This window comes from Salminus brasiliensis, chromosome 2, assembly GCF_030463535.1.
Source record: "Salminus brasiliensis chromosome 2, fSalBra1.hap2, whole genome shotgun sequence".
Lineage (NCBI taxonomy): Eukaryota > Metazoa > Chordata > Actinopteri > Characiformes > Bryconidae > Salminus > Salminus brasiliensis.
In genome coordinates, this window is record NC_132879.1 from 31,265,778 (window position 1) to 31,814,972 (window position 549,195).

At 40.6% G+C, this 549,195-nt stretch overlaps 13 protein-coding genes, 2 non-coding genes and 1 pseudogene across 27 annotated transcripts; 8 read left to right on the plus strand and 8 right to left on the minus strand.

The window, feature by feature from the left end:
• The first annotated feature begins 2,336 nt into the window (after window positions 1-2,336).
• On the plus strand, window positions 2,337-18,510 carry LOC140549076 (von Willebrand factor A domain-containing protein 5A-like). Its single transcript, XM_072672351.1, has 20 exons — window positions 2,337-2,465; window positions 2,671-2,750; window positions 4,315-4,517; window positions 6,325-6,547; window positions 7,071-7,234; window positions 7,841-7,955; window positions 8,265-8,440; window positions 8,524-8,612; window positions 8,751-8,895; window positions 10,066-10,145; window positions 10,509-10,623; window positions 10,882-11,040; window positions 11,335-11,441; window positions 11,795-12,012; window positions 12,118-12,168; window positions 14,296-14,325; window positions 14,432-14,479; window positions 15,580-15,740; window positions 17,714-17,837; window positions 18,060-18,510. The coding sequence occupies exons 2-20, from the start codon at window positions 2,711-2,713 to the stop codon at window positions 18,137-18,139; spliced, it is 2,328 nt and encodes a 775-aa protein (XP_072528452.1). The 5' UTR covers window positions 2,337-2,465; window positions 2,671-2,710; the 3' UTR covers window positions 18,140-18,510.
• Window positions 18,511-23,407: 4,897 nt separating this feature from the next.
• On the plus strand, window positions 23,408-37,310 carry LOC140549077 (von Willebrand factor A domain-containing protein 5A-like). 2 transcript variants are annotated; one of them, XM_072672352.1, is made up of 21 exons: window positions 23,408-23,490; window positions 23,597-23,697; window positions 25,413-25,615; window positions 26,054-26,276; window positions 27,219-27,382; window positions 27,678-27,792; window positions 28,056-28,231; window positions 29,393-29,481; window positions 29,573-29,717; window positions 29,947-30,026; window positions 30,747-30,861; window positions 31,470-31,628; window positions 31,856-31,962; window positions 32,546-32,763; window positions 32,969-33,025; window positions 34,283-34,303; window positions 35,428-35,469; window positions 35,970-36,005; window positions 36,144-36,283; window positions 36,511-36,634; window positions 36,810-37,310. In XM_072672352.1, exons 2-21 carry the CDS (start codon window positions 23,658-23,660, stop codon window positions 36,887-36,889), a joined length of 2,334 nt encoding a protein of 777 aa, XP_072528453.1. In that variant the 5' UTR covers window positions 23,408-23,490; window positions 23,597-23,657; the 3' UTR covers window positions 36,890-37,310. The 2 variants fall into 2 exon arrangements, with proteins under 2 accessions (XP_072528453.1, XP_072528454.1); XM_072672353.1 differs by lacking the exons at window positions 35,970-36,005; window positions 36,144-36,283; window positions 36,511-36,634; window positions 36,810-37,310 and having other exon boundaries at window positions 34,402-35,433.
• A 915-nt stretch (window positions 37,311-38,225) lies between these two features.
• On the minus strand, window positions 38,226-49,372 carry LOC140549079 (von Willebrand factor A domain-containing protein 5A-like). Its single transcript, XM_072672354.1, has 19 exons — window positions 49,241-49,372; window positions 48,992-49,039; window positions 48,110-48,312; window positions 46,765-46,987; window positions 46,068-46,231; window positions 45,258-45,372; window positions 44,858-45,033; window positions 44,686-44,774; window positions 44,396-44,540; window positions 43,246-43,325; window positions 42,794-42,908; window positions 42,372-42,530; window positions 42,013-42,119; window positions 41,402-41,619; window positions 41,246-41,296; window positions 40,703-40,744; window positions 39,562-39,722; window positions 38,829-38,952; window positions 38,226-38,610 (listed from the first exon to the last, which is right to left on the minus strand). Exons 2-19 carry the CDS (start codon window positions 49,029-49,031, stop codon window positions 38,531-38,533), a joined length of 2,292 nt encoding a protein of 763 aa, XP_072528455.1. The 5' UTR covers window positions 49,032-49,039; window positions 49,241-49,372; the 3' UTR covers window positions 38,226-38,530.
• A 5,347-nt stretch (window positions 49,373-54,719) lies between these two features.
• hdac10 (histone deacetylase 10) lies at window positions 54,720-63,642 on the plus strand. Of its 3 annotated transcripts, none has more exons than XM_072672355.1 (20): window positions 54,720-54,923; window positions 55,014-55,148; window positions 55,972-56,068; window positions 56,243-56,340; window positions 56,497-56,601; window positions 56,691-56,759; window positions 56,888-57,014; window positions 57,444-57,509; window positions 57,624-57,683; window positions 57,956-58,045; window positions 58,135-58,241; window positions 58,792-58,859; window positions 59,081-59,330; window positions 60,393-60,483; window positions 60,742-60,827; window positions 61,113-61,166; window positions 61,574-61,655; window positions 62,515-62,703; window positions 62,972-63,147; window positions 63,290-63,642. In XM_072672355.1, exons 1-20 carry the CDS (start codon window positions 54,862-54,864, stop codon window positions 63,612-63,614), a joined length of 2,337 nt encoding a protein of 778 aa, XP_072528456.1. In that variant the 5' UTR covers window positions 54,720-54,861; the 3' UTR covers window positions 63,615-63,642. The 3 variants fall into 3 exon arrangements, with proteins under 3 accessions (XP_072528456.1, XP_072528457.1, XP_072528458.1); XM_072672356.1 differs by having other exon boundaries at window positions 62,972-63,131; window positions 63,290-63,443; XM_072672357.1 differs by lacking the exons at window positions 54,720-54,923; window positions 55,014-55,148 and having other exon boundaries at window positions 55,981-56,068; window positions 56,184-56,340.
• Window positions 63,643-65,153: 1,511 nt separating this feature from the next.
• Window positions 65,154-78,754, plus strand: parvb (parvin, beta). Of its 2 annotated transcripts, none has more exons than XM_072673794.1 (13): window positions 65,154-65,394; window positions 73,052-73,141; window positions 73,779-73,849; window positions 73,994-74,096; window positions 75,181-75,321; window positions 75,404-75,519; window positions 75,607-75,665; window positions 75,759-75,778; window positions 76,617-76,678; window positions 76,768-76,836; window positions 76,946-77,047; window positions 77,156-77,228; window positions 78,293-78,754. In XM_072673794.1, the coding sequence occupies exons 1-13, from the start codon at window positions 65,304-65,306 to the stop codon at window positions 78,367-78,369; spliced, it is 1,074 nt and encodes a 357-aa protein (XP_072529895.1). In that variant the 5' UTR covers window positions 65,154-65,303; the 3' UTR covers window positions 78,370-78,754. The 2 variants fall into 2 exon arrangements, with proteins under 2 accessions (XP_072529895.1, XP_072529896.1); XM_072673795.1 differs by lacking the exon at window positions 65,154-65,394 and adding an exon at window positions 67,432-67,477.
• A 2,533-nt stretch (window positions 78,755-81,287) lies between these two features.
• parvg (parvin, gamma) lies at window positions 81,288-92,365 on the plus strand. 2 transcript variants are annotated; one of them, XM_072672360.1, is made up of 13 exons: window positions 81,288-81,512; window positions 84,315-84,394; window positions 84,529-84,593; window positions 85,895-85,997; window positions 86,136-86,285; window positions 87,444-87,559; window positions 87,698-87,753; window positions 88,027-88,052; window positions 88,148-88,209; window positions 88,309-88,377; window positions 88,716-88,817; window positions 89,561-89,633; window positions 91,816-92,365. In XM_072672360.1, exons 2-13 carry the CDS (start codon window positions 84,352-84,354, stop codon window positions 91,887-91,889), a joined length of 939 nt encoding a protein of 312 aa, XP_072528461.1. In that variant the 5' UTR covers window positions 81,288-81,512; window positions 84,315-84,351; the 3' UTR covers window positions 91,890-92,365. The 2 variants fall into 2 exon arrangements, with proteins under 2 accessions (XP_072528461.1, XP_072528460.1); XM_072672359.1 differs by lacking the exons at window positions 81,288-81,512; window positions 84,315-84,394 and having other exon boundaries at window positions 84,537-85,997.
• A 1,751-nt stretch (window positions 92,366-94,116) lies between these two features.
• shisal1b (shisa like 1b) lies at window positions 94,117-141,955 on the minus strand. 2 transcript variants are annotated; one of them, XM_072672362.1, is made up of 5 exons: window positions 141,671-141,952; window positions 116,771-116,956; window positions 113,326-113,539; window positions 108,584-108,916; window positions 94,117-98,020 (listed from the first exon to the last, which is right to left on the minus strand). In XM_072672362.1, coding segments are annotated over exons 2-5 (615 nt in total). In that variant the 5' UTR covers window positions 116,838-116,956; window positions 141,671-141,952; the 3' UTR covers window positions 94,117-98,019. The 2 variants fall into 2 exon arrangements, with proteins under 2 accessions (XP_072528463.1, XP_072528462.1); XM_072672361.1 differs by lacking the exon at window positions 94,117-98,020 and having other exon boundaries at window positions 108,580-108,916; window positions 141,671-141,955.
• A 49,064-nt stretch (window positions 141,956-191,019) lies between these two features.
• nansb (N-acetylneuraminic acid synthase b) lies at window positions 191,020-194,446 on the minus strand. Its single transcript, XM_072673796.1, has 6 exons — window positions 194,315-194,446; window positions 193,369-193,584; window positions 192,754-192,853; window positions 192,514-192,668; window positions 191,830-192,096; window positions 191,020-191,208 (listed from the first exon to the last, which is right to left on the minus strand). Exons 1-6 carry the CDS (start codon window positions 194,444-194,446, stop codon window positions 191,020-191,022), a joined length of 1,059 nt encoding a protein of 352 aa, XP_072529897.1.
• An 11,541-nt stretch (window positions 194,447-205,987) lies between these two features.
• Window positions 205,988-210,313, minus strand: cmasb (cytidine monophosphate N-acetylneuraminic acid synthetase b). Its single transcript, XM_072673797.1, has 8 exons — window positions 210,093-210,313; window positions 209,274-209,416; window positions 208,787-208,942; window positions 208,397-208,530; window positions 208,193-208,287; window positions 207,308-207,479; window positions 206,750-206,915; window positions 205,988-206,452 (listed from the first exon to the last, which is right to left on the minus strand). Exons 1-8 carry the CDS (start codon window positions 210,272-210,274, stop codon window positions 206,238-206,240), a joined length of 1,263 nt encoding a protein of 420 aa, XP_072529898.1. The 5' UTR covers window positions 210,275-210,313; the 3' UTR covers window positions 205,988-206,237.
• Window positions 210,314-211,349: 1,036 nt separating this feature from the next.
• Window positions 211,350-215,698, minus strand: LOC140549654 (N-acylneuraminate cytidylyltransferase-like; annotated as a pseudogene).
• A 5,798-nt stretch (window positions 215,699-221,496) lies between these two features.
• LOC140550487 (U4 spliceosomal RNA) lies at window positions 221,497-221,637 on the minus strand. The gene has a single exon (XR_011979182.1). It is a non-coding gene; the product is annotated as a U4 spliceosomal RNA (small nuclear RNA).
• Window positions 221,638-226,130: 4,493 nt separating this feature from the next.
• On the minus strand, window positions 226,131-226,271 carry LOC140550498 (U4 spliceosomal RNA). Its single transcript, XR_011979193.1, has one exon. It is a non-coding gene; the product is annotated as a U4 spliceosomal RNA (small nuclear RNA).
• A 20,497-nt stretch (window positions 226,272-246,768) lies between these two features.
• On the plus strand, window positions 246,769-405,566 carry plxnb2b (plexin b2b). 6 transcript variants are annotated; one of them, XM_072672365.1, is made up of 39 exons: window positions 247,128-247,212; window positions 304,683-304,755; window positions 312,451-312,609; window positions 313,711-313,740; window positions 358,556-359,697; window positions 360,673-360,867; window positions 361,805-361,930; window positions 362,165-362,265; window positions 363,583-363,709; window positions 364,256-364,412; window positions 365,692-365,803; window positions 366,382-366,493; window positions 367,559-367,660; window positions 369,196-369,291; window positions 370,495-370,582; window positions 370,812-370,975; window positions 372,435-372,583; window positions 375,959-376,070; window positions 380,177-380,313; window positions 381,037-381,219; window positions 383,539-383,653; window positions 384,634-384,843; window positions 386,199-386,378; window positions 388,373-388,512; window positions 388,637-388,737; window positions 388,831-389,060; window positions 390,164-390,345; window positions 391,002-391,068; window positions 391,722-391,868; window positions 392,319-392,475; window positions 393,335-393,435; window positions 394,529-394,613; window positions 394,799-394,950; window positions 396,390-396,550; window positions 398,670-398,817; window positions 399,065-399,129; window positions 399,346-399,421; window positions 399,540-399,614; window positions 401,111-405,566. In XM_072672365.1, the coding sequence occupies exons 3-39, from the start codon at window positions 312,606-312,608 to the stop codon at window positions 401,213-401,215; spliced, it is 5,634 nt and encodes a 1,877-aa protein (XP_072528466.1). In that variant the 5' UTR covers window positions 247,128-247,212; window positions 304,683-304,755; window positions 312,451-312,605; the 3' UTR covers window positions 401,216-405,566. The 6 variants fall into 6 exon arrangements, with proteins under 6 accessions (XP_072528464.1, XP_072528465.1, XP_072528468.1 ...); XM_072672364.1 differs by lacking the exon at window positions 304,683-304,755 and having other exon boundaries at window positions 247,126-247,212; XM_072672366.1 differs by lacking the exons at window positions 247,128-247,212; window positions 304,683-304,755 and adding an exon at window positions 255,423-255,478.
• Window positions 405,567-409,324: 3,758 nt separating this feature from the next.
• On the plus strand, window positions 409,325-436,465 carry tubgcp6 (tubulin gamma complex component 6). 2 transcript variants are annotated; one of them, XM_072672369.1, is made up of 25 exons: window positions 409,325-409,548; window positions 410,575-411,401; window positions 412,471-412,634; window positions 412,726-412,942; window positions 413,974-414,135; window positions 414,409-414,530; window positions 416,986-417,049; window positions 417,143-417,252; window positions 418,733-418,824; window positions 419,054-419,193; window positions 419,576-419,725; window positions 421,333-421,414; window positions 421,955-422,043; window positions 425,461-425,576; window positions 425,831-425,969; window positions 427,457-427,540; window positions 427,621-430,330; window positions 430,809-430,976; window positions 431,737-431,905; window positions 432,699-432,840; window positions 433,202-433,396; window positions 433,645-433,777; window positions 433,942-434,155; window positions 435,403-435,596; window positions 435,803-436,465. In XM_072672369.1, the coding sequence occupies exons 2-25, from the start codon at window positions 410,640-410,642 to the stop codon at window positions 435,892-435,894; spliced, it is 6,510 nt and encodes a 2,169-aa protein (XP_072528470.1). In that variant the 5' UTR covers window positions 409,325-409,548; window positions 410,575-410,639; the 3' UTR covers window positions 435,895-436,465. The 2 variants fall into 2 exon arrangements, with proteins under 2 accessions (XP_072528470.1, XP_072528471.1); XM_072672370.1 differs by lacking the exon at window positions 427,457-427,540.
• A 48-nt stretch (window positions 436,466-436,513) lies between these two features.
• appl2 (adaptor protein, phosphotyrosine interaction, PH domain and leucine zipper containing 2) lies at window positions 436,514-460,522 on the minus strand. The gene is made up of 21 exons (XM_072672372.1): window positions 460,405-460,522; window positions 454,907-455,005; window positions 453,943-454,002; window positions 453,598-453,669; window positions 452,926-453,013; window positions 451,362-451,403; window positions 451,210-451,268; window positions 450,653-450,799; window positions 450,451-450,533; window positions 450,165-450,317; window positions 448,917-449,105; window positions 445,535-445,577; window positions 445,380-445,436; window positions 444,371-444,465; window positions 443,257-443,406; window positions 442,576-442,628; window positions 442,228-442,402; window positions 442,076-442,112; window positions 441,410-441,565; window positions 440,066-440,113; window positions 436,514-439,913 (listed from the first exon to the last, which is right to left on the minus strand). The coding sequence occupies exons 1-21, from the start codon at window positions 460,456-460,458 to the stop codon at window positions 439,782-439,784; spliced, it is 1,992 nt and encodes a 663-aa protein (XP_072528473.1). The 5' UTR covers window positions 460,459-460,522; the 3' UTR covers window positions 436,514-439,781.
• A 4,393-nt stretch (window positions 460,523-464,915) lies between these two features.
• Window positions 464,916-475,052, plus strand: LOC140549087 (overexpressed in colon carcinoma 1 protein). Its single transcript, XM_072672373.1, has 6 exons — window positions 464,916-465,170; window positions 468,123-468,147; window positions 470,049-470,084; window positions 470,198-470,277; window positions 471,340-471,381; window positions 471,512-475,052. The coding sequence occupies exons 1-5, from the start codon at window positions 465,128-465,130 to the stop codon at window positions 471,342-471,344; spliced, it is 189 nt and encodes a 62-aa protein (XP_072528474.1). The 5' UTR covers window positions 464,916-465,127; the 3' UTR covers window positions 471,345-471,381; window positions 471,512-475,052.
• The last annotated feature ends 74,143 nt before the right edge of the window (window positions 475,053-549,195 follow it).

The following is a 549,195-nucleotide window of genomic DNA, read 5'->3' on the forward strand; positions in this document are numbered from 1 at the left end:
TATCTGTTATTTTGTCCTCCTGGGAGCGTAGACTATTTTAATAAAATACATACAACTAACTAAACCTATCAGATTTTCATTTCATGCACGAGAACAACAAATACAACATTTTAAACAATCGTCATGTCCTTCAATAATGAGACGTTCACCCTCTACTGCGCATGCGAGGTGCTGTGCAGACTGACAGCTGGTGATTGTGACTCTCTGTGCTTCATCTCTTGTTTGCATTTATGGTAACTTTCTTAATTTCTTTTCTTACTTTGTTCTCTTTAAGACCATTTAACATTTTTAAAAAGTTCTAATAACATGACTGATAGTACTTAAGACACATTAAGTGTTGTCTTTAAGGGTAGTGAAGACATGTGGTGTTTGCAATACTGTGATTAACGCTTTGTGTTACACACAGAACACATCGTAAATAAATGAGAGGATAAGAAATAATTTTGCGTGACTTTTGTGTAATTTTGCCGAGTTGTGTTCAGGTGGACTGAATAAACTGTGACCCGAAACTAACGTTAACGTCTTTAATGCACAGTATTGTGAAGCTGCGTCTAAAACAGCTTAACTTAACACAGAGAGTTAGCAGTGTTCAGAAACAAATTACTCTCTTTTACTCTCTACATATTGCACAACATCACAACAGCCATTAACCCGTAACTAAACATAAAATACTCATGTTTAACCTGTTGATGAACATAAATGAATTTAGTTTGGTTATATCATGCTCTGTTTGGGTATTGCTGTTTCGTTTGAGCATCATATAGCTTATATTAGTATTAGACAGCCTATATGCATCTTAGGAACATTGCCAAACTAAGAAACTCCTTATCTCTACAGGATGCAGAAAAGCTAGTACACGCTTTTATTACCTCAAGGCTAGATTACTGTAACGCACTACTGTCAGGTTGTTCCAGCAGGAACCTCAATAAACTTCAGCTGGTGCGAAATGCTGCAGCCAGGGTCCTTACTAAAACTAGAAGATTTGACCATAACAGTCCAGTTCTATCAGCACTTCATTGGCTCCCAGTTAAATTCCGTATTGAATACAAAATTCTTCTATTAACATATAAGGCCCTACATGGCCTCGCTCCTGAGTACCTGCAGGATCTTACTGTATACTACGAACCATCAAGACTACTTAGATCTCAGGGTGCTGGCCTCTTACTCGTTCCCAAAATTCAGAAAACCTCAGCAGGGGGAAGAGCCTTTTCTTATAAAGCCCCCCAACTCTGGAATAACCTTCCAGATAATGTTCGGGACTCAGACACAGTCTCAATCTTTAAATCCCAGCTGAAAACTCATCTGTTTAGTTTAGCTTTTGGTCATTAATGTTAATAATTAGTGTTAGATAAAGGCTGCAGGTTCAGGGGTTCAGTACACTGAGATGCTGGAGCTGTCGTCTCGCTGCTTGCACGCGATCACTCAGGTTTATGGACGATGGAGCGGATGGTGGGTGGCGGTATAGCTGTATTGCTGATTCGTGACTTAGAGGGTGCACTGCGTAGGGAGAAATGAGTGATTTAGGACAAGACATCATGTCCATCATGTCAAATAGAGATTCAGCGAGGAGATTATACTTCAGGTGTGTTTCTGGACACAGCTCAGGTGTTCATCGGTTGTTTTGGATCTGTTGAGCACACGCAGTTAAAATGTCCAGTAAAACAACGGGAGGGTCGATGACTGAACAATTTCAGACAGATCCAGTTCGGTGTGAAAGAGAAACTTTCGCTTCGTGAAAGTTTTCATGTGTTTTAAATCATGTTTTAACCTGAGCGTTAACTGTTTGTACCAAAAATCGCTAAAAATCCAAGTCATTGAAACTCATAAAGCCTAGTTTTAAATACCCAGGCTATTGTTATAAAACTGGGGGGCGAATACACGAACTCAGTGGATTTATGTCTGTACTAAAACTTGTGTTGCTGGGAAATACAGTTTTGCCCTGGCACTTTATAAATATATTCTTAATCAGGACACATAAATGTCCACTGTTTTTCTGTATTCGCCTTGTATAAAACATGGTGCAACATATTTTTCTTCATGAAGCCACTTTTCTTAAAGATTTGTCCTAGCAACACTGGGAAAGTATAGAATATCTAATAAATATCTGGTAATATTTATAGTTAATTTTAATAAGCTTTTAAATTGTTGTAAACACACTTTATGTCTTAAACTAGTTTATCATTTTCAATTCAGATATATCATAAATATATATATTTTTTGAGTTTCGTTCGCTGAGATTCATGGGAGCAGCCTCGTCCTAACACAGGGTCAGCTGACGATCCCGGAGCTGCGTGAGGAACCGAGGGGGCGGTGTTTCCCAGTCCTGGGCGAGCTCTTACTGTAAATCCCTCCGTATGACCCCACTTCACAATAAAAGGAGCTGCTGTGCAGTAAACTGTTAGTCATATAAAGCTGAACAGGGCTTTAAAGAAACTGCTGTGCTGCTGCCAGCTGTACATTCACAGGTAGGGACGAGTCTCTTTCTCTTTCAGTTTCCTCAGGACTGACTAACGCTGCAGCGCCTCTCGACAGCCCTAAACTCAGATAACGGTGCTGCATTGTGTGTGTTTTCGGGTTTTACACATTTTCTGTTCACTGAACAGACTTGCTCAGCTCATTAACTGAAAGAGCAGGTGAGCTTCTCTCTCGTAAACAGTGTTTGTGTTACAGGACCGTTCAGATCACGCCCACTCTCCTGTCAGTGAAGAAGATGGTGAACTGTGGCTTGTTGACCGTCAAAAATGAACCAGGTACTTTAAACACAGAGGCTCTCTCTGCTGTATCAGACAGTTGGGGATAATACGTTTCAGTGGGGGTTGAAAAGTAACGTTAATCTTGAAATCTCAGCTCTGGAATTCTGCTGCAGAGACGGCAGTTCGCCTGTAGATGGCACTGAGGAGGCAGGTTTCACCTTCAGTCTAGGTAGTCCATTGTGGGTTTTGAGGTGTGTTTAGAAAATAAAAATATTGCTGTACAATCCTTTTTTCGTCATCAGGTCTTTTACATGTTTTGAGAGTTTAATCTATTACTTCCTCTACGTGTGAAATGTACCCCAGTGCCACTGGCTGCAACACAAGCCCAGTGCATGATCAATCCACCTCCTGTGCTTAACAGTTAAAGATGTGTTCTTTTAATGAAATTCTGGTTTGTTAGTTTTTTCCTAAAAAAAATAAACTTTAATCTAGTGGAATGTCTTCCCTGGACAGTAGAGACAGTTATGCCAGCAAAAGCAGGAGACTTTAACTTGACCTCCACCTTGAGCTCACCATTCCTGTTTACTGCAGTTTCGTAATTACAGTACAGACTGTAGATTATAACTTGGCTGTTCCAGAAGGGTTCATTTTTAATGCACATTGTTCTTGTTCAGCACTTGCCTGATGATGGACTCGTATACATAGACATTAGTCAATGCAAGAGAGGCCTGTAGGTCCCTAGATGGAACCCTGGGGTTGTTTGTGACTTCTCATAATATTATTTACTACAACAGTGATGGAGTGATTTTAGCTTTAGATGACTCTTTGGGAGAGCAACAGTGGTGCTGAATTTACTTTTTGTTTGTATCTCATCTGCCTTACAGTACAGTAATGGTGTCTAAATCCTGTAGAAAGTATTTTCTTTTCCAGTCTGATGAGCTTCAGTAAGAGTTCCTCGAGAATGCCCTTTGGTCGAGCCATGGTATATTTCCATCAATCTGTGTTGTTAAGACCAGACTGGTAGTGAAGAAGTTTATGCTCTTGAAATATGGACGGGTCTGCTAAACTGACACCTGATTGCCATCCTCTTGTCTGAAACAGATTACTTTAATTAGACCTTTAAATTTACTCATACTCCTAGACATCCACACAGTGTTCAGACAATATTAAATGGTGAATAATTTAGATTTATGTACAAATGTAAAAACATTTTTGCATTATTTGTTTAATTATCTGATTATATTTCAAATGTCAAATTAATGCAGAATTGTATAAAATTGTAAAAGGTTAATAAACTGTAGTGATACTGTATTACTGTTTATTTGTTTCTGTTGTTTTGTTGTTGTATTTTACCAAACATTACATTATTCTCAGAGCATTGGTTATCAATATCTATGAGCTTATCATCATGCAGACATTTTATTGATTATTATTACAGCAGTACAGAGAAAGTACATTATGAGGCATTTATAGTTTTAAGAATCTGGCTCATTGTCTTTAAGAAGGAGTTGTGAAGGATGATTTAGTATTTAACTAGAGCAGGTGTGACATTGTCATGATCTGATTCAGTTTCAAACTGAAACTACTGGAGTATGAATGGATTATTATGTTTCCTGCTCAGTTCCTCTGAAGAGCATAGAGGTGGATCTGCAGGTCCAGGGCCATGTAGCGACCGTGAGCTCCACCCTGCAGTATGCAAATGAGGAAAACAGCCCCCTGGAGGCCCTGTTTGTCTTCCCCATTCCTGCAGAAGCTGCTCTCTGTCACTTCAGTGCCAAGATTGCAGATCAGGAGATAGTAGGGAAGCTGCAGGAGAAAGATGAGGTGAGTAAGAGATACAACCTAACAAGACACTTGAAAAAAACATGGCATGTCTTGTATTGTTTTATTTAATTACAAGACATTAGGATTTCTTACCAAAGCAATACAGGTGTTACTCAGATTCATTTTGCCCTCTCCCCAAAAAACTACAGTCCCCTTACACACTTTGTCAGTGCCTTAAGTACATCACTCACTGAATAGGGCAGAACGTTTTGCAGTTGAGTAAAGGTCAGGTCGCCACCGGATAATAATAAAAAACAAAACAGGAATAAAGACAACAATAAAACTAAACTGAATTAAGAAAAATGAAATGGTTCATGTCAAGCCATACAATATGAAAATGTGAGTGAGAATGATAAAGGCCATGCAGGTAAACAGAGTCGTGAATCAATCAGAGGGCCCAGAGCAGGACAGCGGGCAGGAGGGTAGTGGAGAGCCAGGTCAGGCAGAACCAGGAGGGAACAGTTGGATTCAGGCATCTCAATACTTAAGAAAGAAACAGAAAAAAATAGAAAGGAAGGAAAACATTAGGGGAAATGTCATGTGGGGTGGGGGGAATATAGCGTGATAAGATCAGATAAATGGACTTGTATCAGCAGCAAGCAGGGGTCAGCTCAGCACATAGGGGAGAGAAAAGAAGGAAGTAGATTAGGGAGACTGCAGAACTGACCAGAAACTTGTGAACAGAGAGCAGTACAGACCAAACCTGTTAGTGTTCATACAAGCTATTTCAGCAAGGGTAACAGTACAGTGCATTGATGGATTATCCAAAAGCTTGATCAAACAGGTAGGTTTTTAATCTAGATTTAAACACAGAGAGTGTGTCAGAGTCCCAAAAACCAATAGGAAGATTCTTCCTTTTGGTCTTATCTGATAGACTGCAGCAATATAAACCGAGCAGAACTCCCAAATTGTTAGGGACTACTTAGTTATTCCTGCCAAAAGCAAGCTAATATTCTGCTCCTAAACAGAACCAGTTGAGCACACAGCATTAGAAGAGCCTAGACACTATTTTAAATCCGGTCTTTACCATTTTAAATCTCTCTTATTTAAACAGACTTTCAGCTCCATTTAAAACTCTGTTCTTTTAACTGCACTACATTTTGCTTTATTATTTTAATTGTGTTTAATATTTTCTATTTATCCTCTTTTGTACTTTTGTACAGTTGTAAAATGTAAAAGCATGTAAATGACCTCTGTGTGTGTGAAATGTATGTCCTTTTCACTCCAGCTGGTGTTTAATTAACACCTGGATTTGCTGGCTGCTTTCAAAAGCTGATTGTGTAAATTCACAGTCACTTGTAATGCATGGGAAAGAAATGACTTTCCACTTTGACACACCTCTGAAGCTACCTTCGGAAGATACCTGGTGCAATATTTGAACATTGCCCAGGGTTTTCTGATGTCAGGTAAGGTAGCAGTGGTTGGCTAATAGTCTGTTAGGATATATACTAGCAACTATTAGACCCCATTGCTAAAAAACCCTTATGTAGGGGTGGCCAAAGTGGATAGTGACCAGTCAAACTACTTCCTGTGGTGAAAGAATGAGGTAACACCACTGAACCATTCAAGTAAGTTAGCTCCTGGCGAGCAAGTTGCAGTCTTGGGCTGTGGAAAGTTAAGTTAGGCTTTTTCAGGACTGCATAAAAGAGGTGTATCCCATAGTAAGATACAACAACATATGCTAAAAAGAGAACAGTGCACACACAACCACTTGCCCTCTCAGAGTGTTGTGACGTTCTCATCTCTCTGTGAGACAGTGAAATGAACCTGTAAAGCTTCAGGTTGATGTGCTCTGTCTGTTTTCCAGGCGAAGGAGGAGTATGATGATGCGATCGCTTCAGGCGATCAGGCCTTTCTGCTGGAGGAGAGTGAAGAGAGTGAGGATGTGTTCAAGCTGAGTGTGGGGAGTCTGCCTGCAGGCCAGAGTGCTGCTGTCACCTTCATCTACGTCACTGATCTTTCTGTGCAGGCTGACCACTCCCTGCGCTTCTGCCTGCCTGCAGTGCTCAACCCTCGCTACTCACCACCAGGTACCAAACCGCCTCAGCTTACTGAACGACACATGCTGCTCCTTTTCATCATTTACCAACACACACCTACGTAAACACAAGACACACCTGACACAGCACTTTTTAGAGCTTTATTCAGATCTGAAAAAAATATGTAAAGCCGAATAGCATGCTGCTATTGATCTGACCCACTTCTAAAAGTTTAAAATTCTAGTTCAACCAAACCTGCTGTTTTTAAGATAATAAAATAAGGAAAGAGAAAACTAACATGGAGGTAAATGCAATAGTCTCTTACAAGTGGATAACAGGCCATGAGAAATCCAAGTTTAAACTTCAAAAATGCAAGCTCTAATCCACACTTCCTGTTGTTGTATATTGTTTATCATACTAGATCATACTAGTTTGTAGTTTATCTTTACTAGATAACTCATCTGGAAATGAATCATGCTAAGCAGGCATGAATCTGTTGTCTAAATGCAATATAAACCTTGAACCTTTAATAAAACATGAACCTTTAATCCTGGTTTCTCTGCTTTTCTCTCAGGTACAGACAGTGGTGTAGTGTCAGAGATAACATCATCAGCAAGTATTCCCTACTCTCTCTCTTTCACTGCCAATGTGAGCTCTCCCAACCCCATCGCTAAAGTAGAGTCCAAATGTGCCCTTAAGCCTCTGGTGTTCCTCAATGCAGATCATACCATGGCAAAGGTTTGTATGTGTGTTTTAGTGAATGTGCATGTATGTAAGCAGTGGCACATTTAACATGAATATTTTCAGAAACAGTTTAATGAGAAACTGAATCACCATTGCTTTATTAAATAAAGTGGTTTGAACTGTTAAAATACATGCATATCATCACTCTCCAGTCCACACAGTCATGTTCAAAGTTCATTTACATATATCCACCTTTTCACCTGCCACAGTTTAGCCTCAGCACTTGTTCTTTGTATGTTTTTTTAATAAGGCACAGTACAAGACAGCCAGTCAGATCACAGCTCATTCATCTCATATCCAGCTAAAAGAAAGGTGCAGTTTTAGAAACAGTAATAATGTTTAACTACGGCGTAAGAAAATGAAGTATGAATGTCTCTAAAACATCAAACCACACAAACAGTATAAGTGGGTCTCATGAATAGAATAAATCTTTAAAAAAAAAAAAAAAGGATACGGGCCCTTTAATAATAACCAGAATATATTATCATAAGAGCATAATGTGATTTCAGTTGTCACCATGATAAATATTGGCTCACTGCCCAGTCAGACAAGCTGGTTTTAAGTGTTTCTGATCATACTTGTGTGTGTTTGTATGTTAAGGTGTGTCTGTGTGCAGATCATAAGTTTGACAGAGATGTGGAGCTGTATCTATACTATGAGAATGCCCACCAGCCCACTGCTATAGTGGAGGCAGGAGTGTCCACTGCAAAGCCAGGTAAGCTAAACAGAATATCTTTCACAGTATCAGTTAAACAGAGGTTTAAAGCAACAATATGTAGCAACTGTATGTTAAAACCACAGCTTCACAATCATTGTAATGGTACACTGAGTTATGTACACTTATTTAATCGTTTGCAAAAGAACTCTGATATTCTGAAGCTGACAAGGAAAGTGGAGTATTCATCTCACAGTTTTTGCCGTCTGTTGGTTTGTCTGGAAATATTACAAAGCACCCTTTGCAGTTTTTTCTGTTCTGTCTTTTCCCCCTTTGCTTCACTGCTCATTGTATTTTTGTCTTTTTCAGGAACTCTAATGGGAGACCCTGTGGTCCTGCTGAGTTTGTACCCAGAGTTCCCTGAGGCAGTAATGTCATCTGTGTCATCTTGTGGTGAGTTTGTGTTTGTGATGGACAGATCCGGCAGTATGGGCTATGCAATGCATAATGGACGTGGTGCACAGCTGCGTATTGAGAGTGCCAGGGTAAGACTTAGCACTGAACTAATTGTACCTATTTTGCAAAAAGCATTTGAACAGCATTTATTAATAGTGTTTGATGGCTTTAGGACACTCTGCTCCTGCTGCTGAAGAGTCTTCCTATGGGCTGCTACTTCAATATCTATGGCTTTGGTTCAAACTACGAATCATTCTTCCCGTAAGAGAAATTTCATGTTGTACTGAATTTACTGTACTGTATTACACAGTCTGCGTTCATGAGTTAAACACTTTCAGAAATCTTTTAGGACTGGTTTAGGAGAGACTGAACTCTGGTGTATGTGTTTCCGGACTTCAGAATGAGTGTGGAATACACTCAGAAGACAATGGAGGAAGCTTTGAAGAGAGTAAAGGAGATTGACGCAAATATGGGCGGCACCGAGATTCTGGAGCCTCTGAAACACATTTACAACCAGCAGTGCATCCGTAACCACCCCAGACAGGTAACATGCTCAGATAGCCTTTCATCTGTGGTACACAGGTGTTGGGAAGAGTGCAAGCTTATATGCGGCACCAGTATGTACCAATAACCAATAACTAGAGTTTTGGGTCTGCATTTCAGCATAAAAGCTCTGCATTCTGTGAACTTTGCATGCACCTCAGTGGTACAGAGTGTAGTAAGCTCAAATTGTTAAAAGTTACATGTAACTTAGGGATATAAAGATGTTATGTCTTTTTGTCATTAAGTATCTAAATTAACTAACTAGCTGAGCTTATCTCATCCGCCCACATGAAACAATAATAATAATATGTTTGCCCACACAAACATTCACACTTACACAGAATAATGTAAAGATTCAAGCAAGGCTTTTTAACTTTTCTCTTAAGGGTGAAAATATGATTTAATATATGATTTAAAATCTTCAGTCATAATTTTAAAAACTTACAAATTACTATCTCAACAATATCTGTCATATACAAAATAATACTTGTGCATGGCCTTGTCCATTCCGAGCCATTCCTGTGATAAGACCGGTGCTTGCACTTTCATCAAAACTAGGACAAGGCCATGCGCAAGTATTATTTTGTATATGACAGATATTGTTGAGATGAAAAACCAAAACCAACACAGCTAGCCAGTTATGTTTATATGAAAATATAAACAATACCAACAATATCATAGAAGTCCATGTACATGTATAAACTTCATAAAAGTCCATGTTAAATGTTTCTTTCTGAATGGAATTTATCCCTCATGGATAAATGGATCCCAACACAAGTGTATTTTATGTAGTGTTCGGTGTTGGTGACACTTGATAGGCTACATTTCTTATTGTGTTCTATTTATTTGCATTTTAAAAGATCAGGTCAATTCTTCAATGGTTTGTGTGACTAGTGATGGGGGTTGTGAATAAGAAAACCTTTTACTTAGCCTAGCAATCCAATAATCATCCTTACATGCATACAAATAAATATAGTTTATCATTATGGGACTAAGAGTATTCTAAATAAAAATATTTTGACCAGAAACTACAATTCAATCTCTATTTCTGTCTGGATGTAAACAGTTGCTTTGGAAGGCTGAGCATGGGTGGGGTACCTCTTTATTAGTGCTTTTTATTCCTTAGTGTTTTGTGTTGAAGTTCTATATTTCATTTTATCTTTCTCTACAGTTGTTTGTTTTCACTGATGGAGAGGTGGGGAACACCAAAGAAGTTCTTTCCCTTGTGAAAGACAATGCCGAATCCCACAGGCACGTGGAGTTTAATGATTAAAAATGAATTCATATCTTTTTAATACTTAACAAACTAGAATACACAGTGTATTTCTCTCCATTGTAACTATACTGTCTTTACAGTGTCTTATAAGTGGATGTAAATAATTAATGTCACAACTCTTCCGTCAACCTTTTTGTTTTAGTGTGCACAATAAACAACAACCTTCTTGGAAGGATTTTTAAACACAGCTCATAAAACAATTAGCCCATTTCCTAAAACTGCATTTTATGTGTTATGTACTTTCTTTTACGAACAAAACAAATCTAACTAAAGCAAGAGAGAGAGAGAGAGAGAGAGAGAGAGAGAGATAGATAATTGAACTGATGGTATTTTAACAGGTGTTTCACGTTTGGGATTGGTGAAGGTGCAAGCACCGCCCTCATCACAGGAATGGCTCGGAATGGATGTGGCCATGCGCAGTTTATCACAGGATCTGACCGCATGCAGCCCAAAGTAAAGCAGGAGACTTTAAAATTATACAGAAGAACTTGAGTTCCTTTAGTAATTTTAATAAAATGAATTACTTGATATACTTACTTTATAATATCAGTAATTAGTATTGGAGAGTAAGTAATCATTTCCAGCATGTAAAGTTATTAATTATCAGAAAATAATGTCCTCTGCACACTGCATGTCTATTCACTCCTTTTCACAATTTTCACATTTGATATTTAACCCTTCCTTCACTCTTTCCTTTACTCTTCTTCCTAGGTAATGCAGTCTCTCCGCTATGCTCTACAGCCAGCGGTGGATGATATTAGTGAAGTGTGGACGGTTCCAGCAGGCATGTCCACCAACCGCCTGAGCCAACCCCTGAATGTACTCTTCCAGGGTCAAAGGGCACTGATTTATGCCCAACTGAATGGAGAGGTGAGAGCTTTTTTATATCGCTGATATTTACAAGAAACCAGCTGTGTCTCTAACAGTTTACTCAGAAATATATACATGCCTCTTAGTAAGCATGAATGTCATATTAATTTGGCAGTTTTTGGTGATATATTTCACAATTAACTGAAAGAATCAGCTTTAATGGGCCTCATGTACCTTATAAGCACACTTTTTATTATTTTGTATAATTTTTATTTAAAGACATGATTATAGAAACACTGTTTTTGACTAAATATCAAATTCAGTTAAATTCCACACTTTGTTCTCTGTCTGCAGAGTCAGAGTTCGGACTCTGAGGGGACAGTAACAGTGAAGTACCGTCTGGCAGGTCAAGAAGTCTCCAACACACTCAGCTTTTCCCTAAAGCCTGCTGAGAGTACCAGGTAACATTACATAACATGTAGTTCTAGACAGCATAACAGTTTTAGCATATCTATCATTGTCATGATAAAATGCATCACAACAGGCCACAGTGTGCTTTTCTGAGTGTGTGGTGAAAATGTAGTTAGACAACACTGACCAACTGCAAGGGTCCCAGCAGTAAAGCAACATTGGTGTTCTTCTGTGATTATTACTATACAGATGACCTGGGTTCATTTCCTGTGTCTGGTGAGCTTCACTATTACAACCCTGTGTTAGTTCTTCAATTGCATAGTAGGGCCGATTAATCTACTAAGATTGCCAGTCATTTGACTTGATCACACACATATGGCTTAAACAAACTGTGTTTGTGCAGACTGTCCATCCACAGGCTGGCTGCCCGGTCTCTGATCCGCTCTCTGGAACAGGAGTGGCAGACTGAAAGAGGGAATAGAGAAGCTTTAAAGGCCAGAGTGGTGGAGCTCAGTGTGGAGTCTGGAGTGAGCAGCTCACACACTGCCTTCATCGCTGTTCATAAGGGCAGTGGAGAAGCTGTGAAAGGACCAATGCTGCAGAGGAGAGTGCCCGCACCAAGTCAGTGCTGCTTCCACAAAACCTCTGCTCCCATTACACTTTTATCTTGTACAAAAACAGCAGCAGACATGGAAATCATAACATCCTTTTTTGGCTTCTGTTTAGGAGGGAAGTTTTTGAAAGCAGCAATGCCAATGGCCCTTTATTGTTCCAGAGGTAAGTGACCATTAGTAAACTTTTCTAACTGGCATTGGACATAAATAACTGGCCAAACCTGCTCAAAATAATTAAAATGGTCAGAAGTACCTAAATGACCACCATAATATTTTGCACCCATGGTCAAATTACACATTTAGTCACATTATAAAACAAAACACACTATTTTAAGTAAATGCTTAAAAAATATTTTAACAAAAAAAGAGATCAGATCAGATCAATGTGGTGGAATGTCATTTGGCCAAGGGTGCCCACACTTTAATTTAAGACTGTACACCAGCTAAAATAACCTGATTTAAGCATTAACTTCTGTCCTGCACTCAGTTGGCCACAACCTGAGCTAATTAACAGAAAATAAAACAAAACTATATATATACAGTGAGGAAAAAAAGTATTTGAACACCCTGTGACTTTACAAGTTCTCCCATTTAGAAATCATGGAGGGGTCTGAAACTTTCATCTTAGGTGCATGTCCACTGTGAGACATAATCTAAAAAACAACCCAGAAATCACAATGTATGATTTTTTAATAATTTATTTGTGTGTTACTGCTGCAAATAAGTATTTGAACACCTGTGAAAATCAATGTTAATATTTGGTACAGTAGCCTTTGTTTGCAATTACAGGTCAAACGTTTCCTGTAGTTTTTCACCAGGTTTGCACACACTGCAGCAGGGATTTTGGCCCATTCCTCCACACAGATTTTCTCCAGATCAGCCAGGTTTCTGGGCTATCGATGAGAAACACAGAGTTTGAGCTCCCTCCAAAGATTTTCTGGCTAGGCCACTCCAGAACCTTGATATGCTTCTTACGGAGCCACTCCATGGTTATCCTGGCTGTGTGCTTTGGGTCATTGTCATGTTGAAAGACCCAGCCACGACCCATCCTCAGTGCTCTAACTGAGGGAAGGAGGTTGTTCCCCAAAATCTCCCAATACATGTGCCCCGGTCATCCTCTCCTTAATACAGTGCAGTTGTCCTGTCCCATGTGCAGAAAAACACCCCCAAAGCATGATGCTTCCACCCTCATGCTTCACAGTAGGGATTGTGTTTTTGGGATGGTACTCATCATTCTTCGTCCTCCAAACATGGCGAGTGGAATTAAGACCAAAAAGTTCTATTTTGGTCTCATCTGGCCACAGAACTTTCTCCAATGACTCCTCTGGATCATACAAATGGTCATGGGCAAACTTAAGACGGGCCTGGACGTGTGCTGATTTAAGCAGGGGAACCTTCCGTGCCATGCATGACTTTAAACTATGACCTCTTAGTATATTACCCACAGTAACCTTGGAAACAGTGGTGCCAGCTCTCTTCAGGTCATTGACCAGCTCCTCCTGTGTAGTTCTGGGTTGATTCCTCACCGTTCTTAGGATCATTGATACGCCATGAGGTGAGATCTTGCATGGAGCCCCAGTCCGAGGGAGATTGACAGTCATGTTTAGCTTCTTCCATTTTCTAATAATTGCTCCAACAGTTGCTCTTTTTTCACCAAGCTGCTTGGCAATTGCCCCGTAGCCTTTTCCAGCCTTGTGGAGGTCTACAATTTTGTCTCTGGTGTCTTTGGACAGCTCTTTGGTCTTAGCCATGTTAGTAGTTGGAGTCTTACTGATTGTGTGGGGTGGACAGGTGTCTGTATGCAGCTAACGACCTCAAACAGGTGCTTCTAATTTAGAATAATAAGTGGAGTGGAGGTGGACTTTTTAGAGGTGGACTAACAGGTCTTTGAGGGCCAGAATTTTTGCTGATTGGCAGGTGTTCAAATACTTATTTGCAGCAGTAACACACAAATAAATTATTAAAACATCATACATTGTGATTTCCGGATTAGTTTTTTTAGATTATGTCTCTCACAGTGGACATGCACCTAAGATGAAAATTTCAGACCCCTCCATGATTTCTAAGTGGGAGAACTTGCAAAGTCGCAGGGTGTTCAAATACTTATTTTGTTGTTTGTCAAATACTTTAAATGTTGTTTCATTCATTTTAATGTTGTGGTTCACAGCTTACATTTAAAGTGTTTTGTCTCATGAACTAGGAATAAATGTTTTTGCAGACATTTGGATTTGACTTACTATAAAACATATGATATTCTCATTAACTTTTTCTTTTATGTTCTTCACAAAAGCTCCCAGAAAAGCATGTCAATCGAGTCTGTGTAAGATTATTTTATTTATTGTACACATATTTCCAAGCATGTTATTACTTACATAAAATGAACATATTAATATGCCTATTTCAAGTTTTTCTTTTTTTCCTTACAGTTGGTGGATGTTTTGCAATGCTAAAGAAAAAGAAAAAGACGAGTAAAGGTGTGTGACTTCTTGACTTGTAATTATGGTATTTTATGTTTTTTCTGCTTTATGTTTATACTGCTTTCTTACACCTCCTAATGCAATTACACTTAATGTTCTGCATGTTTAACCAACATCAGATTCAGATCTTTACCTCAGTGTGAATCATTGATAACCTGATGACTGTTGATAACTGTTCCACAGTGCATATCAACTAGATTTCTTGGTCCAGAGATGTTATTTGATTGAGCCTTTTCAGTATCTTTTTAATAAGCTACACTAAAGATTGGCACTTTTATACCACTACTTATGGACAACCATCTGTACCAATACTAGAACTTGACAGTTCATTTCTCTCATTTGGACATTTGATCAGTACAGAAAATTATTAGCATATTAATAATAGTAATTAATTTAGTTTTTAATCACATTTTAACATGAATAAATGGAAGCACCTGAATCTATGTTTAGTCCACACATTCCACAAACCTTCCTACTTCCAAAAGCATTTAATAACTATGATTCTCTCCAACTTTGCATCTTTCCTTTTTATTTTCAGGAAGAATTACACCTGAATCTAATAATGCATGCTGGTCCTTATCTGCTGACACTGACATGGTTAAAGTCAATTTCGGTCTCTTCACTCACACATTCAAAAGTTATACAATCTGTACTGTGGTTACTTATGCTCATGGGTATCTCTTTACTTGGATGGTCTATTGTAGATGCCTCGTAGATTTCTCACCTGACTTTTAACTAACCTTTAACTAAATGTTGCTTAAATGCAACTGAACTCTACCCTAACAAAACCCTAAACCTCATCCTAACCTTAACCTCATCCTTACCCCTTTAGGGTTAGATTTAAGGTTTATGTTAGGGTTAAGTGTAGGGTTACAGTCAATAGACCTAAGACCAACAGTCATTTACATTTATTTTAGTTGCATTTAATTCAGTTGAATAGTTAGTTAAATGTCAGGTGAGCATGTATGTAGCATCTTTAATGGTCCATTCAAGTGATACCTGTTCATGTTAATATTTAGGTTAAAAATGACATAGTACTCAGTAACACTTATATTAGTATTTCATTGTTTAATACTCTTTTCTGTTTCTGGGTTCAGCACAATCTGTAGAAAGTGTAGACATTCTGCCGAAGATTGAAGACCACTTGCTTCAGCTTATCTCCCTCCAGAAGGCTTCAGGCTGCTGGGACATGGACAACGCTCTGGCGCAGGTGTTTGGGAGGACGGAAGAAGAGGTGGTAAAGCAAACCCCTGCACAGGTGAGTGCTGTATTAAATATAAGTAGATAACTTATAGATATTATTATGATCTACCAGTGATAGAAACCATACTCAAAGTACAAACTGTTGGTAATGGTAGGTTGTTGTCCCAGGTTTTTTTTTCAATTTATGATAAAGCATTGGACTTCCTAATCTTGATAGATTTAAATATGATTAGGTTTTATTAACTGAGGTTAATAAACTACCGTCCACAAACAAATTGAGTTTTTTGTCATGGAAAACCCTGCTTTGGGAAATGCTTCCCAAAGTATGAAAATTCTGACATCACAACTAATGAATGTTTCTGACTGAAACTCAAATACAGCCTAACTTTCTGTATAGTGAACATATATACATATATATATATAGTGCCCTCCATAATTATTGGCACCCCTGGTTAAGATGTGTTCTTTAGCTTCTAATAAATTGAGTTTTTTTCTAAATAATATAGGACCACGATGGAAAAAAGAGTAAAATCCAACCTTTAACTCAAGTGAATTTATTCAGTAGGGAAAAAATTCCACATTAAGAAATAATTGTTTAACATCAAATCATGTGTGCCACAATTATTGGCACCCCTGATGTTAATACTTTGTACAACCCCCTTTTGGCAACAAAACAGCAGCTAATCTTCTCTTATAATGTTTCACAAGATGGGAGAATACAGATAGAGGGATCTTTGACCATTCCTCTTTGCACAATCTCTCTAAATCATCCAGCGACCTGGGTCCTCTCCTCTGCACTCTCCTCTTCAGCTCACCCCACAGGTTTTCAATGGGGTTGAGGTCTGGGGACTGAGATGGCCATGGGAGGAGCTTGATTCTGTGTGTGGTGAACCATTTCTGTGTAGATTTGGCCATATGTTTTGGGTCATTATCTTGCTGAAAGACCCAGTGACGACCAATCTTCAGCTTATGGGCAGAAGCCACCAGATTTTTTTTTTGTCCTGTTTTTTTTAAATGACCTTTTTATTTCTCTTATCATCCTCCTCACTGTGCATGGTGGCAAAATAAACTTGCGTCCTCGTCCAGGCTTGTTTACCACTGTTCCAGTTGTTTTAAACTTCTTAATAATTCCTCTGACAGTAGATATGGACAGGTGGAGGTGAGTGGCTATTTTCTTGTAGCCATTGCCTGACTTGTGGAGGTCAACACTCATCTGCCTTACTTGAATGGTATGTTCCTTTGTCTTTCCCATGTTGAAGAGAAATGGCCTCTGTGTCACGTCATATTTATACCCCAGGGAAACAGGAAGTTGTGAATTACTAATTAAATGTTCGTACATACTCTGATCAACTTCGTAAACTACTGTAGAAATGACAGAAATACTTTAATTACATTTATTTCCTAAGAAATGTTAGGGGTGCCAATAATTGTGGAACAGGTGATTTTATGAAGAATAATTATATCTTAGTCAGGGATTTTTTTCCCCTTAAAATTCACTTGAGTTAAAGGTTGGATTTTACTCTTTTTCCCCCAATGGTCCTATATTATTTAGAAAAAAACTCAATTTATTAGAAGCTAAAGAACACATCTTAACCAGGGGTGCCAATAATTATGGATGGCACTGTATATATATACATATATATATATATATACAGATAACCTAAATCCAATAGAAATTTTGTTTAACAACCTCAAAAGAGCAGTTTGTGCTTAAAAGCCCATCAGTATCACTGCGCTGAAGCAGATTTGTAAGTATTGACCAAAATGGTGGTTGAAGATATTGCTGCTCAAGGGGGGCACATCAGTTACTGAAAGCAGAGGTTCACACACATTTTCCAACAAATATAATAAATGTTGGACCATTTTGCTTAAATCTACCATCAAAACTATGTGTTTGCATAATTTGTTGTGTTGGATTCTCTTGTGATGATCTGATCACATGTAATGTCTAATCAATGCAGGAGCAGGCACTGTATGCACTAACGACACTGTTCATGTTTTATATGTCCTGTGTGGTATTCTGTTCAGGTGGAGAAGGGGGTCTGGGCTACAGTTTTGGCTCTGATCTGGTTACATGGGTTTAAGATGGACGATCAGGTCGAGTGGCAGTTTGTGGCAATAAAAGCCACAGAATGGATCCTTGAGCAGAAAGGTGAGGCATCTATTTCAATCAGACATCAGTTAAATCAGTCTTATGTTAAATTACTAAAATGGTTTATACTAAAATTATTCAAGTACTAAAAGATACCTTTAATAATAATCACATCACAACAGTTAAATGCTAGAGTTAGCCTATTTTAGCTTCATGAATAAGCTTTACTGTAGTGATGGTGATGATGATGATGATAATGATGTTGATGTCTGTGTGTTTCAGTGGCCAACCTTTCTGAGTGTGTTCTTGTGGGTAATGCTCTGCTGGGCTGCCAGGTTACAGAAGAGGCTCTTGGGCTCTGAAATCTTCACTCGTCCTGTCTGTGGAGCTACTCTGCACACTGCAAATAGTTTCCTCAACTTGCACTTGATTTACTTGCTGCACTATTGCTATTGTTTACAATGACATTTATATTGCCTAATGACAATATTACTGACTATGACTAATGTGTGCCTTTGTTTCTGTTCTAATTACACAAAACCCCAAAGATTGTAACTAACCTTTAGAACTGTTCTATGTTTTCTGTGACAGTTACTTTTAGACGTTGTTCATAAATGGACAGTTTTAGGTTTTGAGTGATAATAAAACTCTGCACTCACTACATGTTTGAATATTTGTTAGAATTGTTCATCCTGAATGAAAATGATGTTTACTAAATAAACAGGTTATGTACTGTGGAGTTAATCTGAATAATGTACTAATAATGATCAAATATTCTGTATGAGGTGCATGTAGTGGAGTTATATTATTTTATATTTTATTTTAGTTATCATTATTTCACTACTCATCAGAAATACGACTTCAACATCAAAATTACACATCAGTTATTTTAAAAAATCACTATGAATATTGAACATTTTACAATTTTACATCAACAATAAACAGAATATAAAAAACAACAACATTATTCTAGAGGCAAGGCGCTACACCGCTTCAGCAAGACCGTGCGCGATGCGCCAATGAAATAGCAGTTCGCCAAAGTCAGACCACGGCTGGCTCCTAAAGGGAATGGCGAGTGACGCCCTAAATCAAGCAGCGATTTTGATAAAAATCAAGCAGCGCGAGTTTTTAAGCGACTAGCGACAAATCCACTTTTTCTGGTGTTGTTGGAGACTTTCGGAGACTCTGAGGTGAACACACATGTTCTTCAGTTACTGTCCTCAGCAGCGGTGCTGCCGTGAGCCCCGTCCCACAACGCTGCCAGTGCTCGGTCTCTCAGTCAGAGCAGACCCTCATCGCTCCGCGGCCACACTGCAAATGAACTGCGCATGCCCGAAGTCGCCGCTGACTCCGCCCCCTGTTTACAAAGCGGGATGTACATATAAACGCGTCTTCAGAGAGACACGAAATAAATCACTGCATTTAACTTCCACAATCTCAGTCCCTCACTCACCTCTACACTAACAAAAAAAAGAAAGAAAGAAAAGAAAGAAAGAAAAGAAAGTGAAAAAAAAATGAGTGCCGGTCCCAAATCCGGATAAAGGAGGAGGGTTGAACGCAGAGTATCAGTTCCACCCCACATAACAGTCATTTGATATGCTAGCATTTAACAACACAGAACAAAATAGATTTATGTAATGTGGGTCTACAAAGCTTTAAAGTCATGAAGTTATTCTGAGAAGTGACGGCCTATTTCAGAGGCAAAAAAAAAAAAGAATCAACAGAAGAAGTTCATTTATTCTGTTTATTAAGAGTTTATTGTAGTTCTAACATATTTAGTGTTTTTCCTCACCTTTTTTCTCTTCCACAACGTTATCCCTTTATCCTACAGCTTCAAACTCAAGCAAATGAACAATTCTGCAAATTAGGCGATGGCGTCATTTTGCGACTCCTAGCGACTTTTAGAACAGCCAATTTTCCTCATTGGGGAGTTGGCAACACTGGTTGATGGCTTGTCAAAAGACTGCTGAAATAGGGCCTAGACAGACCTGCGGCGCTCAGTCTGAGTCAAACTGCTTGTGAAACTGCAAACCTCATTTCCAAGCGCCTCCAGACAGCCAATCAGATTCCACAGCCTTCCTGGTAAGCCAGCCAATCAGATTCCACAGCCTTCCTGGTAAGACAGCCAATCAGATTCCACAGCCTTCCTGGTAAGACAGCCAATCAGATTCCACGGAAGAACAGGCGCTTTTCTCAAGCATGGCGGCTGAAGGGCTTGTAAGAGTAATTCGCTGAGAGGTATTAGAGTGGATAAGAGAGCATTAATAGCGACCTCACATTCACTTTTGATAAGTGTGAAACCTGTGAAACCGCTCTGCGTTAGTGGCCTCGTAGTCAAGCCAATGCTTTTGCAAAGAATAAAATAGTAGTAAAATAAGTTTTTCAGTTCCGACGTGGATATTTCTGACTTTGTCTAAAAAGTGTTCACACAATCTGATTAAATCCCTTATAAGGGATTCAACACACCTCAGTATATACTGTAATGATGTGCTCTTGGGGCTGTCTGTGAAGAATCTGATAATATATCCTTCAGTCCAACTTGTTCTAGGATTTCTAGGATATCAGAAAGTTTGAGGCTGATCTATGGTGTAAATGTTGAGTTTTGGAACAGTAACTGCCGTAATGTATACTGCCATTATTAATACATTCAGATGGACCTGAGCTTATATGTTTATTAAAACTCTTATATCCCTCATTCCCACTTGATTGTACACTATAATATTGGGCAAGTGTTCAGTCCAAGTTCAAAGCAGATATGTGATAGAAATGTTGAGTTTTACTTGTGTGTGCTCAGTGGTCAGTTAGGATAAAGGACTATAGAAAGAACATAACATTAGTGTAACAGAACTTCTGCCAGTCATTGAGAGGATCTCCAGTCACTGACAGAAAAGGAATTTTTAGATATTTTTACCACCACTAGAACTTCAGGCACCTGAGTTGGTGAGTCTGTGAGCTCTGCAGTTTCCATAACTGTATGTGGGGATACTTTAGTGTGAGTGCAATTAAATGTGCTGAAAATGCTCCTCATTTCTTACAGATAAAAAAGATCTATAGAGATTAGGAAGATCTATTCTTATTGGAGAAGGCTTGCTGAATATGGGCAACTCATGCTATCTAAGTCTGCAGTGTTTGACCTACACACCCTACCCCTCAAGTAAGAGTGGACTTTGTATGTTATATATCTTGGAAAGAGCTCGTCCAGGTCCTAATCAGCTTAGGCATTGTTACTGAGCCCACTGGTTTGTTCAATCAGCACCTAAGAACAGATGAATGTGATAAATCCCCAGAATTAATTGACAGAATTATTATATTTTGATTCAGTGACATGCAAATGTTTGGCCACCCCTGGTCAACATTTCTGTTACTGTGAATAGGCACAGTGCTTAAACATTTACTTAGGTAAAGACATTTTAGAACTTTCAGCACCACTGAATTACTAATCTAGATGGGTGTATGTATATTTGTTACCCTGTAGTAGCCCAGTAGTTATGAGCAAAGCAATATATCTAGATAATAACTGAATAACTATGACAGGCAGAGATAGCTGCTTGATTAATCACTGCTGTATACCACTCCCACTTAGGTTAGTGGAGAGTAGGAGAGGGGATCACTAGAGGCCCTCATCATTGCTCATCGTTTTCTACCTTCTTTAGTGTTTGTTGTTAGTGTTAGTGATTCATAACCGATATCCAGCTGTTTCTAAGAATGTCACCACTGTATCAAGGTTTGGTCCAAATGCTGCATGGTCTCACCAGAAAGATAGAAAGGAGGAAAAAGGTTTTCCTGGACTATAAAAACAATGCATCAGTTCCTATACTCAGTGAAATGCTAAAATATCTGACTGTGCTTGAAGATCCTCCTTTTTCCTATCTAACATTTTATACATTTCCGTTTCTACCTTCCTTTTTATTCCGTTTCACACCAGCATCAGTACTGCCTGTGTTGTGGGTCACTCAGCCCAGCTGTGTTCCCCTCTCCCTGTAGAACCAGACAACATTCTGCTGTATCATGCCACCTGTCATCCAAACTGAGGTCCGTTTTCACTGCTCTGCCATGGCTAATAAGTCTAGAATGTCCTGGCCCTCCTGCTTGTGCCCAGGGAATTTTGTCCTTCCCCTCCTCTGTATATGGAGATAAGCATGTTACATGCTGACAATCTTATTTAAACAATTATGAGATCATTATTATCATTTATTAATAACAAAAGAAGATTTTGAAAGTTGCCACCTTTAGATGGACACACCACACTGAAAAAGAACCTCCATGTCAATAAAATGCTACTTACCTAATTTGTGTTTAGATATATTATTTAGTATTATATAGATCTCATTATAATATTTAGATCTCAGTCAACTCATGAAGAACCTGTCTTAGTGTCTGGTGCCTACCAAGGTTTCTTTAGCTGCTAACTTGATTATCAGCACTTGTTCTAAACACTGAAACCACACATTCTTGCCATGCTTGTAATGAGGAAATGAGTTTCGCAAGATTTCCAAAGAACAGCTAGGGTTTTTCAAGATGCAGAGCAGACTGTAGAGTTACTACATTGATTATTTATAATTCACCTGGGTTATTTCTACTCTGCAAGCAATTTCATTCATAGCTGATTGGCATGCAGGATCCTTTTTATGCTTTTGCTATGGTTTCCTTTTTATGGATTGCTATTCCAATTCATTTTTAGGAGTGCCTAATTCTGGACATTACCTGCTATGGGAGCGGAGGATCTTTGGGGTTAGGGACTGTATGTGGCTCTTCAGCCCCGGGAAGAATATTGCAAACTCTAATTCAATGCACAATGTTGCAAACTCTAATAGTGCAAACTAATGCAAACTCTCTCATTTCTGTATGTGGGGAAGTAACTCTGATAATGCCATGGGGGGTAATGCTGCTGATGACATCCAGAGCTAACTTCTAAAGTAATGCTTAATCAGGTGTATATGGGTTCTAATATAATTGACCTAGAGGAATATTTCATAATAAACAACAGACCAGGGGGGCTATGGGTTCACAACCGTTCTGTAAACATTTCTTTTTGGTTCCCAAAACGTTTAGTTTTCCGGCCTCGTTTAGATCGCGGATTATTACGGTTCATTGCCTTACACCTCTTTTCGTAAATCCCGGCCATGGTTTTCCAGTAAATCACTGGCAGAGAATACACGGGCGGGGGAGTAAGAGGGGTCTCCGTTACAGCCAGGGCGTGAGCGGGGGGGCGGTGCTTTATCTGCCACTGTAACAACATTCCGACAAACAGGTCTGAGTATGTTGGAGCTAAAAAGCTCGATAAGCACACTACTACAGCGTGCCACACAGTGTCCTACTATTAGAAGTGCATTACTTAGTGTAGAAGTGTGGTTTGGGACGTGACCCTATAGTTACCCTACACTGAATGTACTCTATCGGAGACATCCATTTGTGCTGCTTTCCAGCTGTAGTTTAGCTCTGCATCACTGATAACGTCTAAACCTGGACCAAGACATTTTGACCTGACTTTAGGCAGTGCCACTGTAATGTATAATAGTCTACGTAGCTTTTTAATATTTAAGAAATATATCTTTTTAAATATTTACGGTTAAACACACACCCACACCACAGAGAATGAATGGAGGGGGCGGAGTCGGCCAGCCCAGTTATCTTTCCCAATAAGAAGAGCTGCTGAATCACCGTGCAGTAAACGGTCAGAAGTGCGAAGCTTTCTGCACGACTTTATTCCAAGGTAGTTTCTCCTTCTCTTTCACTCAGAATGGGCACAGACTTGTTCAGCTCATTAACTAAAAAAGATGGGCTTAACGTCGCTCTCGTAAACACTGTTTGTGTTGCAGGAACTCCGAGCATTCAGGCCACGCCCACGCTGCGCTCTTCGTCAGCCTGCAAGTGAACAAGATGGTGAACTGTGGTTTGTTGACCGTCAAAAATGAACCAGGTACGTTATGAGCACAGAGACGCTCTTCCTACACTGCTGACACGACTGTCGTTGAGCAGCGTTCATCACAGGACTGGGGGGAAAGTGCTCCGTGGCGCACTCTGTATCTGTCTTCTCAGAAATGGTTCTGTCAGAGGGAGTGAAAATGTTGTGAGTGGTGAGAAACTACAGTCAGAGTTGTTTCAGGTGCTTCAGTGAAACCCAGTTAAACCCAGATAGTTAGCCAGCATGTTCACAAAGGTTGATAGTTATCAATAGTAAATATGAGCCACTGCGTTTCTCACTGCTCGAGACAGGTTGTGTATGTTACTGTGTCTCTCCTGTGAATATAGTGGAACTGTAGCTGGACATGAATCCTAAAATCAATAATTAACCAATACATAATACACACAACCAAGACATATTTTAAATATGATATGAGTTTAACCTTATTAACACATTTTACAGAAGTTGTGGTCACAGTCAGTTTGGTAACATATGGTATGACCTAGCTACATTGTTATTCACACGACCTACTGTCATGTAAAAAACACATTACAGCTTAACAAAACATCTTGGTCACTGGGTCTTTAAGACTAAGATAACTGAGGTTTATCTTCCTGCTGGAGAAATGCATCTGCAGAGGTTTAAGCCACTAGTATTGATGAGCTCTGTTTAAATGACCAACAGTAACAAGAGCAATCAATTCCTCAGTAAATACTGTTGAGTTTTGTCCCTTCTTCATTTTGTCCCTGGGCTGCAATGGAAGTAATTATAGCTGGTGTTGTGTAATTACACACACTAAAATTGAGGTACCTGGAAGAACACCTGGGTTATTTCTACTCTGCAAGTGATTTCATTCATTGCTGATTGGCATGCAGGATCCTTTTTATGTCGTGTTGGTCAACAACAATATAATTTGATTGCTATTCCACTGAAAGGTGGTTCTAATTTTTAGGAGTGCCTAATTCTGGACATTACCTGCTATGGGAGCGGAAGATCTTCCCGGTTAGGGACTGTATGTGGCTCTTCAGCCCCAGGAAGAATATTGCAAACTCTAATTCAATGCACAATGTTGCAAACTCTAATAGTGCAAACTAATGCAAACTCTCTCATTTCTGTATGTGGGAAAGTAACTCTGATAATGCCATCGGGTATAATGCTGTTAATGTCATCCAGAGCTAACTTCTCAAGTAATGCTTAATCAGGTGTATATGGGTTCTAATATAATTGACCTAGAGTAATATTCCATTATAAATAACAGACCAAGGGGGCTATGGGTTCACAACCGTTCTGTAAACATTTCTTTTTGGTTCCCAAAACGTTTAGTTTTCCGGCCTTGTTTAGATCGCGGATGTGTGATGGATTTTAACGGCGCATTATTATTACAGCTAATTATAGCTGGTAATTACACACACTAAAATTGAGGTACCTTAATCAACCTTTAAAGGAAAGTTGTGTTAACTGCTGCATGACAGATTAGGTATGTTTCCTTCATGTATTCACTCAGTCATTCAGCCTGACTAGATTAGTGTGAACCTTATGGAATGTATCTAATAAACTAAAACAAAATTATTAAGAGTTATAATCTTTTAAAAACTTGAAAATAATTGTTACTCATATGACCCCTCCCTCTTTTCAATATTTTTTAATTATCTGATTCAGTTTAAAACTGAAACTACTGGTGTATGAATGGATTAACTAAGACTGTATGTTTCCACATGTTTCCTGTTCAGTTCCTCTGAAGAGCATAGAGGTGGATCTGCAGGTCCAGGGCCATGTAGCCACCGTGAGCTCCACCCTGCAGTACGCAAATGAAGAAAACAGCCCCCTGGAGGCCCTGTTTGTCTTCCCCATCCCTGCAGAAGCTGCTCTCTGCCACTTCAGTGCCAAGATTGCAGACCAGGAGATAGTAGGGAAGCTGCAGGAGAAAGAGAAGGTGAGTGAGCGAGAGAGAGAAAGTGGAGCACTAGACCATCTGTATACAACTTAGCAGACTGCGTATACAGTGTTCAAACTTTTAACGCTCATTCAGTAGAAAATAACACCTAAAACATGTCTTCTCTTTTGATCTCCTTCATTGTCGTTGGTGTTTGACTTACACCCGGTTTTACTGGTAGCTTTCAAAAGCAGATTATGCAAGTCCTGAAATAGTACACATACCTCTGACATCTGTCACAGGCAATTGTAATGAATAGGAAACAGTGAGTTTCCACATTACCACACCTCTGGAGTTACCATGGCTGCTAAAGATACATGGAGTAACAAACCAGCACACACACTCAGACTTTACTGTCACAGTGTTCTCATCTCTCTGGGAGAGACAGTGAAATGAACCTGTAGAGCTTCAGGTTGATGTGCTCCGTCTGTTTTCCAGGCGAAGGAGGAGTATGATGATGCGATCGCTTCAGGCGATCAGGCCTTTCTGCTAGAGGAGAGTGAAGAGAGTGAGGATGTGTTCAAGCTGAGTGTGGGGAGTCTGCCTGCAGGCCAGAGTGCTGCTGTCACCTTCGTCTACGTCACTGAGCTTTCTGTGCAGGCTGACCACTCCCTGCGCTTCTGCCTGCCTGCAGTGCTCAACCCTCGCTACTCACCACCAGGTACCGCCTCAGCTTACTGAACGACACATGCTGCTCCTTTCCATCATTTACCAACACACACTTTCCTGAACACGAGACACATCTGACACAGCACATAATTTTGGTTTAATTCTCAGCACCAAGTTTAGAATCCTATTTAATCCTATGTTTTATCCACTTCTCACATACATACGCACACTGACTTCATAAACCTGCCACACAAGTGATTCCAATGTCTGGGCTTTATGATATAATGTATTATCATTTAGAACTAACAATGTCAAAGAATGCTTTTCTGAGCATTTTGTGGATAACACCATTACTTCTACAATGCTGACAACTACTTGTTTCAGAGGGAGTGAAATTAGACCTGACATTTACTGCAGTGTGATATTTAGTTTTAATTTATTGTTTATTAAAAATCTCTTTACTTTCACAATTCACAAAATCACAATTACTTCTGATTTCTCAGCACCAGTTATTTTATATTAATAAATTAATATTAGTAGTAATACAAAGTCATAGTAATACATGGTTAAGTAATAAAAAGCAGCAAGTTAGCAATAACTAACTTTTTATTACTTTACCATGTATTACTATGACTTTGTATTACTACTACTATTAATATATTATGAAATATCACCAACCCTTCTCCAGCAGCCAGATTGAAAACAAAAGTGAAAACAGATTTGAAGTTAACCTGAAACTGACAAGTATTTGAGAAAAAGATGTACAAACATGATTAGAAAAGCCAGGTGTGTCACACAAATATGTCAGGCTCTAGCACACATGATAAGAACTTACCCTTTTCAGTGTCACAGGGTCATTTATTGCATATCTCCACTACATAACTTATCTAACCAATTAATCATACTGAACATGCTCAACCCTGTGGTCTAAATGCAACACCTGTGCAGTTGAGTTCTTCAACCTGTAATCCTGGTTCCTCTGTTCTTCTCTTAGGTACAGACAGTGGTGTAGTGTCAGAGATAACATCATCAACAAGTATTCCCTACTCTCTCTCTTTCACTGCCAATGTGAGCTCTCCCAACCCCATCGCTAAAGTAGAGTCCAAATGTGCCCTTGAACCTCTGGTGTTCCTCAATGCAGACCACACAAATGCAAAGGTATATGTGTATGTGTGTATTTTTGATAGTTTTGAAGACATAATGTGTATGTGTGCTAGAATAATTAATTAGGCAGCTTAATCCCATCATAACCCTCATGTGTGTTTTCAGTATCACAGTTTACACAGGGTTTATGGTCTGAAAGACAAATGTGTTAAATCTGTTGGTTAGGAGTATTAATGGTGCCACATGCAGATGTTTCAATAGTGATGTCAGTGATGCAGAGAGAGTTTGTGGTAATCACACAACCTAATCTAACAATCCACAATGTGTCTGATTCTGTGTGTGTGTTTAGGTGAGTCTGTGTGCAGATCATAAGTTTGACAGAGATGTGGAGCTGTATCTATACTATGAGAATGCCCATCAGCCCACTGCTATAGTGGAGGCAGGAGTGCCCACTGCAAAACCAGGTAGGCTAAACGATATCTCCAACGGGATCAGTTAAACAGAAATTTAAGAAAGTGACATTGGTATGTTTTACAGAATGTCATACACTCAGAAAGATATTTTGGCATGTATAATAATATATTAAAGGAATAATAACTATGATTCCAAAATCATTTAAAAAATCTAAAACTGTCATGTGTGAGTTATGTCCTTTGAGATTTACATAATAATGTGTGACTAATGTATCCTTTTTTTAAACTACATGTTCTGTTTCTCTTTCTATCAGGAACTCTAATGGGAGACCCTGTGGTCCTGCTGAGTTTGTACCCAGAGTTCCCTGAGGCAGTAATGTCATCTGTGTCATCTTGTGGCGAGTTTGTGTTCGTGATGGACAGATCTGGCAGTATGGGCTGCGCGATGCATAATGGATCTGGTGCACGGCTGCGTATTGAGAGTGCCAGGGTAAGACTTAGCACTGAACTGATTTCCTTATTTACTTATATAAAGGATTCAATTTGCCAGAAAAAATGGGTTATGAACCATGGCCACAAAAAAGTTTTGGCCGTATATTTATTTATATATATATATATATATATATATATATATATATATATATATATATATATATATATATATATATATATATATATATTATATTTTATTTTGCACCCATTATAATTAATTGCCATTATAATGTTGAAGTTACGTACTGCAAATTGTCTTATCAAAAATTACATTATTTGCTTATGACATGGCTCCTAACAATGTTTTTGCGAGTGCTGGCCATGTTTTTAGTATATGCTTCTAGTATTAGGAAAGAGAGAATGACTGTAGGCTTCTGCTTTGAATGATGAATAGATATAGGGCGAACAAGAACAACTAAATGAAGGCCAAAGAGTACTCTAATGAAATTAGAGATGAAGTTGACAAGTGAAAGATATTAAAATGCTACAAAATAATATCCAAGTGTTTGAATATACTAGTGAACAGTGATGGATTAATTGTGCGAAAATGGAAGCTGCATCATACTCCCTAGACACCAACAATCATTTGGAAAAAGCTTTAGAAAAGTGTGGTCCACAAGCATTCAAACAAACCTTGAAGCAAATCTGCAGTAAGAAAACCCCTCAGTGAGCAAATACTTAAACAGCGAGCAAAACTGCACAGACCTAGGTCTAACAGCTTATTGGAAATGGGCTATACGATATGCTTCTTTACCCTCTTTTACCCTCCAAGGTTTTGACGTAACCAGTGATTGCTGAATTAACTTTGTATTTAAGCCACTAGATGGGGTAGGGGTGAAGATTGGATACATTCCTGTCCCCATTAGACCACATCTAATTTTATTTTAATTTATTGAGTTTTTGAGAGCTGTTCTGTGTAGTGTTTTGTTTACCTGATGTTGTCCTTGGAGCGTGGGCTAAAATGTATTTTTTTTACTTGATTAAAGAAGCTTAAGTCTATGGTATAGAGTGCTGAACCTTTTTGCCTGAAGATTTGCTGACAAATAATTTTGATGTTGAAAATGTCCTTTAAGAGCAGATTGGACTGCAAAATAAAATACTTTTGAACAGACTGTCAGCTGTATGATATACAGATACAGTATTTGTCTGATGTCTTTAGGACACACTTGTCCTGCTGCTAAAAAGTCTTCCGATGGGCTGCTACTTCAACATCTACAGCTTTGGTTCACATTACGAATCCGTCTTTCCGTGAGTAAACATCTGTTCAAACTGTATTTTAAAATATCACTTGTTCTAGTGAGTGAAGTCTTGACTAACTGGGTTTTTTTTCTTACTTCAGGAAGAGTGTGGAGTACACTGAAGAGACAATGGATCAGGCTGTAAAGAAAGTAAAGGAAATGCAATCAGACATGGGTGGGACAGAGATTTTGGAACCTCTGAAACACATCTACAGCCAGCAGTGCATCCCTAACCACCCCAGACAGGTGACATTATCATTACGGTCCATCCCGCAGCCTTGATGATTCTACTGATCCGTCTGGCAGGATTCTGTTTAATCTGTGGTGCTTACTGTAGATGTTGGGTAGAAACGTCTTTGATCTGCTAAAGAGGAGCATATTTCTCTGTATTGATAACTAACCACAGCTTTGCAAACTGAAGGAGAGCATTTGCGAGAAGAAGTAGTAGTTGGAGTTTTTTCTTCTTTTTCTACAGGTGTTCATTTTCACGGATGGAGAGGTGGGGAACACCAAAGATGTTCTTCAGCTTGTGAAAAACAATGCTGATCACCACAGGCATGTGCTGTTCAATTACTAAATATTCAAAGCTTTTTTCATAATTTAGCAGCCAAGTATGAAGTCATAAGTAGAATAGAGGTGAGCTTCCCAAAAGCTTTTGCAAATTGTAAACTTCAGAATATAAATAAGATTTGAGTCTAAAACGTGCATTTAGGAAATCAATAAAAGGTGTAATCTAACCATGGAATCAGTATAACAGTGTTGTTTTAACACATTTAAATGTTTTCAGAGTGTAATAATAAAAATATAGTGTGTATTTGAGTTTAATGTTTTAAAGGTTTTTTTTTAATATTCTCTGTTTTGGGGGAGGAGTCAACAAGACATTCTTTTGAGCTTATTCATTAAGTTTCGATTTGCAAAGCTCTTTAGAAAACTCTTGCACTACTGAATCTTTCTTTTCTCACGGTCTCCTTTTGGTTGGTTTTGGTTGGTTTGCTATTTGCTAAGATGGCTTTGGAAAACTTACCACACAATGTTTACAAGACATATAAATGTCTTTCAGAAGGTTTAGCAGTTTCATTATTACATACACTTTTTCATTATTGTTTTATGGTTGAATTAAGTAGACTGTCTGCAGGGTGAAAACAGTGTTGAAACTCTCAGAAAATCCAGACCGTGTTTTTTTGACAAATGGTCTGTAGCGTAGTTCATGAAGGATTTATAACAAAATACTGTTCAACTACTAAACAAGTAAATGTGTTTTTGCTATTTTTATAGGTGTTTCTCATTTGGGATTGGTGAAGGTGCAAGCACTGCCCTCATAAAAGGAATGGCTCAGGAGGGACGTGGCCACACCCAGTTCATCACAGGCTCTGACCGCATGCAACCCAAAGTAAAGCTGAGGGCGATTATGTCAAATGACCAAAAAAAACAACAACAACAACCAAATGCTATCTAGAACTGTATTTACATATTAACATATAGAAGTATCTTGATACTATGTTTTGCAAACTTGTATCAATTCTCAAAAACAGTATTTGTTTTAAATAATAGTTTACAAGAAAAGATTGGTGGCAGACAGTGGTTCGATTTGTGCTGTGTTTAAAGTCTGATCGCTAGATCAGCAGAGATCCCACATCTCTGCATATGGTGGTGTTTTGTTTTCTATTACAGTTTTTTTTTTATTGAATCCCTGTATTGTGATACATATTGCATCACCAGATTCATGCCAGTACGCAGCCCTACCTCCATACTGTGGCCTTTTTTTGTTGTGCACTAAAACCTGTAGGTCAGTGGTGACCTAGAAAAGCTTCTGTACTTACATGCAGAAAGCTTACATACTGCATTAGCAAAGCATCCATTTATTTAAGTAGGTGGATTTCCAGAGCGTGGAACATGCCAATCGTCCAGTTCTCACTTTTCACTTCCTTGACATTAAAATGATCACAAACAACAATCACCAAAGATCTAACCCTCTGTTTCCTCCCCTCTTCTTCCTAGGTAATGCAGTCTCTCCGCTATGCTCTACAGCCAGCTGTGGTTGATATTATCGAAGTGTGGACGGTTCCAGTGGGCATGTCCACCACCCACCTGAGCCCACCCCTGAATGTACTCTTCCAGGGTCAAAGAGCATTGATTTACGCCCAGCTGAAAGGAGAGGTGGGCTTTCATTTCACTGAAATGTGTGTTTTAATGCACACTTTCTTGTATTTACTGGTCTTTGAACTGAAAATTATATAAACAAATGAAGCACATGTTGAGCGCACAAGTTGCTGGAACAGTGCTGCTTAAGCAGGTGCTTCAGTTATGAGTTATAGTAGAACGTACCATAGTGATTTTTTTTTGTTGTGATCACAAAGCTTTACCACTTCTTTCTCTGTCTGCAGAATCAAAGCTCAGACGCTCAGGGGACAATAACAGTGAAGTACCATCTGGCAGGTCAAGAAGTCGCCAACACACTCAACTACTCTCTCAAGCCTGTTGAAAATAGCGGGTAACTTTCAGCTGCATCAACTTTCTGTAATCTCTACTACTGTGTTTTTTTTTTTTGTTTTTTTTTAGTGGACCAGTTTCTTCCTACATTAATATAACAACATGGTTATAAGCACATTTACAACAGTGATGCTTGGCTTAGTGGGTTTAGCTGACTGAAGGTCATATGAACATTGAACAAAAGTATATTGAATGGGAAACTAGACTAAGAGGACAGTTTTTCAGGTCAAATTTGAATGTAGGTAAGCAAATCATCAGCCACCCTCTACCCCATTTATCAGTGGAAATCGTCTATCATAGGCACACAAATAGGTTGACTAACATGAATTGTGCATAGAAAAAGAGCTACAGCCTTTAAGTGTTCACAGACAAGGTGTAAGTGCAAGTTAGGTGTATCTAAAGGGGTCATCTGTGAGTGTACACTGCACAACACATGACCCACTACAACAAGTGGACTAAAGTAGCAATAGTTACCTGACCCCGTACAACTGAATAGTACACCTGAAATATGGCCAGTCTGTTAGATAAGCATCTACTATGTCTTGATTGGCCTCATACAGATTAAACTCTGTGCGTTTGTGCAGACTGTCCATCCACAGGCTAGCTGCCCGATCTCTAATTCGCTCTCTGGAACGAGAGGAGCAGACTGAGGGAGCAGAGAAAGAGGCTTTAAAGTCCAAAGTGGTGGAGCTCAGTGTGGAGTCTGGAGTGAGCAGCTCACACACTGCTTTCATCGCTGTTCATAAGGGCAGTGGAGAGTCTCTGAAAGGACCACTGCTGCAGAGGAGAGTGCCAACACTAAGTAAGGATGTCTTTCACTCTGGGTTTTCTATAAAGCTTCTGATTTCACTGTACTTGGGTAGTGTGTGTGTGTGTGTGTGTGTGTGTGTGTGTGTGTGTGTGTGTGTATATATATGTGTATATATATATATATATATATATATATATATACATACATACATACATAAATCACATAGAAAACATATTGTTTGTGTGCTTATGTTTAGTGATGAATATGAGAGGAATGCGACCTATGGCAATGGCTTGTTGTGCCCCCCCGATGGGTAAGTTACTCAAATTATTGGTTTCCAAAGTGTTGTTTTTCTTTTCTTTTATGTTCTTCATTATGCTTCGGTTGATCTGGTCTTATTAAGACTAAAAATGTTGTGAAATGTTGTGTGCTGGTTTACTTTAGCACTATCAGACATTGGTTTGTTTCTATGAGGCGCACCTGTTTATTTGTTTGATTGGGTTGATAAATGTTTCTGGACTACTTTAGGACTATTTTGTCATTGTTCCATCCTGAATTTTGCCAGTCTGTCTTAATTTTCATAGTGAGGTTAGGTTTCCATCTGTATTAGCAACTTTTTCAACAAACATTTTCTTGCTAGCTAGCATCAGTCAGCAATATGGAGTCTTTGGCTCCCAATTTGATGACCGATTTATGCATTTTTAAAAGAGGATATAGTGCACTATTTATACAAGTTTATCACTAATGAATGAGACATGGAAGCATTTGAAATGTAAGCCTATGAAGCCAGTATTTACCAAAATAACACTAGACTGTCCATCTCCATCTCTAAGAGCAGATCTGAAACGAATGAGTCTCCAAAAATTAAGGTATTTGCCAGGAAGAAGTTATTACTCCAAAAGAAACATAACAAAAGCCAGATTAATGTTTGCAGATGCACACAGGGACAGAGTGCCCTTCCAGCCTATGCTGATACAGTACTCTTTTTACTTTGGATAATAGCATTCTTAACAGCTTCAGCCAGCATCTTCACAAGGTCTTTTGCTTTTGTTCTTGGGTTGATTTGGGCACATTTCGGACCAAAGCATGTTCATCTCTGGGACACAGAATCTGTCTCCTTCCTGAGCGCTATGATGGCTGGACATTCCAATCTTGTTTGTACTTGCGTATAATTGTTTGTACAGATGAACAAGGCACCTTCAGGAGCTCAGTGAATTCCAGCGTGGTACCATGAAAGGATACCACCTGTGCAACAAGTCCAGTCATCAGATGTCCTCACTACTAAATATTCCACAGTCAATCTAGTCCATCTGTTTCTCTGCATACTTTGTTAGCCTCCTTTGTTTCGCCCTATTCTTCAATGGACAGGACCCCACAGAACCACCATAGAGCATGTAGTATCTGGGTCAATCTCAGCTCTGCAGTGACACTGACATAGTGGTGGCATGTTAATGTGTGTTGTAGGAGTGGATCAGACACAGCAGTGCTGCTGGAGTTTTTGACCTTGCTGAATCTTATTAATTATATATATTATAATATATTAATTATGTTTTATTTTTCCTTATTTCAGCTCTTCGTTCTGTAATGACTTGTAAGTGATCTCTTCTTTTCCCTGAATTTTCTTGAAATTAAATGGAATAATTAGAAGTTACATTCACAGTTGTATAATTTTTTGTTTGTTTTATTGAGGTTTGTGAAGTATTTCTATTCAGATACTGCTCATGTCGGCTTGCCCACTATTTGTATCTAAAGCCTTACATTTCACAATGATTTGACACTCCTGCAGTAGAAGGATTGAGTAAGTATAAAGTATAAAGTATAAAGTATCACTCACACTTATGATCACAGCAAGTACGTACTTGCAAAGCTATTGGACTATTTGCATGAATGTTCTTAGAAAAATTGCAAAGAATAATTTGTCATTGATAACCAGGACATTGCTTAATGCATGTGTTTTTTTACAAAAGGGATCTGCTTCTTAGGGAAATTATTTGCTTATAGTACTAATGAATGTAATGTGTTCCAAAGTATGTATGGAAGTCCTGCCCTGAAAAAGTCCTGGAAAATGTTTTTTCAAAAGTGAACCCTCACTTGTTACTTATTCATGCTAAAATACTTAACCAAAACATTTTCCTTTTTGTATCCTCAAAAAGGTAGAGGAGGAGGTCCTGTACCAAAGATGGCTATGCTTAATTCATGTGTGTAACCTAGTTAGTTGTGAAAGTAGGGCTACTTTAGTTTCATGTAAATACTGAAAATGATCGATTGTGGGGCAGTTTCTTAGTGTATAAAAAAATAGATTTGACTGTCCAAACATATTATATAATGCTAATAATTTTGTTGAGTGGCAGCTCGGTTGGCTTCATGACTAAATTAAACATGGAACAAATTCTTTTTATTATCATTTAATGCCACCGCAAATAAACAGTCATTAGTCTGCACTAACTCTTTATTAAAAAGTAGTTAATTTATTGGGGTATATATGAGTTTCCATGGCCGAGCAGCTGCATCCAAGCCTTACATCACCTAGCGCAATGCAAAGTGGCAGACTCTAGAGCGGTGAAGACATGTTCTCTGGAGTGACGAATCACGCTTCTCAGTCTAGCAATCCGATAGACGAGTCTGGGTTTGGTGGTTGCCAGGAGAATGATACTTGTTTGACTGCATTGTGTCAAGTGTAAAAAATACTTTAAAACATTTTTCTTTTTCAAATAGGTAGAGGAGGTCCTGTACCGATGATGGCTATGCTTGATTCAAGTGTGTAACCTGTTTTGCTATGACTTGAGAGTTAAATTGCATTTAATTGTGATTCACAAGTAGTTGTTATTTATTACCATTTAACAGTTGGGGTACTTTGTCTATTTGCAGTGGCAAATATGAAACTAGTCACTAGTCACCAGTCATTAGTATATATACATATATACACTTATACAAGAAATTTCAAAGAAACCCTGTTTAAAAGATCAGATGAGAATGGGCAGTTAGTAAAGCCTTCTAGGGATCAGAAATGGTAGAGTGTATGAACTGCACTCTTCCAGCACAGTTTAACCAGCATTACTGGTTTGTTCTGCAGTCAGTTTCCGCAGAGTTAAAAAAAATAGAAAAATATAATAAATATACACTGTACATTCCTAAGAATGGACCTGCCCCACCTCACTGTAGATCACTGTACTTGTAACATGTTTCTTAGTATGAGTGAAAAGTGAATATACAGATCTTCGGTAGAATTAATGCACTTCTTAATTTCTGTTCCCTAGACTTGTGCAGTATGGATTCTGAAATCCTGGACTCAGGTTAGAAATGATTAGTAATGATTTTGCTCTCCCTCACTCACACAAACACACACACTCATGCACACAGTACAAATGGTATTAAAATGCACCGTGCCTATTTCTTCTGTAGTTAGTTTTTATACACACATGTCCCTGTAGAAACTCCACCGGTTGTAGAAGACCTCTTGCTGCAGCTTATCTCCCTCCAGAAGGCCTCAGGCTGCTGGGAAATGGACAGTGCCCTGGTAAACGTGTTTGGGAAGACAGAAGATGAGGTGGTCAAGCAGACCCCTGCACAGGTGAGTGGTGGATCGAAATTGAGTAATCGTATGTATCGTAATGTATTTTAACTTGGTGTAAATTGGAAAATGGGTTGAGTGTGTCATGTTCAGCTAGTTGCACAAGCTGTACAATGAATTATTTTATACATTACAGGATTTTTTAATACAATACTAAAAATTGCTTTGGGTTTATTGTACACATGCAGGTACAGATAACCTTTTGCTTTGTTTTGTATTGTGTTCAGGTAGAGAAGGGGGTCTGGGCTACAGTTCTAGCTCTTATCTGGTTACATGGGTTTAAGATGGACGATCAGGTTGAGTGGCAGTTTGTGGCCATGAAAGCAGCGACATGGATCCAGAAACAGAAAGGTGAACTGTCTATTTTAACCAATCACTTAGCAAAACACTTATTACAGATATTGTTTTACTGTACAAAGTAATACTGTACCTGTAATGATAAATAAATACTTCTCACAATCAGCCCTATATCAGTTCTGCTAGAGTAATGATGACGTGTCTGTGTTTGTTTCTGTGTGTGTTTCAGTGGACAGTCTTTCTGAGTGTGTTCGCGTGGGTAATGCTCTGCTGGGCTGCCAAGTTAAAGAAGAGGCTCTTGGGTTCTAAAGTCTTACTATATTTACTACTTCTCTAGAGTTACTCTGCCAACTGGAAACCGCTTCAAAAGGTCTTACAGCTATTAACTTATTCAGTGTAGTAGTTTGAATTTGACTAAATAATGTGATCCTTCGCTTCAAAAAAAGTTCTTTTTATTCATCTTGTATGTTTCAATAAACAAATAAGTAAACGGCCTGTTTGTTTTATTTTGGACTGTTACATGCCTTAACATTTTGAGCTGTAACAGAAAGCCACTGCAGCTTTCGTAAGTCATGTTAGTAACCTCTGCTCTACTGTTTTAACTCTTTCGTTGTGAGGCCATTTTCTACTATAATATCTTTACTTCTTTTTATTAGCTTGTTTCCTTCTCTGGCCCCAGACTTCTGTTTGCCTGCATTATTATGGACTTCAATAAAGACTCGCACTCGCATTCTGCTTCCTCGGCTGCTTTATTTGTACATTGGCTAAAAAAGAGACCAGTACTTTTACAATTATAAGCATATAAACAAACATACACTGACTAGCTGTAAGAGTAACACTACTGCCATGAGTCTACACTTATTGTTCAGTATTTGAGCTCTGCTTAGCATATAGGAGCATGTTGTAGTTCCGTAACCACAGACTGTAGTCCACTTGTTTTTCATTTATGAGCCTTCTTACACCCAGTTTATGAACAGGACAAAACAAAGTCCTACGCAGATCAATCCGGGATCTTCAGTGTCTCCATTTTTGTCCCACTTCTGACACCACTTTGGGGCGGTGGTGGCTCAGCGGATAGAACTCTAGACTATTGATGACAAGGTTGTGGGTTCATTACCTGGTTGGTTCAATACACTGTTGGGCCCTTAAGCAAGGCCCTTCACCCTCTCTGCTCCCCGGGCACCACAGCAATGGCGGCGTGTGTTTCACTGGTGTGTGTGTGTGTTCACTGCATGGATGGGATAAAAGCAGAAGCCACATTTCATCTTTGTCTGTCACCAGTGGTAAATATGGTTGTCTTGTCTTGTCAGCTAATTATAATGCTGCACAAAAGAACACCAGTGTTGAATTACCCATTTGCATGCTGGGTGTGTCTTTTTCCCTTTCTCATTAACCATCATGTGTTGTCTTTCTCCCTAGGCTACCTCCCCATGGGTGTTCATCTGTATACTGTATGTTAGTGTAACTGCTTGGCCTCATTGTTGACAGTTGTAGGAGCAAGTTACCACCTTCCCTGCAGGCTGCATGCAAGTGTCCACATATAATCAGTGACCGTGGCGATCCTGTTGGGGGCAGAATTTCACAGGGGCCCCTCCAACCAGTATTTATCATCATGTTATAAATGATCTGATACCCACAAAAAATGTAATGTAAAAAGTTTTTTATTTTAATTAAATGATGAATGCAGTTCTTGAAACTTCTCATTGGGTTTTGGCATCATGTACTTGCATATTGAGCAATGAATAAACAGGGGTTGAGCTGAGAAGCAACATTATTTAATGAACTGCTGAAATAAAACCCATTTTATATTTTAAAATTGGATGTATTTAAGAAGTTCACCACGTAAATGTCATTGTAAAAAATAGCAATAGTGCAGCAAGTAAATCAAGTGCAAGTTGGAAACTATTTGCAGTGTGCAGAGTAGCTCCACAGACAGGACGAATGAAGACTTCAGAGCCCAAGAGCCTCTTCTTTAACCTGGCAGCCCAGCAGAGCATTACCCACACAAACACACTCAGAAAGGTTGGCCACTGAAACACACAGACATCAACATCATCATCATCATCATCATCATCATCACTACAGTAAAGCTTATTCATGAAGCTAAAATAGGCTAACTCTAGCATTTAACTGTTGTGATGTGATTATTATTAAAGGTATCTTTTAGTACTTGAATAATTTTAGTATAAACCATTTTAGTAATTTAACATAAGACTGATTTAACTGATGTCTGAAATAGATGCCTCACCTTTCTGCTCACGGATCCATTCTGTGGCTTTTATTGCCACAAACTGCCACTCGACCTGATCGTCCATCTTAAACCCATGTAACCAGATCAGAGCCAAAACTGTAGCCCAGACCCCCTTCTCCACCTGAACAGAATACCACACAGGACATATAAAACATGAACAGTGTCGGTAGTGCATACAGTGCCTGCTCCTGCATTGATTAGACATTACATGTGATCAGATCATCACAAGAGAATCCAACACAACAAATGATGCAAACACATAGTTTTGATGGTATATTTAAACAAAATGATCGAACATTTATTATATTTGTTGGAAAATGTGTGTGAACCTCTGCTTTCAGTAACTTATGTGCCCCCCTTGAGCAGCAATATCTTCAACCACCATTTTGGTCAATACTTACAAATCTGATGGGCTTTTAAGCACAAACTGCTCTTTTGAGGTTGTTAAACAAAATTTCTATTGGATTTAGGTTCCAGACCTGGCCATATATATATATATATATAACATTGTTTACATTATGTATATGTGGAAATCTGAAATCTAGTGCTTTCTGTGTGTAGACATTGTAGTTTTATGACATATATTTATGTTAACTATACAGAGAGTTAGGCTGAACCTGGGACAACAACCTACCAATACCAACAGTTTGTACTTTGAGTATGGTTTCTATCACTGGTAGATCATAATAATATCTATAAGTTATCTACTTATATTTAATACAGCACTCACCTGTGCAGGGGTTTGCTTTACCACCTCTTCTTCCGTCCTCCCAAACACCTGCGCCAAAGCGCCGTCCATGTCCCAGCAGCCTGAAGCCTTCTGGAGGGAGATAAGCTGAAGCAAGTGGTCTTCAATCTTCGGCAGAATGTCTACACTTTCTACAGATCGTGCTGAACCCAGAAACAGAAAAGAGTATTAAACAATGAAATACTAATATAAGTGTTACTGAGTACTATGTCATTTTTAACCTAAATATTAACATGAACAGGTATCACTTTACTTGAATGGACCATTAAAGATGGTACATACATGCTCACCTGACATTTAACTAACTATTCAACTGAATTAAATGCAACTGAACTCTACCTTGAATGTAAATGACTGTTGGTCTTAGGTCTATTGACTGTAACCCTACACTTAACCCTAACATAAACCTTAAATCTAACCCTAAAGGGGTAAGGATAAGGTTAAGGTTAGGATGAGGTTTAGGGTTTTGTTAGGGTAGAGTTCAGTTGCATTTGAGAGACATTTAGTTGAAGGTTAGTTAAAAGTCAGGTGAGAAATCTACGAGGCATCTACAATAGACCATCCAAGTAAAGGGATACCCATGAGCATAAGTAACCACAGTACAGATTGTATAACTTTTGAATGTGTGCTTGTGTGTGTGCGCAAGAGAGAAAAGGAGTGAGAGAAGAGACCGAAATTGACCATGTCAGTGTCAGCAGATAAGGACCAGTTTGCATTATTAGATTCAGGTGTAATTCTTCCTGAAAATAAAAAGGAAAGATGCAAAGTTGGAGAGAATCATAGTTATAAAATGCTTTTGGAAGTGGGAAGGTTTGTGGAGCGTGTGGACTGAATAAAAATTCAAGTGCTTCCATTTATTCATGTTAAAATGTGATTAAAAACAAATAGTAATTAATTACTATTATTAATATATTACTAATTTTCTGTCCTGATCAAAGGTCGAAATGAGAGAAATGTACTGTCATGTTCTAGTATTGGTACAGATTAATGGTTGTTCATAAGTAGTGGTATAAAAGTGCCAATCTGTAGTGTAAAAAAGAAGAACAAAAACTTGAAAAGGCATATTAATATGTTATAAGTAATACTATGCTTGTTAATATGTTTGAAATAAATAAAATCTTACGCAATCGACTTGCACACATTCTTCTGGGAGCTTTTCTGGGAGCTTTTGTGAAGAACAAAAAAAAGGTTAATAAGAATATCATATGTTTTATTGTGAGTCAAATCCAATTTTCTGTAAATAAAAGTGTGGGAACATTTTTATTTTTACTTTACAAGAACTGAAAGACCAGTCAGTAAGCTGTGAGTTCTGCCAAAGGGTGTGTTACTACTCTGTAAGATGACCAAACTTTTGCACAGGCCACATTGATCTGATCTGATCTCTTTTTAATGTTAAAATATTTTTTAAGCATTTACTTAAAATAGTGTGTTTTGTTTTAGAATGTGACTAAATGTGTAATATGACCACGGGTGCCCAAACTCTGCATAAGATTGTGTGTGCATTCATGACATGCATGTTTTGAATTAGTGATACTAAGGCAATCAGTCGCTGCAAAATATTATGGTGGTGACTCAGGTACTTCTGACCATTTTAATTATTTTGAGCAGGTTTGGCCAGTTATTTATGTCCAATGCCAGTTAGAAATGTTTACAAATGGTCACTTACCTCTGGAACAACAAAGGGCCATTGGCATTGCTGCTTTTAAACACATCCTTCCTAAACAGAGGTACACAAAAAAGGATGTTATAATTTCCATGTCTGCTGTTTTTGTACAAGATAAAAGTGTAATAGGAGCAGAGGTTTTGTGGAAGCAGCACTGACTTGGTGCGGGCACTCTCCTCTGCAGCAGTGGTCCTTTCACAGCCTCTCCACTGCCCTTATGAACAGCGATAAAGGCAGTATGTGAGCTGCTCACTCCAGACTCCACACTGAGCTCCACCACTCTGGCCTTTAAAGCTTCTCTATTCCCTCTTTCAGTCTGCCACTCCTGTTCCAGAGAGCGGATCAGAGACCGGGCAGCCAGCCTGTGGATGGACAGTCTGCACAAACACAGTTTGTTTAAGCCATATGTGTGTGATCAAGTCAAATGACTGGCAATCTTAGTAGATTATTTGGCCCTACTATGCAATTAAAGAACTAACACAGGGTTGTAATGGTGAAGCTCACCAGACACAGGAAATGAACCCAGGCCATCTGTATAGTAATAATCACAGAAGCCTACAGCTTGAGCCACCACAGGGTTAAGAACCTAGGCCACACCAACGTTGCTCTACTGCTGTGCCACGGGACCCTTGCAGTTTGTCAGTGTTGTCTAACTACATTTTCACCATACACTCAGAAAAGCACATTGTGGTCTGTTGTGATGCATTTTATCATGATAATGATAGATATGCTAAATGATATGTCTAGAACTACATGTTATGTAATGTTACCCGGTACTCTCAACAGGCTTTAGGGGAAAGCTGAGTGTGTTGGAGACTTCTTGACCTGCCAGACGGTACTTCACTGTTACTGTCCCCTCAGAGTCCGAACTCTGACTCTGCAGACAGAGAACAAAGTGTGGAATTTAACTGAATTTAATATTTAGTCAAATACAGTGTTTTAATAATCATGTATAATCATTAAAGCTGATTCTTTCAGTTAATTGTGAAATGTATCACCAAAAACTGCCAAATTAATATGACATATATGCTTACTAAGAGGCTTTGCCCATGTAAGTATTTATTCTGAGTAAACTGTTAGAGACACAGCTGGTTTCTTGTAAATATCAGCAATATAAAAAAGCTCTCACCTCTCTGTTCAGTTGGGCATAAATCAGTGCCCTTTGACCCTGGAAGAGTACATTCAGGGGTTGGCTCAGGCGGTTGGTGGACATGCCTGCTGGAACCGTCCACACTTCACTAATATCATCCACCGCTGGCTGTAGAGCATAGCGGAGAGACTGCATTACCTAGGAAGAAGAGTAAAGGAAAGAGTGAAGGAAGGGTTAAATATCAAATGTGAAAATTGTGAAAAGGAGTTTGGTGAATAGACATGCAGTGTGCAGAGGACATTATTTTCTGATAATTAATAACTTTACATGCTTGAAAAGATTACTTACTCTCCAATACTAATTACTGATATTATAAAGTAAGTATATCAAGTAATTCATTACATTAAATCACTAAAGGAACTAAAGTTCCTTCTGTATAATTTTAAAGTCTCCTGCTTTACTTTGGGCTGCATGCGGTCAGATCCTGTGATAAACTGCGCATGGCCACATCCATTCCGAGCCATTCCTGTGATGAGGGCGGTGCTTGCACCTTCACCAATCCCAAACGTGAAACACCTGTTAAAATACCATCAGTTCAATTATCTCTCTCTCTCTCTTTAGTTAGATTTGTTTTGTTAGTAAAAGAAAGTACATAACACATAAAATGCAGTTTTAGGACATAGGCTAATTGTTTTATGAGCTGTGTTTAAAAATCCTTCCAAGAAGGTTGTTGTCTATTATGCACACTAAAACAAAAAGGTTGACGGAAGAGTTGTGACATTAATTATTTACATCCATCTATAAGACACTGTAAAGACAGTGTAATTACAAAGGAGAGAAATACACTGTGTATTCTGGTTTGTTAAGTATTAAAAAGATATGAATTCATTTTTAATCATTAAACTCCACGTGCCTGTGGGATTCGGCATTGTCTTTCACAAGGGAAAGAACTGCTTTGGTGTTCCCCACCTCTCCATCAGTGAAAACGAACAACTGTAGAGAAAGATAAAATGAAATATAGAACTTCAACACAAAACACTAAGGAATAAAAAGCACTAATAAAGAGGTACCCCACCCATGCTCAGCCTTCCAAGGCAACTGTTTACATCCAGCCAGAAATAGAGATTGAATTGTAGTTTCTGGTCAAAATATTTTCATTTAGAATACTCTTAGTCCCATAATGATAAACTATATTTATTTGTATGCATGTAAGGATGATTATTGGATTGCTAGGCTAAGTAAAAGGTTTTCTTATTCACAACCCCCCATAACTAGTCACACAAACCTTTAAAGAATTGATCTGATCTTTTAAAATGCAAATAAATAGAACACGATAAGAAATGTAGCCTATCAAGTGTCACCAACACCAAACACTACATAAAATACACTTGTGTTGGGATCCATTTATCCATGAGGGATAAATTCCATTCAGAAAGAAACATTTTACATGGACTTTTATGAAGTTTATACATGTACATGTACTTCTATGATGTTTATATGAAAATATAAACATAACTGGCTAGCTGTGTTGGTTTTGGTTTTTTATCTCAACAATATCTGTCAGGCCATGCACAAGTATTATTTTGTATATGACAGATATTGTTGAGATAGTAATTTGTAAGTTTTTAAAATTATGACTGAAGATTTTAAATCATATATTAAATCATATTTTCACCCTTAAGAGAAAAGTTTAAAAGCGTTGCTTGAATCTTTACATTATTCTGTGTAAGTGTGAATGTTTGTGTGGGCATACATATTATTATTATTATTGTTTCATGTGGGCGGATGAGATAAGCTCAGCTAGGTAGTTAATTTAGATACTTAATGCCAAAAAAACATAACATCTTTATATTCCTAAGTTACATGTAACTTTTAACAATGTGAGCTTACAACACTCTGTACCACTGAGTTGCATGCAAAGTTTACAGAATGCAGAGCTTTTATGCTAAAATGCAGACCCAAAACTCTAGTTTTGATTAATGGTACATACTGGTGCCACATATAAGCTTGTACTCTTCCCAACACCTGTGTACCACAGATGAAAGGCTATCTGAGCATGTTACCTGTCTGGGGTGGTTAGGGATGCACTGCTGGTTGTAAATGTGTTTCAGAGGCTCCAGAATCTCAGTGCCGCCCATATTTGCGCCAATCTCCTTAACTCTCTTTAAAGCTTCCTCCATTGTCTTCTGAGTGTATTCCACACTCATTCTGGAGTCAGGAAACACACACACACACACACCAGAGTTCAGTCTCTCCTAAACCAGTCCTGAAAGATTTCTGTTGTGTTTAACTCATGAACGCAGACTGTGTAATACAGTACAGTAAATTCAGTACAACATGAAATTTCTCTTACGGGAAGAATGATTCGTAGTGTGAACCAAAGCCATAGATATTGAAGTAGCAGCCCATAGGAAGACTCTTCAGCAGCAGGAGCAGAGTGTCCTAAAGCCATCAAGCACTATTAATAAATGCTGTTCAAATGCTTTTTGCAAAATAGGTACAATTAGTTCAGTGCTAAGTCTTACCCTGGCACTCTCAATACGCAGCTGTGCACCACGTCCATTATGCATCGCACAGCCCATACTGCCGGATCTGTCCATCACAAACACAAACTCACCACAAGATGACACAGATGACATTACTGCCTCAGGGAACTCTGGGTACAAACTCAGCAGGACCACAGGGTCTCCCATTAGAGTTCCTGAAAAAGACAAAAAAACAATGAGCAGTGAAGCAAAGGGGGAAAAGACAGAACAGAAAAAACTGCAAAGGGTGCTTTGTAATATTTCCAGACAAACCAACAGACGGCAAAAACTGTGTATACTCCACTTTTCTTGTCAGCTTCATTTGCAGATTTAAATCATCATTATTTTGCTTTAAACTTCTGTTTAACTGATACTGTGAAAGATATTCTGTTTAGCTTACCTGGCTTTGCAGTGGACACTCCTGCCTCCACTATAGCAGTGGGCTGGTGGGCATTCTCATAGTATAGATACAGCTCCACATCTCTGTCAAACTTATGATCTGCACACAGACTCACCTAAACACACAAACACACACAAGTATGATCAGAAACACTTAAAACCAGCTTGTATGACTGGGCAGTGAGCCAATATGTATCATGGTGACAATTGAAATCACATTATGCTCTTATGATAATATATTCTGGTTATTATTAAAGGGGCCGTATCCTTAACTTTACTATATCAACTTTATTTTATTTATACTGTTTGTGTGGTTTTATGTTTCAGAAACATTCATATTTAATTTTTTTATGTCCATATTCAAAACTTTATCGCTTACAATTTAGCAAGCTGTTTCTGGAACTGCTCCTTTCTGACTGGCTGTTCTGTACTGTGCCTTATTAACACTCCTAGGAACTAGGAGTAAATATGCGGGGCTAAACTGTGGCAGGTGAAAAGGTGGAGATATGTAAATAAACTTCGAACATGACTGTGTGGACTGTTCAAACCACTTTATTTAATAAAGCAAGGGTAATTCTTTCTCTTATGTTTTTCATGAAACTGTTTCTGAAAATATGCAGGTTAAATGTGCCACTGCTGATTATTTTTGTTCATTCTAACTTACCAAACTTAAAAAAAATATATTTTACACTGTGAAAACTCCCTGAAGTAAAGTGCTGTTATTTTGGTTTACCAATCCTGCTCCTCTGTAAGGCTGGGTAAATAAATACATATTACATACATGCACATTCACTAAAACACACATACAAACCTTTGCCATGGTCTGATCTGCATTGAGGAACACCAGAGGCTCAAGGGCACATTTGGACTCTACTTTAGCGATGGGGTTGGGAGAGCTCACATTGGCAGTGAAAGAGAGAGAGTAGGGAATACTTGCTGATGATGTTATCTCTGACACTACACCACTGTCTGTACCTGAGAGAAAAGCAGAGAAACCAGGATTAAAGGTTCATGTTTTATTAAAGGTTCAAAGTTTATATTGCATTTAGACAACAGATTCATGCCTGCTTGGCATTATTCATTTCCAGATAAGTTATCTAGTGGAGATAAACTACAAACTATCTAGTATAATAAACAATAAATAACTGTGGTATAAATAACATAAATAAGTGTGGATTAGAGCTTGCATTTTTTGAAGTTTAAACTTGGATTTCTCATGGCCTGTTATCCACTTTTAAGAGACTATTGCATTTACCTCCATTTTAGTTTTCTCTTTCCTTATTTTATTATCTTAAAAACAGCAGGTTTGGTTGAACTAGAATTTTAAACTTTTAGCAGTGGGTCAGATCAATAGCAGCATGCTATTTGGTTTTACATCATGTTTTCAGATCTGAATAAAGCTCTAAAAAGTGCTGTGTCAGGTGTGTCTTGTGTTTACGTAGGTGTGTGTTGGTAAATGATGGAAAGGAGCAGCGTGTGTCGTTCAGTAAGCTGAGGCGGTTTGGTACCTGGTGGTGAGTAGCGAGGGTTGAGCACTGCAGGCAGGCAGAAGCGCAGGGAGTGGTCAGCCTGCACAGAAAGCTCAGTGACGTAGACGAAGGTGACAGCAGCACTCTGGCCTGCAGGCAGACTCCCCACACTCAGCTTGAACACATCCTCACTCTCTTCACTCTCCTCCAGCAGAAAGGCCTGATCGCCTGAAGCGATCGCATCATCATACTCCTCTTTCGCCTGGAAAACAGACAGAGCACAACGAACTGTAGAGATGAGAATGTCACACCACTATAGTCTGAGAGGGTGAGTGTATACGCTGCTCTCTTTGGACACCATCATGGTAAGGACGTCGGCTACATCAGATGTATTTGTCCTGGGCAAGGATTCACAACAATCTGTGACATGTATCTGCCATTAGATCCAAAATACGTCCTAAGGACTACAGTGAGATACATCACATCAACCCTGAGAATACAAGGTTACCTTTGAGTATTACTCCAGGTGCACTATATGAACGAAAGTATTGGTACACCTACTCACTGCACCTACAGGAGCTTTTATGACATCCCATCCTATATCCATTTGCATTAATATGGAGTTGGTTCCCCCTTTGCATTTTAAACTACAGGTCTGGAACTCTACAGTTATTAAGTCAGCAGAGCGCTGGAGACCCCACACTCTAACTTAACGTGGTCTGCACTTCGTTCTGAGTTGCTGTGGTTCCTAAATGCTTTTACTTTTCAATAATACCACTCACATTTGATGGTGGAATATCTAGAAAAGAAGAAATTTCATGAACTGACTTGGTGCAATCGTGGCATCCTATTACAGCACTATGCTGGAATTCAGTGAGCTCTTTAGAGTGACCCTTTCATTTACTAATGTGTGTAAAGGCAGACTGCATGGCTAGGTGCTTGATTTTATATACCTGTGGCAATGGGACTGAATAAAATGTAACCTGAATTTAATGATTAAGAGGTGTCTGGTTCTATTTAGGAGCAGTTTTATCTTTAGGCAAGACTAACTGACTTCATACCGCTGCAGTCTATCAGATAAATACGCTGGTTCTTCACCATTAAGCAATTTATAGACCAGTAATACACACCTTAGCCTAAAATCTATTTCATAACATACAGTATAAGAAAATAAGAAAAGAACCGGTTTGAATGAGCTCTCACATACAGATCCTATCCAGTGAGTGATGTGCTCAGGGCACTTACAAAGTAAAATGGGATCACAGTAATGTGGGGAGAGGGTCAAATGAGTCTCGCCAAGACAAATCATGTATAAATTAAATCAGAGCCGCCCAAATACAAGACCAATTTTGAGGTGTCTTGTTAGGTTGTATCTCTTACTCACCTTATCTTTCTCCTGCAGCTTCCCTACTATCTCCTGGTCTGCAATCTTGGCACTGAAGTGGCAGAGAACAGCTTCTGCAGGGATGGGGAAGACAAACAGGGCCTCCAGGGGGCTGTTTTCTTCATTTGCATACTGCAGGGTGGAGCTCACGGTGGCTACATGGCCCTGGACCTGCAGATCCACCTCTATGCTCTTCAGAGGAACTGAACAGGAAACATGTAGAAACACACAGGCTTGGTTAATCCATTCATACGCCAGTAGTTTCAGTTTTAAACTGAATCAGATCATGACAATGCCACACCTGCTCTAGTTAAATACTAAATCATCCTTCACAACTTCTTAGCCATGTCTCCAAGCAGACGCTGCAGCAGTACGTTTGGTAGCAACTGTAAGCTCATGCATCTTGACGATCATTGCTCAGTGCATGTTTGGACATCAAAGGATGTAGAAAATCTCAGTCCGAGAGCCACAAGTTCTCAGATCTTCAACTAATCCACAAAACTATATCATTTATTCAATTATACACCATTAAATATCTTTGTCCAAAAACTGTGCGGATTTCTGAGCGTATGTGTTCATTTTAAGGTCTATTTGAAGTCTCAAGAGGATTAGCAGACCCTCCCTATTTCAGAAGTAAACCCCTGAGAGTCTTCTCTATCCTGTTCTTTACCACACAGTTTTATGGAAGTGTACCATGCCTCGAACAAAAGGCATTCTCAAGAAACTCCAAAAAAAAAAAGACCATCAGGCTGGCCTCCATCCAGCCCCTGTCCATACCTCATATTTCATCAGTACATGTGAACCAAGACAGCAGCTGCAGTTATGTAATCTCAAACTGCTTTATGAGTGGCCTTTCAAAACACAGCTCCTCTGTTAACTTACTTGGTTCATGTTTGACGGTCAACAAGCCGCAGTTTACCATCTTGGTCACTTGCAGGAGGAAGGAGAGAGCACAGTGTTACCACAAGACACAGTTAACCTAATCACTCAGTGACTACATCCGTTTAAGTTCATTGATAAACCCGAAAACACACACAATGCAGCACCGTTATCTAAGTTTAGGGCTGTCGAGAGGCGCTGCAGCGTTAGTCAGTCCTGAGGAAACTGAAAGAGAAAGAGACTCGTCCCTACCTGTGAATGTACAGCTGGCAGCAGCACAGCAGTTTCTTTAAAGCCCTGTTCAGCTTTATATGACTAACAGTTTACTGCACAGCAGCTCCTTTTATTGTGAAGTGGGGTCATACGGAGGGATTTACAGTAAGAGCTCGCCCAGGACTGGGAAACACCGCCCCCTCGGTTCCTCACGCAGCTCCGGGATCGTCAGCTGACACATCCCGCCGCAGCAGTGATGAACTGTCATGAGCTGCATGAAATGAGCAACAGTTGCCGGTCAAATTAAAAGCCAGCTTGTAAAATCGTGTATTCCAACAGAAAGGATTCGCTATCGAAAATGATCTGAGAAAAACGTCAGGTTAAACTAGTTGGCTATTACCCTTGGTGTTTTCTTATAACTACTGTTGATTCACTAATTTGACTGAAAACTCTGTATTTTAACTTTGAGAATAATGTCCAAATGAAAAGCAAATTAAATGAAAAGCAAATAAAATGAAAAGCAAATGCAAATGAAAAGCACTTTAGCCATGATGCTTAAGCCCCGCCTTCTCACTGCCACTACTGGGCTGCTTGCACCTCCGTCTACATGCAGTCATTGGTCAAACTGGTGACTTTTGAATTTTATTCATGTATTTCTTATAATTGGCATGAAAATAAAAACGTAATTTAAAAGATGATAAAAGTAAAACTTTGATTTTCTTTTATTCTACTTGAGATATTTTTATTTTACAGTTTAAGGCCATATAGGCTATTAAGGCTATTCCATAGTCCTGGTAAATAATAAATGTTTATGTATTAATGTTTATTGACAAATTGTCCTGATTTTTAAAGATATTTACCTCCCTTCTACCCTCAGACATATACACTGCCATGGCCAACATCTTAGGCCTACTTAAAGCCCCCTGGCTTCCTAACCTCAATGTGAAGCTTTGAAGAAATTTAACATTATGAATAAAAAACAAATAGATAATTCAACCACTTGAACCGTATATTCTTTTAGAATAGGAAAATGCTTTGAGTTTCTGACAATATGGCCACAGTGTCTATTTTCAGACTAGTGTGGCTGAGAAACAGTTTTACAGTCACTTATTTTATTATAATCTTAATCGAGACACATAAATGTTTAATAAAAGTGGCATTATGCAGGAAAATATACAGCTTTCAGCCACTGGCACCATGTTTTACATTAGGCGGATACACAAAATCAGTGGATTTCAGACATATTGACTGTCATGCCTGTACTTTTTTTTTTTTTTTTAGAATTTAAAGATAATACTTTGTCAATTCAAATGAACAGTGGCCAATCACTTGTTTTGCTTCAGGCTTTCATGAAGATATATTTAATTTAGACAACACTGATACTTGATTGCTGGATGATTGTCAATGAAACTTCTCAATTGGACACACACCAATCATGCAGAAATCATTTAATGAAGCAAGCAAGTGAAATCAAATGTCTGTTTGTTTTTAAAACACTTCTCTGTGCACTTTCATCGGTGGGTCATTGCTTGTTGGTCTTTTCAACCTTCGCCCAGGCAACCCAAGTAGGAATGATACAGCTTGTGTCTAAGTTGCTTTTTTAAGTCCATGGATCGCCCCACTTGATCCACAGCGATCTCTATGCTTTTTCTGCAGCATCAGAGATCTTCCTGATGGTTTTTCTGCTGTGCAGCCCTCTGATCCCCAACCTCTTGAGAGCCCTGCAGAGTGCCTGGCCTACAAAGCCTCTGCACCCAGCTTCGATAGGACCAGGTCACACCAATCTTCCAACCCCTGCTACAGTACACGCTTACCATCTCCTCATACTTATCCCTCTTCCTCTCAAAATCCTCCTCCATCCGAGCTTTAGCCGTTGGCTCCATTAGGCCCACTTGTCTTGTTGTTTTAGACATCAGTATTGATGACCCGCAGATGTTGTTGTTCCAGATGTGGCTCTCAGACTCAGAGTCAGAGAATCAGAGTCCCTGATTTTGTCTGGGACATGGTGCCGATATTGTTTTGATTGGCATTGCAAGAGCACAGCTCAACAGTGTAGACTACACCCAAGAATAGATGCAAAACCAAAGTCCAGATCTACTTGCTACAAATTTAAGTCGAATGCTCTTGAAATAGAAATGCTATAAACTTTGGAATTATTACCACACAAAAGCACACACTTTGCTCACACAGCACAAAAAAAAACTGCTACTGTGACCAAAAAGACAAACAACAAACAAGAAATGAACACACACCAAATGGAAAGTAACCTGGGGGGAGAGACAACATACTGACGGTGAGCAAGGGGGGTGGCCACGCCCAATATGCAAATAGATGATGCTGGAAGCCAATGAGAAGGATTAAACTTTTACTCAAATAGGTTGCATTGCACACAGCCTGCACTGTACACTATTATTGCACAGTTGACAAAGTTATGTGGACTGACTTATCCTCTCTGTTTTTTGGGTGGTGGTGCTGTGGTCATTGCAGCATTGCGGAATCAGCCCAGTTAATATATTGAATTTTTAGTGTAGCTAAGTTGACATAATATTGTAGAGCTAATGTACAGTGGCTAATGTACAGTATGGGCACCTTTGGTCAAAATATAAGTTACTGTTAATAGATATGAGAGTAAAGATGACCTGATATTCAAAATGTATGAAATTAAAGTTGATCAAACGTTATCATTTTAAGTAAGATTACTGGTCTAAAGCATGTTTGGGTTTGGGATTACTGCATGAAACCCCTAATACAACTAAGAGTCTTTTACTTGTTTGGGGGATGTTCATTCATGCACAGATCTTTTGAGGTCTACACACAGATTGTCTATATGGTGTAGATTGAGAGACTGTGGGGGTCTTGACAAAACCCTCCTGCTTGCACTCCCAGAATAGACCATTAGGTTGAATGCTTTTCTGTAGAAGTTATCTTTAACTGCAAAACTTTTTCTTGACTCAAACAGCTTGAGAACATAATTTGGCATTAGGGTATAAGCGGCCACTGACAACAAAAAAAACATAAGCAACCGACGGGCAACTTGTTCTTACAGTTTTTAATACAGACACCAAAGAGCTGCTCCACAATATAGCTTAGAACTGACCGGTAGCTTGAGGAGGGGGAATGAATACACAAGGATGGTTAGTGGAACAACATGAACAGTATGCAAATGGATGGTGCCAGGAGTCAATGGGAAAGGTGTAAGTTTTACTCAACAAGGTTGTACTGCACAAACATATGGCACTCTCTAAAGTTCCCCATATTTCACTGGAACAACTCAGTTAACTCAGACAGTCAGTATAACTCAACTGAATAAATTCCCCTTAATTCAAAATATGACGAAACGTTTGACCTAACCAGCTTAAGTTATCCAAACTGTCTATTGTATTTCAGTTAGTAGTTTTACAGTTTTCATGCAAAACTATGAACATTGTTTTGCCACAAAATATCATCAATTAAAAAGTGGAAAAAGGTAATCAACACAAAACCCAAAAAATCTTGTTTCCCATGTTAGCGCATCTCTTGTCAGACTAAACTGTAAAAATTTGCAGGTAAACAGGAAGGTTAACTTTGCTCATGGTAAACAGTGGTTGATGTTGCAGGAATTCAGACCACTGCTGCATTGCTCTCAACTTCCTCCCACAAGTGAACAAGTTAGACCCTGTCCCAATTCTCACCCTATATTCACTAAGCCCCTCCTTGAAGTGTACACTTTTATGAAGTTGCTAAAGGTTGGGTAAAAGGGATGTTAGTGTTTAAGACGTCTGAGTATTTGTAGCAGAATCAGGACACACTTTGCCTCATGTCCTTTCACCTGTATATGTCACTGCTGCTTTAACGTGAAATACCACAATTACCACACTGCTGGGTTTAACAGTTGCTGCTGTTTTCGCTGTGCTGCTGCTAAAATGGATAAGTGGTAAACAGCAGAGAATAATTTTGAGTGTAACGAAACTTGATATTAATATTTTTATTGTTATTATTATTCTATTAATACTTTCCATTAATTTCTATATAAATGACTGGTTCCCAGTGATGTCCTGTTTCTTGATCAAGTATATATTACATCTGGTTGATAAATATGGTGCTTGCGTTTAAATGTGATGTCTATTCCTGTCATGCCCACATGATGAAGCAAATTTGCCTGAATGTAATTTATATGCAGTGTAAGGTTGATCATACAGTTAAACAGGTTTTTCATTATCATAAACTGTCATTACTAATCTAACAGCTTACTAGAGGTTTATGTTACTACATCAAATTTAATAGTGCAAAAGCACATCAGTAGTGATACAGTAAAAGATAATAGATTTCACTCAGAGAACGTCACAGGATCGCAGTGGGACATAGGTAATTGCCTCATAGAGGACACTCATGAGCATCCGTGTTGGGGACATTTTAGAAATAGGACACCCTACAGCCTTGCACACCTAAGTGGGCACACACAAACAAGGGGTGCGAGGAGGCAAGTGTGAGAAATGGGTCAGGGCCACACTGAACTGTGGTGTCGTGACCCACAAAGCAGTAATGAAAACAGGAACTTTATTGCCAGAGAGACAAAAATGTTTTCTATTCATTAATTTTGCATAGAACACACTCACCTCACACACTGAAATAATTATATCACTTTATGGACTTATGGACTATAATGCATTTAATTTTATTAATTACCCCAAAAGCTGAAAAAGCAGGTGATGTTCCACCGATTCTTAGTTAGAATATGAAAAATAAGACAGTATGATTCTGGAAGTTTCACGGGGGGTTCAAAACCATGTTTTATTCTGAAATATTTTTGACTATAGAAGTATAAAAGAAAAAATATATTTTTTGGAGCTCTGTCATGATGCAGAACCTCCCACAATTAAAATAGTCAAGTCAATTCAATCCAAACAGGTGGTGGGATGCTAGTTATTGTTTTATTTGAAGACACTTTATTTATGCATTTGCAATTATTATTTATTTATAGTGGCAGGAAAATGTTAAATAATAATGTAAAAATGGTGTATTAAAAGTAGAACATTAGTTGAAAAGAGAGGTGACAATATAATCATATAGACTAATATATATATATATATATATATATATATATATATATATATACATATATATATATATATATATATATATATATAGTAGTCTATTGTTCATTAATATAGGTAAGGTATAAGTCAATTTAAGGGTTTAGACATATTTAACTCCTCACACATACATTGCCATAGTCTTAGCCCCACTTGAAGCCACAACATCCTAACCATGGCGGATACATATTTTAATAATAATAATATGATTGTATTTATGCCAGTGTTTTAAAGTCAGAACATAAGGGAGAAAAGCCAGAACACTCCAGTAGTGAACATTGATAGTCATGAGAGTGTATAGTTCTAGTTTAGAAAGTGCAGATGTACAGACACGTGTGCATTAACATGTTCTGAGCTCACAGCTCTACAGCGGTGATGCAGCCGGGCAGGCTGTGTGTGCGTGGCGAGGTCTGTAGGGGGCGCCACTGCACCATCTAACGCTGAACGAAAACACAAGATGGCAGCGTCCTGATAGGAAACAGTCTCCTCAAGTCTCAGTTTCAGTTTGATTAGACCTGTAGCCATATTCCCACGGTTAGGTGTTGGACGTTGTTTGGTGGTGTTCAGTCCAGACTGGTTTTCGTCATCATGAGCGGTACTGCGCTGCTGTACGATGAGGAGATGACCCGCTACAGACTGCTCTGGACCGAGTTAGTGCTGGTTCACCTACACCTGACTGGGGTTTGATACACCTTTCTTCTGTTACAGAGGTTTGAGAGCTGCCTGTTTGTTTTGTGTAGTCCTGCGTGTAAGATCGAGGTGCCGGAGCGTCTGACAGTGAGCTATGAAGCTGTGAGGAGGGCAGGACTGGAGCAGCGCTGTGTGTCGCTCTCTGTCCGTCAGGCAACAGAAGAGGAGATTCTGCTGGTTCACAGGTACGACAGAGTGGAAGCAAAGCACACTTCAGTCAGCCTCATAGACAACCAACTCATCCACAGTATGACTGAGTAACAGATCATAGACCATCTGCTCTGGGAGAAACCTCCAGGTCAGTGGTTCTTAGTCCTGGTGCAGGAGTAGCACAGTCTGCAAGTTCTAGCTGCTGTTGTTCCTGTTCCCAGTTCACACACATGGTCTTCAGAGCAATGTAAACAGTAAAGCATGAGTGAATCTCCAAAAAAGAGAAGCCCTCTAATGTGCGTGGGGTTATCCTTTTCCCATCAGGTTAAAAAATCTCAAACTCCACTTGGAAATGGGAAAATCTGGTGATTGACTTAGCCAGTCTAAAAGCTCCCAAGTTTTCTACCCATGATTAAATGATCTACCGTTTAACACAGAATGTTTGGGGGTGAAAAGTTGTCCCCTGTCATTCCCCTAATGCATAAGTGACATATGGTGTCAGGCAGTGGTTCCAACTTGCTCTGAGAACCAGTGCTGTAAATTGTCTAGCACTTGTTACAGGGAGACAAGACACAGGTGAAAAGTTTGACTTTAGGAAGTGAACATTGTGAGGTTTAGTAGATCGATAGGCCTTATCTATTTCCAGACAGCTCAGTGTTTGCCATAAAATACACATACTGTTCCTGTTTTTCCTACTTTTTCATCTAAGTCTAATAACCTTTTTATAGTTTATACATTTTGGAGCTGGAACCACAGACGGAGACCATGAGAGTATCCTCACTCCGCACCGGTGTGGTCAGATGTGTATGTGTTGCAAATAGTCTTGCTTTAGTATGTTGTGTTGTGTTTTGTATGCAGCAAAGAATACCTTGAAGCAGTGAAGCAGACCCCTTACATGGGCTTAGAGGAACTGATGACCTTTACTCAACAGTATGGAGATGTCTACTTCCATCCTGTAAGGATCAGTACACAGTGTGGGAAATGACTCCATGTATTTTTACAAACAGTTGAATTCATTCAAATCTCAAAGGCTCCTTAAATCTGCATCTGCTCTGTTCCACTTTTTACAGTATAGTTGCAAGCCAAAGCATATCTTTTCATCATGGTCATCCTTGTATGATATGTGCAGAACATCTACCATTGTGCTAAGCTGGCCATTGGGGCCACACTGCAGCTAGTGGACAGTGTAATGACGGGGGAGGTGAGAAATGGAATGGCCCTTGTCAGGTGAGTGGTACGACTTCCATGGTTTAAAGCATCTGTTATTAAGGATGTTGAGTCAAGACATGCACTTGACTAGTGTGTCTGCTTGTGAATTTTGGAGCTTTTCCCACTTTCTATGCTCTTTCTTCCTGCTGTCTTGGTCTCTTGTTATCTCTTTAGGCCCCCTGGTCATCATAGCCAACAGGGTGCAGCCAATGGTTTCTGTGTGTTCAACAATGTGGCCATTGCAGCTCACTATGCCAAGAAGCACTACAACCTTAACAGGTAAGTAGTGGAGAGTGTAGTAAAAGAGCAGAGGGAGTGAACTGTGACCAGAGGATTTGTGTATCCTGATGTGGTTGTTGTGTGGTCAGGGTGTTGATCGTGGATTGGGATGTTCACCATGGACAAGGCGTTCAGTACTGCTTTGAAGAAGACCCTAGGTGAGCATGTTCACAACAAATCAGGGAGGCATTCAAGGCCCACTGTAGCATTGCATGGAGGATGTTTTACTCATCTAACTAAGCAACCTGCCTCTTATTTTTGTCATCTCTCCCTCCATCTGTCTCAGTGTGCTGTATTTCTCATGGCACCGCTATGAGCACCAGCGTTTCTGGCCTAACCTTGCTGAGTCTGACTATCATAGTGTGGGAAAGGGCAAAGGAACTGGCTTCAACGTCAACGTGCCCTGGAACAAGGTACTTCTCTCATTCTTCATACACACCTCCTTCTTAGGGCCCACATATAGGATCTAGATATAGTGTTGAGGGGGCTCAACCTTAACCTTGATTAAATGCCATACACAAGCACCTGAAATCAGACTTAAATGTGGACAATCAGACAATTGCTGATTTTAAGATCTGGAAGAACAGAAGTCTAAATACTTTAGACAGACAGGGAGTTTGGCTCCAAGTACTAAATATGGAAATTCTATTTATATCAGCTGTAATGTGTGTAAGTTGAGTAACTGATTTATATAAATGCACTTTATTCTAGTGTGCTAAAGTTTATTTGTCACATGTGCAGTCATAGACGGTACAGCTGGCAGGTTCTTGGTTGGTTTGTTTTTACAGTAACAGTAAGGTCAACCGTCATTATGGAGTCGTTCATTTATCTCTCTGAAACAGGTGGGAATGACCAACAGCGACTACCTCTCTGTGTTTTTTCATGTCCTCTTGCCTGCTGCATACGAGGTAGGTAACTTGGAAAGACTCCAGTTTAATGATTAATAGCTAGCTAGACATTGTAGTGTGCCTATATCCATGCACAGGTATATCTACTCAACATAGTGCTGACTGTTGTTCCAGTTTGATCCCGAGTTGGTGCTGGTCTGTGCAGGGTTTGATTCTGCCATAGGAGACCCAGAGGTACTGATGTTTTTTTAGAGCTTTCCAGACGGTTGTTTAACATACCAGTAGCAAAAGTGTTTTTCTTATATATGATTCCTATGATCATCCACTTTGGCTTAATATATGTCCATATCGTATTCTCATAACATAGAACAACACCGACTAGTAGTTAATTTTTTTTATTAATGTTTTAACTTTAAGGGATATGTACAATAAAAGCAATATCAAACTGCAAACTTTCATATTACGGTGACAGCTGATTAGTTTGCCTGCCATTTATTCTTGACCAGGGTCACATGTGTGCCACTCCAGAGATTTTTGGCCATCTTACGCACCTTCTGATGTCTATGGCAAATGGTAAACTGTGTGTTGTCCTAGAGGTGAGAGTAATGTACATGTAGCTGTAAATCTAAATGTTTTCTTGATTATTTTTGGTAGCAGATACATTGTATCCTCTTCCCCCTTCCAGGGTGGGTATAACTTGACTTCGCTTGCTCAGTCAGTTTGCCAGACGTTGCAGACCCTGCTTGGAGACCCCACACCTTTACTGACCGGTATTGGCTCCCCATGTCAGAGGTGGGTTTAGATGTATTATTATTCTTATTATTATTAATTTTGTTTTATTTCTATATCATGTTTATACCATTAGCATGCATTTATCCTGGTAGGATAATGCATTGCTGAGATGTTGGTTTTTGTAATAATCCCAAATCAACAAATTCTAATAGACATTGGGTATCAGTGTTTTGTATGTCATAGCTTCACACCACTTAAATTAATGTAAATGAGTTGCTTCCTGCACATTGTTCAGTGCTGTCCACAGACCTCTGATAATAGTTAGACTTTTCTTCCTCAACACAGTCCCACAAGTTCTCTTTCTTTATTTATGTCTGGTAAGTGTGTTGCCATGACATGACCTGAACTTCCTCAGTCCTTATTCCATCACTTGATGAGCCGTGCAGTCTGCTTTTTTTTAAAGCATATCAACCCGCTTTATATGGTTACAACAGTGTACGATGTGCACCTAAACAATTCATTTGAACTGTCACTGTATAAGTTTGCTATGTTAAAGAGTTACTATGTTAACGTTACATCAAATGTACATAATTACAACAATACACTTCAGTGCTCTGGAGTCTGTTCAGAATGTTCGAGCTGTGCACCAGAAGAATTGGACTTGTTTCAAACATGCAGGTAAGAAAATACTGCCTTATAAAAAAGACTTATCTTTGCTGAAACCTTTATTGGCACACTAAGAAAACAAATGGCAAACAAATACGTCATAAATGTTTGAATAGCTTGTCTAATTTTTTCAAAGGAGAATAGTGATCAGCATTCACTAAACACTCTATATAGATTGGTCTAGGATGAGTAGCTCAACCTAATTTACAGGTTGTGCATATCTGTGTTTCAAGCTGAATCCCTAGTCTCTGAGCCGAGCACCAAACGCTGCAGAGTGGAGGACGAGGCTGGAGAGAAGAAAGAAGAGGAAGAAACAGAGGAGAAGGCTGAGAATATTACATGGTCTGAACCCTTACCACGACCTGCACCTCTGGTGCACACAGTTGTGATGATCTCCTCAGAACTGGAGGACCCTCTCCCAGAGGGCTGTCAGCACCTGGGTGAAATCCAACAAACATATATTGAGGAAGCAGAAACAATCAGGTTAGTGGTTTATAACTAACCAATGATGATCAGTATCTGTTGGTTAAAGCAGCATTATGTAGCATATCACCTTAAAATAACTTGCTACTCTGAGCTCTGGTTCTTACATGAGTCATATTCATTTAAAATCCTGTAATATGACTCCTCTACGTCCATTTGCTTCATTCAAATGTCCAGAAATGCATAGAAGCCTGTCCTTGTTGAGAGGTGCGTCAAAGCTTGAATTTCACTTTCCGAATTTTCACATATTGCTGCTTTAATTATCAAGATTTTTCCTTCAACAGCCTTCAACTGACTTCATTCTTCAAAAGATATGTCAATACTTCAGATGTTTGTTGAGCAATAATTAGGGTTGTACGCTTGTCAGTCAGATTTAGCTGTTCAATGTGAAGATTCTACTATTTGTTCCTTTGCTTTTCATATAGACAACAATTTGGCAATAAGCAAATCCATTGGCTTGAGTTTCAGTGACCGTTCTGACCACATGCACAGTCACATGCAGCATCCCAGTCATGGGACTTTTTGAGCATACTTTTGGACATTTAACAATCATTAATAGACTGCTGCATATGATACATTTGTTTTATTTTTGTTTTATTTATTTATGAAGACAAATCAATACATGTTTTCATGTGGCTTTTTTGTAATTAGCACTGATAGAATATTGAATGTATTTCTGATTTTCTTTCTGGCTTATTGTGCACCTTTGCAAGCTTACATCTGTTTATTGTTTTATTGTAATAGATACTGACTAACAACAACAACAACAACAACAGCAAAATAAACAACACTGCTCTGCTTGAAGAAACTCAGTCCGCTGACTGGTCCGAATGGGGTAGAGAGGGCTTGACATTGTGCAACAACAGATGGGCTATAGTGAGCACTTGTAAACCTACAAACCTCTTAAGAAGAAATGGACATATACAGAAGCTCCTTTTGTTTTTGTTGCTTATTTAAGGGATTTTCTCATGGACCTTGCTTGTAACTCTGTATGTCCTTGTTTTTCCAGAAACTATAAGGACGTAACCAGCCTTTTGTAAACTCTCTCTTTTCTCCCTAAAGGAAAGAACATTTTCAAGACATGACTGATGAGAAGTCATTAGAGTGCCTCCAGAACGTTGTTTCAGTTTTGGTGAAAATCAAGAACAAAGAGGTGGGCCTGTTGGAAGTTGTTTAATTGTTTATTCTGAAAGCTAGGGATGTTTATTATGATCATAAAAGTCATAAAGCCTTTATAAGAGTAATTTGGACAAAACAAATTCAGCATGCACCATCATCAGGGTGAAACGCTTCCTGTAGTAGCATGAGATGAGAAAAGTAATCAATATTTCCTTCATCAGCAATGTGTGAGTGTGTATCCCTTAAACTAGCTTGTCTAGCTTGTACATGACTAATGCACAGCCATTGGCAGGTGCGTAATGGCTTGGCGGTGGTGCCTGATGTGTGTGTTTCTGTGAGCTGTGCTGTGCAGCATGCCTTAAAGTCCCTCTCTGATCGGTATGCACTACATGTATCATACCTCTTTTTTGCTCACAGTGGGCCTTATTCACCAACCATTCCTAAGAAGAAATTTCTTCTTAATCACTTTTTCACAGTTTTCACAAAGATTCTGGCATTCATCAGTGTTTTCTTATTGGAACTCTCATGAACTAATTTAAGAAAATTCTTAGAAAGATATTGGTAAATGAGGCCCATTGGCATTGTGTAAATATACTGTTATGAGATTAAATGCTTCTGAATCCGACACTACACAAATATGATACGGATGCTTATGTGTTTCAGAGTTTTGGTAGTGTTTGTGGGAGATGAGGAAATTCCAGTGGACACTAGCAGTGGGTGTGTATTCTTTATTCTGACTGCCATTCAAAGCTCTTTTGGTGATTTTTTTTTTTTTTTTTTGTACCACATCTAAGACTTACTATGTGTTTCTCAAGATGTACACATACATTTAAATTTAATATACTGTTCATTTCATTTTTGTCAGTGTTTTTTAATATTATGTACAGTAATGAATTATACAGTGTAGATGTAAATCTTCTGAACTAAAATGCATAAAAAAAGATTTGATAACCACTTCATTTATAAGGCATGTTTAATAACATTTGAGTCATTAACTGTCACTTTAAAACCATCTACAACTGTAATGAAATGAAAGCTGTGAACATCATTCTATACATTAATCTGATCTTGCTGAGAACACGCAATGCCAATTGCCACTGAAAGTCATTTCTGTATGTCTACAGGCAAGTGCTTTTGGTGCAGATCTGTAATAAGGAGTCTGAAATGGCCAAGTCTGACTACCATGTGCCTGTGTGTCTGAGCAAGGTGTGATATTTTTCTGCTCTGAGCTACTAACGAATGTGTTATAGAGCATGATTAACTGATTTTACTGTAGCCTATTATATTATCTAACATCACTTTATCTTTACCTGAAACTCTCACTTCTCATATCTGAATGAACCACATGCATTGAAGGATCTGAAACAGACTTTAGGTTTAAGAACATGTCAATGAGCTGATAAGATGAAATATTTCAAGGCTGATCAGCAGAATTTGAGCACCCAGTTAACTAAAAAGCCGTGAACGTAACGTGACTGTGTATCTTTACTGATTTTTGTCTTAAAAATGTATATTAATAAGTGATGTTCTTTTTGTATGTTAAAATAATAATTATTACATGGCATAATTGCCCTAACATGACCCAAGATAGGTTCTTGGTCTATTCTAAACATTTTAATCTTTAAATTAAAGCAACACTATGAAAATTGGCATTTCTTGCTCCTTGCCCCCCCTACAGTTGGAAAGGGTTATTTGTGCTTTGAGCCACCTATAAAAGACACATTAAGGGTCAAGCTGAGAGACACAAACAGTAATTGAAAGTAGCATTGTCTGGTGCCGTAAATTCATAATATATGGTTTTACATAAATATGACTCATTATGCAGTTCTTCTGCTGCCATTCTCCAAAGTTGTGCAATTAGCAGCATGCTGAGCCCACAGTAGCAATGATAGAGACGCTAATCTCCCTATTAAGGGTCAGTGGAGCATCAGCATGATTTTGAAGCTGTTCTTTGAAGGTAAAAATGCTACACAGTGTTGCTTTAAACCTTTCCTGTACTGTCTTAGTTAATTATTAATGATGACCGGATACCATTGCTATATGTGTCTCTCTTTGCTTGCCACAGGGTTTGCGCTCCAGGGCGAGCGTGATGCAGGCAGTGTTGGGTCTGCTTCTGCCTCTGGCTTATGAGTTTAGCCCTGGCCTGGTGCTGCAGGTACTGAAGGGCAGTGCTGGGATGGAGATACCAGTTTGGACACAGCTCAGTAGCCTGCTGCAGGGATTAGCACAGGGCAGGACACTGGCCCTGCTTCAGGTCAGTCAATGTAGTGTGGAATGGTTATCATTATTTTATCCACGCCTAATGTTTTTATATCTTTTTAGATAACGATATAGAAAGCTAGAACATTGGCTGATAATGTTTCTTTTAAACTTACTCCACATTAAAAGGGGCTGCTTACCAGTTCACTTAATATGAGCATCTAAAAGTAGTACAGGATTATATTCAATTTATTTTTATCAATAAAATTGAATCAAATTTTGATTTTGATTTTTATAAATTTCTTTTTTGCATTTTAAAACAGGACTGCGACACAGAAATGGTAAGAGCTACATGTGCCTCTTTGTCTGGTTCTCCTGCCCCTTCTCTCAGTCCTCTGGGGTCTCCTCTAGATGAGGATGTAGAGGTTATAGAGGCACACAGACAGAGACTGCAGGGGCGATGGGGTCTGCTATTGAACACAAGTGAGTTTCTGACTCAGTGAGTAAAACTCTAACATTTAACAGAATCCTCACAAATGATCGTTATTCAGTTGTAAGTTCTGAGTAATTTTAAGCAGGTAATGACTCGTCTGGTACAAAGTATAAAAGTCAAGTGTGTGTGTGTGTGTGTGTGTGTTCAGTTCCAGAAAGCAGAACAGAGAGTCAGGATGGATGAGCAATGATACACCCCTTGGTCACACCCAGATGACAAGCCTTGAAAAGCTATTTTTTTATTACTGTAATTTTTTTTACTTAAATAATAAAAATGACTTTTCAATTACTATCATCACTCAACCTCTAGATTCTGTTTTTGGTCTAATATATGTCTGTGAATTGACGTCAGTAATTACTAAACTGGTTTGTTATTATTGTGCATTTCTAGATTTGACTTATAGAATGAGCCTCGCCCATTACTGTCAGTTCAGAAGGGTTATGAAACACTTCCTAATTCAGAGGAAACATTGAACAGTGAACATTTTTAAACATCTTTGTGTGTTTTGGTGATGTTTGTCCTTAATTCTAATAAAAAAGGATAATGTTTCATTGCATTTAATTAAATTCATAAAAAAATAAATACATATTTTTTGTAGTGGTATTAAAGATTTTGCAGTGACAATCCAACCAACTTACAAAATAGCTATTTCTCTGGGAAGTATGATTTCTTGTTCAGTAATACCAGAAAAGTACAAAAACACTATATTGTGATGGTATTGTGTGGTGTATATGTTTAATCTTTTCCAAAACTACTTAAGGAAGGTTAGAATTTAGTTATCTACTTTACCTAATTAACATAAACAATTTAGCAACCAAATGTGTTCGTCTGACCACCAGTGCTGCTAGACGGTTTGTGAACATTTAACAAATATCCTGTATTTCTGCATAAATTTGACCTGACATGTGATCAGACTTCCATCACATGCCCCATGAAGTATGCAACATTAAACATCCTTGTTAGAAAATGTATGTATACCTACTTTCAGTACCTAATATGACCCCCTTGAGAACCGATAACTCCATCTCAACATTTTCTGTAACTTGTGATCAGTCCTACACAGTCTATTGATAGTGCACCATACTGGTGGGCTTCCCTGCATGAACGGCTCTTTTCCACATCAAGTCTTTCCACAACATTTGTACTGGTTTAAGGTCATAACTTTGACTTGGTCATTCCAAAATCTTGGCTTTTTTCGTATTGTGCTTTGGCTACAAGACCCACTTACAAATAAGCTTTAGTTCAACGTGGGATACTCTGGCATGCTCCTGTAAAAATTTACTGCCACAGTCCAGAATTTAAAGGTTAATCAAAAATGGCAAGCTGCCCTGGACCTGAAGAAGGAAAGCAGCCTCAAACCACAATACTTCCACCCCCATGCTTAACAGTGGGATGAGGTTGTTATGCTGGAATACAGTGTTTGCAATCTTGAGCAATCTTCAGTGGGGTTTATGTTTTGAAAAGTAGTAGCCAGCTTGGTGAACTCCAGTATCTTTTTAAAGGTTCTCAGGAATGTCCATAGTTCAAGACATAGAAAACGTCCATAAGCCTTTGATAGTGAAAATCCAGGTTTATGCTCTGGAAATATGTGAGGCTCTGATAAAGTCACGATTAAATAAAACGCCAGATTAAAACACCAAACCCATTTCAAGAAACTCACACATTGTTTGACAGATATTTAGTGTAGGTCATTTCTGCTCAATAATAAATGTTTGTCATGCTTTTGCAGCAGTTGTTAACTGATCTCTAGTTTTGGGGAATTAGACAAAGATCTGCTTACACTCCAGGTGAAATTGTATGCAGAAATGGAGAAAATTGTAAAGGGTTCACACACTTTCTATTTTTTCTTTTTATATGTTTATGTTTACATGTATTAGTCCTATGATGTCTTTTCACTTTGTGGCTGTCTAATCCACACAGTACTAGGAAAGCATGGTGTTGTCTTACTCTTTAAGCTGTGGATGTCATCAGGATGTCAGCTAGTGGCTTCTCCAGACCTAGGCAGGGCTGTGGGTGGGGGCAGTAAAGCATCTCCGGAGGCTGGCCGTCGCCCCTTTTCCAATCACTCACGCGTCTACACGAGCTCATGCAGGCCTGTCCAGCCGGCCATTGTCTTCTCCTCTTTCTTCTTCACCGCTGAAGTGAGCTCAGCTCAGCCAGAGATGACCGCAAACCCGGCCAGGGCGAGAAAGGACGAAGGCTTTCTGGGAAAGCTGGGTGGGACGCTGTCTCGAAAGAAGAGGTCAAAGGAAGGTAAAACGGCTGAATGGTTGGTAAATGGAGCCTGAGAGAAGAGTGGAGTGTGTGTCGCGTTGTCTCCAAGCATCCCTGCCCTCGCGGCTGACATTACAGCCAGACACCTCGAAGCTGCTTTTAGTGTTCATAAACGTAGTGTGTGTGTGTGTGTGTGTGGTGTTGAAGCAGCCGGTCGTGATTGTGGCTCTTCCTCAGCATGGTAGAGCTACAGCTGGTGCTTTACTGAGTGTTCACTGAGAGGAGAGCAGGGAGCCGGGTTGTTGCTGGTGTTTGTGATTAGCCTGATTAGCGTTTGGCTCTATAGTGAATAATGGCTGCATCACATGTATAGCACTGCTGGGGAGCCGCTGGAGTCACACAAACTGGCACCGGTGTTGATGAAATGAACAGAAATAGACATGGCTCTATGCCAGGAATGCGAGACTGTTTAGACAGAAGTTTACAATATTTCTATTTCTATTTCTATTAAATTTTCTTAAATATCTCTGAGAGAGCTGCTGGAAGAGGACGCGCCTGTCTCTGTCAGTGGGATTAAATGAAGCTACATTTTTAATTCTGATTTAGACATTTCATTCTCCGGTGGTCACCCTGTGTGTTATGTGAACAGCTGCAAAGTGTGTGTGTGTGTGTGTGTGTGTGTGTGTGTGTGTGTTTACATTCTCCTTTTGTCGCTCCCCCATAGGCTCTGTAACAGTAGTGTGAAGTCTGTGTAAGCACAGGTCACCCCGGTGTATAACGCCGTGTATAACGGCATATATATATATGTGTGTGTGTGTGTGTGTGTGTATGTGTGTATGTGTGTGTTTTGCGACATTTTTATGTTACAACATTATTATTTGTGAAGCTTTTCAGTCTGTAAGTGTAAGTCGTTTAAGTGTACAAATATTTAAATAAATAATAATAAAATACATATATAGTCTAAAACTGTATATAAGTCTATAAGTATAGAAGTCTAAAAACTATGAATAGATCGATAATATTATTATTATTATTATTATTATTATGTTCATGAATTGACTTCCATGGACTTTTCTGATGTACATACAGCAGGTTGAGCAGCAGATGGCACCAGCTCGCAGAGATTCGAGCGCTTCGACACATTGGCTCGTTTATTTCAAATGATGGTGATGATGAGTTGGTTCAGAGTTTCAGAAAGTCTTACTGCCATCACCACCCGGCGGACAGACACAGGGGCGTGTTCACACAGCCATGCGGAGAAGCAATCAGGGCTGGGTTTCCCAAAAGCATCAAAGATGTTACAAAGGACAAAGATGATTCTTAACCAGTTGAGTGAGCGTCACTCTGAGCTCTCTCTCTATAGCTTAAGATCACCTGAACACCACCATGCTTTTGGGAACCTGGGCCCAGAATGGAACTGAGAAAGTGATCGGAAGATGTGGCCGGTTTACCTAGTTTGAAGCGTCTAACCACACACTACCTAACTCAGTAGTGTCTAAAATAGTCCACCTCCACTAGTATTATTCACATTCGTCTGTATGCTTAGTACAGTAGTATGTGTTTTGGGCAAAGATCTGTGGCTTTCTGGCACATAACGCGGTGAAACGGGTGACTTCTTGCGTTTGTTAGATGACAAATTCCTTGAGAGACTGCCAGGTCATTGACACATGGCTGAGATGAACTTACCAGGAGCCTGTTTGCAGAACCTTAGAGAACTAGATTACTTACTTGTCACTCCGGTGTTACCCTGAAGGGTACGTTTTTATTATATTTATTTACAGGACAAAACTGTACCAATTTCCTCTGCACTTTAAGACTCTAAAATCTAATACGAAATCTGAAATATTTATTTAATAAATTCAGAAAAGGGACAATAGATATCCTAAAAACAATCGGCTATTGTTTAAAAACATCATGACTGTAGAAAAGTGTTCTCTAATGTACAAGTTGGCATCCTGGTCCTCTTAGATAAGCATGAAGGAAGTGTGTAACTATGAGTGTCAGTCAGTAACTGATAAATGCAAAATGCAAAAACACAAGTCATTGCCTTCCTATTACTTTCAGTTGTTCACTCCAAACAGTCAGTTAACTGCAGTGTCCTTTAAGGTACCAGTGACAAAAAGTAAGTGTACTACTTTTACTACTGCTTTACTACTCAAGTATGCTGGAGTTTTTTAATTATTAAATAGATTCGATCTGTCACTACTCAGGAAATGCAGGGAAATGCAGTTATCTTGGTAACTATTTTTTTTTTAAATAGCAGTTTTCTTAAAATCCACTATACTTATGTTGCTTATAGTTCATCCCAAAGAGAAGTCTTTGCTCAGAATGGGTTTTTGCTATAGGTTTAAAATGCTGCTTAATACAATGTGTTTATGATCAAACTAGCCAGTGAAACACAGTAATACTGGGGAGTCCAGTCTTATCCACAAAGGGCCGTTGTGGAATCAGGTGTGCTCCTGCATGTTTGAAATGGTAAGACTGGACACCCCTGCAGTTATAGGTAGTGGTTGGCAGTATGATTTTTCAGAATCTTATCATTTTCTCAGTATATTATGGGTGTCATCTGGACTCATGAATAAGAGTCAATATAGAGTAAATATAGAGTGTTTGTAATCAGAAACCAGTGTGTAGCGATTGTTCATGGTCTATATAAAACCATTGCCTTTAAAGAACCCCTAATTAGCCACTTTTTAGGGTGTAACAAGATGGGCCCAAAATAGTAGATTACAGACTGCATCTATTTTCCATCCAAGCCTAAGCTAATAAGCATTGAACAGCTCAGCCTTTGACTAATATTTTTTGGTTGCCTTATTAGGCATATAAGTGAATGAAATGGCAAATGCTGATCCTGGGTCAGCACTTTGGCCACTGTTTGTTTGAATTACAGTCGTTATATTGATCTGTACTGATGGTAAGTAATGCTCTGCTCTGTGTAGGCCTGCGACAGTGTAGTTAGATGCAGCCACTTTCTTTTGACTGCAGTCATTGCTCAGCTGCATTCTGCTAATGGACTTGAACATGAAGGGAGTTTTAGAAGATTATGCCTGCAGTGCGTTTTGGAGATTTATAGCACTTCAGTAAGAATTAGTCAGCGTAGTGTTACGCCTAGCGCAATATATTATGTCCTAAAAAGCATGAGATATTTCTCTTGTAAATAATCTCCTACAGTATAACTCTAATACACTCTCATAACTACATCTACTACACATCCAAATCCAGTTTGTGGACACCCCATCTAATGAATGCATTCAGCTAATTTTACCTATTGCTGACACAGATGTGCAAAAGCGCACACACACAGATTGTCTAGTGCCTTGTAGAGAAGCACTGCAAAAAATCTTTTTAGCAGATAAACAAGAACCTATTGGTGCCAAGCATGGGCTAGAGAGTTATAAAGCCCCCAGCATTGAGCTGTGGAACTGTGCTCTCTGAAACCTTTGGGATGAGGTGGGATGGTAATTATCCAACATCCTGACCTAACTAATTATATTTTGGCTGCATGCAAACAAATCCTCACAGCAATGTAAAGAACAACTGCCAGACTCACATTGGAATAGTGAAAATGTTAAAAATGGAGATACAAGGTTTATAGTTGATAGGACAAAACAGTAGGTACTAAATAAAATAGGTCGTCAGTCTTAAAAACTGATTAGGGTTCAAGGGGTTCCTCTTGATCTGCTCATTCCTTGGGATCTGTGCTGTTTATCTGCTCACTTAGGATGATTTATCTCACTGAAAAAACTCTTAATCATCACATTCGTGGATTTGCTTCCTTACGTTATTAACGGCCAACGACACTAGCCATATAAACGCCCACTTGTTTGAATATCATGCTGCCCCTTTTCATGCACATGCTAAGATCAAACTGATTGATATGACTGAATTGATACTCTTACTGAATATTACTGAAATGAATTATAACTCTACCTGTGCACAGGCTATCCTCTGTGAGCGCGTTGCAGTGTTCTTCAGGCTTCTTGCTTATTTTGGTCTGGTGTCTTCCTCTCCCCTCCTTCTCTCTCCTCTCGTTTCCCCTAGTGAAACAGGAGCAGTAAAGGGTGGGGGGTTGTGACATGGACAAAAATATCGTACACTGAAGCTGGATCCACTGCCTTAGCCTCACATAGCAACCCACCACATGCGCACTCACACCCACACATACACACCATCATACAGGCACCCATTCTCTCATCGCTTTTCTTGAAAGGACCTGCTGGATCCAGGACAGTTGTGTGTGACATGGCTGGGCTGCTGTGTGGGACTAAGAGAAAGAAGCAAGGTAGAGTTGTGGGGAAAGGAGTTGTTCATGGATTCAGATGTTGTGGTTGTGGTTTGTAGTCCTGCATGCGAACATTTCTGTTTCCGTCCACTTAAATATAGGCTTGGTACAGAAAAGCAGACTTCAGAGGGAATGCTTGATGTAGTTATTGATCTTCTGATCCATTAGCTGGACTGTGGGGATTGATATTGTACACCCTCTGCACAGAGGACACACGTTTACTGTCACCTCTCAGTTTTTTATTTATTATTTTAGGCTCGACAAACCATAATTGCCCGCTGTTGTCCGTTATGTTTCAAATCAGTTTCTGCCCAGTGCTCGAAGGTCCAGAGGTATTTATCTGTGACAATCGCTTAGGAAGGAAATAGCATAATTAGGATGACTGATTTGACTGTAATTATGAAGGAAATGCTGATTTGGTGCAAGATGCACACTACCTCTGTAGACTGTTTACTATAGAGCTGTGATTAGATCTGAAATGTGTGAGAACGATGAAGTAAGACAGCTGCTATATAGGCCTTAGCGAGCACTCTGACAAGTTGTAGCTGTGAGATTAAAATGAATTAACCTTAAGTTCTACTGCATGACCTCTCACCTGATGACCTAAAAGTCCCCTACAAAAGTCCCCTGACTGAGCCGTAATAGCAGGTCAAGAATCAGGGACTGAATTCACAAAAGCGTCCAAAAAAATTGTTTAGATGTGCTTTTTTTACCTTATACATAAAAACAAGTTCAGGCCTAGATAAATATATATATATATTTTTTTTTCCTTAACTTTTCTCCTAAAAAAAAACCAACTGGTTTCCTTAAAATATGTCAGACATGTTAGTTAACGTGCGATAGCCTCACACTTGTCTTGTAATATAGACTGTAATATTTCAGAATGAAAACATTTAAAATAGTTGAATTACAGAGTTTTTAAAGTACTGTTGTCTACATAAGAAAAATAATGTTTTTCAGTTTTACACTACAGTTATCATATTTTTTCAGTAGGATTTTAGTTAGTTTTGCCAATTTAGCCACTTTATGTTTAACATGTTTAATTAATGTTTGCTGTCCTGCATGAAATGAATTGAAAAATGGAATGTTGTTTAGGATAAGCTAAAAAGCTAAAAATGTAAAAATGGCTAAATAAGATACAATAATGTCTTAAGAAAATCTTAAGAAAAATGGATGACTTTTTTAGGAGAATACTTTCTTTTCAAGAATTGCATTTAAGAAAAAAGAAGCCTCATTCACCAACGGTTTTTAAGAAGGACTTTTTAAAAACCCACTTATACACTTATACATTCAGATGTGTTTTTTTATTTGTTCAATTTAGGAGGACAATATATGATCCATTATTTAATTTGCAGAGCTGTGAACAATTGTGCAGTTTAAAATCTGACGTCTGTGAAGTGAAGTTTTTTTTTTTTCCAAGGAAAGCTTTTGTAAATCCAGACCCAGCTCCTATGAATACTAATACCTGCTTCAGGATCCTAAAACAGCAGATTTTGGAAAACAATCTGTATATAAGTATTGAAAATGGTGCTCTGATTAAAGACTGTGATTTATATTTGCTTAAGTTTTACTGCCTCTGATGTCACCGTCTCAGAGAGGGTGTGTGTGTGTGTGAGGGTGGGTTTGGGCGTAATAAGAGCAGCAGCATTCTCTGATGTGTATCTGATACGTCACTGACTCCACCTCTCCCATAAGAGGATCTGATGGTGGCAGCAGATGAAATAGTTCCTGCTCACTGTGGCAGCCAGTGAGGAAATGAGTAATACGATTACATTCCTATTGCTGTAGATAGATGTCAGTGACCCCTACAATGAAACAGGAAGAGAGAAATATAGGTTACTGAGGGTGGGGTGTAGTGTGTAACTATTGGTTATTCTGACACACCCACACAAAGTTGCTGCTCTGATCCCACCATGTTCAATCTGGTAACTGATAATAATAGCTGGGGTCCTCTTCTATTACTGCCAAATGTAGCTTTTCAGCCACTGGGCCACTATAACTCACCCAACTGCTGATTAATATGCAGGAGAGAAAGATGAAGCGTTTTCTGCTTCTCTTCCAATTTACCATAAAAAGCACACCTCACTGTGGGGTAGAGAAAAAGAGGGGTAGAAAAAAATAAAGGTCTGCAAGAGCTTTTGTACCCATCTCATTTTCTGGTAAGCCAGCAAGTATAACCTCCATTAAATTAGTAGTCACTTAAACAAGTGACATTTTTAACTCCATAGTAGATGTTCCTTGCTAACACTAAATAAAGGACTTGACTTATAAAAAAGGCTAATGCTGTATTTTCAGGTACCCTGACACAGCTCAGTGAACCAGTTTCTGTTAGCAGCAATTGATAACTCACACAGGATTCCAACACCATGCTAATAAAATGTCTGAAGTTATAGGAAGCTTATAGTGATAGGACAAACACATTTACACAATATAAGACAACAGGCATTTTTGCTGTACTAAAAACATGAAAACTTAAGTTAGAATAATAATAATAATAATAATAATAAAAAGCATACTCCATATTGTAATCATATGAATCATTTGTTCCCCTTGATGCCCTTTTTTCTTTTTCTTTTTTTACAATCGGCTACTGATGATATCACCGTGAAGTGTGAAAAACACTTTTTATACACTTATAATTAGCCCACTGTTCAGTGTCAAAAGGGTATTCCCATCTTTGTGCCTCATGATTCTGGGAAGGATCTGGACCCACCGCAACTCTGACCAGGAGGAAGTGGATCAGACAATGAATGAATGAATTTCTGTTAACATTAATATTAACTTCATACTTTTTGTCACCAGAAAATACTAAAAATGATAGAGTTGCTGTAAGGAAACCTAATAATAATAAACAATTATAATAATACAGGCATGAGATAAACTTAATTGGTTATCTCTGCTTGCCTAGTTAAATGACCATCCCAGTTTAGAACACATCAGCTTGTGCTCTGTCCAATAGTGACTCAGCGGCTGAAAACTACCCAGATTAGAGTGTGGAAGAAAGAGACACAATAGCTTCAAGAGGTGGATCTGAGAAAGGTTTCATAAGTTCAGACGTGGTCTAATATAAGGGATCCTCTTTTCATTTGTAGCTACACACAGTCTGTGGTCTGTATATTTACTAGAAATGTCTAATTTTGATATTCAAGTGTCAACCTGAAAGTAAAAATGACTGTTATTTTCACTGTGAATGTCCTGCATTTGGTGGTGCACATGCTTGTGTTTGACAAAAGCAATATAATGACTATTGAAACTAGAGCAACAGCTCTATTAAGTATCACACACATGACTTATTTCTTTAAATCCAATTATTTCGCTCTGACACACTGTCAGTAATACTGGCATATAGAACAGTTAACTGAGCGTTCAGTAACTCCATTTCCAATGTTGTCTTTGCTGTTTGTGTGTTTTCAGTGAGTGACCTTCATGAAGAGGGTAAGAATGCCATCAACGCTCCACTCCTCCCCTCCAGTGCAGACCTGCTCCCAGAGGACATGCTGCTAGGTAACGCACTCCTCCTTTCTCATCACTTAGACAGATTTGCTGCTCTTATAACGACAGAACCACTTTCACTTACATATGTATCCATACCATGGATTCTGAATTATTACATGATGAAATCTTTAGACCTCGTGTTCCTATCAATTCTGACTCTCTAAGCCTCTCTAGAACGGCACATTTCACATTAAACCACTCTTAATGACTTAATTTACATCTTAATCATTCAAATATTGTAGAACAATTGTATGAATCACTTCAAGAAGACTGAAAATGTTGTTTTTTTATCATTTAATTTACTTTTAGTTACGTTCACGCAGTTACGTTGGCATATAACTTCTAAACTCTAAAAGTGGCTTACATTGTGTTTGGTTTTTAAAGAAATCTTTGGGAACTTATTTCTGGTGGGCAGCAGCTGGTTGACAGAGAGCAAGAACTACACCCAGTGTTCCTCAGAATCACCTCTGAGTCACAATACTGTGAAAAGATCTGAGCTTAAGCACTGACTCATGAGCAAATCTTATTTTTGGGTCGGAAAGGGATGGAAGTTGTATTTTTATGTGTGAGAAAGCATGTACTTATAAGTACATATAGATGTGGGGGTTTATGTGATAGTGTTTGTGTGTCCTCACTGCCTTTACAGAAGACAACGCAGAGAGGAGTATGCTGGATCCCACCTCTAGAGAGGATCCCAAATTTAAAGACCTGCAGAAGGTATGTTTGTGGTTACTTTAAGATATTTTCAGTTCATTTAAGCCTCTAATGTCTTTAAAAACGCTGCTAAATGCCATTCTGATGCTTTTTTATGAGCCCAATTGTGATAAAGCTACTTCTTAAATATTCTTGTCCTGTACCCAGGTTCTAATCGACTGGATCAACAATGAGCTGGAGGAAGAGAGGATCATTGTTAAAGATCTAGAGGAGGATCTCTACGATGGGCAGGTGTTACAGAAACTTTTTGGTAAGAGAATTTATTGAGAGAAGGTGTGAGAGGGATTTGCACAAATAAGCTAAAATGTTAAGATCACCTACCTAATATGCTGAAGGACACCAAAACAATGCACTGCCCTATGAAGGTGCCTTGTGGTATCTGGGACCAAGACATTAGCATAATTCTTTAACTACTGTCTGTTGTGAGATGGATCCACTGCAGATCTGACGTGGATCCACTGGTAAATGGCACATGTATACCCAGTCATCCAAATGGCTTAAAAAAAGTCCAGGGGACCGTTTAACATTGCTCCAAGGTGCAGTAGACACTTTTAACTGGGGACAAGGATCAGTATGGGCATTCTTACCAGTCTTCAGCTATGAAGTCCCAGACACAACAAAGGATGTTGTTTATCCCTCCTCACACTGTCATTAAGTATGCACCACTTCTGACTGTAAGCCTCTACAAGTTCTCCAATCCAGTTGTCTGGCAATAACAATAGGCTCTTTTTAAAATTCACACCTGACCATTTCTCCTGCATCCAGCACATTGACTACAACACCCAAATGTTTAGTTATTACCCAACATACATCATAGACCATGACATGCGTAACTATTCAAATATAATCTAATGTATTTGCTTAATCTCTAAATGTTTCTAATGGATTGGCTTATTGAGGTATGTCTTACATTCTGATACAATTCAAAATCAGCTGAAATGGATAGAGACCTCATTCAGTTGATTAGGGTAAACTGGTAAAGTGAATAATGGTGTGCAGTTTTGCTGTGAAATGGATTTTACCATATTGTGTATGCCATAATAACAGCCCAATACTCTATAATACAAAGGTATTTGGTCTTTAAACAGCTTCAATATTCATATAAACTTAAAAATAAAATAATATGCATTTTAAACATTTAGATGCATAGTTAATTACTGTGGTGAGAAGGCTGTGATAATAGTAGTAATAATAATAATAACAACAATAACACATTTCATATATTTTATTTGACTAACATCCACCAATAGAATGTATTTAAATGTATGTTTCCTTTATATTTCAGTGCAATATTACAGTAGTCCTTAATAAGAATGTGACTTTTTTTGTGACAGAGAAGCTGTCAGGCCGTAAGCTGAATGTAGCAGAGGTGACCCAGTCTGAGATCGGTCAGAAACAGAAGCTACAGACTGTACTGGAGGCAGTGAACGAACTGCTCAGGCCTCAGGGCTGGACAATAGAATGGGGAGTTGACTGTGAGTATGAAGTGTCACTTCTACCATGTTTAGGCAGATCACTGCAGGGCTAGCTGACTCATCCTGGTCTCTCTCCCTTCAGCAATCCACTCTAAAAACCTGGTGGCTATCGTGTTTCTGCTGGTGGCTCTGGCCGTGCACTTCATGGCCCCCATCAGGCTACCTGAGCATGTTTCCGTGCAGGTGGTGGTAGTCAAGGTGTGTATATGTGTGTGTAATGCACAGATAATAGGCTCATTCTGCAGTAAAAATCTCTATATCTCTGATGTTCTTCTTTTTCTACAGAAAAGAGAAGGAATCTTGCAGACATCCCACGTAACCAAAGAACTCACAACCACTACAGAGTAGGTTTGGTGTTTGATAAATTTTAACACCATCTACTGGTCAGTATAGATTCTGCATTTAACAATTGTATTTCCATCCCTCTTCTTTTGCAGGATGATGATGGGAAGATTTGGTAAGTAGATCATGTGGTAGTGACTTAAAGTGTGCTGGTACTTCCCTTATTTGCATGTTGACCACCCTCCCCCATCATGATTTTTTTCTCCCCTCCCAGATATTCTGATTGGTTCTGCCTCTGAGTTTGACTTGTTGTTGTCCCGCCCCTAGCTAATATATATATTCTGATTGGTTCTGCCTCTGAGTTTGACTTGTTGTTGTCCCGCCCCTAGCTAATATAGATTTTCTGATTGGTTCTGCCTCTGAGTTTGACTTGCTATTGTCCCGCCCCTAGCTAATATAGATTTTCTGATTGGTTTTACCTCTGAGTTTGAGTCTCTGTTGTCCTGCCCCTAGCTAATATAGCGATTCTGATTGGTTTTGCGTCTGAGATTAACTCTTTGTTGTCCTGGCCCCACTAAAATAGAGATTCTGATTGGTTCTGCATCTGAGTTTGACTCTCTGTTGTCCCGCCCTAGCTAAAATAGATTTTCTGAAAGTTTGACTTTCTGTCCCACCTGATATAGATGCATGTACATGTAGACCAGTCCTTCATTAAAGTGAACCCAGTGAGCTGCTGGTGAAACTGAACACATCCATATAGTGACACATCCATATAATTATATAATAATTATCAATTAAGGTTCCTAAATGGGAGCCATTTTTGGTTCCACAAGGCAACCATTCCTCTATGACATTACTTAAAGAACTCTTTATTGTAATTTGACTGTGACTTTGAGTGTGGTGTTGTACAGAAAGAAACCCACTACTGAAATAAAGGGTTTTCAGTACTGTATGTGTAATATGTATTACAGTCAGAATATACAGCACATTTATATGTTTTTTTGTGCCTACAGAGAGGGATGCCTTTGACACCTTATTGGACCATGCGCCAGACAAGCTCAGTGTGGTCAAGACGGTAACTCATACTCAAAAATGGGTAACATTACCATTCTATTGAATGTAAAATATCTTGTAATGTAATGTTGATATTTTGGTCTCTTTCAGTCTCTGATCACCTTTGTAAATAAACATCTGAACAAGCTGAATCTAGAAGTCACTGAGCTGGAGTCCCAGGTGCCACACTCTTTTTCTTTACTCAAATATGAGGTGTTTTTTTTATTATTATTATTACTGATAAAGTTTTCTAGCCTGCGTTGCTAAAAATCTGAGTGTGTCTTTGTAGTTTGCAGATGGTGTGTATTTGGTTCTGCTGATGGGTCTGTTGGAGGACTACTTTGTGCCACTGTATAACTTTTACCTGACGCCAGAGAGCTTTGAACAGAAGGTGAGTTAGCTTCTGGACATGTGTCTTGATGTCCAAATATATCCTATCTGTAATGCACAAAGATAGTCATCAACTGTCCACAACTGTAAAATGCATTCTGTCTTTTAGGTGCATAATGTAGCATTTGCTTTTGAGTTGATGCAAGATGGAGGATTAAAGAAACCCAAAGCTCGACCGGAAGGTAAATTAGAGGAATGATAAATTAAAGCAACATAAAGGTGTAGCTGTCAAATTGAATATGGACAAAACTTGGTATAGCTCATGAGTTATATAGGCTTTAGTAGTACATGGCTTGTAATGTGTAGTTTGCTCACTAGATGGCCTTATACTACAAATAACACACAGTGTTCTGAACATGTAGTGCATTTGTTCTCTTTTCTAATTTAATCCACAGTGTTAAGTGACTGTCACAACTCCTTTGCCTGAAAATTATTGGCTTCACAGTTGGTGTGGCTGTTGGTGTAGCCTTGTAGGATAATCTGAATACTTTGTTTCATGGGGATTAGGGTGAGAGGAACTTGCTTAGCAGATCTATACTTATATTCAGTTTTTAATAAATCTGGTTACTTCATTCAGTAATAACTTATACAGTGTAGACTGACATATTAGTGTTTATTAGCTATTTTCCGGTTAATAGATAGATAGATAGATAGATAGATAAATCACTTTATTTATCCCATGGGGAAAGTCAGTTTTTACAGCAGCAAAATCAAACAAGAGAGCAGCATAATAAAGGCACTTCAAATAGTAGTAAGAAGTGGCAAATAGGAAACAGTAAACCTGACTATAAATACAGCTATATTTCTAAATACAGCTATAATATACATAATATAACCCAATTATATAAATAAGAAGTACTAGAAAAGTGATTGCAGTGCAGTAATTACATTAATATAATGTAATATACAGAATAAATTATGTGTAATGTAACAGTGCAGTAACTACATTAATATAATGTAGTGATGTAAGGCATCCTGGGGTATCAGTCCAGTATCCTGGGGTATCAGTACAGTATAAGTGATAATTAAGTTAAGTTATCTGCCTCAAGATTAGTTGTCATTACATTACAATAGAAAGCTTGGATATACATTAATAAAACTTTCTTTATCTCCATGGAATCATCTACAACTTAGTTGTTCATTCTGGAGATATCTAAAATAGTTATTATTACACAGCTTCCTACAAGTTGTATACCTCTGGAAGAAAGCAGTAATGAACTTGAATATTTTTGTGTGTCTGTTGTAGATGTTGTGAATTTGAACCTGAAGTCGACTCTGAGGGTCCTCTATAACCTCTTCACCAACTACAAAAGTGCAGAGTGATGAAGGAAAGACAGTTTCCTCAAGAAATGAACCCTTCCCTTGTGCCTAACTGATGACACACACACACACACACACACACACACACACACACACACACAGTCAATCACATGCATTCACACAAGCACTCACTCACTAACTCACACGCTGCCTGTATTTAAGAAAGTCTTTTATGTTGTATGTCCTTTTATGTCCCATATGAATGTCACTGCAGAAGCTAAAGGTAGCTCAAATGCTATACTGTACATAATTGATAGGAACAAGGCACTGTTGTTTCCAACGCTAATAACTGCTTTAGTATGAATGTTTTATGGCCTGTATGCACTGTGTATAATGTGAGAGACGTTATATCTTTATTACCACAATAATAACCATGGATGTTTTTATAGCCTATGTGGTTTTTGTGTTGTCTTTGTTTACTTACTTGGTATTTATTGCGGTCAACCTCATAAGCTTTACATGAGAATTTATTAAGAATATATGAATGAATGAGTGTCTTCTGTTAAAACTAAAATAGCACTAATGCTTTCATCAGAGTGAGGAGACATGAGTTCAAGTTCCTCACTTCATAATGAATACAGAATTTAACAGGTAGCCAATGTAGTGTAGATGACACCTCTTATTCAAAGGACTGAATTTTCTTATTCCTGTAAGGTCTCCTGTTTTGTCTCTTATTAGAACAACTTAACCGCAAGACATTACAGTAATCCAACCTTTATGTCATAAAGGTGTCAACCACAGTATTTAGAAAATGAAAAAAGGCTATTCTTGTGATATTATCTGCATGTACAATGAAGAACAACCTGTTGCTAAGTTGTGTCACATTTGTTCCCGGTGCAGAGAAACTATCACTGTCAAGATTTAGCATTTAGTCAGCTAGACCAGGACTTGGGGCCAAGCAGAAGGACCTCTGTTTTGTCAGAGTTCAGTAGAAGCAAGTTACTTGACATCCAGTCTTTTATCTCATTAAGTGCATAATCTGGTTTGGCCTATATGTACAATTGTATTCCAGATGCATAGCAGTGGAATCTGATGCCATGTTCTTGGGAAACACTACCAGTGGAAGCATATAACATAAATAGTAGAGATCCTAGAACACAACCTTGCGGGATGCCGTGTTTCACTTTTGAGTGTACAAATGCTTTGCCATTTAGATTTACAAATGGATAAGAATCTGAACTGCCACTCGTCTTTTAGATCACACTATGAGCAAACATGCATGTTTCATATTCCATCCATATACATGTTTTTATATTCCATGCACAGGCACATTAATAATTCACTTCAGTGTGTGGGGTTGACTTGGAGTAATGTACCATTACAGATTTCACTAACATCCTTTACATTCACTGCCTCATTTCAGTCAGATCACATTGGTCAGGAATCTAGATCATTGATTTAATCCAGGTTAATCTCTCAAATGTATTTTTAGAGACACTACGTTTACTGTAAACATGCTGCCCAGCTTTAAGGCTCTAGCTTAAGTCCGTCTTGTGTTACAGGAGAGTGTCTGGAAACCTCGTTGCTTCTTGGTTAAGGTGAACACTGCAGCTCTAAACTCATGTTTATTTGAGGGCTTAATCGTGCCTTGTCTATTTGCTGAGTTACCATGGTAACCTCCCTGCCCAAATTACTGCTGCTTCCTTGTCACAGGGACTCTGACTCTCCTCTCATGACTTACAGAGAGAAAGAGAAAGAGTATTGTATTCTTTCATCGTTCTGAGAAATGAATAGTTAAGAGCGAGCAATTTGAATAGTAATGTTATCTAAATATTGAGCGTCTCCGCATTTGGAGCGGAAAACTTCACCCAGAACACACCGAGAATCTTACTCGTGAAACTGAGTGACGTAAATATAATGAAAGTGGGTTGCCAAGGAGCCAGAGACTATGCAGGCACTGCCATTTAAAGAAATCAGCCTCTTGGGCTGCAAGTAATGAAGACTGTGAGCACAGTACTTTGCTTTCCACAGTCAGACCTGTCACTCACTGTGGAAAAAGATTTATACGGGATTTACTCAACCGAGCAGTTTTTGATTAAAATAAAAGTGAAGCAAAATAGCAGTTCATGAGTAAAAGCAATATTCTCACCCAGTCCAAACCTTCAAGGCAATCCTACAAATGAGAGATTACTATTTAATCCCTTAACGCAGAAAGCCTTATTACACAGTAAGGTGTCTTATTCAGTAACTACAGGGACTTCTGTAGTAACTGGTTGGGCTATTCTTTGGTAATAGAAGTTTGTAATAACACTTACGGCCTGCCATAGGTTTTTTAAGAGGTTAAGGCTTAAAATGTAATGTGGACATATCTGCAGTACACTACATTTGAAGAAGTTATCACTGCATCAGTCAGAACAGACCTCATTTCTGTATATTAGTCTTAATGCAACAGTAACTAAAACAGCCTGTTTAAATTGTAAGGGTTAAAAAGGGGCTGTGAGTGGTTCAGTGCTCTAATGTCACAAGTTCAAATCCCGAGCCATGCTGCTTTGCCATCAGTGACCAGAGTCAGAGAGAGCACAATTGGCTGTGTTTTCTCCAGATAGTGTCGGGAGCATAGCTAGTTCTAAGGCCCCCTTAGAACTAGCTATGCTCCTATGAATGAACAGGTTAATTGACAGTACCAAGACAAAAAACAAAACAAATTATCAACATAAACATGAACATTAAAAGTGATAGATTATGGCCCCTTTAAACAGCACCATTAGCAATGCTCTATATTTAACAACACACCATAAACTTGTGGTGTGCATTTCTCTTCCTTTCTGTTCCTCTTCTCTACTGACCCTGATCTTCTTGTAAACAGCTGCATTAAAGTGACACGAAATTTCACCGTTCTCCTCAACAGCTTCCGCTTACACTCTAGCCCACAACTAAAAAGAGGAAGCAGCATTTCTTCACTGCTACTTCCTACTCCTGGTGTAAAAACAGTCTTTCGACTGTTGACAATTCACTTTACTTCTTTTCTTGTCCTGAACACATTAGCCTGAGAACTGTGTGTACCGCAATATTGTCCAGTCAGTGTGTATGCGTGTGGTTATGCTGTGGGGATTTCATCGTGGCAGTGTTGACTTGGCACGCAGAAAGGACAGCTGAGGGCACAGGGCAGGTCCAGTGTCTACACGCTGCTGCAGCAATCCTCCACGGTAGGCCCATTTATTCAGACGTGTGTTGAGACATGGAGTGAAGGCTTGTGTCACCTAGTGGCAAATAGGCCTGACAGCCATCAACACACAAATAAACATGCCTCTCTCTCACACTCTCTCCCTCTCTCTCTCGGTCTTGTCTTTCTCTTCTCTCTCCTTTCTCTCCCTCTCTCTTTCTTTGACTCTATTTCTCTTTCCATCTCTCTCTACCCAAACTCAAGACTCAAGTGTGCTAAACTTTATCATGCTAAAATTGCACTAAAATGTCCTTGCAACCACATTAATGATCAGTGCACTTCAATTGTACAAATATAGTATATAAGCAACTTTATGTACTTTGTATGCTAAAATGTAACCATTTCAAGTACATTTAGCTGGAATTTAAACACAGTACTGCATCTGTATTTGAACTTATATTTTACATAATCTTAAAGTAAAACACATTTACAAATTATGCACTCTGCCAACACAAAGCACAGCAGTAATTACAGCATTTACTTAACATTAACCCCTTCAACACAACTCCCTTAGAGACTGAAAGTGGACAGGTAGGGGAAGGTAACTTGGGGGGACCGGCTACACATTGATGGTGAATAATAGGGGGCAGACACACCCAGTATGCAAATAGATGGTGCCAGGAGCCAATGGGAAAGTTTTACTTAAATAGATTATATTCCCTAGTAATAAAATGTGGACTCAAGTACTAAACTTTATTGTGTAATAAAGAGTCCTAACTACTTTTGCACTTATTAGACTTTAATTATGTTAAGTGTGATTAACTGTATTATAATGGACTAACTATTTTAAGTACGCTTAGGTAAGCTTTAAACATACTACTGCATATGTATTTAAAACCATATTTTACACACTGTAAACTTACAGTGAAATGAAAAGACCTTATATAAATAATAGAACTGCATGACTTTTGTACACTAAGTGTATTACACGTGCACTAAACATATGTATTAAACATATTTGTGTTAAAAAAAACAATACATGTTATACTCCTGGATTTTGTTATATTCTTAAGTGACATGACATTTGAGCAACTACCATCATCACGAATGCTGACAGCATATCAATCCACCACACCCCCACATTAAGCCATACTCAGCAGAACATACCAAACTGCTGCAACACAATAGAAACACAAGTGAACACAGGAAAGGTAGCTTGGGAGGAATGACTTCACACTGACGGTGAGTGAAGGAAGAAAGACACGCTCAGTATGCATATAGAGGGTGCCAGGAGCCAATGGAAAAGTGGTGATTTTTACTCAAATAGGTTGTATTCCACACACAAGCCCACTGTGTATTACTGACCCAGCACAGCGGACTCTAGACTTGTTGAGAAACACCAACATTATAGAAATGATTAAATTCAGCATCAGTGCATATTATTCATAGTGTGTGCCGTTTTTCAAGATGGCATGGGGCAATTTCTGTCCACTTGCTAATGGCAGCCAAAAATGCTCAATTATTAATGCTCAAAACACCTAACTCAAACAGTTGAGCAATATGTGGGTTATATCCAGTTTTTTGTACCACAGACATAATTTATGTGAGTAAAAACAACTTATAGTAATGAAAAATTATTTTAAATGAATTATTGTAGTATTGTGGAATTATTTGCAAAATGTTCCAAAGTATGTTTCAACACAAGTATTTTAAATGTGTAGTGAATTAAATGAAAGTATTTCCTAACTAAACGTATACTTAGCATACTAGTATAATAATGCACTTACAAAAATATGCTCTATTATATTTGTAAAGTGTGATCAAAGCAAGCATTGGATGAAAACATAATATTAATGCATCATTTAACAAATTTTAAGAAATTACATAAATCAGCTAGTAAATTTACAACATACTGACAAATCTAAATACAGTTAAGTGCACTTTATTTACTAGGAGAAGGAGATTTCCTTCTCTCTCAACCTTAAATCCTTCTCTATCTGTCTTGCCTCTGTCTCTCTCTCTCTGTCATTCCTGCCTCTCTTTTGCCTTTTCTCTCTATCTGTCCTTTTTTCCCTCCCTCTGTTTCTCCCTCCCAGAGCGAAGTTTTCACAGGTTGATGTTTTGTTTGTCAGTGTGCATTGTGTCAGTGCTGCTTGGCATGTATGATGTTGGAGAATAAAGTGGAGGAGAAGCAGTGCTGCAGCCCGCCTGCCTTTCCACTGGATCATTTTAGACAGAGATGTCAGCACTGGAAGGCTCATAGCTCCGTGTTTGGGGCGACTTTGGCGACTTGTGCTGGAACAGAGTCAGTTTTCATCTGCTGGATGTGACATCCTAATAAATCAGCAGTATGACAATAAACAGACTCAGATGAAGTAAACAACAGTGTCAGATTAAAACTACAAGTTTTCAAGAACTATTTTTATGCTACATTTTTGTCAGCCACTGAAATTCTTGGTTACATTGCAATAATACGTCTGCGTTTATATTATCTATTAAATATCATTTATGTTGTTTTTATAAGTAACTACAGTGTAATAATGCTGCAATTATTAACATAGGGAACACTCTGACTCACACTTCGGTTTATTATTGCAGAAATCACTATGCATTATTTGGTAATTATTTAGGCTAGTACATTTTGTGAAGTCCCACAGGGCTCTGTTCTAGGGTTGGTGAAACGTTTGCTAATTGTGCTAAGTGGTGTAGTCACTAACAGAAGTATGGGTCTATGCACAGGGTTTAAGAGGTTCAATAAGAATGTACTGATTTGACTTTCTTAACAATACCAGCAGCATTCAACCAAACAAATGTTTGTCCCTTAACTTGTTCATTTATTAAACAGTACCTGATCTGACTGGAACAACTGGAGAAAGAAAAAAATGGACTTTGAGCAAGGCAGTGAAGCATCTGCATCTTTTCAAGGTGAGTGGTCAGAGATCAGAGAGTGTGTGCTGGACTGAACATTTCTTTGGAAGTCAGCGAGGATGAACTGCCCTCGTCTGCAGACTGCTGACATGTAAAATGTGATGCACTGCTCAATAGTGTTCATTATGCAGGAGAACGGAGGAAGATTATCCAGCCCGCATCTTTAAACGATCCCAAACTGGCAAAGCTCAAAGAGGTAAGATTCTCATTTCCCCTTCTATCCTTCACTGTGTACGAACCTGAAAAGGATTCAGACCCACCCCGGTTCTCCCTTGTTCACACTTTAAAAACGGTCCTCTGTTCACACTGTCCTCGAATGTTCTCACTCATCTTGAATCATCCTCTAGAGTCATGTCACTTATCTTCCTCTGTTTACACTGGTTCAGTATGTTCCCCTGTTTATTCTGCTGTAGAATGTTCTCCTGTTTACAGAATTTCCTCAGTTCTCATTGTTCTCAAATGTTCAATGCAAACTGCTGCAGAATGCTCTTTTATTTACACTGTTTTAAAATGTTCTCTCTCAGACACACAGCTGTAGTGTCTTTACACCAGAGTACACAAACACAAACAAGCACAGAAAAACACACGTGTGTTTGATTTCCCAGAGTCTCTAGAATGTTCTCTCAGATTTGAGTTCTTTTCCTGAATATTCTAAAAGGAAAACAGCAAATAGAGTCTAAACGGTGAGTATTAGCATTTAACAAACAAACTAACAAAGGCAATATTTCTAAAACTTAAAGAATGAGCTCAAAGACTCTAAGCTCAATTATCGATTCCATTGAGTCAAATATGCAGCATGTCTTTATTGTTACACCCAAACGGTTAAACGTGTTAAAATCAATATTATTATACTGATTTTGAATGAAGAATGTCCAAGTACTTATATATACACATATGAGTATTAACGATACATTTTTATTAATAGTGAAAATAGGCATAGACATGAACAAACATGCAGTGTCTTAAAATATGTATCAAATAACAGAATTAGTATAAATTCAAATAAGAAATTATTACAACACTTCATTAAATTGACAAAAAAATATATATGTATATACATCCTCTGTTGCATATCAGGGCAGTGCTTTAATGGGGCCACCTGGCCACCTTGTTTATCTCTTAAATCTCCTTAGTCCATATCTATACACTTACATATTGTATATATTACATACAGTATTTCTAATGGTGTTATTGTGTGCTTTTAGAATTGCTTCTAACTGACTTGTTGTTCCATGTACAACATGGAACAACAACCTCATTTAACTCTAATCCCGGGGCAAAGTATATGCTTTGAGTGAAAGTCAGTGAATAAATCCTATGTATGTTTTTTAACAACTTGTATGGTGTCATGTTTCATGAAGATGAGAGAACAGGTAGTTACAGATGAATTACAATGACTGTCATTGTAAGGCACTGAGATTAGCAAAACGGCCCAAAAGTCAGCCCATCTGTACATCCGTAGTTACTACTCCCTCTGATCTGCTGTGTGAATGGCAGATTTTGGTGGAGTGGATCAACAGCACTCTGAAGTCGGAGCACATTGTGGTGCAGTCGCTTGAAGAAGACCTGTATGATGGACTTGTGCTTCATCACCTGCTAAGTATGACTCAGTTGCCACTTTTCCATCTGCATCTGTGTGTACATATGCAACAGTAACCAGAGAAAAGCTTTTGACTGGCAAATTACTTTATGTAACTGTGTAACTGTGTGTTTGTATATATGTGTGTTCTGACCTCAGGCAGGTTAGCAGGAATACAACTAGAGGTAGATGAGATTGCACTGACTAGCGCTGCCCAGATACAAAAGCTGGAAGTGGTTCTGAAGGCCCTGGACGAGAACCTAGGACTCAGTTCTCAGCCAGATGATGCAGCTAAATGGAACGTCAAACGTGAGCAACATGATCCTTAAGTCATAAGAGCCTTCAATTCACTGAAATGCATGATTGTGTACATGTAGAACCGATGATTCTTACTCAGCAAATCAAGTTTTCTGGAAGAAAAAAAAATTCAACATTCATACTTTACTTGATTTTTATGAGGTTTTGAAAATCATGTCTGCCAAATCACAACTCAACCAATCACAGATATCTGACTGTTCGACTTAAATGACCCTGTTATCTTGCCTCAAAATAAAACGCAGATTTTTTTCTTTTATAGTGGGATCGTGAAAAAGGTTTTAACACTTTTTAGCACTGTAACAAGAGCATTGTAATTATTCTTGAGTCTTACCAGATAGTGTTGCTGTCCTCTAGTCCTTTAATGTCCTCTCACTGTGACATGTGGTTAGCTAGCTAAAGAGATATTAAGCCATTAGCTTAGCACCTACTTGCCTCCCTGGATTTGGCATTTCGACATTCTAAACTAGTTTAGTGGTGTGCTGTTCTCCAGCATTACAAATTTCAGCACTACATTTTCCCAAAGTGGCCACTGCATTTGACCACATTACAGGTTTAGGTGTCAAAAGAATGTTTAATGTGCTTTTGTATGATGTTGTTTGATGGCATGAAGGAAATGAGAAATGAAGAATTGGCCTGTTTTACAGCTTTTGTGATTGTTTTGAAAGAAGAGATTTTTAAGGTGTGTTTAAGGTTTATGATATGTTACTTCCATGTACCAAACTCTTAATATTCTATTCTCTGACTATGACAAGATAAATGTAGTATTTTTTATTAGTATTTACATTTGAAAGAAATTACTTCCAGACATATTATTTAGTAACTACTATAAATTGTTTTATGACTTTTATTACACTTTAATGATAATTACTAATCTGTAACTAACACGTAGAGCAGTGCAAACTCGTTCCTAAGTTATAACATCAGAGAAAAAAGCCAGGAAGCACCGGTGGACACATTGAGTTTAAGGGATCAATCAACGCTTTAGAATTTCCTGTAATAAAGCCAGACCTTTTATTTTATGAACATTTCCTGAACATTTATGAAATATCTGTCACAGCCGAGCCCAACCTATTTTCCCATGTTACTGATTGTCTCATGAGCATGAGTGTGTTAGTGTGTTATTAAAAATGTGCCGTCTCTGCCTATAAGTCATCCACAGCCGAGACCTGCTAGCAACTCTGCATCTGCTGGTTGCCATGGTGAAGTGCTATCAGCCCAGCCTGCCTCTGCCCCTAAATGTCAGTGTGGAAGTCGTCTCATTAGAGGTGAACCTCATGAATATGCTAATGTATGGATATTAAAAGCAAATACATTGGTCAGATGATGTGAGCTGTAGAGGTTGATGTTGCTTAAATGAAGTTAGGCCCCTGATTAACTTTCACTGCTGAATTTCTAAACCACAGGTCAACAAAAGCGGGATCAAATCTGATAAGCAGATAGAATTCATCACACTGCAAAGGTACAGCTAATTGAATCAGATTGTATTCTGAATATATGAATATATGAGTGTATAAATATGCTGTATATTGTTGCCGTCATGTCAAAACCTTGTACCATGTTTATGACACCATTTAAAAATGCCAGCCTGTTTATACATGGTGTGAACACCATATAACCATATATATTCTTCTATAAAATTACCATTTTGGAGTTACAAGGTTTTATGACAGTGACAGTATGTTGTTGAATATCATGAGCTTTATAGTCACTCACATTTTTGCTCTGATTTCAGCGAGGATAAAAATGGAGGAGCTAATAGTAAGTCAAAGTGTTTTTAGCCTTTATTTCGTGACATGTCAGGAAATAGCTTTACCACTTTGCCCTTACTTTCTCTCTCTCTCTTTCTCTGACAGAAGAAGACCCCATAGATGAGCTACTCAAACTTGATGCACACAAAATTGCCACAGTAAAGAAGGTAGGGCACCACTGTACTTCAGATACCACTCAAACTGTGAGACTAAAATGCCGTAGTTGTACAGTGAGCTGACTACTGACGTTATTTTTGTATCTGCAGGCCATTTTGCACTTTGTCAATAAGAACATGTCGCCACTGAGGCTGCAGGTTGCTGACGTTGAGCAACAGGTGAATAAATGTTCGTCATCCTACCAAAAGCAGCAAAATGCCGTGGGCTAGGTAGATTAAAACTGATCTTCTCACTCATTCGTTTAGCATTAAATTCTCCTACAGTTTCCCCCTTGTTTTTTTCTATTCAGTAAAGTATTCTGGAATCTTCTAACGGTCATTTGTAGTGTGGTATTGTTTGGTTTAGCCCACATTCATTGAATGATATGACTGATCAATAAAAGCTCTACTTTAAAGCTCTTTTCAAATAACCAGCTCTGCTTAACTATTGATTCCATTAATTAATTATTTTCGTACCGGTATTATGTGCACATACTGCATGATATTTGTATAATTAGTTTGCAGATGGTGTGTTCCTGCTTTTGCTGATTGGCCAATTGGAGGAGTTCTTCATTCCACTCTATGAGTTCTACCTTTCTCCAGATGGCCACTCGGAGATGGTGAGGATCTTTTTTGTTCACCTTGTTTTGTTTTGAATCACCTTTTTGTTATTCATACAGAAGTATCTCTTATTACATATATGTACAGTAGTTCAGCCTCACTGTCAGGAGGGGCTTAGCATCCCTTGTGTAATGCAAACAATAACCTACAGGTAGTTGCCAGGCTTGGCAAAAGAAAGGAGAATGGATGTGCCCGGACCTGAATCAGGGATAGTACATTCTAAACATCCAATTCATCTATTTCTTGTCACTTTTTGTTTTTTGGAGTTCTTGTTCTTGTGGTTCTGTTCTTAAGTGATGTTACTGGGAGAAATTTGCTTCCACACCTGTGATATTGCATCATTTCCGAATCTTTCAGAATTGTATCCATCCCAAGTTTCTATCTACCAATTATATTTAGCATCTGTTGGGATTACAATATGCCATTATTCAGAACCCCTGGAGCATGCCTATTGTTTTCTATTCATTTACAATGATCAATCTGCACCCACTCATAATAGTGCAAGAGACAGGCTGTGTGTTGGGACGACAGATGTCAAATCTAGCTGTGACAGCAAATATTCATTTAGCCCAAATGGACTGGCATCTGCACGCATTAACAGACTGACTATTCTTGGACCTTGGACTCTTTGACAACATACGATTGTCTGCTGTTTAATCGGTAGTTCATTTAATCACAGTATCCATCGCATTGAAAGGTCACTGCTCATAACTCTTTTTTTATTTGATTCAATTCTGTCTAGCTTCACAATGTGACACTGGCTTTGGATCTCCTCAATGACAGAGAAATACAAGTGTCTGATGTTGACCCAGAAGGTGAGTGAGAAGCTACACTTTGCATATGCATCATTTAAATGTACTAATTTAACATGAAAAAATATCTGATTCATATGCAACCTGCTGACACATTTGTGTCAATTTAGAGAGTCATTGTTTTTATATTATATATAAACATATTGGCACACAAAAACCATGTATCTCCGAAATGGCAGCTTTGCAGGAGGAGAGAAATCCTTCCTAACCTTTAACAGAAGTCAGTGTTAAACAATTTTTGTAAATTTTTTGTATAATTAAAAAGTACAAAATGTGATGGTACAAGGTCTACAAGGTCTTAATACTACAAGTGATAATACTATACCTTTGAAGATTTTTTTAAATAAAAAATATGTCAGTATAACGTATTAACCATACCCCATGGCTATCGATCTCTTATTGCAACCTAAGGATTATTAAATATGTAATATTTATTTGATATTAGATCCATATAATGCTAAACGTAAACAAGAATAATCTAAATTCTCACACACATAATACAATGCACTTGGGCACATGTTCAGTGACACACCTGGAGTCATAGAGTTTTTGAATCATTTGCATCAACAATCATCCACCTACATCTAGGACAACCAGGTCCCGAGTAGCTCATATTGTCTTTGGGTCCTCCCTTGATCCCCAGTCTTCTCACAGCATTTCTTCTGGCTTCTTTTTTATAGTCATTTATTGTCATATAATGCCAAAGAACCTGAGAGCCTTGTAGATTAATGACATTGCAAAGCCTCTGCATCCAACCACCCCTACCAATGGGCTTGAGGTTGTTGCAATTAACTGTGTGTGAATTTGTCTTGTGCAGTGACCAGTAGCTCATTTTGCTTTCTCAGCTGCAGCTGTGATACTGTTTGCTTTGGTTTCAGCAGCTCTATTGGCAAAAGTGTTGGTTATTGCTGGGCAGTGCTATTCATGCTTAAGCATGTTGTGTTACATTAATCGGATAAAACCAGCTCAATTACACTTTGTTAGGAGAAGAGAATGGTATCTCTAAATTAGCAAATAAGGTTTGTACATGTCATGTACAAATGCAGCATCCTAACCTGCATAAAATTGTGGATATACTTCAAAATGTCAACGTCATGGGTTGGAGGGGTAAGAAGAATAAGACATCTAACTAAGATCTATATACTCAAATTTCCTACATTTTACAATATTTGGACACCTGCTCATTAATAGCTTTTTTTTTAACATTGGCATTACAAATTGAGAGTTTCTCCTGCTTTTGTTGGAATCTCTACTGTCCAGTGAGGACGTTTTACTAGATATTGGAGCATCCCTGTGAGGATTTGATTGCAGTCAAAAGAGCATTAGTAAGGTCAGGATATTGGATGATTACCATTCCACCTCATCCTCAACTTTCCTGCTCATCTCAAAAATACTGGTTGGAGCACCATCATTTGGGAGAACACAGCTCAATGCTGGGGGGCTTTATACCCCTGGAGCCTATGCCTGCCATTAGTAATGCCTCAGCAAAACAGCACAATACAACCAAAGGCACACATACATGCCAACAAAACCAAATTTATCTCCCTGTTTCCAGTATAGATTTACATGATTGCTTTGCACTGTCATACCCATGAGCACTTCTGTGCAGAAAATGCAAGGCTAATTGAGCTCGCTGGCTGTATGGAAACTGTTTAACTGGCTCTGGGATGTGTCATGAGGCAATTATACAGCATGTCAATGGCGAATGTGGGTTTGTACTCACTATTGGAGTACATATGAATATACTGGCCCTGGTGTGCAGTTTGTGTGTATAATAACAATGCCTTTTACCAGAGAGATATAGAATAAGTCAGAAGCGTTTCGTTTGGGAATCACTCTTTCCTCAGATGTTGTGATTGTTTGCAATGATCTGCCTGGTCTCCAAGATGCCCCTGAGTTCTCTGTGCGACTTTGGGGGATAGAGTGAATAAAAAAGAACTAATAATGAGGATGATCTGTATGCTAATCTTGTACGCTGCTATATTGGTCTGCAGAAAGACATAGAATGAGAAACTGGACAGGATGGCACATGGGTGTGTATATTTATGTGTGTGCATATGCGCTTGATTGATTAACTGAGAGTCTTGGTCCACATGCTTGCTACATCTTTAGCATTCTGTTTGCATGTTTATATGTGAATGTGTGCTTCTTCACTTTCAATGACTGTTTTTTTTCACCCTGACAGATATCGTGTCCCAGGATGTGTCCGCTACACTGAAAGTGTTGTATGCCCTGTTTAAGAAACATAAGAACAAGTAATCCACTGCCAGACCAATCTCCAGCCTCTACAGATTAAATTTCCTGTAAATGTCTGCCATGGGTTAAGCATCTCTTCATGTTAGAGGGCAGCTCTAATGTTCAGCTGACATTGTGAATGGCTTGAAAGCAGTTCAGTGGCAGTTGTCTAGACTGCAGGAGCATTAATGAACACAAGAGACCATTTGACCGCTCGGCTCATTACGCAGATTGGATGTGGATGCTGACAGCATGTTCATTGCCATTCTCTCTTTCTGTAGACCTTCTACTGCCCTGCATGTTCTCTTCACTGGGTTGCCATCCTTAACTGTCTTACTGTTTCGGATGAATTTGCCTCAAACACTCTCAGTTTAAGTATCAAATTTGTAAGATTTGTAAATTAGCAATGATGTCAGACACCATAGTCTGAATGTCACAGCTTGGAAGTCCTGTTAATTATTTACCTCCTGAAGAGAAAAATAAAATGGATGGGTAGAATACTTGTAGTATGTCTGTACAATATGTTTGTATGGTGTTATAGGTGTACAAAGAAATGGATATTTGACTAGTCTAGTGGGGTCAGAGCCCAGGGATTTCTAGGGGGCACATAAGACAAATCAGAAATTGGCAGAAAACTACAGAAATGTGCTTCATGTAAAAATGAATTAAAAGATAAAAGATCAAATATGTGCAGAAATTCAACTGCAGGAAATAATAGGCTAATGAACACAAATTGCATTTTTCAGCTTGTTTAGTTTTTGGTTTTGTTCCTTTTAAATTTATGTTTTTGATAGGCCTCCAATATTGTTTGTGACCAAGGACCTTGTAAAACCATGATGGTGTTCATCTGGGTAGAGTACTAATAATCTAATCATTTTTACATTCAATGGAGAGAAGCGGTCTTCTACTGGTTTAATTTTTAATGCATTATGCATTTTGTTAACTATTGCAATGAACTATATATAAATATAAAAAAAAACATTTAATTTCTCCTGGCTGAAAATAAAACATTCAAAATACATACAGTAGATAAAGAGGCCTGGATTATCCCTGAGTGATTCATAATCTTACTATAGTCAAGTCAAGTCAAGTCAAATTTATTTGTATAGCGCTTTTTACAACTGTTGTCGTCACAGAGCAGCTTTACATAATTATTACTTAATAAAGAACAGAGACAGAGAAGAAAGAAGAAATAACATGAAGCGTCAAAGACCCCCGTGAGCAAGCCAACGGCGACAGTGGCAAGGAAAAACTCCCTCAGAGCTGGAGGAAGAAACCTTGGGAGGAACCAAGACTCACAAGGGGGACCCATCCTCCTCTGGCCAGACTGTTTTAAACATTAATGATAAAAATTACCAAACCAGGTACAACAGAAAGTTAATAGTTGTGATATTAATAGTGTCAGACAGGCACGAGTCCATCTAGGTTTCAGCACGGCCACCAAACAGGCAGCAGCGGCTGGCGGGTGAGCCATGGGTGGTGGCGGGTTGGGGGGGACCCGCTGGCTGGACTATAGAAGATAGGACACACATATTTGACATTTGTCATTCAATTGGCCATCTATAAATATCTCCTGATATCTGCTACAGTCATTCCTGTTTTCCAGCACCATAGTAAGTTATGAATCACCCAAGGATAATCCTCCATTAAAAAAACCCTACACCATTAAAAATCCTCTCTCACTTCAGATTAGAGGTATTCTTTGTGCTCTTTGTAAGAGAGAAAGAGAGTAGCAGAGGAAGGTCAAATGTACTTGTTTAAGGAAGGTATACAGCAGCAGTGGTGACAGGGGTCTCAGAAGAGTTGTCCTTAAAGCACCAAAAACTGTCAAAAGAATGTCCGAACAAAGCCGAGAAGCCAGACCTGCACATGTGTGCCTAACTCTAAAAGTTTGAGACTAATTCCAGCTCTCCACTGAGATTCTAATTCTAGACCAGCGCTGCAGACATGCCACAGCTGGCCCTGTCAGTGCCCTCTGGAAATACCCCTCAGTTATGCTGGGGTATAATGATGTCTCACAACCCCAAGAGTCAGGTGTGTGTGTCGGTGTGTTGGGGTCTGACCAGATAGACAGACGGCTGCTGCTGTCTAAATGATCAAAACATTGATTCGGACCACAGAGGTTTTGAAGTTTTGAAGACCATTAAACCTCTCAACAATGCAGGACACTGAAGAACACACAATAAAAAAGTAAAGCAAATACAGAAATACTGTGATCCATACAGAAGTGGGCAAAAATAAACATAAACAGAGCTTAAACACAACAGGGAAGAGTTATAAATATCTTTATTTCTCCCATCTGTAACAGTACAAAGTTAACAATTGCAAGTACAATTGAAATAAAGACTATACATTCTACCTAATAGCAAAACACTAGCTCACAGATGTGTGTGTGTGTGTGTGTCTGCAGTATAGTGTGTGTGTGTCTGTGTGTATGTGTATGTCTGTGTGTGTTGGTATGTGCTTGCATACACATGTGCATGCTGTGCAAGTGTGCGTGTGTGACCATACCACCTGCTTTAAGGTACCAGTAGCTACAGAGCTGCTGTCTACAGGTGTAGAGTTACTAAGGCAACTGTTACCAAGACAACCCAAATGTAAAAGGGTGAATGGTGATTCCTTCAATGCGGTAAATCTAGCACTCTCATATTATTCCATTTTCCCACTTGAATCGCTAAATCCCTGTTTATCCCAGGCCTCTAAGAACTGATCCGTATAGTCTTTTTTAATCATTCTCAGATATTAAAGGGGAATTCCACCAAAGTTTTAAAACTTCTACATGATTAAATGGTTAAGATATAAACACGGAGATATTTAATCCTAGAGAAAATTAGTCAATCAGAATTATTCACAGTGGTGGTGAATAGAACCAGATGTCTCAAGAGTTTAATGCCTCTATTAAACTTTGCAACAGAAAAATATTACAAGAAATAGATACAAACATGTTGTCTGATGCTGGGGACAATCTTTTACAGCACTTTCATGATAAGGAAAAAATTGATAAGCCTGAAATTGAAGTATTTTAAAAAATACATTGGTGGAGGGGTATTTGTAGAACATTGTAAGGCAAAATAGTCCCCCCCCCCAAAAAAAAAAACAACCTTTTTTTAGTATGTAACTCTCCACCACGTTTTTTTATTGTATTTTTTCTTTGGAAATGCAAACAAAATGGCTGTATTTTTTGTTAGTGGGCCCTGATTCTTAGCACTACTATAAAGATTCCTCTACAATTCTCCCATCTCACACCAAACCACTTTGAAAACCTTTTTCATTTCTCAAACATTTAATTATGCAGAAATATAAAAGGAAATCAGTGGAATTCCCCTTTGACTGCTTTTTAAAATCACATAGCAGTCTGTGTAATAGCTCATAATTCCAATCATCCTCTTCCATTTCCAATTAAATTAGGATTCTGCTACAGAAGTGCTTGAAATTCTCTGCTCTCTCTCATCTTCCACTGTCCATTCATGAGGAGCTCTGAGAGCAATTTCCCACCCTCTCCTACTTTCCAGCCTGGCCAATTATTGCAGTGTAGGGAATGTCAAACTCTAGCATGAGATGAGATGACACCGTTCCACTGAAGAAATCGTGTAATTGGACATTGGCTTTATTCTGAATAGTAACTTTGCCTGCAGTCAATTCATTGGCCATTTTTGAAGCTTATTGATCATTACAAGGGATTACAGCACTATAGTCATATATAGTGAAGAGACACATCTGACAGACGCTCACAGCTAGCTAGCATAGGCATGGAGAGAGCATACTTCAGGGTGCTGCTTTATACTAGCGCAGTGACTTCTGTACTGCTGTTTTTGTGCTCTTTGGCAGTGAGCTAAGGAACCACGGCATGTTAAGTTGGGGACGGCAATCATAAAGAAAAGGATACTGAGATTGGTGTTTCAGAGTATGTGTTCATAATATACTGTACGCTCCACGCTTTTCAGAACATTGCTTAAAAATACAAGAATAGTTATATTCTTATAACTATATTGCATTGCTTGTAGATCATCAAATTGAATGTATAAATTAGGGTGAAATGCCAAGAAACATATGGAGAATTTTTGAATTTGAGGGTTTTTCACCTGGAACTGTCTGCACTGAGCAATTCTCTGGATTACAAAACAAAACTAAAACGAAAATGTTTTCCTAAATGATGATCAGGTCATTTCCCAGTGTGAGTTGACAAAAGACGAGGCATAACCTGTTCTCAGGAGACAATAAACTCACGTCACTGTAATCACATCTATAAGATAGTATGATTCAACAAGGGGCATAAATCGGTCTTTATCTAGGTATCTGATTTCATGTTATGAGGATTAAACATAACAATAAATACTGAGATTACCAGGAGTGGAAAAGGACAGAGAAACTGTGCTGAGGTGAAAGTATGGCTACTGCATCACAAATACACTTGAGGACAATAAAAGTACTTAAACAAACTTGTTAAAATGTTTAAGTACACTGTTAGAAGTATAAGATCCTTGAGGGGCTTTTGGAGGTTATTCAATTTGAAACTATGGAGGAACCTTATAAGGTGCTTTGAGGACCTGTCAAGAAAAGGTTTTTGAAAAAAAAAATGGTTCCTTGAAGGTTCCGCAAAGCACCTTAAGAGGTTCCCCCACAGTTTTAAACTGAAGAACTTCCAATGGTTCCTCAAGGATCTTATACTTTTAACAGTGTATGTAAAAGTAAGCACTAAGGGCTATTTTCCCAGACAAGTATTAAGCCTGGTCATGGATTATGTTTTTCGTTCAATATAAAATATCCATTTTAAATTTGTGTATAAATAAAACTAATAAAATGTTGGTTGGTTTATTTAGTGGTACATGATGCAGCTAAAAGAGTAAATTGAATAAAACATTAATTAAAATTGATAAAAATATTTATTTGAGTTGAATAAAAACATTTTTAATGATAGAAAGAGGTTTTAATGGACAAACTATTTATTATAATACTAATATTTATTATTATACTATAGTAAAACAATACAGTTCCTCAAGCATTTTCCACCCCTGGATATTACTTAAGGAAGAGCTGCACATTTGAGTACGAGCTGTATCACAGTCTTACATTCTTAGCAAATGTATGCGTGTTCTGTGAGTACACGATCTGACCTCAGACTTCTATCAGGTGTTTAGACACAACATATTTCCACTCAAAACCTCAAAACTGGTCAATTAAATAAAAAAACATTACTTTGTGTCCGACTCAATCTTACTTAATTCCAGAGGACTCATCATAGTGGAACTGCAGTCCCAGACATTTCATTTCACTTCATCCCTCAAATCTGTGTGATCAATATTGGCTGCAAAAATGCTGCATTTCTATCTTTCCACTGGAACACAGGTGGGGTGTCATAAATTACAAGATGGCAAAAGGTGAATTTGAAACAGTGATAACCAATATTCATAATTCATTAAAGCCCAAATCAGGAATCACTGCAAGTTCCAGGCCATCTTTAGCACTGATCTACCAGTCCTAAAATCGGAATGGCCTGAATGACTCCACTACATGTGAATATACTACTCATACTACACTAGGCTTGCTGTTCTGTAAACTGTACTGGGCCAGCGCTATTGTTCCAGTGCTTCCTGAGAGGGGCTTTAAGTATTTGCTTCTCATAATATTCCCTGACTAGCATACATAAACAAGGTACAAATAAATACTCCTACCACCACACAATTATAGTAATTAGTCCATATTCGGTCACAAGGCAGTGCAAACACTATAAATATATCATCAAATGTGTCCATGAACACTCCTGACTTTATGATCCTTGTTGTGAATTGGTCATGGTTGAAGAAAGCTACACTTGTTTCTTTGCTCAGATAAACTTTGACATAGTGTCATTGAAAGTTCTCTCACAACTCAGTTCATTTAGGTTTTCTCATCTCACCTCTGTTCCTTCCAGATCCAAGCTCTGCTGTGATTCCTTTAATTTCCTATTCCTGCTGGGTCTATTAAAGCCCAAAGTATATCTGTGATTCTCCAGCATTTTCCTGGCTTGGTTCTGAAGGGAGGTCCTTATGGAGGAACTGCAGGGTTGTGCTCGAAGAGAGTGGGCTTACAGGGAGGCACATCTGAACCAACACTCTTCTGGAGCATGAACCATGTTGTCCATCAAACACTTCACTGGTGATTTCCTGCAGTCAGTTCTATAGGAACATAGAAATAGATAATCAGTAAGACCACAGAGCAGAAACCTAACATATAGATCTGACAACTGATTTGACTCGATAATATACACCAATCAGCCATAATATTAACATCTGCCTAATATTGAGTAGGTCCCCCTTGTGCCATCACAAGAGGTCTGACCATTCAAGGCACAGGCCTCTGAAGGTGTCCTGTGGTCTCTGGCACCAAGACATTAGCAGCAGATCCTTTAAGCCCTGTAAGTTGTGAGGTGGAGCCTCCATGGATTGCACCAATGAGCCTTAAGTACACATGACCCTGTTGCCAGTTCACTGGTTGTCTTTTCTTGAACCACATTTGGTAGGTATTGACCGCTGTGTACCAGAAAACCCCCAAAGGACCTGCCTTGTTGTTTTGGAGATGCTAAACCAAGTCATCTAGCCATTGCAACTTGGCCCTTGTCAAAGTGGCTCAAATCTCTATACTTGCCATTTTTCCTGCTTCAAAACATCACCTTCAAGAACTGACTGTTCACTTGCTGCCTAATATATCCACCTCTTGACAGATGCCACTGTAGCTGTAGATAATCAATGTTTTTCACTTCACCTGTCAGCGAAGTGTTACTGACATTTACATTTATGGCATCTGGAGGTCTGACACTCTTATCTAAATGCTTAGTTTTCCACTCCCAAAAATGTATGCCAAGCTAGCACAAATAGACTAGTATCTACAGACCACCTTGGGCTGAGATACTGCTAGGCACAAAATTAGTGTTGATTCAAATACTTCACAAATAGATGGGTTTTAGCCAGTAAGGGACTCAAGGGATTGTTCAGGAGGTTTGTTCTGTCACCTGGGTCCAGGTACAATCTTGATGCTTGTCAAATATTGATGCTTGTCTTTCTTGTATCTCAAAGGATAGCAGGTCAGGTTGAACCATAAGCTCAAAGAGAACCACACATTATTGCTGTCATGCAATAATAATCTACAAATATGAACATCCTTTGCTCACTACTGTATTTACCTTTGTGGTTATTGTGTTTCACAGCCATGCACATATCTGCTGAATTACTGTGTTAGTGTTCCAGTAAGTTCCAGTACTACAAAGAGCAACCTTTGATTAAACATGATTAGGAAGTGAACAAGTGATGGCAAACAAAGCTGTGGTCCATACACTGTGAGACATGTTAGCTAGCAGCATGTATTTTCAAATAATTGAATACATCACTTTTTTCCTGCTTAATGTTGTACTCAGTGGAATAAAATCTCAATCAAATTCGTGATTTCTTCTACATCTTCTGCACTTTGTCACCTACAGTGCTCTGAAGCTGCTTATTGGATGGTTTGACCACAGTGGGCCACACTGCTTTCGTATTTCCTACATCTATTTTTGGCTTAAAATTAGTGTGAAATGCATTGAGAAACAGTAATTTATAGGAAATAGATGACAATGAGAAAGGAAACGTTAAGGCAACAAACTGTTCATGATTAAGTAATTGTTAGACTTTGTAGGTTCTCTATCTTCTCACTTCCTTTAACCTAACAAATTCCAAGTCAACACCCACACCCACAAAGCTACTGACTTCTGAGCACCACATCTTGTTTCATAGAGACTCCACTTCATGTGCCTTTTCTATCCCCATGATCAATACCACTAATACTTCCTAATATTCCTTTTAGACAAAATGTCCCTTGACTTGGAAAACTGGCTTGACCATCAATCTCCAGTCCTGAAGATTTGAAGATCTTGAACTAACTAGGAAAATCTTTGGTCATGATCGAAAGAGCCACAGTTATTCAGTTCAAGAACACTGTGTACATCTCTAACCCACACAAATTGTCCTTTCTTTTTTCTACTCTTTTAAATTCCCCCACCACATCCACCCACTTAGTCTTTCACTGCAGATGGTTTCATTTGGAGGTTGTTTAATGGCAGGAGATTACACTTCATTTTGTACTTATCTGGCGCTGTGACAGCTGGTTTTGATGCCACAGTTTAAGAAAAGTTTACTCAAACACTTGTTTGAAAGTGCATGCAATGAAAACTATAAAAATGATAACTGTGTGCTCATGCATAAAACAGATCTAGATGCACTTGGTTGCAGTTTAAAAAGAGATAGAGAGCATGCAGCAAGTAGTAAAGCTTTTACTGGTTCCTTGAAAGTTCTCGATCTGTGAGTGTGCCACACCAAATTTCTTTCCAGCAGAATATTTAAAGGCTTTTTTACCTCTAAATATTAGGAGAACTTAAAAGTTTTAGATGGAGAAAATTCCTGTGATCTTCTTGATGTCACCTGTCTGTAACAATTAGCTTATGTTAAAGTTAATGCAGAGAATAAAATGAAAGAATAAAATAAATACCAACAACAGGAATAGCCAAAGGTGCCCAAACTTTTGCACGTCACTGTATCTACGATTTTGATAGGGTTGCAACAACACTGTCAAAAGATTACCTACAGGCAAACCTAATCCAAATGAACGTTTCAAATAAAACTCGAAGAAAAGCTATCTGATTATTTATGAATTCAGTTTGCTATTTAGATTTAGATTTGACAGACTCTGAAAAGTCAAAAATTGTGAGATGTCTTGCAGAGGGATGCAGCAGTCTTGAAATTGCCAAACTTTTGAAGCGTGATCACCGAACAATCAAGCGTTTCATGGCAAATAGCCAACAGGGTGCAAGAAAAAAAAGGCGCAAAATAACTGCCCATGAATTGAGGGAAATCAAGCGTGAAGCTGCCAAGATGCCATTTGCCACCAGTTTTGCTATATTTCAGAGCTGCAACGTTACTGGAGTATCAAAAAGCACAAGGTGTGCGATACTCAGGGACATGGCAGGGACTTAAGGTTTTATGGACTGATGAAATACGAGTGACTCTTGATGGGCCAGATGGATGGGCCCGAGGCTGGATCAGTAAAGGGCAGAGAGCTCCACTCCGACTCAGACGCCAGCAAGGTGGAGGTGGGGTACTGGTATGGGCTGGTATCATCAAAGATGAACTTGTGGGACCTTTTCGGTTTGAGGATGGAGTGAAGCTCAACTCCCAGACCTACTGCCAGTTTCTGGAAGACACCTTCTTCAAGCAGTGGTACAGAAAGAAGTCAGTATCGTTCAAGAAAAACATGATTTTCATGCAGGACAATGCTCCATCACATGCATCCAAATACTCCACAGCGTGGTTGGCCAGTAAGGGTCTAAAAGAAGAAAAAATGATGACATGGTCCCCTTGTTCACCTGATCTGAACCCCATTGAGAACCTGTGGTCCCTCATAAAATGTGAGATCTACAGGGAGGGAAAACAGTACACCTCTCTGAACAGTGTCTGGGAGGCTGTTGTGTCTGCTGCACGCAATGTTGATCGTAAACAGATCAAGCAACTGACAGAATCTATGGATGGAAGGCTTTTGAGTGTCATCGTAAAGAAAGGTGGCTATATTGGTCACTGATTTGTTTTTGGTTTTGTTTTTTGAATGTCAGAAATGTTTATTTATTTTTTGTAACTGAGTGTCTTGCTATCCCTTTCTGCTGTTACACTGAGAATTTCCCCACTGCGGGACTAATAAAGGACTATCTTATCTTATCTTATCTTATCTTATCTTATCTTAAATGTTGTGTTATATTGGTTTACCTGGTAAAAATAAACAAGTGAGACGGATATGTATTTGTTAAGTATATATAAGTTGAATAATAATTCTGCACAGTAATAGTTACCTGCACAAACAGATATCTTCCTAAGATAGCCAAATCTAAAAAAAAAACAACACTCCAACTTCCAAAAATATTATTGAGTCTTTTGGGTTGATTGAGAACATAGTTGTTGTTCAATAATAAAAAGAATCCTCTCAAACACAACTTGCCTAATAATTCTGCACACACTGTATAAGAAAAACACAGATTTCCTGGCACACTCTCCCGCTGCAATTCTGGTAGCAGTGCAACAATATGGCCAACAATGTGCATGTAGCCATTGCATGTACCAAATTTGTAAAAGTTGATAAGAATAAATTCAAAAGTACAAAATGTAGACAAAATCCAAAGACAAGCTCCCCTCACCAACCCAAGGCTCAATTTTTATTGGATGTCTTCCAGTTCTTTATGGCAGAACTGTTAGAGCCAGCTTTACCCCAGTTATAATTTCCAGTCCGAATTACACACATCAGACAATAATAAATGTGGCAATAAACCAATGTCATGTCTTTGAATCACTGTACATCTAGTAGATTAGTTGCACTTCTCTTGGTTATCAGTTCATATTTCTTCCCCTGAAGGTCGCTCAGCTTGCAGAGTACCTTGCACATAAGCATTTACATTACCTGGTGTACGATTTAGTTTTATTCCCTTATTATGATTCTCCTATGCTCTAATAGAGCTGTTTGCATTACTTAATCAAATCTGCATGTGATTTTGCCACTGCCTTCTGCCTCATTTTTCTGGAATAATATGTTCCACACACATGCTTATCTACACCTTAATTATCATCTCAGTTATTACACCAGGAGGTCTCATGGGCTTTGAAAATAACCAAGTAAGGGTGTAAATGAATGTAATTCAAAAATGTGTTCTATAAAAACAGGTCAGGGCTGAATAAATGTTGCAAATGATACAAATGTGGAATGTGCTGTGCAATTCTTGAATATCTTGTATGAACAAGTATTCTTATTTGTTTGTCAGAGAAAGGAACCAATTTAATAATCTATTAGCATACACAGATTAGATATACAGGCTAAGGAATGAAAAACAGAAGCTTGCTATCATAGCAATCGTACTTGTCCGAGCTTGTTATCCTCTTGTCTGATTTTCTGGAGTGAGTGAATCATTCTTATTCTTCATGAAATGTTTTAGGCAATTGGAATCATCTCCTGTTCCAACAATCCCATTTTATAAATGCAAACCAGGATCTTCTTTTCTCTGTCCTCTTTTTCAGAATCAGGTATTTCTGTGATAGCTGGTAGTATCACTGGTATTATAGTGGCTGATACTGGTGTTGTGGTGTCTTTGGCAAAGGCTAATAATGGAAGCACCTACTCTAAGTTAAAATTGCCCTTCAGTCTAGAAAACATTCTGAGGTTTGACATATACCAATCAACAGAACCTTTTTAGATTGTCAGTAAACTGCTAACAAGTGATCCAACAGCTGAATGAAAGTAACTGATAATTGCTTCACAGTATCAGTGTTTTAAGACTCTCCACAAGGGTGTTGACCTGGCACTTTATTATATGGGTCACAGCATAAAAGTCACAAGATATCAGCAACTGTTCCAGTAACTGTGTCCGAAAAGGAGCTCTTGTCATGCCTTGTCTTCTTCATTTTGATTTGTGGTGTATTGTTAGGGTGATGGCATGTCCCGAGTTCTCACTGCCCCTTTCCTTCAGCCAAGTCAAATCAAATTTCTCAGTGGGCTTATGATGTTTGTAACTCAAGCCGGCCCATTTGGCTCTCTGTCGGCAGCTGCCAAAAGTGACCGGTAGACCTGGCACTGGTTGGCATGAGCCATGCCAGGATAAACACGCAGACAGGTTAGGTACATTGCTCACTGATGAAGCAAAATATGCACTGGAATATGAGACTGGAAGAGATAGATAAATAGATAGAAAGATAGAGAGAGAGAGCTTTAGATTGATAGATAGATAAATAGATGCAGAGTCCAGAGTAGTGCAGAGTCCAGTCTGACCCAAGCAGACAAGACCAATCGCCTCAAAATTCCTCAAAGAAAGATTTCTGATTTCAGACCCCACCCCACACACATTTCACATCCCACCTCCCACTTCCCTTACAATGTATTTATATTAGCATATAAAAAGGCAAGAGATCTGATCATAGACCAGAAGTCGGTGATGGAAGACATGGCCCAGAGCATCAGAGCAGAGGTAAGGGACAAGGCCGTCTTTAGCCACTGCTCGCTCCATGCATTACGACGCGGACTACTGAATAAAACACTGCAGAGCACTTTAAAGCAAGATGTTGAAGAAGTGGTGCAGCAGCAGGGGCTGTGTTCAGTGCTGTGGAGTGAGCTGCTGCGGAGGGTCCCCTGTGTATGGAAACACTCAAACATATTTTGCTTAAGTGGCCAGGTTGTCAGAATGCTTACTAATCGAAGAAGATATGCAGCTTACAGATGCACAGACATCACACCATTTTAAAAGTATCAACTACATTGCTGATATCGTTTACTGCTTCTTTTTATTGTGTATTACTTCTATCACTTTTTTTCAACATGAAAAGACAGCTTCAAATATTTATTTTGCAATTCAAGTACTTGGAGAAGATTAGGAAGCAATTTAATCATACATTCTATCATATGCTGATGAATGATCTATTTAAAGTCATTTGTAATTTACCCTAGAGCTGTCATTGCTGCTTTGCAAACACAAGGCAAATATAAATGTTATACTATTACATCGTTCTACATGCCATATAGTTCTCTCAATAATTTAGAGCTTGGAATCTGGATGCGTCTAAAGTTTCTTATTTTATATTTATTTTTACTGCTTCCTATAAATTATTTGTAACGTTTAAAGCTACAGGGCACTGGAATCATTTCAGACTTCTTGTAGCTGCAACAAAACCACCTTTAATAGAATTAGAATTTAACTTTACTGTTCAACAGCCATTGCATAACAGTACAATGGAAGTCAATCACATCAAACCCATCCATTGCAGTGAACACATTATACTATACACTAGTTTATAGGGCAGTGAGAACTCACACTCAGAGCAGTGGGCAACCACCTCCTCACCTTTGGATTAATGGATGGATGGATGGGTGGATAGATGGATGGATGGATGGATAGATAGATCGATAGATAGATAGATAGATAGATAGATAGATAGAAAGATAGAGCAGTGGGTAACATCCGCACCTGGGGATGAATAGATGTACGAATAGATGGATGGATAGATAAAGAGCTTCAAAAGGAGAACTCCCACTCAGAGAAGTCGTGCCTACGTGCCTGGGGAGCAATTCAGGGGTTGGGTGGCGTGCTCAAGGGCACTTCAGCAACAAACGGGGGGAGAAAGCACTGTTCTACCGCCCCATACACACACACATACACACACTTCCTGCAAATACATCGAATAAATCGAATCAACAATCTTCCAGTGCCAAGCCTACATCTCTAACCTTCAGGCCAAGGCTGCCCTTTTACATTATTAATAAACATTGATTCTGAACTTTTAAGCCACACTGTACATTGGAAAACAGCATTGAATAATTGCAGCTTTACTGCATACACTGTGTGTTTTCAGTTCCCATGCATTTGACTTCAGCCAGGCCACATACTGTGTGGGGGCACACAGCAACTAACCAAGAACAGAATAATGCTGCTTCCTGTCACAATTCCCAGGGGTTGTCTTTTCTCTTCTTCTCCGTATTACATTATACAACAGCAGCTCACCATGTAAAGCTATCCCCAGTGCTTTCTCAGGCCATACCCATACCAGAAAAAGAAAAATGGCACGTAGAACCCTAATATAGAGACATTACGCTGGCATGCCATACTCTGCTCCATTTGAGCTCCATGCTTCAATTCCCAAGCAGATAGTCAGCAATGACACGAGGCATTAGGTTGTATTTTAGTGGATGACCTCGCTTACAAGTCATGACCCCCTCTACCAGATGTTTGCTTCAGAGTAGAGACTAGTCCAGTAAATTCCCATTATGCTCCCTGAGGAAAGGGTTTAGCCCTCTCTGGTGACCTCAACCAGACTGTTTGATCCAAAGCTGTATAACATACTGTTTATGCCTCAAAAAGAAGTCCCCATAATCTTGGAGACATAAAGCAACATAACAACATATATAGCAATTATTCCTGTAAACAACAACAGAATCAGTTTGATGCTCCCCTGACTTATAATAATTAGTAGAATAATATAATAATATAATAATATTACAATAATATGTAATAAGGTGAAGGCATCTCTGTCATTGCCATTCTGGGCCCAAGACCACTTGTGAGAACTGCATAAAGCTGTGTAGCCTGAGTAATATTTGTGTAAAATCCTGTAATATTACTCTACCACATCAGTCCACATACTTCTTTCGCTTTAAATGCTAGTTCTGTATCTCTCAGCTTGTCTACAAATAGTAGTTTCCCAACTATAGTGGGATCTGATGCTTTAAACTGCAAACTTTCATGTGTAAAAGCAACTACAACTGTTATGTTTCTGTTCGGTAAACATTGCTCTGTTAAAAGCCTTCTTTCAGGAACAGTCCCGAATACAATCATAAAATGTTACTTTTACTAATGCTTGGAAAGGTGAGCTATCCCATATTTTTCACTAACATATCTGCTGATACCTAAAACTTTATAAAGTGTAAATATTCAGATGACATCTACCGCCTCACCACTACTGAGAACATTTATTTTTGTAATGTTATATCAACAGTAACAGAAAATGCAGATAAAATAAAATAATATAAAATAGACAAAATAGTCCAGCGGCACATAAACATTCTGTTATTCTGAAGGTCGAATGAATATGTCATCAATTAACGGTTTAAACGGTATATAACGGTATTACTCATTATTACAATAATTACTACCTCTTGCTCAGCTGCACAACATTATGTTGCACATCCACTTGTTGCACTTGACACCAATGTCTAAACAAATATATATATATATATATATATGTTATTATCTCTTTATATATTTTATACACAAAGCTGTGTTTGCTTATCATATATTATATACTCTACCCTATATTCCGCACCATTAATAATAAAACCTTGAACTTAACCGCCTTGCAACACTATAGTAACCACCTAGCAACACCGTAGGAACCACCTGAAATGCTATTGCACACACCTAGCAGCATCTTTGCAACAACAGAGCAACCAGCTGGCAATACCATACAATCCACCTGGAATGCCATAACAACTAGTTTCTTTGTGGCACAGTTAACACTATGCTACAGTTCACTATTATATTTACTGCCATTGTCACAATACCACTTTTTCTATACTGATACTGATATTAAAACCACCATTGCTTCCTGACTACCAGACTATGTCTTCACTACTGGGAAAATAAAGAGTTACAGAGCATGATTTGACCAATGCTATGCAACACATATTTGAACTAAAGTAAAAAACGGGATTAACAGGCAGCAGCATTAGCCTGACATAAATAATGAATAGTTTTCAATTACAGAAAATGCACAGACCCAAGCAGAAGCAATTATCATAATACATATTCCAAATCTAAACAGTGACAATAATTATTCAAATAAAATTGATGACTACTGACTCAGTACTACATGACTTTACAGTGCCATTCTCTAAGGCTGCAGCGGTGTGTTTAATGAGGGGCTTCTGTAGACAAGACAAGCTTAATTAGATGAGAATTCACTGGCACTAAAGAACTCCTGGAACATCTGCCTCTTACTAAGTCCTCTTGTCAAGTGTACCTCTCTCTCTTTCTCTCTCTCTCTCTCTCTTTCTCTGTGTGTTCTTTTTTGAGACTTGTGTGTGATGTCCCCTGATTACAAATGCCCAGTCCAGCTTATAGGGCCGTTTGTCAAAGCATTCCTTTCATTAATTTATCACAGAGCTCCAGCAAAAGAGGATGAAAGGCAGGAGAGCTCCTGCGGTGTGCTGAGGTGTCCCAGGCAGCTATCACACAGAGAAACACTATGTCTGTGTCAAGCCTTTAATTAATTACGTGCTTGTGCTGAACGACCCCAAGTCAGTCGATATCTTTAATGTTTTACTAGAGTGTACTAGAGGAAACCCTTCCAGCCCTTCTCCAAATAAATCAACGTCCAACATAAAAAGACCAACAAATTTGAGTTGCAGGACGTAATGAGACCACATTGACAGCTCACTGGGTTCCATTTTATTCAGATACCACAATACGTCTTTCTGAAAGCGAGTTCCCTTGCATTGGAATATTTGATTGTTGTTTTATCACATGACCTGTATGTGCCAGAATCAAGGATAGCACAACAAGCCCTAGTTCTGATAACAGATGCACATAGTGCTGGTGAAAGAAGAAAATTTATAACGATGGGTCAGGTGCTCAGTGTGAAACATCTGGTTCAAGGCAAATTATGCAGAAGGCTGCTGTATGTTTGCCCCCTGAGTGTGTGTGGAGGGGGTGCAGAGAAATGAAAAGGGAGAGAAAGGGAGAGCACTTGAAATATATTCAAAAATTAAAGACAGTATAATATAGGCCCCTGACTGTTTAGTTTTACCTTAGTAAAGTAAAATAAAGTCATGTGATTAGGTTACTATGATACAGGACAGACCATTCAAGAACATTAGCTTGTCCAAAACTCTTGCTAAGCTTAGTTCTGAAAACTGATCCACCAAACTTTCCACAGAAAACTGAGAAATACCTTGCAAAAGTTCAAATGTGAGATTCTCTTAAATCAACCATTCATAAACACCACACTGAATATGGAAATGTGAAAAGAGTCTATTCTGTTTGATTTGAGCTGGCTTATACTTCCACTTAAATCAAATCCAAAAGAGTGTAGGCAAAAAAAAGAAGGGCAAAAACAGAGAAGGTAGACAGAGACAAAGCAACAGGTGAAAATTCATTTTCAGTGCTCAATAAAGCCTTGTCTGGCCCAACTCACCAAGCAATTGATGTGTTGTGTGCAGTCTGCGTTGGGCTGTGGGCCTCGGCCTTCAGGCTGTGTCTTGGCTGATTGTGACAGTGCTGTTGTTGGTAGTGTGTGAGCGCTGCTTGAGCTCCAGGCTGAGAAGGCTGCGGCGTCTGGCTCTCCTCCTGCTCAGCTCTGTGCCACTGACTGCGGGCTTGTTTCAGCCAGCGGCCCCCGAGCCCCCACTTCTCCAGGTACACTCGGCATACCTCGTAATTCATGGCTGAGTAGTAGAGGAAGTCCAGTGCCAACAGCACCATGACGAAAAAGCCATAGATCCACACGCCCACCAGCGCGGTGTAATTACTGAAACAAAACACAGAACCTATGAGACATGTTGTAGTATGTTTTACAGCAGCAACTGTTTTTATTTATTTATTCATTTTTTTCAATACTCTTACAAGATGTTGGGAGAGAACAGCTGCTCTTCCTTGGGTAAATGTGATTAAATCAGCATTACACACAATACACAATGCAGAAGCACAGCCGTTTGAACTATGCTATACACTGATCAGTCATAACATTAACACATTTCACAGGTGAGGTGAAAAGCATTGATTATATCAGTGAATATTAAGTTCTTAAAGATGTTGCATTGAAAGCAGGACAAATGGGCAAGCATTAGATTCTAAGCCACTTTGGCAAGAACCAAATGATCAGAGCATCCAAGAGCATCTTCAAATCAGCAGGCAGGTTTTATATAATTTGTCTGGTATGTAGTGGTCAGTACCTACCAAAAGTGGTCCAAGAAAGGACATCCAGTTAACCAGCAACAGAGTAATGGAATTCATGGAGGTCCCACCTCACAACCTAGAGGACTTAAAGGATCTGTTGCCAGAGTATTGGTGCCAGATACCACAGGATGCCCTCAGAGGTCTTGTGAAGCCCATGTCATAGATCTGATATGACGGCGCAAAGGGGAACCGACTCAGTATTAGGTAGTACTAATTAGGTGGCACTAATGTTATGGCTAATTAGTGTCTAATATCATCCATCTTCTTCCTGGCCAGGGTTGCAGTGTTAGGGTTACAAGGAATACCCCCTGGAAAGGGGGAGCCCATCACAGGGTACCACACACACACACACACACACACACATATATATATATGAACACATTTACACCTAGGGGGCAATTTAGCATAGCCAAGTCACCTACCATGTGTTTCTGAGGGGGGCAACTGGGGTACTTCTAGGAAACCCTGTAAGGAAACCAATGCTAACACAGAACAACCCCCCACACCAGCTGTGCTGTTCTGCTACAACAGGGTTCTTCATATTCTTTCCTGGAGGGCTGGTGTCCTGCACAGTTGAGTAATTTACCCTCTTAAACACACCTGGGCCTGTAAGTTATCAGGTGCACTGGCTGTGTTTAAGCAGGATAATCACCAAACAGTGCTGGACACTTTCCCTTCAGAACCGGATAGGAAAAACTCTGCTATATAAGACATCCGTGGACTTGTGTCCCATTCTCCCCTCACACTGGTTTGAGTTGGCTGTTTGCCTCGAAGGAGAGGAAGGGCTGGTTGGGTTTATTCAGTTTGCTCGTTTTAGCTGCCTACAAAAACATCTATTTTTGGTTTTGTCAAATCATGTTTTTGTCCTACCACAGTCAGGGCAACTGTGATGTGTTACCATCACACTGTGTGTGCTACCACTATTTTAACACAGGAACAAAACATATCTCTGTGAAAAACCTGAGCACTGCATTATGTTAATGTATGATAGAACATTTGAGGTTGTGTGTTACCACAAATATCACAGCTCACAGATCTGGTTGAAGTGGATCATGGCAGCTGATGTAATTTGTGATTAGCACACAAACTCAGGTGTTTTATTGCTGTCACAAAACAGCTTACAGCAAAATATGAAGCCCTGGACATTATGTCAAATATGCAGTTTCTTACTCCAAAGAAAGCAGTGGTTGTCATAAGACATGCAGTATTGATACAATTATAAGCCAGATGGGAGGGCAGTGGTGTGTAATTGTGGTTCAGTGGTTTGAGTGCTGGGTTATTGATCACAGGGTTGTAAGTTCGATACCCAGATGCTCTTGAGTAAGGTCCTTAACCTGTCTTTTCCAGGAGCACTGTAGTATGACTAACCCTGAGCTCTAGCCTAGCTTTATTAGTTGAGATATGCAAAAAGAATATCATCAGACTGTATGAAGGCAAATTAATAATTTTACAATGAATTATTGCATTAGATACAACAACTGGAAATAACTTTTGAGAGGTAATGATCTGGTTGTGTTAAAGTGATACATACACAACACATAACAAGACACACAGACATGCTTAAGGCATCACACTACATGTTTTAATGTGTTTGGAAAATGCATAATGTTGCTGTTGGCAGTTTTTCTTTACGTTATATTAGAATGCCATGAATAATGGACTAATTTGCTCCAAAATGACTTAAATGAATTAAATCATTGACTTCCACTGACAGATCCCTTGTAAAGTTGCAATGTTTTCAGAAAGTGTAATGCTTTGTAAAGGCTCAACCTGCCACATGCACAATCCAAATAGCTCCTTAATTCCCTGTATAAAGTTCCTGCAGATATGAATTTTGTGGTCCAATTAGTCTATTTCTGCTGAAATGAAATACAGAGAACTGAGTTCAAACATTTTCCAATTACTGGCCAGGCAAAGTGGTAAACAGAATTGAAAGGGACAGAACATTTACAAGTATTTGCCAGGCATTATCAGAAAATGCCAAAGGAACCCGCCAATTGAGCTTGAGTTAAGTGGAAGTTGTTGTTTTTGTTACCCTAAGTACAGTCAGTTGGTGAGAAATAGTGAGAACGTACATATTCTGAGTTAAGTTGCAAGAAAAAACACTGCATCTCATAAGGAAGTGTGCTAGAGTTTCCCAAGTTCCCAGGTTAAACACAACACATGATTCCCACCTGTCTCAGTTGGTCTAATAATAGCTTGAAAAAAAAAACTGTTTAAATATGTATCTACTGCATTTTAATGTGTGAGCTAGCTCCGACAGATGCACTAGCTCCCTGTCTCTCCAATGCTGAGCTGATTGTGAGTGGCTCTATGGCCATTGTAACCTGAGGGCAGTGGTAAATATCACTGGCTATGTCCAGCTGACCACAGATGCGAATGAAATGGCTTCTCACCGGGTTGTCCTTCTTCACACAATCCTCTTCTACTGCCCGAGAGCAGAATAAGTTAGCACAGCCTGGTGTGGCCATTAGTGTAAGACACCTACTGAGTGGGAGATCACAAAAGCATTGCAACACTTCTAGGCTTGCTTAACTCTGACAAGTGCAAGAATAACTTCACCAGCCGAACGGCGCGAAGTGCTTAATCATTCTGTCCTGTTTTTTTCTATTCACCTATTTTTTGGTTTCACTCTCAAAAATAATGATGCTAAACAGGGAGGGTTGTGGAGTGATGTCATAAAAAGACCTTTTACAAAGAGATCCTTTGAATGGTTAATTAATTAAAACATTATTAGAGAGCATTTTACCTTAAAATAACTTGATGAATGAAATGTAATTCATTCATCATTCTGATGCTTAACTGACTTGTAATAGTGAGAATAGCGTCTATTTCTATCATTGGTATTCCAGGCTAATATTTATATATGTATGTGGAGTCATATTTGTGTAGAATCTTGTAAAATCACTGTACCACATCAGTCCACACGCTTCTTTCGCTTTCATTGACAGTTGTGTATCTCTCAGCTTGTCCAGAAATGTGCCTAACAGCGCAATTTACACTTCCTGACTGTAGAAGGAGCCCAGGAGCAAGAAATATAAAACTTCCATTAAACTTCCACAAGGACCAGTGTGGCTGCAAGTTTTTGTTCCAACCAAGCTTCAGTTTGAAAGCTGAAATCAACTGATACTGACTGTAGACTGTAGACTTGAAATGAAAGCCTGCAGCCACACCAAAAGATTGGATAAGGTGACCCCTGTTCTATACCAATTCAATATTTTTCCCAAAACCATATGTCCAAGTCACAAAGCATTTAAAACTTTTTGTTATGAGTGCAGGTGCTTGAGAGTAGGTGAAGTATGTGAAGGAGACATTAGTGAATAACCTGTCAATTCACTTTTTTGTGAACCTGGACTGAACCTAAACATTACCTGCCTCATAGATTTAATTCTTTTTAATCCATATTTTAGAATCACTAAAATATGGTGGATGTGGCACCACCAATCCATATGGTGTATTGCTATCATGTGCCACATCCACCATATTTTAGTGCTTCTTTGAAATGACAGCGGTTTGTGTTGGTAATGGAATGCTGAAATGTCAGCTTCTGTTATGGTCCAAATTTAGCTCTCTATCATGTTTTGCTATCAGGGCTCAGTTTGGATTCTGATAATCTACGCCGTATACATTTTAAATGTCATACTTGAAAAGTCAGGTAAAAATGGGCAAAACAGGCCCTCCATTCATCAATCTGAAGCCTTGCTATTTGCTGTGCTCTCAGTGGGAAAAAAGGGGTCATAACCTTTCTGAACAGAGCTGCCAGCAGTTAGAAAATATGTAGTTGCTAGATAAATGTGCATTGTGCCCTTTCACACTGATACTATAGTCATGTAATAGGGGAACTGGCTGTGACTCTGCAAGGAAGAAAATTTAAAATTCATTAAAATCAATGGGATGTGACGTTTTAAATAGGTGTGGGTTTAGTTGTCTTGGTTGGCTTTGAGAATAAATCAAATATCAGATGACACTGAATGGACTTACTTGTGTGAAAACCCGTCCAGCGTGGTTGTAAGGTTGACCTGCATGATGGTTTGAAACTCTGTGTCATTGCAGCAGTACTTGAAGGCAGTGTTGTTGTGGTGACAGCAGAACATGTAGGTCTTGTTGTCAGAGAGACGAGGACAGTGGAATCCAAAGTGATAACGCCCCTTGTGGTCAGTGTAGGGTTCACACACTCGGAAATGCGCTGAAAGAGCTGCGGAGGAGCGAAGAATACAGGCTGAAGAGGCAATGCAGTTGCATGACATTTAGCATATTACGATTTAAGCCATCATGTTTATGTAATAATGAATACTCAAGAAGGAAACTAAGAACTGGGGCCAATGGTGCTTAACCTAACACATTTTGTTTCTTAATAAATCGTTTTAAAAGAAGTTGACAAAAATTTATGATTTAAACAAAGCATATTTCTGCCTCAAACAATTTTTTTTTTACCAGATCTTACTGTTTATACATAAGCTAACTATAAATCCAAAAGTGGAATGTGTGCAAATGTTAGGACTTACCCCATAGTCAGGGTTCACTGTAACAGACTGAGCAGACTAGTTGTAAAAGTCACTAGAATAAAATGATGTAAACTAAAACAAAATAAAATTGAAATATAACGTATTTACATGAACTTTACAGTACAGTTACAGTACAGTTTGTGAGCTGTTGAGCTGTTTATGTGCCTCACATTGAGATGTATTATTAGGGCTGCACAATATATCGTTTCAGCATCACCATCGCAATGTGTGCATGAGCAATAGTCACAACTTGCTATTTGCTACTTTTTTGCTGCTTGATACCAAAGGAAAGTCCCAATGGCCTCATTTCCCATGACATAGCTACCAGAGAATTGTATATACACAATATTGTTTATTTTACTCCAATCTTAGACACTGAGTGCACTTTTTAAAACATGTTGGATCATTGCCTTCTGGTGACTTCTTGTGTGACCTATACACACAACTCAGTAATCAATAAACACTTAAGATGGAATCTTATAGATATCTAAATAGATTTAGGCTGAATCCTGAGAAATAGTTGTCTGATGAGTGTGAAAATCTAGAGATGACATTGTTATGGCAATAGGGAATGAAAAAGCATACTCTACTTGAGCCTTTACTCTCTTTTACAGTCTATTTGCTTGTTTTTATTGTTTTGCTATTTTTGCAGAATCTCTAAATATTTTTTTGCCCCACATTTCAATTCCAAAGCCACCAATTCACAGGATCAATAATTTCACTCCAACCATAGAGAGTGTCTAGACAATATTAGATAAAGTCTTCCAAGCTGTCCTTGCAGTTAAGAATTAGATATCAATTTGGCACATTATATTGAGAAGGCTCATTCACGGAAGGAGTTCCCTGAGGAAATGTCCTCAGTGAAAGCTCATTCTTGGTTGAGCCAAACATAAACACTGACCAGATACTAAACCAAACAAGGCTGACTGAATAACAAACATATAGAGAGATGTTATAGCTCTCTTTGTGTACTTCCTTTCAATCTCTAACAATTTTCATCTCTAAGAGCTGTTTTTTTTCTTCAGCCTAATTAGCTGAGAAGAGTTCATAGCCAGCCTAGAAAGCATGGCCAGAGGAACACAAGTCATTACCACTCAGATGAAAGTGAGGCAACACCTGCTCTCTTTGATGTGCTGAATTAGAGCTATCTGATGGAAAACTTGTGAAGAATAACAGAGAAGTCTTGGAGATAGACTCTATTGCTCTGCACTGGTTTGTTTGCATTTAATTTGATGAACAAGAGGCTAAAAAACAGTTTTGTTTTTTTTTGTTTTTGTTTTCAGGCATACAGATGAGCAATAAACCAGGAAAGCCGTATGTGGTTAGGCAAATCCTGTGAGTTTCAAGGGATATTCCATCTGCACACTTTTCTGCAAGTCTAATTCATTGTGACTATTGGATTTTATATATAAAAAAAGATTAATTTGTCAAAATAATTATTTTATCATAAACAAATAAGTGCAGCCCAATTACCACTTGTAATGAATATTAACCATTCTAAAACAGAATTTCGAAAACATTAACATTTCTCTCAATATGGATTTTGAGGGGCAGTGTGTCGTATTGTGTGTTTCAAAGACAGGTTATGACGCATTCGGGCCCTAAAACTGAACTTTATCTATGGCATCTGATCTTGTTACGTCTGGACCTTGAGCTTGAGTTAGAGGCATATTGTATCATATAAATGAAGCAAGACCTTGAGAGAAGCTAATTAGTAGGTAAGGGTGAAGAAAGATTCCATTATAGTATGATTATGATGAATGATTTAATGAAATTAAAATGCCACCCGTTAAATGATTAATAATTCATAAGCATAGTAAAATAGAATATTTAATCAAATATAGGACACAAGACCTGGAGGGTTTGGTTGAGTTGTTAGAGAAATGGTAGAATTTCTGCATAACTAATTGATTGAGAAGTAAAAATCATTAAATGTAGAAATAATGGAGTGGTCTGATTGTTTAGAAACTGACATGGACAAAGGCGCCTCCGTTTTCTGTATACAATGGTGGTAATATGAATCTATCAGGTTGTTATGTCTACCAAATACCCTGACTGTACCTCTCCACAATTTAAAAATACACTTTATGTCAAACTTTATGCCAAAACTATCATAAGATAATGCCTCAGGCTTTGAGCAGCATATTCACAATGATGTAATCTTGTGATCTTTCTGTGAGAAATGTATTGCACTCCTCAGATGTCTGGTTCCTATCACCACTGTGAAGAAATCTGACTCTTCAAGTTTCACACCAACCCACTCTGAAGAACTTACATGGTTTACATAACCATTTCATTATTCACTATTAGTTAGAATTTCCCTTTAAAAAAAACACACCTGATCTATCTAATGATCTAATTAACCAGGCCTTCCAGAGGTGAACTGGTTACAACATACAAGACTAGAACTGAGAACCACTGACACAGAAAAACCTCTTCTGATTCCCTAACTTTTTGCAGTCAGGGTTGCCTTCCTGTGTGAAAAAAATGACTTCCACAGATTTACTAGTGATTGCACATTATCCTCCCAGCAAAACCCCGGAACCACCTGTAATGCTATAGCAATATGCCACAATATGCTTTTCTAAAAAATTTATGGATACTGTCAGTACAAACTACATGTAATGGATTTAGGGCAGGCCAGTGTATAAAATGTTGAATAAAAGGCATTTGTTCTCATGTTTTTTAAAATGTGGCAGCACTGGTTAATTTTTGTCCATTCCTACTTATCAGACTAGAGTATTGTAATATTATATTCATCCCATATCAGCAGTGAAGTGAACAGTGTGAAGTTACATTTTAAGCTTAATGAAGCTTTATAGATTCTTTATATTTTCCTCTTGCAGCCAAGGACCATTGAGGAACCATTATTTTTGAGAGTGTAGCTCATGTAGTCAGCCTTTCAGTTATGTGAGTCTTACCTGCTGTGGAAAGTAGAAGCAAGATGACGGCCAGGATGTTGAAGGACTGACGGCTAGTGACACTCATCTTCTTGTCCTCCCTCAGGGGAGGATGGAGGGAAGAGGATGGACAGCTTCAGCTGAGCTCAGACATGATGTTCCATGTCTGACTGGTTCTGTTCATGGCTGCAGCAGCCAGCAAACCACCTGTAAGAATAGAAGATCTGATTGGTCAGGGTAGATCTAGAGACCAAGACATGTTGCATGCATGAAATACATTACAATACTCATATTTCTACTCAGCAGAGGTAATGTCTAGTACTATTGTAAGTACTCATATTATACACAAGTTCATTTATACTATTGAATAGTATAATAGTCAAGGTTAGGAGCATTTCCTCACACATTCAAAGAGAAACAGTGCTTCAATGCAAAGTGTCTGCCATTGTGTCTAGTCATTTTTCAAGGCTATTAGGGGTCACTAAAGCCTACAATTTCAACACAATGTTCAGAAAGCTCAAAGTGCTGTATATCCTCTCAATAGTAATTGCACATTATAACATATGAGGAGGATATTAAAATATAGAACAAAGATCTTCAATTCTGGACCTTGAGTCCAGTTTCTGGTTCTGCATTTTGTAATTACAGACAGATATGACACTTGGTTGATAATCAGTTGCATTAACAACTCTGTGATTACAAAACCCAAGACATAAAACTCGATTCAAGGTCAAACGTTGAGGATCTCTGACACTGCGCGCCCCGCAGACGACAGAGGGAAGATTATAGACTAGATATGCTCAGAACAAGCAGTTATTCTGCATTCGAACAACAGTTCAGTTCCAATGAAATTCATTCTATGACTGAAGCACGTCAGCTTGTCTAAATTGCATTGCTTTCTGTACAGCTGTTCCCAGTGGAGACCAAAAGTCAGAAGTCTCAGATGCACTGAACTTCCCAGTTCATCTTGTGTCTAGAGCCCATACATCAGCTAGGTCTCTCTTGAGCTCTAACAGATAATGGGTAGCAGTGTAACTGCTGGAGCTGTAAGTGTGTGGTGGCTTTGAATATCACATTCATATCTCCAAGGTTGTTAGGAAGAGCCCTAAAGTATGCATGGAGAAGACTTTCCAACAAAATAGTTCTTATTTTACTGTGTGCCATAGTGTGGACTACAGAAGGTAAATTTCATGCATGCCTTATTTCCTTACTTTATTGCCTATTTAAAGCTATTTGAATTGTAAATGTGCATGAACTGTGCACACAAAAACAATGTTTTACTGTATTATGAAAACACACATATGCACAATATGTTCAATCTACTAACAGGCATCCTTAAAACACATTAGGTTAGGATTCAGCACAGGCTTAAAACAATCAGTCATGCGAGAGCAATGTTTACTAGTTTACTATGTAGGTTCATACTCACATTTCATGCGACATGATGTAGAATCATAACCTCATGCCATTGATATGTAATATTTGCTAGATCTGTTTTTTTTGTGCAGTGACAAGTGAGTGACATTTCATTGACCCACTTTAAAATAATAGGTCAGGCCACAGTCTGGGAGCCCCATCTTCTGAATCCACAGCCCCTGTATAACTTCAAGGCCATCATTTGCTTAGTGACAGTTTGTTATGACTATTTGTGCTTTGTTCACAGTTTCTCTTGAACTTCACAGCAAACTCGGATAACTCAGCGATTGATGAAATACAGGTTTTAGTGGTCACAAGAGAGACAGCTCACATGTCAGGTATATAGTGCGGGATGTCCTTTCCTACGGCTCTAACAAACACATTATGATAAGGCATGAAGTCAGGCTCCAGACAGTCTAGGTCAGCTAGGTCTCCAACCATTCTCCTGGATATCTAATTTCCTGCAGGTTTAAACTGCAACCCAATTCTAACACTCCTTAGATACTATCAATCCTCATTGAGCTAACCAAGGACTTCTGAGGGCAGAAATAGGTTGGAATACGTGAGGTGGATCATGGTTAGATCCAAAGTCTGCTGGAAGGTAGCTCTTCAGAAGCAGGGTTTGGAAACCACTGATTTAGCTGATCCAATTGCAAATGTTGATTGACTACAGATAATAATTTGCGAGCTGTTGACAAATGGTTAAGAAATGGTTCATAGATTTCAACGTTTTAAAGACCAGTTGTCTTGATATCAGTTACTTAAATATTTAAATATATATATATATATATATATATATATATATATATATATATATATATATATATATTGGTAGATTACTGCAGTTTTACAGAGTGTATTCCCTTTTCCCATTTTCTGATAGAGCCATTACAGGAATGAGAAAACTAAGAAGTAAAATGGAAACTAACTACAGTCTGTGTTAATAAGTTAAAAAGCAATTTCTCATCTGGTCACACTGCAGACACTTAGAGCCATGTGTAAACAGTTCTACTTTTCTGTTTGTCTGTTATATCACATTGTTTGAAGGATTCCCTAACTCTTCCTTCAGGGCAGTGCGTGTGTAAAAGAGCTCCACTAATGAGGCAGTGATAGAACATGACACGAATAAATAAGAAGTGCACCTGTTCTACAGTCTACAGTTCCCTTCATGCTGCTCTTGTTGTCACTGTTCTCTGGATGACAGAACATTTACCAACCCGTGTAAGCGTAAAATAGTTCCTCCAAACACAGGTTTACATCTGCTAGGTTCCCCCTCAGGGAGCAAAGCATGTTTTCCCCTGAGTTCTTTGCAGGCCTTGCTATCTGGCTGCTGCATCAACCTTTCTTATTCAGCCAGAAGAAAGAGGAGTACCCTCTTGATGCTGTCGCACATAGTCGTGATTTGTTCAACATTTTCAAGCCTAGAAATAGCGCACGGAGTGTGACACATGGGACAGCAAATGTAAGAGGGAGGATGGTCCTTATACGTAGCAAACAGAAAGTAACCTTCATCACTATAGGAATACTATATGAAATACTGTATGCTAATGAAAGGAAAGCACAGCAAAGGCTGTACATGCAGACAGTTCCTACAGAGAGAATTGGACCTACTGGAGCAGAAACTCTCTAACGTGAACACACACCCACATGCAGAAATCCCTCACAGATGAAGGACTCTGTGTTGTTGTAATCAGGCGACAGATGTGACAGGAGGAAGAGTCTAAAGAATGTACACCCTTGAGTATTTCAAAAAAATAGGAAAGACGCACAGTCTAATAGTCATACTCCAGTGGTAGCCTACTGTAGCAGAGCAGAGATGAAAGCAGTGAGTGGGAGAGGATGCTATAAGCAACGGTGGACTTTTTTTCCAGTCAATCTGATGAACGGTTTACGGCCTTGTGACAAAGGAGGTTATTTCCAGATAGCTTTTGTCAAACCTTTTTCCTTATTGTTTTCCAGGCCTATTTGGAAATGATTTGAATTCATTAGGAACACCAAAATGAAATGATATCATCTATTAGAAAGAAATTAAGATAGAAAGTAATTTTAGTCTCTTCCAGGCAGGTCATTAACATTATCTAGCTGTCTCAACACATTTATGCGCTGTATTATAAGGTAAGCAATATAAGGGGTGGGTGGGATGAAGGACTCTGTGTTGTTGTAATCAGGCGACAGATGTGACAGGAGGAAGAGTCTAAAGAATGTACACCCTTGAGTATTTAAAAAAAATAGGAAAGACGCACAGTCTAATAGTCATACTCCAGTGGTAGCCTACTGTAGCAGAGCAGAGATGAAAGCAGTGAGTGGGAGAGGATGCTATAAGCAACGGTGGACTTTTTTTCCAGTCATTCTGATGAACGGTTTACGGCCTTGTGACAAAGGAGGTTATTTCCAGATAGCTTTTGTCAAACCTTTTTCCTTATTGTTTTCCAGGCCTATTTGGAAATGATTTGAATTCATTAGGAACACCAAAATGAAATGATATCATCTATTAGAAAGAAAGTAAGATAGAAAGTAATTTTAGTCTCTTCCAGGCAGGTCATTAACATTATCTAGCTGTCTCAACACATTTATGCGCTGTATTATAAGGTAAGCAATATAAGGGGTGGGTGGGATGAAGGACTGTGTTGTTGTAATCAGGCGACAGATGTGACAGGAGGAAGAGTCTAAAGAATGTACACCCTTGAGTATTTCAAAAAAATAGGAAAGACGCACAGTCTAATAGTCATACTCCAGTGGTAGCCTACTGTAGCAGAGCAGAGATGAAAGCAGTGAGTGGGAGAGGATGCTATAAGCAACGGTGGACTTTTTTTCCAGTCAATCTGATGAACGGTTTACGGCCTTGTGACAAAGGAGGTTATTTCCAGATAGCTTTTGTCAAACCTTTTTCCTTATTGTTTTCCAGGCCTATTTGGAAATGATTTGAATTCATTAGGAACACCAAAAAGAAATTATATCATCTATTAGAAAGAAAGTAAGATAGAAAGTAATTTTAGTCTCTTCTAGGCAGGTCATTAACATTATCTAGCTGTCTCAACACATTTATGCGCTGTATTATAAGGTAAGCAATATAAGGGGTGGGTGGGATGAAGGACTCTGTGTTGTTGTAATCAGGCGACAGATGTGACAGGAGGAAGAGTCTAAAGAATGTACACCCTTGAGTATTTCAAAAAAATAGGAAAGACGCACAGTCTAATAGTCATACTCCAGTGGTAGCCTACTGTAGCAGAGCAGAGATGAAAGCAGTGAGTGGGAGAGGATGCTATAAGCAACGGTGGACTTTTTTTCCAGTCTATCTGATGAACGGTTTACGGCCCTGTGACAAAGGAGGTTATTTCCAGATAGCTTTTGTCAAACCTTTTTCCTTATTGTTTTCCAGGCCTATTTGGAAATGATTTGAATTCATTAGGAACACCAAAAAGAAATGATATCATCTATTAGAAAGAAAGTAAGATATAAAGTAATTTTAGTCTCTTCCAGGCAGGTCAATTAACATTATCTAGCTGTCTCAACACATTTATGCGCTGTATTATAAGGTAAGCAATATAAGGGGTGGGTGGGGGGGCATAGTGAGATATTTTGTGTTGGAAAAGCACTCATTAGAGAAACTACAAACTACCTCTTCAACTACAAACTACCTCTTCAAATAGGAAGCTATAGTTTTCTGTCTTACATGTAATGCGGAAGTATTGTATGATGGCATGGTGCATGGTTTTCCAGTGCCTGCTTTCTCTTTCAGGGTCACATCTGGGCCTTGTTGGCTGAAGAGATTGCTCTGACATGCTGACTTGTTTGCACTTTTAGCATCACACATGGATCTAAGCAATAACTTTATCTACACAAACCACTGCCTGACTATACAGTCATATGCAAAGATTTGAGCATGCCAAGTTAAATTTTATGTAATATTGTGTAATATTACATTAAATGTAATATTTTTCCCATAATGTTGAATTCTGCAAACTGTGAAAGGTGTGGACTCAATGTAATTTAATCAGTGATCCAAACTACTTCAGCTGAGATTGATTTTGATTGAATTGCTACTGTTCAGCTGACTCATTTTGGTTAAATAACACATTGTTCTGTTAGTAACATTGCTTCTGTGCTCCCTTAATTATCTCTGTGGCAACAGGCTGTATGAAATACTGTCTAAATAATACACTGTGCTTAGTTATAGGTCTCTGCTCTGTTCTTCTATAATTACCTCAGTGGCAAGTGTAATGTAGGGACTATCAAACAACAGTCTGGAAGTAGATATATGTTTTAGCGACTTTAATAAGAACAACAAATGACAAAAGTAGAGTAAGGATCATAAAGTCTCTCTTCCCTTGCTATCAATTATCAGGGCTTGTATAGATTTAACATTACCTGTTATTACATTATGTAATAATACATAATATTGCTGTTATTAATGATTAAGTTGTTATACAGGGGGTGTAAAATAGTGAGAAGGTGCACAGTCATTTGTCCTGCCAGTGTTTAAAGTACTAGGAGCCAATGCCGCACCACATTTTGAGTTCAAAATACTATTTTCAAAGCATAATAATAATAATAATAAGAAGAAGAAGAAGAAGAAGAAGAAGAAAAGGAAGAAGAAGAAGAATTATTATCATTATGCTCTACTCTCCCTACACTGCACATACCTCTGACTTGCAAGATTTAGGAACCAGACAGACATATAAAATCTTCATACATGCTGGTGGTCTAGAATTTTTCCCAAACTGTTGTAATTAATTAGTCTAATTAATTAGCATGTGTATTGTTTTTTACTATGAATTCATCTGCAGACATTCATCCTGGATCCTTATTAGCAGGTTATCCAGTCTGGCTGGCTGACACTTGTAGATTGCCTTTGTCCAAATAGTCTCACAGGTGTGCAGTGGGATTGCGGTCAGGACTTTGATTGGGTCATCTGTTTGTTTTTGAGCCACTGTGTTACTTTAGACTGTGGCACTGTTCTTATTTTTCTAAGGCAGGTTCTCATGCAGCACTGTTTTGGTCTGTCTATTCTTCCTTTACTTTTAACACAATGCTCTGTGTAAAGCCTCCCCACAGCAAGACACTGTACCACCAAGTTTCACTGTAGGGATGGTATTTCTTAAGGTATGAGCAATTAGGAGATGCAAGTTAGGTTTGCAACTCCAGTGTGTGGTTCGAACCCTGAAACAATGCCAATATAAACTTAAGAACAAACATATAATAATATGACATAATAGAGTTTGTCCATCTTTCTAATCCATCTATTAATGAGGATAAGGTTTTTGATCAGTGTGTGTAAAATGATATGTTAAATAAAGAGAGCTCTTTCAAAGATATTTGGGAGTATGAAAGTAAGATAATCACAGGGTAAGACAATATGAAATATAAGTAATAAGCTAGTCCTGTAAATGTTCATATTATGGACCTGTGCACCTTTACTCTACAGAAGAAGAAATAGAAACCTCTCCATCACTACACCTGAACCATCTGTTAAAGGTAGGATGGACATGGCTTTGTCCCTGAGGCACATACAAATACGTGCACCTACTTGGACACTGTACTATTGACACAGCTGCCACAGTATTCATTGTTCATTTAACAAGTCCATTTAAGCAATGTCTATAGTGGAGCCATTGTCCTTTCAGCCATGTCCCATCAAAGAGAACTGCTTGGGTTCTTTTTAGTGGATTTGGGTTTGGTTCATCTAGTTTAACTGCCTGGCTGTTAGTAATAATAACCAATGTAATTCTACCCATGTATATAATAATAATAATAATAATAATAATAATAGTGGGGAACCCTCCGAGTTTTCTGGGTCTTCAGAGAAGGCTAACTGATTTCTGATCGGATAAAATACACATAAAATCACACATTTATAGCAGAGAATCATCATTCCTGATGTATTCAAACTTCATATTTCATTTCATATGCAATATCTGAAAATGCCCAGTAGAAAATATCTGGTCAGGATTCCTTTTCCTGTGGTATTTAGGTAGATACCTGACAACAATTGCTAGTTAGTTTGGCTGTTGTTGATATTGCCAGTCGTATGTTTTCAGTTCAGTAAGCAGTAGTGTTAGCAGCAAAATGTGTATTTTTACTTGTTAATGACTTCACAATTCAGAGGCTTCAACAAGCTGTTTCTGTTGCTACTCATTTAAGATAAATGAGCTCTGTTCTTACTGGCTGTACACATGTCTTATACAGCCTCATTCAAAAAGCACTCAGAGCTAAAATACTCCTAAGACTTGCAGCATGAACGGGCGGGGTTAAACTGTGGCAAGATGAATATGCAAATACATGCAAATGAGCTGGTTCTCATGGCATCAGAGAAACAGTAATACTAAAATTAGCTGTTTTACAGCATAGTTTTGTACGTGGACTATATAGACTGTGGTTGAAATGGTACATTTTGAACTTTGTTAGTCTTCAAACTTCTATTTAATTCAGGTACTCAAACAGTATAGTCTACTAGTTCAGTTCCACAGTGTTAGCAGCACAATTTAGATCTTCTAAGTTAACGACAGATTGATGACACAACTTAATTGATCCACTGACAGCTCTGCTAAAATTAGGTTTTCTATAAACAACAACTGGGACTTTAGTATGAACTTCCTATAAAATATTCTCCTGTAGGAAGAAAACTATGTACAGAGGAATCACTTTGAGTGCTTGAGTTGCCTACAATACTTAATTTTAGATGTAGTTTCAGGGATTAAAGTCTGTGGCACAGTTGTGTACTAAGCTCCTGTTTATAATCCATGCTGGGCCATATGATAACACGCTTTCCAGAAGTCTGAAATCTTTTAAGAGTATTAAATACATTTTTAGAGCCAGATAAAGTTTAATGAGTCCTTTCAGACCTGTTTACTTTTTTCACATCCGAGTTTTAGTGCAAGGGATGTATAAACACAGGCAACTAAATAAATAAATAACCAAGCCCTGTGGCAAATCCTGGAACACGTCAATAGGTCTAATATTACATTAGTTCAAAAATGGCTCAGATAATGATACACATTATACAGGAAAGCTATAATTAGTTATAATTATAATATAATTATTACATTTGTGACAAACAAATTGCTAAAGCTAATAATAAACTCAAGCACTCTGTTAGACAACTTCAAGTTTAGAGGTGAGATGATTGACCTCACAAAAGAGTGACGACCTGAATGTGTCAGTGATTTAGATAAGAGCCCAAGCTTAGTGTGTTTATTTACAGATTACACACTGAGAACGCCGAACAGCTGAACTTAGCATTTTCAACATTTTTGTATGCTGTGGGGTGTCAAGATATGACACATTTTCTCTGTTTCTTTTCAGAGTACATCTCATTATCAGCTAGCGTTGCAGGCACTTCCACTGTCATCAAATCTCCCCCCTGGCAAAAGCACTGAATATTGCTCATCCTCCAAAAACTGCATGCATGTAATTTTATTTGTACGGTTCTTTTTTTGTCAACTCAGTGTTCAGTCTCTTATGTGTGTTGTGAAGTGTTCGTTTTTTTACAGTTACACTTCAGGTAATACTGTTAATACTCATCTACTTGTTAGCAGAATTGTGTGGCTTAAAAGCTTAGAAACAAAGCCACCAAGTTTTGTCCCTTTTATCTTTATTTTTTCCTCTCAGGACATCAAAGCTTTGGAAACTTGGGAAATGTAGGTTTGGTTGTTTATTTTATGTCTGCTTGCACTAGGGCCTTTGGTGTTGTGTTGTGTAACTCATTAAAAGTAAGTGCAGATCTGCCTGCACTCTGGGATTTGAACTTCACAACAAATACAAGGCACTATTTGCCTTTCTGCATATTTCATTTAAGATGTCTTAATTATGACAAGAGCTGTTGTGCACTTATTGATTTATTTGTAGGCTGTTGAGATGGCTATGTCTGATTATATTAGTTTATATGGGTATGTTGCATTTTCTTTTACTTATTGTGGTTATGTGGCTTTTTAAGTGGCCAATACTCTACATTTGTCTTGTATTTTATATATTTCCTACGGTCCACTTAAAACATTTGTGCAGCGTTATCATAAGTCAATTTTACACAATAATGTTTAAACCTCTTATTATCCCTCAGAATTCAACAGGCTGTTGGATTCACTTACTGTGTCCTTAAGGCATATATAAGATAAATAAGCTCTATTCTGATTGGGTGCCCTGTATTTTGCCTTATATGAGATGCACTCACGGCTAAAACACTCCTGCAATCGAAATGGGTGGTGCTGAATTGTGGTAATCTTAAATAGGTAGAGACACACAAATGAGTTGGTTCTAATAACATCAGAGAAACGTTGATTTCCAAACGGACTGTTTTCCCCATATATGGACTGTATGGATAACGCAGTGAACTAGACCAGTAGATTATTAGATTTTTCGACTAGATTATTCATTTTAATTTTTTTTTTTTGCAGGATAGAATTTTAGTCTGCATGGACACTGGTAATCCCCAGTAATTTTTCATGTTCACAGGACTGGAAATCAAAATATTGGCAAACTGCCATACTCCAGCTAGTACAAGCTAGTCTATTTTCTAGTTGCATTTGTGTGTAGCAAAAATGTACATTATCTTTTTAAGTGGTGTTCCATAATTGTATGCATGTGTAGTTGATTGGTTGTCGTTCTGTTTGGATAGCTTCTATTGTTTGCATAAGTAAATTAATCATAAGAAAGGGAATGACTGTACAAACAATTTAATAGACATAAAGCACAAAATATGAAACGAAATGAAAAAAATTATTAGCAAAATATTTGACATTTACCATTCATAATACTTTTGCTGTACTACATCTGTTGACAGGGTTATAAAACTGCATCTATTTTAACTGCCTCATATTCGCCAATAGGCAAAAAGTCTATAGTTGTTCACTAGCTGTTTGACTTAACTACTTTAAATTCACCATCGCTCAGTTTTGCATTTCTGCCCTTTGTTTGTTCAAGCAGTGAATGTCGCGTCTGAGCAGCAGTCTGTGTATTTGCATGTGGACTCTCCCTCTGACACTCCGTATCCTCATTACCTTGTAGAGGCCAACAACAAATCATAACATGCCAATCAGAGTATGTCTCTGTTCTAGCCAAGGACCAAAACAGAATGCGGAGGAGCTGTTTGGGTGGAACCAGGACTTAAATTAGCCCCATTCAGAGGGTGTTACAGTTATGGTACCCCTAAATTCCGGACAGTGTAATATTGCCCAGAATCATGAAGCCACTGGATCTCTTGCAATAAGAACATCTTCAAATAAAGTCTCTTTATTGTAAGAGGGTCAAACTCTTTGGGCGGTTGTAAAGGCTGGACTTTCTGCTGACAGTCTTCAGAGTGGAATCTGATTGAAAGCGATGGGAGCTATCAACCCAAATCAGATCCACTCCACTCAATCCCAAAGTTATTCCCTGTCACCAGATGCCCTTGAGGGGCTCCAGGCATCTGGTACTAGGACTACAGCTGGGGAAAGAGTATAACTGACTGCTATCAAGGACATTCAAGTCGAAGTATAGGAGACCTTCAAGGGGTCTGGACTTAAAGGTTTACTTTGATGTTGTTTTGGATATCTATGTCATTAGTGTCGTATCGAAATTAATTTTAGAGGAATAATTAGGTCGGAATGGTGTTTTTGCTTTGCTTTTTTTTCTCACTCCCTCATTTTTAAAATAAATAATAATGAACTCCACACATTATATTATTCCTACATGTCCCAGAGTTCCTCTGTGCGTTTTCAGTTGGTGGGGTGTGGCTTGACCCAAACCAGCATGTAACACTGCTGGATCCTCATCTGCAATTCACTCGTTTAGCAGTGTTACTTAAGTAATGGGCTACATTGGTTACCTGTAATGTACTGAGGTGAATTTGTTTCTCATTGATTACTGCATGACCTCCAGAGTGATTCCCTCTAGTGTTGCAGCTCTGCTTATGGTTAGTGCACTTTGGTAAACTGTGATACAGATTGAATATTGCAATAATGAATATTCAAATGAATCTTAATAAATACTGGTATACTCAAAACACGATTCGGATATTTGTTAGGTTGCAACGAAGAAATATTTAAGAAATATACAGGCAGAACAGTGGTTATGTGTTTTAGAAACATGAGTGGCTGAACATGAGCATGTTATAAAGGAAGCAGTGTCCAGAATGAGTTGGCTGAGATGGCACGGCTATGACTACTCTAGTCGATGTTAACTAGATGTAGATGTTAAGCACTTTACGTATGTGATGCTAGAGGAGATCATAAACACTGAAAATGTATTTCTCTGACAAACTAACAAGCTGGTATATCATCAACTGAGAAGAAAACACTCAAGTCATCATTGGCATCCAGCAGTCTTTTGGAAGCCTCTGTTACTCATTTGACACAAAAACCTATGATTTCCCTCATTTTAAAATAATGAAACATTCCCAAAGGCATTCTTTATTGTGCTGCTAAATTGCTGTGCTACTAAATGTTATAACCTCTTAAAGCCACATTATGTAGCATATGAAGCATTTTAACTTAATAAACAACTCCTCTTAACAAATAACATCTTCTGCATACTGCATAAAGTACATATTTGTATAAAATCTTGAAATACCAATCTACCGCATCCGTCCACATGCTTCTTTCATTTTCAGTGATGGCTCTGTATCTCTCAGGTTGTCCAGAAATGCAGGTGTGAATGTGTATCATTGAGGGGTGGTTCAAAGCATAAATTATACATAAATTACCTAAAAAGTAGTTAACCATAGTTAACCATAGTTACCTAAAAGTAAGCCTAGGGTCCCTTCTTACTTTTGACTGAATTTTTGCCTTTGCCTTTCCCCTTCCTGACTAGTTACTGGAATATTAAAATTAGTGGGAATGCACACAGCTGGCATAGATGGTACAGTTTGTCATAAATACGCAATGCTGTGCTAACCCCTTCCTCTGTTTAATACATGACTATTAATGTCATTGGTCTGCTTTTTTCTCTGAAATGGCCCTGATGGCAAACATAGCCAAGCATGAAAGTCCCCCTTTAACTGCATTAAGGTCTTAGGAGATCCAAAAAAGCTATATTTGAGCAGGGTGAAGAACCTTTTGGAACGCCGCTGTTCTGACTACAGCCAATAAGTCTTATAGTCTTGAAGCACTCTATGTAAAGAAGAACTCCCAGGCAGTTCTTTCTGATCAACAGCAGGTTCCTGAGCCTGTGACGTGTTTAATTGCATGATCAGATTTGAGTTGATTTTTAATGAGGATTTTATTACTTTACTACAGCAGCCAATGATCCGTTAGAACTGTAGCCAGGGTTTGATGGGTGTGGTACACCAACACTAATGACACTCATTGCCATGCAGGCTTCAGGCGAAATATGCGGGGCTAAATGAGAGTGGGAACCAAATGAGGTTAGTTACAGGCAGAGCGGATGGAGGGAAACGATTGGGTTATGGGCTTCCGCTCAGTTTTTGTGCTTCATTGTCTGTTAAATCACATCTCACTGCCGGAGGAACCAGACAGGCTGATAATGTGTATATGGTGACTGAGAGCTTTCTCTCATTTGCCTGTTATGTAAGCGACATACCGTGCAAATCCTACATGAACCTGAATGGTTGCATTCTGTACAAATCAGCTGTGCGTAACATATACTGTAGCGTGATGTAAATTGTTATGGCTGTCCTTCTGCAATCAATACTCTCTCTATGCATAAATGAGACTTTCTGTCCTATGAATTATAATAGCATTCAATTCTGACCGGTGAGATGTTGGCAAAAGCAAATGAAAGAAAAGACTCACCCTTAACAAAAGCTACAAAATCCATTTGTAATGGTCTTGGGTGACAGGCGTCCCCTGTGTTTGCCGCTAGCGTGCATACCAGAAAAAGCATCTAACTATGTTTGTAACTCCCAGGTGAGAATTAAAATAAAGCCAGTAAAGCTACTCTGAAGCTGGACTCACTATTTACATGTCCCTCACTCTCTCTCTGAATAGGATTCCTTAGTCATAAAATTCCACACAGCAAGTAGAGAGGGGTTAGCTACATTAGAAGATAAAATGACTCCAGTGAATAAGAGCTACCTTCTAAACTCAGATTTCAGGATATAAAAGGACTTGGTCTCAGCTCCTGGTCTTATTTTTGTTTGTTTCTTTTCCTTTAAATTAAAGACGTTACAGTCTGAATATAAAAACTTCGCATTTACATCTGTTCAACTGTTTAGCCTACTATTAGCAGTTTTAGCCCCGCCCATTCATAGCTCAAGCTTTATGAGGAGCGTTTAGGTTTGGATGGCTTTTTAAATAAGACAGCAGGTAAAATCAGACTACACGTCATTTACATATATCGTTCCTGAACCACACCCACAAACACAGCCTGTTAAAGAGATAGAGAGGTCAGAAATGGTCATGTAAAACTAAATAGATATGGTGTATAGTTTGCTGTATGCTGAAGTAAACACTAAATTTCCTCTTAAACAAATGAAATTGAAATAAAAAAATGAAAACTAACAAAAAAGCAACACTCTGCTTCAGCTGCTTCATATCATTGTTAAACAAATCCATATAAATCTTTCAACTGTGTCTGAATAGCATTGCTAACCTTCTAAATCTCTTTTTAAAAAGCTATCTTGAATGTCCATCAGTTAGAGCCTGTGCAGTAATAAAAACAGTTCTTCTGAAAAAGGCAGCCTGTATACAGTGGGGGATCTGCACTGTGTGAGCGTAGCTGTTTTGTACAATGGGCTTCTCTTTTGTAGCTGCCAGTATGAGGAAGAGACATGATTGTACAGCTTTGCTTGCCACATTCCAGCTCAACAATATTCACTTGTCCTCTACCCCACAAACATGCACCAACACTCATGCTTTCAAAGAGACGCTGCTGTTGCACCTGCTGTTTTAACTCAGGTGAGGCTGAAGAACAGAGTCTCAGACACAATTGAAAAACACATGGTGTTTATGCAAATTTTATGCGAACTGTTGAATGGATCATATTGAGCAAAAGACTGATATTTTGCACAGTTACTGCAGACAGTCGGGGGCAAATCGATATTCGGAAATAAATGCATGTTTGAAACTTGACTTCACAGTGCATTTATGGGAAATGGAAAACAGAAATTAGTAAATTGTACTGACAAAGAACATATTAAAGGACCCATATCATGGAAATTCCTCTTTTTTGAGTTTGAGGATCTGAAGTGTACAGTTCACTCTTTAGTCCATAATCTGTAGAAACGTGGCTGCATAAGCGTTCAACCAATGTGTCTACAATTTAGCCTTCACATTTAAATTGAAGCCACAAAATGAGCCACAATACAGAGATCATTCACATACATTCATACATACACATACATTTTAATGGCACAGTGACAAAAACAGCCTGTTTAATTCTAAGAAATAAAGAGTATGTTATTTATTTATTTATTTATTTATTTTGGATTGTGTAACCCATGAAGTAAGGAGGCAGGAAGCAAAAGCAAGATTCCCAACATGATGTTCATAAGGCTAATAAGAACTGTAAAGTCCATAATAGAAAAACAAGCATATATGGTAAACTGTCAGCAGTTGTTTATTAAACAATGCTAGACAAAAAGACAGAGCAAACACATTGGTATAACTACTAGACAGACAACCTGAGACGTATGAGGAGGATAATGAGAGGGCAGGGCTACAAAGGAGGCACAGATGGGAACACTAAAGACTGGGCGGGGCTAAGGTGGTGACAAAAAGTAAGACATAAACATAGGGCTCTAAAACACACAGGACAAAAGTAATCAAACAGACAAAGACAGAAAACAGGAAAAGGTTCTCTATTCAAAGTATGCCAAGCTTAGACTCGGTAGTACAGACTTGGCAAATTTGACTTGCCAGTACGAGCTCCCAAGGACTGAAGGACGCTGTTGGCTAATTTTGCAATTGGAACAGCAGCGTGGTGCGTAATGCATTCTAGATGCAAACCTCTGAATGGTTGGCATTTCACAAGTCCACAGGAACACAATTAGAGGCAACAATGCAGATTGAGAATCGGCCAGGGCAGGCACAAGAGCAAGACGGGGTTACACATTACAGACTGTTGGATGTCTTGGAAGTGGAAGTGGAGTTGAATAAAAAAAATGAAAGAAAATAAAAATGCAGAACATGCAAGGTCCTTTCTTAATTCTTATGGAATTATATTAAAGAAAAGCATGTCATAAACCAGCTATATAGCAAATCCAGCCTAAAGAACTAACCTCAATGAACCTCATGAACGTCCAATCACGAGACCTCGTTAAGAAAAAAAAGAAAAACAGTTTTATGGTCCCTGATGGACAGATGAAATCTGCTTGTCAAGATAATTACAGCAAGTTGATTAAATTTACGCGAACATGCACAGACTCTCAGGGGCCATCATGCCTTTGCCTAACACCACCTCGTAGACTTCAGCTTGGGGTAGAGATTCAGTTAAACTGCAATTGTTCCCTGAGTCATTTTGCGAAGGCAGTCTGTGTGTGTCTCTGCAGCACTGATGTTTAATAAACTGAATTCATTATATGATCATGAGCTTGGAAAAGAAACAGATTGTCCTATACATAACACAAGGGCTCACTTCACACTCTCTCCTATATCACCTCACACTGAGCCAAGGAGAGAAGTTACATTAGTACCTTCAGTATAAGAGAATTCTTTCCAGGGCAAGGTGTGGGCATGCTGTATAGGGGCTTCTACCTTGTTGAATATTTTACATTCACAAACTATTTAATATTGCTGATTTTGTCTGTTCTCCAGGATTGTATGCATAATAAATGCTTAACGGAGCTGTTATGAAGTGTAGCACACACCAAGAATGAACATAGAAAACCATTCAAAGAACATCGTCTTCCAGAAATCAGGATCAGCAAGCCTTGTCTTTCTAACCTAATACTGCATGTTTTTCATCCTGTCCGTAGCGCTAAATAGATTTGACCCAAAGACAGAGAGCATGCCTGGCATCTAGGGAATGCGATTTGATGTGACAGTTTTACTTTCTTGTTTTAAAAAGGGAAAAGAGCGAGAAAACGAATGCTGCCTAAATTAGATGAATGGTATTAATTTCTAGGTGCAACAAGGACTGTTTTACCCAGATTTCTTCCATTAAACCCTTTAACACACCAAGGCTTATTACACACTAAGGCATATTATTCAGTAACTATAGGGACTTCTGTACAAACTGGTGGGCTAATAATTTTGTAAAAACATTTTCGGGCACTCTAGCAATAGGGTGCATTTAGTATTTATGAAGATGTTAATTTAGCAATTAGGTCATTTTAGTCAAAGGAATGTACAAAACAACTGTAATTGACTGCAGTATAGAATTAGCTCATATATACAACACACTTTTAACACTTTCAATGGAAGTCAATGTAAAATAATTTATTCCAAGTCAATTTGAAGCATTTCTATTGGTCCATTCATTGAACTTTTGACACTATGTAAAGGACAACGGTTAGATTTAAATTATGTCAAAAAGTGAAAAATCACAGGAGCTCTGAATGGCTCAGCAGTCTAATGCACTGTCACTATGGACCAAGGTCAAATACGGTCATGCTCTTTCCAGGTGGGTATATGGCATCCTCTCCCCTCACCACTCGTAACGCAATGTTGGTCATCCCAGGCGTCTGTTAGCTGGTGTGGCGGAGCTGGGGTTCTAGCGTTCACCTTAGAGTGTGTCAGCTGCCTGGCAATGCTATATCGGCTGCAGTTTGAAAAGAGGCAGTGGCTGATTTCGCATGTATCAGAGGAGACATGCGTTAAGTCCTTACCTTCCCAGTGCTGGGGGAGCTACGAATGGGTGGGTTAAACCTGGTTTCCTATTATTTATTAGTATCCAGATATAGCAGCTTGAGCAGGGATATCATCAAATTATGCTGGATGTAGAGCCACCCCCCCCCACCACACACCTCCCCACACAGGAAGGATTTTTATAAAACAATTTTGTATATGTCAAATGACAACATTAGAGAAGAACACAAAAAGGTCTTTAGTGGATGTTAATACATTTTTAATAAGCTGCATAGAACAGTCACTTAATTCAGCAACGCAACTTCATATTCATTCATTCTCCATGTAATGTAGAGGGAGGTTTTTGGAGTAACAGTAACTATACTGTATGTAGTTGTTGTATGCGTTAATACATTAACTGTAATTAAGCTGTCTGTCACTATACAGTATGTATACAGTATTTTACTGCCATTATTAGTACCTGATAAACACGTGCATAATGACAGTTATGCTTTAAAGCTTAATTTATAGATGAGATGCTAAGATTTTCCTCATGTTGGTTTTTTGGTGTAACTATATATGCTGTAGATATCCTGCGGCTGCACATAAAAGTGCTGATTATTCATTCATTCACGTAATTGAAGCCTGTGAAAAGCTGGCCTGAAAAAAAGCCATACGTACCCATTGCTCTCCATCTAATTCGGTAATGAATCAGTATACTAGTGCAGAACTCTGGTAGATATCAGTATATGATAACTGCGAGGATGCTGCTGAGAAGAATCAGCCAATTACACATTAGTTTATAATTAACACTGACTATAATTATCAATACTGTTGAGATGAGACCAGAGCCAGCTTTATATTCAGCTCTGTTTAAAGGAAGCTGTAGCCTGCTCTATTCAGCCGTGGCTGAATAATTGTATGATTGGTTGGAATATTCCGGCAGTTTATAATGAGAATTCCCTCGCCAGCTTCATGGTATTACCTTAGAAACGGAGCCACTTATCTATTTTTGCATTTTGTTTAATGAACAAAAAGAAACTCTTCTCATAATCCTCCTCCCATGTTGTAATTCCAAAATCATGATTAAGGGCTGTATCAACTCTAATTTAACACACAAACTATAGATCCGAGACATGAGCAGGAACAGTCAAAGGGCAAATAACCAGAATAGATGTGTTGCCACTCTCTCTGATAATCTCCCGTGCACAGACTGACTGGAGGTTGCTGTGGCAATCATAATGTGTTTGTTACAGTTGGAAATTTCCCTGATAAACTGAGATGAGGCCGATATTTATGACGTTATGCCGCCTGACTGTCTGATTCACTTGAGTTCTGCCTCAGATAAACTGATGTGAGATCAGCGTGGTGATCACATTACTGCCATTAGATAGAAAACAATTAGTCCTCAGAAAAACTATCCTCTTCACTCTGTGGCAGGTAGAGAGCGACCGTAATGCAGTCTTCGTGCATAAGAACTGCTTTTAGGAGGAAATGGAGAGCTAAGTGGATGCTAATGCATTTCCATTCTTCAATTTGAGTGCAGGAAATACAGATGTTCATAACCATCATGGGAAATAATAATTAGAGACAAAGGCTCATTAAAATGTTTATAATTATTGTTTTAGTTCCAAACAATAGTTTGCAATAAAGTTTTTAAATTCCATTTAACAAATTTAGTGCACAATTCAGTTTAGTAAAAATCTAGAAAATAAAAACAGTTAAGATAGGATAGGATTGTAATCCATCTTCTAGCAAACAAACATGGTAGCAAATTTGTCATTTGTCATTTCCCTCCTATCTACTTTTTTATTGCCTTATAAAATAACCAATAATGTCTAGCTCATAGCACAAGACCTCCTAATTGTTTGTCTCAGCTGAACTCTCTAGCTTGGAAACTAGCTTTAATGTCAGACTTGTGTTGTGATTAACTGACTGATTTACCCATTTTTATACTATAACTATGAATAAATGTAACAGGTGAAAAGTATGTTTTAACCATTACGAATGATTTATCTACCTGTTAATTATAATGTATTCTGTAATTTTAAATGCATTTTTTTATAAACATCAGTGACAATTCCATTGCAGTTTCACGAACCTCCTGCAATACCCAAACCAGTGGTTATGTAGCAAGTCTAAACTTTACCTGAAATTAATAGGTTATGAATTTTTTCCCATCGTCCTGTAACTACAAAACAACATAGAGTGGTAAATGTTTCCAATTATTGCAGACATTCATTCATTGCTAGGCACTGTTTTCCTATTTCTTTTCATTTCTTTTATTTGCTATAACGCTATAGCTAACCTGATGTTGGGGAAATACAGGGTAATGGCAGGGCTAGACTGGGTTAAAATTTTTGCCCTGGACATTAAATAAGACCATCCCAGTACAATCAGCAACTCAATCACGAACCCCCCCCCCCCCCCCCCCCCCCTTCAGTCTTTTAATGCGTAACACTGGGAGCCAGATAGGAAAGACAGAAAGAAAGACAGAGAGATCACTCAGAGACATCACTTCTCATCATACAGCCCATCCCTGGGTTAAGGTTCTGAGTCCATTGCATTGTGTTCTTGTGACAACTGTAGTCACAGCAGAAATCTGAAAAGTTTTCTTGTTTGTCCAATTACTTTAGCAATAAACCGGAAGTCTCCATCATTATAGTGTAATTTATCCTTTGGAAAGGGAGAAGTACTGAAATTGGAGGTATTTAAAACTGTAAAACTCATTCTGGTCCTGCAGCTTATTAAAGCTGACTCATCCACGCCATGGTCCGGGGGCAGAAATCTGGAAAGACAACACTAACTAACTAAGGATTATTTGAAATATAACATAAACATAGTTTATGTAAACTAGTGCTATGCTATATATATATACATATATGGCCTGACTGAGTGAGTAACAGCCAAAGAAAGTCACTGATTACAGAAACTAGAGCAAAGACATCCAGTGATTGCTGAGAGGAGAGGTAACAATAACCAAAGATGCATGATTCATTCAGTCCTTGCTTGAAATATTATTGTAATTAGCCTGTCTGTCATGATCATATAATCACCTGATCGTGATTATTTTCCCTGCCTACAGTTATTTTCTACAGTGACTTCATTTTGAATAAGAAAACATGATGTAAATTAAGTACATTTTCTTCACAACAAGGAGAGATAAATATGCAGAGCATATTTGCTTTTGCTTTTTTGCTTTTTACCCTTTCTCAAATATGATCATTCATCAAATCTGTCGCTCAATTGCCTTCACACAACATAATGTATAATGTGTCCTTAAAATGCGGCTAAAACACGCTGATACGCTGACGCTCACTCACATTTCTACTTTTATTTGCTCTGCCCTATTCTGTGCTGCTCCACAATTTCACATAATGGAAACCACATGTGAAAAATGGCTTACAAAATACACACCATATTTGCAGTGTACTGTAATGTAAAGCTATTGTCTACATGTCCAGACTCTGAGGATAAACCTGGTGTCTGTTATTATAGGCAGTGTCACATAAAATGTTGCATGAAACACAGAACATTACCTACGAGTCTAAATTACTCTCAAGGGCTGATCAGCCATAACATTAGCACCACTGACAGGTGATATCTTCATCTAAAGTGGCATTTGTGAAGAGATGGGAAACATTAGGCAGCAAGTGAACAGGCAGTTCCTATAGGTGATGTGTTAAAAGCAGGAAAAATGGGCAAGCAAAAGGATCTGAGCCACTTTGACAAGGGCCTAATTGTAATGGCTAAATCACTGGATCAGAGAATCTTCAAAACATGAGGCAGGTCTTGTGGCGTTTTTCTGATATGTAGGAGAACCGGTGAAGCGGTAACATGGTCATGGGCGCTCAAGGCTCATCGCATTTGATCTATGGAGGCCTCACCTGACAACTTACAGGACTTAAAGGATCTACTGCTAATGTGTTGGTGCCAGATACCACAGGGCGCTTTCAGGGGTCCATGTCTCTATGGGTCAGATCTGTTATGGCGGCACAAAGGGGGACTGATAAATTGGGGGACTGAGTGATGCAAAGAGTTATGCTTTCTGTAGAGCAGTGTCTGTTCTGTCAGCCAGCCCCAGGTTCACAAGCTTGTCTCTAATCCTTATGTCTATATGCATGGGTTTATCTATATAATAGCTGGAAGTAGCTCGTCCAAAACATTACAATTCCATCAAGAAGTCCCGCAACTCTACTATTGTAGATTAGGACTGTTGTTGAGATGAATACCAGACATGGAGCCAAGAACCAGGGTTTACAAACCACCACACCATTAAATCAAGACTGCATTAAAGAAAATGAGCTAGTAAATCATGCACAGCACGTTAAATACCACCAAAAAGTACAAAGTAATATATGCTATGCGTAATTCTGGAACATCTACAAGCACTCTTCTAATGCATATGCATTATGCGGTGCAAAGGTGTTTATGTGTCACTGGTAATGTGTGGGTCACAGTAAGTTAACGGGCTGTAGGTCTCAGGAGTTAATGGGCTCAAGGGTATGGGCTTATGGGTTCTTTTGAGTTGAAGCCTCTCTGTGGACTGACAGGAAGTCAGAGGGATAACTGTCATGATCTTCCAGTAAGCAGACAGTGGAGGCAGTATGGAAGCAGAATAATAAGGGAGGATTCATTAAAAGGAGGTCATAACTGCTCTTTAAGTGTCTGAAATGCAAACACAGGGGGAATCTTCCAACTCATTTTGATGATCACACCCAGTGGGCCAGAACGCACTCTGCCCTTTTTGGAGGATCTGTCAGGAGATTTAAAGCTGTGCTCATAGAGCACTTCAAGCAAGCTTGTGGTGCTTACTGATTGAAAGGCTGGAGCTACTAGAGTGTTCCAAAGAGGCTAGCCAATTTTAATGATGGACATGGAAATAGCATAATAGCATTTCACTCTTACTGCCTTTTTTTGAGAAAAATTGTGGCCATAGTAGGTGGGCATAGTATTCTGATATGGCTGGACTATATATATATATTACAAAAATCATTAATAGTACATTATGTACAGGTACAATGATCACTGCTTGTTTTCTCATCAATTCAACATCAGACTGTGTGAATGGATACTACTGCATACGTGCACTTGCACACACACAAACACACATACCTTTAGTAGACGTCAATGACTCATCCACACACACACAGCTGAGGATTTCCTGCCAGTCCGCATTTAGAACTCTGTCAGTTGATGCGTCCCTCCCTCCTTCTCTCTATCTTTCTGATAGCCTCTTCTCTCTCATCACCATCACTGTTATCACTGTCAGACTTTTCTTGTCATTGAGCAATCTTGTGCTCACCTGAAAAAAAGGCCAAATAACTCACCTAATGATGTTAACCCACCAAGGACTCTTTTTCATAAAACCCATTCAACCTAATTACATATTGCTACACACTCTCAGTTTTTGTCATGATACAGAAATGTAAGGGCTTCCGAGAGGTGTGACTGTCTAAGTGGTTGGCTTATTGTTTGGAGATTGAAGGTTAAAACTGTGCAGGGCAGCGGGTCTCCAGGACTGGAGCAGAAAAGCATTGTATTAGCTAGCACAACAGAATTGGTGTTGCATTAGCGGCTGTTAACATGAGGTGTGGTGGCTCTGCGTCCCATGTCTCCCAAGGCTAGAGATGAACAGGTGACTAGTGGTTGGTAACTGACAATTGCTAATTTTGGGAGAAAATAGATGTTTAAAAGAGATACAGAAAAGAAAAAGATCAGGAGTCGTTTTCGGGGCTCCCGAGTGGGAACCATCTATACAGTGATCCTGTCATCTAGAGATCATGAATTTAATCCCTGCAGCCGTCTCTGGTTGGATGTCCAAAGCTTTCTCTCTCTGTTTCTCCTTGTCTCTCACTCATCACTCGGTGTGATACCAGCCAGCAAGGGCATCTGTTAGGTAATGTAATAGAATTGGTGATTAGTGTTCTCCTCCAAGCATGTTAAGCTGTCTAATGACACTGGGTTAATGGCAGTTTGAAAAGATATCGTAGGCTAATCACTGGGCTCATGTGTCCTTTGAGATTCTAGTTTCTGGTTCAGTTAATGCTGGTTCAGTACAGTTCAAGCAGCTGAGGTGACTACTGATCTGAGACAGTTCTCTTCCATAAAGATTGAATCTTCTCAAAATCTATAAAAGCAGAATTCCCACAAAAGAAGCTAAATAGCTCTGTTGTGGTTTAAACGCAGAGCCTCTCTAGTACTGTTGTTTGGAGGTTAATTACCAGGTAAAATTAATTAGGTAGAGCCCTACTGAGATGCAAATGAAAACCTCACAGCTCGTCACATTATGAGATTCACTTAGGAAAACGAGGGGCATGTGCACAGGAGTTGTAGAGCATTATTTCAGCACGCTTAAATAAACAGGCCTGAAGGGACTTGTAAGCTTTGTGGCCTATATTTGTTTATTTATGAGGAATCGGTGGCGAGCATCAGATGGGACTTGTCCATGCTGTGCTGTTGTTGTTTTGTGGTTTGTTTGTTTGTTTTTTGATAGTAGATATTATCACTGTCCAATGAAAAACATGTATCTCCAATATGGTGACTTTGCAGGGGAAGGCCAGAATGTTCTTCGCTTTGAAAGGACGTTAATGCAAAGAGTTTATTCCAAGTAATAAACTCACAGCATTTCTCTCTCTCTCTCTCTCTCTCTCTTTCTCTCTCTCTCTCTCTCTCTCTCTCTCTCTCTTTCTCTCTCTCACTCCCTCTCTCTCTCTTTCTCTCTCTCACTCCCTCTCTCTCTCTCTCTCTCTTTCTATCTTTCTCTCTCTCTCTCTCTCTCTCTCTCTCTCCAACGCTGTGTGTGTCTAACCCTATCATTAGTGCAGCACACTGACATGGTGGAACACACAGGCATTCTCCTTTTGTTTCCAGTAAGCCTCCTGTAAGAATTCCCTTGCGTTGTGTGCATCTATGTGTGTGTGTGTGTGTGTGTGTGTGTGTTTCTCACTAAACACGTGTGTGTTGTTGCACTGAGCTTTCCAACATGCCTGTTTCTAAGTTACCAGCCCAGCACTGTCTGCCAATCCAGCCTCTAATTAGCTCAGCAACTAAAAGAAAGCTCAGCACAGTGCACGAGTGAGAGGAGAAAGAAGAAGAAAGAAGAAACACACACACACACACACACACACTCGCAACTGTTACCCCCCGAGCACACAGCACACAAACCCAAACCCGTGACACAGTGACTGCAACAAATACACTGAGGTAGAGAGAGCCCGCGAGAGAGAGAGAGAGAGAGAGAGAGAGAGAACGGGAGTTTGACGCGTGACAGTTAAAGAAGGTGAGGAAGAGGAGGATTCACCTGAGTGAAAAAGGGAGGAAGAATAAACAATATGAAGGACCTGACCTAGTTTAGCTTCAGCTTTTTCACTTCTCTGCAAGACAAGTCAGAAACCAAGATGGACCCTTCACCCATATTCATAATAACTGATAATACTAATATTACTAATTGACGAGCCGTGCAACGATTATTACTATTAATATTATTGTCACTATAATTACATTTAATAATAATAATAGTATTACAACTACTACTACTACTACTGTTAATAATAATAATAATAATAATAATAATAATGTTGACATCATCATTATTATCATCATCATCATCATCATCATTATTATTATTAATATTATTATTATTATTATTAGCCGTAATAATAATTGAGTCTATGTCAGAGCTTGTCAGAACTTGGCTCAGGTGCCCAGTGCAACCGCACAGCCGCTCTTTTTTCTAATGCTGGTAAACTGCTGTTTTCTAGCTGGGTTTCCGTGCCGAGCAGTGGCTTTTCCCACAGTTCCTGCAGATTTCCCCTCTCTGTTATTACAAACAGCAGTGTGCGCTTACCGCCGTCTCTTCTGTTTACTCCAGACACGGGGGAATCCCTCTTCCTGCCTTTCTCTCGCTGCCTCTCCCTCTCCTTCGCTCCGTCTCCGTCAGTTACTCCTCTGTTGCTGCTCACTCTGGGGTCCAGCGTGGTGGTGGTGAGCCATCTGAAGTGCCCGCGCTGGACTGTCCTGGAGCGCAGGTTAACACGAGCGCTTCTTCAGGGAGGCGAAAGAGCAGCCAAGTCCTCGGCGCTGTATCCAAGTGCTCTGAGTGGAGTGTGTGCGAGTGGAGGGGGTGAGAGAGGAACAGATAAAGCTAATAGTGAGAGAGAGAGAGAGAGAGAGAGAGAGAGAGAGAGAGAGAGAGAGAGAGAGAGAAAGAGAGGAAGGGTGAAGGAGTGGGAGGGGGATGTGCACTGAACACAGTGTTGAAAACCTTGACTACGTGTGTGTGTGTGTCTTCCACTTCCTCCATGCAAAAAATGGCTTTTAAGATTCTAATTAACCTCAAGCCAGAATATTCCTCAGGTAGACCTGCATGTCCTCCAATAACTGTCTCCACCCACACAGCAGCCTGTGTGCCTGTTAGCAGCCTTAACGCTCTGAAGAGGACATTATGGAACTACAGTGGGAAAAAAGGTAAAACTCACGAGGAGAGAGAGAAAGAGAGAGACAGAGAGAGAGAGAGAGAGAGAGAGAGAGAGATTGAGGACTGTGTGCATGTGATTAATTTGTGTGTGTGTGCAGAGCATGAGACAACAGGGAGACTGGACTGGTTTTCAACAGAGGGCACTATTCTTTTGATAGTACACTTTTTAAAAGGCAGGTGCTACAAAGGGTTCTTTGAGCGATGCCATGCTAGGAACAACCTTTGGTGAAGAACCATGTTGTTGAAAGAGATGTATTAGTTCAACGGAAGGTTCCTTAACTCCTTTAAAATGTCCTTCATCCTCCATCCCACATCTCTTTTACAAATGCGGTTCTTTTAGGGAACCAAAAGTGGTTCTTCTTTGGCATTGCTCAAAGAACCCTTTGTAGCACCTGCATTTGTGGAGTGTGGATTAAGTCCCAGAAATATTAATTAATTAAGTGATTTCTGCCTGATTAATCATGAATTCGTTAATTTAATAAAAAACAAATGTACTGATGCAATTGGGATTGGGACTAAGGGTGCATGTCAAGTACCTTTTGATTTTATGTGAGATCATTTGTTAGGGGGTTGTTACATGGGTTTGATAGGTGGTTCATCATCCTTAACTCCAACTGCATCAATTTCCGTTACTGAGCTTTTTGCTAACAACACAATAGACATATAAGCTACAATAGAGAACAGTATTAGCCTACAATATACAACTACAATAGACAGCAAATGACAACTTCAATAGACAACAATAGACAGTAACAATATACAACTTAATAGACTGCAATGGACAACTACAATAGGCTACAATAGACTGCAATATAAATCTACAATAGACAACTACAATAGACTGCATTAGACCACTACAACAGACAATTACAATAGACTAGAATTGGCTAAGAATTTCAATGACAAATAATGCAAAACTGCCACTACTGCCCTCTGCTTTTATTATCACATTGAAATACATAAGCATGAATACATTCATATTTATTCTTCCTGATTTAATACACATGCCAAACCATATTTCACAGATGCAGGGTAACCACTGAAAACAGATACTAGATCCAATACCGTTGAGTGAAGACCTAATAACCTTAAACAACCTCTCTTTATTTTTACCCCCTGAGACTTGACACTGAGGTCAGCCACTGCATCTTCTCAAACTGCTGCTCACACAGTGTGGTAGAGCCTAACCATACTGACACGCTACAGTTCTAAATATGTGAGCCACAGCATCACCAAAACTGGCAATGGACACTAAGCTATCCTTCCTATCTGGACTTGAGACCACTCAGTGGTATTACTGAGTATTGAGTCTCCTTCTTAGCCAATGACAGCACTCTGCATATGCTAAATATACACTAGAACAATATGTTGCACATATATGTCTAAGTATATATGTATAATATATACTTAGACATATATGTATACTACTAACAGCATGTAATAATATATTGAATTTGCATAGGTGATAAGAGCCCAGAAACACTAGACCCTATTGTAAAGTTATGACATTGCTTTATTGCTCCACTCACCAATCCAGACTAAAGTAAAAAAAATTGAATAAATGCATTAGCAGTTGTAGTAACTATTATTATTCCTGTTTTATATAGCAGAGTGAGAATTTGGCTGTGCCTGAAGGGCTTCTGGATGAAAGTCATGGACTCAGTCCCAGGTGATAGTCATAACTGACATAAACATCTATGACTGCCATCTGTGCAGATGAGCAATACACTTAACCCCAAGTTGCTTCACATTATGTCCCTGTAGACACTGGCAGCTGTCCCTGTGGTTAATGGAAATTGCACCGGGCACAAGCATCAGCTACTATAAAGCACAAAATGTACATTGTTGATTCTGATAGCTAACTTTTAGGAAATCTACAGTAAAACATGTGTAAACATATGGATGTTTCATAGGAAAAAATCATTTATTCATTCTTCTTTTCCGCTTCTTCCTGGTCAGGGTCGCAGTAGGTCCTGTGTCTACCCGGAATCATTGGGTACCACACACACCCCTTAATTCACACATTCACAGCTAGGGGGGATTTACTATATCCAGTTTACTTCCCATGCGTTTTTTGTTAGGTTGGAGGAAACCGGAGTAACCTATAGGAAACCCACATGGACAAGGGACCATTTTCCACATACAAGCCAAAACACATTGACCAAAGTTTGAACTTTTTCAAATGTGAAAAGCTTAAAATACCCTGTGCCTCTTCAAAAAAAATACACACTGTGCCTTTGAAAACTACCCTTTAAAGCAGAAAGAAGTTTAAAGCTTGGAAAGAGATTACTACAGCAGCAGCAGACGTCTTTAGAGAAAAGAACCCAGAGTCGAAGAAACCTCTCCGCTGGGTATTGTTGTTCTCTCTCTTACACCTCTCAAAGCAAATTTAGGTCATACTCTTCATCTTCTCTTACAACTCATGAAATATTGAAGTTTGAAACTTAGAAATCTTGCCTAATGGCTTATTATCACTGAGAGAAAGCAACACAAGGCAAGGAGGGATTATTATTCAAATTTGTGAGGACTAAACAGAAAGACACTGCTCTGATAAGGCACAGGGAGCTCATCTGTGAGCACACAGCTCACAGCTTTAGAGATCTTCAAGTTTCTAATAGTGAAGTTCAAATGTAAAATTTAAAAATTAAACTTAATGTTCATAGGTGTGTTGGTCTGTATGGTTATAATGCGTGGTTGATCATTTGCTCCACTTGTTATGGAAGAAAACCACAACTGGGATGATTGTGAGGAGGCAGTGGCAAGTTTCTGAGCTGCCAGCTTTGAGGATTGGCTTTTTTGAGTATGGTAGGGCAATAATGCAGGATCATCTTACACTCAGAGCAATTAAAGCAGAGAACTTATTTAATACAGACGTTCTGCTCTATTGTATATCATATCTCCTTCCTCTGCCTTTTAGTGTAAAAGGGGAGGGAGACAGAGAGAGAGAGAGAGAGAGAGATTGTGTGTGTGCATGTAGAATTTGGATAACCCATTTATCTCAGTGTAGAGTTCCATAGTTCCATGGAAATTGCTGAAGCTCAATCCACTGAAGCCCATAGCCCTGCTGCTCTGCCAGTCTGTTCTGGAAGTGAAAAAAGAGTGCGGAGCAGCTCATCATTTCCATATCGTATTGCTGGTATGCAGGTGACGTATCCATGCCCCACCCACAATACGTTCTTTAGGAGTTTTGATGTTCGTATGCTACCCTACCGAGCTGGACTTTGTTGTAAACAGAACTAGATAGAAACTACAATCGATTTTCCACTTGCTAAAACAAGCCACAAAAAGCTACGGCTGAGCTGTTCCAACCCTATTTTGCATTAGCAGGCGATGAAGTGAAGCAGTAAGTTGATAGTTGACTTAGTGATTTAGCCTCAGGGTGACAGATATGGAAAATCAAGCTTACTTCATGCAGACCAATCAGTATGTGGTGAACAACATTATCTCACATACGACCATAAAGGTTGATTGATTTTTTTTTTTTCATTTCATTTGTTCATTGGTAGCATTGTTGAGCAAAAGACACAAAGATTAAGGTTAGGTTAAGATTAGGTTTAGGTGTAGATTAAGGTCTTTGCTTGGTTACTGTAAGGTTGAGTCTGACGTGTCGACACTCAGTTGTGAGTGGATTGTCAGTTGTGAGTTTCACCGGTAGTCTTTTCTTCGCCACTAAAGGTCTTGTTTCCTCTGAACAAAGCACTGGGTGGCTTTACAACACAAGAAAAATGACCAATGTCCAAGTAACAATCCAAATATTCAGCTCCAACAAATTCCTCAGACCAAATATAGATGTAGGTTGTTGAGGGCCCCAATCTTGACTTTCTAAAGCACTTTGTTTCTATTCCCTGCAGTATTGTGTAAAAATGGAAGAGAAAAAAAATAATACATTTGGTTAATCAGTGGTTCATTTAATGAAATCAAGTTTTGCTTATTTTTTTTAATTTGATGAAATTCATGCAATGATTCAGTATAGATGAGTATAGAGGAGAAATGATGAGTATAGAGGAGAAATCTGAAAGCAGTTTTCTCGTATCTAGTTTAAAAGATACTGGTGGTAACTAAGTAAAGTGACTTTTCTGCGCTTATGTCCTGGTATAGAAGATGCACAGTAGAGTGAAACATAAAAGAGAAAAAATATATTTGATATAACCAGTTATATAATAATATAAAAGTTGTATTTTTAGGTGGTTAGACTTCTTGTGTTTCCTCGACATATCCTGCAGTACCTTTAATTCCTCCGCTGGTCTGAAGCGATTAGAAGTGAAGCGAGAGTGTCATGGATGCATAATTTATTGATCAGCCAGATGTAAGAAAGAGTGTGTGAGTATGTGTGTTCTCTATTGGAGAGAGTCATTACTCACACTCGTGCTGTTAGAGGCCAACCCCACAGGCTGGGAGAAGATGACCACATTGTGTCAGACCGTCATGATCTCTGAGGTCTGGAGGCCTCATTACATTCTCCGATCTCACCATTCCACCAATCAGTCGACCTCTTTTTTCGCTCGCCCTATTAAGTCGAATAAGAGAGCTGGCGTTTGATTTGAAATTTATTGCTCGCTTCGCCCAAGGAAGGGATTTGTACCATATAATTTTGGAGGGAGAAAAATGTTGAGTATGAGCCATATGAGGACTCATCCAAGTTCAAAATATGAAAGGGGATTATATTACTGCTTGTCCTGGCAGGATCACAGGATGCTAAGCAGCAACACTGGCCTACAAATCACAGAAGAGAATGGCTTTGTTTTGTCTGCTCAAGCTAAATGGGATCCACCTGGCTGTCTGGCTACTTTGTCTACACTGTGATTTACATCACATCTCCACATCTGATTTTTTGTTGAAAAGGAATAAATGCTGTTCTCTGCCATGATGAAGCAATGGATGTAACCCTATTGTTCAGTAATGCTTGTCTGTCAAACCCTAATGTTCTTTTGTGCTTCTCTACACTGCCTTTAGTATTAAGTATTAGTATTAAAAATAATACAATACTTACACAGTTGCAATCTTTAAGCAAACACATCTGGGTGTTTGTAAGCTTCTGTTGATGAGGAATTATAGCTGTTTCTTGTTTGTAAATGACACAGACAAAAAATTGGGTGCCTGTGAGAAACCATATCACAACTCATCTGAAGCATTGGGGCGCTTACTGTACAGAAAAATAATGTCAAGTTACCTCAGACAGCATTCTGGGATGGCAGTGATAGCATTAATGTATGAAACTTAGATAGAAGATCTAATTAATCCTCTCCAACACGGTTAAATTCTTTTGCCCAGACCCGGAAGACATGCTACTCCATCCACTCCATCTAATTATGTAATTACTTATGCTAACTGTTCTTATAATTACTTTATCTACCTGTTTGGATCACAATATTAATACATCATATTTAGCTGCCTGAGAAGCTACTGACTAGATCTGACCGCTACACAGATTTCAGAGAACAGTCTCTTTGGGACAGAGGTTTAGTGAAATCATTTAGATCTTATCTTTTTACACTTAAACATAACAAATACATCCAATTCCAGGTTGTACAGGATCCCTCTGAAAATGGTTACTCTGGATTGAGCTGCGATTTGAATAAGAAGGAGATAAATAGGTAGCAGGGCGGTCTGTGTGGTGTGGATGGTAGTGCACTTTCAAAATTATTAGTTCTTTGAAGAACTTTTGGGGGTTCTTCATTTTGAAACAGTAGGGGAACCTTTTAAGGTGCTTTGAGGAATCTTTAAGGATCCATTTTCTTCTTAAAACCTTTTCTTGAAGGTTCCTCAAAGCACCTCCAAAGGTATATTGGTTAGAAAAAAAATTATGTACAATTCTGCCAATATGTATGTACTGTTTGTGCGATGCCCAATAAAGACCCGGTTCCCACAGGCATCTTGGACCCGAGTACAATTGCCTCCAGCAGTACCCTACAGCAGTTACACCACTGTCCTGGACTGTTAGCAAATGCTCATTTGACTCACATTATATTACTGAATATTCTGATCACATACACTGCATTAGGCTCTGATACGTTAATACTGTATAATTGAAGTGGTAAGGGAACACTCTCTGGAGGTTCTTCCAGCTGTATCCATATTAATGACACCACAGATGATTTAATGGCTCTGTTTGTCATCTAAGACCTGCCAATCAAGCTCCAGTGAGAGGAGGGGTCAGATCCACACAAAGGACAGTGTTTCCCTATATAAATCTTGCAGCAGCGTGTGCAATGGGCAAATGAGAGAATTAATCACATGTCCTCGGATTAATCTAATGACCAGGAGTCTTCAGACTGGCTCCTGCAGAGCAATACCACAAAAATATCTTCTAATTGAATTGTCATCATGTTTTCCATCCATCCTCTAGCTTACCCCTAGAAACAGTTGATGTTTTTTATAGTCTGTTTTTAAAATATGTGATTATTATATATGTGTGTGTGTGTGTGTGTGTGTGTATTAGTGTGTGGGAGGGTGACAGCATAGACTTCTGGACACGTTTCTGAATTTGTAGGAGAGAAATGTAGCCATCTGGCAATAAAAAATATCCACTGACTTGTAGTATTCACTGATAAATGCATTCCAATATTACGGCTGTCATCAAATCACAGAAAATCAGCTTTAGAGTTCAGGCTACAGCCTAATCTTTGCCTGTGCCTCTTAGATAGTCTCAAAACAGAACACAACAACAGTTGTTTTATAGTAATAACATCATTACATTACTCTCAGAGTAGATTAGGCTATATTTATTACCTGAAAGGTCCCAGGTCCTACATTTTGCCTGGGCTTAATATGTTTCCCTGGTTTATGTTTAACATACCCATAACACATTTTTACACAACCGTTTTCCAACCTAATTTTACTCCTTTGAAATACACAGACTGCTTTTATTATTGTCTTTAAAACTGATATACTATATGTATAGACCTCTGTTCTGATACCATTTAAAAAGCAGTATTTTTATAACTTCGGTGTGAGTGGGTGGAGCTAAACCGCAGAATAGGCAGACACATATGTAGATAAATGTAAATATATATATTTTTCTATTTCATCCCAAAAACATTTAATTTAAAAAGGGGTTGTTTTTTATATAAATATATATCATCATTTATATCAATATTTATTGAAAAATACTGCAAAAAATTGCAATGTCAGTTTTTTTCAATATTGAGCAGCCCTACTGGCAAGCACATCTCAGCCATTTCCTTCCTATAATTGTGTTTCTAAATAAATACATGAAAATTGTTATTAGTAGATTATTGATTATTGATTATATTTGTAGGTTATTTTCGTTGTGTTTAGTTTTATTATGTCATGCAATTTGCAATCTAAGTCTTTTAGTTTTGCCAATAAAAGACTGGTTGTGAGCAAAAAAGCATCTCAGAAAAGACTGATTACAGACTACAGCAGTAGAAGACTATTGGCTTCCACTTCTGTCAGCCTAGAACATAAAGCTGAGGCTGCAGTCGACACAGATTCACCATAACTGAACATTTTAAGGCTGTCCGGAAACATTTTGCCGAGGCCCACAGATGGTAGAGCCAGAATTTGATGAATCTATGGGTCCAACCTGCCTTGTGTCAACAGTCCAGGCTGTAGAGGTGCTGTAATAGTGTAGGGGATGTTTTCTTGGCACTGTTTTTTATTGTTAATACCAGTCAATCATTGCTTGAATGCTAAAGCTTATTTGATTATTGCTGCTGATCCATGTGCATCACTTCATTATCATAAGGTACACATCTTCTAATGGCACAAATGGCACAATGTCATAAAGCAAAAGCTGTTCAAAAGTGTTCTTCAGGGGTCTTCCCAGTCACCGGATATAAATGCAATAGAACACCTGAAAGGACATTCGCAGCATGAAAAAGGCTCCAGAAACATCAGCAGGAATTGTGTGATGCAATCATCTCAGCATCGACCAAAACCTCAAAGGAATGTTTATAACGGAAGGAATTGAGGCTGTTTTGGGAGCAGTGGGATGCCGCACCCAGTATTAGTACAGTACTCCTAATAAAGTGCTCAGTGAGTATAGTCTGCAATCTCTTCCTATAGGATGGACCATTCTGCTTTGATCAGATGTGTAGAATTGTCATGTCTATCTTTCTCTCTCTCTCCCTCTTCCTTACTCCTTTATCAGTGTTTAATCTGTGTTTGTTTGGGGGATGGGAAAGAGAGAATAGGACAAAGAAAGAGAGAGGGAGAGGGAGGGAGTGAGGGAGGAGAGAAGGAGCAAACATGCTCCAGGTGCATGGTGAGGGAATTAAGTGAGGCTCTGGCAAAGAACATATTGAATTGCATTTGATTTGTCTTCTGTCTTCTATAGTGGACACACACACATACAAGACATATACTCAGGCTAAAACAAAGGCTGATCAGTGGCAAAGACTTGACATTGTCATATACGGACATGCATAAAATGCATTGCCCTGTAGCTTCTTCTCATTTGTTCTTGTCCAATGTTGACTTCACAGATGTCACATGTGTATGTGTAAGTGTGCCCACATTTATGAAGATAAGCCTCTTTGTTTGTTTCCTCCACATCTGTGTCTCAGTGATGGTGTGTTTTGTGCCACAAGTGGAGCATAATAAGAGCCCGGAAAGCCTGGTTCTTTGATGTTAATAAAAGAAATGTTTGAAGACAGTGGGCTGTGTCATCAGAGCAGTCTAGTTGCCATGGCTAGTCTGACGTCACAGGGACCTGAGAAATGGTTTGCTCGCTTACTGTTATTTTGAGCTCACTTTGTTTCGCGCCGGGTGATTGGGTGGCTGGGCCGCTCTGATCTGGAAGGGAGGGGGGGGGTAATGGGACTGATTGAACTGAGCCTCGATGCAGCGGAGAGGATCAACAGTGGCCCTAGGACACTGTGCAGAACCCCACTCACGACCGACTGTGTTTCTCACTTTTACAATCAATCGGTCATGCTACCAGCCCATAGCCACTGAAGAATGAAAGACTGAGAGGAACATTTCATTTTATTCTAGCGAGTTAATTCCTTTCACAGGCAAGACACCAGTAATAAAAGCTTTGTTTCAGGTTTTGGCCCACTGTAAAGATTCCGCCTCTGGCAAGTATCAGTTAAACTGAATTGGCTTGAGGGCTGAGCTGAGTCTCTGATGTGCTAACCTTTTGCAGACTGCTCAGAAGTGTTTGAAAACAACGATTGGTCTCCACTGACAACAGTCAGATAGGCTACCACAAATCTGACTGAGCCTGATCTACTTTGTCACTGTTAAAAGTTCCTTGAGGAGCTTTTGAAGGTTCCTCAGAATTAAACTGTAGAGAAACCTCTTAAGGTGCTTTAAGGAACCTTCAAGACCTTTTTTCTAACTTTTTGGGATGTTTCTCAAAGCAACTTAAGAGGTTCCTCCACAGATTTCTCAAATGGAAGAATCTTCAAAAGTTCCTCAAGGAGCTTTTACGTTTAACAGTGTAGTTCAATGAAAAAAAAAAACATTAATAAAGCCTGTAATGACTTATACATATAGAAGTAAGTGTTTGTGTCTAGAAATCATTCATATGTATTCAATAACGGAACTGATTCATATACAGTCATATACAGATTAAGAACATTTATCACTTCTTGTTTCCAGAGCAGTCTTCCCCCCTGTAGCTTACCTCTTGTCAAATTTGTAGAAATGTAGAAAAAAAAAAAAACAGGCAAACAAACAGCTAGTTTGCTTTCAGAATGGCACCTGCACACAATCTGGAGAGTGTTCCCTCTCAAACAAGGCACAGTGTGTAGTTTTCTGGGGAAAGTGGTATTCATTTTGTCATATCCTTTGCCAAGCAAGCTGGGTGACCAGTGAACGTATAATGCAGTGTGGTAGAACAGCCCATCGTTCCAGTGTACAGAGTACAGCATGTCCTTCATGCTAGTATAAGGAGTCGTGCTCCTAAATTAAGTACTGCTGGAAGTCTACTGTCTCATATTGCTCTTGCAATCCTGACATGACAAAAAAACACTCTCTTAAAATTTCCTATATTTATCACTGAAATAGGACAGAATTCTTTTAAAGTCTGGACTCCAGAGGGGTGGAGGATGGAAAAGCATGGCATTCTGTTGTCTCCCCGCATTCAAGACTCAGACATCAATTAGCCCTGAAATAGCCTCTGCAGTGGGGTTGATTGGGTGAAAGGAAAGAGGCAGGCACCTGTATTTTCACAGCTGACATGAAGCAGATGCACTAAAAAGAGCGGAACCTGTGGAATCTGAGCTAGCACAGGAAATTATGGGTTGGAGAGACAATGACATGATCCATGATTAAAGCAAAAAAAAAAAAAAAAAAACATACACACACACGCACAGTCTAAATCACAGCCGGGATGAAGCTCTTGATTCAGTCTCAGGAAAAATCATATCATTTGGAGGAAGGTGGATCATGAATGTCAGGTCTTCTGTGTATTAGGTTCATTGTTAGGTTGGCTTTGAGCTCACTAAATGTGTGGACGGCTTATTTCATGATGCTCAAAGCATATCAGATAAAACCATGATTATGATTCTGGACTGTATATTGAATTGGAAAGCACTGTTAATAAGAATGAGTATATTTGACAGCTAATAAATGACATGGCTCCCAGCGGACCACATACACACACACTTAAACTACACACACATGTTCAGGGAATAGAGATCCCTCAATGTAAAAATACATTGCACTACCCCCCCCAACACACACACACACAGACCCACGTGCAATTAAGAGTCATTTGCAATTATTTGTAAATAATCTGTAAATAATATTGTTATTGCTTTCTTACTTCTATTATTTTTATTGTGTATATATTGGAAATTTATCTACTTTTTTGCATTGGAGTGTCTTGCTATCTCTTTGCTGCTGTGACACTGAGAATTTCCCCACTGTGGGACTAATAAAGGATTATCTTATCTTATCTTATCTTATTAGCTTAATGCATTTTTTAGATTCCTCTTCCTCTTCCTCTCATTCTCTTTAAGCAGACCGGACAGTGTTGGCCATTCTACTATTCTGTCACCAATCAGTGTCAATCTGAAACATTGGAGGGACAGCAGGAAAAGAGCAGGACAAACTCTGATGAATCATTTTTAGTCAAAAAACCCAAATGACCAACGCTTACCCCGGGGGGAAACGCAGGCCGACAGGGAGGGGGCGACATAAGAGAACGAACTGAGTCCAGTGTGGTCTATCAGAATGTGAAGGAGCTGTCTAAGCTTTAGTCTCAAAGTCATAAAAAACAGATTTGTATATTTTCAATCTTAATAACCTGGCTATATGCCTTGCAGCAATTTTACACGCACACCACAGATACACACGCACACACACACATACACACATGCTGTGGCCATTATCGGGCAAACAAACATTCAAGCAGATTTAGGAAGAAAAACAGCAGAGCACTTAAACGTTTATATATTACATGAACACATAAATCTTTTCCTTTGAGTTACAGAGAGTTTAACCTAAGGAAGGGAACCGATTAGAACCGATTAGAATGTTGTTGGAAATCCACTCCAAATTTAGCAACATCTGCTAAAATGGCAAATAGCCTGGAAGTGTTCCAGACGGAAATTCTGCAGATGTCCACAACTCTGGTCATATCTCGTAGAACATCGCATTCCTCTCAGAATGAAAGAGAAGGCATGTTATATTTTAAAGAATTGTCTGGGTTGCCAGATATTTTCAGCTCCATTTGGTGATAAACCTTCCCCCTTCCTCCTCTATCAGTCCAGGCTGTTTCCATAGCAACATGACTGCTATCAGCTCACAACTGCCCACAGTAAGGTAGTAAAGTAAAGCAAGTTGAGAAATTTTGTCGAACCTGAACTGCTGCCTTAAAGAACTTCCTTTCTGCCTTATGTGTATAGATTTCAGCCTTTTATGGGGCATTAGGAAGAAATGGTTGACTGACATAGCACAATTGGACTTGCAGTGGATTGATTTTGAGCTGTGTCCTACCATATATGGGTGGACCTTCCTTATACATAATGAGAGCTTTTACATGTTGGAAATGGTTTTGTACCTGTGTTAGGAAAACTTGGCAACCCTGTTCTAAGCTAGGGTTTATACAGAAATCAGATTACAAGAGATATAATCACAACCAGTATAAGCAAACAAAGAAACCAACTGCATACCAAGCAGATACAAACGGGTTGACCTATCCATACTACACAAATGTTCTGTCATAGACACTAAAAAAGTCATCATTTGTGTCATTTTTTTGTTTCAATGTGTTTTTATTCATGTGGAAAAAATAAGTCCACACTTAATTGTAATAAATGCACTGATTTCAAATGAAATTTGAAATATTTTGTAGCTGTGTGAAAGGGAAAACACTGCAGCATCGCATTTTAAACCGAACACTCATTGTTGTGTAGCAACTCTAAACCAAGTGGACCGCTGACTCTACTTAGGCAGAAAACGATTTTCGCCAACAAGTTGCTATGCATTTGTGGAAAGGTCAGTCCTTCCTGTAGGATATAGGAAAAGTAGACCCTGTTGAAGTCAATAACACTGAATGGTACCTCTACCTCCTACTGACATCTATACTTGGACATTGACTATGACACTTGCTGTGGGCTGGGTCTGTCGATTCTTGGTGAGGGAAGACACATTCAGACATTTATTTATGTGTTATGCTATTTTTGCTTACTATTGGGTAGATGTCTGTTCAAATTCAATGCCATTTCTTCGTTAAACAATATACTCACCTGCATAACCCAACAAATTAAACTTTAGTGACCACATATATCTGATTTTTTTTACCTGGTCTGGTTAAACACAAAAGTAGAGGTGCAGGAGCTCAGTGCTAACATAGCAACTGTGTAAGTCATGTTACTATCACTACAACTCCCACATACAGTGCAGAGACTGTCTGGTGCTGCTGGCCAATGACATTAGTCATTTAACTGCCTCCGCTCTGCCTCTAACATCCTGTTATCTCAAGAATGTCTTGCAGGGCCTGTGCTGTTGCACCTACATTAGCTCATGCTGTCAGGTTGAAGGCTTCTCAAGTATAGCTAATATCTGGACCATGAAGCCTTTCCCTTTATTGAGACTAAAACAGCATAAGACTGCAACATGATAAACCTGTTAAACATTGGCTAGCTCTAGTTACATTTCTCAAGAGCTCAGATGTATCAGATCGTGAATGAGACTGATTTTCTGGATCTGTTCCTTTTTTCAGCGGAATTTTGGAGGAAAGGAAATGACTGACTCTTGGAAGAAGAGCAGACTTTATCGCTCAGATGAAGGGGAGAAGGTTTTGGTGACAGGTAATGTTTAGGCAAAGAAGACCGTATTAATGCCTCCAGAGATACAAGACCATATAATCTTTTGAGAGATAGTCTGTGATGAAAGAGAAATTAGCATAACTCAAGACTCCCTTGCTTCATCTCATCGAGATATCTGAGGCGTTTCCATGGCAACAGGCATGTGGCGGGAGGTTCGGTGTTGTTAGGTGAAAGCTCGCGCTCCAGGCTGTGAGGGTTTCCCACTTTTGTTCCCTATGGCCATGGAATATCAAATAAGTCATGTCTCCTTAATGATTAATCAGGGGTTCATGCAGTTAGGGGAGTCCACACACACACATTTAGCCATAAATGTCCATCAGAAGATTACATCAGCAACAGACATCAATAGAGATACAATAAACATGATGCAAACAATGTGTTAATGAATTATTCATTGTTTTTTATCAGTAGACCTAATTTCAAAGACTTATTTCAATATGTATGTCTACATACCCAGAACAGATGGGTCCCGTTTTTTATAAAACACATTGGTTCAGATTCATAAAATGCATGACCATATTATGGTTTACATTTGATCATTTGTAAACATGGATTAATGATCTGTTTTATCCTTTGACCATGATATCTGACTCTGCCATGCATGTGCAAGCAGCCATTTATGACTGTCTGTCTGACAGTAGAGTGGCCTTAATGATCTTCTATAACTTTTTAAATCATTTTTGGTCACACAGGTAAGCATAATCAATTAATTTTAATTTAATATATAATTTAAAGGCGTATAAAGGTGTATTTTAAAGGTGTGTTATGATACATTTCTGCTTCTTTTATTAGAATCTATGGCTCAGATTTTGAGATTTATGACCAACATTGACACTTAACATGCACTGGGCACTGGTCATAGATATGAATTAGGACATTACCATGCAGATGTTGACTGACTTTTTAACTAAGAACATGCTTAACAGTGTGTCATCATACCGGAAATGTTTTTTTTTTCTTTTTTATGAGGTAGCACCATTACTGCTTATAGGCATTTTATGAACCTGACCTGTATGATATGAATCCCTTTCTAAATCCAGCTAAGGACTACAAGACCAGAGAGTTTTCTTATTAAATACAGCCAGCATGTACTGTTTTGTCAATAGGCCTAGTGTGTTGTTAATTAACACGTCATTTATGAGAGAGTTTAAAACAACAGCATGAGAGTGTTAATTAATGTTCCCTACATTTATACATATTTGAGGCTATAAAGATTAGTGATAGTTCACTTGAATAAAATCAGGTTAGGGTAATTAAAAAATGACATCACTGAGTGTTCATGGAATGGCGACAAGCCACCCAGCCCGCAATCAGCAGTCCTGTTTATTTAACATTTTCATTTGCACGAGAGTCATATCTCCAGGGAAGCAGATGTAAAGGGCAACCAATAAGGCTTGTTTTTGCTTGTACAAATACACAAAAGCCTACCCTGCAACAGTACAGCCCCTCATTACCTCCGGACCAACAACTCTGATTGGCACGGTGCTGTATTTTATATTTAACCGGGTTATATTTTACATGTCTGTTACACCTTTGATAGAAATGTATACAGTGCCTGGGCTGTACTCACTGCTGTATTTATCTGATATGAACAAGTCAAAATAACCTGTTTTAATGAAAGATTTTACTGTTGACTGAGAACGTTGACTGGACCTGGTTTGAAAAAAAAAACAAAAAACAGGTAAGCATGGCATAAAGGTTGGAGTAGGTTACACTATTACAGCTAAGTACACCCTGTAGAGTGAATGCTTTGTGTTGTTATTCTCGTCTTACTTTCTTCTCTCTGTCGACTTCTTGCTGTTTGAAATGGGCACGGCAGGACCCGTGACCTGTAAATGCCATGTCTGCCGCTGCTTGGTGCTAAATGACAGCTCTGTAATGGCTGCCACTGACTGGCACTGCTGCTCTCCTCCAGAATAAACCTGAACCCCAGCCTCCACTATCCTGCTGGCACATTGGATGCCACTTCCTGCCATGAAAAAGCTCCCTAATGCAAGAAGTTGGCACAAGCTAACAAATGTTTTGGATGCTAAATCTGCAGATGCTTCAGGTACTTCTGAAGTGCTGGCTTTTCTTGCCATCTTCACCTGGCACTTGCACTTTATCAGGGCAAAGAAAATAAAAGCAGGTGGCGTTTACTCAATGTAGATTAAAAAAGGGAAGAAGCCATAAACAGTAAGAACATAAACAATATTATATTGTGAAATATAACTATATAAATATTTTTAAAACATATATAAAACAAATATTTTACTGCTTATTAAATAGTGGTGGAAATTCCGGTCACAATTTAGCAGAGCTAATTAACCCACCCACTCACTAGGACCCCCCTTTGACTTCCAACACTAGGAGGGTGAGGACAAACACAAGCCTCCTCCGACACATGTGAAATCAGCCAACGCCTCTTCTTAAACTGCCGCCAATGAAGCACTTCAAGCACACTTGTAGGAAAGTGCTGGATCACCAGCTATGATACATCAGCAAGCAGATGCATGTGTCTGCCGGCATCACAATGGGAGTGATGAAGGGAAAGAGAGCCATCCACCCACCCAGGGGAAGCATGGTTAATTGTGCTCTATCAGGCTCCGGCTACTGATGGAAAAGCTGCCTGACCCAGTATTCAAACTCACAAACCTCAGGCTATAATGTCAGCTTCTTAGTCTGCTAAGCCACTCAAAGCCCCATTAAATGCTTGAGACTTGACTTCGCATTACTAGTTTTTAGTGACACAAATCTGTTTGTTGTGTTATGTTTTGCGTTATGACTTGATGCGATCTGAGACACTATCATAAGTGGTCCTGGATTGAGTGCATATTTGATTCCTGGCCATGTGTGACTGAACAGTTTCCCTCTGTTTAGAGAAACTTAGCAAGTGAACACTTACTAGCGAGCTACAGCTAATCCAACTAGTACGACCCAAAAGCTGGAATGCTAGTTAATCTGTCAGTGTCTCTGACAGTCTGTGGTCCATTCGTTCTTCTTTCCATTCACTAATTTGATACAGTCTTTTCATTTATCCAACCAGCCATACACCAGCAGTCTGTGTGTGTGCTCCTTGAATTCACTCGCAGTATTGTAACAGTAAAGCAAATTTCACCTTCTCTAAGGTGTTGCTATGCTAAAGCTGAAGAATGTTTTAATCAGTGATGCACACCGCAGGATCTACAGAACCACCTGCATGTAGAAGACAGAGGACTATCATCTAAGGTAGATAGAGAATAACAGGAACACGCCCAGACAGTTCTCAGATCTGAGCTGTGGGTTCAGGCAGTATTTTATTATATTTGTGTGTTGTGTATTTTTTTCGACCAATAACTTCAGTTCACTATCAGACAAACCTATTTTCCCTGTGTTCCCCGTGATGGTCTTACCTTCAGATTTGATGTCTTAAAAACATGTACTCATAAAATCATCAACATCTTTGGTATTTAGCCCCTGTGTATGTGAATGCAATTGCAAATCCATTATTTTCGTAGTCCACATGACTTAACACCACATGTACAGAATGCCCCATTGCTGCACCATGTGAAAAAATTCTATATCACCCAGTGTAGTCTTTTAAAACACAGTGGGAAAAAATAGCAGAACGTCTATACACTTCCTGTCTATTTTTGCTGTTTGGTACAAATTTATCCTAGCACAGCTGTATTTTAAGTTGTAGCAGCAGCATTGCACTAAAACAAACTTTACCCTTTAGCAAGTACAGTCCTACCAGTGGGATTTGCCATGGCAAGTCCCTGGTTGGAACCGTTCCACCAGTGGGATTGGAAGGTCCAGCTTTGAACGTGAGACAACTATCAGCTTTAAATCCACTAGGTAATTTAACCTGCTTCCCCCAGCAGAGTTAATCAACATACGTTTTCCAGTCATACCGGTCACACACTTGCTCATTTTAAGCTCTGTGTGCTCTTTAAAAAAAACAAAGAAGATTATCTTAATGCAATTTAAACTCTGTGTGCTTCTTTAAACTTTGTGCTTAAACAGCACAGAACAGTTTTACTTTGCCTCTAAAATTTAGTGCAGATTTGTGCCACTGTAAACAAACACAGCCTCTTTCACAATGCTGGAGTTATTCTCTAGCTTCTAACTGGAATTTTCCATTCCACCTCAAAGGGTGCAGAAGCTACGAGTGACATGAATGCAACTGCGGCTCTGTTTTAATGTGGAATTTCAGCTTCATGCTGCAAGATCAGGCGAACTTTGTGTTGTTTATATATTTACAATGATCTTTTCAAACCTTTTATAATGATGAGATCCAATGAATACATGAATCGAAGTCATGAAGTGTCACTACTTTATAAAAACTAGCAAAAAAATGGGTATAATAAAAAAAAAAAGTAATGGCCCTATACAAGAACTTCCCACTGTGCTCGCGCCAACAGAACCCACCCTGTGCAGACCGTCACAGCCAGCCAGACTTCACTTGTGAAAGGGTTACAAAGGGTTTAGAGCCTGTTGAGTTGAGTGTAGGAATGAAGGAATTGAAGTATTGAAGTAAATAACTGAGGAATCAGCCAGTACACCTATTTTAAACAGTTCAGAGCTAATTGTTGAGCTCAGAAATCATGAAGTTCATTTATTATTTATCGTTAAATGCCCTAAATACATGTGCATCATATTAATGAAATAATTCCTGAGAATTATCTTGTGGAACATTCTTTTGCTTTACCAGTGTAACGTGGACGAGTCGCATCCAGTGTGAAATAGCAAGCTTTGCAGAGCAGTCCAGGATTGCCACACAAGTGTCATCATACTTTAACAAATGACAAATCTTCAATGGAATCATACCATCACTAACATATCATTGAAGCGCTACGGAATGTTTTACCCTGTTGTTTCTTATGTGGTTCAGGAATGGATGTGAATTTAGGCCTCTAAAGGAGATGGAGTGTTCCTGAGATTCGGAAATGAATAATTTGTCACAGTTGTACATTGTGCTGCTTTGTTCGCGACTGCTCGTTGTTTGCATTGCTGTAAGGTTGTTTGTTTACAGAATGTCCTCATTTTGTGTTTGTAAACACAGAGCCCGCACCCACCTCGCTGCATAATCTTTACCAACCTCTGCTCAGTCTCTGCAGTCAGAGAGATAGGACATGGACCACTGGGAATATTACACAATTACCGTCCTTCAACACAGTTTGAACAGCTTGCTTTGCAGCAAAGCACTCAAATTATCCAATTTTAACAATGCAGCTTTAGTGACCAAGCACCAGAGCTTTGCATAGACAGGCAGAGTTGTGAACTGCATACTGATCCATACCCTGGGATAATTGCCTGCAACCACTTCTTATTGGAGTAGATTACTATTAGAGCATGCTTTCAGAGCTGGTCATGTTTGCACAGAACAACAGTGTCTTAACTAAGAGCTTAAGTGTAGAATTTAGGGTATTCCACAGAACTGCCACATTACCATGGATGTGAAGAAAGGCCCATGCAGAGCTGGTTTAAATGCGGCCAAGCCTTTCACATCAGGAAGCTCAGTGAGTGATATCATCTTATGATGTTATCACAGAAAGCCTGTGAGCAGGAAAGGGGAAAGTCTTGTTTTTTCCCCCCCAAGAAAGCCCATTTTAGATTAAAGTGCCAGATTGAAAATAATCCTCTCTTTGTGAAACGCGGGTTGTCTCTGAAATGCCCAATGATACGAGAGCAGACAAGCTGTGAATATAAATATAAATGCTTTGTTAAAGCCAGAAGATGGAATTTGTCACAGCAGCTTCATTTACATCAGAGTATATATTGTATGTTTGCAATGATTCTCAAAGATGACACTTCATTTTGCAGAAACAGCTGGTCTCCCCCATTGTGAAAAAAGTACGGAAGGTTTGGGATGTTTACAAACAATGCAAAGTTTGAATATGGTAAAGATGATGCTTTGTGTTACTGATTGGCTCTTCCGTTCCAAGCTCAAGCTACGAATTTTAATAAATCTCATATAAGCCTGCTGTCGTCTAAATCCTAAATCTGTTCTGCATCTTAAAGGTACCTATTATGCCCGTAAAACCTATTGCTTCCAAGAGACCATGCGTGGTAAGAGTGCTTATAAGAAGGCTAGAGGCACCGTACTCACACCAAGGCACTTTTGTATGAGATAAAGGTCAAGCTTATGCATCACTAGCGTGGCAGACACTACATTTGCTTAAAATACATAACAAACAAACAAAAGCCAGCTGCATAAGCAAGCATGTCTTTAGAGTGCACAATTTAAAATGCTCCAGGAGCAGAAGCTCGTCCACGTCTGCGCAAAAAAGGAAAGTTCTGAACCACTGACACTGATTAAGCACCAAATTTGACATTTGCGCAGCATTTTGTCATTGAACAGCTTTCATTATCTGTCAAATTCCTTCTGTTTTTAGCACCTAATTATTCTTCAAATTAGTCCTAGTGAATCAAAAGCATGACTCAGATTTTACATCAGCAGTCATGATGCGTGTCTCAGCCTGCTCTTGGTTGGCAGAGGTGTAGAGAGTACAGAGAAACTATACATAGGTGAAAAACATTAAATCGTAATGAACAGATGGTATAAGCAGATGCAAAGACACATATGAATGGAATACTATTCTCTGTTTACTGTGTAGATGCCACTTTTTGACTGGCATCTGCTATCCTTGATTCTGCATGATCTATATGTCATGACCTCAGTCAGTAAGTTACTGGCAAAGCTGACTAGATCCATATGGCTCCCAGATCAGGCCAAGTCTAGAAAAGAATCAACACCAGCAGCCTGCTTTACTGAGCACCACAATTCAAACTGACCTGAACTTTAAAAATACTAAGATACTTTGAGTCACATGTTTATGTTGCTCTATACAGACCATGGAGACCATGCACATGTTTCTAGAGCAGCAGTGCTCTGCAGGACTCTCTGTACGTTCAAATAATATGTTGATAATTTGAATGTGCATCGTTCTTTATCCTTCTCACCAGAAAATCTTTAGAGACTAATAAAATGCCAACAACATAACATGTAATGCCCACTTCCAAATTTAAATTGGAAAAATACAGATATTTTGATGCAGATATAGATGGTGTTCTCAGTGTTGAACCCACATTTAACTAGAAGTATGGAGTATGTATTTCTTTTTTTTCCTTTTTTGGTTATGGTGTTGCCAAAAGTGGTCAGAACCAATTAAATTCACGAAATGACACATTTGTAAGCAGTTTTATTTTACACTGAGTTGAATTTGGTTGGATGTGTTAATTTAGAAATGATCAAAATGTCTCGACTGGCAGGAGAAAATGTCGAGGCCTTTGGAAATTGGAACAGGTATTTTAAAATAGACAATGTATCAAAATGTCACATTTACAGTTCAATCCTCTAACTTTCTATTCAGTTCATCTTATTAGTAGACTTACACTGTGTAGATGTGTTCTGTCAATACATAGATCATATGGCTGTGGATGCTCATTCATCTGGGGTAAGTGAATAAGTGCACTCAGGACATTTCAATATTTAGAGTATGTTCTGTGTTTAATCCAGTAAATATTGGATTGATACTTGGTAACAAGGGATCTCTAATTTGAAAGTCTAAATGAAACTGTAGAAAACGGTTGGAAGTGTAATAGTACAGCAAGGCTACAAGTATTCAATTTCAGTAATAACTGCAGAAAATAAACAAAATCCAAAATAACATGATTCAGTGTGTTAGCACAATTGTTTTAGAGGAAAAACTATGACTGTATCCATGTTGTTGCATAATCTACATTGAGTGTGACACATAACCTGAGCATTTTTCACTAATTGAAATTGGCATTTTTGTCACAATTTGTCATTGTGTTAAAATAGTGATGAATGGACCAATAGAAGTGCTCCAAAATGACTCCAAAAAGTTTCCATTTTGGAGATTGTTTCATGACATCAAAAATATACATTTTGCAAATAGTTAAGCAAACATCAGTGGTGATTCCTTTAAACCCTGATATCATTCAGTAGAAAAACTAACAGACTGGCATACATCCCTCACAGTTGTGTGGTACTATTACTATGTAATAGTTTTAAATAGATATTAAACCTACTACAACTGTGCAAGATGATATGATTCATGAACTGTATAGTCAGTCTAGAGTATAGCATAATAGCCAGGCTGCTTTCAAATGGTTGAATAAGAGATACATACATAATTGCCTGTCAGAAAAGCTAAATCATTTGATAGCAATTGAGTCTCATTTAGCATGGTGACATTTAGTTGGAAATAGAGGACATTTAGAAGACAGGAAGCCACAATGAATGACCTTTCACTGAGAGTCCTCCAACGTCTATTTATACTGTAGACTGCAGATTTTGAATATGTTAATACCTGGATAAAGGAATAAGCTGACCTTTACTGGCAACCTGTCAGCAGCAAAAGATTTGCTCATTTGAGAACACTGCTTCACTTGATTTGGCCTTAATGGATGGGTAAAGGCTCATTGACTGGGTTAAGCTTTTCCATTTCTACCTTTCTCTGCTCGTCTAGCAGATGTGCTCTGATCCTGTATGGCCTGTATCCCCCACAACTGTGCAGCCTCAACTAGTTCCATATGGAGGATATTATCATTTCATACACACAACACACACTACCCTGGCTTGGGGGGAGACTGTTGTGTGCGTGTAATTGTGTGTGTGTGTGTGTGTGTGTGTGTGTGTGTGTGTGTGTGTGTGTGTGTGTGTGTGTGTGTGTGTGTGAGGGTGTAGCACATAATGTCATGCTGTGCTTTTGATAGAAAATATTTCCTAGACTGTTTTCTGGGGGACGGGGAAACCTTTCTTGTGTAAAAAAAGAGTTGTGCAATGTAAAAATATAGAATATGTAATTATGTGCTTGCTGTATGTTAAAGAATGGACTTTGTAATATGAGGGATTGTTTATATTTGAGCAAAATGAAATCCATTTAGTCTGCCTTGCTAATCTTAACAATTTACGAATAAAGGGACACGTTGGCCTATGTCAACCAGGTGCTGCCGATGTGGTCTCCTTCCAAGTCACAGCTCTGTATAGATGAACCCTTTTCCTCTTCTAAAGCTGAAGAGGTAAGCATCAGCAAAACCCTCTTCTTCACATGAAATACAGATTTGTTGTTTGCTTGGAAGTGTGAACAGCAAAACCACCTTGAATGTAATATTTGCAATTCTGATTCTCTTTTCTGCACTGTTCAAGTAATTTGTTAGAAATCCAGTGTGATCTTTGTCTGAACAGCCAGGTCGATTTTAATCAGTACCTTGCACACATGGGAACAGGCCCTGGCAATGACATCACAATGCCTGTTACTATGGTTACACTTTTGCATTTTGCGTTTATGAGGGCAAGCGAGAGTGTGTTGAGTTTGTGCAGTGCAAACAAATGATCACAGTGTGATCCATCGAGAAGTGGAATTTCTAGCTTTTAAAAATTATGTTTACTACAAGAATACTTTTTTAAAAAGAGAGGCAAATGAGCATCATACAGGTTATCCTGATTTGTGAAATATCTTTAGCTTAATAGTTTTACTGCTAAGTTTGAGTCCCTCAAAGCTAACGCATGCTTGCTCTGTTTAACTGTCCTATACAATTCAAAGAAGCACAGAAACCCATGACTTTTACTGCGTTTACGTGATGGTTTTAGTCTACTGTTTGTCCTCCTTTTGATGTCACATGAAAAGAGTCTATTAGGACAGCTGTGTTTGCTGGATGAATGTGCCGGGAGTGCCGTTGTTCTTTTGCGCATGCAGGTCAGTCCAGCAGCCCAGCAGTCCACCAGGAAGACCTGGCTAATTACTTGATGATAAAAAAAATAAAAACAAATCCAGGCAGTCTATATGCAATGGCTACTGTGTCTACTGTGTCTACTACTAGCAAAGCCACATCGGCAGCAGTTTGAAAAGCAGCGGATGTGTCGAAGAAGGCCTTTCCTAGTTTTAGGAGCATTGCTAGTTATGAACGGGTGGGACAACTAGTTGAAGAATAAGGGAAAACATTTGACAAACAAATGTTTAAAAAAACACCACATTTACATATATTTACATATTCAGCCTACAGCAGTTTAGCTCTGCCCACTCCAATTGAGTGTTTTAGGCTGGACTGCTTCTTGAATGTGTCACATCAATAGCATATTTCTCATCCACATTTGAATGATCCTACATAATGGCATAGCCATTAGTGACAAAAACAGGATAAAGAGAGATCGGAAAACTCACAAATGTAAACAATATATAAGTGAAAATGTGTCTAGAAGCACATTCTGATGAGAATCCTGTCTGCAGAAACAGCAGAAAGCCATTTTGCACAACAGGTTCTGTGTGCATACGCACATGCCCGCACACACACAGACACACATCCTGCATCAGGAAGCAGGTGCCTGACTCTGAAGGGCAGCCTGAGGGCAGTAAAGCAGCACGTTCAACTCCTCTACCTCTTAATTAGCACACTGGATTAATTTTACTGCCTATTACTTTTTTCACAAAGACGTACAGATTGCACAAAAAGCAACTGCTCTCAGAAGGTGCTTGGGTGAAGCGATCCTAAATACAGCGCAGGTCTTTAGGAATCCACACTAAATATTACTACAGCCTGTAAATGCTGTAGGGGCAGTAATTCTCAAGCAGTAACTACCGTACCAGGAGACAAAGCTTTTTATGCATTAGGAAATTGATATTTCTGCTTTATCAGGCCTGTCATGCAACAAATGCCATATCTTAAAAATGTTATTCCCAGTCCTTTTGGAGCATTTCTATTGATCTATTCATCATACAATTTCAATGTCACAATGTAAAGGAGTACTGTAAAGTTCACATTATGTCAATAAATTGAATATACAAGATTTTTACCAAGTCCAAACTTCTATTATATAGAATTTTACATTTAATGTATATTTCTGATCATTTTCATTGGCAATTTTTTTTCTAAAATATGTGTATTCACATACATATAGCAGTTTCACAGCAGCGGTGATATGTAATTTGCAAAGCCCATATTTTTTATGGCCACCACATGCTTTATTCCACACTGCACTTTTCAGATGGCTGTTTGGTAAGTTACCAGGTTTCGAAGGGACAGCACCGAAACGTATGAGATCAAAAGAGCAATACAGAAGCAGAAGCACTTAAAAAGTTCATCCAAGCCAATCCTAGAAGAAGCACTGTTAGACTTGGTTGAAGGACCCATTAAAACCTAGAAGTCAGTTCCTTAAATCTTAGGGGATCAAAAAAGAGGTCTTCTGTAAGAGGTCCCAGGCTCAGGCGAGGCGAAGGTATGCTGTGGTGTCTGGATTTTCTGTCTGGGATTGAAGGAACTGGTCAAGGGGCTTTTTTTCAGTCATATTCTTGTAAACTATTTCTGGGCACTTAGCCAAGGAGACCCCTCTCTGAAAAAAGAGCGGAGGCACTGACTTTGAAGCACTCTGTGTTCAGAAATGAGCTAGATCTAGCAACAGCTGGTTGAGATGCATCATTTGAATGAGCCCCACGCTACTGGATTTATTGTGTATCTGTACCAGTGTCCAATACACCGCTCGCTTCTTTAAGAGTCATTGATATGAGCTGTGGCAGAGAAGTGTCAGTACCTTGGATTCAGATTAAGATAGATAACTTGGCAGAAATAAATAAAAACATTCCTTTCCACACAAAACCTAAGACACAGAAATGGTTGTCTGACAGAAAGAGGCAGGAAGGAGACTGATGAAGTTAAATGGCTTTATTTTTGGACGGAGTGAGTTTGTGTGGGGCTGGGTAGGTTATTAAGAAGAAAAAAGGAGGAAAGAATATGCTGACATCCTTGAGTGTTCTGCAAGACTTGTTCCTTACCTATGCATATATTTGAGGTGGCATAAATACACCTTAGATACTTGTACTTGGTACTATTACTTTGGTAAAAGTATTTATATTTTTTTATTAAAAAATATAAAAAGTAAAAGTACTTAAATGTGCTTAAAGTAAATATATATAATAGTATATATATATATATATATATATATATATATATATATATATATATATATATATATACTATTATAACCAAACACATCAGAGCTGAGAATGCAGTAAATACATATATTTACTATTCATTAGATAATACAAACTCATCACTTACCAAATTCAGTATTTTAATTAGATTATTATATATATAATATAGTTTTGGGCTACATAGAATTAGAAGGCTGGAAAATAGGTTTGGCTGTTTTGATGTAGCATAAACCTCAGTCACTCAAACGTGCAATGCCTGGAAATGGATAAACTTGGGTTGAGCATGGGCTTCGGGAGCAGGCCGTGTAAGTGTGTTAAAGGTTATCTGTCAGTATGGTTCATCATATTTTACTGGATACAATTTACATTTCCATCAGATTACAAAACTGAAGGGTAGTTCTGTTAATGTTTGACATAAACCGAAGCCTGATGAGAAAGTGCACGATTAAAAAATGCAAATATTAATGCCTTTTACTGCAATTACTGCATTTTAGTGCAATATTGCCAAACATACATTTATATACATTCACATTTGCAAGTATCAAACAAAAAAAATCAAAAATTACACATCTTACAGACCTGGCGTACAGCATCCTTATATTCCATCATCCCTTTAGCATTACACAGCGGAAACAGTATAGCACAATTCCCTAGACCTTGCTGTTTCAAAGCTTTATTGAAGCTGCCGCAAATGAGTTGAATATCTGTTTAACCTACACCTTCCCATTATACCATCTGCCAGAGGGCGGGTGTTGCTGTTCATAAATGGACTGAAAAGGGCTTATGTTCTTTTTTTCCTTATAACCTTCATGGCAGCCAAGACCACAGACATGAGCTGAGATTTTAACTGTACCAAAAGATTCACACACCATGCCTGTAGAAATGTTTTTTCCTCGACTCAGTGTGTGTGCATGTTTTCAGTCACACTCATCGCTTCACTCGCCTTCAGCATGGCATCACTGGCTTAGAAGACTCTTATGAAAAAGTTATTCCTGAAAATATGGAGAGAATAAGCTTCAGTGTACTGTTCTTTAGAAAGCCTGAGAACAGCTGGTTTATAAAAGTAGGAGCTTTTTGGAATGCGCCCATCTACAAATTAAAGATATGTTAAACTGTAATAGACTAATGTTGTTTACTGCAGTTCTATCTTCTTAAAAATTAAGGTATTTAGGATTTGAATACATTCCAATGTTTGGCAAACAAATTTGGATTTCATGTATAAGCCCATTTGACAGCTTTAGTGCACACCTAGTTAACATGATACATTTCCAACTTCACAAATAAATATGAGCAAGGAAATAAGACAGCGGATGAATCAATAAATATCAGTCAGAAGTGCCAGTGTATCAGGTTATCAGGTTAAGTGAGGTGCCTAGCTCTGATATGAACGTAATCAGAGATGTGTGCACAGCCTCCTGATGTATCACTAGCATCATCCAGTTACATGATGGGATGGGCCAAAAGGGTCTGATCTCGTCCCATCTTACATCCTCCTCACCCAACCCTGAACTAAATTGACTTTTGTGGATTTGGGGGCCTCTTATCATGTTTTCCTTACAGAGTTCCCTAATACTTCTGGGAATAGATACAGTGAGTGATAATTGCTCTCTTGGGAGACGAGGAGAGACTGTATTGATCTTTACGCAGTTTTAGACCTAATTGCATTTGATTTTCCTCATGCTTTTCTTCTGCAATCTTTGGAGAGAGGAGCCTGCTTCTGTGGTTTAGTTTCTTTTGAAGCTGATGGATATGAGCATCACACTGGTTGGCTGGATAATGTAGGGTGTAAAGGGACAGCTGTAATTATTTTATTAAGGATAGGCTCATTCAAGTGACATCAACTATGATAATTGGTCATCATATTATGTGAACATTATATAATAGTAAAAGAAGACTGTTAGTCACTGCAGTTGAATGAATCTTTGGTCATCCTTTAAAGCACAAACTGGAGAAAACTGAGTGTCTATCTGACAAAAGGGAGTTACAAGACAGCTTTCAGAAGATTCTAGATACACCGCCCACTCCTTCATTAGGAAAAAAGACACGTCTTAATGAAGGTTACAGAAGCAATCCAGACAGGCAGAAACTGCAAGGGAACAGTTTTCAGATAAACTCAAGGCCCTTCCACCCCTATCTCAGCTTTATCTGCCATTCTTGTTTTGAAACCATATATGAACAGCGCTCTTTCTTGGAAGATATCAAGGATTTTTTTGTGGAACACTTTTCAGAGCTTGTTATAGTGCTCTTGATCCTTGAAAGAAATGATACAGACCAAACTGAGAATTCAACCCGTAGAGCAGAGGGAGAAAGAGAAAGATGGAGAGAGAGAGAGAGAGAGAGAGAGAAAGAGAGAGAGCACAATAGCTTCTACAAGGTCTGTTGTACAGTTCTATCAGGATTGTTTGAGCGAGGCTCTTTGTAGTCTGCTTCTTTCTGAAAGCATTGCCAGCCAGGCCTGAGTCACTGCGTTAGATAAAGAGCTGCTGTACAGATATAAGCACACATGGTTAGGAGTGAACAAGACAGTTAGAGAGGCCACAGATCTATGCTGGCAATGCAAACTCCATGCTGTTCCTCATTACAATCGTTTTATCCTGATGGTTTCATAATTGCTTTTTGCAATTTGCAGAATGTTGGCAAATACCTGTACCAGGTTAACACAATCCCTGGCAATGCCACAGTGGTTGGTTGTCTAAGAGAACCTCCCTCACTTCCATTACCCCCAACGGGCAATAAACAATCACATGTTTCTCTTAGCTGACCTGCAATTAGCAGACTTGGCAGTTAGTGTTCTTCTCCAAGAGCACTGAGCTGTCAAATGATGTTGCATTAGTGGGAGTTGGAAAAGATATGGTGGTCTTGGAGGAAGCACAAGCCAACCCTCACCCTCCTGCATCGTATGTCTTGGAGTTTGTGGCTTAGAATTCAATTGGGTAAAATTACACAACAACAGCAAGTTGCCAGTGATTTCTTATTCTTAGTTTTATTTAAAGTCAGTCTGACCAGTCATTTTTAAGGATGACTTTTCCAGAGCATGGCTACACACAAATTAGTTTACCTTATTTTGCTTTGCATCATTATAATTCAAGAAGTGCTCAACTTCTCTCAGCTTTTTAATTAATTTAGCAGCTCCTGTTTACCAGCACACAGTTTAGCAGTCTTCTAATCTACTTAGTAAAGTACACACACCGCAGGCCAGTATTCAGAGAAATAAAATAAATAACTTCACCAGCACACTCTCTCATATGCTTCCATGTCCATCCAGCAATGTCTAGCCCGCTGAGTGTTGACCCTTTGTTTATGCCTACAGGGGTCTATGTGGTGCTTTCCCTCCGTCCAACAAAGAGTGAGTGAACACGTAGCAGTCTGACAGCACTCCCCTGCCAAAGCTCCGCGTCACTTTAGGTTAGTCCAGCAGCTTAGTCAACCTCTCCCACAGAGAGGTGTCTGTGAGCGGGAGTGTGTGTGCGCCAGTGTGTGTGTTATGTTTCTGCCTGAGCATAGTCATTTTCCCCTGTGTTCTCCAGAGCCTTGCTGTCAGAGTAATTCTCCTAACATCCACTCCCCTGGCAAAGCAGGTCACTAAACAGCAGTAAACCTTCAGCTCAGTTTTTTTCCCCCTCTGAGCTTGTGTTGGTTTGGTATAGGCACAAATGCATGTCAAATCATTTCTAGTCTATATTAAAAAATATGACATTAATCAAAAAAGCAACGCTAATTAATTATCATTCAATTGAGGTTTCACGTCTTAATGAAGCCACTTCAATATAATGAGCTCTGACAAAAGTCAAATTACAGTAACATCCAGATCCAATATCCAAACAAAGAAATATCACTTGAATTGAATGGGTAAGTGTAAATGACTATTGGACATGACATCTTGTCCCCACAAGGTTTCTGGGGAAATAAATCCCAGGAATGATGTAATTCGGATGAAATTTCATAATAATATAAACCGTAGCTATTCAGTATAGCAGATTGCAATGCTGCCTAATTCCAACTAACTACTGCTATAGCTAATGTCTAATGCTCATACTAGCTAGTCACTAAAAGTTTTCCAGGGGTTTAATCCCAGAAATCCAGTCATTCAGATTAAAATTTAAAATTAATTATCCTATTACCCCTATTATCCTGTGATAGTATTCATATAGCTTTCTTAATGGTCTGAGACTTTTGCACACTACTGTACAGTAATTTGGAGAGATTGAGATTCAACTAATTTTAGACCATGTCTTTTGGTCCATTCATCCTGAAAGGGATTACAATTTAATTTTAAGATTAATAATAATTTTTATAAAAAATATAGGCTGTGTTATTAAGCAGTAGTAGATACAGTACACAGTGCGTGCTATTAAAATTAATACTGCACTTAAGTATTATCCAGTTTAAAAGCTCTGCTAATATTTTCCCCACCTGTTTGTGTGTGTTAATGCTCCCTTGAGGTCTTGGAAAGTAATAGCATTCTCTCTCCAATCTGGACTGGAAAAAGACAATAAATGCAATACAAACAGCAGCCTGGGCCACTGGAGGTTGTCCCTTAAATTCACACACAAGAAGAGCAGCAGGGAAATCATCTGTCCTGATGTACTCTCTAAAGGGCTCCCCAAGGTAACACCTAAGCAAAGAGCTTATTAATAGCTCTGCTGCTTTGTGTTACAATAGACAATAAAGTGCTATTTTAATTGAAGTGGGGACATATAAACCGAGGGATTAAAGCCTCCATGACTGATATGTGGACTAAAGTGTCCAAAGCCACACATGTCTAAAGCTATACCATAAATATGCTTTTTATGCTAATTCTGCCAGTGATAAATGGTCAAACTATGACAGAAAAACACTGTAATGTATATATGCATTTTTTGTGAAAAATACATTACACTTAAAAGCCAAATTGAACTGATGTTGGATTTAATAACTTCTCACAAGTTGATGTTTCTCAACTACTATATGGAACTGAGTCAGCTGTGCTGTTAATTTGTAATATAATAATAATATACACTCAGAGTCAGTATGTAGTCATTCCTCCCAGGTTACATTCTCTTGGGTATATGTTTTTATTTTATATAATAAACATTACCATTTTTTATTGCAGTAGTTATTATTATCACACAATACTTCTATTACACTTTTATGTTCTGGCATACAGTTAACAGTCAATATTCAAGAATGAAAGAATTTGTTTTTACAGTGTACCACTGGTCACAGGCTATTCACAAGCTGTTGCTTTCAGGGAATCTTCACATTACACCCTTTTCTCTGTACTTACAAAAACATAAAAATAAGTGGAGTAGTGTATTTGACAATGTCCAAATTGGATTGTTTTCTGTCAATAGCTATGAATAAAGATTTCCTTTGTCAGGAAATGTAATGAAGTCTTGTGTTTGCAATCAGTGGTGCACAACAGTGAACTCCCACAACGTCCTCTGGCCACTCAGCCATGATTGTCTGTGGGACAGACATTAATGGTCTGTGTTAGGGTTGACTGAATCTCTGCAAACCAAATCCTCTTTCTAAAGATAGAAGACATAAAGCTAAGAGCAACATAGGCAAGAAAGGTCCAGCGCTATATCATCCGGGGCCATTACAGAGCACTAATCAGAGGTGAACTGCAATTATGGAAGCCACAGGCCCAATTTCACTCTCAAATGTGTGTCACATAGAGATTTAGAATCAATCTATATTTGTCCTGGTTGACAAGAATATTGACTCACAGCTGTTCTGAAATGTAAAGAACATTCAACATAATGATCCCACAATCCAGTGTATGCTAAGAAAAGGTCTTTTACATTCAGTTTGTGGAATTAAAAGGCATAATATTTCACAACTGCAAATAAGAAAACAAACAAGCAAACAAAAAGATTTTAAAATATAGGGAATCAGTTATCGACCCTAAACCTAAAACTATTGTAAAGCCATTTAGTTTACCAGATTTTGTGAAGTGCCACAGGGTTCTATTTTAAGGCCTATGAAAATGATGTGGGCATATATACAGTGGGGCCAAAAAGTATTTAGTCAGCCACTGATTGTGCAAGTTACTTAGAAAGATGAGAGAGGTCTGTAATTTTCATCATAGGTTCACTTCAACTATGAGAGATGAAATGAAACAAAAAAATCCAGGAAATGACATTGTAGATTTTTTAAAGATTTTATTTGTAAATGAGGGTGGAAAATAAGTATTTGGTTAATAATAAAAGTTAACTTAATACTTTGTAACATAACCTTTGTTGGCAATCACAGAGGCCAAGCATTTTCTGCAAGTTTTCACCAGGTTTGCAACACTGTAGCTGGTATGTTGGCCCATTCCTCTATGCAGATCTCCTCTAGAGCAGTGATGTTTTGGGGCTGTCACTGGGCAACATGGACTTTCAACTCCCTCCACAAATCTTCTATGGGGTTGAGGTCTGGAGACTGGCTAGGCCACTCCAGGACCTTGAAATGCTTTTTACAGAGCCACTTCTTCGTTGCCCAAGCAGTGTTTTTGGGATCATTGTCATGCTGGAAGACCCAGCCACGTTCCATCTTCAGTGCTCTCACTGATGGAAGGAGGTTTTGGCTTAAAATCTCACGATACATGGCCCTGTTCATTCTTCCCTTAACACGAATCAGTCGTCCTGTCCCCTTTGCAGAAAACCAGCCCCAAAGCATGATGTTTCCACCCCAGAAAACATCATGCCTTCAAAGAAGGCATGGTGTTCCTGGTATGCAACTTAGCATGTAACTACTTAAAGAAGTAGTTACAGGTCTGTGAGAGCCAGAAATCTTGCTTGTTTGTGGGTGACCAAATACTTATTTTTTTCACCATAATTTACAAATAAATTCTTTAAAAATTCTACAATGGGATTTCCTGGATTTTTTCTCATTTTGTCTCTCATAGTTGAAGTGTACCTATGATAAAAATTACAGACCTCTCTCATCTTTCTAAGTAGGAAAACTTGCGCAACCAGTGACTGACTAAATACTTTTTGGCTGTTTTGGAGAAGATCTGACCCAATCGTCTATCGTAATCACAGCTTGGCCCTACAGTAGCTCATATTCCACCCTTTGGCAGGTGCCATTGTAACAAGATAATCAATGTTATTCTCTTCACTTGTCAGTTGTTTTAATGTTATGGTTAAACAGTGTAATTAGCCACTGGAGCTGCTAGATTGTTGAATGCATCTCATTGGCAAATCTGTACTGCACTAATGAATGCACTTATAATGTTGGAGCACCATTTTTACATACTATTATAGAGTGGTAGTGAGCAGTTTGGGCCACGGCATAACTGTAAAATCTCAGCCAATTAGTCTAAATATTTCATTTGTTATCATCACAGCAACAATTTTTTAAAGTTTGAGTAGATAAAAACAAATGTTTCCCTTAAGATCCCTAAAAAATGCCCCATGCTGAGTCACTATTCAACGAGTCAAAGAATTCCTTCCAAAGCCATGTTGCTATCTTCCTCAATAGCAATAGCAATGATGTCCACCAAAGTGTTCACTGTTTTTAGATGTGCTTCTTAAGTTTAGGATGTACATTTTAGATTTGCTACATTGCAGAAGTCACAGTTACAGCATAAGGAGAGACTATGAGTGTAAACTAATTCTAGATTTGTCTTTTTATTAGTTGTGGAATCAACTAACCTTAAAAAACCTTTAAAAATTTCTGAAAATCAAATGTACAATGAATGAGTTAATATGGTGTCCATTTCAGTAATTGTGGGTGTGCTCATCACTGCCCTGACCAGAAAGCAGAAGATAAGAACATGGATGGATGGATGAATAGTTCATGTTGCTTTTTGTGTGTGAATATTTTGCTACTGTGCTATTATAAGCAAAATGTATAAAATATCAACATATGCAACCAACTACATAAACCATATCAGTTTCTACAAGTGTAGGCTTTTAGGACCTGGCAGTGGACTTTTGGACATTTTTAGCATGGAAACATATTTTTAGCATGACACATGAGAAAATATATTTAATTAGTCACAATTAGTCATAGTAATTTTCAAGAGTGATGAAAGTAATGAACTGACTGAAGACTGGAAACTGATTTCAGTCCTCAAATACAAAAAAAAAATAATATTTACTGAATTATTCCACATTGCTATTTAAAACATTAAAAAGTTGTCTGCCAGTATTACTTTCATGTCATGTCACAGGTCTGTAGTTTACACTAAAACAGGGAAAATATCTTTGCCATGGCCTGTTAAATGTCTTTACCTCAGACTGTTGATACCACAACACTCCACTGCAGTGATGGCATGTCCACAAATATTAATTATAATTTTATACATATGAAAATGTCACTCACTAACTTTTTAATAACATTTTAACAGCTCATTAAGTAAATGCACAACAACATTTATAAGTAAATTGTTTTAACTGCACATTAACAAATGAAAAAAGTGTATGGGTCACACTTAGCTTCCAGGAATTGCTAGGGAGTGTGTGTCTGTATGCCTGTGCCTGAGCCCTAAACAGCACACCCAGACATTGGGCTCTGTATAGTAGCAGTATTTAAAAACGAGACCCATTTGTTCTGATAAGTTAATTAACAAGGTAATTAATAAGCATAATTAACACTCAAACAGAGCAAGTGTCATTTTTAACAAGATAACTGAATAAGTGCTTCAAATAAATGTGTTCCAGTGCATTACAATCTAGAACAATTTAATATTCAAACACAGTCTGGACTACATCACAGTAATGAAACTAACTATAAGACTTATTTACAGCTGGAAAAAAGGGTTTGGGTGGCCAAAATTGCATTTCAAGTGGGTGTATTATAAAAAGCACTGTGTATATACAGTTGGGTATATTGAGTGTCTATCAATCTACAAAGTATAAAATAAGACAATCCAGTCTCTTTTGAGGGCTGCCTAAAAGAGAAAAATGTTCAGATTTGGCTCAGGTTTACCTTACCTAAAGGCAGCTGCAAGTCAAAATTGTAAGATTAAGGGGTACATTTTCTTTTGGGCTACTTTGAAAATGCACCACAGCCGCCATAAACTTGAAAACAATCTGCATCATGAGTGTGTGCCAATCCTTATTTGAGTAGCTGGAAACCTAAGGATAGAAAAGCAAGTGCAGGAGACTTTAGCTGGGAGAGAGACAGAGAGAGAGAGAGATGTGAACTCAAGGTGAAGTAAATATTAGCTAGTGCAGTGCAAATAGGGACAAATGATAATAAACTTAGAAGTCAAGTCTATTAATTGATGTAGGCGAGGCTGATTATCATTTAAAGGGACAGTCATTTGTCATTCTGAACAAGGCTTTTTAAAATGGGTCCTTTTGGTGCAGAATCCTTGAGGTATTTTGACTGAAGCATGCCACATACATGTCATTAAGACCCAAACTGTATGTTTCTTTTGGAAAGGGGTGTTAATTGTTATTTTTAGTGTCATGTAGCTCATGAATTAAAAGCTTACTTTGAAAGGTTTAAAAGAGCATCCAGTTTTCTGTGACATTTTCAGACTGAAATGACATCTCTGGGTGGACATAAGAAAAGCTAAACCAGATGGATGTAGCTTCAATGTGTCTGGGTGGTCAGCACCATTTCTACTCAAACTTTCACAGTCATTAAAGACACTAAACATAGACTACATCATTAAAATAAGCTCAGAGGTAGGTCTTCAAACAAAATCACAGACGTTTATGGTGATGAGCAATGAGCTGGTTCCTGCTGTCAGGCTCATGTTCCTTTCAGCTCACAAATGTGTCTAATTATTCAGGGCAGTATCTCAGTGTTTACTGATATATCTTAAACCAGTGTCACTTACTGTATGTCCACAAGCCAAATGTCTGGGAGGCCGGGATTGGGGTCATCAACAGAACAGTGTTCAGACAGGGCCGGGTATATAGTGTAAAATTACTCAATTACTGACAGTTGCATGCAACAATATAACTTTTGCCAACTTCATTTACTTAACAGAAGAGAAATAGGACAGAGGTTTTTAGACTGCATTTTAAATCAGTTTGAATGTTATGGATTTTATTTAATAAATTATATAAATTCTCTGTACTGTGATATTAATGCATTGTGATGAAGGAGCAATACAAAGCAAACTCGGCGGTGTTAAATTAACTCTGTCAGGGTTCATTTGACACTTTCATAGTGTTTCTATTATTCTCAACAGCTATAGTTAATTTAATATTCTGGTCAGTGTTAGAGAACGTTAAGTGCTGATCTGGACACTCTGGTAGTGTTAGAAGAGAACCTCTGAACACAGTTGTTTTAACACTCACATGTCAGTTAGATCTCCTGGAGAGTTAAAAAAGTAATTTTGTAAAATGTTAAATAATTAAAATAATGACAGTTACTAATTTATGTTGTTTCTAACTGGCTTATTAACATTCACAATCTTCACAAAAGCGATGGTCTAATCCTGCAACAGTGCATGAGTGGACACCTGCATGCAGCCTGCAGGGAAAGGGGTAGTTTGCTCTTACAACCATCAACACTGAATATATGAACACATGTGAACACCAATGGGGAGGAACATGATTGTTAGTAAGAGGGAGAAAGACACACCCAGCAGGCAAATAGGTGGTACCAGAAGCTAATGGGAGAGGTGTATGGTATGTGGGAGGAGCCTAAACTAATTAATCTTATCACCACCTGCTTCTGTCATCTTTTAACACTATTAGTGTTAAGAAGGTATAGAGCAGCTCTGAAATCAACACTACACAACTCTAAATACTGTGAATTTAACACTGATGTTTTTGCTGTGCTTGGTGTGGAGCTCAGAGTTCTCTCGGTTTTGGTTTACTCAGTCAGTCAAATTTCAAGTGTTACACTGAACTCCTTCCCAGTGTTAAATTAACACTGAACACTTTCAAGTCCTGATTAACTCCCAAAGTGTTAAGAGAATTAGCTCCATCCTTAATATGCTGTGTAGACCTGGAGGGGAATGTCTAAGAAGTCAGCAGCAGCCATGGACTCTGGGAAAGAGAATCTACGAACTGTAAATCTGGTGTTGTGCTAGTTATTGTAAGTTGTTGTAGTGTCTGCTATGTGTTTTTATATATCTGTAGGTGCTGCTGGGTAGCAGAGGAGAATTGAATTTACCAGAATAACTTTGTAAAAGTACTAAATTACAGTAGGGTACTGTTAATTTTACAGATAGTTCCTGGCAAGCCTGCTGACAGTTATTTACCATTTTGTAGGATTTTGTAGGATTGCCCCTATCATACCATGCCACCACTGCTGGAAGGGTGAAAGCTAGCATGTTCTTCTTCTTAGTCACATAAAGCCAGTTAACCTCATCTTTTCAATCTACTGCTAATACTACATCGTTGGAGAAATGCCCTTGCTTGGATGAGAGCGTTAACCGCCATTAATGCTATATCACGGTTACAACAGACGACCATTGTCCTCAGAGATGGGGGTTGACCATCCACTACCACTCAGAGAGGCCAATTGTGCTGTCTAGGATGATAGGGCCAAATGCTCAACAATATTCATATTTCAATTTGTTAACCCCTTAAAACACCTAGGGTCCGCCTGCCAGCCTAAAAAGTTATTACAAATAAATAGCGCCACCAGTTTGTACAGAAGTCTCTGTAGTTACTGAACAATACACCTTAGCGTGTAATAAGCTTTTCTGGCTTAAGGGGTTAATGATCTCCACAAATAAGTTGATGCCATTGATATTTAAAAATCCCATTCATATCCGTTCTAATTCAGCTCAGATCTGGAGTTTCCAAAATGAGCTTGACTACAGAACAGTGTGTGTTTCATGTGTTGGGCTTTCCAGTTAGATTTTTTGCATATATGTGGTCATATTCTCTCTTTAAAATTTTAAAAGTTTAAAATTAATATGTCCATTAAACCAAATAAAATATTATCAAAATTAGTATGGACATACTTAGCCTTATTCGGTACCGCTAGCAGTGAAGTGATTTGATGACTGCCCAGTCACATGAAACAACAGGATAAAATAGCAAAAGATAAAGTGTAAGTAAGTAAGATAATAAAGTCCTGCGTACGATGATAAAAAGTCCTGTGTGCGATGTGCTATATGTGTGTGAGCATGTCAGTGTGTATTCCGTGCATGTGCAACGTACTGCATGTGCAAGAAAGAGAGCAGATCATGTGTAAGAATGTGATTGCAGGCCTACATGTGTAATCACCTGTTCTAATTAAAACAATACATGCCAGAGATAGTTGGTTGGAGAAGTCATGAGCATCAGTGACCTCAGATAGTCCAGGTCTAGCAGACTGATTGCTGCTTCTTTGTCAGTAAGTGAGTGAGCAGGAAAGCCTGTGAGCAGTCTTTGATCATCACTCAGCTTTGAACGAGCAGAGCACTCTACTCTCTGCCTGTTTTCTTAAAGGGTGGATGAGAGCCCCACACTCAGCCAGTGCCAGATCATTCAAGGGCTTAACTGTGAGTGAGTGTGTGTTTATGCCTTCAGTGCCTTTATAGTGGATTTGTTGCCCTGGATGAATTGGTTATTCAGCTTCTCTTAAACAGTTTAGATCAAGTTAATGTAACAGGCAAATTTAAACTGTGTTTGATGATGGTTAACACATATTTTAAGATAAATTTCAGCAAAGTTTAGTGTCCTGTTTGTGCTCTTAAGTGGGGTGTTCGAGTAAGATTCTCTCTTTACAAACATCTGAGAGGCAGCCCCATTAAAAAGTATCAGCAGAGGTAGAAGAGTGTCTGCACTGGCAATTATCAGCCGTGAAAAAGACGACAGTGGATAAAATCACCCTGAACAACAAACTACTGCCCCAAACCACCAACTCCAATTAAAAACCTCTCAGAGAGCCAACTGTGTGAGGATGAAGTGTACACTGCCTTTCTCTCTCTCGCTATCTCTCCCTCTTTCTCTCTTTCTCTGTCTAATGGGATTAGAGAGGCCGCTGTGATCAGGCTGGATGAGATTTCTGCCATAGGCCTTCTGGTACAGATGCATTAATTGGAGTATAAGCAATAAAACCCAGAAAGCCAGGTAACATTATGTATATATTACATATTGTTGTCCAATAAAAACCATACATCTCCATTTTTGTCAGTTTTATGGTTTGAACCCTGTAGCTGCTCCGAACAGAGTACTTGGACGAATAGTCCTATGGTCGTCTTATTGTATTGTGTTTAGCAATGTCTAAGCTTGGAGGTATCTTTTGTATTATTAGTCTATTTTAACTAGCTGAGGTTTTCTTGGGTAAATAGCAAAGCACTTTGTAAGTCGCTCTGGATAAGAGCGTCTGCTAAATGCCGTAAATGTAAATGTAAATGTAAATGTAAATAACTGAATGAATGGGCCAATAGAAATGCTCTGAATTACTCAGAATAAACTTCCATTCAGAGTTAAGGACGTTTTGCCTTCTCATGTAAAGTCACCATTTTGGAGATACCTCTTTTTTATTGGACAGCAACAATATACATATTTTTCATTTTCTTTATGGTAATGAGTGTGTAATTCTGCAATGATTTTCTTACAGGTAGGCAGGCTATTGGTGGTTGTCACCTCACTGTAGCAATGTCTATGCCCACCCACCCACAATTTGTAACCAGGGAAGACTTAAAAAAAAATGCCACTGTGTGAAAGTTACAATTATATCATTAAATGCTGGGCTGTTGAATTTAAAGTGACAATAACACATTAACGCAATCACACTTTAACACAGTTTTAAAACATTAGTGCCATTAACTCAGGTTATTTTTACACCATGAATCACCTGTAGTTCAAGCTGCATAATGTAGCCAACTAGCCTTCAGCTTGTATTAGAATTCCCTCCTACTGTTTGAATCAGATGACTAATAAAGAAAGGTTTTTTGCCATTTCAAAAATTTATGAAAAAAAAGAATTTGGATTGTGTCCAATGACTGAATTTGAAATTTGTGATTTTGTCACTAGAATACACAAGGCACATGAAACAGAGATAACAAAACTAGCTAGATATGCAAATGTACAAACACAGAGTGCTCTCTGCAATGATGATGATCCATCCTACACTTCTGGGATGAATTTTGAAGCTGGAGAAGTTTGAGATGGGGTGCTGATCATCCAGCATCATGACATCACTAATTCTCTTTCACGAAATGCAATCCAATTCTCACAGCGACGCTGAAGAAAATCCAGTAAAAAGCCTTCCCTGGACAGTAGAGACAGTTACTCCAACAAAGGCAGGATAAACTTTTAGATTTTAAATGAAGCAATGAATGAGTAGATGCCCCAATACTTTTGTCCATATAGTGGACATGAACTTGTTAAGTACATTTGTGTGAAGCATGTTGCCTATTTAAACTGGATAAAACATTTTTAAGATTAAAAAGTAGAACTGAAACTGATATCAATGGATCTGTTAGAACTGATGGACTTTGTTCTCAGTCTCTGATTAGCGGACGCCTGAAGGATTGCAGGGTATTCCTGACTTACACTGGGCCATGGTGAGTGACATCATAAGTGCTGATGTTGTGGACCGCCGTGCCCCTGGATATTTTCTTCAGTGTCTAGTGAAACAAACCTTCTTTTGGGATCATGTCATGCTGCTCATGTGTCAAAAGGCATCCATCACATTCTAGCCAGATCCTTCAGACCAGAAAGCAAGACTTGCAGTGTGTATGATATGAATGAACAGGGTCTTAGCGCCTTTTCTTTGCACGTTTGATTTTTGTCATTCTATGTCTGTATTATCAGTGTGAATATGATATAGTGAAAAACTGCAAAAGAACTTTCAGTGTCTACAAAGCAACTGGAGTGAATTGAGTAGATTTTGATTCAAAGTTCGTCTTGCTTTTACACTCTCAGCTTGAGGCTGTGAAGGCCCTGCTGGAGAGCTTTCTTTATTCTCGCTATTCTTCCAGCACCTTCACAATGGCTTTTACCTTTAGAAAAGCCTTCTCTGCACTCTCCAATGAACGTTTCTAAAGATGTGGCCTTGCGCCCAAACGTTTTCTTGCTCATCTTTTTATCTGAGAACTGCAAAAAATGGCTTTTTAGCCTTTCATTCTCTTTCAGTCAATTTAAGAGATAAGGAAGTAAACGCAACAAAACAGGCTAGGTGGTATGGCATAAACACATGCAAAGGATTTGGCATCCACAATCAAATGAGATGTTTCAGCTGGATGAACATTGATCATGGATTGTGCCTACACTGAAGTAAAACAAATGATTGCATATGACAAACCAATTCAAATCTACATGCAGTCAAATCTCTCCATGTCTCTCAGTGGTGGGACAAGCACAGAACAGTCCTCCTCCATTTTCCTCAGTTAGTTCATTGGCCATACACACCATCTCCACCGATGTTTTCTTTCTTTTATCGCGGAAACAGTTATTTTTAACAGCTACTTTGGTCAAACTCCAACATAATCTGCTCACCATCATTTGTAAATGGCCAAAGAAAGTCACCACAGTGGCATGGAAAACCCATCACCAGACTAGTGTTTCAGTAGTGTAATGACAGAGCAATATATATATAGGTATAGCATAGGTGCTCACAACTGCGTAGGCCATTTCCCCAGACTCTGCATTAATGTGACAAAGTGACATAAATCAGCCTTTACTTTAATAATAAATGAATACCTTCATCATTCTTCTTATCCCTTTTTCAAAGTGAGGGTCATGGTGGGTCCAGAGCCTAACCAGGCATTCCTGGGCACAAATAAGAATATCCCCTGGAGAAGATGTCAGTGCATCGCATGGTACCATACACACTAACTCACTCTGACACTCACACCTAGGGGCGATTTAGGATCATGTTCTTGTGTGTTTTTGGGAGGTGAGAAGAAACTGGAGCACCCAGAGAAAACCCTCACAAACAGTAACAGGAAAGAGGATCAAACCCAGCTAGCAAGGCTCACAAATGTGAAGATGTAGAATGCACAACAACAGACAAAGGAACACTGAATCAGGCACTACAACTTAAACACAGACAGGACAAGGAACTCCTGAAAAAGATAATGAGAGGGCAGGGCTACAAAGGAGAGGGCGGAGGCTAGATCACAAAAAACAGGCCAAAGAAAAATAAACACACAAAGACCAGGAAGGGCAGAAACAAGGGTAAGGAGGAGCTACACATTACAATTATTTTTTTGACACCTGAAAAACTGGAATGAACAAAAAAGAACCGAGTAAAACGAGTGACAGTCCAGCAGCTGTTAGACACATGCTCCGGCTTTTTAAGACACCGATCCTCAGGGCTGCTGTCTGTGGTGATTCAGGCGTGTCTGAATGCTGATGAACTTTCTCTTCTTTAACCGTGTTGTGATCAGGGTCACGGCTGGGTCACCTTCTCCCCACTTAGCCTTCGTTCAGTTGCCCCTCTTACCAGATTGGGGAGCTGTACGACTGATGGATCTGTGACGTTAGCCCTGACGAGCCAATTCAAGCGAGTCAGGCCAATTACTTCATCTCCTCCCAAACTGCTACATCAAATTCAATATCTGGCTTCTGCCATTTGTGGAAAATACAACCTTTACTACAGTACACAGAGTAATAGAAAAGAACAAAATAGAACAGGCTTTGCAGACATTCCCAGTGTGTGTTAATAATTGACCACTGAGAGTACTTTCAGAGTCTGGAAGAGCAATATTATTTATTTGTTTAGTGACATGCATATGCTTCTGTGACAGTTCAGTGCACCAGTCCAACAACCCCAGAAGCAAATCATTCATGAGTGATTTTGCCACTGTGGTATAATTATTCATCTACACAGATGGATATCACCGGCTCCTCTGTGTCTTAGCAACTAGTGCCTCATAATAAGGATTTCACACCATCCATTGCCCACATGATCAGTAGCACACATTGGTAAGCGCTCAAACACTAGTGACTGATCAGCTCCATTTGCATTCTCCAAAACAAGTCCAGTTCCACAAACTGAGCAGTAACACTGAATGGAAATGGTATAGACTCTATACATTAAACCTACATATTAAACTGTCCATATCTTACATCTCTCTCTCTCATCCTCCAAAATTTCAAATCAAACCAATCAAACTTTTGGCTTCACAGGTGTTTATGATTACTCAGGTGTGTTACCTGCATTGCTTCATTGGTGCAGTCATAAGATACCTAGGCTTGCTTATAAGATTTCAAACACCTTTGAAGTCTGTAGTTGCCATTGTTTAACCTAAGGACAAAAGCTGTCCCAGTGAAAGTGAAAGAAGCTGTTATGAAGCTGGAAACAATAATAAATCCATTAGAGACATCAACCAAACCAACCATCAACTGTGTGGAATAGCAAAAAAGTACTTAAAAGAGCAAAAGTCTGTACTGAATGTGTGTGGTGGAGATAATGTGCAGGCATATGTAACATGCTATGACATATAACTGTACGTAGTCAGCTTATAACATACATACATGCAGGAGTTACTGAGGTAGAAGAGGACAGTTCTCATGAATACAGTATTTAGCAACATGTAACCTAATAGGTGTGCAATGCAAGTAGCCACATGGTGGGAGTATCAATAGAGATGTGTATGTGAGTGAGTATGAAGTATGTGTGCAAGTGTGTGTTGTAAAGTCTGACAGCTTGGGGGTAAAAGCTATTGCAGAGTTTGGCAGTGATGGCTCAGGTGCTGGTGGCTTTGTGTAAATGTCCATAATGGAGAGGAGAGAGACACTGATAATCGTCTTAACTGTCCTCACTATTCTCTATCGGGTCTTGTGGTCAGAGACGTTGCAATTCCTGAACCAGACAGTGATGCAGCAGCTCAGGATGCTCTCCACAGTCCCTCCATAGAACATGGTGGGGAGGAAGATAAGCTTTCCTCAGTCTCATCAACATAAACATTGAGTGAACATTAAGTGAAGTCAACAATCATCTACTTAGTTTTTTTCTGCGGTGTGAAGGAGCAGCTTATCTGATAGAGTTGCAGTAAATCCCTCCAAACTTCACCCTACAGCAAGATAATCATCCCAAACATACTGCTACGGCAATACAGATGTTTTCCAAAGTAAAAACTACTTGCCTGTCGCCCAATTTAAAATTCAACTGAACATGCGCTCCATATGCTGAATAGAAACCTTAAAGAAACAAGGCCACTAAACAAGAAAGAGCTGAAGAAGCTGCAGTAGAGGCTTGGCAAAGAATAACCAGAGACAATACTCAGCATCTGGTAATGTCTATGAATCGCAGACTTCATGAAGTCACTGCATGCAACAGATATGCAACAAAATACTAAACATGACTGCTTTAAATGTGCCTAGCATTGCTATGTCCCAAACATTATGGAGCTCTGAAATAAGGGAGAAATGCAGATAGAGAGGTGCAACAAGGAAAATGTGTATTTGTCCCAAATGTTATGGAGAGTACTTTATATAAGGCCATTTTTATTTGCATGGTTTTATTCAAACTGCAGGTAAAAGTGACACACATCTGATCATAAATGTTTGTTTGGTCATTTAGATGTAGTTTTTTTCACAAACTAACAATATCAGCATTGTAAGTAAAATTATTTCTATTGCATATCTAAAAATGGAGTACTCTATGAAATAGCCCCCTAATTCCAGAACCGTAAAATTGACTGTTTTACTGTTTAGATGTGTCTTCCCAGAGAAGCATTTATATTCAAACTAGTCGAATATTCGAACCTGACAAGATAATACAAATGTTGGTCTGATCTGCAGTGAAGTCTCTCTTAAAATAACCGTATCACTGATCTTTATTTGCCCACATCACTGTGAGCATTTAAACTTTTAAGGGATTCTGTAAGAGAGAGAGTCCAGAGTCCATATCTACTAAGTCCCTGCCTCTCTCATGGTGGATGTTAAATCTGTGGCTGTAAGAAGAATTGCTTTCTCCTAAAGCCAAGAGAGTCTCTAGATCCTTCTCAGAGTCAACAAAGAGCTCTCCTCTTGACGTCTAATAAATTGCTTTTCCCGAGATTAGAAGCACATTGCTGAAATTACTAACGGGAGGTTTTGCGCTACATAAAATGCCTGCCCCCCTCTGGTGCTGGAGTTGTGAGGTGCTGATGAGTTTCGTGACAGATGCCAGTGTCTGAGGAGTTAAATAAACTGAAAGCAATTTAAGGAGGTGAGAGGAAGAGCACAGAAAGCAGTGCAGTGGACAGTTTCAGAACAGACTGTGTAATGGAAGAAAGCGAAGGAATGGACTGAGATCATGTTTTACAACGCCTGCTTAGTTATGCCAGTCTCGTTCACCCAATCAGTCTTGGAAATGATGCAAATTTTGTGAATTTCAATTTACAGCATGACCCAGACTGAGAGCGTTTAAGAGAGCAGAGGTGTGGAATAGCCTAGTTCCATACTCATTTAATAATACTGTCATTTCCATTAAATACTGAAATAAAAATAAAATAATATTTTCAAATGATAACTGTGTAAAAACAGTACAATTTGGACATCCCTGTTCAAAAGACATGTTTTGTTAAGTAAAAATAAGTGAACAAATTACACAATTACTATTTTAACACATTAGGAAAAATATATAAATTAATGTAAGTATCTACTTCTGGCCACTGACATTTGGGTCTTGCGAGTGAATTCCCAGGCTTGGTGATGAATTTACATGCCTTTGGGCAGTGCAACATGGTTTAGTAAAACTCACATTTTTTCCTTTTTTGATAATGGTTGGTTGTCTAACATCAGTGTTGAAGGCTGTGAGATTAAGTTAGCCTTTGGTTTTTTGCTGAGTGTGGCTTTATATAGGATGCATACTATAGCGATCAGTGTGATCAGTGTTTGTAGAGGTCTTAATTATTGTCACTAATTAGAAGACTGTAATAGCAACTGGGTACAGTCAGTTGGACAGGAGCAAGTAAAAGTAATCTCTGTGTGTTTAGAAATCCTAATTTTCCTAAAGTCTCCTAAAGTTACAGTGTAATTTCATTTCATTTACTAGGTTCAGGTGAACATTACTACTGAGTGGAAGTGTCTACATGTAGTTGTTTGTGTAGTTCCAAAAATATATTTTCATATTGAAAAACACAGCTTAGTTGTGTGGAACCACTGTCCATGATTCATTTATTTTTTTTGTGCATTTCAATCTATCATCTTATTTTTTCCTGTTGTTTGGAAATAGCCTACACATGTGAACAACAGTGGTTAGACAGTATGAAGATCTGAAATAAACAGCAGTCGTTCTGTTTTTCTACTTTAGCAGAACATTCTACAAAATTGGTTTGACCCTGTGAGATCACAATTTGTCTCAGATGAGAAACAGCTTAAAGAGGGTTTGTCCAGCAGGTGGTGTAAATAAGTAACTGCAGCTTTGAGTGAATAGGTCTCACAAATTTTCACAAAACGCATTTCCTCAGGCAGTGCTGGACAATACTGACATTTCCTGCATATATTGGAAATGTATGTTTCATTGGTAAATTCCTTTTTACAAACTGATCAGTTAAATCCCTGATTGCTGCTACTCTCTACTTTGAAAAATGCAAATGCAATTTTTTATATTTTAACTGCATTTTAACTACTATTATAACTGCAACTGTATAAATGGTAGCTTTTCTAAATGTAATATATATTAATTACAGGTACTGCAGTTATGTGTTTTGAAATATATATATGTTTTCCCATATTTAAAAACATATTTTACTTGTTTTCTGTTGCATCTCATGTTTTCATTGTACTGTTTTCGTCTTTTCAGATTTCTTTAAAGTATGTTGTATCTATATATCTAAGAAATACATTAGTCTCATATTTTATATTTTGAACCAAAAATCAATACGGGGGTGTGACACCAATTGGTTGTGTTGCAGTTAAGACTACTAGAGCCAAAACCAAAAGTCGGACCTTGACCATGACTTTGTAGTCATCTTCATATGGAAGGAAACCCCACACAAAAAAAATTAGCCCACCAATCTGTCTAATCACTACATCTGTCTACTCACCTGCCACTGTTTATGGGGTGTATTTTCTCTTTTAGTTTACACCCACCTTAAGATTAAAAATACAGTTTACTGACTATCTTGCATCTTGCAAGTATTATATATTAAGACATATTTATTGCCCTGTAGTATCACATGTGAACCAGCTGTTTTAGAAACAAGAGGACATACATCAAAGTAACCCCGAAAATATTTGTATTTTATGTTTGAAACTGGTTAACAACCTACCAAAGTTACCTATACTTCAGTAAAAGTATTTTACTGCAGTGCTACTAGAGTAGTAGCAAGTGCAAAAGAACAGCAAAGCCCTGAAGAGCATGGATGGTAGTTTGCACAATTCAAGACAGCTCAGGCACAGACTCTGAATATTCAACTAAAGAAGCTACAATCATTTCATTATAATAGTGCCAGCCACTGCTTAGAGCTCGCATATATTACAGCCATAGTTCTTTCCTGTACAAAGTGAATCCAACTGTTTACAAGCCCCCCTGTCTTGGTGTTTAAAGAAATAGAACTGCATGCTCATCACTTTCTGACCTGCAGGGTGCTGCTTTCAAGAGCTAGCAGATGGAGGTATATGGCTTTGTTTTGCCTTGAGAGAAACTTTTAATAGTCTCAAAAGATATTCACAACCCTATCCGCATCAGAATCAAGCAGAATAAATGAAAAGAAGTGTCACAACTATGCCGCAGGTTTCATCACCTAGATCTGCCTCACCAACATCTGTTCCTAGCTGATAGTACTTAGTGTTCTTAAATATGTCATGTGTTTCTGCTTCCTTTTAGCAGTTTTGCCATTATTTATTAAATCCTTTTTATTGTATGCCTACGTAGTGCTCCCTTTTTCCTTGTGGTACGTTGTTTGCCCTGCTTGTGCAATATTGTCAATTTAGCAAAGGTCAGTGCACTGTAAACCTAGACAAGTTAAAAAAAAAAAAAGAAACTCTCTGATAATCTTTGTTGAACAAACAGAACACATTATGCTAAATCGTCTTAATGCACTCATCACTGTATGTTAGAACAAAACAAATGTGAGATTAGAAAAAAACACAAACCCAAGTAATTTGAGTTACTTTAACCCAAAGTCTCAAGTTCTTTGACTTTATTCTTCTGGTAGCTTAATATTGACAGCATATTTTCATAGCATTGTAATTGACACTATTACACCCAGCCACAATGGAGTCTCACACCTGATGCCTGACAGACAGGCAAAACATAGTCTGCAAACCTACACCCAAGAGAAAGTACACAACACACTGACAGTGAGTAAGGAGGGAAGGACACGCCCAGTATGCAAATGGTGGGGAAAAATTTACATTTTATCCAAAAAGGATGTATTGCATAAGCCTCAAGTACCCCCTACAAGTCAATGCAAATTATTGAAACGCTGAATATTACTGACTTAGTTACATGGTACCAGTTGAGAAACATCAACTTGAATGAAATGATTAAAGCAAGATCAGCGCAGCTTGCTTGGGCCAATCAGCTTCCAGTTGCTTATGACAACAGACTACTTAATACATTGATTCCATTCAAACATCCCTTTTGAATGGAGAAAATGACAGACTGACAGAATGTTCACCTACCTCAAAACAGTTCAGTTATGTATGGGATATATTCAGTTTAATTAGTTTAGGCTCCTCCCACACTCCTTACGCTTCTCCCTTTGGCTCTTGGCACCGCCTGTTTGCATGCTGGCTGTGTCTTTCCCCCTCTCACTAACCATCAATGAGCTGTCATTCCCCCTAGGTTACCTCCTTATGAGTGTTGAAATGTTTGTTGTATGTTGGGACAGCTGATCGGTGTCAGTGTTGATGGTTGTAAGAGCAAGTGTCCACGTATGCCCTGTTACAGCGTTAAACCGTCATTTTTTCTGAAGAACATACAGTATTAACTATCAGGAGCTGATTTTGTTAATTAAATGTATGGCCATAAATTGAAGCAGCTGCTTTTAAGCTGTAAAAGTATAGTGAGAATTATATAAACACTGTAAAAGTGTTAGATTTAACACACACAGAGGTTTCCTCCCAGCAAGACTGAATCAACACTGTTAAAACAACACTGTTCAGAGTTTTTTAAAAAACTCTTTAGGATATATAACGGACATGTGTTGAGTGACTAAACAACTGTGTTCAGCGTTTCTCTTCTAACACTGACCAGAGTGTAAAATTAACTCTAGCCAGGGAGAATTCTACAAACATTGTAAAAGTGTCAAATTAACCCTGACAGAGTTGATTTAACATCGGCGATGTAGGAACAAGGAGCCTCTTTCAGGGATCTGATTCTAGCCAGTTACCTACAGTTTACTACTGTTGAAGTGATAAGATTTACTTTACATTCATACTATTATTAATAAGAACATGTTTCATGTAAACAGCAACGAAAATTATCTTCATTTAATTTGATCAGCCTTTCATGTAGGGGGTACCTAACTGCATTTGTGTTTTCACTGCAAAACAATGCCTATTTGAAGTGTCACCATCTCTTTGTTTTAGCCCATATAGAAATATTGAATATAAATACTCGTCTGTCCATATATCATTTAATTTAATATTTAAATCTATTTAAATTAAGCACTAAATCAGTATCATATAACACAGCAGGGTAGGACTGCAAGCATACTCAACAGGAAGCCTAGGTTCTTAGATCAGATCTACTACTCTGTGATACTTTACAAATATAGAGCTGTAATGAGACTAAACCAGTTTGTTTATCATGAAAACATAAAATGACTGAAAGTTTAATATATAGAAATTACAAGTTAGTATTTGATCATGTCATTAGTGATGGTGTCTTCCTCCTGTAGATCCACTGTGATTTTCTTACCCACCAGTTTAAAGATATTCTCAGGTGGTATTCCTTGGGGTTCTGCCACTTTCACTCCCAGCATGTCAAGGGTTAACTCCGTACCTTTCTGCACTGCCTTCTTTGCTATCACCGACTTACCCAGCTGGAACCAGAAAAAATAATGATGTCAGCTTTTGCACATGTAGTGTCCTCACTGCAGTCCAAACAGACATGGTTCTTATTAGTGCTAAAACAGTTACAATAGTGGAACCCATACTATTCATAATATATGAACCTATTTTTAAAGGGTTCAAGAAAGACCCATCTTTTTTCCATTTTTTAATGTATGGCTACAATGATAATATATCTAACAATAGACTCAACTGCGAATTAAACTAGCAACTAACTAAACTAACTAAACAACTAAAATAACACAAAGACTTCAAACATTTGTTGGCCGACTGGAGGTATTTAGGCTAAACATAGAGGTTCTTTTTCACATGGCCCTTTGTAGCACAATTATTGTTTAACAGAGGAGTTTAAATAGCCATTTACACCTAAGGTGATAGCTGGTCATTTAGCAGCTCATACTTAAGATCTAAGTATGAGTACTAAGTACTAAGGAAGTGTTCAAAAGTGCATGTTGATATGATTAATGGAAAAGGGGTAACAGTTGAATCGGGATTACCAGAAAAGGACAATGGAAGCACAGGTTTTGCTACAACAGTGACCTTGCAGACATGTTTTTCTCAACAAGACCAATAAAGCTACTGTAAAGACTGACCTTGCTATAGCAGGAGGCTTCGCAGGGCAGCATCTGTTTGACCGGAGAGCCCTGAGCAAGCTCCACTGTCCGAATCTCTTGCACCAGCGCTGCCAGCTCGGCTGGCTCTAGAGATGCTGCATGGTCACTGCCCTTCCAGCTTTTGTCTAGGGTCACATGTCGTTCCACAACCTTTGCCCCCAGGGCTACAGCAGCCACAGATATGCTGATGCCTCCTTCATGGCCCGAGTAGCCGATCGGAATGTCAGGGAATTCCTTCTGTAATTCCTACGTTGGAGACGAACAGAGAAAACACAGAGTCAGAGAGGGACAATTGCCCATATTCTAGTGTGGTCTGTTGTATATCGACTGCTACTTTTTAAGCATGCTCTGCAGGGGAGAAACAGACGTTTTATGCTGAAGCATGCCTGAAGCAATTTTGGGTCAAAAGCACAACAGTAGAAGCCAGGGGGATAGCAGGGACAAAGAAGTTTAAACTAGTTTTGAGGGATTTCTTGGCTTAATTAGATCAAACTATTATCTAGTAATAGTTCAACATCCCCAAGGCCCTGCTAGAGCATTCATCCAGCACCTTGAGTTCACTGTGCAACATTCATTGTATTACCCAAAGACAAAAACTCTTCTATTCATATATACTAGCAGACTTGTTGAGAATGTTAATAGGAATCGGTGAAGGACTCTTACAGTGATGACTCGCAGGTTGACGTGCTCTGTGGACAGTGGATAGGCGCTGGTGCACTGCAAGAAGGTGAAGTTTGGGTTGTGCTTCTTGACCGTTTGATAAACGTAACGCATGGTCTCCATAGACTGCATACCACTGGATATCACCATGGGACGGCCTAAGGACAACAGTACACCTGCTAAAGTGATCTTATGCACCTTTGTTTTGCCCTCACTAGAAAATAATAGGGTGGGTAAGCTTACCTTTCTTGGCAGTTTTCTCCAAGTAAGGGAGGTTATTGGTGTCTGCTGAGGCCACTTTAAAGAAAGGCACGTTGATCTCATGCAGGAACTCCACAGCCATCTTTGAGAGACAAGATACAGAGCCTGTTTGAGGACTGTTTTACATTTAGCTACCCTTTCCAACTTCAACTCAAGACTTAAGACGTGCATCACATCAGCGTGGCCACCTCCAGAGTGACCACTTCCAGCACAAGGTAAAAGCTCTGACTGCCTAATCTAACAAACTTCACACTAACGGAGCGGCCCTACGATGACGTCAGAGATTCTCCTAAGGAGAAAGGACAAGGCTAATTCAACGAGGACTTTTAATAATTATAAATATAATTTCATAAGAACATAACGTGCATAAATTACGCTTTAAAAATGTGAAAAGTAATTGTTTTAATTAAACGCAGTTGTAAATACTGTTTAGCCTCCAGCTATTATATAAATAAGACACACCAGACCTATTGAAATGAACCTGATTTGCAATTGCCAAAAAAAACAAAAACAAAGCAAAAATAATAAAAAAAAAAATACAGATTAAAATACTGGTAAGACATTAAGGTGGCAATCATTTCGGCTCTCGTTCCTCACCTCGTCCATTCCTGAGGCAGTGAAGAAAACTCCTACTTCTCCGGCGAACTGCTGCAGCTCCCTGTACTGTTCATGACTGAACTCTAGATGGCGCTTGTGCGCTCCGTATGTTCTTCCCCAGGAATGAGGCGAGTTGTAGGCGCGCTCGAGCGCACGCTTAGTAAACCGGTGCTCGAGCTCGCTTTTCTGGAACTTCACACAGTCTGCTCCACAGTCCTAGGTGGGTGGGATGTGGAGAAGGAGAGAGAGAAGGAGGAGGAGGAGGAGGAGGAGGAAGAAAAGCAGATGTGAGAAAGCATATGACCTGAGGGATGGGTTAGGCAGTCACTATCAGAAACTGGAATGTGCAAAGTGATGTGAACTAGGACAGAGATGAGGAGAGTGACCATGCACTGAATGCAGTGGGTGAGTACTGTGAAGGCCTTGTGTAATGATATGGGCTTTGTTATGGACTGCAGATGTGTGTTACATTCATGACAATTAGGAGATGCTCTTATCCAGAGCAACTTACCATAGGTTGGAATCATTTCATGCAGGTAGGTAAATGTAGCATTAAGAGTCTTGCCCAGGGACTCTTATGGGTGTAGTGTGGTCTGCTTGCCTGGCAGAGAAATCAAACCCTAGTCTGCCTCAGGGAAGGCAGTACTGTCACCCACCACACTACTCCAACCATCATTTTACGGCAATGATTTGTGTAGAAGCCTAATAGGAGTTGGGTATATTGCATGACATGTGCCAAAGACAACGCTCTTCGCAAAGCTGACCTCCGTCTAGGGTTAACGAAAGCTGTTCTTATTAGTTCTTGACCAGTTCATTCTTGCACACATCATTTTCTACAAGGCTAATAGTACAAAAGCTAACGTAACGATAAAGTCAAAACTACATTTACAAGCTGTTCACTGCTAACAACACAATAATGTTAAAACTAGCTTTTCCACTACAATACCTTTGCCATGCGAATCATTTTCTTGGCAATCTCAATGTCCCCTTGGTGATTCTGACCAATCTCTGCGATGATGAAACAGGGGTTGGAGCCCCCGATCCTTCTTCCTGGACAAAGTTCAAACTCGGCAGACATCTTCAAATTTGATTGTGCATTAGCTTTGAGACTTTGATCCCGTACAATGAGGTCCTCTTACTACAGAGTCACGCTAACTGAAGGGTTTTACTCCAAGGTCAGGTGACAATTTATAGGCCTCGGATGTTCCACCCCCTCACTGCCGGCATGGAGATTCAAATGACACATGAATTTAGGCCGGATATCTTCTATCAGTGAAAATAAACATACTTGATTTATGATTTATGACTTATATGATATATGATTCATTAGCAATGCATGAAGGATATATTATCCACCCCGAAAATAATATAGTCATGAACAAAAGGGACATTTGGAATAGTACAGATAGTTTAATAGTTCTATTAATAGTTTCAAGTTTTAAGTTTATTTGTCATCTGCACAACAATGTCAGGACATTTATGCATTGAAATGCTTGTGGTGAGGCTCAGGTTTATGCTCTACAGGAGGACAAACTGTATACATACTAAACATATATAAAAATATATATATATATATATATATATATATTAAAAATATTAAAAGTTATATAAAAAAGTATATTAAATAAATATACACAAAATATACACAAAATACAGAATATACAAAGACAGAAGGGATTTGTAGAAATTCTTTGATATGTACATTTATGAGAGAGGTATAGACTGAGAGAGTGGAACTAAATATAAATATGTATGTTTATGTCTTACTGTTGTAAAAGGTGACTAGTGATGTTGTCCATAGCAGTGATATATATGTAGTATATATAGTATTAATAATAAAGTGACCGAGTAAAATGAACCTTTTTGAGTTTAACTTGAAAAATGACTTTTTATCAATTTATGTCATTTTGAACAAGCACAGATAAATGTTTAGTAATGTCTGTTTAGTTTATTGTTAAATAAATGAATTAATCAGGTTGCCACACACAGTCTGGTTTTAAAAGTGCTCGATCTGAGACTAAGAGCATTTGGAGAATGTTTACAAGTATGCTGTCAAAAAAAACAAAAAAACAAAAACAATGGTTCAACCAACCCTAAAAAGAAATGGTGTAATGTGATAAGTGATTTAAGTAGTTTTCTAAACTCAAATAAATGCTTTTCATGCTTTTCAAGTGTTTATTTGAGGGGAATAAAACCAGTTAATTGGTTTGTTATTTAGAATGTAACTAAAACACTCAAAATTTCAAATGTTGGTTTGTATATTTGCATGGTGGAGTTTACAGTAATGTACAAGGATGCAAATGTTTTTTTTTTTTTAATGGGAAAATGTAAAATAACACCAATCCAATTCCTTAATGAGTTGGAAGAAAAAGTAAACGTTCATTCATGTTCAGTATAACAAGCAGAACATTCAATTTTCTGTTTAAAATGTAGACATTAGGCTGTTCACTGTAATGAGTGAATACACCATGAACATAAATTTTTTCCATTGAGCATAGAACAGGAAAAACCACACACTGTGACCATGAGATGGCACATGTTTTAACATGTCATTGGGTAAATGCAAAACAAGTTTTTGAATATTTAATTGAAGATATTTAACCATATTTTTACAGCTTAACAAAAAGCAAACATGGACACTTGCACTCTACCCACCAATCCCCATCAATTTCACCCCTTCCCTTAGCTAAGCTGGTTGTACAGAAATGAAAAAGAGAAAGCATTTAATAAAAATAAAAATAAAAAAACCTCTAAGCCTAAATCTCAGGGCCTGTCCCAGCAGTGATCAATTCCATCAGCTGTCAACCTAGAATAAGAATAGGCTCATTTTCAGTGTGTTACAATATCTTTCTGGCATGTGTTGGAAAATGGTGGAAAATAATCCAGTCGAAAAGCTGTATCTCACTGGCTCTGTGTTTAGTGTGCCACTGTCGTCTTCTTACACTGAAAAAAAATACATAAGGTAACAAGCAATTAAACTGTAAAATGGGGGGAAAAAACAAAATGACAAGCTAATTTAACTAGATTTTCTGAAACATGGATAAAGCATTCCTTTAAATTGAATAAACCTGGTTAACTTGCATGTTATCATATGCAGTGGTTTTTAGGTAAACCTGTTTTCTCTTTTACACAAAATAAGGATTGTTGCGGAGGGAAAATAAACTGTGCCCTCATGGGTTGATGTTTAAACTAAAAAAGTAAGTTCTCTGCTCCCTTAAAATTGAGATTCTGTTTAAATTTCCAATTGTAAGTTGACTTAAAATGTAATACACAGATTATTCTTTTATCTTACTATCAATATTGAAAGGTAAATGTTAAAGGTCTTGCTGATATCAAAGTATTGCATGATCACTGTGAATCACTTAAATATGTAAAAACAAAATTGCTTTTTCTTGTGGCAAGAAAACACATTGTTAAAATCACGAGTGTTTATCTTGAGGTTTGTATTAGGTATTGTATTTATTCATAGTATTTATTTGAGCTAAATGAAACCCGTTTAACCCTGTTACCATTTTTAGGTGGAACTGATGGACTATTTTACAGTAACATACACCAATCAACCATAACATTATTATAACCAAATATTGGGTAGGTCCTCATTGTGCTAACACACCAGATCTGACCAGACATGACCCAGTCTTGGCCAAGCTTTATCTGTGGGCCTAGAATACTTTGAGCTTGTGGTCGACTCAGTGACTGCATGGTGTCATGGTGTCTCCTCCTCCACCACAGTGCTTGACAGTTGGTTTGAGGTTTTTGTGCTGATATGCTGTGTTTGGGTTTCGCCAAAGGTGTATTTGTGCAGTGTGGCCAAACATGTCCAGTTTGGTCTTGTCTGTCCAGAGGGCATTGTTTTAGACGTCTTTTGGTTTGTTCAGATGCAGCTCTGCAAACTTAAATAATGCTGTCATGTTCTTTTTAGAAAGGAGGTTTACTCCAAACAACCCATACATGTTCAACCTGAACATTTAACATGCTAATTGAGGCCTATAGAGTCTAAGATGTAGTTCTTGGGTGTTTTTGCAGTTTCTCTAAGCACTACACTGTCTGACTTTGGGGAGAATTTGCTGAGACGTCCAATCCTTTCTCACTGTCTTGAATGTTTTGAATAATCTTTCTCACTGTAGAATGATGGACTTTAGATTCCTCTTTGCAACAATCCCTTGGTAAGCAATTAAACTGTAAAAAGAGAAAAACCAAAGAATGACAACAAGCAAATTTAACTAGATGTATTGAAGTCAAATATAAATGAATGAAACATGGTTAAAAATACCATTTTTAAAAATACTAGTTAAATTGTTTAGCAAGTGAAGTCATTTTTAGGTCAAACAGACAAACCATTTTTTACAGTGCAATGTATTTTACACAGGACAAACTAAGGATGACATTTTATAAGCACTGAAGCTTTTTTGTACATTGTACATGTCTTTCCTCCTTAGCATGATGTTAACACATACCTGAATGCTACAGAGCAGCATTGTCATATTGCCAATGCAAATCACCATACAAACCATGTAAATCACCACAATAAAATATTATTTAGTCATAATAACACCCCCCCCCCCCTTCTTATTTTTAACAGCTGTCCATTTACTTTTATTAACACCCTAAACTGTGGGGATGTTGTATCTATGGACAAATAAAACATTTTAGGGTGTAATTGTCTTCATCTCTGGCTGAGAGTATCTTTACAGGTCAAGTGTGGGCCAACAGGGGCAGGTTCTTATGAAGAATGATCTTTGCACTGCAGTGCTGCATGAAAGTAAAGAAAATTAGACATGAGTATCTTACACATAAACATCCTCTGAAATTAAGGTCATAAGTTATTTGAGGAACTACATGTAATTTTGGTAACCATTGATAAGCAATGAAGAATGAAGGGCTTCCTTAGTTGGGATCCGAGTTCTATATGAGTAGTGGTATAAACAAAAAGTGGTCTGAGATCAGCACTAAAGAGCATCAGACAAAGAATTCAGTCCACTTTAAATGTTACTTAAGTGACTTAAGGATAGCAAAGTCCACAAAACCCTGATCTCAGTCCTATTGAAGATGTATAGGCAAAGCTGAAAAGGCATGTGCGAGCAAGGCAGTCTACAAACATGACTCAGTTACATCAGTTCTGTCAGGAGGAATGGGCCAAAATTCCTGCCAACTATTGTGAGAAGCTTGTGAAAGGATGAGATTCATACACACTCCCAGACTCTTGAGCTTTAACTGCATCTACCATAAAGGCTTTACTGCATTATATGGGCAAGCCATATGCAATCATCAAGGTCTCTTTGCGGACATTGACCAAGTGGCCTTGAAGTACTTACTGAAGTGCTCCTTCATCTGGTCTGGATCTGGAGGGTGTCAGATGGCAAGAGACGGCGTATTTGCTGGTGGATATGTACTGGGTAACAGTGGTTATTCAGTACAAAGCTACTTACTCACTCCTGTCTTTAATCCTTAGACTGAGGCTGAGGGGAAATACAACATGGCACACCACAGCACACACAGGTGTTGTTGAGAGAGCTTTGGGCATGTGGAAAATGTGAACATGGAAAATCACCAGGGGGGCTTTAGTGTTCCCCAGAATGCAGCTGTGCAATCACTGGTGTATGTGATATGCTGCATGCAGGAGGAAGTGGAGAGATTTACCAGGAGAAAGGAGAGAGAACTTTACCAGGCTGGCTAGGAAACATGAAGTCACAAGTAATAAGAAAATGTTTTTGCCAACATTTATCAAAGTTAAAAATATTTTTGGATAAGTGATCTGTCTGTTGTTGGGTTTTGTTACAAACTTAACTTAATCTTTGTAACACTTGTCCTAGCCCTTTTTTAACCTCCTTTACCACAGAACTGGAGTCTGGAAGAAAAATGTCATTAACACTGTCATGCTGGCTAAGCTTTGACGATGCGTGATAACGTTTTATTAAATAAACAAGGGGAAAACACAAGAGTGCAGCAATAACAGAGGGATCAATAAGACAAACATGACAAACCAATGCGGGCAAAACCTGAAGGCCACCTGAGGCTGGTAGGCAGCCAGGGAGCAAAGCGAGGCTGGGCCAACCTAACGGAGGGGGGAAGCCAGATACAGGAACCCAAACCGCGCTCGTCAGGCGCTGATAAACTTACGTGACTAGAGTGCAAAGGAACCGGACGCCGAATCTCACTGGTGACCAACCAGTGAACCAGACAGCGAACTCCTTCTGAACGTGAAACAGCTCCGATAGAGCATACACTATTTTTATTGATTCTTTATTCAGAAATCAGTAAATCTATTTATTAATTGTTATTGGCTGTAATATAAATATTATAAAATATTTCTGTTACACAGTTGAAGAGTATTTAACATTAGAATAATGTATTATTCTTTTCTAGAAAATAGATTTCTCACTGTTGGTTTATATATATATATCTAGTCATGTTTATTACCATTAGTAGGTAAGCGTTTTTAAAATCTGCTGCTCTTTTAGCTGCTAAATACACTCTTTACACACATGTCCGCCTGCTACCCTAGAAGTTCTACTGAATAAGAGAAAATGTTAAGGCTAAAATCTGCTTCTTTATTGATTGATGGTGCAAGTGTGTGTGCTTTGGGCTTGATGAGACATGTACCTTCTCTAATTATTTTAATTTAAGCACATTTCCTTAAGAAATGCCATAAATACAGCAGATCATGTACATAAGGGGTCTACATAGCAAGTAGAAAATATTTGTTTTGTTGCACTGCTGACCTAAAAATGCTGGATTTGCCAGTTTAAACCTACAATTTGAACATTTGGATGAATTATTAATTATTACTTACACACATGGACAAAATTGTGGGGTACCCCTCGGTTAATGAAAGAAAAACTCACAATGGTCACAGAAATAACTTGAATCTGACAGAAGTAATAATAAATAAAATTCTATGAAAATGAACAAATAAAAATCTGACTTTGATTTTGAACCATACTTCAACAGAATTATTTTTAAAAAATCAGGAAACAAGCCTGGACAAAAATGGTACCCCTGAAAATAATGGGGAAAAAAGGGACAAATCAAGGTGTGTCCACTAATTATCATCACAGGTGTCTACAATATTTAAATCAGTCAGTGGGCCTATATACAGGTAGTTACTGTGCTCTTTGGTAACATGGTGTTACCACACTCAACATGGACCAGAGGAAGCGAAGGAAAGAGTTGTCTCAGGAGATTAGAAAGAAAATTATAGACAAGCATGTTAAAGGTAAAGGTTATAAGACCATCTCCAAGCAGCTTGATGTTCCTGTGACTACAGCCGCACATATTATTCAGAAATTTAAGATCCATGGGACTATAGTCAACCTCACTTGACGTGGCAGCAGGAGGAAAATTGATGACAAATCAATGAGATGGATAATACGAATGGTAACAAAAGAGCCCAGAAATACTCAGAAAAAAAGAGATTAAAGGTGAAGTTCAAAGTGGACTTCATGGGAGACAACCAAGGAGGACACCATTGTTGAAAACAAATCATAAATAAAAAACAGACTGAAATTTCCCAAACTACATGTTGACAAGCCCCAAAGCTTTTGGGAGATGTCCTATGGAAAGAAGGAACTTTTTGCCAAGGCACATCAGCTCTACGTGCACAGACGGATAAATAAAGCATATCAATAAAAGAACACTGTCCCTACTGTGAAATATGGAGGAGGCTCTGTTATGTTCTTGGGCTACTTTGCTGCATCTGGCACAGGGTGTCTTGAATCTGTACAATGAAATTTCAAGACTATCAAGAAATGTGCTGCTCAGTGTCAGAAAGCTTGGTCTCAGTCGACGGTCATGGGTCTTGCAACAGGATAATGACCCAAAACACACAGCTAAAAACACCCAAGAATGGCTAAGAGGAAAACATTGGACTATTCTGAAGTGGCCTTCTATGAGCCCTGACCTAAATCCTATTGAGCATCTTTGGAAGGAGCTGCAACATGCCATCTAGAAAAGGCTCCCTTTAAATCTTTAAATTGGAGCAGTTTGCTCATGAGGAGTGGATCAAAATACCTGCTGAGAGGTGCAGAAGTCTCATTGACAGTTACAGGAATCGTTTGATTGCAGTGATTGCCTCAAAGGTTTGCGCAACAAAATATTATGTTAAGGGTACCATTTTTGTAAGGGTTCATATGAGTTAAGGGTATAATTTTTGTCCATGCCTGTTTTATGAGTTTATTTTTTAAATAATTCTGTTGAAGCATGGTTCAAAATCAATGTAGGATTTTCATTTGTTCATTTTAATAGAATTTCTTTTTATTATTACTTTTGTCATATTCAAGTTATTTCTGTGACCACTGTGGGTTTTTCTTTCATTAACCGAGGGGTACCAACAATTTTGTCCACTTGTGTATTAAAGTTAATGAATCTAAAATTAGTTGTTAGTGGTAGCTCAGCTTTTGCAAGCAGAGAGCCCTACTTTGTTAATTTGACTGGAAATGAGAAAAAAACATTTAGAGTATGTGTTGTTTCTAACTCGTTTATAATTTATTAGATTTCCAGTTCAGTGTGAAAACTGATCATAGACATTATTGAAATATTCTGAATTGTGATTAAACTTGTAATCTGATTTGACAAATTACTTGATGTATTACTATGAAGGTATGTGACGTATGTGACTTGAGCGAGCCTCAGTTAACTTAATGTCCCTGGCTACACATCACTGCCAATGTACCATTGGTTCTTTGGTCGTTTGAATGCATCACTGCTCTAAAAACAGAGGGGAAAAAAAACAAGCACTCTGTAGTTGCAAATTCTTCTCTTGCTAAGTTCAAATCAGAAAGAAAGCTAACAATCCTAGATGAGACTGTCTACTAATTGTGCCTGAAAAACACTTCTAAGATCTTTCACTCAACTCTGTGCTCTCAGATATGAGGCTTTATGCTCATCATGTATTTTTCTCACAGCCCTCATTAAAACTACTTTTATTTTCAAATTGAATTGAGTCAGTAATTTGGGACAGGCTGCCCTATGGGAAATCACGGAGCAACCTTTACAGCCCCAACCCATTCATGAATTCTGTCCGTTCCGAGTTCAGAACTGATGCAGTTGTGATAGAGGGCTGAAGGTGTTCAGTTGGGCTTACTCTACAAGAAAAGGCAGCAGATACACACAGCACGTTTGAACCATTAGTCTGTACAAACTAAACCGGTCACAGGCAGTTTTATTACTTTGCCCTTTTGGAGCATCCGAGGGGTCCTGCCATGGTTGCCAACCTTTTGACTGTTGCAACATAAGATAAGATAACAAAAAATAAGATCAGATCAGATAAGATAGCATTTTATTGATTGTGAAGGAAATTGCAGTACCGTGCAACTAAGAAGCTTACATAATAGTCAAATGTTGGTCTCATTCAAATAAACTGGCATGTCCCTGTCTCATTTGCTTATATTTGCTTCTTCTGTTGTGTTATGTGTGCTCTGTTTGTTTACGTTTCGGTCTTCACCACTGCCTGGTCCTGTTCGTGTTCCTGATTCTTGTGTAGAATTTTACCACACCTGCCCTCAGGTGTCCCTTGTCTATCTGTGATCTCTCTGATCTCTCAGTTTGTTGTTGCTTGGCTTTGTTTGTATGACATATGGTTTGTGTTTTCTTAATCTTGTTTGTTCTAAGTGTAGTGTTTGATTTGTACATATACTTCGGTTTGCGCCTAGATGGACTCTAGATGCACCTGCATCCAGCTCCCTCGTCTCTTCACTTATATATACACAACAAACATATATATATATATAATTGCATCTCCAAAATTGCAATTTTACAGAAGAAGAAGTAATTTTAACAAAAATGTTAAACCTACCTAATAATAAGACAAGCCTACAATACTCGTCATTAAGAAATGAGAAATAAGAAGAAATAAGCACTAGGGTGAATTTGCATAATTTGAGACACTGCCTAATGTCGAAGACCTAAGATCTATTTGGTGTAGGTCATTTTAAATAAATTATCAATAAAACTAGAGGTTAACAGAAACTGTGATGACGTGATCAAAATTGACTTCTCAAATGTCCAGGAATCGGTTAGGGTGTAAAATAAGATAAGATAATCCTTTATTAGTCCCAAAGTAGGGAAATTCACAGTGTCACAGCAGAAAAGTGATAGAAAGACACTCAAAAAACAAAATCTACAAAAAAGTAGATAAATTAGCAGTATATATACAGTATAAATACTAAAAGTCAAAAACTCTGAAAAACAGTATTCTTTACACCAATCTTCAAGTAGAAAGCACCCCAAGTGAAGTTGAACCAAAGCTCAGTGACATAGCCTTTTGAAAAAATTAATGTTAAGAATATAAATAAATAAAACAATCCTGATCAACATCTGTTATTATAATAATCCTGATATTATTTTTCTGTTATTATGGAAAGATGTTCGGGAAAGGACAGTATGATTTTCCTAATGTGAAAGTACTTCTGTCAGGTAGAAAGGTGTGGAGTAGTGTGGACTGTGCTGTATTAACTGTTAATAACAGGGTTTTAGTCTATTTAAGATGAAGGGTAAATTGTATTATTTAGGGATGTTTTTTTAATAATGTAACTTTGACCAAAGAGCTGTCGAAGGACACCAGAAACAAAATTGTAGACCTGCACCAGGCTGGGAAGACTGAATCTGCAATAGGCAGCAGTTTGGTGTGAAGAAATCTACTGTGGGAGCAATAATCAGAAAATGGGAGACCTACAAGACCACTGCTAATCTCCCTCGATCAGGGGCTCACGCAAGATCTCAAGAACGGTGAGCAAAAATCCCAGAACCACACAGGCGGACCTAGTGAATTACCTGCAGAAAGCTGGGACCAACGTTACATAGGCTACCGTCAGTAACACACTACACCGCCAGGGACTCAGATCTTGCAGTGCCAGACGTGTTCCCCTGCCTAAGCCAGTACATATCCGGGCGCGTCTGAAGTTTGCTAGAGAGCATTTGGATGTTCCGGAAGAGTATTGGGAGAATGTCTTATGCTCAGATGAAACCAAAGTAGAACTGTTTGGTACAAACACAACTCATTGTGTTTGGAGGAGAGTGAATGCTGAGTTGCATCCAAAGAACACCATACCAACTGTGAAGCATGGGGGTGGCAACATCATGCTTTGGGGCTGTTTCTCTGCAAAGGGACTAGGACGACTGGTCCGTGTACATGAAAGAATGAATGGGGCCATGTATTGTGAGATTTTGAGTGCAAACCTCCTTCCATCAGCAAGGGCATTGAAGATGAAACGTGGCTGGGTCTTACAGCATGACAATGATCCCAAGCACACTGCCAGGGCAACAAAGGAGTGGCTTCGTAAGAAGCATTTCAAGGTCCTGGAGTGGCCTAGCCAGTCTCCAGATCCCAACCCCATAGAAAACCTTTGGAGGGAGTTGAAAGTGTTGTCTGCCGACAGCCCCAAAACATCACTGCTCTAGAGGAGATCTGCATGGAGGAATGGGCCAACATACCAGCAACGGTGTGTGCCAACCTTGTGAAGACTTACAGAAAACGTTTGACCTCTGTCATTGCCAACAAAGGATATATAACAAAGTATTGAGATGAACTTTTGTTATTGACCAAATACTTATTTTCCACCATTATTTGCAAATAAATTCTTAAAAAATCAGACAATGTGATTTTCTGATTTTTTTTCTCATTTTGTATCTCATAGTTGAGTTGAGTTGAGTTTCCCCCACTATAGCTACAAAACAGCAACTTTAAAGGAGTAAGATATTATATAATAAATATATTATATTATATATATTATATAATAAAAATATTTTATTTTCGGGCATTTCGAGTGTTCCATTTCTTCATGACATTTTGACACACTGTAAAGAACAGCTGCCAGATTTTGTCACATTGTGTTAAAAAGTGAAAAAATGAAGACAAAAAATGGAGATCGGAGGATGGAAAACTGTTACAGTTTATTGTTATATTAAACATCCACACCTATAAGCCTAGGGCTTCTAATACAATAGGATTATAAATAGTAAATATAAATGTATTGCAGAAATCTGAAATGTCACAAAATGTCAAAATGACAAAATGTCTCACCCTTACTAAATTAAAATCTTAAAGAAATCTGAGGAACACATCACACAGTATCAATACAGATTATTCATTCATTCATGTGTCTTCTTTTTGCTTCTGCCTGGTCAGGGCTGCGGTGGGTCCGGAGCCTACCTTCCTGAGTTAGTTAATCAGTTACTGTATATCAAAGCCTTCAAATGAATAGCGACTAATATGTGTAGAAATCAAGGAATTTATTAGCAATGCTTATATTAACCTGATGAGACATTTTATTAGGTACAAATGTGCAAGTATATTCAAATATACTCTATAATATCTTGATTCGCAAACACAACTAATTAGAATGAAAAATGTATTTAAAAGCCAGTCATTGGATGAGCCGTTTCTCTTGACATTGGGATATAGACGCTATAAGGTTGTATATGGAACTTTACAATAGATCACAGAGCATCTAGGATGAGGTTGTGAAAATATATAGAAAAAAATATTATGCATTTTACAAGTTCTGCATGTGTTTGAATGCAGTCCTTCTTTTTAGTTTTGCTCATTTAAATATTAAGTAGACTATTTGGGAAACAAGTGTAATCAAGCTAAAATGTTCCTTTTATTAAAGTGTGGGTGCACAGAACTAAACGGGACATTTTATTTACCCGAGATTCCTAGTATGCAGGGATTAGTACCTATCAAACTTACAGGACTTAAAGGGTCTGCTGCTAAAGTCTTAGTGCCAGATACCACAGGACGCCTTCAGAGGTCTTGTGGAGTCCATGGCTTGATGGGTCAGTGCTGTTTTTGCAGCATGAGAGGGGCCCTAAACATTATATTAGGCAGATGGTTTATGCCTTTAATTACATGGAGAAAATCTCTATTATCTTTAAAAATTAATTCTGTCAATGCGCTCTTCATCTGCTTTGGAAGTGGCCTTCTTCTTGAGCAGTAAGACGTGGTCTGCAAACTCCCATAGTGCTCCGTGGCCTGCAGGACTGTGGCAGGTGTACTTGGCCGCAATGACTGCAGCAGCAGGGGCGTGTGGAGGGACTCCACTCAGGCCGGCATTTGACAGGCACTCCACATCCTGCATGTCTGTACCTGAGGATAGAGAAAGCAGATATTTGAACTTTGGGTGGGGGGCGGGGGGTCACACAAGCAAGAGAGCATGTGGTATCAAATCTAATCAGCTTTATTGTCATATCACATTAACACAGGTGTAAAGGTGATATACGTATATATAAAGTATGTGTAGAAGTCTTATTTATATATATATATATATAGTGTGTGTGGATGTGTAGAACGTGCTGAATGTCTTGAGCATTCAGGGATTCATACCAGACCTCCTCAGATGTCTGAGGTAGAAGAGGTTTCTTCGTAAAGATGTTTAAGTCTCACCTAGGAAGGCCACATCTCTCCACTGCAACCCTCTCTCCTTCAGCAGGTGCTCTACCTCAGGCTGCTTACGCTCCACTCCGTGCCTGAGGGTGCAGCCTGCACGCTGAGCAAGCTTCTCTGCCAGGGCCTTAGGTATCGGGTCTTCACTAGAAGAGATCAGGATCACCTAGCATACATAACAAAAATGCCCAAACTCATCATGAGTGGACAGCATAGCGTCCCTGTTGTATCAAACGTCAACTATCTGATGTTCTGTTATGGAATTTTAAAACATGCCCAAAAAAAGGAAGAACAGGTCAGAGGTTGATCTGAAGTGTTTGTGAGGTTTGACTTGATGTAAAACATTTCATTGTAAGTATTTGAGTCCAATAAAAGCATTTCAACTGCTTCTTACTAGAAGTTCTTCTTTTTTAAAGGCTGAACCTATAAATCAGATGCAGCAGTCAGATGGGAGTGCTACACAAGGACAGGTATGTCACAAACATCTCACACCTCTTTTGAGCCACACACACCTGTTATTCCTGACACCCACCCCTGCCCATATACACATGAACACACCTCTATGTTCTCACTCTGCAGCATGCGTATGGCAATGAGGTCGCGTGTGTGGGTGGACACCATCTCTTCTCCAGAGACCGAAGTGAATATCTGTCCATCAGTCAGACAGCCAGACACAGAGCAGAGGAGCAGCTTGAACTCTCCTGGCTTGTCTCGTCCGAAGTAACCAAACCTGCAGGATGTCAGCAAGAGGTCATCTGTTTAGTCATTGAAATGAATTTTTGAACTCATCAGCTATCTACCTTTAGGGCTTGATGCACTGTTACACTCTGCTAATGCATTAGAAAATGTGTCAAATTAGAAAAGAAGGCATTTTCAGTCCACCTGTAGCCATCTCCCTGTCTAGGACCCCTTTTATAACACTATCATGCGTTTACACTGGGTAGTCAAATTCATCTCTGCTTAGTCTGACTGACATTCAGTCGCTGTGTGGAATGGAATATGCAAATTTGCTAGTTCCGGGCAGTTATTATGGGTGTTTCAGTTGTTTTGGGAGGGGTTTCGGTTCTTGAATGTGTCTTGGAGAGACGGATGTGTTTACACTGCTATAAAGTGGCTCACCTGCGTCTCAGATCTCCTCCTGAAGTGGTTTGAGTGGTCAGATTTGTATCTGGTTTAAATGAGTCTTGGGTGTGTTTACACAGGCATTTTTATGTTGCTTGGCCTTAATCAGGTATAATCCTGATCCTCAGGACGTATAAAGTGATCAGATGTGAATGGCGTCTATGAGTGCTGAATGCTGATTAAGCATTTGACTGAATTTGCATATATATGATAAGCATCTTTAGTTTCAGATTTAACTGCACTCTACTCTAAATGTTCCAGCTTTGGTCTATGAATGTTCGATTGCCTATTTTGCCAGGCTTTTGGAGATTTTGCCCTTACCTGAGAACCCTCTCTTGTGCTACTGGCCAGTCTATGTCCACATCAATATCCACACTGTGCTCAGGAAGCATCTCATAGTATGCCGTTCTCCCACACTAGGAGCAGAAAAGATGTCTATGTATGTCCACATTATTAACGCAGGCTTTCATTTTAAATCCGTCTCTGCACAAACTGACATTGTATGGATTTTAACTGTTGTTGTACCTCCTTAAAGCCATTCTCTAGGATTTCTCTCTTGGAGAAGTAGAAGGATCCATTCTCACAGATCTCTCCGGGCCAGTCCTGCCGCCGGGGCCTCTTGTTTATGTTTATGTTAAGAGGGACGGGGTCCTTACCCTCTGCAAGAAGATTAGAAACAGAGGGAGCCGATCCTGAGCATTCTTAAATGCCACCACCAAAAGGAGCATGTGTATGAGCTTGACTTATTGGTATTGGAAGGAGACAAGATATAAGAATAACCTTCTTCAAATACAGATACATTGTTGTACTGAATCATGTTTATTGCAACCTTTTAAAAGCATACATTTTGCATGCAGACTATAAAATATCTGGATACACCTATCACAAATTCTGTTGGATGAGACTTAACACTACCTTCTTTCTTCATCTGGGTCCAACGGAACTGATACCTCCGAACCGCAGCAAACACGTAGTTGTAGCCCTCCTCAAGAATCATCTTTAATGCTTCCATGATATGGTATGGGTGCAGACATGGAGACGTGGCCTGGATATGGCACACAATGTCCACCTCTGGAAGACAGAGCAGAGGTTTGAGTGCTACTACTGGTTCAGTACTGGTTAGATAATAGCAATATAGCATATGTTTATATATGAAAGAAGAGCACAACAGCATTAATGTAATAATGTAATAATGTACTGAAAACATAAATCAAATGAAATAGCTGAGTTTACAAATGTATAGTCCATTACTTACTACCCTCTTGCCATTCTGTTATGATAATAGCTTTATAAGTGTACATATGTTTTCCCTGAAATAAACACCAGATATTATCTCTGACTTGGGAACAGCTTAACTTAATTACTAAGCTGCACAGTGCACTGCTGGTCTCAATGAAAGTACCTGGCCTCAGTTTGAGGAACTCCTGGATTGTGTCAAGCGAGCTGGAGGAATCTTTGGAGACCTCAGGACTCCGGCGAATCACCTGAGCTCCCCAGAGTTTGGCCACTCTCTCAATCTCATCATGGTCTGTAGACACCCACACACTAACAAGCAAGCAAACACAGCATCACAATTCGGTCGCACTTTTTAACTGCATCTACAGCAAACATCTAAACAGTCAGATACAGATAGCAAGTGATACTCTGTGAGCAATGAAATCTAAGTAGCATATGAAAGGGTGTGTAGTGTTGATCTTTATATCTTTTTGTGTCCATAAACTCAAACTGCCTCTTTAATACATGGTAGCAAGCTGTGCAAGGACTGTCACAGTGCACTTTATAGTGTTGCCCTTATAAACACAACGCTACACATTTGTAATGGGACTATGAGGTCAACATGGGTTTGCTACATGAATTGCTGTATCATACACATACAGTGAAGCACTTTACACAATGGCCAAACCTTTAAAAAAGCTATTAAACACACATTTTAAAGTTTCAACAACACAGATGTGTCCAAGGTTGTCAAAAGATGCATCATCAGAAACAACTGTTAGAAACTGTTATCTCAAGATGACCAAGCAACAGATGGTAGGCTTAATATTGACCTGGGATGGCTCACTGAATCTTTTTTAATATGACCTTCCTCAATTTGCTGTTCATATGGCAATAAACCAGACAAGTAAGGTTTTATTATTACTAGTGTGCACTGCCTGCTTTGGCAATGTAGTGAGTACAGCAGTCACATGAAGAAAACCCTGAAATTGTACTAACAGCCTACCTGTCCAGGAGCTCTGTGTCCAGGGCTGCTCTCAGAACCCATCCAATCAGAGGAACTCCAGCCAGGACCTTGATGTTCTTCAGGGGGATTCCTTTGCTTCCTCCCCTAGCCAGGATAAGCGCTGCTTTATGGAGATGTTTCCCTTTGGAAGTATCTTGATTTTGACTGTCTTCTGGTTTCATTCTGATTAGAGGATATGGCTGAAGAGGGTGGTTGACTAATCAAACTTTGGTCACCGAGTTTCATTGAAAGCAAAGTGACAGGGCAGCTGATGGCCATGGTCATTTGTGACTGTGTGCACAGAGGGGGAGGAGCTATATATGATAATAGGTGTGGAGCTACACAGGTTTCTATAGTGACATGTTTATCCTAATAACTGCTCCTCTCGCCCACTGACACACTCCTTATCTTTCTGATTCCACAGAGGAAAAGAAACATATTTTTATATGTTTTAAAACAACATGTACTGTTACATAAAATAAAATACATTTGATTTTATTATTTGACAGTGTGGGTTTAAAATACTGCCCCACTTTTGTTGAGCATGTTAGATAGAATCAGACAATATTTTCAGGTAAGGTGGGATTTGGTTTTAAAGACACTATGTGTTTTAGGATTGTTTACTATTACATTAAGAGCAAGCATGCCATGAACACTGTGGTACACAACAGACAGCTAAGGTATTTAAACCAGTCTCAACTGAGGTACTTTGCCAGAATGTAGATTGTGCTAATACCAGCCTTTTTTAAACTATATTTATATATAAATATACAATATTTATTGATCAGACCAGAATTTTGCTGGTGAGTCAGGCAGTTGTTGTAAACATGGTCAAAGTGGAGTCCACTATTTTGTACAGAACAAAAATCGTCAAATTATACGATGGTGCCTAACTGTTTTTTCTTGGACTTTTGTCCAAGGCATCGTGTGTGAGGTTATGTATGTATGTGTGAACGTGTTTAGCTGATTATCTTTCTTGATTTTTAGCTTCATCACTGGTTTAAAGTCATTTAATTTAGGAACATTTTTTCTGAAAGAATTTGAGAAACTTTTATAAATTGGTCATATGAAATATCATGCTATAAATGTCCAATACACCTTGCAGTTACATTTGGTCAAACCTCAAATACAAAAGAAATGATAAGATGTTTATAATACGGTTGGTGAAGAAGTAAGCATTTTGTGCCATACTTAGGAAATACAGGGCATTACTGCATGCATGTGTTGTTGAAAAATATAGCTACACATTTATTAAGTCTATTCTTTGGAAGTGGCCTTCTTCTTGAGCAGTAAGACGTGGTCTGCAAACTCCCATAGTGCTCCGTGGCCTGCAGGACTGTGGCAGGTGTACTTGGCCGCAATGACTGCAGCAGCAGGGGCGTGTGGAGGGACTCCACTCAGGCCGGCATTTGACAGGCACTCCACATCCTGCATGTCTGTACCTGAGGATAGAGAAAGCAGATATTTGAACTTTGGGTGGGGGGCGGGGGTCACACAAGCAAGAGAGCATGTGGTATCAAATCTGATCAGCTTTATTGTCATATCACATTAATACAGGTCATATCACATTAACACATTTGCATTGTATTTCATAAACCATGGACAACATTTACCCTAAATTCCAAATAAAAATATTGCTATTTACCGTAGAGCATTTATTGGCAGAAATGACAACTCCTCAAAAAATGCATATAAATTATTATGGTAATAATTATAATGCAAATATGTTATTATTCAACTTAAACAACACAGTACTAATATTTGAGCATTCAAAAATCACTATGGTGAAATAACCTTGACCGCCAATCACAGCTTTCATGTCATGGCAGGCTCGCCACTAGTCTTTCCCATTGCTGCTGGGTGACTTTATGCCATTCATAGTATACAAATTCAGGTAACTGTTTGATTAAATGCCTGGAATAAAATATATCATTTCTATTTAATTTATTATTTTATATATATAAAGTATGTGTAGAACGTGCTGAATGTCTTGAGCATTCAGGGATTCATACCAGACCTCCTCAGATGTCTGAGGTAGAAGAGGTTTCTTCGTAAAGATGTTTAAGTCTCACCTAGGAAGGCCACATCTCTCCACTGCAACCCTCTCTCCTTCAGCAGGTGCTCTACCTCAGGCTGCTTACGCTCCACTCCGTGCCTGAGGGTGCAGCCTGCACGCTGGGCCAGCTTCTCTGCCAGGGCCTTAGGCATCGGGTCTTCACTAGAAGAGATCAGGATCACCTAGCATGCATAACAAAAATGCCCAAACTCATCATGAGTGGACAGCATAGCGTCCCTGTTGTATCAACTATCTGATGTTCTGTTATGGAATTTTAAAACATGCCCAAAAAAAGGAAGAACAGGTCAGAGGTTGATCTGAAGTGTTTGTGAGGTTTGACTTGATGTAAAACATTTCATTGTAAGTATTTGAGTCCAATAAAAGCAGTTTAACTGCTTCTTACTAGATGAAGTTCTTCTTTTTTAAAGGCTGAACCTATAAATCAGATGCAGCAGTCAGATGGGAGTGCTACACAAGGACAGGTATGTCACAAGCATCTCACACCTCTTTTGAGCCACACACACCTGTTATTCCTGACACCCACCCCTGCCCATATACACATGAACACACCTCTATGTTCTCACTCTGCAGCATGCGTATGGCAGTGAGGTCGCGTGTGTGGGTGGACACCATCTCTTCTCCAGAGACTGAAGTGTATATCTGTCCATCAGTCAGACAGCCAGACACAGAGCAGAGGAGCAGCTTGAACTCTCCTGGCTTGTCTCGTCCGAAGTAACCAAACCTGCAGGATGTCAGCAAGAGGTCATCTGTTTAGTCATTGAAATGAATTTTTGAACTCATCAGCTATCTACCTTTAGGGCTTGATGCACTGTTACACTCTGCTAATGCATTAGAAAATGTGTCAAATTAGAAAAGCAAGGCATTTTCAGTCTACCTGTAGCCATCTCCCTGTCTAGGACCCCTTTTATAACACTATCATGCGTTTACACTGGGTAGTCAAATTCATCTCTGCTTAGTCTGACTGACATTCAGTCGCTGTGTGGGATGGAATATGCAAATTTGCTAGTTCCGGGCAGTTATTATGGGTGTTTCAGTTGTTTTGGGAGGGGTTTCGGTTCTTGAATGTGTCTTGGAGAGACGGATGTGTTTACACTGCTATAAAGTGGCTCACCTGCTTCTCAGATCTCCTCCTGAAGTGGTTTGAGTGGTCAGATTTGTATCTGGTTTAAATGAGTCTTGGGTGTGTTTACACAGGCATTTTTATGTTGCTTGGCCTTAATCAGGTATAATCCTGATCCTCAGGACGTATAAAGTGATCAGATGTGAATGGCGTCTATGAGTGCTGAATGCTGATTAAGCATTTGACTGAATTTGCATATATATGATAAGCATCTTTAGTTTCAGATTTAACTGCACTCTACTCTAAATGTTCCAGCTTTGGTCTATGAATGTTCGATTGCCTATTTTGCCAGGCTTTTTAATAACATAATTAAGAAAAGCATACGGAAAAGCATATCTGCATGCTGACTATAAAATATTCATACAAATCTCTCTCTCTCTCTTTCTCATAAATGGTCTTTAAACAGAAATGATCCTGCTTTTGTTTGAGTAACTGTCTTAAATGTCTATATAGATAGATAGATAGATAGATAGATAGATAGATTTTGTTGAAGTGCTTTGCCACAGTGCATTCACATACTGTGTATGCTGTAGAACTCAAAATAACTGTACTGCAAAGAAAATGCAATACAATCTGGATACACCTATCACAAATTCTGTTGAATGAGACTTAACACTACCTTCTTTCTTCATCTGGGTCCAACGGAACTGATGCCTCCGAACCGCAGCAAACACGTAGTTGTAGCCCTCCTCAAGAATCATCTTTAATGCTTCCTTGATGTGGTAAGGGTGCAGACATGGAGACGTGGCCTGGATATGGCACACAATGTCCACCTCTGAAAGACAGGGCAAAGGTTTGAGTGCTACTACTGGTTCAGTACTGGTTAGATAATAGCAATATAGCATATGTTTATATATGAAAGAAGAGCACAACAGCATTAATGTAATAATGTAATAATGTACTGAAAACATAAATCTGACTGGGGAACAGTTTTACAGGAGGTGACATAGTGGATCCTGTGTGGCACAGCCATCTAAGCGTTGGTCCTATCATCAGAAGATCACCCGTTTGATCCCCAGTGATGCTACAGCCAGAATCTACAGTTAAGCAGTTAGCTCCTCTGAATGCATCCAGCTGTCAGATGATGTAAAATTTGAATATGCACTTGGCTGGTGTCATGCTGGTTTCCCAGCACTGGTAGCATGTAGCTACTGGGCGGGGATTGGAAATGACTAGGAAAATGGATGAGAGTATCTTCTCAATGTAAGGAATGTATTCTACAAGCATGTGTCTAATCATTTTGGCAGGTTGACAGATCAAAATGTTAGGCTCCCTATTGGACCCTAACATATTTAGCTCTGATTCTAGCAGCCCGTTTGGCCTTTGAGTTGTCTTTCTCCACTTTATTACTAAGCTGCACAGTGCACTGCTGGTCTCAATGAAAGTACCTGGCCTCAGTTTGAGGAACTCCTGGATTGTGTCAAGCGAGCTGGAGGAATCTTTGGAGACCTCAGGACTCCGGCGAATCACCTGAGCTCCCCAGAGTTTGGCCACTCTCTCAATCTCATCATGGTCTGTAGACACCCACACACTAACAAGCAAGCAAACACAGCATCACAATTCGGTCGCACTTTTTAACTGCATCTACAGCAAACATCTAAACAGTCAGATACAGATAGCAAGTGATACTCTGTGAGCAATGAAATCTAAGTAGCATATGAAAGGGTGTGTAGTGTTGATCTTTATATCTTTTTGTGTCCATAAACTCAAACTGCCTCTTTAATACATGGTAGCAAGCTGTGCAAGGACTGTCACAGTGCACTTTATAGTGTTGCCCTTATAAACACAACGCTACACATTTGTAATGGGACTATGAGGTCAACATGGGTTTGCTACATGAATTGCTGTATCATACACATACAGTGAAGCACTTTACACAATGGCCAAACCTTTAAAAAAGCTATTAAACACACATTTTAAAGTTTCAACAACACAGATGTGTCCAAGGTTGTCAAAAGATGCATCATCAGAAACAACTGTTAGAAACTGTTATCTCAAGATGACCAAGCAACAGATGGTAGGCTTAATATTGACCTGGGATGGCTCACTGAATCTTTTTTAATATGACCTTCCTCAATTTGCTGTTCATATGGCAATAAACCAGACAAGTAAGGTTTTATTATTACTAGTGTGCACTGCCTGCTTTGGCAATGTAGTGAGTACAGCAGTCACATGAAGAAAAACCTGAAATTGTACTAACAGCCTACCTGTCCAGGAGCTCTGTGTCCAGGGCTGCTCTCAGAACCCATCCAATCAGAGGAACTCCAGCCAGGACCTTGATGTTCTTCAGGGGGATTCCTTTGCTTCCCCCCCCCTAGCCAGAATAAGAGCTGCTTTGTGGAGATTTTTTACTTTCCCTTTGGAAGTATCTTGATTTTGACTGTCTTCTGGTCTCACACCGTTCTCCATTTCTGATTAGAGGATATGGCTGAAGAGGGTGGTTGACTAATCAAACTTTCGACACTGAGTTTCAATGAAAGTACTTTTCACTGTGTTCTGCGCAGGGTTATAAAACTAGTACTGACCATAGTTATTTCATTTGATAGGGGCTGCACTACTATTTTTGTACTATTCTTGACTTTCATTGCAATGCTGATGACACCCAGCTCCACCTATCTGCCAAACCACATGAGGACATTTGTCTTAATAAAATTACATCCAGTAAAATCCAAAAAGGTCTTACTTAATGATCCAAATATGAATAAATCTAAAAATGCAAATACTGATGTTTATTTAGATGGATTCTTAGTCATACCCAGTAGCATTGTAAAAAAAAACCCTCAGAGTTGTTTTTGACACACATCTGTTACATAGTTAAAACTGTCTTCCTTCACCTACGTAATTTATTGCCAAACTGCGTAATGTACTCTTCTTACATGACACAGAGAAGCTGATGCATGTGTTCATAATGGGATTGGATAACTGTAATGCCCTTCTGGTTGGAAGTTCATGTAAATCATTAAAAAAGATCCAACTAGTTGCTAGAGAGCTCACTAGGGTGCAAAAGTTTGACCATATCAGTCCCTTTCTCTCGTCCCTGCACTGGTTACCAGTTAAATTCTGCATTGATTATGAAATACTCCTTCTGACACATAAGTCACTAAACGGGTTGGCCCCACAGTATCTTGGGGAACTTTATAAAACATGCAATCCATTGCGTTCACTTTGTTCGCAGGACGCTGGCTTTCTGTCAGTTCCTCACATTTTTCTTGTAAAGCCCCACACATAACATTTCCCCTCCTTTCTGTTTTCTTTCTGTTTCTTTCTTATGTATTGAGATTCCAACTGGTCTATCCTGATTCTGGCCAACCTGGCTCTCCACTACCCTCCTGCCCGCTGTCGTGCTCTGGGCCCTCTCATTGATTCATCCTCACCTCACTGCATGATTATGCTTCTGACTGTGTACCTGCATAGACTTTATCATTCTCACTCACATTTTCTTCCTGTATGGCTTAATGCCACCTTTTTTTTTCCAAATCCACGGTTCCCAAAAAGGTATGTTTAAAAAAAATAATAATAATTTAAAGTAAAAAATGTAGATAAGGTTTTCCTTTAATTTTAGCAGAGAAGAATTCTGACATGTATAAGTATCCATGGTTTGAACCCTGTATCTGGTGGAAATAATTATTTCACAGGGTAAATATACAGGCCCCGTATAAACACTAGATCTGACACAACCACCACATTTTAACACTAGCATGTGACTTAACAACGATCAGTAACAGTCTACTTTATTAGAGATTACACTCTTTATTTATACCTGACTGCATTTGATGGGAGAAACAGTCATGTATAAATGGGATCAGTAGAGTACTGATTCTGGTAGAGTACTTACTCTGGGCGCAGGATAACACTCACGAGAACTGCGTAACGCTATAATTTGTCATATACATGTCAAATCTGATAATATACACTACCACAGGCTTCTTTCACTTTCAGTGATGGTTCTGGATGTCTGCCAGTTCTGAAAACGCTTTTCTATTTTCGTATAGTTTTCCCAGACTGACGCCAAACAATAGTTCTCATAGTCTTCTCCAGCTTTGTGGGCATCAATTATTTATGGTTTCAAAGCACTAGATAGCTGCCAAAATAAGCTCATGGTTGCTGCTTGTTGGAACAAGACTTGCGGAGTCGGGGTGTTTGTAAAGCTTTGAAATTTGCATCACATGGCCTTACTCACCAATGGTTGTGAACAAACCATAGCTCTACAAGTTAATTAACGTCTGAGATCTTGGTAAAAGGTATGCAAGAGCTCAAATCTCTTGGAGATGCCTGAATTGTTTGGCATGGTGCCTTTCATGTTTTTTCCACTCTGAAACCATCTGAAACACTCTGATAATTTTGTAAAAGAAAAGGATGACCTGATCTCCAAAAGACATAAAGTTAAGATGGACCCAATATCTTTATTGTGATCAGCAATATTTTCTTTTTATTTCAAAATATAAATAAAAGAGTCCAAAAAATAAACGTTATCACAAAATATCACAACTATCGATTATTTAGTATCACATGTACGTTGCCACATATGTATAAAATCAATCACCAAGCCATACAGTCTGCCTTTTTACACTTGTGAAGGAACAGCTCACTGAAATCCAGCGTGGTACTGTAATAGGATGCACAGCAAGAATCTTTTCTTCCCTCCTAGATATTTCCAAACTTTAAAAAATTCTACAGTGGGATTCTTCTATTTTGGTGGGAAACAAGTACTTTCCACCACACTAAAAACACAAGACTGATGTAGATTAACCTTAAAACCATGGGAAGACAGAGTACAGCAACAAGATCCACTAACAAAAACCTCTTTAAATGAACATAATTCAATCATGAACAGCAACTCCACACAACTGAAATGTGGTTTCTCTGCATGAAAATATTTTTGGAACTACTTAAAACACAAGAGCCAATCCATCTCACAGCAGTAACGTTTACATAAACTGTTGGCCAAAGTATAATCAAGTGCAAAGCAACTTAGATAAATCTCTGAACACTAACTTTTAACATTTAATAACAGACTGGTAATAACTGACATATTAACAACTGTCCTCTTCACAAACATTGATGATGACGATGATGATGATGATGATGATGATGATGATCTAACTTTGCATTATTATATAGGGGGGGGGGGTACTGCAACATTCAGACAAATTCAGGCAACACTGAGCAAAAAAGAAAGTAGCAGCTAGCTCTCACACCCTTCAACACTGAGCACCGATAGCCAGCCTTTACACAACATCATCAACATCAACATTCATACTCAGTAAAACCCCTAAAAGAATGCAGTCTGACTACACGCCGTCGGTGAGTAAGTGAGGTACAGCACACCTAGTATGCAAATGAGGCAGATGGAGCCAGGAGTCATTTAGAAAGATGTATGTTTGACTAGTTAAGGTTTCACTGCCGAAACTTAATGTGCAGTCAAGCCACAAACTGCCAGTGGCCAATGCCAGGACCTGCCTCGCGTGCAAAAGAAAACAAACACACAATAAGGCAGTTTGATGAACAGCTCGGCTATTTCCATTTCAAAAACCACTAAACATTCACGTTTAAAAAAGAGTTTCGACTGAAACTGCTCGTATAATAAAGCACAGGTCAGATGATTGTTGTTAATGTCAGCAACTTTTGTTTCTGCATTTTATAAAGTAATGCTCATAACCTCCCACTGACAGAAAGTTGCTTAGTGTGATAATATTTTAATAATATATTTTAATAATAACCTACATTATTACAGTTAGTGTGTAGTACTACCTAAAATGTGTAACAGAGAACTTGTAGAGAGGAGGGTTACTACATCAGAATGTATTCAGGGTTTGTCAGCTCCTGAGCAAGTCTGAAATGACTGGGTTATAAGTATAAGTAAACACTGAGTATTTCATCTAAGAGAAAAATAAATAGATCTATATCAATTGAACAAATTTTTCTCATTAAATATTGAACTTCTGTGGGCTAGGGGGACCAGATGAGGATGAGAGAAATTCAGGGCATGAGACTTGGGGTGAGTTAGTCATGATATATTTTAAATAGAATAATTAGAATAATTTAGATCAGACACACCAAGTCTAATAGTCAGTTATCAATAGTATTATGATTATCAACAGATTCATGTGATCAAGATCATGCTGGCCTTACTCTCTCACCTGAACCTGCCTCTTTTTCCTGGAAAAAGAATCGAATATCCATTGCTGACTGGCTGACCACACATACACTAGGGTTGCGTCCCGTATTGAACCAATTTAGTTCCGCTTTTCCATAAATGTCCAATACAGATGTGAGTGGGAAGAGGCACATCCTTGGCTGGCAGCATCAGTTGAGATGATTACAAGGCGAAAATGGGCATAGCTTATATTAGACTATGGTGATTTGATTGATTGTTTAGGATGTTAAGTTTTTAAAGTCGAATGAATAATCATTTATTTAATATTCAGTAGTATTAGCCGATATACATATTATATATGGCCGTTTAAAAAAAACAATCATACTAATGGAATAATAGTAATAAATAAATAAAATTAGTTAAGAGAAAACATTTATTCATTAATATAAATACCTTTCCTAGATGTTTAAAGATGTTTGTAGGCCTGTGGTGGTCATGGACCTGAGGGAGCCGTCGTGGGCGTCCCTTATTTTCATTTCAGAAAGATGCCACCCTAACACACACACACACACACACACACACACGCACAAACACACACACAGAGTAACTTTATGGTATCATCTCTTCATATCTTATCATTCTGTAGTATTGATTATCTAATACACATACAGACAGCACTGCTCTAGCACCTTGGCTTTAATAACACAGGTCAACCAATGGCACAGCAGCTACAGCTTCTCTCACTCCTTTATAAACAGTAAACAAACCACCTGCATCATTAGTCTGATAAATATATATATATATATATATATATATATATATATATATATATTAACTCAGATAGTCACTCCTAGCTAACAACAACAAAATAAAGAGTGCAGCAGAAATATGGACTGCTGATAATGACTGCAATGCGTTGGTTCTCAGTGATAAAGTCCAAAAATACTCCAGACTACACTCAAAGTGCAAAACGTACTACACACACACACACACACACACACACACACACACACACGACAGCAGTCAAATAAAACCGTGTGTTTGCGCGATGCTGCACTGAGAGAAAGAGAAGCTGGATCATACCATTTTGGCAAGGGGAGGAAGGGGACCGCTGTATTCACACTCACTATGGTTTTAACATCTATTTAGCTTATCACAGATAAATTAACGTCAAAATAAAAATATTTATGGGTGCTAGGACTCAATTTAGGGGTCAAAATGGGCTAGCTTACATTAAATATTAAATCATATTTTATATATATATATATTTTTATAATGTACATGTTGCAATGGTAGTCTTATTAAACATTAACATGGCATTAACTGGCAGGACACAACAGACTGACCATAATAACCACCAAACCAAGAGGCCGTGACTGCAGCGGCGGCTCACCGAGCAGTCAGCAGCACTACTGCTAGCATCTCTATCGCCCAAAACCTCTATCGTTTGCTGTGGGAAAACGGGAAAAATACAGCTACGTTTTCTCTCCTTTATCAGTGAAATACAGCACTGTGCTTTCCAAACTGAGCAGAAGACCCTGGATTGGTGCTTAGACACTATTTTAACTCTCAATTTTAGCTGTTTAGCTTCGTTCATCCCGCTCATCGAGGACTCGCTCGCGGGCTCGGCTCCCTCTGCCGGTCTTTTTTGGGATCAAACGGGGGAACTCGGAAGTGGCCAGTCTCTCCGTAAACCGGCTTTGGTGGTATGCATTTTCATATTTCTCTGCTGTTAATGTAATTCCTTCGTCAGCTTCTCACAGAAATGGACACATGAAGGGAGCAATTTTATATATTTTAAATAGATATGTAAATTTGCAGGATTAGCGGAGGCGAGAGCGATTCGGATTAGAAGTGAGCCGAATCCGGAGCGTGATGACGTAAGAACCGGCTCAGAACACAACAGAATCGACACGTTAGAGACCGGCTGGATCATTTCTACTAGGTGTCGTTAAATGCAGATGATCCGTTTTCTAGAATCGACTCTCGAACTCAGAGTAATCTGAACGCTGAATTACTACACTACTGTAACGTTAACTTCCAGACTGGTTTAGCGGAAGGCGTTTATGATTATTGCTCATCATATCTTTCTTTCACCAGAGTAGATCAGTCTCCTTAGAGACCGTCAAAAATTGCCATTGCCGACTATATTTCAAGTCGTCAAGGCGGGGTATTGGGTAAAGTTTTCAACTAGCAATAATCGCGCCTCGGATAAACCTCATTGGCTACGATACTGCCACTGCGCAAAGCTGAGGAGGAAGTGGCGGCGCCGGGGTGCAGCCCAAACCCCCTAAACCTCCCGCTGACGGTAAACACTCACGACCTGCCCTGAAAGACATGAGGAGCAATATGAGCTTTAGGACACACGACTTTTATATCGAGCGCGTTTCCTTTATCGCCTTATCACCGAAATCACTTAAAATACGTCTCTAAAACAGCCCGGATGCATTGTGGGAGATACAAAGGGCGGGGACAGACAGAGGCTGGCCAATGAGGAAGAGGCTGTGCTGTGAAACTGCTCGATGGATCATCTGCATCGATGGATCAGTCTGAATAAGCTCCTTAATAAACAAAGTAAAACACTCCTTAATAAAAGTGTGTTTTACTGCACGGAGCGGATCAGCTCGAGCGACTCTTCTTCTGCCGGAGTGAAGAGCACAGAGTCCCAGGCAGCGAGTCGCCGCTAGAGGGCGGCAGAACTGCACAGATCTCCTGACTGGGAGCTGCTTCTGACAGAGCCTGCTTATCTCGCCTCCCACAGCCAGGTCTGTTCTCGCTTAATAGAGGAGACCAGACTAGCCAGAACACGTGATGCTCATTTAAAGCAATAAGTACTGATTGATCATCTAATTACCTGAGTAGGAAACTAATAATTACTTCACAGGGTAAATATACCGGCCCGATAAAACACTACTTCTGACACAACCACCACATTGTAACATTAGCATGTGACTGAACAGTGATCAGTAACAGTCTACTTTAGAGAACACACTGTTCATTTATACCTGACTGCGTTTGATGGGAGAAACGGTCATGTAAAGCACCTGCTGATTGGGCAGAATACTGGGGGGTATCTAAAGGACCGCAAAGGCACCAATCAGGATGAAGAACCGCTAAACAGCTAATCGAAAGATTTGCATATTTAATTACAATAAAACAAAAAATGCAAGTACATTTTCCCATTAAACTACACTAGATTTAAAATGTGGAGCCTATTTAAAGTACTCGTTCATATCTTTAATAAGTATACAATGAAATAAAAAAAGTTTCTTAAGTCGTTAAAACAGATTCTTCTGGGGTTCTTTAGTAAAGGTAATAGATCTATACAGAAGTATGACAGTATATCAAAATGATGTACTATATTATATAGTATGCTATACAGTATATTACATGATCGTTTACCCACCTGAATAATTCATTGTATACCAGGAAAGCATGTAAACCTCTTGCACATGGGGTGGGAATATGCCAAAGTTAGGTTAGCTTGTCAAGCTCGTCCATGAGTTACAGGTCTAGTGTTCTCCAATAAAGAGGATATACATGTAAGGCCTGGCCACCCTCTATCTCCCCAGCCCTTAAAGCCTTTTCTATATAAGCACTAGTGATATCATTTTATCTGTGCAATCTGAGCATCATTCATTTTTTCCTGTACATCTTCTACTCGCATTCACATGCTCCCCTGCTTGTAACTGCTTGTTCATACGAGACATAGGAGAACTGTAATGAAGAGGATCGTTCATGTAAATGAGTAAATCTCATTGATGGGATGTAAAACCAGGTTGTATTGTGTCCCTGCTCTTTTATTGTGTGTTTTCATGACATCCACTCGGCGCCACTTGCTCACAAAGGGCCGTCGTGTGGGCCTTGTGTCGGCTGCCTTGGCAGGAGCGATGCCCTGATTTCACTGGTTCTTTGCTTTACCCACTTTGCGACTTACAAACTCGATGAGCAGGTATCATCTGGCTGTTTTCAAGCGGGGAAACTCCACCCGATTAGCTGATTTCAGGGCTCTGTCAATGAGCTGTTGTCAGCGTGTCTCTCTGTGTATGTGTGTGTGTGTGTGTCGAAGCTGTTTCTGGTGCTTATTTAGTTTTCTCGTCTATGGTACAGGAGAAGGCCGGGATTTCTGACTTTGAGCTGTTGCTGTTGTTTAAGACTGTGTAATTGAGGCGGATTACTTAATAAAGTCGTGGACTTCCACGTGTGTCAGGGAGGTGTGTTTTTGGCATGTCTGTAGACGAAGCTCGCAGCCAGGGGACAAAACGCCTCAGGAACATATCCGGTCAGTAGTCAGCTGCTGTAATCATCGTAGATTTTACAGTTTATGAAGTCTAATTGACTCAGTAATAAAATACAAGCTCAGCGCTGGATCTACTTGTTTTTTCTGTTTTTAGCTACGATTTTTGGCAAAGGCCTTGATGTGGCCTTTCCATCCTTCTTCTCTTCACCTCCAGTGCTGCGTCCCTGTTAACACGACGGACATTGACCTGCTACGTCTTAAGGCGACAGAAATGAACGTGTTACTGGATGCTATACCACTTCATTAGATCCAGAGGGGGAACCTAATCATCGCACACGCATGCGCAGTTCTAGCCCTCCTGAGAGTGCAGTGCAGGGAAATGAACAGCCAACAGAGGCAGCGAGATTTAGCTGATCGCTCTCAGCAGCTTGTTTATCGCCAGTCCTCCCAAACGTAAGGTAGTGTTACAAAAATGATTGTTACAAAAATGATTGCTGTGTACTAAATGTATAATGTTTCTGATTAGTTGTGTATTTACTATAGATTGTCTTTGATTAGGCTAAGAAATTATAAAATGATATAATTTGTACTGATCAGTGGTGTTTGAAAGGCCTAACTGTCTTCAGTTGCATAACCCAAGTATTGCCAGTAAATGGAGGAGCTGGTACATGAGTTCTTCTCACAAGGGTACAAATTTGATACAGATGTACGTGAAGGCATGCACGATGTACCTTCAACACGAAATTTGGCAGAAAACCATTTTGAGACCTGTCCTGGGGGTTGGGACAACTGTCCTCACACCATATTACAGGGAGGGGTTTTGGGTCCATAAAAACTCATGTATGTGTTATACTCTTTGAACTCTTTTGCTCCACGGAGTGAATGCTGTTCCCAGAGATCTCTGAGTGAATAAACTTTGTTTCCGAGGTAAACTTTCACTTGTGTGGTATCAGTGATTACCCTTGATTCCCAGAGTCAACAAATGCGCGAGTAGGTCTTATCATGGTGGATTATTCGGGGGACTACTCGACAGTAGATCTTCTAGTTCTGGGGCTATACAACTCGAGTACATTCCAGAAATGTAGGACTGCGGTCATTTAAAACGTTTCTGGAGGTTATTTTATTATATCCTGAATCTAGCTCCAAACTGCCCCCACTAATGAACCCACCGCACAATCAGACCGACCCCAATACATCATCACAGTTACGTGTAGGTGATAGACACACAGCGCTAGTAAGACCCCACAGGACCACAGTGTAGCGCTCCTCACATGGCTAAAACGTAGGTACTCCTGACTCTACATTTGCCTACTTGTGTAACATGATGTACATCCTTCTGAATAAGAGCACTGTCAAATGCTGTAAATGTAAATGTAAAAAAAATAATAATAATATCTGACCCATTACTTTTATATTTCTATAATAGCAGCTTCACTTTTGAATTCCATCATTTACAGTTTCAAAATAGAAACATGACCTGAAGCAGATGTTTGGGCGCCCAGCATGGACAGTATAACACCCTCTTAAGCAAGTATCACAGCTTGTAAATGCTGTAAACTCCTTTGAGGTCTGTTCACAGATGTGTGATGATGTGTAGGTTGGGGAACTGTAAAGTGATCTTGCTGTACCAGCCATAGGGCTTTCATCTTCAGCAGTTCTGAAGACAGTGTGATGTTTGCTGTCAGACATAGTTTGTATTAGTTGCTGGTGTTAGCAGCATTGTGTAGCAGTTGTAGCTTAAAATAATAGCTTCAATATCATGCTGATGCTCCACTGACCTGGGATAAGTAAAGTACTGATTCTGGTAGAGTACTTACTCTGGGTGTAGCATGCCAGAAGTAAGCAGGATAACACTCACGAGAACTGCGGGAAAAGTGCCTAAAACACTCTGATCATTTTGTAAAAGAAAAGGATGACCTGATTTCCAAAAGGTGTAAAGTTAAGGTGGTCCAATTTCTTTATTGTGATAAGCAATATTTCCTTTTTTACCGTTTTAAAATATAAATAAAAGGAAAAGGGCCCAAAAACATTTAGGATGTGATGAGCACTGTGGTTAATAACAGTTATCGGTGTACTTAAATCAGAACATTTCATAGATGATGTATATTCATATGTACAAAAGTATTGGGACACACCCATTATTAATACATTCTATATGTTTAATTCTATATGTAATACAATTTTATATATTTTAAATAGATATGTAAATATGCAGGATTAGCGGAGGCGAGAGCGATTCGGATTATAAGTGAGCCGAATCCGGAGCGTGATGACGTAAGAACCGGCTCAGAACACAACAGAATCGACACGTTAGAGACCGGCTGGATCATTTCTACTAGGTGTGGTTAAATGCAGATGATCCGTTTTCTAGAATCGACTCTCGAACTCAGAGTAATCTGAACGCTGAATTACTACACTACTGTAACGTTAACCTCCAGACTGGTTTAGCGGAGAGCGTTTATGATTATTGCTCATCATATCTTTCTTTCACCAGAGTAGATCAGTCTCCTTAGAGACCGTCAAAAATTGCCATCGCCGACTATATTTCAAGTCGTCAAGGCGGGGTATTGGGTAAAGTTTTCAACTAGCAATAATCGCGCCTCGGATAAACCTCATTGGCTACGATACTGCCACTGCGCAAAGCTGAGGAGGAAGTGGCGGCGCCGGGGTGCAGCCCAAACCCCCTAAACCTCCCGCTGACGGTAAACACTCACGACCTGCCCTGAAAGACATGAGGAGCAATATGAGCTTTAGGACACACGACTTTTATATCGAGCGCGTTTCCTTTATCGCCTTATCACCGAAATCACTTAAAATACGTCTCTAAAACAGCCCGGATGCATTGTGGGAGATACAAAGGGCGGGGACAGACAGAGGCTGGCCAATGAGGAAGAGGCTGTGCTGTGAAACTGCTCGATGGATCATCTGCATCGATGGATCAGTCTGAATGAGCTCCTTAATAAACAAAGTAAAACACTCCTTAATAAAAGTGTGTTTTACTGCACGGAGCGGATCAGCTCGAGCGACTCTTCTTCTGCCGGAGTGAAGAGCACAGAGTCCCAGGCAGCGAGTCGCCGCTAGAGGGCGGCAGAACTGCACAGATCTCCTGACTGGGAGCTGCTTCTGACAGAGCCTGCTTATCTCGCCTCCTTATCTATGAGTTCACCCCAGTTTCTAGTTCACCGCATGTGTGGTTGAATGATTATAAGGTAAATAGTAGGAAAACCTCTAAACCTCTTGTAAATGGAGTGGCTGGGGCACAAGTGAATTAAAAAGCACCATTCTACACTATTTTTTGTTGCAGCATCTGTCAAGAAACAAGAAAGTAGCTTAATTATATATTTCAAATAGAATAATTCACTTTTAAAGCAGGAAACCTCATTATTACACTACTGACCTTCAAACGAATCTAACAACAACACAATCACACAACTGACATCTTGATCTTTCTTGCCTTCTTTGTTGCAAAATCATTCATTATATCATCCTGCCTCTTCTCCATCTCAAATCTCTCAGAGGATGACCTTTGCAGACTGGCTATTGGAAGTTTGGGAATTTTACCTGGCATTACTTGGCTGTTATCTATAGCACTCCTTGGCCATCAAACTCTCTAGTTATTGGAGTATGGGTTACGCAAACCAGGCCTCATGACAGCATTTCTGCTACATATTGGTATTAAATAAAGAAGAACCTCAAATTAAACATCGTCATTCAATAAAGCAAAAGCACTAGGCTAAAAGCTAATGCTAGCTTTTACCATCCTTTCTCTCCATCGCCTGCTCAACTTGGACAACCTCAGCTGGCTCCGAAACTGGAGCTAAACACACGCCAGAAGAAAAGGAACCAGCTCACTTTTTTAACAGTGAGATTTAAAAAAGCCAAACCCTGGGAAGCAAGCAGGAGCTAGGCTAAAAGCTGACCAGCTCTCAATCTTCTATAACATTCCACAAGATGGGGGAATACAGACAGAAGGATCATTCATCTTTACACAATCTCTCTAAGTTGTCCAGAGTCCTGGGTCCTTTCCTATGCACTCTTCTCTTCAGCTCATCCCTACAGGTTTTCAATCTGGTTGATGTCTGGGGACTGAGATGGCCATGGGAGGAGCTTGATTTTGTGTCTGGAGAACCATTTTTGTGCCGGTTTGGCCACATGGTTAAGGTCATCACCTTGTTGAAAAGCCCAGTGACCCATCGTCAGCTTTCAGGCAGAGGCTGAACTCATGAAGAGTTCATGATGAAATGCACCCTAACGAGGTTACTGGGGCTTTTGGCAGAGAAACAGGCCCACAGCATCACCGATCCTCCCCCATACTTCACAGTGGGCATGAGGTGCTTTTCCGCATACTCATCTTTTGTGTTACGCCAGACCCACTGTCGCCAAAAGCTCTATCATGGTCTCATCTGACCAAAGCACACGTTCCCAGTCCCGCTTAGCGAACTCCAGACGTTTCCGTTTATGCTGGTAAGTGCACGCCTCCCAAACAGCTTGTTGACATGTAGATAGCGCCTGATGGTGAGCTATAAGAACTTTTTACTTCTCTTACCATCCTCCTCACTGTGCGTGGTGGCAAGATAAGTGTGTGTCCCTGTTCAGGCTTGTTTGCCACTGTTCCAGTTGTTTAAACTTCCTGATTCCTCTGACTGTAGATATGGGCAGGTGTAGACAAGTGGCTGTTTTCTTGAATCCATTGCATGATTAAGAAGGCCGACACACATCTGCCTAACTTAAATGGTGGGTTCTCTTGTATATCCCATGTAGGAGAGCGGATATGAAAAAAAGATCATTCATACCCCAGAGAAACAATGATGAACTATTAATTAAAGGTTCCTAGATTCTCTAATCTACTTTATAAACTAGAGTAGAATTGACAGAAACGCTTCAACAGATTTTAGATACACCCTAAACCAACTAGTTTTTTATTTTTTTTATTTTTAGAGATCCTCATTTGGCTGAATGGGGTGTGTACCTGCAGGAAGGTAGGTCTCCAGGAGTAGGTTTGCTGAGAGATGAGCGTAGTGAGGGAGGGAGTTCCATATCCCATATGTTTCTTTTGCCTTTTACCAACATTTAAATTGGCCCACAGACCCCAGCCCAGGATTTAGGGTTTGGCTTTTATTTTTTAGAGCTGTTTTTTTAATGTGTGTCTTATGAACAGGTTGTTTCTCCTCTCAGCAAAAACAACAAGGTTAGAAGACAAAAAGGTTTAAACTAATGAAAGTTTGAGTTACAGTAGATTAAGGTTAATTGCTGCACTTGCACATCACTACACATTCTTAGGGAAATCAGATGGTACAAGCATTATGTACTGATGTAGACCTAATTCAGAGTTTCACAGTTCTTTCCCTTTGTACAAGCCATGCTGAGAATGAATACAACATGCTGAAATGTATAAATGTATGTGTATGTATAAAAAGTGTGGCCTCTATAATGCCTTCTATGTACTCTTTAAACAAACATAATTTAATCATGAGCAGTGGTTCCACACAACATGAACTGTTTTTTTTTTTGTTTTGTTTTTTTAATATGCGAACTATGCAAAACTTTGCAATTAACACTAGTAAATCTGGCAAAATTAACTCAAAACAAAGCCATTCATTGCATAAATACTAATAAGAAAAGCAATCATCTAGTATACATCCTTCTCAAAGCCACAGATCACAATTATATATATTAATAAAATGTCAAAAACAGTCACGTCCACAGATGCTAAAAGCTTGCATTCCAAGCAGCCAAGAAGCCCTCAGACAAATCATAACTGCATAATTAAGGGGAATGAACACATGATGATGGTGAGTGAGGGGGGAAGACATGCCTGTTGTTCACATAGGTGGTGCCAGAAACCAATGGGAAAGGTGTGTGTTTGACTATTCAAGCTTGCACTGCCCACAATGCACTTTCAAGTCCCAAACCGCCAGAGCCAATGAAATTGTGGGCATGGCCATGCCAGGAACATGCCTTGTGTGAGGAAGATTTATTTAGGGTAAAAATAAAACACATTCAGGTCTTGATGATAAAGCAATTTATGTTGTCCTCACTTTAAACAAACAGCCACTCAGAACCGTTTTTTAGGGTAATATGTTATTATACAAGAATGATATAGGAAATAAAAAGCTCCCAAAGAGCTCAGTGCATGCTTTTTCAAGTGCAGATGCCTGCAGTCTGCAACCAATTTGGTTCACCGGTAAAGAATCTTGTCATGTTCATAAGGCAGTCTGAACGTAAAGTTATAGTGAAGATTTACCCATGCAGAAAGAATGAGCACCAGAGGTATGCTAAGAAAAAAGATGTGTGGCCCTAAAACTCCAGACCTAATGTACCACACCTTATCCTGTTCATTAAGTTCTCCGGGGGCATCTGAGTATTGGAGGCGTTTCTGCTAGATTACGCTTAGAAGTCACATAGAATAGTTTTAGGCATCTGAATAGTCAAGTGCATCTGTTCACTCTCACATACATCTCTCCATTCTCCTCACTCTGCTCATCAGACTTTATACATACGTTTCATACAACAAAGGTAACCACTTAGTTAACGCTTTTTTTAAAACATATTTTTCTAAATCTAAACAAATAGCAAGCCAATGTGCAATTTTCTACCTATAGGTTTCAGCTAGTTGGTAGGGAGTTGTAAACATCTGTATTATGAACAAGACTTCCATAATATGGTGATCTAATCTTGGCTATGTATGGGTAATTATTTTTATTATTGTTATTTATTTATCCATTAATTTCATTGAGTTTCCAAAATCTTTGAACTATTGAATTAAACATTGAATTAAAAATGATGTAGGTTTCTAAGTGAGAATTAATGTACTTTAACACACAATTACTGCACTGTCATAACACAAGCAAGTTTTTTACAACTTGAATGAAGTCTGTTGGATGTAAAAGTGTGTGCTATCACACGTAACGCAGCTATTTTGAGATTAAACATCATAAACACTTGTGGTAATTTAGTCAATTCAATTGGAATCTTGGCCAATGAAAGTTGAAGTACTGCACACTCTGAAACTGGTGTTAGATTGAATGATTTCTGAACAGGTTCCTTGTAGCTGAGTCAGCTGTGCTGTTTGAACAGTATACACTGACCTGTAGGATCTCTTACTGCAGTACAACCTCTGAGTAAAACCTACATCTTTCCCATTTGGCCCCTGGCACTATCTGTTTGCATACAGATGTGTCCTCCAGTCACTGACACTAACTTTTAATGTGTTGCTGTATCTCCAGGGTTGCCACCTCTTATGCAGATGTGAATCTTTTGCACAATGGTTAGTTGTCTGATCTTACTACTGAAGGCTGGAAAAGCAAGTTGCTGTGCTCTTTGTTGTAGATTATCCTTCTGTGGAGAACTTATGAGCTAATACAGGGGTGCATTTTCAGTGTTTGGTAGAGAAGATTAACCTATTAATGAACTAAGAAGCAAAACTATGGGTGAAAGTACAGATTTGTGTGAGTTAACGCATTAAATCCAGGCCTTTCAGTGGTTATAACAATGTGTAGTTCTGGAAGTGTTCAAAATGTTCAAAAATGTAAAGGTTTGTTAAGCGACACTTAGGGTTCACAGTGTGTTGTATGTAAAACTGGATATATCCTCTATGGAGGTACCTTTTTTTTACTTAAAAGAAGTCAGTTTTACATAAAACAGTGTTCCCACATATTACTCCACTGTTTCCAGTTTGCTAAACATTTGTGGTCATTTTGTACACTGTAAAACCTGTTGAGTTATCTGAACTCAAATGGTTTGAGGAAACAGATTGCCTTAAACCATTCAAATGAATAATAACTTAACTCATTTGTGTTGAATTAACACTCTGGACTGAGCACCAACAATACACTTATTAAGTGTTACATGTAAGTGAATTGTACTTACTCTGTTTAAACTGATATTACTAATACAGAGGTCTGGATCGCAAGGGAAAGTAACTGAGTCCACAGACCAGCACAGTTGATTGATTTTACCACTAGTAGGACTCAGCCAGAAAGCCTGAACACTCATTGTAATGAACAACATGAGACAAAACAGGTGCATTTTAAGCAAGAACTGCATGATGAAGCAGAATTTTAGCTTAACTCCAGGCAAGCACATGAACAGTCACTTCACATAACAACATATCCAATTTAAAGACGAGCAATAGAATTAAAAGCATTGGGGAAGGTAGCCTGGAAGGAATTAATACACAATGATGGTGAATGAGGGGTGGAAGACAGGCTAAGTATGCAAATATATGGTGCCCAGGGCCAATGGGAAAGGTGTAAGTTTACTCATCAAGGTTGTACTGCACAAACATAAGGCACTCTCTAAAGGTCTCCATATTTCACTGGAACAACTCAATTCAGTCAGTCAGCCAGTATAATTCAACTGAATAAATTCCCCTTAACTCAAAATATGACGACAAACTGATCTTACACAAATGAACTGAGTGTGTATCTCAACTATTCATTTTAGAGTTAGTTTGAGCTTCAGTTATCCCAACTGTCTAGTATTTCAGTTATGGTAGCTTCATTTATTCAGGTAGTAGTGCGGTTAAGCTTTACATTGTATATTCAACTGGAATCTTTGAGTTGCGTCAGCTCATATTAATTAAGTTTAATTGTACAACAAACCCAAACAAATTATGTATAATTATAAGTGCACTACTTGAATGAACTAGTTTTTTTATTATCCATAACCATGTGTTGAATTGTACTTAAAATTGACACTTAAAATGGTGTGTACTTCTAACATTTATCCAAATTATATGCACATAAACTCTGCAGGACACGCAAACATCTTAAATTTTAAATTCAAATCTCCACTACACTGAGTGTTGCAGGTTAGCTAAGAGGGAGAAGCCCTGGAGACACGATAACACATTGACGGTGAGTGTCAGGGACTGATGGATGGTTGTATTGCAGTAACAAACCTTACAAACCCTACAGGTCAATGTATATTATTAAAACAGCACAGCTGACTCAGCTACATGAAACAGGAATCAGAAATGATTCAATCCAACATCAAGTGATGAATGTTCTGTTTTAGAGTGTGCAGATTTTAAACTTACATGGGACAAAACATATAACAGATTTCTTTTATTTGAGTTCAAACAACGTGGGTTTACAGTGTGTTGGCCAATGGACAGTGATTGGCCCATTCAAGCTTAAAAAAGCACAACCTGAGTAAAACCCACAACTTTCTCCTGGCACCAAATATTCCCCCTCTCACTCACCGTCACTGTGGAGTTGTTCATTACAGTCTACCTTCTCCTAGTTGTGTTTTCTGTTATGTAATGATAAGCTGGCTGGTGTCAGTATTGAAGTCTGTAAGCACAAATAGCTGTTTTCATACTGTTTAGTGTGACACGTCTGCGCTATTATAAGCCTCATCATCTCCAATTATGGTTTTGGGTTGTGTTAGTTCAATGTACTTCATTCAAGTATAAAGAGTTTCAGTTGTTTTAGCATGTTCACCCCAATTTGTCAGCAAAGCCTACCATAAAAACTGAAGCAACTGCCTTAATAAAAAAAATTACTGTGGATTTATGAATGTGTTTATTTATTGAAATTAACACATTTTAACAAATTAAACATAAAATATGGCATGTTCAAGGGTTTTGACATTGCACATTGTGATTTTATTTTTACCCAATATGCTCAAATCAGCAAATACATAGAAATTGTTAATGCAATCAGATCCTCCCAGCAATGTTCCACATCAAGCCTTCTCAGAAGAGTAGAGGCTGTTACTGCAGCTAAGGTGGGCAAACTCCTTATTAATGCTTTTGATTTCAGAAGAAACGTTGGATGAGCAGGTATCTACAATATCTGGATATATGTATGACGTATATACTACATATTTGCTCCAGTGTTTTTGTATAGCGTGAAATATGGGAATAGCAGGCTCTCTAGTGCAGTGGACGTCAGTCTCCTTTCTCCCTTAGCAGTCACATTGTCAGTAAGATTTTCCCTGGTAAGCCACAATTGTCTGTCACAGTGACAGTGCAGACTGGGGCTTTGAGCATTCCTAATCATGATGTCAGTCCTTTGATTGACAGGTTCAAATCCTTTGGATCAGCAGAATGAGCAGTCGTTCCATTTTTCTTGAAATGAGGCCACATCTTTGATACAGTTTTTTGGCCTCCATTGTTTAATACGGTAGTATCTCAATCATGTAAATTTTGGATCCTGATTGTGTATTTTTTTAAGAAGATGCTTATGCTGCACTGTATAGAACACAGATATTGCTGATTTATCATTAAGGGTTTGCCAAAACGGATTATTTTTTAATTATTTTATTGTATCATTACTAAAATGTTTGTACAAATGTACTAAAGATGCATAATTATGCAGAAATACATGAAAGAAAAATAAATGAAAGAGAGCGCTAAGGAAGCTATCATTTTGCTGCAATTTAATAGACTTCAGTTATACTGTAGTGTTCTCTGATGACACTCAAAACACTTGATAATGAGCTGAATAAATAATCAGTGCTAAAGCATAAGAAATGCTGATTAGAATATGCTGATATGTGTGGTATTTGATCCTTCACTCATTTTAAAGGCAGCCTAGAAGGGAAAACTGTATTAACATAGAATAATAAGAGTTTAATACATGGAAGTGTCACACAAGGCATGTCCTGGCATAGCCACACCCACAACAAGTTTTTTTGGCCACTGACGGTTTGAGACTTTAGAGTGCATTTAAGGTCTTGGTGATGAAGTTAGGTTCCTTATGTTTGGGGAATGCAACCTTCATTAATCAAACACACACATTTCCCGTTAGCTCAGGGCAGCATCTGATTGGATACTGGGTGTGTCTTTCCCCCCCTTACTCACCATCAATGTGTAATCATTCCTGGGTGCCTTCTCTTAGGTATGAAGCTACAGTTAATGTAGTGATTAGTTGGTGTTTCTCAGTGTGGATGGCTGTTTGAGTGAGTTGCAGCTTTCTCTGCTTCTCAGAGTCCTCATGTGCTACTGCAGTTATGCTGTCAGCTGTTGTGAATATGATAGCTGGTTGTTTGTTGTTGCCAGTGTTTGTTACTAAGTTTAATTGAAATTATGGTCTACATAAATATGTATGTTTGGCATGGCTAGATTGTCTAAGTTATATTAAATTGCTAATTTAGTTGTGTTTTTGTCACAGAAGAGTTTTGTGTAGTTACAGAAAATAAATGTTCATGTTAATAAATGTAAATAAATGAGTTCTGCTGTGTGGAACCACTGTCCATGATTGAATTACATTCCTTTAAACAGGTTTTTGAGATCTTGCATGAACATCTGAAATGCAAGCCCCCTGGAGCCATGATGACTAACATTCCTCCAGATGGGTGTTTTTGCTACAGTTTCATGCTTGAACCAACTGGTGGTTGGTTTATTTGTTAGAAAACAAGGTGTCATTGATGGTGCTTGCTGACACAATGCTATTTTAGCTCATTTTAATGAGTTAATGTAGCCTAATGTTACACCGTCTTGTCTTCCCTATTTTAACCCTCCTTTACTTAATGGTAACTAGATAGTCTCTGTGTTGCAGCACATCTATAATTCAGTTGTAAAATACACTGTTGTTTTCTTGCACAATAAAAAAAACAGCACACCAAATCTTACCAAATGTTTTCTTGTTTACTTAACGTTTGCAAATGATTAGTTATACTGACTTTTATTTGTCAACAGAAATGATTCAGTTGAGCTAACATGAGCATGTGTTGTAATGAGAAGTACAGCTAGGCTTGAAGAAAACTTTTTTTGATTTTTACTGACTTTCTTTGTTTAACAAACAAAATTTAGTTCAGGTAACCTGATGTATTAGGAGTTTCACATTGCTCTTACTATACTTATTTGGTTTAGCCAGCTCTAATTGTTTACTTAGCTGAAAGTATTAAGTCACTGACATTTTAATAAAAGACATCTAGTTGGTCCATTAACATATTTTGCATTGAGTCAGTTACACTGTAAACCTACAGAAGCTCAAGTAGCTTAACACCTTAACACAACTTACACTGGCAATATAACCTGCAGCACTGAATAAGTAAAAATTATTTTTATTACAGTACTCAGCCAGCATAACCAAACTTTCCAGAACAAAAACTAGCAATCTATCCTTACAGCCTCAAACACTGGAAACAGGCAGTCATCCACTACATAAAACTTTGTACTGCGCTCAAGAGAAGGTAGTCTGGCAGGGAATGACTACACACTGACGGTGAGTGAAGGGGGCGGGGGCACATTCAATGTGCAAATAGATGATGCCAGGAGCCTATGGGAAAATGTAATGAAACCGCATGTGGGTGCGCAGTTCAAAGTTCCAGGTGTGCAAGACTGAAAAGCCCTGTAGCATTCGCCCCTGTGCCTTAGTACACTAGAGCAATACCTTAATCAACCAGCCACATAATACATTTACATAATACATCGCTTGTTCAGGTAACAGAGAATCGTGTTGGCACAATATCAGAGTGAGATCAGTTGATCTGACATGTTTTTGCTTGTTTATGCAAAGTATCATAGTTTCTGAACAGGTTCCATGTAGCTGAGTCAGCTGTGCTGCTTTAATAATATACACTGACCTGTAGGGTTTGTTTGTGCTGTTCATCTTTGCCATTGGCTCCTGACACCATCTGTTTGCATACTGGGCGTGTCCTCCATCCACTGACACTTACCATCAATGTGAAGTCATTCCACCCAGGATACCCTCTCTTAGGCTTGGAGGTGTGTTTAATGGCATGATGAGTTGATTGATTTCAGAGCTGAAGGCTGTCTGAGTAACCTTCCAATGCTAAACGTGACTTAATGTTGCACTAATATAGAGTTCCACTTTTAGCTATGTCAAAGGTGCAGTTGTAAATGTCAAGTAATCAAGTAAAATTAATTTAGCGCAGTCTATCTTAAATTGCACTTTTTGTTACTCGAGAGTTTAGCGTAACTCCAGAAAATAAAGGTTCAGCTGTGTGTATGTTCATTTAAAGAGGTTTTTGAGATCTTGAACATCTTCAGCATGAACATCTGAAATGCAAAACCCTGGAGTCACGAGTTAAATAAGAAAAGCTGGAAGTAAATGTTACCTGCACAAGATACTGATGATTGGCCTGACTGATATTTCTCATATGCTGACATTGGCCAAAATGCTTCTAGAAATGTTCTAACAGTGGATTGATTGGATGTTAATATTATATATTGTTCATCAAACTTATCGTCTAGATTCTCTGAAAGAAATCCTTTTATAGGTTCAAGAAACCTTGTATTACTGCTCAGACTTTTATTAAAGCTTTTAGCTCAACAATCTCAACAGTCTTAGCACAACAGTGTTTTATACAGTGTGTTTAAACATTTAAACATTGTTGCAACATTGATCAACCAATTGTAAAAATAATCTAAAGATTAGTCGACTACCAAAATAGTCATTAGTTGAAGCTATTTATATTAATACACAATACATTTATTTTTATATTTAGACTATTTATACATCAAAGAATAACATAAAATACACAATTAATGTATTCTGCCGAACTTTTATCAAGAAGATCAACTGCTGAATTGAACAGTCTGTATATTGTATTGCACTAAATTTTTAAACATGCTTTAATTCTATAGGTTCATTATATGGAAGGTGGGATCAGCACATCTATAAAGAGAAAGACAACATTCTACTAAACAATACATGTCTGTTACATGTGCACAGAAACCTCCTCAGTGTGAAGATAGTGTTGAATGTTATTCACTTATGCAGAGTTGGATAGTGCTGCATATTTACAAATTTTATTAGTAACACTTATGATAGTTACCAAAACCAGTACAAATAACAGCAGGAGTGTTAAATGTACAAAGTGTTATTATCATATATATAATTATCTACAACACGTGTGTGTGTGTGTATGTGTGTGTGTGTGTTTGTGTGTGTGTGAAACAAGGTACCATGCAAGTGTTCTTTTTTATGCTGAAAGTATAACACTATCAACAGTGTGATGTTTAACACTGCTGATTTTACTAAATAACAATGTCTGTTAAATAGACCCAAGCAGCTAAATCAGTCAGTGTAGAGAACCTCATTCATTCTTGGCCTGTACATTAATTGATAGTGACTGTGAGGAGCTGATCAGAGTATTAAGGAAGAGCTGAATATAGCATGACCTATAAGAAAAGTAGAATAGTCCTTTCATTTGCAATTTCATATGTGATTGTGTTGAATATGATTTCTAATAATGAGCTAATTTCGGAGTAAATTTTATTACATTTAAATTTCTGTACCATCCACCTTCTCTCTAAATCTTTCTTTCCTCTCCAGTCAAGGACCAAACCTCAAGACTCGAGCTCATGCTCGCTGTTCCTTTATTCCATGAACAGCAGTACATCGGAATTTAGCTTCCACATTTAACCCACCTGTGGCAGTGGGCAGACACAGACACCTTGCTCAAGGGCACTTCAACCAGGAACATTGAGGGAGATGAAAGCGCTGTTGCTTCACTCCCTCCACCCCCACATCCTGCCAGTCTGGGAGATCAAACCAGCGACCTTCTGGCCACAGTCCTTTAGGCCACAACTGCATAATTATTACATTAAACTAATGTCTCTAACAAAACACTCAATATTCAGCGCAGTTCTTACATAACTGTACAGTACATGAATATTTTATTTAAGATCATGCTCATAAATGGGCTGTGATTTTTACTGAATTCACTCAGTAAACTGTGGGTGTAAATGCTCTCAAATCAAAGCTGACGTCCTACACAGCTGACGTTCTAACGTTTTGATTCAGTGCATGTCTTATCGTCCAGTTACTGACAATCTGTGTGCTGCACGTCATGTACAGGCTTATCCTGAATGTCTTCTATTTAAACACATTTGAAAGCTGAATTGCCACTAACTGGGAGCAGTGTTGCTGGCTTTCAGCTCAGCAAGAGTCCTCTAAACAGCAGTAGAATCTCTCGAACATCTAGGTGAGAAGCAGTGTGGAAGGTTGAACATTTGCTGTATAGTGAGTGCCAAGTTATGAATTCTCACCTCACTGATTGACAGCACAATTTTATAACACTTCATATTGCTTGCTAAAATCAAAAAGCTAAGGAACTGAATGTAGGTCAGTACAAGCGGCACTGCTGTTAGGTGCCCTGCTCTCCCTGCTGACTCCAGGAAGGGAGTTCTGCCAGGCACAGTGGAGCGATGGTTCCTGACGCTGCTGGGGACGGCGACAGTAAAACCCAGGTGAGTATGCAGATAACAGGATTACAACCTGTCCGTGTTTGCAATCACAGCTGAACACAGCTTGTCTGTTTCTGCTCTAATCTGGCTAAAAAAGACCCATCCTCTTCAAACTCGGAGGCAAACAGCGGATTGGTTATATGAGTATTGCCCTACTGAAGTACAGTAAGCACTACTCTACTACAGCTACTGGGACTGCACTTGTTATCAGCATGTGTATATTTAAGCACGGTTCACAATTGGTTGTGTCAGCAAATGGGATGTGCGAAGAATTGCTAGGCCTGGAATTGCTGAATAAATCAGGTATTTTTATTACAGCATAATAAATTGTTTGATTACAACATGTACGTACTCATGCTTCGCAAACTTTGTTTAGAATAGCTAATAATATTGCGTTTCCAGCTAAACTACCAAGGTTGGAAGTATATACACTGTTAAAAGTATACGATCCTTGAGGAACTTTTGGAGGTTCATCAGTTTGAAGCTGTGAAGGAACCTCTCACAGTGCTTTGAGCAACCTTCAAGGAACCTTTTTCTACTAAAAATCTTTTAAAGTTCCTTAAAGCACCTTATTAGATTCCTCCACTGTTTCAAATGAAAGAACCTTCAATTGAAGTTCCTCAAGAATCTTAAAGTTTTAACAGCGTACAGTAATTGCCATCTCCAAATGAATGCTAAGAGCTATTCTTTAGAGAAAATACATAAGCTTCCCCATTGTCACGCCATGTTTAACTGTTTACTCGCACAAAATGGATGAATATTAAGAGTCAGTCTTATTTCCATCCTTGGCAGTGTCCATCAAACAATGCATGTCTAGCCTATCATATAAAATATTTTATGACCAACTTGACGCATAGCTAACATACATTATACTGGGGTGCGTTTACCAAAAGCACAGTACCCAAAAGCACGTTAGCAACATATTTGTACCGCCAAGGTCACCACATGGTAACTTACATAGTACAAACCATCATTAAGTGACAGGTGTTTTCTAAACTGAGGTTCCAGAGAATGCTCAAAAAAAACAAAACACTGACGTTACGTTGTGTAGTTCAAACTACAGCTGTATACCTGTGGTCAGAAGCTTAGTGTGGTGTCTGTGTATGAAAATGGGCAAATCGTTTACAGTATCGGTCAAAAGTCAGCCTCACAAACCACAAGTTAACAGCACACCAGATAATAGCCCACCTAAATGCTTCACAGAGTATGCTGGTTTGTTTAACACTTTTAAGTTTACTGTATGATTCCTTATGTGTGACTTCAGTATTTATTTACAAAAAAATGTTAACTCAATTAGCTACACTGTCGAAAAGAAAATAAGCTTGTTCAACTTGGCATTTTTCAGGTGGAGCACAGATAGATCAAGGAATTATTCAAAACAAAATAGTTATTACATGATAACAATTAACATTTTTCATAAAGTTGCCCAGAACAAGTCCTGCAGCCATAAACACTGCAGCCCCAACCTGCATCGCCATTTCTAGTGGTGCCAGGTCATGTAAATGTCTTGGCATGCTAAATCCCAAAGTGCTTGGCTGACATGGCTAGCAAAAAATCACTTTGCTATAGTTTGGTGGAGAGGATTGCTCTGTATAGACACAGTATCTAGTGATCTGGATGTTTCTTCATGTGTAAATGATCTGTCATGTCATGGAACTGCCATGTCATGTCCTTCAAATCTGTTTTTGTAACCTCACCCAGTCGCACAGGCAACTGTCCTTCTTTTAAGTGCCTCTGAGATATCTATTGATTGTGACGTGTTTCCACTCACCTATGCAGTTCAGTGCACCATGTGTGAATTCTCTCAATGATGGCTGTTCTCAGTGTCAGTTCTTTGTGTGTTTGTTGTTCCTGCTTTAACACATACCCTAACCCTTAGGTGTGCTAAAGCACTGCAAAGTGCATGATGTCACTGGGACTGGAATTCAGAACCACAATTTGAGTTGTGGTAATACAGCTTTTATGCAGATATTGAGGTGTTGTGCTGTTGTTCACATTCTAAACCCGATGCCACTCAAATGAGAATATATATATAAATATATATATATAAACATGCTAAAATAGGGACATTTTCACAGGGCTACTTACTTCTTCATATCCTTGCACTGTGTAACACTTTTAGGTTTTCTATGTAGGAACCTATTCTAACTCAAAGCATGTAAATGTAAGCCATTAAACCCACAAAAGGCCCTTTAATGTATCCTTTGACTCTTAGCTCAGGGATGAAAATAGAGCACGGCAGATGGCAGAGCCATGGCACTGTTTCAACATGAGAGACCAGGCTGCACCCACGCAATACCCACTGTGCCACGACAGAAAGCTTGGCTTTGCAGGCAGTAATATTAAAAAAAAACAACATTCTGACAAATGCACTTCCAATAGCTGCTTATTCTGAATCTTGAGTTTCTAAAGAGGAGAGCAAACCTAAAGCCAGAGCTGAATCGCTTCTCTCTCAACTTAGAGGATTTATAGATTATAGGTATTATGCTGGAGAATGAAAATGTAGGCCTAGTTTCTAAGTATAGCACACAAACTTTTTAATACTCCATCCAGGATGATCCAGATTACAGTAGAGCAGAGTTTTTTCTTGCCAGCAGCCAAAATCCAAAAATCCACAGATTGGTGTAAGTTTATGAAGGCACTAATCAGAATGATTTATGATTGATGTATTTTTCTAATATATCTTGATGCTTTATCATCATTTCAATTGTGGTTATCAGTTATGAATCGGTAAGATCAGTTTGGAGAGTGACCCCTGTTTCCTTCCTTTTTCACTACGAGTCCTTGATCTGATCTGATCACGTCACTTTGTGTTTGATCACATCTCTACCTACTGTCTTCCACCATCAAGAGCAAATAATAAGATGGAGAAAATGAGACCATTTACTATCACAGTAGGTTTCAGCAGAATTCCATTGCAAAACATATTAGAAAGGTTTCATTTAACACAATAGGAAACACACTGGGAAAGAATCATAAAACACTAAATTTGCAGCATTGTAATCAAGGCCTACTCATGAGGTCACGGTGATGGTTCTCAGAGCACTGCTTTCTTTCCCACTGCAGTAGTTTCACACATTTACCGTCTGTCAATGGCTAAGACTAATCATCCGCATCTTGTGCAGGTAAAGTTTACTCCTAGCATATATTATTTTCCTGAAAAAGCAAACACAACAACTCAATTGGCCTTTGATGCATTTTGGAACCAGCACCTTTATTTACCACATACTGAAACACATACACCTACTGACCTGTTCACTAAAGCCTGTATTAACCAAAGGTTTATGTGTTCATTTATTTCTTTGATGAACTTTCTGTTATGAGCAGTGTGTGTCTTGTGAGAGAAGAAGCCTGTCTCACCAGCTGTTGTTTAGCTTAGATGTAGATGTTGTTCATGGCCTCTATAATTCTACACCTAAAGCTCTGAAGCTACACTCAGCATCATTTGTCCTGCAGCATGTTTAGTCTGCCAAACGCCTACGTGAACTCAGAAAGTCCAGATGATTGTAACTTTTCTCTTACTGCTCTTCTGGAGTATTCAACTGGCTGGTGCCCAGAGCGCTCCTAAAGACCGGAGTCAGTCTGCCACAGGCACTTTGAGAGTCATAAGTCAGAGAGATAGTCGGTGTTGTGGTCCATTGGGTTGTGCAATGATTCCAAGCTAACGGTTAACGGTATTCATGCCTGAAATAACCTGCCTCAGAGCGTGTGACGCGCTCTTCTCAGCTCGGTTCCCTCCTGCTATGGCAGACTCGTCTGTGTCAGAGTCCTCCATCTGGTGTCTTGCCTCCGATCCTGAAATGTCTCTCAAATCACACCTATCTGTAGCCACATTCACAGCTTTTCCCCTGACACAGCATGTCTGGAAAAGAGTTGGGTTTTAACACAAAACAAAAAAGTCTTTAACAGTCCTTCAACAGGGGATTCATTTTAAGCACTTTACCTTACAGTTATGCTGTGAAAAAATACGACTTCATATGGTTCCAAACAAATGAACTGGTTTTATTAAACTCCAACAAATTAACAGGTAGTTCACTCAGATACACCTAGTTAAACTGCATGTATTTCTTAGGCTTAAGGTTTACAGTGTTGGTTCAAAATCTGAAGACAAAGTATTATCTTTCCTTTGCGATAATGCACAATTAAGCACGTCCTATGAATAGAATAACAGATCAGTCATACTGCTGCTGGAGAAGTGAATGTCAAAATCTATTAAATGTAGTAAGTTAACAGATCATTTAACTCAAAGAAGACTTACAGTAAATCATTGTAACCATTTTTATGATTAAGTTCAGTTAAACCATTATTATTTTGGCAGTTTTGGGAAAACCACATTTCAGGGTATTTCTAATACAAAAGGGGAAGGCATGGTGTTGCTGAAGTGGACTGCATGGCACTAGGGGCCTGAGGTTGTGGGTTTGATCCTCACTGTCTTTGAGGAGTTTGATGTGTTCTCTATTTCTGTGTGCATAGGTTTCCTCTGTGTGCTCCAGGTTTCTCCCACCTCCCAAAAACAAGCATGGTAGGTGAACTGGCTATTCAACACAGCCCCAGGTGTGAGGGAAAGGGTGTGGACTGGTGCCCCTGTCCAGCAGTTATACATGCCTTGCGTCCAATGATACCAGGTAGGGTCCGGAACCAGCAGAACCCTGACCAGGAATACACAGACATTAAGACCTACTTGAATATACACAATGTCCAAGTGTTTCTGGACACTCCTTCTAGTAAATGCATTCAGCTACTTCCACCCATTGCTGACACAGATGTGCAAATGCACACACACCCCCACATACACATCTCGTCTAGTCCTGTAGAGCAGTACTGCTAATAGAATAGGAGTCTCTGGAGCAGATAAACATGAACTTATTGGCTCCATGCCTAATGCCAAGTGTTGGCTAGAGGGGTAGAAAGCCCCTCATCATTGAGCTGTGGAGCAGTGGAACAGTTCCCTGGATTTACGATGCTGCATCCAATACTTTTGGGATGAGTTGGGAAGTTGGGGGTGAGGTGGGGACCTGACCTCACAAACTCTCTTGTAAATATAAAACCTTGATTTTGGATGCAACAATGAAAGAGCAGGTGTCCCAATACTTTTGTAAATATAATCCACTTTGAAACAGTGCCAAGAAAAACTATTCAGAAGAACAAAAACAATATTTTATGCCAAGTCGATCTTCAAAAAACTAACCCTGGTACACCTTATTATACAGTGCACCTGGCCGAAGGCAATCAATTACCGTTGGCTCTAAGTGAACCTTCTGCTTTCATACCTTTGCTGAAAGGGTACAACTACTTATCTAGTTGATCAACACATATGACCAGTAGGGGGCACTCACACTATACCAAGATTTTGGAAAGTGAGCATGGGAGCCTGTGAAGACATGTAGATCTCAGAAGACAAATTGCATGAGGTAGGTATCAAGGTCATGGTGTGATTGGAGAAGCTCAGGCAAATCAGGCAGACTTCACAAATACTGAAGCACATTAAAAATGCAGGTCACTTGTAGCCACCAGCTTTCACTCATCTGTGGAATTGGTTGAGGTGATATGTGAACTGAATGGACTGAAAGGGAACTCTGTGAGAGTGTTTGTGCTTTGAGCTGCAGATTTTGTCCTCCTTTCCTGAAGGCACTGGCTCGCAGCTCCTGACCCCTGAGTGCTACTCCCTGCTGACCTGCAGCGTTATATTTCAACACCCACAGTGAGATGGCATTCACACACACATGCCATATGCTTCTGTCTCCAGTATATTGTCGATTTGCCAGATAGACACACGACTGGCCTGGCCTACTTTTCTATCTCATTCCAACTTACCCTGAAGACCTCTAAAGGCAATCCCTCTGATTCTCTACCTATCTCAGCACTACATTCACTTCTCTCTCTCTTACTCTCATCACTCCATCCTATTCTCCATCTCGCTTCAAGTTGTCCCAGCGCTGTGAGGCTGACTTAGCCCTGCCGCTCTCCACCTTTCCCACAAGCCTTTGGGGCAGTGCCCATTTCATTCCCAGACAGCAGCATTTGCATAACCATAAATCACTTACTACAGTGACACTCAGTGCACAACAAGGCTCCAGAAGACTGCCAGGCCAGCCAACTGCTAGGCTCCTGTCTCCCCTCTTTCTCTCTCTATGATAGGAACACTCAGAGGACAGACTAGAATCAACAAATCAGTTTGCAAATCAGCTCAGAGCTATTCTAGAAATGTTAGACTCACACTGAGCAAATGTTGAGTCTAATACTAATCTAATAATCTGACTAGTAGGGCTGGGCAATATGCCAAAAAAAAAAAAACATTCATTCAGTATTTATCATCTTATCTGCTTTTTCCTGGTCAGTGCTGCAGTGGGACCAGAGCCTACCCAGAATCATTAAGTGCAAGGCAGGAAAAACCCCCTGGATGCAGGGTACCACCCACACTCATCTACTTTCATGCCTAGCATGGCCAGTCTATCAACCAATTGTGCACCCTGAGGAAACCTTTGGGGAGAACACACCAATCTCCGACTCACCAATCACAGACTAATGCGAAGAGCGAACCCGAAGCTCCAGGCCCACTATACCATGCCACCCCTGGACTTCAGCGAAGGAAATATTACACATTCATAATTATAGAATGTACTTTATGTTATTTATCAAAAACATTTCAATAAATATGAATATGAATCAAAAAGTGCAGGGCCACTGGTCATTGCCATTTTTTTTTGCTAGCTATTTCCCATCCATCAGCTTAAAACTGAATTCCTCCAATAGCAAAAATATGGAATCTAGCATAAAACCTATTAAAATTGATTTTGATTAAAGAGTTTTCTGTTTGTAATGAAACACACATTTAGACAGTGTTCTTTAAGTGCTGATGGAGTATAAAAGTACACTCTTGCAATTAATCACAGTAACATTAAATGTCCCTACATTGGCCACCCCTATTGAATAGAACAGTGTTTCTTCCTCCTGCCCTTTGACACCCACTTCCCCAAACACACCAGCCCATCACCTCATCCACAGACTCCTCATGAGCTGGATGAGATCTGTATAGTGAGAAATACTGTTGAGATTAGAATAGTTACAACTGTGGAGAGCAAGGAAATGAAGAATGGAAGGAGGGAGAGCAAGGAAAGTGTGTTGAAAGTTTTGGGGACTGGGCACACAGACACAGCAATAACTCCAAGAGAAGTTCCAGGAAAACTCCAGAAATTGCCTGGTAGAATAGGAACTCGGCAAGCGATAAACATTAGTGACAAAAGTATTGATTGCGAGCTTCATATTTACAGCCGTGCAGTGGGGCAAATCTAGTAGAATATATTACTCTGCCCTGACAGAAATAAAGCATTCACTGTCCCATTACTGGAAGACGGATGGCTCCCGGGCTGGTAAATGTTCGCAGGTGGCTCGAGCAGGCAGATTAAACTTGGCTGGCTGTAACGCGTTTAAAAAAGGCGCCCGCTAAACGCCGAGGGTCGTAAAAGGGGAAAGGGGGGTATAAACTCGAATGGCCGAAGCAACAAATATATGACGTCGTAAATCTGCGTTCAGAAAAGAAATTGAAAATTGTTGCACACAACGATTTAAAATAGATTTCTTCTCCCGGAGTAAAGCGGTGTCCCTAATCTCCCTTTTGACAGTAATCTGCGCTGGATTAGAGTAAAAAAACACTTCAAGATTTGCATGAAATGAGAGGGAGAGAGGAAGAGAGAGGCCGAGCAGCTAAAGCTAACAGCCCGCCAGCGCGACACGGTGTTTTTCATCTCGCCTCAGCCTCGTTTCTCTCGCCTTTTCCGTCGGACTGGCTCCATCTCCCCGCGCTCTCCAGCTCTGAGGAAAGGGGAGGAGAAAGCAGGGCTGTCCCGCTCGCTCTCTCACTCTCTACCCCCCCCCCCCCTCCCCTTCCCACCCCAACCCCTCCTCTCTCTCTCATTCTCTCTCTCTCTCTCTCTCTCTCTCTCCCTCCCTCCCTCCTCAGCTCTGTCGGGCTGGTGTGTTGTCGCCCCTCAGCCTCTCTCGCGCGCGCTCTCCACTAGCCCGAGCGGAGTCGAGCACTAGCAGCTCCACGAGCCTCGCGCTGCCAAGGCAACGCCGCGCGCACACCTGGCCGCGTCACGTGACCATCCATACCTGGGCGTGGATGGTGAGGCGACGGTTAGTTTTCCCTCCACGCTTCAGTCAGTCTGCTTCCTCAGACCGCCCTCGCCGTCGCCTTCTTCCCCCACAGGACTCCTCTCTCCTCCGCCGCACTCTCCGGGCGCCGCGCTCTCGCTCGCCGAAACTAAGATGTGAACTTTTCTGTACGTCGCCGTTTTTTGGGGATCTATCGCCCACAGCGTGTGTCAGTTTTTTATTATCTTCAGCTCTCCGGGGAGGAACTGACATCTGGCCGCTCCGCGTGCTCGCGCTACTCCTCCTCCTCCTCCTCTTCTGCCAAGGTGAGTGGGGCGTGTGTGTGTGTGTGTGTGTGTGTGTGTTCCCGTGTCTCGCTGTCTGACTCTAAAACGTCTTCATGTCTGAATGTTGAGGGGAAAGTTGTGAAGGTACACTGGTCTGGCTTCGTGCACGAGCCGGAAAACAAGTCTCGTCTAAGTTTCGCTTGTGAGAAAACAGCACTGGGAGCGAACAGGCGTTCTGCCACGACCGTTACACACACACACACACACACACAGTAGGAGAGAGCCGGTCTGTGGTCTTACTGTCTCCGTGCACCGGTGGGTAAATGGCTCTCTGAACTTATTTCAAGCTTCTTCAGTGTCTCGGTTTCATTCAGCCAAAGTTAGTGTCTCTGCTGTGAGTAGTCTGAATAGGCTGGCTTATTGGACACGGTGCTCTAAGAGACTCTGATGCCACAGGCAAACCACAGGCTCACCGCTTTACCTGTTACTGTCCATGCCATTAGCATGTAGGCTAATATATATGGCTAATGTTTTCTGGGCATGCCTCAGCACAAACTGTCCAAGAAACCCATATATCTATAAAGGTTTACGAGTTTTATCACATCATCTACCAGATTACATTCACCTCTCTGGTCACGTGGGCTCTAAACTAAATAGGTTCCTCATAAGAAGTTTGTCATTGCCTTTACCCATGAAGATCCCACCGCTTTAAGACCTCAGAATAACAGAACACTCAATTTTGATGGTCCACTAAAGTATGAAAATGACACATAATCAAAATTCAGAGCTACGAAATCAAACTGTTCGATGTTTGTCCAAGCAAGTTCTGCAGCACTTTTCATCGGCCTGTGGTACATTCAGCTGTTGGGTATGAATGAGTTATTCTTTCCCCATCCTGATACACCACCAAATTCTTCCTCGTTAGTGCCTCAACAGGCAGGGTTTATGTACTTCTCTTCAGGACCAGGCAGGACACAAAATGCTCTGGTTGTGTCTCTTGTCTCAGTCAAAATACATAGTGAGTGCACAATTAAGCACTGTGGTCGAAGCCACTGGCCGTCTTCTTTGCATACGAGCCAAATTCCAACCATAAAGTTCTCTGTTGCCGCTGTCAGAGCACTCATGTGGAATCGTGGTCAGCTTCCTTGCTATGCCCCTGCCCGCTGATTCATCTGGCATGTGTGGTCATTTGTTTGTGTGTATACAAAAAGTCTACAGAGAAGCTTTTTTGCTGTGCTTGTTGTTTTGTTTGTCTTGAGTGAAGAGAGAGAGAGAGAGAGAGAGAGAAAGGGAAAGTGACTGACACAGACAGACAGACAGTAAGTCTCATTCAGGTCTCTGCTGGAAGTCTGAGGTTTTGCCATCCTTCCGTATCGCTCGGCCCCTGGCACTCTGTGGCTGCACTGTACAGCCTCGTTGTGGCTCTCAATCGCGCCTTTATCCAGAAGTCTCCCAGATCTCCAGCCAGAGCCGACAGCAGCGTACTGTAAAAGAGAAGGCGCATCTTCGGTGGATTATCCTCATTAAATGACATTAAACAAACGCTCTCATGGTGGAGGCGGATTAAAGAGGTTCTCACTCTCCCCCTCTCCCCCGCGCTCTCTTTCTGTGTGTGTGTGTTTACATTTGGGTAAGAGTGAAGACTGGGAGTGGCAGGCTCACTCTGGCTCCTCATAAGGAGGCACATACCCCAAACACCAGCTTTCTATGCATGGATCTTTCTCTCAAGCGCTCTCACGCAGGTATTCACCACTCACACTCTCTCTGTCCCTCTCTTATTCACCAGTCCATGCAACACTAAGAAAAACAGCTTCCTACTCCTGCTTGCCGTTACCCGCTTCACTTTTCCAGCTTATCTGCCGCTCTTAGAGTAGATAGAAAAGGCTGGCTGTCCCTTATCAGAAGCATGAAGCAGTGATAAATGATTTCTCAGTACAGTCCTCACAGCCGAGGACGACCCCATTCACCTTCAGTCACTGTGCTCTTTTCAAGCCTCCCTCTATAATGTCATTACTTTCATAATACATCCATTACTCACAATCATAAGCTACTGTGTCACTGACGCCGTTCCGCTAAAGTTTTTTCCCCCTCCCCTTCATTTTTAAAGCTGAATAAACAACTAAATACCTGACATTGCAAACCACAAATAGGAGGGTGACTTTGTGTTTACTCAAGTTTTTTTTTTTTGTTAGTAATTTCTCTCCACAAAACATTTTTGTAGCACTTCAGACACTGTTTTTGAAGGCCCTTATTTTCCATGTGTGTAGCATTACTCATCGGGAATGGCGCGCCGCAGAAGAGGCTATACTTTACTTCCCCTTTTACTGCCTGCTTAGTAAATCACTGTCATTCTGAGATGTGCTGAACCACTGTGTTGTCAAAGTTGTTTAATTCCCCGTGACTTGGTCTCACATTAAAGCAAAAGGAAGCCCACAAAACTAAAAGCGCAGGTTGACTAACACCACCTTCAACACCTTCGACATGTTTCATTTACATTAGCTAGGCACAAACATACAATTTGTTTTGTTTGTTTAGATAGAAACACACTGCTTTTGAAGTTAAAAAGGAGAACATGAGCCACCTTCTCTGCTGACAACTGTTCAATGTGTTGGCATTCTCTACGAGGCAATTCAGATTGATGGAGTCCTAAGTATGTAGGTTAAATGCAAAACATTACATTTTTAATTTTTGATTTGGCCAATTTCCCAATGATTTTCTTTTTATGTTTGATTAATGTATTTTACTCTTCCTTTTGGTCACCTGAATTTCCTAGACGTTGTCTTAGCATTCTTTATAGTGCGATAGTTACCACATAACAGGTGTCCTGCGCAATAACCGAAGCCAACATGTTGATTAGATAGAGGCGTAAACCATTCTCACCACCCAGAGAGCAATTGGTCAAACCTCTTGTACATGGATGACTTGCGCATCACTGGGTCACAGTGATGAGATGCAGCTTTCTTAACAGTTGTGCCTCCTTGGGAACCCATGTTAGACATGTGAGGCCCTATCAGCAAGTTTGTAATGAGACAGCTGTTACAGAATGAAACCAGTCCGCAAGGTTTTTTGCTAAAGACAGGGGCCAATAACTTTTAAAATGTCCCAGTATGTTGTCCCAATTCACTAGGGCGCTTCCCTGTTGATGCTTGAAAATCCAAGTTAAACCCCTTTGTTAAGAGATCCAGTAGATGGCTTCTAAAGCCTTCTGAGCTTTCTTCTACCAGAATCTAGCTGGAAATTTCACTGTCTAATCCAGTTTTTCTGACTACAGTGTAGAGGTCCCCCAAGACTAGAACTGAATGGAAAAAAACTAGAACACTAGCTTACTGTAACTGAGCCATGCTAGGAAATGGCTAGGCTATGACATCTCTGCTGAGCATTAGACAGTCTTTCTTTTCAGAAATCTAACGTATGCATGTACATTTTCTGTTACTGATGTATACAGAACATTGTCACACACAAAAAAAAACACCTATGCCATAATTTTTAACCTTCTGATGCTGTTGCTTGTTATGGACCCTGATAAAACCTTTTCTGTTCAGGTGATTTGACATGGAATGCCCCCCTAGACTACTCTAACAAGATACTGTGGAGATAATAAATCATGCATGAAAATGAAAATTGCTTGCCTCCTAGTTTATAACATGAGAGGCTGAAAGTGAGACTGTTTTAGACAGCTAATTTATTCAGTAGAAAACAGAAACAGTCATGGTCAATACCAAATGGCATTCATGTCTGTCCAATCAGTAGAATTTAGCAAGCATTGTTCAGGCTGTAACCCGTCTGTTGTCCTGTGTATATTGCTGCCTTAATAACTGCTGCAGTGTCATTTGAGGTGTTCTGAAAATGGGTTTTAAGGTCTTAGAACTGGTAATTTGCTTTTTCATTAATGTGCAAAAGCATCACTCTTGTTTCACTCTCAATTTCTGAGCCATGTTCTACTCTGAGAAGCTTGATAACAGCTAGCCCTTATCTTAAGTAGTTCTGCTTGGATGAGGAATAAAATGCCTTCTTGAAATGGTTTAGCTGTGACCTTTTTTTTTTCAAAGGGTCTTACTGTTGATCCATGTGGCCCTTACTCCTTTTTTTCTGTGGAGTCAAATGGTGTCTGCTTTGAGAGGTCATTTGACCTCATTTTGGGCCTCTCTGGCCTGACTGGGAGGCAGGAATGTCTGTGTGTCAGTGAGGATGGCATGGCTGCCCTTTGCTGCTGACCTAAAGCCAGATTGCTGTTTCTGCTGTAGTAGTTAAGGTTAGATAGCTCTGGATCAGCACTGAACAATGACTTGCACCTACACAGTGAGAGGAAGCAGATGATAGTGCTGGACAAAGTATTGTGTATTTATGGACTGATAAATCAGCAGCTTTATCACTATGAGTGTTTTTTGCATAGTTCCAGTAATATATTACCAGTCTTCAGTAGTTGAAGTAGTGCAAGAAGGCCTTTTATTCCTCATCCAAGCAGAACTACTGATGAACTAGATAGTAGTTAGCCACCCAGTGCCAGTAATATAATACCAGTACTCAGTAGTTAGCCATGTAGTGCCAGTAGTGTAATGCCAGTACTCTGTAGTCAACCATGTGGTGCCAGTAATGTAATACCAGTACTTTGTAGTTAGCCATGTAGTGCCAGTAATTTACTAGTACTCAGTGGTTAGCCACATAGTGCCAGTAATGTGATAGCAGTACTCAGTAGTTAGCCACGTAGTGCCAGTAATATACTAGTACTCAGTAGTTAGCTACATAGTGCCAGTAATATAATACCAGTACTCAGTAGTTAGCCATGTAGTGCCAGTAGTGTATTACCAGTACTCGGTAGTTAGCCATGTGGTTCCAGTAATGTATTACCAGTACTCAGTAGTTAGCCATGTGGTTCCAGTAATGTATTACCAGTACTCGGTAGATAGCCATGTGGTTCCAGTAATGTAATACCAGTACTCTACTCAGATGAAGAAGCAGTTAGATTTGTGTGTTGTGTCCTGTGTTCCCCCTCTTTCCCACTTTCTTCATTCACTTATGAGCTCAGTTACATCTGATAGCAAAGCCTCGTGAGAAATGGCAAGCATGAGGTGAGATCACATCCATTCTCACACTTCCCGACCAGCAGCTGTCCGCAGAGCTGTCACCCCGAGGGGCCTGATTCGACTTCATCCGCCCACCGTCCCTTGGCTCTCTCCTTTGCTTCCCCTCCCACTTTCTTTCCCTCATTTACCCATTCACCAGCTTTTGTTCTTTCACACCATCTACTTTAGGTGCCATCTACCTAATTCAAGCTACTGCACAGCACTCTGAGCCCTTTTTTTCCTCTTTCATTCTTAGAAGGGGTTTATTATATATCACTGCCTGATCTACTGTTCACTATTAAAGTAGGAAAATCTAATTATCAGCTGATAATTACAAGCTGTACCTTTGTGCTCTCACACACACAGACACGCTTAATGGTCACTAGTTTTGGGCATTCATATTCACTGAAATAGCTACCATAGTGGCCAACATCATTGCACCACACATGAAAATTTAATTTCCCATCAATGCAGGAATGCTGCAGTTCTTGGCCTAGACACTTATGTTTAGGTCTGAGACTGGTGTTGGTAATTTATTTCATGCAGATTATTAGTATTTCCACATGAGAGCACAACAGAACTTTTAAACAGGGTGAGTGATGTGATATCCTATATTAATACCACATTAACTAACTGGCATGCGATTGTACTCTACTACTGTTCTTCCCTCAGATGGTGTAGAGCAGAGGGCTTTAAAACTAGACCTAGATTCAGATTTCAAGCCCTGGACTTCGTAATCCTTGGGTAGGTGTGACACTATGCGGCCCAGCAATTACATTAATTGTTCCCTTAACTTCTAGCGAGTTCAAATTAATACATACATGAATCTAAAGCAGCTCTAAAACACTAGCATGAGCTTGCAGGGGAGGCTAACACCTCACAAAGTTTATGTCAAGCAAACTAGATGCCTCTCCAAACATAAAGTGTACTTACAAACAGCAGGTCTCCATAACACAATCCTTTATCCAGTCTCTTTTGGTGTTCTCTAACAGTGTGTCTGTAATGCATGCACAAATGAGTACACATGCAGGGTGCGTGCATGAGGGCAGGGTTGTGAGTTAGGTAGGTACACAGGCAGGTATGGGAAAAATCGAATATGGTGATTTATATAACCTGCATAAACAACTCTCTGTTATGTTGAATGATGGTGAACGGCCTCTATCCACAGCACAGAGTTACAGACACCCGTCAAAACAGCTTCTGATTTTGAGAAAAACAATGTTGTATCTAGGCTCTTGTACAACTGGACATTAGGCAAAATAGCTTTGGACAACAAGACATCAGGCTAAGTTTCATTGGCAAATGAAAAAGAACAGTGTGCGACAACTAGGGATGTCCTGATCCGATCCAGTGGTTTAGAGCTGATCCGGGCATATTGGATATAAAGGATCGGGTATCAGCTATTTTAATCAAAATCCAGTTCCGAGAACACAGTTCCACAATCCAGTTTTTGTTTTAACCACCGTTTTCAGCGCGCCATCTGGTGTCCTCAAGGCGCCATTAATGGCCATGTGTTTTTTTGCATTTTTGCGGTGGAACATAATATCGTAATATCTGAGACGTTATAAAAGACGATGTATCACAGAAACACTCTGTTTTACCAGTGGGAGAACCACACACCTTTCTTTGTTTTTAAACCAGCATTGAAAGCTCATTCAGAACCGGGAGGCTAATGCTATTGCTAATACACACACACTAGTAACCAAAGCATATCACATGATCCTCTCTATAAAATTGTTACTTCACATCAGTAGTCGACAGACAACACCAGATATCAGTCCTGAGTGTGTACCACTAAGCACACACACACACACACACAAAGAAGCTTGACTGCAGGGTTTTAAAGGAACTGGGAGCTGAATGGTCAGGAAGGCATGTAGTTTCTGATCTCTAATCATGCTCACTGCTGCACTGAAAGCCTTTTTAATATGAAGAGGAACCTTTCTGGTTTTATGTGGCTGTAGATGTTTAGTGTACAGAATCCCATGTGGTTCTTGTTGAAGTTGAATGAAAGATCTGTGAAGTGTGTGGGATAGAACAAACTCAGCCTAGAGGCCCATGAGCACTTGGTTCAAAGGGTCTTGTTATAGGCATGAAGAGAGTTTATCAGTGCAGAATTAGGCTCGTAAGGCATGGAGTGTGAGAAACATGGTACAGCCGTGGCTGTTGCTCTTCCCATCAGCAGAGAATGAGCTGGCAGAATGGACAGCAGAGATCCTTCTTTACTCCTACAGACACACATGCGATACATAGCTGGACTTGGCCTGTGTTTGGAATGGGTTTGCCTATTTGATGTGGACTATTAAACACATGGTGGCCCATTTCTAACGTGAAATCATTTGGACATGCAAAATAGTGTACAATAGTTCTAATATTCTTTTTTGTTCTATTCAGCTTTCTAATATAAGCAGTCGTTCCAAACGCTGATTAGACATCCTTTGTTTTGGCAGGTTTCCAAGATGTTTTGTTGAGCTGAAGAGGAATGAAAGGATTCAGTGCGACTCTGTATTTTAAGGCTTTCCCTATACATCTTCTTGCAGGACTTAAACAGAGGCAAGCAAAAGCCTGTTTTCTCAGTTTGACGTGTACCGTGGAGAGTCTTTTTCAGCCAAAGTCTTGTTTTATGATTTTATGAAGGCTACCTGAACATTCATAATGCAATTGAGCTGACAGTGGGTTGACGCATTATTTTGGGGGCAATGACTAAGCTCTCAGGAGAACTGATGCATTCTTAATTTATCTGCTCTCTAGAAAAGAGATTTACCGCCTCAACCCCACTCAGTTGAACAGATAAGTGCTAAATGATAGATCCACTTCATGTACCTGTCACCCACACTGTCGCTTTTGTTTTTGTGGGGTGGGTTATTCTTTTTTTTAATATATTTTCTCATTTTGGAGAGGTATTAGGCTGAGCACTGGAGGATGCCATTCATTTCCACAAATGCGAGTAATGCTACCGCTAATCCTCAAACAGAGCAAATACCTAATGCCAAGATTATTTTTAATTATCATCGCTATAACACAGCTAATGGAAAGTCCAGCTGGATCGTGTTCTTGGTATGGTAACAGTTTAGTGTGCTGATTTTTCTTCCTCTCTCTTTAATTTATTCCCATTTTGAAATTTGTCTCTCAGTGGTTAATTATGAAGAAGGAGAGCTTGGCCGGAGTCGTTACTGCCATGACAGATGGAGGAAGGGTCAGAAATCTGGCAACAGCTGGAAACCAAGGTCACATCAACCTGCGTGAGTGGAAAAAGAGGGAGTTTAGCTCACACGGAGGAGTGAATCAGTTGGGAGCAAAGGAGCGGAGTGGCCATAGCACTTGTATTAAATGATTCATTCTAGCCTCTATAGCGGATATAAAAATTTCAAAGGGGCCTTTGCTTGGACTTGTTACTGACTCAGGAACCCAAAAAAGGGAGAACTGGGTCAAGTGCAATATTTTTTATCACTTGTTACTGCCGCAATGAGAATGAAGTGCTGATTTTGGCTTCGTTTTATATAACATAATAGATGACTGAATAATCGCTCCACAATGGGCTAGTTAACAGTAGCGCCCTGTGACTTTTATATAGCTTTTATCTCTTTTAATGTTCGCTACAATGAGTTCATATGTTGGGTGCAGGAGTTATTTACTTAGCTGAATAATACAGTAATAGCTGGAACGGATCAGTATGTCTCACCCACTGCTTTTGCTTTGGTCGTGCCGTTTGATGCTAATGTAGGGGTCAGCCGTGTTGGACCCTGCGGCGGCTGTGGAGGAAGGCCTGAGCTGCACGAGAGCAAGGGGTTGTTTAGCAAGCAACGCGTCTCAGCCTGAGGAGGCCTGGAGGGTCCCAGAGCCGAGTCTGAGAGAGGGCCAGGAATTCCAGCTATGCCCATTAAACAAGACACGCTGAGCAAGCTTGAGAGCATGTGGACGTTCAGAGCCTTGTCCCTGTGTGCTGTCAGGAATTCGTGTTTAGCTTAGCTTAGCTTCTGTGCTCTCTCTCTTCATCACCACCATTTATTCTACTCATATTTTTATCCCTGTTTTTGTTTCTAGATATTTTGTTCTCATCTTATCTCTCCATCTCTTCATCCTCTTTCACTGCTTGTGTACTTTTTTCGGCCTCTTTGTTCCTCCTCTCACTCTAACACAATCCTCTTCAGATCTTCCTTCTTTTCCAGCATTACAGTGCCCGAGGCTGGTGTCTGTCCCCAACTTGGTACATCTGCAAAATGTGTCATTGTAGCTGTGTGTTTTGTGTTTCTACAGGTGCCTCCAGCAAGCTAAGCTCATTCACAGCGATCAAAGTAGACATGCATGTCTCTGGACTGACTCATCAGCCACTAAATCCATGTTCTCCACTTCAGCTCCAACACACACACTTTTTTTTATATTCCTTTAAAGGATGCACACTGCATGTCACTCCATAGTCTTGTGATCAGCTGTTGTCGGATTTTGTATAATCTGTGTTTTAGCTCACCGCCAGCCACGCCGGAAGTCTGTTCTCTTCTCGTAATATATCTTTAGCATATCTGCTTTATGGTTTCATGACCGTCAACCCAAACAAGTGGCTCCATTTAAGCAAATGACATCACGGTCTGCGGCGCAGACCCCATAAACATGTGTAAACACAAGTCCGCAAGAGCCTGGAAGAGGCAAACATGCCACCATCCTTTTGACGCAAATTCTGACGACGAAGCCAATGTCTTAAGACCATTAAAAAGCAAAAAAAAAAAAAAAACACGCCTCAAGTCTTAGCATGTCAGGTTCCTGTGCGGTCACTGTATGTTACTGCTCTGTAATAAGCGTTTCATTAAGGTGTTAGCTTGCGCGATTCACGTCACAGAGTTTGCAGACCTTTAATTATTGTGATTAGCGAACGAAGGGCTGCGGGTGGGGTCAGGCAATCTTATTACTGAGCTCACGACACTGAAAATACAACCAGTCTTCACTTCGTACTGCTCTGTTTACTGCAGTAAGCGGTGCCAAATTGGTCTGCCTGGCTTACTTCTTTTTTCCTTCTCACCGAGGATGTGCATTGAGTAGAGAGGAGAAGCAAGGCCTTGTGTTCCAGAGCTGTTCAGACTGTTTATGATCTGTGGAGGTTCATGCGTCCTTACAGGTTGAGGAGTTTCGCTGCCAGAAGAAAATTTTAACAGGGTTTTGCAATTAGATGTTGCACAGTCAAAATGGATACGTCGAACAGTTGCTTGGCATGTGAGATTGCCCTGTTGCTTTCTCCTGCTGCTACATGAGTTCTCACCCCAGGCCATTCTGTGTTTGTGTTCTCCTGTGGGTTTCTCGTGTTTCCTTTAAAGTTCGAGCCTGGAATCGACAAAACAGTGCCACGGCTGCCCCAAGAGTAGCTCCAACTCTGCTGTGCTTGATGAATTTTGTACGTGCTACATGTGGGTGCTGCTGGTATTTGAAAGGCTCTGTTGTCGCAGCAACAAACACTGCCATGCCGCTTTCCGTGATAAAAGGCTGGAACTTTAAAGCACCCACTCCACCAAATCTGTGTTCGTCTGCGTCAGAATCAGAAAACGTCCTTCCTTTTTTTTGCTCTTCTAATGCCACTTTTTTTTTAAAGCGGTGTTTAAGGATGGTGAGAAGGTTTCCCTTCAGAGAGCTTCCCAGGTCCTCACCACATTCCACTGTTTTTTATGCTCAATTAATCTGACGGAATTAGTTTGTTTTTCGTTCGTAATGGAAACCCCCTGGCTCTCTCACATAGACTCATTTTTTACTCTGCCTTTGTTTACATGTCTCCAAAAATACAAAGCCACAACTTTCTCTGGCTCTGCTAAAAGACTTGAAATGGCATCACTCCATGAACCACATGCAATCTTTAGGGGAAAAAAAACCTTGAAAAGGCTTTTTAACAAGTGTTGTTCCTAAAAAAAGAAAAAGAAGAAGCCCACCAGAGGCTTGTCTTTTTTTGCTAATGATTTTCTGCATGTTCAAGAAAGGTAAAAGGTCAGACTTCTTTAACTCTGGAGCTGAATTAAGAGAGAGATTCCTCCGAGACTAAATGAACATGAGAAGAAAGTCAGTGTGCCGCTACCCTCCAGCCTCCTAATGGAGCATAGAGACGCTTGCACTAGCATAGCTTTTGCTTCCCATTAAAAAAAAAAAAAAATCTCAAGTGTTATAGCTCTGGCGACATAATGCTAAGCACTCTGGTACCTAACAAGGTTAGCCGAGATTTATCTCAGGTAGGTTCCTATTTGGTGTTACACTAATGTTACACTGAGTGCTAGTGTAAAACCCTCCATTATAACGCTGCAGAGTTGCGACGCTTCGGTGAGCTTCTGAGCGTGGAAATGTTTGGGTGACTAGGACAGCAGGCTTGTGGCCTGTGTTAGCTGGGGCTGATGACTAAAGTAGCGCACAATAAAGAGGGTGCGTAGCAGGGCATTTGGCCGAAGCTTTGGATGAAAGAACCAGGCGAGAAGCGATTGCCATGTCCGGGGTGAGGCGAGAGGGATTTCTGCTAAAGTGGGCTAAGCCTTGGGAAAACTGATGTGGTGTGAAACGCTTTCTGTCAGCCTTTGGGCTCTTGGCTATGTGGAAAGGGGCTGGAGGTGCTGTTGAGTTGAACCACCTCTATAAATACACACATTAAGTGACCGACTAAAAATACCCCTTTGCGTTGGATTTCCAATCAATCCCAGAGTGATTGCAGTGTAGGCTGGAGTGGCTAATGCTAGGGCTAGACCCCCTGTGGGGGCTCAGCAGTAAGACCATTTTTCCCTCACTCTCGCTGATCAGTTTTGAGACCTAAGCATTCGATTTCCTCCAGAGTTGAGATGACAAGCACTTTGAACTGCGCTGAACAGTACGGCTTGTAGCGTTATTTGGGGAACCATACATGGCCAGCCTGTATTCGTCTACCAAAGAACTGATCGATTCTGTTTTCTCTGGCTTCTATTCTATACATGTGCACTCTCTCTCTCTCTCTCTCTCTCTTTCTCTCTCTCTCTCCCTCTCTCTTTTCCTCGAAATAATCCAAACTTAAAGTGCACAATTCTTTCACCCCTCTCTAACTCCGTTTCACACTGACACTAGCCGGGGGGAACTGGGCAAGCCAAGCCACGGATCCATGAATTCCTCATAACACAATCTGTCGGCTGATCAATAATTCAATTCTATCTGTGAGCAGGCATGTCTGGATCCAATCTCACCTGCGCCTCCCTAGCCCTCCCCTTAACGAGGTGGGCGGACTGTCCTTGAGCCAGGCCGAAGTTGTGTGTGTGTGTGTGTGTGTGTGTGTATGTGTGAGTGAGTATGAGGGACAGAGATACAGCTTGTATATTTGCATGTATAGCGGTGTTTGGCAGTGACATACTGTCTGTGTGCGCTCTCCCTGCAGGCGGTGTCCATATATCAAAGGCCTCGCTCTCATTAGACGCTATAGCAGCGAGAAAGGCTGGGCTGAGGCGTCTGATAATTAGCTTCAGGTGACCGGTGGGGACACGCTCCTGCTGTACGAAACCCTCTTATCCGGCTCCAGCAGTTAGCCGGGGGGTGCGCTGCCCTGCTGGTGTCACGGCCACGGGACAAGGACGCACGCACGTCCCACCCCGTATCACCGACCTCAGAACACTCCCTTGCTCACCTTGTGCGCTTTAAGCTCTGTCTGCGCTTCTCTTGCCTTCATCCAAGGCTGTTCATGTTTTGATTCACTCAGGTCATCTTCATCTGACTTTCAGCCAAAGCTGCACCTCTCAGAAAGGTTACTTCTTTGTGGAGGCTGTTTTTGTTCAGAGCATTGGTCAGTCACCAGACACGCTCCACAAGTTCTCCTACTCATCTGTGAATACGCTCTCTGTGCTGTCACTCAGTCGAAAGCTGTGGCAGATGAAATAATAGCTGTTTTCTTCTAACCACGCTGTCTCAGTGGAAACCACAGTCTCTCCATCTCTCTCTCTTTCTGTCTACCTTTGTTTGTTGGTTTGTTTGTTTCCGGCAGCTTTCGAAGTCGCTCGTATTAAATATGCCGTTAAACCTATATTAAAGACACCACACATACGCACATGCACGCGCGCACACACAGCGTCAGGCTCTCACTCAGAACAGAGCAGAAAAAAGAAGTCTGTTTGTACGCTTGCCGAAAGCTGACTCCGGTAGGGACTTTGCATTGGAACAGAGATGTCTGTCTCTGCATTAATTCAGTGCTTTTAAAATATTATTTGGTCTGTTGCGGCCTCCACTCTGCTGGCTGTGTGTATTCTACTGAAAAATACACCTTCCCTTAAAAATAAACCTTTTTGTTTACCACTCACGTTTTCAGGGTCCATCTTATCCTCATTTTGGATATGAGAAATGGTTTACTGTAGATGAAAGTTTTATTTACAGCACAGGCTTATGCATAAGGGGTAAATTTGGTTCTTTTCTAGACGTTTTTTTTTTCCCCCTTCACAGCATATTGTGAGCCCAATGTTTCCTTTACATGCCTCTGATAAGCCTCCCGAGGGAACAGAGACAATTTGTTATAAATTGAACAATTGCTTTTTAAAGGGCAGACCAGCGCCTCCAGTTGTCCAGATCCATTTGTCGCAATAATCAGAGGTTTAATTAATGAAGTCAGCTTCGAATATCAATTAGACCACTTGTATCTGCATTCATGTGACGCAGAACAAAATAATGAATGAGGAGGGTGTTGTTGTGGCTGGCCAGTAATAATTTGTTTCTTTTGGCTGAACAAATCAGATTTTTTTTTTTCTCCGCTCCTCATGTTGAAATCCCCGAAAAAAAAGAAAAGAAATTCCATTATTTGGAACAGTATTGTTTTATTAATGAGAGGTGAGCAGTCTGTGTTGTGGGGCTGTTTTAAATCTGCCGTGAAATGATTCTGAGTTTTCATACTTCTGCAGAATGGAATGTATAATTTTGGCCTGGTTTTAGATCAGTCAGAAATGTGAAGGTGTACTGGAGCGAGCAGCACTGTAGGAAAAATGACAAACATCTCCAAGGCACTCGAGCCTGGTCTGGCATTTTTGTCCTCCTGTCATCTCATCCTCTAAGACTTGGGTCACAAGCAAAACATGTAATCTGTCTTCTGGAAAACGCACACATGCACACATCTGCTGCCTCAGAACAACAAGTATATTATGGCAGTTGAATCAAATTCTCATCTTTCTCTCCTTCTCTGTATGAACATTGTATCAGTCAAACCAATGGATCAATAGAAATGATTTGAAATGAAATCTTATTATGTTAATGTTAAGCCTTCCTGTCGCTAGTCTATAAAGCCCTGTCCTACCTGATTACAACAGTTAAAGCGATCCATTTATTTAAAATTCTGTGAATACTTTCCCCATTATGCATGTTCATGTACTGTCCCCTTAAAATTATTTTTACTGGATGTGTAGTCACGTCACTACACTCCATCCAGCCTGCGACATGGAAATAATATGGAGGAGAACTTTAACAACACCTCAAAGTAATCATGATACTGATTTGTGACTATATCACCCAGCACCATGATTAGTCTCTCTGGTTAAGTCTACGAGATGCCATAAATGTAAGCATAAGAATTCCACCATAATGTTTTGTACTTTAATGCTAAAAATCAGTCGACTCAAACTTTGTATTTTCGTGTAGTAAACAGCCACATAGTTGGCCAAATGTCACATATGCTGGAAATTACTACGAAAATAAAACGCTTCTTCATGTGGACAGTGTAAATGACATAGCATTCTGCCATACATTTTAAAATGAGTGTATTTAACATCTTGTAATACATGAACCCTGACTTTTCTGATTATTTGCTTAACAGTTTAATTAAATGCTGCAATAATTTGCAGATATGTGAATAATGAATCTGCTCTGAACAGATTTTTTTCTTTTTTGTAAAATATATGTAAAACAATAAGAATATATTAATCTTTTTGACAACCATCTCACACATCCAGACTGAGAGCAACAGGTCTGTAACATTAGGCGCGTTTGGGGGGTGCTTGATGTTTAGATTTAGTGTACACAACCCTGTCACAGACAAATGCAGTTTACTACAGTTGTGTTATCGTCTTGTATGATGTTCAGAAATGTAAGAAATGTATGTATTTGAACATTTGACAGAGAAGAGGGAATTTGAACAGGATTTTTAAGCCAAGTTGACAGCTGTAATCCACACTGCAGACAAATAACTTAAACTGCATTATTGCGATCTGAAAACATGCCTCACTGCTGCAGGCTGTTGATAGTGTCAATGTATGGCACTGCGGTTAAACCAGATGGTTTTGAATATCAGATGGCCGATATCCACTTGATCTTTTTGGGATATCCCTAGTTAATGTACATAAAAACTCAAATATGTGTTTGCATTTTCTTATAAAGCTAGATTTTCTTCTGAAAGCTGTGACCATTCTGTGCCTTCCTGAATGAGAACATTTGCGTTTTGACTTTAGTATGGATGGGTTATTAACGGAAGAATGCAGAGACAACCACTGGCCTAAGGTGAGCAGACTAATGCAGGATGCTGCCTGTATCTTGGCTCAACCCTAAACCAGCAGGGCCCCTTAATTTGTCACCACTATTCTGGCCCGAAATGGCCACAGCTGCACTTACCCCAATCTGATGCCATATTGAAATCTGTGCTACCCCAGATGCCCATGCTATCTCACCGTTCACAGAACCCAGGATGCTAGAGCCGTTGCAGAGGAACCAATTAAGGCGGGTGTTGTTCACTGAGCATAGCATGGAGGTTTGATTGTGAATGCCTGGGCCACTTATGTGACGCCGCGGTGTTCGTAGCGCGCTGTGTTTTTGGCAGCTGTCGCAAGGGTGGTGCGAGATGACCAGCGTGAACACCTCCCATATCGGCTCAAAGACGCTTGAAGCAGGAAGACCTCCCAGAGCACACAGACATGCTAATCCAAACAGCCACAGGCAGAAAAGCAGAAGAGACATGGCTTGGGATCCAAACCATTTGTTTGTTAACGGTCATTTCAGTAGAGCGCTGAGTAATTGTTAAAGGCCTGATGGTTAAAGTGGTTTGCAGGCAGCACTAGTGTTAGTGTAAACACTAAGTGCTTTCAAGAGGAGGTTCATCAACCAGGCCTTCAATACATGGGAAGTAAACAAGGAGGAAGCAGAAGCATGTAGGGCTTAATGAGGGCGTGTGTTTGTTTATTGTACTGAAAATTGGCCTCAGGTTACTACAACAGATCTAAGCACATGGAAATGCATTGACCATTTTTATTATATTTTTTTTTTTTGAAGAATACCCAGAATGGGTGTCTGAGTCAACACTAAGGAATGACTAATATTGTTGCTTAAAAGAGGCTCAGACAATGGGAGTGATTTGTTGCTTAAAACTATGCTGTGATTCAGCGCGTTGTCTCGTGCTGCTGCGGCTGTGTTTTATATCTGTGTTACGGAAATGCGCCGGTTTGAGCAGCCTTGTCTGCTTCAGGATTTATCCCCAGCCATAAATGAAGTGTCTGCTTTGTCAGTCTCGTTCTCCAGAATGCCGGATTGGCCACAACTCGGTTTCTTTACCTGGACGTCTCAGGCGAGCTGCCAACCACAGATGGACTTCCCAGAATTTGTAAGTCATTTTGGGATTACACTCCATTCGTCATATCCGAGATTCCAAACCGGGGCCAGGATCTCTCAGCTGGCACCTGCCGCCGGCCTAATACACCTAAAGCCTTCCGGCAAAAAAGCTTTCAGCCTTGTAGGGCTTTTAACTTGAACAGAAATCATTTGGGTTGGAATGGAAATCGCATTTCCACATGTCGCCGCTCTGGTGCAGACGATGTGTGACGTTTCAACACATGTTTTTGAAATCGTATCGCTGCCTCTGGTCTGCGGCACAGCGGCCATGGAGGTGCACTGTGCATAGCTGTGACGTCCGGCACCGTGACGTGCTGCAGTCCACAGCTGCCTGCTGCCCGGTCAGTGTCCCCTGACACAATAAGCTGCTTGTTCAGGGGGAATTGACCCATATCTCAGCATCTCTGTGGTGCTCTGCACTGAAATGGCTTGTTCAGATGAACGATTAGTCTGCATTGTGACCATTGTTGCTGCACTGCTGTTCTTAAATTGTCCTCCGTGGGAAGGCTGATCATTCTAGTCTAAGTGATTTTCTGATTTGCTTTGTGTCTGTGTGTGTATGTGTGTGTTGGTGTGTGTTTGTGAAGCGAACATAATGCATTGCATGTGTGACATTAAAAATGAATGCATAGCTCTTGGCTCTTGTTCTCATTATTACATTCACCAGGAGAACATTGTTTTACACAATCACGGTGCATGACATGGCAAGATACTGTCAACATTAACAGTACGGCTCTTTCTGCCACTTAAAAAACTCAGGCGTAAAGATTTATTTAAGATAAGCTAAAACATTTATCCATTGAAATGGATTTCTCTGCTTTTGTGTGGAAATATTGGTCATGTACTGTAGTATAGTAGTGTAGTATATGACCAAGATTTCATACATGAATATCTATCAATCTGTTTATCTTTCTACTATAGTATTAATACTTAATACTAGGGGTGAGTGATAGAGTAAAAAAATATATCATGATCGAAGGGTTTTGGGCCCCATGAAAAGATATGACGCTGGGCCTCTAACAATTATTCCAAAATACTTAATACATTTTAGGGTCCCCGTCAGTCACAGGCCCTTAGAATTGTCCCTAGCCCACCCCCCCCCACCCCCCACCCCCATAAGGTGGTCTGATCATGATATTTAAAGACAATTTCACAATGTCTTATATTTATCACATTATTTTGACAGGCAGACAAAATGAGTCTTAAAAAACTGCTTTTATTATACTCATACTCATACCCATACTGAGTAGTATTTCATATTTAAAATCTGCTGCATTTCATCTAATTGAACAGCCCTAATCAAATGCGATGCTTCTCAATCTGTAGAACTCGGCCCTTTCCATTGCATCTCATTGCCAGCTCATACATGACTCACTACTGGAGTTACGAGGCTGTGAAGACAAGTCAAGATACTCGTCTTCTGCCTCTTGCCATGTGTACCTGGTTGATTAGTGTGTCCGTCATCTGCCTCTCATCTGTAATCTATCAATTTGTGCATCCGAAAATGGGTTTATGAGAAACCGACTAATGGACACTCTCGCTAGTTGTATTCATACGTTCCACTGCTTTTGTAAAAATAAGACTTTGGTATAGCCATTTCAAGCACCAAAACAATTTGTCCAGATTAGTAAAGGTATGTTTTCACCAGAAATTTCACCAGTAATTTCTCAAATCTGACTTTGCTTAGGGTCAGAGTAACTCCTTACTTGGTGCTCTAGGTCACATGGGGTCTCATTACGGAGAGAATTAAAATCTTTCTGAATATTTAGATTTATTATTATTATATGCAAGTGCCATAAAGGCGAATTTAAGAAGACATGCACAAATCCAGAAATTGCCCTGAGACTCCAGAGGGTTAATACCAGTATTTTTGTTGAAACGTTTGCTCTAACTGAGGTTTCTGAAAATGCCACCTTAGAAGTGGCCACCTTAGTTATCTGATCCATGGTTTATGTACCCACAATAACCGTGCAAAGCAACGAAGAGTATTGCGTTTACAGATATGTTAGCAAAATACTCCATATTGTGCTGTGTATGTGTGTGCCCTTGTTTTGATTTCCTTTCTTCTACACCCTCTGGGCTGTAATTAGTCGTAGCTGTCTTGAGAACCACCAGATTCTACAACTTTTAATAAGGCTCCGACAAGGGCCTTAATAAAGAAGTGTGAATCCATGTAGACAGCAGGTCTTAGCATGTGAGTGAGGCCCAGACTCTCATTACAGCACAGCAAGCTACAGTTCATTCTAGCCTCCTCCTCAGATGATCTGAGATGCTCAGACTTCAGCTTGGTTGCGCAATTTATCATTCCTTAATAGTTATTGCACTGTGGGCCTTCGCAAGACGGGGATCACAGAAGTGTGCAATATATATACTGCAAATCAGCCAGTTGCCAATCACAGACTTCTTAGAGCACCATCACAGATGTTCTTTGGGTGTATAGATGGAAGGTATTTGTATATGATCCAGCTAACATAAAGAATTATAGTCTGGTGTTATTAAGGCCTAATTTTAAACACAGCAAATGCAGTCTCAGTATATTGGAATGCCCATCCTCTCCATTGCTACAGCAATAGTTCGCAGCTATCGAGGATGGTTTATCTGGGTGAATTTGACTGCTTTTTTATTTTAGTCTTTTTAAATGACAGTATGTATCATTGTGGCATTGTGGCAATGTGGCATTTTCAACAATGTCATTCAGCCCTACTTCAGCCGGCCCCCAGCAGTTGATTTATCAGCCGCTGTATCTGGCTGCATGACGTTCACAAGTGCTCAGGATCCGTCCTGATTTCCTCCCTGTGGTTTGGTGGCTGTTGCAGTTCTGTAAGTGAGTTCCCCAGCTGTTCTCTTGCTTCTCCTTCATTGTCTTTTTTCGAGGAGGATCCAGATCATCAAAGCCATTTTTTGACCAGAGTGGTGGACACTAATCTGGACAGACCGTCGAGCTCTGATCCAATGCAAATCGACAGATTGCCCCCCCCCCCCACACACCTCCTCATCATTTGAAAGTCGTACCTGACCAGGCTTATTTGTCACACAGCCAGCAATCCTCCCCCAAGGCTCACGCTTGACCACCTAGAGGGAGAGAGAGAGAGAGGGGGGGGGCATAGATAGAGAGATTGGGAGAAATTGTTAGCGGTGAGATAAATACAGGTGGAATACAAAGTCTAAAAAGGAGAAGAGCACTCAGGTGTTGAGGTGTGATTCTTTTGCATAGCCTGAGGGGCATTTCTACCCCCAGTGTCATGTCACTATCTCTCCACCTGCGCGTCTCTCCCTCTCTCTCTCTCTCTTTCTCTCTCTCTCTGCCCCACAGGGTTTTTTTTGCCCACCCTGGTTCATATTCTGTGCTCCAGCTGCACTTCTGCTCGTGTCAGTGCCCTTAAGGTGTGCTACCCTCTCCCATCCCCAAGCCCCCTCATTCTCTCTCTCTCTCTCTCTCTCTCTCTCTCTCTCTCTCTCTCTCTCTCTCTCTCTCTCACTCACACACACACACACATTTGCATGGCTGCATTTCTTGGGTAAACGGCCTGCCTGGGGTTTCAGAGCTAACACATTTTAACCTTCCCGGGCACTGACTGTCGCGTGTCTCGCACACATCGCCAGTGAAGTCCCTCGTCTGATTTCTCGCAGACGAGCCTGTCTGCTGGATTTTTCTGATTTCCATCCGCAGAGGGATCCAGTCTGAGATTTGGGTGAAAGGCCTGACTAGATTGAAAGGCAAAAGACCCCAGAATGAAAAGACCCTGCCATCATCTCTTTAGGGCTGCTATTGTGTTCTGAAAATATGCCTCTCTCTCTCTCCTCCCCACCCCACTCTCACCCTCCCTTTTGTTTGTTTTCTCGTCTCCTGGTTTGTATCTGGCCGGCGATTGATAAGCCCGAATCCTTGACAATCCAAGAAGCAATGTGTATGTGTGTCTCTCTGTGTGTGTGCACGCGCACGCGTGCGTGTGTGTGTTTGGGGGAATGCAGCGGGTGTACTTGTTTATCTTGCTCGCCTTTTCCAGATGGCGCGCAGCAGAAAGAATCCACTTCCTGACACGCTCTCTTTCTCTCCCTTCTCATTATCGCCCGGCCGTGGGCTCTCGTAGGAATCTGGGCGAGTTTTCAGGGCCAGAACACGCGCTCACACACACACGCACACACAAACCCACTCCGCAAGAGGCAGAAGGTGGGGCTCGCAAGCAGGAGAGATATGGGGAGGGAACAGGATGTGTGGATGGAAGTGTGTGTCTGTATAAGTGTGTTTTCGTTTAGCGTGATGGTTTGAGTGTGGGTGCCCACTTATGCTAATGGTGTGTTATGGAGGTTAGGGCATGGGTTGTTAGTCCCATGCCTAAATATGATGATGCGAACTTAAAAGCTTACGTTTATTTGAAGTAAGATCAATTCATGTGTGTATTGTATCTATTAGAGCTATAACGAGCCACTCTGCTCATAGGTGCTCGCCATGCCCCTCACACTCCCCTGCAGCGGCGGCTCATGCGGCCGTTTGAAATAGTCACTCCTGCTGCCTAATCATATCCTTGTTTTGCCAACCAGACAGGAGAACAAACAGGGGGAAAAAACCCTGCAGGAAATGCTGTTCATCATAGCTTTACTGTGTGTGTGTGTGTGTGTGTGTGTATATGTGTGTATCTTATCAACTGTTTGCCTGAGCTTGCCTGAATCCTGAAGCTCGTTTCTTGCACGTTCATTGCCATTCATTGACCGGTCTGACCTAAAGTCCCCGGGGTCGCAGCATAGCCAGGCTGCTGCCATCGACTTTCCTTTTCGTTCTGCTACTCCTCTAGCTTTGAATTGATAGACGGTCAATTTGAGCATGTGAGGATAATGGCAGTGTGTCAGTGGCCACCGATCCAGCCGTTATCTACTGTTTCCACCGCTAGCTAACAACCCAGAGAGGCCCTCGCTGCAATTATCGGCCTCTCCGCTTTAATGATGTGTTTACATTGGCTAGAGGTGTGTTTGTTGCATAAACATACCTTTATGCCCCTCACTATCTCCAGCAGGCAGGCTGTCAGCCTGTTTGGTGGTCCTGCTGCTGAATGGGGTTTTGCTTCAGACAGCATTGCTGATGTCTTGATGTAGTTTCATCTAGGTAGAACATCCTGAGCGTTCCTAGTTTATTAGCTAGAGTGATATAAGTTTTCTGTTTGAAGTAATGAAAAATCATTATTTCATACATATTCTGTTCTGGAGAATACTCCATTATCCAGCAGTCAAAGTAGAATGTCTTTACTGTGAAGGCTCCTCACACAAGATGAGCTGAATATTCCAGGTCTTACTAAATAATACATGAAGCCTTTTGTTTGAAGGTCTTTATACCTTGTCTTTGAAAAGAGTGTGAGGAAACAGCAGCTTGCTCTGGTTGTTTCACTGGGCTTTCTGTTCACATGGTGGGTGGAGTGCCCGGACTACGGCTGTGTCGGAGAGAAACCACAGGAATGTTCTTCTTCAGAGTTAGCATTTTTGCTCTCAAGCGTCGTCTGAGTCAGAGGTTCAGTACAGATGATATAAGGTAGTTGTTTTGAATGGGTCGGACAGTAACCTCAAATATTGCCAGTGTCCTAGAGCTTTTTTTCTGATGACTATTTCTAAGGAGGTCATAGAATGCAAAATCTCCTTCCAGCACCAGATGGCATGTCGAATGTTCATTGAATTGGTCCAAAATGTTTTTGCAGTTTGGAAGCACACAATGTATTGTAGATATTTCAGTGGGCTACAATGTGAAAAGAAGAAGTTGTGAAAAAAAGAAGTTTTGAGGCAATATGATACACTAAGATTTTTACCTTTCTCAACAACTGCATTGTTGGTCATTCCTAAGAAGCCGAAGAATTCCTCTGTTTAGCCAACAGAATTCTTGGCCAGCATAGTCGAAAAATTGTAGAAAATAGTAGCTTACTCTTATAGGCCAGGTAATCTTCCATTGCATAAAATACAGCTGTATACATAGGAGAATGTAGTCCGAGTGAAACAACTACACACTGCCGGTGAGTGGAGGGTTGCAGAGAACATGCCCAATATGCAAATAGATTATGCCAGAAGCCAGTGGGAAAGTTTCAGGAACTGCACGTGGGAACATTGTTCAAAACCCCTGGTGTTCAAGACACTTTATCAGGGTGAAATCTGTGGGCCAGGCATATTTTCGCGTATTCATGCAAAGTCATTCTGATTTCCTTATCTCAGTGACTCAAAATCCCAAATCAGATGAACGGAATGTAGTTCCATTTCTTACAGCGCAAACAGGATAGATGCCTCTATTTTCCATTAAAATGGTGGTTTTCTTATGCTGGATGCATAAAAGAGACGCATCTCATTATGTAATTCACATTGTCAGTAGATATCAGTCTAACCACATTTTAACCACAGTAGCCCTGCGATAGCTGTGACTGCTACCAGCAAAGAGTACATTTCAGCCTGCCAGTACTGTCCCAAAAAATGAAGACGAATCCTATGAATAAGTCTCTGAGGTCAAACTAAGGTTAACATCTTCAAATTTCCCTTCTTTCCCTTCAGCAAACGACTTGAATAAACAAGCATTAGTTTTAGGCAACTTGCATGCCACCAGTCGGTAAACAAACAGGTGTTTGATGTAATTAGGTGGGTGTTAAGAATGCTGTAGGAATGCAAAAGCAGTGATTGTAAAGTTTGCTGAATTGGGTTTGAGCAGCATGGGTTTGGTAAGCAAAACACTTCATTATTCCTGATGCCACATAGATCCAGAGGGAAAAAGACCTCCCAGGGACACATGGGTGTGTGTATGTTTGTGTGTGTGTGTATGTGCGTGTGTGTTTAAGTCATTGTGTGAGAAACTGACCTGGTCATGAATCTCTCATCTTGGCTTCCTGTAATTAACCACAGGGGATTACCAATTCCTCCCCATTTTCCTCTCTCTCTCTCTCTCTCTCCCTCTCTCGTACTCTCTGTCTCTCTCTTGTCTCTTTCTTTATCTCTTTCTTTATCTCCTTCATTCTTATTTTTTTATCTCTCACTCTGTCTCTTGCTCTCTTTCTCCCTCACGGTCACACTTGACTGCTGCTCATTCTCACATTCTCACATTTCTACAGAGCAGAGACTCAGAGGTGAGCAGCTTGGGGGCTGGGGACAGTTCTCAGCCTGATCCCAGATTAAATAACATTTTTGCTTCTGTCTTGAACAAAGGCCAGACATATTGGCATCATAACCACATCAGTGCTTGACCATAAGTAAACACACTCAGTTTTGATTTTTTAAGTTCAGTATTCTCACATATTTTTTTTCTTGCTCTGTTTGTGCACTCTTGCCCCTTCTCTGCCATAAATATTCAAACAGAGATATACACCCCGACTTTTCATTCAACAGACACACCGGGCCTGGAGCAGTATGATCGCTGTTTTTCCCCACTGCGCTTCTCCCCATACTCCGCTCTCAACCTTTCACACATGACTTCCCTCAGTTCTTTCTTCTTCTCTGCTATAAGCCAGTGAGGATGTGTCCTCTGGAACCCTGTACTGCCTTGTGTTTGACTGCAGACTGCATTATGGTTCCCTGACAGAATGTGATGTGAATGGAATATGGCCCCTCTACTGAATGACTTTATAACAGGGTGCACTTGAGCCCTCATCTGACTCTGACAGTACTGTGCCTCGGCAGTGTTTAGGCAACAGTTAGTTGTCACAGTTAAACTCTATAACTGTTGAGGCTTGAGGTGGGCCGGAATTATCTTTGTCTGAAATGCCTCCTCTAGTCTCAGGGGGCCGTAAATGCTCTAAATAGCATCCAAATGAAGCTTTGCCCTAATTTTCTCTTGATGTGAGCATGCAGATTGAGGTTCAGTACAAAGCTGCGAAGCGGCACTGGACCCAGTAGAAAACCCTGCGGAACGCCGTAATAGCTGTCAGTCTTTCATTGCCTGTTGCACTGGAAACATGAGCTAATGGATTGAGGTTTTGGGAGAATGGTGTTAAGCTTTTGGTGGTTACAGCCACAATTTGCTTGTCTAATGGCCCTTAAACATTTCATTCTGTTTTTTCCCCTCTCTCCCCTCTATAAAGCGCTTAATATTATAAAAATTAAAGCACACATTTGACAGAGTGTATCCAGTTAAACAGCTGGATGCATAATTCTGTATTTGATGAATACATATCTGTCATAGGATGAGCTCATTTACCCAGCAGATACAAAGTGACTTTGAAAATTGTGAACTTGTACTTTCTGGCATTTACTGATGTGCTTATAACTTGTATCGAACCTCTGGGAGTGACGGAATGACAGTCGTCCCTGCTCCCTACAGCGTTCCCTTCAGCCACTCACTCTGGCTTAAGCTCAGGTGAGATAATGGGGTATCACTCTGTTCCATCCTCCAACATCTGTCGCTTACGTTAAGTAGGCCCATGTCCTTCCTCTAAACGTCACGCTTCTTGAATGTTTTTCTCTCTTAGGGGAAGAATCTTATGAGCACTCTCTCTCTCTTTCTCCCATCCTCTCTCTCTCTCTTTCTTTCTCCATCCCTGTGTCAAATGAGGCTCTACTCATTAAATGTTTCCAGAAGAATAGGAAATCAATGGTGCATACCGGTGTGAAAGAACATTTTTTTTTTCTTAATTCAATTTATCTCTCCTTATCTGTTTGCACATCTTTCTCTCCTCTCCCCTCCTCCTCGCTCTCCCTCTGTCTCTCTCACTTTTGTCTCCCTCTCACTCTCGTCCTCCTGTGGATTGCAAATGTCTCGCCGAGGGAGGACAAACAAAGGTAAGATCAGTCGCTTTCAGAAGTAATCTGCTTCTCGTTGGCGCGAGAGCCTGAGCTTGGCTGGCCGTCCACAGTTCTTTTGGTACCTGTCTGGGTTGTTTAGCATCCACCCCATGATAGGGCTTCCGCAAAGCTTTATTTAGGCTGACGCACATCTCCACTTCTCGGGCTCTGAGGAGAGTACAATTTCGAAAAGTTTTTCAGTCTCTGCCAACCACTTAAAGTTAAAACGAAAGGCCACATCTCTTCATCTTTTCCTTGTCTCTCTCCATCATCCTCTCCCTCTCCTCCCGGCTGAAGACCTCTTAGCCGGCAGCGCTTGATTTGATTAGGTCAGCCAGGTTGGGAAGGTGCACAGTATGTCATGGAAAAGTTTGGACGTCTCCAGTCAGGCTGGAAGGGTTGGATTCTCTTCAGCAGCCGTAATTATTCTTGCGGGTTGTGTTGCATCCTCCAGCCCCCCCAGCACGTACCCGCGCACACACACATGCTCAGAATTAGTTTTTACTCTCCCAGCTTGGCTCATTATGGCCTCTTTTCACCTGTAGACAAGGTTACACACACACATGCGCACACACACACACAAGCAGCCACAGCATAATTTGGTGAGCTGGCCATCGCTCAGGCTGTTGTTCTGCTATCTGCAACCGAACAGCTTTGCTAACGCCACTCGGCCGAGCCTGGGAAACAATGCCTTGCCTTATTTATTTATTATCTTCTCAAATGGGCCATTTTTCCCCTCTCGCACGCTTGCTTGTGTAAAAGAGGACAGCAGGCAGGGCTGGAGAGGGACTCGGCATTTCAGACCGTCCTGCAGGTCTAGGCGCAGCTCATTGCAGGAATAATGGATGTGCTAGCTCCAGCTGCCTGGCAGTGGCTATCACTGGACTTATCTACAGAATACGTGCACACACTCTCTCTCACACACACACACTAGCGTGCACACACACACATATCTAAAGGCTTGAGTAGCCAGTGATGAATGGCTTTGAGAGTCGCTGTCTGCGATCAATAAGCCACTAGCACCCAGATGAGCGAGATGGGCCTAAACGCCCCTCCTTCTTCCCTCTTGTCTCCTCCCGTCTTTCTTCCATCCTTTCTGGGTCCTTTCGGGGCCCGGAACTGGCCCTCGGAACTGATTGATTTCCCAGTAGTTTTTGTGGGGCTTTTTTGGCTAATAAGTAGTGGAAGTGGAACTCACATATTTTGATTTATTGAACTTTTTGCTTTTCGGCTATGGCGCTGTGTTGGGACCTCCCGTTCGCTCCGTCACCTAACCGCTAAATTCAGGGCCGTAGCGGAGAGGACTCCCCCAGTCGCGGCTTTAGCTTTAGCTCGCCAGGTTTATGTTTAGTTTTAGCTCAGGGACGCTCAGACTCGAAGAGAGGGCGGAGTCATGTTAGCCTTGTGATTTGTAGGTATAGTGATGTAAACCTCACCCACTTTTAGAATCGCCCATTCCACATCAAGAGGAGGGCAATACTGGTGAAATACAGCACACCTTTATTAGACTTTAAGAAGATATTCATAAGACATATTTTGTGCATTTACACCAGGGGCCCTGAGGAGCAAGATTAGCTTAATTAGAAAGAAAACTCAGATTTAGCTTCCCAGGGGCTTTAGTACAGTACAGCAATCAGTTTTCAAGATCATACACTATGCTTTTGACTTAGCTGAATTGCTGGAGGTGAAAACAGTTTAGCCTTAAGACTGTTGCACAGTGAATGCACAACGGCCAGGCCTTTACAAATCAGCGTCGTTCATATGAATCGACACGATTTATTATTACTCTGATGAAGCAAAACTGTAACAAACCTTTAGAGATCTTCAATTCTGTTCTGAATGTGCACTCCCTGCAGCTTCTTCTACAGTGGGGATACAAAATATACACACAGAAGCTCCACATGCTGATCGATTTCTATCTGCTGCAAGTGGACATGCATGCTTCCCAACTACTCCAGCTTTTTTGAAGTGTTTTCTCTCCACTAACCAACCTGAGCCAACTGATCACCTAATTGTTAAAGCCCCTTCTGAGATGAAGTGAGGGTGTTGGAGGCAGGGGTACTCCAGTGTCAGGATTTGGATAGCTTCTGTTCATATACATACACAAACACTTGTGTGAGAAGTGCGTAGATAAAGCCTCCATCTGCACGGATGAAGTCAGATTGAAACTGGAGACGAGCTGAAAGCATCTCATCTCCTGCACTGGATAAGAGGGAGATGATGGCTAGGGTTACAGTCAGAAGCCAGCTGCTGTGCACAGACATACACACGCATACGCACACACATTTTCGTCTCTCTTTCTGGTGTACAGTCAAGTTCAGAAGCATTTGGCACAATGACACAGTGGATTTGAGATAAAGCAACCAAAATGAAGACTTTCAGCCTTTCAGTAACCAGAAGCATTGCATCAGCTATTAAGGAATGACAGCCATTTTCACAGGTTCAGTAATTGGACGGTTGACTGATTCATGGCTGGTTGTGGCCTGTTCCCTCATTATTTCATGACAAATTAAGGGCATAAAAGGTCAAGAGATTATCCCAGCTGAATGCCATAATCAATATGCAGTCCAAAACAGTGGCAAGAGTGACGACACGAGTGAAGGGGACAATAAGAAAGCTAAAAAATAAATAAAAAATATGAGAGATTGCTTAAACTATAGGAAGGGTCAAATAAAAAGAATAAATCTTACCGGAAAAAAACCCCTGAAAATCTACAATCAAGAGACACCTTCATTAATGAGAGTTTACTTCGCGATGCAAACCACTGATATCAGTCAGAAAAGCCTAATAAGATTCTGCTAGAACACATTCAAAAATGCCTTCTCAGTTCTGGAGCATGATTCTCTGGACCGATGAAACCAAGATTAGCTTGAGTATAAGGAGGAAAGGAAGGTTTAAAGTCAAGGCATGCCGGCATATTTACATTTACATTATGCTCTTATCCAGAGCGACTTACAAGGTTACTGGTATTACAGAGGTGGACCAATGCAGTGTTGGGAGTCTTGCCCAAGGACTCTTATTGGTGTAGCGCAGCACAGTCACCCAGACAGGGAATCGAACCCCAGTCTCCCACATGGTGTGGTGGTCTCATTGGCAGGTAGTGGTGTTATCTGTTGCGCCACACCAAGCATATCATCTGTCAAACATGTGATGAGTTCTGACAAGATGAATTCTGAACCGTTTAGAGCAGGGGTGGGCAATTTTGGTCCTGGGGGGCTGGATTCAACTCACCTGTTATTTGGTTTAGGTTTTAGTAGGTGTGTTAGACAAGGGTAATCAGCATACAGCATACGAGCCCATTGTTTAGAGCTATAATTGCTGTTGATATTCAGAACTGATGGAATGGCTCTTTACAGTATAGATGTTGAAATTGTAGAAATTTCAAATTGTTGAAATTGACCTGACCTCAACCCATATGATGCATGCTTTTCACTTACTGATGACAAAGCCAAGGGCAGAAAGACCCAAACACAGGCAGAATCTGAAAGCGGCTGTAGTAAAGGCCATGCAAAGCATATCAAAGGAGGAAAATCTGCATGTGATGTCCATGGGTTCCAGACTTCAGGCAGTCATTGGTTTCATCCAAGTATTACAAAAAATACTTCTATTTACAATTGTGTTGGTTTGTTCAATTACTTCAAGCCAGTGGAATTGGAAAGGTTATGTAAAAATGACTGCAACATGGCTGTACACCACAGACTAGGGGGATCCATCAGTAACCCTTCACAGATCTTCAGAATAAATTCATAATTCCAGTACCAATATATGAATGCACTGACTATTTAAAGCCTTCGATAACTTCAATAACCCATAGAAATCACACACACACACAATTGTAGTTCATCAGGCCCTTCATTTTGACTGTGCCTGAGTTTTTTGTTTTTTTTGGTGATGCTGTATGAATAATGCCATGGTCAAAATAAAAAACAAATAACCCCCCCGCCCTCCCGCCACCACCACTGCTGTCCCCTACCCCCCACTGATCGCCCTGAAGTCGCCCCAGCCCTTCACTTGTCCTGTCTGGAGTGAGCTCTAAGCTGTCTGTTTGTCTGTTGATTGTATGGCCGCCAGCCACTGCACCTGTTGCCGTCAGCATGTTGTGTGTGAGCATGATGCTGCTCCGGTCACCTCTGCCACTGATGGGTGGGTGTGTGTGTATGTGTGTGAAAGGGATTTTGTCTTCTCCAGACTGTCAGACTAAGTGCCCTCATGCTCTAATGAAGTCAGGGTCAGGTGTGTGTGTGTGTGTGTGTGTGTGTGTGTGTGTGTGTGTGTCTGTGTGTGTGTGTGCACACTCTAATGAAGGCAGGGTCAGATGCAGTGTGTAGCTAATTGGTAGAGTTTGCCTGCGGCTACTGGGGCTTAGTGTGATTGAAGAGTCCGGCTGGGTTCTCTCTTCTTTCCCTTTCCAACAGAGAACACCCACACCCACATACACACCCACATTCACACACACACACACACACACACACACACACACACTTACTAATGTGTACATACACCAAAATGCTCTCATCCACAGCATTATCAAATTGGCTTTAGTTCTTGCCTTTGAGCGAGTAGACTGGCTGTTTCAAAGTCTGGCATTGTGTTGTGGAGGACTGCATAATCACATTGTGTGATTCACTATTAACAGGCTTTGCACCAGGCTGTAGTTCTAGCTCTCAGATTTCAACCTGCTGCTTGAAGAGCTCCAGCCAGGTATAATAAACTCATTGGGGCCTGAAGACCCTTTCAGTTATTGTTTATATGATACTGTAACCAGCTTCAAAAATGATTAGAATCAGTGCCAGAATGAGAAAAACAAACACAATATAACCTTGACCTTCATTTTACGAGTTCTGTAAAGTACTGAGAAAAGGTTAGTTGACTCCTGAAGATGAAAAAAGTGAAATCGTTTTAAATGGTTATCTTAAGCCATGGTTCTCAAAGCAGGGTCTGAGGCCCCCACCAGGGGTTTCAGTCATGTAGTCAAGGGGTTCGAGCCAAAACGAGGCCATGGATCTAGTTAGAAAGCACCTTGATTATAGCAATAAAGCAAAGTCTTTTCATCAAATGCAAGAATGAGAAAAATCAGCTTGATAAAATACAAATAATGAGCCTGATAAGTACTTACAATAACAAAAACAGTTATTAGGAGTTAATGAGTACCTCAGTCTTAATGTTACTGGAGCGCTATTGCCGTTACACCATGTAAATACTCTCAGTAACTGTGAATTGGGCCAGACTCGTGGTTATGTAAACCTTCTCGAAAAGCTTCCAAGAGCAGCATTGCTGGCTGTAAGGCAGTGGAAGAGCATGAAGCTTCTAAATTAAAGGTGCCACCCATGGGCTCTTTGGAGTTATGCCACTGAAGAAGCATTGTGGTTCCCATAAGGAAGGTTTATTAAAAACGTCACATACTTTAAAGGTTTTCCTAGAACAGCGTGTCCAAGCAAAGAACTATTGAGGCAGAAATGTTTTATGAGTCATAAGTGTGTTATGACCCAAAACAAGGCCACAAATCAATTTACAAAGCACCTTAATTATACCAATAAAGCAAAGTATTTAAGAATGAGAACAATTTTTAGAAGAAAAAGAAGTTAATCAGCAGCTCGATAAAATCTAAAGCCGAGAAGATCTAAACAAGTCTGTACTTTTGAAGAGTTTGATTGCGTTCAGAAAGTAAATGTATGGGGTTCATGCTTTTTTCACTCACTTTTTCCTTCCTTGGCTGCAAAACATTTGAGAACCCATTTAAAGAACCATCTACAAAAGGTTTTTCTCCAGTCTGAAATACCTTTTGATCAACGAATACCCATTAAAGCATGGAGTCGGCATAGTTCTATTTAAAACCAATGCTTTACTAAACAGCCATATGTTTATATATTTATGGACACCCCTGCATTCAGCTACTTTAGGTTGTACCCATTACTGACACAGATGTTGAGTCAGTTGAATCCCTGTAGAGCAGTACTACTAATAGAATAGGTCTCTCTAGAGAAGATAAACTTGAACCTGCATGGGCTAGAAGAGTATAAAGCATTGAGCTGTGGAGCAGTGGATCTGTGTTCTCTGAAATGATGGTGCTCCATTCAATACTTTTAGGATGAGGTGGGGTGGTGACCATCCAATATTCTGACCTCAAAAGATTTTAGTAGGCCCCAACTTGACTGACTGATTTGGCCACCAGTTACTTTTAAAAATGCAGCTGGGAAATGCTGAAATGATCCTTGTCTTTGTACGCACTTAGAGCCGTAAGCCCCATTGCTATCTTCTGAGAATATGCCTTACTGATGCAGGTTGTGGGTAATGTCCATCTATGGCAGAAATAGATCAGGCTTATTGTAAGCAGTCCATTAAGATATACCTGGATCGGCCCCAATCCCATTCCAGTAGACCCAGTAGATGTATGGCCCTACGTACAATACAAATTACAAGCCTGATTAGTATTTTAAGTACTTACGATACATCACTGATGAAATATGTGTTACCTTATCAAAAGGATCCCAAGTTTCTACAGAGGTAATTAGGACCTCAGTACCTCAGTCTTAATGTTACTGTGGTGACTTTGCAGTTAACAGTATTGATGTTGCTGCACAACCTGAAAATACTCTCAGTAACTGTGAATTGGGCCAGACTCGTGGTTATGTAAACCTTCTCGAAAAGCTTCCAAGAGCAGCATTGCTGGCTGTAAGGCAGTGGAAGAGCATGAAGCTTCTAAATTAAAGGTGCCACCCATGGGCTCTTTGGAGTTATGCCACTGAAGAAGCATTGTGGTTCCCATAAGGAAGGTTTTCTTAGACCATTGAGGCAGAGATGTTTTTAAGTGTGTAGCTGGTGTTCTACATTTTCCCATGAAAGGTATTGAAATGCTAATTGTCCTGGAGTTTGCCCTCTCCAAGTGGCCAAACTTGCCAAGCTGTGGAAAGATCTTTCAAGGCTGAATTTGCCAATGTTAGCTAACTCTCTGGCTCCCTTTCCTCCCCCTCCTCCTCCTTCTCCTTCTCCACCTCCTCCATCCTTTGCACTCTCACTTAATTCACTTTTTTTCCATCCTTCTCAATCACTGCTGCTCTCCATCTTGATCCCCAGTCTGCATTTTATACCCGTTCTTTCTGCTGCCTTCCCTCTTTTACTCTCACCCCCTCTCAGCAACCACACGAACACACACTCACATGTGATGATGGGAAGTTTGAGTAATTTTCTCAGTTCTGCTGGAGCACAGCCAGGATAAACCCCCCTCCAGCTTAGTTTCTGTAAGTCAGAGAGAGGAAGAGGGAGACAGAGAGAGAATGAGAGAGTGAGCAAGAGGTGTAATGTGTGAGAGAGAGCAAGCAAGAGACGGAAGAAACCGAGAGAGAAAGAAAGGTAGAAAGAAAGAAAAAAGGGACTAAGGAACGCCAGGACAAGGTAGTGACAGAGAGTGGGGGTGTGGGGGGTCAAAGAAAAAAGGGAGCCGCCATAATTAGCAGAGTCACTCTCTGTCTTTCTCTCTCCTTTTCTCTCTCTCTCTCTCACCGCTCCACTCTCGGATCGTTAAACCTCTCTCGCCTGCTATTGTTTCTCTGTCACAACCACACTCAGTTCTCCAGGGAGAGAGGGGGCGCTTATCACAGAGAGAGACACGCACTGACCTCCCTCACCTGCAGCACACCTGAGTCTCTCTCTTGCTCTCTCTCTCTCTTTTTCTCTCCTATCCTCTCTCTCTTTTTCCCATTCTCTTTCCCTGTGGCCTAGAAATTAGGCTGCCACCACAGCTTAATGGCTGCAGGCTCAATACCCCCCCTCCTCATCAACAGCCTGAAGGCAGGCAGAGAATGTACAGTCAGAGTGATTGCCCAGTTCGCCAGCGTGTATCTGCTTTCTATCGCTTCATCTTTGCAAGGCAAAAGGAAAGACCTATTTTTAAATCCTTCTCGAGCTCAGTCCATTCTGCAAGGAAGATCAAGTTTGACATGCTTGTGAATGCTTCATTTGTTCGGTGCAGCGCTGTGGTGGCAAGTGTCACTTACGCGGTTCGGTCTCGAAAGATAACAGACACCTCCGTAAAATAACTGGGATTAATGAGATAATTAAGGTCATTATCATAGAAGCCCTGGATTACTGGTGGTCCAAGCCACCCTCATCGTGACTAATGGAACATTTCTTGGTTCATAAAACATTTCTGCACCCCCCCCCCCCCCACCACACACACACACACACACCCTCAACCTCACCACCTTCCCCTCATATCTACTCTTAGCCTTTTCCCACTACGATCACCCTTGCCCTGGCCATTTAGGGTCTGTATTTCTGTGAATCTGCTTTGTGCCAAACAGCAAAATAAAAACAGATTGAAATGAACGAGGCGGAGTAAAGTAATAGGTTTGTCTCGCAAACAATTTGTACGGAAAATTTCACAGGCATTTCATTCTAGCAGTGATGCATGTGTTTAATGAGAGCTGTGCGCTTAATGAAGTATGATGAAATGCCTTACTGGATCTGGATTACTGCAGTCAGGTTCCAACCATTTATCTCTTTTACAGGATGCAGCTATTGTCTTCTGGCAAGCTTTCCTTTCCTTTTTGCCTTTGTCCTTAATTCTGTCTGTCTTGTCTTTCAATTGCTTTCTAACTCGGTGTGTTCTTTCACAAATAACACACAGTGGCGTACCGGGATATGGCTGGGACATGATCGATGTGACGATTTAAGAAGTAAAACTGGTAATAAAAGTAATAAAACAGTACTAAAAAACAGTAATAAAAAAAAAGACCTTAGACTTTAGTGGGTTAAGGTAAACAGTCTTTTGTACGTATGTATGTCACAAAATAAAGTATATTTTGATGATCTCAGGGATCTCATTGATTTTGAGCATGGCATGATTGTTGGTGCCAGGCGAGCTGGCTTGAGTATTTCTAAAATGACCGATCTACTGGGATGTTCAGCACAGCAGTCGATGTTCAAAGGCTGCAGTGGGCACAGGCTCACCAAAACTGTACAGTTATACACTGGAAAACTGTAGCCTGATCTGAGGAACCTCAGATCTGCTGAGGCGCACAGATGGTAGGGTCAGAATTTGGTGCCAACAGCTTGAATCCGTAGACTCAGTCTGCCTCGTGTTAACAGTCCAGGTGGGGACTGTTTTCTTGGCACTCTTTGGGCTGTTAATACCAATCAGTCATCGCTTGAACGCCACAGTTTATTTCAGTATTGTTGCTGACCGTGTGCATCCCTTCACGACCACAATTTACTTTATATCTATGGCTACTTTCAGCATGTTAATTCACCATGTCGCGAAGCAAAAAGCGTTCTTCAGTGGCCTTCCCATTCCGGATTCCAAGTCTGTTGCATCTGAATGCATCAGCTCCTGAAAGATTTGTGGGAATTGCATCATGCCACCTAGAAGCTTTAAACTGGTAAAGAATCAAGTTCATATCACAGAACAGAGTGAAAAGGACGCAAATTAATCAGTACGTTATAACTAAATATAGACTAATTATTGCATAGCATTTATTAAAAGACTGTTACTATGACTATATCAAAAGATGGGGAACAAATAACACTGTACTGACCATATCCCTGATATGTTCTGAAGAGCATATTGTGACACATTGGGATGTAATTAATGATAATATCAGATAAGATCATATATATCATGATATTGCCCACCCCTAATAGAACTCCTGTCCTAAAAAGAGTATCCTCATGCTTATGCGAGTGGAGAGTGTGTTTTAAATATTTCTGTTTTACTGTGGGGGTGTATTGACCAGTTCATCCTGCATTGCTTGAGGGGAGTGTGGTTACCTTGGTAGTCAGAGAGAACCATATTTAGCTTGTTATGCATTCTGTTCCATCTCTAGTGCCGGTGGTTTACGGTTCCACAAACCCACTGGACCTCCGTATTGACTGACCTTACTGAAGAGCCGATATATCAGTCAGGCTTCTCTTGTTCAGTCTACCTGTTTGAATCTTCTTCTCTACATGCTGTTTTGTCTAATCTCTAGCCTGTTTGCCTCTGTTTTCTGTCCCCCTCCTGTTCTTGATCACACTCTCTCTCTCTCTCTCTCTCTCTCTCTCTCTCTCCCCTAGGCCGCTAAGCCCAGTGGTATTAGTGTTGTCAGAACAGAAAAGGATGGGATGCGTCTGCCTCTCTCTACCAGGTGGTGCCTCAGCCCTTGTTAAGCAGTGCAGCCTGCGAGTGCATTGCCTTTTTAAGCGCCGAAAGATGCGCGAGAGATTTGCATCGCAGATTTTAAACGCCTCTTCCCCCTCCCCGTCTCTGCTCTGCTTTCTTGTGAACGCCACCTAGGCTCGCTCTCCCTCGAGCACAAGCAGCGCAGTTTGTTGTAGTTTCTCGTGTCTTCCATATCCACTCGGGGTCATAGCTGTCAATCACTCCTCTGGGGGCTCAGTGGGGGTTTGGCCCCTCACCTGATCACCATAATGTGGGGAGTGGAGTCAGCAGGAGTGAATTTGAACAATGTGAGTCTCTTTTCTCGTCCCAGCTCTGTGTTTTGGGTCGTGTGTGTATGTGTGTGTGTGTGTGTGTGTGTGTGTGACAGGTGACAACCCCTTTCACAGCAGATCTCCCCTCCTACTGTTAATCTAATTGTTAAATTAAGCATTGGCCCCAGACAGAAGGCTAGAAAAATTTAAATTACATTCAGAACACACTTTTGGTTTAATAGATTTTCTATTTCTCGTTCTTCATTACTAACGGGTTAAGAAGTAAATACTTTTTGCAGATTTTAAATGAGCCATTTGATTCAGACTAAGGTGCTTGACATTGTCCAAGTAGAAGCATTTCTATAAAAATGATTTTAAATTATGGCCTCAGGCTATTCGTGAGTCGTATCGGGTGAAGCTCATTATGCCAGTTTGGAAGACTGCAAATTACTTCATGTGTGTGTCGTAGTCAGCACTAAACATGAGTGTGACATTTGCTTGGTGCCAACAGCCTTCTTAACACTTCACATTTGGACATTTTAGAATATAATTGCTCAGGTGCTTTGCTTAATTGATGTCATTTTTGGTGTGTCTGGATGTCAATGAGTCTAATACGCAATACGTCTACTCCTACGAGAATTGTGCATTAGCTGTACATGATTTCTCTGCCCAGTCCCTCCCCCTTCGTATCAACATCAACACATGTCTGATTCAGCTTAGAGCGTCCAAATTTCTTCACTGCAGCATGTGATCTCCAGAGTACTATTCCTAGACACTACACTGTGTTGTGTTGTGTATCTCTCCCTCTAGGCCAAGCTGTTATCCACTTCAACTCCGTTAGGGAGAGAACCCTACCAAATTATGCTGGTCATCATTTTTTTTTTGGTCGTTTTCATGTTCCACGAGCAACTGTGCACTCGACGGGGTGGGCATTATTATAAAACACCTCGGTTCTCCCCCCTACCCTTCCCTCAGCCTAATATGAGCTCCTCTCCTCCAGTATCCCATCACCTCCTGCGAGCTTCCAAGCTGTCATGGCAGCCTGGGCTGCATCCCTGGTTGCCAGGGCGCTGCAGGACCAGATCCGGCCTTCGGGGCTGCCGACGCCCCTCGCCCAAGCTGCCGCAGACCCTTCCCTTCCTGCACAAATGTTATCTAAATGCTAAGCACTTTGGCACTCGGTGGCAGAATCTCTTTGTGCAAACCACGGGCTCCGAGAGAACAGTTTGCTGGTTCTCAAGTGTGAAGCGCTGGCTCAGTGCAACGCCTAGCGAACAGGAACATGAGCCTATTTCACTGTGTTTGAATTAGGGAGCCGTGAGGCACTCTTAGGGCCTGGCGAAGCTTTAGATACGGAGAGATTTTACACAGCCAAAGACACAGAGTACACATCATAAACAGATGGCACTCATATCGGCCCTCGGCAGAATGTTGGTTCAAGGCTTTGGGTTGAAGGCAGATCATGCGTCAAAGTGATGCTGCCGCGGCCAGTCTTACCCGACCCGCGTTATCCTCGGGATCTTTCTTGCATTACCACTGAAAGCATGAAAGTTGCTGAACGGCTCTTCGGGCAAGACCAGCCAGAGCAGAGCCGTGACGTTGTGAGACATAAGCTGGAGAATGCACAGATTAAGCTGGAAATGTAGAGCCATTTTCTCTGTGAATCTGAGCCCCATCACCATGAGAGCAGTGACTGTGCGGTTAGTGCCACTGGGCAAAAGTGCTGTCCGGTTGCCTCTGATCGGGTTTCTCCCGCCTGTGCGGCCCTTGCATAATCCTGATCATGTACCACAAAACCAGTTCTTCACACATCAGCAATATTTGGGGGCATAGAAATCGAAAGCTTGTGTTTTTTTTGTGTACTGAAACAAAAGGACATTGCTGAGCTGGGCCAAAGTGATCGCCACGGAGTAGCAGAGCTGCATTTTCATGCCAAAGTCGTGATTTGTGCAGTGCATATATATACACACACACACATGCTTTTTTTCTACACACATGCTTTTTTTCTAAAGAAGCTAGCGTTCATTCTGCTTACATGCCAAATCAATTGGCTTTGCATATTCTCTTATGTCTGTCTCCTTCTGAGGAGAGAGTTGGGCAGGAATGAGAAATCCTTGGGACACCTCTAGCAGGAGTGTGTTTAACTTCTGTCTAGATCAGGGCTGGGTCCGATTTCACTCCGAGTTCTGCTTTCAGGCTGAATAATGGCCCGTCTCCCTGTAGCGAGGCTGCCGAGATGACTTTCTATATTTCTCCTGCACAACAAGCCAGGCCGTGATAGCGGTGGTACTTTTCATCTCACTGTCAGAGAGACTTAAAGGTTTTAGAGAACATAAATTGCCACCTCTGTAACTGCATTCCTAGGCTGCGAAGGTACAGGCTGGTGTGCCGAAACACGCAGAGCTGTTGTTCCACGCTGATAGGAACGAACGTTTTCCTGTTGGGTGCAGTCGGGAAGGAGGGAGGAGATGACTATTACATCCTGAACGGGTGCCATAGGAAGTCATCAACTGAACAGGAAGAGGAGACACGCGTGTTTTGGTGCCACGGTGGGGGGATTGCTTTGTCACTCCTTCCAGTCGCTCCTTCATGAGCTATGAAGGAACGCCCTTAATGGCTTTTTACCAGATTGCAAACCATCAGAACCGAGGCTGTGCTCACAAGCGCACAGACAAATTGCCAGCTACTTGAGTTTCACTTTCGCTCCTCAGCTACTTGTGCACAGCTGTCACTAGTGTTGGCGCTCGGGGCTACACGAGTCTCTTTTTATTTGCTTGTGTGGAGGTATATAAATAATGAAATGGAGCTGGTAATTGGTGGTTCACGGTAATTAGGCCTTGGCTGTCAGCTAAGCCAATGCCTTTCTCTCGTCAGAGGAGTCTGAACCAAGGACAGTAATTACTATTATCTGTGGGGGTTGTTGACACAACAATAATCCCGTCCTTAGCGAGCCTATCATGGTGCTACATGGCCGCCCCCTTTTAGCGCTCTTTTCCTAGATGGATTTATCTTGGTGTTAATGCTAATTTTTCCTACTGAGTCCCATCATCCTCTGCCGCACCGACGAGAGCCTGACCCGTGTCTCTGAAATTTTCTGCTCGGTGACTCTGAAAAGCTCGTCCATATTTTCATTAGACGAACAGTTTGACTCTTCCCTGCTAGCAGCGTGATGCTCGACCATAAACAGCATTATCAGGCATCTCGGTGGGCTTTCTAATGCACCTGTAATCCTGTCATTTCATTCATGGGTACCTCCGGGGTTATTCTTGGACGGCGGTGGTGTATCTGCCTGCCTTGTCTGCCTGTCTCTGTGTGAGATTGGATTCCCTCGACCTAATGCTTCTCCCCCACCTCCACCCACCCCACCTAAAGCCACCCCACAGGGCCGAGTTTCTGTTTGTGTTTCATGCGAGCGATATGGGGACCTGCTGTCGAGGAATGAATCGAAACATCTGCTGATGAAGATTAGGTTAATGTTACCAGCTATGAGACAGCGCTAGCTGGGTTGGGTGGAGTAGACTGGGGAAACTGTGGGGTATAAGGCTCAGCCACTTACCTTACCGAACTCTAGTGTGTGTATAGTGAGTATGTAAGGACAGGTAGTGCTCTGCTGGTGGTGATCCAGGCTTTTGTTGATATTTCCTCAGCACTGAAACCTTATCACACTCTTTTAATCCCTTATTGCTTGCACAATGCTGAGATGTGTGGCTGAGATGGGCCACAGACCACTGTTGATGTAGAAAGTTTGTTTTTTAGCCTCTAGACACTGCCATCTTTCTTGCTGCTGGACTGTAGAGGCACTGTATCTAGCCGTGGCCGTGAAAATGGATCTAGCCTTGCATCTTGGAGTGTTTCTTTAATACCATAGCCCAGGTAGTCATCCAGAGCGTCCCGCCTCCAAGGCTGAAATGTATTTTAATAACTTTCTCTATCGGTACGCTGATCTGCTGTGAGACCTCTATCTTTGCACAGTGGAAATGGAGTGCTGGAGTGCAGGCCTGTAATGAATACTACATGTTTCTGGGAGATAAATACAGGGATGATGCACTTCTTTCTGTGCTGGGGTAAGACTGGTTTGCAGGCAGGTATTTGTGTGCCCTCCATGGTAGGAGAATCATGTGCGCTTGTGTGCACGCGCATGCGAGCGAGTGAGCTGAATGATGAGCGTGTAAATTGCATTGGATCTGAATTAAACATGCAGCACCTCTGCGCTTGCGGCGTGATGGACACTCAAACATATTGCAGGCAGAGAAAATGACTTTTTAAGTAGGGTATTTATGGGAAGATATTGTATTCATTTGATTATAATAAAGCATCCATTGTGCTGGGAATGAATGGCAGGGGGAGCTGGCGACAGTTCAAGGCAATAACTGTCCCAGTGTCTGAGCCTCATGCGCAGGAGAGGGCGGGCTTTCTAAGATTAGCTTTCTTTGTGTTCTGTAGATAGCCGCGGCAATACGTTAAGGAGAAGTAATAAAGAAATATATCTGTTTTTATAGAGGCTTCATGACAGGGTTATGTTGGGAGGTAGCATAAAGAGCTGGGACAGGGTGTAAAGTGATATTATGGGCCATTAGACAGGCCAGATAGAGGAGCACTCTGTGGTAACCACCGCTGTTGGTAATGGAGCCCATCACTCTACCGCTGATCCTCCATCCACGCTGCTCTTGGGATGAACCCTTCAGAAACATGTCCCAACCGCAGGCCCATCCCTCAGCGGCATCGCTCTCACAGCGCTCCCTCTCTTTCTCTTTCTGGTTCTCGCACTCCGGCGCGCTCTATCCCTGCCCCCTATCTGAAATTGATACCATTGTGAAATGGTGTCGCAGCTTGTTGAGGTCATTTGGAGCGCGGTGTTGATTGAAGTATTTGGCTTTCTCCGGTGTCGCTGCTGTGAAGGTGAACTCACACGTCCGTGTGTTAAATGCTATCTTTTTGCAGCGCGTAGCCTCACTCTCTCCGGCTCCTGTTGTGGACAGAGCCCTTGGGATATTTCAGCGCTCTGCCACAGAATTTTCTCTTTTGACTGTTGACACTAAATGAAAACAGGTGCATAATCTGGAAGCTCCAGGTAACCCTTGGTAAACCCCCCTAGAGAAGATTCTGAACTTGCCCAATACTGAGTGTCAATACAATACCAGTGCTCTCTGTCTTTGTTCTGATTTACAGAATTACACACAGTAGAGCCTGGGTGATCAGTAGTGATGTACCTGTTCCTCACCTGGCTGTTACAGCCAAATCTTTCATTATATTTTTATATTGCATACTGCAGAGAGGCTAGCGGACTAAGGGTCTGCCACTATGACCTGGGTCATGCTGCCTGCCATCAGCAGCCAGAGCCTAAGAGAGCACAAATGGCCTAGCTCTCTCTGGGTGGCTAATCGTCTCTCTCTCTCTCTCTCCCTCTCTCTCTCTCTCTCTCTCTCTCTCTCCACATCTCTTCAGTGTGACACTGGCTGGCACAGGCATCAGCTGGCCGATGCATCAGAGCTGGGTACCCGCTGCTTTCCTCCGAGCATGTTGGTTGCCCAGTGACATTGTATCAGCGGCTGTTTGAGAAGAGGCGGAGATTGGTTGCTCATGTATCGGAGGAGGCATGTGTCAGTCTTCACTTAAATGCTATCGGGTGGTGGGGGGGCTTGGCTGCTATAATGAAATATAAACACATGATCCGGCTGTTTTTTTGCTAAAACTGCAATAGATATAAGCTCAAGGTGTATTTTGGACAGGCTGCTAGTGGCATGGCAAGCATTCATGCTCTGACCACTACTATCAGTATGGAAGTGGACTGTTTACTCGTCCTGGTTTAATATGTGCTCCACTAAACTATGCTCTGACTGTGCTAAAAATTCAAAGGAATCATGGAGTTATGCTGCTGACATATATATAAAAATAAAAGCTCATGCTGATGGGCCAACAGGCGATGCAGATGCTCTAAATGTAAGCTAACCTGACCTTCAGTCACTTTTAAAGCATGTATGATCTATTGTTATCTGTTGTTACAAGTAATTGCTTTTGGTGGATTCAAGTCATTTTTGTAAACTCTGCATGACACCGGCAATTAACGGAGGTTCCCCCCTCCCCTAGTGTTGCCCTTTCCAGCTTCGCGACAGCGCTGTCCTGCAGTGATCGTTGCAGCCCTGTAATTGCGGCCATAGAATTTCATAACAACCATGACTTAGAAACAGTAATTGGATCGGCCACATCTGACTGATATCCGATCGGTTTAACAAGGTTAGTGTTGGTGCCAATACGGATCCAGTATATGGAATGAATGCATCACTGGATTGAGTACTCCAGGCTGTAGGCTGCAGGAATATTGCCGGAGCACTGGTCCTTCTGCTTTAACTCTCTCTGTCAGTGCTAAGATAAAGGATCCATGCTGTGTTTAGAGACTCGCTTTCCTTCACGGCCTTTCCTGCCTTTAGGGCAAACATGGAATAGACAAGGAATCTGAGGCATTTCGAGCAGAAGCTGATGACTTTTGTCTGTTCCTGGCCGGCGGTTTGCCGGCATGCTTCATTCCCTTCAGATTTGATAGACTCTGCTCAGCGTGTTGTGGCTGCCCAGACCTTCCAGCGAAGAAGCAGGAATGACAACAAAGCAAGATTAGCCTTCCTTATAGCCAGTTCTGCTGTGCTGACACATGAAGAGGCGTTAGCTGTGTGACCATCCTGATGTTGCTACCTCTACTTGGCCAGACTGTTCTTATTAAAGCATCTGGCAGCCGTAAACCCCTGTGCGATCATTCCGGTTTAACTTAAGCGTTTTTTTAATGTGTTTTTGAAAAGCGTCTTAAGACTTGAGTGGAAAGCAGTGGTCAGGCTCCTCTCTTGTGCATTAGAGGCACTTCCATTAGCGTGTAGGGCTTTGGGAGCTGCCAGTGATGTCATTTGAGAAGTTGAGAAGTGTTCTTTTCTTCTGCAAAGCTTGAAATAATCAGATATATGTGTGATGAATGCGAGTGCATGTGTGGGTGAGCATCAGTAAGAATATATCCTTGGCCGTCGTCCAGGAGTCCAGAAAATAGAGAGAAGATTGCTTGTAACTTTGCTGGACCCACTGGATATTAGCCATTTCCTCTCTGTCAGCGGACCAGATACCTGTACGATATTGCACAGATTTCTCAGTTGGCCAGATAGCTAAAGTCAAAAGTCAGGACTGGTCAATAGGAGGAGACGTAAGGCTTTTACTTACTGGTCAGACCTGAACCTTCTAGCACAGTCATCTAGGTAACTCTCCTAGGAAATCCTCCTTTAAAAAAATACAGCCCTGTTGTCATCTCCATGCTCTTCTGAGACCCAGTCTAGTAGTAAACACAACAACTACCTATTAAGATAGAGTCCAGACTGGCACCGCGCCCCACCCTCACCCCCTTCGCGCCCTATTCTCACAACCACAGCCGTGTAATTGCATTTTTTTTCCCAAGATAGAAAGTCAAATGTGAACGTGATGAAATGTGAAAATTCACCCTCTCCTCTCCTCTGCTGGTGGCTGGTCTTTCATGTCTGCATGTGGCGCGAGGAGATGAAATTAATTGGGTCACAGTTTAATAGTGATCTGTGCTCATGGGACGCCGCGCAGTCTGGGTTAGATTCTGCAGAGCGCCGCCGCTCGCTGTGGCAGCCACCATGACACAAAGCCACTCTGTCTGGAAATTAGAAAATCATAAGCTGTCACACTGCAGCATCTCGGAGCTTCACACCACCTGCGTCACGTAATGCCTGGGCCACACATCTTTGGTTGGCCGTGACTCAAACTCCACTAGTGGAAGTGTCAGAGACTTGTTGATCGCCACGAATTCAGCAGGCCACTTTTGTCCCGCTTTCTTTCTCACCACTGACCAGGAGATTCACCCAGTTCCTTTATTCACACCGTTTCACTCCTGCTCCTGCCATCCTTCTCTCCTTCTCTCTCTCCCTTCTCTCTTACCCTGCTCTATCTCTCTCTATCCTCTCTCTATCTGTTCTCTCACTCTCTTTGACTCTCTCTCCATGTCTGTCTCACTCTGGCTCTAATGATGTCTCTGTTTGTCTGTCTGTCTCTCTCTATATATATCTCTCTTTGACTCTTTCATAATGACTCTTTCTCTCTCGCTGGCTCTAATGATGTCTCTCTCTCTCTCTCTCTCTTTTTGGTTCTCTCATGACGTCTGTCTCTCTTTGGCTCTCATGATGCCTCTGTCAGTCTATCTCTCTCTGGCTCTCATGATGTGTCTCTCTCTCTCTGGCTCTGATCTGTCTCCCTGTCTCTCTCTCTCTCTGGCTCTCTCTGACTCTCCCATGATGTCTGTCTATGTCTCTCTGTCACTCATTATGTCTCTGTCTGTCTGTTTCTTTCTCTAGATATCTCTCTCTCATATCCTTTGGCTTGGTCATGCCATGCAATGGCTTGAGAGGATCTCACGCTCTCTCTGGATTTTATGCACTCTCTCTCTCTCTCTCTCTCTCTCTCTCTCTCTCTCTCTCTCTCTCTCTCTCTCTGGTATGTTTATGTCTGTAGAGGAGTTAATGACACAGAACATGGATTTGTGTCTGTAGCGTTCTGACCAGAGCAGTGCCGCCTCATTGGTCAAACTCCCATTCTCCCTCCAAACACACACACACACACATACCTCTCCACCCTGACTTCATGCCCTCTGCTCTCATCCATCTTCATCGCTCTGCCAGACACTCTCACCTCCAGACGAGGCCATCCTCATCCTCACCTCCGCCTGACAGTCACTGATGACTGAGCAGCACCTCCCCACACACCTACATGTGAATACGCATGCACACAAGCACACACACACACACACACACACACACACACACACACAAACACACACACACACACACACACACACATACATACATACAGAAACGTTCCCAGCCCAATCCGTCTTCATCCGACACATGCGTGCCACAGTGTTAATTAGACTTGGAGCCAGGAGACACATGTTATCAACATCGTTCACTTTCATCCCTCTCTACTCTTTTTTCTCTCCTTGTTTCTCTCTCTCTCACACACATGCGCACAGCCGCTCTCTCTAGGTCTGTGGAGGATGTTTCGGTGCGGTGCTGTTTTGCCGGGGTTGTGGAGGGTATCGGTACCAGCTGTCACTACAGTGGATGGCTGCCAACCACTGATATCTCTCCCTCTGCTCTTATCCCCTCGTTTAGTCCTTCATTTCTGTTTATTTATCCATTTGCAGTGTTTGTCGAGGCTGCATCTGTCTGCTCGCTCACTTTGCGCTCCCTTCGTGCTGGGGGAGCACTGATCATCAATTCCTGTGGCCAGTTCCCATGTCTCTGCAGCCAAAGTGAACAATCCTCGATTTGTATTGTGTATGTGTATGTACCTGAGGCTCGCAGTTCCAGACTCCATGAAGGAACTACGTGAAAGTGAATGTCATCGACAATGTCGATGAAAAGTTGTCATCCTATACAGAGACGCACATATTATGCTCATTTTAATTTGATATGCTATTTACATGATTAATTTAACATATAACAATAGAGAACAATAAAAGTGGAGTGTGTAAAAGTAATGACATACTAATCCCCCCAATATGTTAAATATAAATGATGGCCTGAAATGGTTTTAAATCTTTTCCCTCTACAACAGTGGTTCCCAACCATGGGGCACTTCAATCAAGCGAGGGGTAGGAACGCAAGTCCTCTACAAATGCGGCCGCTGCAGCTTCGGTGTTGCGCTGGGCTGAACGCAGACCTTGTCCTAGAGGACCCCCTTTCTTACACACCTTAGTATTTACCCTGCTTCCCAACACACCTGATCCAGCTTATCAGCTAATTACCCAGCCCTTCCTGAGCTGACGGCAGTGTGTTAGAGCAAGAAGCCGCTAAAATGTGCAAGCAGGTGGTCTGTTGGGGGGTTATTAACTCATTTCCATTTAGAAAATGAACAAAACAAACTTTTGCATAGGACTGCATAAGAAAATGCTATGTTGGCTACGGCTAATCAGCCGTAACATTAATACCAACGACAGGTGAAGTGAAAAACACTGATTAGCTACAGCTACTGTGGCATCTGTCAGGGATGGGATATATTTGGCAGCAAGTGAACAGTCTGTTCTTGAAGGTGATGTGTTAAAAGCAGGAACTATGGGCAAGCCTAAGGATGTGAGCTCTGTTGGCAAGGGTCCGAATGCACCTAAGGCTAGTTGATGCTTGTTGATGCTCATGGATGCCCGTGTCACAACTTACAGGACTTTAAAGGGTCTGCTGCTAATGTTTTGGTGTCTTGGGATACCACAGGACGCCTTAAGTGGTCTTGTGGAGTCCATGTCTCTAATTGTAAGATCTGTTGTGGCAGCACAAGGGGGACTTACTTACTCAATATTAGGCAGGTGGTGCTAATGTTATGGCTGATTAATGCATTGCAATGCAAACTTTTTTTTTTAATCATTTTTGTTTGTCAAAAGAGCAGCAAGCAACAAAAAAATCTTGGCACACACAGCATTCAAATTATGTGCGTCATAAAATCGCAACAAAAAGGAGCCTAAATAGAATAATTGCTGAGTGTTGGTTGCAAATAGGAACACACATCATCTGTATCCATTGCTGCACTCCTGAGACAGCTGCTTGAGTCTCATTGACTTTGTTTGTGAGTGGGGTACGGGCCAGTCACAGCGGAGCAGAGAGGACAGTGCCCTGTGCTGCGGTCCAAAGTGTTAAACAAAGGCTGAGCATGAGCCAATAGCCATAGTAGTACACACTCCTAGTCTCCGTTGCATTAGTGTTTTTACCCTGCCCTCATCGACTTACCCTCTTTATTTTCCCTTGGGGGATTTGCCAGTCTCCATCTTAAGGGCTATTCCACCACTTTATCAGCCCAACTGAAGTTCATTAGAGGAACCCTCGGAGGGGCAAGTGATCAGTCAACATAACTGTAGACCTCAGGTTAAGAACCTGCCCGGAAGGCAGTGCAGCCTAGTGCAATTTTCTTGGAAAAATTGCAGACAAAGCTGTTTTTAAAGCAGGGATACGATGAGGCGGCTTGTGCGAAATGCTTCTGTCACGCCCTCATTATGTTCTTCTGTACTATTTGCATTAATTGATTAAACTAAGTGTGATACCTGGTCAGACTAATTACGTAAGTCACTGGCACATGCACATCACATACTAGTGGACAGCCATGGACTATTAGAGTTAGGATTTCAGTTCAGAGCATAAATGTCAACTTTACAGTAAGGCTTATTTCTACTAGAACCACAATAGGAATTTTAATGTTATGTTGAGGGTGATTTTTTTGTACATTCTAGATCACACAGTTGTAAATTAAAATCTTGGGTATTTGCAGTTACTCTTTCAGTGAAGTGGTTAATCCGACTAGCTTTTGAAGGCCGAACCAGTAAGATGGCTTGTTTTGCTGTAGCTTCTTAGATACCAATGGTTAATTATTTGGTGATTGGACAAATAATTAGATACTATATCGTGAAAAAGGCCAAGGTAGGTGGTGGCTGCTGCCATAGGCAAGCGTACCCCTGTTGAACAAAAGCGCTCTCCGCTATTCGCTCCTCTCTGTAAGCCAAAGATCAAGTGACGTAGGTGACAGAAAACCCTAATGACACAGAGCCTTGTGATAACACACACTCACTTAATTTTGCTCTGTCACTTTGCTTCATGCCTTATTGCCCTGCCTCCCCAATATCTAGATATATGATGAAGAGCTTCATTGAGAAAGCAAGGTCAATCGCATTCAATGTCAAAGTTTTAAATTGCTGTCATTTTCCAAAAAGTGATACAAATCTTTTTCAAGTAATCCATTATCCCTTCGTTTCTGACTATTGTGCAGCCTGCAGCCTGAACTGTGTCATAACGGTACCGTCTGGATTTGTTGGCCCTGGGTAGTAATTCCATAAATAATGCCTGGATGTGTCTCTTTCACTGCTATTTAACACCCATTGCTTGTTTATTTCCTAACATGACCCACTGTTAAAGTCAATGTGTCTGAGAAGAGAGGATAACCAATTCCTTTTTAAAAGTTTCCTTTTAGCCATTAGTGGATCTAAATGGCTGCCCAAAACTTTAGGTTTACGGTACAGAGCTTCACTCTAATAGAACATAAAAGCAGTGATGTTGCTCAAATCCGGTCCTGGAGGGCCACAAGCAAAGCTGATCCAACTCATCAGCTAATTATAAAACCCTACATGAGCTGAGTCAGATGTGCTAGAATATACAAAGTATGCTGGGATATGGTCCTCCAGGACTAGATTTGAGCAGTATTGGCCTAAACCTCTTGATTGTTTTTTGTAAACAAATTCTGGCAGCAATTTGAAGCAGTATTTTGCTCCTGTGCTGGTTTGTCACGGTCATCATGCTTATCACAATTTATCATTGTGACACCTCTAGCTCTCTGCCCAGTCTCCTCCTCAGGCTCTCTTGTGTATAAATGCATCTGTTTTTTTTTTTGTGGGCAAAGGGGGGGGGGGGTTTCCACTCAGGTGGAGAAATGAAGCTCCGTTCTGGTGCTTGGCTCCGTTTTCATTCTAAAGCCAGGATTTGAGTTGTTCAGTAATGCAGAATGGGCCAAATTCCACTTTGCAGCTGGAAATGACTTCAGCAGATCATGGAGTGTGACTTTCCTGTAAGGCTTTCTCCTCCATCGCGCGCTCTGAGCCGATCAAACTGGCAGAGAGAGGCTCAGCTCCGGGTCAGAGAGAAAACTGCTCACACTGCTCGTCCGCCCGCATTAACTGTGCTGCCTGTTGTAGACCTATAGTGTGTGTGTGTTGGGGGTTTAGATCCAGAGGTGGAATTTCAGAGATTTGTTTGTGAATGCACTTTTCCCACCTTGATATATATTTTTTTTGTGTGTGTGTGTGTGTGTGTGTGTGTGGACTCTCTGTGACCTCCTGTCCTCACAGAGACCCTCTGGAGCCAGGCTGAGAGAGCAGGAGCTGGGCCAAGTGTAGCTCTATGCTTATTCCAGCCTGCGTGTGCCAGGAGAACAGTTTGCTTAATGTACTTCTACCTCTTTTATGTGATCTGTCCTGCAGCAGATGAACACTAACTGTGTTTAAATGCACACCAGTGCTTCAGTATTAGGCCAGCTAGGACTGATGGTCTAACTAAGCCACTCTCATGTAAACAGAGTAGTTGGATTCTAATAGTCTGACTAAGAATTTAGGACTTTTTAGGGCGCTTTCACATTGATCTGGTTTGTGCACACTAAAGAACTCGCTAATATGATGTACCTACATCCTGTCGTTATCACCTATATGGGCTGCGGCTCTCTTGACATACTTGATGACGATTGGTTTGTAGAAGGACATGCAGCATTTGAATAAACAGATTCCTCTATACTGCTATACCAGATTAACTTTATACTGCTAATATATGACCTTACTACCAACGGCACCAGCTTCAAGTGCGGTATCCAAGACTAGTTCCTATTGGGCGAATGAATGTGCTTGCTGTGCAACAATATACCATCACAGGCAGATATATTTGTCCCCATGTGCTTCCATGACTTCATTTCCATCCTTGTGCGGCTCTTTTTTTTTCTTCTTCTGTTGTTTAAAGGGTGACAGTAGCCTGCCTTCAATCAGCTTCTTTCAATCGGTCCAAAACTGCAATCCAAATTTGATCCCGACCAAGATCACCTCCTTTGGTCCGGACCGTGGTCTGAGGCATCTTAGACACCTGCTATTTTGGTCCAGACCCAAATAAAGAGTCAGAAGGTCTGGGTCAAACAAGGTAGGTGTAAAAAGCACTGCTAGTCAAGCTAACCTTAGCCCAATTAAAACGAGTGGTCCAAGCTGAGTAAACACAAAACACGCAAACGTCGCTCCACTGGCTCATACGCACAGCCACACTTCACAACGTGTCTAGTAGTGACACGTGTGATGACAGCTTTTTGGCACCAAGTCAGAAAGGAGTGATAAATGACTAAATAGACGCCTTTTTGCAGAGAGCAGGAGACTTCCCTCAGGTTATCACGTTTGTCAAAAATAGACGCCATTAGGTATTTTAATGATCTTTCATACATGGATAAACGTTGTCATTGGTGCGTCATTAATGTTCCATCTCCCTAAGGGCTGTTTCATCTCCTTAAGTCAAACTATGCAGGTGTAGACAGACTGCAAATGGACTAGACACTTATTCAAATCTGTTATCCAGATCTATTATCTGGATAAGTGTTGGTTGCTTAGACCGACTAAGAACTTAGTCAGACTATTGTGTGTGTGTGTAGACACATAGTTGCAGTGTTACTGCTTTTATTGATGATTTTGAGTGTACTTGCTTGTACATGCTGTCAGAGTTGACTGATTACCCTGGATTACTCCATCCAAAAAAACCCACACACGTATCTTCTTAATCACAACTTAATTGGCAGTGATTAGCTGGCAGCTTGCACAATAATGATGCATATTTTAGTGGTTGCTGTAGTGGTCCTGTATTGGCCATCATTGTTAGACTGGGGTTTGCCTGGGGTCATTGGACAAGACTCTGCATGCTACGTTCACCAACTTCTGTAACCTGTGTCTGATTTTTGCTGGCTACAGTTCCCACAGTTGTAGATACATCACCATTGTCCCAAATAATTGTTTGGTCTGATGTGTGATCAGAGCTTGGATAGAAGCTTTTTAATTGGATCAACAGTTTCTCTTAATAAATGGGTGGGGGGGTACCCTTTTTGTGTCACAATGATACGAATGTACTAGTGACAACTAAGCAACTACTTGGCAACATACTAGCAACCACCAGAGACACCATAGCAACCACATGGGATACCATAACAACTGCCTGGCAACACCATAGCAACCAACCAAGCCACCCGACAGCGATCACTGAGTAACATCATAGCAACCACTAAGCGATTCCCCATCTAGCAACCACTTAGCAACACCACAGCAATCTGGGATACCATAGCAAAAGTCTAGAAACATCATAGTTACCACCTAGCAACAATTTAGAAACCCAATAGCAGCAACCTTAAGAATTTAGTGTGGACCGTTTCCCTCTAGTGATCATGCAGCCCCAGCCAAGCAACTGTCTGGAAGTGGGAACCACTTCAGATGTGTAACCATAGTATCTTCCTTCTTCAGCAAATGTTTACTAAACTATTTTAATACTCTCTAATGATAAAAAAGAAACAATCGAATTAAAATAAATAATTAATTTAGCATATTTTGATATTGTTCAGTTAAATCTACTTTTATTTTTTGGCCTCATGACTTCATTGTCAAAATAATCGGTGGATTAGTCTTTACACCCTTCAAATAAATATTGTTATGTTACTACTGTGTTCATGAGACACGTTTGCATAATGTAACCTAATGCGACCTCCCAGTCAGCTAGCTGATAGACTGTAGCAGTTGGGCTTAGTTGATGTGTGTTCTGCCTGATGTATACTGACCGCTGAGCTGGTATGGCACTCGCTGTGGCTGCTGTGTTCAATGCCAGGGATTTGTCTTACATACATAGTCATGCACACAGTAGCTTTCAGGGACGATGGTGTGTATTGCCATCATCTGTGTGAAGCTGGTAAGGGGGGTGGGGGGCATGAACCATCTGTCTGCTTTTCAGCGTTCATGTTCTTTTGCATAAATACATTTCATATGCTGTGTTTAGAGCTGTAGACCAGTCTTGCCTTGTTCTGGTTGCGTAATCAAGAATGCAATGAGAAAAAGAATATGGCTTGGGTGGGAAAAGCTGGTGCCACATCTGGTGCGGTGACAGTGCGGTAACTCTGGTGGAAAGAGTGATAATCTAAGGCCAGCTGTATTTACCGTAACAGCGAGGGGTCACCTACTTTCAAGAGTGTCCTGGCTTTATTTTCTAGGTCATATTAAGTGGCTTTCGCATGATATGATCCTCTTACTCTGCGCTAACCTGACTTAACACATCTCTCAGGTTTTTTCATGTACACTATGAGATAGGGTGCTCTGCATTTGTAGCTGTTATAACTATGTTACCCAAAGAGAGTGGGTGATAAGTGTAAGATCATTAAGTGTAGAAAACAAGGCTACATCTACTGGTATAGCATTGCATTATGCCAAGAAGCCAAATTAATAGAATGCTGATACTGTAGCGTAGTAGCACGGCACCACTTAAACATTCTGATCTTTTGGACCACAAGAAATACGTCATCACAGATTAATTTAATTACACTATATGTCCACATATTTGTGGACACTCCTTCTAATGAATGCAGCTTGCTGACACAGATGTTCTGAAGTCTCTGTAGAGAAGTAATGTCAATAGAATAGGACTCGAGGCATAGGCTAGAGAAGTTTAAGCATTGAGCAGTGGTGCTGTGTTCTCTGGAATGATGGTGCTCCATTCAAAACTTTTGGGATGAGTTGGGGAGTTGGAGATGAAGTGGGGTGGTGATCATTTTCATTAACACTCTTATCTCTGAATTTAGACCTATTAGTCACTTATTTTTTAAAAATAAGTTGTCCCAGAAATAATCACAATCAACAATGTTATTACCATTTTAAGACCATATTATGCCACAGATACACTGATAGTATAATAGCATTACACCCTTTTAAAGAGCAATTAACTTTTAAGTTTTAACAATTAGAGCTGGGCAATATGGACAAATTTTATATCACAATATTTAAGACATTGTTTTACAATATGCGATATTTATCACAATATTTAATCATGTAGATAAAATACACCAAAAGCATAAACTTTTAAAAACTGCATTCCAAATACTCTCTTATACAGATTACCATGATTTTTACTCGAAATATGTTACACTCCATTGAATTTGAATAAGACTGATTATACTCTTTGTAATGAAAATGAGATAATCCGTGCTCTTTAAGCACTGACGATATGCACGATACACTCATAAAAGCTTATTGTGTACCACAATAACTAATATTATAATAATATAATATAATAATTTAAATAAATAAATAAATATCCGTCATGAATTAAACATAAATAAAAACACTGTTTAAACAGTTGACATACTGGCTCATTCACATAAGTGGGCTCACTTTGCTTCATAAACACAAGGGGCAAAAACTGAGGTCGGTAAAAATAATTTAGGTCATGTCCATACATCGTCCGATAAGTCAGTAATGTAATTATTGTGACCGGCCTAGCTGAATGCAGTCAGATCTTTACAGCAATGCTCCAACATCTAGTCGAAAGACAGAGCAGGTGTCCCAATACTTTTGTCCATAACGTGTATAAACGGTCACATATAAACACCTGTCCAATGGCAGTCATTTTTAAAAGCATTTCTGGGATTCCAGTATCCTTATGTGTCCCTAGGCCTTTTATGTTGCATGCCGTTGGGTGACAGTACTGACAGTACCCATGATATACACTCACTGAGCACTTTACTACAAACACGTGTACACCTACTCAATCATTACCTAATGATCTATGTATTGTCTAATTATCTAGGAAAGAAGTGTCAGGTTAATGTTCACAGCAGCTGTCAGAATGGGGGGGGGGATTGTATCTTACCGATTCCAAACAAGCGTGGCTTAATTGTTGATGCCAGACGGGCTGGTTTGAGTATTTCCAGAACTGCTGATCTCCTGGGCTTTTCAGCTCAGCAGTCTCTAGAGTTCGACTGGAATAGTGTAAGTCTGAAACACTGTCTGCAGTCTGAAACACCTTGGATGAGAATGGCAACACTGGTTCAAACACTCTGTACAATTGAGTTCCACTTCTATCAGCCAAGAACGGAAAGCTGAGGCTGCAGTGGATACAGGCTCATCAACACTGGACAGTTAAAGACTGGAAAAACATAGTCTGTCATGATGAATTTTGATTTCTGGCACAAACAGCATGAATCCATGTCCCTGGTCTGCCCTGTGCCAACAGTCCAGGCTGGTGGAGGTGGTGTAATAGTGTGGGGAGTTCTCTTGGCATAATTGGGTATTAATCCCAATCAATCATCGCTTGAATGCTAGAACCTATTTGAGGATTGTTGCTGACCATGCGCATCACTTCATGGCTACAATTTACCCATCTTCTAACAGCAACTTCCAGCATGATGTCTTGTTCACATGGCAACGGACATCTCCATCTGGTTTCATGAACATGACAGTACGTTCATGATCCTTTGGATGCTGAATGAGTTGGGGAGTTGGAGATGAGGTGGGGTTGTGATCATCCAACATCCTGACGTTCCTCACGAATGCTCTTGTTGCTGAATGCAATTAAGTTCTTACAGCAATGCTCCAAAATCTACGCCTCTGAACACCTTTGAAGAACTCCCCCCCAAAAAAACAGGTATTGTGTGATGCAACTATGCCAACATGGGCCAGAATCTCCAAGGAATGTTTCCAACATCTTGTGGAGTCCATGCCTTGAATAAGTGAGGCTGTCTTAAGCTTGGTGAGTGTACATATTGCATATTGTGATCTACTTTATTAGATCTACATCCACTCCGATGCCATTTATTACACTTTAGTAATAAATATGTGCATGTGAGAGTGGCAGAGCGAGACTTGTGTGTGCATAGGCACACATGAACATGCCCAGAGCTGAATACAAATTAATCTGTGTCAAACAACCAGAAAGCCTCCCAACTTTTCATATTTTCTCTCTCACGTCACTCTGCTGTTCAGCCCTGACCTGAGAAACCAAGTTTACATTGTGTGGGTCATATTGGAACATTCCTGAGCACTGATCCAAGACCAAGGGTATTTCGGCCCTGAGTGGGCTTGGCTATTTTGGTTGAGGCACGGATGAAATAAAAACACCACAGAGCACAACAGCTTTTATTTCAGCCGTGACCCAGCGTTTAATTCCAAGACCCACATGTCGGCACGGCCGGTTTCCCAGAGCAGCGAGAGGAATTCAAACCTGGAACACGAGACATAAACACAACTGCAGACAAAACAACTCAAGCTCGAACCCATAACAGCTCTCCTTTCTTTTCTTTTCTTTTTTTTCAGCAGTTAAAAACCCTTTACTGGCAGAAGCAGTTTTGAAGCACTGCTCAGAGATGAGCTCACATTCTAGGGAAAGAAGCCGAGTCTAGGTGGGTGAGGCTGATTCTAGACCAGAACTGAAGGTCATTTAGAGTGGGGCAAGTTCACAGACCTGTTAAAGGAAGGTACTTTACTTCTTTTTGAAGGAGTGTCAGGCCTTTTGAGGTCACGCATTCATGCGTCTGCAGGATTTCGGTGCGCTCTCATAAAGCGACAGGCACTTGCCGCTCTCTGTGCTGTTTCTGGCAGCTGTCACTCGTGTGATATTGCCTACAAATACAGTCGAGCTCCTTTTAAAACTGTCAGCAGCTACTCTGACACATCTTCACCATGGAGATACTTTTATACGAGACTTCCTCTCCTCTTCACCAGCCACAGATCTCTGTCTCATTCTCTGTCACTCTCTCGTTTTCACTCTCGCTCGCTCACTCGTGTCAGCTTTCTCTCTCTCTCTCTCTCTCTCTCTCTCTCTCTCTCTCTCTCTCTCTGTGTCCCCCCCCCCCTTCCCTCGCTGTGTGAGATGAAATTGGTTTCTCATCCATTAGAGGTTTTTGAAGCACCGGTTGGCCTTTCCCTGGACCGAGAGTAGTGAAGGAGAAGCCGAAAGTTTCTCATACACACTGTGTAGATTTCTATATGCACTTGATGGTGGAGTAGACGGAGTGAATAAAAAAAAAGTAGAAGAAGGAGAAAAAGAAAATTGCTTTCTTTTTTCGTATTTAATTTTCTGGAGGTTTTTTTTTTTTTTTTTTTTTTTCGCGCTCCAACACAAATTAATTCCGGCAACTTGTCATTTTACATTAGAGCATGAAGTGGACTGGTGGAGGGCTGAGGAAAGCAATCTCGCCTTGTTGCCATGGGAGCGCTTTCTTATTGTGCATTTGGGTAAGGGAGCTGCTGCCAGAACTTCTACCCACCTGTTTCCGGTCTGCTTTCAGGAGGTAAGCAATGCTCCCAGCATGGATAGAGGCTTTCACATGGAGCCCCTTTTTGCTCACATATGATTTACCAGCCTGATTAAAATATGCATGTTTTGATTGGGGTGGAAATAGGAAGTTGGATATGGTCTCTACGGCTTTGATCCTGCTCCGCTCAGAGCTTCTCCGCTACCGTATGTTGTCCTCTCATCATTTTTTTTTATTTTTTATTCGGCTTAGTGAGGACTACACTTGTCCTTAAGTAGACCGGCTTCATGTAGGCCTGCTTCGTTCCTATTACAATAAACAAATCTACCTCCCGTCAGTCTGTCGTGCTTTAAAACTTCTGTTCACCAGCACGAAAGAAATATTGGCCTGCACCCCAGCAATAATCTCGACAATCACAGTTTTATATATTTATTTAGTTTAGTTTTTTATATCGCTGTCTGCCTTATGGTTGATTAGCGGCATCTCTGGCCCGGCACGCTCCAACAACAAGAAAAAAAAAGGAATACTCTCCAGCATTGTCTGATTGCCCCCTCTTTTCTAAACCTCTGATCACCATCTGCCTGCGTATTGTGACTGTTCTGTTCGGGTTCCTGCTGTCCCTGCTGTGGATTACTCCAGGGGCCAGCGTGGAGCGACTGCCTGCTCATTGCGAACGTGCGCACACGCGCACGCACCCGCACCCGCCAGCGCCCATCACCCCTCTTAATCAAGTCAGGCGGACACACCTGTGCAAACAGATGTCCACAGGGACAGCTCTTATTCATCGCTCAGTCACAGCGCTCGCTCGCCCACCTGGGCCCAGCGGGGGTCACGGGAAGCACTCCCGGGGCGAGCCGGGCCTCAGACGGGAAATGAGACGGCCGTGGGGATGCTCCATCCTCTCACTCGCGTGATTTGTGCTTAATACTCTATTAGCTCGCACATGCTGTGAAGGAGTTCTGTCATAGGGGATAAAGATTTAGCCCATGTGTTTCAGACGTCCCAGAGCAAGAGTGCTGATCTAGGACCAGATCAGCCATGTCTATGTAATAGCATTTATTAAGGTCTTAAATACATGAAGAGATCTTAGATGACCCCTGATATGATATGTATGACATTTGACCTTATACATATATGCTAATCTAGGTAAATGTAGTCCAAATGTTTACATTTTATGAATATTTATGTATTGGGATAATGCATGTCACACCAAATAGGTAACCAAAAAATTCACAATGGGTCCTGCATTAGGGAACAACAGCTGAATAATAAACCTAGGGCTCAAGGGCCCAACAGTGCCAGCTTAGCAGACCCGGGTATTCAACCCACACCCCTGTGATCAGTAACTCAGCACTCCAACCACTGAGCCCCTAGTTAATTCATTGCTTAGAAGATATGTCAATGAGGTGCTTTGGTGAACATTGGATATCAGCATTGACCTTCAGTTCCCATGCAACCTTAGTAGGCATTTTTGGGGCGTTTTACTCCCAACTGTAGCAGCCCCACAACACTTCCTTCCTATCTATTGAAGGAAGTATGTGATCAGCGCTGTGGGCAGCTGTTAGTCTGTCGTTGAGTGTCTGTGGCTGACCCTAGCCCATAGGTTTTGTGCTGTGCCCAGCACCGCTGGCTGTGGCTGACTCATTCAGTCAATTCAGCATATTGAATTAAATGTCAGAGGCCAGGAGTGAGAGTGCTGGCTCTCTGATTGGCTGCTCAGCCTAGTGAATCAGGGCTCAAGAATAGAAATGAAAGTGCAAACAGCACTCCCAAGACTGCACATATATATGGATTGTCTCATTTGTTTTAACGTCTACTCATCTGCTCAGCGTTACGTTCACAAGTCATGTAACGAACAGACCATTTAATCGGATGGTTTGAGTAAACTAGGACTAGTTTGATAGATGTTCATATTTTTTTGTATTACAGATACAAGCTACCTCCACCCCTTGAGGTTGTTCATGTGTGCTTGTGTTGGCTGTGGTACAACTTCAGAGAAAAGGTGAGGCAACAGTTGGCCTTGATTGGCCTTGGTTCTCCCTCATCAGCTTGTTGTATTAAGACCCTTACATGGGGGAGATAGCAAGTGGGAATTTATGATTATTAACTGGTTAAAATAAAAAAGAAAATCATAAGAGGAGGTTGTTCATCTCTTCAAATTAAATTGAAATTGCAGGAATTGCAGGCTGAAAGGAGGCTTCTTCAGTCTTCCGGCACAGCTCTTAAGCTTAATCATGTGGTGCGAGTGAAGCATAGATGGTAGTGATTGTCAGTGTGATGGACCTGGCTGTAGTTTCTGAGTGCCGCCGGTGCTTTCCTCTTTAGTAGTCCACAGGTGTCCACCATTGTCTCAGAGAGAAAAAGGGGTGGGGGAGTGGGGGGGGTGAGGGCGAGAAAGAAGAGGAGAGACGGGAGAGGTATTCATTTAACATCTCTAGAAATGTTGAATTGATGTTAATGATGTGCTTGCTGCCATGTGCATTTGTGTGATTGGAACGGGAGCTGTCACTACAGAGTGCTGGCTTCTATCAAAGCTAGTTTTAATGACTGGCTCTACAACTGTGAACGCTTTGTCACTGGGATGAAACGCCTGCGACGCAGCGATGGTGGAAAAGCGAAATGGAATCAACAAATGATTGTTAGAATGTTTGATTAAGAAAAGGCTTTCGCTGTTTGTGCAGTGCTGACATTTTTGGGCAAATACGAAATGTTTATCTATCTGAGTATTGAAGTGTCTTTAAAACCATATGCTAAACACTTGCATGCCACACCACATAGAAAGCAAAGGCACATAAAGGCATATTTATTATGTATAAAATGTTCAGACCTGAGCTCAGCATGGACACTGTGACTGGCCTGTGTGTTGCCCTTGTGCATTGATGAGTCTTGTGCACCGAAAAACCTGTCACCGGTGCTTGGTTGGACCCTACTCAGGCCAAGGTTTGTAGGGACTCATCTACTACTGACCAGCAGCACCTACAAGCCTGGTCATTTCAGTGATGCTGTGACCCAGTTGTCTTGACACGATGGCAGTGGCCTTTGTCAAAACCAGATGTTCATGCTGATCATTTTCCTCATGTCTAACGCATTTTAACTACATTGTGGCACATAACACAGTGTTGCTTGACTTGAGCAGAAGCCTTTTTTAGAACCATTATTAAAAAGGCTGTTTTGAGAGTCACATATAACCCTGCTCTATATAGAGGTGCGTGAATTGTGTTGTACAAGTCACAATTATAGACAAATACAAACATCTGACTAAACTAATGACACACAAACATCCACAGTGCAGGCTAGAAAAAGTAAGTGATCCCTTAAACGTAATAACCTCTAGCAGCAATCACCTCTGAGGAATTTTTGACTATTCCTCCCTGCAAATGTGTTTTAGTTAAAATGTGTTTCAGATGGTTCTCCTCTGTGATGAAGAAACTGTTACATATGCAATGTTATAGTTGACGTGTTGAATGTGGGAGAAAAGGTCAGGGGTGAAGATTTGATTTTGACGAGAGCCTTATAATAATGATCAGAGCACATTTTATTAGCACTCAATGCAGAAATACAGGTAACACCAAAAGGTTTACTTACTTTTTCTTGCAACTGTAAACATAATCTTCATGTCAGTAAAGCCCTTAATTTTTTAGTGAATGAAACAAACTCCGATATGTAACAAAAAAAGCTTCTTTCTCACAGAAGTTGTTTTGTTTTTGTCCTGAAAATGTCCAAAAAGACTCACAGACACATTCACCCCTCTATCCTTCCATAACACACAGTGCTTTCTCCAGAGCCACGCCCGGAAAGCAGAGCCAGACTCTGGCAGCGTGTCCATATGAGCTCACGGATGCGTGCGCATGATCCTGGCACCATCGTGTTGGCACACTCTCGCCACACCCAAGTGGCATGCTACACACACGCTCACGTTCCCTCATTTGCAATTGATCTGCCTCTTATCTCGTCTGTAATCTGAATGCTGGTTCTGGGCAGTGCGGGGATTGCCTAATGATCTATTGATCTTCACATCGACCTCAATCAGCTGCAACAGGGCAACAGCACAGAGGCACCCACTGACATTCACACCCAGCTCCACTCTCTATCTCTCTCTCTCTCTCTCTCTCTCTCTTTCTCCTCTTCCACATTCACCACTGCCTTCTTCTCCTCCCCTCCTTTCCCCTCCTCTACTGTTTACTTCCCCATATCCGCCGGTATCTGTTTCTCGCTGCCCGCTGATCTCTTTTCTTTGCTGTGCTCTGCAGAGATTAGGCATTACTCTGCTTTTAACATCTGGCTCTAACGTTATTAATGCATTTGGCTAACTCTGTTAGCCAGACACAGCTTGGAACCCAGCTCACGTTTTCCTCCTGGTGATGCAGGCCAAACAAGGACACAAGTATATTAGTACTACTGGTGATCTGCGTGCTGTAGTCATGCTCAGCAGTAGGGGTGGGTAATATGATAAGAATATTAATGCTTCAAGATAGTTTTGATATGTGTTACATAATACAGAATTTTGAGGTTTTACCCAACATTTTTGTATAGTAGGTTGCAATATATCCAACTAAGCAAGGACTAATGCAGTTGGGCAGTGATTTTTGAAGGCTCCCCTAGAATGAAACCTGAATTTATCTTATGTATCCTAGTTAATTTCATTGTTAATTAGTTCAGAGCTGTAACTCATGCCAAGACTGTTACATTGCAATTTTGGCATTTGAAATTTGTCTATTACATTTATACTACTACAATAGTGTCTGGTAAGGTTAGCTTTCAGTCTACCCCCTGGCTAGCAACCACTCGCTCCTCTAGATACCCACAGCAGTGCTTCACCAGGTCAGCTAGCATTAGCTTTTAGCCTTTTATTGCGTTTTTAGCCTCAAAAGACCATCACTAGTGTGCTAGTGTATGTAAGTTGTGTGTGTGTGGGGGGGGGATAAATGAAATAGACCAATTGCAAATGCCAAAATTGTGATGTAACAATCTTGGCATGAGTTGCAGCTCTGAACTCACACAAATTAACTAGGATACATAAGATAAATTCAGGTTTTCATTCTAGGGAAGCCTTAAAAAAAATCACTGCCCAACTGCATTAGTCCTTGCTTAGTTGGATATATTGCAACCTACTATGCAAAAATAACAGGGTTGTAAATAGACTTCAAAAACTGTACCTGAGCTTTTTTTTTTTAGTTGCACATGAAAGCACTACGTGATATACTTAAATTGCATTATTTGGCATTGTAACTACTCACAACATTCACAAAATACTCAGAAAAACATAGTAATCTAATTTAGCACAGCAACAATTAAAAAATATCATCGTATTTTCCACCCCTTCTAAACAATATTCAACCAGCCGTGTAAAGCTCTGAATGAATGAGCATCTGGGTCTGTGTGAAACCTATAGGATCAGAACGCAGGTCAGTACCTCTGTCCCAGACTTGTAAATGTACTGGAGCAATGTCTTGTTCAAATCTAATAGATTTTGGAGGTAGGGGGTGAGTAGTAAAATTAATTTCACACCTTGTAATGGGAAAGAGTGAGAGAGAACGGGTTTTGCTTAGGGCTGGTAATCCAGCTGTGATATCCTGTGTTTTAGCAAGGAACTTGTGGGAAATTTGGTGTTGCTTACTTTGATCTATAACAATGGAATCACAGCTTGAGGTTCCGTTTGTTTGTTGTTTGTTTGCAGTTGGCAGTTATAAGGATGATAAATATAAGTATGTAAATCTCACCTGCAATATTCACTTCTGTTCTGTCCTGTCTATCTGCACTGTTGTGGGCTCACACCTTTAAAAAATGGCAGTGGTAGAAAAGTGTTAATCATGTTGTTTGAGATACAAGTTAATGAATACAATCAAATATCCAAGTGCTGATGTATTACATTTGGCGTAGTCTCAAATTTGTAAGCAGAACTAAAAAAAGAAGTACATTACTGCACGGACATCTGATGATGCTGAAAGCAGAAGGCCTGGGATTAGGGGCACGTGACTAACAGTTTTATTATATCTGATAGTAAGAAAACAGGCCAACTAGGTAACATTTTTGAACAAATGAAATACAGGTAATCTCATTCGGGTGCAAAGTTGCATCTAACACATCTGTCTATGACACATCTTTAATATCATTTGGTTACATAAAAAATAAAAAGGCATGTTTAGAGACTTTTGGCTTAAAATGAGAAGGCAAGCTCCGCCCCCGGACTAAAGATTAGTCAGTGAGTGTGTTGAATGTTATTTGATTCACTGACCATTTCCTCCTGCATTTGCCTGGGTCACAGAAAACCTAGGCATGGTTTATGCTGGGACATGTCTCCACTGCTGTTTGTGTTGCGGTCTGAAGAATTGGGGTTGGGGGGCATTTCTACTGCATGTATGATCTCACAGAACCACTGGAAGACCTGTACCATTGTAAGGAACCAGCATTACTACTACAACCACTGTTCTAAGGGCCTTTAGTCTTGAACTTGAGAAGTATCCAATTGTGTGTGCTTGTGCGTGTTTCTGTGAGCAGTGAAAGCCCCTCTCCACACCTCCTAATTCTCCACTGAGTCTGAGAGAGATTCTTGGCCAGCAGGAGAAAATGACCTGGTGTCAAGAAAGTCCAGCGCTTTATTGAAAACATTTCTGTAGCCCTGATTTCTCAGGACTCGAATTGATTACCACTACTGCACCTGACCAGAGGGTGGGACGTATTATTGTAGTTTTTGGCTTGATGGGTGGGAAGATGTGTGTTTGAGAGTCTGGACTCTGTAGCTGAGCTCATAAACATGAACAAACAAGTACCCCTGTGTTCCTGAATGTTAATGTAAGGATTATTGCTGTGTGTGTGTGTGTGCTTGTGTGAGTTCAAACATGCATCTGGAGGGGGTAGAGTGTGACGTGTGCTTGGGAGAGTAAGATGGACTCATGCAGCAAGTCTGGGCACATCTGCTTGAGACTGGCAAGAGAAGAAAGCTCTGGTGTTCTGGGAACTGCATGAGGAGCTTATATAATGAATTGTACAAAACCCCTCACAATCTATATACACACACACCTGCCCACCCACACACACTCCCATACACCCAAACACACACAATGTGGCTAGTGTAGGCTACTCTTCAGGTCAATTTGGCTGAGGTGGCTAACAGTACTGGTAAAGAGGGGGGCTACATCTGAAGATGAATGAATGTAGGTAATGGGGGCCTATGGCCATGGCCTAAAGGTTAAAGAAGTGGGTTTAGGACCGGAAGGTTGATGGTTTCAGCCCCTAGTAGGGCTGTATATTGCCAAGACCCTGGGGATACGTATCACGATACAATTCAATCTGTGTCCAACACTAAAGGTGATACTGTGATATACTGAATCTATGGTGTACTGCAAGATCTCGAGTTTGGTCAGTTTTTCTCGGTGGGTCCACATGAATGCTCCAAACCTGAGACCCTTTTGTCCTACGTACAATCTTCCCTTAACACAAGCCTGACTGCCTTTGGAGCTTCTGAATTATGGTGTCGTTAAGGAGGTGAAATACGTAAATGGCTACAGCTATACTGAAATCAGGCTTAACACGCTTCGGTTAAATATGGTTTGGGGGGGGGATTGGGGGTCTTAAAAAAAGCCTTTTTGAAGTTTTGTCCTAATCGAATGTTTTAGATCATTTCCTCATTTCCTTTCAGTGAACCCCATAAACCAACAAAAAAAAAATCGGGGGATATGAAGAGAAGGTGACGTCTCTGCAGTGTAGACATCTGTTATTATGAGCAGATCATACAGAGGGAAAATGAGCAAGGAGATGTAATTATCTGAGTGCCTTTGGACAAATATGCTCTGAAATCGTTCAAATAACACTGCCATTATTTAGTCAAAATAAAATATTCATTTAAAATACAATAAAAAAAACAAGAAACTGAAATCAGCCCACAATGTGTGTCCAAACAAACCCGCTAAATATTGTTTTAAGCAGCATCTCTAGAAGTAAGAAGAGGAAATCTCCCATTAGATCATGTTTCTGACAACCATAAACGTGTCATTAAACCTGCCATTTTGCCCCTTCTGTCACTGGATCTTTTCTGTCTGTCTTTGGGTTGCCAGATTTTCCACACCAGTATCTGCACTTTAGAGCATTCGTTTTTCTTTATTTATTTATTTATTATTATTTTTTTTATATAATTTTGTCTGAAATCAAGGCAACAAACCTTTTTGACATCGTGGTTCCTTTATAAAAAAAAAATTAAAAATATAACACATCCCTTAAATTCATTTTCCCCACTGCTATTTTAAACTACTTCAATTTGGCAGACAAATCGCAAAACTGGCATTAACCACTCTTCTGTAGTATATATAACACTAGCTGCTCAAACTGTAGCCTAAACTAGTGGTTTGTTTTCACCCTTGGTGCGATTTGTTTGGGCAGATGTGAATACAGTAATCACACTCGGATGCTGAGACCCTTGAGAGAGACCCCTGGAGCGGTTTGTTTGTGGTGAGAATGTGATCTCACCTTGATCAGACGCGACTATCAGATGTACTCCACACGTTTGAGCTAAACACATTCTGCAGGTGAAGTCTAATCTGGTTAATCTGGTTGATACCTTCTCTGCCATTGCTCCATGTTAAACTGGACTTTTTTCCTGTATTTACTTTTTTTATGCATTTTGGTGCACTCAAATTTTTCCAGATGTGCAAACAAACCAAACCAAGAGGAAAATGCTCTTTTCCAACTTGTTAACTGATTTAGACTAAAGTGAATAAACTATAGGGTTTAAAAAAGGCCTTGAACATTTATTTTTTTTACAATTCTTTACATTATATTTAGATTTGACCCCAGATCCCTGTTCATGTGAAATCCCCCTATCAATAGCAATGCCCCCAAGACTAGGAGGGTAAAGAGTAGCACACACCTCCTCCTAGTCTGAGCTAGGAGGTCTAGAAGTAATGTGGAAAGAAGGTGCCATCAACCCACCCCTAAGAGAGCAAGGATTAGTTGTGCTCTCTTGGACTCCGGCTGCTGATGGCAAGCCTCGGCTCTGAGACATTTGACAAATCTTGCTGGTTTGTTTGGGGCCTTTGCGGGAGGTTGCCAGTGTTATGACTTAGTGAGTCAGTTCAGTGCACAGCAGTAATTAAGAAGATTCTGTTATGTTCAGGGGTGAAATGTACGTATTGTAAAGCATGTCAGCTTTGGAATATTATTGTTTACCACATGGCACAACAGCGTTTTCAAAAATATTATAGAGAAAATATGCTTAGGCAAGGGGCCACGTGATGACATTTACAGAATGACGCACAACGTCTAACGTCTAGTCTGTGATTGAAAATTCCAGCTGTGTGATGAATGTCAGAATCCATATCGCCCTAAACACTTTCTGTAGAGTATTGCAGTCTGTAGGAATGGCTGTCTATCATGCGAACATTACAGGGCATTTTACAGCACTTTCATTTCTAAGCAAACAACACGTCAACGGCTTGCCATAATAAATGTCTCAGAGACTAATCAACTTAATGGAATTTCTGCAGCACTGGTAAATAGTTCAGTCCACTGTTGGCCAGTGTACAGTACCTGCTGCCTCTCGGCTCTACGCTCTGAGGAACAAAGGTGCTTTCACATGCTTTTAGTAAGCACAGCTTTTAGAACTTTTTGTTGAACTCAACCCTAACTCTCTTTCTCTGTTTGTCTCTCTCTCTCTCTCTCTCTCTCTCTCTCTCTCTCTCTCTATCTCTGTCTCTCTTTTTAGAGTGCGTTCCATCTGCAGGCAGATTGGAGGTGGCAGAAAAGGGCCTCCTCATTGCCGGGAGAACAGACGCCACCGCAATTAAACCTGACACCGCCGTTTAGAGCCTTACACACACATTCCTGTGAGGGCCTACTGGCGAGCTGCACTCAACTCTTATGGGTACAGAGAGAGAGAGAGAGAGAGAGAGCAGAATGGATGGATGGATGGAGAAATGTGTGTGTGTGTGTGTGAGAGAGAGAGAGAGAGAGAGAGAGAGAGATACCCAAGAGCACAGAATGAAGCTAGTGTTTTCATACATGCCATAGCACAGTTGACCTGAGCCCTGCACTGACAGCACCAGCTTCACTCAGACACACTCTCTGTATATACAGTATGTACAGCAAAAGTTTGGGAACCACTGCTTAAACACATAGGGCAAATAACTTCACATCCGTTACTGAGACACACTTCTGCATTCTAAAACATGACGCTTACTTGCTTAATGTGAAATATAATATTAAATGTGGCGTGTGCAAAAGTAATGGCACACTAAGCAAGGTATGTTTCACTTAGGAAATTAACTGTAAATGGCATTTGAACAAAGCAGACCAGACTTTTGCATACTGTACACTGACATACTGTAAATCTGCTTTACGATAGGAAACCAGTCCTAGATAGTCCTAGTCCTAGATGGAGCCAGGATTGGTGGTGGAGGGTTGTGCAGACTTGCCATAGATATGTGAACAAGGTAGAGAACTGATAGGACAGTAGATTAGGGAGGAGGGGCTTCAGGTAAGTTCAGGCAACTCCTCCTGAAATGGAGTTATTTCATAATACTACACCTTTCAAAATGGCAGCTTTATGAAAAAGGCCTTTGTAGCTTTAAATGGAGGTCAGTGAAAAACATTTTAATTCCAAGTCATTTTGGAGCATTTCTATTGGTCCGTTCATCATGGCAATGTGACACAATATGAACAGCGAGATTCACATTATGTCAAGAAAAAAAAACAGAGATTGAGGTTTTTGCACAACAGTGCAGAGGGAAAGGAGTCATTGAGTGAATGAAAGTGTGTGCGTTGGCAATGGCAGCAAATTACTAGTGTATGCTTGTGGGGGTGTGTGTTACGGTTATGATTTGTGTGTGTAATAGGGTGGAGATCCAGTGGGTAACTTATGTTTGTGTGAAGAATTGTAAGCTTTCTCTCTGCTCATGGAAGAAGCCATCGCCAGCTGATGTAATCTCCTTCACACTGTTTTCTTTTTTTCTTTTTTTTTTATCAGTGATGGGAAAGATGCTGATCAACAACTGTGGTATGTTGCTGCCTGTATGATGTATTTATATGATATCAATGTGCAAAGATCACTGCAGTTTGGAAAGCAATCTCTCTCTTTTTTCTCTTCCAATCCCTCCTGATGGGTTTTACAAGCTGCCAATAATTTGTTGTGCGAAGCTGCGGCCCACTCTCCCTCCCCCTCCCCTTCTCGCCTTAATACTAAAAATAATTTGGAGGCATCGGCGGAAGAAGCGGTTTTATCCCTAAATCTGGGCTGAAGGGGGGGTTTGGGGGGTGTTGGCACGGGGTGCATTGTATGGAATTAGACTGTGACAATCTCAGGCTCTATCTCAGTTCCGCAAAACACTGCTGTAATGCAATAACCCCACCCCCACTCGCACACCCACCCACCCACCTCCCCAACAGTACGGCTAAACACGCTTTCAGTGCAGCTGCATTTTGGTGGATTTAGCCCGCGAATAACGCACTGCGTGCAAACCACACCACGCAGCTAGTGCCTTTCGTACCGCAAAACACTTTACGTCAGCGAATGCAGCAGCTCTCACGCAAAATGCAAGAGGCCCTTCCTGAACGTGATGCAGAAAACGCGCGACAGCGTTAAAACCCCACTGCGATCAATCTTCAGCACATCACATTCTGGCCGTCTATTTGCGCGCTGCTCAGTCAACACCACAGATGATAACTTCATGTCGTTATGATTTATTCATTTACGGTGACACTCCGTTTGGATGGTAATGATCGCCGGCGTGCCCAGCAGGGACTTTATTGTTGACGTGACAGCGACAAGCTATTAGGAACATGACCAGAGGGCCTCACACACAGGCCTAGATTGAAACGAAGGGGAACGGAGGCTGTTAATTTCAATAAAGCGGGTGTCTGTGTGTGAGCAAGAAAGAGAGAGAGAGAGAGAGGTGAGGATGCATCTAGAAAATGAGACCGGCAATGACAGAGCGGATAGGGGCCTGTTGGACCATGTGATCGCATGTGTTTCGGGGGAGGGTGTTAGGAAGAAGGTGCCAAAGTGATGAAAGGAAAGGAGGAAAAGAGGTGATGGAAAAGAGAGGGGGAAAAGACGAGAGAAGTGTCTGAAGTGTCACACATTTTCTGATGCAGTGAGACAACGCTGCCAGAATCCTGATCGTTCCCTAATATCTCTCCCTCAGGAACGTTTGAAGGCCTATGCTCCTAGACTCTTTCTCACTCTCTGTGTTTGTGTGTGTCTGTCTCTCTGTCTTGCCATCCTCTTGTGTTTCTCTCCATCATTCTCTATGTCTCTCTCTCGGTGTATGTGTGTGCCTGACTTCCTGTCTCACTGTCTCTTTCTCTGTTTACCCTGTGTCTCTGTCTCTCTCTCTTTCTCTCTCTCTCTCTCTTGCTGTTTCTCTGTATCTGTCTCTGTGTCTTTGTGTCTCTCTATTGCCCTTTTTTCTCTCTCTATGTGTCACTGTGTCTCTATCTGTATCTCTCAGTCTTTTCCCCATATCTCCCACTCTCTGGGTCTATATGTCCTCACGTGTCCCTCTCTGTCTCTCTCTGCCTCTCTCAATGCCTTTGACAGAGTTGGAGTTGATCACTCCACACTTTTTTTAGTGCTCTGATACTTTTGTGTCCTGTGTTTAGCTTTTATGTTTTGGGACATCAGTCTTGCTTAAGGTTGGGGGGTCCATTTAAATTAGCTGTCCAATTAAAATGTCTAGAGGAATTATGCAGGGATACCCTTTGTCTAGGCAGCAACACAGCCTTTCAGTATAGCCTCTGTTGCATGGGTTGAGGTTTAAGCCTCGGGGATTCCAGGACTGGGTGATGAGGTGGTGTTTGTGTGTAAATGCGCAGGGAACTTCTTTTTTGAGGTTAGGGGGATAGTTATAAGCGCTGTGTTTGAGAAAACGTCTTCAGCTAGGGTGAATTGGGGCAAATCCGAGAGTTTGATATTGGGACAAATGGCGAGGGAATAGGCTTAAAGGAAGGTTGCTGGGTCTAAAGAATCTTCTGAGAAGATTCCGCTAAATTGTCTAAATTGTCAGGTTTTATCAGTCTGTGTTGAGGTTGTGTTTCTGTGTGTTTCAAGTTTCTCAAAGCTCACACCCCGTTTACACCTGGTAACTTAATGTGTTGTGAGTATCAGGATTATATCTGGATGAAGCCAACCACATCTATCTCTTCAAGACATATTCCACAATCAAAACACCTCCAAGAACAACCAAAACACCAGTAATAATTGCCATGCCACAAGCAATTTTGCATATTTCATCCCACACAGTGATTGGATTTCAGTTAGACTAACCATAGACTCTTTACCAGGTGTAAATACATGTGGTCAGAATCTTCCTCATGAAGACCTTGGTGCACCACTGAGTTCCTAAAGGCCAGGAACGTTTCCCTTCCTTTCTCAATGTTGCTGAGGCAGATGACTGTCAAGAAGAGGAGCAGGCACTGCTTTTCTTGGAGCTGCCACAGTTGGTAAATTTTGCAGACACGTCCAAAAAGCACTGTATGGGGCTTGTGTGAAGGTCCTCTGTAGGGAATTTGTCTCTAGTTTGAAGGAGATAATCAAGACGGTCAGGCTTGTTGGCACCAAGGCTCTTCTCCACAGAGTTCACGGCAAATTTGTAGTGGATGGTTGTGTATGGGTCTGTGGCCACGAACAGACATGTGGTGCATATCAATCCCACTATAGGGAGGGGATGTCCCCTTTGTAGCAGTGAGGAAACTGTAGAGCATCTGTTTCATGATATGCTAGGCTCTCAGGGACGTTAGCTCTGTTGAAAGCACAGTTCTGTGGTTTTGGTATGTTACGAACAGACAGTCTTTACAAGTTTCGACCGAAGTGCGTTGTCACTTTTACGAGGACAAGCTGTGTCTACTGAATTAGGCCAAATTAAACTTGCTGTTGGCTTTCAGAAAATAGTAAAATACAAGAGAGTGGGACATTGGACCCTGAATAACTGTTGAGAGCAGCAGTGACTTTTAGGCTTAACGCTGGGAATGTGTAGTTAGGTCCATATATATTTGGACACTGACACAAATTCTGTTTTTTTTACATGTTTACTGAAACATATTCAAGTTATAGTTATAGAATTGACATGGACATAAAGTCCAGACTTTCAGCTTTCATTTGAGGGTATTCACACTAAGGGTTCTAGAGTTTCAGCTCCTTAACATGTGCCACCCTGTTTTTAAAGGGACCAAAAGGAATTGGACAATTGACTTAAAGGCTATTTCATAGGCAGGTGAGGGCAATTCCTTTATTATGTCTTTCTCAATTAAGCAGATAAAAGGCCTGGAGAAAACCCATCTGAGAAATTAAATTGCTACAATATTAGGAGTGGCAAAATCTACAGTTTGGTACATGCTGAGAAATAAAAAAAAAAGCACTGGTGAACTCATTAATGCAAGACCTGGATGGAAGACCAACGGAAGACAACAGTGATATAATAATTACCATGGTAAAGAGAAACCCCTTTACAACAGCCAACCAAGTGAACAACACTCTCCAGGAGGTAGGCGTATCAATATCCAAATCTACCATAAAGAGAAGACTGCATAAAAGTAAATACAGAGAGTTCACTGCACGGTGCAAGCCATTCATAAGCCTTAAGAATACAAAGGCTAGATTGGACTTAAAAAACATCTAAAAAAATCAGCACAGTTCTTGAAGAACATTCTTTGGACAGATGAAACCAAGATCAACCTCTACCAGAATGATGGAAAGAAAAAAGTATGGCGAAGGCGTGGTACAGCTCATGATCCAAAGCATACCACATCATCTGTAAAACGCGGGGGAGGCAGTGTGATGGCTTGGGTATGCATTTTGTTCAACCCACTGGATTAACTCTCTTGGCCTTGGCCTTCCATCTCTTTATGTCTCGACACTAGGAGGACTTAACACATGTCTCCTCCTTGACCACCGCCTCTTTTCGAACGACTGATGTGCCATTGCCCCACACTAGTATGTGTGCTGGCCAATATCACTTAAGAGTGATGAGAGGAGATGGCGCCATCTACCCAGCCGGAGAGAACACAGACAGTTGTGCTCTCTCAGACTTCTGCCACTGATGGCAAAGCGGCATGGCTCGAGATTCAAAGTCGTGACCCCTTGACCTCTGGTTTTTAGGGGAAGATAAATGAATACACACACAGTGGGGAAAGTATTAACAAAAAAATTAGATTACATCAATTATAGAATTTTATCTGAATTTTGGATTACTTGCTTAGCCTATCTATCTGTAACTATCTCTCTCTGTCCCTCTGTCTTTCTTTTTCTCAACAACAGTAACAGACTCTGCCAGGAAAAGCCCCATTACTTGTGTAGTCTTGCATATAGCTTCTTTAAAACAGTAAATGAGATAATTGGGTAGGAAAATGATCTGAACATGTTTTAGCCATCTGACATTTTTTTTTGGTTTCTAAATTTCAGAAGCTGCTTCAGCTGCTGTGGCTAACCACAAGTAGTCTTCACGTCAAACCTGTGCTTCTTATCCAACCTCTAAATGACAAATATTTATTTTAGATTTCCATCAATGTTATGATGATAAATCATTTGGTGTAGTTAAATGAGGTCATGGTTGTGCTCTGAGTAGAGTGGTTGACTTCTTTAGATCATTGTCACAAGAGCTTATCTCCTAAGTGGGGGCAGATGGGAGGGCTCCACAGAAAGCAGCGGCAAGCACAGATTGACGTGCTTTAGACTCTACAGCGAAGTACATCTTGCCATTATGTAGCTAGAAAAATCCCTTTCATTTCTATTGTTGCTATGGCACACGAACACGTGGATTCAGGCACGCAGGACACTGCTGAGGAAAGGCTCAGAAGACGTAATGAATCATTCTAATTGTCTATAAACAATATGTAAAGTGGGCATTAATTATAGCAGCCGGAAATTCATGGCAGCGAGCGGGGAGTGTGGGTTGGGAGAGGGATTATGGAGACCCAGTGTGGGCTCGGAGCCCCTTGCAGTTCTTTTGGCTTTGCTCGTTTCCTGGCTCGCCTTAAGTGTCATGGAGGGATTTCACAGCTAGCTGCTACAGCACTCCCTCTACATATCTTTTTTAAAGGTTCCATTTGGTTCCAATTGTTATTTATTGGTGCTATTGACAGATAATGAATAGTTATCCAGACTTTAAACATGGTGTCCATGTTTCTCCTTGTCCTAATGAAAGTGCTGACTGGTGTAACTCTTACTGGACATCTTGAGATGTTCATGTTCAAGGGACTGGTGTAATTGTGGCATGGATTACAGAAGAAATTTTGCAAGTGCCTGTTTGAGCTTGAGCTTAAAAAAAAGGAAATAAATAATATATTCTGTTTGTGCAGGTTCAGTTTCGAGGTCTGAGTCAGTTGTCTACATTCTATGGTGTGAGTCTGAGTTGAGTCTCGAGCCTCTGTGGTAATAGTCCCAGTCGAGTTTGGAGTTTTTGGGGTGAATCTCAAGGTTCGAATTTGAGTCTCGATTCTCTGGAGTGGCGTTGTGTGCCTTGAGTTTATGGGAGAGTCTGAGTGGAGTCTCTGTGGTAGAGCCCGAGCCGAGTGTCTGTGTTTGAATCCGAATCCAGTCTGTGTGCGAGTCTTCGAGTCTTGAATCTCTGGGGTGCCGGTCAGAAGTGAGGCTTGCCATGCTATGTTAACTGGCTAGTGCAATCTGGCTAAAGTTTTTGTATGTTTTTCAAGAGCACATTTCACAACGGCCTGGATACAGTTAGAGCTCCACGTATTAATCATCCGATTTTAATCAGTCGAGACACTGTGGCTTTCAAGCTCTGCTTGTACAGGGTGTGTTCTGGCAGGACCATGCCTCAACTAGTTACATTGTTCACTAAGGGTTTGAGGCTTGAGAGTGGGATTTTTAAGCTTGGGGATGAACTTATGTCACATGCACTTTTTGCATGGATCACTTCAGACTGACATGCTTTTTTGTCCTATAATGAATAAATTGTGCAGAAACCTGGCATTTCTGCGAGACAGAAATTACGAGAATGGCTGCTATTACCTTTCCTGATGCCTGTTGCGAGTGAGTTAAGTACCAGTCCAAGTTGGCCAATGTGACTCGAGTGTGCTCAAGTCTCTGACTCATGTCCCCCTCTCTGTGTGATACCCTGATATATTTGGAAAGTATGAAACTTGAATTTTTACTAATACTGTCCCACACTAGTTCTAGCTGTTGAGTGCTCCTGAGTGCACTACAAAAAAGCCTCAATCTCCCACCCCTCTCCCCTGCGTCATTGTGTGCTGCTGTGGGAGCTCTAGTGGGCGGATGTGTGCCTGTCTGCCTCTGGGCAAACCAGAGTCATCCCAGTGGGACTGATGAGGGGGGGCTGTCTGGTAGTCTATCTCTCATTCTCTCTCTTGCGCTTGCACTCTCTCTCTCTCTCTCTCTCTCTCTCTCTCTCATTCTCTCTCTCTCTCGCTTGCTCTCTCTATTCTTCATGGTTGTGTCGCCATGTTGGTGCTGGCGTTCAGTTGGAAAAACGTGCACAGCCTGCTGAAAGCTGCACCACAGGGGGTCATACACACACACACACACACACACACACACACACACACACACACACACACACACACTCAACCCCCCCCCCCCTTATATGTTTGGGTTTATAGTAGCCCCAGGGCAAAGTGACACTTCATTTACATGAACTGGAATAGCAGACAAGGTACCACACCCTACCCTTGCACCCTCTCTCCTCTTTCACTCTCTCTCTCTCTCTCTCTCTCTCTTTTTTTTTTTTTTCAGTGAACTAGACTCCTCCAGTGTGTGTCTGAGTGCACAGGTGGTCACATGCACACATTACCTAAAAGCGTGTGGGTAATTGTGACGTTTTGGCTGAACCCAAGTGCTGTTTGCGTCTCATGGTGTAGGCTCTCAGTGGTTAATGGCTATAGAGAAACAGTCCAGCCCCACTTTATAGTCAATTTCAAACCTTTACCTCACTCTCTCTCTCTTTCCCGCTCGCTCTCACTCACTCGTGCTCACTCTCCTTCTCTGTGTGATCCCTCTTCAATAGCTTTTAGCTGGAGCAGCCGTTTATCTCGATTCTGACAGCAGATCTTTCTTCTCACGCAGGGAACCAACCTGTTCCCTCAGCAATCCCAGCCTCTGCCTTCTCACTGTTGCTAGAGCTTACAGCAACCTGTGTGGCGTTGTAACTGTTCAGCGCACAGACAACGTGGTCCTGACTTTGTCCTGACATGGTCAACATTCATGCATCTTGCTGACCATTGCATATTTGCATGAATCTCTGAAGTCTATTTACAACCCTGTTATTCTGCATCAAAATGAAAGTATCTGCTTTACATGGTGGACTTAAACCTTAAACCTAACCCTAAAAGAATATGGTGTAGGGTTACATTCAGAAGACATACAGTGTATATATATAATGCATATTGAGGATGAGTGTGAGCCCATGTGCTGACATTGTATAAAACCAGCCTGGGTGAGTGAGTTTATGTTGTTTACGCTTCCCTGATTAGAAGATGCGCACCGTCAGGCTCTCATCAGCCACGTCCGATAATAAGGACTGGTCAGTAATGAGTGCAGATATGCCAGCTCCTGTTTTTCTTTCACTGTATCTGAGCATCATGTCTCCACACCTCCTGCTTCGTGGCCCATCTGCTGCTGCGAGGTGTGTATGATTGGACACAGATGTTGAGAGGTGTCAGAGCTATTAGCACTCAGGCAGCAGCTCTGAGTAACAAGAGAGACACGCACAGCCCGGTGTATGTGTGTCTTTAATTTTTTTTTCTGCTCATTACTTACCATGGCGAGTCTACAACCCACTACAGAGAATCACTTGCACAGCTCTCTGCAGATCACCGAACTTTTGGTAGGCCAGAACACTCAAGCATTGGTTCCTCCTGAGCTGGGAAAGCATGGGATGAGGGAGAACTTTAGCTGAGTGTTCACTTTGGAAGAGATGGCGTGGATTTGGATGACCTTGTCGGAGCTTGTGCTCCCCTCCTGCTTGAGCTGGTTTGGCTTTCGAGAATGTTAAAGGGATTAAAGGGGAGAGTGCTGGAGAATCCTGCTCTAATCCACACACCCCTTGATCAAAGCACACTGATGGCTTTGAGTCCAACTCGCTCTTCTCAGCCCCCTTGCTCTCTTTCACAGTATTGAAGGCTCTTCCAATCAAAGATTGCTCTTCAGAGAAGGTGTGGAGGATATTGACAAGATGGAGGGGACAAGGAAGATGGGGATGGATGGATAGAAAAAAGAGAGTAAAGGTGAGGAGGAAAGAGGCCATAGAATGCCAGTGGTATTGGAGTAGACTATGTGCTACTTGGGCTGAAAGTACAGTCTGAGTCACAGCAGGTGTCCCCTTAAACACTGGAGTGAAACGGAAAGCCTCTATGGCTAATCCTATTCCCAACACCTCTTACAGCCTTTGAGCCTATATTAGCCAGACTTAAAGGGACATTTTATTCTGCAGTAACTCATACGGTAGCAGAAGGTCCTTGAGGAGGATTTCATAGCTGCTGGTTGAGCCACACAGACAGGAGCTAAGTTGGCAGAGTTAGCTTTTCACTTGGTGACAATACCATGTGGATTCCCATGTTGTAGAAGAACGAAGCTCAGGGAAAAGGCTCATTAATGTTTATGAATTTTCACAATTTCACTTCTCACATGCCAGAGGCTAGCATAAGAAATGTGAGCATATTTTGTAATGGATGCAGAATCGTCAGAGTTTAACTCAAATCAACAATCAGACAGTGTAGCACTTTTATCATTTACATTTATGGCATCTTACAGCGACTTACAGTATTACTCTTATCACAGAGGAGAGCTATTACAGCGTTAGAAGTTTTACCCAAGGGTTCTTATTGGTGTAGCGCTGCATAGTCACCCAGACTGGAAATTGAACATGGTGTGGTAGCTCACTGGCAGATATTAGTGTCCACCATTGGACCACACCAACTACACAGTTATCACAAGTGTACTCATGTTGTATTTGAATGCTGCTGCTACAGCTGTTTATATATATATATATATGTGTATATATATATATATATATATATATATATATATATATATATATATATATATATATATATATATATATATATATATAGTTATCATGCATGACTTGTTAAGCTAAATAGTTTCGTGTTATTTAGAGAAGCAATAACATTTACCTTTGGGTGATTACAGAGCCAATAATGCTGTGCATATTGTAACTAGAGCTGCATGATATTGCAGAAAAAATTCAATTGCAATATTTTTGCAATTTAACAAATAAAATTTCAACAGTCAATGATACAACAGGTCATTATATTAATAATGCCCTCTGTGTATTAAAGATTGCAGATATAATCTGCATCTGGTAGATCCGTCATGGAACAGAGTGAATTTTCCATTTGTATCAAGCATGTTGTAGTATGATGTGCCTTATGTGAAATTGCCCATCCTGCGATGTGACTATTGCACATGCACACATTGCGATGACGATGCTGAACTGATGTATTGTACAGCCCTAACTGTAACTGTGGCTAATATAACGGTGTGCTTTAATGTAGAGGTGTAAGAAATGGAATAAATAATCACAATGCTTGAAGACATTTTCATAAAACACAATATTTACATCTGATCAGTTGGATGAGAATGGATAAAAAGAACAACAACCAGCAGTGGTACATATTTTCTCACACGGCACTAAATACACTTGACTAGGCTTTACTCTGCTCGTTATAATGAAACATGGGGGGGGTCATTTTCTGCAATTACTTTACTTACTATATATTAATGATAAACTCAGAAAAGCACGTTGTGGTGTAATTTACCACGCTAAAGATGAACATCATCATTTTGCACAGCCCCAGTATCATGTGTTCATTAAAAATCATCCGTTGGACAATTTGATTTTAAAGAAATTGGAATCAAAACCATCTGTAAAATTCAAGATTGGTGCATCCCTATCATTATCATATTGGCTTCATTCACAGATCCCAGAGCTGCAGCTGAACTAAAAGCAGGAGGTTTCAGCACTGAAATCTCTTCACCAAAAAACGTCTGTGATTCTTATCTTCCATCTTACAGAATGCTTTTCAAGCAGGCAACGTTTTCCTGAGGACACTGAGGTGATGAACAAAGCTCCTGGTCATTTTAAAAAATTTTTATTGCTGCTATCTCCACCCATTTCAATTAACACTTTAAATGTGTCTGCAATCCTAACCCAATTCCTCCCATAGCTTTATCAAGCCATCCCACTGCATGAAACAAGCTCTAGCAAAACACTGTGCTTCTCTGCATTGTGTAACCGTGCAGTTAAGAAAGGGACTAGTTTTAATATCGGGTTGTGAAAGTGCTTGCAGCTCCCCAAACAAATCAGCATTCCATCACAGCCCCAGACATGCACTCTACAAGCCTGGAATGCATTAGGCAGCCGCTGATTCCCGAAGAGTGACGGGGGCGAAATGTTAGCACCACCATTCCTCTGTATGCACAAAGCTGAAAAGTATGGTTACCTGTTACCTTTAATGGTGCGACTTTATAGCAGGTTTCACCAGTCTGCGCAGAAATCAGCTGGATAAGAGCCTGGTTGATGGTGCAATTTCATGGAAAGATACAATACAAACCTTAGCGAAGGTGGCTGGAACAAGCCGATGAGCGACTGAAAGCATTCGACCTGCAGCCGGCAACCTGATGGAAACAGAAGACAGGAGGCAGGGAGGTGCTGTCACTCTGAAAAGCTGACAGCTTTTTAATGTGGCCTGGGGACAGCATGGCATCCAGCCTGAATGGAAGTCTGAAAACGGTCATTGTGCCATCAGAACTGACAGTGGATCCAAAAAACCTGAGTGGGGACAAACATCCTGCTCGTGAAAACGATAATGCTCAGAGCTGCGGAGGGCAGCATTCCAGAGCAGATCAGCTGCGTTGGCCACAGCCGTCTATTAATCAATGACGAACGGAGGGGGGGACTATTGCCAAACAGATCAATGAAAGGAGCATCACTGCCAAATGCAACTTCACCTCTGACTGAAAACATTAATTTGAGGACGGGTACGTGGCTAAGCTGGCTTTCTCGCTCTCTCTCACTCTCTCACTCTCTCCACCTCGCTCTCTCCTCCCTCACTTGTTGTTTACTAAAGTACAGAAGATTAATTCTCCAATCTGGACATGAACTTCACATCAACTCTAAAACTCAGCTCTCCTAATCACTCTATGTTCTCTCCCTAATCGCCAGTCCTCTAAATCCTAAAGTCAGACTCATTGTATACTGCCTAGCGATTTAACATGACTCAGTTTTGCTGCTGCCCTTCAGTCAAGGTCTGAAAAGGCATATGTGAGTTTGGGCAAAAAGTAAGTGTCAGTGCCATAAAATGGAAAATTCATCTTTGTATAGCTGAATAAGGAGGGTTTGGGTACTTGAAAGTGAACATACCAGGAACCTCAAACCCTGTAGCCTCTCCATTTAAAACAAAATTCAGCATAATCAAAACAGAGTTGTTGGACTGATCAATCCCAAAACCCCAAAACTGCCCCGTAACAATTCAGACTTGTTATATTTACACCCCTTAAAATTTATATATACACCCAGCCCACTATAAAGGCCTATAGCTGCGGTACTTTAAAACATAATGTTTTTTTTATTATTATTATTTTAGATTTTTGATTTTTTTGCCGTTACACGTTAACCGGTTTTAGTTTTCTCTGTGGTTTGAACCCTGTAGCTGATCTGTCTCAATAATTCTGGATGAATAGACCAGTAGAAATGCTCTAAATTATGTGGAATAAACTCTTATTTTACTTCCATTGAAACTTAAGAAAAAGTTTGCCTTCTCCTGTAAAGTCGCCATTTCGGAGATATATTTTTTCAATTAACAGCGATGATATATACTGAAATAATGGGCCACCTTACTGAGGTAAATACAAACATCTTTTTTAGAAATTATGTAGCCAATTACATATAGCTGGGCAGTCATGTGTCCAGTCATATAAACATACTTGACTTGTTCTAACAGTACAGAACACTGCTCAGTGGTAAGCATGTAATCAGGGAACACCACAACACCACCAACTGTTCTCAAACTCCTCTTTTTTGTTTTTCCAGAATGTCTGAATTGTTGGGGAACCCCATGCATTATGTTTTCTGAGGAAAGCTTTGCCTTGGTTGAGATTCAGTTACATGGGAGAGCAGCACATCACTACCAGACTGTACTAGATATTGGAATATGGACTGCTTTTCCTGAGCCAGTGTCCACAGAATGGGAGCTCAAATGCGAGCGGGATTCCATGATGGGCTAAAAGCTAAAACACTAGACCAGCTTTACCATGTCTTCAGCTAGCTAATCGCACACCACAGTTAGCAGCACTAACCAGTAAGACTCGGGATAATTACAAACAAATAATCACATTGTTCTTTTGCTAAGCTATGCTAAACTACACTACTCCACTATTCCATACAGCTTTTGCATGAACTGTTGCGCAATGTAAACCAGCCAATCAGAGTGGGGTTTTTTTGTGTGCCAGAACATAGAGTTGTAAAACTAGGGCGTGTAAAACTGCATCTGGGCATTTATCACCCCCATGTCTCATACTTACTATTAATACATCAAAGAGCAACTTGAAATACAGAAGAAATGCATTGTTTGGCATCTTTTAATGGAGCGAATTTTACCAGACATGTCACACTGTTGCGTCCATACAGTACAAAGCTCTGCTAAGCCACAGAGAATGCTGCATTTTGCTCTTCGGTCATACCGATTTAATAGAACAAAACATTCTACATCCACAATCACTTTTTCCTTTCTGATACAGAGACCAGATTTTTAAGTATCTACCGATACCGAGTACTGATACTGATACAAACTCCTAAATACCTGATAGAGGGCTGTAAATTTTGATATTTATAGTGTTCCAATTTTTGGGTTGTACTTTTTATCCCAAAGAAGACATCATATGATTGAAAGAACATAATTTACTGATTAAGTAACTGAAACTTTTGAACATTTTTTACTATAAAAACATTAAAATAACAACGCAGTTACACATGCAAGTAGAGCAGCTTGACCAAACAGCTTTTTAATTGGTGTCCACATTCAAGTCACTTTTCAGAGCAGTGAAAAAAAGTGGCAGTTAAGAAAGAAAAAGTGCTAATGCAGCAATTTCACATTCAAGTTCACATATAAGTTCATAAGATACTAAGCTTTAGTGTTGCCTAAACTCAACTTTTGGTTTAGAAGCAAACAAACTCCACATGGAAAGAAAAGGTGCTGATGTACGTTCTATTAAATGTCAGTTCAATGGTAATAACTGTTTCTGACTGGCTTTTACTGGTTGCTTAAATGTTAGGTTTCAACAAATGTTCTAAGTCAAAAATAAAAATAGATTGTCAGTTAGCTTCATCGTGACTGTGTTCTCTATTGCTGATACCAATACTGTGTGTAAGTGCCAGTATCGGCGCCAATACCGATACAGTATTGGTGCAACACTAATTCAGTGCATTCATGTTGTTGCTGTACCAGGTCACTAACACTAACACATGCACTGTTTTGCAGGTAAAAGCTACAAGATCAGACTAGAATGTGAGCAGGCTACCCCATGTAGGTGAGGATGTTTATGCAGAAGTCTTTAGATATTTGAATGTCACCTCCTATGGCGTTTTGTGGTTTGATTGTGCTGGAAACAGTGCTGGACGTCGCTGAGGGGCGGCACACGTAGATAAAGAGTGTCGGCAGCAGTGTGCACACCTTCATTAAAAACAATGCTTTTGAAGTTTTAGACGCATGGTGTGCAGCGGCCTGCTATCACCCATGATAATAAATTTATAGCATAATTTAATATAATTGTTTTCTCACTCATAGCTCTTTTTTTATTTAATCTTAGCCTAGTTTAAACATAAACTGCCCCTTCTGCCGCTTCTGAAAGTTAATCGGTTACACCAAGCAGAGTAGTTTTAGCGTCTTTCTAAGTTAGAAGTTAAAACCTACACCTATCCGAAGGTGCAGCGTTCGCTGTAACAAATCCGAGTGATGGGAGAACCCACAGGAAAAGGTCAGGAGAATGACTATGTCAATAGGAAGGGTTACCATTCTATCAATGCCCAGACTGTGTGTGATTCTGACCTTTCAGGAACAGATTGTGTGATCAAATGGCCTGGGTCCAGGCCAGATAGTTACATCCTCAGGCAGTCTAAGCTTTGGAGTGATTTTGAAGAAGGAAGATAGATACCCTGGAAAGTTGATATTTCTGGAAATATGGTAGCTGAACACTCTGAAGTTCAGGCATACCTGTTCATGTTCAACAAAACCTGGAACAGAACCAGGAGCGCTAATGTTTCACAATGGCAACGTTTACACGACTGTGTGCCGCCACTGGCTGCATAACCCATCATCGCTGCACCAGCTCTGCTGCAAGGTACGAAATGATCAGTCTTTTCCAGAACTCTGCAAAAATACACTTTCTAGTTTATCAGTCTTGCAGTAAATGATTTCCAATTAAGACCTGAGTCTTAATGTGTGTGTTTTTTGTTGTCTTCGTCTTGCTAAATACACACATCCCCGGTATGTTCATGCTGTCTGTAAGAGCATTGAAAGCCCTAAGCAAATTCCACCCAAGCGATGTGCTCTCCTGCCACGTTTGGAGCGGCTGCTGTAAGTTGCTTGTCTTGCATTATCTCCCGCCGTGCCTCCATAGCTGCGGCCCACGGGCCACTCTGACAGGAAATTGATGTGTTGCTCCTCTGGAGTCAAACACACACTTCACTCTGAAAGAAGAAGGAGTTCAGCTCCCCACTGAAGTGGAGCTGTCTGTCTTGTTGGCAGTCTGTATATTTGCACGCACACACACTTTTTTTTCGCTCTTTCCTTCTTCTTCTTCTCTCTTTATGCTCACACACACACATTTTGTCTCTCACACAGTCGCGTGCATGTGCACACATACAGTTCAGCTCTTAGGCCGGCCATCTAAATGGGCAAGCTGCATTTAAAAGCTGGGCATGGCAGTATTTTCCCTCATGGTGGAGTGGCTGTCAGCGTTCTGTTAGCACTGCCATTTGTCCCAGAGCGCATGAAGGTGAGAGGCACTCACTCTGCTCTGCTGGAGAGATTCTTGTCTCTGTGGGGGTGGAAAAGCCAAGATGGGTCTTCCTTCATCGGCTGCAGAAGCGGCCCGTGAACAACGGCGCTGCGATCCGATCACTCGGATGGAAAAATGGTGCTTAGGCCTCTGTGGTGCTCTGAGAGCAGGGAGCCAGACATTTTATAAGGGATTAGCTGGAATGATTGAATGATGCAATAGGGATAGCCTGATGATGTTTTTTGCCATAAATCACAATCTGAGTACTTTAATATAGAGTAGCTGCAGATCTACTTATACCAATTCTCACATATTCTTGATTTTTGTGTATAATACAGTGTAGCTCCTGACCTAAAGGTGCCATTTACTGATTTCTGCCTCAGATCAAAACCACAGATTTTCCTTTTTTGTGGGCTAATGGGAAAAGCTAATGGGAAAAGTTCTGCATTTATAGGCTGGCACCATGACGGCCCACAGTCACACTGCATATCATAGCATTGCTTATTTTAGCCTAGCATAGCTTTTAACCCTGTAACAAGAGCGCTTTTTCCCTGAAATGAATTCTAAAATATATCTAATAGTGTTGCTGTCCTCTCTGTGTCCTCTCTGTGTCCAGTCAGCACAGTAGCTGAAGTGATTGTGGTAGAGTCAGGTAGAGTTAGCTTTCAGCCTAGTATCTGGCTAGCACCCAGTTAGCATCCGCTCACTTTACCGGCTGTCCACTCTTCCCTGCGTGCAGCCTTTGGTTCTGCCCCTGGCCATAAATGCATTTAGCTACTTAAAGTGCACATAGATGTGCACATGCTCACGCTAACACACAGCTTGTCTAGTCCCTGTAAAGACGTATGGCCAATAGAGTAGGACTCTCTGGAGCAGATAAACATAAAGCTACTGGCACCATGCCTAATGCCAGGTGTGGGCTAGAGGGGTATCAAGCCTGGCAGCATTGAGCTGTGGAGCAGTGGAACTGTGTACTCTGGAATGATGCTGCCCCATCCATTACTTTTGGGGTGAGTTGGAGAGTTAGGGTGGAGTGAGGTGGAGTGGTGATCATATAACATCCTTACCTCACTAACACTCGCTGAATGCAATCAAATGCTCCAGAATCCAGAAAGCCTTCCCTAGACAAAAGCAGGATAAACTCTGCTAAGGTAGCTGTTGGGTTTAGCCTCAGAAAGCTTTCAGTAGTGCGCTGGGTGTTTGTACAATTGTGGGGCGGAAAGTAAAATGAGTCAAGAATGTTAAGTAACAGTCTTGGGTTTTTTAAATTGGCTTGATTTAGAGTTTTACTCACATGGGCTTTTCTTTTAAAAGAGTTTCCTCTGTGTTTGAGGTTCATGGTATATCACTTCCATGTACTGAAGTCTCATTATTTTCATTTCCTTAAAAATGACATACCTTGTTACAGGTCCTGTTGCATGAGGATGCTTGGGCTATAAATCCCTACAGGTGTGTGACTGGATGCATAGATTGAGAAGAGGTGGTACAGTGGAGTAAATGTCTCATTCAATGTGTGGGAAATGGGTTGTAAAGCAGATGTTAATGACTGGCAAAAAGGAGTGATTGCATTTGAGCATGTGGAATAGAAGCAGGTATATGGAAGCATACGGTCATACGGGTCTACCAGCAGTGGCAATAATCCTAGTCTACAGTAAATTCTCATTAAAATTGTGGCCAAAAGACAAAACTGCCAGACACAGCTTCACGACTTCACAGCAAACAATCTAGTGCCCAGAGAAAAATAAAGAGCAAATGAACATGTGAAAAAGTACTTTTGTACAGTTTAAAGTAAAGAATAGCATGCATGTGTGAGTGATGGCAGTCACAATTTATGTAAAAAGGCACAGGACTATCTAAGAGTGCACTACTATAACACAATTTTTTTTCCAGCTTAACAGATAGGGCCTCCAAAGAATTCTGACTGTTGAAAAGGGAGAAAAGTCCTCTTGTGCCACTGAAAATGTTACAAAATGTAATTATTTTGTCACTCTCACAATACTGGGTGAACCCCAAGGCATTGAGGTGTTGCATTCTTGTACCTTTATTTCTTCCATAACCAAATAAAAGCGACCCTGAAAGCTTTCGTTTGGTTATCTTTTATTTTCAGCGGCAGCATCTGTAACATTGCAACCATGGCAGTGACATCAGGCTCCTTACATTCTTGTCATGTACTGTTATAGTGTTCCCCTGTTCCACTGTTGATGGTGGGAACTTGCTACAGCTGTAGCAACTGTAAAGTAGTATGTCAGCAGTGAAGTTGATGTAGACTCCTAATCCTACTGCTTTTAAAAGGGAGGACTCTGGTTAATTAGACTACACAACACAGGAGAACAAGCTACCGTGAAGCTGTCATGAAGTAATAACACTAATGTGATTAAAGGGATGAAAAGATGCTTAGTTAATATGTGGTGTAGTTACATGACTGGCCCCCACTGACGTTATATAGGGATAAAGGAGATTTAGTAAGAACAGTAAAAATGCTGCTAGGTCACCTCTATGGCATAAAAACAATGAGGTAAAATAGCCTCAAAACAAGATTGGAGTTGTTTTAGGATTGTTATAGCCAACATTGATTAAATAGAACTGATTGGATCGAGACATGGCTGTGAACCACTGATCTACAGACCGTAGGCTTCTCTGCAGCATGGCTGTAATTTTTGGAGAAATTGTGAGATGAATCAGGGCAGCTGAAAAATGAGGAAAGCCGTAGAGACATGGGCCTTTTCTTTGTTCTCCTGGGTCTCTCTTGCCACTCACTCTGCTGACCTCTGTTGTCTGTGACCTTATAAAGGCACCACTAAGAGGATTTAATCTTGACGGCCGACATAATCCAGTCCGTGTAACTGCTAAATGCTTAAAAAAAAGTAACTTACATCTTCCAGCATTTTCAGCTAATGTAAGCACACAGTGTCGGATGTCTGTGAGCATACAGTGTTGGACGCCCAGCGTTTTTAGCTAATGTAAGCATACAGTGTTGGATGTCCATAGTAGGAAAGCTGTGTGCAGCTGTGGAATTGTCTCCGCAGCACGGGCCAAGCCGAGTCTGAATAGCAGGGTTTTACACAGATCCGGTGCCTTATTCTGTATATGATCAGGTTTAATAACTGCTTTTAGAGTAGACAAGTCGGAGAGAGAAAGATGAATAATAGTAGGTTAGTAAGTCACAGTTGTAGGAGACTTTTCTTGAATGTGTGTAATAGGATTTCATTCCACATTACTTTGGGCCATTTCTCATTCATCATGAAATATCCCTCAGTGTAAAGGACAGCTGTCATTTTCAAATGGTGTAATAATAAAAGAACTCTGATACATGGTGTTTCCTAGCTTGTTGCCTCGGCCTGTAAATGGAATCCAGGCTATGCAACTGGTCTGGGTGCATGGATGTACGCTTTCGATAGCTTGACGTTAACATAACACAAGTTCCTGCAGAAATGAGCATTATTGATGAACAAAGACCATATGAGGTGAAGTTCTCTTCATTAAATATTTGAAATGCATGATCAGGATTCAATTGGGGTGAGGGGGGGGTGAGTAGACCCCCCTTGTGCCGCCACAACAGATCCGACCAATTGAGGCAAGACTTCTGAATGCGGTATCTGGCACCAGGATGTAAGCTGCAAAGTCTTTAATTCCTGTTCGTTGTGAGGTGGGGCCTCCATGGATCGCATGTTCCCATGACCCTGTCGCTGATTGTCACTGGTTGTTCCTTCTGAGATCACTTTTTTTTGCCCGATGTTGTGGAGATTCTCTGACCCAGTGATCTTGCCATCACTATTTGGCTACTGTCAAAGTGGCTCAAATCCTTCTGCTTTTACCCATTTTCCTGCTTTTAGGTGGAGTTGCAGATGCTCTACAACTTTACAAGCCTTACGCCATTGAGCAGTGGAACTGTGTTCTCTGGGGAGTGGAGGATGAGGAGGGGTGGTGATCATGCAACATCCTGACCTCACTACCGCTCTTAGTAGCTGAACAAAGAACAGCAAAAGCAGGAAACCCCCTTTTTTTTAAACCCATGATTTCAGAAGATGCTGTCTTGCTGTGCTGGAGTGGACGTAACACTAGTTGCTGTGTTTGATCTAGAAGGAGAAGATCCATTTTCTGGCATAACTTTTTTTTTGTGATGTTCATGATGTTTTGTGTGTTCATCAAGAAGTACTCAGATTATTTGTTTTTGTGGCATTTCGGCTGCCTGGTGCTGTTTGTTTATGCTTGCGTGGCCACGGCTACATCCTGCGGTTAAATGGCAATGTAAGAAATATCAGAAATATGAGTTGGAAAATCAGATTATCAACAACAGGAAATATGAAAATATTTATTGTCTTATTTCTGTTGTTGTTTTTTTTATTGAATTTTTTTTTTAGTATTTTACATTCATACTCTCCGCTCCAAAAAGGGTTTCATGGCTATGTTGGGGAATGTACATTCTGTTACCAAGCAGTTCAGGACCTGTTTTATGGTCCTGTTTTGTGCTGTTGTGGGATTTTTTTTTTAATGAAGGCACAACAGTGTTTGTGATTCACAGAATGTCACCTCCATTTACCGAACTCTCATTACTCTCAAAGAAAAGGCTGTACTCCATTCTAGGCCGGCTTTTAAAAAAAAAAGTTCTCCAAGGGTCGTATGTTGATCCCTGTATAGATCCATGACAGGTCAAAGAACCGTTTGGCAGTTTACATAGTTCTGCCTGATCAAAGCGTTCTTCACATTAAAGACCTTCTGTTGGTGGTTCTATATAGAGTATTTAAAAAAGAATGGCTCTACAATCACTGCAGCTGAATGTGAGGAAGGATTTAAGAGCATGTGTGTGTCAGTTCGCTCTGGTTTCCATATGAGGATTACTGTAATAATAAGGACTGAAGTTGTTTGTGATGTTGAATGGAGCATCAGGATAAAGAGGACAAGGCTTGCTTGAAGGTGCCGTGTCGTCTTTAAAGTGAGCTCATCTGGATCAGCGTTTGGAGTTAGTTGTTTTTTTTTTTTAATAAGTGTTACAGTCTGCTGTTCTCTATTCTCAGTTGCCTAAATATTTCAGATTTTTACCCAAATCTGTGCACCGCAAAACAAGTCTCTCCCACAGGACAAGCCTTCTTAATAAACATCACATTGTGATCTAGATTTTAAAGCCTGTTTTATTTTATGCATGAAGCTCTCTTTTGGGATACGTTTCTCGGTTTCATGTGGAGTGTTTGTGCATACGCGTGCGTACACATGCGTGCACGTGCCCAGATTTAGTTCCTAAACTGCATAACAATGAACTTTGTACTCCCACTCCATTCAGCACCAATCCGCCGCTCGGTCCGATAGTAATAGAGCGTAAAACACATGCTGTCAGAAACAGAAAAGAAGAGACGTCCGCTTCTTTGACCACAGCCGCGGGCAGCTGAAATATATCTGACAGAGGAAATATTGTAGCTGTGTCCAGCTTTCCTTTTTTTTTCGCTCTGTCTGCTGAGCTTCCGCACAAACACAAACATAAACACACACTTCCCCTTTAACTATAAATATAGAAATGACGCCCCACCAACGTTTTTCCTCCCCGACTTTAACCTAAGCCATTCCTAAGCCATTTATTCAGCATTATTTATTGTTACACAGATGAATCCCTTCTCTTTCCTCCCCTTCTCTTCTCGAATCGGCTGCCTGTCAGTTTCTCATCTCTCCCTCTGTCATGTGACTGCAGCTCAGATTTACCCATTTATTCCTTCTGAAAAGAATACTGCCTCCCTCAGCAGGATTTTTTTTATCTGATTGTGCTGATTGTTGCCCCATTTCAGCCTATCTGAGCTCCACCACCATCTTCATTCCTTGATACTGGCCTTAGCAATGTGCTCAATTCAATTGTCAACAAATAGTGCTGGAAGTTATTGATGCAATTCAATATCTTGAACTTTTCCAACTCTGTTATGGTTTGAAGTGAAATTTAGGTTTCCTTTAATACAGTTAATGGACCCGTGCCATCTGAGCAGTGCTACTCGGTCTATGTGCTGTCACTATGGCAAAGGGGCCGCTATTTCGCTTCCTGAGCCGCGCCACTTTCCCATCAGCGGCCGGAGTCTGAGAGACCACAACAGGCCGTGCTCTCTCTGAGTGGGTAGATGGCGACCTCTCCCCTCATCAGTCTTAAAGATGTTGGCCGACACAAGGTGTCTGTTAGTTGGTGTGTAGCGGAGCTGGGTGCCTGTCGGCTTTCTCTGAGCGCGTCTGCTGCCCGGTGAAGCCGCATTGGTGGCAGTTTAGTGTCTAGTGTCGGGAGCATTGCTAGTGCCAGGGGGAGTTATGAACAGGTGGGTTTAATGGATAGACAGAAAGAAAACATACTGTTAATTAATTTATTTATGCACTTTTTGACTTAACTAGATTTTCTAAATGTTTTTTTTTTCTCCCAGGAAATAATTTCTGCGTTCATCAGCTTTAGTTGTCCTTCAGGACAATGCTTTCCTTCTTTTAAAAAACTACAAAATTGTTAATTTGAACACTCTTAAAGTTTGATAGGTTTGTTTTGTTTGCAAATTCATAACTTGAAATCAGTTCCAGAGCTTGTATTTCCCTGTAGCGACACTGACTGTAATAGGGAGAATGGTGTGTCTTTCGTTGCTACTTGGAGCACTGCTAACTGCACTGTGTAACTTTGCTGAAGCAGGCAAGGCAATGCTTGTAAGAAGTCCTAACCAATGATAGAACTCACTTGGCTGTACAATGTTCTGCTGACTGGGCAATTTGTCCTTGAGCTTTTCAGTAACTTCATGCACTTTGTATCCAACCAAACCTTCCCAAAATAAGTGTAGTACTGTAGTCCGTTACAACCCAATCTGTATATCGTAATTCAGTCGTCAGAAGGCCCTGAGGGTTCCCCTCTGAAAATCAGCATAAAAAGTTGATGACAAAGTGAGAATTTTTCTAGTTGGTGCTTCACTTTTGGGATGGAAATATTTGATATCTGTGTTAGGAGCTTTTCTAAGAATTCTAGGTTGGGTATTGTTTTTTTTTCCCTCTAGGCTCTTGTTTCTCTTTCTGAGCTTGAAGATGTGTAAGAGCTTTGCCTTGCAGGTTTGTTATGGGTGTACCTGCATTCTGATAAGTAGCCCCTTTCCCTGTGTTTTTCTCCTATCTCCCTTCCCTGGCTGGCTGGAAGACAGCCTCCACACTACAGTAGCTGTTATGACAGTAGTGAGGATTCACGGTTTATCCGGGTCAGTAAAGGGATATCTGATGGAGGAAGAGAGTAAACAGGAAAACGTCCTCCTGCATGAATCCCACAGAGAGCCCTGCCCTCCATACGTTCAGTAGTGCTGTAACGTCTTTGTAAGTCCAGACTGGGGAGTGTGTGTGTGTGTGTGTGTGTGTGTGAATTCTGAATGGCAGTTTGGATACTACGCTCTTGTTGCGCACAGCTCTCTGGAGGAGCGGCTTGCGGTGGCTCTGTGTAAAGAGGACTCGATTTGAATAACGTTGTGTGAGCACCACCGCAGCTTATCCTGAAATCCCCCTGTCGAGGCGGGTGTTGTACTGTGCCTCTCTGTGGAGAAGCACAACTGAAATACACACACTCTCTCTCTCTCTCTCTCTCTCTCTCTTGCTCTCTTTCTCTATCCCCTATCTACTTCTCTTTCCTACCGCCCTCATATCTCTTCATATCTCTTTTCTCCATCTTTCTCACTCTCTTGTCCTCTCTCTTTCTCTCTCTTTCTCTCCCCCACGTTTTCCTCCTCTCTCGCTCACACTCTTGCCTCTCTTTCTCTTACTCTTCTCTCTCCTGCCCATCTATCTCTTTTCTTTCTTCCACTCTCCCTCCCCCTCTCTCTTTCTCTCGTGCTCTCTCCACCCCTCTTCCCTCTCTCACATCTCTTTTCCCCATCTTTCTTACACTTGCGCACACTCTTGCCTCTCTTTCTCCTACTCTGCTCTCTCTAACCCATCTCACTCTTTTCTCTCTCCCCTCCCCCTCTCTCTTTCTCTCTAACTCTCTATCTCTCTTATATCTTCTTTTCTCTAGTCTCTCTTTCCCCTTTACCTCTTCCTCCCTTCCCCCCTCTCTTTCCACCATCTTTCTCTCTCCCTCCCATTTCCCTCTCTCTCGCACTCTTTCTTTTCTCTTTCTCCTGATCTACTCTATCTCGTGCTTTTCACAATTTTCTCGACCCCCAACAGATTAATGCAGTTGCAGCCACAGCAGCTGAGCAGATGTGGTTAGTGCGCGTAGCGGAAGTATGGTGGATGGGGCATCTCTCCTAACTCTGCGCTTAAAAAGATGTTTGCGATTCAGGTAGGCGCCTGCCAGCGAGACGGCCGCTGCGCAGATGCTCTAATCAGTGAGAAAATTGCTTTACAGCTGCTAGCACCACAGCCAAGACGCCTTCCTGTGTTAAGTGAGTAACCTGGAGCCCAGGCATACAGGCTTAGGTCCCCATTTCAGTTTAACATGTGCCATGCTTGTCATTCTCCGCTTTGCCGTTTAAGTCTTAGCCTTCAAGATGTTTGTCTAGAGGCAGATTGTCGCTTGCAGAACTGAAGCTCATCTCTTGGTATGTTAACTTTAGAGGAGGTAACTTTAGAAGTTTACTAGAAGTTTAGAAGAATTACAAAGCAGAGTGATTCATCATTTACACCAGATGCAGAACATCAGCAAAGACATGTTTGCTGTCTGAAGTTCGCTTCTTTTAGTCTTTTAATGGGAGATGCTTTGGCTGTCACCAATCTCATCTCCCAAAAATACATGGCCAAAACCTCAAGCTGCTCAGAGTGTATCCAGAGCTGCATTTGTTGGATGTGGTTTAGGACATGGTATGACTTTACATAATCTAAAAGAAATACTACTGCTAAAAATAAACAAAATATTTACCTCATTATTCCGCTCATCGTGGTCCACTTCGAAGCACAACAGTATTTCAATACAGGGCGTTATGCAGATGGTAATGTTCTTAAACATTTAAATAAAGGCTATCATTGCTGTTCAATAAATCATTTCTTTTTAAGCTCATTTCCATAGTTTTTGCTTGTATTTAGTGAGATTAGTGCCAGCCGAATTCTAGTGCTTGTTAGAAATGTTAACCTAGCAGCTCCCATTGTAAAATAAAGAGGCAAACCCTTTCCCCCCTGAACTATTACTTGAAATTATATATGGAGGAAATTAAATGAAATATGTGAAAAAATATGGAGGAAATAAAAAAAAAATCTGTTAAATTAAAATTTTCAGTCTTTCTTTGATTTGAATTCACACAGTGCAAAAGACAGCATTTCTTCCTAGCATAATGGCTCTCAAAATAAATACTGTAAAGCAGTAGTGCTTGACATGACGGCGACGATGTGCAGCTCGTATTTTCATTGACTGACTGTGCCAGATAAATTTTTCTTTAGCATATTTGTTATATTAAAAGAGCACGAGTTATTGATAGCCTGTCAGCATTATGCTTACAACTTATTGTTCAGGAATGTGAATGATTGATGATGCAGGAGTGCATTCCTGAGCTCATGATCAATCTGAGTTATACAGCCACTGGCTTTACACTGTGGCCCGGTCTGCATGAGGAGCCCTGTAATGGTATGGCTTAAACCTGCCATATTATCAGTCTCAGCTTTTGGCTATTGGATTAGAGCGCGAGAGCTGTATTCAAGCTTCTAGCCAGGAGTGTGAAGAGGATTGGAGCTATAAATCCGCCGCCATATAGGTCATGAGATTAATAGGTTATTGCCGATCGAAGTGTTGTGTGAGCCCCAGCCATTTTTCATCCTCATAATTGGGAAGTGTTACACTGTTATTATGTGCCAGTTTGGGTTTGTTTGGCCAGGACATTGTGCTGGAGTATCATCCAGATCGGTGTGCGTGTGTTCTGTTCCAGTCAGTTTTGATGCTGAGGAAAGCAGGGAGATTGATGGGCAGTCTACAAGGTGGAAATGACAGTGGGATTGTTTACTGATCCTTGGCTTTGTCTATGCTTGGCAGGAGTGGAAAACAACCCTGGACCTTGTTACTACTAAAGCATTATGGTAGAAGATGTGTATTGTACTTGAGTGTTACTGAAACAGAATATTTGTACAGTTAAAATAAAATAAAATTCATCAAAGTCTGTCCCATAACAAAGAGAATTCTGTGAACTGTGAAGGTGTCCTGTGATATCTGGCACTAAGATGTTAGCATCAGATCCTTCCCTAGACAACTCATGTCAGTTGCTAGGCGGATCCTTCATGCATCTGATGGGATCCAGCATGTCCTACAGTGTAAACGGTGCAGGCATACCTGGCCATCCAAGTCATAGGAAAGAAAACAGGACTCCTCAGACCAGGAATCCTCCTTCCATTGCTCCAAGGTCTGGTCCAGATGCTTGAGTGTCCACTGTTGGCACTATTAATGGTGCTCCAGGGTTAGCATGGGCAGTCTGACTGGTCCAATGCGCTTGTGAGTTGTGAGGTATTCCTGCCTTTACCGTAACATTACGAATTTCTGAGATTTGTGCCACAGTAGCCCTTCTGGCGGTTCAGACTAGATTGGGCTAGCCTGTCCTGCCATCACACATCGATGAACCTTAGTATTTGATTTGTCCCTCCTCAGATCACAGTTAGTAAGTAGTTACCCACCACAGCTGACCAAGAGTGCCTTATTAAATTATTTTGAGCGGAGTGCACATATGGTGGCTTATTCTGCCACATCTTCGAAGGTGTGCCAATAAGCGTTGCAGGTTTTTGAACCATCTTGGAATCAATGAACAGTATCCTAATTTGTCTTTGTATTAGGACCAGTACCGCTCATTAGTCACCTCATCACACCCCACCAAACACTGTGGTCCTCACTTTCACTCACATGTTCTGTGCTTTTTTTCCAGGCCTGCCAGCAAGGCTGTAAAAAATACACACAGTGGCGGGTAGCATCATAAGTGCTATGTGTTTGCTGACCGGGATCCTGCTGAGCCCATATCAGTAAACCGCCGGTTTCGCCACCCTCGTTCTGGACACCACCTTGACTCAGTTTAATGTCAGAACTCGACCGCCCGAGCAGCGCTCATCATTGCGCACATGATTCCAATAAAAGCAAAGACCCCGTGTCGACGGAGTGTACGAGCTTTGATTCCATCCTAATTGGCTGTGTGTTTGCCTCTGGTTGTACGGATACAACTAATTAGGCTCAAGAGTGATAATTAAAATGATATAGCATGGCCCGTTAAAGCAGGAAATGTGCTTAGCGATAGCAATTAGGGAATTTATCACCTGTAAAGATCCTTTATTAGGCTACATTTTCATTTTTTTATCTTCGTGTGTGCAGTAGAGAAGCGGGTGCGTATGAAACACAAAAGGGCTTTTACAAAGGGGATTTTTTTATATAGACCTGTGAAGCTGCGGAGAGTGTGCTGTGATCCTCGGCGGCTGAACGCTTATCTGAGTTAGTGCTGCTCCTCCAGCGGCTAGTGCTCACCCCATCCGGAGCTTCCTCCTCATCTCCTCTCCACACACAGCACCATTAAAGTTTCATACGTGCGACGCACCCTCACCGGGAGGCTCTGGCTTGTTTGTGGCTCCGAATTCCCCTAATAAGAATTCTTCCGCTAAATCCCTCCCAGCCCCCCGCATTAAGCATTAAACACATCGGCCTTGAGAGAGAGAAACACCCGATAGCTCCGATGAGACGGGACAAAGAACAGATGCGTCGCTGATGTGTAAAACATGTCAGTGGGTTTCATATCTCTTGGTCTCTTACTCTTACAATGTCCTACAGACCTCCCCACCCTCTTGTCAGACACCTCCAGCTGTCTTATAAATTGAAGTAACTCTGGACACTGACTATCCCTTTTTTTATCATTGCAGTTCCACACTTCATTACTGGATCCCAACCAACTACCACTGTTCTGCCCATTGTACTATTTCACTGCTCTGACACACCCACTTGAAGTCAGCGAGATATTGTTAGCTAGCCTATTAGTTTGATCACTAGATGGGAAGAAAACATCAAACTATGCAGGGCTGTGGGTACTCCAGGACCAGGACTGGGAATCACTGCTTTAGAATACGTTTATAGTTCTGTTCCCTAAATCAGAAGCAGAAAATGATCCACTGTTGCAATTTTAGAGCTGAGCTGGTGGGTTTTAATGTATGTGTCCTTTCATCTGTCTGTGATATCCTTAAACGATCTGCCTCAGGAGGCCACACATTATCATTGTTTCCCAAGACTGCAAGCGTATTAAAGTCAGTGTAACACATGGCCTCATTTGGATGACTGCTAAAGTAAAATAGTGACAGCTTTGCATTAGGAGGTAATTTAATTGATGTTTGCAGTCATGCGTCTGTACGTACATTTTATAATGGTGTTGAAAGAACCAAATTCAGAGCTTGTAAAGAATAACATCAGAAGTTTTTAACCCCCAATATGAGTCTCTGACTATTGGACTATCTGACTATTTCCCCGGGTTTTTCTATAAATAATACAGATGCTTATACACGAGTAAACAGCAGTAAAATCACTATTTGTAATGAACATAACAAGACTACGTTTCTATAATGGGATTAAATTCTAAACTGATCTACTTTGTTTGGAGCAACTTTTTAAGCGGCTGTTTTAAACTCTATAGCGTTTAATAACTTACAGTCCAGTCTGATTGACCTACCTGACCATTCAGCTCCCAGTTCTTTTACAACTCAACGCAGTCATACGACTTTAGCCTCCTCCTTGGTTCTAAATGCGTTGTCCTGTGCTGGTTTACAACAAAAGAAAAGAGTGTGGTTCTCTCGCTGGTAGAACACAGCATTTTCACCGTAGTTTCTTTTCCAACCAGGCGTAATTCAAGAGTAGCATTCAAGAGCAGGGATGCAAGTAAACTTTCTTAATCTTCCCAAATAGATATAATAAAATATAAAATCTTGACGTTGCACAACTACAACCAGACTGTGTGGTTTTGGCAGTGTGGACAAAAATCACTTCACGTTTAAAGCAAGGCTCTAAGATAACCCCAAACTTTCCGTTCCGCCTTAAATAATGCAGCAGTTATGTTCTGCTGTTGAAATGGACACAGTGTAACTGCGGCACTATTTAAGGTGGAATGGAGAGTTAAAGACAGAAGCCAAATTTAGCTTTAGTTTTTTCACCTGCTAAATGGCAACGTACTTAGCAATTAAAATTAAGCTCTGTTTAGTTTTGCTTACTGAAAAAGTGTCACAGAAGAACCCTATGTAAGGTAGTTTTCTAAAATGTGAAGCTCGTCTGCAGCAGCTGAGGATCGTGTCCATGTCCAGCGCCAAGAGGACGGTATAGATGGCACACTGCTACAGCAAACCTAAGAATCAGAAGTGGACTGGAACCTTAAAAGCTGATACCTGATCCATTAATAATGCCTTGAACGGCCCCTAATCGTGAGTCACTGGATCAGATCGGGACATCCCTATCAGCATCCCTATCTTTAGTATGAACCCTTTGGTCCATTTCGATGTCTTCGGGTCCATGTTGCAGTCATACTTCAACTACTTTGTTTGGAAGTGGACTGAACCCCGACCCCCCTCCCAAGCAGGTCTGTCTCGACCTACTTTCAGGCAGAGTCTGATGTGGTTTGTTGTCTTGCTTGTTTGTTCAGTGCCAGAGTTTGAATGACAGTGTTCTCACTCGTTCTAATGAACCACACAAGCAGAGCAGTCGCACCACGGGTCCACTTTAATCAAACCAAACCTGCCAAGTTTGAACACACCCTTAGACCAACTTATGTACCACTTAACATGCGGCTCATACCAGAAATCTGTTACTGCCAGTGTGTGAAAGGGCGTGAAATATGCTTGCCCCCATGTTTGGCTTCATGGGACCTCACACAAACATAACCGCACACCAACGGCACTTGTTAAATCAGTGTGCCTCACAATCCTCAGCTTTACTCATGGAGTGCTTGAAGATGTTCCCCCTGGAGTCTAACCACAATTACGCCCTGATCGAAAACACATTCATCTTGTAATAACATCTAGCGTATGCTAATTGATGGAGGGGTGAGGAAGGCTTTGGGTATTAATCGGTCATGTGTGGAACGTGAGGGGCGACGCGTACTGAAATTACATTAGCATAGATTCTCATTTCTAGACTCCTCGAGCTGGTTCTGCGATTGATGCTTTGGGTAAACTGTTGGCGGCCTCTCTCTCTCTCTCTCTCTATGATAAAGGGGAGTGTGGGGGGGGGGCTTTAAGCGCCTCGCCCTTGCTCACTCTCTCCAAGGTGGCCATCTCGCCGTGGCTGCAGCGGCGGCAAAGAAATTGGCTCTACTCAACGGAGCAGGACGCAAGATAGCTGAAGCGCGAGAGTCAATTCCAAAAAGAACTTCATCCAGAGTTCCATTCCGGGATTGAATCGTCAATTTCCATTCAGGCCTGCTGCTGCTGCTGCTGCTGCTGTTGCTGTCCGGAATGGAAAATGAACACGTGTGAGCTCGCTTGCCCTTATGGGTAGTATTGCACCGGGTACGGCATCTGCTCGCTTCTGAAGTAGCAGCAATGCGATGGAGTCAGAAGTGGAATTGGACTGAGCCTGACCTTGGATCCGCAGGCCGATGGTGCAGGTGATAAATCCGTCCCGGTGTGCACGCTGCGGCCCAGCCGAGCCTTCCGGGGGCGGGTGTAATTATCAACAGAAGGCTGCCGAGATAAAGAGTTTGGAATGAGAGAGCGACTGGCAGCGTGTACCGCTATCTGAGCCGGGCCGCGAGGAACGGTGGTGGGCGAGAGATGCTAACAAAACGCTGCCAACAAAAAACCCGGCTTTGATGTCGCCCAGGCCTGCCTGAGCCCTGACAAAATGTCACCTTGTACACTAGACATGAAAGCACAGCCACTGTCAGAGGGAGGGAGGTGGTATGTGTATACGTGCAAGCATGTCTGCATGTGTGTGTTACAGAATCCACAGGATGTGGAAGCGTTCATCAGAAATACCCTTATTGCTTGTCAGACCGCTGTCAGATGAATGAGGCCGTTTTTTGATTTTATGAGAGGGCTAATTTCCCTTAACCCGCAAAACCTCTCACCCCAGACTGGCAGCAGCTGCCATTTAGCCATATGCCGTGAGATTTGGGCAGCAACTGAGAGGTGTGGATAATAGGCTAAAGCCTTGAGCCCAGCCAGACAGGTAGGTGTCCTGAGGTGATAGAAAATACCGCCTGGCTTTCAACGTTTCGTTAATACCACGGTCCATTTTTTAAGGATTACAGTCAGCAGACGTGACTGCAATGCCAACAGTACCCTTACGCCTCACGGGCCTCCGCTCAGCCTTCTCATGAAATTTCTAATGCAGTGGTTCACAACCTTGGTTCCTGGAGTGCCGCTGCCCACGTTTAAGTGTTCTCCCTGTTCAAAACACACCCACTTCAACTCAGGAAAGGCCTGTTAATAAAGTGATTAGTTGGATGGAGTGTGTTAGAGCACTGGGTCTTATCTCCAGTCCTGGGCCCTACAAGAATGTTCACCTGATTGAACTCATCAGTTAGTTATCAGTCTCTTCATTAGCTGAATCAGGAGGCTGACCAGGACTGTTAGAACCACTATTCTAATGGGTCAGAGTGGAATCATCTCCCATGGGTTTAGAGGTAGGCGAACCATATTTGCCCAGGCTGGAGCAACTCTGTCTGAGCAGCAGCTGTCAGCCACACCCACTAGAAGAAGGCCTGTTTCTGGAGCTCCACTAGCTCTCTGATCATCCCACTGATTTCAAACTTAATTAACCTACACGTCGCAATGTCCGCCGCTCGTATCGGCTGGCAGATCTATAGAGCGAGAAAGAGAGAAAGCCAGTGAAGCGAAGCGAGCAGAAGGGAGAGCAGAAATGATGGTTGTAGTGCCCGTATTGCAGCAGCTAGACAACAAAAAAACAAGGATCGAACATCGCTCCAAACGGACAGTGTTTCCAAGTGGAAAACTGTAGAACAGATGATGAAGCATTTATTTATGGGGTAGATTATCGCCCTGGTCCAAGTGGGGCCCACTCTAATTCCTTCTGTCCAGCAGAAAAGCGTGGACCAGGTGCACTGAAGATAAATGCAGCCGTACAAATTGCTGGCCTAAACAAAACGAGTGACACAGCAATGATTGCAGCATAAGAGAAACGCTGCTGTATTACTGATGTTGCAGAAGCACAACAAACTTTGGAAAGTCTGACCCCATTGTTGTTGGAGGGGCTATTGTTAGTGCGGAGCATGGCCTGAGAGTCCAGAAGTGCTGAGGGAGGTGAAAACATCCTCATCCCGACATTCCTGCATGCGGTAAGGGACAGCGGCTGGCTGGGGCAGAGCAGTGGACGGCTTTCTGCTCGTTTACGACTGTGACATTTCATGGAGGGTGGCGCTCAGACAGCGGCTAGCCTCCGCGCCTGTCGTGAAAAATAGCAGACGCATGCATGTTGATGTTAAGGAAAAAGGTCAGCGCTGTCTCAGTGGACCTAATCACCCGTTAGCCCTCTCTCAATGAGTGGCTCTCCTCTTTAGGCTGCAGTAACGAGAGAGAAAGAGAGAGAGAGAGAGAGAGAGATGGACTGTGTGTATCTGAATGTGTGTTAACTTCCAATGAACCACCTGCCACGTCGGACGTGTATTTGAGCCAGAGAACAGTGTTTTTTGCTTGCCTCATTAGGTTTCCATCCCTCTTAGCAGACTGTAGGGGGCTGTATGTGTCGAGCTTATTCGTAAGGGACTGTTGCTTTGCTCTGTCTGCCTGTCTGTCTGTCTGTTTTTCACTCTGTCTGTCTCTCCCTTCTCCACTGGTTAAAGCCATCATTAGCTCTGAGGGGCCGCAGGGATTAGCCAAGCGCTGGAGTTGGAGCTGCAGCTCAGTGCAGGGCCATCACGGCCAGATAATGGTGTTTGTTTAGCCATTACACAGACGCCTCTTAGCTGTGGGGCTCTGGGCCTCCGGATGCCTCCACTGAAGGGTGATGGCTGTAGAAAGCCAGACGCTTGGCTTAATCCCGGCACGTTAAAGACTTTGACATGGGCATGTCCTTCCAGAACCTGCATTAGTCACTGTGAAATGGCAATTATAGACCTACATAGGAGAAACTGGACTTTGGTTTGCAGTCATGATTTCGAAACAGGTTTACTGTTGAGGAAACTACGGGGCACAATTTTAATGAATGGATTCTGATTGGGCCAGCAGCTGGCGGCATCCTAGCTGTTGCTTCCCAGGGAACGTACGGCCGTTGAATTTACTCTTTATTATGGTTGAAAATGGACGTTTAAAACACATTCATATGTAGGCTTCGCAAAGACAGCTGGGACTCCATGTCTTGATTTCCTATTTCATTAAGCGTTAAATAATAAGTTCATGTAACAAAGTGGAAGATTCAGATTTTTCTGTGGACGATAATGCAGTGATTTTCTTTGATGGCTTCTGATGTGCCAGAGTAGTGCAACGGGTTAGAAATTTAAGTCAAGTCAAGAGGCTTTTATTGTCATTTCAGCTCTGTACAAGTACACAGTGAAATGAAGTTTTCCAGAACAAGAGTGCAACATGGAACAAAACGAGACCAAAAACAGTACAGGACAGGCTGCAGAAAGTGCAACGTGCAGATGTAGGTTACAGTGACATAAACTAAGCAAAAAAAAAACATCAAAAAGCACAGCTTTGTTGTCCTGGAAACGGTTGCAAGAGTTAAGTACCGTGCGACCGGTACCTCATAATTCACCCCATAATGAAAAAGCCATGAGCTAAAGATGGGAAAAGCGGCCTTATGAACAGAAGGCTGCCATTTTGATCCCCTGGACCAGCAGGAAATGGGGGGCCAGGAGACTGAAGGGAAGGTGCTTTCTTCTCCCTTTACATTCATGACAGAGTTCATTTGAGCAAAGTAATTTAGCCCCCCACAGTTACTCTATGGGCACTGAGATGGCTGCCCACCACTCTGGGGGGTTGTATCTGTGTTCACTGCCACAGATAGGCTAAATTCTGCTTTACTGTTGTACAATAGCTATGGCACACATGTGGTCTTAATCTTAATCTTAGAAATTGAGAAGAAAATTAGAGACTGTGTTGGTCCTCTTTTCAGTGACTACATTGGGACATCTTTTCAACATTCATTTTCAACTTTTCAACAACGGTCCTGGACATGATTTCAACATTGATCCAGTGGCCAATGTTCACTGGGTTTCTCATAATAGCAACCATGAGCTATGAAATCCATTAAGCTCCTCGATACGTATCCCTATAACACATAATCGTAAACACATCTCTTACTTTACGTTCTATATATCCTTCTTTCTGGCAGTGTCTTATCAGTGTCTTATCTTGAGGGTATCTTTAGAATCTGACCTTTTTGCACTCGCTTAAGGAGATGCTTTCCAAGAACACAACAAAGCACTTCTAGCCGCTGTGGATAGCAGCCTCTGCTGAATGCCATGAATGTAATGTAACTGTCATGAATGCCAGTCAACTCCCTCTCGACTTCTAGCCTGCTATCGTCTGCCCCGGCCATTCCTAAGCTGAGCTGCGGGGTGCATCGCAGCAGTTAGCCGCTGGGCTGCGAGCTGCTGTGTGCAGGCGGGAGACAGATGGCAGCTTGCACAGAGCAAGGCAACCATCTCACTGGAGTTAAAAACTGCTCTCTGACCCCCTGCTCAGTTTTCACAAGCCCAAACAAAGCCTCCTCTCTCTCTCTCCAGCTCTCGCACAATGCCACTTTCTCCCTCCACTAGCACACCACGGGTAGCCCGGGGGGTGTTCTTGGGGAGGCGTATAAACCTTGGCTTTCAGGACTCAGCAAAGAGAATACGAGATTGCGATCTCTGGCTTTTTAAGTGACACAGCGCTCACTTAAGTATTGTTCTTGGCCCCGAAAGGCAGGGCCATGAGGCTCGAGATAAGAGCAGGCTTTTGAAAGCAGTGTTTCATCAGAAGTGGATCAGTATTCCCCTTGAATCCATGGTGACAAAAGGAGGGAATCGCTGCTGTATTACCACTTGCGGCATGGCTCATTGGGCTTCATGAGCGCCAAGTGCAATCATTAAAGCCAATAAGGTGTGTAATAGATTTCTTCCATGACTTCTTAATTGTATGGAGTGTGTACGCAAGTGTAGAGGAGAGGACAGAGCGAGAGTGCGAGCAGAGCAGGCAGAGGTAGAATATCTGCAGCCTCTTTGCCATTCGAGAGTTTAATCAGGTTTTGTCTGGGCCAGCTGTGGCCCACGCTCACACATGGCATGCACACGTAAACAAAAGCATGCAAGCACACACACACATACACACGAAGCAGAGTATCTGTCAAGAGCAAGCTCATCCAGAATGTAGAGAGGCCTAGCAAGCTCAAGAGATTATCTCAGCATGCAGAGATCTCTGTGTGTGTGTGTGTGTGTGTGTGTGTGTGTGTGTGTGTGTGTGTTCCGCTACCCTTCACAGCTGGTACTGGGAGTGGTAATATGGAAAGAGCAGTAGGACCATAAACACTCATTTGGGCTATCAGGTCCAACAGTAATAAATACACTCTGCCGTGGGTAACCAGGGGCTTTTGGCAGAAAGCAGACAAATGGTGGCCTTACTCGCACATTAAGTTAAAGAACCCTCCAAGGGTAAGATCCCCTTCTCTCCTCCTCATTTTCTCTTCTGATCAAACGATAAGGCCTAATCTCAAATGTTTTTGGATTTCAAGCAGTTCATTATTGAGAAGTTATGGTGTAATTCATTCAGAAATCTTTGGATGTGGATGATGAAATTCCTGGGATTTATTTCTCTGCTAACTTTATTGGGGTCAGTTAGTCTAAGCTGTCTGGTCTACAAGAAAAGCTGTTAAACGTATACTGCCTTGCAAAAGCACTGAACCTGATTCATCTGGATTACAAATAATGCTAAAATCACCACATACGATTTTAGGCTTGATTTTCCTCTCATAGGCAGTTCTGGGAGCATTAAATCCTCTTATCAGAGGCAAATCAGTGTTCACTTGGAGCTCATTTGATCGCTATTTCAGGCACAGTGGTCACTGTAAGAAATCCCTTGGTTTTTACTTAAACAGGGAACCTCTGTGTTTTCTGAAAAGAAGTCATGTTGTCTTAGGACAGACATACAAAAGTCAGAGGTGATCCGGGAGCAATCCGAGAGTGTGCCGATGCTTCACAGTTGCTCGAAAAGATGTCTTGCAGGCTATATATCAGAGCCCAAACCCAGTCATACAGAATCAACAAGTGTGGCTACTTCTCACATGTGCGCAGTTTGGATACCAGGCAGGCTAGCTTGGGGGTTCCTTCTGGTGAAGGTTCTTATCTTGAATTTGTGACCCCCTGTTGATGATCAACCATATTACAAGACAAGAAGTTGTCCAGCGTAGTTTGTGCAGTGTAATGTGAACAGTACAGTGATCTGAATACATGAATACACAGGCACCTTGAACACACTCATATACCCATACACTTGCAAACCCACAAATATTGCACATGTTCGTCATCTTTCCCATGCAGAATGCTCACAGTATAACCTTTAGACCGAGGAAGTGGTTTTTGAGGGGGTGGGGGGTTGTGGCTCGTGGCTCGCCTGAGTTGCGCGAGTGCCCTTTGTAGAGGCAGTGCACTGATGTGATTGGCCTCTCTCGGGGCAGTGTGTATTGGTAGCAGCTGCCTCCCTGCCTCTCAGCGCTGGCCCAGTTGCCTTGGCGAGCCGCTCTCTCCCCCCTCAGTCAGTCAAATTGAAATAAATGAAGTGCCAGTCCCGACAGTGGGGTAATTGTTCATATGGAAATTGGATTGCTGTTGTCACACAAGCCTTTCCAAAAGCACCTCTGGAACCATTTTCCCTCTGCCCCCTCAGCGAGGAGGGTGCCAGCGCTTGCACACTTAACGACTTTAATTCCTCCTTTTTATTGCCTACAAAACAACAAAGCTTAAATTATCTCCATATCGTCCATGAAACAGTTGTTGCTATTGCCCTCTTGTTGCTCGCTGCTCACCCTCGCCGTCATCTACCGAGTGCATGCTTTATCAGGGTTTAGCAGACCACCAAAACATGACTGATAGAGATGATCAATCAGATAGAGAAAGACTGATTGGCCAATGAGAGTCGCCCCCATCACCCTCAACCCAATTTGGGCCTGAAGTGAATTGAACAGCCCTCGCGTTTTCGCGTGTGCGTCCGTGTGCGCTATGGCCTAAGATGAAATCTTCAGCTGTCATTATCCAGACAGCAATCTATCGGAGGCGGCATCTGAATGCATTAGTATCCAATGGAGAAAGCATCCATTACGCTTTCAGTAGGAAATCTGCTCTGTGTGGCCATGAATATGAAATGATCTCCTGCCCGTTGTCCATTGTCATTTCTTTTTAACAAACTTGGCAGGCAGGTTTCGCTTTGTTGTGGCCTCCCTGCAGGACACAGGCCTAGCTAAAATGCCTGACGTTGTCTCGTTGTGATGAAGTTGGAGCTTGGATTCTGAGGCTCCCCTTTGAAGCCGACGCCGAAGAGTCAAGGCCATGTGGTCTCATTTCCATTGTAATGCTCCTCACCTGGCTTCGCAGGCTGCTGTCAGCAGCTGTTTTCGCTCCCAGAGACTCTGAGAGCGCTAAACCGAGCATGCACCAGTTTAGCTCTGAGAAGGTGATGGGTTCGGATTTTTCGCAGGGGTCAGCGGCAGGGCATCTGTCTCTTCCACATGAGACACCCACGAGCACTCAGACAGCTCGCCAGGCCTCGCTGGCCTTGCCGGCCTCCAGAGGTGCATTCGGGCCCGCTCACACGTGCATATATGACTACACCTTGTCTGTCACTTCTTTACACTTCTTGTCTGAGTCCTTCCACTGGAGGCAGGCTTATACGGAGCCCCAGTGGAGTCTGGAGTCTAGACGGATTTTGTGCATGGAGTGTGTAGCAGGGTTTGTCGTTTATGAGGCAGGAGTTCTGTTTTAGTCGTACAGAACAGGTTTCCAGAAAAAAGCATCGGAAAGGACTAGATAAGCTCTTCAGGCAGTAATCTACTAATGAGCCCGTCCTTGGAACGTTCCCTGTCTCTGTCCTTCGTTTTCACTCTCTACACATATTCATGGAGTTTGCATTTGCACACATTTCCTTTCATTCTACCTTGCACTCTTGCTTTCATTCTCTTTTCCCCCCTTTCGTTGCCCTCCCACTGTGTCTTTTCTCGTTCTCCTGGAGGTACGCCTCCTGTTCTCCAGGACGATTATAATTTAACAGCATGGGCTTTCTGGCAGGATCACTCCAGATGTGCCTGGCTCATTAGCAATTGGCTGGTTTCATTATTATTTATCGCCGCCAATTTGCGCCGGTGTTCGCTTCAGGCTCGTTTTCCAGCCCAAAGTTAAATTTAGAAGTGGTAGTTTGTTTCCAGGCGCTCTAGCGATGGCGATAAAGCTACATGTGTGCGCGAGAGGAGTGTAAAGATGCCTGAAAGCGGATGGCGCCGCTCTGTTTCCCTGCTTTCTGATTGGATTGCAGCTCCGGCGCTACGGTGTGACACCTGTGTCATTGTGCCGGTGTTGCGCTGGTTCTCCTCAAGCCTTTGATGGCAGGCGAGCTCCAGTCTCTGGGATTAGGAGTGTGGAAGAGTGATGAAAAGGGAGGAAAGCGTTTGGGGAGTGGAGGCGTGCCAACGAAAAAAAAAGGGGGGGGGAGTAGTGTTCAGGATTTTCCATTCTTCACAGCGTTCAGTGACCCCCCAACCCAACATCTGAAGGAAATTTGTATAGCAGCATACTTTGTTGGGCGAAGTGAGCGATTTGCATGAATAAGCAAATGATTCTTTGAAGTTATGCTCTGTACAGTATGAGAGCGGAGATGAATTTCTGTCGCTCTAATCACAAGACTCTCTCTCTTCCAAAGTTTCTGTCAGGGAAAAGTTCCTCGCTGCATGTTTTAATAAAAAGACTTTTGTCTTCCTTTATGCTTTTTAGCAAGAAAGTGAAGGGAAATAGACACTTGTCTTAGCTGGGTTCTATTTTTGTTGGAATATATTTTTAAATAATATTTTGGTATTGTAGAAGCTCACCTGACATTGAACTACCTTCTAACTAAACGCCTCCAAGTTGAACCAAGTTGAATGTAAATGGTTGTCTATTGAATCTAACCCTAACCTTACCCTAAACCTTACATCTAACCCTAACCCTGCACCTAACCCTAACCTTACCTTCAACCTTAAATCTAACCCTAACCCTGCACCTAACCCTAACCTTACCCTAAACCTTAAATCTAACCCTAACCCTGCACCTAACCCTAACCTTACCCTAAACCTTAAATCTAACCCTAACCTTACCCTCAACCTTAAATCTAACCCTAACCCTGCACTTAACCCTAACCTAACCCTAACCCTAATCCTTAAATCTAACCCTAACCCTGCACCTAACCCTAACCTTACCCTAAACCTTAAATCCTTAAATCTAACCCTAACCCTGCACCTAACCCTAACCTTACCCTCAACCTTAAATCTAACCCTAACCTTACCCTAACCCTTAAATATAACCCTATCCCTGCACCTAACCCTAACCTTACCCTAAACCTTAAATCTAACCCTGCACCTAACCCTAACCTTACCCTAAACCTTAAATCTAACCCTAACCCTGCACCTAACCCTAACCTTACCCTCAACCTTAAATCTAACCCTACCCCTGCACCTAACCCTAACCTTACCCTAAACCTTAAATCTAACCCTAACCCTGCATCTAACCCTAAACTTACCCTAAACTTTAAATCTAACCCTAACCCTGCACCTAACCCTAACCTTACCCTAAACCTTAAATCTAACCCTAACTCTGCACCTAACCCTAACCTTACCCTAAACCTTAAATCTAACCCTAACCCTGCACCTAACCCTAACCTTACCCTAAACCTTAAATCTAACCCTAACCCTGCATCTAACCCTAAACTTACCCTAAACTTTAAATCTAACCCTAATCCTGCACCTAACCCTAAACTTACCCTACACCTTAAATCTAACCCTAACCCTGCACCTAACCCTAAACTTACCCTAAACTTTAAATCTAACCCTAATCCTGCACCTAACCCTAAACTTACCCTACACCTTAAATCTAACCCTACCCCTGCACCTAACCCTAACCTTACCCTAAACCTTAAATCTAACCCTAACTCTGCACCTAACCCTAAACTTACCCTAAACTTTAAATCTAACCCTAATCCTGCACCTAACCCTAAACTTACCCTACACCTTAAATCTAACCCTACCCCTGCACCTAACCCTAAACTTACCCTAAACCTTAAATCTAACCCTAACTCTGCACCTAACCCTAAACTTACCCTAAACTTTAAATCTAACCCTAATCCTGCACCTAACCCTAAACTTACCCTACACCTTAAATCTAACCCTACCCCTGCACCTAACCCTAACCTTACCCTAAACCTTAAATCTAACCCTAACCCTGCATCTAACCCTAAACTTACCCTAAACTTTAAATCTAACCCTAACCCTGCACCTAACCCTAACCTTACCCTAAACCTTAAATCTAACCCTAACTCTGCACCTAACCCTAACCTTACCCTAAACCTTAAATCTAACCCTAACCCTGCACCTAACCCTAACCTTACCCTAAACCTTAAATCTAACCCTAACCCTGCATCTAACCCTAAACTTACCCTAAACTTTAAATCTAACCCTAATCCTGCACCTAACCCTAAACTTACCCTACACCTTAAATCTAACCCTAACCCTGCACCTAACCCTAAACTTACCCTAAACTTTAAATCTAACCCTAATCCTGCACCTAACCCTAAACTTACCCTACACCTTAAATCTAACCCTACCCCTGCACCTAACCCTAACCTTACCCTAAACCTTAAATCTAACCCTAACTCTGCACCTAACCCTAAACTTACCCTAAACTTTAAATCTAACCCTAATCCTGCACCTAACCCTAAACTTACCCTACACCTTAAATCTAACCCTAACCCTGCACCTAACCCTAATCCATTATCCTTACCATTGAATCAACCCTAACTCTTAACCCTAACCTTAAACTATACACTAAATCTAACCCTATAAGGGTAGGTTAGGGTTAGGGTTAGGTGTATGGTTACATTCTATGGACAGTAATTTCCATTCAGCTTACAATTCAGTTGCATTTAATAGACGGCTGAATGTCAGGTGAGCATCTACGAGGCATCTAAAATGGACCATCCAAGTAAAGTGATCCCCATCGAGTAAATTCTGGCAGCATGGAGTCCATGAATCTACAGTCTTGTCAGAGACATTTTTGTTTCATTCAGTTAAAGATGCCAATTAACTTCATCTTGATTGCACACTTAACCATGTCATTCAACCCCGAGCCAATTAGTATCGTGCCACTGATTGCATTTTGCCATTTAGGTAATGGGAGTGGACTTGTAACTTTTAACTTCTTCCTCATTCTTTCTATATGGCTCGGCTCCTGTGTATCGCTACAGAGTTGATGGATGAAGGCCCATGTGCCATGACCTTTTGTCTCGCATTAGCGACCCAGGAGACGTGTCAGGCTAATCGGATAAAGAAAGACACATGTGTGATGTGCAAGTGAAGTCTCCACAAGTGATCTATACGTCTAAGAGCCATTTCCTTTGTGTGCAGGAGCCTGGTATTGAATTAGGGTTTGTGTCAGGGGTTTTAACTCGCGCTCCTTGTAAAATCCCTGATCTGTCCTCTTAGATTAGTGGTTAATCATTACTGTTGCTTCACAGACAGCTGCGACCTGAATCACAGGGTGTTGGTCGTTTTGTGTTAAGATCAGCCTCCCTGACCCAGGTTTACGGTTAAGGAGGTAATATGTCATTTTCTTTTACGACCTGATGAAATAGTAGGTACGGAGGCGGACATATTGGCTCTTGGAAGTGTAGGAGCTGGGCGAATGCTAGCTCACAGGAAGTACATCAGTGTGCCTGTATCATACCCATAGGAATGCACATAATTAGGTAATCTATCGAAATAGAGCACCTCTAAAAAGAATACTGTAAGAGAGAATGCACTAAATCAGCCATTCATGCCGATTGAGAGGTGCTCTTTTTTATTAGGCAAATGTAAATGAATCTTTCCCAAGGATTCACCTTGGTTCAGCATGCAGTATACGTACTGAAGCTAGGTCTCAAACCCCAGCCTGTACATTAACTACACAATATCAGCTATGCTGTGTCACCTATGCTATAGCCTGTCAACTATACTGTGCCATTTACTGCTGCTTAGTGTGAATATATATTATGCTAAGAGTACATTGAGTGTACTGAATATATAGTATATAGAGAGGTCATTGAGTGTACTGAGTATATAGTATATAGAGAGGTCATTGAGTGTACTGAGTATATAGTATACGGAGAGGTCATTGAGTGTACTGAATATATAGTATATAGAGAGGTCATTGAGTGTACTGAGTATATAGTATATAGAGAGGTCATTGAGTGTACTGAATATATAGTATATAGAGAGGTCATTGAGTGTACTGAGTATATAGTATATAGAGAGGTCATTGAGTGTACTGAATATATAGTATATAGAGAGGTCATTGAGTGTACTGAGTATATAGTATATAGAGAGGTCATTGAGTGTACTGAGTATATAGTATACGGAGAGGTCATTGAGTGTACTGAGTATATAGTATATAGAGAGGTCATTGAGTGTACTGAGTATATAGTATACGGAGAGGTCATTGAGTGTACTGAGTATATAGTATATAGAGAGGTCATTGAGTGTACTGAGTATATAGTATATAGAGAGGTCATTGAGTGTACTGAGTATATAGTATATAGAGAGGTCATTGAGTGTACTGAATATATAGTATATAGAGAGGTCATTGAGTGTACTGAGTATATAGTATATAGAGAGGTCATTGAGTGTACTGAGTATATAGTATATAGAGAGGTCATTGAGTGTACTGAGTATATAGTATATAGAGAGGTCATTGAGTGTACTGAGTATATAGTATATAGAGAGGTCATTGAGTGTACTGAGTATATAGTATATAGAGAGGTCATTGAGTGTACTGAGTATATAGTATACGGAGAGGTCATTGAGTGTACTGAGTATATAGTATATAGAGAGGTCATTGAGTGTACTGAGTATATAGTATACGGAGAGGTCATTGAGTGTACTGAGTATATAGTGTATGGAGAGGTCATTGAGTGTACTGAGTATATAGTATATAGAGAGGTCATTGAGTGTACTGAGTATATAGTGTATGGAGAGGTCATTGAGTGTACTGAGTATATAGTATATAGAGAGGTCATTGAGTGTACTGAGTATATAGTATATAGAGAGGTCATTGAGTGTACTGAGTATATAGTATATAGAGAGGTCATTGAGTGTACTGAGTATATAGTATACGGAGAGGTCATTGAGTGTACTGAATATATAGTATATAGAGAGGTCATTGAGTGTACTGAGTATATAGTATATAGAGAGGTCATTGAGTGTACTGAGTATATAGTATATAGAGAGCTCATTGAGTGTACTGAATATATAGTATATAGAGAGGTCATTGAGTGTACTGAGTATATAGTATACGGAGAGGTCATTGAGTGTACTGAATATATAGTATATAGAGAGGTCATTGAGTGTACTGAGTATATAGTATATAGAGAGGTCATTGAGTGTACTGAGTATATAGTATATAGAGAGGTCATTGAGTGTACTGAGTATATAGTATATAGAGAGGTCATTGAGTGTACTGAGTATATAGTATATAGAGAGGTCATTGAGTGTACTGAATATATAGTATATAGAGAGGTCATTGAGTGTACTGAGTATATAGTATATAGAGAGGTCATTGAGTGTACTGAGTATATAGTATATAGAGAGGTCATTGAGTGTACTGAGTATATAGTATATGGAGAGGTCATTGAGTGTACTGAGTATATAGTATACGGAGAGGTCATTGAGTGTACTGAGTATATAGTATATAGAGAGGTCATTGAGTGTACTGAGTATATAGTATACGGAGAGGTCATTGAGTGTACTGAGTATATAGTGTATGGAGAGGTCATTGAGTGTACTGAGTATATAGTATATAGAGAGGTCATTGAGTGTACTGAGTATATAGTATATAGAGAGGTCATTGAGTGTACTGAGTATATAGTATATAGAGAGGTCATTGAGTGTACTGAGTATATAGTATATAGAGAGGTCATTGAGTGTACTGAGTATATAGTGTATGGAGAGGTCATTGAGTGTACTGAGTATATAGTGTATGGAGAGGTCATTGAGTGTACTGAGTATATAATATATAGAGAGGTCATTGAGTGTACTGAGTATATAGTATATAGAGAGGTCATTGAGTGCACTGAGTATATAGTATATAGAGAGGTCATTGAGTGTACTGAGTATATAGTGTATGGAGAGGTCATTGAGTGTACTGAGTATATAGTATAAAGAGAGGTCATTGAGTGCACTGAGTATATAGTGTATGGAGAGGTCATTGAGTGTACTGAGTATATAGTATAAAGAGAGGTCATTGAGTGCACTGAGTATATAGTGTATGGAGAAGTCGTTGAGTGTACTGAGTATATACTGTACTGAAAGTACAGTCAATTATCAAGCAATTAAGTTTGAGTCATTGTGATCATGTACATAATGCGTGACATTAAACACGTTCATTTGCTCATATGAGTATTAAAAAGCATACACACTTGCTTAATGAGCACTCCATGTGCAGAGATCTGATCTCAGTTAAAATAGTGCTGTACGCAGTGCAGAGAACGGCTCCCTACAGGCAGACAGAAGAACCTGGATTGCCACTGCTGCAAACAGCCCAAACTGCACACACTCGCATCTTGTATCACTGTTTTCAACTATTGTTGAAAATTGTTTAAGGGAATGAATTAAAAAGGGCAGACACCTCTACCTGGAGAAATGGAATTTAAAATGAATGAGCTTCATACTCAGAAGGGGGAGAAAAAGAGGGTTGGGATAAAGCAGGGCAATGGAGGAACAGGAACTTTTATGGAAATGAGAGTGTGAGCTGAAATTAACAGAGCCCTGGGGGGTGAATGGATAATGAGTCGTGCGCGTGGTCAGAGTTGCAGGGAGAAGGCAGGTTAACATAACAGCCATCCACGCTCAGCCGGGTGGGACTTCATCAGGGTTTTGGGTTTGACAAGCGTGCCTCCAGGTTTAACTGTCTGACTGGAATGAGGAACAGAGGCCCCACTGCTGCTGATGGTGCCACCTGTGGAGTTCTCCAAAGGAGGACTGCGCTGTGAATGAATGTGTGTGTGTGTGTGTGTGTGTGTGTGTGTGTGTGTGTGTGTGTGTGTATGAGAATGCATACTTGTACGTTTTTTCCTGGGAGTCAAGCAGTGTGTGCTCTCTCAGTGGTCTGTCTGTGTTGATGTATGTGTGTTTGTGTGTGTGTGTGTGTGTGTGTGTGTGTGTGCTTGTATCTGTGAGTCAGATTGCTTCGCTGTCATTTAAATGTAATGAAATAAGCAACAGATGATTGACTGTGCTCGAGCAGCTGTGACCAAACTAAGATTAATGTCCTCAGAGAGCGAGAGATAGAGAGAAAGTGTGTGTGAGAGGGGGTGGCGTGGGGATAGGAGTTGGCCATTGTAGACCTTCACTTTGTGTTCTAGTCTTACAATTCAAACACTCCCCTCCAAACTCTTTACGCTGAACTTATGAACACCTGTAGCTCCATTGGAATAATTGAATAGAGGCTCAGCAGTCCTCGAGAGCCTATCGGACTAGCGGAACCACTGTGGGCCTTTTTCTGTGCAAATCTCAGAAGTAGGTCTAATCGTTCATAAAAAAAATATATTTTGGCATGTATTGTCCCAGCAGAAGCTCCTGGCTACCATTAACCTCAGAAATAGTTTCAGCTGAGCGATTTTGTGAAGGTATCACAGGACTGGGTACTGTTTTTAGCTGCTGAAAACATTTCATTCATTTTTCTCCCTCACTCTCTCCCTCTCTCTCACACAGAGATGGCGGGTTGGGTGCAGGCGGTCCTGTTCTTGCTGTGGTCCGTTTCTGCTGATGGCTCTGCAGGGTTTTTGGAGTTCCCCACAGACACGCGCATCAACAACGTGGTTCAGGACCCCGTCACAGGCCGAATTTACCTGGGTGCAGTCAACGCCATTTACCAGCTTGACGCCTTCCTCAAGCAGCAAGCTAAAGCTGAGACTGGACCAAAGAAGGATGCTCGGAGCTGCACGCCGCCCGTCTCCACCTGTACGTCCACCGAACTTAAAGACACCAACAACGTCAATAAGCTCCTGCTGGTCCACCCCACCAACGGATCTCTGATCGTGTGCGGGAGCGTGTACAGAGGCATCTGCTCGCTTCTGAACCTCAGCAATGTGAACCAGGAGATCTACTACAGCGACAGTAAAGGGGAAAGGACGTATGCCGCCAGCATCGAGGAGAACGTTTCTGTCGTGGGCGTGATGGCAACGTTCCAGTTCAAGGACAACCCGGATAAAAAGCCATTTTACGTCTTTCTGATTGGGAAGGGCTACGGGGGCCAGGAGGACAACCCTAAACTCATCACCACTCGCATCCTTGAGAACTATAAGGAATGGGTGGTGTTTGAGAGTATCGTGGAGGCCTCTCCAGTGCAGGCCATCCCCTTTGCCCCCATGTACCAGCACCAGTTCCGCTTTGCCTTCAAAGACTCCGGCTTCGTGTATTTTCTCTTCTCTCGCACCCGGGGCGGGTCGGACAACAAAAACTTCACCTTCTTGTCACGCCTGTGCGAGAAGGATGAAAGTTACTACTCCTACACAGAGCTGCAGCTGAACTGCAGTCGAAACGGAGTCCAGTATAACAAAGTCCAGGCTGCGTACGTAACCGAGCCAGGAAAGGAGCTGGCTCGCGCCATGCTGGATTCTGGTCAGTACGGCACTGTTACAGTCTGGGATAAAGTGCTGTTTATAGTGGCCAGTCCAGATGGCGAGGATGCTACAGACTCCGCGCTTTGCATGTATCCATTAAAGCGCATTAATGAGAGGGTGGAGGACATCCTCAATGCCTGCTATACTGACTATGGGAAAATTGGAGGCAGACCAGCTGTGTACAGCCCTTACAAATCCAGCACAGACAATCCCTGTGAGAATCATCACACTGTAAGTAGCACAGTGACGACATGAAACCAATTAAATTACTGCAGTGTTTCTCAACCCAGTCATCAGGGCTCTGCACACTCAATAGTATTGCTCTGTCTCTGGTTCCTGTACACCTGTACCGTGCATTCACTGTTCTGAATGACCTGGTTCAAGTGTGTTGGGTCCGCAGACAGGGCAGAAATGCAGCCTTTCTCTGGGCCTGTGAAGACTGGGTTGGGAAAACAATGGCGTACCAGAGAGACTTGCTCCTGGAGATCTCTCTCATCGTGCAAAGCTTGATTCTAAGCCTGATCAAACGGCTGACCTTGCAAATCAAAGACTTTCAGCATGGTCATCCATTGTGAGCATATGCTTATTAGACTGGATGTATTGATTCCAACCAGTAAACTTGTGCATTCTTAGTTTAGAAATATGTTTTCTAAAGCCCTATTCGAGCTGGACGATTTGTGCAGGATGTGTAATTCCCCTCAAATTATCACTTATAGCCCAGATTAAAAGGCATAACCTGGATCTGTTATGCAAAAGGTGTCACACTTAATGTCACCATAACACGGTATACAGCAAGCATGGCAGAGAAAAATAAATGCAAATAATGCAGATGGCATTGAGGACAAAGGAGCAGTCAAGTCACACTCCGTTCAGACAAAGTGTTCACTTTGTCTTCCAGACAGAGAGAGGAAGTGTTGCCTATTAACTACTTTTGCTATGACGTAACCATGAGGACAGACAGGACCACCTATCACTGAGGGAGCTCCAGGTTCAGTGAATTAAAGGAGGCCTTTCAGTCTGTCAGACCTAAAATCATGGATCTCACCCGTAATCGCTTGAATTACAGGACGTCCTCAGGTCAAACTAATCCAGCTTGAATAGGGTTTAAGAGAGAAGACACTTTTGTAAGGATATAACCACTGTCCTGCCTGAGAGGCTTCAGCGGATTCTTCAGAGGCTTAAAACTCTCCGTTTCCTCCATTGTAGAAAGACATAGTGGACCAGAACAGGTGTGGAGCAGAGTTCCTCCGTTACCCACTGGCCAGCAGACCACAATTCGCCCTGCAGGCAGAGGCAGTCTTCTCCAGACAAGGTCGAGGTCATCTGACTGCTGTGGCCATCGCTGTGGAGAACGACCACACTATAGCTTTTCTGGGGAACAGCGTGGGAGAGGTGGTGAAGGTAGGCATTACAGAGCTGAAAGCTAGCAGATTTATTTCCAGAGCCTTATTGAAAGCACTGTAGCACCATGAATTGCGGTTTAGCTAAAATACTCATGGTTTGAGTGCCAGTTGAGGTAGACTGGTAGCATGAGGCAAAATAATGCAGGCAATGGAAGCAAAATAGTGTCCAATTAGTCATCTACCAAAGCCGGCAGCTTCATGCCACATGCTTTCCATAGCTCGCATCCAACAGGAATAAAAAGGAGGATTTTTGGCAGGTGAGAAATTCTGTGTTGTAATTCTGTGAATCTATCTGCCAGAAGGAAGGAAGGAAGGAAGGAAAGAATGTGTATCAGAATTATTGGAATGCCCTATTGCAGGCTTGATAAACACAGCACATTTGGTTCGTAGACAAATCTGGCGTGTTTGCTTTACACCGACGTGCGGGTCTGATAAAAGGGTACAGGCTTATTGTGATTACAGATCAGATCAGCTTCTCCGAGACATTTTGAGAAGATAGGCGCCAGTAGATTTGTTTTTAGATTATGAGACACATGGATCCTCCACTTTCAGGAGTGTACTGAAGCCTCCTATACATGGATTCTCTCCTTCATTAACAGCAGAACTCTGGCAGTTTGAATCAAGAAGAGAAGCCTAGATTGCGATGGCTGGCATCTTCCTTTCACTCATCCAGGCATTGCATGTAGCATCACTACCCATAATGAAGAGTCCAAGAGGGTATTTTTGGAGGTTTAGAGCAGGTTCCCGGAGTTTGTGGTCATTAACGGCTTGTAGACCATTAGTTTGGGAATGACATTTTGTCAGGTGTGTCTCAGGTGCGTGGGACGCTGTGTGTGGGTTTTTGCGCGGTGGGTAAGGATGACGGATGTGTCTTGTCCCATGCTGCACTGTATAATTGTAACCTGCTCCATGTCTATTGTTCTCCGACTCTGCAGGTTCATTTGTCAAGCAGTCCGGATGTGTACATCAGGGTTCCCGGGGACACCACGGGCGATCGTGTGAATAAGAACCTTTTCTTTGACAAGACCCAGAGCCACCTGTACATCACTACAGAGAAAAAGGTGCTGCACTAAAGCCATTTATCATGGCATTAAGTTTGTGTGTGTTTGTGAAAGGGTTCATTTCTCTGCCTGTCAGCGATGTTTGATGTTGCAGGGAATATGCCCTAATGCCTCCACCGTGTACCGCGCTCGCTGATGCGGCGTGTATGCTTCCATAATGATATCCAAACAAAGGCGGGATGGCTTAAAATAAGACTAAATCAAAGGTTTTCGTGCTGTTTTTGTGGACGTTAGATCACTAAGGTGCCAGTGCAGTCCTGCCATCAGAAGACTGACTGCGAGTCCTGTATGGCCCTGAAAGATCCATACTGTGGCTGGTGCGTCCTGGAGGGCAGGTGAATATTATTTATAATGTGTTTTTTCCATTAAATGTAAGGTATTGTACGACTCCATGCAAATTCGGTGTTATAATATGTTTACCAAACAGCCACCAGGAAAACAAAAGTATGTGCCAGATATCTGAATACTCCTCAGGCAAGGTGTAGCTAAATCAGTACAGGCTAGACCAGATCTTCGAATAGGACTCTGTAGATGATTTCAGGATGTGAGCATGGAAATTCTGAATAGGAAATTCTTCCATCATTTAATTGAGTGAAAAACCTTTTTTTTGGATCATGGACGCCCACACTCTACACAGCTTTTTTGGATAGACTTTTGAAAGGTTTGTATGGTGTGCGGGTGCAATGTACAGAAATAGGCATTTTACAGAGCACTTCATTCACTGATCCACAGCAACAAGAGCAGTTTTAAATGCTCTTACATATATTTTAAGTTGTAAGGTCTTGAAGATGAATAAGCAGTGGCGTAAAGGCAAATTTCGATTTGTGAGAGTTTTGCTCAAGTGCCATCTGCACAAACAGTTTGACTTGGTTCCACTCTACAGTTTCAACACCCCCACCACCACCATTCAAAATGAAAGCGTATGAGTTTGAGGATGGATGTGCAAGTGTGCCGATGTACCAGTCGATAAGAGGGGCTCTGACTGGAACCTGCACTGTTTACAGAAATAAATCACCACAATGCATCATAGACTCTGTACTGAAAATACTTTGTTGTGCTTATACACAACACTGCGCATACACGCTTGTTAGTCCAACTTTCAGACTATTCAGACTTCAGTGCTTCTCAAATGTTCTGCAGTTCAGTACCCCCTAAACGTCCTGCTCTATAACCCCCCAACACACATACACAGACACACACACGCCAGCATGTTGGCATGAGGTGCATGTAAGAATTTAGATTTGTTTTATGTATATATATATATATAAAATGGCAATTGCAAAATTTAGTAAAACCAATCCCCCCTCATAGACTGATGATGAAAAGACTAAAATGAAAAGAAGATTATGTTAAGTTTGTCTTGACACAGAGGGGACACATAACACCGCTTAGGAACCCCTGTATTAGTGCTTAGCCCATTGAGCTTTTTTCTCTGATCACCATCCATTTCTAATCATTTCTAACCGAACCGTCTTCAGATACTGACTGTAGACGGCATTAGAAATTAGAACTGAAAGCTCAGTATTTCAAACACGAAGCTAAAATCCATGGAACACAATGAAAGCCCTCCATATGGCAGCGCACTGCCTGTAACTCAAACCGCCATGATGGAGTGAGTTGTGTTTTGTGCCGGTTCTGCTCCCACACCGTAGATGTACGAGGAGGTCCGAGTGCAGTCGAGCTGAAGAGAAGAATGGTTGGCTGTGGAGCCCCAAACAACAGTGTGTTAAAATAGTCTCCTTCCACCCGCCCAACCTCAGCTGCAAGAGATCCCAGCAGGTGAGCACACAGGTCTCAGAGACACAATTACCACGCTTATTTTTAAACTTCCGCTCTCAAACAATCATTAGAAAAGCTGAGCTGAGCTGGGCTGCGTTCTGCCCAACAACTGCACACTGTAGCCATATGGTGAATGTACAGAAAGAGTAGATTGCACGCTAGTGCAGTTTTGTAACTTGCTTTTGCAGTTGCTTGCACAGTACTTTATTAGTCATATTGTTTATGCTTTCATTCTGCTCTTTAACAGTGGCTTAATGGTCCCATCTTTGATCACACGTGGAATATTGTAAGTCTTCTGTAAAGTCTTCATTTGATAAGGGGAAATAACAGAAGCCTATGTAAAGCCTGTGTGACTTCAGAGCCCTGGTGAAGCATTATTTACTGCATGATGTGCGCAACCAATCAGTATTTGACTCTCCTTCATTCCACAGTGAAATTGCAGGCTACCCAGACCCGACATTACATTGGAGCTCATAACAGCAGGGGCTTGTCAAGGCTCTCACATAGATTGCCAGTTCATTAAACCTGCTCTCTGTCTCCCAATAGGTTGAGATCAACATCCCATCCCTGCCCAGCGTCAGAGATTTTGACAGGATTCACTGCACAGTCGGCTTATTCAAAAGTAAAGCCACGATGGCTGACTCCATGGTGAGCTGCAGTCTTCCTCCACCTGAGGAGATTCCAACTACACCCCCACAACAAGGCAAGTCTGAAAGAACCATGGATGTACAGTATATACAGTATAGTATTCATTGTTCCAAGTGAAACTCCGAAGTGCTTTACAACAGTAAAACAGGAAAAAAAAAAAAAGGAAAAAAGACCAAATATATATATATAAATACTTATAAAAGAAAGATCATTCGCAACAACATACACACACACAACATACAGTCATACAGTGATCTTGGCCAAAAACAAAATTCTAAATCATTTCAGGGGTGCCAACACTTTTTGCCATGACCATATACCTAGGAGACACAGTCACCCTTGCATTTATCCCTTGTCCTAGTAATTTAATATTGGACAAATGCACCGCCTGGCATTTTAAACTTTAAGCTGAATTTTCTTACAGCTTTACAACAAGCAGCCAATACAGTGAATAAAATCGTGGTGTAATATGCTCCCTTCTTTGGGTCCCAGTAAGCAAATTAGCCGCTGCATTCTGGACCAACTGCAACCATGTGAAATGCTATTGTCCAATTAAAAGTTGCAAATTGTTAAAAAAACATTAATTGTGGTTAAACATGTGTTTTTGCTTCTAATAACACCATGGGCAGGTTCCCTAGGCAACAATCCCTAAGCTTATTCTTGGACTAAAATGCAGAATCAGTGCTGGAAATAGTTGCTTAGGTGTAGTATTAATCTGGGGCTGGGAAACTGGTTCCAAATAGTGTTACAGTTAATGCAAATAAACATAATTACAGTAAATGTCGTTTGTTGAAATCTGCCAGCACACCTTATGTACATATACAGTGTGTTTAAAAAAAAAATATATATATATATATATATATATCGATTCCATATTATAAATTATATTACATATTTTCACATGTAAAAAGAAGTTCCAAATTACTTATACAGGATTTTATAGAGTTATTAGGCTTCATTAGGCTTAAATTACACTAGCACTCATCTGTCAAATGAGAGCACACTGTAGGTTTACAATAGAAAACCAAGTAGGACCACTGGCAAGCAGCTAATCATACTGAATGGCAGTGGCACACTGTGCAGTATCAGTGTTGGCTGGATATTTGGGACAGTGACACTGATGTGTTCAAAATCTCAGGAGCACTCCAGTGCAACCCACACATACTAGTCCTACATTGGTGTCACTGCGCATGTGTTTTTTTTCTGTTTACCTAATAAACTGGCAACTGAGTGAATAAAGCTAGAGCTTGTGTGGAACTGTTGGAAGGAGAACAGTGTAGAGTGTGTGAGTGCGCTGCTGAGTTTCTTCCCCATGTATCTGTCTCCCTGTCTAGATTTTGTGGCAGTGCTGGTGCGGGTCTTTGTGAATGATAGTGTGGAGGTGGCCTCTCGCGAGTATGACTTCTACAACTGTGCAGCAGCCATCCGCAAAGCGGAAAACACTCCGTGAGTGGGTTCTCCTCTCTTCTCCCTATGTCAGCGAGTGTGTCACCTCTTTGTGCTGACGCCACACTGTATGTGCGTGTGTGTCTGTGTGTATATGTGTGTGTGTGTAATGAATACGAGCATCTGTACAGATGAAACTAAGGTTTACTCATAAATTGTGATGCATGAGTGATACTGAAATTGAATTTGCTTCTATAGGGACTCCTTGCATTTTCTCTTCCTTTCCTGTTTTTTCACCCAAACACCAAGAGCAGGAAATTGCTTTAGTTTCCTATTCATTCATCAAAGCAAAAGGTGATCTCTGGTGTTTTTTTTTCTTTCCTGCACCAGCACTGTGTTCTTTGTGGATATTTTTTCCCTTTTTTTAAGCTCTCTGGAATATATCTGATGAATGTGCATTGTTTCTTGGGAATTGCAGAGATGTATTATTTCCACTCAACATTTACACACTGCTGAAGAATGTAATTACAGATCTGTGGGGTCTGTGTGTTGATGCCTCGCTATCCTTTTCCTCTGTAGGTGTATTTTTTTGGGGGTTTTTTGTTTTGTTTAATCATTTTTTGCTGTTTGGCTTATAGATGTACAGCCTGCGTGAGCAGACCGTGGGCGTGTCAGTGGAATACTGCTGACCACACCTGCTCGGATATGAATGATAATGAAAAAGGACCCAACATCATCAAACATAAACAGGTGCAAAACTAGCAAAGCTTTTTTTTTTTCCTTTTTTTTGTACTCAACCATTTGTGCAGGACAACTGTTTACTTTGCTTACAAAGCTTTGTGCTTTATTGCTGTACATTCACCTTAAACTGCATAATCTGCTTGCATCAGATAGCCTAGACATGATTTCCGTGTGCAGATGTGCTGTATATGCTTACTGAACTGAGTTGCGCTAAAAGTGAACTCCCCCTCTAACACGTGTAACACGCACCACAAGGAAGGAAATTATGTACATGATTGCTATTCATTCATTTGTAATTTGCAAAAACAAGTCCTGTAGACTGATGAAGTTCAAAGCGTTTTGGAGCACTTGATAGGGTGCAGCGTTTCATGAAAAGAACACCTCTCCAACTGTTAAGCACAGTGATGGGTCAATCATGCGTCAGGTTTGTATTGCAGCCTGAGGCACAGATAACATTTGACTAGTTCAGGGAAGAATTGATTAGACTAAATATCAGCAAATTCTGTAAGCAAACATCACGCCTAATCTAAAAAAAAAAGCTGAAGGATGGCGTCTACAGCAGGGCAGTGATCCTAAACACACCACAGAATCCACAATAGGCTACCTCAAGAGGCCGGAGATGCCCACAGTCCTCGACACAAGCATCATTAGAAATCTGTGGATAGACCTCAAAAAAGCAGTGCATTCAATACTGCCCAAGAATCCCACATACATTGAAGCCTTTTGCAAGGAAGAATGGGTGACAATTCCTAGACAATGCATTTGCTTTGGGCTCTTTTCCTTTTTTGTTATGGTAAAACTGTAAAAGAAAGAAAAACAGTAATCTTGCTTAAAATATTAAAGAAATGTGCCATCTTCAACTTTATGCCTTTTGGAAAGTAGGTCATCTTTTACATATACACAGTATATGTGTTTGTATACGTTACAGTCTAAACAGGCTTGGCTTACTAGAGCTTCGGGGGGAAAAAAGAATTCCCAAGATCATTGTGTGAACTTATTATTCACATGATGGACTGTTTATTTCCTCTTTGTGTTCTTTAATGCAGTGTTTAAATCAGTGTTTGTTTGTTTCAGGCAAAGAACTGTCCACGGTTTGAGAACCCAGACCCCGTCCTCATTCCAGTGGGATTTAAGACTCGCATCAGTTTTGAGGGTGTAAATCTGCAGGCCTACAAGGTGAGTTGTGACACCCCTTCCACTAAATTATGAATAACAGCACAACAAGATTTTCTAAGCATGTCATGGGCACAGTGAGTTCTTAGAGAACACGGAACCACTGAAGGTTTCATTAAAAAGTCATTCCCCAAGTGGTGCATCTGTTTAATGTTTGGCCTTATTGTCAGGAGATGGTGAGTTTGAATCCTGATCATGCAGAAAGTCCAAGAGAGCATGATTCTTCTTGCCTAATTGGGTGTAGTGCAGAGCGGCATGTATGGTGTGATAGTATTCAATTATGGTGATATTTTGTTTAATGCATTGCCAACCCCTACCGTCAAGCAGCACAATTTGCATTTACTGCAGCGGAGTTAAAGTTAATTACACTTGCCACCTGTAGTAGGAGCCCATGAGCAATTCTCACAGATATATACGGAGATACAGAACACAGAGAGCCTGAAGCCATAGCTGAACCGGTGAATCGATAGCATGTTGATTGATGCGGTAGACTAATATTACAGGATGTTTCACAATTAGGACTGAAACACACTCAGTGTTAGGCCAGAAACATACTCAACGCAAAGACGCAAACGCAAATCCCAACGCCCGGCTAACACACAGCAAACGCATGGTTCTGCTGTACAAACGCAGCGTGTGTTCTTATGTTATTGTGGCGGTTAAAACACTCTGTACTCAGGGGGGCAATGGAGGACAAATCAAAATGAAGACTGCTCCACCCTGACAGTTAAATTGGAAAAAAGCACAACGGCATAAAACGGCATGTGAAATACGTCATGACACATTTTTGAAAATTACTACACAAAAACCAGACTGCGTAGCTCGTTCACACACTTGCGGAAAGTATGTTTTAACCTCATTCAGTTCTCTCAGAAAGTCTTGTGCAACAACAGAGACGCCATTTTCCCTATCAAAAGTGAGTGAAGCATCAGAATGATTTTGAAGCTGCTATTTAAAGGTAGAATTGTTGCATACTGTAGCTTTAAGTGTTCTTCATTTAGCTTGTATGTATGCAAATTTGGGACCTAAAGTTAACCTAAGTCATTTCATCTACCCCCATCATTCCTGGTCACCTTATCTATTTCCGTTTACTATGAAAAATCAGCAGCCCGAGCAGAGCTCACGATTGCGCCATCATTCCAGTGAAAGCACTCTACATTTTTCATGTTAAGACAACGGTGTGTGCAGCAGTGCTTGTGTGTTGTGTTTATTGGTGCTAGTATTACTCTGGGTTCAGGACTGAGAGCTAGCTGTAGTGTGGGATTTGTAAAAGACAGTATTCATCCTTCATTTATTCTCTTCTCGATTAGCATGTGGTGGTAAAATGACCCTCGCATAGTGTCTGGTGTACTGGGCGAGGCCTCATTGATGCTGCTGGTGCTGCTGAGTCTGTTGAGTAATGTATTAGCTCAATATTAACTCTGTGGTTATTGATGTTGCAGGGTAGAAAGGTCACCGTCAATACACACTCACTGCACAGGCACCTACTCCACATGCAGTATTAGTTCACTAATTCATGTGAATTATTGATGCTGCAGGACCGGGACTTCACTATCGGCACAGAGCTGATGAAACAGTTCGAAGATGACGTCAAGACTGAAGAGGGTCCGTTCTTCTCTTTTGGTGGATACATGGTGGGTAAACGACAGACACACACACACACACACATGCACAAACACAACCATACAAGCCCACACACAGACCAAACTGTCACATCTCTGTCATCCCCCCTCTCTCTCTCTCTCTCTCTCTCTCTTCCTTCCTCCTCTATTCCTTCTGTTTCTCTGTCTCTCCCACTCTCTCTCTTTCTGCCCTTCCCCCCTCTTTTTCTCCACCCCCCCCCCCCCCCCCCCCCTTCTCTCTTTCATACACACCCACAATACAGTTTGGTCCACAGTATTGACCTTCTGATCATCAATAATCCAGCTGGCAGTGTCCTTCACTCTATGGTCATCATTATTCTGTTAGATGGTTTGTCTTAGTTTGACCTGGTGGGCTTCAGTGTAAACAACATACCTGACTCTATTAACTCAAGACTGCAGGTTCATTTTTTTGTGAATCTTAAACAGATTTTCTGGAAATGACTATGCAGGCTATTCAAAGTTTTGTTATGGGAGTTTATAAGGTTAGCTGGACTAAATTGTACGGTACTGTTTGTGGCCTTTGTTTGCTTACAAATCAAAGGGTTATTTGGAGGGACACCATAAAATAGTCACTTTCATTTTTCTAAAGAACCGTTCAATGCAAAGATGTTTAAGTGTAAAGAACCTTTTTTAGTGCAGGTTTAGGGTTTAAATGAAAAAAAGGAAAGTTTGTATCACTGAATGCTTATTTTGCATAGCGTAGCTAAAGTGAGGGGGGGGGAACTGGTACATGGGGGCTTCAGTAGTGATGGGTCCACCTGCACCAGCAGCAAGAAGCACCATGGGGAGTTTGAGATTACGGCACCCCCTGTTGGTTAAACACCAGCCTGTCACAGCCCTGCTCAGCGGACGGCTCTCTGCCTGCCCGAGGCTCTGACTGAGGCAGGAAAATGGCATCTAGAAGCACACACCAAGCGCACGGGCCCGCAGCCACTCTCTTACACCATCGATTCTCTTCAGCTGTGTTTGACTTACTGCCAGATGTGCTGAGAAAGCGAGAGGAGGGTTGTGAACAGCAGAGTGCCTGCAGATAGGAGAAGAGTAGACTCTTATTCAAGTGTGACTGTACAACGACACAGGCCTCATGTAAGAAGCAAGACATTTTTTTAACTACATGGTTGTCTCTTTATCTCTCTCTCTCTCTCTCTCTCTCTCTCTCTCTCTTTCTCTGTGTGCTATGTGTATTGTGTGTAGTTTTCCTACGACAAGACCCAGGAGACCAGTGTCCTGTTCCACATTAAAGACAAAGCCACAGAGAAGAAGATTGACAGCACACTCAATGGTGAGTCTAGTGTTGACAGGTATTTAATTTGCCTTTGTGCTGCAGTCAATCTGTTGATCTAATGAAGTTAGACTTCAGAAGTGCCTCCAGTATCCAGTGCTTCAGTGGTTGTATTTTTAACCACACTTGAAGGACTATATTGTTTGATTATAATGGAGTGTTAGGTCGATATTGTTCTTGTAAAGGTTGCTTAATTTTGATGAATAAGTCTTTGTCTTTCTCTCTTTAGTCACTCTATATAACTGCTCGTTGGGCCGGGAGGACTGCAGTCTGTGTAAGAATGCAGACTCGAAATACCAGTGCGTGTGGTGTGCTAGGACCCGCTCATGTGTGTTCGAAAAACTGTGTCTTACCGACGAAGCACAGGAGTGCCCAGATCCCGGCATTTCAGCCGTAAGCTACTTTCTGCAGCTCCATGTTTTCTAACACTTGTTAACACATTTCCATGTAAATTTGTGGCATTTAGCTGACGCTCCTGCCAAGAGTGACTTCACTCAGAAAATAGCTCTAGCAAGTGTAAATAGGTTCGTGTCTAAAGATACCTTTGAGCTAAAATACTGCCAGACACACAAGGCAGTGTCTATTACTACACTGCAATCCCACATTTTGTTTTAACCCAGATCAATGAATGCCTGTTGTATGTAAAACAGGATATACGCCATATATGACCCACATAATTGTACATTTGATATAACTTTCTGATCATTTTTCATTTATTTGAGTTTAGTCTGATGTCTTTGGCGCCTGGATTGGCCCGCGTGGCGCATTAACTGTACTGATGTTGGGTTTAATCATTTCTTGCGTGTTGATGTTTCTCAAGTTCATGTAACTGAGCCAGCTGTGCTGTTTTAATAAGAAATATTATATTATTAAAAATAATAAACAAATTATTTCATTTTTTTTTTTTCATTAATATTTTATACCATACCTGAGGTTTATGTTGAACAACCTTTTTAAGTAAAAACTTATTTTACAACATCTTTCCCTTTGGCTCCTGGCACCATCTGTTTGCATATTGGGTGTGTCCTCTCCATCACTCACCATCAGTAGCTGTGTCCCAAACTGTGCCGAAACTGGCTAAATGAGCAATTTACCAGTAAAGATACTGTTGAGTATGGCTCTGGGCTGGCTGCCTACTGCAGTGTCCACTCTTGCAGTACCACATGATTATACTGTCAGTTTTGGGCAGGGTAGTGTGGTAACAGTCAATGAACATTTAATTGTTAGAGGAATATTAGGAAGAAGGTTATATTGGGTATTTACCTAAATTGAGATTTTTGGATAGGTTGCGTTGTGTGTTCAACAAAGCTTAACTTATTTTGTTTAGGACAATGAGTTGCCTCAATTTAAGTTCATTGAACTTATCTGATCTTACAGTGAAGGTACAAGCAGTATTCAATAAAATAAGACAATTTATAATCCCAAAATTTAAGTAAGTGTAAGATTAGCGTTCATTTAATTGCTTTTAAAGAGATGCGTCAGTCTTTAAAGACAGCAACTCAGCTGTTTAGACACCCAGGAGAAGTTCTGCCACCTCTGTGCCAGGATAGAGAAAATCTAGAAGCTTGTTTTTGGGTCAGGCTTAAAGGCCTCTCCGTTTTTGGTTTTGTAGGTCAAGCAAATCTGATGTTAAACCACATGTTTTCTGTTCTATTCTTAAAGCCAGTTAAATTTTTCAGTTTGGACAGACATATATTCCATAAATAAGTGCACCCCAGCAGTTGTAGCTTTTGTTTCTCATTAAGTGCATAATAGATTCAATACAATATGTCTGTCTATGGTAATAGAGGCTGATTCCAAATGACTAATGCATCAGTTCCTCTCATCCTCTCTTCTCTCTTTTTTCTTCTAGATTATCCCTTGTTATGGTCCCCTAAAGGGAGGAATCTCTGTCACTATTAAAGGCTCTAACCTGGGCATTCAGAAGGAGGACATTAAGCGCATCACTGTGGCAGGGGTTCCCTGCATTCAGCAAGAAGAGAAATACTCTGTTTCTACCAGGTGATGATTCAAGTGTGCAGAGCTGTTGTGATGCTTCTTTGATACTGTATATCAAGTATCAAAAAGTTTAGGGCTGGAGTGTGCATGTATTCAGAAGTACTGTTGGTCGTGAGGGAATCAGATATCCAACTAAGTATTTGTTCACCTTATCAGGTAAACTGTTGAAAGTTAGACTATAAAAATCTAGTTGGGGTAAAAGTTTTTAATACAAGTCATATTGGCCCATATCAGGCTATGTAGGCGGAGTAAGATCTTAACAGCTTGCTCAGCTAGAACATAGTGCTGTTTGAAGTGTATATTACCTTGCAGGACAAAATAAGAATGCAGAGCTGAGTGGGCACAGTATTCCAACTGAGCAGGCCTTGCTCAGGCATTGCATCTAGTGGCTTGTCTCATGTTAAGTGAAAGGGTAATGTGTAAGCAAGGCTGTATATCATTTATGTCAGTCAAGAATGTCTACAGTGTAAAGTTTTATGTTTTTAATTTTAAATGTTTCATTTATATGCACCTAAAACATTGCTAATAAAGGGTTCTTTCAGCACAGTTGGATCTTGAGTGCTGCAATACAAAAAGCCCATTAAGAAAGAACAAGAATGGTAGTCCCTTGATTGAAAAAACCTAGCTGATTTGTCGTAAGATAAGATAACTACTCAGATAACTACTCCGTACGATTGTGGTGAGCAGAAAAGCATCTCAAAATGCACAGCACATCCAACCTTAAAGCGAATGGGCTACAACAGCAGACATCGAGTTCCGCTTCTGTAAGCCAAGATCGGAAAGCTGAGGCTGCAGTGGACACAGACTCAGCAGAACCAGACAGGTGAAGACTGGAAAAACGTAGGCTGGTCTGTTGGATCTTGATTTCATCTTAGGCACAAAGATGGCACGGTCAGAAATTGGCATCAACGGTGTGGAGAATGTTTTCTCGGCACACTTTGAGCTTATTGATACCAACGATTAATTGCTTTAATGAAACAGCTGACCATGTGCATCTCTTCATGACCACAGTTTACATATGTTCTATTGGCTACTTCCAGCATGGTGAGGCACCATGTAATTTCTCTATGGTTTCATGAACATGACCGTGAGTTCAGTGTTCTTCAGTGGCCTTCCCATTTACAGGCTATAAATCTAATAGAACCTGGGAAATGGGATATTTGCAGTTGCATGAATCATGTAATACAGTCATCTCAGCATGGACCAGAATCTTGTAGGATCTACAGGTCTTGTGGAATCCATGCCATGAAGAATTTAAGTATTGAGAGAAAAAGAAGGGCCTATAAAGTATAGAGCTCTCAATACCGTGCTCGGTGAGTGTATATCTGAACAGCAAAATGGTTGGAATGCCTTTTCAAAGGTGATTTTAATACAGTGTCCATCGAGCAGTCACAAAGATTCCTTGTTGTAACTGATGCAACAACCCTTCTGCTTTTCATGGGGTTCACTTTTTCAGCCGTCTCCATTCTCCGTGTTTTTCTCCATAGTTGTAACCGTATTTGATTTGCGAATGTTAAGCTCATAGGAATCGACCTGTATAAACCTCCTCATCTCCCTTAGCGAAGGACAGTGAAGGCTGTGGATAATAAACTCAGGACTGTAAGTATACAGTGAAAGCTAAAGTAATTCCAGCCCTCACCTCTCCTCCACTGTTGAGCTGGGACGTGCTAGCAAGATCACACGCTGCTCTTTTAAGCTCCACTTGTACAGCGTGTGGTGGAGGGTGGTCTGGCTTTTGTGTCTGGCTGGCTGCTAACAAGCCGCTCAAGCACCAAGGACTATGTGGAGTGTGTGTTGGTGTGTGCTTCATGCTGAATGCAGTGGGCTTTGGCATCAGTGTGGTGTGTGTAAGCATTCATGGCACTGCGAGGCAGAGCTTCCAGCAAGTGAAGACTTATACAGACTCGCCACAAGGGACATGTGGAAGCCTCTTACAGTGGGCTGTTTAGTATAATTGAGTTTTGGGACTGCTGCAGTTCCACACTAGATTGCTGCCCCATGGAACTGCTGGTACGCCATCCTGCTGCTTTTTTTACAGTGCCCTCTGAAATACCCTAGCAACAATGCTGAGCCAGTACCAGTCAAAAAGTTTGGACACACCTGACTGAATGTATGTTTTTGTAATGCTAAAGACAATTTCATCTAAAGGCTTAATGGATATGCCTGTGTTTATGATGTCACAAATAGGCATGTTTTCAGAAGATAACAGTGCAGTCCAAATGTCTGCAATGTGGAACAGTTTTACTGTGAAATATGGAACGTTGAATGTAGGCGTCCGGCTCTTCCGCTTCTACTCTTTTGTTTGTGGTGTTTACCACAAGTGCCATGTCACCTGAAGCATGTACAGAATACTTTCCCGGCAAGCTTCCGCTTGTGAGCAGTGACGACACTGAAAACACCAATGTTGCAGAAATGTTCTGCTTTATTGTCTATGCCACTTCTGATTTAAAACCAGAGTTTTACATAAGCAAAGTGTGTTCAAATCTCAGACAAAGCAGCAGCTGATGTGTGCACATTACAGCAATATGAATCATAGTGTGTTCATCACACTACCATTTATTTTGGTGTAAGGTCAGAGTTATACGACTGTGCAGATATCAAAAAGTAGCAAGCATTATTTTGAGTTCAGAGGGCATGCTCGGCCCATACTGAAAATAATGTACTGTGGTATTAATTGGCAGCCTAGTAGATATAGCTAGAAACACAGGTTCAGGTACATATATGCTCAGTGTAGACCAATATATACCATTAAAGTAGGGGTAAGCAATATGACAATATTTCATTGCATCATGATGAATTTTGTTACTGAGATACACAATATGACCAACTGCATGTTTTATTACAGAAAGTGTAATCAGCCTGTTTATTTGAATGTCCATAAAAATCCCTGTACTTAGTATGGGAGAGTATTTGGATAGCAGGCTTTTGAAATGTATCGGAAAAAAAAATTCCTTACCTATTGTGATATAATTTTTTTACATATCGGCCAGCCCTAAATTAAAGTATTTGAAATTAATTGGATATATATTTGAGTATAGTCTGTGTCATAGAAATTACCTTGTATCTCCATTTTATTTTGTATAGGATTTCAATCAGGTGGTTTAGAATGAATAGACCAGAAGAAATGCTCCAGAATGACTTGGAATAAATTATTTTAACTCTCACTTACTCTAACTTCCATTAAAAGTTAACCCTTTTAAACAGCCTATGACCTACTGGAGGGCCAAAAGTGTTATTGCAAGCTTCTGCAATCAAAGAAAAGCCCAACCAGTTTGTACAGAGGTCTCTGTAGTTCTTGAGTAATACACCTTAGTGTGTAATAAACCTTGTTTATGAGCCTGACATTTTGTGATAATGATATCTGATTATCTTTTGCAGTGTTGTGTGTGAGATTGGCGCAGTGGAACCCCACAGCCCGTCTAAAGGAGTGGTGGAGGTGGAGGTCAAAGGAGGGAAGAGGGGCACATCCTCAGTCTTTTTTAACTATCGGGTAAGTCCCAGAATATTTTCGACAGTAGAGGGAAAACGTGAATTCTGTAAAAATACAAAGCCCTAAAAATGAATTCTTAAATCTGAGCCTTGGCGAGAGGTTTGTATCTGCCATATGGCTTCAATGGACTGATGTCTCAATCCTATACTCAAAAGAAGGTCTGGCTGGACGGACTGTTTCCCAACTACTGAGTACTCACACTGCTAGTATGAATGGATATAGTGATAAAATAGTGGATATTGTTGTTGCCCAATTCAGATTACTAAGAGAGTCACTGTGAAATATACAAAGTAAAGAAATCAGCTGGAAATAACCCTGGCTATCATGCTCAAGATGATTATTGACCTACAGTGATACTGACTAATACCAATACGACATCTCTACTAAAAAGATAGCCCTTGTGAGAAAGCAGCGCTCTTATGTTCTTTTATTCTCTAGACTTTGCTTTTATTCGCACATTCTTGCAGCTGTGGAGAAAAGAGCCTGCTGAATGATTGTAATATCCTATTATGAAAGTGTTTCAGAGCTGGTGTTTCAGAGTGTTCAATGAATATCTGTGCAATAAAACACATTGAGGAGTGTATTGTTCAAAGTAAAGTAGTTATTGTGGTAGTTGACTAAGAGCAGTACGACATTTACATGTTCTTGTGCAGAAATACACAGTGAAGTGTCATGTGCTTAGTGTGCAAATTGCAGTCCAGAGTTCAGCAGCAAAAGCATATGTATGTGTTTTTTGAGTTTATATGCATTGGAGCTCATCACACAGTTGGACTTCAGCATTCTTGTGGCCATTTACAAGTCTAAGTTTAGTGGTTCTGTATCAGAACCACTATTATGTTTGAAAAGTTGTCCAGCATTTTTATGATCAGGTGTGGCCTTTTTTCCCTGTGTCATTTCAGAACAGAAGGCCTGGAGTGGATTTCAAGTGCAACATTTGCATTTGGTAGCTTTTCTTGGGAACTCTTCTAATATGCAGTTCAAAGAGGTGCCAGTGCAAGTGAATGAGGCCATTATCAGGCCTCTATAAATAGGGAGGATAGCAGTTACATTGGAAGTGGCCAAGTCAACAATTTGCTACACTCTTAAAGAGAAGGAATGCCCTGACAAACTCAGCAACATCAAAAGGCCTGAAAGACCATGGAAAACAACTGAAGTGTATGAGCTCAATTTGTTTTTCTTTGGTGAAGAATGCCTACAGTCAAGATACACTATATGCCCAAATGCTTGTGAACACCCCTTCTAATGAAGTCTTTTAGCTACTTTAAGTTGCACCCTTTGCTGACACAGATGTGCAAATGCACACACACACACATACATGCACCAAGAAGTCCCTGTAGAGAAGTATGCCTAATAGGATAGGACTTTCTGGAGCAGATAAGCATTAACCTATTGGCACCATGCCTAAAGCCAGCCATGGGCCAGAGGGGTCTAAATCCCCCCCTTTAGGGAGGATGTGGGGTGGTGTTCATCCAACATCCTAACCTCACTCTTGTTGCTGAATGAAATCCTTCACTGATTTCAGAAGAACGAATGAATGAGCAGATGTCCATATTGTCTTTGTGAATTTAAACACAGAGGGTTTAGCTTAAGGTGCGAACCACTGGTTACACACAAGAACAGAAAGGCTTGATTAAAGTGATAGAAAACAGCTAAGCTTGCATAGTTTGGGTAGTTAGTTATTGATTATGTGATTGTTGATAGGTCTATAGAGCTATACATTCTGCTAAGATTCAGTTTATTGCTGCAGAACCGATAGGATGGTGCTTCACTGTACAGATGCACAATGACTTGAAACACTGCCACAAAAGCAATCCAAGAAATTCTTAAAGCAAAAATGGCTATGGAGTTAGTCACCTAACCTGCTTTTCACCCACTAATGACAAAAGTAATGGCAAATATACCTACAAACAAGCAGCAACTGAAGATGGCTGCAGTAAAGACCTAGCAAAGAATTACAACAGAGGAAAAAGGAGGAAGCATTTGATGTCCATAGGTTCCAGACTTCAGGCAGTCATTGAATTAAACATCAATATATTTATAATGATGTTTGTCCAATTACTTTTGAGTCAAAAAAAATGAAGGGACTATGTAAACAGTTACTGCAGTATTTCTAGCAAACCCCTTCATATTAAACTGAAAAGTCTCCCATTCTAAATGCCAAAAACTTAAGGACATGGCTGTATGTCTTTCCTCCCACACATCATGTCATTGGACAGCTAAACATGATCAGAGGAGAATGTCCACTAACAGACGCACGTGGTGGCTATGGCATCACCAGAGATCCAACCTGCGATCTCCCAATGATGGGGCCATGCAATTTGGCTTTCTACTGTTAAATGAGACTGGTGTCAAGAACAACTGGGGTTAACAGGCGTTTGACCTGCCACTTTTTTGTTAAAGTGCTAGGATGACTTCTGGCCACTTGCCTCTAATCAAATAGAAAAATCACTCTCCGTAATTGCATTGACCAGTGACCCTATACCCACCAACAGACAGACAGTCAAACTCAGTGGCAGAACCAATTAAGATCTCAGCAAGTTTTAGCATATGAATGAGGCGTTTCCAAAAAAGTGGGCCTACAAGATAACATTTTCAGTGAGAGATGCATAAACTAATGCACTCGGTCGTATGGTTTATCACAACACTGCGCAAAACTTGCTGAATGTCACTTGAAATAATCTTCTCCGCTACCTTGCTAAGCTGGAGTGATCGACTTGAGAGATGTGAGCAAGCAAAGTCAGTGAACCGCTGCTGCACCACATGCTTTAGCCAGAAAATATATTTTTTTAAGAACCAATTAATTTGTTTTGGAGCCTCCGCTGGATAGTGTATTGGACTTTCAGGACCAAAGGAAACACACGGCTTGCATGGTGTGATATTTCAAAAGTGCAGAGGTGCAAAAACAACTGCTTTTTTCATTTTTACCTCCCCTGGTTGTCTGTTTTACTCAGTCCTTGTAACTGTATTCAGTATGTGAGTCTAGAGCTCAGGGGAATCGACCTTTATAACCTCCTCTCCTCATAATGGAAAGCGAAGGCTGTATATAATAAACCCAAGTGTGAAGGTGCAGGGAAAGCTAAAGAAGTGATTCCAGCCCTCTTCCCTTCCTCCACTGCTGAGCCGGGGCATGCCAGCAAGCTCACACTGTGCTTTTCTTTTCAAGCTACAGTTGTACTAACTAAACACTGAATGGCTATGGTGTTGTGGGATGATGTGTGGTGTCCCCACTGTGTGTTGTTTAGTCTGTCAGGTGAGCAGGGCACGCCTGTCCCCGTGCATTAGCAGGTTTTATTGCATCAGTATTATGGGGAGTTAGCACTGCTCTATCCCTCCCACAAGGCTTTTCTAAGGCTGTGTGTTTACTCAGCAAACTGACAGCGCTGCGCGGTAGTGTGCCAGTGTGTAAGTGTGTGTGCACATGTAGGGTATGAGGGAGAAGGAGCGTAAGAGAAAACAAATCTGCCTCAGTGTCAGTACGGCCTGGGGGAGATATGAGACTAGAACTCAAGGGAGTTATGATACAGTTATGAGTAGGTGGTATCACTGGTAATGTGTTTCACTACCAGTTTTTTTTTAGCTACTGCTCACTCAATTAGCCCCCAACTGATACCCACCCCCAGGATTCTGATTCAAAGGCTACATTTAGAAGCTAGGCTGCAATGTTTCAATCAGCTTAGTTTTGTAAGTCCCCCCCCTGTTACCTAATCGGATTTGTGTGTTCAGGCGAACTACCTGCTCGTGATGGTTTGCTGAAATGCGTGTGAGTGTAATCCAGATTGGAAATGAATGGAGCTGATTCTGTATTTTAAATGCATAGTTAACTGTATGCTACTAAATGATTTATGCGGAATGCTCAATGAAACAGTTACTTGAATACAAACAACAGTGCTAAGATAACCAGATGGCTTTGGACTCTTTTGTGAGAAAGCAACACTTTCGTTTTTCTCCGTTTCTTCCATAGACTTGCCTTTTATTTGCATATCCTTGTAGCTGCGGGAAAGAGAGGATGTCGAATGACGTAACGCGCTGTAATGTCATGTAATGTCTTATTATAAAAGCACTGCGGAGCTGGCCAGTGTTACATCACTTTCTCATTGATTTCTCAGGACCCCAAGCCTGATGTAGTGCATCCAAGTCGGGGTCCCAGAGCAGGAGGGACGGTCATCACCATCACCGGAACGAACCTCGACACAGGCTCTAAGGAAGACATTCACATCACTGTGGACGGAGTGCCATGCCGAGTGTGAGTACAGCGCTCGGCATCGTTGGTGGATGTAGTGTGTGTAATTGCCTTTATTTCCCATAGAGCCGTGCTGATGTAAAGTCTGCAGCGAGTCTGCAGATTTCGGTGGAAAGTAATTAGTCATAACTCATAAGTCATCAGAGTTTGGTGTGTGTGCACAACCTTATTTGCCTTGCTGCACCCTCGCTCTCTGCATGGAGATTTCACTTTCCTCTCCTCTCATTCAGAGTGTCCCAGTTATCTCAACTTCTCCCCTCAATTTTCTTCCCTGCTGCTTGTCGTTATTCTCATTCTGTTCTAACTGTTACTTTTGCTCAAAGGCGTAGTTTACAGCAAAATCCAATTCACACCGTTTCCCCTCACTCCAAATGTTGTCGATTAGCCAAGAAGCATTTGGTGTCTGATGTTTGCTTCTTTAAGTTTTCGCTGGAGGTAGGAGGCTAATGAATCTAACAAGTAATGCAAACATAATGTCACCAATTAGCACTGTACAAACTGCATGCTGAAACCAAGAAAATCTGAAAATATCTCTAATAAAGAGAGATTTACACACTTGGCTTCTTTTGTCTGGGCAAAATCAAGTGGTTAAGAACAGTTCTTGGTCCCATCTGTTAAGGGAGAATATCTGTAAATTAGATTGTTTGAAAAACGTCATTTTTTTGTCTATTACCTGGACTCTTTCTTTGAACTTTCTCTCTCCCCCTCTATCTCTCTGTCTGTCAGTGAGGAGTTTGGAAAGCAGATCACGTGTAAGGTGGGGCCATATCGGGGCGAGAAGGTGCCCTCTGACTTCCTCCCTGTTGTTGTGCACTATGGGAAGCACACCAGAACTCAGGTCTCTGCAGCCTTTCAGTTCTCCAACAATCCCGTGATTACCGATCACCATCCCAGAGACAGCTTTGACTGGTGAGTTTGTTCTGTGCCCTCCACCCACTGCCTCTTATTTCTGGTTTATCCTTCACTATTTTAGATGGCAGGCTGTTCTCCATGCAAATGCAATAGGCTTGTGGACCTGGAAAACCAGATTGTACTTGAACAAAGAACGCAGGGAAATTGCCAGCGTTAGATTAACTCCTACAGATAAGAGCTCCATTTCCGCTTTCATCTGCAGAAGTAAGAAGTTTATTTATTTATTTAGCACTGTGGCTTTTACAGAGCCTTTCATTGTTAACTTTCAGGACTTTCACAGAGAAGTGAGAAGTTCTCCATCAGTGAGAGGTTTGCGTGACATCCGAATAGACAGAGATGTAGATCGCCCTTTCACGTGATTCACATTCAAACTGCAGCAAGTTTTGATTTTTGTTTAAGGATCATAGGACCAGATTTAAAATACACTCCCAGTTTTACCATGAGGGTAAAAGCAAGTAGTTTCACATAGTAGCTAACACGTTTACTTGTTCACACCCCTTGCCTCACAGAAATTACCACCTGAATCTCCTGGTGAGAAGACGAGAAGTCTTTTCTTTAATGTTTCCAAACATGTTTGTCTCAAAAGGAAAGTCATCAACAGTTTCCTCTTGTGCACACTCCGCTAATTAACCTATTAATATGTAGAAGGCACATTTTGATCACACACCACAACTGCGTTTGATGAGAACTTCTTTGGAAGGAGTTCAGATTCCAGTATTTTACAACAGCCTTCAGTCAGGCTCAGATAAAAATAAATAAATAAATATATTTAAAAAAAAGCTGCATTCCAGTCGCACTAACAGTTCCCTGTAAAATTCAGACATTTTAAGGGTGTTTCCAAACCACAGGGAGAAAAAGCATTCCGTTATAAAGGACTTTCACACTGCGTAGGGAGGAGTGAACAGTTCAACTCTTCATAGGAGGTTGCAGAACAGTCAGCCAGTCAGTTAAACAACATAATGCTTCATGTTTGATAAAAATGACACTGCAGGACCTTCTGAATGAAGTTGTTTTATCAACTGCGGATCCCTTCACCCACATTCCATGCTCAGTTTGGAAGGAAAATTAGGGTGCTGCTTAGGAACCTGTGGAATGGATACAGATTGAGGAGCATTTCTGAAAGTTTCACGTCCACACTTCCATTTTCACTCTCATAAGTACATTACTGTTATGATTAACATTAGTTTCATAGGCCCTAAAATACAACCCTGTGGGATTCCGCAAGATGGGCTAAACCAAACTGTTGCCAAATAATTTGAAATGGTTTCTGCGTTAGGATTAATGAATAAACTATGAACCTGGGGTTCAAGGGAATTAGTGTTACAGTTGATACCTTAATATTGTTTACCAAACATTGTCTTCTACTCAACTATTTGACCTCTGTTTATTCTGTTATATCTGCATAGATCTGTTCTGAGATGTTTGGTGTTCCTTGATGAGCTGGGCATTGGATATTAACTCTCGTGTCAAATTAAATGATTCTTGAAGTTTTTATTAATATTTTATTAATAAGATATTATATTGTAATGTGCTATATTGTGTTAATACAGCACAGAAATACGGATCAAACTTTCCATGAATCTGTACAGCACGCCTTTCAATTGCATCATGGTACATGACTCTCATCCAAAGGCTCAAAACGGATTGGGAGACAGGTCGAAATACTCGTTTCTGCCTCTCGCAGCGTCTAACTGGTGGATATATGAGTTCGTTATCTACTTCTCATCTGTAATTGCTGGATTTGTGCATCCGTCTATGGCTTTGTGTGAAAATTACCAGTGGACACTCAGAAACTCGTCACTCTGGTAAACTCATTTTAAACATCAAAACAGTTCGTCCACATGAGTTAAGGTCTGTTTTCACAGGAAATGTGAAGCATTTCTAAAATCTGACTTCAGGTTTTCATGTGTAGGGTCAGATTAGCTCTTTATTTAGTGCTCTAGGTCACATGTGGTCTCATTATGGAGAAAGATGAGATTCTGCATTAAGTTCTGAATATTTTGATGTATAACATGTAGGTATTATCCTATATGTGCTTTTAAAGGGGAAAGGAACGGAAAAATTGAGAAATTGGCCTTAGACTCTTGAGGGTTAATATGCATTATCTCAATGTCATGCCGATTTTAAAAAGACTAGCGTTTTTACCGTTGAACTTTACAAATCTGGCTTAATTTGTCTTTAGCAAATGTCTGTTAATGTCACTTGAAACATGACAATATTTTACTCCACTGAAAATAAAAAAAAATATTTTACTTTACTTTTCTGTTGAAAGCTGTGTGTTGACTGCTGTGGCTGTTGCATTCTTATCTGTCTCAGTGGTGGAAGGAAGATTACAGTGATGGGCTCAGGATTCGCCCTCATCCAGAGAGCCACTATCAGAGTGAAGGCGGCTGATGAGTGGTCTGGGCCGACGACGCAAAATACAGCAGAGGTATCCACAGTCTGCTTCTCTGCAGTAAACCAGTTTATAAATAAGGGGAAAACATTTGGTCCAGATTCTCTCCTGAAGATAACCTACCCTTTATCCCCCTGTGTTTTTTTCTGTCCTTTTGGAAATCAGAATCATAGCGAGGGTTTCTCCTGCTCAGCTTTCGGTTTCAGTTATTTGATGCGGCAGACACTTAATGACTTGTAATTCCAAAGCTGTCATAAACAAAACACGAAGATTAAACAAGCATTTATCTTGTGGAAAAAAAGGAAAAAACTTGATGAATGTTTCATGTAATCTTTCTTATCTGAGGATAAGCTTTTGAACTCGCTTCTTCTTCTTCGTCATCTTCTTCTTCTTCTCTCGCTGCCACCCCCCTCACACTCACCCACACACTCTCACATTCAGTCCCCCTGTAGCCACACTGAATACCAATAAGTCTAAGAGCTCTGCAGCCTTCTGCAAGGCCTTCCTGAAAAATGAATACTTCTGTAAATATACGTAGAATATATAGAAGTGTATTAGAGTGTAATTGGAATGCATGGTATAGTGCGAGTGGTTCAGGAGGTCTTAACTGGGTTGTGTGAGTGTGCGTGTGTGTGTGTATGTGTGTGTGCGTGCTCCGAGTCACACTGTGGGAGCAGCAGAGGGGAATAAGTGGAGAAATCTGATTCACTTTCATTTAGAAGCTGCATTAATACAGGGCTGGATGTTCTGCTTGATTAACACAGAGGGCAGCCATAGTGAGAGGGTCTTTTTCTCTCAGTGTGTGTGTCTATGTGTGTGTGTGTTTCTCCTCTCTGGCTGGTAGGGCCGTGACTAAATAGCCCTCAGGGTCTTCTTAGCAATTGTAGCAGAACAGAGACTGTTCTCACACCACCATAGTAGGTGTGTATGTGTGTGTACGTGTGTGTGTGTGTGTGTGTGTAAAATGCTCTACTCTAACTTCTTTTCCATTACAATGGGTTCTTCTGTCCCCTCAGTTTGTTCAGGAGGCTGTGATTAAGAATGACACTACGCTGCAGTTCCTCTCACCGGTGGTGGACAGGAAGTATGAGAGCCAGTCCTTCAGCATGTCCATCCATCTGGACAACGTGGTGGACAAGCTCAGTCCATTCGAATATCACAGAGATCCCGACTTCTTCCCGCTGTCCAACACAGTCATCATAGAGAACAGCGTGTTCATCGTCACGGTGCGTCCTCCCAAAGGACACTAAATACAAAAGTCCTTCCCTTGAAATTTCCAAGTAACGTTTGGTGTCCAGTGTTTGGTCAGTCCTTATGGCCCGTTTTCTACAGGTGTACAAACCGTTGACGAACCATGTAGTGATTCTACCAGGGACTCTCAAAATAAAGTGTTACAGAGAAAATACCTGCAAAGTTATTTACTTGACACTAAAATATACTAAATTTTTTATTAAAAAAATGCTACAAAGGGTTCTTGTAGAGAATAACCACTTTTTGTTTCATAAAGAACCATGGTCCTCATGGTCCCATTGATATCTTGCTAGGAATTTTCTATGGTTAATGGGAAAAGTCCTAACAAAATGTCATATCCGCAGAATTGTTCACAGCTCAGCTCTTATAATGATGGCTCCCATTGTCCTCTTAAATTGATCAAATCCCAAGGAAGCAATGTTTTCTTTAGAAAGGTTGTTAAATAAATCCCCATCTTTATAAAAAGAGATGTGAGAGTAAACAACCTTTTATATTGGTAAAACAATAAACCTAAAAATTTACTTGTTTAACCTTTAAAGGTTCTTCATACAAAAATGGTTATTTATGGAGCCAAACCCGCTTCTTCTGTGGCATTGCTCAAAGAACCCTTTATATCACCTGTACTAATCACTCGAAATGAAGCAGGTTTTTGCCTAAAAAATAATTTGCCAGTTTTGTCTTCAAAGGATGCATTAAACCTGTTTTGTCCCAAAGCTGGTTTAAACACCGAAAAGGTTTAAGTGTAGATGAGTGGTTGGTGTGATAACACCACTACCTGGCACTGAGCTACCCCACCGTGTGGGAGACTGGGGTTCCATTCCCGGCCTAGGTGACTATGCTGCACTACACCAATAAGAGTCCTTGGGCCAGACTCCTAACACTGCATTGGCCCACCTGTGTAATACGAGTAACCCTGTAAGTCGCTCTGGATAAGAGCATCAGCTAAATGCCATAAATGTAAATGTAAATGAGTGCAGCCATCACAGCACAGAGACGAGGTGCACTGGGGTAGAGCATTTCCAGCGTTCTGAAGTGTTATGTTGCTCTAAGCTGGAAAAGAAAGCATATTTCATAAAAGCTAAGCTAAGTGTCACCAAACATTTGACTGGCAGCGTAGCTCAATTTGTAAATCTTATTCATGCCATTTGCATATGTAGAACTGCCAACCCTACAAATGTTAAATATTAAATATTTAACCACAAGTGTGCGTCAAACAGTGAGAATCAAGCTCTGTAAATATTTTCACAAGTCGTCAGCTTAAGCTTATGGTAATATTTTCATTTTTGAATATTTGACCTGACTCCCAGCCGGTACCTATTTTTCCATCCAGGGTCGGGGTTTTTCCAAAGCCATGACGGCTAAGGAGGCGCAGGCGTTTGTGGGCGACGTACCCTGTAATGTAAACACTCTTCAGGACGACAAGCTGTTCCTGGACCCTCCAACCACCACACCCAGATCACGCTCTAAGAGACAGCGGCGGGACATCGCGTCTGAGCCCCTCGACCTCCTGGTGAGTCAGCACTTTACAGCCGTTCTAGCTTCTCTGGCTCTGACACAGATGCAGATTGGGGCAGAGTACTTTTTTGGACAGAAAAGGTAGTGATGGCCGTAAATATTAAAAAGTCTGTGCTGAAGGTAGTCAGCAATGCAGTATCTAAAAAAGTCAAATATTCAGTAGGAGTTATATGGCTGCTGTCCAATGAAATACCATGGACATACATGTATCCATGTACTTTGTTTGTTCTTAGTTTTCTCCATGGTTTGAACCCTGTAGCTGCTCTGCACACCTTGTATTATAATACTAATTCAGTGGGTACAATGGACCAATAGAAATGCTCTAAATGACTTCGCAGTTTTGCAGATACATGTTTTTAATTGGACAGTGATGATATTTAGAATATGTGTGGATAAGGCACATTTAAAAAAGAATTCTGAAGTTCTTCATGTACTTCTGCTAATGTCTCTCATCTCCTGCCTCAATCACTTCTGTTCCCACCGTCCCCCTCGGAGAACTGCTGCCTGTCTCATCAACTCAGCAAACACTTTAGCAAACTCCAATAACAAAATATTTTTGTTTGACTATAAAGTGGGAAGCAATATTGTAACATCAAGCACTGAAAAGCATGTACAAGTCCAGCACGGCACCAGTGCTGAGCTTGTCTTGTGCAGTAAAATATGTAATGTATTCTGAGGAATTTTCCATATTGGAATGTGCCTTTTTTAAAATGAGGCCTAGACTTAATACTGATATTTAATTTATGTATTCAGAATACAAAATTCCAATACTGCATTCCGTTACATCCTAACCCTCGACACTTGTACTTGACCTTGGACCTTTCATTTTTGATTGCCTCGCTGGTTTAGTCTGTCAGTCATTTTTATGATGTTTAGATTAGCATATGGGTATCATAAATGCTAGAAGTGAAATTAGATGTAGGACTGCTTTGCATTTTTGTTATTAGGTGCATACACCCCAGTTTGGTGTAACAGGTTTAAGGACTTTAGAGACACAGAGAAGCTCACCGGGAACGTTATTAAAAACACTATACAACAATAATACTCGACACGTTTGTGGCATTCAAGCAATGATTGATTAGTATCCCCGACCCAATATGTGCTAAGAAAACATTCCCCACACCTTTACACCTCCTCCACCAGTCGTACTGTTGACCCAAGGCAGGTATGGTCCATGGATTCATGCTGTTGACATCAAATTCTGCCATCTGTGTCCCTCAGCACAAATTAAGATTTATCAGACCAGGCTACATTTTTATGATCTTCAACTGTCCAGTTTCGGTGATGCTGTGCCCACTGCAGCCTCAGCTTTCTGTTCTTAGTGAAATCCAATGTGGGGGGTTGCACCTTTTTTGTGGACGGTTGTGCTAAAAGTCCCAGGAGACCAGCAGTTATAGAAATACTCAAACCAGACCGTCTAGCATCATGCCACTGTCAGAATCACAGAGATTTTTGTTATGGTAATTGTATATATTTTATAGATTTTTTTTAAGCCAATTTGATGATAGACAGCATCAAGTGTACGCTGCCTGATTCAGCACAAACCCAGCTTTACAGTTATGCCAATTACTGAACTCAGATGTTCCATATAAACAATAACAAAAGTGCATAAGAATAACACCAAGTGCCTTAAATGAATCTGCTGGATGGTGAACCTAATCCTCTGATTGGCTGTCAAGCACTGACAACCAACATAAACAAAACAGTGTTGAAAAAATGCCTGGGATGACAGTCTGTATTTATCTGTCGATCTGCAAATTGGGTTTAGGCTTGGGCTTAACAAGGCACTACACAAAACAACTCAGTTTGTCAGAAAGCTCACCTTCTGTATTTTAGCATGGAATTTTTCGTGACTGTTTTGGCCCCCTTTAAGACCAAATGCAACACAACTGATCTTAAAGGGAGCACCAGAATCATTTATAGCCCAATGCTTTGGTTTGAGTTGATGGTAATTAAGGTATTTTGTTTCTGTTTAATTTTCTGCCTCAGATCAAGTTTGGTCATGGAGAGTGGTTGGTTGGCTCTGTCCACTACGAGAGGAAGTACGAGGTGAAGCTGGACAAAATCATTATCCCTGCCGTCGTCGTCCCCATGCTGCTGATTATCGCCATCTCTATAGTGTGCTACAGGTAAACGATTACTGTTTGAGCTTTATTCCTCTAATTTCTCATGCAGGGGCTTAAGATTGTAGACACAAATGACATGAATAGTCATCACTTGCTTTTCTCGTTGTCTGTCGCACACCTCTCTAAGGAGGAAGAGCCAGCAGGCTGAGCGAGAGTATGAGAAGGTCAAGCATCAGTTAGAGAATCTGGAGGAGAGTGTGCGTGACCGCTGCAAGAAGGAGTTCACAGGTCATTACACTTTATTACACACACACACTGTATAGGCATGCTGAAAAAGATTGAACAAACTCTGATGCAGTGCCTGTATGTGCTTATTTCCAGACCTGATGATTGAGATGGAAGATCATACCAATGATCTGAGTGAAGGACGTATCCCCTTCCTGGATTATAAGACCTACACAGACCGTGTCTTCTTCCTGCCCTCTAAAGATGGAGCCAATGACGTCATGATCACCGGAAAGCTAGATATTCCAGAAGCCCGCAAGGCAATAGTGGCCCAGGCTCTCAACCAGTTCTCCAACCTGCTCAACAGCAAGACCTTCCTTATCACTGTACGACAATAACTAATAATAATACATACCTGCATACTGTACGTATTTATATAGTGCAAAAACCATTTCTTCTTAAAAATGGTTTTAAAAGCGTTTCTGTTGGTTCATTCATCATTAACTTTTTGACACAATGTAAAGAACAACTGCCAGATTCCAATTATGCCAAAAAGTGAAAAATGGCAAAAATGGAAATGGTTTTTGTGTGACAGCGACAATACTTGGCAACTTAGTTAAACAAGCAAATGATTTTAAATCAACACACACACATTTGGTTACATTTACTCGTTTAGCGGATGCTTTTGCTCGACACATTTTTTCATCTGCCAAGTGCTGGGTCAGTTCCTTTGGAGGAGCCTGATTTAAATGCCTGGCTTAAGGGCACGGTGGCAGTAGCCATCAGCTCATTTCAGTCCCATGACCTCTTGAATAAAATTTTTTGACCATTGGACTTTTACCACCAAAGTTCAACATTAAACTTCTAATGGAGTTTTAAACCACCATTAATGTTTAACATTTTTGTCAGTAATGTGAAAAGTATTGATTATTATTGACGTCCGTTAAGAGTCTCGAGGCTGCCATTGTAAATTGGCCATGCAAAAAATAAAGAGTAGTGCCTGTCTCAGTTATAGAAAATGAGGCCCAATTATTAGCCAGGCAAATCTCAAAGCTACTACAGTTTCCCTTTTGATCATTTATATTCATGCCACAAACAAACCCACATCTTTGCCTAGTTGCGTATATCTCATAATACACACTCACATTCACATTTGACCTCTAATCAGGGACTCTCTTAAGGCTGCACACTGTAGTCATTAAGTAATGACACAGATGGAAACAGAGAGGAAACACTGTCTTGTTAAAGCACAGTTTGCCCAGTTAGTTTAATGATATCAAAAGTCTTGTCCTTTTTATTTCTATTGTCTACTGGGATTTCAGCTTAATTCGAGCACTTCTCCAAGTTACAAAAATAACGTCAGAAATTGGCTCAGTTACTGTAATCGTACAGAAGATTTCCTACTCAAGAGACCTGTGATGTAAATCCCTGTCCATCTGCGTCTTGTATGGTTTGGTATGTTCTAAATCTCTTTTCCCTCTATTTCTAGTTTATCCGTACTCTGGAGGCTCGTCCAGACTTCAATGCGAGGGCTAAGGTATATTGTGCCTCTCTGCTGACGGTGGCCCTGCATGGAAAGCTGGAGTACTACACAGACATCATGAGGACTCTGCTGCTCGGGCTAATGGAGGAGTATGTGCAGAGTAAAAACCCTAAACTGATGCTGCGCAGGTGAGCTAACACCCCCCACACACCTCACTAACTACACTGCAGTGCACCTCAGTAATTAGTACTTGATTAATACCTACCAAAAGTGATCCAGTACAGGGTAATGTTTTTAGTACACCTTCAGAGGTCTTGTGGATTCCATGACTTGAGGGGTCAGAGCAGTAGGGAAGATGACCATATTAGACAGGTGGTTATCATTTGTGGCTGATTGGTGTATAGGAATTTTTAAAATCTCCTCATTGGAGAAACATTATTGTTCTTGTTCTGAATGTGGATGTTCCTTTCAAAGACCGAAGCGTCTTGCTTTCATTTGCTGTTTCCTTCTCAGCTCCTTTCTCAAACATCCCTCATGAGCTCAGATTAGGATCGGATAACAATAGCCCTGGCTCTGCTGTGTTCACCATTATTTTTAGCCATTTGTTGATCTGCCACTCTTTGCTAGTTTAATTATAATTCTCCTCAATCAGACGATGATCCACAGTAATTATCCCGCTCTCTGATTATCCCATAAGTGTTCATTAGCTGCTAATCGCTAACATTTGGAGCATTTTGAGGTAAAAGAGCAAACAGTAATTGGCTAGAAAACAAACGTGCATTGGTGTGTGTGTGTGTGTGTGTGTGTGTCTGTGGGGGCATGCACACATGTTTTTCTCCTCAAGGTCAGAGACAGTGGTTGAGAGGATGCTGTGTAACTGGATGTCCATCTGCCTCTATCAGTTCCTAAAGGTAATTCATGCACTGTTGTATCATTATGAATTGGGTAAGAGCATGTAGACTTGAGTTTGCCATTTCTTAACAAAGTGCCTTGGTGCACCTGAGATCAGCACTCTAGATCTTGATGTTAAAGAAAACATCTATATTATAATATGATTATTATTTTGTTATTATTATATTATAAAGGTGATTCACAATTTTCTCTCATAAGCAGTTGGGCAAAAAACATTTAGACAGTCATCATGTGCTAGCTAAATTACCCTTGCTTTCTTTGGTCTCACATGCATCATCTTTGGACCCTTAATGGCCAATGAGTCATGTTTTTAGCCTTGATTATGATGATCATAATTGGCATATTGCATAAATGTCAAGTTTCCCTGAGTCTATGCAGGTATTATTAGATGTCAGTCAGCTCTAGAGATGGGAGTACAAGCTGAAATTCATGGCCAAAGTGTATGTGAGGAGAAAGTGAATAGAGCTGAGAATCAGTAAAGCCCTGATGCATTGCTACGCTACGCTAGATAGACTGCCTGTTCTATAATTAATAAAATGCATGGTTGTAATCCTCCTCCAGATGTCAACTGAAAAAGAGTAGATGGTTGAAGGTGGAAAACGAAGACCAGGTTTATGAGAGGATGTATCTGCATTGTTTGTTGTATGCGTAGGACTCTGCTGGTGAACCACTGTATAAACTCTTCAGAGCGATAAAGCACCAGATAGAGAAGGGACCTGTGGACGCACAGGTGAAGAAGGCCAAGTACACACTCAACGACACAGGCTTGCTGGGAGATGATGTGGAGTACTGCATGCTGGTAAGGGCTTTGTGTGGATGCTGTAGTTTTGGGTTGGGGGGGATAATAACATGAAGCTATAAAAATCATTTTCCTGTGTTTAGTAGTGGTGTAAAATAATTTGATTTGGTCTTAATTCATCAGAATGAGGGTAAGTATTTACCTATATATTGATTGCACTGATTTTACATTAGTTGGTTGATTGTATAAATTTTCAACAATTCATTTTTAGCTGAACTGAAACTCAAACAAGTCTTGTATTTAGTCTTCTATATTCTTTGTTTAATTTGTTTCTCCAGTTGCATTTCCTGTATATTCATTAATTATAAATAATAGATTCATTTCATTATGGACTATGAGGTTTTGTGGTGTGCTAGATCACAATCAAATCATAGTGACATTTATTTACACCCTCTGTGTTTACGGTCAGGAGCCTATTTCCATGTTTAGCAATTTGATCTGTTCCTCCAGACCCTACAGGTACTGGTCCAGGGAGAAGGTCCCGACATTACTCCAGTGAAAGTGCTGGACTGTGACACCATTTCTCAGGTGAAAGAGAAGATCATCGAGCAGGTGTACAAAAACCTGCCCTACTCCCAGAGGCCAAAAGTAGAGAGTGTGACACTGGGTAAGGCTGCAAAACAGAACAGTAGAGAACACTACTGGTGTTTTTTATACCTTAAGGCTATGTGCCCAATGATCCTGCCGTGAATTCTAGCATTATGAACCGCTGACTCCTTCAGATATTATTTTCGCATTGGAAATCCATATCTTGCTGCCATAGCTTCTGAAAAAATGTAGAAAGTCCTGGCTATATAATACCAGATTGTTTCTGTCTGGCTCACCACATTTCTTTGAAAGCCTTAGTTAGTATGTATCTGTGAAAAGCATGGTTAATTTGATTTGAAGCATTTCAAATTGATTTGGGACAAATGCCAGCGTAATTCAATCCAATATTTCTGCTATTCTTCTACTAAGGGGTTGATCCCTTTCAATTGGCAGGAGCTGCAATGTATGAATCACTACACCCCTAGTCTGCGCTGTATGATAAGTCTCAGTCCCCCAGTCACTCCGGATGAGGTATGACTGGGGTAGAGGTGTGCACTAGTGAAATACAAGGTTATCCACAGTTTGACGCTCTTTCACTGCCACTCATGTGTCTGCACGGTCGCATGATGGAGTAATAGGCATTCTTTGCTAAGTGCCGCTGCCTTGACAGCGTTGTATGTCTGGTTGTTTGAGTAGATGCAGCAACAGGCTTTACAAAAAGAGGACTAAGACCTTTCGCCCTGCCTCTCATAATAATAGAGAGAGACAGGGTAGGCTGAGATAGATAATAATATAGAATGTAAGAATGTGTTAGAGGCTCCGTAGAAAAACGGCAAAAGGTTGCTAGTTTTCCTACTGTTATCATGTTAACTTAACCCAGAATCAAAGACTTTCATAGCTAGCTTCTGGAATACTCTGAACTCTTTGCCCCCCCACAGAGTGGCGCCCTGGCTCTACGGGGCAGATTCTGTCTGACCTGGATGTGACCTCTCAGAAAGAAGGGAGATGGAGACGCCTTAACACATTAGCTCACTACAATGTGAGTATCACTCCTAAAAAAACCCTCTCACAACATCAGAATTCATTGGAAACTTGATTTATATTATGATACCACAATACCAAAAAAAGTATCATTATGATTATTATATGATATGTGTTATTACACTGCCGCATTTAAGCCAATTCTCATATTGGGATCCCCTGTGGTCCGCGTCTAACATTTATTTTTATATTATAGCCGCTCTTCTGTATGATCAGACCAAACGGGTCTTCACTCCCCATGTAAATCTGTGAGCCTTGGGCACCCATAACCCTGTCGCTGGTTCACTAGTTATTCTTGCTTGGTCCACTCTTGGAAACTACTAACCACTGCATACCAGAGACACCTCACAAGACCTGCCTGATGTTTTGGAGATGCTCTGCCCCAGTCATCTAGCCATCACAACTTGGCCATTGTCAAAGTGGTTCATATTTGTATGCTTGACTGGTTTTCCTTCTTCGGCTTAATGCCTAATATATCCCACCACATTGACAGGTGCTGTTGTGGCGAGATAATTAATGCTATCCACTTCACGTCATGTTTTGGCTAATTGGTATATGTTATATGTGAATGGACAAGGCTAAACTGTTGAATAGGTGGATAAATGTTTAAATTGAAAACTAGCTAGTGTTTCGCAACTTACATCCTATATATGGACTTTATACATGACTATGGATGAAATGGTATATTTTAATACTTGAACAATATTTACATGCTGTATTGTAGTTTTTAATTTCACACACATTACATATTCTGCACTAGAGCATAATATAACATCAAATAATTGTTGGTCAATACAGTGTGCAAGTGTTTCAGTTGTGGTGTTGAGTTTATAAGAGGTATTTAAGCTGTTCAAGCAAGTTTCATTTTGTTTGGGGGCTGGACTGTTTGTGCTTCACTGCGTTCAGGCTCATCATAGCATCCATCATATTGTAAAATTCATACCAGCAATGACAGACCAGTATTGACTTTTATAATGGTACTCCTCCTACGTCTACCTGAAAGTGGTTGGGTAGGGATTGAAATCCAGTGTAAAGAGCTATGTGTGTGTGTGTGTGTGTGTGTTTATGTGTGTGCTATGTGTGTCTTTTAGGTTCGAGACAATGCCACGTTGGTTCTCTCCAGGCTTTTGCACACACAGCAGTCGTACGATCAAAACCACGACAACCATGAGGAGAGTAAGTGGAAACTGTTCTCCTAATAAGAACATAATTTCTTTTGGATTTTAGAATTACTAGCTGTTAAATTGCATGCACACATACACTCTGGTATGTGCACACACTAGTGTGGATCAGTAGCACACAAATGAAACGGATCGGCACCTGCTGACTGGGCCCACATAATCCCTTCTACTCCCTCGTAGGAAATGCCTTGCTGGAAGATGATAAAGTGTTCCATCTGGTCAGACCAGCAGACGAGCTGGACGAGATGAAGTCGAAGAGAGGCAGCATAAAGGACAAGTCCATGACCAAAGCCATCACGGAGATCTATCTCACGCGCTTGCTCTCGGTCAAGGTAGACACCAGCTCCAGAAAGACATATAGTCAGTACAGTAGAGTTTCGGCCAGACGAGGTCCTGTATCAAACCTGGTGTGAAATCACATTTCCTGCCTGAAACAAGTGCAGGGTTTAACCACACAGCTCCAGGAGCCTGCCGTCGTGGGTTCATTAATCAGTTAGAATATTGAATTCCACAGTTAGTTAGTTAGTTTGAATAACTGTGTGAGAACTAACGTGCACCCACAGCTGAACTGACTATAAAACTAAGAGCAGAGAACAACACACATAGTGTGTGGCTTCATTCGCTGCTTGAGATGCCTGTACTCCACTACAGCTTTACGTAGAAAATAGCTATTTGCTGCTGTAAGAATGTTTAAAATGTAGGACATACATATTAAATGTGTAGTTCTTTAAATTGTTGTTTGCACAACAATAACTTATTGTTATCCTGTTAAATTCTCTAATTTTTCTTACAAATAAAAAATGTAAAAAACAACAATGGTATCAGATGAAATCTTAGAAACATATAATATCGCATTTCAGATTGCATTTCTTACCACATGTGCTAAGGAAGATTACTCTCAAATATTTCACAATCCATGAGCCCCCTTCAGTTTAAACTCCAGGACTTGTTCCAAGCGATCGAAGCTTGTTTGAATTGTATATGCCCAGTTTGTGGAATTGTGTGATTGGCTGTCTGGTATCTATTCATGTGTCCTTTGCAGCAAATTGGGCAATTAGCGCAAGTTTCACCTTAGGCAGCATTAAGTGAAGGTTTGAAACACAGCAAAGTAAATAAGGGAAGAGTCTTCACTGGGGACTGCATGTGTTCTAGTCTGTCTCGCGCTCAGCACAAATCAATATATTTTCAAGGCAGCTGTGCATGACCGTGCTGGATACCTCTGGCATAAAGATTAGCATGGCCTTCTGTTGAGTGTGTAAGGGGTATGGCCATCTGACATTTTCACAGCTTGACAATCATGCAGTGAAATGTCATCATTTTCCAATATGTCATGATATTGTTTTATGGACACAAGATGTCACATTTGGGCAAGCAGAACAATGTTTACTTTTTTAAATTAAGCTCTAATTCATTCTGAGATGGGGTTAGTGCCATGCTTATCATTACGTCATCACCTAAGAATGGATATAGGGCCTTTAGGGCATGTAGATTATGCTGCTTTGTAAGTCCATTGCTTTGTCTCCACTTACACCTAAGAGATTCCTGTCCTGGGGAACCTCTTTGCTAGTGTAATTTGTGGAGACTGTGTTTTGTGTTTCTCCTCAGTGGTGAAGTCTTTTTAAGGGTTTTTAATGTTATGCTCAAAACAAAGAGGGACACACTGGTCATGATTGGACATGATTGGAAGAGACTGTGTGTGGTTTTGTTTCGGTCAGCATTTGTGTCTGTGTGCATTTTAAATTCTTTACTCTGTGTGTGTGTTTGGTTTCAGGGCACGCTGCAGCAGTTTGTGGACGACTTCTTCCGCAGTGTTCTCTGCTCAGCAACCGAGGTGCCACCCGCTGTTAAATACTTTTTTGATTTCCTGGATGAGCAGGCCTTAAAACACGAGAATGTGGACGAGGAGACCATTCACATCTGGAAGACCAACAGGTACGTCTGAATGTGTGTGTGTTGAGAGTGTGTTTGTATCATCAGTGTAGTGCATTTTTGCATTTCTTCTTATTTGCATTTTTAGTGAGATATGAATACTTTAATAATATTTAAATTTGGATTACATTACAGCACATGCTTTGTCCCAATTTGTTGCTGCTTGTTTGTAACTCCACCTAGCACTAGCAATGATCCTGACACTAGGAGGGTAAAACCGTCGCCTCTTTTTAAACTGCTGCCACCATTGCCAGGCAGCCAACACGCTCGGAGGAAAGCCCCGGCTTCTCTGATTCACCGCACCAGCTAATGTAAGACGCTTTACAGTGATGAGAGGATTTAGCGCCATCTACCCACCCAGAGAGAACACGTTTAGTTGCACTCTCTTGGACTTTGCCATTGATGGCAAAGTGACGTGGCTCGATAGTCAAACTCGCAACCCCTGGGCCACAGTGGTAGTGCATTAGACTGCTGAGCCCCACTCAGAGCCCCCAAAATTACGTACTATTACACAGAACATCTAACTGATCATTTCAAACTTATATTTGATAAGGTATGTATTGAACTCCAGAGGAGCTAAAGATGGGTGATGCTGGAATACTGAACTAAACAAATTTTCATTTAATTCTTTTTATTTGCAATTTTATCTTTATTTGTTTTATTTATTTATTTACTTTTTTTTCTTTGTGTTTTTGTTCCCTTCTATTCTGCAACAACAAATTGCACCACAATGACTTTTAATAAATGTAAGATTTTTGACATTTTTAAATTGAAGGTTTTTTCCCCTTTCTTTTAAAGTTGACATTTTGGAGATCTGAGGTTTTTGTGTGATAGCGATGAAATATAATATTTCTCTGCAAAGTTAATCCACGCAGATCTAGTCCCATCTATTACATTTTATAAAATGTTTTTGTATCGGCGTCCACAGATATGTACATGAAAAAAGGGTTATCAGCCTATAATTTCCATATCAGCTGAACATATAAATCGGTATACTTGTTGGATGAGACCAATACTAGCTAATGTAGACGATCCATTGTTTAGCACAATGTATGTGTGTGTGTGACTGTTATTGGTTCAGACTGACTCACGCATTCTCATCCTCGCTCATGTCCTGCAGGAGTGTGACCTCCTCTTTTATATTCAGGGTATCTCATCTGCTCATGGGACCTCGCAGCATAAATTAACGTCAGCTCCGTGTTTGTTTATTCCCGCTGATGAGTTGTCGTGGCCGCCGCAAGATTGACGGCCGTTAGAGAGACGTGAATAAGGATGATGAGCAATATCATCAGACCTCGCTCACTTCACGCTCTTGTTTTGTTCTCTGAACCAGCAGAGACCGCTCCTATTAAATATGAATGCGCCAAAGAGCCAAACAAACATGGTAATTACGTCCCTGGTTAATTTAATTGTGCTGTTATTACACACTCTTTTTATTTTGTTGTTGTTCTCTCGCAGCGCAGAGGGATGCAGCTAGCCGATATATATTCCAAAATTGCCCATCTCAATTAATTTGCCTTTAAAACGCATGACAGAACGCAGGGGCAGGAGCTATTTCGGGCCTGTTTGTAATTCTCTGGCATCGCTGCAATGGAGGGGCTGTGGAGTCTCTTGTGTGTTGGGCTTCTTGTGTATGTGTGTGTATGTGAGGTTTTCTGTGGCCACTGTAGTGCGTATGTGTGTGGTTTGGGAAGGGGGGGGGGGGTAGTTGCGTGGGTGTTGGAGCATGTAGCGAGGCTTTCACTCAGCAAGTGCCCATTTGTTTGCTCTCAATGTGAGAGTTCAAAGAAAGCGTCGGTTAAAATGTGTAATTTTCCTGGTACAGTAGGAATGCACTCTCAGGTCAATGATGAATAGCAGGGGTGTTCAAAATTCTGTTTGTGGCTCCAGGCGTCGTATCCAAGGAGCTGATAAGCGGTGCAGTGCTCAGCTAAGCCACAGTCATTAAATCTCCTCACAACTTCCTTCATTGTAACAGCTCGCCATATTAAGGCGCTTGGCTCATCAGGGGAGTTACTACAGTGCTGGACCTTCTGCTCTGTTCATTTGGGCCTCAGTGTATAAAGCTATGTGCTATGGTAATGTGCCAGTTACTAAGCAGCTTCTCTTCTCTTCTCTGCAGTCTCCCTCTAAGGTTCTGGGTGAACATTCTGAAGAACCCTCATTTCATTTTTGATGTCCATGTGACAGAAGTGGTTGATGCCTCGTTATCAGTGATCGCTCAGACCTTCATGGATGCCTGCACAAAATCTGAGCACAAACTCAGCAGGGTAAGGCAAATGGGCTCCATTTCTGCACTCGTCTGAGGGCAATTTAGCCTCTGGTGTTAATTATCTGAGGATAGGATTTGAGATGGGGGTTCAGGGCCCAGACTCATATAAAAGGAAAAGAAATCTTAAATCAGCCATTGGCTATGATCAGAATATAGACCTCATACATACATATAAGTCAGAATTTACATTTTCATTCTGCTTCAGTTTATAAAGTACATCTAACGAAAGTGTGTTTCCCTTATAGGACTCGCCCAGCAACAAACTTCTCTATGCAAAGGAGATCTCCTCATATAAGAAGATGGTGGACGAGTAAGTCTCATTATTATTATGACCTGTAAAAGCTGATGATCCTATTTACATCATTATGATTGACTAAATTATATATGGTTTAATATATATATTAAAGTTAAATGCATTTGATTCATTCTTGAAAATGAGTCAGAGCATCTCCTTTACTCCACCATGAGCCCATATGAGCTTTTGGTGTGGTATGATCCTGTTGATGATCCTCCATCAATCCTGCAGATACTACAAAGGAATCCGAATAATGGTACCGGTCAGTGACCAAGACATGAACACACACTTGGCTGAAGTGTCTCGGGTGAGGATGTCCTCTTTGTGCTCTCCTCTGTTTCCTTAACAGAATACTTTGCAACAGAAAATTAAAGTAAACTGAGTGTTACCATGATTGTCCTGCTTGATGTGGTTCTGTCCTGTAGGCTCATACAGACAAACTGAACACACAAGTGGCCCTCCATCAGCTGTACCAGTATGCGAGCAAATACTATAAAGAGGTAAGAAACGTCTTTACAGTTGGTGGTGCTCAGTATTTCGCTCAAATCATTATTAGTAGAATGGATTTTGCAATACTTCCGTGTCCAATCATACTAATTGCTATGAGCATTTTGACCTGTCATAGTTTTAGATTAGAGTTTCTGTTAATATTTTGATCATGAATCATGTTAGAATAATAAACTAATTTGGTTGAGTTAAAAAAAAAAGTCTAAAGAAATGAAGTATCATGGTGCAGAGAAGCAGAAATGTAATATCCATAAGAGGACGCAGGTTCTCAAGAGGATATAGAAAGTATGTGACCCAGATGTGTTTTTTACTAGCACGATTACAACCATTACAGCTCTGACTGGTTGATTTGCACAAGGCACTATGATGACTCACAGGAGCCAAAGAGCTAACTAGCTAAAAAAGAACTGTTGTATACTCTTCCTTCCACATAGTAGGCCTCATTAAAAACCAGCGATCATGAGGCCTGGTTTGTGTAGCAGCCAGTTTTCTGATACCTAGCAGGGCCCTGAGGTGATATGCTGCTCTGCAGTGATACCAGTGCACAATTGTGGCAAAGATTGTCTCTTCAGAAGTGTTCTCCAGAAGTGGAAGTTGCGTTTTACTGTCTCACCAGCTTTAACTTGGGCTTTAGCTTCAAGACACAACAGTGTTAGAGATACCTGAGTGCTATTTATCAGGTAAGTGATTCACACAGCAAGTAAAAGTGACCGACCTATCTCGTCATATATATGACACAGATGTTTAATCTGTGTGGCAATGTGAACAGCCAAAAACACACTGAATCTGACATTATTAGTTCTAATTTGGGTCATTTTCACATGGCAATGCGGGATTGTCTGAACAGCCAGATCAGAATTCATGTGACTTTTGTGTCAATCCAACTCGACATTCCTCATAAATGCGCTGAGGAGAAACGAAAATGGATGACAGCAGGGAGGAAGATAACAGACAGATATTTGGGTCTTTATTTAAACACAATTAGCAGTCACATATCACAATCTCTCTGTGTATGAAGAAATTTCTAAAGCAATGTCCGAATGCGGCCACTGGAGGACGTGGCTGCAGTGTCGAAATAAAAAGCTTAAAGGCAAAAAAAAAGTGCCCTTTTTATCAGCAAGCTTGAACACATTCTCAGTGATAATCCTAGACATCAGCCACTGGAATAGTCTGATAGCTTCTGTGATGCTGGGTGGTCTTTTGCGCATGTGCATCAGGTTAGGAGCGTGAACTGTTCAGACGAATGTGGGATATAGGTGACATAAACAGATACTTTTAAAAGATCTTTTAAACAGAATTTGGGACACTTTACCTGCTGTGTTAACGTAGCCTAAGTGTACTCAGTTCTAAGTAGGTTACACTGTGTACAGTATGTCTATTGGCTAACAAATGTGGCAGTTCACCTTAATACCTTTACTGTGGAGGTTCTGTAACATGAGACATTCTTTTCCTTCCCTTTCTCTCTCTCTCTTCTTTAAACCTTACCTAGATTGTTCAGTCTCTGGATGAAGACCCTGCAGCACAGAGTAAGCAGCTGACGTTGCGACTCCAGCAGATCGCTTCTGCACTGGAAAACAAAGTGACAGATCTCTAACCCTGCTGCACAGAGATAGAAAGAGACAGAGAGAGAGGGAGAGAGATGGGCTGGTGTGGAATCAAACTGCCAGAGGTCATGCTGGGCTCAAGTCTCTGGGGTAGGAGAAAGAGGATAGGCCGAAAAAGGAACAAAAGAATGAAGCCCTCAGAGTGTAATTAGCATTATAACTATAATCAGATGTTCAATTTCTTCCTGTGTAGAGAAAAGAAGTTTTAAGAATTGTATTATATATTTTTTTTATTGTGCAGTCTTTAATGCGGAAAGCTTTATAATGAGAACAGAACTTTTTAAATGGACAGCCTTGTGTTGATTGTGTTTATAAAGCCTCTGTGTATATGTGAGGGATCTGTGGGGGTGGGCCTGTGTGTCTATATGGGGATGTGTTGGGGATGTGTGTCTGTGTGTTGAGCGTGAGTTGACTTCTGACTGCTAATTGCTCACACACAGGATGCCTAATTTCTGACCCAAAGGGAGTCGCCCAGTCATCTGTATGACCCCATTGTGTGTGTGCGCGCGTGTGCGTGTGTGTGAATGTGTGAGCGCGCATGACTGTGAGCATGTTTGTTGTAATGTAAGCTTACCTTGGGGTCATGACCTACTTATGTAATGTCCAACCAAACATCATCTGATGGACCCTGACTGGCAGGAAGTAGAGCGGTATCTCCAGCAGGCGGTGATTTTATTTTTCTATTGATTCTACGTGCGGACCTGCTGGCCTGATGGGGTCAGCTTCCATCAGACGACACACTGGAAAAGCCAATAATATAATTAATAGCACATTTCCTTTACATGCTCTTAATGCACCATAACAACATGGACCAACCTGAGCACAAAGAGATTCTGTTTAGGCAATAGCATTTAAACTAAAAGAAAAGAAGTGTCTGTTGACACTGAACATGTCATTTTTTTTATATACAGAGAGATGTTTCAAGTGTCCTGAAACATTTGTTCAATTGTACGACCGCCGTTGTTACTCATTGTAGAAATGTGGTTATTATTATATTGTGCGATGAGATGATTTTTTTTTTTACATTGTCAAATGCATCTCATAAATAGATGGTTATGTTTTATGGGTCATGGTACCAAAACATAATATTGATGACAAATCCTTTCTAGTTCATACAAGGTTTGGTACAACACTGTAAAATAAAACCTTTAAGGGGAATTCCACAGATTTTCCAAATTTCTTTATAGTTCAGTGTAGAGGTGGGCAGTATGGCGATATTTAGTTGAATTGAGATAAATTGATTATTACCATGATACACAATATGCTTTTATGTATATATCATCGTTTTATATATTGTTAATGTCATCAGTACTTAAAGTACTTAAACACTGATCATTTAAACTGGATTGAGTACACAAACCTAATTTGAGTATGTGAAAGTAAGTGTATCATGAAAATGCCTTTAAATATTGTGATAACACTTTTATCATATCGCCCAGCCCTAGTTCAGTGGTTAAGATGTAAACATTCAGACATTCAGAGTGGTTTGGTGAGAAAAGTCCCCATTCAGATTTGGATACGGTGGTGGTGGTGGTGGTGGTGATAGAAACCAGGGGTCACTACATCTACAAATATAGTGATTTTTTATTAACTATCCAAAGTCGTCAGTAAACCCAGACAAGTCTTCTGAGATGTGTAATGTGTTTCATATGTAATGGTAATACCTGATCCTTATTTAACCTCGTGTCACAAGTATCAGTCAATATTTGTACAATACAAACTTTCTGTATTGTAGCTTTTAGAGGCTTGAAACTCTTCAGACATCTGGTTCTCATAAGCACCACTGTGATCGGTAGGTTTCTCTAGATTAGAGCATTTCACACCAAACCACTCTGAGCGACTTTTTGTACATCTCAACAATTGAATAATGTAGAAATTTGGGAAACACTGTGAAATGCTCCTTTAGGATAAGCTTGCCCTGATACCTGTTTTTGTCCAGCAGGGGGTGTAGCTCAGCTCACTAAAGCTCAGGGCTAGTGGGCCTCTGCTGAAATGAGCATCATGTGAGAATCATGTGAGAATCCTTTTTCCAAGGAGGACATTTTACCTTCTAAAGGTTCCAGCAAATAGAAACAGCTTTACACTGATCAGCCATAATATTAAACTCACCTGCCTAATACAGGTTAAGTTTCCCCTGTGCTGCCAAAACAACTCAGACCTGTCAAAGCGTGGACTCCACAAGACCTCTGAAGGCGTCCTGTGGTATCTGGCACTCAGATGATAGCAACAACTCCATGGGTTGCATCAAAGAGCCTTGGGCACCCATAACCCTGTCACTGAGTCACTGGTTGTCCTTCTTTGGGCCACTGTTGGTAGGCACAGATCCACTGCACACCTGACCACTGCACATCTGCTGTTCAGGAGATGCTCTTTGACGTAGTGCCCATGTTCTCTGCTTTCAGCACATCAGCTTCAAGAACAGACTGTTCACTTGCTGCCTAATATGTAGATCCCAGCCTGACAGGTGACAGGTGCCACTGTAAGCAGATGTTAAATGTTGTTCACGTCACCTGTCAGTGGTTTTAATATTCTGGCTGATCGGCATAAACACTGAAATTCACACTGCAGTGTGTATCCAAATGGATGAACCCTGTACTTCTGATAATGTAGTGTGTGAGCAGCATTCGGCTAAGACATTCGTGAGGGAGAGCAGCTGCTTTGGTACTGAACAGATAAAGAATGTGGTACTTCTGAGCTAAACTGCATATATGCTTGTATCTTTATCCAGAACTGTCCTTTTGTTTCGTTTAAATAGATCATTATTTGTGTTCATACTATTAGACGTCATAATGTATGTACCAAATACTGCAATACAGCAATCCTTCTCACAGTTTTGAGTATTATAGGTGTTTAGGTAGCCTTTTTTGATGCTCGCTTTTTCGAAAACCGTTTTTTATTGCTGCCGATCCAAAATCAGTTTTATTCGCACTCTCATAGCCACTGGGGTTAAGATTGGGGTCTGGGAAAACTGGTCTTAGATCACCGCAAATCTGGGTTTATTTTAGCCTCTTTCAAGAGCGGCATCTCTTAGGGCTTGTGTGGCTCTTCATTTTGACTGCCAGATGGCTGGATTCTGGCCTTGGAATGGTGGGATTCCTCCTGAAAGTAACGGTGGTCTGTCCGCGATCTCTCTGTCGCTGAGCATAATGAAGAAGCCTTGCGGCAGTTGGCACTGCCCACTCAATTCCCCTCTGCTTTAATGAAACCAGCGGGAGACGTGTTTGATCTTAATTGCATGCAAGCTGCTGACACCGTGCTTTTAAATATGCTCACAATATTCCTTCCTTTATCATTTATTTTTTTATTATTATTTCATTTGGATTCAGAAACGGAGACCCAAGCCCCTATAGCTCGATGTAAAGCTTCTTTAGCCTTTCTTTCACCAAAACGTGCCTTAATGACATTAAGTGTTACTACTATCGTTAATTATATCGATGATATTGAGTGGCAAAATGGCAAGTTTTAGAGATAGGGTGCTTGCAGTGTCTTTGCAGCTGTGGTGTTGACCGTGAGTAAGTGCAGTCGTCATGCTAAGATCATTTGTGCTGTAGCCACAATGTGCCAATTAGGTTGATCACAAGCAGGGGAGAAAAAGGCCGTTTTTTTTAACGTGCATATCTTTTGGGCGTCCGTGATTCGTGAGTGGGTGTGTGTGTATGTGTGCGTGTGCACTTTTGTAGACGTCATCCTGGGATCAAAATCTCAGACTGATCTGACCTAAACAAGGCCGTGGTGAATGTAAAACCATTCCCCCCCAAAGCATCTGCCATTACGCTTTTATTCCTGATTCAAGAGGCGGATGTGCAACAGAGGTTGTTGACTAGCGCTGGTGTGTCCCCCTGTTGTGTTTCTCCCCCTTTGCTCTATTGTTTCTATGCTATTTCATAGTGTGTATGAAAAAAAGGTATCTATACTCGACAATGACCTTCTTACTGCTGTGCAGTTATTTTTATTCCTTTATGTCCTTATGATAATAATATATGCCTTTGTATTAAAGATGACGCAAATCTGTCAACACTGTATTTCTTGTGTAATAATCCTATGCATTTTGAGGTCCAGGAAAAAATGGCAGTATGTTGTGCTGTTATCCAGATGGTTTTTTTTTCTCCCCTCCTTTTTTCCTTGTGAATGTGTAGTGAAGTGAGATAGCTGGGACTGTTTAAGGTACAGCAAAGGCGAGAGACTAGAGACTAGCCTTGGCTCCTTCAGGCCCGGCTGCTCAGAACAGTTCTTACATGCCTAATCTGTTTGTACTGAAGTGCTCGCCACTCAGTGGGGGGGCAAGGCCCGAAAAACACACACCTTGCACCCTTACGTCAATAAAGAGTCACTTCCATTTCATCGCCTCTCTCGCGCACTTTCTCTGTCTCTCTTTCTCTGGTCCCTTTCTCCATCAATGAACATTTGCCACCTCAACAAACTTCATGATGGTTCGGTTGCAATCGAACTGTCGTGTGACCTGGAATTGAGTTCGTTTTCTTATTAAGATGTCAGGAGAAACTGTCACTCAGTGCGCAAACTGTTTTTTGAATGTGTAATGTCCCAGTTTATCTCTAATAACATTGCAGACAGCCCACATTTCATTATAGGAAATGTGCCAGTGTCAATTTGTTTGACTGTTACTATCTAATTTAGTGAAATTACAGTTTTGATTGTGTGGACAATAGCTTGGTGCTTATTACAATGTGAGTGGTAATGTAAAGTATATAATCAATAGGCTGGTGCATAGCTGAATGTAAAAAACAATGTATAAAAGCAACAGCTTGGTTCATATACAACTATAACATAATACACACTATTATGAAGCATAGCTTTGTGCCTATTTTAGTATTAAGCATAGAATCAATAGCTTGGTGCCTATTAAAATGATATAAATCAATATATTGGTGATTATTACAATTATATAAATCAATATATTATAATCATGTAACATATAGAATCAATAGCTGAAATAATTAATAGCTTGGTGCATATCATAGTAAACAACCGGCTAGTTGAGCGTTGACCCCCTAAGGCATAGACTCCACAAGACCTCTGAAAGTTTCCTGTGGTATCTGCAGTCCTGTAAGTCATGAGGTGAGGCCTACATGAGCATCAGTCAGCCAGAACCAGTGACCCTGTCGGCAGACATGCTCTTACCCAGTCATCTGGCCAACACCATTTGGCCCTTGTGAAAGTGGCTCAGATTCTTCCGCTTTGCCCATTTTTCCTGCTTCAAGAACTGACTATTCATTTGCTGCCTAATAAATCTCACCCTTTGACAGATGCCATTGGCTGATTGGTGTAACAAATGAAATCAATAGTTGTGTTTTATATATATATATATAAAGGATGGAATGCTCAAAGACGCTCCTCAATACTCCAGCTGCTACTCTACACTCTGACCTTTCTGCTGCAGAAGCAAGTGAAGTCAGTATATTAAAGTTATTGGGTTCATAAAATGAAGAGAGACTGCACCTAAGCTAGTGCGTGCTGCAGAGAATAAACAATTGGCTGTTGCACCAGGACCTCCAGCGACAGCCCAGAAAAGTTCATCTAAAAGAAAATTAATTAAATCACAAAAAAAGGGGGAAGGAAATAAATAAATAAATGTAAAAAGATGAAAGAAGGCATTGCCTGGTGCTGCGTTCTCTAACAAACCTTGGAGCAGATGAGAGAAATATCAAAGAGAAGGCTGGCTCCCATGAAACCAAACCAACAGAGCGATACAACGCCAGATATGCACTTACCACCCTTCCCACCCCCACCCCCAACCAAAAAAATGAGGGAAAAGAAACTTCAAGGGCCAGAATAATTACATTCTAGTAATCAGAATCCCTCGTGTCACATTGTTAGACAGACATCTGGTGTCAGAAATCTAGTTCCACATCTGATCATTTCACTGCAGTCTGTGACTGAGACTGCGGCAGTCTCACAGTTAAAAGTCAGCAAAAGAGCTTGCTGTCAAATGACTAACATGCTACAGGAAGAAGGAGCAAGAGTGACCACCAGCAACCGCTCAGTCTTGCATGTTCTGCAGGCCATGGCGCCTCAGTTCACCCATTTAAATCCACACCATCCAGAAAAAAAGCTAAATCGCCTGCACAGCATTGCTTGTATCTCCAGAATGGAGACTTGGAGCGTTTCTATTGGTCAATTCATTGTGATATTTTTTTCACAATATTGAGAACAAGCTTCACATTACGTCAAAAAAAGCTACCAAGTTTTTGTGTGACAGCTCCAACATGTTTTAACCTGCAGTGCTGTATCTGTGCTCCTCACATCATACTTCACATCATACTTCAGACAGGTTAATGAGACTGAGCCTGTTCTTCCTCTTCTTCCTACACATACACACATCTCCACAAGGAGAAGCAGAGACCTTAATTAAACTAGAAAACCAGAAAAGGCAACTTGACAGTTGTCATGATTAATATTGCATAGGTTGACCACAAACAGATGCTGTGGGTGTGTGTGTTCAACACGTCAGCGCATCCACCAGTCCTCCCTCTCTCTCACAGAAGAGTTTGACTCGCACCAACCCCCGCCCCCAACCCGCGCACCCCTCAGCCTAGCCCAGTATCACCTGCTATCAGGTTCAAGTTCTGTGTCCCAGAAACTCTACTTGAATTGGGACACAGTGACAGTAAGTAATGTGTGTCAGTAATTCTATGCTTGAGTTCACTTTGTCAAGATTTTCTAAACATCTAAAAAATCAAAAATATAAATATGTAGATGAAAAATATATGCTTAGGTATTATTGGTAAAATCATTCATTTTCTGGTTATTATTGTCATAATTATGGACTAAAAAAGGAATTTCACTCAAAATATTCAGAAACACGTTTATTTCCAAAAAATTGGAAAAGTGGTGGAAGGCACTCTTCACCCAACTATGGTCAAGGGAATGGGTAGGCTATGGCAGAGGGGATCAAGCAAGATGGACCACATCCTCATTCCTGGCTTGTCCACGACAAAAGGTGAGCTGAGTCTCACATCTGATAAAGACCACAGCTCAGTACCTAAATGACGGGCACTGATGGCTGATTCCATTCACATGTAACCAGCTGTGTCAAATGTGTTTAGCAGATCAGGAGTGGCATGCAAAAGTTTGGAAACCCCGGGTCATAAACTGTTACATGAAATAGTTAAATAGTAGAGCACAAACGACAGACTAGGTCATGCGAATTTCAAAGCTTTAGAAACACTCTTGATTCTTTTAACCTTTAACCTGTCCCAGCAATCAGCAGCCCATTGCGCCCCTAAGCAGCTACCTAGCGCTCTGAAAGTGAAAAGAACGGATGCCCATAAAGCAGGAGATGGCTTTAAGAAGATAGCAAAGCATTTCAGGTAGCTTCAGGTTTCCTCGGTTCGTAATGTAATCAAGGAAAGGTAGTTAACAGGTGGAGGTCAGGCTGAGGTCAGTCTGGAACTGCTCGTGGGATTGCCTGACAGGCTAATTCGAACCCCTGTTTGACTGCAAAAGACCCTCAGGAAGAACTGGCAGACTCTGGAGCATTACACTGTTTTAGCTGAAGGTCTGGCCATGGCCTCTGACCTAACCGTCATTAAACATCTGTGGATAGGCATGAAATAAGCAGGGCATGCAAGGTGGTCCAAAGATCTGAAAGAACTGGAAGCCTTTTGCAAGAAATAAAGGGGGAAAAGTCTCTCAAACAAGAACTGAAAACCTCTCAGCTGCGAACTGTGATCCTTGTCAAAGGTAGGTACTAGACACTGTCTACTCAGGGGGCCCTTTTGCTTTCGGCCCTGTTCCTTTGTATGTGTTTTTTATTTTTTTTATGTGTTATTATAAAGTATAGTCTATCTTTAACTTGATGTATTTTGGCAATCAGGTCATTTTTAACCCGCTTAGCTATTAACAGTGACAGATTTTTGACCAGGGAGTCCCCAAACTTTTACATGCCAGTGTAGTAATAGCATTAGCAGTAGCAGTGCTCTCCTGCGAAGTTCCTCAATCACCCGCCAGTTGGCGCGCCTCCTGACCGGATGCGATCTCTGCTCACGGAACTCGCTTTTACCCAATCGTAGCTTACCACCGTGAGTTTCAACCAATCGTGTCTCGGAGAGGGCGGGGCTTTAAAAAACTAGCGCGGTCGCTGAGGAAAGATGGCAGGAAATAACAGGGCTGGTGGTGTTTATGTTGTAAAGTCATGTAGAGACGCGTTTCTAAAGGACTGCTGCGTTAACGGCCGCGTGTGATAAGAGCTACTGCCTCTGCAGCTGTGCCGCTGTGAGCTGAGCCTGCTGAATCTGTCCAAAACAGGCTCGCGGAGGTCTGGTCAGTGCCGAGAGGAGAGCGGTCACTCACCTCCTGGAGCTCGGTGAGATCAACCACACCACAACACACTGGTTTAGTGGTTTTACATGCTGAAAGGACCCGGCTCACTTTTACAACGCTAACAATAATAATAATAACACACACACACACACACACAGCCTTCCTTAGCTGACAGACCAGGAGCTTCAAGAGCATTCAGGCCGGCTAGGCTAGAAAGCAGCACCGCGCGTCTGAGAGGACTGTGAGGAACATCACTCACCGCTGTGCTTGAACTACAGCCTCAGACACAGGCAGAAGGACAGTCGATGAATAAACTGCGCTCATTGTGTCTTACAGTCAGAAACAGAGGCTGTGGCTAAATATGTGTATCTTTATGTATTTCCTGTGACCCCTGTCCTGTCTCTGTTATTTGAAGTTCTCGTCTTCCTCTCGTTATAAGACGACTGTTAAAACCTGGCATTTCTGTGTAAATATTGGGTTTGGTAATATTATACACTTTTTGAAATCGGCTAACATGTCAGCACTGGCCGAGTGAATGATGCTAAGTGATGGAGGAGAGGGAGGGCCATCACACCCACCCACCCAGACAGCCCGAGGCCATTGCACAGCCTGGAACCTTTGACCATGGATGGCTGTAGCATCACCAGAAAACTTCATGTCTTCATGTTTAAATTATTTTAGAAAATACGTACATTTCACAAAACACAGTCCGTGAGAGACCCTTTGAAGAGATCTATTGGTTTTATTAGTTTTATATTTTAATATTGTCGCTGTCCAGTTAAAAAATGTATGTCCAAAATGGTGACTTTACAGGAGAAGTAATTTAGAGCATTTCTATTGGTCTATTAATTCTGGAGAAAATGGAGATGCATGGTTTTCATTGGAGAGCAGTGATGAGCTGTTTCCAATATTTGTTCTTTTTAATTGTTTGAACACTATATTCCAAAATGTTAGTAATAACATGATCAAGTGACTCTCATAAAACATATCTGTCTGTGTCACCTTGTCAGGAAAGATATTTGTTTATAATTGAGGCACAGAAATGTAATGCTTGTGTTTTCTCTTACAGGGCAGACGATCCACTGATCTTAGTGCCAGCCACACGTCGTGTACTGCAGCTCAAGTACGTCTGAAATGTCTGCTTGTCCCAGCAACAGCATTACAGAGCTCCTGGGGGCACTGTGTGACTGCAGTCTCTCAGGGGTGTCATGGAAGCGCCACTCTTTAGGCAGTGTCTCAAGGGAGGCGTTCCGCCGTACCCTCCGCAAGAGAGCCTACGGCGCACTGCTTTCCAAGCTCTTCCAGGATGGTTCCTCCAAATCCAACTTGACAGCAAATGCTTTGGCCAACACACCTGCCCACAACAAAATGCTGATGATTTCCTTTGACTTGCGTGTCTCTGGCCACACCGAGGAAGCAGAGAGGCTCGAGGGCCTCTTGGCGCAGCTCCGCGATGTGGCCCTCTTATCTGGTCTGTCTGAGCTGGACTCTGTCCTGGAGCTTCTGGTGCAGTTAGCCGGTTTAGTTCCACCACCGGCAGCATCCTTCAGTAGGGACTACATGCGGCGGGACCGGCCTGTGCTGCGCAGGCCTCCGCTGGGGGGCTACCTGAGCCAGGAGATGCAGAGACTGGAGAGCAGAGCCTGGGCTCTGGTGTGTGAAGAAGAGTGGGGGGCATTTGGGGGCATGTGTAGGACCCTGAACCTAATGGACGCTCCACCAGGAACAGGTCTGCCAGGCCTGGGCAGAAGAGTGGAGGTGGAGGAGAGGTTTGAGAGGGACACCAGGCTTTCCCTGTTTGGAGCCCTGCAGCACTTCAGAACGGCAGATATAGATATTCGTCTGGACCTGCCACCGGTGCCCAGCAACGCAGAGGTCACTGGGCTCACTATTCGGGTAGGTTAGCGACAACTCAATATAGCTCTATAGAGAGAAAGAGACATGAGAGAAAAAATGGCTTTTGAATTGACACCGAACTGATGAAATTATCTGCCGCAGTGTACCAGATGTGGGTTTTTTTGTTTGTTTGTTTTTTTTTCTTTAACTCATCACTGGTATGTTTAGGAGACCAGTGATGAATGATAGTGTTTTGCTTCTTCCCATGTTTTGATCCCACAATTGGAAATGGATACCCATTGATAAATTGCTCTGTCATGTACCGTTCATAAGAAAAATGAAATTATGCGTTATGCATAATTGCTTGCATTACCAGCAGTCAGAAAGCCAAAAAAATCCTGTAGATTTTCATTTAAACAAAATCTAATGTTTCATACACAAGTTCAACAAAACATGCCCAAACATTGTGACATGTGTTCAGAAATCAAGTTAAAATAAATCCACAACCTTCACTAAAACATTAGCAATGCTAATGCTAATGTTAAGGCAATTAACAATTAACTGCTGGTTAAGTAAGACTCTAGGCTTCGAAATGGTCCACAGTCTTGAACCCAGTCCAGCCAGTCCTGGACAGTCCATTCTCCAGACTGTTTTTGTGCTTTTCTTCATCAAGCTTACCTGATTCATCTAATTAACAAGCTCCTCATATGCTGGGTCAGGTGTGTTAGGTTTGGGACACCACAAAAATGTGCAGACCATAGGGTCCCCAGGACTGCCTTTAGGCATCATTGCACAGTGCATGCCTGCTTGTCCAGAAAAGGTGGTTAATTATATGATTCTGAGAAGAAAATGTTTGCATTTTGGAAATTTGCATTAAAGCAGTTATCATCACACAGTGGGCCATTTCCTAAACACTGCATGTGTACAGATTTGGTGTCATGTCTATATTCCGCCTAATAATATTAAGTTCTTGTTGAATTCTGTTGGTTCTCCACAGTGTTACATGGTAACAAGGATGGGGGTTTGACATATTAAGATTTTTTAAAAATTGTGCTGTAAATCTAAGAAAAGATTTAAATAATCCTTAAAATTTAAATTTTGCAGACAAGATTGTCTCTTCTGAATGCAGGTTCCTCAGTGTTTAGATCAGTCAGAGGACGAAGGGTTCCAGTCTGCCTCCAACCTGACTCCAGACTCCCAGTCTGAGCCCAGCCCCAGACCTGAGCTTGACATCTGGGAGGCCCTGCGTACATTTGTGCCCTGCAGGCGCCGCTGCTGGGAAAACGTAGGCTGGTAAGATTCCAGATATAAACAATGAAAGCAACCACGTTATTCAGTTTAGGATCTATGTCTGTGTTTTTGTCTTTATTCTTCCTCTTTTCAGTCCCCCAGGTCAGAAGGAGCCTCTCTATCTGACTGAGGCGGGCCGGGAGGCGTTTGATCAGCTGTACAGGCTGTGGGAGGGAGAAATAAGAAACATGCTCTCTTCTCAGACTCCTTCTCCTCTCCTCCCTCTGCCTCTGGACTGCCAAACTCAGCTAGTTAAAGACCTCCTTAATGTGCTGATAGGGGTGGCCTCTGCTACCTTTCCCCTCAATGAGGTAACCTCACTCTGTTGGTGCTGAATAGAATGGATTTACCATTGTCGTTTGGGCAGGAGTTTGTACAGTGGCATGCTAAAGTTTGGGCACCCAGGTCAAATTTTGATGTTGTGAATAGTTAAGTAAGTAGAAGCATTAAGTTATACTTAATACTCTAGATACTACTTATTACTTTTGTTTTCTAAAATTGTACAGTGAAAAAAGAAAAGTACACCATGTACAAGTTTGGTAACCCTAAGATATCTAAGCTCTCCTTAATTAGCTTGTTAGGGCTATGTTTTTTTTTTTTATAGTCGTTGTATGGACAGACCAGATGGTACTACTTTGAGTGGATTCCTCTAACCAGTCAGAATCCAACACTCAGCAGCCATTGATCCTCTAAGCAGCTAAATGACACTCGGTTTAAACAATTGATGCCCACAAAGCAAGAGAAGGCAATAAGGAGAAAGCAAGGTGTTTTCAGCTAGTCGTTTCCTCAATTTGTAACGCAATTAAAAATGGTAGACTTTAAGCACAGGGTTAATCAATCATAGTTTGAGTTTGTGTGGCAGCCAGTGGCACAGGAAACATTTCACTGGTAGAAAAATTAGATAGATTGGGGGGGGGAAGAGGAAGACTCCACAATGGGCTACTTCAAGAGACACAAGCTGAAGGTTTTGCCATCTTCCTCACAGTCCCCTGATTTAAGCATCTTTGACCTGAAATAAGTGTACCGTGTAAAAATCCTCTGAACAGTCCTTACCAAAAGAGATGTCACTGTACTGTACCATGCAGGCTGCCTCGACTTTCTTTAGGCCCTTTTCCTTTTGGGTAATTTTGGAACTGTATTCTTGCTTAAAATATGAGAAGTGCCATTATTAACTTAATGCTGTTTGGATCAGGACATCTTTTCTTGATTTTTCAGACTTTTGCCTGCCACTGTATATCCTAAATGAACATAATGAATGTTTCTGAATGTAGGTAATGGTGTGCTTCAGGAGTTCTTGACGTTCAAGTCCCAATCTTACTTTCTGCACACTCTGCTATTCCAGACGAGTGTGCAGTTTGATGTCCGTCCAGATGTGTGTGTGTCTGGAACATCCCCGGAGAGTGTGTCGCGGCTGTTAGGAGAGCTGGCACAGTATGGCACACATTACCTTCGTCTTAGCCGTTTCTCTCTGGGCACTGCTGATAAGAAAGGCCTAGTGTTTCAGGTAATGGCTTCCCAATCAGCATTTATAACCTTGGTTTGCTTCAAGGGCAAGTTGTCGTTTACTGCTGTTCTGGATTCAGCCTTTTCCCCATCCCAATTTGTATCAGAAGTGTTTTGAGAGAAATGGGAAATCTAATCTCTCTCTCTCTCTCTCTCTGTCTCTGTCTCTCTCTGTGTGTGTGTGTGTGTGTGTGTGTGTGTGTGTGTGTGTGTGTGTGTGTGTGTGTGTGTGTGTGTGTGTGTGTGTGTGTGTGTGTGTGTGTGTGTGTGTCAGGCCTTCACAGGTGGTCTGAGACGCTATCTGCACTACTACAGAGCGTGTGTACTGAGCACACCTGACTCACTCAGTCTCCTCACCATCGGCTTCCATTTCCGCAAACTGGGACGCCAGCTCAGGCAGGAATCTCTCGTTCTACCTTTCTCACCACATTATAATCATGTCAGAAGGACACAATGACCTAATACCAGTACCCATTGTTATTGATATGCTATCCTGTATGTAATGTAGTGTATTCACAGCAAATGTCGCAGTTTGGAGATAATCATGACAATCACCAGCAGTGTGAATCATGCTAATACATAGATTTTTAAAATTAGGAGTGGATGAAATGGCATGGAATAGACCAAAAACAGCAGTAATGTCATGTTCAAAACAACAGAAACTCCATACAGTGATGGTATTCTGTGTTTTACACACCTTGCTGCACTAAATCTTGTTAAATCAGCTCAAAACAGGGCTTGATCGATCATAATTCCAGCTTGGGTTGAGGCCAGTAGCACAAGAAAACATTTCACTGGTAGTGGGAGGAATAGATTTAATTAAACACCAGCAAAATTGTGAAGAAAACAAGACATCTTTAGAAAAGATGAAAATGAGGAGAAATACATTTTTTTTTTGCCATGATCCTCGCATTCCTCCAACCTAAACATCCTTAAAAATCTGTAGATAGACCTTTAAAGAGTGGACAATGAATATCCCATAACATGAAACCTAACCTACCCCATAGCTCACGTTTCCTTGATTGTAATCTAATAATAATAATAATCATAATAATTCTCTGTGTTCATTTTGTTGGAACCCAGTGAGCACCAATTGATGAGGTGATGATGGACAGCCAGTCTTGGGCTACACTGGCCTAAATTAAACTGGCTATAAAAAGACTTTATTATGCTAATTACGTTTCTGTTCAAAACCTGGATACCAATTAATCAGGAAGTTTATCTTGGCAGTCACCAAAGTCATCTCTTTGAAAGCGAAGCTAGTTGCTTCTTCTACATCCTCAAAAGTATTACAAAAAAAGCTTTAAAAAAGTCCATATTTTACTAATTACCATAGAGCAGATCTCACGTACCAGTGTGTGCCCAGGCATTGTTTACTACAGGGAAAATCTGCACTATAATCTTTCCAAGTGGTGTTTAAGTATGTATATGTGTAACTAATTTGTTGATGTTCTGTTTGTAAAGCTCGTAATTAAACGCAATCCTTTCCATTGAATTGCAGTTTTGAAATTACATAGATTAGAAGGGCTGTACAAAATGGAACCATTCAATAAAGACAAAGCAATTAGAAGACGAAATCATGTGGCACATTTAAAGAGAACAACAGAGCGGTAATTTGCTTTGGATTGGCACTTATTTAAATGACGCTGCCTGGCCAACAAAGAAAAGGTTGCAGTTGGATTTAAATAAGCATATACTTCAGAGCCTGTGATTGGATAATTACTGCAGTGATGAATGTTTCAGCTGATGCAGCGAGTAGATACATTGGCCTGTACAAACAAATGAAACAATTCAGGTTTAGATTGCTGAGATTGCTGAGATTACTGAACTGGGTTAAGAACTGTCCAACGCATTATTAAAACCTGGAAGCGTACAGGAGGGATAGTGGTGACCTATTAACTTAATGCTATGTTGAATGGCCAAGATCAAAGATCCCGTAAAAAGCTTCGTGAAGTTGAATTGTTAGAAGAAGAAAAACCATCAGTAAAACTCGCAACTATGTTTCATAGTAAGATAATTTCTCTGTCTCTCTCTCACACACACACACACACACACACACACACAGTTCAACAAGAACTCTCAGGATTAAGACTGAACAGCTATGTGGCCATAAGAAGAGCTTGTTAGAGAAACTAGAGAGAAATCAGAGAAAAATGGACTCAAATTTGCTAGCACCAGGATTGCACTCTGAAACAATGGATAAAAGTCATGTGGTCTGATAAGTCCAGACGTGACCTATTCCAAAAACGATGGACCCATTAGGAAAAGAAGGGAAGCACATGATGCAATGCACCCATCATGCCTAATGCCCACTGCGCAAGCCTCTGGAGGCAGTGTTCTTATCTAGAGTTGCTTCACTCTGCTTCAGAGAACCTGAATGTACTTAAAGACCAGGTTATCCACATCACTGGATTTCTTTTTTCCTTGATGGCACAGGCATATTCCAGGACGTCAGTGGCAAAGTTGATTGGGTTCGAATTGTGAAAGAGTTGTTCTGGGAGCACAATGAATAATGAATGTGTCGTTGCGTAAGTTTGTAGAAACAATTCAAGGCCTTAATCAATCGAAATATTATGCTAATAAGATCATTTATCTTCTCAAGGCTAATGCTTTATTCGTTATTTGTTAAGTCCATTTGGATTGTTTAGCCCCATTTTAAACTTCTCAGTTCTTGCAGTAATCGGTAGATTACTTGATTGCTAATGTAATCAGCAGTGACAGCCCCTCAATGCCGAGACTGAAATGTCAGCCTCTTTTGAAGACTTTTGGTGTGAAATGCAGAAAAAAAGGGGGAAAAAAGCCATTAGAAGCGATGCTCATTCCGTATTCATGCCCTCTTTTTGTTTATCAGGTATCTTTCTGAGCTGTGTTGTGTGGATGGAGCTGCAGGTACAAGCCAGTCTACCTTCCCTGTGGTGAGTAAAATGCGCTTGAGTAGTTTTGAGCAGCTAGCATTGTTCTAGCATGTATGAGGTGTAGTGCTGTTTACAGATGATTTGTGTCTACAGGGCGTGAAGCTTCTCTCCTACCTGTATAATGAAGCGCAGAGCAACTGCAGTAATGAGAACTATCCTGTACTGCTGTCTCTGCTGAAGAGCAGCTGTGAGCCCTACACACGGTTAGAACATCTTTTTCACTTTCTTTTTTACCTCTCGATCTCTCTTTCTGGCTGACATCTCAGTCCTCCACTTCTAAATGGCACCCTGGGAATTCACCTCAGTAGCACTTTGGTATCTTTGATCAGTGTTCTGTTTCAATAATGTAGAGACTCCTGTGGGGGGGCGGTTTGTGAGCACACTGCGGTTACTGCCTCTGTTTCTCTTTACTTTCAGATCAATCTTTTCAGAAGTATTGCCAAAATCATTAGGGACAGTTTTCCAGACATGGTTTAATGTGAGCTGGTTACAGACCTAATTCTTGAAAAATTAAATGAATTCTAAAATACGCATTTCACATGCGGGGTCTTGCTTTGAATTATTTTCTCCTCCACTGTGGAGACCTTCTCTAAGAGAGTTATTGATTTTGCTCAGACCTAGCCAAATGATCCCCTGGATGAAGTGTGGAGAATCACGTTATTAGGAAGTGGTGGAGTGCTGACTTCGTTCAACGTAATGAAGGATTGGTGATGACTGACGTGATGCAGTGATGATGCTTTGAATAGCGTATTCACTGCTGGAAAAGAGAACTTATGGAGAGGACTAATAGTTTTATGCAGCTTCCATAACATAATACATTTTTATACCTTAAAAAAAGGTTCTATTGCAACGATAGTGGAGCACTTTCTGCTGCTTCATACCAGACTCTATATAGGCAAGTCTGTTCACGTGCCGGCCATCTTTGCAATGCCACCGGATAGTTGTTTACAGTCATACAAGACCATGCCCCCCATATATCATGTAAAATTTATCCTATGATCTGCATTTCTTACATAACACAGCCAAACGTTGTGCAACAAAAAAGCGCAAATCGCAACACTTAGCATTGTGTTGGTAGCAACAGTAGGCTAGCACCAGTGCTGACTATAGGGGAAGCCTATTAGCTTACTTATAGCAGCCATAATGCTACTTCACATTATTTAAATGACTTTAAATGATATATCAACAAATGCCCTCTGTAAGACTTGAAATGTCACTACATGCACGTCTTTCATCATCAAAAGGACACCTTTCGTCACAGTCGTTCCCCTGGTAATGTATGCCTGCTCGTAAAGAAGGTGACTTTATTAGCACGAGCAGCTCTGAAACGAAACGAGTATAGCTCTTTGTAGCTTAGCCTTATGCTGATGCTAAACACGACCACACATTGATTGGAATTCATTATGAATTCTGCACCTCTCTTGCTTTTGTTGTGATGGCACGATACTGAACACTTGTTCTAGATGAGCAGACCTGCTTGTGGTTGTGCACAGAATGCCTTTCTAGCCATTGGTGAAGTTTGCGGTGAAAGAGATGACTTCATGTAAATTTTCATAGCAAAACTGCTGAACCTGCCGTTTCTGTTAAGTCTTCTGTGCTCACTTTCAAAGTGCCTATATTTTGAATGATTGTTGTGTGTGTGTGTGTGTGTGTGTGTGTGTGTGTGTGTGTGTGTGTTTATAGGTTTGTGTCAGACTGGGTGTACAGTGGAGTTTTCAGAGATGTCTATAAAGAATTCATGATTCAGGTGAACGAAGACTTCCTCAGCTACAGGGGTAAGTGAGCGAGTCTACAGGAAGCCTCTAATTAAAGATATTTAATGTGGGATTGTTCTTAAATTTGGCCGTGACATGAATCCAACTTTTTTTTTTTTTTATCTACAAACTGCTCTGACACATGCGTATAGTTCTTTGTATCACCATCTTTTGTTCTTGCGAAACAGAAACGCTGATTAGGGTTTATTATCAATCAGAAACGTCTGTCGCTCCCTCTGTCTCCCCGTAGATAAACATTTCTGGGTGCAGGGCTACACTCTGATCTCGCGGGATGCGGAGGACTGCGTGCCTGTTTTCCTCCGATACATTGCTAATGATGTTTACGTCTGCGGAAAGACCATCAACCTGCTTAAGATCTGCTGCCCCCAGGTCAGCTATTTATATCCAAACCACAAAGATCCGTTTTAAGCAGCATGTGGCTGCAGGAAAGAGCCTCTGCTAATTTCTCAACACATTACAATCTGTCGTGTCTTAATTATTACGTTATGTTGGTTTATTGTTAGTAAATTGTTGCATTCTCTCCTTTTTCAGTCTTGGAAGCTCTTATTAGACAGCATGAGAGGTGCAGACTATAAAAGTAGCTAATTTCTTACACATTAGGGGCAAGCCAAGAGAACATCCTTGGAACAACATAATTTTAAACATGGTGTTTTTAGTAGCAGTAATGGTAGAAAGAGAGTTACCAGTTATAGAGGAGGAATAAAAAGTCATTGGAACACTATGCATGTAACCTCCACTGTGTGTCTGACAGCACTACATCTTCTGGTCTGAGTTGCCGGTGCCACGGATCGCAGTAACATTCTCTCTGCGGGAGGTGGAGGAAATTGAGAGAGATTGTGCCGTGTACCGCGGTCGCATGGAGACCATCGCCAAACACAGCGCTGTCAGCAGAGAGGAGCAGGTACTGCACAGCTTTAGGATTTAAATATAATTCCAGCAAATTAAATGTAAGTACAGCTTCTGCCTTCCCACATACCTTTTCCAATATTTGTGTACTGGTTGTTCCTAAGACTAGGGTGACAGCAAAGGGGAGGCAGATCTTTTAGTGATGTGACCTTCAGACTGAATGCTATCTCCAAGGAGATTCACATACACATACCTTGCCATTGAATCTAAAAAGAAAAATTGTGGAACAGGCTGTGGATTCATTAGAGTTGTTTCATTTGCATTAAGAGGCTATTTGTATTCTTACTGAAATAGGGTTCAGGTTTAAATTTGTTAACACCCAAACTAACTAAGACAAGAATGGTACTTAAATGTGGGTTACAAGCTTCAAATATCTGCAATGAATTTGAAGATTTGCTATAAAATGCCAGAATTCATGTATGTTTGTATTCCTGTATGTTGTTAGTGGGAATTAACTTTGTCTTAGCATGGTTAACATGTAGTTAAATAAATAAATAAGGGTGTATATATATTTTATATTTTGTGACTAAAGTTGTTCCAGGAGCATATGGAGTGTGGAGTCAAACCATATGGACAAAAGTATTACGACATCATTCATTGTTTCTTCTGAAATCAAGGGTATTTAAAAACAAAACATTAAAAGAAATAAAAAAAACATCAATTCATCCCAAAAGTACTGGATGCAGCAGTATTATTGCAGAGAACACCGCTCCACTGCTTCACAGCTCAATGCTGGGGGGGCTTTATACCCCCCTTGCATAAGGCACGGTGCTAATAGGTTCATGTTTATGTGCTCCAGAGAGTCCCATCCTATTGGCAGTACTTCTCTACACAGAGTATACAAGCTGTGTGTACGTATGTGCATTTGCACATCTGTGTCAGCATTGCATTCATTAGAGGGAGTGTCCACAAACATTTGGACATATACAGTATATGGCCTGTCTCTGGCGGCTATTGTTTACTTCCTCTCCATTGTGCAAAGCTGCATCCCCGAACCGTCCGTTCTCCTGAGACAGCCAAGGAGAGCTGTGCAGTGTGTGATGAAGTCACATAATAAATAATCATAAACCATAACATGGCTTTCTTTTAAAACTCTGCTTACAACATAATAATAATGGAAAAAAATCTACAAGGGTCACAGGAAAGGGTGAAACTAAAATTATTATTATTATTATTATTATTGCCATTTTAAGAGTGCAAGTTTCTATTCTCATATTCTCCCAGGCCTTGTTGTCTTTGTATGACCCTAAAGCAGATGTTGGGACTTGTCTTTATGGTGCTAAATGTACTGCTTCACTGTTAAAGCGCTCAGTAATATTGATATGATAGCTTTGGGAGAAATGAAGAATATGATCCATTAACACACTTTCAGCAGAAGTGCAGGACATTGTAAGCCAGAGGGCTCAAATGTTCTCTTTTCTCTTTATGACACTCATTGTCCCATTCTCTCTTCCTTTCTCCCTCTGTTTCTTTTTCTCTTGCGCCCTTGTTTGACGCTCTCTCTTTCTCTCTCGCACCCTTTCCATTCTTACTCATTTTTCTCTTTTTACTTCTCTCTCGCTCTCTTTCTCACACTATATATCCATCTCTCTTGTGTATTAGGCACTTCGTACTGAGTTGGCACGCCAAGAGCTCATCAATCAGGTCAGAGAGTCCGCAGCCAAGACGCTGGAGAGCATCCGAGGTCAGGAAAAGTCACCTGCATCATATTTATCACAACACCTCATCTCTCCAACACTCCAGGAAAATGAGATATAGGCAGTTGTTATAACAGATTTTGCCCCCTCAGTGAAATATACCTTCAGATCTTTGTACCTCAGGCAGAAGTATGAGGCAAGACGAGATGGGAAATTATGGCCAGAAGCTGAAATGTGGGGCTGTCTTCAGCAGGAACTCCTAAGCTGAACTATTACTAATATAAAACATGGAATTACCCACAAGCCCTGTTCTTGCAAGTGATTTGCAGCACAAAGATCCATACCAAGATCTGAAGTGTCACCTTCTAAGACACTACATCACATATGCCAATCCACACTTGAGATTTTGCACTGATTGGATCGCGAGTGTGCACATGTTTGCCACAGGTAGAAATCAGGCACTAATAATCCCATGCAGCAGAAAAGCAGCAGGAAGCCAAAAACTCAGAATCAAGTGAGAGCAAAAGAAACAGGAATTAATGGGTTGGAGACTGAGCTCCTGCTGCGCTCTCTCTTGCCCCCTGCAGGCCGCCAGGTGTCACAGCGTTTGGCTGAGGAGGTGAAAAAGAGAGAACGCTTTGAGGAGTTGAGGCAGCAGCTGGAGCTCGACCAAGAGGTGAGAAACGCACAGAGCTTCGGGAGAGAGTAAATGCTTTTCTTTATGAGTGTATGAAAAAGAAAGAGAGGCTGTGTGTGCTCAAAATGCATGCTCATCACAGTGTCATTAGCTTAATCATAAGCTAAACCAGAGCCAGTAATTTTAAAGCTTCTCAGAGAAGAGACTCATCTACATTCAGATTACTGTCTTACTTTTCTTGTCAGTAAAGTAAACGTATATAGGAGCGGAATCTAATCCTAGTGTAGCACTCCTCTCTGAGAAGGTTTATGAATACGTGTTCAGATCTCGACATATCCTGTGTCCCATCATAATAGTGACCTGGGTGAGGCAGACTATTTCATTTTATTAAAGTATGTGTGTGTGTATATAGTATATATAATAAGTATATATAATCTAATATATATATATATATATGTATAACCCCCCCCCCCACACACACAGTGGGTGTAAAAAAAAAAAAAAGGTGTTTAGTCAGCCACTGACTGTGCAAGTTCTCCTACTTAGAGAGATGAGAGAGGTCTGTAATTTTAGGTACACTTCAACTATGAGAGACAAAATGAAAAAAATAAATCCAGGTAATCACACTTTTTAAAGAATTTATTTGAATATTGTGGTGGAAAATAAGTATTTGGTCAATAACAAAAGTTAAACTCAATACTTTGTAACATAACCTTTGTTGGCAATGACAGAGGTCAAACGGTTCCTGTAAGTCTTCACCAGGTTTGCAACACTATAGCAGGTATTTTGACCCATTCCTCCATGCAGATCTCCTCTAGAGCAGTGATGTTTCACTGGGCAACACAGACTTTCAACTTTTTTTTCTTACTGTGGTCCCAGCTCTCTGCAGGTCATTCATCAGGTCCCTCTGTGTAGTTCTGGGATTTTTATTCACCGTTCTCATGATCATTTTGACCCCACGGGATGAGATCTTGCGTGGGGCCCCAGATCGAGGGAGATTATCAATGGTCTTGTATGTCTCCCATTTTCTTACAATTGCTCCCACAGCTGGTTTTATTCACACCAGCCTGCTTGCCTATTGTAGATTCACTCTTTCCAGCCTGGTGCAGGTCTACAATTTTCTTCCTGGTGTCCTTCGACAGCTCTTTGGTCTTGGCCGTGGTTAAGTTTGGAGTCTGACTGTTTGAGGCTGTGGACAGGGGTATTTTATACAGATAATGAGGTCAAACAGGTGCCATTAATACAGGTAACGAGTGGAGGACAGAGAAGCCTCTTAAAGAAGTTGTTACAGGTCTGTGACAGCCAGAAATCTTGCTTGTTTGTGGATGACCAAATACTTATTTTCCACCATTATTTGCAAATAAATTCTTTAAAAATCCTACATAGTGATTTCATGTATGTGTGTATGTATGTATGTCAGTTCCAACATCTGAACTACAATAAAATAATCGTGACCTGAGTATATAGATGTCAGCCTTATAGAACTATCTGAAAAACCTTACAGAGGCTGACATGTACAGATCTCTAGTCTTTCAGATAGTTTTAGTAGATAGTAGATTCACCATCTGCTCTAACTGCGGGACTGCCAAACGTCGGGTAGTTACTCCCCTTAATACCTTCATCTGAAAGCTCTGACCAGTTACGCTAGCTTAATGTTCCCCTTTTAAAAGCAGCACCACGGCAATTTTGCTGAAGTTTCAAGTGCTATTTGAATTTGGCCATTAAGTGCACATTATAAACTGAAATTGGCAAGTGTTGCTGAAGTACATGACGCATTCTACAAAACGGTTGCCATGTGCACATTGCAAACACTTAAAAAAAAAACTTTTCACTGTTCACTTCAAATTAAATAAGTCCACTGTGGATTTATTTAATTTAAGTTAATTCAAAATAAAACTAAATAAAATAAATAAATACATAATTAAACACAAAATAGTAACCATTTTATTCAGACATAGGAGCCATATTCACAGTAAAATGTGATGGTGGCATGATGGGCATAGTATTTTCTTTGTGTTTATTAATGTAAAAATAACAAGGAAAAAAAAGTTTCCCCCATGTATTCTTGTGTGACTGGTGGACGGAGATAGACAGATCCTGTCTAACATGAAAAAGCAACAAATGAACTGAGTCAAAATGAGTCAAAACGTGCCCTTTTTTTTGTATCGTCATTTAACGCAAGTATATTCTTCATAGACAGAAGTTATTGGGATGGGGTGGTAAGTCAAACTGAGGGACATTTATTTGGTGATATTTTAGATAAGAATGTCACATTGGTCAATACAGACATGTAAAAATGAGTTACTACAGAAAAATGATTGAAAAGAGTGTCTAAGAAGTAGTTGTTCATCTATATCATGTTTACAAAGATGAACTTGAATGAATAGTTTTAAGCTTTGAAAACACATTTTGTACCTTTTGCATCTCAACTGTTGTGGATGCACATGGCTAATGTTTAATAGAGTGATTCATGATGTTTTATATGTTATGGTGGAAAAAATGAAAGCTTTGTCATCAAGCAGTACATTGCTGGAGTAGTGCTGGAGTGTATATGGGCATTTCTTTGTATTACAAGGTTGTAATGCTGCAAAACGACAGTGGTAAATAAGGATGTCAGCTGGCTTATTATCTTAAGTTCAAGTTCAGCTGTTAGCACAATGTGGCGTTTCTACGCATGGCATGACCGTTTATTGACTGAAACAGAAAAGTTTGGCACGATGAAGTTTTTGCATTATGTTAATCCACTTTCACAGCTAGTGTTCACACCAACGAATCAACAGCTTCTTTCCTCTTTTGAGTTTTATGCATTTGTGCCTGCCTTAATCAGCATCTCAACAAATTAACACATTCTGTTCGGCTGACAGAGGAATTTGTTTCAAGGCACAAACTGTGTTGTTTTTTATTGCCATTTAAAATGCCATTTAGGCAGTCTCTTCATTAACAGAAACAGGCCTTAACAAACATATGTCCTGTACATCAGTGTACCAAAAATACATAATATTGTGTTTTTCACCAAGTTGGTGCTTTTGATGGTAAGCAGGGGTTTGCATGGGTACTCTGACCAGTCTGTGGCTATGCAGGCCCATGTCCAGTAGAAAGCACATTATTCACTTCGTATGTGTGTGGACATAATGTTTTGGGTCATCAGTGTATCTCCCTTCTGCTTTTACTAATGAGTTTATGAAGCATCCTGCCAATAGAATATTCATAATGTGCCCACTTCAAAGACACCACACCTCCAGCTGTGATAACTAGGTCTGCTCACTCTCATGGGACATTGTGCAGTATACATTTTTAAACTTGCAGATTGGAAGGTTTTATTCATGTTTGTGTTTTACGCTGTTAAACTAGTGGCTCTTAAAGCAACATAAATCTGTATTTCAGGTAAACATATTTTGTGAATATATGCAGAAGCACTGAGTAACAATGGTGTAAATGGCGTTACTGTGTTTACAGTGGCGCAGTGCTGCCAAGAGAAAGGAACAGGAAGATGACTTCAGCTTTGCTCGCGAGCTCCGAGACCGAGAGCAGAGGCTTCGGGCTCTCGAGGAGCAACTGGAGCGCAGGGCACGGTGAGACCAGCTGGCGTGCTTTGCTTGGCGTTACAGAGCCCAAATATCACCTAATTATAACACTGATCTGTTTCAGAGCTGTGTGAGCACAAATCTTTCCAATTTAAAGATTCAAATAACTTTAATATGTTGTCCTACGGACACATGCCTGTTCACTTCTCATTGCAGTGTTTGTGTGCATTGGTTTAAAGATTAATATCAGTAGGGGATAGTTATCCGTGTGTGTGTGTGTGTGTGTGTGTGTGTGTGTGTAGCATGGACCTGATAGCGCAGTACAGTCGCCTGTCTGAAGAGGCTGCTAAGCGAGAGCGGAGGGCTATGTGGAAGATTCAAAGGATGAGGCTGGATGATGCCCGAGTGAACTTTCTGCAACAGGACCACCAGGCCATACAGGTCAGCTGCCCGATTTCTACAGCAGGGTGGGCCAATTCTGATCCTTGTAGGAGTTAGCACAGTTGTGTGAATGTCCCTTTTTAAACACACATACTAATCCTGGTTACTTTATCATTAAAGTAAAATTAGTACAATAAATAGTTACCATGGTATTACTATTAGGAACATGGATATAAAACTCCTGTAGGTTCATACCACGATCGCCATTGTGGTCCTGTCACCACAACCGTAAAGAAGTCGTACTCTGTCATTTTATCCACAACATGTTACCTTTCAAAACACTATGCATGACTTTGTTATCTCCACAGTGGTTCAATTTTGCAGAAATGTTAATATAAAAATGATAATATTAACATTCCGCCGCACTAGGATGTGGCATGCGAAAGCAAAGGGCTTTCCATCCCGGATCCCTCTGGGACATGTACTACAGATTGTTCTGTAACCTTTATTGCAGTCACATCCCTAAGTATGTAGGTAGTGACACAATTTACATAATTTTGCATTTGCACATTTTGCATCCTGCAGTAGATTAGAAATGAAGCTGATAATACAATTGACATAGTCTCTCCATTTTCACAGGCTCAAAAGTAATTAGATATACAAACATGAATATAAAAATTTATTTTTTGAAAAGAGATAAAAAGTCTATGGCTGCCTAAAGTCTGGAAATGTCATTTACTAAGCATCACTACATGCTGTTTTCTCCCTTGAGATGCAGCCTTCAGTTGATGCTTTGTAGGTCTTTCTGCCTTCATTTTTGTCTTTAGTAAGTGAAACGCATGCTCATTTACATTTACATTTACAGCATTTAGCAGACGCTCTTATCCAGAGCGACTTACAAGGTAACTCGTATTACAGAGGTGGGTCAGTGTAGTGTTAGGAGTCTTGCCCAAGGACTCCTATTGGTGTAGCGCAGCATAGTCACACAGAACGGGAATCGAACCCCAGTCTCCCACATGGTGTGGTAGCTCAGTGGCAGGTAGTGGTGTTATCTGTTGCGCCACACCAACCAACCATTTGGGTTGCGGTCAGGTGACCAACTCAGGTGACCAAACTGGGGTCATTTTAATTGCCTGTCATCAGCAGCCAGAGACAGAGAGAGCACAATTAGCAGGTGGCTTACTCTCTTTTTCTGGCCGGCACGGGTGTATCAGAGGTAGGAACCAACGCTTTTCTCAGAGTGTGTTTGTTGCACGGTGACGTTGCATTGGCGTCAACTTGAAAAGAGGCAGTGGCTTTAGTGGTTTGTTACGGATTATTTTCCATCTTTACTATAAAGTGCCACTCTGCCAGCTCTGAAGGATTTAACTGAATTTGAGCAGAACATATAGCTCTATACACTTCAGAATTTATCCTGCTATCAGCAGTCACATCAGTGAACACCAGAGACACAGTTTCCAGCCATACATGTCGAGTTCTGTGACTTAACATGTTTTTGACTTGTTTTTGACTTGTCAAAAATGTTTTCTGCTCTGCTTGCTTTCCAGGCTCTACTTAAGCAGTATCCTTTAGGGCAGGAATGCCCAGCTCCGGAACCTCTTTTTAAAAAGGCACCAACTCAACAAGAGCAGGTTCAAATGGCTCTAGATAGTTCAGTTAATAGGAATGTGTTTTTGTGAATGCTAACTGAGCCTCTCCTCTCACACTTCAGGAATGGCATGCATCTGAACCCAAGGTGAGAAGCATTACCGTAGCGCAGGAGCTGAATGTCGGCTCTGATTCAACCCCACCTCCTCCGTGCCCCTCGTCACCACCTGTACCTGCTTCCTCTTCCACCACGACCACTGATGTGCTGATCTCTAACGAGATCAACATCAATGATTTCCTCCCTAAATCACCACGTGTCCCGAACAGCAAAGCCATAACACAGGCTCTGCAGGACATCGGCTCTGACCTCCCAGAACCCACTGTTAACTCTGCTCCCCGGCTGCAGGATTCAGACTACGACTTTTCCTCCCCCTACAGCCCTCTTGAGTACCTTAAGCCCTGCCCTCGACCTGCCCATCCCTCCCTGTCCCATATTGGGATTGGGGAAAATGTGTCTGGAGCCCAGAATTCCATGCCATCAGGAGTGCCTAGGGCAAGTGAACATGGCTGCCTCTTACAGAGTTTACTGCAGCTGGAGAACAGGGGTGCCTCAGGGCACAGAAACCGAGGCGTCCTGTCACAAACCAGCCTGACTGAAGCAGAGCCAGCGGGAGAGGCACAACAGCAAAACGTGGCCGCGAACCAGAGTCAGGAGACAGATGGACGGCCCAAGGAAAGGAACTTGGATGGAGAAGGGAAGGAGCCTTCGGCATGCAGCGCGCATTCAGAGCCAAAACAAGCAACAGATGACACCGCAGAGGAGGCCAAAGCAGGCGAGCAGCTTGCTCGGCCCACTCACATGACAGCTGAGGAAGCTCCAACTGAGTTGCCTCTTGTCAGTGTCAGCAACCAAGACTCTAGTGCCCAAAGCAAAGATAAGAACAGTGTTTTAGAGATAACCAGTGGCCTTCCCACCACCTCTGTCCAAGGCCACGCCCATATGAGGAGTGGCGAGCGTGTTTCTGAGGTTGCAGCTCCTATCCTTACACCCAGTGTTCATGGACATGCTTCAGATGCTCACATTAAAATTGGTGAGCTTGTTTCTGAAATTACAGCCCCTCTACCTTTGCCCAATATCCACGGACACGCTTCTGATGCCCATATTAAAATCGGAGAGCTTGTTTCTGAAATTACAGCCCCTCTACCTTTGCCCAATATCCACGGACACGCTTCTGATGCCCATATTAAAATCGGAGAGCTTGTTTCTGAAATTACAGCCCCTCTACCTTTGCCCAATATCCACGGACATGCTTCTGATGCCCATATTAAAATCGGAGAGCTTGTTTCTGAAATTACAGCCCCTCTACCTTTGCCTAATATCCACGGACACGCTTCTGATGCCCATATTAAAATCGGAGAGCTTGTTTCTGAAGTTACAGCCCCTCTACCTTTGCCTAATATCCACGGACATGCTTCTGATGCTCATATTAAAATCGGAGAGCTTGTTTCTGAAATTACAGCCCCTCTACCTTTGCCCAATATCCACGGACACGCTTCTGATGCCCATAATAAAATTGGAGAGCTTGTTTCTGAAATTACAGCCCCTCTACCTTTGCCCAATATCCACGGACATGCTTCTGATGCTCATATTAAAATCGGAGAGCTTGTTTCTGAAATTACAGCCCCTCTACCTTTGCCCAATATCCACGGACACGCTTCTGATGCCCATAATAAAATTGGAGAGCTTGTTTCTGAAATTACAGCCCCTCTACCTTTGCCCAATATCCACGGACACGCTTCTGATGCCCATATTAAAATCGGAGAGCTTGTTTCTGAAATTACAGCCCCTCTACCTTTGCCTAATATCCATGGACACGCTTCTGATGCCCATATTAAAATCGGAGAGCTTGTTTCTGAAATTATAGCCCCTCTACCTTTGCCTAATATCCATGGACACGCTTCTGATGCCCATATTAAAATCGGAGAGCTTGTTTCTGAAGTTACAGCCCCTCTACCTTTGCCTAATATCCACGGACACGCTTCTGATGCCCATATTAAAATCGGAGAGCTTGTTTCTGAAGTTACAGCCCCTCTACCTTTGCCTAATATCCATGGACACGCTTCTGATGCCCATATTAAAATTGGAGAGCTTGTTTCTGAAGTTACAGCCCCTCTACCTTTGCCTAATATCCACGGACATGCTTCTGATGCTCATATTAAAATCGGAGAGCTTGTTTCTGAGGTAACATCCTCAGCTCCTTCTCCTAATATCCATGGCCACGCCTCTGATGCCCATATAAAAGTTGGTGAGTTTGTCTCAGACGTTGCTCCCTCTCGCCCTCGTTGGAACCAGCATGGCCACTCTTCAGACTGCACTCTGAAAGTGGGCTGTGTGATGCCAGACTCTAAACCCACTCAGTCCCCCTTACCGGGCAGTGCTTACGGTCACTCTTCAGACTCTAGTTTGGGCATAGGGTGTGTGGTTACAGGCAGTGAGCAGCCCAGCCCCTGTTTGCCGACCGGCATCCATGGTCACAGCTCAGACTCCACACTAAAGGTCGGTTGTATTGTGTCTGGTTCAGACCCACTGCCATCCCCGCTGCCTGGTAGTGCATACGGACACTCCTCAGACTCTACACTGGGGGTAGGGTGTGTAGTGAAAGGGGAAGAGCCCCCTAAACGGCCCGCTCTTCCAGGAAGTGCTTATGGACATTCCTCTGACTGTGGACTGGGCATGGGCTGTGTGGTTCAGGGGGTCATGCCTGGAAGCTCATATGGTGAAGCCTCCCAGAAAGGATCAAACATGCCTACAGAGGAGGGCACAGAGACGCAAGGTGAGAAAATGGCACATTCCACAGTAAGTCACAGAGCAGAATTAACCTCTTGTTTACTGCATTTGATGGGGATTTTACAGCACCTTTACTGTAGGCCAGCTAGGGCTGGGAGGGTTCCACAGCATGCACTCAGCAACAAGCTGAGTCCGTCACCTGAGACACCATTGCAACCTCCTAGTTCTGTTAGTTATACAGAATATCCAGTCCTCTGATTTGATAAGGGGAGTTTATTTTCATTATAAAATGATTGTGTTCATTGTTTTTGATAGCATGTATTAAGTAGCAGCTTTTCATTTTTAACGCAACTCACAACCATTATATTGTGTCTGCATCAAATATACCAGTATCCTGGTTTGTATCATATTGTGTCATATGTAAAAAGGTATTGTGATGTTTTTGCCCTATCGTCTGCCCCTGGCAGACAAACGCAGTACTTTTTCAGGCACTGACTCTGGCGTGTCCGTGGGTTATTTTGCAGGCTCCATAGCAGGTCCCCCAACTCAGCTGCTCACTCTAGACGAGGGTCTTGCTGCCTGGGCTCAGGGGCTGGGTCTGTCCCCTGGAGAGAGTCCGGAAGATGACTACCTCCTCAATCTGGCCTCTCAGTACCAGGCTGAGCAGTATGAGGATTCTTACAGCCTAATGAGTGAGTCACTTCCATTTCCAGGTGTTCTCCAAAGCTTCTAAAAATCAGCGAAATAATAGTAAGGAAATTGACAGTGATTAAAAATCGTTCTGATTGCCGGTGCTTCATTCTAGTTTGGTGAAGTGGAAAGGGCTGCTTGCTGAGGTTCTGAAATGAGCAGTTGTTTTTAATCATTTTCTCTGTGCTGGTGTGACAGTGATGAACGTAAGCCACTTGCATTCTGTTAACCTGGTGTGTAAACAGGCATGACAAAACACTCCTGGTAGCAAACAGGTTCTAGGTGTGACTAGTTTATTGTCTGTTTTAATTAAGCTTGGCGTTCCTGCTTTTGCTATCTCTACAGAGCTTATGTTCTTGGGTGTGTGTTTTTTTTTTTGTTTTTTTTTTAAACACATTAGCCTAATAAACATGGCTCTCAGGAGACACATGTTTAAGATTGAGGTTATTAGATCCATTTAGCTGAGTGGTCAGTTTTCTAGGTGTCTCAAAGCGGGTTGTGCGCTGCGTTTATGACCGATATGGGCAGAGAATTTAAGGCCTCAGGTTTAGATTAAGAAATATGAGAGCTAGGCAGAGGATTGAGAAAGTCACCTGCACTAAATCTTGTCACCTGTAATAAATGTGCTGTAGAGTTTGCCACTCACGTGTGTGTGTGTGTGTGTGTGTGTGTGTGTGTGTGTGTGTGTGTGTGTGTGTGTGTGTGTGTGTGTGTGTATGTGTATGTGTGTGTGTGTGTGTGTGTGTGTGTGTGTGTGGTCAGTGGCAGCCCCTGATGCACAGCTCCTGCAGCAGGTAACACGCGGCCCAAACGGTCTGCCAATGGACGCCTTGTTGCACTGCGCCACGGACTCTACAACTGTCCAGCAAAGCGAGATGATGCCGCTCCCTGTCCTAATGAAACACTCGGTCACAACCCCACTCATAACACAGTAAGTGAGGGATTTAACAATATGGGAACTCTGGGCTGAATTATTGTAAATGAAGTATTTTTAAACTGTAGAAATTGGAGGTAAATCGAGCTTGCTTAGCTTTAAAGAAAATTGTTAAATGTTTTTTTTTTTTTTTACAGAGTTACAAATACAGTATAAATAAATTTCAGATATTTTAGTGCGGTAGTCCAACATTACCTAAACATTTTCCAGATTTGAATAAATACATCAGTAAATGATGCTTTAAAGTATCAATCAAATCTAAACCTCTGCCCAGTGCTGTTTATTTTTTAAAGCTGTCATCATTGTGCATCCCTAGGATACGTTTATGTGCGTAATACAGAGGTCCTCGGATGTGTAGTAAAATTCATACATATTTATTGTTTTACATTCAATTCCAGTTAAAGGTAAGATTCTCCTGTTAAGTTGCTATTTTGTTGATATCCACCTCTTTGCTGGAATTTGTTTTAAAGAGGCAATTTCCTCTGAAAAATAAAACAAGTTATAAGTTAGGAATAAAAAAAGTGCAAGGTAACCCTCTATACCCTGTGTGCTTAGGTTAGAGTAGTTCCATTTTCACAGGAGTTAAAAAAGTCTATTATTGAATTCTAAACTTCTAACTGTCAGCTTTTACAGTAGTCAACAACTGCTTTTTTATCATGTTTGTTCTTGTGTCTAGACCTGCCTCCTCCTCAAGGGTTTTGTTTGCCAAAATGACTGCAATTGAGTGGTGACTCTTGGGTACTGAGCAATTGTGTCTCTCCCTCCCTCTCTCTCTCTCTCCCTCTCTCAGTTTGTCTATGGTGAATAAGGCGGTGGTGGATTACTTCTTTGTGGAGCTGCGAGTGGAGAAGCACTTTGAGGCTTTGAGGCACTTCTTGCTGATGGAGGACGGCGAGTTCGCTCTCTCGCTCACTGACCGCCTCTTTGAAAAAGTGAGAATTCCAGCAGCACATCAGTCGTCCGGCAGCCTGCCAAACTCCTCTTTGGAGAATTAGCCTGGGGAGGGAGCTGATGTGCCCAGCTCAGGGGTGCAATGTCTCTTTGTGCTTAAATTTGCTTGCGTCATGCTCACTTCAGTAATGGAACTTGTGAGGTTTCCATTAAGCAGATATGCAGTGGCAGCAAAAATGCTGGGAAGAGCTGTAATTGTTCTGTTTCAAGCGGTTACAGTTATAACTGTGCAGGGCTTGAACTAGTGCTTGATAAGTGCATCAGTCAAATGCATACACTTTGAAAAGGTTACTCTTGCATTGAGTGTGTGTGTGTGTGTGTGCACGCGCTTGTGTTTTATAGCTGGGCAGCGGTCAGACCCCCGGTGAGCTGTTGACTCCTCTGGTGTTGAACTCCATCCTGAACAAGGCCATGCAGTACAGTCTCCATGGCGACAGTGAACTGGCCGCTAACTTCACGTTTGCTCTGCGCTACCTGCCTGAGGTTTTCCACCCGCACGCCCCCGACTCACTCAACTGCCTCGAGCTCCGCTACAAGGTCAGCTCCCCTGCTCGCTCTCTCCATTAACGCCTCTCTCTCTCTTTCCTCCTCTTTCCTCTCATTTTCTCTCTTGTTAAGCCCCCTCACACGTCTCCAGTAAAGGCTTCGGTCAGAGAATAATGGACACAGCTTTCTTGTAGTTAACCAGACTTTATAAAAATAGAATTAATACTATGTGTGTTATAATTCAAACACTATGAAGACTGTGTGCAATACTGTGTGTGTCTCTATTCCTCTCTCCCAAGGTGGACTGGCCACTGAATATAATAATAACGGATAGCTGTATGAACAAGTACAACCGACTCTTCTCGTTCCTGCTGCAGCTCAAACACATGGTGTGGTCTCTCAGTGATGTCTGGTTTCATCTCAAACGGACAGGTGAGCATCTCTAAGCATGCTGAGTGTTACCTGGCTGGAGGGGAAGTTAGTCCGAACTGATGCCACATTTGTTCATTTTGTCTCCGGTGAGAGATCGTTTTTGCAGGTTGTTCTTCTTATCTGTTCTCTCTCTCTCTCCCTGGCGCACTCTCTATCTCTCTCAGCCCTGGTGAAGGGAGCAGGCCGCTCAGTGCAGTTCCGTCAGCTGCAGCTGTACAGGCATGAGATGCAGCACTTTGTGAAGGTGATTCAGGGCTACATTGCTAACCAGATCCTGCAGGTGTCCTGGAGTGAGTTCACTCAGAAACTCAGCAGCGCCAGCGACCTCGACACCATCCATCGCACCCATGCCGAGTACCTCAACAGGGCCATCTTCAGGTTTGAGCAACGCACAACATCCCACTCTCACACGCGCAGTTGTTCACATACGCCCTGCACCCAAATAAGGCCATCTTCAGGTCAGATTTATGTACTGCGTTTCTACATATTGTACAATTTACCACTCTAAGGTCTACACATGGTACCGCTATACATACTAGGGCTTACTAACCCCTGCCCTGGGGGTCTGATGTCCAGCACCCTATGGTGTCTGGTCAAACACCAGAAGGCCAGGCCTCAGCTGCAATAAGAAAATTGGCAGATCTGTACAATTACTAATTCATGCAGTTATTTATCAGCCAGTTATGTGGAAGCAGTATAATACATAAAATCAAGCGGCTCATGCCAGCAGCATCAGCTAATGTTCACATTAAGAATCAGGATGGGAAGAAAATATGATCTTTGTGGTTCTGAGTGTGCCCTGATTATTGGTGCCTGGCTGGTTTGAGAGTTTCTCTGATGTCCCAAGCACAACAGTCTCTGGAGTTTACTCAGAGTGGTTTAATCAAGAAAGTAGACATGCATTGTTAATGAGAGGTCAGCAGGGAATGGCCAGAGCTGACAGAAAGGCTACAGTAACTCACATGTCCAGACTTAAAGTGGATGGGCTACAATAGCAGAAAGCTGTGTTGTTTCTACTACTGTCAGCCAAACACAGAAAGCTGCAGAAGGCTGCAGCGGGCACAGGTTTAGCAAAACTGTGCCTCAGTAGAAAGCTGTCCAGGGATGGCTGGGGCAGAATTTGGCACAAACGGCTTGATTTCATGGACAGAACTTGTCAGCAGTACTTGTCTTGTGTCAGCAGTACGGTCTGATGGAGGTGCTGCAATGGTGTGGGGAATGTTTTCTTGGCACATTTAGGCTAGTTAATTCCAGTTGGTCAACAACGGTCATATAGGTTGCAACATTCAAAAAATGATCATCATCTCTTTATGACCACAATTTGCCCATCTTCTAATGGCTACTTCAGTATAATGATATAAACTTGTTAAAATGTGCTCCTGAAAAATCTGCAGAAATTGTGACACATGGTCATGTCAACATGTGGTCATGTCAACATGTGGTCATGTCAACATGTGGTCATGTCAACACAAAAAATTTCTACACCTTATGCAATAAAGTGCTGAGCAGTAAAATTATATAAAAAAAAAAAAAAAAGAACAGTCGAAATAGATAAGCCTTAAAAAAGATCCAGGGCCCTCAGGTCATCAGGAGGAGTTTCAAAACCACTCCCTTCTCACTTTCAGGGCTCTGCTGACAGAGAAGGCTGCTCCAGTGATGAACATCATCCACAGCATCTTCAGTCTGATCCTGAAGTTTCGTGGGCAGCTGATTGCACAGTCCTGGGAAAGCCAGCAGGGGGAGACGGTCCATCCCAGCTTCATTGCCATGCAGCAGTCCTACAACACCTTTAAATACTACTCACGCTTCCTGTTCAAAGGTAAGGAGACACGCCCACTGCTCTTATCACTTGCACACTGAGATACAGAGCAAACATTTATGAGTTAAATCATCTTTGGTTGTAAATGGGAGGGTTAATATGATCATAAAGGGGGAGCTACTCCTTTTTCTTTCTGCAACCCTCAGAAAAATGGTAGGAATCATCAGACTTTTATGCTAAATCTGTACGTTTGTGTTTGTCTACAGTGGTCTCCAAGCTGGTTGATAAAGGCTACCAGCCGCATTTAGAAGACTTTCTGCTACGCATCAACTTCAACAACTACTACAAAGACTCATGACTCAGGTTCTGGCTGTCTGTGTGAAGCGCTCATGGGCTTTTTTCTCTAGGTGATTTGGCCCCTGTGAACATCATATGTAAATAATGTGCTTAACATTGTAGTTGCCCTGCAATGTGAGTCCATGGTGCTGCTCTAAGAAATGTTGTGGCTATTCTTCACCAGGCTCTGTGCGTGCGTGTGTAAGCGTTACAAAGGTATTGAAGGTGATTACCACATTATGCCTGGTTGAAATGGGTGGGGCAGATTAGGTTGGATCCAAAGTCTGTGGGAAGGGAGCTGTCCTGCAGCAGAGTTAAAGACCGCTGGTCTAAGTGAAGAAATGTAGGACTCAACCAAGCTGTGCAGTTTTTGTTTTTTTTTGCTTAGAGGGAATGAAGGTCCTGCTTGAATTGTTCTGATGGTTTGGATTTTGTCTGTAGGCTGTCTCTTCTTGAAGCCACTATTTATTTCAGAGCAATATCTTAAACCTCAGTTGCCAAATCAACATCCGCATCTGTCTACACTCCAGTCCAGCCTGTCCCATTATGTTCCATGTGAATTAAAATAAAATTGATTTCCACATTGTATCATATGAATCTGAACATATAGTGCTGAGACAAAGACACATGAACTTTCAGGAGAGTTAGAAATCCTCACATAGCTTTATTTAAAGGTTGTTACAGTTGTTTTTAAGAAAAGACGAAGACATAACATGCAAAGCCATCCAGGCAGTAGACTTTGCCCGATCAAACTTGTTACTTCCAAAAGTGTTGAATCTACCGAAAGCAGTCCTGCTCTTAAAGCCCACCCCAGTTTTGTTCAAATGCCATTATTTGCCTTTTTAACATCCTGATGGTACAATCATACAGCAGACAAAACAGAAGACGCTGTTATCGAGAAACAGACATGTTTACACGCACTTCAGTCTGTTTGTCTTCTCCAGGCTCCAATAAACACCAAAAATAAGCCAGATCCTAGCCACCCACTGAGCCCTCGCTTAACAGCTTGCTCTTAGTTAAAGCATAGAACTGCCGTCGTTCTTACATAAGCCAGTAATTACTGTGGGGGGGATTCACATGTACAATTTCTGCTTTTATGTACAATACTGAAGTGCAACACTCATTGTTATTACTATATACTGCAGCTTACAGAGGAAATCTTTCAGTACAGCCAAGCAAGCAGATTAAACCAGGAATATTTAGGAAAAAAAGCCCTTTAGACAAAACTGATGCAGTCAGGGAGCCACAGAAGCTAAAAAAAAAAGAAACCCTCCATAATCCATCATTACAATACAGCTACAGTATTTTTAGTGGTTTGCCATTTTATTTATTTATTTATTTTATTTATTTATTTTTTAAATAAAAAGTATTTTAGGGTTAGGGTGCGAGTGTTGCAAGTGTCACACCAACAGCTTTTGAAAAATCATTTTTTAATGCAACAAAGGTGCTTTTGATATTATATCTGTTACCAGAAATAATTGGTCTGAGTGTCAAATGAAACCTTCCCCCACTGCTATTCATAGTGTTTTTATACCCCTATAAAGAATGATTGTAAACTGCACTTTAAACCTAAATGAGCATGTCATTCACTGTAAACAGAACACTGCGCTTAGTCTCAGCTAGAAAATGAAATGGGGATTAAATATGAATATGAACACACCTTTAGTGTTGTGAAATCGGATACTTTTAACAAATGGATGTTTAAAAATGACCTGAGGAAGATGTGGAATGATGATGTAAAATATACCTGTTATTCTTTCTTTACAAACACTTCAGCACACAGGTTCACGCCACCTTCAAATCATTTTGGTCGAGAAGCTAACGTGCAGAGGACTGTCACTCAAATCTCTCACACACACACACACTCACTCACACACATGCAATGCCAACAGGGGCCATATTTCAATTATTGGGGGGGTTTGAATAATTAGCCATCTATCTAACATGGAATTACAGTATGGTTCTTTTTTGATATTTCATATTACAGTACCATTGCTTTCAAATTACAGCCTACTTACATTAGTGCAATTCATCAAACTCTCATGGAACACTACCTCGCAACACCTCATTCTTGGAAGTGCTGTTACATTCTGTGCTTAGAACAAAGTATATTATGTTAAATGTTATTTTTTAAGCCCAGCTGTGGATTAATAACATCTGCATGAGATTCTTTTACTGCTTATTATTAAGCAGATGTATTGTAACTATGAACCTACATTAATGTGAAAACATCAGGACACCCTTTGAAAACCTTTTGTCTGTTTGTTATTTTATTATATTTAAACATATGGAGATTTGAGAGATGGAGAAAATCTAGCTACTTAGTTAACAACAATTAAAACTGAAGCAATGATTTGTAAAATGTAATAGGACCCCCTCCCCCCCACTTATTATTACTGAAAATGGCCAAAATTCACATTCGCTGCAGAAGATTGGAACATGGTTAGAGAGGATTTTGGAGGAGCCGGTCTTAAACCAGCTCGACAGACATCTCTGTTAGTTTGCTCTTTCTGGAAAAATGCTTCGAACAGATTAATCCAAAGATGAATTTGTTTGGCACAGTAAAAGAAGACTTATTCGCACAAGGATCTCATGCCAACTGTAAAGCATGGAGATGGGAAATGTCATAGTTTGGAGGTGTTTGGCTGCGGCAGGGCCTGGCCAGCTTGCCATCATAGAAACCACTATGAATTCTTTATTGTATGAAGAGGACACTTGAGACCATCTGTCCAAAAACTCAAGCTCACATGGAGGTGGACTATGCACCATGACAATGACGCAAAACGGTCTTAAACAGTAAAATCCACCAGGGAATGACTCCAAAGGACGAAATCTGAGTCATTGAATGGTCAGGCTATTAAAAAAAAACCCTTAAACATCCAACAGCTGGAAGAGCTCTGCATGGAGAAGTGGGTAAACTTTCTCCTAGTCGATGCCAGAGACTGCTAGCTTGATACAGAAAATGTCTCATTTAGGTTATTTCAGGCAAGATGGGCAATTGAGTTTTAAAATACGTTTCTTCAGACAGACAAAAAGGTGTTTTCATAGGGTGTCCTGATTTATTTATTGATTTATTTTCCTTTTCACATGACTGTAAAGGTCTTGATAAATGGCCAAACCAGATGTTTTTAGAGGAACCCCGTAGCTCCTGTTGGAAGGAAGTGATCTCTGTGACTCACAGAGCGATCACATAACCAGACTAAGACATAGTGAAAACAGAATTCTTCAAAATCCTAGTTTAGGCTAAACGAGGCCATGTGGGAAACGGAGTCTCTTTGTCAAAATGAGTCTGATCTTGTCCAATATGTTACTTGCTGAAAGTTATAGCCAGCACTTTTTAAAGGACCCTTTTTTTCTTCTCTTTTCAAGACCTAGCTCTTACTGAAGACCAGTAGGACCAATTACTGCTCCAGGGTCCTGTAGGATCAGCTCTGATGAACAACAGCAGCTGCATAAGCTGCCTTAAGGCCTTGACATGTCATCTGTAGTTATGGTTCTTATAATAGTGTGTTAAAAACATGCACATCAGCTAATCAGCTGCCAATTCAGTATGATAATCAGGGCACATTGTAAGGACAATCAGTAATGAATGTGATCATCTAAATCTAAACATACTGAAGTTCTGTGTAATCGGCTGTTTTTTAAGACTGGTCTGGTTTGAAAGCTACTAGAACATAAAAGTCAGAATTCAGTATATACCCAAGTCACCTGCTTGGCTAATTATCAACAAATCAGAACTGGGATGTGGAACCCAAGGTTGTGGAGTATTGGAGTAAAGTGCCGGGTCAGTGTGTATCCGACACTGCAGAGTACTGATCTAGGATCACATCCCAATGCCTTCAAAGCTGAGCCTGGATCAGCACTCTTCCTTAGAGAAGGCTGATAAATCTGACTGCTGGTGCATTAGGGTCAGGCTTCAGACTCCAGGTCCTCTTGTCCTCCTCCATTAGCTGCCTCCCCTGTGTCACTCTCCAACAACAGGAACTTCCCATCGTTGGTCAGAGGCATAGATTTCATCAACTGGGCTAGAGCCTCTGGGTCCTAATGAAACACAGTCATGCACAACAGGAGGTAAGGATGAATAAAATAGCGGTAAAAACAATAAACTAAAGTATTTACAGACACAAATCAATCATGTTCATTAGAATTGATGCTTATTGAGTGATAAATCAAGGCAGCCTTTTAGACTTTACCTTCTTTGCCTCTGTGATCTCCTTGCCCAAGTTTATTGTATAGCAGATCTACGGAAGGGAGGAAAATCTAAATAAGTAAACAAAGGTGAGCACTGCATTTTCATTCGGAACTGCACCAGACAGTGATCAGGAGCAACATTTTCATTCCACATGATACATTAGAATTCGTTAGGATTCCTAAATTCCTAATTTTTCCAGTACAGTTTTTGTTTTGTTAATTTTACCACATTTTCTACCCAGTTTGGAAGGCTGGCAGACTATGCACTCTGAGGAAAGCGTGGCTCCCCAGCTCCGATACAACAGACGCCTGTGTTGATTAACATTACACCAGGAGTAATGTGGGGAGGAAGTGCCATGAGCCAAACCCTGAATGAGCAAGGTCAACTGTGCTCTCTCTGCCTCCAGCTGCTGATGGCAAGCAGCATGACCCAGGATTCGTTAAAAAGCATTCTCCGCACCTTAGTCAGAGTACAGATTTTTAAATACAGACAATCTTAATCAGTTAGCTAGAATATACATTAATAAAATTAATGAATATGATAATGTTTATTATTTTCCTTTTTTTCTGTATTAGATTGTATAAATTCTATAATCTGTTCTAACTACAGGACTGTTTCCTTCTATTCTGCTTTTTGCTTAAGCTGACCTTATACAGTCAATGAAAAAGATGTGTTTCAAACCAAAACCATGTGCTTTGTTTGGTGTAACGTGTGCCAGCGACTAAACAGAACTTCTAAACTTTTCCCCTGACTGTGACTGTTCCTAAATACTGCCTCATTTGTCCCGATACCGCCCGCTGAATGTGACTCGTCCTATTTATCACCTTGTTAGTTCTTAGACCTCCCCCTGACTGTGATTGGTCCTAATCACCACCTTGTTAATCCTGAGACTTCCCCTGACTGTGATTAGGACCAGTCACCACATTGTCAGTTATGAGATCTCCTGCTAGAGTGTAAGCCCTCTAACATTGACTGGTCCTATTTACAGCTAAGTTTGTGCTGAGACCTCCCCCAACTGTGATTGGTCCTAATCACCACCTTATTTGTTCTGAGACCTTCCCCTGACTGGTCTCAACTGGTCTCAATTACTGCTGTTTTTTAGGCCTGAGGCCTCCCCTTGGCTGTAATTAGCGGGCTGATATACAGAGTTCTTTAGTATACTCACACTAGTGTGTTTGGCTGCAGTTTTAGTTTTAGTAATCTTTGTTTGTCAGTATAACTGCACGCTGCAGACATTTTGCATTTCCTCACAATGCTCAGCTTTTGCGTGCTCATGCTGGATGAAATCCTGTTACTCATTGCTGCTGCATGTCAGCAACAGAATGGGACAGAACTGAACAGCTACCTTCTCTCCTTCAGTGTTGCTTTCAAAGACAAAGGCACTGAAGGATGGCTGTCCCTCCTCTGCACCGTCACTCCAGTCTGTCCCCTCCACCACAAAGCCCATCAGTCTGCTGTTCTCCTGGTGCGCTACAAACTGGGTGACATCCTTCAGCTGGAACTGATGAGGAGTTGTCAAGGGAGAGAGAGTGACGATGGGAACAGGAAGGGAGAGGAAGACAGTTACAGTTACAGTTAATGTGTTTCTTTTTTTAAGTCAGAGATACTGCCTATACTCAGCAGCATTTAAAGAAGTGCTATGTAAGAATTGGTGTTTTTTGCTCCAGGCTCCCCTACAGTCAGGAAGTGTGATTTGTGCTTTTAGCCACCCCCAAAAGGACACACTTTACACATGCATTTCCGGACAAGGTGAGATATAGAACTGTCACTGAAAGTGAGCAAAATAATACAGGATTTTACAAGAATATAACTGATTACACTTGTGAGGGTTACCCTGCCCGCTTCCCTAAAGTTACATAGTGCAGTTAGCCACGGGCCAAGTCTGGAGCACCAACCAATAGACGCTCTTCACCCTTTACCAAGTCAGTGGAGCATCAACATGGTTTTGAAGGTTGTATTAAAGTCAAAATGCTACATACTGTTGCTTTAACTATACAAGAGTGTCACTTACACTGATTTTAGTGACCTGTGTCTGAGGATCAATCAGCCTGTTGGACAAAACAGGAGATACATTTTTACACTTTCTGTGGTAATTTATACATATTTATTCATGTAGGTTGTAAGTTTAAATTGTGACTGTGACTGTGGCTGTGCCAAACTCACCGGATGCAGCTGCTGGTGACCATTAGGTGAGACTCGCTGGTTTTAAAGATGTTGTGTATAGCTCGAGCTGCAAGCACCTGTCTCATGGCCTCGTAGATCACCTCGTGCGTGTGCCCAGAGCGAACAGCCATAGAGCCCAGAAAACGCACAGCAAATACCTGCTGTAGAAGGGAGTCTGCACACAAACACCGTGTGATATCAAGGCACAGCACTCATTCAACAATTCTTCACGAAGGAAGCAGCGTTAGCACTGAGCCAAAGCATAGCTGCATTCCACTGCCTTTTCTGACCTTTGCCATCAAATGAGAAACAGCTGTTATAAAAAAAGAGGCAGTCATCGTGTCTCACCATCAGCACTCGAAGAGCTCTCTTCTTCTGTTTCGCCAAAAGGATTTGTGCGTCTGTGTGAGGTCATAAAACACTGTTTAGACTTTAAAAAGGCTGGATGCAAAATTATGATTTTTTTGTGACTGTATTTTTTGACTGATACTGTCAAACCAATGTGCTGCTTTTAAACGAATTGAGAAAATTTATATTTTTCCAACATCAGACTAAACTGAATGAGTAATCATTCAAATGTTTCAGATCACTTTCTTGTAAATACTCTCCAGGGTGGACATTTTTTTTAGGACATCACAATTTTAACTTGCACATGATTGTTTGCAAAAAATGACCGGGTTCCTCCTTTACCACACTTTGAGAGAACGTCCTGCTCTCAAATCAGGAAAAAACAACAAAACCTCCACTTCTTTGCCTTGTTAGCAAGCATACTTAATTTGTACACTGTATTAAGGTCTGCTTTGGCTGTTACACTTGCTTCTTGATGAATCTGACTTCAAACGTGGCTGGCATGTGCACGTAAGTGTTTATGGGTCACTTCTGTGTTCTCTTTTCTGTAGGAAAAGAAAACGTTTTCTAAAATATCAGGATGAGTGTGGACGAGGTCTTAGTCTAGGGTCAGAATTGGGATTGGTCTGGGAAACTGGTTGAAGAGGTTTAATGTGTGAAATGACAAATGCAGTCTCTGACCTTCCTCCTGTTCTGTTCTGGTCCAAGAACTCAGATGCAGGCAGCACAATATCAAACTGGATGGGGGTTCCTGGGGCAATCAGGTCTTCAGGCTCAGGGGCAGTAGAGGCCTTCTTAGTGCTACTGGGGGCTACTCCACCTGGCTTAGCCCTGCCCAAAGATGGAAGACATTAACAGTAACAGTACTAATCTCATGTTTTCCCATAGCAATATCATCAATTTACAGCAATCTCACAGAGGGATGTCCCTGATTGATGTGTTCGTTAAAACCAGTTTCTATAATGAGACATTCTGGACTGACTTTTCTGACTGTTTTATAGTATGTTCAATATTTTATAATCCAGTCTGACTCTCCTCCTTGACTCACTCAGTTCCTTTAAAACACTGCAGTGGAATTACTGGTACACACTCTGGACTGATATGTGTTGTTTGTTGACCCTAACCCTGTAGAATAACTGTTTTAATAGTGATCCATTAAACATGCCTGGATTGGCCCCAATCCCGATCCATTCACTAATCTCAAGATCTTTGTAAATGACCTATTTGCACCAATGTTAAAGTATTTTTTTAAACCATTGCATTTTTTGCAATACATTTAATTCAATTTTGGTTAGTCAGTGCTGTATTATTTTATTCACCCTCTTTGCGTGTGTATAGCACCATTTTAGAGCATTAAATAACTCACAGTGAAAGCTAGTCAGGCTACAGTACAGTCTTCACACAACAGGGTTACAATAAAGCCATCCAGGGAAACATTGAGAGAAGTCCATGGTAGCATATAAAAAGATTTTTGTAAAATCTATTTTAAAGCTCTGATATTCGCTCCTCTGCTTTCACTTAGTTAAACAAAACAAATGGGTTGTGCCCCACCCCTTCCCTACAGAAGATACTTGTGCTATCTCTAAAATAATTTTTAGTTCATAAAGAGCTTGATAATTAGCTGCAAAGTTGAGTCAGTTGTGTTAAATCAGGAAAAGGTCCTGTGGCCTTTCAGCACAGAGATTTAGCTCCACTGAACAGCTCCTTATAATTCTTTGTACAAACTGCAATATTAAAGTATGATCCCTGTTCAACTGCTGTTAGTGGATGGATGTATACAGCCATTATCTCTGACCTGTCAGGGTTGGGGGAGCCCTCTGCTCTCTTCTCAAAGCTGGTGATAGGAGTGACTGCCTGGATGGCCGTCTGATTGAGTCTGATGGCCACTGCCTGGGAACACAGAAAGATGTTTATTTACAAGGAACACTGAATCATAAATCTTTAATCATAAATCTTCTTCACCAAATATCAAGTGCAATACATTTAATTCAAGGAACGAAAGCAGCATAAAGACAAACCAGCACAGCCACCACACAAAACATACAAATAGGTGGACAGAGTTTAATGCTGTAAGGTAAAATAAAATATTACAATTGTTTTAAACTAAATGAAGAAAACATATGGCAGTTTGTGTTGGGAGCCCGTTCCCTGATTACAGACAGCTGGTTAGGAAGGAGCTCCTAGCAGCTTTACATGCTCTGCGCTCGCAAGCTTTAGAGAGAGGACGTTAATCTCAGAGCTAAGAAGCAAGAGCCAGTAGAGTGGACACTAGCCTCCCAGCTAAGCAGTGAAAGCCAGTAGAAACAAGGCTAGCCCCCTGGCCATAGAGCATACTAGAGAAGTTTAAATACTGTGTTTTGGGTGCACTTATGGGTAAATAAAGCATGGTTCTGTTGATCTGTTGTCCTGTCTATGTGTGTATCTCTGAGCTTCGCATGGTCCTCCAGTCATGTGACTCTCCCCGGTACATATTTGAGGCACAGTGATCAGGGGGCTATGCAAGCACTAATCCAGGGCTATCACTAGCAGCTGGGAAGTTCATTTGCATATTTGCTTTGCAGTAATCACACACCCTCTGTCTCTCAAGCTGTACAATTAATCATTTTCCTCTGTCGGCAGTACCTCAGGCTATGGACTAAAAGCCCTTAAGTATTAATGGCCTCACCTGAAAGTAAAGACGGATAGCTGCTAATTCTGCTTGCTAATGCATTAATATTAGAATTAATGCTTATACTTATAATACCTATAATGCATAAACAACAATAGTGCATTCATGTGCATTATGTGTGCTAGAGAGGCGGTACCTCAGGGTTGTCCGTCAGGTAGATCTGTCTAGAAATGTTGTTAATGGTGCAGATCCACTGTAAAGAGAAAATAGACAACAGTCCATATGGTTCAGCCAGCACTTCAGCCGTCCTGAATAGAGAATGTGTGTAAAACATGTGACAAGTAAACGCACCTCTTCATATTCCCTTCTGCTCTCTGCTTGAAGGATCATAGACCTTGATATAAAAAAAGGATCACAGCAATAATCAGCACAATAAGCATCAATAAGATACACAATATGGACAAAAGTATTGGGACACCTGCTCATTCATTGTTTCTTCTGAACTCAAGAGTATTAAAACAGACAAGATCTACTAGAGCACAGCTGTGAAAATTTGATGATTTAACTCCACAGCTCAAACCATGCCTTGCATTAGGCATGGCGCCAATAGGTTGATATTTATCTCCTCCAGAGAGCCCTATTATTTTATCAGTGCTTCTCTACAGGCACTAGACAAGATGTGTGTTTGTGCAGTTGCTCATCTGTGTCAGGAACGTGTGCAACTTTGCATATTTGGACATATAGTATAAACCAAGGCTTTCCTCTGACTTTACTTTGGGCTAGACGTACAGTAGCGACTATGGAACATTAATAACCAGACACAACAAAGAGAAAAGATCATCACTGGAGTATCAGTCCGTCTTCTCAGCTTCAGAGACTGCTTTGATCTGTAGACAAATGTGTTCAAGAGCATTTGTCTGTCTGCGTTCTGTGTTCACTGCTTGTACAGCTTGTAACAGAGAGCAGCGTGGATATCACAGGAAGTGTCTGTAATTATTTCCCATTGGATTAAACAATGCTTTGAGGATGGTGCAGAAGTCTCCCTCTCCCTTGTTCTGGCATGCTGCCAGCAAGCTGGAGCTCACTGTGTATCTCACTCATCCTCACAGTTAGGAAAGACACTAATCTGGTGACAGGAAATTGATTTCGGAAGTGTTACTCCCACAGGATAGAAGCTAGAAAGCAGCAGTGAAACCGTGGAACTACAACAGACAACTGACAACACCCCAGTAGTTAACCCTAACCCTAACCCTTACCCTAGTGTAATACTGAACTACCTAGTTATCATGCCTTAGTTACCATCTGAATTTGTACTAAGCACAGTGTTTCTGCCAATAAAACGCCACATGATACCAGTAAAAGACTCTGGTAAGTTGCACAAGCAGCAATAGAACATGAGAGGGAGCGTGTTAATGTGAATGACATCATGGCGTAGATCATCACACCGGTGATGTTATTTGCACACGACCTCGACTGTTCTATTGCAGTTTGAAATATGAATGGGAGCCGTGGTTATCGTGGTACACAGTATGCTTTTATGAGTATATTGGGGATATCATCAGTGCTTAAAGAGCACTGATTAACTGCATGTTCTGTTACAAAGAGTGTCATCAGTCTTATTTAATTGAATGGAGTTTAGCATATTTTGAGTAACAATCACAGCACTCAGTATGGGAGAGTGTTTGGAAACCAGTTTTTTTTTTTAATTGACAGTGCATTTTGTCTACGTGACAAAATAATGTGATAAATATTGTATATCATAAAAAACAAATCTTTCAATATCGTGATATACATTTGTTTCATATCACCTAGCTCTCTATTACAACTCAGTAGAGCATCAACATGATTTTGGAGCTGTTATTTTAAAAGGTAAACGCTACATAAATGTTGTTTTGCTTTAAAGAAACCCAAACATTTCTGCATATTATATTTGTGTAATTTATATATATCATCAGACCAAATACAGCGCTCTGCTCTGATAGACACCTGGGAAAATGTTATTTTAAATCCTGTTTAAAATGCTGCGCACAGAACAGTATATAGATGAAACACTGGTTTACATGTTATGCAGGGTGTCTCGTGCCCTGGACTTCTGCAAGCTACAGCAGCTGAGCACCCGACTCTTGAGTATTCAGTTATCCCATAAATTATGGATGGAAGGATGGAAAGAGAAAGGTACGCTTCAGGAGTGCAGTAGAAAGAGACTGAGTAAGACGGGTGTGCAGCAAGGAATGAAAAGAGAGCAGAAGAAATAGTGAGCAATAGAGAGGGCAAGATGACTGGGTGAAGAGTTTTTTTCCCCCTTCCAAGTCTGTATCTACTTTCTACCTACGCCCATGTCTACTTGAAATCTACAGCCTTTCCAAACACTATATTGGAAATGCCTGTACACCCACTAATTCATGCAAGTTTTCTAATCAGCCAATCATGTGACAGCAGCAGTGCAATGAAGAAAATAATGCAGATACAAGTCAGAAGCTTCAGGTAATGTTACATCAACAACAATGGCAAAATATTTGATCTCAGTGGTTTTGAGTGTGTCAGGATTGTTGTTACTAGGCGGGTTGGTCTGAGTATTTCCTGGGATTTTCAGTACAACAGTTTCTAAAGTTTACTCAGAATGGTGTAATAAAAAAGGAATATCCAGTTCTTTCCATCCTACAAAAGTGCTTTGAGAGAGGTCAACGACTGTGGTGAGTAGAAAAGCATTTCCGAATGCACGTCAAACTTTGAGGCAGATTGGCTCCAAACAGCAGAAGATCACCTAGGGTTTCACCTCTGTCAGCCAAGAACAGAAAGCTGAGGCTGCAGTGGATACGAGCTCATTAGAACTGGACAGTTGAAGACATAGTTTGGAAAAAACATAGCTTGGTCTGATGAATCTTAACTAATCTTGATTACTGAGGCACACAGACGGCAGGGTCAGTATTTGGCACCAACAGCTAGAATCAACCCAACCTGCCTTGTGAAAACATTCTAGGCTGGTGAAGGAGGTGTCAAACATTTCCTTCATGGCCACAATTTACCCATCTTCCAACAGCAGCTTGTCACCATGCCACGTCTCAACCTTGTTTCATGGCCATCACAAGGAGTTCAGTGTTCTTTAGTGGCCTCCCCAGACACTGGATCTGATTCCAACAGAACACTTTTGGGATGTGGAAGAACGGAAATTCAGAGCATGAAAGGAAATCTGAAAAATCTGTTTAATCTCTGTCCAGGAAACCAGCCCACTGTGTCAGAACTGCTCACAGCAATGGTGATAAACTCAACCCTCAGAACGTTGAAATGGTTACTAACACAATGATTATATACCGACATTAAAAGTATTTTTCGAGTAGATTCATAGTGGCGAGGCACACAAAGGGTGTTGTATGGTAAAACTCTCAATTTTTCAGATTTACCACTACTTTACCCGTATTACCATTACATGTTTAAACCCAGATGTGTATGTTTGTTATATTTTTGTATAGTCACGCACAAAGCACACAACTATGCGAACACTCTGCAGGTCGGTATGCTACAAAGATACTTCCTGTAACTCTCTTGCCTAAATGTGGCATTCTCTTTTCTCTAAAGGCTGCCAGATGTTTTAGAGTTACATTAAACCTGTGATATCCACTGCAAGACACACATCTACATTTCCTAACACCACTTTCACGGGTGTACACACACACACACACACACACACACACACACACACACACACACACACACACACAGCTTGTTGCCATACGTTTTCCCAGTGGGCGATGTGATCTGAAAGCAATAGCGTCTATCCTCGCACTCCACAGCCATGACCGAGCTGTTGTCCAGGTCCAGCACCATGCCCCCTGCCACAGCACCACGTGGCTGGCACATCAGGTTGCCTCCCTGCGTGAAGAAATACAGCCGGTCCCAGGCTGTGGTCACCAACCCCGTCTTACTGCAGGAGAGTGCAGAGCGAGCATTAAAAAGAAAGGATGTAGGATGAGAAGGAGTTCACACTTCATTTTCACAACTAGATTTAGACTTCTAAAATAAACTGTGTGCTAATTAACCTATTTAATACTGAAGGAGAAAAAACGTGTCTGACTTTCGAATCCAATCTTCTCTATTATAAGTCAATTTCTCAAAGCTGCTGTTGTGTTAAACATGATTTAAAATTTAGAGATTTTTATTTTAATCACTACCATTACAATCAAGAAGACTTCATTCACCTTCTCATGTTATTTTGGTGAAGGAAATGTGCACTTCTTCAGAAAATATTTCAGTGTATCCAACAATAGAGGCAGATTATTTAATATAATGATAGAAAACAACATATAAAAGCTCCAGTTCCAAGAAAAATGACAATTCAGTGTCGACATGCCTGTTTCCCAACCAATCTGGGGGATTTTGAAGAGTTAAAGACAAATCTCCACTCTCAAGATCAGAAAAGATCTGAAAAATGCTTAATTGGGTACAAGGCTTTTTAAAGCACAAACAAGGTAGAAAGGAGCCAATCAGAGTGAGTCTTGTTATTATTGGCTGTCTGGGGACAGAACCAGACACAAACAATACTTAAACCGAACCAGAACTAGCGAAATGCAATCGGTTCAAGGATCAGCTGAGAATGCGACAATACAAACGCTTATCTTCCAAATATTCCAGTAATACTGTAGATGCACAGTGTCATTTGTAGCACATCAAAGTGGACACATTTAGCTTGCTGATTAGCTGATACCTATATAAACATCTGCATTTGATGCCCAAATGCATTTTCACAAATGCACAGAATTTAATTAAACTTGAACCCTTTATCAGGAATTGTAACTGCATGGTCAATCATTTTTTTGCTGTAATAAAAATTTGTCAAGACCATCTAAAGTTGTTAAAGTTGTTAAATGGGTCATTAAAAAAAACTGAAAAGTACACAATTTTACCATTTTTTCTTTGTATAGAAATGCATTTCTTAGTGTAACAGTTAAATGGTTAAGCAGAAGGAAAGAAAAGAGCTGTTTACTTCCTAATGTTGAGGTAGCCTGCTTTCTGTATGAGTGTGCGGTTGACTGGCTCCAGGTCGTGGTCAGGCATGTAGACGGTGTCTTCCACTGACAACAGCTCTCTCTGAGTCAAACGCATGCTCTCTGCCTCTGCATCTAACTGCGCCTGGATACTGCGGAGGGAGAGAGAGAGAAAAATGCTTGTGTCAACTATCAAAAATGTCTGAAGCGCCTCCTTAAAATTTCACAATTACAAAGTAGAAATAGATAAATAGAAGTTCTTTACATAGAAACCTGACTCTTTACCTCTGAGTCATACTGGTCACAGATGCCAGGAAACTGTCCATTTTCTTAGAAACCAGTTCCATACCTTTCTTAAAGAAGCTAATCTGTATGAGGTAAGAATGAGGAAAGAATGAAGACAGAACAGCATATGAAGCCACTGAGGTAATATTATTTCAGGATTATGAGTCCTAACACACAAATCTACAAAAAGTGAAACTCATACCTGCGCTTGTGTGTATCCCAGCATGGGTTCCAGCATAGCTACTCTCTTCCTGTACTGTAAGGCATTGAGAGCACAGTAATACTGCATAGAGGCCTGATGCTGCTTCCTGCGGCAAAACGCCACCTCCCGAATCACCTCTGCTTTTAGCTGGGGATAGAAAAAGATACAGACACACCCAAGCACAAATGGTACCTAATTATTGGCTTCTGCAACAGTCATAAGCAAATGTTTGGGTACCCCTGGTCAAATGGCTTGTTGATTTGCATAAATAGGTTACTGTTTATTTCTCTCTATTTAATATATTGAAAAAAACAGCTTTTACAAAGATTATGGCACATTTTATATGTTTATGTTTAGTCTTTCAAAAACATTTTTCTTGTAGATTTTAATCCCCCTATTTACATTTAGAAATTCATCAAAATGTGTCATTTGAACAAGGTTGTCTAAAAGCTGTATGACTGATGACTGTATATCCTTGTCCTATACTTTTCATTTTCATCAATTTCATGTCATATCATGAAAAGCAATTGAGTGTATGTGGCATTCAAAATACCCACCTTTTCATTTTCCCTTTTCTTGGGTAGTCTACTGTATTTAACCATGGCTGCTTCATGCTCTAAGGATACAGAGGAAAGGCATCACCATTTTACTATTAAGCATTAAGACACTTCCCTGTTCACTTTTTATATTAGCAATGCTTTGCTCTTACCATCAGTGGCAATTCCAAATATTTCCTTCAGAGTGCTTATTTCTGTAACAAGAAACATGGATTAAATCATTTCCCTTGTGTAGATGTGTAAAACGGTCAATTATGCAATGCTTTCCAGGATTGGGCTATTTCACACTTAGTGTTTGAACGTTTCTGTGTAAATCATGCACAGAAATACAGTCCTGACAAAATACATATCATAGCAATGTGGCGTAGGCAATCGGGAGAGTCAGAAGAACTGCTAGTGGGCTGCTAATGTATAAACAAGTCTACAGAGACACATTCTAAAGGATTATTACTGTTTATTTTTCTGATTTGCTCATTTGATTAATTTAACATATTACAAAAATTGTGTGCAAAAAAATAGCACATTAAATATGCTGTTTGTTAAATCCCCCAATATGGTAAAAATCAGATTCTTATCATTTTCTTATCAGAAAATAAAGGACTTGTGCTCTACAATGTGCAGAAAACCTTTCCATTCAAGTTAGTTTGCTCAGATTAATTTGATCACTTATTTTTATGTGTTATTTGTTTAGAGGCAATCAAGCCTTTGCACAAGACTACATAAAACCCAACCCTATAAAGGCAAGAACTTCTAAGGATACAGAGAAAATACATCACTATTTTACAATTAAGCATTAAATGACCGATCAGTACCAAAAGCCCTTTGAGCTTCAAGTACAGCTCAGCTTGACCCGCCATCCTTTAAGACCCACGGAAGACAAGCTTCTAGGCTTTTTTCTGTCCTGGAACCGAAGTGGTGGAATGAACTTATCTTGGGTGTCTGAACAGCAGAGTCACTTGCTGTCTTCAAATGCACACTAAAGACCCAGCTCTTTCAAAAGTACTTGGGTGAAGTGTAGTGTTGAGCTCCAAGCTGGCGTTTGTATTTAGTAGTGTCTAAGCTTAGGGGAATCTTTTGGATCCTAGCTGACATAAACTAGCTAAGGATCATTTCTGAGTAAACAGTGAAGCACTTAGCAGCTAATCAGCAGCCCAAGTATCCTCTATAGCCTCTATAATGACAAAGACCAGAAGGTAACTGCTGCATGCTTAAGATGGAACTAAAGTTTAATTAGGAAGGTAGTGAATAAGACATCATCAGTCTGGTGATATTAGTGTTTCTAATTGATACACAGAACGTGTTGCTTTTCTTGAATTACCGACACAGCAATGTAAATCAGATGAAGCTGGCTAACAGGGCTTTACTTTTTTTTTCCATTTCAGCACCGATTGGTCAGCTTGGAATTTCAATCTGTTATATGTCTTTTATTTTATATCATGGTCAAAGATTCACGATGAAAATACCATTAACTATTATCCAAAAATCTTTCAAATAAAGTCTTGTTCCTATAACTTTCACTGAAACCCTAGTGTTTTGTTTTAAAAAACATTATGCTTCAACAGTGACAATATAAATAATAAAAAAGTATAAAATAACTGAAAAAGACGAAAAGCTGTTAATTTTTATGTTGTACAGTTTAGTACAGGTCTGCATCATGCAAGTTACAGTCTGGGCCGGTGTCAGAGAAACGTGTCACATGCATAAACCCTTTCATACCAGTCAGGTCCTTCTCTCTGAACTGCACCATGGGAAACACCATCCTGTCAGCAATCTGACTGGCCAGGTCAGCATGCAGAGCATTCAGCTGAAAGAGAACGAGAGACAGAGAGAGGTGAAAACTGCAGAAACAAAGTAAGGACTACAAGCTTTACTGAAATATGAAATATAAAATATAAAAAACACACCAGTGCACCCCCCCTTCCATACTGTAAGATAAGAAACCCCACAACAGAGGGCATCTCCCCATGCCATAACCCTAAAAGGTAAAAGGGGTGTGTGTTGAGTGCAGTAGCATGGCTGCTAACACCTTGACCTTGCTGGCTGGGAAAACACCTGCCATCTGTTATTATGCCCCCTGCTGGAACCCCACAGTGTCTCCACCTGCACTGAGGCTGGATGCCTCCACCCAGCTGAGCCTACCCACCGCCCACGAGTAATTACACGCGCGTGCACACACACACACACACACACACACACACACACACGTAGATATAATTGCCATAACAATCCAAGAATCCTCGTATTTCTGAAACCATAACGCTTGAGATATTTCAATAGCACAGTAATTCTATGCTTAAGGATGCACTTAAACACAAACTCCTGAACATTCTGTATGCAAGCAGATCCAATCTTAGAAGGCATCAGCAGCACAGCAGGTAGTGTTCTCACCTCTTCCACAGTTTTGGCGAAGTGCTGAAGCGTGTTGATCACCTCTTCATCTCCCCTCCCCAGAGCAAAGTTCTGCAACATCAAAGAAGCCCAAAATTACTCAAAGTTCGAAACGCTGAATAATTCAGCGCTCATCTGTCGACGTTTCTGACTCTGGGTCATAACTAAATCTTCTTAGGAAAATTGCTAGAAACTATTAAGCCATGTTGAAACTGAAAACAGAAATACAGTAAGACTGATACAGCGTGGTTTGCAGTGCCTGACTCAAGAGCAATGTGCAGTAGCATAGCCACTTAATTTGGCCAAGCTGTAATTGATCAACACTATGGAAGAGACATATGTTACCTGTTTCTCATACTCAAGTAACTGATTGGAGAGCTGTTCTGTAGCCAGGGCCATCTCATTCTGAAGAGAGTGAGAGGACAGGAGAGCAAGAGAGAAAGGCATGGACTGAGCATGATTTCTGCAATGCTACACAGTGACTGTTTCACTGCAAAAGACAGACTTAACAGTGTTGACTGTATTAGGGTCAATAGGTTAGAATCATATTCAATATTAGAGTAAATAACATGCTTTTTGGTAAGCTTGGTCAACCAGCAGAGCATGAACAATTTGCATCATAAAAAACTATGATGTAAGGCTGTAGGCTTACCCGACCCTGACCAGGAAGAAGCATATATATATATATATATATATGTAGACTGCATCACCTACTCTGCCATGAAGCATTGTAGATTTTAAAGTTTAGGGCTACCGAGTTCCCTGGGTTTAATGAGACGTGAATATGTTGCATGTTAATTAATACAGTGTGATGTCTTTGTTTGCTTTTGTGATGAGTTTTTTGGGCCTTTTATTGGTACTTGGTGTGGTTGGTGTGGGGCAACAGATAACACCACTACCTCTGTAATACGAGTAACCTTGTAAGTTGCTCTGGATAAGAGCATCAGCTAAACGCCATAAATGTAAATGTACTTTTTGGTCAAACACCTTTGCCTTGTACCTGTTAAATGATCTGTGTGGGCAACTTGAATTATTATTGCTGACCCAAAGGTTAAATACACGTTCCAACACCATACACTAATTTCTGGTTTAATCCAGCCCAGGTTTCACTTTGTGATCTAAATGTTGTGAATTCAGGAACAGGTTGAACAATTCTAAACTGGAGGCAAGTGTATTTACTTATTCAAAATATTAAGGTAATATATATATATATAACTATAAAGACTCTACAGTAATTCTATGATAGAATATTTCTGATATAGTGCCACATCATGACTCCTCTGCTGTTACATCGTCTGCACGTGTGTACCTGTGCCCCAAAGACTCTTTGCATAGACTGCAGGAGCTGGTTGGTGTAGTCTGTGAGAGTGCCTGCATCCTCCTCAAACACGCTGAGCAGGGAGCGAGTCTGAAACACAGAGCAGAGTGCCAATAAGATGCATTGAGTGGAACAGAGCAGTCATGTGCACAGCTCAGTGAGAGAGCAGGGACGTGGCTGAAAGGACTTCAACAGCTGCAGGTGTGGGTGCGGTTCGAACACAACACAAACAAAAGGTCAAAATAATTAGGCTTCTGCGGAACTGCCTGTAAGGTCATTAACCCCTAAAAACTCTGAGATCCTCACTCTCATAACAACGAAAATCAAATATTAGCTGTATGGTAGTTACTGAATAATAGGGATTCAGGATTTAAGGATTAATGATAGAATAATAACACTGGAGTTTAAAGGGTTAAGATCTAGCACCTTATCCTGGCAGTGCCAATACAGTACACGCCAACCAGTGTTGCACACATTGTACACATACACACACACACACACACACACACACACAGACCTCAACTGACAAAAATGTTTTGAGGAAGCCTTTGTTCTCACTAATGATCATAAAAGACATTCCAGGACCCTAAAATATGTAGTTGGTATGACCGTCTTTGCAAGCTAAAATCACACAACTGCATTCATCCCCATCTGTTCATTTCTTCCATATAAAATACTCCACCATTCTTAATCTCCTAAAGCGACTTCACTGACAACTACATGATGTGCGTTTGGGTGTGTAGCATTTTCTGATCAAATCAGAGGCATTTGAACCAATTCATTAGAGGCATGTGGTGCCAATTCAGCAAAACAGATCAACAGAACAAATGAACAAAACGGCAGAACCAGTACTGGAAATGCTGTACTAAGCTAAAGAGACTCAGCAAATCCAGAAACAAAGGTACAATTCCCGGTTTCAGACAAAACCCTGCCCACAAAGCGTTCACCGAAGACCCTTAATGATGTTAGCCCTAGCATGTACAAATCTCCATCTCTCAGTGGAAATGAGCACTCTCCATACATGAGTTTCCACCACCTATACCTGAGCAGCTCATGTTAAGCTAATCGTACTCTGCTGATGCAAAGGTTTTCTTAAAGCAGCAATGTGTAGCATTTTTACCTTTAAATAACACCTTCAAAAGCATAGTAATGCTACACTGAGCTGTAAAGTTTCACACGGAATGCCACTTTCACCACTGCGATTTCAAACACATTATTTTTAATGGGATGAACGGTGCAGAGACTTTTCAATGCACGGAGCTCAGCAGCAAGCACAGCAGATGCACAAGGTGACGTTTTTCAGCTTGGCCAATAGGAGAGCAGTGGTGCGTCCAGTAGTTCCTCCAACATGGAGGAAAGGCTAGTTTTAACTGTTTCTGAACACAAACTGTACCACACCAGGCCCAAGATGGTCTTCCAGGTTTGCCGCTAGAAGCATTTAGTCAGCTCGTTGCTAACTAAACAATGTGACTTTGGTGAAGTAACACTTGTGAGAACCGTAATCTTGTAATATTACTCTACGGCCTCAGTCCACATGCTGCTTTCACTTCAGAAGCCGGTTCTTCATCTCTCAGATGGTAAAATGCACGTGTAAAGAGTGTTCTTTAGTGGTGGCTTAAGGAGAAATGTCACTTGCCAACTGTAGGGGGAGCACAAGAGTAAGAAATGCCCAGTTTCAGCATAATACTGATTTAAACCAATCAAAAACCCGAAATGCTTTGTCCCACCCCCAGAACCACAAAGAAGAGAAAGAACCGAATCACAATTAAATCACACAGATCTTTACAAGAAATAGGGGACAGCATCAATAAAATGCATACAGGGAATATTCAAAATAATATTTTTAAAAGGTGTTTGGTGCATCAAGAAAACATCCAAGATATTTCAAACCAGGTTAAGATAACCCTCTCCCTTTAAGCAGGTTCAGATTTGCCAATTTTGAATCACTATGGGTAGTTTTGTTTAGAGTTGCTAGATTATCCAGACATGGCAGTTGCAGTTTTTTGGATGAACTCCGACTTGAAATCACACTGAAAAAAGCAAACCTTTTCATGGTCAATAAAGCAGAGCTTTTGTCTTTTTAAAAATATGATTCAGCTTCTGGAACTCATTTCACTGACACTGACATTTAAAAGTTCTGAAAAGCCTAAAACAATATCTTGGAACACGTGATCAACATAACAATATACAATGCCTTCGTTATGGACTTTCCAAAACCTGCAACTGTAATATATTTACAATTTACATTTACTACACTGTCTACTATACAACATATCTGCTTATCAGAGTTTACCTCCTGTAGTTTTCCATCTGCAGCTTATCTTTAATGCACTAATGTACTGACTGGTTGGAGAAGTTGTAGTTTTAGGTGGGCTATTGTAAGCATATGAAATTACCTTAACACCAGAAAAAAAGTCCTCTCCAGTATTAAACTGCTCAGATAAAACCAGAAGTGTGGAGTATAGGGCTGAATTTAGTCAACCCTCAGCTTTCAGCTTATTATTAAAACCGTCCTCTCCAACACTTCTCCTGGAGAGCTTCCTTCCTGCAGGTTTCAGCTAATCCAGAACTTGTGAAGGTAGTAATGAATTGGATCAGGTAGGGACGGTTATGGTTGGATCCACAGTCTGCAGGAAGCAGGTTGCTCTCGAGGAGCAGGGTTAGGGACCACTGATGTAACATGTAGTTGACCTCAGCATATAAAGTGAAAGCAACAGGTTTCGAGCTCTGACCCCTTGAGAAGTCATCTTTCCCTGGCCAAGGGGGTGGGGGAAGAGTAAAAAAGCGGCCAAGGGTTCAGTTGAAAATGAGCCACAAGTCAGTCAGAGGCAGCTATGTGAACCTGGATATCACTTGACAGGGGAAGTCAAACGAAGAACTGAAGAAGAGACTTCAAACACCAAACAGGTCTTGGTTGATCAAGTACACTTGAAGTAAAAGGAAAACTGTAAAATCGGATTTTAGGGCAAACTGTCACTTAAAAGCTGTCAAACATTCAGCACAGATCTAGCCCTGTTATTCACATAACACACATTTCCTTTCTTTCCACATCTTGAAATACCCTTTTTTGTAAAGATGAAGAAGTTAGACTTGAATCTAAAGACATCTTTTTTTAATGTTGGTGCTGTTTGAGAACTGATGTGTCATATGATATTTAAGTTTACATGAATAATGGAAATGATGATTCCTGAGTGCTGCTGATCTGGCCAGCATTATCATTATCATCATTCACTTTATTCATGCAAACCTTAAATATCATTTGATATATTTAAATTGTGTTCCATTTTATTACAAAATCCTTACACAGCATTGTAAGTATTAATGGAAAGAGCTTATTAATAGTTATTTAGATTCTTGAATCTGAACTGCACTTTCAAAACAATCCGAAGCACGCAGTTAATGACACACCCTGCAGTTCACAGTCAGGTCTTGAACAAATATTTAAAGCAAACAATCTAATTAGCTCTAACAGACAGCTGTCACACACCTAAAAACAAAGTACAATGTATTTAAGGAATATTAAAAAGTATATATATATTATGATACTTTTTACTTTTTTACTGAAAATAAACATCACAGTACACCAGAATAGGTGGCATATTGTCCAGCGCTACTACGAAAACACTAAACATCTCTGAAGACTCTGAAAAAGAAACCCACATAACTCCAAAGATCTCTGACTACCACACCACTCTTCAGCTTCGTTACTACATATATAACCTTGTGTATTAGTTTCAGAGACATTACTAAATAACAAGCCTTAAGATCCGTCAGTGAATAAGGAGTCAGAGAACAGGGGGTCAACATCCTCAGGATCTTAAACCAACTTTTCTAATCATTATTTCATTTTAAGCTATTTATGATCTAGTGAACCAACATTGTTAGGAGCAAATATTACATTAGGACCGGCTCAGTCACGAGACAACCTTTATTTTCTAATAAACTGGCCTTTCCCCTACTTTTTAACAGTGCATACCCCACGATTCTGTGAGCTGAGACTGGACTGAAGTAACAGGAGCATCAGTACTGCTGCCATACTCATGCATGCCTGCAGCTGTGAATCATTATATTGCAAAATAAAAGTCTAATTTGACAACTTCTGACTAACTTCAACTATTGACTGAACATGAGACTCACAAAATCACAACTGAACTGTAAAGGTATGCTACCTCCTATAACAGAAATGCACAGGCTGTTATTAGACTGTTAGAGAAATATGTCATTCACACTGAAAATGACTGTAAAGACATTAGAATTCATATTTTTCCAAAACTATCTTGAAGTTGGTGCTGATGTTGAGAACTGATGTAACGTATGATATGTACGTTTGCATGGATAAAGGAAATGATGCTTTCTGAGTGCTGCTACTGTAAGGTAAAAGGATGTCTTACAGACCTGACCGGCATTAGACATTCTTTAGCACTCAGGATTCATCATTTACTTTATTATCATATGAATAAATGTGACTCACAAAATCAGGACCGAACTGCAAAGGTATACTGGCTACTATAATAGAAATGCAGAAGACTGTTATTAGACTGTCAGGGAAATATGTCATTCACGCATGGGGTGAAAATGTGCAATAATCATGCCTCCTATAAGAGTAATGAACAGGCTGGTATTAGACTGTCATCAGGGAATACAGCTATGTATAAAACGGCTGGCTACCTCCACATAATACAGTGGAGTTCAGCATCCACTAATATTGCCTGTCCCTGTAATAACACAGATACTGTAACAGTGGGGATACTGTAGTGGTAAAGGGGGAAATAACGCTGGATGGGAAGTATTTATTAGTATAATAGACATAATACAGTGAAACCTTCATTATAAGCATCCCTCCCTCAAAGTCAGCTGGGTTCACAGTGTAGTTTCAGGCTGCAGTAGACGGTCTCTAGTCTGGCTCAGACAGTATTTGACAGGCAGGCGCGCTCCCTGTCACACACACTCAACAACACTCAATAGACCCAACTAATCAGGCCCCTCCCAGACTGGGCTGCAGGCCCTGCTGCTGTAGACTGACCGCAAGCGAAAAACACACATTTCTGCTGAAATGGCTCAAAAACGACCCAACATGGCCGTTAAACGCAGTACTCGGGGGTGCGGGTCGGCTCATTTGTGGCTCGCTGGTCAAGTCGTAAACAACTGAGATGCAGGATGCGTGCGCTCGCCTCCATGGCCTTTACTCCAGAAAAAAAGCCAGGGACTCGAGCTGCTATTTATTCATGCAGACACGCCGTTCTTCATCACACAGCCGTATAGTCTGCCTTCGCCACACCCCAGCCTGTTCTTACAGCGTTTCAATGTAAGACAGCGAAGTAGTAATGGAGCTGAGTGGGCACTCATCAATGAGATCCTGGTCTTCGGGAAAACGGGATCACCAGTTCAGGAAGGCTAACGCTACAGCCGGACTCAGCCCACAGACAGCGCAGACCGCGACGACACCCTCTAACACAGGAGCTACCGCAGCAAAGACCTGTTTAGCCTACCTGTGGACTGTCTTGCAGGGCTTCCTCCAGGAGCAGTTTATGGACGGCCGGCATCTTGCTAACGAGTGATGGTGCTTGAATTATTGAAGATGTGGACTCGCTTTCCCAGAGAGCAGTGCGCGACCGGTCACTGAGGAGACACGCCTCCGCGATGGTCCTAATGTATGACTCAACTTGCTAGTTAGGCAGCTTCATGTTTTAAGGCCATAACCTTGCGTATTTTCTTTAAAGATTTGTAAGTGAAATGACCTCAGATAACAATAGCGGAGCTTTATTGTCAGCCATACTTATTCTGTACACTAAACTCACCATGACAAAGTCGCCCAGTTTCATGCTGAAATTGATCCGGCAGCGCCCCACCCCGGACGATTCGGTGTGTTTCCTAGCTCTTGGCCCGTGGCCCACCTTCAGGGCAGTGGTCTGTGTTTTCCTCCTCCTTTTTTTTTTATTATTATTTTTTTTTACCAAGATAATTGGTAAAGCTGAGGAAATGCAGATGGGGCACTAGATTTAGGAATAACTGACCAACCAATGAGCATCGTTGATATTACAGACTGATATCCAGAACACCACGTGGGCGTACATAAAAAAACATATCTGGTATTACTTAGTTTGTATGTATTGTCTTAATGGTGATATTTGTGATCATATCGTAGCTAAATGTGTAAAGTCTGTCAAGACATTTCACATAAATACAATATCGTGGCACTACGTATTGTGTTACGTTAAAGATTCCTGTGCGGGGCTATGCGAACAACTGTGGAGAGCGGGAATTCTGGGTATTGTGTTTTGAGGGTAAATTTAGGTGAATTTTATTGTGATCACCTGCATTACGGTTCTTAAATATGTGGATATACTTTTATTAGTTTTCTGTGTATCAGATACTCTAAATAAGAACACTTTTGGTGCTCACCATTTTCTGGAAGCCTGTTACATTTGGTTACTAAGCCGCATTTGCCTGCTGTAACGTTTTGCTTTGTCATATTTAATTACATGATGTACATTAGATAATGTAAATTAAACGCTCTGGTGTTTTTCTTAGTGTAGGTTCATTTGTTTACTCTCTGGCAGGTTCTGAAATGACAAGTTTATGCAATGTGCTTGGTAGCTACCTTTCTAACTACTGTTTTGTTCAAAGTTAGCAAGAAATCAGTATCTACATAAACTGAATAAGTAGATCACTTTAAAAAACATAAACCATATGTAACTGCAACTTAAGCAGGATTAATAACTTTAAATGGGAAAATACATTGATTTTAAACACCAGAAAATCTAAAGTACAGTTTTTAATGTGCTGTGTTCTGTGTGTTTGTGATGCTTGGTATAGAGTCCAGTTCATCGTTGAATCTGAAAAACACCACTACAAATGTAGCGCACTGTTTCTGTAATAGGGATGGGTTAAGGACACAGCCCTGACTCTGACTCTGAATGTTTATCTCCAGGGAACAGAATTAGTAAAGATTAAGCCCTTGGTTTATTTTCTTGCCTAATCTATGAACCACCTCATGTTATGAAGACTTTGCCAAAACCCTATTTACTGGAGGTTCTGGTTATTCTTTTTTATGTGTCCAATCATACAAACGATTCCTAATACTATTGCATATGTAATAGCTGGGGGGTTTAATAGTGCTGTTTGTGCCTTGCACACAGTCAGTGTAAATGCTGATTTATTCTTTATTCCTTAATAATGGCAAAGTTGTTCATTACTAGTCCTAGGCCAAAACCCAACTCACACAGAGGCTCTCTTGATACTGCATGCTGTGTTTCGAGGCATACAGTGCATACAGTGTTGTGTAAATATTTGGTAATAGTTTATTTTTTCATTGAAATGCATTCTCCTACACTGATGGAAGTGACATAGAAATTGTCTGCCTTCAATATAACATGTAGTCTGTATGTAGCCCCATATGCCCATATACTTTTTCTGTATTGAAGTTTAATCGAGACACACTTGCAGTGTAAACTGAACCAAAGGAAAAAGATACAGTGTCACAAAACTAAAACTCTGGGGTGGACTTTAGCAAAAGAACTTGGCCTAAACAGCCTAATTTTTTAAGTATTAGTATTAAAATAGTATGTAAAATAATTAACAAATTAGAGCATTTCCATTACTCACTGGACAATAATCAAACAGTCTTCACCAAACTCAGACTGGAGCCCCCTCATTAATCTACTATATTTCCTTTGTTTTTGCATATTTATCTGTCTATCTAGACCTTCCCTACTTAAACTTATGACTCATGTACATTTCTACTTGGACAAATGGACATAACTTCAGTTATTTCTGCAAATAAATAAAAAAAAGTCTATACAGTCCTTGAAAGAGGGGGCTGGTGGTATTCTAAAAAGTATTAGTATAAATGAAATTAGTTCAATTAGATAAGAAGGCAGACAGAATGGCCATTTGGTGGCACAACAGTTGCAGCCTACTACTGGAAATGCTTCTAAGACATCTGTTTTTATAAAGAATTTCATTTTATTTAAACGTAATTGAATAGTACTGTAATGTCCTCAAAGCTTGCATGTTGAATAGGGCCCATTTCATGCAAAACTGAAAAAAATATTTTTTGATGTTTGATATAGTAGATATAGTATGTAAGCGTTGCTACTTTCTACATGTATCGTCCAACCCCCTGTTGCTTCAGTACATGCAGGAAAACGAAGCAAACACTTCAAAAGCAGTATTCTAAAAGAACTGTTAAGAGTTAAGAGTTATTAGGTTGTAAGGAGTGTTTAAATCAAGGCCGCTCTTTACATAAGGGACAATACAGAGCAGCCAATCAGAACAGAGCTCATTTACATAGACCAGCCTTAAGTACACAGTAACAAAGCCAGGCTGCTATCTTCTCCTAAAGAACAGGTGTTTTTGGCACATGCAGTACAAACGTAGGATATGAGCCTGTCAGAACTGTCAGAGTTCCCTTTAAGTCCCATTGTTATGTTGTGCAAATTGTATTTGGTTCACCCTCTCTCTCTCTCTCTCTCTCTTTCTCTGTCTGGAACATTCATCAGCGTACCTCGTCTCTGCGAGCACAGTATGATGGCAGATAATGGTATAATGGTGCTTGCTTCCAAGTTGGCCATCTCATCGCAGATGTCCTCGGTGTGACTGCAACAACAAGCGGCTCTTTGTTTACACCTGAATCTGCACTACTCGTGATCTGATCCAAGTAATTCATTTGAATGCTGCTGTTACAACTCGAGACCAAAACATCCCCTTCCACGGCTTCCAGTCCATGAAATCACTTCTCTTTGTGTTCCGCCAGCTTTGATAGATACTCTGGTAGAGGCACGTGTAATGGTTTTCCACTTGCCATTTATGGATAACTGCTGCTGTTGCATATAAAAAAATAAAAAATAAATAAATCCATCCTGTGCCTTTTTTTGTAGCCCTGCAGTTACTAGTTCTTTGGATAAAGTTGACGGATGAGGATCTACAGTTGTGGGCTTTAAAATGCTGCGTTTTATCACAGAACTAAGAAGGGCGGGACATACTCTCTTACATATCTCTTAAATGTAAAGGGGCGAAGACAAGAGCCACTCTTGGTTCTCTAAAGAACCTTTCAAAGGATGGTCCTTTACCCTGGTATACTCTTTTACATAGGACCAGGCTTCAGTTCGTCACTCGCAAAACTACCTGTCACAATTTACAGCACTTTCACAGGCCCTAAAATTGAACCTTATGGGACTCCACAAAAAAAAACACTACAAACTATACTGACTAGTAAACCCTTTTTGCTTTAGGATTAATAACTGAATAATAAAGCTAGTGTTTTGATGTTTTGAGGTTAACCCCTCTCAGAAACGCAGAAGAGCTTATTACACACTGAGGCATGTTATTCAGTAACTACAGAGACTTCTGCAGTAACTGATGGGGCTATTCTTTGGTAAGAGAAGTTTAATATAACACTTTTAAGATGGGCTGTTTAAGGGGTTAAAGAATTTTCTTAATAAACCAAGCTGTAATGTTTTGAAGTGAACTCTGCCTGGCTTCTATATTTCTAAGTTTTTTCATATAAGCATCTAGACCTTCTGTTTTAAGAGTTAAGTTCAGAGGTGCATTTGAGCAGAGAGTGGCCTAGTGTTTATTGTTTCGAATGAAGAGGCTGTTTGTGTTTGCATGGTGCGGGTGAATCCCACTGGGTGAGATAGTGTGGGACAGCAGTTTTACAGGGTTTGTCTTCTTCTCTTGTTTCCCATGCTGTATTGAGGTCAGGGGGTATGAGTATGACATACGTACACTGATCATTAGGCTTTCCTGCGTTGCTCTTTATTGTTCAGTGTAATACTGAAAGCTTTTTACAATTCGCCAGCCTCCCTCCCCATCACCCCCTGTTTCCATGGTAACCCTGTCAGGGTGGAGAATACCAGCAAATCATGTGAGTGCAGAGCATCTCTCTTTCCCTCCTTCTCTCTCTCTCTCTCTCTCTCTCTCTCTCTCTCTCTCTCTCTCTCTCTCTCTCTCTCTCTCTCTCTCTCTCTCTCTCTCTCTCTCTCGTCTCTCTGGGTGTCTCACTGTGCCACTGCAGACCATTCCAGGCTGCATCGGGGAGAGCAAGGGAGTGAGGAAATCAGTGCAGCGGAGAAGTGCCGTCCTCCGGTCATCCTTTCCTTTGCCTCCCTCTTTCATTTCTGTCTTTGGCCACACTCGTCTGCCTCTTGTTCTGGATCTCTCCACCATCCAGCGGGCTGTTCTGTCAGCAGGGCAGAGTGGGATGCCAGAATGGGCTGTGGAAATTCCTCTGCCACTAATACCACAGCAGGAGGTGAGTGTGTGTGTGTGTGTGAGCAGAGTGTTTCCACAACACAGCATGGAAATTCTCAATAAACACACATTGGAAGTCATGGATGTGCACATGCGTGTGTGCATGTGTCCCAGTATATGCCTGTACGTGTGTGTGTGTGTGTGTGTGTTGCGTGTGCAGGTGGATCAGGTGCTGTGTTTATCTCTGAGCTTTTGAGTGTTAGCTGTTCGTCTGCACTGAGAGAGGCTCATGTTTAGTGTAATGTCTTGCATGGATCAAATCCCAGCTTTATATAGCTAGCTAGCAGTGCATGCTGGTAGGAGGCTTTGTGTGTGGGGGAATGTGTGTTTTATTAGCAATAGACATAATTCTGTTAGAACAGTTGCCAAGAAGAGAGTCCCCAAAAGAGTCACACACACACTCACACACTCCGTCTCATTCAGCAGAGCACAGTGTGGGCTTCTGCTCTGAGTGTGTTCAGCAGACACGAGCCTCTCGGAGGAGTAAGCCAGTGGTATTTGCGGTCACACACTTTGATTTATGGGGACAGTGGGCCTATGTGTGTGTGTATGTACAGCTGTGTGCGAGTGTGTTTGTTTTGGTACATTTGCAGGACTGAATTAGGGTAAACATCAGAGAAAAGCAGAGTGAACCGACAGTTCCTACAGTATGTGCTCAGTACAAAACTTAGTGCCTAAGTGCCTAAATAATAATATATAATATAAAATTGCCATAGGTTTGGCCCTCCTAGAGCACTACAGCAGTTATAATAGACTAGGATAATTTTAGACTGAAAAGGTTCAAGCGAAATCTTTTAAGCTTTAGCAGGATAGATAGATAGATAGATAGATAGATGGATATACAGACAGATAGATAGATAGATAGATAGATAGATAGATGGATATACAGACAGATAGATAGATAGATAGATAGATAGATAGATAGATAGATAGAGCTTTAGATAGATGTGTTTTGTATAAGAAATTACTGAATAGACTTTAGTCGATATTAAGTGTGGTGGTGTGTGGCAGTATCTTGATGTATTTGGGTCATGTGTTGCCTTGGTGACGCAATAACATGAACTTTTCTGAAGCACAACTGCTGATTGTTCTTAGTCATGCTAAACAGAGGAGCTCAAGTGTAATGGTCTTATCTGTCTGGACCAGCCATGGCAAAGCTGTTAAAAACAGTGTAATCAATGTACCCTGGGGAGCCTTGTGTCCAGTTACTTCAGTAGCTCTTTTTCGGCCATTGGCTTTCTTACTTGAGGTTGCCTAGATACGTTTTCTGACCCTCTACAAATGACCTAGTTTTTTTCTGGGTTTTTTTCTTGGTCTTTTTGGACATAAACATTGGGTTCAGTTTGTGAGAAAGACTGTGGGGAGGTCAGTATTTTTCCAAAACTGTGTTTTTTCTTTGTGCTTCCTGTCAGATACTGTGTAAGCACTGTACTTACAGGCCATCCCGAGTTTACATGAGTCAAGACAAAGACTCTTCAGATGTTTGAGAGGCAGACCAAGGCTCTCAAAACTGCTTGGCTGTGATGGAGGCCTCAGGCAGAAAGGCTTTCCGAAGCACATTTGCACAGCTCCAGCCCTGCCAGCAGTGCTCTGAGTGCTCTCTTTGGTGGAGAGCAGGACAGTTCATGAACAGGCTCTGTTGTTTTAGCTTCCTGTCCCAGTGCCACACAGGGAAGAGCAGAGTCACTCTACAGTCACACAGCTGTAGTGCTAGAGCAAAGCTAGCCAAGAGCATTGTGCCATAGGTGTTTGACTGAGGGAAGATACTTCCTTAACCCAAGACTGAAGGCGCTGTTCTGTCTGAATGCAACATTTGTGTTATATACAGTACATGTGTTTACAGTATACACCAAACAGCCATAACATTAGTACCTAATATTGAGTAGGTCCCCCTTGTGCCACCATAACAGATCTGAACGTTCAAGGTATAAACTTCACAAGACATCTGAAGGCATCCTGTGGTAGCTAGCTGCATGTTGTTAGCAGCAGAACCTTTAAGTTCTATAGGTTATGAGGTAAGGATGGATCACATCAATGGGATTAGGTGCACATGACTTTCTGAGCCGCTTTTGATAGATACTGACCACTATATACCAGAAAACCCCCACAGGACCTGTCTTTTGTTTTGGAGATGCTCTGATCCAGTCATCTAGCCATCACAACACAGGGGATGAATATATATGTTTAGATGGCCATCTGGTTCAAATCAAAGGCCCGATAGATGGTACAAAATATAGGTGACTGTATCCTGATTCAGTCTGCTAAAAACTGACAATTGCGACAATGAGCGCAAGCATAAGGCCAAACAACACTGGAGTGGTTGAATAACAGAAAGTGATCAAAGTAGAACAGTGTTCTACAATGGCCATATTAAAGTATATATAAAAAGATCTTTATTCAATTAGAGAATCAGTGGCAGTATTTGAAAATTATGGTCCACAAGCATCGTGTGCTTCGGAAGTAGAAATGACTTGGTAAAATCTTTGTACATGTCAAGATTTTGTGTTTTTCCTCTCCTGTTCCATTGCCTTTTTAGAGATTAGAGGCATGACATTGCATGACAGTGACAGTATGTAAGGTTTGTGTGTGTGTGTTTGTGTGTAGCGAATGCTCCCAATATCTGAAATGATATGAATTCAGTTTAAGATGAAATATTATATGCTGGTTATATATTTTGCTCTGCCCTCTTTGTCAAAGTCAAGTCCTTCTGCTCTTAGACGCAGAGGCTTGGTGATTAAAGCAGAAGGCAGCGCTAAGAGGACTGCATGAAGAATCCTTGAGCCTCTCTACAGCTCAGACAGAGCCTCTGTCACACACACACACACACATGCACACGGCTAGGGTTTGACTTGAATTAGAATATTAGAATATGTGAGTTAGACTGCTTTTATAATGAAGTAATTAAACTGATTTCTCTTTTCCTTTTCCTTTTTTGTCTCTTTCCTGTTGACAGGACCCGCAGAGGCTGCTAAGGATGTGTAAGTGTCCGTTTTGGAATTGGAAAAGGAATGCAAACGAGAATCTTTGAGACAAACGTATAATAATGACTTCCAAATAAGACACAGTGAAATATGATTGCTACCTTACACCCCGCCAACAGTTTTTACGTCCTCTGCCTGCGGAGTTTAAATAGCAACAGTGCTTGCGAATATATCTACGCTGATGGGCGTGGTGGTCTTGAAATGAGGTGTGTTCAGGTCAATTTCCAACAGAAAACACAGGTGCGCCACTGACTGAAAACAGCCTTTTACATCAACAATATATTCCTGCTGTTCCCGTAAATGGCCTGTTTGCACACCTTCACAGTGTGAACGAGCAGGCCAGTTTCCTCTGCTGAGAAGCATTGGACACGTCCAGGTAGCTGCGCCATTGAAATAGCAATCTGCTGTCTCTTAAAGGGAACAGCAAGTGACATGCTGATTGGTTTATTGCACGCTACACCCAAAACACACCAGTGATTAATTAAGAGACTTATGCATGTTTCGAGCCGCGAAAGGCACTCTTTTTCTGTCATTACGCTAACAAAGACACACTGACAGCCCCTAATCAAGCTGTGCGGTGCACGGTTGATGGCTCGCATAAAAAGATTGCTAAAATAGGGCCCTTAATCTGGCTGTCTAATCATTACACAACTTATATGCAGCATTATGTGAAAAAATACAGAATTGGGCTCCCAATACTATTGGAAAGTTTAATTTATGCTTTCAGAAATACACCCCTAAAGCACACACTTTACGCATGCATTTCTGGACAAGCTGAGAGATACGGAACCGGCACTGAAAGTGAAAGAAGCATTTTTGGCACACACATACATACACACACACACACACACACAGTAATATACACACACATATGCATTTGCAGCAAATTCCTGAGAGAGATTAAATCACGGCCTGCTCCGGCCTGTGTTCTCCCTGATGGTAAATATGGATGTGCCTGCGTGTGTTCCACTGCAGCTCCTGTGGGCTCTTAATGCACCCGGGCCAATCAACACTAATTGCTGAACTCACCAGCACTCAGCACATCAGCGCCAGCGTTTAATCTCAGAGAGAGGCCCCTGACACCACCTCGTAAACACTGCTGTGGGAACACGCCTTTCGATGTAAACTTCAAGCTGAATGTAAAAACTAGTCTCACGGACGACTTGGATAGATGGACAATTAGATGGGTGAATGTTTGGATGGGTTCACAGACAGATGAGTGGATAGATAATAGGTAGATGGATGAGTAGTTGGAAAGACAAATGAATGGATAAATGGAGGCAAGGATAGATGTAGGAATAGATGAATTAATAAGATGAATGGACAGAGTGATCGGTGGATGGATGACTGAATAAAGGCATGAATGGATAGCTTTCTCAGTATAATAGAATAGATAGAATATATAGATTGGTGTATGGAGGGGGCCGTTGATAGATGGATTGATGAGTAGGGTGAGGGATGGATGATGACAGAGGGATAAATTAGTGGATGAATGGGGGGTGAATGAATGGATAGATCAAGGCATTGATGGATGGATTGATGAGTGGGTTGAGGGATGGATGATGGAAGGGGGATGAATAAGTGTATGGATGGAAAGGGGGATAAATGAATGGATGGATGCAAAGGGGGATAAATGAATGGATGGATGAATGGATCAGTGGAGTCATGAAGGAATAGATGTCTAGATGGATGGGGGAGAAGTGATAAATGGATGGACAGACTGATGTATAGATAGAAGCATAGATGGATTGAGGAGTAAAGCAAATGAGTGGATGGATGGATGGATAGGAAGGGGATGAATGAATGGATGAATGAAATCATTGATGGCTTGATGGAGGAATGGGTGGATGGATAGATGGGTAAGTGACAGTCTAACGTAAGCTCCTTTCTTGTAACAGGACAGAAGAACCTTCGCCAGATGATGAGAAAAGAAGGTTAGTGGGATGGAAGGAAGGATAGATGGATTTCTATAGTAAAAACATCAGTAAATCTGCTTTAGTCTTAGAGGAGGGAGTGTATGTTTGACCTTTTATGTTTTGGACTGTAGGAATTATGGAGGGGTGTATGTTGGACTGCCGGCAGATTTGACGACAGTAGCAGCCAGCCAGTCCAAGTCCACGCGGAAAGGTAAGCCTCAGTGTTTATCTCTTCCAAACTTGGCAACATCATGCTGGCAGCATTAGTGATGGTGTAGCCTTTCTGCATGAAAACATGATGTTAATCAAACTGCAGTGTTATGCAAGTCTCAGGGCTTGAATAGTTTGATCACTTTCTCTGTGTTGTTGAGAATACTGCTCTCAGCAGTAAGCATTCGGACAGGGACTGAGCATGACGGCATTGATTACCCATAATAATTCAGTGAAATGGAAAAGCAGAGTGCTGCTGGCCTGTATGCCATTAGCCCTTGATTACGCAACACAGACACAACAGTGATTGAAATCGGAAGTCAGCATTTATTGCACTTTCACAGTTACTTTAGGGTTAAGGGTTTTTCGTGCAGCATTCCAAACTGGAAGTGACCTCTATCTATATTTCAGTTGGTATAAAAGCACAGGTAGGTAATTTTGGAGAATATTTATTTCACACATATGCCACCCTTAAAGAATCAGCTCATTATTCATGACTGTTCTCACTAATAGACATTAACATAAATAAGATTTTTAGTTTAGTTGCAATAGCAGTGGATTATGCAGAATAAGGTTATGTAAGATGACACATGACATGATGAAACAGACATACAGTGGTTTTTACACAACCATACTGTTGGATGCCTTGGTTTTAAATGAAATTACTCACTATACACTGTACAGTATTGTTTGAAGTGCAGCAGATGCCAAGATGTTCCTGGATCTCAGAGAACCAGATGCAGCTAATTAGTGTTGTAAGACCCCACAGGCTACGGAAGTGCATGTGTGCGTGTGTGTGCACATTTGTGCATGTGTGACTGTGTGTGCGCACCCTGACCACATCACATGGCCTGTCACTATCTCTTTAATGACTTTTTAAAGGGTTTCCAGAGAACACAATCCTCACCCAACACACACACACACACACACATAGCTCTCTCCCTGTGGTGCATGAGTCTACCAATTAGTAGCATCTGCTAAACCTCAAACCAGACTTAATCAGCTCTCATATTCTTCATCAGGTTACGTAAGCTCTGATGAGCCTTTCTCTTGTCTTTTTTAGACTAGCATATCGTAAAAGGAGCTGCAAGAAACTATAACACAGGTAGGCCAAATTTGTCTGTATTTCCATAATGCAAATGGCCTGGAGGAACAGCGCAGTCATTAGTATAAAACACTGTGTGTTCTCTCTCTTTCTCTCTCTTTCTCTCTCTCTCGCCCTCTCTCATGTGCAGTTGACTATGTAAGCGAAGAAGCTTTTTACAGACTGGCGGCAGGTCTAGAGTTTACATCCACACACTGAAAATGACCTCTTCGTGATGGGTCTTCATAGAATGTGGGCTCTGCAAGGATCTCTGGGAGCTATGCTGACTCCCTGGGTAGAGTGAAGAACCATTGCAGCTCTCGGACTGTGCTTTCTACCAGGGTCAGAGAGGTTTCTAGGAATGGAGGCAACAGCCCTAGAGGTGATCCTGGCATTTAAATGGCACCGGAGTCAGCAAGGCAGGGCATTCATAGCTCAGGAACCCTCCTGAACCTCGACCGGGAAGAAAGGCACGTCAACACGCAAACCAGCTCCAAGTCTCTGCAATAAAGAACTAACCTGCATCACTAATGTAGGACAATAGCTCTATAGCAAAGCCATCTAAAGACACACATTTAGCTCAGAGAGTTACAGCTGTAGTCTTTTTTTTTATAATAGTTCTATCACTGTATGGAGTTCAGCTTTAAAGTCTGTCTTTAAACACTGTCAATGAAGTGATCTTCGTTACTATTCATGATCAAATATTACTAGATGCCACATCACCTCATTAGTACAACGTAGTTCTTTTTGCAATAGAAAATGCTATAAGACATTCTTATAGGCCTATATATGTACTATTGTGTTGCAATATTTATGCCATTTCAAGTACATGACTTGCGATTGTAAGTTAAAATGTGTCTGGCATAGATGTCATATAATGAAAAAAAGAGATTTGAGTAGATCTGAGCTTCATTTTGTCTGTCCATGTGCTCCTTTTTTATACAGAGAGCGAAGCTGTAGAGAAGGAAGGGTGTTAATTGTATTATCATGTTTTTATAGCCTCAGGTAGAGAGGAAAATTAAAGTGTGAAATACTGCAATGGCAACACACACACTTCAGTATCTGTACTGAGTTTCACAAAGAAGACAATTTAAACAGAGAACACCAAATCTTATGAAAAAGTCCAATGCAGAACATGGATTGATGAATCCACTGTTCAAGGAAAAAGGAGGCCTCGTTTCTTCCAAACAGCTATGATTTTGTGTTGGTTGAAGTGGGGTGATACCTCTTGTTGTTCAATCTTTGCCTTACATAGACTCAAAATTTGCAGTCCATTATTTGCAACCCCACAAACCCATTCAAGACTGCCAATGATTAGAACAGCAGGATGGCATTTATTTCCTGAAATAGCAAAGGCAGCAATCAACCCAGTGTTCGTTCCGGGTATATATTCGAGGCACACACCTGACCATTTATAACCGAGGATTTGATGTGTTCTTTTGCTCCCAGTATGGTTCTCTGCAACAAAGTTGGATGTGTTTAAAAACATTATGACCAATAAAAGCGTAATATGCTATTGGTCATCTGCATGTCACCAAGAGCTCTGAAGTTGTCCTGTGGTATCTGGCAACAAGATGTTAGCAGGCTCTGTAGGTTGTGAGGTGAAGCCTCCACAGATCCAGTTCCAGCTCATCCCACAGGTAAACAGCTATCCACATTACCTAAAAGAAAACAGAACTTTTTGGGTAAGGCGACCTTCTTCCATTGCTCCATTGGTCCAGTTCCAATGCTCATGTTTTCATTGTAGTTATTTGGGTTAGCAGGGTTAGCAGCTACACAGTCCCATACACAGCAGGGTGTGGTGCATTGCTGGCTGTGACACGTTGCTCTCATAACCTAAACAAGAACCCCACAAGCTTTGGCATTTCAGAGATGTTCTGACCCAGTCGACACAATGATTTGACCCTTGATTTGAACAAAGTCGATCAGGTTTCCACGCCTGTCCATTTCTCTCACTTTCAAGTTGACTATGAGAACAGACTGTCCAGTTAACATCTAACACATGGTACATGAACTTTTTCATTAAGTAAGTGTTCATTTCTTCAGTTAAACAATAATATTAGAATAAATTCTAATAACAGTAACACACAAAGTGGTGGATTTATGTCATTTATGTGTTATTAACAGCTAATTATGCAAAACCTGGTTTGGGAAATCAGTGCTTAATGATGTTAAATTAGGTGACATGGTGATGGAATTGAACAAATCCACATGCTGGCGACCAGGAAATCTGTAACCAAATTTTGTTCTTCAAACTAGCTCACAAAATTACTTTTTAATTCCTCTTACTTGTTTTGTATTTTTGTTTACTTACTTCTGTTCTAATGTAAAATGGTAATTGTACATGCAAAGACACTCTTATTGCTGACATAAAATGTCTTAAATAATGTGCTTAGGGGCCTAAAACCTCTGCGCAGTACTGTGTATCCCAGTGTCCCTACTTTAAGGTACCCATTGCTGACACAGGTGTTCAATTTCACACATACACACAGCGTGGATAAAAAAGTAATAAAATGAGGTGCACATATGAGAGGTCATCATGGCCAACCACCAGATAAAGGGAAATACCACACCTCGGCTCTGGGCTGTGGCGCAGTGAAACTGCCTTCTTTGGAGTGTTGGAGCTCCATGTAATATCTATGGGACAAGCTGGAGTGGTGTTTGTTATCCAGAACTAATCAGCCAACATTACTAAGATGTCTGTGTACTTAGTATATGAAATATTATATTAAAATAAATAATGGTGGAAAATGGTACATGTTAAAAAGAGAATTACAATAATTGTGCAAGTTCTGCATAAACTAAATGCCTAATTGTCATTCAGAGTGGTCTGTAGTGAAGGTGATGTGCCATTGAAATTGATTGGTGATGCGTTTTAATGCCTATATAATTTCTTTACATTACATTACAAAATAGTCGAAATAGTCCATTATTAACTATCACAAACACTGTTGAAAATGAGGGTGCTTTAAGCGATGCCATAGAAGGATTGTAATAGAGATCTGTGTGTGTGTATGTGACTTAAAAAACATTTATAATAAAGGTGCACATATTTGTCACTGTACTATGTACTCCACATTTAACCCATCTGTGGTAGTTAACACACACACATACTAGTGAACTAGGGGCAGGGAGTACACACACACCCAGAGCAGTGGGCAGCCAACTCCAGCGCCCGGGGAGCAGAGAGGGTAAAGGGCCTTGCTCAAGGGCCCAACAGTGGCAACTTGATGAACCCGGGAATCGAACCCACAACGCTGTTATTGATAGTCTTTATAAATTTAACGGTTCTTCACATTCACAAATTTCTATTACAAACACAGTTCTTAATGGAACCATGGCATCGCTTACATAACTTACATAACATTTTGTAGCACCTTTCGTTTGTAGTTCATAAGATACATAAGGGTTTAAAGGTGTTTTGAGGAAAAGAATAGAATGACTACAGTTACACTGCTTAAATTATGCAGAAATTCTAAAATGTTTATGGAATTTCACCTAAAGATTATAAACACATGCCTCTGGGCCAATGATTGCTGTAATGTGTATATTTATGTGGTACTAGCAGAAGCATTAATGCAAAGAGCGAGTGCATTAAATGTATATGATCCAAATATGCATCTGTGCATCTGCATCTGTGGTTGGTGTGGCGCAACAGATAACACCACTACCTGCCAGTGAGCTACCACACCATGTGGGAGACTGGGGTTCGATTCCCGGTCTGGGTGGCTATGCTGCACTACACCAATAAGAGTCCTTGGGCAAGACTCCTAACACTACATTGGCCCACACATGTAATACCAGTAACCATGTAAGTCGCTCTGGATAAGAGCGTCAGCTAAATGCCGTAAATGTAAATGTAAATCTGCATAATTGCCATTTATATATTCTCTGTAGTAGTAGAGCATTGAAAACACTGGCCCAGAAGCTCTGCCACCGAGAGCTTTCCTCTGGAGACTGAGATATTTGATGAGTGATCAGTGACTACGCTGCTTTTCTGCCGAGTAAGAGATAAATGTCTTTCTCCTGCGAAGGTCAGAACACCTTCTCAGGTCTCCAGTGGGCTCATCAATATGTTCCTCTGGGTAATAGAGGAACTGCGGGGCACTAATCACAGCGCCTTAACAAGATGTCCAGGGACAGGAATGAATGTGCCCACGCAGTAGGGGAGCAGCTGTGAATATATCCGCACCATGGTGAAACTGGTTCCCTGAAAATGAAGGTTGAGATAAGGAGATTAGAATGGCTGGGGAGCACAAACAGACACAAAGGCATGGAAACATGAGCAATGGTAAATACACTGTGGTGATTACAGGTAGGTGTGCAGGGTCTGCTGGTGGAGTGTGTTTATGATGTACAGTGTACATGGCCAAACACACACTCTCCTAACACAATCATCTCCTGCAGCTGTTGTGCCGGCTCTGTGTTTCTCTGCAGTCATCAGTCAAGAGTGGCATTCGTCCCTCAGGCACTGCTTCTGTGGCTACCGAGCAAGATCAGTTGCTTTGATAAGAGTTAAGAGATAAAGGACTGCACTGTTCAGAAAGAGAACAGCAATTTAGGAACTACACTGAAATGTAAGCTTGTATTACCACACTGAAATGTAAGAGCTTATTTTAATACTGATATTCAAGAACTTATGATTACACTGAACTGTAAGATAGAACAATGCTGAAATGTAAAACCTATATACTGAAATATACAAACTTACAATTATACTGAAATGTCAGATACTGAAATGAAAGATCTTATAACTACAGTGAAATGAAAGGTCTTAAAATTTTCCTCAAATGTCAGATCATATAACTACATTAAAATATAATATATAGCAATACTAACATGTAAGTTCATATAACTACACACAAATTTAAGATCTTATGACTACACTGAAATACAAGATATAACAATACTGAAATATGCAGTATTTTGACTACACTGAAATATAAGATATTTTAACTACAGTGAAATATATGATCTTTAACTACAGTGAAATATATGATCTTTAACTAAGGTGAGATATAAGATTTTTAACTAAGGTGAGATATAAGATTGTTTAACTACAGTGAAATATAAGATTGTTTAACTACAGTGAAATATATAATCTTTAACTACAGTGAGTATATGGTTTTTAACTACAGTGAAATATAAGATTGTTTAACTACAGTGAAATATATAATCTTTAACTACAGTGAAATATATAATTTTTAACTACAGTGAGTATATGGTTTTTAACTACAGTGAGTATATGGTTTTTAACTACAGTGAAATATATGATTGTTTAACTACAGTGAAATATATAATCTTTAACTACAGTGAGTATATGGTTTTTAACTACAGTGAAATATATGATCTTTAACTACAGTGAAATATATGATTTTTAACTACAGTGAAATATATGATCTTTAAGTACAGGGAAATATATGATTTTTAACTACAGTGAAATATAAGATATTTTAACTACAGTGAAATATATGATTTTTAACTACAGTGAAATATAAGATATTTTAACTACAGTGAAATATATGATTTTTAACTACAGTGAAATATAAGATATTTTAACTACAGTGAAATATGTTATATCTTATAATTGTACTGAAATGTAAGATATAACAAAACTGAAGTGTAAGCTGTTCTAACTAAAATAAGATAAGATAAGATAGTCCTTTATTAGTCCCACAGTGGGGAAATTCTGACTCTTAGAATGGGCAGAACAATTAGTAAAATAGGCAGTTAAATTTTAGTTCCCCAATAGCTAAATTAAAAAGATTTAACCTTTTATAGGGGACCATTTTCCCTGGTTTCTGTGCCACTGGCACCTCGTGCTTAACAGTAGGTGAGCCTTTCCTCATTGTAGCCAACATGTTGTACTTTAACTTTACCAATCCACAAGACCACGTCTATATCGCATCAATGAATTGTGTGCTGAGGCATGCAGGAACATTTTTGGTGATGACTCTTCCATGAAGGTCATATTTGTGCAGGTGTTACTCTGCCAGAATTTGCTAAATCTTCCTGAAGGTTATTTTATTTTTTGCAGTTAAACAGTTTCGATATATATATATTTTTTTGTAATAATTTGGGCAGTTCTCTTTGAAAGTTTTCTTGACCTCAACTTGATCGTCATCATTCCTGTTAACAACAATTTCTGAATTAAATGTTAAAAAAACACAAAAATGGTCAAATGACTGGCAGCAATAACTTCCAAACAAAAGACATAAAATTAAAGTCAAATATCCTAATTTTTACATTTACAGCATTTCTGCAGAGAAACACTGTTATTTTACACTGTTATTCTGCAGAAAACATATAACTCTGTCCTGGTACCTTCTATTTGCATACAAGGCATGTCCTCCAGTCACTGACACTCACCATCAATGTGTTGTTGTTTCCTCACAGCTACCTTATCTAAGCGGTCCTTATATGTTTTAATTAATGGGAGCCCTCATGCTCCCACATAATTATTTGCTCAGTATGTGATAGACAGTTCATTTTGTTAGAACGTTTAGCACTGACACCATCAATTTCTGTCACCTGGCTTTTGGTAATAATAAATTTGAGCCTTCTCAGACTCAACTCTTGATCTGCCCAAACTTCTTCTTTTTGGAGGTCAGTCCATCTTCAGCTATATATATTATATTTAACCATTGCCTTTACTAAATAGCCCATGAAGACTGTAGATTGGTTGGGTGAAAAAAAAACTGTAGCTTTTCCACTTATGTGCAGCAGATGTCAGTATTGCCCAGGCATGAAAATGCTCTGGTAGGCTTTTGTCTTAGGGACGAGCAATACCACTAATACCCAGTAATTACAAAGCCCAAATCGTTATCGATATAGGCTACCGGTGTTGTTTTCTCCAGTAAAAGCTAGTAACTCTGGACATTAATTAATATTAGAAAGCCTTTGTATTAGAATTAAATTAGTTGCTATATTAGCTGATGATTTAGTTTAGTAAAATAGCTGATAAATGTGATCATGTATTCATAATGTGTGTGTGCAAATCAGAGGTACATGTATCTACTCTAAGTTGCATCCATTGCTGACACATACACTTGTCTAGTCCCTGTAGACAAGTATTCCCAATAGAGTAGGACTCCTTGGAGAAGATAAACATGAATCCATTGGCACCATGTTTAATGCTAGGAGTGGGCTAGAGTGGTATAGCACTCATCCAATACTTATGGATGAGGGTATGAGTGATGGTGGTGATTATCCAACATTCTGACCTCACTTAATCCTTTGTCCCTGAATACAATTTAGTACCCAGAGCAAAGTCATTTCTAATACCTTTGATTTCCAATGAAACACTGAATGATCAGGTGTATATAAATAATCCCTGTACAGAATTCCTACTTCCGAATCAGTCTTCCCGGACGCTCACATTCCCTCACCAGAAGCAGATAATCTTGTTCGGAGTTGCAGTTACACAACGGAAATGTCTCTTTGAGACAGACCTTGTTGAAATGGGCAGATGCAGCAGAGCAGAGTGCAGTTAAATGCCTTCTGATTGGCAGTAATGGCTGGCTGGAGCTAATCTAGCTAAACAAGCCTTTGCAGCAGTGTTAATCACAACACAAACCCAGCCAGGCAGCATTATACGCTAATCAAGCTCCTTATTAGCACAGTGTTTGTAAGATTAGACCGCAAAGCTCCAAACGGACGCCAGTCTGACTGGAAAAAAAGACAGAAACATCAGAGGGGGAAATTAGAGTTAAGCTTGCTTGACAACAAATCCTACCTGAGCTGTGTGCTGAGGTGATTTTTAAACGTTAAGTGCAGAGAGTTAGCACGTTTTTACACATGGCCACACAAGTTTAAGTGCTGAGGTCGTAAAAAAAGGTTATCAAAAGCTGATGTCTTCCAGCTCTAAGCACTGTGTTAAAGTAGACCTTACAGCACATAATATTTTATGGGAGACTATTTCACGGCCTTTGCAGACCATCCATTGCCATCATGGAAGCTTGTCCGTGACATCAGACTTCTTTTGGAGTGCTAAAGTGCAAATCCTGTACATAGCCTTGCTCATATTAATGCTACCATAAAGCTTCATCTTTTTCCAGGATTCCTTTAATCACTGTTTTTCCAAGCAGGGTAAGTACACCCCTCTCCACTTAATTATGTTTAATATAACGAGCAACATCTGATCTCTGCATACATTTTGCTAAGTCCTCTCTCCTTTCTCTGTGTCCAGGACTCCTTGGGGACCAGGCCTAGGCTGTGCATGTTTGCTTGATTGCAGCAGTTGAACTTGGCTATAATTCAAAAGGTCATGGGTTCAGCCTCAGCTGATATTTACTGCCATTGTGCTCTTAAGCAAGACACTTAACCCCAGAGGACCAGCCCCTGCAGTTGGTCGATATAAGTCACTTCGAGATGAAGTGTCAACAAAATGTACACGACAGGCTTTTCTGCCTATGTTGGGTGCCAGTGTTTGCTGGTTTAGCTTTCCATTAGTTTGTTAAAAGGGTCCTGTCCTCCATTTTTCTCCATTTGCTTATTTTCTCCTGAGCTATACTGATCATGGTCAAACAGCCAGTTTAGGCTAATGTATCCTTTACGACTGGTATTTGTTCTGATTGGCTGCTTTGTCTTTGTGTCATATTCCCAAAGCAGTTCAACTGTACTACTTTATAACCTTAGTGTGAATGGACAGGGCTAAACTACTGTAGGCCATATAGTTCAGGTCTTTCTGTAAATATCACAAACATTAGTAATTAAAAGCAGATATTTTTCGGGGGGCCCTGTATAATGGCCATACAGTCTTATAAAATTATAAAGTTATTATAAATTATAGAAATTATAGACTTTTCCATCAGTAAAAGTAATTTTTTTACAGAGACACACTTTTCCTTAAATTAACCCACCACAAAACAAAACTTGACGTGTGCAAATGTAATGGCACATTAAATATATAACTTTTTGTCAATGTTAAATTTAGAAAATAAATAGAAAATGTGTATAAAATGTGCTAAAACTTTTCCTGAGGAATTGTTCACTTTTTTACCACCCAAATGTGTCATTTAGAGAGCTGTTCCCAAACTTTTGCATAAAACTGTAGTTAAGGTTGCATAACATTGCAATAAACCTTTCTTACTTACCTACCTCGAATATGCTAATGTGACCTAAGACTGCACTGGAACTAAATGTCAAAAAGTGTTCACTGTGTTTAGGTTACACTGTTTTACGCTTCCATTTACACTTCAGGCTCAGGTTCAGTTTCAAGAGTACGTGTGAAGGGTACAGTCTCCCTCTCACTAAAGCTTTATTTACAGCCAAGTGATATATCTCTCCAGCTTTGCCCCATTCCAGTGTCATTCCACTGTCCCTGTGTTCTTTCCATCCAGCATGTCGTGGCCCAGACCCATGCAGAGCCCTTCAGTGGCCTATAGCCCCACACCACACTCAGTATGCTTCCAATTACGGACAAAGGCGGCGAGGCGATCCCTCGCTACATGTGGTTCCATTTAGAGCAGGTGAAACAATGTAGGAAAATAGATCCGTCATTCGTTGCATTCCAGAGGTCAGGAGAGAGCAGCGTTAAATCATAGCAGACTAATCCTAGATAGGTTGGGGAAGAGGAGAGGGCTTGGGCCAACAGAAGACCATGTTGCCCTAATGGGTACGGCACTCCGGAGCTCTGCAGGGGCCTGATGGCACTCCTGCCCCCACGATCCTTGATATCAGGCTCACCATCATAGACTTTATTTATTTATTGTGCAACATGATACTGGTGGAATTCCTGTTATGCTTTAAGCCTGGGAACCTGCATCTCATTCCAGTCCTGACCCCCTGGGTCCAGCCGCCCAGGTGTTTCTCTTGAAAACATCTTAGGAAGTATCTAATTTGATTTGGGGGTGGTAGGGAAAGCGTTTTTTTTTAATTAACCTCAACCTCAGTCTCAGCCTGAAGCCTTTGCATTGGCCTTGTGAAACGTTTCTCAAAACACACTTTTCACAGCCTAGTTTAATTCTCTTGACCAGTAACACATGCTGAAAGTGAATGCACTGGAGACTATGGTGAATGTATATTTTTTGAAAGAATCATGAAACTGATTTCTTCTCTGGCTAATAACATGTTTTAAAGTATTAAATTGTGCTACAATAATAATACATTCTCCACAAATGGAAATGACAGTGTGTAGTGGAAATGGCAATGAGTGAACTTTTAATGTCTTTAACCTAATGTGCAAATGTTTGTGGACACCCCCCCCCCCCCCCCCCCCCCTCTAGTAAATGCATTCAGCTACTTTCAGTTGCAACCATCGCTGACACTGATGCAAATGCACACACACCACTGGTCTGCTACCTGTAGAGAAGTCCTGCCAATAGAGTAGGACTCTCTGGAGCAGATAAACATGAACCCATTGGCACCATGCTTAATGCCTGACGTGAGCTAGAGGGGTATAAAGCCCCCAGCATTGGAGCAGTGGAACTGTGTTCTCTGGAATGATGGATGGTGCTTCATCCAATACTTTTGGGATGAGTTTGGGAGTTGGGGATGAGGTGGGGTGGTGATCATCCAATCTCCTGACCTCACTAACGCTCTTACCATTGAATGCAATCAAATTCTCAGAGCAATGCTCCAAAATCTAGTAGAAAGCCTTTCCTGGACGGTAGTGACAGTTACTCCAACAGTATAAACACTTTTTAATAACCTAGATTTCAGAAGACACAATTAATGAGCAGGTGGCCTAATACCTTTGTCCATATAGTATATTTCCACAGGTCTACAGGTAACAAACGTTATCTAACACAGCTTTTGTTAGTGACAGAAATTCTCATTTTGAACAAGAACGTGCACGTGACTAGAATTGATACGGTCAACACTTAGATGGTTGTGCCACTGGTTGGGAGCCCCTCCAAAACTTTATCTAATAAAAAGAAACACCCTAGTGCTAAAGCCCAGAGAGGCCAGTGGCCAAGTTTGATAGTAAGTTTTCATTTATGCAGCACGTTTTCCTTCTTATTGGACAAACTGATCTTCAATGCTTGTTAGATGCATCCATTTAGCTGTCAGCTAATACATCTTGAAGCTCTAATAGAATGTAGGCCCAAGATGTACATACAGAGAAGCTAACAACAGACTAGCAAGTTGTTAAGCTTCCAGCAGTAACTCATCTAAAACGCATGTGCTTTGCTGCCTGCCGGGTGTGGGACACTTTAACAGCATGACACGCTTCACAATCTCAAATATGCAGGCGTAATAATAAAAGATTGCTAAGCCATTGATGGCTGTTCACTAACTCTATTACATCTACTTGATTAGCCTACCTGAGAGCACGCTACCTAGCCCAGGAGTGTAAATGCTGTTGGCTTCAGAAACGATCAGCGCATTGCTATCACAGTTATAACAGCTAACCCTTTTCATATGCTCCAAATAGCATAATGAGAAACACAAAGGTACTCCAGACTCATATAGTGAGCCACGCTGCCAAAACTAACCCAAGTCTCCCTGTTAAAAAGCCACTCCATTTTCAGTGGCCTCTCAAGGCATGCTCCCCCTTCCCTCACATTCCGTGGTCCACTCCAGGTTTTTATACTCATGTAAAACCAGAAATTAAAGTTAACGTTAATTTGTTCTGCAGTCTATTTTCTCTTTAAGCTAATGAACACAAGGAATGTGCTCTTTTTCCCTCCGAAAAAAAAAAAAGTCCGAAGTCCACTCTTATTGGCCCACTTAAACTGGCTGGTTTCTTTTACTTTTTCATTTCATTAGTGAGAGACGACGGGTAAAGAATGGGGAGTGTGTTGGATGTAGTGTACCAAAATGTGTTTTTATAAGATCATGAATAGCTGGGTACTTTGATTGCTGATTGGACTTAATATCAGGAAACAGAACATTACAGGCCATTAGGCTTGTGTTCCACGACTGATTACCCCTAGTGGGCAAGCCTTACTATTTTACAATCATACATGTCGCTCTCTTTCTCTCTTGCTCTCTCTCCCTCTCTCTCTCTCTCTCTCTTTGTCTCTGTGCCATCTTTTTTGCCTCAATGCCAGGCTTCATTGCCTAGTACGCAAGTCAAATAGAGAATGTGTCTGGCTATATCATCATCTGCACCAGAGGTGCCTGACCCTACTTCTTGAAAAACAATGTACCATTGAGTTTAGTTACAGCCTTACTGTAATACAGCTTGGTGTCTTCAGTTCCTCCTGATAGCCAATAGTCCCAGCCAACTTTTCAAAGACTTTAAAACCTCTGACTTCAGACTTCCTTCAGATTTTTTTCAAAAGGGGCACTGAATAACTAGACCTGTTTTTCAGCACAGGAAGACCTGTACACCTACACATTTATGCAATTATGTAATCAGCCAATCATGTAACAGCAGTGCAATGCATACTGCAGGTACAGATACATCAAGCTTTAAAATGGGGGGGGGGGGGGGGGTGATCTCAATATTTTTGAGCGTGGAATGATTGTTGGTGCCAGACAGGCTGGTTTGAGTATTTTAAGTATTTTAACTGCTGATCTCCTGGGATTTTCAGCACAGCAGTCTCTAGAGTTTACCTAGGAAGGTGTCAGTGGCAGTTCTGCGGACAGAAACCTTGTTGTTAAGAAAGGTTGTTGGGATCCACTCCTGTCAGCCAAGAACAGAAAGCAGAGGCTGCAGTGGACACAGACTCACCATAACTGGACAGTTGAAAACTAGAAACACAGCCTGGTCTGATGAAGCTTGATTTCTGCAGGGACACACAGATGGTAGGGTCAGGATTTGGCATCAACAGCTTGAATCCATGGGCCCAACCTGCAGTGTGTTGACTGGTGGTATAAAGGTGTGCTAATATGCTAATAAAGGTAATCAATCGTTGCTGGAAGGGGGTTTGATCTTGAAAGTGCTCTTTAAAAAATTTGCAGAAGTTGCTATATTAAATCAATAAAGTCAGCATGGACCAGAGTATCAAAGAAATATGTTCAACATCTGGTGGAATCCATGCCAAAGAACTGAGGCTGTTCGGGTGCAAAAGGAGATACTGCCAAAGGAGGTAATACCCAGTATTAGTATTCCTAATAGAGTATTCCTAATAAATTGCTTAGTGAGAGTATAGTGCAATAATGGGTTAGTAAAAAATCTAAACTAGGAAGTCCCTCTAAAAGAAGTATTTTATTGACATCAAGAATCATTTTTTATTTATTATTTTTCTAGACAAGCTGAGTCTCCCCATCACACAGTGCTACCAGCACTGGGAAAGAGAAGGCCACCATGTTTCCCCCCCAAGTTAAAAGAAGCTAGCCAACCCATTTTTAAAACTACTGTTAATGCAACAGCTCAACATGTTTGTAGGAAAACATCAACCGCCAGTTGTATTATGTCACTTAACAGTCATGTTGAGAAATAGGGGTCACAAAGCCTATTGCTATATTTGCATAGTGCACATCTTCAATTTAAAACTGTGGATGAACCTCTTAAGGTGATTTGAGGAACTTTCAAAAATGTTTTTAGAAGAAAAGGGTTCCTTAAAGGTTCCTTAACCCCTATTACTCAACAAAGCACTTTTAGGGGTTCTTCGATTTGAAACTGTGGAGGAACCTCTTAAGGTGCTTCAAATGGAAGTACCTTCTTCTCTTCAAAACAAACTTTTTTGAAGATTCCTCAAAGTTTTCGAATGGAACCTTCAAGGCTCTTCTATTTAAAAATGTGGGGGGACCTCTTAAGGTGCTTTAATGAACCTTCAAGGAACCTTTGAAAAACTTTTATTCATCCACAGCTTTAAATTGAAGAACATTCATCAAGGAACTTTTAACAGTGTACAATGGCACAAAAAGGCAACCAGATGCACTACTATGAATGAAAACCTAATAGAAATCTCCTAACATAATAAACTATTTAGATTTATTCACTGAGGTTTATTGAGTCGTCAGTGTGCTAAACCTGCCATCCATGTACCCTAAATGAATCAGCATGCTCTTGTACCGTCACAGCGTGGTTTGGGAAAGAACCAGATCCACTGTGGTTTCCAGGGCAATATTTTCACTGGGCAAACCTGTTTAAGGATCTAATGAACTCCATCTTTCAGTGGAGATAACGTTTTATGCATTGAGAGCTAAACAGTATTTGGGGGTCTTGGACTTAAACAGTTAACCACAGCCATATATCATGCTGTTTGCACAGCATCAGTGCTACTACGTTAAGTCTTTGAAATCAGCGCTTGCGGTAGGTGTTGATTAGTGACTGACACACAGCAGGGCTCCAGGATCATTAGCATGTATTACATGTGTATTTAATGAGTTGGCTTGTGTAAACCACATGCAGTCCATGACTTGTAACGCCTTCCTTGATTAGGTTGTAGCTTACTAGCTCTAATCTGACTCTTTTGAAACAGTTTATGGCGTATTCAATCCAGGGTAAATGTGTCATGTTTCAGCTTATTATTCCCCTCAGATTCACTGTGTAGTTGTCTTCTTTATTGTGTGATTTTTCTGTGGTTATAATTATATCGCTGCTGATCAATGAAAAACCTGTATCTCCATTTTTGTCTGAACCCTGTAGCTGCTTCTCTACAGTGTGTAAACAATTCTGGATTAACAGGCCAATGAAAAAGCTCCAAATTACTGGAAATAAACTCTTATTTTACATTACCATTTAACATTTTTGCCTTCTCTTGTAAAGTCACCTGCTTGGAGATACATGTTTTTCATTGGACAGCGATGATATGTAAACTAGCAAATGCAAATGTAAACTTGAACGTAAACTTTACAATTGCAAATAGGATTTTTGCATCCAGTTCATGAACATTTGCAATGTCTGCAGAAAAAAAGAGCCTTGTCAGCTCAAGCTGGTTAAGCTGGTTGACAGGCTTAGCTCTTGACAAGAATAGGGTATGTTTTCTTTTTTTGATGTTTGATGGTTTAGCTGAGCTACATGCATTACCAACCTGCTAACCAAGCTAAGCAACCAGTATGATCAGCTTGGTTGACCAGCAAGACCAAGCTGGTTGACAAGCATGACCAGCAGGACCAAACATGACCAAAATCAAATGCAACACACACTATGCTGGACAAGAGCTGGGTAACCTGCTACCTTACCAGTGAAGGGTATGTCCAAGTCAAGTCAAGTGGCTCTGTACAAGTACACAGTGAAATGAAAGTACATTTTTTCTAGAACAACTGGAAACTGTAGCAAGTGGTTGCCAGTAAATACAGTAGGTGGCACAGTGCTAAACCAATGAACTAAAAGAACTGTAGTATAACATATGGATAAACACTTGTCCCACTTAGTCATTCAGAGAGCCATTTTGTCGGTGTCATATCTCACTTCAGCTTGCATTCACAGGACACAAAAAGCGAACTTAGTTTAAACTCTGAAAACTGGGATTTTTGAGGAAAGGCATTAGAATATTCTTTCCACATGCGAAACATAAAAAGTAAATAATATGCTGCTTGAATGTCTGTGACAGGCTTAGTACAGCTGGCCTAACATTAAAAAGACAAGACATTCAAATATTATGTGGAATATGTGGAACTTTCTGTCCACTGTAAATGTGCTTTTTAACTATTCTCTTCCCGTCCATACACAAAGTGCACTGCACTGAAACTGGAAGGAAGCACTTTTGAGAATAAAGAGACTGAAGTCCTTTCTTGTGGTCTCCGGTGGAAATGATGCTTGAAAAAATCTTTGGAGCGCGGTGATTAACTTTATGCTAGTGAATGTAGCTCAAGAGTTGAAAAGCCCTCATGTCCTCACATACTCTGTATTTCATTTTCTGAACAGACTTGTGGAAGGCACTATGAACAAGGCTAAGTATGATCTACAAAAGAACCAGAGCTCTTGTAGTCATGAGTGATTGGTGAACACAGGCCCTTTGGTCTCATATTGAAATGTCAACAAAATGAGCTGAATAATCACCCGTGTCTTCCTGTGTTTCTAATTCCAGTCAACTTAGTGTTTCCTTTCATCATGAACCATACATTACATTAATGCACAGCAGATTCAAAACAATACAGCTTTCTTCTTGAAAATGCCCAGTGTGGCTTTCTCTTTTACCCTAAGCATGATATTCATTCTCAGCAGAATAATAATGGGAGTAATTTGACCTAATGGAATAATTATGCACTCTATATTCAAGAGGGTTTTGTTTGTCTGTTTGATTGACTAACTGATTGTTAATTTTTGGCTACTGATTCAAAGTAACCAGTTCCTTGATATTATGCCAAATGTAAAAAGTAACTATTTCTGCCGTTATATCCACTGCCCCATTTTCCATAACCTGACATCTTAGTGCCTTCAATTTCACTATTTTTCATATGTATCGAACATGCTATAACAAATCTAATCTAATCAAAAATCTAATCTAATCAAAAAAAAATAAAAAAGATTTATAACTGCTCTGCTGGTTTGGAAAATGCAACACTTGGACAGCAAAATGCTTAAAGTAACATTATGTAGCATGTGCATGTTAAAATAAATCATGCTGTTGCTACACTGAACTGTAATGGGGAGAATTACAGGAAAAGGGCTTGGGATGCTGCTAACTGCACTATATAACTTAATAACATAATATTACTCTACTGAATCAGCCCACATGCTTCTTTCACTTTCAGTGATGGTTCTGTATCTCTCAGCTAGTGTGCTGTAGATGTGTCTCAGGAGGGAGCCAAGGAGTACAAAATACCAATTTATGCATAACATAGCTATAAAACATCAATGCATGCTCAGTGCCACCAGTGCCATGTGGACTGTACTCACTACACACCCACACTACTTTAAAGTTATTCCACACTTAAAGAGATTTTCTTTTTCTGTTGGGACCGTTACTGACAAATTGCCTGTTTTCAAAGTGAGTTTAAATGTTTGGTGTTGCAATTTCTGTGTACATCAAGTACAAATGCAAGTAAACGGTTTTGCTGACTTAGGTCTAAAAATGATGGAACCAACAGACTTAGCTTTTGTTCAGTACAATTAAGAGTTTACTGAAGGATATACTGTAAAACTGTCTAAATGTCTGGAACAAGGTTAGAAGAGTTGAGTCATATTCCATCCATTTGGAAGGGAATAAACACAAACTCAGTTTGGTTTTTCAGTTTGGTGCTAACATACCATTCAAATTCCTATAGAAGCACCAATAAGGCTAATTAGCATTGCAGTAGGATTCAGTACATATCATTGCATATTTCTGTAGCCAACACTACTGTATCATGAAATGTGGGTCTAAGACAAGTTAATGAAATGACTGTCTAAAAGAAGTGTTAGAGGTCATCACAATAATCACTTACTCAAGGATTCATGTCATTAACAGCGATGTCCCAAGAGTAAAATATTTTGTGGGATGTTAAAGCTCAGTTACATTCATGCTCACACTCGAGTGATAGTAGCACTGCGTACATCTTTGATTGGCATCAAAAAACACTAATCAAGTCAACTAAGACTAAGACTAAGACTAGTCATTAGTAACAAAGTTGACTATAAATATACTACCACTTTCCCTACAAAACCAAAATTCTCCTGAATAGGTTTAGATTAACCAAAAAAATTGTCTTTATTCTATATAATCTCTATTATCTTATCTGTCATTCCTTGGCCCCAGCATAATGTTTCTGTACTCATACGCCTATTATTGTAATTCCACCATAATTATTTCATCACTATAATCCAGTTAATAACTTAATAACTAAGTCTTATATACATGTAATTTTGCATTGCACAGTATATTCCACACCATAAATGCCTTAAATAAACCTCAGGCAACTCTCCAGCAGAGATCCACGTTTATCATCCCTTATAAACACCCTCATTCCTTTCTGCTCATTCCTGTAAGTCCTCCTCATGTTTTGCTTACTGGTAGTCAATGGATGAGGGTAAAAATCCAAAACAAAACTCTGTGAGAACCTGCCTTTGTCTGGGGGCAAAACAACCCCCCCCCCCCCCCCACGCCTGAAGTTAGCAGGAGAAGTGAAGGGCGATGAGATTAAAAGCTTACGCAAGAGAAAGGAGGCCAGCCTGTCGCCCACCTATAATGCCCCCAGTCAGAGGTAATACGGACAATGGTGAGCAGGACTGTAGGACCCGAAGAATCAGAATGAATCAGAACGTGGGACAAAACACTGACCAATCCAGAGCAAACTGTAAACTTCAGCGGGGTCACATGTTTGACATTTACACTTGCAATTATCTGACGAAATGGCAATTACATCTTTACAAATGTAGCCGAACATTGTTACTTAGCAGTAGAGTTGCTTGTTCTCAAATAAATTATTTGAGGACACAGAAGCAGTTAAGCGCCATGCAGTGCTCCTTGAGTCATGCAGTTTATATAGTATGGAGGACTCTGGGGTTTGGATTTTGTGGCTGTGGTGGGGAAGTAGTATGTTGTAGCTGTGTGTTTTGTTTGGTATGCACATGCCAACATTATAATATAAATAAATAATAAATAAATAAACTAATATTAATAATAATAATAATAATAATAATAATAATCATTAAAAAAATAAATAATAAAAAGTCCAGTGCTATTAAAATATCCAGTCTTTGAGAATATTTGGTCTACTTGGTTCTACATTTCTAGGCTGCAGTCAACTCTCTTGATCTCGCTCTCTCTCTCTCTTGCTCTCCAGGAAGCAGTTTCATCAATGGTTAATGTGACAGTAACGTACACTAACGTAAAATTAACATGAAATCTTAAACATTTGATGTACACATATATGTATAGTCACTGTATAAATAAGGTTGTTTTGATTTGCTCAGAACCTGATATGGAGAGGGCAGAAAAGAGTGTCCCATGCCTGGTTGTACAAAACAACCTAAGTGAAATTTTCCCTGAAACACCACTTTCAGTTAAGTGTATTGCAGAAAAAATGTTAGAAAAAGTGTTACTTAAGGGATTTCTTAAGGGAAATCATCATAAACCTTTAAATTAAAAGTACAAAAAAAAATTAAATAAATAAAAGTATCGAATATCTCTTATCTTAAGTAGTCCCCTCCTTAACGCTCAGTTCCCTTAGAATTTTGTAAAAGTCGCAAAATCTCACCATAACACTCTAAAGACAGAGAATGTGACGTCATTTTTAGAGGATTTTGAAGATAATCATGATAATCGTGGACCTAGTCAAGTTGTTTGAGACAGTAGTGAACACAGATGGCCTAGAGAGTACAAATTTGACCTTTGTGCAATGTATAAAATCAACAGCGAGCTAGAAGATGACCTCGGACACTCCACACAGCATAACCACACGTTGCCTGCAGTCCTACAGCTCCTGATAGTGCTGCGCTTTTATGCAACTGGGAGTTTCCAGTCTGTGGTGGAAGATGTTTTCCAAGTCCAGAAGTCTCCTTGTGCAACTCCGTGTACCAGACGTAGTGGCAGACGAATGAACTACCGTGTTAATGTTCGTTAGCTACTGTGCACATTTCTCACTGGTTTTGTTGGACTCTCTCTTGAACATACTTTTAACAGATATGTTCAGTGAACATATTTTTCCATTGATTGAAGTCTTACTGTTTTCTCTTAGTTAAGTGAAGTGTTTGAGGGATTCCATGCAACACACTTAAGTAATTCTCTTGGGTAGAGGAAAATCTTTCATTAAAGTTTATACCTAAAGAGTTTTATCTAACCAGGCGCTGGTACACAAGAAAATGTCCAGGTACTGCCAAGTGTAAATGTAGTGAGTACCGTCCCACTTAATGCAATGCCCCTGATGCAGTCGGATGATAAGTCAGTTCAATGAGATACTTTGCATCTTAAAAAACATCCTATTTTCAATTGATCCAATTGAAAGCTATTCTCCATGCTTGCTCTTGAATATCACTGAAAATAGCCAAATATTTGAATCCAAATGCAGCCTGCTCTCTATGAAACTGATGGAATGAGTATGGTCAACCTCCAGAATGAAAAGGAAAGGTTTGCTTGTGCTGCTCTGTCAGAGCGGACGTCAGAGGTGTCTGTCTCCACTCCAAACCCCTCATCACCCCACTGCCTCCCCAGAGACTGCACTTTATCTCCGCTTCTTGACTGATGCTCCTGATGACTTTGGCTCTGCGCTCTGCAATTGTGGGGACGTGGGGGGAACGTGTCTCAGACAGCGTCTCCAGATGAGAGCAGGATCTGGGCATGGCTGTGGCTGGCCTTAAAATAGTCTGCGGTGGGACTGGTATTTCATAACTGTGACCGGGACAAGCTCGAAACAGGATCTAGCCGCTCTCTCCACACATCTGACATGGCCATGGTAGAAATGAGAAAGAGTAACCCATCTGCCCCCAAGAGACAGGAGTTTGGCTCCTGTTAGACAGTAGCGCAGTGGTCACGAAAATTCATCACTCTGATGAGGCTCCTGGTGAAAATCATCCTTAACAGTCCAAAATACATGTAAGCGCTCTGTCCATTAAGACCATGCATTTTATTTTGTATTTGTATTTTTAGCATAACAGCCTGATTAAAACTAGAGAAGTGCTTTACAGGAGAAGGAAAGCATCTTAACTTTATATGGAAGATTTTATTTCAAGTTACTGGAATGTATATTGATCCATTAGTCCATTAGTAGTTATTACACAATGTAAATAACAACTGTCAGATTCAAATGATGTCAAAAAGTGAAAAATGGCAAAAAGGAAGACATCAACATTGAATATGAATTTCTCAGTATTTGATCTTTCTTTAAAGACAGCCTGCAGTCTAGCTGAGCAGACTCTGCAAGCTTCTGGAAAAGCCTTTGATGAGCAGGTCAAATTGAGTGAGTTCAGTGAAAAAGAGGAGAACAAATTCCGATTTATGTTTGCTAAAGTTTGCTTAAATCTGGGCTAGAAAAAGTGCAGAATCTTCTTTGTGATCAATTATTTACTGGTGTGGGTTTCCTCCAGGTCCTCTTCCTACCTCTCGCCTCCTAAAAACACTTGGAAAGTGAACTGAACATGCTACATTGCCCATGTGTGAGTGAATGGGTATGTGAGGTACTCGGCCATGGCCCCCAAAAACTCCGGATAGGCACCAGACCCACTGTGACCCTGACCTATTATGACAGTTGCCAATCTAGGAAAGATGAAGTAATTGATTAGTGGGAAAAGTGTTCTACGTTGGTTAATTTGGGACATCGTTTGAATATAAAATTATATCCTAATCTTAAATGTTTCTTTAATTTTGAATTTAGTTGTTATCTCTGTATCTTTTCTATGATGTAATGTTAGAGTTTTGTAGGTTTTAATGCAATAGTCAAGTTTCATAATGGACTTTGAGACCCCACTGTTCTGTATATCGTCTCTGTCCAATGTAAACTTTACAGGACTTCAGTTTATTTCGAGTAATTTGAAGCATTTCTGTTGATCTATTCACTCAGAATGACAGTGTTTAGAGCAGCTACAGGGTTCACATGATGGAGAAAACTAAAAATGGACAAAATTTGAGATACATATTTTTCATTGGGCAGCAGTGATATGCAAAACCTACTCTCCAAATATTTGCATTTACCTATTATTGAGAGACTTTACAGACCAGCTTTACAGAATGTTGGCAATAATCTAATTTAATATAGAGGTACTAATCAACCTAAACAACTTTTTTTTTTTGAGTGATGCCATTGAAGAACCACTTTTGGAAGAACCTTTTCATCAAGCAAAGGTTCTTTAGACCTTTAAAAAGGTTCTTCACACTCCCACATCTCTATTACAAACATGTTTTTTTATGGAACTAAAAGCATTACTCAAAGAACCATTGAAGCACTTTTATTTGTGAGCATGTATACTGAGAGTGTGACCTAACATGCATCGAAAATAACCATTATCATTTGAAATAAATTATGAAATAAATAAGTATGCATGTTTACACAGGAAAAGTCTCCGTATTTTGAATCAGATTTTTTAGAACATATTTTTCATGAGGGCGACAAAAATACACCATATCTCTGAATACATCTGAACACACAATGGTTTGAGAGTGTGTCTGGTTTGTAAGTGTTTGTGAGTTGGGTTTCAAGTTTCATTCCATGTGAAATTGATGCTCATGTGCTGTGTTTGATTTCAGAAGTAGCAGCCATGCCTTAACAGATGATAGACCCTTGACCTCAGAGGTAAAGTGATGACAGGGTCAAGGCCATTTGTGCTCAGACTGAGCGCTGCTTGACAAACCTTGAAAGACATGAAGATGTGGCAGTCGTGACCTGCATGTTTTCGTTTAGTTTTATCACAGGGGTGGAAAAGGCGGAACGTGCCGATGATGCAGTAGGTGAAAATACATGCTGTAAAAGGTGCCCTCTGGGCTGCGCAGAGGTGATAAAATCTCAGGTGTTTATGAGAATATGAGAAATACAGGAAATGTTAGGATGCTGTCTCCACCCTTGCCTGTGGTTATGCCATTCTAAGTGTATGTACATGACTAAGTCTGCTCACGGTGGTTCTAGTAATACCATACTTGTGAGGACCAGATGTCAGATTGAAAAGTAGTAAATCGAGGAAAAAATTTAGTTCAAATGAATTCTGTCAAGTTTTTTGCAAATTTTAACAGTTTTACAAAGTTTACAAAGAAAGCTTTTGGGTAAACATACTACAGCAAGAATTATTATACATGCCATGACTTTTTTATGAACACCCCTTCCTATAAGGTACACGATGTAACAGGCAGTTTACACAACAAGTTACACAACACTGTGATTGTCTTTAATTAATAAAAGTTATTAATAATAGGAATTGCAAAAAGCATTCACTTGCCTGGTTATCTTTCCAACGCCACATCTAAGTAACCAGATAACAACTTCCCTTAGCGTCGCTATTTCATGTGTTTTTAACTTCAAGCTTTTCCACACACTGGGGAAAAACCTCAAGTGATTGCTTACTTCTTATGTAGCGCACTTTGTAGGTCTTAAACTTCTCCTGCACCCAAACAGAGTAAAATATGTGTAACAAAAGAGCCCTTTTAGGTGCAGCCTGTTTAATACTTGAGGCAAATCTAACCAAACCACAGATATTTGAAGCTGGTGAGACATGAATAACATTATTCTTTACTGTTTATATTGAAGTTTTACAGTGATTCACTCAAGAAAACACTTACATTCAAAGCCTAACAGTGTATGTGAATGGAAGAGCTGTTTAGCCTGGCTGAAAAGCTAAGATGATCACACTAGTTCTAGCTGAAAATTAATGATCAGCTCCTCAAACAGAACACGGTTCCTACTAGATGGTTCATGTGAGCAGCATAACTAACCCTTAACAACACAGTGGTTATAATTATTTAATGTACTGATAGAGAAGATGCTTATGCCAAAAAAATTTAAGCCATACTGAAAAAAAGTGTGGATGTCTCCAGCTGGTCAAGCTTGTTTAGCCTAACCAGAATTAGGGAATGTTTTTAAGCTGGTCAACCAGCATGACTAGCCTTACTAAGCTGATTGACAAGCATGGCCAGCAATACCAAGCTTGTCGACCAGCATGGTAAGCCTACGTAAGCTAGTCGACCTGCATAAGAAGCAAAACCAAGGTGCTTGACCAGCATGACCAAACTGGTTGCCTAGCATGACCAAACATGGCCCAAATCAAATGAACTATACACTGTGCTGGTCAAGAGATTGAGGTTGAATTGCTGGCTTATCAGTATAGGGTATACCAGTATACCAGCAAAAGCTTCAGCAGGGAAAGTTTTTATATGACAAGAAAAATAACTGTGTGTGTGTGTGTGTGTGTGTGTGTGAGTGAGTGTCTTTACAACATGCTATGTGTACCTTTGCCAATGACTAAGTCTCCTTTATCATCTGTTATCCTGTTATTATCTCTTCTTCTACGACCCATCACAGTATCTCTATGGCAGTACAGCCTCCAGCACAGCACCTGGGTTGTGCACACCTGTTCCACACTAATACAGTCTATCCTTCCTCACACCTGTTTCAGTTTTGACTGTTCCCTACCCTCTCGCTGACCACACGCCCTATTCGGAAAGGTTGTTAATCTTTATGTTTTACAGTGTTCACAGCTGAATCAGGGTGTAAGAATGCTTTGTAATGGCCCTGGGAACACTTATGCAATGCAGTTAACCCATGTAACATGGACATTTATCAGAGCAGACGGTACAAGAGGCTCATGTGCTAGTCTGGGCCTGCATCATGTCTCCCCCTGTATCCTCCATGCAATCTGATAGCTATCGTCACTCTTAATTCCTGACCCTGCTCTGACAGACATGTCAGGATAAAACACTTTAGTGTGAGCGATGTTATGCAACCTCCTCTTTACTTGCGACAAATATGTTTAGCAGACAGTCTTCCCCTTTGAGACAGCATGGTGTAATATTTAGTCGTTGGGGGTGAGAGAAATAAACCTGAGTGTAAAAACAGAGTTAGCATAGCATCAAACATTAAAGTGTTGAGATGTCCTAGATGCAACCATTTAACCTTTGTGTAGTTTTAATATCCTGTACACTCTCTTTGTACTAAGGGTCAAAATTAACCCAATCTATTTACGGTTTCTCTAATGTAATAATTTTCTACTATAATTAGGTAATTCCAGGAAAAGTCTTTAAATTTTAGGCTGAAAAATAAATGAGGGTTTTTTTCTCTGCTGTTAAACATAGTGACCCTTAAACTGGGCTGAAATGAATTTTACTACTAACTTTCTGGGTTATGATGTCTCTTGAGTCACTGTGAAAAATCAACATAGGCGTGTTTCAGGGGTGCACCGATCCTATACTCAGTATCAGTATCAGTCCGATACTGGCCAAACTCACTAGATAGGACATTGGAAGAGAAAAAAAGTCTAGTCCGATCCATTACCCTAAACTATCATGTAAAATATATTTCATGCCTACATGCTGGCATTCTAGGCTTCATAACTCAGGATCAGTGTAACTTACAGACAGAAACACATTATCGCAAGCAGCAATACTTACCCTACCTAACCATGTTTGTATAGTCTTTACAAGCAACTACTCCAATTCAGAATTAAAATATGGTCAAATATTTAAATTCTGTTAATATTCATATCTGAAATTCAGACATATTTACATTTACAGCATTTAGCTGACGCTCTTATCCAGAGCGACTTACATGGTTACTGGTACTACAGAAGAGGGCCAATGTAGTGTTAGGAGCCTTGCCCAAGGACTCTTATTGGTGTAGTGCAGCATAGCCACCCAGACCGGGAATCGAACCCCAGTCTCCCACATGGTGTGGTAGCTTTCTGGCAGGTAGTGGTGTTATCTATTGTGCCACACCAACCACTATTTGACTAGCTAAAATCTCCTGAAAATATCATGTCATGTGTGGCTGTGTCTCATTAATCTTCTTCTAAGGAATACTTCTGTTCTGTCAAACTATCACAAAATCACACAAAATTGGCCTTGGGCTCTAAGGATTAAGGCGGGGCAGATTGTTGGATTACTGGATTGCTAATGATAGCATGTAGACACCTGCTCATCCAACGTTACTTCTTATATCAAGGATATTAATCAAGGGTTTGCCCCCTTTGACTATACTTATCTGTAAATGCTTCACCCTAGATGTTTGAACATTGCTGTGAGGATTTGACAGCACTGATTGATTGTAAAAGCATTAGGGAGGCCAGGTACTGCATCACAAATGCCATCTCGTCACAAAAAGAACACAGGTCCACTGCTCCACAGCCCAATGCTGCACCCTTCTAGCTGACACATTGCGAACATGTGTTGCGTAGCTTGTACAAGCTGTGTGTGCATACCTGAACACCTATATGAGCAGTGAGCTAATCCTGCACTCGGGGATGTTCTCATGGGCACTTCAGGGCTCAACAAGGGTTTGTTGTAGTACACGCATTCCTTCATGGCTGTTTGGAGAGCATCCATGAAAGGATGCTATCTGACACCAAAAAGGACTCCACTATAGAGACCAACCACAGAGCCCTAAATTATGTGCCATTGGAGCTTTCTTGCCATGGTGTTGTGTGTAACATTAATGCATTTTAAACAGAATTCAACCAATATTTCATCATTTCTACAAAATTCAGTCATTGAGATGTAAACGACGTCATTTACAATGGGTTTGGTATGGAATATTCTTTTTTCTTTACAGTGGTGTCCTTACACACTACAAATACAGTTAAATACAGTACTTTTAGACACAACAAATGCCTCACACGTCTGGTTTATATCACTGATGTGAACAAATTCTGAACTGATAGGTTTCTCTAGACTGTGTGTTTCACACCAAACCACTCTGAACTGTTCATATCAAAACCATTTAACTGCAGGAACGTAAGTAAATTGGAATTGCCCTTTGAAGAGTTCTGACATAACTAAAGGACCACGTCCTGAACCCCTTCTTCTCAGCCTTGTATATATCCTCTCCCTTCCCGCTGTAGTGATAAACAACCTCGCACCCAACTCCACCCCATCTATACAGGGGGTCTGGCTTCCCACGGTCCTTCCATGAAGCCACCCTGAACTCCAGCCCAAAGTCTACTGAGTTCACCTCCCCATAACAGACTTCCAGGGCATGGTCCATACTAGGAAAAATCCCAGTGGTCACAATTGCAAACATGTTTAAAGAGCTCTAAAGTTTCAAATGTTTTTTCTTCTAAACTGTAAACTCTAAACACTATTTAAATGATATGTTGCTTTGATTTTGCATCAAAATTGATATGTGGTTGGTCTAACTGTGAGGCCTTTTCACAATAGAGGGGTACAGGCTATTTCGTTTCCCGAGGTCATGATGCTAGAATAAAGGCCTTCCTATCACTGATGTAATTTTAAAGCACAAACCTGAGATGAATGCATTTCCACCAGCAACCCTGACCATGTAAGATATGATGCCCGCTGTAGGTGTACACCAGTAGAAGCTTTTTTAAATGTGTGCAATAAATGGCCCATATTCCACCAAACCTGACTTCTGTCTGCCACTGGAGCATGTTTTTTCTTTGGTACCACAAATAAAGCATTACTTTTCTGTCAGCAGTATAACTAATCCACTCTGTAAAGAGCACACAGTGAAATTACTCAGTTCAGCAAGCAACGGAAGAGAGTACAGTCTAGGACTGAACCCCCTTTCTTTAAAAAAAGTCACTGCTGAGCTTCCTGAATCGCTGAGTGCTTTATGTCCTGCTCCACTGAGACAAGGGTGGCCCAGAGCAGGAGAGGTGAAAAGCTAGCTGTGCGTACGCTGAGAGAAATATGCAGCCCCCAAGTTGCTTTCTCCGGGCCCCTATAATATACCATATGTGCGCCATCGGCGGAAAGTAGGTCAATAAAACAAGTATGAAAACCCTTACTGCTACAGAGTCTGCCACTAGTGAGGAGCCAAAAACAGCCCATGTTTCCTGAGTGTGTGTGTAAGTGTGTGTAGAGTGGAGAGGGGGTTCATGCTGCACTCCTCAGAGAGTGGACCTGAGGTTGAGGCATTCAGGGGCAGGAATGCACTAGCCTCTCACACGGTAGGATCAGATGCCTCAGAACGGCTAGGAATTAAAACGAAAGAGGGGGGGGAATTGAATGGGTGGGAGTGCGATAGAGAACATAGCATTCCTCTTTAATGAAGTCAAGCAGGAGCAGCAGATCTGAGCGGGTAGGGATGTCAATCTAAAAGCTTCCAAAAGCACCTTGAACATGATAAAGACAGAGCGGCTCTTATTTATGGAACTGTCACCCCCCTTCCCCTTACCTCCTCTTGCCTCCTTTTCTCTTCCTCCCCACCAGGGCCCAGAGAGAGAGAGAGAGAGAGAGAGAGAGAGAGAGAGAGAGAGAGAGAGAGAGAGAGAGAGAGAGAAATAATGATTGTTTTGAATTACTGTCAGGACATCTAAACACACTGGGCCAAGTTCTGAAGGCCTAAAATAAACCTAATTTTAGCATGAAACCCTTTCCTGGAGAGTGAAGGGAGGAGAGAACTGTGTCTCCACATTCCATTCCTCCACATCTTTTTGTGGTGAGGACAGGTAGTACCTGACACATTTAACGGCAGTATATTACATGTATATATCATCTCTGTCATAGGAAACCTTGTGACTCCTTTTTTTCAACATCCAAAACACCATCTGCCTTTTATATCGTGTGGATATTTCATGGTGAATGCACGGATAGAATTTACAAAGTTAGTCAGGGTTTCTCTTTTTTACGTTTTAACAGATGTTACAGGGCCCATATCATGAACAAAATGAACACAAATCAACCTATTCCGAGTTTGATCTAGTGTGTGCAAAACATGCTGCTCACTATGGAAACTAATACATCGCTGCTGTCCAATAAAAAAACATATATCTCCATTTTTGTCCAGTTTTAGTTTGCTCCATGGTTTGAACCTGTAGCTGATCTGTACACTGTGTAAATGTGAAGTTTTGTCTTCTAAATGGGTGTGATTTGAGGCCCATTGGTTCTATAGTAATTTGGATGGATTGCAGTTGAGTCCTACTGCCTTTAACTTGAGCAGGTAATCGCTTGTTTCTTTCTCTGTACACTGTGTAAATAGTTCTGGGTGATTTAGACCAATAGAAATGCTCTAAACTTTACATTAACTTCCATTAAAAGTTGAGCACATTTTTGCTGTGTCCTGTAAAGTCACCATTTTGGAGATACATGTTCTTCATTGGACAGCGTCGATACGGGCAGAAGGCTGCAAAAAGAGCCTGTATTTGTTTTGTGATGTCATGAAAATCAGCATATCACTTATATAGGGTATGCACGTGACGTCACAGGTGGCAGGAGTCGCTGCTGCCATGCCCTCTGGCAGCACGAGAAAGAGCTGTTGTGTGATTGACTGTACAAACAGATTCAGCAGGAATTCTGAGCAATCCTTCCACAGACTGCTGAAAGTTAAACAGAAAAGAAACCAATGGATTGCTGCAATTCACAGAAATGACTCAAATCCAGACACCAAAATGTGTATAGGCTCACTGAGTGGTGAAGTCATGCTCTGAAAACTGGTGTGAAAAAAACAAGCCCCCTGTGGTTGCAAATTTAGCAACATGCTAAGAGAAAAGGCTAGCAAACCGGAATACAGATTAGCCAGTCTACTAAACAAGCCTAAAAAAAAAAAGTGGATAACACTCCTAAGACCGTTCACTCAGCTTTGCGCTCTCAGATATGAGGTGTTGTCTTCTAAATGGATGTGTTTTGAGCTTCAGTTAGCTGGACAATCCTGGCTGCACATTGCTGCCCATGGACCACTGGTTCTTTCGTAATTACTGTCGAGTCCGTTTTTCCTAATAAGTGCAGCCGTGCTGCAGAATGTTTTGCCACTCAGTCGGACTAAAGGGAGTATGTTTCTAGCAGGAATGTAATGTGTCAATGCCTACCCTCTATTCAGTCTATAGCAGTTTAGCTCCTCCTACTCACGTATAAGGAGTGTTTGCTTCTGGACTGGTTAATGAGGCTCAGTCAATCAGAATAGAGGTAATTTACATAAATCAGTGTTAAATGTTCAGGAACAAAAACACCCGGTTTCATTCTAGGGGATAACTGTAACAAATTAATAAGGACTGTCAGAGCACAAAGCAGCATCAATAAAATCTCAAGCAGAAATCATAAAATACAAGCAAATGCAGAATATGGACTCTTTAACTTAAGAATACAAAGCTGGGCCAGATTGTTTTACACAGGTGTGCTAGGGTGCTGTACGTACTGTTGCAATGGCCAATGGGAGGATTCACCAGGTGGCAGCTGATCATAACGGTGAACAGGGTTTGATAAGCACCCCATCCATCCATCTTCTAATCCACTGGTCTGGGTCGCAGTGGGTCCGGAGCCTATCTGAAATCACTGGGTGAAAGGCTTCCAATGAACAGGGTGCCAGTCCATCGCAAGGTACCACACACACCCATTCACTCACACATTCACACCTAGGGGCAATTTAGCATGCCAAATTCACCAAGTTTAAGTGCTTTTGGGAAATAGGAGGTAACCAGAGTACAACCCACAAACCAAAGGCAACCCATGCAGACACATAAACACACCTCTCCTCACAGACAGTGACCAGATCTAGGACCTAAGCCACAACCCCAGGCTTCTGGGGCTCATGCTGCCCTAGTCGATAACCACTCATATTGATTTGATTATGCTAGTCATAAAAGCTACTTGCTGAAATTAGTGTTGAAGATTCAATATTTGAATAGGCTGTGGCTAAATCCACACTCTTGTGAACACTGAACTGGTAATAGGAGTAAAAAAATTGGTCCATGTTTAAACAGCTAATCAGAAAGAATCCACTGTGACAACCTTGCAACCAGTGACTGACTGATGGCCAATGTTTTAGGGCGCAGCAGGCGAATACAGGGCTGATTTTACCTCAGTGGTCTTCTGTGAATTCCTGGTGATTATGTGAGTCTTGCTAAAAAATGGTTACCAGACATTTTTCTCTCAGGGCACCTTAAACCCACATTTATAAACCTGCAAAGTGTCAGTTACAACAATACGTTTGGGGTTTCTTTTACATTCCAAAATAACCTCATTTTAATCAAGTAGTCCAGGCTTCAAGTGTGGTTCCATTTATCACAGACTAACTACATGTTGTTCCTTCAGAGCTCGGAGGCCTCGCCGTATAGCATTATCACATTCCTCCTCCTTTGTCTTTCAGAAAATTAAGTCTTGATGCTGTCCTGAATTCCCGGTTGTGCCTTTTAAGCATCCCATGAACATGAACTAGTTGACAGATGGCATTTCCCAGGCAAGGGTTGAATCCTACTGGCACGCTCCTGATCATATTCACAGACGCATATTCCAGCTTCATCTGGACTTCATTGGCCAGAAAGAGGTGTAATGTCTCAGTTATGCAACTAAGTCAAACAATAGCACCTCTAACTCAGTGTGGGCCTGCTGGAGATCCCTTGTCCTCCATCAGGGTCAAGCTCACTGTCTCTAAACGTATGGGTGGGCTGAGGGACCTGCAGTGGTGGAACTTTTGTTTGGGCTTGGAGAACAGGCTGAGGAGATTTTGCTCCGAGTGGCAGTCGTTTGTTGTTGTAGAAATGGAGAAGGCTGAAGCTGGTTGGTAGCAAAGCAGCACTGAGGTGCCTCTGGAACGCATTACACTTCTGTCACTCTGCTTTGCTAAAAAACACAGAAGTACACAGTCTCTCACTGCAAGCAGCTCTTTGTCTGTTCCCTATTAACTTCACACTGGCATCTCACTGACATTGGCTGGAGGCACAAGTGTTAATTTCGGTGTAATAATCCAAACGCATCGGCCATTCAATCAAATAAGGCTAGGGTTGGAAGCCTGACCACTGTCTCACATACATTGCAATCATCACTTCATAACAGTCTAACCACAAATTGAACCAAACAAAAGAGACTGAGAACAGTAAGGCACATGAAACAAGTTGAAAACAACATTTAAGAGGTGCAGTCGTGTCTGAGAGCCAATAGCATGGTAATTATGTTGAACTGCAGCCCAACCATAGTCCTGATTGTGTGATTGGAAAATAAGCCTGCAAAATAAGGCCTCAAGTCAAAAGTCGTTGACTGAATCTTACAAGTAGCACAGAGAATCCAAAGATAGAGAAACTGAAATGCTGTAAGCTGTAGAATCAGTTTAGATCGTGTTATTATGTAATGTGATCAGGAATACAGCATAACTAGCACTGATTTCTTTAGTCTTTTGTGGCCCAGAGTCTACTTTCAAGGAAAGGGTCATATTAAACTGTATGTAAACTGAACACCCACAGACTCTTTTTTTATTGTGATGTGTTGACCTTCGAAATAGAGCTACATAAAAAAAAATAAAAAAGAATCAGCAAATCCATGAGAATATTTGACTTAAGAGCAATAATATTTCTCTAAAAACCTTCTGTGTAACTTTTAGAAAGGCACTTTCCACACTTTTAAACCCAGCAACTATCTATATATCTGAAGGGTTTGGGATGTAAAGGGATACAAGTAGTGGGAATACAGAAATTAAGGATCTGTATTCAGTTTATCTTACATTTAAAGAGAATACTTACCTACTAAATATATAAAGTCAAAGAAACACCAGCAATATAACCTGACACTAACCTGAAACTATTTTAGCAAAGGCACTCATTAAATGTACACTTTAGAAGAGCTCAACAAACAACTTCTCTACAATCCCTGAAGTAATCAACTATCACAATTTCTTGCCAGGATTCTCTCCAACTCTTTCCATCCAATCAGAATGTGACTGACAAAATCCCACCAGTTGTGGCCATCTTGGAATAGAAATCAGAAGGTTTGTGCATCTGTGAGCAGAGCTGCTGAGGCTGGGCCTAGGCTTTATTGCTGATGTCGGTCTGATCCTGAAGACATTCTCATGCTTTCATGTTAATGGTTTTTAAACCACACTGTCTGTGCAAGTTTGTGGTTCACCCTAAGAGGCCTGACACTGGACTTTAGTATTGAGTTTGTATCTTTCTGATCTTGCATTTTTAGCTGTCTCCATTTATCTATTCATCTGTACACTATATAAACTGATGGACTGGTCTGTTCAAAAAAGTTGTCCATTGCAAAAACTGTACGGTATATTTCAGATGTATTGTTGAATATACACTGGTCAGCTATAACATTAAAATGCCTAATTTTGTGTAGGTCCCTTTCATGCCACCATAACAGCTCTGACTTAACAAATCCTGGACTCCTTAAGACCTCTGAAGGTGTCCTGCGATAACTGTAAGTTATGAGATGGAGCCTCCATGGATTGCACTAATGAGCCATGGGCACCCATGACTCCTCTGCCACTGCCTTGTCAAAGTCAACCAGATTTTTACGCTTGCCCATTTTCGCTTCTGCCAACACATCAACATCAAAAACTGACCGTTTATTTGTTGCGTAATATATCTCATCACTTGACAGGGGCCATCGTAACAAAAGAGTCATTGTCATTCAATATACATGTAACTGGTTTTAATGGTATGGCTGATTGGGGAGCTGACAACATATAGCCATATATTTTATGTTTTTGGGGCTATTAATTATGCCTGTAAACTACACAAACATTTTCCCATTATGAATCCAAAAATGACTTTCAGATCCCAATGGATCCATTAATAGAAGGAAAAACCTGATGTGTAGATGCTAAAAATTACCGCAAGCTCTCAATTATTCCAAATGTTCCTGAATAGCACTCTTTTGTCCAGCTTCCTGTTCGGCTCTCTGAGCTTTGTTCCCCCATCTAGACCTAACGCAGACCAGTCTAGCACAGCCACTGTATGGCCCCTGGTGCTCGCACAAGCGGAACTGCCCTGCTTTGATGTGGGCCGTTAGGCCGACTGGTCGGCAGCCCTTGATCAGTGCTGATGGCGGGGGTCCGAGTGTGTTTGTGATTTACTGTTCCCGCTCGTCTCGTGCTCGCGTTCTGGCAGGCTCCCCTTTAACCCGCACACCTGTCTCTGGGATGGAACCGCTCCCTTTAAAGCAGATTGCCGTACTGGGGCCTTTTCAACAGGCCTACGAGCTTGCTTTCACAACTAATCAAACCCACATTCCCGTAACATGTGTCTTTTGTCGCCGTGCCCGTGCTAGAAAGGCCCCGGCCAAAGCTGTTCAAGATTAAACAGCTCGTGCTCAGTGTAGCTTTATGCCCAGTCTGAGGTGAGGCATTAAATAGAGCAGGGTGGAGGACTGGGCTGGGCCGCACCTAAGAGCATGGCTCAGTTTAAAACATTTTTTCCTCTCATGCTTGTGTTTATGCGGGGCACATGAAAACAGGTGTGTCATCCGTCAAAGGAGGGCTTCATGTGCTGGTAATGAATGCTAAATGCGCCAGGTGTGAAATGGCCACCTGGAAAAACACTGCAGCAGCGGATCAGGGTGATTATGAACAAGGCCAAAACATGCCAGCCCTTTAGTGGCTGATCCAATTTAGAATAGAGTAGTGAAATTAAAAAAAATCTACAATCTCCTATCTACAAGTTAACCTTATTCTTAAGTGTACGTTGCAGCAATGCAGGAAGGTGGGCTGCTGGGTATAGTAACAATGTAAGGGTTTAAGGGTGTGTCACTAAAGCATAAGCAGGTAAAAATGAATGCAGAGTTATGAACTAGCCCTGAGTCCCAAAGCAGCCTTTTACTGGTATCAAAAATTCCAAAATTCATCTAAGCCTAGGGATATACATGCGTTTGCATAGACAAACCGTCTGGTCTGTGAATGTAGTTGTTCACATACTTGAAAACACTGATCATAAAGAACTTCCAGATTTACATAATGTAAACATTGCAAGACTCAATTAAATTGGCCTTTGGTGAATTCTAGTTCTGACATAGTTGTCTAAGCATATTTGTCACTGTGCAGCAGCAAGGACACATTATTCAGATGTGAGTAATTTCAGACTTGATCACACATCTTTTCTTTCGAACGTTTGGCGATTTTGATGCTGCTGAGAGCCTGCACTGTCCCTACCCTATGCAGAACGTTCATTTCTGAGGACTTTCACACTGACACACAAAACTGACACACAAAACTGACACACAAAAGAGATGCGGGATACGCAAGACAGCTATCATTTGTGTGTGAAGGCATCCCTGGTGAAATGACATTTTGTTGATTATTTAAGCAAAAAATAAGTAAATAATGAACTGTGTATTACAAAATTCAGAAGTGTGTTCTGGAGTAGGATGTGTATTTATTGTAACTTTTAATAATTTCAAGCAACTTGACCAGGGGTGTCCAAACATTTGAATCTAAAGCAACACACATGGTAACATTGTTGTCATATGTCAAATAATCCACAAGAACCCACAAGATCACAAAACCTTTTGGCGTCCTTGATTGAAAAATTAATGAAGTAATTTTCAACAATAGCTAGTAGTGTAAGGTGTGTGTAAAAAAACTGTTTAGGTTCCAATGTTTACTATTCATTTGTGTATGTGTGTTTGTGTGTGTGTGTGTGAGTGTGTGTGTGTGTGTATGTGTGTGTATGCACGGATGGCTGTACATGTGTGTTAGTGTCACCCTGAGAGAAAAAAGGCAGCGGAAAATGGAGCTGGAGTCACATTCAATTACTCAAATCGAAGCAGACAGAAAGAGTAGCCAGACTACATTATATAGCCTGTTCTCAACTGTACCGCAACTCCAAAGCACTAAAAGCTAATGTGACCTAACCCCAACACTTCCAGCAGTGCCATACACCCTGACTTAGTTAGGCTAGATTGCAACAATTAGTATTAACTACATAAATGCGACTGCAATTATTAGCGGTGCCGTGCTGAGGTAATGCTTTTTCCTAGCCGCTTTCAGTAGATACACTTCTTATGAAGTGGTGAAAGCAGTGTGCACTTGACTAAAAGCAAACCATGACAAAATCTACACTGCTGAAGTACGAAATTCTAAAACCTACTACATTATCTTTAGTTCATATCCATCTCCTTTTACTTGGACACTTTATTACAATTCAGCATTAGCATGAACCAGGAGCTTTACTCCATTCTCTTTCTTTTTAGTTCATTTTTTATTCAATATAAACATGTTTTTTTTGCAATATCTAGGTAGGTGCAACTAACCAACCCCTAGCATATGATGCTACCTTGCTAAGACAGTGCTACTTGGCAATTGCAAGACATCAGGACTAGCATGGTGAAAACAACAAATTCCTCAGGCTAACAAGTTTAATTTAGTTAACTAAGTTAATAGTCTACAGGTTTAAAAGTATAATATTTCATTGTGTTGCACGTGTAGAACTAAAATCCCATAGGGCCACTCGCCGGTACTAGCATTGTCTTACACATGTTTGTTGGCCAAACTGAAGGCCTTGGTCTAATAGTTATGAACTCAGTTCTCCCCTGAGTTTTGCACGTGTAGAAGTTAGAAGATGAAATACACCCGAAGTAGCATTTTCTGTGTGCTCCAACCTTCCAGTTTTCCACTGTATTTAACTAGAGGATTACAGATGATTGCTAAATAGTATATTTTTGAAGTATTTCCTGTAATACATAGAAGGATTCTTAAGCTTTTAAATGACAGTTAGCTGATTACTGGTAATACTTAGAGTCCAAACGTCACATTAAAAGGAGACGTCTCCACGGTGTCACTCTCCCCTGACCTGTCTTTCTCTTTCTTTCCATGTGATGGAGCAGGTGAGGATTGGACGAGGCAGCAGAAAGCTCTCTCTGTGACTGTCCCTCTGAGCGGAGGTAAATTATATAATGAGATCAGGAGGCTAATGTTAGTGTGTGACCTGTTTTGAGCGTAGGAGCAGGGCAAGCAGAGCGGGTCTGCAAACTATTCCACCCCTGACAGGCCCAAATGAATGGGCCATTTCTTTAATCCAGACCAGAGCCAGGACCCATGCTTCAAATGGTTCAAATTCGGCAAACCGGCAACCCCCCTCCTGAGGCTTTTCAAAAATAAATCCCCAGTCACTCTGTTAAACGAGTGAAGGAAAATGAAAAACGAGCACTCTTGGCCCATGTGAGGCGAAGCTGCGAGCATGGCCCTGATTGACTGGCTGCAATCAGGAGGGGCACGGACTCTTTTCTTAAATGTACTGAGATCAAATGGATTCTGTTTCTGTGGGTGAATCTGACGAGGCCTTAGTGGGCCTCTCGGGTACGGTCAGAAAGACAGCAATTGGTTGTAGAAATGTTACATTTACAAAAGTGAGCAAAGGTTTAAAGACTGTCACTTGTTTATTTAGCGACCTGATGTACTGTTGTCCATTTTTATAGGGAATAGTATCTCAAGTCAAGTCAAGTGGGTTTATTGTCATTTCAACTACATACAGAGTACACAGTGAAACGAAACAACGTTCCTCCAGGACCATGGTGCAACATAGACAGTGCATACAAGACACAAGTGCAACACAAACAAACAAGTGCGGACAGACAACACAACACAGTACAGACAGAGGATAATAAATAATGACGGTAGTGAAAATGGCATTGGCAAATATCTTTTACCATGATATTACCTGGGAGTTGGCATTTGAATAAGTGTACATGTTTATATGTCATGTCATGTTTATAAGCAGGGGATAAGCAATCTGCCTTCTAGATTAATGTTATTAGGGGAAGTAATGGAGATGAGGAAACTCATTTTTTAAAGCAAAGGTTCTTCTGACTGATCTTACTCATCGGCTGGACAAGTGAAATTCCATTAGTTCACTTCTTCATCTTCTATCAAAGTGTAAAAGGCAAAAACATTCATTTTTGGATTGGCACCAGCCCTCCCCCCCTGCCCCCCCTGTAGCTAAGCCCCTGTAGAAAGCATAAAATAGGTCTCGTTTAAATAATTTACCAGTTCGACATGATTTGGGGTAAGTGTTGTGACCGGTTGGGCATGAATTAACGTTGGAGGCAAACTGCTTTTAATTTGACAGTAGATGCATGTCAAAATCGTGACTCAATATGACAAAAAAACTGCACAATATTAAATTACACAGGTGCGTCATAAAATATCTCTGTAGATCCAGATAGCCATAACCCCTGCCTCATGACTAACAACCAAAACAGTACAATGCACTATTGACTCAATACAATACGCTATTGACTCAGTATAATTACCCCTTTAGTCAAATCACAGTGACTGAGTAATTTCTCATAAATCCATCCAGACTAAATTAGGTGCAACAGGCAAGTTACAGTGTGTACATAAATATTTGGCTGAAGAGCCTGAGATTTAAGCAGATACAATCTCCAGGTGACTGAATCATGTGTGTAAGCTTGATTTATAACCATTCCAGCACTAGTAATGAAGTTTCTGCATGTGCATGCAGCTTTGAGTTTATCACCAAAACACTCACAAACACACACAGTTCAGATGACTTAATGTTTAACAATTTAACAAAATACTGTAATCAATCATTTTTACCATTAATAAAATACACTACATGTGACAAAAGTATCAGGACACCTGCTTGTTCATTGTTTCTTCTGGAATCAAGAGTGATTAAAAAGAGTTTGTCCTGCTTTTGTTGGAGTAACTGTCTCTACTGTCCAGGCAAGGTTTTTACTAGATTTTGGAAGAGCATTGCTGTGAGGATTTGATTGCAGTCAGCAACAAGAGCGTTAGTGAGGTCATGATGTTGAAGGATCACCACCTCACTTCATCCCCAACCCCTCAACTCATTCCAGGAGTTTTGGATGGAGCACCATTATTCCAGGGGAACACAGTTCCACTGCTCCACAGCAGTTGGCACAGCACTTTACATCGTGTGAAAATTAAATGATGAATGGACCAGTTAAAATACTCTAAAATGATTTAAGAAATAAAAGATTTCTTCATTGACTTCCATTGAGTTAAGAAGGTTGTTTTGTCTCCTGTAAAGTTCACATTTTGGAGGTTTTGGCTTGACAGTGATGATATGCATATATCCAATATAGCATGGACACATGCTGTTTGGTCTCTTTTACTTGCTTGATTTTATTAATGTTATTATAATTTTTGCTATTCTCAGAATTACACCTATATTTTATCCTACTGTCTCGGATTTTCCTCTTTTCCTTCACCCAGTGTGAAAGCGTTTGCATGTGTCAGTAATAATTCACTGAAGTCCAGGCAGTATCATGTCCTAGCTAACCTCAGTAATGTGAACCTCAGCCTGAGCCTCCAGAGGCCAGCTGAAGACACACAGATAAGCACAAATACAGCGCTGCTGTTTACACAAGCACTAGTGAACATTACCAAGTGCCTGTCACTTTCCCCAAGTGTGTGTCAGTGTGTGCGAACACAATGGGAGCCCTATAACTCTGCCTCCACACCCTCTTTGTCTTCCCCGTTGTGTTGGTTTCAGGAGACAATGGGCGAGCGTGAGTGTGCAGTGGAGGGTGATGAAGGAGGCCACCTGAGTAAACGGGAGTAGCCTGCTCGGCCCGCCGCTCAGATTTATGGGCTGTTTCCTCCGGGCTGGAGGGGCAGCGCTGAAGCACTCAGGCCAGACACACTCATCAGCTGTTTCGTCCAGACATTTAACTTCTCACAGAACTGTGTATGTGTGTGTTTGTTTTTGTGTATTCTCAGGACAAATTTGAGCTGCGTTTGCAGGAAAGCCAATGAAAACAGGGAGCCGACTGGCCAATGACCTACAATGTCTGGAGTAAAAAATTTAAACTGAGTGTAAAACCATTATCTATACTGGACACTGTTAAAAAAAGTGTTATTTAGAAAATGTCATTGACAGACATTTTCTGTCTGTCAAAAACAGAAAAATAGTATTAGATTAAAATGTCCATGTTTAAATTAAATATCTGGTAATATCTGGGAAATAACCTGTCAAAATAAAAGCATATACTTTCTCCACATGTAGGTTAACTCTTCATTTAAAAACTACAAACAAAAAAAACATAATCCGTATTGAAGTAGGCTACCAACACTTCTCATAAAGACCTTTGCTCAATTTCAAACAGTTATAAAAGCAAAAGTACAAATGACACAGTTCTTTCAGAACAAGAACAGGGTGTTCGCTTAAGAAATATAGAAAGCTTATGCTGACACACCCCCAAAAAGGCTTAGTGGCCATTATGATGGGGATTACTCAAAACTACCCAAAACACGCAGCCAACCATACCAAAACGTCTCTTAGTATGTGACAGTGATATAGCAGCATAACCAAAGTAGTTTTGTGTAAAATTTCAGAAATTGTATTTATTTTATTAATAAAGAATACTTTTATTGTGCAGTTCTTAAAACGGATGATTCATGTATTGCACTTACACATCATTTGTTTGTAAAAGCATGCAACACACTTCAATAAACAGTCTATTCTTTTAATTTTAATATGATTTTCCAGAGATTTTTTTTTTACAGTATAGTATGGTACATTATACTTTTGCATAAAACTGCATAATACAGATGAGACATAATCACTTATAGGTAGTTATGTATATGATTACAACACTTTTTTCACAGTCCCCCTCATTTCAGGGCACCATAATGTTCAGGGTATTTGGCTTCACAGGTGTGTTACATAAGATACCTAAGCTTGCTTCTAAGCTCCCAAACACCTTTAGGGTCTGCAATTGCCATTGTTCAACCTGAGGGTGAGAAAAGCTGTGCCAATGAATGTCAAATAAGCTATATCGAGTCTATAAAAACAAGAAGAAATCCATTAGAGACATCAACCAAGCTCTGGAATTTCCAAAACCAACTGTGTGGAATATCATTAAGAAGAAAGAACACACTGGTGAGCTCACTGATCACGAAGGGACGGGTTGGCCAAGGAAGACCTCCACTGCTGCTGGCAAAAGAATCCTCACTAATCTCACTAAAATCCTCAATTGTCTGTCATCAGAGACTACTATATACTGAATACTTAATGAACAAAAGAATTCTGCAGAATTCCGGGAAACGGTCTTGTGGACAGATGAGAGCAAGATTAGCCTGTATCAGAGTGATGGCAAGAACAAACTGTGGAGACATAAAGAATCCAAAGCATACCACCTCATCTATGAAACATGGTGGTGGGCTGTCATGGCATGGGCATGTTAGGCTGCCACAGGTACTGGTGCACTTATCTTCATTGCTGATGTAGCTGCTGAAGACAGCAGCACAGTGAATTCTGAGGTAAGAAGGAGCATCTAATCTGCTCAAGTCATTCATCTTCATCTTCATCTTACAGCAAGATAATGATCCCAGTTATACTGCTAAGGCAACACAGGTGTCCTTTAAAGTAAACAAGTGGAAAGTTTTTGCCAGTCACCCGATTTAAAATCAATCGAGCATGCATTCCATATGCTGAGGAGAAAACACCCCGAAACATGCAAGAGCTGAAGACGGCTGCATTAGAGTCTTGGCAAAGCTTCACCACAGAAGATCCCCAGCACCTGTTGATGTCTATGAATCACAGACTTCATGCAGGAAATATGCAACCATGTACTAAACATGACTGCTTTGATGTACCTATACATATATATAGAGAGTATAATTCATAGGGGACATTATTATAGGATATTATAGGTACAGTCTATACAGAATATTACATCGTAAAATGGTATTTACAACAAACAACTGTGTAAATGTGTGTGTGAGTTTAAAGAGAAGCTTGTGAGCAAGAATAGTCAACCCCACCATGAACTCTGTCCGTGGTTGCTGTGACTGCAAGCACACACTTTTAGAGGAGTGAGGTGTTAAGGTCGAACTGTCAGATAAGACTTACACACACACACATACACATATATATACACTCCACTTCCACACACTGTCAAACTAATGAGCATAGCAGCACTAAAACACATGCTTTACTCTCAGGAGAGAACAGTATATGCTCTTGGACACACTGTGCGTATACAGTCTGGTCTCACTTGTGGGAAGCTCGGTCAGAAAAGATCGGAATTGTTCCACAGTTGCATTTGCAAATTAGGCGTTCATGGGCGGTACACATGCAGTCATACGAGACACAACAAATACCATAACAACTCCAAACCCTAACCTTTAATCATAATTTTTTGACTGAAAATGCATTAATGTCAAAGAGAAGCGCAGAGTTTTTAACCTGATCGACCTAATCAACAGTGTTTTCAGCATAACCTCTGTCTGTCTGTATCAGTAGCATTTGACAGTCATTGCCAGTCTTTTTTACATTTCCATGTACAGGTGGTAAACATGGTAGGAAGGCCAATGGGCAGGTGCACAAATACACATACTTTTTAGAATGTCACAATAATGCCAAAAGCCTCATATTCCAAAAATGGCAACTTACAGGAGAATAATTTTTTTTTTTTTTTTACTGGAGGTCATTGTCAAAAAAAGATATATATATATATATTATAAATTTTGACACAGTATCAAGAACAACTGCCAGATGCACATTTTTGGCAAAAAGTAAAAAACAATAATGGTTAAAAAAAATCAAAAACAAAACAAAAATAGAGATTGTGTGACTGCAATGATGAATTAGTTTGTTTGTTTGTTTGTTTTTTCAGTATAGAAATGTTATTGTGATCAATCTATGATAATCAATCAATTGTTCACACATACAGGACATACACGTCACATGCCTCAATAAACCTCTTCTGTCTTATGCATTGTTGTCAGATTGTGCAGATGTTGCAGAGCTGTGTGATGGTTTGAGGCTTGTTCGAGAGTCAGATTTCTCTCCAGAGACTTGCTCACTATCTGCTTTATCTGCCAAGAGAAAATATGAAAGGATAAATATGTCTGTGCTTGTTGGTCAGATACTGTACTCTGGAAGGGCTCAGAGTCAAAAGTGGTCTCAAGTTTTCTTCCAGTTACAGACTCATTTATTCCACTTCACAGGCCCATATGAGTTTGTTGTATGGGCTCACATAAGTCCTGTAGTGCTATAATATAATAGCTCTCTCTCTCTCTCTCTCTCTCTCTCTCTCTCTGTATGGAAAGAAAAACAGCACTCTCCAGCAAGAAGAGAGAGACATTGCCTGAATCAACAGTGCCTACATTGGGAAAAACTGTGACTAAAGCTGAAACAGAAAGATATATAAGAAGAAAGACTGGTCGACTCCATGTATGCATACACCTAGCAGGAAGCTACATTTCTGTATGTCCAGACATTATGCATATCATCACTGGCAAAAACCTTGTATCTCCAAAATGGTCACAGGAGAAGGAAAAATCCTTCTCAACGTCCAATTGAAGTCAGTGTACAATATTTTATTAAGTCATTTTGGAGCATTTCTACTGGTCCATTCATAATGGAACGTGAATAAGAACTACCAGCTGGTATTGTACCAGTGGTGTTACTGAAAAGTGGGAGTGTTTAGGAACCACAGCAAGTCAGCTATGAAGGGTCAGCCAACGTAAAGTTGCCAAGTGGGCTCGACAAGGGCTGAGGAGCATAGTGCTGGCTGATGTTCTGCTGACCCAATAACTCCATATTAATGCCTATGGATTCATAATGGGATGTCATAAAAGCTCCTGTAGGTGTAATAAGTAGATTTCCCAAAACATTTGTCCATATAGTGTACATTTTATTATGTTTTAATATTATCTGACTGGTCCTAAATTGCGTCTGCCAAAATGGTTCTATTTTGAACCAAAAATGGTTCTTCTAGTTTATCCCTTTGTTGCCCCGAGGACACACTTTCAGGACACACTCATGCTGCAGTTCTGCAGATGTGTGTATATGTGTGAGTTTATGAACCATAGCTAATGAGAAAATGCTTGATAGCCATTCTGCTATGTGAACTACACACTCTTCACAGCAAATGAATTTGTGTGTGCATGTGTGTGTGCATGTGTATGTGTGTGTGTGTGTGTGTGTGTGTGTGTATGGCCTGTGTCCTTTCTCTCTCCACAGTAAATGAGTGTGGTGAGTGTGGCTTCGCTGTACGTGTGAGAGGGAAATGCCGAGGAGGTGCAGTCAGTCGCTCAATCTAATGGGCGCGAGTGTCTCTGCTAGCATTAGCAAGCCTGCAATCCAGCTGCCCCACATCCTCTAACGTCAGAGCTCACGTCCATCCAGCCACTTGTGGTCTTCATCGATATGGACCACTTTCTAGGGTTTGGAAGAATTTTTAATAATTACGATGATGATGATGATGATTTTTTGCTATAGTTCTTTGTGAACCACACTTCTGCAGTGTAATATCCAGAAATGTATTTTTTTGATCTTTGAGGTTGTGTGTGAGCATGAGACAGAAAGTGTGAGAGAGTGTGTGCTGTGTCTATGCGCAGTCCATGTCCTTCAGCAGAAGGAGCGTGTTCTTATTCCGCACTGTGGGAACTGATTTGTTGGGATTTTACTGCAGCCTATCATTAACCAAACTGAAGCATAGCATGATCACACTCCCAGGCCCAGAGCCATGCTGCCAAGTCATCCACACACATCCAACACACACACACACATGCAAAGATAGCAGGCTGTATATATGATGAACTGTGAATGTACAGATTTATGCAACATACCACAAACGCAGCAATACACACTCGTCCTGAAGCTTAAGAGTGACCGTTTCATAGTGAAGATACTACAGTTGGGGCAGTTACAACCCCTTACACTGCAAACTGACACACACTTCAGTTCCTCACTCTCATAACGTACACACCTAGTTATTAGCTTCATAAAAGTTTCCAAACAATGAATCTTAAGAGTAATAACTGAATAGGTCTGCAGTTGAAGAGGTTAAGGACATGTGCGTCAATGCTTAGGTTTCTCATGCTGAATGTTGTTTTTTAGTCCTTAGTGCCCCCCTATAAGGCCCTTAAAAACTTCCTATGCTAAGAGAGTAAAAGATGCCCTGATTTGCAAAAGGCAGAAAGTTACAGATAAACAAATCTCTTATTTTATTACATTTTAAAAGCAAGATTAGTGTGTTATTTTTTAAATAACAAAAAAGCAAAAGGGCCTGCAACAAAAGTGTGGGCACCCTGCATGGACAGTACTAGCTACACTTACAGCTAGTAAATGCTTGACAGCTTTGTAACCAGCTTACAATCTTTCCATTTTGTAGGGATTTTTTAGAATTTAGTCTAGCTCTCTCAGATTTATCAGCTGTCTTTTTGCATTGCTCTTTTGAGGTCGATCCATACATCTTCCATTACGTTTATGTCAGCAACTGCGGGGGCCATTGGGGGTTTTGAGGTGTGTTAAGAATCAGTATATTGCTGTAGAAGCCATCCTCTTTTCACCTTCTGCTTTTCTACAGACAGGGTGACGTGTGCTTTGTATGTTGGTATTTTACTGAATCCACTTTTACCTTTTCCAGTGAAATGTTTCCTGTGTCACTGGCTGCAACACAAGCCCGTCGATCCACCTCTGTACTCAACAGTTGGAAACGTGTTCTTTTCATGAAATTCTACACCCAATTCTACACTACACACAATTCTACACTTTTTTGCCATTGTAGCCAAAAATGTTCTACTTCAACTTCATCAGTCCACTGGACTTGTTTCTAAAAGCATCAAGCTCTTTTAGATGTCCCATGCCTTTAATAGGGCATTTGGGCTGTAGTTCTGTGCTGCTCCTAAGTGGATGCATGAAGTCTCCCCGCTAGATTTGAGAAAAGGTGAAAAAGGGAGGTCATAACTCCAAACCTTGGCTCTATTCACACAGTAGGTAAAAGTGGCCCAAATCTATGAACATACCAATGGTTAAAAAACAGTTTTGTAAATGAGACATGTGAGTATGTAGAAATGTTTTTTAAAGTTTAATAGGCCACATGAGAAGCAATTTCTATAGCAATTATAGCTTTTATCTAGAACCGTACATTTAAGCCAGAAACCATTCAGGCCCCTTATTCGTAAGAGTGTCTCCACTACTAGGTCAGCAGCTGTGCTCTAGTTTCAGAGGCATTAAGAGGACATGAAGGTTTGGCTTTAAGTGGATGGTCGGCTTGTTCCATTTTTCTTGGAAGTTGTTTAGCTTAAGATGCCATTTATTAGTCTAGAAAGCTTCCAAGCCACGCTAGAATGCCAGTCGCATGTTTGTGTGTAAAAGTGGTGGCCAAAACTCTAAGAGGAAAACAAAGCCCCAAAGGTTCCCATGAGGAGCAACATGCAAGTGACCGGAAGACTTTGCAGCACTGGAAGATCCATCATCTCCAAACTCGGAATGCTTAAAGCAGCCTGGCATACATTAACCCATGCGGTCTTCTTTGTGTTCTCTGCTCTCCAATTCTGGCCTGAGGGAATTTTTGGGAATGACACAGCACCATGGATGGAGTGGTATGATCATTCCTGAAGGCAAAGCTCAGGTTCGGATCTGCCACTTTCCACAAAGGGAAACATTTGTCTGGGATGAAAGCAGCAGAGTCTTGTGACGGGGGGAAAAATATCTTCTCCCTGTTGCGACCTGCCAGCCCCAGCTGCTGCTATTCGCTGGCAGCGAGCTTTGTGGCTTCTTTGCCCATCAGGGTTTTGGTAAAATCCAATCTGACCATGGCCGTCTGTGTGAATGCCAGCAGTGAAGCGGAGATGAGCAGAGACACACGTACACACACACATATGCATACACTCGATGGAGATGAAAGAACCTGCAAGCTGTAGCATGCTGGTTCTTTCCTTCTCCCCTCTCTCATAAACCAACGGGTGGGCCTTCAGACGTGCCTATCATTCCTGTGCTGCAATAAAGCCAATGAAGTGGTATAAGTCTATAGATGGTGACTACCGATACTTCTCTATGCTGACTGATAGCATGTTGAGCACTTAGGACATAGGGAGGAGCTCAGCTGTCAGCAGAATAACTGCTGACTGTGTGGTTTGGGCTAATTCAGCACTAACTGGTGGGCTTATATGGGCTTATAGGGGTAATGCCTATTGCACACATAGTGAGTCTTTATTAACCCACAATTTCATTTATCAAGATATCAAGGGAGTGCCCTACTAACCGCTTCCAGGGTGATATTTTGTAGTAGCTGCAGCCACCTGGAGCAATAATCTGTAATGGTTATACCATCAAGGGTCTGCAAAAGAAATTGCTCTGCATCCAATATTGATTCAACAAAATTAAAATTCACGTTGAACCACAGTCACCCGCATACTTCTCAACTTTGAATGCCAGTCTGTCTTATTAGTTGTTCCCTTTTCAATGACCCCTACTCAATCTCAATGACCCGAGAACATTCTTCACCATTATAACAGAAGTTTAACCCATTACCGGTCACACAAATGGACCATTTCCCTCGTTTCCCATCCCAAGAAAACAGAACACACTGTGCGTCATGTGTTAAACACTGAGAAAGATGCAGTTGGACGTGAATAGAGTTTGACGCGGTTCCAGATCATTCAGCTGGGGAGTGGCCTAAAGGCACGGCTCGTTGGGCCCAAACACAGCACCAATTAAACCCAATTAAAGCCAGTTAAACCCAATTAAAGGCTCTGATTCCCCCGCTGGGAGCACTCAGTGTGTAAGTAATGGGTCGAGTTCAGGGATACATTGCCCTGGACATGACCCAGTAACCCTGACACTGAGTGCAGGTTACAATCATAGGTTCACTAAGCATTCCACAGTGCTATGGTTAACTCTAGATCAGTGTAACATTATACTGCATTAAGGACGGAATTCACAAATGGTGATCTTAGATTAGCACGGCTGCCTCTGGGAACACGGGCACATGGATTGAATATTGCAGGACTAGAAGCAGTTACTTTAAAATGTCACCTGAAAGTGGAATATGTAACCTAATCCAAAGGGTTATTATATGAAAGAAATGTTTAATTACTATTTTCCATTCATTATATATTGCTTGTCTTTTTAGGTTATATTATTCAATAGACAAGACCTTTTAATCCCCCCTATTAATTTAATTAAAAGGCCTTTTAATACAAGGCAAACAGGATTTTTTTATGCAACAAAATGATATATTAACACTCACTTCTGTGTTATAGAAAGTTAGCATCTTTCTCTCTTTCTCTGTCTGCCTCTCTTTCTCTATCTACCCCCCCCCCCACCTTTTTCTTTCTCTCTCTCTCTCTCTCTGCAGGAGACTGTAATGGGAGCCAGATTGTCAAGGCTTAAGCAGAAATATAGATCTCTCAATTACCAGCAATTCATTTGGAATCTCGTTTGACATTTCGTCTACACAGCTGTGTTTGGGCTATTTTTCTAAAACCTGTGAATATTGGTCATGGAACAATAAATCAAAGAGTCCTTGTCGGGTGAGACTGACATGTTGGGCCTCAGCTAATCAAAGACTTGGCTGGAGACCCTGGCATTAACGGTGCACCAGCAGGGGCACCGAGCCTGTGTATTATGATGAACATGTGTGAGGGTAGTGGGGTATGGATACCTTATGGCCCTCACCTCACTGGGTTACAGTTGTATGGCTAGTGTCAGTGAAGCACAGAGAGAGCGAGGGGGAGAGAGAGAGAGAGAAAGAGAGAGAGAGAGCACAGACAAAGCTGCGTGTAAGAGCTGGAATTCAAAGCAGCGCAGTCGCGTGATGAATCTGCCAAAATCAATGAGCTCTGGAATTTAGGTTTTTGAGCAAAGAGCTAAAAATGGGCAACAATAATGGCAAGCCTGAGTGAAAGGTGGGGGGTGGGGGGGTGAGGGTTAGAGAGCGGAAGCAGGAGAGAAATGAGCTAAATGGGTTAGAAACCGAAACATTCCTTGGTGAACGTGTGTGTCTTTGTGTGTTTGTATATAAAACGATTCCCCACATGGCAGGAACGATGAAGACGGACTGTAGGCTGCTACTCATCCTAAAATCAAACCTCTTCCCTCCATCCGCTCTTGGGTAACCAAGCATTTTTGGGTTCACTTGAACTCATGCGACTAACAAAATTAAAGACTTTAGCGAATACAATTCATGACTGAAGCCAGCAAGTGCCCACATTTAGCATAACAAACCCAAAGGGTACAAATACATTGGATACACAATAGCGTGGGGCAAACATACTCTATAAACTACAATATAGAACAATCTGTTTCATAAACACCCCTCTTTTCAACAACAATAGCATTTACAGGAATAGCACAGGAAGTTTAACAGCTCCCCCAAACAGAATATGCATGGCCTTGCACACAATAGTAACACCACAGAGTCACAACAAACATCACCTTTGTTTTACAATAGCTGAACAAAAACCATGAGAACCCAAAGTTATTCATGTGCATAAACTAGAACTTTTTAAATATGACAAACGACACAAACAACATAAACCTTAATTAAGATAGTAACAGTCCGGTTGGTAGAAGACACCCATTGCATTTTTTATGACTTCTATAACACATCAGATCAAATACATTGTTAATGTTAAGAGTGTATAGTCATAATCAACAAGCTTTCCGAAATATGACATGAGCTCCCTGAAAACACCCTCCACGCCCTACTATCACTTGGTAAAAAGGTAAAGGTAAAGGTGCACGTATTTGTCACTGTACAGTGTGGACTGTACAGCGAAATGTGTCCTCCGCATTTAACCCATCTGGTAGTGAACACACACTCACACACATGTGTTAGGGGCAGTGAGTACACACACACCCCCAGAGCGGTGGGCAGCCAACTCCAGCACCCGGGGAGCAGAGAGGGTAAAGGGCCTTGCTCAAGGACCCAACAGCGGCAGCTTGCCAAGCCCGGGAATCGAACCCACAACCCTGTTATCGATATCCCGGCACTCTAACCGCTGAGCCACCACTGTCCCAATCAGGTACAGACAAGCTACTATTGATTTGACAATAAGTAAATAGATTAGAAGTGAAGTGATTAGAAGTAAATAGAAGTGCTGTATGACAGACTTTTTCAATCATAGTCCCATTTATATGCATACCATTTAGTCTGGCTTAAAGATGTTAAACGTTCTTTTTATGACCTCTTTATTTCTCCAAGGATGTGTTTTCCACATTTTCCCTCTTTATTTTAATGCACAAATATTATATCTAAGCTTTATCTAGTATTTCTGACACCTTAACATACGGGACAGCTGATCCACTCAGGCTTTTTGTGAGTCCATTCCTCATTGTTGCTGCAAACTGGCCGCTTGTATAGCATGGGTGCAATGCAGTTTCAAGTGGAGAGAGGTAGTTTGCAAGGGCACAGGATTGAAGCTGTCACTTCAAAAATCTGTCACCATGCGTTTGGTAAAACTGTCATAGACGGTTAAGCTTGACTGAGGGTGCCTTCACTCTTACTTTGTTTGGTCTAGACCTTTACACTTTTTAGTTTGGTTCGAACCAAAACAGCAGGTGTGAAAGGTGCCTCGGTCCACAGCCCAGACCAAAGGACCAAAAAAAGATGGTTTCAATACAGATCAACTGAACCATGGTGGTGGCATGTGAAAAACATAAAATGAAATTCAAATTTGGTCAACAAAGAGTCAACTTAAAGACGTATAATGTATAAAATGCGGTTTCTTGTTTGATAACCAAAATGTGACATAATGACATATTTGACATAAATAAATTGGCATTCCTTATGCAAAAGAAGCTATAGGGAAAAGCTTAGTTTTACATAAACCTTAAGTTGAAAAGTTGCTAAATTTCTATTACAAACCAGTCTCTTGCTCTCCCACTGTTCTAGTGATAGTGTTCCTATCACCAAGTTGACAATATGGCTCAAAAATGCCACCTGATCTCTGGCAATGTGGTACATCTTTCATGCTGATGTTCCACGGCAGACCTCTGAGAACAAACTGTAGCACACTGTGCAGCACTGGATAAAAGAATGAAATGTCAGTGCTTCCAGTGTATCATCCTCCTGGAGGGTGATTAAGAGCCTTTCACTCTCACACTGTTCAAGCATCTGTAGCATCTGTTGACATAGAAAGAATTTTCCTTTTCACCAGCTTGGCAAGGCCCAGGGGATACATCTTTCCCCAGTCATTCCATTTACTATGACATCTGATCCTTGTCTCTCTTTCTTAGGTGAGTGGTGATATGCATGCTGTTAGATAGGAGTATTGCTCTCCAACAGTGTATCACTATCATATAGTAGTGCTCTGACTGAAAAGGCTGGCTATGTCCTTGTAGAAAACTGATGTGGGCACATCAGCTAGGGTTTGAGGCATACGTCCCAAGCTCTGACAAATCTACAGAGTAAAACTAACCTGTTCCTTTTTCTAGTGTCATATTAGGTATGTGTTGAAATCTGGGCACAAATCAGACCATATTCTTAAGGGAACAGGACAAGCCATCACAAAGCTAGATGAGGCAGAAATGCTGGGATATCATATTCCTTTTTCACCAGCATGCAAGGGCTACTTTCCATGGTGACTTCCATTTACCAGAAAATCAGATGCTCTATCAGACTCTATTTCTAAGGTAAGCCTGCCTCTGCGACTGCAACTGCGGCAACTCCCATCTTTATGATTTAGGGCACCATTGAGCACATCGGCCATTTTTGAGTGGACAAATTGAAAAGTGGAATACGAGCAGGATTTTAAAGGCGCTACAAAGTCCCACAATGCACTTGTAATTTCTAGTGAACAGCGTAGCTCATTGCATGAGCTGAACATGGACCAAAATGCATTGCAACAGCATTTGCTCATTTAAACAGGTGATGGTTACAAGCCACTGGACAGACGTTTTCCCATATAGTTTGTTAACAGTAGGCTTAGGTTGCTAAGCAACATAACAGTCAAAGATTGTTCCATGAACAGCACAAAATGTTATTTCAGGCTCAGCCAATCATTTGCTTGCTTATGTGATTGGTGATGATGAGGAAGTGTCTGAATTCATTTGTGTTGCTGGTGCTACTTAACTAAATAGCATTATCTATTTTGGTCACAGCCTGTGTTCTCATATGACATATTTGTGAAATTTATGAATTTTCAAAGATGCTTTCTTCTTTAATGAGATGCACAGAACTAGTTGTGTGCTAAAGAGAAGAATTTCATTGAATCCATATAAACAAGCTGTTAACTGTACCATTCGCTTACTGCTGGACGCTGTGTTGTCTACAGTTTGTCTCTTCTTCTGTATATAGAAGTGTCCAGGTGTGTTTCGGTATAATATTTTAGTGCTAATAGAGCCTGTTTGCACCTTGCATTACCATGCTTTTTCCATCAGACAAGCAGAAATACGTCTGTAGAAAAATGAGTGAGGGATAAATGAGTGTAAATTACAGTGGTCTTCTCTCCCTCACTCTTTTTTTCTATCGTCTGTGTGTTTATGTCATGTGCTTGTGCTCTTGCTTATTTACCGGTAGATGACAGCAGGATTACAGATTGTTCCCTTGCAGTCTAAACAGTCTGTTGCATTTTCTGATAAAGCCAATTAAGCCATAATGCAAGAACCATTAATTGTTCCTCTGTATTGTAGAGGAACGTTACTATATTAATATAGTAATCCTTACCTTTACATAGTAATCAGGAATGAAAACACAGGTCTGGCACAGGGACTATCAGAGATGACATGAGGGTCTCAACCTATCAGAACTGTTTGCATAGCCTGCTAGAGGAAAAAACACACACAGCTCACTGTCCAGTCCATTCACCTTCTGGGCAGTGTGCCTGTGGGCCCAGACACATCATTGCTGGTGTGTCAGCAACACCTGGTGCTGCATCTCCTCTGAGGACCAGACGAAGTAAGATTCACTATGGTTTCGTGGGTTTGAATTGTTCATGCCTGTCAGGTCTAAACAATCACCGCTCAGGGGAACAGTTCCTTTCTCTACTCCCAAGTCCTCCAAAGGTAGAGTGAAATAGGCCCTCAGACGATAAGCCAAACCATACTAGTCATCTCCACCACCAAGACCTGCTCCTCTCGACAGCTTCTCATTTTCCTTTGCCAAACGCCTCAGCTCCATCCTTACTTCCTTCAGCTCTTCATTATGTAGACAAGCACTCACTGTCAGTCACAGACTAAACACACCATTACTTCCTCAACTGGATCAGCATATCCAGTAATCTGAAGTGCCCTCCTAATATCTTCACTCCAACTTGTGATAATCAAAACATCCTCTGTGTCTGTCATTTCTAGCTCATTACACTTTACTTTCCAGACTTAGAGCTGCCATCCGTCCAGGAGTTTCCCTAGATCATCCGGAAAAATCATTCAGTTCCTGGACCCAAAATGTCCCAGAATCCAATCGTTTTTAAATGTTTAAACAGCTTCTTTTCGTCCTATCAAAGAATTTCCCCATGAAGAATGAGTTTGATGCGTTTGGATTACCCTTAGCACAGAGACAGCTGTTTCAGAAAAGCTGCCTTGTTGGTGATTTAGTCATTAAGCAGCACTACATGGTGATGAGATTAGGTCCAAATGTTTGTGGACACCCCTGCTGATGAATGCATTCAGCTACATTCAGCATTCAGCTACTACAGATGTGCAAATGCACACACAGCTTGGGTCCTCTACAGGCTCCCTGTAGAGAAGTACTGCCAATAGAATAGGACTAAGCAGATAATCAGATACTCATGAACCCACTGGAACCATGCCTAATGAGCTGTAGAGCAGTGTAACTGTGTTCTCTGGAATGATGGTGCTCCATCCAATACTTTTGAGAAATGTGTTTTTGTAGTTGAGGATGAGGTGGGTGGTGATCCTGACCTTCCTAAAGCTCTTATGCAATCAGATCCTCACAGCAGTGCTTCAGTAGTAGAACGTCTTCCCTGCACAGTAGAGACAGTTACAGCAACAAATAAACTCTTTTCAACACCCATGACAACACACATGATGTCATGAACAATGGATGAGCAGGTGTTCCAGTACTTTTATCCATATAGTAAATGTCTGCTTTGTGAGCATACCCCATCCTCAAGCCAATGATCAAGTGTCCAGGAATGTTACAGGTCTGAGAAGGCAACCCTCTTCTCTCTTTGAAAAGTTTCTGCATAGTCAACAGACGTCCTGTGGACCACGTGGACCTGCTGGTCTCAGCTGTATACACCTCCAGACTCTCATGGATTGCACGTGGGTGGGCCAAAAGGCTACTTCTGGAATAGTCCTTGGGCTGCTTAAGTCTAAAGCCTCTTTCAGTCTTTCTTTCACAGCCTGGTAATCAGCTCGAACCACAGCAGGAAGAGTGTCCCTCAACAAGAATGCTGCTTTGCTCATGCAATTTCGGCAGAAACTCTTGACTCCTGCCACCTTGCGCACCTTTTAACCTCTGACAAGTTTGGGCATGTCACCAAGCACGCCCTGTTCTCGGTGCTAGCTAATAATTTCCTCCGAGTTAAAGTGTAAATGTGCATTTGCCTTCCTGCACTTCATAATTTGGGTAGAAATCAAATAAACCACTACTGCCGCCAGTGTAATCAAGGATTTCTGGGTTCAGATGAACTCATACAACCAGCAAAATAAAAGAGCAGAGACAGAATGCAGTTCAGAGCCGAAGCCAGCAAGTGGCCGCAAAGGCAGAAGTACATATTTCAAATATGACAAGCCTTGAAAGGGATAAATACATATGGTGCACAATTGCAAAGGGCAAACCTACACCACAATATAAAAAAAGTCTGTTACACTTTCTTTCTTCCGCTCGTACTGTAATTTGTTTTTACGGAGAATGAATGGCTAAAATATCTCGGACAGATGTTTCTGGAGCTGTATTGCGGTTCTGGTGACGGCTTGATGTGTAACAGAAACAGAAAAGAGGAATGAATACCAGTCACACAGATGCACTCATTTCCCATCCGGAGACAAGACGGTTCACCTGCATGCACTCCAGCCCGAGCTGTTTTCCTTAGAGGTACTTTTGTTTGAGCGATTACTCGAGAAAGTGTTTTTCATTCCCTGAGAGCTCAGTCTCTTACTGCCACCTCTGAGGAATAAGAAACAGTGCTGCAGTACGTCTAGTCTGTTTGCACATCCATTGCTGGGAAGCGTATAAACATGTGTCGTATATCGACATGGTCTCTTTCCTTGGGCTTGCGTGGAGCATGGGTTGTGATAGCTGTGTTAGTGGCTTTCCCAATGAAAGTGCACATAACTGCAGTGTATTTTGAAAGAGGAAATGTATATTTTTATGAAAATATTTATTGAGCACAGTTGTGGCGGAAGTCTGCGGATGAAGTCACTGTGTGTGCCATGTGTGTATGGTTAGGGTGTCTCTTCGTGGCCTTATTCTTTCTTACCCAGAGGGGAAAACACACAACACACACACACATGTACGCACAAACTGCACGGGTGTAAAGCCACACTCTGCAGTGAGCGAGTGAAACCGCAGAAGAGGGAGCAAGCAAGGATTTGGCCAGGGATGAAATGGAAATGACAGAAGGGGGAAGTGGAAAAAAGATGGGAGGTCACATATGTTTGAGGAAAGAAAGATCGAGGGGGAAGGAACATTAGTCTAGATCACAAGCGGAGAAATAATTTAGCACAACTGACTCTTTTCCCTTTCATCTCGGACAGATGGGCTGAGAGAGCAGACTGCACTCATGATGGGAATGTGTCTGCACTCTGCAGTTAGACCGGGGAAAACTAGACTCCGGTCAACCAGAGCGCTCTGGAATTCTCAGCCAAACCAAACTGGGGCTGGCTAATTCAGGAATTCTCGGCCAAACAAGGCCAAGTTCAAGGCTAAGCAATGTGTTTTGAGAAGTAAGAAAATGAGCGTGATATTGAAAAAAGAACTACTCTATGGCATCAAAACTGTTAGTCATTCGGGGAAGATCGTTTCATTTCCTGAGGATGCTTCTACTTAAGTACCTTAACTTAAGGTAAACAAACAAAGGCATTGTTGTCACCTACACCTAATCTAGACCTATATTGGGTGATCTATCAGTTTTTGGTGGTGGTCCGTTATCTGCTTTCTGGTGTGTTTGTGGGTGGCTCAAGAAAGTAACGCAGGTCAACAAAATGAAACTTGTTGGCAGGAGTGTGTAAACTATTGTGTGATTTTTCATAATTCTTCTGTACACATTTCACACGTGTTATCCATTTATTCACATCTTACCATTTCTTTTTCTCACAGGAAAAAGCCCATGTATCACTGTACTCTAGTACATATTTACTTCCAGATATCAAGATGTTTAACAAATATATCAAAGAAAAATGCATTTAAAACACAGAATAACATCCCAGCTACAAACCATCATCTCTGCCTTTTTTGCTGGAGAATATCTTGTCCACCTGGCCTTAGAAGACTTCTTCCCAGCTTAAAACATTTTATTAGTAGAACGTTACGGAAATGTTCTGAACGTTTTGGTTTTTAAAGCGTTTAATCTGTCTGTATCTGTCTGTATTCTAGACATTTATTAAACATGTTTATTTAACTCTTAGGCTTTTCACATTTTTTTCACAAATTTCAAAAAGTAATGCAAGTTCATTGTTTTACAACTTTTTAAATTATCAGTGCAAATTCAGAAAATATTCAATTCAGTGTTTAAATAATTGCTCCAATTCTTAAGTTTGAAAAACAATTTATGATACATTCATTAACTATATATTTTTTCAGTGTGATTATGGATCAGTTTTTCAAAACTATACTGTATTGTATTTTTAGTTTTGGGAAAATTACAGATGTTTCCATAATGTTAGTTTGCTATGAATGTCCTACAACCCTGAAGACTGGAACGGGGAGGCAAAATCAGGACTTTTGGCCTGGAGTTTGAAGCTGCTTCTAGGCAGGTGTGTGAAGCCGAAGAGGATTTATATAGGGCTGAGTGGAAGGAGTTGTGGATGTGGTCCATCTCTCAAAATATATAATAACTCTACTTATTGTCTAATTAGGAATGTTGAGTAAAAATGTTCTAATCAAATTGTGATACAAACCATCATTATGTCATGTGTTTTCAGGACATTTCTGGAACATTATTTCTGTAATGTTACAGGCTAACCTCCCTGGAACCTTTTAGAAACACTGCTGAGGGTTCCTATAATATTCTGTGCTAGCTAGGATATCTCCTCTGTTCCTTCACTTTTATTAAACCAACAACATGTCAACCTGGAAAATGTGTAAGATTTTCTTTTTGAGAGAAAACTGTTGGGAAAATGATGTAGAAATCATAAAAATTATTTTAGTTATTATTAGTTATTAGCCAAAGGCATTACAGGGGTGGAATAAAAATACTTTTTTCTAATTTTGTGCTAATAACAAAAATAATTCTTATAATTATCATCATTTTTTCAGCAGTTTGCTAAAGGATTGTTTTGGAAGATTTGTATTTTATGTTGCACTTTTAATCCACTTTTCATTAAAACTGTTCAGCACTCTAAGGCCCTATCACTTTGACCCGAGAGTTGTGGGTTTAAATTCTGGCCCAAGCCTCTTTGCCATCAGCGGCCGGAGTCTGAGACAGCACAACTGACAATGCTCTCTCCCTCATCACTCTTAAGGAGACCTGGCCGGAACATGTGTCTGGTAGCCGGTGTGGTGGCTCCGGGCAGCAGTTTGAAAAGAAGCGGTGGCTGGCTCTGTACATATTGGAGAAGAAATTCCTTCCCTCTTAGTGTCGGGAGCATTGCTTGTGCTAGGTGGAGTTATGAACAGGTGAGTTAATTGTCACTACCAAACTGGGAGAGTCCACCAATTACTTACCTTTATTATTTACCTGTATGTGTTCATCTTACTGCTATACACTTTTAACTGAGTAAACTTTTGACATAGTACCTTAACTTAACTGATCATTAAGGTTAGGTTTAGCCTTTATGGCTATTGCACAGCAGTACACAACACACACACACACACATATGCACACTATTGAATAGTGCAGCGAGAACACACACCTGAAGTTTGGGCAGCCACCTTAATGCCCGGGGATCTGTTGAGAGGGTTGAGAGAGAAGAAAGCACAGGGGATGAAACCTGTGATCTTATAGTCCCAAGCCAACCCCTGGAAATGATGTAGACTTGTAAAACAGAAGGTGAAGAGACAGACTTCAGCTAAAGCTCTACAGGCTATAAAGATTTAACACAAAGACAGTCTAACAGATGGCAGAAAGAGGGAAATTGTTTGATCCATTACGCTTATAGATGGACGTGTCAATAACCTGACTGTGGAACTTGATATGTTGGAAGAACGGGCAGGGGTGGCAAAAGCAGAGTCTTTTAATAAGGTTGAAGTTAAAACAAACCAAACATGCTTTTCAGCACCAGCACTTCAAACTTCAAGCGTTTTCAGTCTGTCTGGAGGCCTTTTAGCCTTTCAGTTTAGGGTTCTGCTTTTGGCTCATTCTCATTCTCCCTGTTCTCTGCCAGAAATGACACACCGGCAAGAGCATAGTTACCCCAAAGGTAATTCTGCATCCCAATGCAGTCTGCATCCCAGGGGTGATGCTTGACCACACCCCAGTGTAACACTAACATGTTTTTTACATGCTTGTTGATGCTTGTTAGTTGCTTTGTTAGTCTACACTAACAAATAGTGAGCACAGTTTAGATTATGATCCATTATGGACTAAGATATTGCATTATCTTAGAGAATTATTAATGAATATATTATCATTAATATGTTAGCAAGTGTATCACTGATATGGAAGCTGTGAATGAGTTAAATATACTCCAATTGCCAGTGATTATACCCAGTCTAACAAATTCTTATTTGGCATGTCTCTGCTTAACGAAACCAAAACCAAAACCAAAATGAGACATTTTTTCAGCCAAGTAGAACCACTGAAAACTGTGTCATTTTACTGAAATAATATGAAAGATCATGCACTTCAATTTGGTACATTCTAATTAGACCAAAATCTGAAGTGTAAGAGACCACAGAGGACCAGTGTCAGAACACTTATTTAAAGGAGGGTTATTTACTAAAGGCAGTGGTTGTATGTGGAACTATGACAGTTCAAAGAACCATTTGGTTGCTTATAGGGGTTTTATGCATTAGTGGTAAACATTTGTAGATGGTTTTATTTAGAATATTTTAAAAATGATTATATATTGCATTAAAGAGGTTTCCACTAACATGAAGAAAGCTATAAAGTAGACTGTATCTACATTACAGTTTGATGTCCTAATATGATATATTTTAAACCCCTTAACACTCCCCAGGCTCATTACACACCAAGGCATATTATGTAGTAACTTCAGGGACTTCAGTACAAACTGGTGGGGCTATCCAAAGTTTGTATTAATACTTTTGGCCCGCTGCCAGTCCATAGGCTTTTTAAGGGGTCAATGATCATTTGCAGATTACAGTCCTTGAATTATATTGCCTAAAAATAAAGAATATTGTAAATTTCAATTAAATAATCCTGCAAAGCATGTTTAGCTTTAGTCTCAGTACAGATACAGAAATAAGACAATGACCACTCAATTGATTTCTACCAGTTTCAGGTTTGCCCTCTCAGGAAATCAAACTCAACTATGATAGCAAGGTCACTGAATGATTTAAGGAAACCGGCACTCAGGACTTAATATGGGCAGGAAGAATCAGAAAAAAACAAGTTAACTTGAGTCACAAGTTTGTGAAACTGGTAATTAACTGGCCCTCAAATAGATGTTTCAGAAGAAACATGTTCAGAGGAGATGGCATGAATCTTGCATAATTCAGAGAATTACCGCTGAGCAAAACCACCGTTTAGAGTGCAAAATAAGAAAGAGGGACTTTCTGGGCCAAAAATGAATCAAGTAACTGAACATTTGAAGACTAAAAATTGGTTTTTCACCCAAAGAATACAAAAATGACATATGTGTTCAACTGCTGTAGGTCCAACCCACAGGAAAACATCAACATTTTGGTGTTGCTTTTCTGGTGACAGGGTTTGAACTCTTTCAATATTCCAGGTTTTACAATAGTATATTTTACTATTATCCAACCAATCTACATTTTTAACCAAAAATCATCTAGGGCTCTCTCTGTGTTTTTGTATTGTTAAGTTTTTCTCTCTGTCTTGTGTCACCACATGACCACAAATCAAAAAACTTTTTTTGTATGTACTGGATACTGAAACTACAGAAAGGCTCATTGCCTACTACAAAAGCTAATTCTGCAGTGAAACAGCAGCACACCCAACCAGGCCATCTTAATGAAACCATTACCGCTTCCAGCTGTCATGATGCAATCTTGTAAAATCCAATTAGAAAACAATGCACTGTGTTATGTAAGATCTAAATTAAGAACAGGATACCATGTTAATTGCCCATCAAGCCTGAAGTAATGTTGTTATGTAAATAAGGAGAGGAGGTGAGTGTCCCAAACTGGGTACAAAATATAAAAGCATAATGACACATCTGCTTCAGTTGAGTCTGCAAGCATGTCAGTAACATCATGTTTGTGTCATCTGCTGGACAGCTTTCAGTCCAAAAAGGAGCGTACCCTGTACTCCATTCGTTAGTTCTGTCTCATCAACACTGCAAGAATGAGACACCCACCCAGCAAAAGACAACTTGGCATGGCTTTTTCAAGTCCTAATATTGGAAAGCCCTCCTTGCGCCACCACAACAGATCTAACCATCCAAGATCTAACCAGTGACTCCACAACACCTCTGAAGGTGTCCTGTGGTATCTGACACCAAAAGGTAGACAATATCATAAATGTATTTCTTGTAGACTACTTTTTTTCCCACAAATTAAGCCCAGATATGATAAGCTCACATGGGATAAGTAAATGTGGCTAGAAATAGCCTGATTAGTTGTGTGTTCAAAGTTCTAGGAGGGAAATTTTATCTCATGAATAGAAATGTTAGATTTATTGACTGTTTTCGAGATATCTTCACTTGCCAAGATATTTCTTGTAATAAATGCGTTCTGTCAGTGAGAAGTACAGTTTTTACTTCAGAAAGATTAGGAAGTGCCTTACCCCAATGAGACACAATTCACAATGTAAACAGATTATATGACATTGGGATATTCTTCACTTTAGAAAGAATCCCAACTGAAAGTTCCCACCTTCGGCACAATACATCTTGATTTTCTCCAGCCAAAAGAAATCTTCCTACATACCTTCAAATGATTCCCAAATTCCCAGTGACTTTTTTTGCTCCCACAGTTTTGAGAGTTTAAAGACCTGGTGAAGACCTTGGTGACAGTGGAGCAGCTTAAGAAAAAGAAATCCTCTTTATTGATTATTATTATTATTAGTAGTAGTAGTAGTAAAACTGCATCTGTTCTATATATATAGAGACAGCATTACAAAATATGAATTATATATACCTTAGCAGAAGTTCACAACCAGTAAGCAATCATTTGCCTGTTCATGCTCATTCAGATAAAGTTTTTTAAACAGTTTTTGGTAGAATTTAAGAGCCTAATACTGCAGCAAATGACAGCATTCGACAACGGATTTGTGTCAGTGAGCGAAGTCCTGTATGGAGTGTGTGTAGTGTAAGGAAAGTCCTTATTGTTTCCTCTCATAACCCCCTCTTATTTCCTTCATGACCCCCGGAAATCATTCTTGTCTGTTCAGAAATACAAAAGTACAAAATCAGAGGATTAAACTGCATTTTTGTCCATCAGGTTACATTACATAGTTTCAGTGTTTTTCATATTTTATTTTACTGTTTACTCATTTCTTTCAAATTTCATAGTTCTAGCTATACTGTAAAAAACTGAAACCTAAAAAGAATACTTCATGTGATAACACACAGCTGAACCATGCTTATTGTATGTGTTTGTGTTAAACTTGCTCCCTTTCAAAATGGTTCTTTAGAGGTTGTTCAGTTAAAGCAATAGCTCTATATAGAACCATGGATGTTTAAGTGGTTCTTTGCCTGGCTAGCTGATTCTTCACATACAAGATAACCCTCATGTTAAAATGGTTCTATACTACATTAAATAGGCTTCCACCATTATTACAAAACAAAGAACGCTTTTCAGTCCTATTTATTATTACCTTATTAGAGTTTAGAGTGCAGTTAAACTACTCATCACAAGTCATTTTATGGTTACTGTTTTTCACGGTGTAGAGACTTTATTGGTGTGGACTATTTCAACCTCTAAGGACAAGCTACAATTTTAAGTAAAAACTAAATAGGCCACTAAGATATTATTAGAAATACTAGAAATATTAAAAATACTGCCATTATAATATTTAAGCATGGTTTAAATATTTATTCAGATGTTCCTTAACTAATTTTATCTTAGTGTTAGCTTAGAACTCTCTCACAAAGTTGAAAAAAGGTTCATGTTTTTTTTTTTCTCTTTTTCAAAGGTGCCAATAATAATGTAGGTCATTCTGTAAAGTGTGCTTCAAGGTTCAAGCCCCAAGTGTTATAATAGTCGACCACGGTGCAGTTTTAAGTATATGCTATTGCTGTGACAGTCTGATTCATATGCATTTAGCCATTAAGCCCAAATGTTGCCGCTGGGCCAATTATCAGTGGGGATGGCGTCTCTGAGATTAGAGCTCCATTTAGTGTGATGAAAAGCATAATTGCTCATCTCAACTCACCCGAGATGCCTTCTTTACCTCTCCAACAGCAGCCTACAGGTCTAAACACTTCTCTCTCTCTCTCTCTCTCTCTCTCTCTGTCTGTCTCTTTTCTCTCTCTCTCTGTCTGTCTCTTTTCTCTCTCTCTCTCTCTCTCTCTCTCTCTCTCTCTCTCTCTCTCTCTCTCTCTCTCTCACTCTCTCTCTGTCTCTTTTCTCTCTCTCTCTCTCTCTCTCTCTCTCTGTCTCTCTCTCTGTCTCTCTGTCTTTCTGGTGTTCAGTGCAGTGAGTCATTGTTCAGAAATGAGGGAGTAGGCATGAATGAATGAGAGTGTGTTTATGTGGGTCAGTGGGATTCACATTAACCCCTGACCCCTCTACTACTCTCCGCACTGCGAGAAATCACCAACACTAGCGCTCTGAGCTCACCATGGCCCGGCAGGAAGAGCCCTTTGTGTTCACCATGTTAAAGTGCACACATGATCGACTGGTCAGAAAGGGCTCACACAAGACTACAAATCACTCCGTCTGTTTGCACTTCATGTAGCAGACATATGTATAAGTCAAAGGTCACAGACACAGTCAGCCATTACAACATAAAGCCAGATTTGAAACTTATTATTATGCGAACCCACTCATTTCTTCTAGACTGCATGTAGACTGCCAAATAAACTTCAGAAATCTTACTCCCATGCATGCTTAACCATTAGCATATTCAAACATAAACTCCACATCCATTATTTGAATGAATGGCAAAATGAGATGTGTGGAGTAAGGCCTTGTCTCGACTGATCTACAGTACCATGCAAAAGTCTTAAGCACCTACGCAATCTCTGTAAAACCATTTGACATTAGGATAAATGCAAATAAAATAAATAATGTAAATAAACCAAACAAAAACAATGACAAACAAGTCTTTTTAATAGTAGCTGAGCAATTTAGAAATAAAAACAATTTGGCTCATATTTCTCAATACCTCTGGATATTGCAGCAGCAGCCCCTGTGTCATCTTAACGAAGCAATGATTATCCAAACTAGGGACTGGATGAAAAATACAAGGGGAGGTTTGGAGATGGTTAAACGAACACAGTGACATACGTTATCACTACTGTGGTAATTGTGTATGTATGTATGTATGTATGGGTTTAAAGTTTAAAAAAGGTCAGCCCTTCCATGTCTGATGGCATCGGTCAAAACATAATCTATACCAACACTCTTATAAAATAAAGGTGCTACAAATGGATCTTTGAGCAAAGCCATATAGGTGGGCAATAGGGGCCGCAGTCCTCCTCTAATGGACTTACTAAACCTACCAATTAACAGGTGAGTTGAATCAGGTGTGGTTGAGCAGGAGTAACACAAACCTTTGCCGGAATCCAGCCCTCTATGACTGAAACTGCCCACCCTGCCATAAAAGAAAGAATTGTGGTTGCATAAAGAACCAATTTTTAAATAGAGAGCATAAAAAACATTTAGCCCCATAAAAGACCAGTAGACCGTCAGTGGGCTGAAAGTGTTGTTCCTTTAGTTACTGAGTAATACAAGGTGTCTGTGTGTGTATGTGTGTGTGTGTGTGTGTGTGTGTGTGTGTGTGTGTGTGTGCGTAAAAAGCCTTTAGTGTTAAATTTGTAAAAAAAAAAAAAGGGTTTTTCAATGGGTGATCCACTCATCAAAATGCATGTTAATGCCAGCTGTAAACAGGTACTAAAAGTCACGTCTGCTAAATGTCATTAAAGAACATAGTTTCCAGAATTACACTGAAGGTTGTTAAAATATGACATTAGAAAAACTTATGCTACATACTACATCTTTTGAGTTCTGTTATCCAGTTAATTAAACTACTTATTTAACTGTGTGCAACCCAACGCGCCAACTTGCCTCATAGCGATGTTTTTTACATACTGCCCTTTTACACTACAGGTTAAACCAAAAAGAGCAAACTACTGCCTTCAGTTTTAAATCACAGTGTACGTTGACCTTCCTGATTGGGGGCAGTCAACACTTCGAATGCCCTTCCAGTCCCAGCCAGTTCACCTCACACAGAGATCAAGGTCAACCTCACGTCTCTCGAGATCCGTCTCCACACGGGCCGCGGAATCTCTCTACCCAGAACCTTGCTTTAACCTCAAGAACCAGAGCAAGTCCATAGCAGTCCCTCAGCGAGCTCCACGTTCATATTTTGGTAGGTGAGGGCCGAGGCAGGCTGAAGTCAGGCGTAAGGAATGCGAGGCAGTGTGTTAATCTCTGCTGCTCGGCACACAAGGAAGCGTATCATTACTTTATGATTGATGCCTGTTTGGAGAGGAGGGAGGCATTCATTACCGGCTTTGATGTTGTCACGACTAAAATGCTTTAACATTTAACCACCGACCAAAGGCTCTGAAACTTAAAGGGGCAGAATTAGGCGTGCAGGTGCGGCCTGTAGAAGTTGCCCTCCACATTTCATCACTCGGCTTTCTGATAGAGAGCAGAATAAATCAACAATGTTCAGCCAGAACTGGAAAAGACAACCACCTCCTAATCACCCTCTCTCTCCTATAGTCTGTCTAAGACAGAGCATTAATACTCTGCTCAGGCGTGTGGATTTTCCGCAGGCTCGGAAGTGGGAGAAGCAATCCTTTATTGATGGCTCCAGGACATTCATATTTTACTGGTCATTTGGAAGTATAAACATGTCTCTAACAGTATGACCTTTTCAAATCAGAGTTTTACTTTGTAATCTTTGACAAAATCAATGACAAAAAAATGTTAAACATGTGCAATCATACACCTTTTAACATGTGGACAATTAGCCCTTTAAAAATAAAGGTGCTATGAAAGGGTCTTTGAGCAGTGCCATAGAAGAACCACTTTCAGCCCCATAAAGAACCATTTTTGTAAACATTGGTAATGACCCTTTGCATTGACGTCTCTAAACTTTTAAAAGGTTTTTCACACATGTATGTCTTTACAAAAATGGCTCCTTATAGAACCAGACATAGCTCTTCTATGGCAGTTCTCCAGCACTACTAGAAGTGTTTAATAAGATAAGAGACAAATAAGCAGAAAAGCCGTGGTTGAATAAGACATCAGCCAAGAAATCATGCAGATTTGTATCCAGACAGGCCTGAAATGATCAGACTAAAATCTGACTCTGAATTTGGCCTATACCAACTATACTGAGTAGCCCCAATAAAAATCTTACTATAACTTCTGACTGAAGAGTAACCAAGGAGGAAGGTGCCTAATGAACTCCTTTGAGACTTCATTGTGGGATAGGCCACAGGTTATGGTCAGGGCTCTTTTTGCAGGCGAGACACAAGGAAATGCCAATCTCTTATTTAAACAAAAAAGGCAAACATTGTGACATGGTCATTCTGCCTTTCCATTTACTTTGTCTTTTTTAAGATCAGTTTAGAGTTTAGGATTTAGAATTCCCATATCACCAATTTGTGAAATTTACACAATGAAATGTACAGTTCAAACAGTCTCTACTTGCTATAGTATCTAATATTCTGTAGACATTAGACGTTAAGGTTCTACATGAAAAGATGAACAGTCTAATTACTATATATTTCCATTAATTAGGCATGTCCCAATCCGATCCAGAGGAGGTTGATACAAGCATATATTAAATGGATTGGGTAGTGGGTACTATTTTAATCCTGATTCTGTTTTGATTCTTTATTTTAACCACAGTGTTCAGAGCACCATCTGGTGTCCTTAAAATGCCATCAACGGACATTCCCAGCAGTAAGGACGACCTCAGAAGGTAAGTAAAAGAGTGTAGAGTCTGCAATGTGGAGCTATTTTACAGTGGAACATGAAAACAGACCATTATTTTGGAACCTTTATTAAACTATCACTGAAACTCTGTTTTGCCAGCGGGAGAACCGCACTTCTCTCTCTGTTTCTAAACCTGCTTTGAAGTGTTCATTCAGAACCGGGAAGAGGCTAATGCTAATGCTAATATGCTAATGCTAACTCCTTATAAACCAGCTATTTCACATCACTAGACAACAACTGATATCAGTCCAGAGTGTGTACCACTACTCACACAGTGACTTGACTGTGTGGTCAAGTGGTTGGTGTGGCGCAACAGATAACACCACTACCTGCCACTGAGCTACCACACCATGTGGGAGGCTGGGGTTCGATTCCCGGTCTGGGTGACTATGCTGCGCTACACCAATAAGAGTCCTTGGGCAAGACTCCTAACACTACACTGACCCACCTCTGTAATATGAGTTACCTTGTAAGTCGCTCTGGATAAGAGCGTCAGCTAAATGCCATAAATGTAAATGACTGCAGTGTTTTAAAGGAGCTAGGTAGTTGATTGGTCAGGGATGAGAGTCAGACTGGAATATAAGATATATTACTATACATACTATAAAATATTGTAAAGAAAAGTCTCTACTAAACTACACAAAACAGTCCAGAATGTCTCATTGTAGAAACTGTTACTACTAATAAAGTGATTTTAATAAATGTATTAATCAGCAGCTCATCTTATCTAAACTGTGTGGCTGTATTATTTTACAAAGATACAAGATTGATTAGTATCGGTGGACACTCAGCATTAAAATAACTGGATCAGGACATCCCTAGTAGGACATCCCTTTGTAGAAAAAAGTTCTTCGTCCAGTTGCTTTAAAACTACCTTATGAAACTCAGCCACTGTGTATTGAAAGGTGCATGTGAATACTAAATGCCCAAAAAGTGTGAAAAAGTCAGAAATACATTTTTCATTTTGCATATGGCTGCTGTCCAATAAAAACATGTATCTCCATGTTGGTCTGTTTTTAGATTTCTCCATGGTTTAAACCCTGTAGCTGCTCTGTATCCTGTGTAAATAATTCTGGATGAATCGACCAATAGAAATGCTCTAAATTACTCTGAATAAACTCTTATTTTACATTAACTTCTATTTAAAGTTAAGAGCATTTTTGCTTTCTCTGGTAAAGTCACCATTTTGGTTATACATGTTTTTCATTGGACAGCGACAATAGTCATTTAAATCTTCAAACCAAACAGCCATATTTAACTACTCCTTCTTCATTTCTCTCTCTTTCTCTCTCTTTCTCTCTCACTCTTGCTCTCTCCTTCAAACCTGTCTTCCCCTGGTCCATACTCTCAGTGGGACCCTCTTTCATTTCTGCTCTCTGACCCTCCTTCCCCTCCCCCTCCGAGCGTCCAGACAGGTTGGGGAGAGTTGCGTGCGATGGAGAGAGGGATAGTCTTTCATCAAGCCCGCACAAGTGAAAGGAGGGGGGGAGGGAAGGCCACTGAGACAGGGATCACTTTTCAAAGAGCTATCTTTTCATTTGTTTTTCCTCAACATTTCACTGCTGGTTAAAAGCAAAGAAAAAATTCCCTCCCCTTTAAGAGAGGGAGTGGGGAGGAAAGCAGCAGATGGCCGTCACTCATAAAGGGAGTGGGATGTTTTTTAGGGGCATCTCCGCTTTGATTGTGGGAGAGTTTGCCTTTCTGGCACAGCAGCCAAGGAAGATATCATCTCCACCAGAGAAGTATTTATGTACACTGGCTCTTTACCTTCAGTGAACTTGAGAGAAGGTTCATCTGAAATTGCTAGGTGATTGCTTTCGTCTGAAACTCTAGCTCTGTAAAATGGCTTCTCTTCCTCATCCTGTTAGTCATTAAGTTAGGAAGATGTCTATGACTAACTAGCCCCTCCCCCCCCCCCCCCACCACCACCACCACAATCCACCCCACTTAAAGAAAATATAACACTACATAGTTCTTCACTACTTCACTGGAAGAAACACAATTCTAAATGCTCATATCAGCCAGAGAGATGTCAGAGAGCTGGCCAGAGGAGCAATTTTGCACATATTACAAGATTTTTTGAAAGAATGATAGTTTATTGTCAGTTTTTAATTTGTCATAATAAAAAACTAAGCTCTGAAAAAAGGGATGCCCTGCGATGCTATGCTCTTAAGTCACTGTTTTGTGATGTCACAAAAGCCAACACATTTACATATGTCCACTCTCTTTTAAAGGCTATAAGGAGTTATAAGGAGGGCTTTAACAATGGATTATTTATATTAGCCACAATACAGGTCATCTGTGTAGGACAGAGCTCATTTACATGTACAGTAGATAAGGAGAAGGAGGAAAAAGATGTGTACATAGACCAACATAAACATTAGGGTCTTAAGCCCAGTAAGAGTTCTTCCTAAAACCTTTACATAATGAGGAGGTTCTTTAAACTTTAATGGACAACTTCAAGGAATGTGACTCATCAATGATGTCATTCAAACAAAGTCTAGAACCAAATGTGATTCATCAATGACATCATACAAAGACAGTTTAGAACCAAATATGATTCATCAATGACATCATACAAGGAAAGTCTAGAACCGAATGTGATTCATCAATGACATCATACAAAGACAGTTTAGAACCAAATATGATTCATCAATGACATCATACAAGGAAAGTCTAGAACCGAATGTTATTCATCAGTGACATCATACAAGGAAAGTCTAGAACCGAAGGTTATTCATCAGTGAATACAAGAAACCATTTTTGATCCTTTTATTTTTGTGAGTGATTGACAGAAAGGTGTTGATATGTTTTATTAATATAGAAATTACGAATGTTTGAATCAGATCAGTCCAATACATTAGCACTGTCTGTATGGACATACAAAGATGATAATAGAACTCTGACCTGAGGTGGCCACCCGTACATTGCAGACCAGGAGGTTGTTCTATATGTTGAGGGTATACAGCACTACAGTTTGTGTTCGCTCTATGGGAATGTGCCAAGTGCAGGGATGAGGTGGTCTCTGGCCTGTGGGAGATAACCTCACTCCTCAGCACTTCATCATCTGCAGCCCCACCGTGTTTTATGTGACAGCAGGGCCATACTGGAACCACCTCCAGAAGTCTAGGCTCATAAAAACACTTTACTGGTGACAGGGATGGACCACCATGAAGACAAGATGGTTTGGAGCTTTACTTTAGCAGTGAAGCCTCAGAGACTATAGCTAAACCATACACTACCACTCATCACTGTTTTCTCTTTATCTGCACATCATCAGTCTCTACTATACTCACTAAACTCTCTCCATATCACCATGCACTCACCATCTTACATCTGGCACTTACTTTAAAGCCTGCAGTTTCTTTAAAGCATAAACTGGGAAAATATGTATGTTATAATCTTCTAACAACATGCATTAATATATCGTATTTTTATTTGAGGGATGTCAATTAAAATAACTGAGAATTTTTGTCAAAAAAAATTACATTGACATTAATTAAGCACATTTAACATGAATGCACTATTCATGTAAGAAGAATTCAATCAACTTTAAAGAAACACTATGCGGCAGTTACACCTTAAAAACAGCTTCATCATGATGTTGATTCTCCGCTGACTTGTAATAAGGAGAATAGCATAGTTGTCGTTGCTACTCCGGGCTCAGAACGCTGCTAAATGCAGAGTTATGTAATGCCATGTAGCCCGAGTCATATTTGGGTAAAATCCTGTCGTATCAGACCCCATGCTTCATTCGCTTTCAGGGATGGTTCTGTATCTTTCAGCTTGTCCTGAAAAACATATCCTTCAGCGGTGGTTGAAAGAATGAATACCACTTTCTGAATGTAAGGGGGGGCACAAGAGCAAGAAATGCTCATTTTCCATAGTGCTGCTTTTAGCTTGGATCTTTAAGATTAGTGGCAGTTTAACAGCAACATTTGTGAAAACTTCACTTTTAGGAAATAAAATAGCTACAAATGGTTCTTTTGGTTCTTTGATGCCATTGAACAGGGGTGGGCAACTCCAGTCCTGGAGGGCCAGTCTCCAGCATAGCTCTGTGGCTGCCTTACTCAAACACACCTTATTCAACTCATTAGTTAATTACCAGGAACGTGGGTGTCTTTGGGCAGGGCAACCACCACACTTCGCTGAAGTTCCAGGGCTAGAGTTTTGGCACCCCTGCCATAGAAGAAGCACTTTTGGTTCCATAAAGACCATGTTTGTAATAGAGATAGAGAGTGAGTGTGGAGAACCTTTATATCAAGTGAAAGGTTCTTTAAGCCTTTAAAAGGTTCTTTACACTCACATCTCTATTACAAACATGGTCTTTATTGAACCAAAGTAGTTCTTCTGTCATTGTGTCATTCTAGTGTCATTGCTGAAATTATTGTTTGTAGAGTGTTCAGAGAAATGAAAGAAAAGAATACAAGCATGACAAATACTGGGAACTTCAATAATTAAAATGAATAAAATTGAAGGCTTTCTTTATTTGTGAATACAAACAATGCCTGGTTTAATAATTAAAAGCAACCCTGGATGATTAAATCAAGCTTGAGTTCATTTTTAGTAACATTTTCCAACCAAGTAACCCAGTTATCATTGCCTCAGCACAACGAAATGTGGAAATTATGTTTTGATGGCGAAATAATGGAGAAAATATGTTTAGGCGTTTAGATTTAGGCACCCAATCAAAGCAATTTGATAAATTCTCAGTTAGAGAAAGGATGTTGCCATCTTGGCACTGAAGCAGATACAGCCCATTTCACTTGGAAATCAGGGCTGTTTTATAAGCTGCTTAAAGAGGAAACCTAACAAGGTTGGGTGAATGATTGAATCAATTTATAGTGGGCAGGGCAGAGCTCTTTTTTGGTATTAAATTTTCCCATTGCTCATAACCCTGGTGAAAAGAGACTTAACTAGTGCCTGTGTATGCCAACTGTGTCCATGCTTGCCCATAAATCTAACGCATGTTAAATCCATTATATTAATAGCTATACCTTTCCTTTGCTACTTTCCCATGAATAAAACCCTCTTCTAAAAAAAAGAAATTCCACTGTTAACACGCTCCAAATTGGTCCAAGCCTAAATGTTTTTTCCCCCTTTCAAATTGTGACATTTAGCTTCATTTGAAAGAGTCCGAGAGGCAGGAAAAGGAAAAGTGAATGGAAAGCAGGAATGGGGAACAGGAGAAAAGAATCTTTAATCATAGAATAACTGCCCTACAAAAACATAGAGGCAGACACAAACGGAGAACGGAGGAATGTAGCTCAGCTGGGAGACACATTCAGACGGTCTCGCTGTATTTGGATTTACAGAGCGGGGAGGTGGGGCTCAAGACACAAACCAAACTGAAAGATGGGCAAAAAACAGCATTACCTAAAGTCCAGTGACTGAGAACCATTCCCACATCTGTGATCTTTCTTTCTCTGTCTCTCTCCTCTCAAAAATAGTGAATCAGCCAAGACGTGCTTGGAGTCCAAAGTTTGCTTTGCAAAGTCCTCTTAGATGTTACCAAAGAAGGGGCTCTTTAACAATATTATTTGCAGCATCCTTTTTCAGCCTGGTAGGCTTCATAGCACAGTAACGATACAATGCAATATTTTATTTTGCATCAGTTATTTTATTTTGCATCACAGGTTATGTTCAGGTTAAGGTTAAGGTAATAATTAGGTTAAGGTTAGATTGAGTTAAGGTTTGAGTTAAGGTTAGGGTTATGCTTAAGGTAAGGGTTAGGTTATGTTTATGTTATGGTTATAGTTATGGTTATGGTTATGGTTATGGTTATGCTTTAGATTGGTTTGGGTTGGATTAGATTAAGTTAGGTTATGGTTAGTGTTAGGGTTATGATATGGGTTAGATTAGGTTAAGTTTAGGTTATGGTTAAGGTTAGGGTAAAGGTTAGGTAATGTTAAGTTAGGTAATGGTTAAGGTTCAGGGTCAGGTTCAGGTTCAGGTTCAGGTTAGGTTTAGGTTTAGGTTTAGGTTTAGGTTTAGGTTAAGGTAAAGGTTAAGATTCAGGTTCAGGTTAAGATTAGGGTTAGGGTTAGGTTACATTTAGGTTAAGGTTAAGTTAGGTTAGGTTAGGTTAAGTTTAAGTTTAAGTTTAAGTTTAAGTTTAAGTTTAAGTTTAAGTTTAAGGTTAGGTGAGGTTAGGGTAAGGGTAAGGTAAGGTAAGGGTTAGGTTTAAGTAAGAACATTTCGCTGGTTGCTTTGTAACATTCAGAGTTCAAATTGTTTGATTTCAGCTTGTATGTGTTGCACAGAAATTAAAAATGGTCTTTAAGTATGTATGTACATATGTACAAATCCCTCTTGAGGCCAAGCTGTTGTTTGAGGGCAGTATTAGGAAATATATTGATGGCAGTACTTCAGTCACTGTGCTCGAGTAGTCGGCTGTAGCCCACACAGCTGGATTCACTGGATTCATTTGTTAACTAGTCCATACAACATTATTTCACAGCAGTATCATCCATCACCTATTAGCTGACAAATCACAGCCAGTGATTGTTACCTAGTGCATGGTAATGAATGGAGTACCCATAAATATCCTTGTGTTTGCTGCTCACTCTTGTTAGTGTATGACTGAGGTTGCACTAACCATCTCAAGATACATGTAAAATGAATATTTTTTACTGGAACTGCAGCCTGTATGTAATAGCATTTGACAAAACTGGGTTAGTGATTTAGCGTTAGCATGTTCTTGGCCAGAAGCATGAAGTGGAGAGTAACATATAGCAGAGCAAATCTACATTCAAACATTGTTGTAGGAGAACCGAATATGACAATCCTACTGCTCGCTGTTGTAGCTATAAGGTGAATTTATTCCTTTTACTGGCTTAGGAGGCACAGGCTGCAGGTTAATCTTTCTCAAGGGCGATGTTGCTGCCAAGAGTTTCTGGTTGCTGTACAACATACCATGACAAACACCTAAAGCAATGCAGATCTGTGTCTGATTTTTTCTTAAACATGAACAGCAAACTGTATGGCTGGAATTCCTGAGCATTTGAGGAGGGAGAAGAGACACATATTCACGAGCGCAGCCTCGGCAGAGCTGGCCAAAACACAGAGAAGAGGAGAGAATGAGGAAAGTAGGTTAACCACAACACCCAATAGCCCGATGCAATCTGAATGGCTTGGCGAGGAGATTCTTTTAACAGTTGTTCACTGGAAGGCAGGTTTGAGGGGGTCACATTGTGTGCGCCAATGTGTTTTTGCTTGAGTTTTTCCCTTCGCAAACGGCAGGAGGGCTCTCACTCCTGCTATTGTCTTTCACTCCGCTCCAACTTTTCTTTGAAGCTGTTCGGCTGATCCGGGAAAAGTGTGAGATTACAGCTGATTATTTTCTTAAGTGGACCACACACACAAAGAGAGGATTCATCAAGCACACACACACACACACACACACACACACACACACACACACACACACACACATACGATCTGATTCATGGCCCACACACAGAAACACACATTCAGTAATTAAATGAAGGCCTAGAGGAGTCTTAGGCAGGGCCGGCACGCATGCAATGGCAGACACAGTTGCGACTCAACGCACTCAGACTGTACTGTGGTGTACAAGCGGAAAACAGACACATCTGCACTTTCTCTTTTCCTCTTACTCTCTCTCTCTTTCTCTCTCTCTCTCTCTCCAGGCTAAGTTTCTCTTCTACTCGCTCGCTTGCTTGCTTGCTCCCTCCCTCCCTCCCTCCCTGCCTGGCCTCTGTGGTGGTTTGAGAAGGAGCCAGACATTCCTGACAGGATTGCCGCCCAGACGTCCAGCAGCAGCCAGTCAGCAACAAATTCCAGAATAGCAGGGCGGACGGCTAAAAATAGAGACGAGAGAGAAGGAGAGAGAGTGAGTGAGAGAGAGAGAGAGAGCGAGCGGTAAAGAGATGAAGGAAGGAGTGAAAGCGAGAAAGAAGGTAAATAAGGAGAGAGGAGGAGAGGGAAAAGAGATTCAATTCCAGCACTGTATACAATGTTATCACAGGCCCGCATAAAACATGAAGCGCAGCTGGGTTCTGGATTTGTGACCTTTTTGTGAGTTGGCTGGGTTGGCCTGCACTAAAACAGCCATTCAGCTTTCTCAGACAATCACACACACTCACACACACATATGCTGCACCATAGCAGGCCAGTCTCAGACTGTCCCAGTGTTTATTTGTCCTGCCTAAGGCAGCCCTGCTCAGCTTTCGCTTTGGACCGGAGCGCTCAGTGTGGAATATCCTGCCTGCTGCTGTCTCCTGCCTCTCCAAGTGGGTCTCACACCAACACTGTGCAGCTCTCAGCTCTGCAAAAGCCCTCCACAAACCCTCACTCACAATGCACTAATGTAGTGGTTCCCACCCTGCTAACGGGACACCCTCATTCTGCATATTTTGGTGCTTTTTCTGTTCTAACACACCTGATCCAACTTCTCAGCTCATTAACAAGCCCTTCCTGAGTTGAAGGGGGTGTGTCAGAAATGGATCAGAAATGTAAACAAATGAATTGTTTCACTAGATAATAGTGATAATAATCAAATTAGTTGGCATGGTGGTGCAGCAGATAGGGGTGTGCGTGTGTATGTGTGTATGTGGGTGTGTGCTACACAGCTTCAAGGGCCTGAGGTTGTGAGTTTGAGCCTCGCTCTGAGAGAAGTTTGGTGTGTTCTCCACGTATCCATGTGGGTTTCCTCTCACGAACATGGTAGGTGAATTGGCTATCCTAAATTGCCCCCTAGGTGTGAGTGTCCAGTGAGTCCAGGGAGTATTCCTGTATTACACCCAATGATTCCAGGTAGGGTGCAACCTTTAGCAGGAAGAAGTGGATTAATTAATGATTTAATCAGTAACAGACTGATTAAAGTTTAGATTAAGTTTAAATGGAGTTCTGGAATAAAATACATTATGGTTTCATGTTTGTTCATATCAGCTTCTTGAAGCACTTCCAGTAGAGCCTCTTATCTACAGCCCTGATCACCTACTGCACAGCACAGTTTCCCTATGTCAACACATTGGCCTGGAAAATCTAAAAATATATTTAGATTGTTATGATGAATTGTGTTGCAGTGTGCCTTATGAGTAAAGCCTCAATGCCAACTAAAGAAAAGCAGATGTAATCTAAAAATAAAATATAGGTGCACGTATTTGTCACTGTACACTGTACAGCGAAATGTGTCCTCCGCATTTAACCCATCTGGTAGTGAACACACACTCACACACACACATGTGTTAGTGTGTGTTAGTCTAATTAGAAAAAGAGAGTCTAAACAACAGTTGGTATATAGAAACTCCATTGACTGCATAGAAAGTAGCTGATTGGGAATGAACTCTATTGGCATGTTGTCATTGTGTAGTCAGTGTTATGCTCATTATGAACTCTAGGTTATATTTATATGTTGGATTTATTAATGACTTCATAATTCAGAGGATCCAGTGGCATTCAGATAAAAAATATATGGTGTTATAACATCATTTACCACAGCCAGTGAATTTCCCATTTTTCCCATCTCAGAAAATTTCAGTTATTTTGGTCAGAAATGTAGCTTAGAGAACTCTACATTGAGAGTTCTCAATGTAGGCATATGGCATTCAGAACACCTACTTTTAAGTCTTTTGAGCACTGTTGCAAATTTCCTTAAAACGTAATATCATGATGCATATTGTGTCTCATAAGAATTGCTCAAAGCCCCTAAATCTAGAACCTAAATCTAAGTTCGCCGGGTTCCTCAGGCCCCCTGATGTAAATGAACAAAGTATGTCTTATGAATATAATATAATATAATATCTTTTGAATATATTTCCAAAGTCTAAAAGTGGTCATGCTTGTGTCAGCATAACCCTGACCAATCGCAAGGCTAACATAGCTCCATCCTCTCTTCAAGTCTGAGCAACCAGGAGGGCTAAAACTATTGCTAAACCTGGTGAGCTGAAGCTCGAGCCCCGACCAGCTGCCCCGCGTGAATTTAGTGCCCGGGTGCCGGGATGGACAGGAGGTCCCCACCAATGCCCTGCCCTATCAGCACAGCATGCATCTGGACACTGAAGTGGAGAGGTGACTGGTGGGCAGCTTGAATCTTTGTATGGGCAGGTAATTTACAGATATCTAAACCTCTGTAAATCACTGAAATCACAACCGCAGTTCAAAGTAAAAAGCTAAATAAATCCAACTTCTCGTCTCAAAGCTGTGTGCGTTGCCATGGTAACATAAAAGAAAAATGTGTTCATCAGTGATGGAGTGCTGTCAGTCAGACAGGTTTATTTGAATATTAGGATCACACCCAGACCATTCTCAGAGAGGTCTGATAAGTGCATTTTGATGATATTTGAGTTTTTGTTTTGTTTTTTTTGCTGAACCAAGTTTAATATTATACAAAACAATGAATCTATCTAAATGTGTCCCCAAGGGCTTTGAAGTATTACATTTACATTTTAACCATATTATCCACCCTTAACAACAAACCTAATCATAAGCTCATGATGGTCTTAATAGTCATCTAATGAGGTGTGCTGAGCTAAGGAAAACTGTTCATGGTAGTTGGTCTCCAGCACTGAAGCTAAGAAATCATTTATTCATAAACTATTGATAAAGGTCACAGAACTACCACCAAGACTGATTTACTGTTCAGGTGTGCAACATACTTATAATAGCATAATATGATAATCATAATAATCATATTTTTGTAGTAGTATGGCTGAATATAATGATAGTAGTGATGGTCAGAGTAATGAAAGTTAATATTAGTAGAGGCAGATGGTTAAGAGTGCATGTAGATTTTATCAAGGTCATTAGGCCAGTATTAGTGGCAAGAGGGTGTGCAGCTGGGCTTGCATGGATGGTCGGGGAGCCTTGTGGTTGGATGGGTGGGAGGCAGCTGGTCTGACGCAGTAAAGGGGACCTCAGCGTTCAGTCTTTTAACAGGTCATGCCGGATAAGTGGGTGGTCATTTACAGGTAAAGAGATAGAGTTAGTTCTGAATGGATTTATAGAGAGCAGAGAATGTTGAGTGTGTCTGACGACTCCAGCAGGTCTGACTGTAACAGCCTAATTAAAAGAAGGGAGCCAGAGGGTAACAGGGCCACGAGAGCAGCCTGAAACACTGGCGTCCATCTGCTCCACCGTCCACAAACCTGAGTGATTGTGTACAAGTGGCAGGACAACAGCTCCAGCATCTCAGTAGACTACAATTCCCTGTGTCCATGAACCCCTGAATCTGCAATAGTAGAATTTTGTAAGCAATACGGAATTTAACCAGGAGCCAGTGCCGTGCTAATAGAACTGGACTGATATGGTCTAATTTTCAAGCTTTAGTAAAAACCTTGGCTGCAGCATTTTGAACAAGTTGGAGCAACCTGACAATAGTGCATCACAGTAATCTAGTCTTGGGGTAATAAAAGTGTGTACTAGTAGGAATTTCTTAGCTTGGCAATGTTCAGAAGATGTAGAAAATATTAGCTATAAGAAACCATTGTGCTAGAGCAGGGGAAACACTTTCCTAATATGAGTGCCTCAGCACCCTCACTTTCATGAATTCTAGCTCTTTTCCTACCCCTTGTCACGTCTGCTTTTAGTTGTGGGAAGTTCTTGCTCAAGTCCCTGAGGCCAAGACTGCACCATGGCCGTCTCTGGCCCGATCTCAGGGGTCCTTGAGGTCGTTCTTCAGTTTCCTTGCCTTTATGTGTAGTCTGCTGAAATATGAGGCTTCTTTTGATGTCTTGCTCAAAGCAAAAGGAAGTGCCCACTGATGTATTGAGCACAGGTTTCCATATCTGTGAAAAAGAAAGAGAAGGGGGGAGGTGGGGTGCAGGGTCTATGCCCTGATGGTGAACCCTGTGCTCTGTGTTTAACGGGGTAATAGAAACAGTGCTTTACCAGAGCGAGGTAGCAGTAATGGGAGGGATTGGGACTCAGCTGCTACCTTTTAGCCTTTTATTTGGGAGCTCAGCAGGAAGCCGGGTTTGCGAATGCAAGAAAATGGTTCAAGTTCAGGTCAGTTCTGGGTCAGCGGTGAAGGCGAAGCATAAAAACGGGCACCATGATTGCATCTGGTTGTTGAAGAAGCTACTTGGGTTCTGAGCTCCATTCCGACTGCTAGATTCGGGTAGATACTGGTTGCTCACAGTAAGTGTCAGCTCGCTCTTGTTAGCACACTGACTCACTGGTGTGATCACTGACTCACACAACCACATGCAGACGAGGGGAACACCTGGGAGAGCCGACAGCCTTTGACAGAGCCGTGAGAGTGTAGGACAGCCAGACTGAATCAAGACGTGTCTTAGTCACGGGCGATCTGGCCCTAGATGTGCACTTACATGGTCAACAGCAAGGATGTAGAGCTCGGGTCCTGCTGTGTTGGAGTCCAGCATGGTTCAGGGTTGCGCAAGTTCATGCAGGGGGTTGTTTAGTTCCAGATCAGTTTTCTTAACACAGGCCTGTTCTCTCAAACTGCAGGCTTATTTGTTAGTTATTGAATTAATAAATGTGATGTCCCTACACTTACAAATGCTTCTTTGACCGATGTCATAGAAGAACCAAGTGTGAGGAACATTTTAAAGGTCTACAGAACCTTTACTTGCTGAAGACTAATAGCTGTCAATTCATTCAGCTATACTGATGTTTTATAGTGTGGTGGTTTTATTTTTACCTTTATTTAAGCAGGGTTGTCACACAAGAATCTCTTCCAAGGGAGCCCTAGCTAAAATTGAATCAGCTGTGATTTGCTATTCTATACAGTGTGTGC

Coding starts and splice junctions, on each gene's coding strand:
- LOC140549076 (XM_072672351.1), top strand. CDS start 2,711: ATGGTGAACTGTGGCTTGTTGACCGTCAAAAATGAACCAG. Junction 6,548..7,070: donor CCCTCGCTACTCACCACCAG/GTACCAAACCGC, acceptor CTTTTCTCTCAG/GTACAGACAGTGGTGTAGTG. Junction 17,838..18,059: donor ATGGATCCTTGAGCAGAAAG/GTGAGGCATCTA, acceptor TGTGTGTTTCAG/TGGCCAACCTTTCTGAGTGT.
- LOC140549077 (XM_072672352.1), top strand. CDS start 23,658: ATGGTGAACTGTGGTTTGTTGACCGTCAAAAATGAACCAG. Junction 30,862..31,469: donor CTGACCGCATGCAACCCAAA/GTAAAGCTGAGG, acceptor TCTTCTTCCTAG/GTAATGCAGTCTCTCCGCTA. Junction 33,026..34,282: donor TTGTTGTGCCCCCCCGATGG/GTAAGTTACTCA, acceptor TCCTTATTTCAG/CTCTTCGTTCTGTAATGACT.
- LOC140549079 (XM_072672354.1), bottom strand. CDS start 49,031: ATGGTAAACTGCGGCTTGTTGACCGTCAAACATGAACCAA. Junction 44,541..44,685: donor CACTACGAATCATTCTTCCC/GTAAGAGAAATT, acceptor TCCTGACTCCAG/AATGAGTGTGGAATACACTC. Junction 41,297..41,401: donor GAGGAGAGTGCCCGCACCAA/GTCAGTGCTGCT, acceptor ACCTCTGTTTAG/GAAGGATGTGTTTAAAAGCA.
- hdac10 (XM_072672355.1), top strand. CDS start 54,862: ATGAGCGGTACTGCGCTGCTGTACGATGAGGAGATGACCCGCTACAGA. Junction 58,242..58,791: donor ATTGGCTCCCCATGTCAGAG/GTGGGTTTAGAT, acceptor AATACACTTCAG/TGCTCTGGAGTCTGTTCAGA. Junction 61,656..62,514: donor TGCCTGTGTGTCTGAGCAAG/GTGTGATATTTT, acceptor TGCTTGCCACAG/GGTTTGCGCTCCAGGGCGAG.
- parvb (XM_072673794.1), top strand. CDS start 65,304: ATGACCGCAAACCCGGCCAGGGCGAGAAAGGACGAAGGCTTTCTGGGA. Junction 73,142..73,778: donor CCCAGAGGACATGCTGCTAG/GTAACGCACTCC, acceptor CTGCCTTTACAG/AAGACAACGCAGAGAGGAGT. Junction 75,520..75,606: donor TGCAGGTGGTGGTAGTCAAG/GTGTGTATATGT, acceptor CTTTTTCTACAG/AAAAGAGAAGGAATCTTGCA.
- parvg (XM_072672359.1), top strand. CDS start 85,781: ATGAATTACAATGACTGTCATTGTAAGGCACTGAGATTAGCAAAACGG. Junction 88,818..89,560: donor CAGATGGCCACTCGGAGATG/GTGAGGATCTTT, acceptor AATTCTGTCTAG/CTTCACAATGTGACACTGGC. Junction 89,634..91,815: donor GTCTGATGTTGACCCAGAAG/GTGAGTGAGAAG, acceptor TCACCCTGACAG/ATATCGTGTCCCAGGATGTG.
- shisal1b (XM_072672361.1), bottom strand. CDS start 116,837: ATGAGTGTCACTAGCCGTCAGTCCTTCAACATCCTGGCCGTCATCTTG. Junction 113,540..116,770: donor GCTTCTACTTTCCACAGCAG/GTAAGACTCACA, acceptor GCTCCTCCGCAG/CTCTTTCAGCGCATTTCCGA. Junction 108,917..113,325: donor CTGGACGGGTTTTCACACAA/GTAAGTCCATTC, acceptor GTTTTGTTTCAG/TAATTACACCGCGCTGGTGG.
- nansb (XM_072673796.1), bottom strand. CDS start 194,446: ATGTCTGCCGAGTTTGAACTTTGTCCAGGAAGAAGGATCGGGGGCTCC. Junction 192,854..193,368: donor CTGCCTCAGGAATGGACGAG/GTGAGGAACGAG, acceptor TGTCTCTCAAAG/ATGGCTGTGGAGTTCCTGCA. Junction 191,209..191,829: donor AAGCCTCCTGCTATAGCAAG/GTCAGTCTTTAC, acceptor TTCTGGTTCCAG/CTGGGTAAGTCGGTGATAGC.
- cmasb (XM_072673797.1), bottom strand. CDS start 210,274: ATGAAACCAGAAGACAGTCAAAATCAAGATACTTCCAAAGGGAAACAT. Junction 207,480..208,192: donor GCACAAGAGAGGGTTCTCAG/GTAAGGGCAAAA, acceptor GACATCCTGCAG/GTTTGGTTACTTCGGACGAG. Junction 206,453..206,749: donor GAGAGATGTGGCCTTCCTAG/GTGAGACTTAAA, acceptor CTCTATCCTCAG/GTACAGACATGCAGGATGTG.
- plxnb2b (XM_072672363.1), top strand. CDS start 246,915: ATGGTGAGGCGACGGTTAGTTTTCCCTCCACGCTTCAGTCAGTCTGCT. Junction 392,476..393,334: donor AGTAGAGAGTGTGACACTGG/GTAAGGCTGCAA, acceptor GCCCCCCCACAG/AGTGGCGCCCTGGCTCTACG. Junction 399,615..401,110: donor CGAGCAAATACTATAAAGAG/GTAAGAAACGTC, acceptor AACCTTACCTAG/ATTGTTCAGTCTCTGGATGA.
- tubgcp6 (XM_072672369.1), top strand. CDS start 410,640: ATGTCTGCTTGTCCCAGCAACAGCATTACAGAGCTCCTGGGGGCACTG. Junction 419,726..421,332: donor CTGTCAGCAGAGAGGAGCAG/GTACTGCACAGC, acceptor CTTGTGTATTAG/GCACTTCGTACTGAGTTGGC. Junction 425,577..425,830: donor CAACTGGAGCGCAGGGCACG/GTGAGACCAGCT, acceptor GTGTGTGTGTAG/CATGGACCTGATAGCGCAGT.
- appl2 (XM_072672372.1), bottom strand. CDS start 460,458: ATGCCGGCCGTCCATAAACTGCTCCTGGAGGAAGCCCTGCAAGACAGT. Junction 445,578..448,916: donor ACATCGCCCACTGGGAAAAC/GTATGGCAACAA, acceptor TTTTATATCAAG/GTCTATGATCCTTCAAGCAG. Junction 445,437..445,534: donor GCAGAAGGGAATATGAAGAG/GTGCGTTTACTT, acceptor TTCTCTTTACAG/TGGATCTGCACCATTAACAA.
- LOC140549087 (XM_072672373.1), top strand. CDS start 465,128: ATGGGCTGTGGAAATTCCTCTGCCACTAATACCACAGCAGGAG. Junction 468,148..470,048: donor GCAGAGGCTGCTAAGGATGT/GTAAGTGTCCGT, acceptor TTCTTGTAACAG/GACAGAAGAACCTTCGCCAG. Junction 470,085..470,197: donor CCAGATGATGAGAAAAGAAG/GTTAGTGGGATG, acceptor TTTGGACTGTAG/GAATTATGGAGGGGTGTATG.